The sequence below is a fragment of the Diabrotica virgifera genome, chromosome 4, assembly GCF_917563875.1.
Source record: "Diabrotica virgifera virgifera chromosome 4, PGI_DIABVI_V3a".
NCBI classification, from domain to species: Eukaryota; Metazoa; Arthropoda; class Insecta; order Coleoptera; family Chrysomelidae; genus Diabrotica; species Diabrotica virgifera.
The window spans coordinates 36,455,114-37,013,006 of NC_065446.1; the positions used below are offsets into that span (position 1 = coordinate 36,455,114).

At 32.8% G+C, this 557,893-nt stretch overlaps 3 protein-coding genes across 9 annotated transcripts; 1 reads left to right on the forward strand and 2 right to left on the reverse strand.

The window, feature by feature from the left end:
* Positions 1 to 53,351: 53,351 nt before the first annotated feature.
* LOC114329935 (proton channel OtopLc) lies at positions 53,352 to 382,389 on the forward strand. Of its 7 annotated transcripts, none has more exons than XM_028279211.2 (14): positions 53,352 to 53,460; positions 71,292 to 71,536; positions 135,384 to 135,511; positions 254,993 to 255,365; positions 295,659 to 295,706; positions 303,272 to 303,575; positions 310,707 to 310,867; positions 320,995 to 321,166; positions 328,628 to 328,801; positions 344,386 to 344,781; positions 347,437 to 347,707; positions 354,758 to 355,042; positions 361,860 to 362,040; positions 366,282 to 382,389. In XM_028279211.2, the coding sequence occupies exons 2-14, from the start codon at positions 71,372 to 71,374 to the stop codon at positions 366,588 to 366,590; spliced, it is 2,967 nt and encodes a 988-aa protein (XP_028135012.2). In that variant the 5' UTR covers positions 53,352 to 53,460; positions 71,292 to 71,371; the 3' UTR covers positions 366,591 to 382,389. The 7 variants fall into 7 exon arrangements, with proteins under 7 accessions (XP_028135012.2, XP_028135011.2, XP_028135017.2 ...); XM_028279210.2 differs by lacking the exon at positions 53,352 to 53,460 and adding an exon at positions 53,650 to 54,077; XM_028279216.2 differs by lacking the exon at positions 53,352 to 53,460 and adding an exon at positions 53,651 to 54,077 and having other exon boundaries at positions 303,380 to 303,575.
* A 30,094-nt stretch (positions 382,390 to 412,483) lies between these two features.
* LOC114329928 (gamma-aminobutyric acid receptor alpha-like) lies at positions 412,484 to 460,191 on the reverse strand. Its single transcript, XM_050648149.1, has 10 exons — positions 459,891 to 460,191; positions 450,685 to 450,859; positions 449,820 to 449,887; positions 443,874 to 444,097; positions 435,300 to 435,382; positions 435,076 to 435,225; positions 430,135 to 430,284; positions 423,669 to 423,802; positions 420,362 to 420,475; positions 412,484 to 412,880 (listed from the first exon to the last, which is right to left on the reverse strand). Exons 2-10 carry the CDS (start codon positions 450,857 to 450,859, stop codon positions 412,542 to 412,544), a joined length of 1,437 nt encoding a protein of 478 aa, XP_050504106.1. The 5' UTR covers positions 459,891 to 460,191; the 3' UTR covers positions 412,484 to 412,541.
* An 11,342-nt stretch (positions 460,192 to 471,533) lies between these two features.
* LOC114329930 (arylsulfatase J-like) lies at positions 471,534 to 542,912 on the reverse strand. The gene is made up of 9 exons (XM_050648150.1): positions 542,761 to 542,912; positions 501,984 to 502,143; positions 498,965 to 499,041; positions 498,707 to 498,853; positions 493,684 to 493,945; positions 491,277 to 491,632; positions 486,262 to 486,361; positions 477,092 to 477,310; positions 471,534 to 471,984 (listed from the first exon to the last, which is right to left on the reverse strand). Exons 1-9 carry the CDS (start codon positions 542,863 to 542,865, stop codon positions 471,737 to 471,739), a joined length of 1,674 nt encoding a protein of 557 aa, XP_050504107.1. The 5' UTR covers positions 542,866 to 542,912; the 3' UTR covers positions 471,534 to 471,736.
* Between the last annotated feature and the right edge of the window lie 14,981 nt (positions 542,913 to 557,893).

Below are 557,893 nucleotides of genomic sequence, written 5' to 3' on the forward strand. Positions count from 1 at the left end.
GCGACAGATGGAAGGCGTCCATCTTGGCGGGCTCTGGTACGTCTGAGATGGACTTTGATTCCAACTCATACGTCACGATCTGACGAGCAGTCGCGCCTCCACCACAAAAAGCGTCAAAAATGACCAGAATGGACCTTAAAATTTCTTATGGAGATTTACATGTAAAAAAGCGTCAAATTGCGCCCGTACCGGTGCTGTCCCTTTATGGGAACGACATATAATATTTATAGTTACTGTCAGCGTATTTCCCGCGGTTCACTCATTTCGCCACACGTGCATTAACGTATGACATCATTGGAATGTGGATGTATCCGGTTCACTCGTGGGGACGACATATATAGTTGCCGTTGCGTCAGCGTCCACATTGCAATATATTTTTATTACTTGGAGGTACTCACGTATTTTTCTTTGAATTCTAAAAGCACATTGTAGAATGCAGGCGGGGTGCATTCGTTTGTATGAAATTATAATACTAAAAAATCGTTGCTTTTTGCCGACACCGTATCTACATTGCCTAATTTTGTTACATAACGCCATTTTTACCGCCCCCGGAGGCCCCACCCTATGGGATTCTTCTTCAGAGGCCTCAACGCCGCTGGCCGCCAACACGTCTACTTCTCACCCCCTACAGGGTGCGACAGGGTGTACTTCTTAGGGTTCTTTTATAACGATAGGGTTCTTCTTCAGAGGCCCCAACGCCGCTGGCCGCCAACACGTCTACTTCTCACCCCCTACAGGGTGCGACAGGGTGTACTTCTTAGGGTTCTTTTATAACGACAGGGTTCTTCTTCAGAGGCCTCAACGCCGCTGGCCGCCAACACGTCTACTTCTCACCCCCTATGACGACAGGGTGTACTTCTTAACGACAGGGTTCTTTTATAACGACAGGGTGTACTTCTTGCACCAGAGGCTACGGCCTCAACGCCATCCTAGCCATCAAGCTGGCCGCCATCTTGGATCTTGGATCTCAGATTCCCATATCTCTACTACTTAAATTTGTAGTGCATATGTCCTTTCTGATATACCCATCCTATCATTGTATTTCCCATTTTGCAATTCCTTGTTAATTTCCAATTGTTGGACTTTTCCCCAGAAATAATTCAAAAATTTTTGTTCAAATTGTTGCCAACTGTCAAATTCTTCTTCTTTGCAATCGAACCATAGGCTTGCTTCATATTTGAGATGGTTTCTGATAGTTTCTTTTGCTGTTTCGAAATTTCCGATGTGCTGTATTTTCTTTTTTAGGCTATTTATGAACGGCACTGGGTGTAATCTTCTTACATCCCCGCCAAACCTTATCTTCACGTCATCTGTGCTATGTATAACCATTTCTCTTCTTTCTCCGACATTCTGTTGAGTATTGATTTCCGCAATCTTTCTTTCCACTTCTTCTATGTATGCTTGAATAGCGTTTTGCAACTTGTTTTCCAAACTTTCCATTTCTTTTTTCTGGCAATTCGTTATCTCCTTTATTTTATTTTGAATTTTCATTTCTTGTTCTTTCATGTGATCCTTAATTTTCATTTCATACTTTTCTATGCGTTCCTCCATTTTCTTGTTGTTCTCTTCTATGGCTTGTTTTGTTTCCTTCAGATTTTCTTGCATTATTCTTTTTGTTTCATCCATTTTCTGTTGTGTTTCATCCATTTTTTGATCCAATTTTTGTTGTGTTTCATCTATTTTTTGTTGTGTTTCATCCATTTTTTGTTGTGTTTCATCCATTTTTTGATCCACTTTATCCATTTTCTTTGATGTTTCTTCCTGATTTTTCTCCATTGCTTGTTTTGTTTCCTCCTGATTTTTATCCATTTTTTGTTCTATTCTTTGTGACTGGAGTTGCATCATTTGTAATAATTTATCTATTCCTGATAATTCTTGCTGTTCTGATGCCATGATTGTCGTGTCTAAAATATCTTCTTGGTCTGAATTATTCTCTTGATTTGAATGTTCTTTTTGTTTTTTGTTGTCTTTGCTTTGGCTTCTTGTCACAGACATTTGTTTTCAAGAAGTACTGTCCCCGCCAAATATGAAATTTTACTAGTATGTTACCAAGACGACTTTTTCTCACCCAAATATTATAAATTGTCAATAAATATATCAAATGTAAATATCGTAAAAATAAAATATTAAATCAGTTATGTAAATTTGTACCTAAAGAGATCTAAAATTTTATGTTATCAAATGTAAGTATCTCACTTTTTACCACAGGCATATAAATTTTCAAATACCGGCTTTACTTTTTCTATCCTTCAAATTTACCACTAGAAATACTTATCAATGCTTTCCACGTTGGACGACAGTTGATGTGATCTTGATTATTGATATGAGATAATATTCTTATATGTCACTTAATTTAATCAATGTATTAATACTAATCTAATCAATTAACCAGATCACATATCAATATGTTTTCAATCTCAGGGCGAATTATAAATTAATTACTTACTTTCGTGGCTTCAAATATTTCTTAATGGTTCCTAATCGGGATAGAAAAGAAAAGAGTAAAAAAAATACACATATGGGTTACAATTATAATCAAAATATTTTTTATTTTATTTAAAAGGCAATCAATGCTTAATATTTCCTATTTCTTATTATTCTTAAACATAACATTTACAAATGGGAATCTTATTTCCTTTTGGTTTTCAATTGAAAGTTTTTATTAACATTTAACTATTAGGAGTTATTAGGAACAACTCTATTTAACCTTGATGAAGCTTTTCTGATATTATTGATTATGTTATTCAATTTTTTATGTGGAATTTAATACGAAAAACCCATACATTCATGTCCAAACAAATGAGACTGACCTTTTCCTGGTGAACTGAAAATGTCCTCACACAAGACCCGTTTCCTGCTATCCTTGGCTGCGATCAAACCTCGTCCTGGCTTCCAGTAATGTTCTCCTTTGAAAAACTAGCTCGAATAGCTCTCGTTCCTGCTTTTGTCGTGATGCTGTGTTCTACCTTTTTCGAAACTGCTATCAGCTACCGGGACACTCTTGGCTCAAGGAGGTTCTTTTACTCTCGACCTGGCCTACTTCTCGTTCCACGATAGATACTCCACACTCACGGAACTACCGGCTTTCTCACTCTCCGTACACTACCGTCTACTACTCGACTTCACTTCTCGACAGCTCAAAACATTCTGCTCTCTATTTGTCATTCATTCCCTTACTTTCTAAATATCCCTTCCAGATTCACAAATCAAACTTCCACCACCAACTCTCATTCGCAGTATTCCTCAAAACCAATTTTTAAACTTTCTAAATATGCTTAATGGATTTCAAAGAAAATAGTTAATTCCCATTCTAAAATTACTTTCTACTATATACAAATTTTAATGACCTATTCTCTATTTCCACTTAGTCTTATTTAGCATCGGCTAATGATCGATCCTTCCGCGAACAACGATAATGACCTATTATCGATTTCACTTGAGTCTTATTTAATCACTTCTTAAAATTAAATATAACAATTTGTTGTATACAGGTTGTTCTAAATTTATATGCCCGTGGTTGAGAAAATTGAAAATATTTTATATTAAATTGAATTTTGTCTATAATTATCAAATTTTAATTTTCATATCAAATAGAAATATAACAATACAATAGTGATAATGCGTCTAGGTTTTCTTGATCCAAATTTGACCTTAAATATGTTTTTATTCTTTTTAAAGCCGAAAAAGACCGCTCGCCTGACGCATTAGAAATTGGTATCGTCAAATAAATTTGCAGTCAAGTTAAAATATTGGGAAACGTTGTTTTACATCCTGGAAGAATCAAATTTTTCATAAATTGTATGATATTTATTCAAATTTTGGCATAACGTTACAAAATGGGTAATTTCATTATGTAAGTTCTCTTTGGTTTCATCAACATGGATTTTATGTTTCTCGCATAAAGTATTAATTGACCTCTTGACTTCTTTATCTCTAGATTAAAAAAACATCTAAAAGCTGATGTTACATCCTTGTAGCATTCCATTCGCTATTCTGAAAACAGCGACTAATTTTCTAGACTCTAGATTTTCTGCGACAGTGATTTTTTTGTCGCTTTTTTGCAATTTTGCAATTTTTGTAATCGCTTTACTTTTGAATGTTTGAAAGAGTGTGTACCTATTGTTTGTATGGCATTTTCGAGAATAATATATTCTTTATCTATAAATTAGATTTATGTATATCTATTTTTGTCTTTCGTTTAACTATTTTAAAAGGACTCATTTTGTTCCTATTTTAAAATAACTTATTTTAAAGCCGAAAAGTGAGATAAATTATTATATAAGCCCCACAATTCAAAGTGAAATTATTAAAAACTAAAAAAAACTCCGTTTGTACGATTATTATGGATACAATTCGAGACATGGCCATTGATTAATAACCTACACAGTTTTTACCCACTACCTGGTTAGTTTTTAATCAATGACATGGCGAAATCTGACAACTTTCTGTAGTTTTTGGAAAAGAGCCCCGCCACAAACACTGACACGGGCCCATGTTTGGCTAGGCTACGGCACTGTGTATAAGTGTGAAGAGATGTAACAATAGAACAACGGCGTTTGCAGGGTATTGGCGTATCTGCGCATGAGATTTTTTTTGGAGAATATGTAAATTATTTAGCGACTTTTTTTATAATTAAAAGGAACGGGCCCCTTCGGGCGCCTCCGGAGGCCGGGCCCCTGGGCGCCCGCCCCCAAGCGCCCAGTGGATAAACCGGCACTGCACAAGGATCAGTGGGGAAAGATTCAACGATAATATAAGAAAAATTTTGGAAAAGAGTTTATTAATCAGAGGAGAAAAAGAATTGAAGAAAAAGTAATAAAAAATCCATGCTCATGTCGTTTGAAGTGTTTTCACAAGTTTACGCTTAAACAGCATTCAAACATTTTTAAGAAATTTTGGAACATAGGAGATCGCCACAAGCAGTGGGAATTTGTGTTGAAATATACTACCAAAGAAGCCAAAAGACGAGTTACAACAGATATTATTCTTCTTAAAAGAGAACATACCTTTAAGTATTTTTTACCTAAGAAACTAAACGAAGAACAAAATAACTCTCATTCTCTCACCGCTTATCAGTCTATTAACGCCTGCAAAATATTGTTCCTAAATACTCTTGCGACAAGTGAGCGTATTGTTAAATGGCGTGGAATATGACGGTTGTGGTATTGTAGAAAAGGACCTGAGAGGTCTCTATATTCACAAAAAGATGATCAATGAAAGTATGATAAGGAGTAATCACGTCTGTGATCACGTAAACTCATTTGCACCCATTGAAGCTCATTACGTGAGAAAAAATTCAACTAAGCTTTACCTAGAGGAAGGTTTAAGTATGGCCAGGATGTTTAATTTGTATTTGGAATGGTATGACTCATCGTTACATGGACAAATATGTGAAACTTTACGACAATACCGTGACATAGTAAATTCTAATTTTAATTTGTCATTTCATTGCCCTAAAAAAGATTGTTGTGATCAGTGTCATATTTTTAAAAACACAACAAATCCTACTTCTAAAGAACAAAAAAAATATCTTGAACATCAACAGAACAAACAAATAGCTCGAGATCTTAAACATAAAGACAAAAGTGAAGCCTTTAATTCTTCCGGGGAAGTATTCTAGCTGCCACTTTTGATTTTCAGAAAGTGCTACCTTCTCCGCACGGAAAAGTTAGTATTTTTTACTGTAAGAGAAAGCTTTCTAATTTTAATTTTACCGCTTACAAACTTGCCACAAAATCCGCTATTTGTTATATGTGGCACTAGGGTATTGCCGGCAGAGGCGCTAATGAGGTTGCGAGTTGTTTATTTGATTTCATGAAACAAAATACCGAACTTGGGGTTAAGGAATTTCGATTCTGGTCTGATAATTGTGGAGGCCAGAATAGAAACCGGATTGTTTTCTCCAATTATCTCTATGCAGCTAAACAATTGAAAGTATCAATTTTTCATAGATTTTTAGAGAAAGGCCATACGCAAAATGAAGGGGATAGCGTACATTCGGTCATAGAGAAAGCAAGTCACTCTAAAGATATTTTTACACCAACTGAATGGCACACTATGATAAATTGGGCAAAAACTTCCGGAGATCCATATATTGAAAAGAGATGGCCAGCAACAATTTTAAGAATTATAAAGCATTGCTGGGTAAAAATAAATGGACCACAAACATTAACAAAGAAAAAGTCAGTTGGTGTAAAATTCGCGAACTTCGCGTTCTTCCCAACTACACTGATCGTTTTGACTATAAATATGAGTAGGATAGTGCCTACAAAACAATTGTAGTGACTAGGGGAAGTACTCGAAATGCTCACACCAGAGAAGTATCATTATACCCTATTCCACGAATATACGTCTGTTTTGGATTATTTCAACAACGAATATTTTATTGTGCACAATATGAAGAACGAAAATAAATTACAAATTACATTGCTGTTTATTGGAATAGTTACTAGAGCCATTTACTTTCGTACTTCTTATGTTGCACACTGAAATATTCGTTGTCGCGATAATCCAAAACAGACGTATGTTGGTGGAATGAACCATAGAAGATTGTTATGATGGATTTAGACCTATTTCTTTGGACAACTTTAAGGACCTAAACCAGTTATGTGCCACTGGAATTATTCCACAGCGATACCACAATTTTTACAAAAATCTTAAGCACCGGAATAATAATAATAATATGTCTGATAATGACAGTTCAGAATAAATGCTAACTTGTGTGCTATTAGAATTTAGTATTTACATGTCTTTGTGCAATGTAGTTTTAGTTTTTTTATTAAAAATGATATTTTTTACTTTTTTTCCAATTTTTTATGTAGGCACTTTACTAATAAAATGTTTATTGTTTTGAAAAAAAATTTTAAATCTTATGTTTTTAATTTTTATGTAAAATTAAAAATACCAAAAGTTGTAATAATTTTTTTATGTCCAATTTATTTTGAGATTACATTATGACACGACTACCTGAAAACCTTTAACAGAGATTGAAACTCAATGCGACATTATTATGTAGTAATTTGATTAAAAGTTACATACGACATATTATTTAAATTAAATGTTAATGCAACAAAGTCGCATGTGCCGCATACGACAATATATTCTAATTATGTTCCATGCAACAATGTAGGATTTGTCACATCCGACACTAATGCTTGTGCACGGTTTTTTCAACAACGTCGGAAGTGAATTTTCAGAAAACTTATGTAATTAGAAAAAAAATATTGGCAATGATTTAAAGTATACCTTATTAAACAGTTATGTCCAAATTTGTAGTTCTTTGGAACGGATCATTAAATGATTTTTATATTGTATGCAAATTGGAAACTTCAAATGGCCCTCCTGTAAAGTTAAAATTTTACAGATGCAACGTTGTTGTTAGGATACGCCGCGCCGATATTAGCTCTTTTGTAGCTGGAATATTGCGTGCGCCACTCATTTTTACGGCGTATAGCGGTTTTTTATTCTCGTCTTGTCTAGTATACTGTATACAATATAAACAATTTCTTGTATAATAAGGATTAAATTTAAGATTTTGATTCTACAGGAAAGAAATTGTATTGTAGTTTAAAAAAATTCCATTTCATCTAGGAATAAAAGCTCGTAGAGTGTGCTTTTATTAATCGTCATAAAAATGTCACAATTTCTCAAAATCGCTAACACGCAAATGAATGCCTGCGGATATGAAACATTAGATGATGGCATTCACTTTTGACCGATTCTCAATTTGTATCGTCAATTAGGCACGGAACTTCACCCACCCTCATTCCTCGTATCCCCTTTGAACCTAAACTTGTGTTTGATCAGCCACCAGTGAGGGTAAATTCGTAAATTGTATCAAACGAAAAATCGCTCTGCAGGACCGGAGACAGCTTGAGTGATGTTTCTAAAAGGTTTTTTTAAGATTTTTGGGAACACGTCCATCATCTATTGAACCTATAATTACTTTCCTTGATATTTCGTTATTACCTAATTCTAGATCTATACGGTATACTAGTGTGACCAACTCTAATTCAGTCGAATTCGGGACAAGGCTGTAAAATATACCTGAAATCCGGGACTTTTGAATGAAAATCGGGCCATTTTAAATATCTATATAAAAGTGTAATATTATCATTTTATTGATTATTTAATATTTTTATGTTGACAATGATATTTTAACGGGATTAAGCCACAATTGGATCTAATGATTGTTTCATTCATACGAAATTCCGACCAATAGAAAGCTACAGAAATAAAAATTACAGCTATTATTTTTTAATGATTTTAACTTCCAATCGACTTTTGTAGACGTCAAATACAGTCACCTAAAAAATAGCTCCTGAAACTTGCTATTTAAATAGAGAAATAATACATTTTGGGCTTGTAAAACTCGATCTATTACATCCTTAATAGTTTTTCATTCTCAGTGACCAAGAAAAACCTAGAAGTTAATTGTATTTGAATCTATTTTACCCCATTTGGGTTTTCCGTTTGGAGACGTCATTTGGAAGTGACAAAGTGTTTAATTATTAAAAACTTTAAAATTTAATATGAACTATGCGGGGAGACCTCCAGATAAACCTCCAGATATTCACAGGATGGATGAAGATGATAATATAGAGAAAATTGACATCAATATAAATAACACATATGACGGCAAATCAAAAAATAACGGAGAAACTGTAAGTAATAGTCGGTTCGCTAAACTCAGACACAACTGGCTAGTGATTTTAGTAGGCAATTTTTTTGTTTTTGGCCAATTTTGCCAAAATTGGCAAAATTACTAACTATTTAGTAATTATTAACTATTTAGTAATTATTTTTTGCCAATTTTAATAAATTGGCAAAATTACTTACTAAAATCACTAGCCAGTTGTGTCTGAGTTTAGCGAACCGACATAATAAATTTTCTGATAATTCTACAGACAATGTAAGAGAACATTTCCTATATCAGAGCAGTAATGTAGGTCCTTTTCATGTATATATAGAAAATAATACTCCCAACTTTAAAGGTCAGCTTAATGCTATCAAAATTGGTGACATTATACTCTCTAATTTTTCGAATTTAAATAACAAAATTACTAGTATTGACTCAATAGGCAAGAACAGAATTAGAATAAAATTTAAAGATTATCAATCAGCCAATTTGTTAATCAATCAAAACGCTTGCTCATTATTTACAAACAACAATTTAGATGTTTACGTTCCGAAGTTTATACTCCATAGACAGGGTATAATTAGGGACATAGATATAGAATTTTCAGAAGAATATATCAAAAATAAAATTAAACAATACGATATGCACTGTAAGTTCGAAGTAGTTTCGGTTAGAAGAATAAACAGAAAGGTAGAAAAACATATCGAAGATAAAACAATAATAGACAAAGTTCCAACAAAATCATGTATTGTTAATTTTAAAGCACAAACTCTTCCGAAATATATCATAATTAATAAAGTGATTAAAGACGTTGACCCCTATGTTCAAAAAGTTCTACTCTTGCCTTCGTTTTGGACATCTTGGGTCTCAATGTAAAGCACGTCATAGGTGCAATAAATGTCATGAGTTCCATAATACAAAAGATTGCACAGTAAATGAATATACTCCAACTTGTTTCAGCTGTCAAGGTAATCATTTGACTACACACCTCAGTGCATGTCCTGAATTCTCTAGACAGAAACAAATTAAGAATACTATGTCATCATTAAATCTAAATTTCTTTGATGCATGTAAAAAAATTCCGAAAGTTTCATATGCCAATATTGCTGCCAGATAGTAGCTCTTTCTTGCTAACCAATTCTAATCAGAATGAGCAATCCTACCAAGTAATTCCAAATCAATCTGCTTCACCCGCAAAGAAATTCTCCTCACAAATGTTCTTCAGCAGTAATAATCCAGAAAAAACAAATTTTAAGCGACACTGTCCAAGTTCTCCAAATCCTTTGGAATCAGCTAGAAAAGAAATAATTTCTCAAGAACATATTCCTAGACAAAAACGTGGTATCTATAATACATCTAAATTTACAGAGCATACAAAATACAACAAACTTGCAGACATAAGGAGTACCATCACAATTAAATAATGTAATTTTAGAATTGGTTCTTAATATAATTAGTTCATTAAAACTTACTCAAAATTTAGACAAATCAAAAACAGAGATTATGCGACAAATTAATAAATATTTAAGTACGGCATCGATCTCACAAGAAGACTTACTATTTCAAACATCATGTCAGACACAATTAACCCTATAAATTTTTTACAATTGAACTGTCGCTCAGCAGTTTCCAATAAACCAAATTTAGAAGCCTTAATTATTCAAAAAAATGTATATGTGGCCATGTTATCAGAAACATGGTTTAAACCAGGAAAATTTTATAACTTCTCAGGTTATAATTGCTTTAGATCTGATCGCCCCGATGGGTACGGAGGCTCAGCAATTTTAATCAAAAATAAAATAATTACAGAAGAGATAAATTTATTAGATAATAACTTTACTTATACTTGCATGGCTGTTAATCGTGTAGCAAGAAACCTATACATATAATATCCATATACAAAGAACCAGGTAATAGAGTGACGGTTGAAGAATGGGTAAATTTTTTTCAACACATTCCTTCTCCATTCATCATTGGAGGCGACTTTAACGCTCACAATATGGCATGGGGTTGCGAAACTAATGATACTCACGGTAAAGTTTTATTAGGGCGATAGAACAATGTAATCTACTATACTTAAATGATGGTTCTCCAACTCTTGCACTAAGTTTCAGCCCATCAGCAATCGACATAACAATATGTACCCAGGACATTGTATCTAAATTAACTTGGTCTGTTATTCAAGATCCACATGGTTCTGATAATCTACCCTTGATCATAGCCTTGGAAGACTCGAAACGAGCAATACAACCTGGTGGCAATACACACCAAAGATGGAATTTACATAAAGCAGATTGGAATTTGTATTCATCGAACTTTTATTCGGAAAAACAACCACAAACTTATGAAGAATTAGTTACCGAAATAAACCGATGCGCAACCAATTCAATTCCAAAATCATACAACAATAACAAATATCCTAGAAACAAACTACCAAAACCATGGTGGGATAATAACTGCGAATCAACTGCAAATAACCGCAAAACAGCATATAGACGTTATAAAACAAATCCTAATCTTCACAATCTAATTGAATACAAAAAAATTGATGCCTTAGCAAACAAAACTTTTAAAATTAGAAAAAAACAAACTTGGATAAACTACTGTGAAAGCCTAAACTCCAACACTCCAATCAGCGACGTCTGGAAGAAATTAAATCGCTACAAAAACCGAAAGCAGTCCAATAAACTTCCGATAAACACCGAAGCTGCATGGATAGAAGAGTTCCACTTTAAGATTTCACCTCCTTGGGTTCCAAGTCAAATAAATGAAGCTACAGTTACCGTACCCAGAGAAAACTTCAATCTAAAGAAACCATCTGAATTATGGGAATTAAATAATGGACTTAAACAAAATAATAGTTTATCTCCAGGGATGGACTGTATATCATATTCTATGCTATATTTTCTGCCTACAGAATACAAATTATTATTACTACAAATTTTTAACACTATAATGGCAAAACAAAAATCCTATTCCCAAAACATGGAAGGACTATATTTATAACCTATTTATATTGTATTACCTATAAAAAAGCCAGGAAAGCCAGATAACAAAGTTGAGTCTTACATACCTATATCTTTAAGTTCCTGTATACTAAAAACTCTAGAAAGATTAATCAAAAATCGGCTTGAATACTGGCTTGAGTCCGAAGATATCCTCCCCAAATCTCAGTACGGCTTCCGAAAATCCAGGTCTACACAAGATGCTCTCACTTCCCTAGTCTCTTCTTTACAGGTCAATTTTACAAATCAGGCGTCGATAGCTGCAGCAATTATAGATGTAACTTCAGCGTTTGATAACATAAATTTAGATATTCTTTATAAAAAATTAGTAGATCTTGGAATTCCAGTTAAAATTTCAAATTTCATTGTATCTTTGTACAATAATAGATGGACTTACTTAAAAATAAACGAGAAACTTTTACCACCAAGGTTAACGAATATAGGTATACCACAGGTGTATTTTAAGTCCACTTCTCTTTTCATTGTACAATATAGATTTAGAACAGATAGTACCTCCACACTCTAATATATTACAATTTGCAGATGATGTCGTGTTGTACACCTCCCATTCTTCCCGAGAGATTTGTAGGCGTCAACTTCAATTTACATTAGATTGTGTAAAAAATGATTACCATTCTCTAGGCTTATCCATATCAACCACAAAGACTGAAATTTGTTTTTTTTAAACGCCAAATTCCTCAAGGCACCTTCAAACTAGGTAAAATAGAATTTCCTATAAAAAATTGTGTTAAATATCTTGGGACATATTTGGATCGTAAATTGTTATGGAAGGATCAAATCCATTCTATTATAAAGAAATCAGAAAATTCTATGAGTCTCCTTAGAGCTTTTTGTAGAACCGGTTGGGGAGCTGACCCGAACATTGCATTGCTATTCTATCGCTCAATGATTCGACCAATTTTCGACTATAGTTGTCATTTATATGGGTTTGCGTCAACAGGATATCTTAATTAAGTTGAAATCCAAAGGAATAAATGTTTGAGACTTTGTCTTGGTTACTCAAAATCTACTCCTATTACTATTATTGAAATTGAAGCTAAGGAACCACCACTTACTCTACGCAGACAGTTCTGTACAGATAAGTTTGTAGCTAGAGCTATCTCAAAAATCGTCAGCTACTTAAGAACTATTCGTAACTTGAATATATTAGATTTAAGCCAGAAATATTTGTGTACTAAAAAAACCCCCATATATGTTGAAAGCTACAGGAAATTGAAAGACCAAATGTACAAACAGGAGGTTGAAAGACCAAATGTACAAAAATAAAATACCACCAATTTACACTAAACCTCCTGAAACTCTCTTTTCCAAGGTAATACAAACATATTACATGGATTCAAACCTTCCAGGCAGTATTATCAACAAAACAATTAAAGGCAGGTGGCCTATGTTTCAATATATTTTTACTGACGGCTCCAAAATTCAAAATAAAACTGGATGTGCAATATATCACTGGAATTCTGAATACAAAGAATCATGTCGATTGCCCAATGAAGCTTCAATATATACTGCCGAATTATCAGCTTTATTACTTGCGTTAAAATATATAGCCTCTATTATTATGGACAGTTATATCATTTTTACCGATTGTAGAAGTATTGTGGACAAACTCACTTTATCCAATCAACAAAAAACCTAAACCACATTGAGATAGAAATTAAGAGCCTATATTATGATATCGGACGCCTCGGAATCGATTGATTATAACACGACGACACATGCTACGGAAAAGGATAACGAATATTGGAACTTGGAACGTACAAGGGTTTAAACAAAAAGTAAATGAAGTAATACACGAAATAAATAGACTGAACATAGACATCGCAGTGATTACCGAAACAAAACGAAAGGGTCAAGGATCAGAAAATATCGGAAAATATGATTACTTCTACAGCGGGGTACCAAAGGAGAAAAGAGCCCAACAAGGCGTAGGTATACTTATACGCAAGAAACTAAGGAGATTCATAACTGCTTGGGAAGCCATCAGCGAAAGGCTCATAAAAATGAATCTAACTATCAAAGGAAAAAAGATTACGATTATTGGAGTATATGCTGTAAACGATGATGCACTGGTGAATATTAAAGACGACTTTTTTGAAAAGCTACATTCAGAAATTGCAAATATCGGCAGATCACGAGAAATTATAATCTTGGGGGACCTAAACAGTAGAACAGGCAAGAAACAGCACAACAAAGTCATAGGCCAATATGGTGAAGAAGCTATAAATGACAATGGTACTAGACTAATAGCCTTATGCGAACAAAATGATATGAAAATCACAAATGGATTCTTCCAACACCGAGATATCCATAAATATACATGGACACAAAATACCCGAGGGCTGAAATCAATCATAGATTATACAATCATAAGACAAAAGACTAAATTGATTGTACAGGATGTGCGGGTATATAGAGGAGCCACTTGCGGCAGTGACCACCATCTATTAAAAACAAAGCTCACAATAGGAGTAGATAGAGCAAGAGATTTAAAAGAAGCTGCACCGGAAATAGAAAAATTAACAGAAAAGAAATACAACCTAAACAGCTTAGAACAAGAAAGCGTGAGGGATTTATACAGGAGCAGACTAGATAAAAAGTTAGAAACCATGCAATTTACCAGCAATGAAGAGCATTATCATTATATAAAAACATGTCTTCAGGAAGCAGCAACAGAGGCCCTCGGACTCCAAATAAAAAACCACAGAAAAACTCCGTATTGGTGGGACGAAGAAATAGAACAAGAGATTAAAAATAAAAGAGAGAAGTATAAAAAATTTCTGAACACAAGGACCGACGCCGATAAGGTAGAATACAAGAGGGTCCAAGCTAAAGTGCGAAAAATGATATGCCAAAAGAAGAATGAGGCTTGGGAGCAAAAGTGTAACATGATTAACACACATTTAGGAGGACGGAGAAGTACAGAAAGTTGGAAAGTATTAAAATCGCTACGACAGGAAAAGAAAAGAGATATAATATCAGCAATCACACCGGATCAATGGGACGAATATTTTGAAAAACTCCTAAATGAGGACAGAGCGGAATTTTTAAATAACAGTGATACCAGCAATGTAAATATCTTAGCCTCACCATTACGAGTAACAACAAAAGAAGTAGAAGAAGTATGTAAGTCTTTAAAAAATAACAAAGCACCAGGACCAGGGAACATACCAGCTGAACTAATAAAATATGGCACAACAAAATTATATGAAAACCTGGCTAAACTCTTTCAAAGATGCATCAACGGAGCGGAACTCCCAGAAGAATGGAAGACATCATGGATATCCACCATACATAAAAAAGGCAGACGGGATCAATGTGACAACTACAGAGGCATCGCTGTAACGAACTCGATCAGCCGAATATACGGAAAACTGATTAAAAATAAAATCGAAAACGAATATAAAGATATAGAAGCTGAAGAACAGGCAGGATTCAGGGCAGGGAGATCAACGGTTGACCATCTGTTTTGTATTACACAGATTATTGAGAAGAAACTGGCCCTCAACCAGGAGGTGCATCTGTTATATGTGGACTTAAGAAAAGCGTATGATAGCATCCCACAAAACAAACTATGGGAAGCATAAGAGAAAACCAATATAAGCGCAAATTTAATAACAGCGACGAAACAATTGTATACCAAAACTGCAGCAAGGGTGAAAGTTGGAAGCAGGCTATCGAGAGGATTCCAAATTAGCAAAGGCCTAAAACAAGGGTGCTGCCTTTCACCGACATTATTTAAGATCTACCTCGAGCAAACTCTAAAACTTTGGAAACGCAAATGCAAAAACATGGGATTACCGATCAACAACAATACAATATACACTTTGTCATTTGCAGACGACCAACTTGTACTAGCGCAAGACTACGATGATATAGAATATATGACAAGGAAATTAATAGAGGAGTACAAAAAAGGCGGTTTGGAAATAAACATAAAGAAGACCGAATATATGTGTATCGGTGGGACACAGCAGGACCTTACACTGGGGAATGGCGAAATTATTAAACATTGCGACGCATATAAATACCTGGGTATGACCATCACACAAGAAGGAAACGTAGACCGGACGATAGAAGAAAGAAACAACCAGGGAAGAAAAGCAATTACTCTTCTCAATAGCATCCTGTGGGACCAGTCAATATCAAACAACAACAAACATAGAATATACAATACAATTGTTAAGAGTATAATTACTTACAGCAGTGAAGTGTGGCAAATAAAAGAAAGATACAAGAGAAAACTTGAAGCAACAGAAATGGATTTCTGGAGGCGCTCAGCAGGAAAATCAAGATTAGAAAGGGTAACCAACAACAGAATTAGGGAAATAATGAATGTGAAACACACAATAGTAGATGACATTAGTACCAAACAGCTTAGATGGTATGGACACGTACAAAGAATGTCCGAAGAACGACTCCCGAAACAAATCCTAACGTGGACCCCTCATGGTAGACGAAAAAGAGGAAGACCCCGCCTTAGTTGGAGAGAAGGCATAAATCGAGAAATGAGAGAAAGAGAATTGGATGAAGCCCTTTGGATGGACCGAAGTGAATGGCGACTAGGCATCGGAAGACGTAGGAGAACGTTTTAAAACCGATATATATATATATATATATATATATATATATATATATATATATATATATATATATATATATATTATGATATTACTTCCTCGGGCAGTTCAATTATTATTTGTTGGGTTAGAGGACATTCTGGAATATTAGGAAATGAAGAAGTCGACAAATTAGCTAAATCTGCAGCATTAACCAAACGAAACATAAACAACATACTTCTACCCGTAACCGATATAGATAATAACAGTAAAAACAATTGCAAAAAAAATGGCAACGTTTGTACAACCAAAGTACAACGGGAATCAATTTTAGAAATTGCCAACCACTAATTCCCAATGAGAGATGGTTTAAAAATAAGTCCGATAGGTTATTTATAAAAACATTAAATATAATAAGATCAAATCACGCACTAATCCCAGCAGACAAACACAGCATAGGTATTATCAGGGATACGGATAACCCATATTGCGCCTGTGGTGGAATTGGAAATCTAAAGCACCTCATATTGGAGTGTGGACAGTACAGACAAAATATTAAAATAATGTATGAAGAGTTAGTTGATCTAAATTGCCCTTTACCTATTAATTTAAATGAAATTATTTTTTCAAATAATAAGCACACGTTAAAATGTCTTTACAAATATGTAACGACCTGTAAATTTAAATTTTAAATAGGCTTAGGTAATAAAATTAAAAATAATTGTAAATATATCACACAAAATTGAAACATGTATCCATGAATATTATAACACACTGTAAATTTAGATTACAAGTAGGCTTAGAATGATTAAACTAATTGTTATTGTAATACCATACAAAAAACAAATAGTCTGGCCAATTGGCTAAGCCAAAGCCATTATAAAATAAAAAAAACTTCCAATCGTGTAGTAAGATTTTTCATCACGTGTTTAATTCTGTCCAATCAGATTATAATTATTCATGATTGTTTATCAACATTAATTAATCATGTTATTTCTAATCCGCAGGAAATACCATCATTTCTAACTCAGGGAACTACTTATTTAATACCAAAGGATCAAAATAACACCCAAGATCCATCCAAGTACCGCCCAATTACTTGTCTTCCAACTTTGTATAAATTGGTAACATCCTGTGTAACCCGGCGTATCTACCAACACTGTGCTCTAAACAATATCATAGAGCCTCAACAGAAAGGATGCGCTAAGGGTTCCATGGGTTGCAAAGAACAACTTATCATCGACTCAGTCATTTCTAACCAGGCATTCACTAAAAAAAGGAACCTTTTTACTGCCTTTATTGACTATAAAAAGGCCTTTGATTCAGTACCGCATGAATGCCTTATAGATATATTGAAAATATACAAAGTCGATGATAACATAGTGACCTTTTTAAGTCATATAATGAGAGAATGGAAAACTAAAATTCACCTCCAAATACCTGGTGAAAACAATATCGAAACCGAAAATATCGCAATCAACCGGGGCCTGTTTCAAGGAGACTCGTTGAGTCCATTGTGGTTCTGCTTAGCTTTGAACCCTCTTTCCCAGCTATTAAACTCCACTGACTCAGGTTTTAGCATTAGAAACAATAATACTGTGGCAGCGAAGCTCAATCATCTGTTGTATATGGATGATTTAAAATTAATGGCTTCCACTCGAGAACACCTAGAACAGATGCTAAAAACTGTAGAAACATTCTCTAATGATATAAGTATGCACTTCGGACTAGACAAGTGCCGTGTTTTGAATATAGTCAGAGGAAAGGTACAGCCCGGTGGATTCGATATGCAAAATGGTCAGAACATCGAGGCCATGGGCGAAAATGATATGTACAAATATCTTGGGGTAAAGCAGGCGCGGAAAATTGACCATAAGCAAATGAAAACTGAGATAACTACTGAGTTTATACGAAGGGTAAAACAGCTGCTTCGTTCACAGCTTAACAGTAAAAATTTGTTTAAGGCACTAAACATCTACGCTTGTTCCGCGCTTAGCTATTCATTTGGTATTGTTAAGTGGACAAAAACGGATATAGAAAATCTTCAGCGAAAAGTACGAACACACCTCACAAAGGCACAAAAACACCATCCTAAAAGTGCAGTAGAACGAACGACATTACCCCGGTATTTAGGAGGAAGAGGACTTATGGATATAGGTGAGCAATTAGATAAACATATTGCTAATTTAAGAACTTATTTTCAGATGCAGGCTGAGACATCTACTCTACACCGCGCTATTTGCGCAGTAGATGACACAACACCGATCAAACTGAGGGAACCAGAAATGCGCATAAACCACCTTACTAAGGACGAAAAACTGCGCACCTGGATGGGCAAACCTCTGCACGGGCGACATCCCAATGAGGTCAGCCAAGACTATGTCGACAATACAGCGTCGAACTATTGGTTGACATCGGGAAAGATGTTCCCTGAAACAGAAGGTTCATTACTAGCCATTCAGGATCAGGTTATACCAACTAAAAATTACCTGAAACATATCGTCAAAGACCCTCAGATCCAGAACGACAAATGCCGATATGGATGCCGAACCCAAGAAACCATCCAACATCTTACAGGGGGCTGCCAGGCATTTGCTGCAACTGAATACAAGGAACGGCATGACGCAGTGGGAAAAATCCTTCATCAAGAGATAGCTATCAAGCTGGGACTTCTCCAAACGGACCATCTCCCATATTATCAATACGTCCCTGAGAGTATGCTTGAGGATGGCAACTACAAGCTATACTGGGACCGTACTGTGCTCACAGACCAAACAGTGGCACATAATAGACCAGATCTCGTACTAGTTAATAAATTAACAAGACAAACAACACTGATTGATGTGGCGATACCTAACAACAATAATCTACGCAGTAAATTTACTGAAAAGATCGCCAAGTACAGAGATCTGGAAATTCAAATAAGAAGACAATGGAGAATGCAAAGTACCCAGACGATACCTATTATTATGTCTACTACTGGAGTCATGCCGAAGAACCTCCTCGAAAACATAAAAAAGCTGGGTCTAAATGAACACCTTTATAAGACCATGCAGAAAGCTGTATTACTACTCGCGACGGCCAGATGTGTACGAAAATTTCTGGGAGATACTCCAGCATACCAAGTCACCTAGGGCTCGATAACACGGAAAGAGTCCCACCAGAGCTCAATCCTTTTGATACCGTAGGTATCTGGGATGAGTCAATTGTCCCCTTAGAGGGAGTGTGAGCCGTATGGCTAAATCTGGATGTATATGTTTATTAGTTTTCATGTACATGTATCTGTATAAGAATTTTACAATAATTACGTTAATTACACATAAAACAATAAACATCTGGCACTATCCGTTAAAACCAAAAATGGTCGAGCACGGGAATAGTGTATATATATCGTGTAATACATAAAAAAGATAGTAGAATACTCTTACATAAAATATAAATAATTAATTAAGTCTAATTACATCTACATTTAAATTATACTTCAATTTGTACAACGTATTTATATTATTCTCTTTTTTTTATTTATTCTTTTATTCTGATGATGAAAACTATACCAACTTTGACGTTATGACATTCATGTAATAAACACATTCATCAAACCATCCAAAATTATAATAGTTGTTTAGTCCATTAAATTTTGAAGAAATCCATTAAAGAATATATTTTTTAAATATTGATTTAACCATCACTGGTGAGTTGAGAGTAGTTATATATATTTTATACATCTCAGGTAAGGCATTAAATATTTTTGGAGCTTGATAAAGGATGTATCTTTGTCCTAATTTTTTTTTGCTACTTTCAGTTTTAACATTTTTATTTGTTTTATTACGGGTTTCATATGGGTGGCATAGTTTATGAAGTATATGTTTTTTGTTATATATGTATAGTAATATTGAATACATATATAGTTTTCTTGTATCCATTACTTTTGCTTCAATAAATAGAAGATGACTTGAGTATGTGCGTTTTTTATGTAATATTATTTTTAGTATTCTCTTTTGTAATATGTCAACTTTTTTTAAGTATGTTTTTAATACACCACCCCAGCCAAGTATTCCGTATCTAATTCTGGACTCAACAAGTGAGTGATATAGTATTTTTAAGTATTTTACATCGATTATTGATTTTATATATTTAAATTTAGGAACTATAGCTCTCAAACATTTTGTTAGTTCGTTCATATGCTTATCCCACCTTAGATGTGAGTCGACAATAATTATACCCAGATATTTTATATTATTGGATATTTTAATCGTTATGCTACGTTCCATGTTATTGATGCTTATATGATTAAAATATGGTAGTGATACTTTATTACTACAAAATGGAATAACAAACGTTTTTTCGAAGTTAATTGTCAACCCTTTATAACTGAACCATTGAATTATTTTAAACATATCTACTTCAATTTTATTTTTTAAATCTTTCCAAGTGTCTGCACTATACAAAATAGCAGTATCATCAGCAAAACTGATTATTTTTCCTTCGGTGTTTATGTTGTATAAGTCATTTACATGAACGTTAAATAGTAATGGACCTAAAACTGTACCTTGAGGTACACCACATTTTAGGATGAGTTGATCACTGTAAGTGTTATTTACCTTCACTATTTGTTGTCTTTTATTTAAATAACTTTGAATTAACTTATGTGTAATTCCGCGCACTCCGCATGCTTCTAATGCTTCCAGCAGTTGTGGATGGCTTACCGTATCAAACGCTTTCGCTAAATCCAGAAATACACAAGCAGTAGGTTTATTTTTGTCAACTCTATCATATATGTCATTAACAAGTTCTGTAATTGCATCACTTGTAGAAATACCTTCTCGAAAACCCAATTGTGAAGATGATATAATGTTATGCTTATTGAAAAAAGTTGTTAGTCGAGTTTTAAGTGACTTCTCAAATATTTTTGTTAAGGTTGTTATTAGTGAAGTTGGTCTATAGTTTGAAGGATTACGTTTATCACCTTTTTTAAGAATAGGAGTTATAACAGTTTGTTTAAACTTATCCGGGCACACTCCAGTTTCAAATATTAGATTTAATAATTCAACTAATGGTTTTTTAATTTTTCTATTTATATTTATTACTGTTTCAGCGGTTATTTTGTCAATTCCCGGATATTTCTTTTTCTTTAGGTTTTTTATAATGTTTTCTATTTCACTTTCTGAGACTGGTGTCAAATATATGGAATGGTTTGAAGATTTATATATAGGCGTATATGATTGAGGTGGTATTATTTTTCTAGCATATGTTTCTCCAATTTCTGTGAAATAACGAACAAAAGAATTTGAGATTTTAGTATTTTCTTTGGTGATAATTCCATTTTCTGTGAGTATTTCGGGAATATTTCCTTCTTCTTTTGTACTTTTTAAATTTTTTATAATATTCCATAAATTCTTAGATACATTTTTATTTTTAAAGATCTGATTTCGGAAGTAATCTCTTTTATTAATTTATTGAGATATGTTCTGTAATTAAGATAATTGTTTTTTATAATTATATTTTCTGGATCTTTCTTAGTTTTTCCAGTAAATAATTATTTGAGATCTCAATATTTTCCATTCTCTAGTGTATGGTCACCTTTACAGGTATAATGCACTATTATGGTTGTTTTTTGGACAGCAATTTAATATCGTTAAATGGTAATTACGGATGAATGAATGGATATTTTCAATAAATTTAATTTAGTTAGTGAGGTTAGGGTTTTTGTATTTCTTGTGAATCTTATAAGACAAATAAATTTACAGTATTTTCCATACGGTTTGTTAATATAATTTGTGTAACTCACTTACGGGTAGTTTTCAGATTAGATATTCTCTTTTTTCCATCAGTTATACCACATTTTATGCAGAGCTATAATATACAGGGTGTTTCATTAATAATTGTCCATATAGTAACTGGAAAAACCTTAGCACAAAATACGAAGATTTAACCTAAAACACTTAAATAAAATGTGGTTCCTTACTGAGTTACAGGGTGTTTTATCTAAAATTTAAAAAACTATTTTTGCTTAGTATTTTAAAACTATTCGATGTATCTTTTTCATACTTGGCAGGAAGTATAGGTACTGTACAAACTACTAAATTATGTTAAACAAACGTTTATGGCTATTACCAGAGGCGTACGACGGGGGAAAGTGAATGCTTGACCCTTTCCAAATTCTACGCCACTGGCGAAATTGCTATTTTAGTTCAATTTTGGATTCTCCAATACTTTCTATGAAAATAATATACTCTTCATTTGTAACGATAAAGTCATTAGTTTTCGAGATATTTGAAGCTAAAACTGAAACGACACGGTTATTTTGATCAGTGTATTGTGTCGCTTCATTTTTAATTTCAAATATCTCGAAAACTAATCATTTTATCGTTACGAATGAAGAGTATATTATTTACATAAAAAGTATTGCAAAATCAAAAAATTACACTAAAATAGCAATTTGGTCAGTGGCGTAGAATTTGGGAAGGGTCAACCAGCTACTATCCCCTGTCGTACGCCTCTGGTAGTAGCTAGAAACGCTTATTTATCTTAATTTAGTAGGGTGTACAGTACCTACACTTTCTGCCAAGTGTGATAAGGATACGCCAAACAGTTTTAAAGTACTGGGTACAAATAAGTTTTAAATTTTAATCATATGAATCATATAATAAATTAATTAAAATAACTGTGCCGTTTCATATTTAACTTCAAATATCTCGAAAACTAATGACTTTATCGTTACCAATGAAGAGTACATTATGCACGTAGAAAGTATTGTAGAATCTAAAAATGGCACTAAAATAGTAATTCCTCCAGTGGCGTAGAATTTGAGAAGGGTCAACCATTAACCATCCCCTGCCGTACGCCTCTGGTAGTAGCTAGAAACGTTTGTTTATCATAATTTAGTAGGGTGTCTAGTAGTCGCACTTTCTGCCAAGTATGAAAAGGATACGCCTAATAGTTTTAAAATGCTGAGCAAAAATAGTTTTTAAATTTTTAGATAAAACACCCTGTAACTAAGTAAGGAACCACATTTTAGTTAAGTGATTTAGGTTAAATCTTCGTATTTTGTGCTAAGGTTTCTCCAGTTACTATATGGACAATTATTAATGAAACACCCTGTATACAACACACCATGAAGCGGCCACACACCACATCGGTAATTTTTACTGTACAAAATTACAGTGGGAATTTTTTTAAGTAGATTGTTTCTGTTTAATTGCAACCGGTTTCCTAGTTTGACAACTGTCACATTTAAAAAAATATCCATAATAAACTTTTAGTTCTGCATCTAATGTCAAATTCTCACGAGGAGAACACAAATCGGCAAATTTAAGTGTCGAGTTTACTTCGGTAATACTATTTCATGAATAAAACTGTATTTATAAATAATTTTAACTAATATTTTATTAATATCTTCGTCTAAATATTTGCTAAACTGTGCTGTTCACTTTGACAAGTTGAAAAATGCGTGTCACATTAATTGGGATCAATGTCACTGAATGTTTTTATACAAATACTTGAATTTAATATGTAAGTATTAAAAAATAACCTTACGAATATCACCCGACAGTAAGAATAAATAAGAAAATAATGCTCCACTTTTTCTAAAACTTGTCATTGGGCAATAGCCACTCGAGCCCTACGGGCTCTCATGTCTATTGCCAGACAACAAGTTTTCGAAAAATTGTCGCATTATTCTCAATTTATTCTCACTCTCTTGTGATATTAATGCCGATAATTTTTGATAATATCCCGTCGTCAAGCATTACCTCAGATGCCCTTCGTTACTACGCAAAAACGAACATTCAGTGACATTAATGACAATTAATGTTTAACAACTTGTCACAGAGAACACCAAAAAACAGGTTTAGCAAATATTCAGGTGAAGATATCAATAAAATATTAGATAAAATGATTTAAACATACAGTTTTATTCATGAAATAATCTCAGCGAATTACACTTGATCTCTAAAATTATTATCGACTTGTTGCCCTCGTGACACTTTGACATAAATTAAAACTGTCAAAGTGTCACTCGGGCAAATCGATAATTTTAGAGCTCTCGTGCAATTACTACTGGTAATTACATTTTTGTTAGTTTTTGACGTTTCGACTTTCAATCCGGAAATTGTTCTCAAATAAGGAAAAATTTGAAAATCAACTGAAAAAAGTCCACAGTTTGAGTTTTCGTAGGAACTAAGCGGTATATTACTACGATATAAAATGCATGCGTTTTGGATGTGGTATTTGTGTTACACTCTAGAAACGAGTACCGAATCGCCTCTCGTGCTGTGCGGATGTATTGCCTTAATCATCAAGGAACGTACGCCACGATAAAAATTTCGAACCGGAATTTTTGTTAAAAACCGATACCTACAATTTAAAAACAATTAATGAAATATTTATTTTCATTTACATTGAAATTTAATGAGTTTTTGAACCCAGTGCTAATTTAAGTGAAATAAAAACATGAATGTGTTACCAGCTAGTAATGGACCTGGAGATTCTTATAGCCAGCCAGTTTCGCAAACCAACATACAGGGTGTAGCAGATACAAATATGCAAGTACAACAATTTATTAATTCTCAACCAATAACTCAAGCAGCATTGAATAATAATAATTCTTGTTTATCTCAACAACATTTTGATGCTTCTCAAGCAAATTCCACTCAGCAGGTACCAATTAATCAACAAAATTACATACATCAGGTACCAATGATCCAAAAATCACAACATATACCATCAACCAGTCAGAAATATTATCACAGATTGTCCTCTACAAGTGACGATGAGGAGCTAGAACAACACGCAGCCAACGAGAACGAATGGCAACAAGTAACGAATACAAAAAGAAGAAGGGAGATCAGAAGAAGCAACTCACAAAACTCCGACATAGATATAAGCAATAGATATAGTCAGCTTCCTGTAGAAGAAATTGTAGAAGAGAGTCAAACAGACCAACAAATAGATATCACCGAAGCTAAAACTATAAAACCTCCTCCAATATTTGCGTACGGAGTAACAGATTAGCTGAAAATGATACTAAGTTTAAGAGATGCCATTGATGATGTGCACTACAGTACAAAAACACTTGCAGATAATACAATTAAAATAATTAGTGATACTGTTGAGTCTTACAGGCATCTAGTAACGTATATGCGTGAGAAAAAAATTGTACACCATACATACCAACTCAAAGAAGAACGTGCATTCCGAGTAGTGATCAGACACCTTCACCACACTATTTTTACAAAAGAAATAGTGAAAGAACTCAACGCAAAAGGCCATCAAGTCAGAAATATCCTCAATGCCAAGGACAAAAGAACTAAGGAGCCTCTTAATCTGTTCTTTGTGGATTTACAGCCTTCGGTAAATAACAAAGACGTATATAAAATACAAAAAATGCAAAATTTAATCATACAGGTAGAACCTCCAAAACCTAACTATGGACCAGCTCAATGCACGCGATGCCAACAATATGGACACAACAAGGGTTACTGTTATAAACCTTTTGTCTGCGTTAAGTGTGGGGGAGCCCATAGTACATCAACCTGCACAAAAAAAAGGAACACTCCAGTAACATGTGCACTTTGTGGAGGTGCCCATACAGCCAACTATAAAGGTTGTAGCTACTATCACAACATAATGAGACGGCCTAATAATCAAAATAATAGGCAAAGTGTACAGCCAGTCAGCAGTCAGGGTTGCCCAAATGCCCATCCTAATCTTACCACCAAGCCAACAACAACGCCGGTAAGAAATAATGTGACCTATGCAAATGTAGCATCCAACAATTATACTCAGCAGAATCAATGTGACACCACAACAGATATGCTACATAGATTCTTAGATGAATTCAAAGCCATGTTTCAGCAACTTATTCATCAAAACACCATGGTGATGAATATGCTTACTACGTTAATAAATAAAATTCATTAAGTTCATTAGAATAGCACTGTGGAATGCCAACGGCATTCTACATCACAAACAAGAAGTTGAAATATTTCTAAAACACAATTCCATAGACCTGCATCAGCGAAACACACTTCACTGATAGATCCTACTTTTACATTCCACATTACACAACATATCACAGCAATCACCCAGACAACACTGCACATGCTGGTACTGCTATCCTAATAAAAAACACAATAAAGCACCATGAAATGCCAAAATATGCTGAAAATTTTCTACAAGCCACAACTGTCAACGTCTGCATGGACTCATATAATCTAAAAGTTGCCGCCGTCTACTGTCCACCACGACACAATATAAAAAAGGAACATTTCAGTGATTTTTTCGATACACTAGGATCCAAATTTATTGCGGGCCGTGATTACAATAGCAAACACATTTTATGGGGTCTAGGCTTACAACAACCAAAGGTAGAGAATTGGCATCAGTGATTCAAGAGAAGCATTACGCATACCTGTCAACAGGAACTCCAACTTACTGGCCAACTGATCCTGCTAAAACTCCTGACTTGGTTGACTTTTTTGTGACAAATGGGTTACCAGCTCCTTACTTAGACGTAATACCAAGCTATGATCTTTCTTCTGACCACTCTCCGATAATAGCTTCAATAGGAATAGCAGCGTTACATAGAAAAACTCCCACAAGACTACATAATAAGAAAACCAAATGGGAAGAATATCGTACCAGAATTGAAGAAAAAGTAAAACTCGACATCAGACTAAAGGAACCCAATGAAGTCGAAGGGGCGATCAAAACTTTTAATGACCTCCTAATAGAATCAGTACAACAAGCCACTCCTCGTCCCACCATCCAAAAGAAAGACATTTCTGTACATAAAGAAGTGAAGGGACTCATAGCTCTAAAACGAAAAGCAAGAGCTAGATTACAACGCACGCAAGCCCCTGTTGACAGAACAGTGTACAACCGAGCCAGTAGTCGACTAAAAGCAAAAATTAAAGAACTGCGTGAAAGTTCATTTAATGAATATTTGAAGGGTCTTAACCGAAGTGATAACTCCATCTGGAAACCATGCAAATTCAAAAACAAGCCTCAAATGCAGAATTCTCCTGTACGTGACTCCAGCAATCCTGCAGCTATATGGGCAAGAAGCGATAAAGAAAAGGCTTCACTATTTGGTGCATACTTATCCAATGTATTCACACCGAACTGTGATGTAGTTGATGACGAAATAGCTAGACATCTCTCAAATATCCCAAACAACATACCCGCAACCAAACAACTTTCTGTAAAGGAAGTTCAAAATGAACTAAACTTCCTAAATCCAAGAAAATCTCCAGGGATCGATAAAATAACCTCCAAAATGTTAAAAGAACTGCCACGCAGAGGAGTCATACTCAAGATGTACATTTTCAATGCTATCCTGAGACTAAACTACTGGCCGACGCAACTCAAAACAGCAGAAATAATTTTAATACTGAAGGCAGGCAAAAACCCAAACGAAGTTTCATCTTATCGGCCAATCAGCTTATTGCCAGTTATGTCAAAACTACTATAAAGACTCACACTTCAAAGAATAAATAAGGAAGTACTCCCTGAGGATTGGATTCCATCACACCAATTTGGTTTTCGACAAGGCCACTCAACAGTTCAGCAAATACACAGAATAACACATTCAATAAATTTAGCAATAGGACAAAAACAATACTGTCCCTCCGTATTCTTGGATGTTAGCCAAGCCTTTGACAAGGTTTGGCATGATGGACTTTTATACAAAATATCTAAAATCTTTCCACTATCCTTCTATCGACTGCTCGCATCATATCTTCACGACAGACAGTTTCTTGTAAAAGTGAATGATGAATATTCGCAAAAATTCCCAATCAAGGCCGGAGTTCCGCAAGGCAGTGTCCTGGGTCCCATTCTATATGTATTATTCACATCAGATATTTCTACGTCTCCACACACTGTCATAGGAACCTTTGCGGATGACACCGTCATCTTAGCAATTCACCAAGATCCAGTAGAAGCTTCCAACATCCTACAAATTGACTTAGCAAACCTAGAAAATTGGGTAAAAAATGGAAAATTAAGATAAATGAGGCTAAATCCATCCATGTCAACTTTACTACAAGAAAAGATCAGTGTCCATCACTATACATAAATAACAAAATTATTGCTAAAAACGACTCTTCCAAATACCTCGGCATACATCTAGACTCTAAACTTACTTGGAAAGTGCACATAACAAAGAAGAGAAAACAAATAGACATGAAAGTCAAAGAACTCTACTGGTTGATAGGTAGAAAATCAAAACTAAGTTTGGAAAATAAACTGCTGATATACAACACCATAATCAAACCAATATGGATGTATGGTATCGAAGTCTGGGGATGTGCAAGCAAATCTAATATTGCTATCACCCAAAGGAGCCAGTCAAAAATACTACGCATGATCACAGATGCACCTTGGTTCGTGTCGAATTTAACATTACATGAAGATCTGAAGGTTCCATTCATCACAGATGTCATTAAAGATAGGTACAACAAACACCACGAAAAAATGGAAACACACCCCAACGCAGTATTACAGCCGCTAGTACAAGCTCCAATTGCCAGAAGGTTGAAGAGATTATGGCCAGCTGACATGAAGACTATCTAGGACTCCTTCATTGGAGGGAGTCCCTTCACGCCAATGAGGGGCCCAGCTCCCAAGCCAACACTTTAACTTATAGGATGCTAATGTATTCTGATTGTTAAATAAATCATAACAAAAAAAAAACTCTAGAAACTGTCGACTTTATTTCGTCCCATCAGTTCAATTTGATGTGAATAACGTATTCAAATTTCAAAATAGAATTTCACCAAAACGTTGAAAATTCGGATGGCCCGGAAGCCGGGATGCCGGGACACGACTTCGTAATTCGGGCCATGTCCCGGATTTTTCGGACTAGTTGGTCACACTATCTATACCCGGTCTGATAATATCTAACAAGTCGTAAATAAAAATATTACTGAGAACTAAATACTACATTTTATATTCCGTTTATATACACAAAGGGATTAGAAGCAAAACCGCCTAAGTGCAAACTATGGCCTAATCCCATATAAATAAAGGGTGTAATATAAAGGTAGGTCATAAATTAAACAATATTCTGGGAACAAAATACTTCGATTAAACCTAACTTACCTTAGTAAAAATGTGCACATTAAGAAAGGTACAGCCCTTTGAAGTTACCAAATGAAAATAAATTTTTTCCAATATATCGAAAACTGTTAAAGATTTTATATTTAAAATGAACATGTGGTACCCTTATGCAGGAACATCTTAATAAAAAATAACAGTGACATTTGTGCACCCCATAAAGGTTTTATGGGGGTTTTGTTTCCTTAAACCCCCTAAATGTTTGTGTATGTTCCAATTAAATTATGAATGTGGTACCATTAGTTAAACGCAATGTTTTTAAAACTTATTTGGCTCTTAGGCTTTTTTGATAAGCCAGTTTTAGCAATTAGTTTATAGAATTTCAAACAGTTTTATAGAATTTTTCTTTCAGTTTCATTGGAATCCTCCTGTGACACAACACACCACTCGCTTATTTCCACTTCATCCATCCCATACTCATTCTGCTTCATGTATCTCCATCTAATTCCACATTACTCTGTAATATCCATCCTAGGTATTGTAACAACTCCGGGCTTTAGTCCATAATATTGCGACAATGAATTAACTAACAAAAGGGTGGCCACAACCCTAACACCCACAAATTAGACTAAATAGAAATTTGAGACTTTTTTGAGGTGGGTTAGAATGCAAAGGGAGGAATAATCGTATACAATGATATATTCTCAGTAGATTTTAGGAATGCAATGGGCATCATGCAGAATATGTGAAAATTATAAATAAATCAATAAAAATTTAAAACACGAAACACGTAGGTATCCCATACTTTCACCATGTGAACAAGTCAAACCACAGCTCAGATATTACCTGGGGCATATTAGCAAAATACTTTAAACATGCATGCTTAAGTTAGCATTTTCAACCGATGTTTCCTTGACGGATTACTTTTACAGGGCTTTGAGCCACATATTTTAGTAAAATTATATCTTGGTGGTTAGCATGTAAATTTCACGTAAGCACTGATGATGATTGGTAAACCAATCGAGAACTAGTTATGTGATTGTGATGTAGCCCTTTTTAGGGATTTTAAATATATACCTTTTATAAAGGATTTTACTGTTTTTTTTTACCTAATTAAGTTATATCGGCGATTTTTTGTGTTTTCTTCATTATTCCTTTAATTTTTAGATTTTTAGGCTACTTTTATAGAAAAGCAGTTGTTTTTAGAACTCTTTAGCGACGTATTAGTATAATAAAATATATATGGATTACCGTCAAAGGCGGATATGATCAACCAAAAAAGAAGATGTATTTGGTAATTTGTCTAATGTCTTTCTTGGATGTGAATCTGTCTTTTTAGTTTACTCCTGGTTTAAAAACAAAGCATAATCTAAATGGGTTTCATATTATTTAATTTTTATGTCGTAGCTGTAGTAAGCATTAATGACTTTGTAAAAAATACCGAAAGTGCACTTGTATATTTTTGTTATTTGTAAATTTTTTAAGGACAAGAAGCGCAAGTCCTTGGACTTGGCGCCCGGGTGCCTCGCACCCCCGGTTGAGACGGCCCAGGAAACTTTTACCGAAACTGCAGTGACCTTGATCACTCAAAATAAATTCTTCGGTTAGTGAAATTTCACCATCCAAACTTATCATTTTATTTGTAGTAACTTAATTTGTAAATAAACATTTCAAGTGCTTTGTTTTTGTCCTAATTTTTAAATATTTTTCCTCAATAGCTTGTTTCTATTGTTTCAATTTTTGTTTTAAATCCCTTTCAGTATTAGTCCCCAACACTAATGAGATTAACTAAGTAGTAAACACCGCCCCTGAGGAATCCTAATTTCACATGAAGTTTATCGGTCCCTTCCACGCCTGTTCTAACACTAGTTGTTACTCCTTCATACATGTCTCATCAGTAGACTTAGGCAAATATGCAAATAAAAAAGTATGAAATATGCGCATAAATATGCAGTATTTTATGCAAAAATATGCAGTATTTTATGCAAAATATGCATATTTATCTAGGAAATAAGCATGTAGTAAAAAATATTTACAATATTTTTTTATTTACAAAAATACTTACAATATTATAAATACATAACATATACAATTATTTTAACATATAAATATTATTTTGAATTGTGGTAACAATAGATTATCAAATGATGTTCAAAATTTTCTAATAAAAACTTATGGCTTCTATCTGAATACATATATTTGTAAATAGAAAAACTTCTTTCGACATCAACTGAAGTAACTGGGGCATGTTTCAAATTTACTATAATAGATGGTTCTAAGTTAAGTGGTTCGGAAAATGTCCCAGCTAGTACTTGAACCACTTCAGAAAGAACCTGGTAACCACTATTTTTTTCCATGGTTACTTTAAATTTTTGAAAAATTTCCTTTCCAATAGTACCTTTAACGTTTTGACACAATGACTCAAATTCTTTTATTAGAACTGTACTCTCTAACAATGATAATTTGGAGGATTCTAATTGAGTTATAGTTTTCTGGATAAAACTATAATTTGATTTTATGAATGACAGTTGCTGTTGGAGGATGTTATTTTGGAAGGCTTGCTTAGCTTCCAATAAAGATTGGCAACTATCATCCGTTAAAAGGTTAATAATTTTTTTTAAATCAACAAAATGATCAGCATAGAAATTAGCTGCTTCCAACCATGTTCCCCAACGTGTTAAGATGGGTTGCGGTGGCAGTGGAACAACAGCAGGAAGCATATCTCTGTAACATTGTATTCTTACAGGTGATTTCAGGAATACCTTTTTGACGCTCGCTATTAAACTGTTAACTAGTGGAAATTTTTTTCTTATTTCCTCCGCAACTCTATTTATTCCATGCGCTAAACAAGTGACATGTATTAAGTTTGGATAAAATATTTTTAAATTTTGTCCTGTTTTCACCATATATGGTGCGGCATCAGATAAAATAAGCAATAATTTATCATTAGGCACAGCAGCAGGAAGAAAAAGTTTGCTAATGCTTCTTGTAGAAACCGTGATATTGTTAGAGCGTTGGTTTTTTCCACTTGCTTACAGGAAATTAAATACGATTTTGGAAAGGTTTCCTCGCTAAGTACACCAATCAATAAGTGCACAATGTACCTTCCTGACGAGTCAGTGGTTTCGTCCACACATATGTAAAAGTAATTATTACCTATTTCGGCTTTTATGTTGTGGATAACTGAGGAGTATAACAAATTTACATTATTTCTCTTTAGAGTTCGTTCACTGGGAATGTTTTGTTTGCAATATTTTTTTAAAAAAGAACTAAAGTTTTCATTAGATAATTTTGAAAGCGGTATATTAGAAGATACTAATGCACGACACAAGTCTTCGTTAAAAGTTTCTTGTTCGGTTTGTTTTTTGGAACTTGACTGAAAGCACTTGGACACTGAAGGTTGATATTTTTCACCGGATGTGGTTTTTACTTTTTTAGCTAAATGTTTCGCGGTTCTGACATGCTGATCTATTTGAAATTTTTTTTCATATGAAATCTAAAAAAAAGTATAAATATTCTATAGTTGTACCCATTTTTAAAATCTAAGATTGTAGAAATAAACTAAAAATGAACCGTTTTTGCATAACAATTAAAATATCTAAATTAAATCAAATAAAAATCGGTGTAGTAATCTTGAAAATGTCAAGAAATGACTGTGCAAGAAGGAAAAACCCCCAAATATTCACAAGAGGCTCTTGGTCTTTTCTGTTTACATTTAAAGAAAAAATACTGTGAAAATAAATTAAAAGCACTTAACTAATTAAGTCCAATATATGATATGTTTTTGTCTTTAGCAAAATTAAAGCAAACTATATTGTTAGAAAAAAAATGTTAGCGACCTTTCAAGCGACCTTTCAGTAGACTATTTAATGATTTGAATTTTAAATAGGTATCCTATTTTTTATCGCAAGGAGTTTAAAAAATGCTTGAAAAAAGAAAAAATACATCGATTTATTGTGAACCAGCCTTGTGTCGGTACTTTTCTTAAACATAATCTCCAATTTTAAAATCTTTGTTTGTACCACCGTGTAACTTTTTAAAATAAAATAAAAAAAATAATACGTTTGTACTTACGGTTTTGCCACAACATGAGCAATAAACTTTATCCATATCCATAGATAGCTCTTTGTAAGGTTTTATCCAAGTTGAAACATTGCTTATTTTCGGCATGTTCAAAGCACAATAATTATTCACAATAAGAAATACTAATTATTCACAATAAGAAATACACGTTGTTTACGCCTCCAATTTTACAAAAAAAGTGAAACCAAGTGAAACGAATTTTTATCTAGAGTCATAAACACAAACCCTTAATTCCACGACAAAACGTGACAAAACTATAAGCCGCTGTCTTTTATTATAGTCCAGAAAGCCACTGCGCATCCGCTAGGAAAAATATTCTAATTCGGATTTTTTGCACAATCTTACTCAAAAAGGACTCCTTTTAACAAATTTGCATGTTGCCAGAACCAAAAGGTGGTCAAAAATTTTTTAAACGTTTTTTTTTGTTTTTTTCCTAAAATTATTATTTTTGCATGGAAAAAAGTTTCTTTAGGTTTTTTGGATCATTCCAAACAGAAAAGGTCTTTAGTGACTTTTCTCTAAAAATGATAGTTTTTGATATATAAGCGATTAAAAATTGAAAAATTGCGAAATCGGCCATTTTTAACCCTCAAAAACTATGTGAAAAACTGAAAATTTGAATGTTGCCAAGGTAGGTAGATATTCTTTAAACATCGATTGATGAAATCCCGAAGAGTTTTTTGCAATACAATGTTCAAAACTCCTTTGTTTTTTAATTGCTAATCAAGCGTGCGCGACACTATTTTCCACCGACAGTATGGTGCAAATGAAAGGAATAAATTCGTTATTTCGTAAACTGGCGACTTTAAGGAAAAATCCCGAAACAAGTCGATTTTTATTTTTAGGTTATATTATTGTGGCATATATGGTATACTAGTGACGCCATCCGTCTGAGCGTGATGACGTAATCGATGATTTTTTTAAATGAGAATAGGGGTCGTGTGGTAGCTCATTTGAAAGGTTCTTCAATTCTCTATTTAGTAATGTAAACATTTACATAATTATTTATACAGGGTGTCCTTCTACTTCTTTTTTTGTCAAATAATTTAATTTAATAAAAATTTTTTGGACACCCTGTATAAATAATTATGTAAATGTTTTTATTAGTGAATAGATAATTGAAGAACCTTTCAAATGAACTAGCACATGACCCCTATCCTTATTTAAAAAAATCATCGATTACGTCATCACGTCCAGATGGATGACGTCACTAGTATACCATATATGCCACAATATCATAACTTAAAAATAAAAATCGACCTATTTCGGGATTTTTTCTTAAAGTCGCCGGTTTACGAAATAACGAATTTATTCCTTTCGTTTGCACCATACTGTCGGTGGAAAATAGTGTCGCGCACGCTTGATTAGCAATTAAAAAACAAAGGAGTTTTGAATATTGTATGGCAAAAAACTCTTCGGGATTTCATCAATCGATGTTTAAAGTATATCTACCTACCTTGGCAACATTCAAATTTTCAGTTTTTCACATAGTTTTTGAGGGTTAAAAATGGCCGATTTCGCAATTTTTTTATTTTTAATCGCTGATATGTCAAAAACTATCATTTTTAGAGAAAAGTCACTAAAGACCTTTTCTATTTGGAATGATCCAAAAAACATAAAAAAAACTTTTTTACATGTAAAAAAAATAATTTTAGGATAAAAACAAAAAAAAAAAACGTTTAAAAAATTTTTGACCACCTTTTGGTCCTGGCAACATGCAAATTTGTTAAAAGGAGTCCTTTTTGAGTAAGATTGTGCAAAAAATCCGAATTAGAATATTTTTCCTAGCGGATGCGCAGTGGCTTTCTGGACTATTAGTTACTATCTATAACCAAGAATTTGAATACCAAGTGATTATAAAACAAAATTAAATATTGGCATTTTCATGCTATCTGTAAGTTTGAATATAAAAATATATAATTAACACCAAATTTTCAAATTATATGCACTTTATGCTCACTTTTATAAAAATATGCAAAATTTGACATTTTTGCATTTTTTATGCATTATATGCAAAATATGCAATTTGCATATTTGCCTAAGTCTACTCATCAGTCTTCACACACCAGGGACTCGTTGTTTATTGAGCGTCCACCACAGAATCACTTGAGAAACTCTATCATACGTTTTCTCAAGACCAACATTTGATAAATTTAGCATATGAGTGTTTGTTTCTTTATATCTGAACGTTTTCTTATAAAATAAGCTTTATAATTCAAATTTAATATGTTTTTGGTCTACCTTGCTTGCATAAAACCAAACTGATTATCGCATATTTCGGTTTCTTCATGCAGTGCTTACTGTCACTAAAGGTTTTCACCCAGTGGCGTAGCTTGCCCCACAGGTGCCCCATATCAAAGTTTGTCGCGGGGTCATTTTCCACGACTGATATGGGATAGTGCTAAAAAAATGTTCAACGAAAGAAGCAAAAACGCTTGTATAGAATAAAAATATGCGTTATTATCACTCAAAATTTTCCAATTTTATGGACAAAGCTTACAGTCAGAAAAAAAAACAATAACAAATACAGTTTACTGAAATTACATTAATCGTCAATATAATACAAAATAAAAGATAATGAAATAAAACAAAACTATATATTGCAAAATTTAACTAAATTGCAAATTACATAATACAACCTTAGAAATTAATAAGTTCTGCGTATAAGACCCAAATATATATATATATATATATATAATAATAATAAACCTAATAAACCATAATAAACCAAAGTCGAAAAATATATTTGAATTGTTGAGACTCATTGTTTGAAAACATATTCAGTTACTTTTACGTGTTACTTTTCCGCACGCGGTTTTTATTTTTCCGCATGCGTGTTAATTTAGATATGTTAATATGGCCTTAAAGTAATTATAATACATGCAATAAACTAATATTTAGATATTATTTACTAATTTATTTCAAATATATCTTATTGTGTTCCTGTTTTAATGAAATTAACGCGACAATTCGATGAAATAAAATTATTTTGACATAATATTCGAAAGTCAAATCGGTAGACAATAACAGTCGTTTTGAATCATTGTCATGGAAACCAAGATCGTCGTCATGCTAACTAATTATATTGAAAGTTTGGTTTTGACAACCTTGTCAAAGAATTAATTTGTGTATGTATTTTCATATTAATTAAATTAATTGATTAAGATTTGGTAATTTTTTTAAGACTCTTAGAAAAAATATTATTCCTAACTCTTGCAGAAAGTCTCTTTTCCGCACTCGACTGCTTGCCGAACTCCCGCTTCGCGTCGTTCGGCAAACTGCAGTCGCGTGCGGAAAAGAATGACTCTCTGCACTTGTTAGGAAAATAACTATTCCGCAATAATTAATAGTTATTTTCCTAACAAGTGCAGAAAGTCATACTTTTCCACACGCGGTTGCAGTTTGCCGAACGAAGCGAAGCGGAGTTCGGCAAGCAGTCGAGTGCGGAAAAGAGACTTTCTGCAAGAGTTAGGAACAATATTTTTTCTACGAGCATTTAAAAATGACCAAATCTTAATCAATTAATTGAATTAATATAAAAATACATACACAAATTAAATCTTTGACAAGGTTGTCAAAACCAAACTTTCTATATAATTGGTTAGCATGACGACTATCTAATAACACCGAATTAAATTCAATGCGGTGCCTAAATACCTGTTATGTACAGGTTTTAATATTTTAAAGGCATAGCAACGATGTCAAACAAAGCAATTATTGTCAAGAAGCACGTCACACACTTTAAAATTTATCTTTACTTACGAATTAAAAAATAATTCAGTGATTTAGATGGCATCAAGTGACGAAGAACTACCGCCCTCCATCTATCCTCGACGTTGTCAATTATCTTAATTTGTTACCGGAAAAATCAGCAAACAGGTACAAGAAAGAATACAATATTTTTATGAGTTGGTGTAAAGAAAAAAGTGTAAATAGCTTAAAAGAAGAAGTGTTTTTGGCTTATTTTATTAGTGTATCCAAAATCTGCAAACCAAATACTTTGTGGTCCCGCTATTCCATGCTCAAGTCAGTACAGTAAAACCCGCTTATTAGAATACCGGTTAAAGGAATATCCCGGTTTAAGGAATAAAAATTTGAGGTCCCTAAACGTTTTTACTATGCACATATGATCGGTTATTAGAATATCCCTGTTATAGGAATACATTGGCTTGGCACGAAGACTATTCCAATAAGCGGGTTCGACTGTATTAAAAATTGAAAAAAATGTCAATATAGGCGATTATTTTAAGTTAACAGCATATTTGAAGAAAAAAGCGTAGGATTCAGTTGTACGTTCAAAATAAACATTGTAAATAATAAATAAGTATAATTAAAATTACATATTTTGTATTTGATAATAATAAAATTGTTAAAAAGTTGACTTAATTCTTTGACAATGTTGTCAAAACCAAACTTTCAATATAATTAGTTAGCATGACGACGATCTTGGTTTCCATGACGGTGGATACGCGTGCGGAAAAGTAAAAACCGCGTGCGGAAAAGTAAACCGCGTGCGGAAAAGTATCACGCGTGCGGAAAAGTAAAACTTTCTAAACTAAAATGCGTGCGCGAAAGTAGACATTTTTGCACGCTTGTAGAAAAAATTTATAGTAATACCTATAAAATGTTCTATTTTTTTATTTACACACAAAACCACATCAACCGCGCAGGCTTTTTAGTGGATATAACAGAACTTTCTTTATTTTAGCATAAATAATGATCTCAAATATTATTGCGACTGGTTTAGAATGCATACAGTAGGAAAAATGAAAGAATACCCATGAACGAACATATAAAACATGCTGTATTTTCCTGTCGCCGTGTCACACAAAAAATTGGCCAGCGCTATTACATGTAATAATTATTGTTACATGTATTTGCACTGGACAATTTTCTTTGTGACACGGTGACAGGAAAATACAGCGTGTTTTATATGTTCGTTCATGGGTATTCTTTCATTTTTCCGACTGTATTTATAAAGATTTAAGCAAATTAGAATTTTTAAAATTTTCGTTAATTTAATTATCTTTTGATAATATCTCTAAAATTACTCGATATACGTAAAAAATTATACAGTCCAAAATTCGAGTTTTTTGTAAACAAAGATTTTTTTTATTATTTTTGTAAGATAAAAAATAACCGAGATAGAAACGTTTAAAGCCTAAATTTTACGGCGAGAACAATGTAACCGGAGCCTTTTAACCTTTTATCTTAAAACAGGAATGTCACCAGTGGCGTAGAATTTGGGAAGGGTCAACTATTCACTTTCCACTGTCGTACGCCTCTCGTTGTAGCCAGAAGCGTTGATTAAACATATGTAATTTATAGGGTGTACTGTACAGTACCTACACTATATTTCTTTTAAATACATAATTGGTTTTTTATTATATCCGTTTACAAAAATTTTAATATATTATTTCCTCTACTTTGTTAATTAGTTTCTTTTGTTAATTTTCTACTTTGGAAACGCTGCTCTTAATATTTTCCCATTCTTAAATGTCATCGTATGTTGCAACTCTTGGTAAATATGAAGTAAATCTGTTCTGATATAAATTTTTTATATTTTTATCTTAAAGTAGATGCACGGTAGCTGTATACAATATGGTGCAAATGTTTGGAATAAATTCGTTATTTTGTAAGTCAGCGACTTTAAGGAAAAACCTGAAATAGGTCGATTTTTATTTTTAAATTATGATTTTTTGACATATATTTCATACTAGTGACGTCATCCATCTAGGATGATGATTTTTTTAAATGAGAATAGGGTCGTGTGCTAGCTCACAAAACAAAATAAGCTACGCTTATAAAAAATCCTGTCCGATAAGGATGGTCCAGGAAAGTCGCAAAACCAACTCTTGGTGGTGCGCCGAACTGGAACACCTTAGAAAGACAGCAAGAACTGCTTTTAATAAAGCAAAACGCACCAAACTCAAAGAGGATTGGGATATTTATCAATCAAACCACAGAGAGTTTAAGAAAATCTGCAGACAAAAACAAAGAGCTGCTTGGAGAGCCTACTGTGAGGAAATCGAAGATTTTTCGCCAGCTTTCAGGCTACAAAAAGCGCTCTCAAAAGATCCACATCGGCATATCAGCATATTAACAAAGGAAGATGGAAGCAAAACTTCCAACCTTTGCGAAAGTGCTGAGGTCCTGATGAAAACACACTTCCCTAGTTCTAGTGCCTCAAAAGTAGCGAACTGGACGGAAGAAATAATCATACCCACACCGAATGACTCGCGTCTTGCCAGAACAATAATTGTTAGCGAGGAAAACATAAGATGGGCCATATCGTTCTTCGCCCCTTTCAATTTCTTTTGCCGCACCTTGTGGAAATGTTCAGAGGTACGTGTGGTCTTCATACCAAAACCAGGTAGGATGGATTATACCCTACCGAATGCTTTCAGATCAATTAGCCTAACATCTTTTCTCATGAAAACGATGGAAATGCTATGCGAGAGGTACATAAGGGATGAAGTTCTGGTTCATAACCCACTTCATCAAAATCAACAAGCATATACTTCGGGAAGATCTACCGATTCTGCACTACATCAAACAGTGGGAAGAATTGAAATATCGCTGGATAATAAAGAATCCACCTTAGGTATATTCATAGACATTGAGGGAGCGTTTGACAAAACAACTTTTCCAACCATCACCCAACAGCTCAACGTCAGGAATGACCTTCTGACCGTGAGCGAATGGATATTTAGTATGCTCTCCAATAGAGCAATAAGCATAAATGTAGAAGACGTTTAGGTTAGAGGGATGGTTACGAGGGGATGTCCACAGGGGGAGGGGGTGCTATCATCACTCCTCTGGAAGATAGTTTTGGATACCCTGGTTGACCAACTCAGCAAGAACGGTTTCTACACAATAGCTTATGCAGACGATATCATCATTTTGCAAAGCGGTAAGTTTGAGAATACACTATGTGAAATATTACAAGTTACTCTCAGACTAATATAAACATGGTGTAAGGAACAGTCACTGTCTATAAATCCAACAAAGACAGAGATGGTCCTCTTCACCAGAAAAAGAAGGATCACTGGCTTAATACCCCCTAGGATTCTGAACTGCAGTCTGAACCACTTCTCACTTCTCTGAAGAGGTGAAATACCTTGGTATTACCCTTGAAAGGAAGTTAACATGGAACTCTCACTTAGATAGTAAAGCTAAAAGAGCATATATTGCCTATGAACAATGTCGGCGAACGGTCGGACGCACTTGGGGACTCTCGCCCAGGGTGGTCGCCTGGATTTACACTACTGTCATTAGGCCAATGTTAACTTACGGAGCTATTGCTTGAGTACCAAAAGTGCTACAGGCAACAGCGATCAACAAACTAAACCATATTCAACGGATGGCTTGTCTAAATATAACAGGTGCCATGAAAACAACACCAACTGCTGCAATGGAGTTGCTTATTGGCATCACCCCTTTAGACATATATGTCAAAGAGGTGGAGCTGATGACGGTGGTGAGATTACGCTCAGCGGGTGCAAACCTTGATGTAGGAATGGGACAATTGAGATGTCGATTCTGGCGGGGTGAGCTGGAGGCACTGCCCCAGCTACATGCGGGCCATGGATGCGACTCAATTAAACCTACGTTTGTCTTCGATCAAAATTACAAAATCGAAACAATACAACATAGGGAATCAAACGTGGCAAATGCATATTGCATCTACACCGATGGCTCCAAAACGGAAGAAGGCTTAGGATACGGGATATACTCCAGATCACTGAACCTTAGTATAAAATGGGATATAGGCAAAAATTCTAGCGTAGTTCAGACTGAACTAGCTGGTATCTCCATAGCCGCAAAAGAGATAACCCGGAAAGATATAGCCGGTAAAACCATAATAATCTTCAAAGACAGCCGACAGGCGCTACTAACCCTGAACAGACCACGTGTCATATCAGGGCTAGTAATGGAGTGTCATGAGTCACTAGCCCAAGGTAACAACATCCTCCTGAGGTGGGTTAAAGGATACAACGGAAATAAAGGCAACCCCATTGCTGACCAGCTAGCTAGGAAGGTAGCAGGTTTAAGAATCTTAGGACCTGGTGATCTTTTAGGCTGGTCAACTGCAACAATCGCGGAAATTTCCAAATGTCACCCCCCCACACAAACCGTGAAAAGATGGGAAGAAGGGCCAGGATGTAGACTTGCTAAGGTAACACTAACGAATCTTTAGATGTCAGCATCAGAAAAGTACTTGAGAATGACCAGGATTTTTGGTTTTTTAACTGGCCATTGTCAACTAAGAAAACACCTTCATACACTGGGGCTAGTAGACACACCTCTGTGCAGGTGTGAACGAGATAATGAAACTGTCGAGCATGTCCTATATGAATGTCCGCAGGTATCGTCAATACGAGAGTCAGCGTTCGGCGAGCCTTGGCCTACACCTGCCGACATAGAGGAGGTGTCTCCTGGTGATTTGTCCGCCTTCCTGGAAATGGCAGGATAGATAATGAATTAAGGACGACAACCCCCTGGGAGGATGCACAATGGGTCAATTGTGGCCTAAGTGCTGTGGGACTTGACTCACCCTCCCTATTCTACAGATACAGATATATAAGTGTATAGAGAAATGAATTACCTTTCAAATGAGCTAGCACACGATCTCTATTCTCATTTAAAAAAATCATCGATTACATCATCACGCTTAAATGGATGACGTCACTAGTATGATGATATATATGTCAAAAAATCATAATTCAAAAATAAAAATTGTTTCTTTAAAGGCGCTGGCTTACGAAATAACGAATTTATTCCAAACATTTGTACCATACTGTATACTTCTTGAGCTAAGCATATTTTATTTGTGTTTTGTTTTTTCTTTCAACTGCAGATATCAGTAAGAGGCATGAATAAATATCGCTTATTTGTGCATAAAGTTTTTCATTTTCTCGAAAAATTCTAAAATAATTATTTTTTAATAAATACAAGTTGCCTTTCGAAAGTTAATTTACATTATCTCCTTCTACAATATGAGATTCATCTATTTTATTCAAAATTTCGTACGCCCTTTATCAACTCTTTTGTTCAGAATTAAAGATATAATCATGTTCAATTATCAACGATCAACATACGTGACCATACAAACAGGTGTATAACTTCCCTCTTATTTTAAAATCCCTCCATCTCCACGCAAAACTAAAGGCGTCCAGCAGTCTAGTACACCCACGACATCAACATCACAATGCGTGTCATCCACTTCCTCTTACGGTCCTGCACGCCAGGGTTGCGCGAAGTTCTTTTACAAGGGAACCTACAACCTACATGTTTGTAAAAAATATCAATTGTAAAGACTAATATTTTTTTGTACACACTTATGACAACCTCTAAGACATCTCCTCTAAGAAGGTTGGCAACCATCACGGCAATTCGCACTTTCGATACCGCTGCTCTAAAGAAATCAGCAGAAGTGCAATTAAACCTAGCTCTCAAATTGTTCAACCAGGAGATGCGTCTTCTTCCGCGACTTCTTCTAACCCGTATTCTTCCTTGTATTATTAATTGTAACAAGTTATAACACTCGCCCCTCATAACGTGTCCCAGATATTGCAGTTTTCTGACTTTAATTGTATTTAAAACCTCTTTATCTTTTCCCATTCTTCTCAACACCTCGATATTCGGGACTCTATCCACCCAACTTATTCTTAATATTGTTCTGTAGGCCCATAACTCGAAGGCTTCTAATCTGTACGAAACATCCTTCTTTAATGTCCAAGCCTCCAACCCATAGCATAATGCGGAGAACACGTAGCATCTAGAAGTCTTTTCTTTAAAGAAATTGTAATGTCCCTGCTACAGAGTACTTTTTTCAGTTTGTTGAAAGCATTTCTTGCCTGTCCTATTCTTGCTTTAATCTCTTCTGTGTACTCATTAGTTTCATTAATTATTGTACCCAAATATTTATATTTTTCAACCTTTTTAATTTGTTCTCCATGTATTGTTATGCTTTCTTGGCGCTGTTGAGCTTTTGTGATTACCATAAATTGTGTCTTTTTTGTGTTTAGGGACAGTCCGTTTTCTTGGCTGACTTCTACCACTCTGTCAACCATTTGTTGTAAATCCTCAAGACATTCGGCTAATAAAATAGTGTCGTCGGCAAACCGTATATTATTGATTGGTCGGCCATTTACTTTTATTCCCGTGGTTAGGTCTACTAGTGTTTCCTGGATTATTTCCCCTGAATACAAATTGAACAAAGTAGGAGACAGGACACAGCCCTGTCTGATGCCCCTCTCAATCTGTATATCATTTGAAAAGGCGTTGTTTTCTTTTACCACAGCGATCTGATTATAATAGATAGCACTAATGATCCTGATGTCTCTCATATCTAAGTTTTTCTTTTCAAGTAATTCGATAAAGCGGTTATGTCTGACCTTATCGAAGGCTTTGTTGTAATCCAAGAAACACATATATACTGGCTGATTAACATCCATGCACCTTTGCACAAGTACATTTACAGCAACAGGGGTTCCCTCGTTCCCATTGCATTTCTAAATTCAAATTGCGTGTCGCTCAAGTTTGTCCTGCTCAATGTTTGTCCTGCTCAATGTCCTGCTCAAGTTTGTTATGTATTCTCCGGTGTATAATTTTTAAAAATATTCTGAGTGTATGGCTCATTAAACTTATTATCCGGTGGTCTTGGCATTCTTTTGCATTTGGTTTTTTTGGCAGTGTTATGAACGTTGACAGCAGCCAATCTCTGGGAATGATTCCTGTACTGTATATTGTATTAAATAAGTCGACCAATATTCCAATTTGCTGTTCTTCTATTAACCGTATTATGTCTACTGGTATTTGGTCAGGACCTGTTGCCTTGTTGTTCTTTGTTCGCTTTATCGCCTCTAATACCTCATCTTCTGTTATGTCTGGGCCGTTGTCGAACTTTTCCTGCTCTAGTACTATCTCAGTCCGTTCGTCTTTAAATAGCTCTTGGATATATTCCTGCCATCTTTTAAGCCTTTTACCGACGTCTATAATTATTTTGCCGTTTTTATCCAGCAGTATGTTTGTTTTTGTCTTAATATTAGTGCCTGTTATTTCTCTAATTTTCTTATGAAGGTTTAAGTTATCATGTTTCTCTACCAACTGTTCAATCTCTGCGCATCTGTCACTATACCATCTTTCCTTTGCCTCTCTGATCTTTCTCCTTATTTCTGTGTGTATAATATTATACATGTTTTTGTCTTTGGTTTTATAAGATCGCCTTGCTTCCATGAGATCTAGAATCTCCTCGGTCATCCATTAATTTTTATTCTTAATTAGTTTAGGTGTTAGACCGTCCGCACATGGGTCGATCGAAGACACGTCTCGAAGTTCGCGCGTCTTGCTCGTCTTGTACGAACCCTGCGTCACAAGCGATTGCTCTCCGCACACTAGTCGATTCTGTTTTTATAAATTAACTCATTTTTTATATAGTAACCAAAACGACTATTTCGATCTGCGAAGAGTACGGTATTATTACATTTTTATACAGTTGTATTATACAGTTGAGGGTATTTTTCTACTTCCTCAACGAATTTTATAATAAACACCTAGAAACAAAAGTTCAATGTTTTCAGAATTTTACATTATAAACAATATATTTCCACAAAGCTAATAGTACTAAAATCAACGAACATAACATTCATCAATCTTTAAAAAGACTAAAATTTAATTTAGGGTAAAAATCAACAAAAACGAAGCAAACAAATAAAATAATGACTGGAAACGCGCGTCTCACTCGAACTTTCTCGTGCGCTTCAGATCACACGGACGAGAGTCGTACAAGACGAGGAGATTTGCAATCCTAAACGCTCCGTGTACGGAACTCAATGCCACAACGAAGGAACTTAAGTGACGGGGAGAGATCTACGCGATTGGAATCGAGTCGATTACTTCGAGCGTCACTCCATGTTCGGACGGCCTTAGTGTCGTGACCCGTCAAAATAGCCCGGTCAAAACAGCCCCGTCAAAAAAGCCCCGTCAAAAAAGCCCCGTCAAAATAGCCCGAACACAAAATAGCCTCGACAAAATAGCCCGCCAACAAAATAGCCCCGACAAAATAGATCGCACAAAAAATAGCCCCGGTCAAAACAGCCCCGGCTAAAATAGCCCCGGCTAAAACAGCCTCTTATAAACAATTACATAATTATTTATACAAGGTATCCAAAAACTTTTTTTAATTTAAATTATTTGACAAAAATGAAGAATGTATTTAATTAATTTAATTTAAAATGCATTTTACTGTTACACAAAAATAGAAAAAAATGTTTATATAATAAATAAACATTGATTTTCGCTTAACTTAAATGTTCCAACTTCCAAGAGGCAAGGAAGACAGGACTCGAGTTCTCTGAAAAGACCATTTTTATTAAATGTGGTTAAGATAAACATCTGAATAGGGGATAATTACCATTTCCGAAAAAATATATTTTTAAGGAATTATTTCATGATGAATTCTGAAGGGAGCTTTTTTGTCGAGGCTATTTTGTCGGGGCTATTTTGTCGGGGCTATTTTGTCGGCGGGCTATTATTCCGCGGCTATTTTGTCTGCAGGCTATTTTGTCGGAGCTATTTTGTGTGCGGGATATTATGTCGGGGCTATTTTGTCGGAGATTTTTTGACGGGGCTATTTTGACGGGGTACCCCTTAGTGTTGTCTCACATGTGCGGATAAGAGCATCTTTTAACATGTGCCATTTCCTGTTCGCATCTTCAGTAGGAATAATTTCTATTTTGGTGAGCTTTTCTTTAATTTTTAGTGTGACTTGCTCTTTTGTTGATGGATCTCTCAAACGAGATACTTGTATCGTCTCTACTTTAGTTTTAACCACAGGCTTCTTTAGATTAATTCTAAACCTTCATACAACTGGGTTGTGATCTGATCTCACATCAGCTCCAGGGTATGTTCACTGATTTTATGGAATTTCGGTATCGTTTGCAGATGAGAAGGTAGTCAATTTGGTTTCTGATGACGTTATGTTGGTTGTCTGCTGGTGATTTTCATGTATAGAGTCTCCTGGTCGGCAGATCATAATAAGTATTCGTGACAATAAAATCGGTCTCTTGGCAGAATTGAGCCAATCTTTCTCCTCTCTCGTTACGATGAGATCACCACATGGACTAATAGATTTTTAATTAAATATTGAAAACATGTTTTTCAGTTTTTGATCGGATGTTCATTTCACTAAATATTAGACCGTCCCGCTTTTTTGGCACACCCGGTATGTCCACTATACAAACCGTGTAAAACCTTGTAAATACAAGTAAATACTTGAGATATACATATTGTAGAGGTTTATAATAACTGAGTAAACAATGTAAACGTAACTTCTTTTATATCTTTCTTTATTCGTTCAGTTAAAAGGTCGTTATTTGTGTCTATAATTTGAGTAACTATTGTTCTGTTGAAAAAAGTTCCCACGCACATATTTCCTCGAGGCTTATTAAATTGTACATACAAAATATCTATTACATAACTATTTAACAATAGTACATAGTACGTGTGACAAAACACGGTCAAACGAGTGGACGTAACAAAGTACTAGTTTATTACTATACATTATATATTCACTGAAAATTGCAGAAAATATGCTACTTTACTTACTTTCCGTGTCCGGAACACCAACAACTTTAAATTCTGTATTTCCAATGGTTGGCCACATAGATGGCCCTGTCATTTGCTCTGTGCAGGTCTCTCTCATATCTGTGCATGATAGTAGATGCCGGCTGGTCTGAACAGCGTCACAGTCGCAGGTATCGTCCTCCTGGTATCCCCATTTTTTCAGGTTACTAGCACAACGTGAAACGCAGGTTCTTATTCTGTTTAGCGCTTTCCAAGTCGGATACGGTAAATTGTGTCCAGCAGTCATTTCCTCTGAGGGAGGAAAATGTGTCGCGGTAGCTGACGCTTGCCATAGGTGTATTCGGCGCGTCTCTGGCGCTTCGGGGATGGATATTGATGTTTTCAGGAAGCTTTTCCGAGATCTTAGTCTGCTTGGCTGAGTTTGGTGGTGATATAATATGTACTTGTCTTCGGTCCGTCTCCTGCTTTTTTTGTTCTACCTCTGACGTGACCTTCCTCCTGATAGGTGGTGGAGCAATCCCAGCTATGGGGTATACCTCTTCGATAGGTGTCGGTTTCAGGCAACCCGATATTATACGAACCGTTTCATTTAGAGCCACGTCGACGTTCTTTGCGTGAGCAGAGTTTGCCCATACTGGTGCTCCAAACTCCGCGGCCGAAAAACATAATGCTAAGGCAGAAGTGCGGAGAGTGTGTGGTTGTGCTCCCCATTTTGTATTAGTTAGCTTGTGGATGATATTATTTCTGGCACTTACTTTCTTCTTGACATTTTGACAGTGGTATCGGTAAGACAGAGTTCTATCCAGACGGACGCCAAGGTATTTTGGCGTCTCGTTGTGTTCCAGCATCTGACCAGCCATTCCACCTCCAGAAAATATGCTAAAAAGGCCTAAACATTGAAAAAGCTACATTATTCGTATGCTTTTGGCATGTTAAATTACAATCTGATCAAATAGAAGTAATATTAAACAATAATAAACAATAAAATTTTCAATAATACAGTCGAACCCGCTTATTGTAATAGCCTTCGTGCCAAGCAAAAGTATTCCTATAACAGGCATATTCTAATAACCGATCATATGTGCCTAGTAAAAACGTTTTGGGGCCTCAAATTTCTATTACTCAAACCGGGATATTCTTTTAACCTGTATTCTAATAAGCGGGTTCGACTGTAATAAACAAGATTACATATAATAACAATTAATTAATAGTCCAGAAAGCCACTGCGCATCCGCTAGGAAAAATATTCTAATTCGGATTTTTTGCACAATCTTACTCAAAAAGGACTCCTTTTAACAAATTTGCATGTTGCCAGGACCAAAAGGTGGTCAAAAATTTTTTAAACGTTTTTTTTTTGTTTTTTCCTAAAATTATTTTTTTTGCGTGGAAAAAAGTTTTTTTAGGTTTTTTGGATCATTCCAAACAGAAAAGCTCTTTAGTGACTTTTCTCTAAAAATGATAGTTTTTGACAATATAAGCGATTAAATATTGAAAAATTGCGAAATTTGCCATATTTAACCCTCAAAAACTAGGTGAAAAACTGAAAATTTGAATGTTGCCAAGGTAGGTAGATATTCTTTAAACATCGATTGATGAAATCCCGAAGATTTTTTTGCAATACAATATTCAAAACTCCTTTGTTTTTTAATTGCTAATCAAGCGTGCGCGACACTATTTTCCACCGACAGTATGGTGCAAATGAAAGGAATAAATTCGTTATTTCGTAAACCAGCGACTTTAAGGAAAAATCCCTAAACCGGTCGATTTCTATTTTTAAGTTATGATATTGTGGCATATATGGTATACTAGTGACGTCATCCATCTGGAAGTGATGACGTAATCGATGATTTTTTAAATGAGAATAGGGGTCGTGTGCTAGCTCATTTGAAAGGTCCTTCAATTCTCTATTCAGTAATATAAACACTTACATAATTAGTTATACAGGGTGTCCAAAAAATTTTTATTAAATTAAATTATTTGACACAAAAAGAAGTAGAAGGACACACTGTATAAATAATTATGTAATTGTTTACATTGTTGAATAGAGAATTGAAGAACCTTTCAAATGAGCTACCACACGATCCCTATTCTCATTTCAAAAAATCATCGATTACGTCATCACGCCCAGACGGATGACGTCACTAGTATAACATTTATGCCACAATATCATAACTTAAAAATAAAAATCGACCTGTTTCGGTATTTTTCATTAAAGTCACCGGTTTACGAAATAACGAATTTATTCCTTTTATTTGCACCATACTGTCGGTGGAAAATAGTGTCGCGCACGCTTGATTTTCAATTAAAAAACAAAGGAGTTTTGAATATTGTATTGCAAAAAATTCTTTGGGATTTCATCAATCGATGTTTAAAGAATATCTACCTACCTTGGCAACATTCAAATTTTCAGTTTTTCACCTAGTTTTTGAGGGTTAAAAATGGCCGATTTCTCAATTTTTCAATTTTTAATCGCTTATATGTCAAAAATTATCATTTTTAGAGAAAAGTCACTAAATACCTGTTCTATTTGGAATGATCCAAAAAACCTAAAAAAAACTTTTTTCCATGCAAAAAAAATAATTTTAGGAAAAAAACAAAAAAAAACGTTTAAAAAATTTTTGACCACCGTTTGGTCCTGGCAACATGCAAATTTGTTAAAAGGAGTCCTTTTTGAGTAAGATTGTGCAAAAAATTCGAATTAGAATATTTTTCCTAGCGGATGCGCAGTGGCTGTCTGGACTATAAATGCGTGGATACACAAGAAAAAACACTAAAGACACATTAAAAACTTTTAAATATATAGAAAAGAATACACCAGCATTATATAATTCTTAAGTCAAAAAGGAGATCTTTAAAATAGATAAAGAATAATTTTTAAAGTATTAATCATCACTAATAGCTTATTAATAAAACTAAAATATGAGGAATCAAACCAAATCAAACATGTGCACTTAATTTTCGTGTTCTTTTCGGAAAACTATAGTTTCTGAGCCCAGTATCGGACTGTGTCCAAAAATTGTCCTTTGAGGTTGGTTGCCTCTCCATAAGCCGTCGAGAGTGCATATATGAAGGTAATTTGGGCAGACCAGTAGATGTTCTATGCTTTGTATTGCTCAAAGTAATTTTTTCTGTTCAGCAATCCACATTTTATAAGGTTTGACTTGGTCGATGCCGCGCCAGTTCTTACGCGTTTCAGTATGCACCACATCGACCAGCAGTGTCTTGAAATTCCGCTTTGTGGAATTTCTGTTCTCGGTAACAGGCTGAAGGTTCGTCTAGAAAGGCTCTAATAAAGAAATTTTTTCATTTTAGTCTTCCAGGATACGGTCTACAGCTAAAATGGCTAGAAAGGTGATGGTTGTTGTCGAGGGTTTGTTTGGATTTTTAGCTGAATTGGTGAGCTATTCTCACTCACTATCCGAGAGGCCTGAATTTTAATAGCTTCAGAAGACACGTTTTCTTCAAAATGGCGTTTATTATAATTGGCGCAGATCTCTTTTATGCCAGACATGCGTATTTTACTCTTGAGAAGCATACGCATGAGATTTTTATCTTAGTATTGTAAGTTTGGCTTGGTCTTTCCACTAATCGTCTTCCTATTGTAGAACTGTCTCTTGTTGTCTTAACTGTGCTATTTGTTGTCTTTCGCTTTTATAAGGGTTTCTTTCTACTCCTTCTACCCCTTTCTTACGCAGTGCTTGAGGTTGTCCACTTTGCATCTCAGTCGTATATTTGTACTTCTAGCTCTGTCTCATAATAACTTACTATCGATTTTTCTAAGGCTTTTGATCTCTGTTGTTAATAGGATTCTTTTTGTTCTCTCTGGGCCGTGTTTTGCCGCGTATGTTATTATTAGTTTGATGACTGTTTTGTAAATTCTACCTTTCATTTTTTCCGATATTTTTATTTCTCCAAATTGTTTCATTCAATCATCCTGTGGTGTGTGTAGGCACCACACTAGCCAGTGTGATTGTGTGATGTATGATGCCTAGATATTTAAACTCCATCATAGACCGATCAAATAAAATTACAATACATGTAAATCAAAATGTAATTCCGTACAGGTTGGAATAAATTTTTTATCAAAGTTTAGGTCAAAACAAAAAGATATTTTCAAGAAAGTATAATATGATTCATATGAGGTGATCATTGTTTAAATAATTAAAAATGGGTAACTTTTGCTAAAAATTTACTTTTTTAAGTGCTGCGGTAATTCATGTTCATATTAAGGTTTTTACAATTTTTTTCTGCAAAGCTGAAGAAACAATCTTTTATATAAGACTTACTAAATTAAATTTGACCCTTAATTTATTTAAATAATTGTAAATCAAAATTGAAAAACTAGTTTCCAAAAAAGTAATATTTGCATTATAAATAAGCACTATCAAACATGTTGTTTGGTATAAAAAGTTGCGGTATCGTATCAGTATATATTGAAAAAACAAATTGATTGATAAATATCGAGTAGTTTATGAGATATTTAATTTGTTTATAAAAAATTACCATTTTTTCAATTGCAAAAACGCTGTTGTTGTTGATAGAATATACAAGTTTTTAAGGTCTCATTTTTTTCCTTTTATGTATATTTTCGATAAATGTATTGACAAATCAAAATTGCAATTAAACACCTAAAGAAAACCTCTATTATAAATCTAGTATGTATATAAGTGAATAAAAATTAACAAATATATACACTATTTCTAATGTACATGAGAGCGCAGGCTTGTTCTATTGTGAATTGCATAGTGTAGAATTCCTTCCCTTTGTCTTCACTGCAGCATCCATTTGGCTTGCAAATTGTAGAAGCCTTGGAGGTGTCACCAGGAAAGTGTACCAATAAGTTTTTTCAATTTAAAAATCTTTTAGTAATATTTTTAATATATTTAATATTATTAATGTTGCTATTAGGATTGAAAAACTTCATCTTTCAACTGCCAGATGACGCTAGTCACCTACCCTATTTGTTTCAGTTGCAGTGTGTGGGAAAAGCTCTCGGTGCTGGTCAGTTAGGATATGGAGAACAAGCCTGCGCTCTCTCCGATGAGATTCCAATAAGAATCGTAAATCGCGATTCAGAGAGCTGGATTGCATTCCGTATTCTAATTGAAAAGTAAGATTGTTTTGCCTTCGCATTGCAACTGAATAAAAATGGTATACATTTTTATTTTAATAGGATAACTAATAAAATAGCTTAAGGGAAAACTGGAAATAAAGTTTGAAGATTCTCAAAATGACTTTAGAGAAGTTAGTGAAGATTTAATTTTTATTATGAGAAAAGATAATGGGGAAAGGAAAAGAGTTCCACATATGCTTTAATGATTTGAAAAAAGCTTTTGATAGAATAAGATGAGAAGATTTATAAATATAAAAAAAATGTTAGGCTGTTATGTACTATTAGATTGAAAACTTAGTTTTTTGCTAGCGGTTGCCGCTAGGGCTTCCCTGCCATTTCGTTCGTTGCAATCCGTGACTGCACGCCGGGGTTTGTACTAGTTGGGTCAGAGATAGCAGCATAATATGTGCCTCCTAAGTTTCGAAACCGGTAGAGGTGCTTGCTGCACTCTATGATTTATGATTGAACTAGAATGATGCGGCTGTAGTTTCGTGTTGTAACGAAATTGAAAATGGTTATTCATTTTTGATTTATGAATATGTTTGAAGAAAACAGAAGTAGAAATGGATATGATAGAAATGATTAAATCCTACATAAAAATAACAAAATAAAATAAGAACACATAATCAAAAGTCTGATAAATTTCAGACAAAGTCAGGGGAAAACAAGGGGGAAAATAAGTCCATTGAAACATGCATGCATGAAAACAAAATATTTACACAAAGTCAGAGTGTAAGAGAAAAACAAGGTAGGTCATCCAGGAATGAGATGGGATGAACAAGTCAGACAAGAAGCGGAGAAAAAGAACTGCAATGACAGGAGATAAGACCATTGGCTTAAAATAGGCAAACATGGACATGTATTAGAGATGCATTGCAAGAATGAATTTATGAAATAATTATGTTAAAATTAAATAAGTATAAATATTATTATAAATGTAATGAATTATAATGTAAATAGCCAAAGACCCAAAGTTATTAACGGTTTGATTGACCAAATAAACAAAAAAGAATGAATTCTATTCCAGGGACAGATACTTAATTTTGTTTCGTACCGACGACGTAATTCAAGATCAAATTTTGGCGTATAGTAATAAAACAATAAATTTTTCTTACAAAATATAATACAGGTAGTTTAAAAAATATTGAGCCTTTCAGCGACCCCGTTGGCGCTCCAATGGCATACGCCCTTTTAGGGTTGTTGTAGGGTCGAAATGTTCCAACCACGCGCAGTAGCAAGAAGTGGAAATCAGGAAAACTCATTTTATATTTCGGTGCAGAGTAGGCCGATCTATTTACAGATCTCCCCAGATGTAAATACGCACGTATCAACGTTAGTTTTTGTACCAACTTTATTGTGATTATAATGTGTTCATAAATTAAAAAAAAATTGGTAAGTACTCCCATATGTTATAATTATACTTCTTTGTATTCTGAAGGCGCGTTCCTGCACCACTACTTTAACTTCCTGTTGTATTTGAACACTTCCTCGGTTCGGCTTAAAATAGTTCTGCATTCGATTTTTAACTGTTTCGAACAGTATAAAGTTTAGTAGCGTTTCTGTTCAAGCTCAGAATAACAAACATTTTGCTACCTACAAATCGATGTGTGATTATTTGGAGTTGCAGTAGTGTGTGCAGTGGTGTTTACGGTTGCAGTTTCTGGTTTCTATCGAGGGTGAAGTTCGCGCTTTTCAATTAACTCTCGAACCTTTCTCTTTCTGATTTTTCCGAAAGTTGCGATCTCTGTTTCAACTCTAAAATAAACAGACAATTTTTATTCATCGCTTGGGGATTATATCGCTTCTGTGTTTCCAAAACAAACAAACTTGTTGCCATGTAGGGTATTGGCCTCGCTCGCGCAAAATGGCGATATAAATAGAATTTTGCCCTACATAGGGTGTTTTACGCATTTTTTAAGACTGTCGTAGCAGGTTGAAGTAAACAGATTTGAGCATTTTAGAGAATTTTAAGTGATATTTCTTTTTATTGAAACAAGGAGTGAATAAATGTAAGTATTGGTGCGCAAATCTTATATCATCCCCCATTCCTTTGTTTATTTTTTTTATATGAAAACGACAATGATGTTATTGATTATTTTTATTATAAATAGTTTAATATACAATAAATTATTAATCAAGATAATTCATTGTAAAACATTGATTAAAAAGAAATCAATCGAAAAATAATAAAGATATTTCCTGAGATAATTTCCAATAACCAAAAAAGTACCACTAATTTTTCAAGATGATATTTTTTCTTCTCAAAAGCCATGAACAAATAATACTAAATAAAAGCCCATTCACGTACCTATTAACACTAATTAAATATTATGGTTATTCTCACATAAATAAAAAAATATTCATCATCATCATTGGCTTTACAACTAGTGTTGCCAGGTTCGATTTGTTTTTAATCGGTACATAAGCAAAAACAAATCGGGATTTAGGGTTGTAGATCGGGACAAATAAACAACAATAGCCCAGTAAATGACCGTTTTGGAGTGTAATTTTCTGAGTCAACTCAGAATTGCATGAAAATCTGGTTTTAAGTTCAACTTACTGTCTACTTCAAAGTTGAACTTGTACCGTTGGTTACTTTTACTTGGAGGACCACAGTTACAGTTAACCCTTCTTGGGAGTAGAAAACGCGCGTTTAAAGTAAGGGAGCGTTCAAGTATTACGTAACGCAATTTTTGAAGATTTTTGACCCCCCCTCCCCCATGTAACGCACCGTAACGTTTTTCTGTACCCCCCTCCCCCTACCTAAACGTTACGTAACACCCAAGTAACCATTTGAACCTAAATGGAAAACTAGGTTGCGTAAAGTACCGGAAACTCGGTTAAAGAACTTTGTTATTATTTTAATCTCATTTGAGGTAATAATAAAAACTTAAAATTATCATCCAGCCTCACATGTCCACTGCTGAACATAGGCCTCCTCCCCCTCGTTTCCAACCACGTCTATCCTGCGCCGCTCTCATCCAGTTTTTATTTAGCTTTCTTACGTCGTCAATCCATCTTGTAGGCGGTCGACCAACGCTTCGCTTGTCTTCTCTTAACCTCCATTCCAATAACCTTTTTGTCCATTGCCCATCTGTCATTCTGGCTATGTGTCTTGCCCATCTCCACTTCGGGCGGATGTAATTTCGGCCGGAAAAAGGGCAGGTACTAAAAGCCGGTAGGTAAATTCGGCCGGAGGTTTTAAATTGCTTCCTTATCTCATAGGTATTTTCGGCCGCAAATCAAATAAAATAACAGAATGCTTAATATTAAAATATTTCTTTATTTCAATAAAATTATTACATCAACTTATTTCTATAACTTAAGTTCTCAACAGGGTGTCTAAGTTTTATTTACTTCTTATTCGTTTTGAACCGAAATTTTGCTAATTTTAAAAAATTAATATATTATATTATATATTACACAGTACAATTTTCAAAGGAGGAAGACCTAACGCTTCGTCAAAACCTAACTTTCGGGTATTAGAGTGTAGAGTACCCCAGGAGTGTAATTACCAATATTTTAATCTCATCGTAAACATCAACCCCTCGGCCGAAATTACCCCTGTCATAAATGGTACCCCTTGATTTATGCAGGTAGGCCAAGGGATTACCGGCCGAAATTACGCCCGCCGTCCACTTCAACCTGGCTATCCTTTCGATGACGTCAGTCACCTTTGTTCTTCTCCTGATTTCTCCGTTTTTGATTTTGTCTTGCAAGTTATTCCTAACATTGACCGCTCCATTCTTCTCTGCGTTACTCTTAGTTTGGTAGCCGAGGCTTTAGTTAAGGTAAGTGTTTCTGATCCGTACGTCAAGACTGGGAGGACGCACAAATCAAATACCTTTCTCTTTAGGCATGTGGACAACTCACTTTTAAAAGTTTCTCTCAGTTTTCCAAATACTGCCACCCAAGAACAATTCTTCCATTCAGTTGATGTGTCTGGTTATCCCTGATAATCGTAATTTCATGTCCCATGACATGAAATATGTCCAAAACTTACAATAATAATCTTTTATTACTAATTTTACATTTATATTTTCCCTACTTGGCCCCATCCTTACATACATTTTTGGCTTCATCCTTTATTGTTCTTCTCATGTATTTTTCTATTTTATCTTTTTAAATAAAATAACATATTTATTATTTCAACATTTTATTTTGCTTAGTAAAAATTTTTGTATAACGAATAATATACGGTGTTGCCAGTAGTTTCCGAAAAATAGTGAAAACAATGTGTAAAACCTTTTGTTCTTCAACCCTCTGTATCGTGAAAAAGCACGCCGTTACAAAAATGAATTAGTAAGCAAACCCCAATTATTTTTCAATTTTTCACCTATCTTAGAGATCGTGTTACCTTTTTCTGAAACACCCTGTATATATAAGAAGGCAATTATGGAATAAAATTATTTCTGTCCTTGTTTGAAACAATTCTAAAAAACGCTGAGACCCGTAGATTTTCATAGGTATATCAAAATGTGTGCTTTTTAAACATAAATTTAAATGTACAGGGTGATTCACGCAAGCCTACCGTAGTCCATAAGCTTTATTTTTAATGGAACACCCTGTATAGTTTTATATTTTTAAAAGCTGCTTAACAATCTGATTTCATGGTCTTTATGAATAATAGAGGGTGATCATTTAAAATTATAATGTATGGAAACCACTTATGGAATAAAATTGCTTGTGTCATGTGTCATTATTTTAGAAAATTATAAAAACGCTAGGATACGTCAACTTTTAAATTCAACTATGGACTATTTAAACATAAATTTGAATATACTGGATGATTCACTCAAGTGTAGCATAGTCCATTATCTTTAATTTTAATTAAACATCCTGTATATTTTTGTTTTTAGAAGCTGCTTAACAACCTCATCTCAAAAATGTGTATTATGTAGGGTTTATTATGAATAATGCAAGTGAAATTTTGAAATTATGTATAGTTTTCGTCAAGATATTTCACATAAAACTTTTTTTTATTGGCATGGACTTTATGTCAATCAGCCAGTCACAACATGACTACATAACAACACATAAAACTTTGAAATTAATTATTCAGGAATCACACCTTAAAATAAGGGTATTATTTTTTAAATATCTATCAATTTTCTTAACTAAGTATCAATATAGTGGGTTTTGTATTTAATGCTTTTTATTTAAAGACATTTTTAAATCATTTAACCGCATTTGCGGTAATAATAAAAACTTTTTAGACTTTTTGAGGTAATGATAAAAACGACATTTAATTAATTAAAGTATTAATTAATTCACTTTAACAACACTGACAAGATCAATACATATGTTTCTCTTTATTACGTATTTACAGAACACTAAGAAAACTAGACTGCATAATAAATATGGACTTCATAAAAAGAATAGACAAACGATTTATGACTTTCTCTTAAAATTTCTTTGGTCTGCACCCATCTGTAACTGTATCTTTTCAGCTTTTGTTCTCCAAAAATGTTCATTATTGCAAACATATGTTACTGTTCTTGATCTGGTAACAAATTTGAAGATTTTTCACTTGAATAGATAAAGACTGTCCTATTGTAGTTGTAGAAGGGCCGGAACATGAGCGGATCATAAGGGGCAATAAAATACAATCTAGGGGTTCTCTGTAAAATATAAACGAAAGTTGCAAAGTTGGGAGATTTTGATTCCGTAGTCTTTTTTATTTACATAATTTAAAAAACAATGTTACGTAACGCGCTGTTCGAACCCCCCTCCCCCCATGTAACGCACCGTAACGTTTTACAAAACCCCCCTCCCCCCAAACTGCGTTACGTAATACTTGAACGCTTCCTAAGTACCAAAATGGATCAACTGACTAACTCTAAAAAACTTTTGTTCTATATAATTTTTAAACTAAGTCAATACTTTTTAAGTAATTTTATGGAAAAAAATATCCTTAGCAAAAATGTAGCTTTTAAAAAAGCAAAAATAAATTGTATGTACAGAAAGTCTTTAAAACCAGTAAAAGCAAAGTTGTAGCTCATCAAAAATACGTTTTTATTCGCCAAATTCCAAATCGAATTTTTCAACTTGAAATAACCAATTTTCGGGAAAAACCTATTAAAATTTCTTAAAGCATTTAAAAAAATCTATAATTTTGTTTCATGTAAAAGTCTCTAGCATTAAAACTAAGCCAATCACGCTCAAAATAAAGTTGACCCCTTGCTTTGGTAAAAAAATCGTGAGAATCTCCCCATATTAGGGACTTTCCATTTTAGTGAGAATTTTCCATTTTTTAATTTAAATCTCCATTTCCAACAATCGTTTTATAATTATAGCGTCATCAATCCAAAATTCGAAAAATGTCTCGAATAAAAGTTACTTATTTTTACGTAATGAATCCAATTCTGCAATTAAAATGGGGGATCCTTTTTAAGATTTTAAAGCAACCCTCACCCCACCTCTGTGGTTGATCGTGTTTGATGTCATTCATCAGTGTTTTGATCTGATGTTCATTTCGCGAAATATCGCCGGGGTCTATTAAAATTTTAAAGTTACCCTACACCACACTACACGGGTTGTCGTTTTTGGTATCATTCGATAGATTTTTGAAAAACGTTGAAAAAATCGTCAGATTTTTTAAATATACACTGTTCTGTATTAAACTTAACTTACCTTATCCTAATCTAACAATTTCGAATTTTTCTAAGGATAGAATTTATTTCGGACCCCCCTCCCTAACGAATTCTTCTATATTAAGAGTCCATATATCGTAGGGGTACATTTACAGGGTACAAGGTTTCTATCCATGTGATTTTTTAACGCGCTCAAGTAACTGAAAAAATCCCCGCTTGGGCTCCTTTACCATAAGCTGCCTTTAAAATTAAAAAAAAAAGAAAATGATTAAATAGCATATACATGTTTAAGTGTGTTTATTATTTGTTGCACATTTGAAAATTTTTTAGTAGAAAAGTTATTTAGTATCAAATACTATACAATATTCATGTATCTATTTTCAATAACATATATTTCGTTTTCATAGCAATCTCGATTTAATTTTAAGTTTTCGCCCTACCATCTCCTAAATTGTAGAAATACACCAAGACATTGCTTGAAATCACAGTCAATAGGTACACTCTATTGTTTATACAGTACAGGGTGTAACAAAAAGGCAGGTCATAAATTAAATCACATATTCTGGGACCAAAAATAGTTCGATTAAACCTAACTTACCTTAGTACAAAAATGTGCACATTAAAATTGATTTTTTCCAATATCTCGAAAACTATTAGACACTTTTTATTGAAAATGGACATGTGGCATTATTATGGGACATCATAAAAAAATAACAGTGAAATTTGTGCACCCCATAAAAATGTTATGGGGGTTTTGTTCCCTTAAACCCATCAAACTTTTGTGTAAGTTCCAATTAAATTATTATTGTGGTACCATCAGTTAAACATAGTATTTTTAAAACTTTTTGTTTCATAGTATTTTTTTGACAAGCCAGTTGTTATCTAGGTTCGGCTTCTTTTTTACATAAAAGTTTTAATGCTAACACAATAATAATTTAATTGGAACGTACACAAATATTTGAGAGGGGGAGGTTTAAGGGAACAAAACACCATAACACACATACCCCATAAGGGTACAAATTTCACTGTTATTTTTTTAAGATGTTCTTGGAGTAAGAATGCCACATGTCCATTTTCTATAAAAAATCTCTAATAGTTTTCGATATATTGGAAAAAATCGATTTTCGTTTTGTAACTTCAAAGGGCTGTAATTTTTTTATGTGCACATTTGTACCAAGGTAAGTTAGGGTCAATCGAACTATTTTTGGTTCCAGAATGTGTGATTTAATTTATGACCTGTATTTTTGTTACACTCTGTATAATACGGCTTCAGGCAGTATATTTTTTAAAGCACAACTAAGAGGCTGTTAAGTGTATGCTATAAAATTGTGCACCAAAATTTGTCAATTCTCGATAATTGTAGTTGATGCGGTTTATTGGAATAAAAAAACTACCCAATCGTCAAGCTTGGTTGAATTCAAATACAGTAAAACCTCGATATAACGGACTAACTGGTGGGAGGAAGGGGTGTCCGTTAAAGCCGAAAGTCTGTTATACAAAAATAGGTTTAAAATAAATAAAAAATTTTTTTTTTGAAAATATGTATTTAAGTTTAGATAAAAAACAAATTGTATTTAATTGTCTTACTCGTGAAGTAACGTTGCTGTTTGATATCGACGCGCTTGCTTTCGGTAATCCTTCTTTGAAAAAGAAATCAAGTTTTGTTTGCACTTTTGAAGTTTACCTACTGTTTTTTTATAATCAACTCTTAAAAATTATGCTACCCTCTTGTATTAACTTCGTTATCTTCATAATGCAATACAACCATTATTTCATCTTAAAACTTTCAGCATTATATTTGTTTGGTCGCCAAAATTACTCCCTGATCTATGAGTTGAATAAGCGATGTTATATTTTTTAATGATCATCTTCTGAACGTAGAATATCTTCAGAGGGATGAGCAGGAGCGTTGTCTAAAATCAATAAACGTTTCACCTCTTCCGGCGGTACTCCCAGTTTCCTCTCTTCAAATTTTCTCACTGTAGGTACAAATTCTTTTCCCAATTTTTGATCCTGTCCTTGCTAATTTTTCTTCCAAAATTCGATTTTTTATATTTTTTTACATTCAAATTCTTTTTACATTTAAGGGATTTTTTGTCCGTTATATCCGAAGTCCGTTAATTAGAGGTCCGTCCTATCGACGTTTTGCTGTACTTAAATATTTTCAACTACAGATCTGTAAAAAAGAAAAACGATTTTTAACAACGATCAAATAATAACTTTTGCTAAGATGAGATATGAGTTTCTATTGGGACTCGTTTAAAGTTTGTAAACACAATAAACTTCGCAAACTTGAATATGAAATCTAGAACGTGGTATAAAATAATATGTGAATTCTTTGTACAGGACCGGTGCTAGGGTTTCGAGTGCTCCGGACAAAATAAAATTCGGCGCCCTTTCAAGCTGCAACGGTTACGGCAGTTGTTAGTATTATCCTCCACAAACTTGGCATAATTGTATATAGGTCGTTAATTTTTATAAAACTGAAAATCTCTAAAGGACTGTTAAGGGTAATAACAGAACAAGTGGGTCGCGGTGGAGGTGGAGGTGGAGGTCGCGGTCGATGTCGATATCCATGTAAAACAAACACATTGTAGTGAATGGAAGAGAACAGAGCCGGTAAGTCGCAGTGGAGGTTTAGCGCGATATCCAGGTTTACATCGATGCTTTTGAAAATAAAATGAGTTTGTTTTACATGAATGTCTACTGCGCGGCCTACAAGGATGCTTCCCGTTGTGATCCCGGATGTGATTGGTCCGTTCGAAGCCAAGTTGTCATTACCTGCGCTATCTTAGTTGATACTTTTTATATAATCCCTTTTTTGTATTCAGTTTATTTTTGAATTTCTAAAGTAATTAAATACAGTAAATTTTTTAAATATAAAGAAGGATCTGATTATTTACAATTACAGCTGACATTTCATCACTATCATCACTTGACTGACACAACATTGCAAAAGCAGAGTCTTTCTGTCATTTAAATTTCATTAAAATACTTCACTTGATAGTGGTTCTAGCTCGACTGACAGCGCAGGCAGTGGCGGATCCAGGGCATGATTTCGGGGGGGCAAGGAGGATTATGTGGGGAACCTTCCGGGGGGTCTGGGTCTGGAAAAATGTAACTGAAAACTCGTGTTTTTAGACAATCTAGAGACTAAAACATGATCATATTTTGTAATTTAAATCTATAGTTTTAATTGGATTTATTCATTAAAGCCTACTTGGTTAGGGAAATAAAAACACAAAACACTTTTTTGAAGATTCAAAGCATTACTTTATTATTTACATACTTTCTCCATAAAACTTAAACAATAAAGTCCAGCCTTCTTTTTCCCCCTTTAGCATAACACTCAATTACGTTCTCAACATTCACCTCAATATCACGATGTATGTATAAAAGGCACAATCCATTCAACCTCTCTTCAACCATTCTTATCCGTAGCCAGGATTTAACGAGCTTAAGGCTGCTGAATGACCTTTCAGCACTTGCAACACTTACTGGTAGTGTGATAAGTATTTGTAGAAGTGTTCGTACAGTTGGAAACATATCTCCATCGCAGCATTTGAGTACTTCTATGGCACAGTTTGGAATTTTCATTCCTTCTTCTTTCTCCCTTGACCACTTCGCTCTCCAAATGCTTAACTCTCCTTCAAGTACAACTTCAGAATCACTGGGCAAAAGAGTTTTAGAGTTCTGGCAAACTTTCTGCAGCCTCACGTTTAATCCAAGCATTTTTCGCTGACATTGGTGTTCAACATATTTGCAGGCATTAAAAGGTTGAGGTCAAAGCACAATAGGTTTTCTTCGGAGAACCTGGTTTGTAGATCAGTGATGACATTGTCGAGAAGTGGTATATACATCGACATCCTATAATATTCCATCACTGTCTCTGCTTCGTAGTTTTCTCTATGCCTTTGGCTTTTCACTACTCTGGACATTTTGAGCTGCACGCCCAGCTTTTCAGAGGTAGTTAGAGCTTCCAAGTATAACTCTGTGAAATGATCATCACAATTTCGTCTCCTATCCTTCAGACATGTCAGTGTGTCTGTCACTGCATTGGAAGCCTTGTTTAAGTCTAAGTTTGGTTTTTGCAATAACTTGCTTAGGGGAAGGGTCCTTTTCAGAATATCTACCAGACTAACGCAAAAAAAATGAATTCAGTGCTTGTTATTGAGTTGATATACAACACGGCCTTTTTGGCTGACTCGGACTCTTTCCATTCGCTTATTTCTGTAAATGAATCGACAATTTCTGGCAATGCACAAAAAAATAAAATTACTGCATCATGTCTATCTACCCACCTAGTTTCACAGAGGCTCACTAGTTGCCCTCCTACGTGTTCAGTTAGAACAGCATTCCTTTTTGCTGGCTGATTATAAAAGTGAATGACTTCTTTCATAATGCCAACGACATTATTTATGGATCGAATCTTATTAGATTTAGAAATAGAATTATTCAAGGCGTGGTTGTAGCATGGAAGCCGTTTTGCACTAACTGCCTCTGATTGGATCTTTGTTACACTACCTGATTCTTCAGATGTCATTACCGAAGCCCCATCTGTACCTATGCCTACACAGTAACTAAGGTCTAAGCCAAGTTCTTTTACATTCCTTAAGACTATTTCACCTAGAGTTTTCCCTGATAGTTTGTTCTCTTTACACTCTTTACCATTTACATCTGCTGCTGCATTATATGCATCAATAAAAGTTATGAAGTCCTCCCTTACGGCATCTTTCCAAAGATAACGGACAACTAATGTAATCTGTTCCTTATGAGACAAATCACTGGTTTCATCAAACATCATAGACCAATATTTGGACTCGAGTATTCTTTTCAGAATTTCATCCCTAATTTCATCCCCACAACACTCTATTAAAGCATTTTGCGTTGTTTTGCTAATATATGTTGCTCAAGAAGATGATGTATTAAGATGTTTTTCGAGAGCTTTGTCAGCCGCGTCTACTCTGAACTGCAAGAGTGCTTTGAAATTCCCCTGATTTGCTGCTGAAGTCTCAATGTCTAGGTTGATAGGACCATCGTCCCTGTGACCTCGAAAAGGTATGTTTTGACGCCCGAGCAAAATAATGGTTTTGATAATGGGCTTTAGCCTTTCACGATTTTCTGTAACCTGACGAAGCCGCTCAGAGCATACCTGATTGATAACTTCTTTATTAGGTGATTTGTAAGTTTTCAAAAAAGTCTTTCCCCATTTCTACACAGGTTTTATGGTATAAACTTCTTTCATGGGTTTGCAACTCGCCATCTTTTCCTGTTAAGTCTTTAAACCGTGTCAAAGGTTCAATTACAAGTCTCCCCAGCTTCACGCCCTTATTGTGACCTGCCTTTTCTTGGGCGAAAAGTGCACAGTATTTACAGCCTTCAAACAAACCTTCTTCGACTCTGAAAGTACAAGCCATGGATGATTTTCTAGGTGGGTTTTAGACAAATACCTTTTAACGCCCTTTGAGTTTTCTGAATATGGATACACGTAGTTTGAGGGTGGCTTCCAATGTTCTTCAAAAAGAAGATATTTTGTGTAATCATCAGGCTTGTTATTTACATATAGCCCTATATCTTTGATGATATGATTTGAAGAGAGCTCTTTCACTTTACCTTCAGAGTTAATTGTAGGTCTGGATTCGCTTGAGGAGTTGGTAGGTCCACTGCTTTTTGAGTGTGAGTCCAAGGCCAGAGGATCTCCTAAAAAAACACAACCTTGAAAGAATTGATCGACTAGACCTATTAGACTTGAAATAGTTTGTTTAATTTAAAATGTAACTTGTATTAAAAGTTATCATCCACATTATTAAAACAATTTACTTGATTTTCGTACTCAACAAATCAACCCCTAAATAATTATTTTTCTAGGCAAATTGGGTATCATTTTAAAGCTCTTATCCTCTATATGTGCCTTTTGCAGGATTATATGTTGTTGCTCGCTATTACAAAAAAGGCTTACCAAAAACTTCCACTTCGAAGTTTGGGTTTTGTGACACAGCAAGCGAGCTTTGCTCATGTTGTCCCACTTCCACTTCATCTCGAATTATTGTAAGTGATACGGGTTTACCTTCATCGTCTCGTTTTGCACCCTCAGTCTCACCATTACTGCTACCTGAAATTGTTTTAAAGTGAAAATCAAACAAAATTAACATTTAGTCAATTAAATTTGATTTTATCTGATTTCTTACATTAAAAAATGTATTTTACTTTAAAAGGGTAGACTAATTAAACACAAAAAACGTTAAATATAAATAAAAAATAAAAGTAAAGTTAAACTAATTTTTAGTGAGTCCTAAATAATAGCCTAAACAGTAAACAAAAACGTAGCAAGCGTAAAAAATAACCACAATCGCTGTATCAACAACTAAGGCAAGTGCTCTTCCCCACTACGCCGCTGCTGTCACTAGTCGCGCACCTCCTCGGAAGGTCGGTCCGCTAGACGCCAGTGTAATCTCCTGGCCCTATCGGCTAGTGCGCCACGCCATGGCCTAAGTGACTAAATTATACACTGTACTTGACGTGCACTCGTCGCTGCAGCTTATTACCTGTTATATTTAAATTACTAGTGATTAAGTTTTGCTTTCATGGTATAGCATAGCTTTATTAATTATTTTTAAAGAGTGTTCACGTACTCTTGTTCTCTCATGGACGAGCCACTAAAGAAGGTTGTAGGCCTACTGCAACGTGCAGGCAAAATATTAAACCTACTAACCTACTAGCTTTTATTACTATGGCTTATGGCATATGAAATAGAGTAACCTTACCTGACGTTGTCTTCAACTTTTTGAAGAACGTTGTAATTTTGGCAGCTCGTTTCATAACATCAGCTCACAACAACAAAGCACAAATAACTACTGAAGTAAAACAGCGAAGCACCGACATCAAAATGGCATCTTATTTGTTTTTATACATGCGCGCGTTCTAGCGTCAGAATAAGGAACTATGTCGAGCGCAATCTAGGCCACCGCGGCCGAAGTTCCGTTTCTAATTTCTAACGCTAGAGCGTGCGCACGGTTATAAGCTTTACAGCAAGCAAATTAAAATCTTTACGAAACTGTTTCAATGAATATTATACGACGAGAGAGCACGGGAAATTTGCACGCGGAAACAAACTTGGAATAGGACAATCGCTAAATATATAAAGCTCTTTTCTGTGTGGCCAGTGGCACTCGTTATCCTCAATTTAGAAATAAATACACAATTTTTTTGTCCTCAGATTATTCTCGGGGGGGGGGGGCAATTGCCCCCTCTGCCCCCCCCCTGGATCCGCGCCTGAGCGCAGGTGACCTCCTTGCTATTCGACATCGACCGCGATTTAACTAGTAGCATCCACCACGACCTCCACCTCCACCTCCACCTCCACCTCCACCTCGAACCACTTGTTCTGTTCTTACCCTATTTTCAGGAATTAGATTTTTAAAAGATATAATTTTATTTATAAATTCAGTACCATAAATATAAATCCATGCAACATTTTTGTAATTCATCTCTAACGAGGAAAAATGAAGTGTGTCGATAACGATTAAAGTAAACTGTGAACCTGAGGCATAACCTTGCCATCGGGCGATGCTAGGAATCTATTCCACTGAAGCATCAGCAGATTACCTATATAAACCGCTATCATTGTGTACTCTGCACCGAGTATAGGTCGCTAAAGGCATGCGTTGGTAGAATATTTAAAATTTATTTACCAACTAGTTGGTGCATTTTGATTCAATTCAGTTTTCTTGCAAAGCCTCTTTGATAACGGGTAAACCTGGAAACACGTGTCAGGGGATGGTCAGAGACTCGAATTGAATCAAAACGAAACCGTCTATTTTATTTGGTTAAAAACATACATATTATGTCCCTTGGTGTATTTCTACTTATATTAGTGTTGTAACCAACGATATTTGGGCATGTTATTTCTTTCTTGCTTCGATACCAGTACCTACAGAAACAATTCCATTCATCTTAATATGCATGCTGGATAATTCCAAATTGACACAAAACTACAATACATATACACAATGTGTGCTGCTACTGAACTAAAAAAAATTCTATTACATGTTAGCAATCATTGCTAAAAACTACCATATTGTTAATTATTGTTTTGTTTATTTATATTAAGTTTATTATATTAATTGAATTGTTGGACAAAAACTCGGAAAATAAATATATAGGAAGGAAGGTACACAGAGAAGTTTAGACATTTTATTATGCCTTCATCTCTTCCTTGGCCTTCCAACACTACTTTAACCATTTGTTGCTTTGTCTCGTGCTATTGTACGAGACTGCTACACTGTTCATTCCATTCTTGTTTCTGTTTTGTTACACATGCGTTTTATATCTTATCCATTATGTAACCTCGTTTTTGTTCCTATCCAGGCCTTTCCCTGATATTCTTCAGAGTATCCTCATTTTTGTCGTTTCTGCATTTCTAGTATGTCATTTTAGGTCTAAAATTTCAGTTTTATAAATCTCTGTTTTGTTTCTTGTCCTAGGTGCTTGTTTTTCCAGACTGTATTATTAAGATATCCGGCCACTTTACTTGCTCTCAATTCTTAGTGTTTAACCTCTTCTTTAATATCTCCATAACTAGTTATATCTATATCCAAATATTTAAACTGTATTTCCTGTCGTATTATATTCCCGTCGATTTAAATGTTACTGAATGACAGAGAAAGAAGAGTACTTTTGAAGTATGTAAAAAATTTAAATCCTAGCTGAGCCCTTTCGGCTTATATAGCCATCTTCAGAGCTATGCTCCAATGAAATATCTCTAATGAATAATTAATCTTGGAATTAAAAAGGCTTAACTTACGCTAATAATTTTAAAATACCACAATGAAGAGAGATGGATCCCATGTAAGATTGAAAAATCTTTAATTTACGCAGTTTTTTATTGTATCTTCAGTTCTGTGAGCCAGTATGGGTTTTTCCCCCAGGTAGGTGGCTAACCTCACCATAGGAACCCTCCTCCTTTATCCGGGCTTGGGACCAGCAGTGTCATCCGATGAGCTACTCGATCCACCCATCGGACAACCCTAGAAAACAACCCGCTCGGTTCAAGACCCCGCGGAAGACCACCTAAAAGATGGAGGGATAGTTGGCAATTTACCTCCCAGGAAATTAACCAGAGGCAGCTTTAGAAATAAACAGATCGAAAGATCTCCAAGAAGTAAAAGAAGAAGAAGAGGTTTTTTATTGAAGCAAAAAAGCCTTGTTGCCCGCTACACAAAAAGGTTGATCAATTGGAATGTAGAAACTATAGGGGAATAACCCTCCTTAATACAGCTTACATAATATTTTCGAGTATCTTATATGGTCGCCTAAGTGCACATTCAGAGGAGCTTCTTGGAGAATATCAAAGTGGTTTTAGGCCTGGTCGACCAACAACAGACCAGATCTTTGTGCTAAGGCAAATACTGGAAAAAACCAATGAACTCAATATCGACACATACCAACTTTTCGTAGATTTTAAATCGGCCTATGATAGTGTCCTAAGAAATAAATTGTATGAAGCCATGGATGAATTCCACATCCCTGATAAACTGATAAGATTGGTTAAGGCTACAATGCGTAAAGTCGTTTGCAAAGTCAAATACAGGGAGAAAAATCACAGGCGTTTGAAACGAATGTTGGGCTGCGACAGGGAGATGCGCTGGCGTGTCTCCTCTTCAACATAGCTCTGGAAAAGGCGGTCAGAGATGCCCGAATAGACAACAGAGGAAATATTTTTAATAAATCATCCAAATTTTGGCATATGCCGATGACGTGGACCTAGTTGTCCGCACAACACGCAAACTAGAAGAAATGTATACCACCTTCTCAAACGCCTCGAAAAATATGGGCCTGAAAGTAAACGAGGAGAAAACTAAGATGATGACATCAACACCTAACAATAGAGCCAGAAACATCGGTCACCAATTCTCTGTTGATAACTCTACCTTTGAAGTGGTGGACAAATTCAGATACTTAGGCTCCCTGATCACCAAGGAGAACGTCACGACGGAAGAAATCAAGCGAAGGATAATCCTAGCGAACAAATGCTATTTTGGACTGAGTAGACATATGAGAAGCAGAAAATTAAGCCAAAAAACAAAAATAACCATATACAAATCCCTTATACAACCAGTGTTGACATATAGATCGGAGACATGGACCATCTCCAAGGCAGATGAAAACCTTCTGCTTATAATTGAACGAAGGATCCTGAGAGGCATATTCGGTGGCATCTGTGAAAATGGTATTTGGAGGAGGAGGTACAACTACGAGGTATACCACAGATATAAACATATATTTGGTGGTAAAGACGTAGTATCTGTTATAAGAATAGGAAGACTAAGATGGGCAGGACATCTAGCAAGATCACAGCATAACAACCCTCCTAGAAGAATCCTTATGTCACAACCTGTGGGAAGTAGAAATAGGGGTAGGCCAAAACTTAGATGGAAGGATAGTGTAGATGAGGATGGGAGAAAAATAGGCGCAGAAAACTGGCAACGGTTGGCAATAGATAGGACTGACTGGCGTAATAGACTTGGGAAGGTCGAGGCTCTTTCATAGGGCTGTAGCACCATTGATGATGAAAAAAGCCTTGTTCGAAGTTTGCAACATATGTTGTCGGTTTGTAACTTTCTTATGAGGTAACTTGCCCAGCGCATTATTTGCATAATTTGCTATAGAGGATTTTTTTGTAAAATCTTTCCTTCAAAAGTATTAATAAGGTTTATTGTCTTTTCTGTCATGATCCATATTTCTACGCCATAATAATATGTTACTATTGGTCGTATGATGGTTTTATACATTTTAAACTTTATTTCCCTATGGACGTCTTTGGATCCAAACATCTGCAACAGAGAGAATGCTTTGTTAACAAGCATTATCCGTTTTCATATTTCCTCCTCCTCGCTGTGATCTTCCGTTATCTGTACAGCCTGTTATGTAAGCTTTTTCATTACTTCCATATTAGCGTCTTCTATTGTCAAGTTCTATAAGTTTCGTTGTTTTCTTGCTTGTATTAGGTCTTCAGTTTTATCTACGTTGATGGCTAGCCCTAATTCTTTCGCATTTTCTTCAAGCTGTACATACAGTTCTGTGATATCTCTTGCAGTTCTTCCCATCAAGTTTACAACATTTGCGTACATCTGCTTAGAACAATACATTTTTTAGGTTTACGGACATTTTTCTTTTAACATATTCCATACATATACTAAACAGAGTCGGAACCAGCCCATCTTCCTGTTTTAGTCTTTTAGGTATCTGAAAGGGATATCAGTAAATTGATTTTGAACTCGTGCTTGCACTTCTCTGTGAGTTATGGTGACGAACTAACTTTACCAATTATATTGGTTATACCAAATTCCTGCATAATTAAATATATTTGATCTCTATTTATGTTATCATAGATCACATATATGTTATCAGGCTTTAGCATGTTTTACGTTGAATAGCTGGTCAATAGTAGACCGTCCTGGACTGAATCCGGCCTGGCATTCTTCTATAATTTTTTCTGTGAAGTGACTTAATCTCAGATTTATGATTCACGTAAACACCTTATAACTCACACAGAGTAAGGATATGCCTCTATACTTTATTTAGCTGAGCTTCCTTCTTGTGGATTGGGCATATATTTGCTTTTTTCCAGTCTCCTAGAATTTCTTCTATGGTCCACACGTTTGTTATTACTTTTATTCATCATCGTCAATGGTGCTACAGCCCTATGAAAGAGCCTCGACCTTCCCAGGTCTATTACGCCAGTCAGTCCTATCCATTGCCAACCGTTGCCAGTTTGCTGCGCCTATTTTTCTCCCATCCTCATCTACACCATCCTTCCATCTAAGTTTTGGCCTACCCCTATTTCTACTTCCCACAGGTTGTGACATAAGTATTCTTCTAGGAGGGTTGTTATGCTGTGATCTTGCTAGATGTCCTGCCCATCTTAGCCTTCCTATTCTTATAAGAGATACTACGTCTTTACCACCAAATATATGTTTATATCTGTGGTATACCTCGTAGTTGTACCTCCTCCTCCAAATACCATTTTCACAGATGCCACCGAATATTCCTCTCAGGATCCTTGGATCAAATATAAGCAGAAGGTTTTCATCTGCCTTGGAGATGGTCCATGTCTCCCATCCATATGTCAACACTGGTTGTATATGGGTTTTGTATATGGTTGTTTTTGTTTTTTGGCTTAAGTTTCTGCTTCTCATATGTCTACTCAGTCCATTATCCTTCACTTGATTTCTTCCGTCATGACGTTCTCCTTGGTGATCAGGGAGCCTAAGTATGTGAATTTGTCCACCACTTCAAAGGTAGAGTTATCAACAGTGAATTACTGTTATTAGTTTATGAAATCTATCTAGCAGTGTGTGTCCTCCAATTTTGAAAATTTCAGCTGGTATGTCTCTGGGGTTTTATTATTAATCAGTACTTTAGCACTGAATAATAATAAAGCGGATAATAAAGTTTTTAGAAATTTATTTTAACAAAATATTAAGTTTAATTTAATATTTATTTCCTGTTAAGTGTTTAAGTTTCAAATATGACGACGTGTTTTTTGTTCAACAATTAATTTTAGTAAAAGATTCTAATTGGCATTTACTATTAATTTGTTGTTAAAACCTTTCTAAATGTTTTTTTCAGATTAAATGAAACGATTTTTTGTCAATGAATAACTGAGATTCCAAAATGAATTTTGGTTTCAGTAGTTTCGATTTACAAAAATGCAGCGTTGTCCCTATCTCTACGAGATGAAAGAAAGACTGCTCGAGGACACCATTCCTATGAAAATAATCATGCCCAAGGAAGTACCGCCGCCATGTCCTCCTTTACCAAAGGACCAACAACCACTTATCATTCAACAAAAGCCTGTAGCGACTATAGTTAAAGTAAGAATTGTCATTTAAAATTTACTATTTGCATGCACCTAAAAAATTCCACCAATCCCTTCAACAGACAGTACAACAATCGCTAGCAAACGCTACTTAAATACAAAGTCAAAGTTACACAATGCAAAGACAAAAATATTTTTTTACATTTAATAAATAAACATTTAATAAATAATAAATAACATTTATTATTGCAATCTGCTAAGAGTATTTTATATGGATGAAATTTGTTCTGCTTCAAAATGGCTTGGACGCTAGTGCAGTTGAAGTTGATTCCAGATAAAGCTGCTACTTGACTCGAACTTAATATACTAGGGTTGTTCAAATGGAAAGTGGGTATAAATGAAGTCTTTATTAAAAGTATTCACCATTGGCCTGAGCGCAACTATCCCATTGATTATCGAGCCGAAGGATTGATTCCTTGTTCTCAGAATTGTTGTGGCCGTAACCACACCCAGTCCCTTACAGCGTTCTTCAGTTCGTCGTCCGAATGGAAGCGCTTTCCTTTGAGATGTTTTTTCAGGGGACCAAACACACGGAAAAGATTGGCCCATTGGCAGTCATAACCGTGTTTGCCTGGCCAGGTCTCGGTTCATCAACCAAGCTCTCACGGCCTGAACAAAAACGATTACTCCATTTTCCCAGTGACTTGTCGGACACACAGTCTTCACCGGATACGGTAACCATCCGGCGATGAATAGCGCTCGGTTTAACACTTTCCTCCATCAGAAACCTGATAACGCCTCGCTGTTTATCAATCGTCGAATTTTGCAATGTGAGGCTGTGGTCTTCAATAAATGCCGTAGGCTACGTACAGCGTTATGCCAGACGTTGCATATACAGCCTTTGTCAGCCACTGACAACTTCATATAGTCAATACAAAACTTAGGCCATGATTATCAATAAACACCGTAGGTCGCGTCCAGAGTCAGCTGTGGCCACTAATAAATGTCGTAGGTTGAGTACAGCGTTTGTCGACGTCGCGGAATATCTGAAAACCCCAAACGCCGTGGTTCAGGTTCTTCTTCTTCTACGGCACTACAGCCTAAATTGAGCCTTGGCCTCCTTTATTTTTTGCCTCCACCCTTGCTTGTCTGTGGCTGCTCTTCTCCATACACGGACTTCTAAAAAGGCTTGTGCGTCGCTGTTTACTGTGTTTTTCCAGCGCTTTCTTGGCTTTCCAACCGGTCTCTTTCCCTGCATTCTAGCATTCAGTGCTCTTTTTGGTAACCGATCCTCTCCCATTCTTATCACATGTCCGGCCCATTGCAATGTTTGTATTCTAATGAAGTCTGACAGGGGTGCTTCCTTATAAAGTTGATAAAGTTCGTTGTTGTATCGACTTCTGAAGATTCCGTTTTCCCTCACAGGTCCTAGTATTCCCCTCAGTACTTTCCTTTCGAATGTGTCGAGTTTGTTTTTGGATGTTTCTTTCAGAACTCAGGCTTCATTGCCATAGCATGTTATTGGTCGAATTAAAGTTTTATAGATTCTCATCTTTGTATTTCGGTGGACACTTTTAGACTAAAATATATGGGAGAGGGCAAAATAAGCTCTGTTTGCCTGCGTTATTCTCTTTCGTATTTCTCCATTTTCTGATCCGTCGGCATATATTTCTACTTCCAGGTATGTAAACTTTCCAACCTTTTAAATGTCATCATCATGTATAATGTTTTGTGGGACTATAATTCTGCTCGTCTGAGTCATTATTTTTATTTTTTCTGTGTTAATTTTCAGACCTAGCATTTTTGTTTGTGTTTTTAACTCTGCGTATGTTTTCTGTGCTCCTGTTGATGTTCTACTCATAATATTAATATCATCGGCATAAGCGGCCAGTTGAACCGTTCGGTTGGTCAGCAGGTTTCCTCGTCCAGCAGCATTTGCATAACCGCATACTCCAGTGCCAGGTTAAACAATGTTGGAATCAGCCCATCTCCCTGCTTTAGTCCCTGCAAAATTTTGAAAAAGTCTGTCCGATGGTTTTGTATTCGTACACATGCCTGAGTTTCATCCATTGTGGCTTTAATGAGTCTTATTAGCTTGTGTGGTATTGCCAATTCAGCCAATATATAGTATAGTTTGTTCCTTTTGACTGAGTCGTATGCCTGTTTGAAGTCTACAAACACGTTGTGAACATCAATAACGTGTTCCCATGATTTGCTCGAGATCTGTTTGACTGTAAATATTTGATCCAGTGGCGATCTTCCCCGTCGAAAGCCCGTCTGATACTCTCCAATAATATTTTCTGCTAGTGGTTGGAGCTGCTGGTTTATAATATACGTGAGGACTTCATATGCTGTACATAGTAGAGACATTCCACGGTAGTTTTTGTACTGGAGTTTGTCTGCTTTTTTATAGATCGGGCATACTATACTTTTCTTCCAGTCGTCGGGTATTTTCTCTTCTTGCCATATGTCTTTTATGAGCGCGTAAAAGTGACTTGCTAGGTGGTCGCCACCTAACTTATACAGTTCTGCTGGTATTTCGTCAACTCCCGGAGCTTTATTGTTTTTATCGGCCTTACTAGCTTAGAGAACTTCCTCTATAGTTGGAGCTTCTACTCCATTATCTACTTCATTCTCTTCTACGTAGTTCATACCCATTTCATCTTCCATGTCTAATTGTGTTCCAAGTAGGGTCTGAAAATAATGCTTCCAGGTTTCTGTGACTTTCTGTTGGTCACTGATTATTTGCCCACTTTCACCTTTACATAGACTTGTTTGAGGTTTATACCCACTTCTTATCTTTTTTAGGTATTCGTATGCCCCTCTGATTTCGTTGTTTTTGAAATTTTCTTCCATTTTTTCTATTTGTCTATTTTCATAGGCTCTCTTTTTCTTTCTACATATCTTGTCTGCTTTCCGTCGTGCGACTTCAAATAATGTTCGTTTTTCCCGTGTTCTTCTTGTTATGTACATTTTGTGTGCTTCATTTCTTTCCTCTATTGCTTGTCTGCTCTCGTCATCAAACCATGCTCCTCTTTTCTCCTTTTTCTTGTTTCCCAGGGTGGACGCTGCTGCTGTCAGTACTGCTGTTTTGATATTACTCCATTTGCCCTCTATCGAGTGCAGTTCTAGCGTCCTTAACTCATTTACGACTTCTTGTTCGAACTTCTCTTTACATTCCTGGATCTTCAGTTTTTCCAGGTCCAGTTTGTTTGTTCTTTGTTGTCTTTCGTTTCTTTCCTTGTTAACTCTGTATCTAAATTTGGTTTGTAGTAAAAGATGGTCTGATCCACAGCATGCTCCTCGTCGTATTCTCACATCGGAGATACTACTGGCTGCCCTTTTGTCTATCAGCACATGGTTAATTTGATTGGTTGTGATTCCATCTGGTGAAATCCATGTCATTTTATGTATGTCTTTATGTGGGAAGCATGTGGAACTTATAGCCATGTTTTTACTGGTGGCAAAATTTATCAAAAACTCCCCATTCAAGTGGTTCAAGTTACCAAAGAACAAATGCAATCGCAACGTATCTTACACATGAGCCGCTCAACGTCGTCAAACCGCAGCGGTTGTAAGTTACTAGGGGAGGAATGGGACCGCCAGTCAAACGCTGTCATGTGTACGGTAGAAACGTCGGCTAACCACGGCGGCAAGCGCTGGCAAACCGCCCTCATATGTACGAGCACTAATCTTCAGTTTCTCGTTTTTTATTACTTACTTACATTCTCAGCTTTCTGAATTTGTTTAAAACTCCAAAACATACTTCTTACTGATTCAATAAGAAGTATATTTTGGTTCATTAAATTGCTGAGCTCTCATATTGGCATATTTATTGTTCATAAAATACAACGAAACGATATAATATCTACCCATTCCGGAATGGAATAAATCGTGGTAATAAATTTTCAAAGACTAAAAAATTAATGATTACAACCAGTGGTGTCATGGTGTGGGAACGCGTGGGAACGCCGTTCCCGCACTGGTTAAGAAAAGAAAAAAAAAATAGAGAATTTAGGTTTTGTAAACAAAAATTAGCAGTGCGTGCCGGCACTGCGTTCCCGCACTGTTAATTTTGCCATGACACCACTGATTACAACTGATTATTACATTTTCAAAGACTAAAAAATTAATGATTACAACTGACTATTCAATTTGATTCCGAGCCAATCCTTTAATTTCACTTCTTTAGGTGTTTATATCATATTATTTACTTAGGGTAATAAATGTAACAACGAAAACAAACGTTGTACGAAGAAAGAAATTAAAATCTAAAACACTGTCGTACTAACTCAACTAATTAAGAAGGTAAATACAATGTAAAAGTTTAAATAAATAAAATAAAGTATTGGATCGAATTTAAAGACTAATTTTACAATACATGGCTTTAAAACGGTATCATATTTGACCCCATATTGCTATTAAAAAAATGTTAGGATGGTTCTTACCCTGGCTTAGGGGTGAAAGTCTTCTTGACAAAGGCTTCCCAATGGGTTCTACATTCTTCTCTGTTTTGTGCTATTTAGTGCCAGTTTCTCCCCATTTTTGCTTTGATTTCGACTAGCCATCGTTATTGTGGTCTTCCTCTACTACGATCGTTTCCAATGTACAATATTTATCGTCTACCTTTTGTTGTTTTGCCGTACCACGTGTCCTACTGAGCTCCATTTCATTTGCGCAATTCTTCCAATTACATCTTCCACCTTCATCCTGCTTCGCATGTCCTCATTTCATATAATGTTCCCTCAGAGATACTCCTAATATAGCTCGTTAGATATCCTTCTGTGTCGAACTCAATCTATTGACTGATAGCTCTGTGTCATGGTCAAGTGTCATGGTGTCAAGGGTCATGGTATCCATTGCATAGGTCATAACTTGTAGAATACAACTGTTGAATACCCTTATTCCGGTAGGTGTGAGTTGACGGAATTGATTAAAAATAATAAAAATAAGTTAACAACAAACAGTAAAACATTTATTTATTTTGGTAACAAAAAGGTGTTGCTTAGTTAGATCTCGGAAAAGGGTCGGTCGTTAGCGAGTAGTGCCTCGGTTGCACGCTGTGAATAGACTGTTAAGAAAAGCCACAACCTATTATCGATGTTATGCCTTTCTACAATATAGTCCAGAGAGGACAATAAATTACTCCGATCTGACGCATAAAAACAGACACACTTCTGCAGTTTTAAAAAGGAATGCATGTCCCAAAGTGAGTTGTTGACATAATGGTCTGATATGGTAATTAATTTATGGGGACTTCAGTTTGTTAAACTGACACTCCAAAAACATATGGTCAGGGGATGCATTCGTTTCGTAAAACCATGTCTTTCTTAGCGTCTGGTTTGTATATTAACGGTGACTTTATATGACCCATATTATTTCGTTTTGAGAAAAAATATTAAAATTAAAATTAGCAAAAATAGTAATTAAAGCGAATCATTATATATACCCCCCTCCGAGAGACTAAGACTATAGATAATACATAATATATACATATGATGAAAAATTGAAAATAACAGGAAATAAAACAACGCAATGTTTATACGAGGAGAAAGAAAAATCACTGAATTCACTATTACTCTACACTTTCTTGATAACTTCCAGTAAATCTGGCCTTTCTCTTAGGTCTGCTGTTTGTTTTGTTGGATACTGTCACTTTTTCTGGTTCGTGATGGGTACTTTCGTGAAGCTCATACGCTGGCTTCAATCTCTCTATGGAAATTTTTGTTTCTTTTCCATTTACACGGACGACAAAAGTCTTGTCACCTCTTATTTTGGTAACAAAAAGGTGTTGCTTAGTTAGATCTCGGAAAAGGGTCGGTCGTTAGCGAGTAGTGCCTCGGTTGCACGCTGTGAATAGACTGTTAAGAAAAGCCACAACCTATTATCGATGTTATGCCTTTCTACAATATGGTCCGGAGAGGACAATAAATCACTTCGATCTGACGCATAAAAACAGACACACTTCTGCAGTTTTAAAAAGGAATGTATGTCCCAAAGTGAGTTTTTGACATAATGGTCTGATATGGTAATTAATTTATGGGGACTTCAGTTTGTTAAACTGACACTCCAAAAACATATGGTCAGGGGATGCATTCGTTTCGTAAAACCATGTCTTTCTTAGCGTCTGGTTTGTATATTAACGGTGACTTTAAATGACCCATATTATTTCGTTTTGAGAAAAAATATTAAAATTAAAATTAGCAAAAATAGTAATTAAAGCGTATCGCTATACCCTTTTCTTTAGATTTATTGGTATCTTTTTGTTTTTCAACACATCACTGAGTCTTCCTACTGGTGCCCCAAGTAATTCGGATTCTTCTAATTATCTCTGCCATTTGATTCTGTTTGCCTAGTTTGAGCGTGTGACCTAGATGTGAAAAATATTTAAGGAACAGATCAAACTTAATCCATACAAAAACTAGATTCGATAATTTGAAGAAAATATTTGTAGTTTTATTTTTTAATTATGTACTTGTAATCTGAAAGTGTCTACTTACTTTTATTACTTTTTTGTGATTTTTCTTTGGTGGAATTATTTAGAACGAAGTGAGGTGACGTTTTAACAATAGACACCCTGTTACAGATTTGCATATGCTCAAACACACAGACAAATACCTTTGCTGTGCAACTCCCCCTAATACACGCAATTACCTTCTTTCATACACGACACACTCTACCTTCGACGAGTGCATTCTTAGTATCAAGGGGGTATTTATTATCCGAGTAAAGGGTGACAACATAAAACGCTGAAGCTAATAATGATATATTTACATTGATACTGCTATTGTATTACATAAATATAAAGTACGGTGTATTAGATAGTTGGTTTTGTACTTTTTCAAACACTTAAAGGGGGATGTGTATATAACTTATAAACACACCCACAATTACAGAAACACAATCAATTGTAATGAAAATTTTTTGCTCAGATAGAAATCCAATTAAATCAATTAATTTGTGGTCATCTGATTGAATACAACCAATAAAACCAACATTATACTGAAAACAGATCCCATGGGCTGTTTTCACTCAATCATGTAGCTATGGATACCTACATTTCGTTTCATTTCGATTTTGACATTTCAAATATTCAATATTTCAAAATGTCACGATTTGGTTGTAATACTGATGAGAATATTAATGAAATTATCGAATCAAATATACCAAAGAATACTGTTTACAGTAAAACATTTGTATGGAAAGCGTTTATGGACTTTTGCAATGATAGAAAATATGAATTAGATGGAAATCTAATGTCCAAAAAATAAGCAAAAAATTTTCTATCCGAATAACCCTCGAACATTGATAAATGCTCAAAAATTTTTTAACAACTTTCTCAAGCTTGTTGCTTACAGGCAACAGACCTCCGCCTACGGCGTCGGTCTGTTTCCAAGCAACAAGCTTTCGAAATCTGTTATAAAAATTTTTCGAACAATTATCAATGTCCTTGGGTTATTACTACTGAAAATTACATTTTTGACGTTTGGCAGAAATCGTCTTCAAAAATTCTGAAATAAAAATTATGAGAAGTATGAATGTTTGCATCTGTTGGTTTAGGTATGCTCATGCATTTAGTTTTCTTCATATTCATCTTCAGTCCGTATTCATGACATTATTCATTACTGCGTTGCATTATGTTCCGTAAATCATTGTTGTTATCTGTCATTATTACTGTATCGTCTGAAAAACTTCTCCAGCCAGATATGTCTTCTATTGAATCTGAGAGCCAGTGTCGAATTAACCATCAGGCAAAGTAGGCAGTTGCCTAGGGTCCTCGGCCCCGAAGGGGGCCTCGCTGGGCCAAAACGAAAATATGTTGAAAGATTCAAATATCGCACAATATCATAAAAGTTATGGTGGACGTATAAAGCTACATTACAATGCATACTTTTGTTCACATAGAAAGTATATGCTGTGGGAATACATCGCTAATGAATGCCCTTTGGTAGAAGGACCAGTACTACAGATGGAAACAAGAAAACAAGATTCGAAAGTGAGCAAAAAACACAAGAAAAATCAGGAGAAAGAAAAGATCCTTAATCAAAATCCAAAATAGAAGCAAAACTTATTTAAACTCAGTTTCACACGGAAATCCATAGCTGGTGAAGCTGCAACCAATGAAAATGCACGTGATGGAATAGAAATAACTGAGGGAAACAGAGCTTCCCTAACGCTTCCCTAACTGAAGAAGATGAAAAAACATGTAACGACAGTTCTATTCCAGTTCAAGAAGTTAAAGAACCAGAAACCGAAAACGGCATAGGATTACGGAATACAGTAACTAAAGAAATAAAGACATTTTGGATTGGGAAAGGTCTTCAGAATGTAAAAACCTTGATGGAAGTGTTTCAGCCTCAAAAAGAAATTTTGAAGGCATTACAAGATTTTTATATAATATATGGTTTTTCGAAAACAAATCAGTGGAACAAAAATAAAAAGAGATTGGCTGACGTATTTTCCCTCAAATGGAATATCGTATTTTGGGTTTGTTCAGTCTGTGTACAACTTTTTTTCATCCTCTACCCACCGTTGGGAAGTTACGATCAAATGCTTAAATGAAACTCCACTAAGCCATCTCAATCGCCACGATCTAGTCCTTATAAGAACAAGCAGCACATGCCATAAGACCTTTGCCTAAAGGTTAAAACGCTTTCAAATCTGCTCTTCATACTCTTGCTGAAGACACTAATCAGCAAGCTGGAACAGTTCATGAGGCTAAAGTATTTGTTGAAAGAAATATCAAAAAAAGAAACATTCATAATGAATGAGTTTTGGGCAACAATTTTAGAACGCATCAACGCTGTCAGTAAATCATTGCAGCGAGAAGAGATTGAACTTTAAACTGCAGTTCAGATTATAAATTCACTTTTGAAGTTCTTAAAATTCCAAAAAGATATATTTGCTTATTACGAGCAGAGGGCCTGCGACCTACAATACTCTGAATATTCTGTAATATACTCTGATTACTTAGTTAACAGTGTACGGGTCAATGATCTCAGTATTTGGTGTTTTGTGTGTTTTTCCAAAATTGAGTGATAGTCAAATAAAGGAATGTGCTTCAAAACTACATGAAAACTATCCTGATGATTTTGAATCTGAACTTGAAAATGAACTAGAACAGTTCAAATATTTTATAGTCCAGCTTCAAACTTGCAGGGAAAACAATGTATTCCTGCTTCACAGTCATTTTGGGTTATTTCGCAACGGGCGAACGGAGATTTTCAAAAATAAAAATTATTAAAAACGGAGAAACCTAGGTTTCTTAAGGGGCCTCATAGCTTGGGTTGCCTGGGGCCTCAATCCGGCACTGCTGAGAGCGCTTATGGATCAGTAGGGACAGCAAGCAACCCTGGCGGACTTATCTCTGTATTTTGATATCTCAGGTGTTCTGGTTGTTAACTCTTACCTTGGCAGTTTGATTCAATTTTAATATACCTACAAGCTTTTTATGGTTAACACCATATGGTTATGTTTATTATGGGCGGTAAAAGATATTACAAAATTTGTCAGTTGACTCTTTGGCCTTAGTCTTATAGGCATCAGCTATATTTACACTTTTGGAGTTGAAAATCCTGAGTAAATGTAAATCCTAAAATGTAAATTTGTACCCACAAATTTACATTTTATTTATTTCCTTCTACTTCTGTTTAATGGAACACTAGACAAAAGCAATAGTTATTTACGATATTTACTATTCTAATTCGGAAATAAGCCACAATTTAACTTGAAAACTGATGTGTCTAAAATGCTGGGAATTAATATATTTTTTGTGGTGGTATTAACAAAATTAGTTTGCTGTATATTGTTTTTGGAATATCTTGCATTGATTTTGTTTGCTATATCAACTTTGTTTTTTTATTGAATCTTCAAGGTAGCATTCTGCTACAGTAGAGGATTTCCATCCCCCGTTTATGTTTAGTTAAGATGGAAATAAAATGAAATAGGGACCAGAAAAAGCTTTTGCCGGTCCCTAAACGTTCACTTTCCGGTCTTGACCGGCAAAGCGGTATTTTCTGGACAAAAATTATCCACAAAGTGTACATTTTCTGGTCGGTCTTAAAAAAAGATATTTCTTAACTCAAATAAGAACCTTGATATATAATAAAAATTTAATTAAAAATTTGGCGTCTGTAAGTAAAATTATCCAGATATGTTAATTTAAAATTATTAAAAAGTTTATTAAATCTTGCCCTAGGGGCAAAGTTTAATAAAGTATGTGCTCGATATCTGCCTTTTATTTCTATAAATTCCATACATTCTAGCATTCAACCTACTTCTATTTTAAAACACCAATTAACTAATTAATACTATTTACATTAAGGGCCGGTTGTTCGAAAGCTAATCAAGAAGTTGATTATAATTAAGTCCCCTTAACAACCATCAAATAACAACACCCCTCATTTGTACGTCAATCAGTTGATTGTAATCAATTATGTTTGATCAATTAATTATTAATTATTAATTAACATAACAATTATTAACATAATTGATTGATAAATCTCATAATTGTAATCAATTATTTACCCAAGTTTATCAAGTAACCCAAACAAAGTTGACATTGACAGTTGGTGACAGTAATTAAATATTTGATAATGATCCGTTGATTCCATTTTTGATTGGCGTTCAAACAACCGGCCCTACATGTTCGAATTGTAGTTCACCTGCTGCAATACACTATTGCAATCCACCTTCTGCAATACTAAAAGTTTTTCAAATATTGTGACCTTATTATAAGAAATTTTTTTGTGAACTTTTGCTTACCTATTTGGAAGGTAATATTGTATGCCCATACGAAGCTCAAATTGTGAAAAATAAAAGATATTTAAAAAAAAATTAAATACCAATAGTTTAACAAAACGTAGTTTGTAGAGGCACGTATCATAATATAATAGAAACATTTTTCTCACTGAACTTTTTCCTTCAATCGAAACATTTTTGTGAAGGTGAAAAAACCGAATAATGATAAATCTAGCACAATTTACTTACATACCAGAAATCTTCTGGCACGATTCAAAATGTATATTGCAGCAGGTGGACTACAATTCGAACATCTAATAGAAATAATATTAATTAGTTAATTGTTATTTCTATTAATTTTTTTCATGAAATTTTTATTATATTTCTTTTTATTGTTCCTTTAAGCTTTACGGTTTTTATATTTTCTTGATTACTTACGAACAAATTTTATTTTTTTTGTTGAATAGACAGTGGAAGAAACATCCAAATTATAAAGAAAATGTACAGGTTGCTATTATAAAATTAGGGTTGCTATTACAGTTAGGGGTTGTAACTAAGCGATGAACATTTACGGGATGATTTTTTCTACGTCATAATAAAGTGTATTAGACATGGAATAGAACAGTTTTTGTCCCATTCGAAACTCTATTCATTTAAGAGATATAGTCCGGATAAATTAGTCTGGGACACTCTGTATCCACAAGTATATATAGGCCGGGATCCCGCGTATCAAAAAAAGTATTAATAGCAAGCTAAAATTTTGTTAATAGCTTAACGGTTTCTAGTCGGACAAACTTTGATGTACGGGAAAACTGGAACAGGGGAAGTTTTAATTCCAATTGATTTGTTACCCTTTCATTAAACTCTCATGCAAAAATCAGACTGCTCTTTACCACCAATGTAATTCCTGTCATTTGAAATGTTCTGCGTGTCGGACTTATTTAAATGCCCAACTTACCTATCGGACAAACATTTTTTCATATATTATATGAAGTTTGCTATTGGATAAACTTAAAAACAACCTGCTAGTTTTCACAATCATAAACTTGTCAGGATGACACTTTCCACAATTAAAACTTCCCCTGTTCCAGTGTTCCCATACATCAAAGTTTGTCCGACTAGACACCGAAGCTATTAACAAATTTTCAGCTTGCTATTAATAAACTTTTTTTGGAACGCGGGATTCAGGCCTAACATTATAATAAAATATACATATATGATGTTATGTACATGATTATATTCAGTTTACTGTTAGGTATAGCTCCTAAAAGCTTATACTCTGGGCTAATTAGCAAAATACAAAGAAAAGTTATTTACCAGCAATTTTATTGCTGGAATCGAATCTTATGATTGTATATATTAATAATACAGGTATGCAACGTCCGCAGATAGTGTGCTACTTTTTTTTTTGAACAAAATGGCGCCCGAAAATCGTGATTTTTTCAATTTTTGCTCTATAACTCCGAAGATTTTAACTTTACACCAAAAACACCCAAATAAAAATTCACCGTTATTAAATTCTGCATTGAGACGTGTTTTTCCCGATTTACTTCGATGAAAATTTTCCCCGGAAAATGCGGGGTTTTCCAACAAAATCTTTAGTTTTCAACTAAAATTTTAGATAAGTAATTGTTTATCAATAAATAAATTACTGGGTAATATAAAAGCTCTTTTCGTATAGATAATAATTCCAGAAGCCGATGGAAATTGAAAGAACAGTTTAGCAACAATTGAATTGTTAATTAAAAATTACGGTCCCTATAATAACCACAATAATTATGATACATGAGAATAAATATGATTTTTGTATAAAAAGACACTGAACCTATCTAATGTACTTTACATAATTGAAATTGGACTATTTAAGCGGCCTCAGGAATATTTTAAAATTAAAAATAATTTTTTGGCTTATAAACAATTAGAATATCTCTGGAAATATTCAATTAAATTAAATCATGAAAACCGTATTGGAAAAAAAGCGCCAGGGCGCTTCTTTTAAAAGAAAAAACATTTAATTGTGGTAAGTGGTTCCTGAGATACAACCTGTCAAACTTGACAGGCATTAACGGCAAAGATATAAACAATAGGATCATAATTTTCAAACCATCACCTATTTATTTTTATCCTCTTTCCCCACACCAATTTTCATATCTTTAAAATACTCATAACATATATTATTATAATAAAAACTATCGATATTACGAGTGAAAATTGCCAAAAATAGCAAAATTTCAATCAAAAATTAGGTTGGAGAAAATGTAATCTCAAAGTTCAAAATCGGTATACGTTAAAAAAATGCATTTTCTCGGCTTCCCATGGAGCAATTTTCTTCATTCTTTTTTTGTACCCAAGTAACTCGAGTAGAGCCATCTAACTAACGCATTATTAAATGTCAAACTTGCTTTTGTTTTGTTATAATAGAATAATTGATTTATAAGAAAAGAAAACTACATATTTTTTCCAGTTGTAGACTTTTTTTAGGTAAACTTACTACAAGTGTACTTTTTAACGTTAAAAACACAAATATTCTTATTTGAAAGTTGTATAAATATTTAAACAATATTTATTTAAACAAATTAAATTTTTTTTGATATAATCAATAAATTATTTTATTATAGCAAAACAAAAGCAAGTTGACATTTAATAATGCGTTAGTTATACATATTATGGCTCTACTCGAGTTACTTGGGAACAAAAAAAGAATGAAGAAAATGGCTCCATGGGAAGCCTAGAAAATGCATTTTTTTAACGTATACCGATTTTGATCTTTGAGATTACATTTTCACCAACCTAATTTTTGATTGGAATTTTGCTATTTTTGGCAGTTTTCACTAGTAATATCGATAGTTTTTATTATAATAATATATGTTATGAGTATTTTAAAGATATAAAAATTGGTGCGGAGAAAGAGGACAAAAATAAAAAAGAGATGGTTCAAAAACTATGATTTCATTGTTTACATCTTTGCCGTAAATGCCGGTCAACTTTGACCGGTTGTATCTCAGGAACCACTCATCACAATTAAGCGTTTTTTCTTTTAGAAGAAGTGTCCTGCCGCTCTTTTTCCAACACCGTTTTCATGATTTAATTTAATTTAATATTTTCTGAGATATTCTATTTGTTTATAAGCCAAAAAATTGTTTATAATTTTAAAATATTCCTGAGGCCGCTTAAATGGTTCAATTTCAATTCTGTAAAGTACATTAGATAGATACAGTGCTTTTTTTATACAAACATCATAGATATTCTTACGTATCATAATTATTGTGGGTATTATAACGACCGTAAATTATTAATTTACAATTCAATTGTTGCTAAACTGTTAATTCAATTTCCAGCGGCTTCTGTAGTTATAATCTATACAAAAAGAGCTTTTATATTACCAAGTTATTTAATTATTGATAAACAATTACTTATCTAAAATTATGGTGAATTTTTAATTGAGTGTTTTTGGTATAAAGTTAAAATCTTGGCAGTTATAGAATAAAAATCGAAAAGATAACGATTTTCGGGCGCCATTTTGTTCATAAAAAAAGTAGCACACTATCTGCGGACCTTGCATACCTATATTATTAAGATATACAATCATAAGATTCGATTTCAGCAATAATATTGCTGGTAAATAACTTTTCCCAAAAATGGCCTATTCTCCCATAATCTGCCCAGACTATTATTGATATATTTCTTTCCTCCGCTTATTGTTTCCAATTACTGTTTAACAGTCAGTCGTTATTTTTTATAAAACTACATTGCAAAAGGCTGCGATCAACGATGCAAACATCATTTTTCTTAGAAACTCATTTGAAAATAGAAGACATATTTCTAGATCTAAAGTTTTCTGTCCAAGAAACAATAACACGTTTTGAAATATTGATCTGACTTTCTGGAGAATGTCAGAAGCTATTTCCATTGATGATCATTGTCTTTGCATTATTTGTATACAATAGTTTCAAAACTTTTCGATTACCATCCGGTAGAAACTGTATTCAGTGGCTTAACAAAAGGACTCGACGCCGTCGTCCCAAGGTTCCGTATCGATTGCAAGGGCAATTCAAGGAGTGAAAAGAGGGCTTGTCGAAGATTCTGTTGTACGTTTCCTCACACTTGTAATTAAAAATTAAAAGTACCGGTGGAGATGAGGAATTTTTGAATTACTGCAATCAAAAATACCTTTTTTATTTTTTAGTCATATACAGTGTAGGTATCTGCGTAACTTGGAACCATATGGGAAACTTTTTTATTATCAATTTTACTAAAAAAAGTTATTCTTTATAAAGTGCTCTGCATGGTCTAAAACTTAAGATTTAATGATCAGATATCAAATTTTATCAACCGTAGATCACTTCCGATGTCATATTCTTCGTTAGCGACCCAAAAACATCCAAGTAATGATTTTTTACTAATTTTTTAACGAATTTGCCGAAAAATCAAGAAGAAGTAGGTACCCTGGGCACCAGGTACTCCGTAGATAGAGTTGCACAAGTTTGACTTGAATGTTTGAACTTGACTTGAGTTTGACTTAATTTCAAGTCAAACTCAAGTCAATCCTTCTGACAAATATTTCAAGTCAAGTCAAACTGGTCAATCGTACAGGTTTGAAAATTCAAACTGTTTGTCAAACTAGTTTGAAAGAGTTTGAATAATAATTTATTTATTTGATATACTTTTTTGTCGAGATAGACATGTTAGTTGCCAATTAAGATAAGAAAATTAATAATACAATGAGTGTCACATAAAAGTCAAAATTTTCAATGTGTTTTAAATTAAAACTTTTATATGTAGATATTTATTTTTTTCGAATCCTGAGCAAATAAAGTATTTTTGAAAAATTTAAACGCAGAATGAAAGATTGCGTTATTACCGAGGGCCGAAAGTCTCTTAGAATAAATAAAAAGTTTGTTTTGAATGAAATATTTGCAATTAATAACAACACTAAATTTTCCTTTTTATGTTCGCCCCTGTAACTTATTAAAATAAACATTATAGAAGTTTTCAGGGATGTTCGTCCCTCAGAAATAATGTAATCTTTCATGCTGCGTTTAATTTTTTTTTTAAATTCTTATTAGTTTTCTCAGGATTTGAAAAAAATTAATACATTTAAAACACATTGAACATTTTGATAAGCGACATGTTACGCCTATGGCCTTAAGGGTTACAATAAAATAAGACTATTTGGGTTTTCAATGGACAACTCAAAATAAACTTACATATTTGGAATTTTTATGACTTTCTTTTATTAAAAAAGGCATTTAAGGGCCAGTTCGAACAAACATGTGGTACCAAGCTGCTAGTTCACTCGAAAATATGTACCACAATACAAAAGTTAGTATTGCCAGAGAACAGTGGTCGTTGTTCTCTGGTATTGCTGTATATTCGTTGGTATTTCTTTAAAATTCAAAACTAACCATAGGATTAGACCTGGATCCCGCGTACCAAAAAAAAGTTGATTAATAGCAAGTTGAAAATTTGTTAATAGCTTAACGGTGTCTAGTCGGACAAACTTTGATGTATGGGAACACTGGAACAGGGAAGTTTTAATTATGGAACAGTTTAAAAATTTGGAACGTCAGATTACGATTACGAAAATGTCCCATGTATTTTGTCGGTCAGAACATCCAATTGATTTGTTACCCTTTCATTAAACTCTCATGCAAAAATCAGACTGCTATTACTAACCAACATGATTCCTGTCATTTGACATGTTCTTCATGTTCCACTCATTAAAATGTCCAGTTGGTGATAAACACCAGTCTGATTTTTGAATGAGAGTTTAATGAAATGGTAACAAATCAATTGGAAGTTCTGTCCGACAAAATACATGGAACGTTTACGTAGTCTGACTTTCCAAATTTTTAACCTTTTTCACAATTAAAACTTCTTCTGTTCCAGTGTTCCCATACATCAAAGTTTGTCTAACTAGACACCGTTAAGCTATTAACGAATTTTCAGCTTGACATTAATCAACTTTTTTTTGGTACGCGGGATCCAGGTCTATATGGTTTTATATCTACAATTTAAATTTTTTTCGGATACAGGCTACAAATGTTGGGTTTATATTTAAAAAAATTAATGTATAAATATGCATTAAACTTTCTTAATAATTATCCTAACTGGCGCGTTTATTGGGTTTTATTTGTCTGTCTGCGGATTAAATATCGTATCAGCCAATACATTTTTATGTTTATTGAAATTTGTCAAAAAAAATTTTTGGACCTTGTTGGGAGGGGGAATTTCCCCTACCCCTCCCCCCGTTCATCCGCCAGTGAACAAATAAAGGCGTAGGCGGTCTCATTTAAAATTGAAAATAAACACGTTGCGTAATATTCAAACTTTTCAAACTGTTTGAATATGTTTGAATTCAAGTCAAACCTAAAGATATCGAAATCAAGTCAAATCAAACTTTTTTATACAAAAAGTTTGATTTTCAAGTCAAGTCAAGTTTGTTGAGTAAAATCAAACTAGTTTGACTTGATGTATCTCTATCCGTAGAACACTTTCGATGTCATATTCGTCGTTAGCGACCCCAAAAACCCCCAAGTAATTATTTTTGACTAATTTTTTAATAAATTCTTTGCCGAAAACTCCACAAGACGAGGTAAACAGTAGGTACCCTGGGCACCAGGTACTCCGCAAATCACTTCCGATGTCATATCCGTCGTTAGCGACCCCAAAAACCCCCGAGTAATGATTTTTGACTAATTTTTTAATGAATTTGCCGAAAACCCCACAAGACGAGGTAAACAGTAGGTACCCTGGGCACCAGGTACTCCGGAGATCACTTTCGACGTCATATTCGATTTCAGCGACCTCAAAAACCTCCCGAGTAACAAAATTGAACTTATTTCCGCCGATAATTGACGAGTTCTGATTTTTTTTATTGTCTGTTTGAGATGCACTTTAAGAATGCATTTTTTGTATGCAGTTTTTCAATATTTATCATTGCTCAGGGTCACAAAGTTTCCTGGCGCATTCACGAATCGAATTCAAAAAGAATTATTAAGATCCGTCTTGTCGTTTTTTTCGGAGGTTCAGTGCTTCGACTATTAATTCGAAGCGCTGAGATCATTATTCTGTTTAGATGGATTCATTTCTTTACTATTTAAGGTGATTGGATTTTTTGGCTTTTGACATCTTCTCTTAACAGCTGTTGATAGTAGATGGTGTTTTACAAAGCAACTGTGTTTTTTTAAATAAAATTTGGTGGTTGCCTTGTGTGATGATATGTTCGGTGGAGTAGTTTTTCTGTAATTATGAGCAATGCAACAGTTTCCCTAGTGATACATCCAACAAGTATTTAAACTCTATTTCAATGTAAATTAAATCTCAATTATGAGGAATGCGGTAGATTCCTGGAGGTGATAATGGTTCCCTTGCATCTTTAATCCTGGGTCTATGAATCCCTCAATCCCATAATGTTTAGTAATTACTAACATTTATTGTACGCAAGAGAGATACATCTAGGAATAATTAAAATGACAGAAAATATCTACCAGAATAACAAAAAAAAAAAAAATTAAAAGTAGAAGAACTAACTGACCCAACTGAAGCTGGTAATGACATAAGATGGACGGATTCCCTGAGTCCTCTGTTATTCAACCTGATCATGGATGAAATAATAAAACAAGTAAGAACAAAAAAGAATACCAAATGGGAGCAAAACAACTTAAAATAATCTGCTATGCAGACGATGAAATAATATCTTCCAAAGTGAAGATGAGTTTTACAACGTATGCTGCACCAAGTTAATATAACCGGCGAAAATGTAACATGTTAATAATAGAACAAGTGATGGAATTTAAATATCTAAGTACATATCTACAATATCTAGCTACGAAAAGCTTAAAACAGAAGTGGATGATCCAGGGAATAGAGACAACAGAGCCGCAGGTTGCTTCAATGAAACAATATGGAGACATAAAAATATCGTGAAAGAAATGAAAGGCAGAATTTACAAAACTGTCATCAGACCAATAATGTTATTCGCTGCAGAAGAACGACCTGACACACAGAGGACAAAAAAAAAATGCTAGAAACAGCAGAGATAAAAACCCTTCAAAAAATCGATAGGAAGAGACTATGGGACAGAGCTAGAAGTACAGATATACGACGTAAGAAATAAAAGAGTAGGATGGAATGACCACATAAGCCTAATGACAACAAATAGAGTAGTAAAGACGTCGAGAGACGGTTCCCCAATAAGAAGACAATCATTGTGAAGACCACGAAAACAATGGAACGATATTCTACTGGAGGCACATTGAAAAAACAGACACTTATGTTTACAAAAAGAAAAAGAAGAAGAAAACCCGAAGTACTTTTTTTTAATTTGCAGCACTTTCTTGATAAAGCAGCTTTAATTAAAAATATAATTTGCCCTTTTTCCGTTAAATAATAAAAATCAAAGTAAACAGCTCATATGTTCGATGTTTAAGTGTGAAAAAGGATTTTTCCACCTACCTCTACCGAAAGTATACTTTTCCGGACCTGATTGTAGGGAGCAAAGTTGTACTTTTCCTCCCTAGGGAGGAAAATATTTTTCCTCCCTAGGGAGGAAAAGTTAAAGTGACGTCATGGTATTTCATTCATGAAATATAACTTATTGACGCCCTGTATAATATCTTACATTTTTACGTAAGTATCTATACATTTTAACGTTTATTTTTAAAACACTATGTATTTTGCAGAATGGTAAAAAACAGTAAATTGTTATTTTGATTTAACAATGTTTACATTAATAATTTGACTTATATTTGACAGCTGACAGTTATATTCTACCTACTTGTTAGTTTTAGTTTTAATAAATTTTGTTGGTTAGTTACATAAATAAATTAAGTAAAAATGAAAAAAATGACTTGTTATTTGAGGAAGGTGGAAAAATTATATGTATAACATGGGAGTAAAGTGCCTTTTCCTCCCTTGAATGATTACTGCCCTCCGCTACGCGTCGGGCAGTAAACTTCATTCTCGGGAGGAAAAGTAGCACTTTCCTCCCTTGTTATACAAATAGCTATTCCTGTTCAGGCGGCCTGTAGACCTCCCAGTGTGATATTTTTATTAGATATATCGATTCTGCATTCACCGTTGAAATTGCTACCCGAATTATAGGCATTCCTTATAGCCTAAATTCCGTTAAGGTTTGAAAATAGAATTATGTATATAGAGTTAGTTACATGTGTAACAGTGGAACGAAGGTAACTGTTACTATTTAGCAAGGCACTAAAACTGTTTTTTTGGCCACAATTACTGGTGTAATGAAAATTACATTTTTAATTACCTAATGTTTGACATGGACCCTTCGCTTCCACTTCGGAAATCGTTCTTAAAAAAAGATTATTCTGAAAATTCTGAGAAGATTGTATAATCTATCTACATTTATTAGGTTATATTATGTATATTCGGTAGGCCTGAGAATCGCTCGTAATCTATTTTTCATATTCCTGAGTAATAAGAGGGGTTCCCCCTAACATTTTGTAATGTTAGGTGGGGATATGTGTACATAACGTACTCTACAAGACTACGAGTACATACAAATTAAAAAAATAATAATCAAAATCCATCAAAAAGCTCCGGAGATATTAATGGCAGCATATATTTGAAGAATCAATTTCATTTTTTGAGTACACGGGTTTTAATAATTCGCTTCCACCGATTTCGTTAGGACGTCATTTATAAAGCTTCAAACCGCTCTGTTGAAGTTCAAAGTTTACGTAAACTTTTACATATAAACTATATACCTTGAACTTCAAAATGGCGCTAGTTAGGTTGCTTAATTATTATAAAAAAAGCAGCTGTGAATTAAATAATAAAAGTGGTTAACTTTGATCTTAATTGATCTAGGCGAATTTTTTTAACGACATGGATTTAGTCTACAGTTAGTATTGACAAAGTTATTCAAATTACAAAAATAACTTTACTTTGGTAAAATGTTTTTACAATGGTAAAAATAACTTTTGTTGATTTTTTTTTTAAAATAATGAAAATATAGGTCTTCGTCTTTCATGTGGTACCAGTAAAATCGCTGTATCATAATCATTTTCTGAGCAATAACATTGCAAAAATGGGATAAACAAATTGAATAAAGTTTAAACTAATTGATGAATCGTCTTTAAATTCTTTATGTATTATATGGACTGTTTGACCCTACTTTTCATGCAATATCAAACTCTTAATTTCATTTTCAAAAGTTATAGCAAATTTTAGATTTTCGAAATTTTAGTCTTATTTTGCAAATTCCGAAGCAACAAATAATCGGACCAAAATTCAAAAACTGACATTTTAAACCTTGGCTCATCTACTAAAAGATTAATAGGTACTCTAAATTAGATATTTAATTACCCTATTTTTACCTGTAGCGATTTAAAGGAAAAAAATGCATTGTTGATCCTTATTTGTTAATAACTAAAATTCTCGTTCGAACTGTGACAGGCATTTTTTTATTAATAATATATTATGTATATAGTACCCAAAAACCCCATTTGTAACCTGGCTGCTCAAATGTCCCGAACATGGTATATTTTTGCCTTATAACGTAAACTTTATCCCAAAACTGCGAAAGATCACTTGGTATTTTTGAGAGAAAAACACTTCGAAAGATTTTTGAGGCCGTAAATGAAAATGGTCTATGTCGTCGAAATATAACTTTGAATAATAATTATACTAATAGCTATACACAGAACCAGATATCGTGAAATGTATTAAAGTGAAGAGACTAAGATGGACTGTACACATATCTGCTGGTACCTATATCTGATAATTATTACGCGTAGAGATTGATATTCTCAAACTCAGAGAGCAAAGGAAATACAGAACGACCGCGTAGAAGATGAATTGACGATGTGAGAAGAAGACGATGAAGAAGATGGAGGAAAGTTGCTAGGAATTGACGGGAGTGGCGTCTTCTCTGCTAGTTGGCAAAGATCTACAAAGGATTGTGGGGCCAATTATTATGATAATAAAAAAATGGTTCGGGTATGCAAGGAGTAACTATTCTAAATAAAAACACTTTATTTACCAAGACATCCAGCAATTCCTTTATGTTCTTGTTCCATGACAAACTTATTTAGGTAAGCCTTGCCAATTGCTGAAGAGACTGTATGCAGTTGAAGTTGTTATTGATTCGCAAGTTATAGATTTCACAGTCTTTAGTGGAGCTTGGCAGTCAGAAGTTATACATAGTTTGACTAAAGTGAGATATTTTTCTGGCACTCTTGAGGACAAAAAGTATGAACTAATACCGCTATTTCTTCTCTTTTATGTGTTTTTGTCAGTATAATAATAGAGGGTACTTCTTTCGGGAACAGAGAGAGGAACAATAATATACTGATCAACTTTGTTCCTAATAATAAAAGTATTATGAAAATTCTATGAAAAGACACCTCTAGGTATAAAGAGCAGAATATTATGAAGAGAAGGAATTTATTCTAAATTGCAAACTTTTCATTTTCTAAAAAATTCATTGTGTCGATACAAAACCTCCCTTCTCTAATCCCTGTAGAAGTGAATAAATTTCAGGAGATTGCCTAAACAATGAGTTCATTTGCTCCTGCAAATATATCAGAGTTAATTAAAGAATCAGTAATAAACTCGGGTTTATACAAGCTTTAATGGGAACAGTAAGCGTTTTCAATAATATTTACGCTGTATAAACCGATGGAAAATCTAGCTTTCAATATTCTGTTCTCATTTTAATTTACTACTATTACAGGAAACCAGATGCGGAAATTGCAAGGAATTATTTTTAAATCTTTAATATTTTGCTTGACGGTAGGTAATAATGCTACAGTCAATGAGAGCAAAAATAGGATATTACTTCCGAATTCTATCCTACTGCATCGATTTTGATGAACTTTTGGAAATAGGCTCTACTTACCTCCTAATTTAAAGTCTATCCCATGCCGATATATGCTTATTATTTTTTAGAATTTAAAACTACCCCTTATTGGCCAAACTAACTCGGAGCCAAATACAGTCGAACCCGCTTATTGGAATAGCCTTCGTGCCAAGCACAAAAATATTCTTATAACCGGGATATTCTAATAGACGATCCTTGGTGGATAGCCGTAATAATAGTATGTTAATTTGTATATGTACCTATATGGTTTTAGATCTTTTTATGTCAATAATACAATAGCGTAACGTATTTATTATAAAACCAAATTACATTATATTATGTGGATGTATACAGTAATTAATATGAAATGTATGCAATATATAGATTATGTAAATATTTTCGTATTAAAATACATAATATACTTAATACGAAAATTACTTATTTAGTCTTGAAAAATAATCGGTAATTGTAGCTTGTTTTTTTGTTACATAAAATACTAGTCACTTTTGTTGCTCTAAATTATAAAAATTTACAATGGTTTGGCCATCTCGAAAACGTTTTATAAGCGATAAGGATGGACGAACTGTTTCTTAAAAATTTTATAATAGGCAACTGGGTGGCAATATGTATATTTTCTAGAAAAAGGAAATTATTTTACGACCGAATTTGTCGGTAAACGATTGAATTGGTACTCATAACAGCGCAATAAAATATTTATTACCTATCTGACAAACCCAAATAATATAAAGAACAGCACTACAGTCCTTCGAAGCCCTTGGTGAGAAATTATAATACAAGACATAATTTAAATTTTTAGGAAATTCGAAATTAAAGCTAAAAATTTATTCGTTGACCTGAAAAATATTCTAATAAGCGGTATTGTTTTATGAATACGTATTCCAATAAACGGATAAATTTATTAAGGAGTAAATGGAAACGTTTCAGGACCTCGAATTTATATTCCATAAACCGGGAGATTCCTATAACCGGTACTCTAATAAGCGGGTTCGACTGTATTCTCATTGACTGCACTATAAACCAGTTAGCAATAAAGAAATTTAAGGACTGAAAAAATTACATTGACCACATGAATTAAAGTCTTTAGTTTTTAAAGTGGGTAAACTTAACTCTTTAACTTTTAGGTAAATGGTTAATTGGCGCAAGAAAAGTGATGTTCGCGCTATCAACCTAACTTAAAGTAGTGATATCTCTGACATTTTTGATGCTACAGTAATGAAAACAACTAAAATTTTTGCCAAAACAACCCCAAATTTTAGGGTTTTCATTTTTTTCGTATCTCTAAACATCTCAGAGTGACACGGATAAAAAGGTAGATTTTTATGAAAATTTAAAATTGTCCTAGGACACCTTTTTTCTTTCAGAATTTGTAAAAAAATGCAAGATTTCCAAATATTCTGACTTATATTGTTGCAGAAAAATTTTAAATCTTTCACTCATTTTGCAATTTTCTTGATTGTTACTCTCACATTTGTTTCGAATGCTTCACTTTTTGCTGATGGACGAAAAAAGAAAAAGAATTTTGACCTTAACTAAAGTCCAAAAAATCGTCTCTAGGAAACATTATGTTCTTGTCATAGAGGTCCACACTAGTACACAAAACAACTGTCCTTTGTCTGGAGGGGTCAGTGTTACAGACAGGGTACATTTTTTGCTTATGCTTATTATTTCCTTGAACAACTATAAGTACAATAGCCTACCAATTTATAAATTTGAAATTCACATTAATAATTTATATAGATACTGTGATAATATATTTCAATATTAAATCTTCTTTTTTCCTTCACAGTAAGACATGTAGGGAAAAATATTAGATTTCCTATACATGGGAAAAATATTAGATTTTAGTTTTCGGTTTTTTGTCTTGATAACACAACAACCTAACATTACTTTTTATATTTTTCCCTTGTATAATAAATAAACATTCTGGCAAAACCAATTACTAAATAAGAAAGAATGAAAAAAATATTTCAAGAAGAGTACGGTCTAATAGTATCAAATAACATAGCGCACAGATAAAATTATATCAGAATTATGATAGTGGCAGTGTGACAGATGACAATTAAGTGAAGAAGTATGGTGGTAATTATTTTTTACTTAACACTAGATGTTCTATCTGGTGGGAAAGAGGAAATTAAATGTAATGAAATTAAGCCTCTCAAAATCCTCTAAAACTCAATAACGAGATGACAATATTTATAAACATGGCCATAAGCGTAACTCAAAAAAATTTACTGTGGTGAAGATAGTGACTAATAATGATGATATAAAAAATATCAAAGAATTTGTGTGGCATTTCTATTTGCTAAGAAGGAGCAGATAGTGAAATGACGTAAAAAATAAAAAAGACATGCTCTGACGTGTGAAGGGATCGTTGAAGCAAAGTATATAGAACAAACATAAACAGGGCCGGATTTACATGTTGAACTCGAGTAGGCATTAATATTTCTGGTGCCCCACGCCTTCACCTTCCCACCCCCCCCCCCCCCCAAAACCCTTATAACCAACCAACTTTTGGCTTTCGCTGCAGATTATTTTAATAAAAACTTACCCTAGTGTTCTTATGCACTATTAACAATATTCTATGGTTATAAAAGAGAAGTGTGCTGAGGATTGAAAATAATAAATTATACAAAATTACCGTAATTAATGTTTTCTAAGCTTTTATTAATAATAGTTAATAGTGATCACATAACTTAAAATAATAGATACAGGGCTGCTTTATCCATTAGGCAATATAGGCAGTTGCCTAGGGCGGCACATTATGAGAGGGCGGCAAAAATACCTACTGTACAAAAATATATTTTTATATAAAAATTATGGATCTGGTTTCTGTCATTAAAGAGTATGAAGCTCGTTCAAATTACTTTACCGCAAGGAAGCCAAAAAAATTGTGCCCAAATAAAACATATAAAGAAATAAATTCAATTTGACGAGGGGGCCGATGATGAACCAAACTTTTCAGCTAGTGATGAAATGAAGATCCACACATTCTATATTATAATCGACACTCTGATAAGAGACCTGAATAGACGTCTGGAATCTTATCGACTTATTTATCAACGTTTTCGTGTTATTAACATATTTGCCAAAATTAAGCAATGAAGAAATTATTAAAGAAGCTAAAAATCTGATACAAAATAAAGACGACCAAGATACATCATTCATACATGAATGCATTCACTTAAAGGGTGATTTGGATACCACAATAAAATCACCAATTGACATACTTATCTTACTATTTAAAGAAGAGTTAGTGCAGTCACTGAAGGTGGATATAAGCTATTATCTCTGATTTCGTTGAACCTCGGTCAATTTGCATAAAAATTGGTGAGTGGTTAGAGGATATCTCAAGGAACAAAGGTGACATGGTACCAACTTGCGCTTTTACCATGGGAGTCGATGCCACCCCGTCTCGGGAGTGAAAATTATTTTATTAAAAATAACCCCATAATTCGATAAAGGGACAAATTCTAAACAGAGTTTGTTATATAAAGTTATTAAAATAATTCAAAACTTTTTGAGTGAATCAAGATCAAACATTTTCATTTTTCGTGAGAAAAATGCATGTTTTAACCGATTTCTCGCAAATAACTCAAAAACTATAAGATTTTACAAAAAAGTTATAATTACCAAAATTGAAGCTAATAAAAAAATGAAATAAACTCCTTAGTGGAAAAACCTTTTAATGTTAACTAAAAGTGAGTTATAGGTAATTGAATGTAGATTTTTTTCGGCGAGTACACAAATCTAAGTATTCAAGTTTAAATAACGGGAAAATTATGCATTTTATAACATAATCTTGTTAAACATTTGTCAAAGTACTTAGAAATATCTATCAAATGAGCCCCCGAACAAGTTGATAGCATTAAAATTTATGCAAAAAATATTTTTCAGCATTTATCTTATTTTTCCAAAAAAGTTATTATTATTTTTTTAATAACTCCGTTAATTTTTACGATATTAGGTTTGCCTAAAAACCGTTTGAAAGTTAATTTTAATGATTATTATACCACGTTGAATTTAATCTTTGAAACCTCTTACTTTTTTAAAAAATAAAAGGTTAAATGGCCCCGGTTACATGGTTCTCGCAGCAAAATTTAAGCTTTACACATTTCTATCTCGGATATTTTTTACCCTACAGAAATAGTAAAAAGGTAAAGTATTTGATACAGAAAAAACTAAAATTTGGTTATACATATATCACTTTTTACGTATATTTAGTATTTTTGAAGTATCAAAGAAAATTAGATTTACGATAATTTTAGAATTTCTGATTTTTTAAAATTATAACTGTTTTTCAAAAATATGCATTCTAAACCTTCAAAACTGTTGAAATCATTACTTATGCTTATATGAATAAATAAATTATTCTAAGGATTACTATAAATTTTAATTTTTGTGGAAATGGCGTACTTATGTTTTATTTTTCACTTTTTCATAAATAGTTCTAAAGAGTTCTCTTATTTTCATCATAACTTACTTAATTGTGAAGCTATTAACTTCTACTGGAATTTGAGAGGTACTCCGAAGTACTTTGACAAGTGTTTAGCAGGTATATTTTATAAAATGCATCGGTCTCCCGGTATTTCAGCTTGAATACTTATATTTGAGTACTCGTTGAAAAAAATATACATTTCAATTACTCATAACACACTTTGAATTAACATTAGTTTAGTTCTTTAAGTGAGGAGTACATTCAGCTTTTTATTATCTTCAATTTTGGTAATATGTAATAACTTTTTTGTAAAAGCTTATAGTTTTTGAGTTACGTGAAAAACTGCTTTAAAACATGCATTTTTTTACGAAAAATAAAATCTTTGATCGTTAATAACTCAAAAAGTATTAATTTATATTAATAACTTTGTATAACAAATTTTGCTTACAATTTGTCCCTCTATCTATTTATGGTATTATTTTTAATGAAATAATTTTCTCCCCCGAGAAGGGGTGGCATTCACCACCACGGTAAAAGCGCAAGTTGGCATCATGTCACCTTTGATCCTTGAGGTATCCTCTAACTACTCACCAAGTTTCAAGAAAATTGATGGAGGTTCAACGAAATCGGAGGTGAAAACCTTCAGTGACTGCACTAAGTGGATTGAAGATATTTTCCCTAATTTTGACATTGCTTTGTACATTTATTTGTGCATCCCATTTGCCGTTGCCAACGTGTCCGCTGAAAGGTCATTTTCGAAAATGTCAAGAATTAAAAATAATTTCCCATCAAGTATGACGCAAGAACGTGTTAACAATTTATCGATTTTGTCAAGAAAATTTTTTTTTTGAAAAGTTTTTTTTTGAATAGAAGTCTCTGATGTCATCGAACTGGAATTAGAATTTTTTCTGTTATAGGTATATAAACATCGTAGTTTAAATCCATTTTTAGTGTATTCTTGCAATTTTTTTGGCAAAAATGGTACATGATTGAAGGGCGGCTACGAGAGAATTGCCTAGGGCGTCAATTGACCTAAACGCGGCCCTGAATAGATACACAGAAAGTGCTTACAGTTTTCTTAAAAAAACATATAAATAATATGGCTACCTTAAACCAGACTTTTCTTTTGCCAAGGTTTCTAATCACCAAAAATAATTTCTAAATTCTACCAAAAAACCAGCCAACGACTGGTAGTATCCTTTTACTTTAGTTAAAGTTGTATATTCATACTGAAGCTTAGTACTGAACTTTTGGAATCGGTCTAAAACGGTACTCCAAAATATGGACAAAAATGCTGTCTCTAGTGATTCAAGGTTTATAGTAGGGAAGCGAAGTATGCTAAATGTGCAGTCACTCGAGCGCTTTGGGGACCTATTGGGTTGTGAAGAGTAGGTCCTAAAACCAAAAAAAGTTAAGTAAAATTTTACATTTTAGTGGGTGCTTGCCATTTTTTAATTTAATTTTCCATTTCCAACAATCGTTTTTTCCGATTATAGCGCCATCTATCCATAATTTGAAAAAATGTTTCGAATAAAAGCTGCTTATTTTTACGCAAAGAATCTAAATCTGAAATAAAAATTTGGGCTCCTGTTTTTAAAGTAACCCCCCACTCCACCTCCATGGGGGGTCGTGTTTAGTACCATTCGATGGGTTTATCAAACATATTGATTAAGTGTATTTTACAGTCTTTCGATTTAATGTTTATTTTGCGAAATATTACGGTATTTGTATTTAAAATTTTAAATTTACCCCCCACCTCTCTCCGTGGGGGGTCATGTTTGGTATCATTCGATAGATTTTTGAAAAATATTGAACACGTATTTTTTAGTTTTTCGATCTAACGTTCATTTCGCGAATTATTCGCTTTTTTTGAAACTTTTTAACTCACCCATTTCCTTACGCCCAGCTCAAATCGTCATATTTTTTGGATAATACACTGTTTTGCATGTTCTTAACTTATCTTATCTTAATCTGACAATTTCGAGTATTTTTAAGGATAGATTTTTTTTCGGGCCCCAATTAATGAACTCCCCTGTGTTAAGAGCCAATATATGATAGGGGTACATCTGCAGGACACCAGGTTTCTCCCCATGACATAATCTGACGCTCTCGAGTAACTGCAAAAATCCCCGCTTGGGCTCCCCTACCATTAATCTTACAGCAGATGCATCACTTCGGCATGAAGGTTTTTCGTTCCTGTCATTCTCTATTAGTTTCAAAGTTTCTGTAATTGCCGGCCAATTTTCTTTCAGAGCTAGACAAGCATCGTTTCTCGCTGACCAACGTGTTTTAATAGGCTTTGAAGTACCACAGAGCATTAATTTGTGGTTCAAATAAGGTTCCCATCGATGTGCTGAACTTGTGAAAAAATTGTTCAGTTCTTGAAGTAGACCAAAAAAGAATGAGGGGTTGAAGGGGCGGTTGGCGGCGGCGATTACTAATGGGACAGGTGATAGGCGAGAAATAGCAAAGCGAGCGGGATTCATCTTACCTGTGCTATGACACAGTCTACAGGTACAACGTAAAGAAATAACAGAATTAGCTATTATTATTATTCCGGTTATTTATGGCGTTCTTCGCCTTCCGGTTCCCAGTTTCCAAGGTTCGCCAGGGTGAAGATTCCTTTCCGACATTGCCTCCTGAATGCCGCCTAGCCAAGATTGTTTAGGCCTTTCTCCCTTCCTTCTTTCACTTGGCGTCCATTTTAGAATTTGTTTTGGCAGTCTGTCGTCGTCCATTCTTTCTACATGGCCATACGAGATCAGTTGTCTCCTTTGAATTTCGTCTATGATGGTTGACTTGACTCCCATTATATTTCTGATTTGATCATTTTGCATTCTTAAAGCCTTCATTTTGTAGCCGATCTTCTCCAGAAGTCCATTTCCAATGCAAGTAGGCATCGTTCCAGGGATTTAGTAAGTTGCCAAATTTCGCATCTATAGAGCACTATACTTTTAAAGATGGAGTTAAAGATATGATATTTTCTTTGATTAGATAGTTCTTTTGACCATAGAATCGGGCTTAGGCATCCAATCACCCTTTTTCCTTTCACGATCCTTTGCTGTATCTCTTTTTCGGTGCGCCCACTCTTGTTGATTGTTGTTCCCAGATATATATATATATATATATATATATATATATATATATATATATTCCTACAGAATTAGTAAATAATATATTCTCACTGTTATGTTTAAAAGTGGTATGTTAAATCATCGCTCTTATATTTTTTAAACTTTTAATGTGTGGTAATCTGTGCCAGCATGCGTATACTCGGAGCTAGGCAACGCGAACAAAATCCGCCCGTTCCGCGCCCTAACAAATTTGGCGCTCTAGGCCAGTGCCTTGTCGGCCTAGTGGTAAATCCGGCCCTGAACATAAATAATGAAGGATAAAAATGACGCATGAAGATATAACGGAAAAATGCAATGAATTTAGAGAAAAAGATAAAAATCTAAAAGAGGGTTTTAAAGAGTTTATAACGAATGGAGTTGGCAAAAGAAAGAAAATAAAAAAAAATATTATGATGCAAAAAATATAGCATACCGGAAAATAAAAATGGAGACAATTATTTTCAGTGGACACTTACTGCGATAAAGGTATCTAATGGATAAGATAACCTTTATAAAAGAACAAAAATATCTAGAAATTGGAGAAAATATATCAATGAAGACAGTTCGTACTACAATACTACAGCGAAATGGTTTTCCCAATAAAAAAATCCAAGTTTTTCCAAAAAAATCTGCAATTTTCAATTAAAATTTTAGGAAAGTAAGTATTTATCAATAATTAAATAAATTGGTGACATGAAAGATTTTTTATAGTAGATTATATATCTGGAGGCCGACAATCTAACCAATAGTTTAGCAATAATTAAAATGTTAATTAAAACATTTCGGTCGAAATAATAACTAGAAAGATTCTGATACACCAGAATAACTATTATTTTCGTATAAAAAAGCACTATACCTATTCAACGTACTTTACAGAATTGAAATTGGACTATTTGAGCGGTCTCAGGAATGATATAAAGAAACAATTTTTTGGCTTATAAACAAATAGAACCCCTCAGAAAATATTAGATTAAGTTAAATTAAGTTAACGCTATCGAAAAGGGCATGGCTTTTGTGCCCTTTTCGAAGAAAAAAAAATTGAATTGCGAGGAGTGGTTCCAGGTATAACCGGTCAAATTGGACCAATATTTGCGACAGAGTTATAAACAACAGGATTTCAATCTTTGAAGCATTACCTTTTTATTCCGGTCCTCTTTGTACATACAAATTTTCATATATTCAAGACAATCACAACAAAAAAGATTTATTTCACCAAGTTATTTAATTATTGATAAATAAATACTTTCCTAAAATTTTAGTTGAAAATTAAAGATTTTGTTTGGAAAACCCGAATTTTCCGAGGAAAATTTCCGCCGAAGGAAATCGGAAAAAATATCTATGTACAGAATTAAATTACAGTGAACTTTTATGTGAGTGTTTTTGGTTTAACGTTAAAATCTTCTGAGTTATAGAGCAATAATTGAAAAAAGATTTCGGAGCGACAATTTTGTTTTTTAAACCAAATAGCACACTCTCTGCGGACTTTGCATAGCTATATTACCAATATATGAAATTTTAAGATTTGATTCCAGCATGTCCAGCAATAATAGCTGGTACATAATTTTCCTTGTTTTTTACTAATTTTCCCAGATTATTACCTTACATCTTTCATTGAATTGATAATTCAAGTTGTGGACATTCTCAATTATTATATTTCTAATTTAATACTACTATTCTATCTAATTCCTCCAAAACCAGAAAATTTCCATAAAACCCAGCCATATTAATACCTTTTGCTTTAGTTTTCCTGGCAAGAAACAAACAAAACACATCTCCTAAACTAAACCTAACCTCGCTTTCGGCCATTCATTTATGTCCATGTCACAATAATTTCGACTCGAAATTATAATTTCAACCACTTTTGAGGAGTCGAAATTAATTGCGACCTATCGAAATTGAATGACGTCCTTTAGTTAGTTCAACTGAAATCCATAAGGATCGCAAAGTCGCATTTCAACGTCGCCATATTGGTTGCGACCTGTTTTGAGTCGAAATTTGAATTATAATCAGGGCCCAGTTTGTTTTCTGTACCTATAATTATTTCTCTCTTTCTGTGCCTACCCGCCATTTCTTTAACTTTTTGATGGAGCTTCTCTTAACTTTTTTCTAATGCTTTTATTGATTCGTTTTGTATTCTATTTGGTTTGTTTTATGTTTTCGTCGTACGTCCGTAAGGTCCATGATCTCTTGCATTATCCATTCTTGATTCTGTTGTTTTTCGTGAACCCGATGTATTCTTCTTTATCGTTGTTGTTTTCGATTTTAGAGCAATCCATGCTACTTCAACGTCTGTCTGTACCAAGTTCTCTATCGTTTCTATTTCTTTCTCAACCTTGAGACTTATTTCTTTCTTCATTTCAGGGTTCTTCACTTGTGAGATGTCTATTTTTCTTTGTTCCTTTTAATTTTCAGAAATCTTTTTAGTCTAGAATGTATTATAACTGGATTGTGATCGCTATGAATGTAAACTGCTGGGTAGGTTTTAGTAGATTTTATGTAATTCACTAGATTTTATTTAGTTTTATACACCACCCAATGCATTTTCTAAAATTTATTTAACATATTCTGCTGTAAACACCTTAGATTTCCTAATTACTGTATTTATTAGAAGACCGTTTTAACAATGATTTTAAGAGCGTAGGCGCAATTTCTCAAGTCAATGCTTTTTAAACGCATTATATTTTTTCGAATCCTGAGAAAACTAATTAGTATTTTAAAAAAATTTAAACGCAGAATGAAAGATTACATTATTCACGAGGGCAGAAAGTCCCAGAACACTTCTATAATGTTTATTTAATAAGTTACAGGGGTGAAAGAAAGAGAGAATTTAATGTGATTTTTAATTTCAAATCATCATGATTCTTTTTGTCTTATCTCTATGCGGGGTCGGCTTCCCTAATTTCATTTCTCCACACAATTCTATCTTGGGTCATATCAATGTTAATCCCCTTTACCAACGTCCTGCCTTATCGTCTCCCCCAGGTCTTCTTTGGTCTTCCTCTCCTACTCCTTCCAGGAATCTGCACTTCAGCTATTCTTCGTATTGGGTGATTAAAGTCTCGACGTTGAATATGACCAAACCATCTTAACCTATGCTCTCTCATTTTGGCATCAATTGGTGCCACACCTAGACTTCCCCTAATATACTCATTTCTAATTTTATCCTTCTTTGTCACTCCACTCATCCATCTAAGCATTCTCATTTCCACCACTTGCATTCGTTGTTCCTCTTTCTTTTTCACTGCCCAACATTCAGTTCCATACATCACAGCCGGTTTTATGGCTGTTTTATAGAATTTCCCTTCAGCTTCATTGGAATTTTTCTGTCACACAACACACCACTCGCTTATTTTCAGTTCATCCATCCGGCCCTAATTCTACTGCATGCATCTCCATCTATTTCTCCATTACTCTGTAATACCGATCCTAGGTACTTAAAACTATTGCTTTTCACAATCATTTCACCATCCAAAGATACCATTTTATTTGTAGAAACTCCATCTTTAAATGAACATTCCAAATACTCTGTTTTTGTCCTACCTACTAAGTTTTAAACCTTTTTCCTCCAGAGCTTGTCTCCACTGTTTCAGTTTTTATTCTAAGTCTCTTTCCCTATTTCCTATTAAACATCATCAGCATATATTAGGCACCATGGAATGCTACCCTGTAGTTTCGCTGTTATCTGGTCCAAAACGAATGAGAATAAATAAGGACTAAGCACCGAGCCTTGGTGCAGTCCTACCTTCACCTGAAATTTATCAGTCTCTCCCACACCTGTCCTAACACTAGTCATTACTCCCTCATACATATCTCTCACAATCTTTACATATTTGCCAGGGACTCCTTTCTTATTAAGTGCCCACCACAGAATCTCTCGAGGAACTCTATCATATGCTTTCTCAAGATCAATGAATACCATATGAGCGTTGGTCTCTTTATTCCTGTATTTTTCCATCAGTTGCCTTACAATGAAAATTGCATCTGTTGTTGATCTGCCCTGCATAAAGCCAAATTAATTATTGGATATTTCGGTTTCTTCACGTATCCGTCTATCAATTACTCTCTCACATATATTTATGGTGTGGCTAAGTAGTTTTATAGCCCTGTAGTTTGTACATTGTTGTATGTCTCCCTTGTTTTTGTAGACAGGTACTAATATACTGCTTCTCCATTCGTCTGGGATTTGTTTAACTTCCATAATTCTATTAAATAGACCCGCTAGCCAACTTATTCCTGTCTCTCCCAATGCTCTCCATACTTCCCCAGGAATATCATCTGGTCCGACTGCTTTTCCTTTCTTTACTTTTTGAACCGCTTGAGCCACTTCCTTGTTTGTTATTCTGGTATGTATGTGTGTGTGTGTGAGAAAAAATGGCTTGGATGCGGGTCCGTTAGCTACAGATTTTTATTTTGTTTTTACCTCAATTTATTAGTTTTGTTATATTAATACCTATTTCACTTAAACGACTATATTTGTTTCTTTCAAGTAGTTTATGAGTAATTTAAATATTTCCATTCTATTACAACTTATTAGATATTCTATACTCTATACTAATTGGAAAATGAACTTGTGTTTGTCGTAAATTGTAAATATAATTGATTTATATATCTCTCGTTAATTTTGCATTCAAAGAAAATATGGTTCAAATCTCTAATCGAAACATTATCACAAAAACAGACTGATGAATTAACTATTCCTAATTTGTGCAGATGTGCCTCATATTTTCCGTGTCGAGTTTTTAATCTGACGATAGTAGAAATATCTTGCTTTGGCAGGTTATACTTAAATATGTATTCAGGTGGCGGAGGAAGTTCTTGATGTAAAGAAAAATATAAATTTTTTGAAATGCTTGAAATATTTTTCCATTGTTTTGTTATTCTGGTAACCATTGCTGTTATTGTTTCCGTTAACTCCACAGGCTGTCTGTCAAATTCTTCATTTAATAAACTATCAAAATACTTTCTTCATCTCTTTTTGACATCCTTTTCGTGAATTAGTATTTTATTATTTTCATCTAGGATACATCTAATCTGATTAATATCTCTTGCTTTCTTTGCTCTCTCTTTGACTATTTTATACATCTTTGCTTCTCCTTCCCTGGTATCAAGTTGATCGTATAGGTTTGAATACGCTTCTGCTTTAGCTTTTGCTACTGCTACTTTCGCTTCTTTTTTGGCGACCATATAGTTTTGAAGATCTATGTCCGATCTGGTTTCTTGCCACTTTTTATATAATTTTCCCTTCTCATTTTATTTTTCCTTGTACTTCATTTGACCACCACCAAGTCTCTTTATCCTCAAACTTCTTTCCTGACGTTTTCCCAAGTATTTCAATAGCCGTGTCTCTAGCCGTGATTTTTAATTTCAATTATCCCATTCAAAAGAAACTTTTTGTTTATTCTTTGGGACTTTCGGCCTTCGGCAATAATGTAGTATTTCATTCTGCGTTTAAATTTTTCAAAAATATTTATTAGTTTTCTGAGGATTTTGAAAAAAAGAATGCATTTAAAAAGCATTGGTCCGAAATTTTGCGCCTACGCTCTTAATACTTTGAAATATCGATATCGTATTTCTAATTTATCGTTGGATTTAGGATTGAATAGATTTTTTAGATAGTCTATGATTTCCATTTTTAAACAAATAAAATTAAACATGTTCGGAAAAACAGACAGTTTTTTTTCTGTTAATCCCAAATCACGGCATATTGTTTTTATATTCGTTCTTGAAATTTCGCAGGATTTGGGATAAGTATATTGTTTGTATAATTTATCATTTGAGATACAGTTTTATCAAATTCCATCTCTGATTTACTCGATTTTTCACTCATTAATTTTTAAATAAAACTTGTCTCAAAACAACAAACTAGGAAATCGCATTTACATCTGACACTGACAGTTTTGAAATTTACTACAATCTACAATCTATGTTGTTCAGAAGCAAGTTGTTCAGAATAAATATGCTATTGATGGGTTCGGTGCAAAAACTAGTCAACTCCATTTTTTTATAATTTATGGAAAATGAATAAAAACTTTCTATTGTTATTTGTAGGAATTTTTTGTAAAAAGAAATACAAATTAAGTATTGGTATTGGAAAAAATTTTAATACCAAACTGATAACAAAATATTGTTTTGAGACTTCGACAAAAAAAAATTAAATTCTTGGAGTTGACTGTTTTTTGCACCGAACCTCCAAAAAGTGCACAAATAAAGCAACCTTATTGCATTCAGCATTTATTTATCATAAAATAAAAAACATAACTTTATTGTTTATCTCAATGTAACTCTAAAAAACAAGAAAAATAACAGAGACCACAGAAAAAATAACAAATAATGTGATAAAAATTAAAAAAACAACTTTTCAGCAAAGTAAATCAACATATTATATAAAACTAGAAATCTCCAGTTTCAACTTCGCCACTGTCATTGTCCAGCTCTTCTTCTTGTTGTTCTTTTTGTTCATCTTAATTATTTGTGACTCGTATTTGTTCGTAGTACCAGTATATTGGACGTACGTATGTTTCTGCCAAATAGGTACATCATATTTTCTATTTTTTTGGGGTTTATTTTAAGTGGAAATGTGTTGTACAGTTTAGTACTTGACCAAACTAAAACTGCGTTAGGTTTTTTGATGACAAAAATGATGAATATAGCGTGAGACCTGCTGTAACACTACATACACTGTATTATGGTTTTTCTTTCATATTTGAAAATACGATACTTGGAGATGGTAAATCTTTCTTTTTGTTGGTTACTTATGACTTTTTTAAAAATAGGTTTAAAAGTATTTGAAAAATCGATGATCATATCCTGGGTAACATCTATTACGCGAAACTGTTTTGACGTTGTCTTGACTGATTTTCTCCATTCAGAAGGCAAAAGTATACTATTTCTTTTTTTTGTTTTTCTTTTTCAATCAGACCAGTGCAACCAGACAAAGCAATTAACTATTTTTAATGGGAAATAAGCCACAATTTTACTAAAAAAATGATTTGATTAACGTTTTGACGTCCAAATCGGATGTCGTTGTTAAAATACAAAAAATATTATTATATATAAAAAATATAAAATATTATTACCCAATTAAAACAATATTTTTTGTATTTTGACAACGGCATCCGATTTGGACGTCGAACTGTTAATAAAATCATTTTTTTAGTAAAATTGTGGCTTATATCCCATTAAAAATAGTTAATTGAAAAAATGCCACAAGAAAATAGCTTCAGACAAAGCAAGGTAGAAAGCTGTGACCAGGTTCTGGAAACTGATGTATAATTTGCTGAATATTACTATTGAAAGCATTCATGAATGTATGAAAGAACTGCACTATGGTGAGATTTTTGTTTTGGGCAAAACAGTTGTGCGAAAATAAATAGAGGGTTGTAATAGTTTCCGCACCAAAGTTTGTTAAATAATGATGTAAATAATTTACCACTTCGTTACAACCTTTTGCCCTGAGGGCACCCTTTTGCCCTGAGGTTGAGAAATCGGCCCCGAAGGCGGAAGAACCAAGTAATGGTCAACGGCATAAGGATGTAGAAGGCAAGGGGAAACCACTACATTAAAGATCCCTATGGATATCCCTAGTACAATCATCATGGTGGTAGAAACCAACAACAGTGATACTGATTATGGCCCTCGGAAGCCAAGATCCGGCAGGGGAGGAAAAGACAAGGCCTCTCAGGTCGTTAATCATCGAATTCCTTGTCACAAAAGCGGAGATGAGAGAATAAGACTGTCCAATACTAAAATTGGAACCTGAAATGTTCAGAGCATGTTTCTGCCTGGTAAGATGCACAATACAATTCAAGAGATGAACAGGTTGAATATTGATATACTGGGTATCAGTGAAGCCAGGTGGCCTAACTCAGGCTGCTTCTCAACAGCAGAAGCTACAATATATTATTCAGGTAGCGATGACAACTTACATAGACACGGAGTGGCAATAATTGTTAATAAAATATCTAATAGAGCAGTGAAAGGGTTTGTCCCCATCTCAGAAAGAGTAATGTTACTACAATTAGAGACATCTCACGCCACGTTGAACCTGATACAAGTATATGCTCCTACGACGAATGCCAATGAAGAAGAACTAGAATTATTTTACCAGCATATCGAAGAAGCACTGAAAAAAACAAAAAGCAGAGAAATCACGATAGTCCTAGGTGATTTCAATGCAAAAATTGGAAAGGGGCAAAGCGGAAAATGTGTAGGAAAATTTGGTCTGGGAAATCGCAATGAGAGAGGTGATCGTCTACTACAATTTTGCCAAGAGCAGAACTTCATTATCACAAACACAGTTTTCAAACTACCCAACAGACGACTGTATACATGGCGATCGCCCGCAGATTCATCGGAGAAAGTAGTTAGGAACCAGATAGACTACATTATGATAAACGAAAGATACCGTAATGCTGTTAAAGCCGTAAAAGCATATCCTGGAGCAGACGTGGCCTCAGACCACAACCCACTTATCGCCAAAATTACACTCGCACTTAAAAATATTAAAAGAAATCAGAGAACAGCTACAATAGACATAAGCAAGCTTAAAGAACCCAACGTAAAAGAATGTCTTCAACACGAACTGCATAAGAACTGTAGAGATCTGAACATAGACACCAACGACATTGACGAGCACTGGGAGCAATTAAAACATTGCATACTAGAACCTTGTAAAGATATACTAAAAACTTCCACAAGGAGAAAAGAGGAATGGATGAATGACGAGATACTGAATATGATGGAACAACGGAGACAATATAAGAACAAAAATGACAATAAATACAGGGAGATTAACCACGAGATAAGGAAGATGATAAAGCAGGCAAAAGAAAAACACTTTGAAGAGAAATGCAAAGAGATCGAGGATCTCCAAAAAAGATACGATCTATTTAACCTACATAAGAAAGTCAAAGAAATGGCTGGACTAAGAAAGCAAAATCTAACTGGTGCACTTCTGGATAGACACGGGGTCGCTATAACAGAGACCGATGAGAAAGTACAACGTTGGGCAGAATACATCGCTGAACTGTTCGATGATGAAAGAGGGTACCTGGAACACATAGAACTTACTTCAGGAGAAATAGGTCCATATATTACAACGGAAGAAATAATACATGCGTTAAAAACAATGAAGAACAGAAAAAGCCCAGGACCTGACATGCTTCCTATCGACCTTTTAAAAATTATAGATGAGCAGCATATTGATATTTTAGTGGTACTCTTGAACAAAATTTATAGCTCAGGCACATTACCCAAAGAATGGTTGACGTCAATCTTTATTTGCCTCCCTAAAAAGAAAAACGCACGAGAATGCGGCGACTACCGCACCATTAGTTTGATGTCCCATGTGCTAAAGTTGCTACTGAAAGTCATCCATAACCGAATATATCATAAACTAGACATATACATTAATGATACGCAATTTGGGTTTCGCAAAGGCCTGGGAACTCGTGAAGCTCTTTTTTCACTTAACATACTTATATAAAGGTGCCTGGACGTCAACCAAGATATATATGCGTGTTTTATTGACTATAATAAAGCATTTGACAAAGTACGACATGAACAATTAATGCATGTTCTGGAATCAAGGAAGCTGGACTACAATGACCTCAGGATTATATCGAATTTATACTATAAGCAACGAGCAAAAGTACGTGTTAACGATCAGCTGTCGGAGGAAATTGAAATCAGACGTGGAGTGAGACAGGGATGCGTGTTGTCGCCGGTTCTTTTTAATGCCTACTCGGAAGAGATCTTGAAAAAAGCTCTGGATGGTGAAACAGCTGGAATAAAGGTAAATGGAGTTCCCATTAACAACATTAGATATGCGGATGACACTGTCATCTTAGCTGAAAATATTGGGGATCTTCAGAGGCTGGTGACCAGAATAGCAGAGTTTGGAGAAGAATATGGGCTAACAATGAATGTCAAGAAGACAAAGTTTATGAGAATATCGAAAACTCAAAGAAATAACGAAAATCTCGTCATCAACGGATCCAATATCGAACGAGTCGATCAATATGCATACCTTGGAACAATGATCAACTCCACAGGAGATTACTTACAGGAAATCAAAATCAGGATAGAGAAGGCTAGAGCAAATTTTAACAAAATGAGGAAAGTGCTCTGCACAAGAGATTTGAAGTTGGAGCTAAGAGTTAGGTTGGCTAGGTGCTACGTTTTCTCGACTCTGTTTTATGGGATGGAAGCTTGGACCTTGAATGCTGCATCAATGAAAAAACTAGAATCATTCGAGCTGTGGGTGTACAGAAGAATTCTGAAAATATCGTGGACAGAACACGTTACAAACAAAGAGGTTCTGAGAAGGATGAATAAAGAAATATCTAAATACCATCAAAACAAGAAAATTGGAATATCTCGGACATATTTCACGTGGAGAGAGATACAGCTTGCTCCAATTGATTATGCAGGGAAAGATTCAAGGAAAGAGAAGCATAGGGCGACGCAGAATATCGTGGCTGCGCAACGTGAGAGAGTGGTACGGATGTACATCAAATGAACTTTTCAGAGCAGCCATCTCTAAAATACGAATAGCTATGATGATTGCCGACCTCCGCCGCGGAGATGGCACTTAAAGAAGAAGAATAAGAAGAAGAAGAAGAAGACAACCTTTTTTGGCATCGTACATTATAAAAAGTAGCCTCTCTTTTCTTGGCAGAATGTACACAAAAGTTGTACCCTATAAACACCAAACATTCCATGTATGTTCCTAGAATGTACACAAAGGACATTGAGAACATTCCTGGAATGTCCTCAAAAGCACAAGAACGTCCCCTTAATGTCACAGGAAAGTCTTGTGTCAGCATTTTAAATATTCCTTGAATGACTTGTTGGAACATTCCATGAATGTCTACGAATGTTCTTTGAACATAATACCGCCGATTTGTTTTTTCATGAGTTTTGTAAGAGAGGCTAAAAACTTTTTTACAGTCACCTCCTGTTTTCATATGATATTTTTTGACATGTGTAGTAAATTCAACTATCTATTTACTACAAACCATGTCAAAATTTACATGTAAAAACAGCAGATGACCCTAAAAATGGTTTTTCGTCTCCTACAAAATTCATGAAAAAGCAGATAGGAGGTATTGTCACATCACCAACGATATACCAGAAGTATATGTGGCCATACCAAATAATACATCCTTGATAAATGTAAACATTTTTATTGCACAAAACCTTGTCATATATTTTTTTCCATAATCATCACTACGATGAAGATTCATTTTATTGAATTGTACATTACAATTACAATCTGGTCATACTTAACTGACCAATGAGCAATTTTAATTTAACCTAAATTACTACTGTTCCTTAAAATGAAGAGCTTACCCCATAGAGGGTGCGTACACTACGGAGACCAAAGGATGGTATCCTAGCCTAGAGCATGGTATCGTACTCTTCATATTCGTGAATTCTCTCATTTAAAATAATGCATTTATTTTACATAGCGATCGATAATATAATTTCGATCGCCAGGTAAAATAAATACATTATTTTAAATGCGAGAATTCACGAATATGAAGAGTACGATACCATGCTCTAGGCTACGATACCATCCTTTGGTATCCGTAGTGAACGCACCCTAACATACACAGGCACACAAGCACTATGCTCTGCTTTTCACTGTCACCTATCACTTAAACTAGTTTAAAAGGCTTTGTCCTCTTCAATCTTCTAGTTTGTCCAGTAGTTTGGAGGAGCTGGATTTCCTCAATATTCTTGTACTTATGAAGTTGTTGCTCGTGACTTGCTGCCATTTTCTTGATGACTATATCCAGGTTCCATTTCTAGGTCCTGTTCAAATTCAAATTCAAATTCAAAATATCTTTTATTAAAAAAAAATTGTAAACAACACACTTACAGCAAATTGTCACAATTGAATAATAAGTGTCTAATATACATACAAAATTACAATTACAACTACTATGAGTTAAAAGTTAAAATGTGTGATTTAAAAACTCATACACAGAATATGGTTCTAAATCCAATAAAATTCTTTTTATTTCAGTTCTAAATATATTAAAATTCTGTTGTAATTTAATTCTAACAGGTAATTTGTTAAAAAAATTTAAACACGAATATGTAGGTCCTCTCTCTGTTGCGACTAACCTATGTATAGGAAAATTGAGCCCTACATACCTAGTGGGTATGCTGTGTTTTAGCTCAGAATGTGTAAACCTATCCCTATTCATGAACAGGAACAGTAAACACTCATAATATATAAAGCCCTGCCACCGTTAATAATCTTAACTCCTTAAATTTTCCCCTACAGGTCTTTCGAGCCTTTATCTTGAGCATTGTTCTTATTGCTCTCTTCTGAGCAATGAATACTCTATCAACATTAGTTCCTCGGAGGAATTGTTCCTTGGAGGAATTGTCCAGGATCCTTGGAGATCACTGTTTGTCACAAAGCAAGGAGTGGAAAGTTTTGTTCTGGAATCTTTGTATAATTTTTGTATTACTTGGTCTAGTACACCCCCATAGTGGGCATCCCTAAGTCCATACAGGTCTTAATATTTGTTTATAAAGTAATAACTTATTATGCATCCACAATGTGGAGTTTCTTCCAACACTAGCCAATTCACTTTTTATATCTTTCTTTTGTCTTTCATAGCCACAAGGCTATACGTTTCCTTCCTGGTTTTTTTGTAGACGACTTTCAGCTGATTCTAAAAAAGAATTAAAATTAATGGTAATTTTTCTATTCTTTACAATTAAAAGTCAAAAGAAATAGGTACTAATTACAAGTAATAATATGCATAAATAATTCGTTTCATAAAGAATAAAGAAAATTGAAAACGGATTTTATAATACTTACACATAATTGTTTAAACAAAAGAGATCCAGCCAGAGCAAAGGCAAAACTAACAGACAGAACAGCAAAAAAGCCACTAATTTACATTTTCCATCAAAATCAAATAAGAAATTTTTAGGTTATGAAATGTGATAACCACGCGACCCTACATAGATACACGCGCGGCAAATTTGAAAATGAACGCAAATTGAATATTAAATGGCCTCTCTTAATATATAGGACATTGGTTGTATGTTCATAGAATGTCTTGTGGTAACATGCCATCAATAATTTAATCAGATGTTCACCGAATGTTCCCTGAATGTCCAGGACATTCAAACATTAATAGAACTTTGATAGTACATTCCTGGAATGTTTTGTGTTGTTAGGGTATTGCTATAACTGCCTTTTATAGAATACGTCGCGTGAAGGAAAATGTGGCAGTGGCAGGTTTTGTTGGTAACATCAACTGATTCATCTTCGCGAGCAACATTTGTATATTCCCGTAATTTGGTATAAAATATTTCGGCTTTCTGTAAGCGTAGAGGCTTTTCACTTTCCAAGCGGGTTTTAGTTTCTGCATTAGCCTCTGTGGCAATTGTGTTGTTCAAGCTGTCACATTTTGTAGCAAGTATCTGATTTGGAATGACCAAAGCTAAGATTATGATTGAGATTAAATTGCCGATGATAAAAATCATATGTTACTAGTGGCTTAACGACCTTTAAATCTTTCCCGTCTTCTAGGAGAACATACTTTTCTGGCTCATATGTTTCAAGGTACAGGTGATGCATTTTTGCAATAATGATCCCAGGAGATAAAAAATACCTTTTCTGATTATCTTCCCTACTATAATGAGATTTTTCTGGGAAAACTCCGAATGTGTTCCTCAATTTGCGCTATTATTGATTCACTGATTTTGTTTGGTCTATTGGAATCCTTCACACACTAATCGGAAGGTGACATAATACTACCCAGAGTCAGATTTTTGGCCATCTGAGACACCCAATTTTTTGATACTCCATGCAAAGAACAGAATGCCTTTTTACATACTATGGTTTCCTGGCTTTCTACTCGTAACTAAAAAAATACATTTTAGAACCAACTATTATATTTTGTACCAAAAATATTACCTTATACTTATAGGAGCTGTATTTTTCTCTCTCATGTCCTGTAGTCGGGCGTTTTCTTTGCACCTTTGACACACTGATTAATCCTCCTATATAAATGTCTTGTTTAGTTGTATCTCCAGTAAACAAAATAACCCATGGAACGCAAGATATACAGACACAGAACGCATGGAACGTATTATTTTATAGTAACGTGATCGTTACATGACGGTTCTTCGTTGTGTTGGAACAAACCTTTAGTAAAACAGGTATTTCAAAAGCGTGAGTGTTTTACTTTTGATTATTAAAATACTCTGGGCTAATTAGCAAAATTCATGGAAAAGTTATTTACCAGCAATTTTATTGCTGAAATCGAATTATAAGATCCTATATATTAATAATATAGGTATGCAAAGTCCGCAGATAGTGTGCTACTTTTTTTATAAACAAAATGGCGCCGGCAAATCGTATTTTTTTTCAATTATTGCTCTATAACTCCGAAGATTTTAACTTTACAACAAAAACACCCAAATAAAAATTCACCGCAATTAAATTCTGCATAGAGATAGGTTTTTCACGATTTGCTCTGACGAAAATTTTCCTCGGAAAATGCGGGTTTTCCTAACAAAAACTCTAATTTTCAAATAAAGTTTTCGGTAAGTAATTATTAATCAATAATTAAATAACTTAGTGACATCAAAGCTTTCTTGGTATAGATTGTAATTCCAGAAGCTGGTGAAAATTAAACGAATATTTTAGCAACAATTCAATTGTTAATTAACAATTTACGATCGCAATAATAACCAAAATAATCATGATACGCTGATCAAACTTATAAAGATTATAAAGATGAGATGCTTATTTAATATTTTAGCGACAAAATATAAATTTTTCTTTTTTTTTGCATAATCTTTAAATTTTGAAAAAAAAATAGTTGTAATACGCTGGTCTAATTAGTAAAGTACAAAGTAAGGTTATTTACGAGCAATTTTATTGCTGGAATCGAATTATAAGATCCTATGTATTATTAATATAGGTATGCAAAGTCCGCAGATAGTGTGCTACTTTTTTTATAAACAAAATGGCGCCGACAAATCGTATTTTTTTCAGTTATTGCTCTATAACTCCGAAGATTTTAACTTTACACTAAAAACACTCAAATAAAAAACCACCCCAATTTAATTCTACATAGAATCATGTTTTTTCCGATTTGCTCCGACGAAAATTTTCCTCGGAAAATGTGGGTTTTCCCAACAAAATCTCGAATTTTCAAATAAATTTTTTGGGCCAGCAATTATTTAAAAAATAATTATATAGCTTGGTAAAATAAAAGCTTTCTTGGTGTAGATTATAAATTCAGAAGCCGATGAAAATGAAACGAATATTTTAGCAACAATTCAATTGTTAATTAACAATTTACAGTCGCAATAACAACCAAAATAATCATGAGACATTCATCAAACTTAGAAAGATTATAAAGGATGCCTGTTTAATATTTTGTTGACAAAATATAAATTTTTCATTTTTTTGCATAATCTTTAAATATTTAAAAAACATTGTGATAAAAAATTTAACATTTCTCAGAAATTGTTTATTATATTCTAATTTTATAAATAAAATGCGTATTTCATAGGTCTTGAAAATGAATGCTTTAAAAAAATTTTCCAACCATTTGCAAAAAAGTTATGAAACAGCAAAGTAAATATACGATTTCTCCGTTATTTATAATTTGTTTTAATTGTTTCAAAACTTAAAAGTGAGTCTATGGTACAATCTAATTACTCACAAAGTATGTAAAAAAATAGTGCAATGGTTATATTTTAATCAAAGATTAAAAATACTTTTTTTTGTAATTTTTAGCGCAAACGTAGGCCTGATACAGAGTCGGAGCTAAAATGTTCACTCGAAGCGACTGACACGCAGCATATATTATTTATAAAAGTGTACGTCTCGCGCGGCCGGTCGTCGCTCCGAGTGAAAATTTTAGCTACAACTGTATTATTCTAGTTTCGCGCGTGTAAATTGCAAAAAAATATAATTATAATCTTTAATTAAAATAGAACCATTAAACTGATAATCGATATTTTTTTGTAAATAATTAGCTTGTACTTTAAACTCACTTCTACGCTTTGAAAGAATTAAAAAAAATTATAAACACCCTAGTAATCGTATGTTTATTTTGCTGTTTCATAACTTTTTTTTGCAAATGGTTGCAAAAAAATTTTAAAGCATTTATTTTCAAGAAATTTGAAATGCGCATTTTAGCTATTTTTTAAAATTACAATATAATAAAAACTTTCTGAGAAACGTTAATTTGTTTATAACTATTTTTTTTAAACATTTAAAGATTATGCAAAAAAACAAAAAATTTATATTTTGTCGACAAAATGTTAAATAGGCATCTCATCTTTATAAGATTTCAAAGTTTGATCGGTGTATCATAATTATTTTGGTTATTATTGCGACCGTAAATTATTAATTAACAATTGAATTGTTGCTAAAATATTCGTTTAATTTTTATCAGCTTCTGGAACTATGATCTAAACCAAGAAGGCTTTTAAGTCACCAAATTATTTAATTATTGGTAAATAATTACTTATTTAAAACTTTATTTGAAAATTAAAGATTTTGTAAAGAAAACCCGCATTTTCCGAGGAAAATTTTCATCGGAGCAGATCGGGAAAAACACATCTCTATGCAAAATTTAATCACGGTGAATTTTTATTTGCGTGTTTTTGTTGTAAAATTAAAATCTTCGGAGTTATAGAGCAATAATTGAAAAAAACACGATTTTCGGGCGCCATTTTGTTTATAAAAAAAGTAGCACACTATCTGAGGACTTTGCATACCTATATTATTTTTATATAGGATCTTATAATTCGATTCCAGCAATAAAATTGCTGGTAAATAACTTTTCCCAAAAATGGCCTATTCTCCGATAATCAGCCCAGACTAAAAATCATTTTGTAGACGAGGGCATTTAGCACAAAATAAATAAATTTTTAAATACAGCACCTAGAAACTTGCAGTTTTTTGCATTATGTTCAGGATGACGCCAGGAAAAAAGTCTACTATTCAGAAATGGGTGGAAATGCATAATTGCACTGTAAAGTGCATAAATGCATCCAAAATTGCATAAATATAAAAATAAAGTCAAAATCAGTATACTAAGAACAAAATTTATTATTTGGGGGGTTTTTGGGGTCACTTAATACGATTACGCAATCAGAACTGACCCCCGGATCACCTGGTACCCAAGGTCAGTGCAAGAGACGTCATCTTCTGGAGTGTCGATGGTTTTCGGCATTAAATCGATGAAAACGGATTACTCACGAGTTTTAGGGGTCACCAAGTACTAATATGCCATCAGAATTGACCTACGGAGTACCTGGTGCCCAACGTCGCTACTAAGGCACGTCATATTCTGGAGTTACCAGGGATTTCGGCACTAAATTTAAGCAACCGGACTATTCGGGGGGTTTTTGAGGTGGTTAAACACAATTATGCCATCAGAACAGACCTCTGGATCACCTGTTGCCCTAGGTCACTTCAAGAGTCGTCATCTTCTGGACTTTCGAGGGTTTTCGGTATTAAATTGGTGCAAACGGATTACTCGGGGGTTTTTGAGGTTGCCAAAGACGAATATGCCATCAGAATTGAATTCATTCCGGAGTACCTGGTGCCCAGTCGCTACTAGGGCACGTCATCTTCTGGGGTTTCGATGGTTTTCGGCATTTAATTGATGCAAATGGATTACTGGAGGGTTTTTAAGGTCGCTAAACACGAATATGCCATCAGAACTGACCCCCTGTGCACCTGGAGACCAAGGTCACTGCAAGGGACGTCCTCTTCTGGAGTTTTGAGTTTGCATCAATTTAGTGCCGAAAACTCTCGAAGCTCCAGAAGATGACGCCCCTAGCAATAACTTTGGGCACCAGTTTCTCCGCGATTCGGTTCTGATGGCATATTCGTATTTAGCGACCTCAAGAATCCCTCAGTAATCCATTTGCATCCATTTAATGCCGAAATTTCTCGAAACTCGAGAAAATGACGTCCCTTGTAGTTACCCTGGGCACCAGGTGCTCCGTGGGTCTGTTCTAATGGCATAATCGTGTTTAGCGACCTCAAAAACTCCCGAGTAATCCATTTGCATCCTTTTTATACCGAGAACCATCGAAACTCCAGAAGATGACGTGCCCTAGTAGCGATCTTGGTCACCAGATACTCCGGAGTTCAATTCTGATGTCATATTCGTGTTTAGCAGCTCAAAAAACACGTAAGTAATCCGTTTGCATCAATTCAATACCGAACGTCCTCGAAACTCCAAAAGATGACGTCCCTTGCAGTGACCTTGGGCACCAGATGATCGAGAGGTCTGTTCTGATGGCCAATTCGTGTTTAACGACTCAAGAACCCTCGAGTAATCAATTTTTATCAATGTATGCCGAAATCTCTCAAACTCCAGAAGAGGACGCTTCTTGCAGTGAGCTTGGGCTTTAGGTGCACAGGGAGTCAGTGTTGATGGCATATTCGTATTTAGCGACCTCAAAAACCCGTAAGTAAGTCGTTTGCATCAATTTGATACCAAAAGCCCTCGAAACTCCAGAAGATGACGTCCATTACAGTGGCCTTGGGCACCAGGTAATCCTAAGGTCTGTTCTGATGCCATCTTCGTGTTTAACCACCTTAAAAACCCCCGAGTAGTCCAGTTACATCAATTTAGTGCTGAAATCCATCGAAACTCCAGAAGATGACGTGCCTTAGTAGCGACCCTGGGCACCAGATATTCCGGAGGTTAATTCTGATATCATACTCGTATTTAGCGACCCCTAAAACCCGTGAGTAATCCGTTTGCATCGATTTAATGCCGAAAACTATCGAAACTACAGAAGATGACGTGCCTTAGTAGCGACCCTGGGCATCAGGTACTCCGGAGGTCAATTCTGATATATCATACTCGTATTTAGCGACCCCTAAAACCCGTGAGTAATCCGTTTACATCGATTTAATGCCGAAAACCATCGAAACTACAGAAGATGACGTCTCTTGCCGTGACCTTGGGCACCAGTTGATCCGGGGATCAGTTTTGATGGCGTAATCGTATTCAGTGACCCCGAAAACCCCCCAAATAATAAATTTTGTTCCTTAGTATACTGATTTTGATTTTATTTTTATATTTATGCAATTTTGGATGCATTTTATGCACTTTACAGTGCAATTATGCATTTCCACCCATTTTTGAATAGTAGACTTTTTTCCTGGCGTCATCCTGAACATAATGCAAAAAACTGCAAAAATTTTAGTGCTAAATGCCCTGGTCTATTGGAATTGTTTCATTTACTAATTGTCGTGCAGCAATAAAACTTATAAAAAAAAAGGTAAAAGTTGTACCATGTTCGACACACAAAGAAATAATTAATTAAGAACGTAGAATTAACACAGTGAAATAATGAATGGAAGCAGATTTCTACTAAAAGCTATCTGATGTACAGTTGATCCAATTGTAAGGATTTAATTGCAAACAAGTTAAATCAAAACATTAATTGGAAACGTATGTCAGCATGTACTGCCAATGTAATTATTAGGAAATGGCTATTATCCCGGTGGACGTATTTTATTAAAAATCCACAAGGAAAAAGTTTTCCTGTTTAAAATCCTTTATAAAGGATTTTACTGTTTTTTACTACTTTATCGTACTACATACGTAGGTAGTATAGTATAATAGATAAAGTTATAGGATCGTGCAAAAAATTTTTTTAAGATTTCACTTTTTTTCGACGTTTTGAGTCCCCCTGAGTCTAAAAAGCAAATAAAAAAAAACATGTAGGAAGTATGTACGTACGTATGTACGTACGTACGTATGTCGCCACCGCCCAGCAAAAACTACCGGACCGAGTTCGATGAAATTCGGTATGAGTAAGTGTAAGAGAATTTTCTCGAGAAACTAAGCTTTTAGGTTCTTAAAATAGGGGGGTTATTTAGGGCCCATTTTTGCAAATTTTGACCAAAACGAATGAAATTTAACTCACAGTTAGCTCATCGATAGGTAAATAGAAATATGGAATTTGACATTTCCAAATTCAAAATGGCAAAATTTCCAACATGGCCGACCGCCCACTCGACACATTTCCCTAACTATCTAAAAACTTGTTTAAGATAAGTTTAATTTGAAAAAGTCTTTATATAGCTTAAAGATGGGGCTATAAGAAGAATATTATCGTTTTTCAGAAAAAGTTATGGGTTGCCTATATTTAGGGGGTTAAAATTTGACATAAGTTTGAACTAGATTTTGTCAAAAATGGCTCAAAGGAATTTGTTTATTTTTTGATATATTTTTGATCTCCTATCAGCAAATTGAATGACATTAATTAGATTTCTTAACTCCCCATAGGAGGGGAGTTAGGAATTTTCTATAAAAAAATATTTGAGTGCCCGTAACTTCCTTTGTAATAGAAATTAAAATTTGAAATTTTGCAGACATATATGGTACTTTATTATCTATTATCACAATAAATTTTACTAAAAATGTGGCTTCCGGTTGAACCGGAAATGAAAATAAATCTTAATTTTTTCAGATACACCCTGTACATTTTTACATATTTTGAAAGAATGCAAAATTACCTTTCCAATGACATAAAACTCGTTGCTGTAGCTCAAAAACTCGAAAAGTTACAGTAAATAGAAGTTTTGCTATAATCTTGTGTGTGTCCTCTCTCTCGCGATCATAGCAGAGCATTATTATAGGGCAGTCAATGAGGGTATTTGGCTCCGAATTCCATCCTACTACATCGATGTACTTGATATTTTCACAGTAAGTAGGGAATAGCTCAAGAAACAAAATCTACCTTATATACTATGGCGCTTTTTATCTTAGGGCGGTTCCCACCCCTTCAAGTGGGTGGAAAATTTGTTGGTCAAAATAAGCACGGAAGTGGCTAGAGAACCTATTTCTAAGCAAAAACTGGTCTATACTTATTTTTGAGAACTCAATACTTTTTGAGTTATGCGTAGTTGAAAATTGGCCATTTTCATTGAAAAATGACACCTTTTCGGACAGTTTTTTGTGAATACCTTAAAAACTATGCATCGAACTAAAAACACTATATAAAACATTTTTTAATCCCCGAAATATGGCATCGAACATTTTCTCAAATGCAGGAATTAATGATGCGTAGAACCATAAAATATTTTCAAGTATACAAGGTGTTTCTAAAATATCAAAATAACGAGTAACTTTGCTATTTTTATAGAATGACAGTATCTAGTACGATAACGATAATAGATCGGTACGATAAAGTTCTCGGGCGGCCCTTCCGTTCAGCGTTTTGTATTTTATTAAGTTATATTATTAAAGTGTTTGATCTTTTTTCACTACTGAGGAGATTGATGGATTCAACATTAAACAGCTTGAACATCAACCCGACTATTACTAATATAAAGATAAATATATAACAGTAATAAATAAATTAAAAAAAACAAAAACTTGTTTCCGTTCTACAGATCTAGAGCCAGACCCATGTAGTATAATGACAATTTGTAGGTTAAAGAATATTAGGTATTACTTGTCTCATTAGCTTAAAAATAAATAATTACCGGAAGTACTCAAATACGAGAGCAACAGTTATTGTAGTCGTTCTGACAATTATGTTTGAAAATAAAAATTACAATGAAATGTACAAACAAAGATTAATAATATGAAATGATAATTTTAAATAATATGAAAAACTATATAACAAAAAACATATTTTTTGCTAAATTTTGTAGACTCACTATAGTTTTCGTCGAACCTATTAGGGAAAAAATACTTACTCTAGACTTAGTAACAGATTCATTGAAACAAAACAGTACTATTTCAAAAATTATAATAAAAAACATTTCTAAAGTTAATCGAAATAACTAAAATTACAATAAAAAAATAAGTAAAATCCTTTATAAAGGGTGTATTTATTAAAATTCCCTAAAAAGGGCTACATCACAAATGCAGAACTAGTTTTCGATCTGACTACAGATCATTATCATAGCTGAACAGCATGCACACGTGCTAAGCCACCAAAATTGAAATTATTTGGGTAAAAACACTTTATAGTACGTTCTTTAAAGGTAAAATATGGCAAAACCTCTAAATTTTAAAGAACAGCTTAGGCAGGCCGCACATCAAAGAAACATGAAACGTAAATTACGTTTCATGGAAATAAACCACTGCTAAACAAATATACGTCCGGCCATTTATGAGACTCTCCGAAAATAAAAATGTGTCATGAGCATGAATCACACTCGTTTCATTGGTAGGCGGACTTTGAGATTTGTTTAGCAGTGTTTTAGTTTCATGAAACATGTTTTTCGTTTCATGTTTCATGTTTTTCGTTTCATGTTTCTTTGGTGTGCGGCTTGGCTTAGATTGACATGAAATTTGGCATACGCATAGCTAACAAGTCAAAGAAAAAAGGTGATATTGTGCCGATGTGTGCTTTTACCCTAGGGGTGAGTTTCACCCCTTTCGGGGGCGAAAAATATATGTTCGAAATAAGTCCAGAAATGGATAAAATGACTAATTCTAAGCAACTTTTGTTCTAAAAATTTTTTTCACCAAGATAATATTTTTCGAGTTATTTGCGAGTGAATATGTTAATTTTTCTACAAAATAACTACGTTTTCAGACGTTTTTTCGCAAATAACTCAAAACGTAAGTATTAGGTCGAAAAAAAATTCTTATCAAAAATATAGCACATAAAAAAGTGGAAAACATGGTGTATATATCAGGTCACTTTACCTAGTAGAAGCAGAGTTATAGCTAATGAAAAATAGGTTCATATTCATCAAATTCCAAATCGAATATTTTAACGTGCCATAACCAAAAAACGAAGCCCTATTTTGCGGAAAACTCATTTTAACTTTTTTAAAGTGTTTAAAAAATGCTTATCCTTGCTTTTTAAAAAACATTTTTAACATCAAAAGTAAACAAGTTACGCTCAAAATAAAGTTGGTCCCTTTTTTTTGGTAAGAATTCGGGAAAATCACCCCCTAATTAGCATTTTAAATGAACTTAATTGTTACCACTTCACAAGTTTTTTACTCACGTATATATTGATCATATGATTTGTAAGTTTCATTGGTTTAAAGTCCTTATTTTTGAAAGAGCTGTAGTTAAAAGAGCTTGAACGAGTCAGTTATCACGAGTATATGCAAATTTAGAAACACCGAATCTTAACCAATTTTTGTCGTACAGAAAAACAAAAAAATACGAAATATTCAGAAAAGTAAAGCCGACTTTTTTTATTGTTTAAGATTTTGGGTATCTCTAACAATGTTTAAGTTATTTTGAAAAAAACATTTTTTTCAAAATTAAAATTATTAAAAATTTTACTTTATAACCAAATTTTTTCAAAAATAAACACATTGAATCGATGAAACTTACTGATCATATAAACTTAACATAAGTCAAGTAACTTGTGAAGCGGTAACCATTAATTTCATTTAAGTTGCTAATTGTGGGGAGATCTTCCTGATTTTTTTTGCCAATACAAAAGGGACCAACTTTATTTTGAGCGTAACTTGCTTACATTTGATGCTAGAAATTTTTTTTATAAAAACATAAATATAGCTTTTTTAAACACGAAAAAAGTTGTAATGTGTTTTCCCCAAGAAGGCTTCATTATTTGGATATTTCACATTGAATTATTATATTTGGAATTTTTCGAATATGAATCTATTTTTCATTAGCTATAAGTCTGCTTTTGCTAGGTATAGAGACCTAATATATACACCATTTTTTTCACTTTTTTATAGGATATAGTTTTGCTAAAAATATTTTTTCGACAATATGCTTACGTCTTGAGTTATTTGCGAAAAACCGTCTAAAAACGTGGTTATTTTGTTAAAAAATGAACATAATTCACTTACAAATAACTCGAAAAGTATTGATTTGGTGAAAAAACTCTATAGAACAAAAGTTGCTTAAAATTAGTCAGTTTATCCATTTCGGGACTTATCTTGGACATATATTTTTTTACCCCTGAGATGGGATGAAAGTCACCCCCAGGGCTAAAGCACACATCGGCACCATATCACTTTTTTTCTTTGACATGTTAGCTATGCGTATGCCGAATTTCATGTAAATCCAAGCGGTTATTTAAAATTTACAGCAAAAACCGTGAAAGAATGTACTATTAAAATTATACAGTCGTGGAAACATTGACTAGAATTATTATAATTAACATGGATGTTTGAAATATCACATGATTAGGCTCCGGGCACCATTTAACCCTCACTTGAGTTGAATTCGTTCAAAGGTTCTGCTACCTCACATTTTGAACGGTCGTTAGCAACTCGTGTGCAACTTATGTGAGGCAGCAGAACCTTTGAACGAATTCAACTCAAGTGAGGGTCAAATGATGCCCGGGGCCTAATCATGTGATATTTCAAACATCCATGTTAATTATTATAATTCTAGTCAATGTTTCCATGACTGTATAATTTTAAAGGGTTTTTACCCAAATATTTTCAATTTTGGTGGCTTAGGATGTGAGCATCCTGTTCAGCACTGATGATGATCTGTAATCAGATCGTAAACTATTTCTGCATTTGTGATGTAGCCCTTTTTGGGAAATTTTGATAAATATACCTTTTATAAAGGATTTTACTTATTTTTGTGATATATGGTACACATCCGCTTCAAGAAAACGTTTTTCCTTGTGGATTTGTAAAATTAGAGTCTTCTTGTTTCTTATGGTAAACCTCAGGAATGCTAGGAGGAAGACTGTTTGCTTTCGGTTTACATGAGTAAAGTAAATCATTCAATTTTTTTGGCATCTATTGGAAGCAAGCTTGTATACAATAAAGGTAATTCTTTAAAATTATCGTTTTTATTGTATTTATTTGATATTACATAACCTACAATTACGCTGTGAAATCCATAGTAAGTTAAACCAGTCATCAACACGCCTAATATCACGCGCAACTTTGATACATCATTAATTCAATTTGTATAATATTCTATACATGCGAGTTGTTCAGTGCAGGGCCTATTTTACCACTAGGCCCGTGAGGCACCTGCCTCGGGCCCGTATTTGAATGGGGCCCGGAAAGATCACCAAACAAAACATGTTTATTACAATAACAAAACAAATTTTCAAAATTCTTTTATTCTACGAACACGCAATGATAATAATGATAACCATATGAGCTTAAATGCATTAATTTTTTCGAATCCTCAAAAAACTAATAAATATTTAAAAAAAAATTAGACGCAGAATGAAAGATTACATTATTACCGAGGGCCGAATGTCCCTTAGAATAAATAAAAAGTTTCTTTTGAATAAGATACTATTTAAAATTAAAAATCACACCCAATTTTCTCTTTTTTTCACCCCTGTAACTTATTAAAATAAACATTATCGAAGATTTCAGGGACTTTCGGCCCTCGGTAGAAACGTAATCTTTCATTCTACGTTTAAATTTTTAAAAAATACTTATTAGTTTTCTCCGGCTTCGAAAAAAACGAATGCATTTAAATAGCATTGAAGCCGAAAGTTTGCGCCTATCCCCTTAAACAATGTTTAATTGTTTAAATACAAATTTTATTTATTGTTAATAAAAATTTTATTTTCTTGTGCAACTATATTTCTATTAAATAATTAATACCTACATTTAAAAAAGTTATTATTTATTATTAAATTATATTTAGGGACCCGAAAATTGTGTAGTGTCTCGAGCCTGATTTGAAATAAAATAGGCTCTGGTCTAAGAGCTAGCAACGTTTTCGAGAAATCATTTTAAGACGGCTGATTCTTTCATATATTGTTCCCTATGCTTCCTCGAACACCGTACCGGCCATCTGGTTGCTGATACAGGTTGCGTTCATTACTGCGCAGCACACCTGTACAGTAAACACAAAATCAGCGTGATTGATTATCGTGAACAAGTAGATCCGCTATAGTAATAGATAGCAATAAAAGTTAATTACAAAAATTGTAGCTAACTTTGCGCTTCACATTACAAAATTAGTTAGAATGTTACAGGGTGTTCGATAACATAGTGGCAGACCAAACTTTTGTTTTTTTAAATGGAACACCCCATATTTTATTGCATATTAGAAATCTTCGTAACTTCCTCATCACAAAAATATAAAGGTTTGTTATGTTATACAGGGTATTTACAAAGTTATAACCAATGTTCTATGGAAATCGTAATAAGTTCAGCTTCCTGTATAAATAAAAATAAGCACAACAGTAATGGTTTATTGGTGCCATATTTTTTTGTTGAGTGTCAAAATTTATAAAAATGGTTGATATTGCTAATTTTCTTTATATCGAATACAGGGTGAGTGAAGACGCAAGTACATTATTTTCACAGTAATTTTAAATAGAACACCCTAATTAATAACTTGCTCTGAAAAATTAAAATATCTCGAAAACTGACAAATTTAGGCATAGGGAATATTATACAAAAATTAAAGTACGGTAATGATATTTTTCGATAGTAATATAAAATACAGAGTGTTCCATTTAAAATTTCTGAGAAAAGAATGTACTTGCGTTTTGACTCACCCTGTATTCGATATAAGGAAAATTAGCAATATCAAGAAGTCTTAAAAATTTTCACAATCAACAAAAAAATATGGCACCAATAAACCATCGCTGTTGCGCTTTTTTTATTTATACAGGGAGCTGAACTTGTTACGATTTTCATAAAAAATTGGTTATAACTTTGTAAAAGCTCTATATAGCATAACAAACTTTTATATTTTTGTGATGGGGAAGTTAAGAGGATTTCGAATATAAAATAAAATATAGGGTGTTCCATTTAGAAAAAACATAAGTTTGGTCTGCCACTATGTTATCGAACACCCTGTAACAATCTAACTAATTTCGTAATGTAAAGCTGAAAGTTGCCACAATTTTAATTATTAACTTTTATTACTATCTATTACTATAGCGGATCTACTGAGCTTTATCACACTCGTCAATCACCCTGTATATTGAATTTAAATTATTTTAGGACGAAACATTTTTTTGTCATTACTTTTTAAACCACAGAAATGTCTGGCAATTACAGTTCATATTTTTAATAATGTTTAAAAAGTAATGACAAAAAAATTTTTCTTACAGTAATTTTAAATTCGATATGTTTATCTGTACAAGTGTGCTGCGCAGCAATGAACGCAACCTGTATCACTAGCCAGATGGCCGGTACGGTGTTCGAGGAACCATAGGGAACAATATATGAAAGAATCAGCCGTCTTAAAATGATTTTTTTCCGACGTTGCTAGCACTTGGTCGTATCCAACATTTTGCCTATATTTTTTGGATATATCAAAGTTGCGCGTGAAGTTATGCCTGTTGATGACAGTTGATCTTTTGGGCCGCACCCCTTTCTTTTGAATAAAGCTTAAAAAGAATAATAATACCATAATAGTAAGTCAAATGTAACGTTTTTTGTGTTTTTATAGTCTTCGTTGCATGGATCGAAGAGATTTCGACGACAAAAAGTCACGGAAGTCAGATATTTATGGAAAAACAAATTACTCCAACTCAAACAGTCTATAGAATAGGTAAAACTCCGAAACTAGGTGCTGTATTTTATAAACTCTAGGTTAGAAACCTAAAAATACACAAACTAAACAACATTAACTACTTTAGTTGCATTGAATGTAGAATGTAGATAAACAAAACCTGTTGTTGTGTATGCAACTGTTCCCGTCACAGTCCTGAAATAAATATGCGGTATAAAATAAAACTTTTATTATTATTACAAGGTTCTTAAGATATTTTGTGGTCGTTAATTATGTCCCTGAAAAATGTTGAACCGCATCCAAGTTTTGTAATAAAAGATTAAAAACATGAAAGTTAGTTTTCCGAGTTAATCAGTATTTAATGGAAAAAAATTATATACTGGAAGTACTTTTATTTATTATTGGTAAAAATTAGAACAGTTTTTATTCTTGTGTCTTGTGTAACGAGATTTAACTCAGGATTCAGAAACTTCCAAAAAATACTGTTTTAAAAAGATTAATTAAAAGATTTATATTTAATATGTTATTGTCTAGATTACCTAATAATGATACCATTAATGTATTATAAGTATCTGGAGCACACGTATTTTGGTGACACAAAGAAATCCCGCCGATTCAGCAGAATCGTATTATGATATCATACTTGCAAAACTAAATTAAAAGGGAAAATATAATCAAACACGCATATTTAAAAATAGATATACAAAATAGTAATACCACAAAATTATTAATTCTAATTATTCAGTCAGATTACGGGAAGAGTTTCATCTAATTTGGGGATTTACTACCGTTTAGGATAGAATGTAGTCATTGTCGTCATCAGCTGGGTACAATTCATGGTATTTAGCGAACAATAAAGTATTAATGAATGAACCAGTGTATCTTTATTGAACAACCCTTTGACTAGTTTAGAACAGTCCAACAACCAGTATACTTGTTGCAAAGTGATTTTATATCATTTACATAGAATTTATTTTATTCAATTTTTTAAAATGCTTTTATGGGTATTCCAGTACATTTTTTCTATTATTTTTGCTCTGAATTGACTTTTTACATAATTTTACATGTCGTAAAATCTATGGTGCATTCCACGAATATTCGTCTGTTTTGGATTATCGCGACAACGAATATTTTAGTGTGCAACATAAGAAGTACGAAAGTATTTTGCTCTAATAATTACTCCAATAAACAACAATATAATTTGCAATTTACTTTCGCTCTTCATATTTTGCACAGTAAAGTATTCGTTGTCGCGATAATCCAAAACAGACGTATATTCGTGGAATGGGGTATACCACCTAATTTTTTGTGATTTTCTCCAAGGAGAAAACCTCATGATACTATCCCGACATGGTAGGTATTTGCTCTTACATTCAGTTTACCCTTAAAATTAACACATAAATATATAAATAATAGATTTATTGACTTACTAATCGTGGTATCTTTTTTCTATTGATTTACTCTTTTAATGTGGGTAACTACATCCTACTGCATTCTGCAGAGGAATTTGCAACACAATAGGGAACTTGCACATAAAAATATTTTTGCATAAAATTGTTAATTTATGTTTAAAAATGATAAATTCAAAATATTACGTCTTAACAATTAATAGTGTACGTACAACAACTGATTATAATTCCGCGCCCGAAATTACCGTTTCAAACAACTTTAAAAGCGCGCGCTTGGGTCTCACGTCACCAACCATGATATTTACCACTGTTCTCGTTTGGCTACTGCCTAGTGCCAGACGTGCACTCTGCAGATAATATCTTGTAAAGATTTTCATGCATTCATAATATTATTTTTAGTTTAGGGAAATACATTTTTATTTTACAACAGAGGTATCTCAAATGCCAAATTATATTATAAAGTTTGAACAAAATTAAATACCTAAATTAATATCATATTTCTTAAAAAATGTAAGTACATAGATACTACTAAAAAATTACTTATAAAAAGAAAAAGAAAGAATGTTTTATTATAATATATAAATATACACACACACACATGCTCGTATCAACCCCAGCCCCGGGGAACATGTGTGTTCCAATGGAAAAGTGGAACCCACATGTCCGAAGATCAAACCGGTCACACCCCGTAATGGAGTGGTACCTATCTGACCCCCAAGCTATACCTCCACCCCTCCCCATCGAAGGACATACCGAATGGGGAGGCGTTGATCTTAATGTTACTTTGGATGCCCTGGGTAATGGGACACCCTTTGTATTACTTCATGTGGTTAAGCCACCTGGTTTTAGGGGTAGCTAGAAGAGCTTTTCTCCCTATTAATGACTAAGTTAATTTTTTACTTTACTTTGGACTTGAGTCCTAAAAAAATGTGTTCCGGACATCAAGGCACCAATCTAAATCGGTGTCTTGCTGTCCAGACCGTGTGTGCTCGGTCACTCAGCCGGCGAATTGGCAAAATAAATTTTGTTCTCCTCGACGGCTGAGCGCCCGAAAGGTGTGGCCATCAAGCCCACGTCTGTCGGTACGTGACCTTGATGGTCACATTCCGCGGCTATGGTCCATTTGACCTACCTGAAGGGTACTTAGTGCCTGAAGGGCGACATTTGTGTTTCGATATTCTGTGGTTATCTCAATTTTTCATTAAGGGTTTCCTCTATATCCAGCTAACTGCTGTCTAGGCCGTCTATGTACCGTTCTTTGGTTTTCGTCGTAGTTAGTCAATTCTCTTAATAATCTGCTAGGATGGTGTCTGATATTGTTAAATATTTCATGTGCTCTTTCGTCTATCATTCTCAGGACTTTCTTTTGTTGCGTATGTCCAAATACATATCTTAATGGGACATATGTAGGTATATTCAGAGCTTCCCTGATCATGTGGTTTTGGATGGTTTGTATTTTTTTCTTATTGGTTTTACACGTGTGCCCCCATGCGGCTGAGGCGTATGTTAGAGTTGGCAAAATTATACAATTTGCCATCCTAATCTTTGTCTTAAATCTCAGTTTACTCTTTCGACCTATTAGCGATGACAGTTGACTCCTAAGGGCTTTAGCTTTGTTGACCGTTTGTTTTACGTGTTCTGTAAAGGTCAGCCTTTTGTCCAACATTACGCCTAGGTATTTGGCTTGATTTGACCATTCAATTTGGGTATCAAATAGGGATAGTACCTCATTTGGTCTGCCTCTTCTTTTTTGGTACATAACGGCCTGTGTTTTGTCAGGATTGACAGCTATTTTCCACTGCACACACCATTCTTGTAGTTCGTCAAGAGCTCTTTGTAGATGTCTTGTTGCAAAATCTGGGTGGGTACTGCTAAAAGCTATCGCTGTATCATCTGCGTATAGACTTAGCAACGATCTGGGTTCAGTTGGGGTGTCTGCCGTATATATGGTATATAGATATGGCGACAACACTGCCCCCTATTATATATATTATATATATTATAATATATATAATATATATAATATTAATATATATTATATTAAATTATATTATATTAAATTATATTTAAAATTTATTTAATCCACATATTTAGTTTAAAATATGAATTTCATTCTCACATAAAGAAATAAAAAATATTTTATGGATGAAACTTTATTTTATCAAATTTTTATTCCATTTATTTTTAATAATTATCAGATCCAAATAGATGCGGGAAAATATTTACACTCCAAAAGTCCTGTCCTATACTAATTAAACTATCGATAAGATCTGCGTCCTATTCTATCTAAATATAAGTAAATTTTGAATTATTTTTAAAGTGTGTATCTGCTACGCAAAATCAACACTTTTTTTTTCAAATAGAAACATTATTTGCAACTGTACTTTTGCATTGTACATTGTAACATTGGTTATTTGGTTGTCTATTGGTTATTAAATGTTCCAAATGTATGTACTTCTGGTCGTAATATTTTGTAATAAACAAACCTAAAACCTATAATTTATAAATATTTAAAATTCATAACAAAGAAGAAAGAAAATAAAAATAACTTAAAAATAAACAAAACTTTTAGTAATAAAAGTCAGAGTAACTAAAAACTATTGTTAAAAACAATTTAAACTTGTTTATTAGTAATACTTATAATAGGTACCTACTTATTTGCCTCCTCGCATTTCTCCAATAGAATAACTTTCACTGCTTTTTATAAAATTTGCCACCATGAAGACATCAACTACTGTAGATTGTCAGATTAACTTTTTGAAAAACCCTAGTCAGTCATATTATACATTTAAAAACACTACTTTATAAAGTAGCACTCGAAATGATCAATTTCAGTTTGAAACTAAATATACTCATTATGGAACTATACTAGAACACAAATACCTTAGAATTTCCAATTAAATAATATGATTAAAATGGAATTAATACAATCCCCAAAACAACCTTTTTTTGAACTTTTATTTACAATCAACTTCTACATGAGAGTTTTAAGTAAATGTGAATGAATTTGTAAATAATTTCGAAATATCCTAGCGGCTTTGTTGTCGACTCATAGAAATTTAGCAGGTAGACGTGGGTCGTGACGTCAGACCCGTTTACGCGCCTCTGAAGAAATTTGAATTTTATAGCTTTTTCATTGTCTCGTAATAAGCCTATGGGTTAACAATATTTGTTTTTTTTTGCATGCATGCGTTTTATGATCATGTTACCTTATATTTTTTAATATTATTTTAATATTTAAAAATATATGCAAGTTCCCTATTGGTTTCACTTAACATAATTTGAGTCTATTCTTTAATTTTTCTCTTTTTACCATCTGACTCTTTCAGGACTTTACTTGAATCTTTGAACTGAATTCTACATGCATTGTCACATGCATGTTTACATATTTGAGATCTATCAAATTCTATATTTTTAATATAAGACTGATGTTCACTCATTCTAAGGTTTAATGGTCTTGATGTTTCACCTAAACAAAAATGTTCGCATTCACAACGTATTTTATAAATACATACAATCCTTTGTTCTTTCTTGTTCGTTGTTAGAATATCCTAAATGGAGCTGAGCATAGATATCAGATAATATTTTGACTAACAGAGATAGTTTGGATAGTAGTTATATTAAATGAATTTTCCGTGTAGCTGATAGTTAATATAGAGCACAATAACCTGCCTAAAAACCATTTCCAATTACTGTTTCCTATAGATATTATTCATAATAGTTGCAGCGTTGTAACAGCTTTATGTTAAATCCTGAATTTAAATGCGTATGGTAAAGTACATGTTTTGCTCTTTGCTACCGATCGATGGGGTCAAACTATGGAGTATGGTAATTTGCATCTTTTGATTTATGTTACTGCAAGGGGACATGTTAAGTGTAACAGGGGTGTAATGCATTCTGTTGAAGTTGTACGATTATTTGTATACAGTACAATCCATCTTAATGTATTTTTGAGGGAATATACATTTAAAGATTATAAATATTTTTTAATCCAAAATCGATTATATTTAAGAGCGTAGGCGCAAAAGTTCGGGCCAATGCTTTTTAAATGCATTAATTTTTTTCGAATCTTGAAAAAACCAATAAAGATTTCTGAAAAATTTAAACGCAAAATGAAAGATTAGATTAATACCGAGGGCCGAAAGTCCCTTAGAATAAACAAAAAGTTTCTTTTGAATGAGATATTTGAAATTAAATATCACACTAATTTTTCTCTTTTTTTTTCACCGCTGTAACTTATTAAAATAAAAATTATAGAAGTTTTCAGGAACTTTCGGCCCTCGGTAATAATGTATTATTTCAGTCTGCGTTTACATTTGTCAAAAATACTAATTAATTTTCTCAGGATTCCCAAAAATGAACGCATTTAAGCAGCATTGGATCGAAATTTTGCGCCTACGCTCTTAAAAAGTATTAAAGTATTATACATTTTTGTAATCAGCATTTCAAAAGCTTTTAAATGAGATGTCACGTGATGTACTTTCCCGTTAAAAAAAATCATGAATGTCACCTGAAGAGGAATCGCGTAAAGTTCGAAACTGAGATGCTATAATATACCTACCATGATTATTTTAAAAATCGACCTGCCCAAGCGTTTTGCTTATGCGCTAAAAATAAATAAGTTAATAGGGGGGAGGAGTAACACTTATTCCAGCGCACTGTACATACCTATAATAAAACTAATAGATCACGTTAAAAAAAATCTGTTTCTAATGGACCTGCTTCTAAACCAACTTCTGCCTCTCTCTCTCACACACACACATATAATAAAAAAAAAGAAAAAAACATATACACACACACAAACCTAAGCCTCCGAGGTGTTCAAACGGCATTATATCTTAGCGCTGTGAAAAAATTGCTATATAATGTACTATAATAAATGCATTACTATTTGTTTTATTTAATTTAAATAATTTTCAGATCGATAATGCAGGTTATACACACACCACCCCGATGCACTGCACTGCCGAACAAACTCCTCTCGTCCCAGAAAAGCAAGAAAGCAAATTCTTTCCCATTTGTCAGAAGATTTTTCCCAAAAATGCGAAGTAAGTGTTTCCTTTAAAATAATAAATGTACTCTCCAATATTTCTATATATTTATATGTACATATATTAAGACGTTTTTAGAAAAATGGCTTTGTATAGATACTTACATTTGCTGTGATGTTCAAGTTATATTGTACTCATACTAATAAGCAAAGGTTTTAAAAGTTCGATACCGGTATACATTTTTTGAACAAGTAAGCAAAACAAAACAAACAAAATGAAAATAAATTGTGTATTGTAGTCTACCAAAACAAATTTTGAATAAAAGTGTATAAACAAATTTAATGGCTAACATTAAAACATGTAATTTAATGGCTAACTTTGTTACTATTGCTAAATTAAGATCTAGTCAAAGTTCTTTCTTAACCGCCGATTCACTGGCCAATTCACACTAGTCTGCGAAAAAGATAACAAATTTGAAATTCGCAGACGACACAGTTTTGTTGTCTGACAACCTCCAGGAGATATATACAATGCAAAATTGTTTACAATTGTTTATTAAAATTGTTCATTCGAATTATTTATTAGAATTATTTATAATTTATCATTTTCAGAATTAGTAATAGATTAGGGCCATTATTAATTAGTTAAATTAAATTAAAAAATTGTTAAAATAAAAATTATGTGTATCAACTAATGTAATCCCATCAGGAAAAGACCTGGATTAGTCTCAAGAGGTCAGGTCATTTGTATTAACTATAAATAAATAAATAAAAATAAATGTACAATGCTACATGAACTTTAGTCAGTGTGTGCCAGTGTAGGTCTTAAAATAAACACCATATTTATATAATATCTCCAATAATCTCCTAAACAAAATTCATGACAAACCTAGTACCTATCGAAAATATCAATATTGGAGAAAACGAAGTAAAGCTAGTGGAAAAATACATATACCTTGGACACAACAGACAACCAAACATGCGAACTACGAAGAAAAATAAACCTAGCATGGACAGCCTATGGAAAACTCAAAGACATCTTTGCCATTAAAAATCCCGACAGCCAAAATCCCGACAGCCAAAATCCCGACGGCCAAAACACCGACACGCCAGAATCCCGACCCCTACATTTTCAATATTTATTGTTTTCTTTTCAAATGCAATACCAAATCATATTATGAATATTGAAATTGGAAAATTATTATTTACTAATAAGTACGGGTACTAATTATTATGTATTTTAAAAGAAAAAATTATTTAAACACTTAATTTTATAATATAAAAGCTTGCTATACTTACTGAAATGGAAGGTTGTAAGTGACATGATAATATCTATTATATGAAAGTAAACTTGAATTCAGGATTTGATTATATATTGATATATTATTGCACTATACTATATATTGGCAAAAAAAATAATTTAATTCATATGTACCCATGTTAGAAATTTTATTTAGAAAATTAGTTCATACTAATGGTAAATACTTTTGTTTAGTAACAAAAAATAAAAAACAGATGACCATAAACAAAAAACAAGAAATAAATGTAATTATATGTTAAAAGGAAACTTATCAAACCTGTCGAGATTCTGGCCTGTCGGGATTTTGGCCTGTCGAAATTCTGGCGTGTCGGGATTTTGGCAGTCGGGATTGTGGCTATCGGGATTTTGGCTGTCGGGATTTTGGGGTTGACCCCTTTAAAAGCGATATACCAATTTCTTTAAAACGAAAAACATTTGACCAATGTGTGTTGCCTGTGATGACCTATGGTGCCGAAACTTTTACATTGACAGCTACAACTTCTAACACGCTGCAAATAGCTCAGAGGAAAATGGAAAAGTCAACGCTGAGTATATCGCTTCGTGACCGAGTTAGAAATGAAGACTTAAGACGAAGAACAGGAGTTACCGATGTAATTTCCAGAATTGCCACCCTGAAATGGAACTGGGCCGGACACGGCGCCCGAATCAGTGATGAAAGGTGGACGAAGAGATTACTTGAGTGGGGGGCCGAGATTAGACAAAAGAAGTAGAGGAAGACCCATTACTCGTTGGACTGACGATCTCAAGAAAATGTCAAGAAATTGGATGCAAAGCGCTTAAAATAGAGCACAATGGACAAAAATGAGGGAGGCTTATGTTCAGCAGTGGACGCAAAGGGCTGGGGAGTGGTGGTGATGATGATGATGAACTGGGAAATGAACCAAGGATGTTTTCTTTAGTATTAATAAACTTACTTAATTAATAATAAGCTTTTGCGAAACGTGCAATTATAAAACAATAAGCGAGGTACACCATAACGATATAAAATAAGCGGGAGTAGTAACTCTAAACTAATAAATGCGACGTCCTGACTAGACGAATTCCAACTTGATACTTTAATACAAATACGCGAGAGTAGTAACTCTAAACTAATAAATGCGACAATCAGACTGGTCGAATTCTGGATTGATACTTATTAATACAAATACGCGAGAGTTTTAGTAACTCTAAACTAATAAAAGAACCGTCCAGTTAAGCTGGATTGCAAATGAACTGCTTAAAATAATTATAATCGCAATGCCTACCAAAGGTTGGTGGGGGACAACTTAAAAATTTCTATTATAGTATGGTATAACTAGACCCAAACCCAGACATCCAAAGTGAAAGTTATCCTCCAACACCAAATTGTTCTATATGGTCTATATAATGTTCAGAAAAAAGTCACACCATTTTGAGCGTCGGGTTGGGGGGGGGGGGAGAGGGGGGAGAAATCGGTAAACTCGTAGTTTCTTACGTTTTTCGTAAATATTTTTAAAACTATACGATTTAGCATAAACAACCTTCTATACAAAAATGTTTTACATTAAATTTGAAATAAAAAAGGCCCTATGCATAATCCTTCTAAAATGAACGGTCTCAAAGTTAGTACGGTATATATATATATATATATATATATATATATATATATATATATATATATATACCGGGTGGTGAATCGGAAAACGGGCCATAGGAAACTCAATGTAAAATTCTAAACTGTTGAATTCCTGCTTCCCTAATTATGTTACATCAAAAGTCATGAGAAGTTATTTGTAGAGGATTGAAATCTGTATTAAAAACAGAAGTTACAATTGTTCTACGATTTAAACACATTCCAAAATTTTGAAAAATATAATGTATTTACCGCAGTAGGTATGTGTGGGTATGTTAGGCCACACGTTACTATTTAACTGACAGTGAGCACATTATTGACTGAAGAAAATATCTTTATTATTAATATTTTCTCCTTAACTAAGGGTATCTTATCAACTTTATTGTGTTTTAAACAAAAAATGATAAAATAATTAAAAAAATTGACAGTTCTAATTGTTAATATAATAAATTCATTGTCAACAAATGCAATCTTATACACATTATTGTATTGTGTGTGGCCTAGCTTTGGCGTATTACTCTGAAAATTGTATTATATTTTTACAAAATTTTGAATAATTATTGTTCATAGAACAATATTAACAGTTGTTTTCAATAGAGAATTCAATTCTCTACAAATAGTTTCTGATGACTTTTGATGTAAAATAATTAGGGAAGCAGGAATTTAACAGCTTAGAATTTTACATTGAGTTTCCTATGGCCCGCTTTCCAATTCACCACCCGGTATATATATATATATATATATATATATATATATATATATATATATATATATATATATATATATATATATATATAATGTTCTTGAACTCCTAAGTGGAGCATAGAGCTTCAGTGAAAACGCGCCATCGGGTTCTATTTTGCGCTAGGGCCTTCACCTCATTCCAAGACTTTCCTTGACTTCTTATCTCGTCCATGATGGATCTTCTCCAAGTTTGTGCTGGGCGACCTCTTTTTCTCTTTCCTTGGGGATTCCACTCTAGGGCATTTTTTGCAATACTGGAACTATCTTTTCGGAGTGTGTGACCTATCCACCCCCACTTTCTGTATTTGATTTCATTTTCTACCCTCTTTTGTTGGGTCAGGTGTAGCAGATCTTCGTTTCTGATGGTGTTTGGCCAGAAAATACGAACAATTCTTCGTAGACATTTGTTAACAAAGACCTGCAATTTGTCTGTAAGGTATTTTGTCACTTTCCAGGTTTCACATCCATAGAGTAGAACAGACATAACATTTGACTGGAATATTCGGATCTTTGTCCTTGTAGTATATTCTCCAGACCTCCAAACAGGGTTAAGCATGCTGAAAGCTTGTTGAGCTTTTCGTATCCTCATACGAATATCGTCTTCTGTACCTCCGCTTTCTGTTATGACACTTCCAAGGTACGTGAAGTTCTCCACATTTTCAATCTGCTTGTTGTCGATATTAAATAGCGTGTTGTTCCTTGCATTCATTCTCATCGACTTGGTTTTACCAATATTGATTTTTAAACCTATTTTATTGGACTCAGTGGATAGTGTTTCCAATTGGTCGGCCACATCCTGGAACCTTTGTCCTAACAGGCAGATATCGTCGGCGTATTCCAGATCACTTAGGCGTGTGGTTAACGTCCATTGTATCCCTTTTGTGTCGAAGTCTAGTTTGGAGAGAACATAGTCCAGAGCTATGTTAAACAGAAACGGAGAAAGCACACATCCCTGTCTGACTCCAGTAAGTACGTCAAATTCGTCACTGTTGACGTCAAAGTTAGTACGGTAGTATAGTATAATTGGTCCAAAAAAATTCCTAACCTAAACATCCAAAGTAAAAGTGTTCCTCCAACACCAAATTGTTCTATATGGTCCACATATTGTTCAGTAAAAAGTTACACCATTTTGAGGGTCCGGTTTGGGGGGGAGAAGGGGGAGAAGTCGGTAAATTAGTAGTTTTTTTTAAGTTTTTCGTCATTATTTCTAAAACTATGCTTTAGCGTAAACAATTTTCTGTACAAAAATGTTATACATAAAATTTAAAACAAAAAAGGTCCTATACATAATTGTTATAAAATTAATGGTTCCAGAGTTACGGACGGTGAAAAAAGTGGAGGTTTTCGATACTTTTTATATTTTTTGGGCAATTTCCTACTGATTTTCCTTAACAGGATTGGGTTTTATAAATCAAATTTGCTATTTCAGTGGCCGATGGTATGTTAGTGATAAGCCCTTGAAGAAAGGTCAACCTCACCACCCAAAATCATCATCAATTGCCCAAAAAATATAAAAAGTATCGAAAACCTCCAGTTTTCACCCTCCGTAACTCTGGAACCGTTGATTTTATAACAATTATGTATAGGACATTTTTTGTTATAGCATATATAACCGTATAGCTGTATAGAATATTGTTTATGCTAAAGCATAGTTTAAGAAATATTGACGAAAAACGTAAAAAACTACTAATTTACCGACTTCTCCCCCTTCTCCCCCTCCCCCCAAACCGGACGCTCAAAATGGTGTAACTTTTTACTGAACCATATGTGGACCATATAGAACAATTTGGTGTTGGAGGAAAACTTTTATTTTTGATGTCTGGGTTAGCCCTTTTTTTGGACCAATTATACTATACTACTTCTGTAACTTTGGAACCGTTCATTTTAGAAGGATTATGCATTAAACCTTTTTTATTTCAAATTTAATGTAGAACATTTTTGTATAGAAGGTTGTTCATGCTAAACCGCATAGTTTTAGTAGAAATATTGACGAAAAACGCAAAAAACTACGAATTTACCGATTTCTCCCCCCTCTACCCCCCAAACCCGACGCTCAAAATGGTGTGACTTTTTTCTGAACATTATGTGGACCATATAGAACAATTTGGTGTTGGAGGAAAACTTTTATTTTTGATGTCTGGGTTAGCCCTTTTTTTGGACCAATTATACTATACTACTTCTGTAACTTTGGAACCGTTCATTTTAGAAGGATTATGCATTAAACCTTTTTTATTTCAAATTTAATGTAGAATATTTTTGTATAGAAGGTTGTTCATGCTAAACCGCATAGTTTTAGAAATATTGACGAAAAACGCAAAAAACTACGAATTTACCGATTTCTCCCCCCTCTACCCCCCAAACCCGACGCTCAAAATGGTGTGACTTTTTTCTGAACATTATGTGGACCATATAGAACAATTTGGTGTTGGAGGAAAACTTTTATTTTTGATGTCTGGGTTAGCCCTTTTTTTGGACCAATTATACTATACTACTTCTGTAACTTTGGAACCGTTCATTTTAGAAGGATTATGCATTAAACCTTTTTTATTTCAAATTTAATGTAGAACATTTTTGTATAGAAGGTTGTTCATGCTAAACCGCATAGTTTTAGAAATATTGACGAAAAACGCAAAAAACTACGAATTTACCGATTTCTCCCCCCTCTACCCCCCAAACCCGACGCTCAAAATGGTGTGACTTTTTTCTGAACATTATGTGGACCATATAGAACAATTTGGTGTTGGAGGAAAACTTTTATTTTTGATGTCTGGGTTAGCCCTTTTTTTGGACCAATTATACTATACTACTTCTGTAACTTTGGAACCGTTCATTTTAGAAGGATTATGCATTAAACCTTTTTTATTTCAAATTTAATGTAGAACATTTTTGTATAGAAGGTTGTTCATGCTAAACCGCATAGTTTTAGAAATATTGACGAAAAACGCAAAAAACTACGAATTTACCGATTTCTCCCCCCTCTACCCCCCAAACCCGACGCTCAAAATGGTGTGACTTTTTTCTGAACATTATGTGGACCATATAGAACAATTTGGTGTTGGAGGAAAACTTTTATTTTTGATGTCTGGGTTAGCCCTTTTTTTGGACCAATTATACTATACTACTTCTGTAACTTTGGAACCGTTCATTTTAGAAGGATTATGCATCGGGCCTTTTTTATTTCAAATTTAATGTAGAAAATTTTTGTATAGAAGATTGTTCATGCTAAACCGCATAGTTTTAGAAATATTGACGAAAAACGCAAAAAACTACGAATTTACCGATTTCTCCCCCCTCTTCCCCCCAAACCCGACGCTCAAAATGGTGTGACTTTTTTCTGAACATTATGTGGACCATATAGAACAATTTGGTGTTGGAGGAGAACTTTCACTTTTGATGTCTGGGTTATGCCATCTTTTGGATCAATCTTATCATACTATTAGTTAGGTCAAACCACCTTTTGAATACTTTCTACCCCCTGGTTTTTTCTTCTTCTTCTTCTTCTTCAGGTGCCATCTCCGCTACGGAGGTTGGCAATCATCATAGCTATTTTAATTTTTGAGGCAGTAGCTCTAAATAGTTGTTTCGAGCTGCATCCAAACCACTCTCTCAGGTTCTTCAACCATGAAATTCGTCTTCTTCCGATGCTTCTTCTGCCATCTATCTTTCCCTGCATTATGAGTCGTAGGATACCATACTTCTCGCCCCGCATCACATGTCCGAGATACTGTAGCTTCTTTTCTTTAATTGTAAGTTCAACTTCCTTTTCTTTACCTATTCTTCTCAGTACTTCATTGTTTGTAACTCTATCTACCCAGGAAACCCTCATAATTTTTCTATAGGTCCACATTTCAAAGGCGTTAAGTCGTTAAGTCGTCTCATTGTCTCTACATTTAACGTCCATGATTCCACTCCATAGTATAGAACACTGTAGACGTAACATTTTGTTAGGCGTACTTTAAGAGCTAATGTTAAATCTTTGCTACATAGGACCTTTTTCATTTTTATAAAATTAGAACGTGCTTTTTCGATTCTGACTTTTATTTCTGCAGTGTAGTCATTATTTTCTGTTATAAGTGTTCCTAGGTAAGTGTACTTTTTTACTCTTTCGATCTGCTGGCCCTCTACTATCAAGATTTCGTTAGTATTATGGTTGTTTTTACTAATTTTCATAAACTTCGTCTTTTTGATATTGAGAGAGAGTCCGTACTCCCTACTGGTTTTTTTTTGGGAACAAGTTACTCGGTGTATTTTATAAAGGTATTGGTAAAAGGTATCAATTATTTTGCTACCTTGGATGCTTTTGGAAACACTTGGATAAATTTCTTATAAAAATTTATTTAGTCATTATTCTTGATTTACATTTCGTTACATATTACTCGACAACCTAGTCAGGAACTTGTCTGTATTTGAACGGTATTTAGGAGCGCTCACCTCTACTCCGTAGGACATGAGAAAAACAGCAGAATGATTTTCATATTTACGTGATTGATCATGTAACATTTTTCTACAAATAATAATAGTAGGTTTAGTTGAATATTATAACACAAAAGAAATGAAACTAAATAAAGTACGGACAGCCTCATCAATCAAGTAACATAATGATTAATTGACACTTGTAAACGTTTAGTTTTCTGCTGTTTATATTAGTGTAAATATCATCGGCAATAACAATGAAGTAAAATAACATATTTAATTTTGTAGAATTTATACAAATTAATAAAATATAAAATTGATAAGTAATACATTTGATCAATTTAATTTTGCTACAACCACTATTCAAAATCCACTTTTCTTACAGTTTTATGTTAACAAACTTGATATTTTCTCACACTATAAAATATATGGCATTAGTGTGCAGAAAAGTGGCGTTTCTGTGCCGGATCCATATCTATATTGGACCTTAACCCTTAATTTGGCAAGCCTTAATATAACAGTAATTTTTGTGAAATTGTTGTTTAGGTAGTGTGATATGGTATATCAGAAGGCATTTTGACCATTTTTATATTATTATTTTTATAAATAAAGGAGATATGGAGTGTATCCCACAAGATACATAGTCAAATATCCGAATTTATTGAAAAAGTTCATTATGTATCTGATAAGAGACATAATCTAAGATTGTAGGTGAAACCTCACAATAAAAGCAGAAACTAAAAGTGCTAAAACTAGTTTTTTGATAAAAAATTGAAGCAAAAAGTAATAAAGTAAGATATTAATTTTTCATTTTAGTCAAAAACTTGTACTTATGTGCAATTATGAAAAGATTTAAAAGAATTTCTATCCTTTACTAAACACAATCTAAGAGAACATTTTGAACATGACCAGTGTGTCTCTCCTGATTTGCAATACCTGCACCTGCCTTTGGTATCATAAATAGGAAAATGATCAACTTTATCTAATCGTACTTCCTCTGATGGTCTCGGCAGAACGCACTTTTTAATTTTTTTTTAATTTCTTCGTTTCGCTCGGCAAACACTCTCTTATTTTTTCTGCCATTTGCTGTTAGAGCTTAGAGCCTCTGCTATGAACTGTTTAAAATATTTGAGAGTATAATCTTTGGACGTGTGTTGTAAAATATTCTTATCCCTTCTATACAGAATCCATGCGTTATTTATACAAATATCTCATTTGTGCATATATGGAGAGGTACCCGCGACGAGTTTTTAGGGAAATTCTATAAAGGCTTACCAGCATGTCCATCAGATCTACTCCACCCATGTAGGAATTGTATTGTCTTATGAAAAAGGGACAAGGGATTTCAATTTCTTCTCGCTGACTTTTATCATACCTTTTAATTGTTTGGACAGGTGTAGAAAATATATATGTAATAGCAAGGAAACAGTTTTGTTGTCAAACCATTTCACAACATTTATTTTATTAATGTTGTCACTTCTTGAACAAAACGACCCTCTTCCTTTTTTTCTTCAGAGATTTATCATCTTCTAAAACACAATCTTTTAATCGATCCTTTCTCATTGTTCCCAGGGCTAAAATTCCATAATCATGGCGAAGAATGTAAAACAAATCAAAACTTGAAAAGAAATGATCGACATAGATAACACAGAGCGCCGGTGATTTCATTGATTGTGTTAGACCAAGAACAACCAGCATTTTTCTCTTTATAAGGGACCATCATCTCGTCGATACTCTGGCGTTTTTTCTTCTTCTATAATACAACAATTTCTTCTCACTATGTATGTCCAAAACTGGGCGAGTTCGGTAGTACTGATCGTTGTTTATATGATCGTTATTAGCGAAGTGAATTTTCTGACATTGTTTGAGTGGCGAATTTTCTGACATTGTTTGAGTGGCACCATTTCTGATATTTTATCGTATCTGAAGTTTATACTCCAGTAGTCCAAGTATGATGGCATAGCTACTATACCCATCAAAATCTGTATCGCTCTGAAGTAACTTATCTCATCTTTAGTAACGCTTATCGACTTGCCTGTTTGCTGAACGGAATAAAGGTTTGTATTGTTGACAATCAACCCTAATAGATCTGCATCTGATAACGTATCAAAAATCTCTTGAACTTCAGAAGGTAAACTTTCGACTTCAGAACTTTCATCGGTTTCAGAACTTTGAGTTCTAGATGGTTTAGTATTAACTTTCATTTTCTTCATCGCTCGAATCATCCATATCAGATGAAGGTAGTGGAAGTAATGCCAAAATTTTTTCGGACCTTGGTGATGTCATATTGGTATTTCGCTGAAACCAAGGAAACACTATACTTATAAAACTAAATGAATTCATCTTGAAACGTTTCATTAAAACAAATTCTACTAATGTTATTATTGAAAATGAAGTGTGAGATAGGTACAAAAAAATATTTCACAATACTCAATATATGCCAAAGTAAACTACAAGATACATAACAGAAAAGGTACGTTAAGCTATATCTTTGGCAAAGTAGATTATAGGATACAAAACAAAAATGCTCCTTTATGCTGTATTTTTGGCAAAGTAGATTATAGGATACAACTTAAAAAATGGTTCGGTATTGTCACTTTTGGATATTTATATATAAATATTCATATATGCATGAGCACAACACATCATCATACTACAACTTCACCTCCTGTATTAAAATTAAATACTTATTTTTACACTAATACTGAATAAAACTTACCAGCCTTTTTCTAATCGGCGTTCACTAGGCAACCATCTTATAAACAATTGTGACTAACTTTAAATGATCACTATATATGGCAGTACTATTAGCTTTTTAAGTTTAGTAGACGTATGGGCAACACAATTAACAGACAATAGTGAGTAAATAATTTAAGAGATAGACAATTTGAATATTTGAAAATGACGTAGCCTATAAGATACAAATCCAAATTAATTGTTAACCCATAGATATAATAACAAGTAGATTAGGCCAGGTTCGAAAAATAGCGTAACGCGGAACAGTTCGGGTCGGTGGTCTATCTACCTCTCTCTATCGGCGCTTAGCTTTCTCTCTCTAGCATATGATGGCCGCCGCCTCTGTGTCTGTGTCGTTCCATTACTCCCACCTCTTGGTAGATACGTTCACACTCGTACGACAGACAAAGATATCTAGATCGCCGTACTTGATATTGGCGTTACACCCCGATGCATTGAGTGCCATATAACTAGCCTGATCTACTTGTTAATCCATCTATGCCCTAACTTCGGTTAACACATTAAAAATTGTCCTCCATTTCCTGGATGTCAATGTCATCGACATGTATTTCCGCATCTCTTAAAACAGTTGGCAGACTAACGTGGTCCAAAGTGTACGCATAATAATGTTAAGTAGAGTTTTCACATGTTTCTGGAAGTAATCTATTGTCATCAACTTTAAGTCGCATTATTTTCACATATTTATAATGTAGATTAAACATTTTATCCAACCAATGTTTGGTTTTGTGGCTGTTTAGCAAGGACACTGAGTAAGTAATCCTAATAGTCCAGAGAAATAAGATTTTTCCCGTGACAAATCCCCCTCCAGGGCGAAACCCCATTTTTTGAGTAGTATGGACATCTATATTAGAGGTTTGTTCCAACTCGATACAAAACCGTTCTTGAATCGTTACGCGCATGCGCAATAACGAATAATTATGCGCAGTAACACATTTTTCGTTACTGCGCGGTTCACGAACCGTTCAAGAACGGTTTTGTATCGAGTTGGAACAAACCTAATGTTTGTTCTAGCAAACAGTCAAACTAGTCAGAAACCGTCAGCAAACAGTTGGTCAGTGAGAGAACATAATACAGTCACCAGTGCTATCCCCTCTACTCGCGCTGGTCCACTATTCGCTGATGGTTTCAAAGCGTGTGAAACTGATGCTAGAACAAACCTATTAATAACCTATATGTTTCCTGCAGCCGATTTTGATGATATACATAGTTATAAACAAATGAAGATCAAAAAACGGTAAATTTTCGCTTTTTTCGTCTGTCACTAAAAAGTGAAGCATTATATACAAATTTGAGAATAATAAGCTCATAAATCATATAAAAAAACTTCAATATGGCGTTCGCTGAATATGTCTATCATTCTTGGTTGCTTAGAAAATTGCAAAATAAGTCATACATTTTGAGATTTTATAAATGTTTATAGTTTATGTAAAAATTAAGTTAGAACCTTCATAGTACACGGAATGCTGAGACTTCTTGTGCTGAAAATATTTTTTAAATTTTAAAGCAATTGGTCAAATATTTTAAAAGTTATTTAATTTGTTTATCCCAAATTAATTTTTTTGCAACACTATAAGTCAGAAAATTATGAGGTTACACTAATACTTCGGACAGTTTATGAAAGAAGAACATTCATACTATTAACTTAAATTAAATGACGAATTAACTAAAAATTGACAAAAAGTAATTTTAAACAGTGTAAAATTATTTTGCAAAAACATGTCGATTTTTGGCTTACTTATAAACAATTAGAATAACATTTGAACCGTTACCCGTAGAAAAATTATTTTTTCATATTTAGAAAGACTAAATTTTTATACACATTTAGAAAGAAAAAAAATTGTCCTAGGACAATTAGGGACGAAGTTGGCCCCCCGTTTTTTTTTGAATTCACATGTCCTTACAAAATAATTTTGCAATATTTAGAATTATTTTTTGTAATTTTTTTAAATTAAATTAATAGTGTAAACATTCTTCTTTCATAAACTATCCAAAGTATTACTGTAACTTCGTCATTTTCTGACTTGTGTTGCAAAAAAATTAACTTGTGATAAACAAATTAAATAACTTTTAAACTATTTGACCAATTGCTTTGAAATTTAAAATATAATTTAAGCACCTGAAGTCTCAGAATTCCGTGTAAAAAGAAGGTTCTAAGTTAATTTTTACATAAGTTATGAATATTTATAAAAACTCAAAATTTATGATTTATTTTGCAATTTTCTTAGCAACAAATAAGGATAGACATATTCAGCGAATGCCATATTGAAGTTTTTTATACGATTTATGTGTTTCTTACTCTCAAATTTGTTTAAAATGCTTAACTTTTTGGTAATAGACAAAAAAGCGAAAATTTACCGTTTATTGATTTTAATTTGTTTATAAATATGTATATCATCAAAATCGGCTGAAGGAAACATATAGGTTATTATTATAGATGTCCTTACTATTCAAAAAATTTGGTTTCGGCCTGGAGGGGGTTGTATCACCAACAGTATATATTTTTTTCTTATTTCTCTGAACTATAAGCACATTTTAACTTTTTTAACGGTCAAAATTTCACCCATTTTTCAATGTTGTTAAGTGGGATTACTTACTTTTAGGTTCACTGAAGATGGATTGATAAGTCCGAAAACGTTTTGAACAATCAATGTAATCCATTTGGATTTTTTAGAACTTTAATTATTAATTAAATTTTATACCAATTACATAAAGGAGTTTTTACTTAAGGTAGGAGTTACTTAACTTGATGGTATACAGCCAACTCTTGGGAATTATCCCGTTTTAATTCTTAAATAATCTATTTTGAATACGATTTCCGGAGTGGAAATCCAAACGTCAATTTTTACTTAAACATGTAATTTTAATAAAAATCGATTGTGGTTTAATCCCATACTAACACAATATAGAAATTTCGTTGATTTAGCCCGATTTTATCCGATATTCAAATTTATTTTAAAATAGACACACATAGGTTTCAAAAGTTATGCATCACCTAAAATTATCCTCATTTTAATAGTTGAGTTTTTCGTGAACAGATTAACGGATTCACTAATTTTTTTTATTATTTGAAATTTTTCTTTGGTATTTACACGGCTGGGCAAAGGTCTACTCAAATTTCTTTTTTGAACTTATACCGGATAGAAGAAAAGAAATGTTTTTCTTGTGTTAAGTTTGAGACACTCTGTAGGGAGGACAAGGTACAAGTGTGAGTATACATCGAAATCGTATTTTTCCATCTACCTCTACTGAAAGTATACTTTTCCGGACCTGATTGTAGGGAGCAAAGTTGTACTTTTCCTCCCTAGGGAGGAAAAGTAAAAGTGACGTCATGGTATTTCATTCATGAAATATAAGTTATTGACGCCCTGTACAATATCTATTTTCTATTACGTAAGTATCTATACATTTTAACGTTTATTTAAAAACACCCTGTATTTTGCAGAATGGTAAAAAACAGTAAATTGTTATTCTGATTTAACAATGTTTACATTAATAATTTGACTTATATTTGACAGTTGACAGTTATATTGTAACTACTTGTTAGTTTTAGTTCTAATAAATTTTGTTGGTTACTTACATGAATAAATTAAGTAAAAATGAAAAAATGACTTGTTATTTGAGGAAGGTGGAAGAACCATATGAGTAAACTTCATTCTCGGGAGGAAAAGCAGCACTTTCCTCCCTTGTTATACAAATAGCTATTACTCTTATGTTTTGTGAACATTTTGTTTTTTAAATGTCCCTGATATCTTTAGAAACAAAGAAAATAGACGGTTTTACTCTTTAAGATCTGTTTTAACTGAAATAAAAGTTTGAGACACTTTGTAGGGAGGAAAAGATACAAAAGTGGGTATAAATCGAAGTGATGTTGTAATCTCATCAAAGACGTTTTTCATCTATTCAATATGATGCAAGTCTTCGAAATGTTGCCCCTAAAGTGGGGCGGAAAAATCTCAAATAATGAAAAAATCGCGGAGTCCGTTAAGGGATCGGTACATAGTTTCGGCTCCAATGCTTTTTAAATGCCATTCATTTTTTTCGAATCCTGAGAGAACTAATTTGAAAAATTTAAACGCAGAATGAAAGACTACATTATTGCCGGGGACCGAAAGTACCTGAAAACTTCTATAATGTTTATTTTAATAAGTTACAGTGGTGACAAAAAAAAAAAAGAGAAAATTGTGTGAAAATTACGTGTGATTTTTAATTTCAAATATCTGATTAAAAAAAAAACTTTTTGTTTATTCTAAGGGACTTTCGGCCCTCGGTAATAATGTAATCTTTCATTCTGCGTTTAAATTTTTCAAAAATATTTATTGGTTTTCTCAGGATTCGAAAAAAATGAATGCATCTAAAAAGCATTGGAGCCGAAATGAAACACAAAATAAACCAAAACTTTTACAAAAAACAACATTTACAAAAATTTCAATTTTACCCTTCTGACCTTAATTTTGGCAAACTCGTCAATCAGATTAGTGTAGTCGTAGGCTAAAGTAGCAGCTACTGAGAACTCTCTTTTGAAATGATTGCTAAATTTTTTAGTTTTGTTTGACTTATGGAGCTTCGTAAAAAGTTTTTAATAATTTTTAATTTTTAAAAACTTCTTTCCCCACTAGCTACCGAGACAGGGAGTGTTAATTAAATTCTTAGTAATACAACTACATTTAGGTATAAAGAAATTACGTTATTTTGGCACAAATACATAGTCCAAAACTTCCAAAGATTTCATTGAGTATGGTATCATTTGGGATATATCACGAAATTCTTATAGAAGATCATTTGACTCTATATCCGTTTCTTTTTCTTTTTCTATTGATAGTATTGAATGAAGATTCATGCAACATTTTTCTAGTGTTGTATCATCTATTTCCCTCAATTTAAAATTATAATAAAATCTATCAAAAATTTAAATTTTTATGAGTTTCTAGAAGCAAAAATCGATCAATCAAAACATTAAGACGATGTCTAAAATATAGATGAAAAAATTTATTTCAAATTTATCTTCCACTGTTTCCAAACTTTTCGTAATCAACTTAAATCAAAATATCAACTTATATCAAGATTTTCTGCAATTTCATTTGCAGTAATTTTTATTTGGTCATAGCCAGATTGTCTGCAACTTTTCATTTTTTCGCTTAGACAAAACATGGCTTTAAAAACATAAATCCATAAATCCAATACCTTAATGTCGGAATAACAAAGAACTTATAGAAAAATATAAGAGTTGTATGTATATGATATTTACACTTTCGGTCGACACTTGGCCCTATGGTTCAATTTGTATTTTGTTTTTACTGATAATACCGCCCCCTTGTGATGCCGCCTGATGCGACTGCCTCACAGCATCATAGCACGACACGGCCCTGAATCTCAAATTTTGTGAACATTCTATTTTTTAATTTCTCTGATATCTTTAACAACAAAGAAATTAGACGGTTTTACTCTTTATATGTGTTGTAACTGAAGGAGGCCATGTCTTGTCATACACTAAGATTAAATTATTTCTTATATATAATGCAAAAGGATCAAAGTATTTAAAGAAATAAAATATATGTAATGTATTACCTCTCAAGGAAATTCCACCCTAAAACGTCACAGAGTCTCCATTAAACAATCTCGTCTCTCTTATTCCGCTATGCATACCACTCACCTGGTCCATAAATAACTCTTATAGGTAGGTGTCAGAATTGTTTACGTTATGTACATTTCTGTTTTTGAAGTGTTGTTGTGTTTTTATTGTTAATTTAGTTTTGTTTCAGTTAAAATACAAGACATGTTAAAGAAAAAAACAGTTAATTTTCTTTATTTTTAAAGATATCAAAGGTATTCAAAAAACAAAATGTTCACAAAGTATAAGACTACAATACGATTTCGAAGTATACTTACCCACACTTGTACCTTGTCCTCCCTATAGGGTGTCTCAAACTTCTTCTTTTGGTGCCTAGTCGTTTCGAACATTGGCGATCATCCTGGCTATAATTATTTTATTACCTGATGCTTTAAATAAATTAGTTGTTGTTGTGGAGAACCATTTGCTCAGGTTCTTAACCAAACTAGTTAGGTCTCAAACTTAACATAAGAAAAATGTTTCTTGTCTTCCACCCAGTATAAGTTCAAAAAATAAGTTTGAGTAAACATTTGTCCAACTGTGTGAATAACAAAGAAAAATCTAAAATAATGAAAAAAATCGCGGAATCCGTTAAGGGGATCGGTACATAGTTTCGGCTCCAATGCTATTTCAATGGGATTCATTTCTTTCGAGTACAGAGAAAACAAATAAGTATTTTTGAAAAATTTAAACGCAGAATGAAAGCTTGCGTTTTACCGAGGGCCGAAAGTCCCTGAAAACTTCTATATTGTTTATTTTAATAAGTTACAGGGGTGAAAAACTAAGAGAAAATGTAGTGTAATTTTAAATTTCAAATATCTCATTCAAAAGAAACTTTTTATTTATTCTAAGGGACTTTTGGCCCCCGATAATAGTTTACTCTTTCATTCTGCGTTTAAATTTTTTAAAAATATTTATTAGTTTTTTCATGATTCGAAAAAACTGGACACCATGCCCGTGGTGATATTTTCCAAATCGAACATTCGCTATCTTTGTCATACAACGCACTGAGTCGAATAGAATATGGTGACAAGACAGTGACAATTTTATATTTGACATGGCATCGGGAATATTTTTAGTTGTTGATTAAATAATATTGATATTGTATTTGATAAATAATTGATTTAAGACGTGAACTTAATAAAAAGTTATTTATTGTTTATTATTTATGGCAGATCCAAGCAGAGAATACAACCGGATATATTCTGTGATCCAAGTATTTTGTTGTTAAAGATGTTCAAAATTGTATTGTTCAAAATTTATTTAAGCGTTCCATAGTAACAATATATTATTAAAAAATCACTTTAACACTTTTCCTCTTTTCTCGATTGAGTATTAGTTTTTGTTGTACAGTATATAAATTATTACAATCACTGAATACATAGTTAGTGAAAAAAATATCATATTAATTAACTGAATTAATAATTTAAGCAAGTAACAGTTATCCAAGAACATTCAAAAGCCATCTCTTTAAAGTTAATTATACCATTGTCAAGTAATGTTTACATATCCATACCAGTGAGAATTTTACTACACGTAATTTGCCGTGTAAAGACAGAAAAAGTAGGGATAGCCGTAAAATATGTGCGCCTTTGCTCTTAATCTGTTTACGAAAATATCAAGTATGAAAATGAGCAACATTTTAGGCGATGCATAACTTTTGAAACTATGTGTAGAAGTATTTTCCAAAATCCTCCATTAGATTTGTTTATGCAAAAATGATAATTAGCCTAACGTGATTAACTGTGAAAGTAATTTAGTCATGTTTATAGAGAACAAAGGCAGAATAGCACAGCGAAATGAATTCAAATCAGATGGCGGTGTTGCCACAGTTAGCGATATCCTTTATCCTTTTTAGACAAACGGCCTGACAGTGGGGACGGTCGTAAAATTTCAATTAACGGAGTTTATAGTTGCCGGAATATCTACGATATCCGCACTAGACCGACAAAGTAACTGATTAAATTTGCATTATAGGAATAATATAATTAACGGCAACTTATAATTATTAATTAGAAAAAATATTGTATAGAATCTTAATGATTTCCATTGATTTTTTTTATTATTTATTAAATTAACAATGCACCTAATCCTAAGACTAACCACCATTATTTACATTTAACTCTATTACTGTACTGTCTTATTCCAACGGTTCACCTTAGAATTTAATAATTATTGTTGCACACTTCACTGTTGTGGCTATAGTCCAGAGAAATAAGATTTTTCTCGTGACACATCCCCCTCCAAGCCGAAACCAAATTTTTTTAGTAGTGTGGACATCTACATTAATAACCTTTATGTTTCCTGCAGCCGATTTTGATGATATACATAGTTATAAACAAATAAAGATAAAAAAGGTAAATTTTCGCTTTTTTCGTCTATTACCAAAAAGTTAAACATTTTAAACAAATCTGACAGTAAGAAACTTATAAACCGTATAAAAAAACTTCAATATTAAGTTCGCTGAATATGTCCTATCCTGGTACCCCGTCAAAATAGCCCCGTCAAAAAAGCTCCGACAAAATAGCCCCGACATAATATCCCGCACACAAAATAGCTCCGACAAAATAGCCTTCAGACAAAATAGCCGCGGAATAATAGCCCGCCGACAAAATAGCCCCGACAAAATAGCCCCGAAAAAAACCTTCCTTCAGAATTAATCATGAAATAATTCCTTAAAAATACTTTTTTTCGGAAATGGTAATTATTCTCTATTCAGATGTTTATCTTAACCACATTAAATAAAAATTGTCTTTTCAGAGAACTCGAGTCCTGTCTTTTCTGCCTCTTGGAAGTTTGAATATTTAAGTTAACGACGTTCTACACCTTCGGCAAAGAATTAAGGATTTGCATGAAATTTTAGTATGTTATAGTTTACTTCAAAAAATTAAGACTTGATTTTTTAAAAATTGTTTTACCGTGCCGTTTAATTACTATTAAGGGTCAAAGTTAAGTTTTAACATGGGCTCTTATGGGAATTTTTAAAAAGTTAATAACTTTTGACCCAAAATTTACAACTTTTAATTATTTGTGCTTAAATTAAAGGTTTTTTTGTAAGGAATAACATATTAAATAATGAGGATTGTTTACCGTACCATTTATTTTTAATTTATTTATTATAATTAATTCCGTAATTTATTCCGTAATTTTCGTAATTTATTACAATTTATTTTTATAAAGTATTCAATACTGAAACATATGATTTGAGTATTCTGCTATAAATGCAATGTTACCAACTTTCGCTTGCATATAAGTTTCCCCCCTTTCCTCTGAGAGGCATACTGCGCAACGAAGGTGCGGGGTATGCACGCTTAACGTAGTTAAGCGAAAATCAATGTTAATTTATGATATAAACATTTTTTTCTGTTTTCGGGCAACAGTAAAATGCATTTTAAATTAAATAAATTAAATACATTCTTCCTTTTTGTCAAATAAATTAAATTAAAAAAAAGTTTTTGGACACCTTTTATAAATAATTATGTAATTGTTTATAAGAGGCTATTTTAGCCGGGGCTGTTTTGACCGGGGCTATTTTGTGTGCGATCTATTTTGTCGGGGCTATTTTGTTTGCGGGCTATTTTGTCGAGGCTATTTTGTGTTTGGGCTTTTTTGACGGGGCTGTTTTGACCAGGCTATTTTGACGGGTCACGGTCTATCCTTATTGGTTGCTTAGAAAATTGCAAAATAAATCATAAATTTTGAGTTTTTATAAATATTTATAACTTATGTAAAAATTAACTTAGAACCTTATTATTACACGGAATGCTGAGACTTCCTGTGCGTAAATTATATATTAAATTTCAAAGCAATTGGTCAAATAGTTTAAAAGGTATTTAATTTGTTTATTCCAAATTCATTTTTTTGCTACACTATAAGTCAGAAACTTATGAGGTTCCAGTAATACTTCGGACAGTTTATGAAAGAACATTTATACTATTAACTTAATTAAAAAAAATGACCAAAAGTGATTTTAAACAGTGTAAAATTATTTTGCAAAAACATGTCGATTTTTTGTTTACTTATAAACAATTAGAATAACTTTTTAACCGTTACCCGTAGAAAAATTATTATTTCATATTTAGAAACACTCAGTTTTTATACAGATGAATAAAAAAAAACAATTATCCTGGGGCCTGGGACAATTAGGGACGAAGTTAGCCCCCTTTTTTAAATCACATGTTTTTGCAAAATATAGTTGCAATATTTAGAATTAATTTTGTCATTTTTTTTAATTAAATTAATAGTGTAAATCTTCTTCTTTCATAAACTATTCAAAGTATTACTGCAACTTCACCATTTTCTGACTTACAGTGTTGCAAAAAAATTAATTTGGGATAAACAAATTAAATAACTTTTAAACTATTTGACCAATTGCTTTGAAACTTAGGGTATGATTTAAGCACCAGAAGTCTCAGCATTCCGTGTAATAAGAAGGTTCTAAGTTAATTTTTACATGAGGTATGAATATTTATAAAAACTAAAACTTTATTATTTATTTTGCAATTTTCTAAGCAACCAATAAGGATAGATATATTCAGCCCACGCCATATTGAAGTTTTTTTATACGATTTATGAATTTCTTACTCTCAGATTTGTTTAAAATGCTTAAATTTTTGGTAATAGACCAAAAAAGCGAAAATTTACCGTTTTTTGATCTTGAATTGTTTATAACTATGTACATCATCAAAATCGGCTGCAGGAAACATATAGGTTATTATTAGAGATGTCCATACTACTCAAAAATTTGGTTTCGGCCTGGAGGGGGTCGTGTCACCAACAGGATATTTTTTTTCCTTATTTCTCTGAACTACTAGGTTCACTGCCCGAATTTAAACTGACACTGACATTTATAGATTTATCACTATCACACAAGTTCAAAAGGTTTGGTGCGTTTGAGCCTGCGGACTAGGTCTTGATTATCTAAAAGTTCCAACACTTCCCCGTTTGTATGGTTGTGGAGTGGGTTTTCGTGACCCTTGGCAATCTTCTTTATTTCTTCTTTAATTGTTGCTATACGAAGTTCTCGATGTAGGTCTTTGTTGCGGATATACCATGGAGCGTTGACTATGTTTCTTAGTATTCGGTTTGGACTCTTTGAAGGCAAGCATAGTTACTCTCACTAGTACAGCCCCATAACTGTAAACCATAGGACAATACTGGTTGGAGCATTTGTTTGTAAACTAATACTTTGTTTTTGATTGTAAGTTGTGAGCTTCTACCTAATAACCAAATATCTTCTTGTATTTCAGTTTTAGTTCTTTAGTTTTCTTTCTGATATGTTCCGGCCTCTTTAATCTGCTGTCCAAATATAGCCCTAGGTATTTAACTGTTTTCTTGCACGGAACGATTTTATTGTTTATTCTAACTGGGTGATTATTTATTTTTTGTAAGTGAAATCGATATGGGCAGATTTCCCTTCATTGATTTTTATGCGCCATTTATTATTACAAGTGTTTATTCTGTTCACTGAATTTTGGAGGTGCCTATTAGACCGGGCAGTATCGTCGCCCCCGCTAGCGCAATTATTCCGATTCGATTTTTTTGCACAAACTTACTCAAAAAGAGGTCCTTATAACATATCCACAGAGTGCCGGGCGGTGCCGTGGTCGAAAAATTTTTTAAACAATTTTTTTTAAACAAATTCACAAAAATAATTTTTTTATTTCCAAAATTTTTTTTAGATAATTTGGGTCATTCTGAGCAAAAAAGGTCTCTTGTCATTTTTCTCTAAAATTGACTGTTGTCGAGTTATACGCGATTAAAAATTTGAAAAATGCGAAAATGGCCATTTTCAAGGCTTCATAACTCGATCAAAAATAATTATTATGAAATTCAAAAAGTGACAAAATCAAGATTCAAATACCTTCTTCAGCGTTTTGAAGAGATTTTTGTCATTAATTTATTACAAAGCTGTTATTTTTAGTTAGTAACAATTAGCGCTATAGTCCAACTGTATCGTCGCCCCCGTTAACGGAACTATTTCGATTAGATTTTTTTGCACAAACTTACTCAAAAAGTGGTCCTTATAACATATCCACAGGGTGCCGGGCGGTGCCGTGGTCGAAAAGTTTTTTAAACAAATTCACAAAAATAATTTTTTATTTCCAACAATTTTTTTTAGATTACTTGGGTCATTCTGAGCAAAAAAGGTCTCTTGTCATTTTTCTCTAAAATTGACTGTTGTCGAGTTATACGCGATTAAAAATTTGAAAAATGCAAAAATGGCCATTTTCAAGGCTTCATAACTCGATCAAAAATGATTATTATGAAATTCAAAAAGTGACAAAATCAAGATTCAAATACCTTCTTCAGCGTTCTGAAGAGATTTTTGTCATTAATTTATTACAAAGCTGTTATTTTTAGTTATTAACAATTAGCGGTATAGTCCAACTGTATCGTCGCCCCCGTTAGCGGAACTATTTCGATTAGATTTTTTTTGCACAAACTTACTCAAAAAGAGGTCCTTATAACGACAACAGTCAAGTTTAGAGAAAAATGACTAGAGACATTTTTTACTCACAATGACCCAAATTATCTAAAAAAAATTGTGGGAAATGAAAAAATTATTTTTGTGAATTTGTTTAAAAAAAAATTGTTTAAAACATTTTTCGACCACGGCACCGCCCGGCACCTTGTGGATATGTTATAAAGACCTCTTTTTGAGTAAGTTTGTGCAAAAAAATCTAATTGAAATAGTTCCGCTAACGGGGGCGACGATACAGTTGAACTATACCGCTAATTGTTAATAACTAAAAATAACAGCTTTGTAATAAAATAATGACAATAATCTCTTCACGCCGCTGAAGAAGGTATTTGAATCTTGATCTTGTCACTTTTTTAATTTCAAAATAATAATTTTTAATCGAGTTATGAAGCCTTGAAAATGGCTATTTTCGCATTTTTCAAATTTTTAATCGCGTATAACTCGACAACAGTCAAGTTTAGTTAAAAATGATCAGAGACCTTTCTTACTCAAAATAACCCAAATTATTTAAAAAAAATTGTCGGAAATGAAAAAATTATTTTTTTGAATTTGTTAAAAAAAAATTTTTCGACCACGGCACCGCCCGGCACCCTGTGGATGTGTTATAAAGACCTCTTTTTAAGTAAGTTTGTGCAAAAAAATCGAATCGAAATAGTTCCGCTAACGGGGGCGACGATACAGTTGGACTATACCGCTAATTGTTTATAACTAAAAATAACAGCTTTGTAATAAAATAGTGACAAAAATCTTTTCAGGAAGTTGAAGAAGGTATTTGAATCTTGATTTTGTCACTTTTTGAATTTCATAATAATCATTTTTAATCGAGTTATGAAGCCTTGAAAATGGCCATTTTCGCATTTTTCAAATTTTTAATCGCGTATAACTCGACAACAGTAAATTTTAGAGAGAAATGACGAGAGACCTTTTTTGCTCAGAATGACCCAAATTACATAAAAAAAGAATTTTTGAAATAAAAAATTATTTTTGTGAATTTTTAAAAAAAAAATTGTTTAAAAAATTTTTCGACCACGGAACCGCCCGGCACCCTGTGGATATGTTATAAGGAACTCTTTTTGAGTAAGTTTGTGCAAAAAAATCAAATCGGAATAATTGCGCTAGCGGGGGCGACGATACTGCCCGGTCTATATTTGTTTCACCGACTGCTAGTATTGCAGTGTCGTCTGCAAATGTGGCCAGTTTAATATTTTCTGTAACAGGGATATCACAAATATATAATAAATATAGTATGGGTCCCAGAACACTGCCCTGTGAGATTCCTGCTTTAATTGGTCGTAATTCTGAATATTCGCCTTCTTGTTTAAATCTAAAAGTTCTATCTTCCACATATAATTGTATTAGATGTACAAACGTACATATTGGATGGGAAGATATCTTTAATTTTAGTAACAAGCCTTTGTGCCACACTTTGTCAAATGCTTTTGCTATGTCTAGGAAAATAGCTGAGCATATTCTATTCTCTTCTAGAGATCCCTCTATAATATCTGTTATGCGATTTATTTGATCTATTGTTGAGTGTTTATTGCGAATCCAAATTGGTGGAAAGCAATAATTTCTTTGTGGTCGAGTATAGGTTGTATTCTTACTAGCAATATCTTCTCAAATAATTTGGAAATAATTGGTAGCAAAGATATTGGTCTGTATGACTCTACATTACTAATTGGTTTCCCTAGCTTGGGAATCATCATTAATTCAGATGTTTTCCACGTTATTGGTACATATTGCAACCTGAATACTGCATTTATAAGGTTTGTGACTTTTACGATGGCCTTTCTAGGTAATTGTTGTAGTATTTCTCCTGCTATTAAGTCACATCGTAGAGCCTTTTTGGGATTGATATTGTTTTTGATTACGTTGGTTACTTCTTTAGGACTCTTCAGTACTCTCATCATCATCGTTTTCGGCTTGACTATTATTTCCCATTTCGTTATTTTGGACTACATTCTCCAAGTATAAAGCGAACAGATTTGCTTTTTGTTTTCCGTCACGTGCCCATGTTCCATTTTCTTTTCTAATTGGCGGAATCTGTTGCGTTGGTCTATTTATTCTTTTTGTTCATTTCCACATTGAGTAGTCAGTGGTTTGGTTATCTGTCAGATCGTGTAAGTATTGGTTTACTGAGTCATTTTTGATTAAATCTAGTTCCCTTCTCAACTGCTGGGTTTCCCTAGCTTGGGAATCATCATTAATTCAGATGTTTTCCACGTTATTGGTACATATTGCAACCTGAATATTGCATTTATAAGGCTTGTGACTTTTACGATGGCCTTTCTAGGTAATTGTTGTAGTATTTCTCCTGCTATTAAGTCACATCGTAGAGCCTTTTTGGGATTGATATTGTTTTTGATTACGTTGGTTACTTCTTTAGGACTCTTCAGTACTCTCATCATCATCGTTTTCGGCTTGACTATTATTTCCCATTTCGTTATTTTGGACTACATTCTCCAAGTATGAAGCGAACAGATTTGCTTTTTGTTTTCCGTCACGTGCCCATGTTCCATTTTCTTTTCTAATTGGCGGTATCTGTTGCGTTGGTCTATTTATTCTTTTTGTACATTTCCACATTGAGTAGTCAGTGGTTTGGTTATCTGTCAGATCGTTTAAGTATTGGTTTACTGAGTCATTTTTGATTAAATCTATTTCCCTTCTCAACTGCTGGGTTTCCCTAGCTTGGGAATCATCATTAATTCAGATGTTTTCCACGTTATTGGTACATATTGCAACCTGAATACTGCATTTATAAGGCTTGTGACTTTTACGATGGCCTTTCTAGGTAATTGTTGTAGTATTTCTCCTGCTATTAAGTCACATCGTAGAGCCTTTCTGGGATTGATACTGTTTTTAATTACGTTGGTTACTTCTTTAGGACTCTTCAGTACTCTCATCATCATAGTTTTCGGCTTGACTATTATTTCCCATTTCGTTATTTTGGACTACATTCTCCAAGTATGAAGCGAACAGATTTGCTTTTTGTTTTCCGTCACGTGCCATGTTCCATCTTCTTTTCTAATTGGCGGAATCTGTTGCGTTGGTCTATTTATTCTTTTTGTACATTTCCACATTGAGTAGTCAGTGGTTTGGTTATCTGTCAGATCGTTTAAGTATTGGTTTACTGAGTCATTTTTGATTAAATCTATTTCCCTTCTCAACTGCTGGGTGAGGTTGTTTAATAAATTTTTATTTTCTGCAGTTCTGCTTTTTTGCCATGTTTTCCTGGCTTTTCTTTTTCTTTATAACAGTTCTCGAATTTCTTTGGGATAGTTTTGATCTTTGGTTTTTCTTATAATTTGTTTGGTATTATTCCATGCTGCTTGTTGTATATTTATGGTTAGTGTTTCTATTTCTTCATCAAATTGTTCATTAGTTTTGATTGGTAGTGTGGTTCATTCCATTGATGAGAAAAATTAGTAAAATCGTAAATACAAGGCTTGTTCAAAAATGAAACCCAACTTTGGCCCAGAAGAAATTTATTGGTAAAATAAATACACCCACCGGCACAATTAACAGCCCACTTGTATTTCTTTCAATTTGCAGAAATTGTCAATATGGGACCACATTTTATGAAAGATACGGCGAAAACTAACTTTCGGGAAAAGAAAACAATAAAGATATTGAAAAAAAAAATTGTTTATCAAGAGATGTTTAGCAAAAATCCAATGTTTAAAAATCTTCGAAGAAAATTCAAACAAACATAATTTTGAAAATCATAGTCTAATTAAAAATGAGTATTAATAATGGGTGTTAGCGAATCTGGCCATTAGGACTTCTTGGAGCTGGTTCTGCAATCCATTCATGATATCCTGGATATCCAATTGGGGTATATTGCGCCAATTCTCTACCGCAGCCATCTTGAGCTCTCCGAATGATGTAGGGGCTAAACTAAGGTACGGGATGCTATCAGACGATTTCGGGAGACAGGTTCATATACCTGACCTGCAGGCCAGGCCAAGGCCGACATCGATGCACTATAATTCGAGATAACAGCTTCACTATCAGCAACGTGTTGAGAAATCGCGTTTGCACCGATCTTGAAGCTCGTACCCGTCTTTTTGAGGTGAGAAATGTTAGTGTGAGTGAACGTACCATTAGAGAAGACTGACAGAAAGAAATTTGAGGGCTCGTGGTCTAGCTCGCACCCCACAGCTGCTTCGACAACGCCGTAAAGCTAGACTTGGTTTTGTGTGAGAATATGCTGACTGGACTGTGCCGGAATGGAAGAACATATTGTTCTTAGATGAGAGCAGAATGGCCCTAAGAGGTCCAGACGGACGTCAGCGTGTCTACAGGAACATCGGCGTTACCAGGATAATCCTAAAGGGGGGTTGCAACTACTGGAGTGTGTCTGGGGGGTACGGAATAGTAATGGTGTTAAGCGTATAGAGTTCAAAGTACATCCCAATGGTGGGGGTGGTTATAACCCCCAAAACCCCTTATAGTTACGCCGCTGTCTATTTTGCTTCGTGCACTATAACCGAAACAGTGGCTTGCCGAGGATGGTTAATAATGATTTGGGGAGCTCTTAAGAAGCTCATACTGATCTTGTTGTATTTGATAGAGGTAGCCTGAAATCTCAAAAATACGTGGAAGAAGTTCTCCAAGATCATGTCATGCCTTTCGCACCGTTCATTGGTGAAGACACTAGATTAATGCATGAAAATGCACGTTACCATACCGCAAGATTCACCCGTGAGTACCTAAATGGGGTCGGGATTCAAGTTTTACCATAGCCGGCACGCAGCCCTAATCTTGACCCAATTGAACACATATGGGACAACCTCAAAAGGCGGGTAAGAGCAAGAGTATCAACCCCTACATACTTCGGAGACCTCAAGGTGGCTGCGGTAGAGGAGTGGCACAATATCCCCCAATCGGATATACAGGATATCATGAATGGATTGCCGAACCGGTTCCAAGAAGTCATAAGGACCAGAGGTGGCAACACCCAGTATTAATACTCACAAATTTTGTATTAGACTATGATTTTCAAAATTATATTTGTTTGAATTTTCTTTGAAGATTTTTATACATTGGATTTTTGCTAAGCATCCCTTGATAAACGACTTTTTTTAATAATTTTTATTGTTTCCTTTTTCTCAAAGGTATTTTTCACAAAATGACGTCCAAGATTGACAAGTTCTGCAAATTGAAAGAAATACAAGGTGTGCTGTTAATTGTACCTGTGAGTGCTACAAATAGTTACCTTCTTCTTCTTCTTCTTCTTCTTCTTCTTCTTCCTTCTTGTATGTAGGCTTTAAAGCCTGTTTCTTCTTCAATATTAGCCTCCTAAATTGTTTAAATTATCGCACCATCTTTTTCTTGGTCTGCCAATACTTCTTCGTCCATTTGGTGACTTATCTCGTGCTATTCGTACTATCCTATCCTCTGCCATTCTACTAATGTGTTCGTTCCACTCCTGTTTCCGTTTTGTCACCCATCCATTTATGTCTTCTATATTGCATGATCTTCTTATGTTTTCGCTTCTCTCCCTATGCAACAGACTCTTCCCTGATATTCGTCGAAGTATTTTCATCTCTGTTGTTTCTAGTAGTCGTCTAGTATTAGATGTGTCAGGTCTTGTCAATGTGTATGTTAATATAGGTCTAATTGCTGCTTTATAGATTCTTACTTTTGTGTCTTGTCTTAGGTGTTTGTTCTTCCAGATTGTGTTATTAAGAGATCCCTCCGCTTTACTTGCTTTTAAGCTCTGTTGTCGTACTTCCTTTTCAACATCTCCGTAACTGGTTATATCTATTCCCAGATATTTAAACCTTGCTTCCTGCTTTATTATTTTCCCATCAATTTCAATTTTACATCGTAGTGGGTATTTTGATGTCATACATTTGGTTTTTTCTGCTGATATTATCATATTGTATTTCTTAGCTGTTGTATTGACTATGTGTGTTAATCTTTGGAGATCGTCTTCTGTCTCGGCGATTAATGCGGCTTCGTCTGCATAGCATAATATTTGGATTTCTTTGTTCTCCATTCTGTAACCATGACCTTTTCGTTCTGCTTCTATTATTTCGTCCATTATTATGTTAAAGAGAAGTGGGCTTAACGAGTCACCTTGTCTGACTCCGCTTTGTAGGTACTGGTATAAACTGTGTTAGTTTTTCATTTATCTTTGCCTGTACAGTAAGGTCTCTTTTTATGCGGATCATTTTTATGCGATTTTGAAGTTATGCGGTTGGTATTTCATTCAAAAATGTCTATTATTACCAATTAGTATAATTAATATTAACTATTCCCATCCAGTAGTCTGAGAGTTTGCAATTCGGGTATTCCGCTTGTTACATGATGTACCCTGCAGCTATTATATCAATCTGAATTTCGCATTGAAAGGTATTAGGTCTGGATCCCGCGTATAAAAAAAGCTGATTAATAGAAAGCTGAAAATTTGTTAATAGCTTAAGGGTGTCTAGTCGGACAAACTTTGATAATATGGGAACACTGGAACAGAGGAAGTTTTAATTGTGGAACAGGGTAAAAATTTGGAACGGTCATACCACGAAAACGTCACATGTATTTTGTCCGACAGAACTTCCAATTGATTTGTTACCCTTTCATTATACTCTAGTGCAAAAATCAGACATAGCAGACTGCTATTTATCACCAAATGGGCATTTTAATGAGTGGAACACGTAGAACATGTCAAATGACAGGAATTATGACAAGTGATAAATGGCAGTCTGATTATTGCATGAGAGTTTAATAAAAGAATAACAAATCAATTGGAAGTTCTGTCGGATAAAATACATGTGACGTTTTCATGGTCTGACCGTTCCAAATTTTTAACCTGTTCTACAATTAAAACTTCCCCTGTTTCAGTGTTCCCATATATCAAAGTTTGTCCGACTAGACACCCTTAAGCTATTAACAAATTTTCAGCTTGCTACTAATCAACTTTTTTTTCATACGCGGGATCCAGTCCTATATAATCTTTAATTGTTTTAAAATTAAATTTAAATGTTGCTGATTTCAAGTTGCAGTTTAATAAACAGCACATTTTGATTTATGGATTGAAACATTTAATTAAGGTGAAACAGTAGCGATCAACAGGTAGCGAAAACGCGTTCCAAGATTGCGGCTGTAGTTTTGAATATTTTTTCGAGATATTTGGCACACGTATTCGTAATATAATAAAGAATGGCGGTACAGAGCCCAATTTGAAAAATATAATAATGTGTGGAAATTACTCTGTAATTAAACACAATATTAAAAAAACGAGCCTGTACCGCCATTAAGAAGAATAAAAAAATACACTTTCTTCAAATAAACTTTTTTATCCGATGCCTAGATTTTGTGTCATTTTGGAACTACTAATGAAATCAAAAAATTTAGTAGTTCCAAAATGACACAAAATCTAGGCATGGGATAAAAAGTTTATTTAGAGAAAGTGTATTTCTGTATTTTTTTGTCTTTCTTAGTGGCGGTACAGGCTCCTTTTTTCAATATTTTATTTAGTTATAGAGTAATTTCCACATACTAACATATTTCTGAAATTGGGCTCTGTACCGCCATTCTTTATTATATTACGAATACGTGTGCCAAATATATCGAAAAATATTCAAAATTACAGCCGCAATCTTGGAACGCGTTTTTGCTACCTGTTGATCGCTACTGTTTCCTCTTAAGTGTCTTAAAGTTTTATGCTCCATTAGAAAAGGTTTTTGCAATCTCAATATCGTTAGTCTGCGTTTTTAATTTCTTCTTTAAGATTTTACTTGGCCCAATGAAGAAAAAAAAAACATCAGACACAATTTTTGCTGGACAAACACCGCATAAAACGAGACCTTACTGTATCCGATTATGATTATACAAATAGTTACCACTATAATGAATTCACATATTCCATTTTTCATTGTTTCACCAACCAATGTATACCCTGCTTAAAGAATTCTTGTGCTAGTTGCTTGAAGAAGTCTTTTACACCATTTTGTATTTCTTCGTCCGACTAAAGACGATTTCCTTTAACGCCTTTTTTGGTCACTCAAAGATGTTAAAATCACAAGTCGATAAATCGGAACATAGGGTGGATGCTTTAATATCCTCTACCTCTTTTGTTGTATATTATCTTTCACTACTGTGAGAACATGAAGCCGAGCATTGTCGTACAGAAGAATAAAAACACGTGAGAGGACGTATGGACGTTTCCGTCCTGTATAAAAATAAAAATCGGCCTGTTTCGGGATTTAAACTCGCTAGCTTGTGAAATAACGATTTTATTCCTTTCATTTGCACCATACTGTATACACCATCTCTAGTGTTGTCGCAAAAAAATATTTCAAATTTTTAAACGCTTTTCTTTAGTTCAATAGTTTCCGTCAACTCTTTAGATGTTAATTTGATTGACTTTTCTTCAATGCAAATGAATGAAAATTTGCAGGCATATTAGACAAGGCGAAAACGGCGGGTTCGAAGGGAAAAGTATTCCCATGAGATTTTTTTGCATAATCACATTCGTGAGGCATCCCAGAATAAGGTTCAAGAAGTCGCCCACGTGAAAAGTGGGCCAATTTTTTGTAACAAATTTTTTTTAATAAATTGCAAGAATCAATATTTTTGGCCCGAACAATTTTTTCTTTAATTTTTTGGACCATTCTGGACAAAAAAGGTCTCTTATAATTTTTCTCTGAAGTTGATCGTTTTCGACTTATAACCAATTTAAAATTGAAAAAAACGAAAAATGGCGATTTTCAAGGCTTAATAACTCGGTTAAAAGTTATTATTATGAAAGCCAATATATGACTAAATCAAAGTTTAAAGCCCCCCCTATAAGATCCTGAAGAAATTTTTGTCATTGTTTTATTACTAAGCTGTCATTTTTAGGGAATAATAATAAGCGCCATACACGTGTGCGGGGCTGTAAATGCTGAGTGCGAGAGAGAAGCCATTCCAGCAGTCCAATTGTGCATCTTACTCGCACTCACATTTACAGCAGCGTCAATACGATCTAACCACTCATTGTTATTAATTAAAAATATCAGCTTAGTAGTAAATTAATGACACAGATTTCTTCAGGATCACGTAACGGCGACTTTATATTTTGATTTAGTCACTTTCTGACTTTCAAAATAATAATTTTTGACCGAGTTATTAAGTCTTAAAAATAGCCATTTTCGCGTTTTTCAAATTTTAACTTGCTTATAACTCGAAAAAGTTCAACTTTAGAGAAAAATTATAAGAGACCTTTTTTGTCCAGAATAGTCCAAAAAACCTAGAAAAAATTAGTCCAGGCCAAAAATATTGATTTTTGCAATTTGATTAAAAAAAAATTGTTAAAAAAAATTGGCCCACTTTTCTCGTAGGCGACTTCTTGAACCTTATTCTGGGATGTCTCACGAATGTGATTATGCAAAAATATCTCATGGGAATATTTTTCCCAACGAACCTGCCATTTCCGCCTTGTCTATATGCATTCGCGGGAACAATACACAAATAGTCAATAAAAAAATTTTTACGTCTATTAATTGTTTAAATAAAAAAAACGATTTTAATGGAATTTCTTGTTTTTTACAATGTAGAAACTTGAAACTTTTACGGATTTTAGCTAATGATATGAACTATACATAATTTAACGTTTTACTTTAATTGTTTACGTTATGCTTCATAAATAAACAATAAAGTTTCAAATTTTTTGCCCATTCCGACTACTTTTCAGGTTTGTACATCATATGTTTTATACACATTTTAATAAACATGACGATGACGATATATTTTATTGTTTGAAAAGTGTAAGACCAAAAAGTAAAATTAAGTATTTTCTATGGGAAATAAGCCACAATTTTACTAAAAAATGAATTTATTAACGTTTCGAAGGGCTTTAATTATGCTAAATGAAACCAATTGTGTCGCAAATTCCTCGGTAGAATGCAGTAGGATGTGGTTACCCATATTGAAAGAGGAAGTCAATAGAAAGAAAATACCACGATAAGTAAGTCAATAACATAATATCGAGTTAGTACAAATTTTATATTTTAGTATTACTTATAAAGTCAGAATTTGGTATTAGTTTTTTTGAAGGTAAATTAAATGTAAGACCAAGTACTTACGATGTCGGGATAGTATCACGAGGTTTTTTTTCCTTGTTTTTTCCCTCGTGATTTACTATGGAATCTCTAACGCGCGAATTTTACTGTCATCGTTGCATTTGGTTGTCTTTTTAAAGACAGATCACATGCTATGATTTTTTTGCGGCGGATATTATTGAGTTGGGATTGATTTTATGTAATCGGATGAACTATCTTTTAGTAAAGTCGTCCCAGGAACGCAACTCATAAATATTGGCGATAACATTTTAAAGTCTTCTACTTCAAAAAGTATAATATACGTCTGAATTGCCAATATAAATGAGTCAGATTAAATAAATTATTAGAAGAATTTTTTTACTTAGCAACAACATTTTTGTTTATTTAATAGTATTTTGTATTTTGACAACGAAACCCGATTTGGGCTTCGAAACGTTAATAAATTCATTTTTTAGTAAAATTGTGGCTTATTTCCCATAGAAAATACTTAATTATTAAAATGCCACAAGGAAGTAGCTTCAGAACAACAAAAAGTAAAAAATAAAAAAATATGAAAATTTTTTTTAAGAAACGCTTTTCTTTGGTTACCAGTGACTAAAATTAAAAATATTATAAAAAATCAACTAAAAAGCAAAAAATAAAAATATATTGAAAAAATCTACCACATTCGTTAATGAAAAGTGTGGGGCGAAAACCGTTTATTCTTATTCGATGAAGACGCGCCACGCTTTTCTTTAACGAATGTGTTAGATTTTTTCAATTTTTTTTATTATTTTAAATGTTTTGAATAAATAATAATAAAGAACAACAATTACAAATAACGTTATGATCATAATATTTATCATCTGAGAGAAAATGCTATATCACTGGAATTAGGATACTGCGATTTTACTATTTTGAAGTAAATTTTATAATTACGTTTATGTAATTCCAATCTGAGTTTAATGCTAAAAGTATGTCTTTACACTGTATCCACATTAAAATTCAAAGGGTAGAAAAATATGAGCTTGTTTGATGATTACTTTTTAATATTTTTATTTCCATTTGTCTGTTGGTAGTACGTGATCTTTCATGCATTTTATTTCAGAAGCTTTGGTTTACTTATTTCAAGTAGACACTCACACAGATTTATCATTTTTAATATAGATGTTAATCCTTTTCAGGTGCAAGTATCCATGATGAGAGCATTTTTCTCTTAGGGGCGTGAGTGTTCATGGTTTAAATCAGATAATAAAATAAACTGCATTATATTATCAAAATAAAAATGGAAACTACAGCTAAGAACTTATAAATGTTCACCACAATCAGACAATATGTCAAACCTTCCAAGTTGTTACCACTATCTAAATAATTCCTCGTATAGCCATTCCAAAGTGCTTAATTTTTGCAGATGGAACCTTGTAAAAGCAACAAAAGTACAAATATAAAAAAAAATCACTTCAGAAATTCAGGCTGATGAATTTATATTTATGTATGTGTCCAGAAACTTAAGAGTTAAAAAAAATCAGATATTTCATAAATATTATAGGTATACACTTTTAAGCAACTTGCCGTAAACTAATTCATGGGAAATTTGTTATACAATGGACACAAAAATTACAAATTTAGCACTAATGTTACTTTAAAAAAGCAAAAACATTCATATACTTATTCATTCACTTTAATCTACACCATTTCCATAGTCTCGATCACTGATTCCTTAAGGGGGTAGGTGCAAAATCTTGGCCGAATGCTATTTCAATGCATTCATTTTTTTTTCGAGTCGTGAGAAAACTAATAAATATTTTTGAAAAATTTAAACGCAAAATGAAAGGTAACATTATTACCGATGGCCGAAAGTCCCTGAAAACTTCCATAATGTTTATTTTCATAAGTTACAGCGGTGAAAAAAAAAAGACAAAATTTAGTGTGATTTTCGATTTTAAATATTTTATTCAAAAGAAAATTTTGTTTCTTTTAAGGGTCTTTCGGCCCTCGGTAATAATATAATATTTCTTTCTGCGTTTAAATTTTATAAAGATATTTATTAGTTTTCTCAGGATTCGAAAAAAAACTGAATGTATTTAAATAGCATTTGACCAAGATTTTGCGCCTACCCCCTTAATAGTGAAAAGATTTTCCCTTGATATATGTATGATTCCATATATACGACAGGTGAATCAAGTATGAACCGACCTTTACTAATAACTTTTTATTGAATTATAATTACAACAATTAAACAATACTCCATTTTTCTATATACACTCCTTCCTTCTGTATGCATTTTTCCCAGCGGTTAGGAAGTTTCTTTATTTCATTTTCATAAAAAGAATGAGGGCAGGTATCTATCCAATTGCTCACGAATTGCTACACTTGAATCGCATCATCAAAACGCGCTCCGTCTAGTGCATTTTTTAATGGACCGAACATGTGGTAATCACATGGTGAAAGATCAGGACTGTATGCAGGATGTTCAACGAGAGTCCATTGCATTTTCGCTATTTTTTCTTGTCAGCTGTATGAGGTCGGGCGTTGTCATGCAAGAGCAACAACACATCTCGTATACGACATCCCCATCTTTTGGACCTATAGGCAACTCGAACACGGTTCAAAAGACTACAGTAATAAACTGCATTAATGGTTTGTCTCTCATGAAGAAAATTTAGCAACAAAAAGACACGATACTCCCAAAACATGTCCAAATGCTGACCAAAGCAATTGAAAGAAAACTTAGATGTTTTGAGAAAAAAATCCTCAGAAGAATCTTTGGACCTTATCACGACCCTAATACCAACCAATATCGAATGAGAAACAAATGCTGAGGTTAAGCAGATGTATAGGGCGAGCGACGTAGTCCAAGAAATTAAATCTCAGTGTCTAAGATGGGCTGGACATGTCCATAGACTCCCTAATAACCGCCTTGCCAAGCTGATCTATGAGGAAGCCCCAACAGAAAGAAGCCCCTTTGGACGCCCATGAATGCGATGGAGAGACAATATATGGTCAGATTTAATATAGATAATAGAGACAATATATGGCCACCCACTGACCCAACTATCATGGACGACCGTTCGAGATGGTAGCGAGTTGTGCAATCAGCCAGGCCCGGCCCTAGGGATTTTGCCGCCCTGGGCAAGATCGGCGACCGCCGCCCCTGTATTTTTATTGATGCGTAGATACTTTGTGCTAAATTATTATTAATAGACCAATAAGATCTAATAAAGTCCACTTTATTTGAGCTAAGCAGATTACTATATTATATTAACAGACTTTGTCTGTCCAAAAACTCACTATCCATAATTACACCTTTACTTTTTTAAGTAAGTAGTACCCTTCTTGCCTTGGAACTGGAAAAGTCTTTTAATACTTAATAATCTCCAAGATCCAGGGACTCAGCTATTTCGTGTACAATAAAGATTGTCGCTAAAGCTCTCAAACGTTCCTGGGACATAGTTGATCTTAAGTAATTTTTTATTAGTTTTAGCTTTGAAAAGCTTCCCTTTCTAGAGGCACTGTCACTGGTAGGGTTAATAAAATCCTCAAAGCAACACTAATGCTGGTTACTAAATCAAAATCATACTCTCTAATAATTTTTTGGGAATTTAGAGGTGTACTCTTGGTCTTCACCATCGTGGAAAGTACTTTGACTTCATCTTTTTTATCAGCATAATTTAGATCTTTTGACTCAACAAAAGTTAAAGCATCACATAGCTTAAAACATTTAACTGATAAATCATTAACAGTCATATTTTTAATTTGGTTTATGTCGCACAAAAACTCAAAAATTTTACCATAGCTGTCGATTTGCTGAAATCTATCACTTGCATGCACAGTTGTGCTATAATTTTTAAATAAAAGTCAACTTTATATCGTGTCTCTGGATCTAGGTCCATACTTTCATCTTCAGCCTCGTAGCCAAATTGTCTCTTCTTTTCTCTTTCTTGCTATTACTGTGCCTCCGATTTTCGGGTTCTCATTGCATCTGTTAAATAGCCCTGGAATTTTAAATCACTTCTGAAAGACTTAAAATGGATTTCTGTTTTTTCTAATAAACAGATAGCTTGGTACCCCCCATCTCAATACTCTGCAGTGATTTGCTGACTACGTTGCTGCAATCTCTGATTGTACTAGAATATAATGCTGCTGCAGTTTCAGATTGCAACGAAACTGAAAATGTTTATACATTTTTAATAATATGCTATAATACTTTACTTATTTCAAAAAGTTTAAAATTTTATGTTTGATTTGGATCTGAATAATTTCGTTTTAAATCCGTTTTACCAAGTAGTGATGCTGATCCCACTATTCTTATGCGATGAAGAAGAAGACGGTGTTGTCGGTTTCCCGTCGAATAAACCTTGCAATTGATATTGTTTCACTTATCATTTTTTCAATTTCAAAAATTGACTGTCCTCTAAAATTTGCCGCCCCTAAATTTTCCGCCCTGGGCAACTGCCCAGTTCGCCCACCCCTGGGGCCGGGCCTGCAATCAGCCAAGACCCACCTCGGGTTGTAGTGCTACCAGAAGAAGAAGAAGCAGAAGAAGAAGAAGAAGAAGAAGAAAAGTAACAAGATTGTTCTATTGATTAAGTTTCACTTTAAAAGTCACATTCTCACGCCAAAGTAGATATTGTTACCAAGATTCTGCAAACTAAAAAATTTAATATTTCAAATTCTTGCGAAAGCTTGAACAGCATAAATGCCTTTTTAAAAGAATATCGTTCAGATAAAGGCTTCAGTGACATGCTAGTAGATGCCAAAGAATCAGCAACTGCCTTGGTATGGACGTAGATGCGAAATTCAAAAGTGCAGAAACCTTACGGCCACAAAGAAAAACAATTTTCCTATGAAAATGAAGATCAATCAATTGAAAACCAAGAATTAAAATTCAAAGTTAACTGTTTTTGTGGAATGCTAGATATTACTCTTTCATCTGTAAATGAGAGATTTGAACTGTCATTCTCCCATGCCGATGTTTTCAAATTTTTGTGGAATACTGAGGATTCTCGGCAAGTATTCTGATTGAAGATCAATTTAATTTTTGTAAAAAACTTGAAGAAGGGTTAACTGACAATGACAAAAATCTTAAACGAGAGAGACATAGATGGAACAGAACATTTAAAGAAATTACAATTTCTACAAATTTACGACGGAAAAGTAACAAAATTACATTGCAAAAAATAACAGCCACTCATTCCCAAACATTACTATTGCGTTACATTAACTATACCGAATTCTGTAGCTTCAGCCGAGAGATCATTTTCTAAACTAAAACTAATTAAGAATTACTTAAGATTTAGAATGGGTCAGGAGCGGCTGAAAATCTTGCTATTATTTGTATAGAATCTGAGTTTTTAAAGGACCAGAATATTGAAAATCTAATTATTGGATTTGCCAGAAGTAATACAAGAAATGCTCAATTTCTATAAGAAATTTCCTTTGGTTTTCATCATAGTAAGTGTATTTGTTAAAAATAAATCGCAATATAAATATATGTTTTATCTGACCATCAGTTTTTTAAATAATTTTAAGTAATGTTTTATAACCTTAACTTAGTTTTTATTCTCTTCTGTTTTATTGTGCAATATAGTGTTTAATATATTATTTTTTATAAGTATACTGTGTACTTCAAAAAAATCTAGGTAGATGTAGAAAAAATTTCATAATTTTCCACGTTGAAATGTGAAGGAGTGATTGATTATAATATTTCTACCACGGTCAGTTTGATAGATAAAAGGCGCTTATCAATATTTCGCAGAGTGCGTATTTTTGCGCAAAGTTACTTAACGCGTCCTTGCCAACAGCCCTTTTATATTGTAATTGATTCTAAGTAGTTTACACATATTAATTTTTATTGATTACGGCCTAAATTGACACCCTCTACTTAGTGGTCCCAAGATTTTAATTTTAAATATTTATCTAAAGCGAGAATAAACACGGACTGTTTTAAACGCAGCGTTAAAATTTCAACTGGAATAACCCATATGGCGCAAATCTGCGGAAGTTTAAGTTGAAAGTATCCAAACATACGGTATACAGACAGGTGCAAGCACATTTGGTTGATAGCGGTGAAAGATATTTATTTGATCACTTTTTGGAAACAAACAAAATTTATTTAAGTAACAATAGGGTACATACTTCGTCCGTGTAATTTATGTGTTAGTAAGCGCCATAGAAGTGCGGGTACCTCTTTAAATTTGGAGGTTTATTCATGATAGTAGTGGAGGAAAGTATGCTAAATTTGCAATTACTCGAGCGTTATGGGGAGCTATTGGGTTGTGAAGATTAGGTCCTAAAACTAGGACTTGTAAGGACTTTCCATTTTTTAATTTAATTTTCCATTTCCAACAACCTTTTTTCCGATTATAGCGCCATCTATCCATAATTCGAAAAAATGTTTCGAATAAAAGTTGTTTATTTTAACGTAAAGAATCCAAATCTGCAATAAAAAAGTGGGGCTCCTATTTAAGATTTTAAAGTAACCTCCCACCCAACCTCCGTGGGGGGTCGTGTTTTGTGCCATTCGATAAATTTTTCAAAAATATTGAATAAGTGTATTTTGCAGTTTTTCGATCTGATGTTCATTTCGTGGGTTTCGTATTTATAATTTTAAGTTTACTCCCCACCGCTCTCCGTGGAAGCCGTGTTTGGTATCGTTAAATAGATTTTTGAAAAATATTGAATACGTATTTTTTAGTTTTTCAATCTGACGTTCATTTCTGACACTTTTTCTATCTCTAGCTAATTCTTTGGCTTCCTTCCATGATTTTCTTCTATTCGTTAATATTTCCATCACACTGTATTCCAGGTTTTCCTTGGTCGGCATCTCTTATTTTTCCCTATCGGCCTCGCTTCTTATGTCATTTTAATTTGTCTCTTGTCATTCATTCTAAATATGTGTCCAGTCCATTTTAATTTCTTTTCCTGAATTTTATTTTCTATTAATATTTTTACTTTTAATTCTCTTCTAATATCTTCGCTACATCTTTTATCAGATCTCCTTTTCTTGTTTGTCGTTCAATACCCAATTCTCTGCTCCATATGAAGTGATAGGTACGTAAATTATTATTTTAAATATTACAATTTTGTTTTTCCTTGTTATTTCCTTTTTATTTAAGAAGTTTTATATTATAATAGGGCAGTCAATGAGGGTATTTGGCTCCGAATTTCATCCTACTACATCGATTTACTTGATATTTTCACAGTAAGTAGGAAATAGCTCACGAAACAAAGTCTACCCTGTGCCAATGTGTGCTTTTATCTTGGGGGTGGTTTCCACCCCTTCTCGGGGGTAAAATTTTTTTTGGTTAAAAAAGCCACGGAAGAAGCTAGAGATTCTAATTCTAAGCAAAAACTGTTCTATAATTATTTTTTGAAAACTCAATACTTTTTGAGTTATTCGTGGTTGAAAATTTGCCATTTTCATTGAAAAATGACACCTCTTCTGACGGATTTTTGCGAATACCTTAAAAACTATGCATCTAACAAAATAACTATATTAATATTTTTGTATCTTATAAAAAAACAAAGAGATTCGTTCCTTCATAAATCTTCTAGTTATAATACAAACAGGGATATGGTAGGTGAGAAGAGTTTGTTTTTTTGGTGCATGCTCAAATCGGTGTATTCAACTTGAAATATCAGAGAAACGGTTGATTTTAGGTGTATAATGATACTAATAACTTTTTTAGTGCTTGAAAAGACCTTTAAAATGAGGAATATTAAATGTCGATTACATTCAAACTAAGCGCAATATGCTGCAAAAATATTGATGACTAATGTATTTTACGAAGAAATTAGAAGTTTATTTATCCGCTCATCCATCAGAATTTAAATACATCGTTTTCCTTCTACAATACTTTTTATTATAGTGTTATTTCTATGTTCAAAAAGTTGGACTGGTTTTAAAATGAATGGTTTTTGAAAAAAATAAAATCAAATTATAGAGCGCATTTTTAAATTTTCTTAAAAATCTTCCTTTTTTATGGATGCTATACAATGTGCAACTTCTCTCACTACTTACATACATTCAAAACGAACAATTTCTCAGGCAGTGAGAAAAGTCCTCCATTGCAGTGAGAAATATTTTTTTCTTACGGGTTCTCCTACGGTTTACATGCATTTGGTCGTCGTTTCCATGGTAACATACACAATACAAACACAATAATTAATGTTGTCAAAAAAATTTGTTGAAGCAAATCATACCCGGAATTTTCTTTCAAAGCTGCTCAAAAATAACTGTTAAAAAAATATAATTTTAAATAAATAACGTAAGTATATAAATCTTAAGAATATTAAAACCTACTTGTATATGTATTTTATTTCAATTTATGCATATAATATACCTAAAAGCACCTAAATTATTTAATTTTGAAATTTGAACTCTTGAAAAAACCGTATCCATAGAAAAAGTACAGTGTACAACACATGAGAAAATGACATATTTCTCCCTCGCTTGATTTGCGGCCCTCGTCTCGTGCCTCGGCTCGTGCCAACAAACTTCTGCGCTCGTGAGAAATATGTCTTTTTTCTCACTTGTTGTACAAATACTATTTTCTATATGTAACTCGAAAATGATAAGATGTACGAAAAAAAGATACTACACAAAAATGTAGAGTTCTTTAGATAAAAATTTCGTTTTTATTTTTCATTGCTATATCTCTTATCATTTTCAAGTTACATGGAGAAAAAGGAAGATTTTTAAGAAAATTTAAAAATGCGCTCTATAATTTGACCTTATTCTTTTTTCAAAAACCATTCATTTTAAACCCGTCCAACTTTTTGAACATAGAAATAACACTATAATAAAAGGTATTGTAGAAGAAAAACGATGCATGTACATTCTGGTGGATGGGGCTCATTTTTTCTTACAATACATCAGTTATCAATTTTGTTTGCAGCATATCTCGCTTAGTTTGAATGTAATGAACCTTTAATATAGCTCGTTTGAAAGGTCTTTTCCAGCACTTCAAAAGGTAGCATTATACATCTAAAATCGACCGTTTCTCTGTTATTTCAAGTTGAATACACCAATTTGAGCATGTGCCGAAAAAGCAAACTCTTTTCACCTACCATATCTATTTTTGTGTTATAACTAGAAGATTTATGAAGGCAAGTGTCTTTTTGTTTTTTTTATAACCTACAAAAATGATTTTTATATAGCTGTTTTAGTAAGATGCATAGTTTTTAAGGTATTCGCAAAAACCGTTCGAAAAGGTGTTATGTTTTAATGAAAATGTTATTATATATTTATATGTTCTTTTATTCTATTTCCAATTTAATCTTCTTCCCTTCTTATTTAAAATTATTCCAAGGTATCTAAATGTCTCCACCTATTCCATTTTATTGACTTGAATTTTACTATTTACATTAACTTCTTTGTTAGATATTGCCATCACTTTTGTTTTTTCCATATTTATTATTAGGTTGTAATTTTTAATTCTGTCTGCCAGATTTCTATGTTTTCTTCCAGAGCTTTTTCAGTCCTTGTCACAATAACAATATCGTCTGCAAATACACAGGCTTCGATTTTTACTTGTTGTAGGTTTCTGTATCCTATGGTATATTTTTTTGTTTTTGGCAACCACTGTCATTACTTCGTCAATTACACAGATAAACAGTAGTGGACTTCATAGCCCTCTTTGTCTGACTCAGTCGTTATTCGTAAATTTGATGCAAATAAGATTGTTCTTACCTGATTTATGGTGTTGCTATACAAACTCTGGAATGTGGTTATCAGTTCCCTATCTACTCCCTTATTTGTCAAGCTTTGCCATATTTCCTCTCTGCTCACCATGTCACAAGCTTTTTTCATATCTAGGAATCCCAAATGTACTTTATATATCTCAAGTATCTTTTAGTGTTATAGATACGATAGATTAGTAGTATAGATACAAATTGGTGGGCCATAAACTGATGGAATCAACATATAGAAAGAATAAATGATGGTTAATATATTATATGTAACAACAAGAACAATATTGTCATAGACAAAAAATTATAAGAAGAATCCTGAGAAAGGGCAGGTCGTGTATAAATGAAAGCAAGATTATGAAAAATGGCACCTGTGTAATATAATTACAATAGTAGATTTCCTAAATGTTAAGTGTTAAATTACGCCAATACCCTATGGGATATAATAAAAACAACATACTATAAATACTTTATTATATAGGACAATAATATTTTTTTACCCCAAAAACAACACAATACTTTATTTTTATCTACACATTACGTGTTGTACTAAAACCACTCCTACTTCCATTCATACAAAGAAGTCTTTCACGAATTTCCCTAGAGTAGAATAAAATGGACATTTGGCAACGTCGGCACGAAAGCTATACACTCCAGCATCCAATAGTCAACGATTGCACCACCCTAAACTCTGGAAGGGATGCTCAAGAGGATCAATAAGCCTCTGTATTTTTAACACATCGGCGACTTTATTTCGGTTTTACGGTTTTTTTTATACACAACACTGCATTAAGTCAGCATTGAAATTACTTTTAGAAATTGTTAATTAGATTATAAATATTTATTATGTTTTTGCAATATTTTAGAGCGAATTTTTTGAAATATTTATATTTGTAAAAATTTATTTCGATGATATATTTTATTTTTTTGATTTTGTTTATTTCGTTTGTTTAAAAAATATACGAAAATTTGAAATTTTGGGTGAGGTCGCCAAACTTTAAGGGTTTACTAGGTCAAAATCCCGGGAAGCTGTCATTTGAACCAATAGCGCGGCTGCTAAAAAGACCATGTGATTTTCTGCAGCTTCCCTTCCTCGTATACCAATAGGAGGAGATTCGGTTAGTGCTTCCACAGCCCTCTCGTCGAATCTTTGCTATTGAAATCGGGCATATAATGTCATCTAAAATACCGGAACCGCGATAAATAGCAACTATTACTAACAATAAATAAATTGTTTAACTAAATGTGAATATCGAAATCCATCCGACCTGCCAACACATCGACGCTTCTTTCAAAAAATAATAAAAATGCCACTTATGCAACGATTGTAATCAAAATTTCGGTGTTTAGTATAAAAGTGATCGTAGATTTTGGTAATGACATTAGCAGAAATGAAAGTTGCCACCGTTGAGGTGGAGTCCACGGATAATATGGCAACTCTTCCGGTTTCCAGAGTACATAACGATGTGGATGCCGAAAAAAATAACGCGGTAAAGGACATGGAACTGAAACATGTACAACCTAAGCCGGATAAAAGGTACGGTAGACTTGATACTTTTTCGGTTAATTGCAAGTAAAATAGCTTCTTTTTTTTTCTTTTTCTAATAAAATATTTGGTGATCTTCTGGTTTCCGTTAGAACAAAGGACGATTTATGAACTACAAAAAAATGTATTAGATTTTGTTAAAATTTTTTTATTTTCTCTCTATAAGTATTTATCATATTTTTAAATGAATGTCGTCTTGATAATGATAATTTCGTATTTGTAATTATTTTTGTTGGTCTTGAGACAAATTGAGTGCGTTGACATTTATAAAATTTACTATTAAATTTTGAGAAAATTTATAAAGCATAATATTGAAGAGCGTCATTTTACCATTGTCTCTTTATTTAACTTTATTCTTTTTGTGTTTTATGCTCTGCTTTGTGAGAATATCGGCAATCAATTCAAATTCTTTACATATTTTTAACGCTGTTTGAAATCTACTGAAAACTCCAACTTTGCAAACTGGCGTAAATTATTTAGGCATCATGCTTGTTTCCTACCTAGGTCACGTTTACTTAATTTTTGTTTTTTATTAGATTCTGTATTTCACATATTTGTCAAAATACCCAAATATTTTAATTTTCTCTTCTTGGTGGTGCTCAAATTATTTTAATTAATTGAATAAGTGGGCTGTATTTATTTTTTTATTCTTCTAGTAATCTATACAAGAATAAAAAACCGCTAAACGCCTTAAAAATGAGTGGCGCATACAATATTCCAGCTACAAAAGATCTGATATGAATATTACGTGGCGCGAAAATGTATTTTCATTTTGATTTAAAACAAAATGCTAGTTTTATTATAAAAGATTTTTCCATAATATTTGCTAAGTTTGAAGTAAACGCGCCACAAAAGAGTAACTTTGATACAGTTTGAATTTTGAATCTCTTTTGTGGCGCGTTTACTTTAAATTTAGCAAATATTATGGAAAAATATTTTAAAATAAAACTAGAATTTTGTTTTACATCAAAATGAAAATACATTTTCGCGCCACGTAATATTCATATCAGATCTTTTGTAGCCGGAATATTGTATGCGCCACTCATTTTTAAGGCGTTTAGCGGTTTTTTATTCTTGTATCAGGAGGTTTTCAAAGTTATTTATATATTAAATGTACGAAGTTGAATGCAATATTCCTCTATTACTCGTTAAGCTTTATAAATGGTCACCTTTGTTGCATTATCTCCCAAATGATCTAGTGTCCATCGAATGTACACTAGATTTTTTTCTATTCGAAATAAATTAAAAAAAAAATATTGAGATGACCGGTAAATGAAGTCGGGTTGCCCGTTGCCAGATCAAATTTAGCGTCGTAATCACTACAACTACATAAACCATTTCGGGAATAATCGTTAATTGGATTATACTTTTGTAGCTTAGTAACTTCTAAAAAGCTTAACCGATTTTGATCAGTAAACATGAGTTTGAAACGTATTTACCATTAGTATCTGATGGATCTAAGGTCAAGTATGACAACTGATGCTATTACAGGAATTATTGAGCTTGAGAAACAGTTTTTCCCGTAGGAAATAGATTTGATCATACTTATGAAGCCTATAACTTAAAAATTCGAATTTTCCTGGATATGACGTATACACCGTTAGATTCGTCTGGAGTCCTTGTACAAATGCTCAGTTATTGGCACAATTCGTAGGTTGAAATTTTGAGTAATTGTCGAAAAACCAAAATTTTCAAAGTATAGTTTTTCAGTTTTTCGGCTACACTGAGCCGTGTGTATGCCTGATCCTGACGGCGTAAACACCATTTGAAAGCTTAACTCAACACTATTGATATGGTGTATTTGCGGTTCTCCTTTCTCTTCTTGATCCGAAGATATATACCCCCAAAAAATAAAATATGCCGCTTTGTACCTAGCAAGTCCTCTAGCTGGCTTATGGGTGGTCAAAAGTCACAAACTACACCGATTATGAATCGCCCTGACCCCCTCTTCAAACACAGAAAAAAAAATTCAAATCGGTTTAACTTTTAAACACACATACATACATATCCACAAACATTTTCCCTTTTTTAAATAAAAATTGAGTCATACTTCTGAGCTCGGTAACTTTTGAATGGTAAAACCGATTTTCAAAATTAGACATGCGTTGGAAAGGTAATGACTAGTACTATTAGAAGCCGTAAAGGTCGGACTTAAATTTTTGAAGTTTTTGGGAGTTTTGGGGACGAGAACGAAAAGCAGACATTAAATAGAAAGGGCCGTAAAATCCACACCCTTGGACCAAAATGGATGGTTGACATATGAATGGGTGAGTCTTTTCCTGAACTTTAAGATGGGACTTGGCCCATCTTTCAAATCAGTCATATTTAGAAAATCGAAAATTTCGTGTATATATAGTGTCGCGTGTAGGGGGGGGGTGTTTTGGTGTGCGCCACTGGCGAGAACTGCCGTTCTCTGGTAATATTTTACTAGCTAAACCGGCTAACTGTTAACTTTTTATATTAAGATCAAATTAATTAAATTCAACAAAAGTTCAAAAAATACCTATTCACGTAGCCATAAAGAATTATTTGCTTAATGGGTTGGACATTCATTATTGTGCCAATTATTTTCGTTGAAGTTTGTGATTTATAATATTTTTCGTTGTGTTGCCAGGCGCTAGAATGAACAAAATTGATTATTTGTTCATCAACCTACTATGTACATTTGACAATGAGAGAAACAATTATTGTATATTGTTGTGATCTTATTTTTGAAATCTGATGCTGTTCTCAGATGTAATTTATTTTAATTAATTAATTAATTATTATCTCATTAATCAAACAGATCAAATACCAATATAGTGTCAATCTCAGGGCTAAATTATAATATCAATTACTTACTTTCGTGGCTTCAAAATATTTCTCAGTGGATTCCTAATCGGGATAGATAAAAGAGAGTAAAATAATACACACATATGAATTTCAAATTAGAAATTATAAAATCGTTTATTTTATCTAAATGGCATTCAATGCTTAATATTTCTTATATCTTATCTTTCTATCTTTATTTAATATAACATTTTCAAAACATGGGAATCTTATTTCTTTTTGTCTCCAAAGTTATTTTATTTAAAATGAACTATTATGATTTATCAGTGATAAATTGATTTAGGTTTGATGAAAAATTTTTAATAATGATTGTGTGCCTCAATTTTCAATGTGGTATTTAATACATAAACCATACATTCATGTCATAACAAAATAGACTGACCTTTACTGATGATTTGACAATGTCTTCACACAAAACACGTTTCCTCCTATCTTGGGTTGCGATCAAACGACTCGTACCAGCTTCCCAGTAAAACCTCTGCTCCTTTCTGAAAACTACGCCTCGTACAGCTCTCGTTCCTGCCTTCTCCTGATGCCGTGTTCTACCTTTTTCAAATACTTCAACAAAACCGGGATACTCTAGACTCAAGGAGTTATAGACTATCTCGACTCGGCCTAACACTCGTTCCACGATATCTTACTTTTTTATTTTCACAAAAATTAAACTAACTATACCGGCGTTTTACTTTTTTGTACACTCTTCTCGAACACTCGACTTCACCTTTCTATCACTCAAAAATTTCTGCCTCATATCTCTCATCCATTCTCCTACTTCCAAATTACCCCTTCCAGCATTCAAAAATCAACCAATCCCAAGCAACTTCCAATTATACGTATTTATCAACACAACTTTCCTTTTTCTAAATATCTTAATGGATTTCAAGAAAAAATAATATTCCCCATTTCAATTTTACTTTCTACATTAATACAACATTTACAAATTTAATGACCTATTATCTTTTTCACTAGAGTATTAGTTAGCGGTGGTTAATGACAAATCCTTTCGCGAACACTTTCTTTGTACACATCACTCTAATTGTTTATTTGAGTCGTATTGTTCCCGCGGTTCGTAAACACTTCTCCGAATCACTCTCTTAAAAGCTACCTATACATAATTTGTTTTATACAAGGTGTTCCAAATTTACATGCTCCTGGTCGAGAAAAATGAAAACCTTTATTTTAATTTGACTTTAATTTATAATTATAAACTTTTATTTCTTATATCAATTAGGAATATAACACTATATATTCAGTCCACAAACATTCCAGGATTTGCGTTGCAATTTTGCCACATCATGGTGAATGTAAGACGAATCAGATATTAAATTCGTTCAGATTGCCAAATTCCATATCTGTTGGTATCATTGCAATTCCCGGAATGAAAACTTCCTCATTCTTAAAATTTCCTCTTAGTTTTGTCACGTGTAATATTGCATATTAGTGTTCACAATACTAAACGTATCGCGCTACGTAGTTTTAGTTGGTTCAGATTTATGATTGTGATAATATCTGAGCTAATTTTTAGTTGTAAATTGTGCGGTGGTAAGCCAAGCACACCTCTTATATATCTGGTAATAAAGCTAACGAGTACAGGAAGAAACGAAGAAAATATTAAATAAATGATAGTAAAGGGAAGAGAGGTAATAGGAGTAGTGTTGGAAAATTCTCGAGAATAAAAAATCGGAGAATATTCTCAAGAATATTCTCGAGAATATTCTCGATATGGAGAATTTTCTGGGAGTGAACCCTATGATGGGCTTAGGGATATTGCTAAAGATGAAATAGGGTATTAAAAACCATAAAATTATAGGTATACAAAATTATGAGACGAAGCAACAGTGTACAATATATAAAAAAAAATACAAAAACAACAGAAAACACAAAATGTTTTCATAAAAAAATGAAATTTTCTTCTTAACAGCAAATAATGGATGTGGTGATCTAATCTGAAAAAATAGGGGCCCCAGATTGAGAATCTACATATTCTATCATTAGCTCATCCTGGTCATCTACACTCTGCATTTCAATGTACTGATGAGAAGTTGTGGGATTTTGCTTTTCACGAGTCTCCAGCTCAGTCATGGATTGGTCTACGTCTAACAATTTTAAATTGTGAGCAATAAAAGTTACCTTACTTAGGAGTGGATAAAAAATCCATAAGTACTAAAACTTCTTTCAGTCGCTGCACTGGATGAAGACATGCTTAATATATCAACTGCTATTTTAGTTAATTTTGTTCCGAAACATGTACCTTTCCACCATATTCAATAAATTCCTCCTTAGACCGATGAAGTGCCAAATCTGCCATTATTTCAGCCGAGTCATCACCATATTTTGAAGTTCCCTCACCTTGTTCTTCTCTGCTTAAATGAACACCATTCTAAATATTTGCACCTTAATATAGCAACAAAACAATAAATACTGATACTGTAAACACCCTAGCTAGTGGTTCATAGGATTCCCCAGCCCCGTCTACTTCAATTTTCGGGGATTTTTTCCCCGAAAATAGGGGAAAAAAGGCATATCATAAGCGAAGCGGCACGTAGGTGTTTGGGCTTCAAGAATAATAATGTTTGGGATGCAAAAAATATACTAATTGGTGAATTGGCAAAAACAATAATACATATTTCTTAAATTATAATAATTTGACCCATAATATCTAGTTTTTATTTTTATTTCGGTTTTTGTAAATACAGTCGAACCCGCTTATTAGAATACCTGTTAAAGGAATATCCCGGTATAAGGAATATAAATTTGGGGTCCCAAAACGTTTTTAATAGCCACAGATGATCGGTTATTAGAATATCCCTGTTATAGGAATACTTTTGCTTGGCACGAAGGCTATTCCAATAAGCGGGTTCGACTGTATAGAAAATTCTCGCCGAGAATTTTCTGGCCGAGAATATTCTCCTGAGAATATTCTCTTCTTACATCACTAAATAGGAGCCCTAAATTCGGTATTGAGACAAAAATATAAAGAACAAAAAGTAGATAAGGAATTTACAACACAATATTAAAACCAGTATTAACCTATAGAGCTGAAGTTATCTCTATGGTTCGGACATCTAACCCGGATGGACAGTCATAGACAAGTGAAAAGAGTGTGGGACGCCAAACCAATAGGTAAGAATAGAAGAGGAAGACCCATTAAAGAATAGAACAGTGACATTTCGCAGATACTGCAGAGTAAGGGTAAGACTTGGCAGAAAGCAACACAGATAGCATCCAATAGGAAGGAATGGAGGAAGTTCGTTAAGAGCTAGGACAATTCAGAAGATTGTAAAATATTGTAATTTAATGAATTGTATTATAAATGGCCCAACACCGAAAGGTACAAATGGGTCTACTAAGTAAATTAACCTATAGAGCTGAAGTCATATAATATTCAAAGCAAATACAGGGTGTTTGGTAAAGAATGGGCCATAGCTTAACCTTGGATTTCTGAGATTAAAATAGGTTGATTTAAGCTAACTTACTTTAGCACGAAAGTTGATAAAAACCGAAGTACAGGTTGTCAAAGTTAAACTTTTAGTATATTTATTCTTGAATATTTCCTAACAGGCATGGGATAATAACACGAAATTTGGTAACCGGGGATTTTTTGGACAAGAAATCTAAATTTGCCACCAAAAATGATGTATTACTCAGAGGGCGCCAATAGGTTTAATTTTTGAAGTTATACTTCTTTAGGCACGAGGGTGAATTTTTACATTCCCTGGCGCATGCGCACACCGACGCTATCTTATTAGTCGCTCAAACGTTATACGGGATCTTATTGGGTGTTAAAATCATCTGTCAATAATTGTTGGAGATTATAGATCAACAAATGTTGTGTATATTAGTTTTTATTGTTGTGATGGCAGAGAAAAAAGCAAGTTTATAATTGTAGTGACTTTTAAAATAGTTTTTAAAAGCGACAGGTACGTAATAATTGTAAATGTTTTAGTATCCTAATAAAAAATTACATAGGTACCTAGCTATTTGGAAAATTTAAATTGAACATACCAAAGTAGTATGTAATGCTTAGATTTACATAATTTGATTACCATCAAAATTTCTGTCAATATTCACCTAATATATTGTTTTATTACTCTATGATTTGTTGTATTTTAATGTTTCAATATTCTACAAAAATCAAAATAATTTGGTGAAATTCAGAACTGTCAAAAGTTTAAACCGTTTAGTTCGTCGATATTCCCACATAATGCATGTGTCTCCGTGGGTAATAGTGTAAGATGAATGAATTCCAATACTAACTGCGCAAACATAAGCGAGTTCGACCCCCAATAGAAACTTTTATTTTTTTTTATTTTTTTTATACATTTTATGATTGTAAGTATATTTATTATATATAATTTTTTTTTCAGAAAATACGTCTTTAGTTAAAATTGTTTCCGACAATTATTGTTCAGAAATCATTTGTGGCATTTTTCAATGTGTTTGTGTGTGTTTTATTCTTTTATTTTTTTAATTTTTGGTACTGTTTTAATAACAATTTTTGAAAAGTAGTAAGTATTAAAATTAGTTTAATATTTAAATAAAATATAAATAAACTGTTTAAAGTATATTAATTTCGTTGATTTCATATAATAGAAGTATAACTTCTTACGTGCGTACAAAGTACACACACATTCTTTTTTTTATTACCCACTCTACATATTTTTTGAATCAAAACTTTTATTCTCTTAATATTTTTCCTTAAAAAAGGTATACTACATTCATCTCGCTAAACTCAACCGTTTTCGAGATAAACACATTCAAATCTGCGAGGCAACTCAATTTTTTGCATATCATTGTAGTTACACGAAAAATAACTTAAAACCATAAAAATTTCCAAGAATATATCGCAAATTTATTCAAATGCAATTTGTGATATTAGAACTGGCACAATTATTATGGTTTCAAGTTTTAGTTCAGAGAAATAAGGAAATGTTTCCTGCAGCCGATTTTGATGATATACATAGTTATAAACAAATGAAGATCAAAAAACGGTAATTTTTCGCTTTTTTCGTCTATTACTAAAAATTAGGAATTTTAAACAAATTTGAGAGTAAGAAACTTATAAACCGTATAAAATACTTCAATATGGCATTCGCTGAATATGTCTATCCTTATTGGTTCCTTAAAAAATTGCAAAATATATCATAAATTTTGAGTTTTTTATAAATATTCATAACTTATGTAAAAATTAATTTAGAACCTTCTTATTACACAGAATGCTGAGACTTCTGGTGCTTAAATCATACCCTAAGTTTCAAAGCAATTGGTCAAATAGTTTAAAAGTTATTTAATTTGTTTATCATAAATTAATTTTCTTGCAACACTGTAAGTCAGAAAATGGTGAAGTTACAGTAATACTTTGAATAGTTTATGAAAGAAGATTTACACTATTAATTTAATTTAAAAAATGACAAAAATAATTCTAAATATTGCAAAAACATGTGAATTAAAAAAGGGGGGGCTAACTTCGTCCCTAATTGTCCCAGGCCCCAGGATAATTGTTTTTCTTTCTACATCTGTATAAAAACTGAGTGTTTCTAAATATGAAAAAATAATTTTTATACGGGTAACGGTTAAAAAGTTATTCTAATTGTTTATAAGTAAGCAAAATTCGACATGTTTTTGCAAAATAATTTTACACTGTTTAAAATTATTTTTTATCATTTTTTTTTTAATTAAGTTAATAGTATAAAAATGTTCTTCTTTCATAAACTGTCCGAAGTATTACTGGAACCTCATAAGTTTCTGACTTATAGTGTAGCAAAAAATAAATTTGGGATAAACAAATTAAATACCTTTTAAACTATTTGACCAATTGCTTTGAAATTTAATATACAGGGTGTCCAGAAACTCTACCGACAAACGAAGGCAGGAGATATTTTAGATAATTTTAAGATAATTTAATCCAATTCACCTAGTCCGAAAATGCTTCCTAAGGGAGCTAGAGCTCTTTGAAGATGGCGTCATGTAATTAGTTTTTCTTAAATAACTCCAGAACGCTTCTATTTAGAAAAACGAAAATTTGTATGCATATTTAATTTCCAGAAATGAATCCACTCCATCCATTGTGAATTTCTAGTACCGGTCATAGGCGTCCGTTTTGGGTAGGGCAACGGTTATTATAACGCATAACTTTTTTGTCTTTAACTTTTAAGCATTTTTGATACTGGATTATTAAATTGTGAGGTATTCTAGTAATAAAAGGTACTCTTGCTTTAAGTCGGTAGGACACACCGTTTTCTAGAAAAATGGATTTGAAAGTTTTTTGTTTTGGGAATTTGAAAAAAATTTAAAAAATTTTCAAAAAAAAAACATGTATTTTACTAACTTAAAGCAAGAGTAACTTTTAGTACTCGAATACCTCATAATTTAATGATCTAGTGTCAAAAATGCTCAAAAATTAAGGACAAAAAAGTTACGCTATAAAATAACTGTTGACCTACCCAAAACGGACGCCTATGACCGGTACTAGAAATTCGCAATTAATGAAATCGATTTATCTCTGGAATATAAATAAATGTACCAGTTTTCGTCTTTCTAAATAGGTTTTTTTGGAAATTTTTTTTTTAAATTTAAAGAACGAAAAACTTTCAAATCGATTTTTCTAGAAAACGGTTTGTCCTACCGGCTTAAAACAAGAGTACCTTTTAGCACCAGAATACCTCACAATTTAATAATGCAGCATTAAAAATGCAATTGGTCAAATAGTTTAAAAGTTATTTAATTTGTTTTTCCCAAATTGTTTTTTTTTGCAACACTGTAAGTCAGAAAATGGTGAAGTTACAGTAATACTTTAGATAGTTTATGAAAGAAGAAAATTTACAGTATTAATTTAATTAAAAAAAAAATGACAAACAAATAAATAAATAAATAAATATTGCAAAATTATTTTGCAAAAACATGTGAATTAAAAAATGGGGGGGGGGGCTAACTTTGTCCCTAATTGTCCTAGGACAGTTGTTTTTCTTTCTAAAGGTGTATAAAAATTCAGTCTTTCTAAATATGAAAAATAATTTTTCTACGGGTAACGGTTAAAAAGTTATTCTAATTGTTTTTAAGTAAGCAAAAAATCGACAGGTTTTTGCAAAATAATTTTATATGTTTAAAATTATATTTTGTCATTTATTTTTAATTAAGGTAATAGTATAAATGTTCCTCTTTCATAAACTGTCCGAAGTATTATTGTAACCTCATAATTTTCTGACTTATAGTGTTGCAAAAAAAAAAATGAATTTGGGAAAAACAAATTAAATAACTTTTAAACTATTTGACAAATTGCTTTGAAATTTAAAATATAATTTGCGTAGAAGAAGTCTCAGCATTCCGTGTAATAAGAAGGTTCTAAGTTAATTTTTACATAAGTTATGAATATTTATAAAAACTCAAAATTTTTGATTTATTTTGCAATTTTCTAAGCAACCAATAAGGATGAATATATTCAGCGAACGCCATATTGAAGTTTTTTATACGATTTATGAGTTTCTTACTCTCAAATTTGTTTAAAGTGCGTAACTTTTTGATAATAGACGAAAAATGCGAAAATTTACCATTTTTTGATCTTCATTTGTTTATAACTATGTATATCATCAAAATCGGCTGCAGGAAACATAATATAGATTAATAATATAGATGTCCATACTACTCAAAAAATTTGGTCTCGGCCTGGAGGGGGATGTGTCACGAGAAAAATCTTATTTCTCTGGACTATTTATTTTTCGGATGTAACTACAATGATATTATGCAAAAAAATATGTTATATGGCAGATTTAAAATGCGTTTATTTCGAAAACAGTTGAGTTTAGCGAGATAAATGTAGTATACCGTTTTAAGTAAAAATATTGAGAGAATAACAGTTTTGATTCAAAAAGTATGTAGAGTGGGCGATAAAAAATTGAACGTATTAAATGAGCGCTCAAAGACGTATGTGGCGCCCTCTGGTTAATACATCATTTTTGGTGACGAATTTAAATTGCTCATCCCAAAAAAACCCCGCTTACCAAATTTCGTGTTAAGCTATGGTCCATTCTTTACCAAACACCCTGTATAATTATTTGTATTATGGCTAAATTGCCATCTAATTGTAATTCCCTAATCTACTCTAATTATATTTTTTCTCGATGGCTTCGTAGTTCAGTATTAGTATTTAAATAATTTATTAGCAAATTGGCATGCCTCTCGTATCGGGTTTGTAATTTAAAATAGATGATCAGTCATGTCCTGCCTTTCTTTACCTAATATTTTGTCATTGATATAAGTGGTCTCTAATTTCTATTCCATCTTGAACAAACAATGCGAGTAAAACATTTTCTGTAATAATTGATGGATTCGACCGTTACTTGATGGAAGTTCATTTTATCTCACAATAAAACACTGAAAAACGTTTGTTTTTCTATACTTCCACAAAATTTATTACAACTATGTTATTACTACAGCTGTTTCGGCAAAGTGCCTTTCTCAAGTGATATATTTTACAATATGTTTGCCTTTTTAAGTCTTTAACTGAAGAGGTTTAGGAGTGGGGAGCTGTTTGTCTCGAGTTGGTCATTCAGAATTATATCTGTATTTTTCAATTTATTAATTTCCATTGATTCTAAAAGTGATAGTTTAAGGCATTTATTTTGAATATGTAGAATTTGAAACTCTTCATTGAAAAAATGATTATGATCTAGAAGGTGAAGTGCGTATGTAGAAGTGTCTGTTTTTCTATTGTTGAAAGCCCTTTTGTGTTCTGCTATCCGTTTGTCAAAAGTTCTGCCAGTTTGACCGATGTAAGTTTTCGGACAGTCACCACAAGTTAGTTTGTACACACCACTCTGTAGTTGCTTTCTCTTTCGGCTTTTATTGTTTTTAATATGTTTGCTTAAGTTGTTGTTAGTTCTGAAAGCTGGTGTTATTCCTTTCTTTTTTATGTATCTGGCTATTTTTGTTGTTATTTTGCCAGTATATGTGAGAGAGCAGAAGGTACTGGGTTCTTTCTGTGGTTGTGGATACACTAATTTCAAGGCTTTCTTATGGAGTTTTTGGTTTAAAATGTTGTTAACTGTTTGTTCGTTATAGCCATTGTTTACTGCTATTTGTCTAATGATATTTAGTTCTGTCTCGAAGTTATTTTTTGTCATAGGAATTTCTGTCAGTCTATGTATCATGCTATGGTAGGCTGCTAATTTGTGTTGTGTAGGATGGGATGATGAATTGTGTATAGTTGTGTCAGTATGGGTAGGTTTATGATATACGGAGAACTCATGTTTGTTGTGTAGTCTGGTAATCGTTACATCTAGAAAGTTTATGGAATTATTCTGTTCTGTTTCTATTGTGAACTCAATATTACTATGAAGTGAATTAATGTATGATAGAAATTGGTCAAGTTGTCTGTTAGTTCCCGTAAAGCAGACTAGTATGTCATCCACGTATCTCCACCAATATAAACCCTTATTTAAACAGTTCTTATATTGGTGGAGATACGTGGATGACATACTAGTCTGCTTTACAGGAACTAACAGACAACTTGACGAATTTCTATCTTACATTAATTCACTTCATAGTAATATTTAGTTCACAATAGAAACAGAACAGAATAATTCCATAAACTTTCTAGATGTAACGATTACCAGACTACACAACAAACATGAGTTCTCCGTATATCATAAACCTACCCATACTGACACAACTATACACAATTCATCATCCCATCCTACACAACACAAATTAGCAGCCTACCATAGCATGATACATAGACTGACAGAAATTCCTATGACAAAAAATAACTTCGAGACAGAACTAAATATCATTAGACAAATAGCAGTAAACAATGGCTATAACGAACAAACAGTTAACAACATTTTAAACCAAAAACTCCATAAGAAAGCCTTGAAATTAGTGTATCCACAACCACAGAAAGAACCCAGTACCTTCTGCTCTCTCACATATACTGGCAAAATAACAACAAAAATAGCCAGATACATAAAAAAGAAAGGAATAACACCAGCTTTCAGAACTAACAACAACTTAAGCAAACATATTAAAAACAATAAAAGCCGAAAGAGAAAGCAACTACAGAGTGGTGTATACAAACTAACTTGTGGTGACTGTCCGAAAACTTACATCGGTCAAACTGGCAGAACTTTTGACAAACGGATAGCAGAACACAAAAGGGCTTTCAACAATAGAAAAACAGACACTTCTACATACGCACTTCACCTTCTAGATCATAATAATTTTTTCAATGAAGAGTTTCAAATTCTACATATTCAAAATAAATGCCTTAAACTATCACTTTTAGAATCAATGGAAATTAATAAATTGAAAAATACAGATATAATTCTGAATGACCAACTCGAGACAAACAGCTCCCCACTCCTAAACCTCTTCAGTTAAAGACTTAAAAAGGCAAACATATTGTAAAATATATCACTTGAGAAAGGCACTTTGCCGAAACAGCTGTAGTAATAACATAGTTGTAATAAATTTTGTGGAAGTATAGAAAAACAAACGTTTTTCAGTGTTTTATTGTGAGATTTTCTGTAATAGTTTAATAAATTTAATAAAGGTTCTTATGCCTGGTTGCACCAACAGATCTTAAGCTTAAGACGATAATAAGATACGAATTTTGATAATATAATTATATTATAATATTATAAGAATATTATAGTATACCTAATAACAATAATTAATAATAAGGAACGAATCGAAAATTATGGTGCAAAGTAAAGAGATACTTAAAGCAGTCCTATCTATAAGCTGAGCTGGGCTAAGTTGGAGCTTAATATCTGTTGGTGCAACCAGGCATTATAGTCTAAGAGCTAGTGAACCCTCCGACTAACGGTCGTCCTGTAAGGCTAGAAATTTGTCTAGTGATAATTCATAGCACACCAAGTAGACCAGTGCAAATAGCAAAAAAACAATAAAAAATTAATAGCAGGATGAGACCAATTCCAAATGAAAGTACACATATTAGATAACATGTGGAACATTTTTCACCAAATCTGGATGAGGGGAACATGGGTTGGGGGAGCGCTTTTAGGGGTGAAAACGGTTAATTACGATTTGCGGCAAAACGGCACATTCTTTTGAAAAAAGTTAAATCGCAAAGTTGTAGGCTATAAGAAGATCTACAACTTTTGTAAATAAACATTTTTCACATAACCTCAAAATATCCGAGAAAATTGGAAAATTCGATGTTTTTGATTTTACTTTTTTTCTCACTGAAAAAAATTTTTTTTTACCAAATATGGTGGAAACTTACCTCTTTGTGTCCCAAACACGCTGTAATTTTTTTGTCTAAAAATATTTTTTTAAACTCTTGTTTTTTATGTTTAAGAGAAAATTCATTTTTTCAATTGAAAAATCTCCCGAAATTTTTTTAGCTTTTTTAAAGAAGTTGGCATTTTTTTTGTTTAATGAAATCTCTATTTTCTGATGGTGTAAAAAAATATATACGTTACTGTGGAAAATTTTGTCACAAAAGGCAAAAATCGGAAATTCATTTTCAACCCCTCACCATTTTCAGATTCTCAGACGTAATGTAAGTTGCATAGCTGCGGAAAGCTGCATAGAGGAAACTACAGAATCTGTAAGCATTATCGAATGTGATGAAAAAATGCCATCAAAGAAGCAAAAACTTAATTAATTGATGAAAAATTGGCCATTAAAATTATAATAATTACTTTCTTTTATATTAAATAAACTTTTTCGTTAAAAAAGTTGTTGCGACTTTTAATTTGGTTCATGAGAAAAGAGTTTAAAAAAAATGTAGCTTATAGGTAAGTAGGACGACTTTAAAAAAAATATAGTTAAAAAAAATAAAAAACACGCTTTTAAAGCACTAAAAATTTAAAAATAACTTTTAAAATTAAAGCTAGTAATATTTTGTTTTTAAATTGTTAGTGCTTTAAAAGCGTGTTTTTTATTTTTTTTTTAACTATAATTTATTCACAAAATTAAAAATCACAGACAACGGCATTAGTGTAGTAAATTTTTAACAGAGGTTCGTTGGTTTCTGCTCGCTATGCAACTTATATTACGTCTGAGAATCTGAAAATGGTGAGAGGTTGAAAATAAACTTCCGATTTTTGCCTTTTGTGACGAAATTTTCCACAGTAACGTATATATTTTTTTACACCATCAGAAAATAGAGGTTTCAGTAAACAAAAAAAATGCCAACTTCTTTAAAAAAGCTAAAAAAATTTCGGGAGATTTTTCAATTGAAAAAATGCTTACATTTTCCCTTAAACATAAAAAACAAGAGTTTTAAAAAATATTTTTATACAGAAAAATTACAGCGTGTTTGGGACAGAGAGAGGGACAGAGGGTTTTCCAATTTTCTCGGATACTTTGAGGTTATGTGAAAAATATTTATTTACAAAAGTTGTAGATATTTTTACTGCCTACAACTTTGCGATTTAACTTTTTTCGATAGGATGTGCCGTTTTGCCGCAAATCGTAATTAACCGTTTTCACCCCTAAAAACGCTCCCCCAACCCATGTTCCCCTCATCCAGATTTGGTGAAAAATGTTCCACATGTTATCTAATATGTGTACTTTCATTTGGAATTGGTCTCATCCTGCTATTAATTTTTTATTTTTTTGGTCCATTTTAGAGCTATCTGCACTGGTCTAAAGGCTAAAAACCATGACCTGGCAGGCATCAGCGGTGCACGTGTATTACCAGGTTAATCGAAAAGTGCAAATTTAGGGGGTAAAATAAACTTTCTCCTGTAAGGTTTAAATTTAAGTATGTGTTTGAGTAAGACATTTAGAAGAAATGTGTACAATGACAGGCGACTCTGAAGAGCATAAGACCTTGCCAGGCGAGGGGAAAGATTAGGGGTTTTTCCTAAAATTATTCTTTTTGCATCGAACAAATTTTTTTTAGGTTTTTTGAATCATTCCAAACAGAAAAGGTCTTTAGTGATTTTTCCCTTAAGTTAATAGTTTTTGTTATATAAGCGTTTGAAAATTTTGAAAATTGCGAAATCGGCCATTTTTAACCCTAAATCGGACATTTATCTAAAAATTTCAAAGTTACCAAGGTACGTAGATATTCTTTAAACATTGATTGATGAAATCCCGAAGAGTTTTTTGCAATAAAATATCGAAAACCCCTTTGTTTTTTTAATTGCTAATCAAGCGGGCGCGACACTGTAGTATAAGTGAGGACGTTTGAGTTTGCATAAACGCATTATCTAGAGAATGAGCAAATTTCAAGAGAAATCCTCAGACAGGTCTTATTGTTATCTAAATACTTCAAAGATGATACAGTAAAATTTTCATTACAGGGACCAAAGATCTTCTTCTTTAAGTACCGTGCCCAAATTTTTAGGCGTAGGTAGCTTCCATAACAATTTGCCGATATCGTTCTCGATCTTGTGCGGCATGTAACAATTGATCTGCTGATAAGCCAGTCCATTGACGAAGGTTTCGGAGCCATGAATATTTCTTTCGACCAATTCCTCTTTTTCCGTCGATCTTTCCATTGAGTATTAACTGCAGCATCCTGTATCTGCTACCTCTCATTATATGCCCTAGATATTCAAGTTTTCTCTTTTTTATCATCTTCATTAAGTCACCTTCGCCTTGACCTACTCTGTTTAAGACTTCTCTGTTTGAAATGCGTTGAACCCAAGATATTCTGAGCATTCTACGATACGACCACATCTCAAAGGCTTCTAATTTGTTCATCATGATCCAGGTTTCACATCCATATAGTAATACAGGATACACATAACATTTTAGGAACTTGATTCTTAGTTGTAAGTTCAGCTGAGAGTTGCTCAGAATAGATCTAAGGTTCATAAATGCTCCTCTTGCAATTTCTATACGAGTTTTAATTTCTTCATCCGGATTTAGTGTCTCGTTTATCCAACATCCTAGGTATTTAAAATGGTTAACTTTTGTTATTGATTCATCATTGACAATTAGTTGCATAGGGCCGACGTCTTGTTTACTAACCACAAGTAACTTTGTCTTTGTTGCATTTATGTTAAGTCCGTTATTGGAGCATTCTCTAGTGACTTGATCTATAAGGAATTGAAGATCTTCGATATTTTCAGCCATGATTCTCCCCCGATTCGAACTCCACATTGTCCTTCCAAGGCTTCATTAAAAATTATTTCTGAGTATACGTTAAACAAAGTTGGGGATAACACACAACTTTGTCTGACACCTCTTTGAATGCAAATTTTGTCTGTTTCTTTGCCGTCTACCAGAATAGAAGCTTCTTGATTCCAATATAGATGTTGTAAAAGTCTCAGATCTTTATCGTCTATTCCAATCATTTCTAGATATTCAAACAACCTATCATGTTGAACTCTATCAAACGCCTTCTCAAAATCTATAAAGCAGACGTAAATTGGTTTCTGTACTTCCCATGATCTTTGAAGTAATGTTAACATTGAGAACAAAGCTTCCCTTGTTCCCAATCCTTCTCTGAAACCGAATTGTTTGTTTCCCATTGTCTCTTCACATTTCTGCTTGATTCTATTAAGAATTATCTTAAGAAGTAGCTTGAGAGAGTGGCTCATGAGACTAATTAGTCTAAAGTCTTTACACCAAAGATACAGCGAGTTAAAGTTGAAAAATCATCTAAATTGACTTTTCGCATTTTTGCATAAAATTTGATTTTTGAACATATTCCACCAATTCTAGATAAAAATTAACTTCATATTCGGATTCAACCACCTCAAAAACATAAAGAATGACCAAAATTGCTCATTCACCTGAAAGTTGATTTTCTTGGTCGGTATAACGTCATATTAGGGGTTGCTGCCACTATATGAAGCGTCCGCTAGTCTAAATATCGTCTACGGTAGCAATTTATTTTTATTAAACGGCTAAAGCTGCTCAAAGTCATTTAATAATTTTCTTTTTTCACAACAATTGAAATATGGCACTTTTTCTGAATAACGGTTTAGTAAATAATAAAAGGATATTGATACATCTATTTACACATTTATATCATTCTAGAAAATTACTATATTTAATGAACCAGATATTTATACCCTACATACAAAATTAGAACAGAATATTTTAATGTGTAATGTTTTTAAGATGACTACCAAACATATGCTTTTAAAAAGTTTTTGTCAGTATGAGTTGTGTATGTGTGTAAATGGGTGTGTGTTGTGTGGTGATACAAATATGTGTTAGACAATTCTAAATAAGAAGTTGATAAATATGGATGATTGGTAAGGTACATCTGTAGATTATAATAATTTTTCATAAAATATGGCAATTTTTTACCACTTTGTTTATATTTATGATTAATGATAGTACATTTTTTCAATTTCTATTTTTATATCTTAGGGTATTTTCTCTGTTTATTATTTTATAGCTAACGCTGATATACAGGGTGTCCCGAAAAGATTGGTCATAAATTATACCACACATTCTACGGTCGAAAATAGTTCGATTGAACCTAACTTACCTTAGTACAAATGTGCTCATAAAAAAAGTTACAGCCCTTTGAAGTTACAAAATGAAAATCGATTTTTTTCAATATATCGAAAACTATTTGAGATTTTTTATTGAAAATTTACATGTATCATTCTTATGGCAGTAACATCTTAAAACAAAATTATAGGGAAGTTTGTCCACCCCATAAAAAATTTATGGGGGTTTTGTTCCCTTAAACCCCCCCGTACTTTTGTATACGTTCCAATTAATTCATTATTGTGGTATCATTAGTTAAAAACAACATTTTTAAAACTTTTTTACCTCTTAGTATTTTTTCAATAAGCAAGTTTTTATCGAGATGTGGCTTCTTTTTTAATATATTTACATAAAAATTTTATGGGGGTTTTGTTCCTTTAAACCCCCCAAATGTTTGTGTACGTTCCAATTACACTATTATTGTGATATCATAAGTTAAACACAGTGTTTTTAAAACTTTTTTGCCTCTTAGTCTTTTTTTGACAAATCACCTTTTATCGAGATATGGCTTCTTTTTCAAAATATACCTAAAAATGTAAATTATAAATACATTTTCAGATCATTAACAGGTCTCTATAATCGTACTTAACCATATACAAATATATGGTGGATTCGACAAATATTCAAAATAGCTCGATAAACACTGGCTTATCAAAAAAGTACAAAGAGGCAAAAAAGTTTTAAAAACATTTTGTTTAACTAATGGGGTCACAATAATAATTTAATTGGAACGTACACAAAAGTTTGGGGGGGTTTAAAGGAACAAAACCCCCTTAAAAATTTAAAGGGTGCACAAATTTCACTTTAATTTTTTTTAAGATGTTGCTGCGATAAGAATGCCACATGTCTATTTTTAATGAAAAATCTCGAAGGGTTTTCGATATATGAAAAAAATCGATTTTCATTTTGTAACTTTAAAGGGCTGTAACTTTTTTTATGTGCACTATTGTATATAGGTAAGTGAGGTTCAATCAACATATTTTTGACCCTAGAATCTGTGGTATAATTTATGACCATTCTTTTCGGGACACCCTGTATAATTCTCAGATATTTCAATACTGTAAAAGAGTTTTTACTGCAACTGTAAATAAAAAAACTGCTAAATAGGTCTTGAACCCACACAAAAAATTATTAATTCTCATGAGACTTTTTTTATTCAGTTATTCATGTCAAGTCAGTCAATTTTTCTACTTCGGAAAATTTTCGGTAGGGTAGCGTTTTGTAAATATAGAGGTTTCTAAATTTTGGTGCGTCTGTTATTTGAAAATATTTTTATCAAACAATCGTGCAAAAATTAGCTATGAGCGTATAAATTTTATGACTCTTTATGATGCGTGCGCCCTTCATATGGGAACGCACTATGCAGCCATAAATTATTTTTTGCAGGATTTTTTGATAAAAATACTGTTAAATAATTTTTATGGAGAAAATTTAAAGAATTAATTTTATGACAAAGACCACGAGATTGTAAATTTTCGTCGCCCTGTATATAGCCAAAATTTGTAAATAATATGATTTAGCCGTACGCAGTGTTTCGTGGAAAGAGGAAATGTTTAGTGGTAAAGATTCTACGAACGGACTTATACAAATTAAACAATGAACTAAAATACGGTCGGATTAGAAAGTGAATGTACTCGCGGTTGGAGTAGACAATATAATGTTTAGTTTTAGAATATAGGGGTTTTCTAAAATGTAAGACAAACATTAATAACAGAGTGGTTGAGTCTCAGATTGATGAAGGAAAAAGATTTAATGTGTAATTAAGATCGGAAGGGAGCAGTCCAGTTTGGAAATTAGTAATTTTGTGTAAAATGGTGAATTTGGTGGTCGTGTAAGCAGATTTCTGTTGAGACGAAATCGTGATCGAGTCGAGAAGTACAATCTCCTCATGTCCGAATAGATTCCAGTTTCTGTCTGGAACGAGTAGCCGGTTTGTATCAATTTTGCACAAGATATCGAGCTGAGAGAAAAAAATCTTGGAATTATAAAGATTGATATTGTTTGTATCGAGTCGGAGACTAAATAGAGGAAAGATTCCGAGCGAGTGCTGTTTTTTTTTGTTTTGTGAAACAGTTTGGAAGAGAAAGACCGTAGAAGCATCCAAAGAGCACGTGTAGGAGAACCGAGGACAACACAATCCATGAGAAGAAGTAAAGAAGATAAAAAAGGTTAGTCAGATTATTTGTGAAAAGGAGAGAGTTGTTGTATATTACATACCATATTTGTTTTTGTCAATTTAACAGTTTCACAGCATAATTTATTCGTTCATAAATTCATAGAAGAGATAAATAATCTATTTAAAAGGTAAATTAAATATTGTTTTTTTAAGATAATAAGAACAGTCTACCGAATCATTTAAATGAAAATTTGTTAAAAAAAGGAGATAGTAGTTTTATTAAATTTTGGTTTTGTTTCCATAAGTAGCAAATAAAAATAATTAATTAATTAATTAATTGAATTAATAAGATGCTGATCAATTGATCCATAACAGAGCGAAAATACAGAGCATAACAATACTTACAATTTACTGGTAACATTGTCCGACAAATTCTTAAGGGTACTACTCCAGTTGTCGGACGCACCAATGTTTAGAAATCACCATATTTACGAAACGGTCCCCTCCCGAAAATTTTCCGAAATAGACAAGTTGTCCGACTCGGCATGAATAATTGAATAAAAAAAGTCTCACGAGAGAGGTAATAAATTATTTTTAAGTGTGGGGCCCAAGGTCTAAAATCTTTAATTTTATTGAAAATTTAAGGGTTTAATTGTTTAAATCGCCAAAATTGTTTGTCCCGACACCCTTATTCCAAATAAATGTGACACTCTTAGAAACATGATTAACATTTTAAAATTGGGGTATTTTCTGTGCTTTTGCCTCACTTACAATGATAAAAGCTCATTTGAATTTTTAATAAACTATGAAAAATGCTACTTTAAAAAGCTTGACTTTACACCAATGATTTATTTATAATGCTTCTTGGAAACCACGAAAAACTTCCAATTTTTTTGATAATGAAATTCACATTTAGAATTTACCATATTCTACGTCATTTTTGACAAACTTTCATATTATCTAACTCTTTAACTGGAAATTACATCAAAACCGGAAGTAAATATATTGAGCTTGACTTTTCAATACGCCATGATTCATGCATATATCACATGTTCTATTTCTGCGACTATAATGTGGCACTTCCGATTACACCTTTTTAACCGGAAGTGATATAAAAACCGAAAGTATATACACTCACAGACAAGAATAATACATATTTTATTTTTGAAGTATATCTTTTTCCTTTTAAAAAATTTGTACTTTTTATTGCTAAATAAGTTGAGCTGAACTATCCTACGTATATTTATTGTCAAGTAACTTGCATATAGTCGGAGAGACAGAAGCGGATTTTGTGCGTGATAAGTAATATGGAAAAACTATACGGGGATATGTTGAATTAGTTGTGTACATGACTTTCACCAACGGCCGGAAACCAGAGTTGGGGCCGAGGGTAGTTATAAGGGGTCAAAGTCGCGGATTTTATTATTTTTTTTATGACGCTCATGATCGAGATAGTGCACCAAAATTTGGGAATAAGTAGGTCATGACGTAACTAAGTAAAACCTCTAGGGGCGGAATGCTGCGTGGCCGACAAAGGGGTGGGGGTAGGGGTGAATATAAAAAATATAAAGGGTTTTTTGCGACGTTATTGATTGAGATAGTGGACCAAAATTTGGGAATAAGCAGATCATAACATTACTAAGTAAAATCCCCAGAGCCGGAAACCAGAGTTGGGGATGAGGGTAATTATAAGGGGTCAAATTCGCCGTTTTTATTATTTTTTTTTGTGACTCTCATGATCGAGAGAGTGCACCAAAATTTGGGAATAAGTAGGCCATGACGTAATCAAGTAAAATCTCCAGGGGTGGCACGCTGCGTGGCCGACAAAGGGGTGGGGCAGGGGTGAATAGAAAAAATATAAGGGGTTTTTTTGCGACGTTCGTGATTGAGGGAGTACACCAAAATTTGGGAATAAGTAGACCATGACATAACTAAGTAAAATGCTCAGAGCCGGAAACCAGAGTTGGGCATGAGGGTAGTTATAAGGGGTCAAAATCGCCGTTTTTATTATTTTTTTTGTGATGCCCATGATCGCGATAGTGCATAAAAATTTGGGAATAAACGGAAAAAAATAATAAAAAAACGGAACTTTGACCCCTTATAACTACCTTCCTTCCCGACTCTGGTTTCCGGCTCTGGGGATTTCAAATTATTTATGTCATGGTCTACTTATACCCAAATTTTGGTGCACTATCTCAATCACGAACGTCGCAAAAAACCCCTTATATTTTTTATATTCACCCCTGCCCCCACCCCTTTGTCGGCCACGCAGCGTTGAGCCCCTAGAGATTTTACTTAGGTACGTCATGACCTACTTATTCCCAAATTTTGGTGCACTATCTCGATCATGGGCGTCATAAAAAAATAATAAAATCCGCGACTTTGACCCCTTATAACTACCCTCGGCCCCAACTCTGGTTTCCGGCCGTTGGTGAAAGTCATGTACACAACTAATTCAACATATCCCCGTATAGTTTTTCCATATTACTTATCACGCACAAAATCCGCTCCCAGCTCTTAGACTAATATTTTATTTAATTAGACTAATAACATTTAATTAGAAAAAGAAACAATAACGGCAATAGAACAATTTTTTACGGCAATATTGTAACAAGTTAGTACCTAGTATTTCCTCCTCCAGCTCTAATGATTGCCTGCATCCTTCTAGGCATGCTCCGCAGAATATCTTGGATGGTTTCTTGCGGAAGTCGATTCCATTCTTCCTGTGCAGCAATTCTTAATTCTGCAATTGAGTTTGGAGCTGGATTTCTTGCTCGTATACGTCTTTTTAGAATGTCCCATATATGTTCTATGGGATTTGCATCAGGGCTCATTGGTGGCCAGTCTAGAGCCTCAACTCCAACATCCTCAAGATATCGTATGACTGTTCCTGCGGTATCTGCACGGGCATTATCATGCATTAGCACAAAGTTATCATACCCAATGAAGCCGCAATAAGGAAAAACATGCTATTCAAGGATGTTCCGTATGTACCAGTCAGCATTCATTCGAATATTCACCTCAATAAGCTCTGTACGACTCTCCCAACTAATGCCACCCCATAGCATTACGGAACCGCCAACAAAACTAACATGTTCTACAAGATTACATCCTGCGAAACGTTCCCCAGACCTTCTGTATACTGGATCACGTCCATCTGGCTTCCATAATTGTATCCTCGTTTCATCTGTGAAAAGAACTCTTCTTCAATGATGCTCGTTACAGTTAACGGGGGCTCTTGCAAAGTGCAACCCTTAAGTTTTATTCCGTGGCAGAAGAAGTGCAACTCTGGCAGGCCGTTTTGGATTCAAACCAACCTCTTTAAATCTTCGAGTCACAGTTTTGGCACTTACATGAACTTTTCTTGTGATCAGTAACTCATTTTTCAGATAAGAAGCTGTAAGTGTACGATTTCGCAAAGATTTAAGTCTTTATTGGTCATCTCTTGGCGTTGTACATCTTTTTCGTCCTTGACCAGGTCGCCTTTTGTATTCCCCAATCTCATTGTATCGACTGATGGATATTTGCTATCCACGCAATATCTTCTTGTCTGTAACCCTCATTTCTTAAAGTAACAATTCTAGCACACACTACCTTACTTAAATGTGGCATATCAGCAAGAGAACTGCAGAATCGAAAAATAAAATTCTCATGCAATGTTTGTTAATTTGTTAAATTATTGCATATTCAGTTATAAAGAATATGTTTAACAATTTATTTATCTCTAATAAATTAAAATACGTCAAATAAATAAATAAATAAATAAATAAATAAATAAAATAAATAGATAAATAAATAAATAAAAAAATACTTAACATTTCAAAGATTACAAATAAACAAATAATAATAATAATAAATATTCAATATTTTTGTCCATGAGTATATTTATTCTCGTCTTGCTAAGGTGCGTCGAGTAATATATCGCTTGTACTATCTCTGCGACATTAAACAGGTCTTAAAACCGGAAGTTCGAGGTCAAATTTCTAACCTCTAATACCATCTTTGGGTTATAAGCTCTCATTCGACACCTCATCTATCATTCTATCTGTTAATAACAGAGGAGTTATATTCGTGGACAGACATGCGGACGAATAGACAGGCATGAAACCAGAAGTATATATTTGTTCTCGTCTTGCTAAGACGCGTCGAATAATATATCGCTTGTACTATTTCGGCGACTTTAAAAAAATACTTCCAGTTGCAACTCTATCGGAAGTCCTAGGTCAACTTTCTTATCTTTAATACCATCCTTGGGTTATAAGTTTTCATTCGATACCTCACTTGCCATTTTATCTGGTCTAAAGAAGTTATGTTTACAAAGGTCTCTGGGAGAGACAGACAGTAATTCAAGGTTTTCACATTTTTTCAAAATGGGTGAAAACAATAGAGGACAATAGTCCTCTGTCTTATTCCTATAAAGGTTCTGTACGTTTATTTTCACTTTCACTTAGTTGTTTTGGTAGATGTTTTCAGTACCTAGTTGTTATGGTATCCTGCAAAATTTTTCTATCCTACGAAAGATGACTTCACAACTTTAAGCCTTATTCAGTTGAACGTTATTTTTCAGTCGATCAAACATAGAAATACTAGTCGAATACATATTATATACTAATATTTTCTTGGTAAATTGTTTTATGAACAATACTGCATCTGCCCAGCATCTTTCTATACATAGGCCTTATTGTTTATTATTTCTTAAGTTTATATCCTGATTTTTATTCATTCTTTTTTCTTCATGTGCTGTACTCAATTCTCGAGCGTTGGCAATCAAATTGGCTATAGTAATTTTGTTGACGACATCTCAAAAAAGGGATGCAGGGAATCTGTTTAACCATTCTCTCAGGCTTCTAAGCCATGACGTTCTTCTTCGACATGGCCCTCTTCTTCCGTCTACCTTGCCTTGTATTATTACATGGAGTATACAGTGATGACCGCGCTAATAACCGGCAAAATAATGCAAAAGATGGAAAACATAATATATTGTGAAATAAAAAGAGATGAGACTAATAGAGGTGGAAATTACCGATATAAACGTATAAATTAACATTACATTACATAGTTTCCCACCTTTTGACGTCTGTGACTGGAGTATTTTATAAAATTCTTCTGTCACAGTGACAGTTGTCATACTCCTCCAATACGTGTAAAGGTGGCAAACTATGTGATATAATGTTAATTTATACGTTTATATCGATAATTTCCACCTTTACTAGTTTCAACTCTTTTTACGTCACAATGTATTATGTTTTCCATCTTTTGCGCTATTTTGCCGGTTATTAGCGCACTCATCACTGTTTTATATCTCTCTGGGTGGCGCATAACATGGCCAAAATATTCAATTTTGCCATTTTTAACTGTTCTGATGATTTCCGTAACTTTTCCCATCCGATGCAAAACAACTTCGTTACGAACTGTATCCACCCAATACCCGATTCTCCGATACATCCAGATTTCAAAAGCATCCAGATTCTTGCAGTGGCGGATCTAGACATTTGCCTTGGGAGGGGAAAGGACCCCGCAGAAACCTTATGGGAAATGGCTCTCTGGCAAATGCTCTGAAACTTTGGGTTCTGGTAGCCCTTGATGTGTAGAACAAAAGACTCAATGGGCACGTAGCTCCAACAAATCATGGTTTTAAGATATAAGCCTCTGAAGTTATAGGTACAGTAAGGACGTTTGAGTTGAAATAAATTCATTTTCTCGAGAATGGGCGACTCGAGATAAATTACAAATCACGTCGATTTTTATTTGTAAATTATAAATTTTTGGCATATATATCATACTAGTGACGTCATCCATCTGGGCGTGATGACGCAATGGAAGATTTTGTTAAATAAGAATAAGGGTCGTGTGATAGCTCAATTGAAAGGTTATTGAATTGTCTATTCAATAGTATAAACATTAACCTAATTATTTACACAGGGCGTCTATTTTTTTTAAATTAAATTAATTGGGACAAAAAGAAGAATGTATATAATTTATTTAATTCGAAATACATCTTACTGCTATCAGAAAACAGAAAAAAATGTTAATTTGAAAAATAAACATTGCTTTTCGCTTAAATTAAATATTCAAACTGCTAAGAGGCAGGGGGGTGGCAGCTTTATTATTGAATTTAAGAGAAAAACAATATTTATTTATCAAATAAACATTTTTTCCTGTTTTCGGACAACAGTAATAGCTATTTGTATAACAAGGGAGGAAAGTGCTACTTTTCCTCCCGAGAATGAAGTTTACTGCCCGACGCGTAGCGGAGGGCAGTAATCATTCAAGGGAGGAAAAGGCACTTTACTCCCATGTTATACATATGGTTTTTCCACCTTCCTCAAATAACAAGTAATTTTTTCATTTTTACTTAATTTATTAACTAACCAACAAAATTTATTAGAACTAGAACTAACAAGTAGGTACAATATAACTGTCAACTGTCGAATATAAGTCAAATTATTAATGTAAACATTGTTAAATCAGAATAACAATTTACTGTTTTTTACCATTCTACAAAATACAGAGTGTTTTTAAATAAACGTTAAAATGTATAGATACTTACGTAATAGAAAATAGATATTGTACAGGGCGTCAATAAGTTATATTTCATGAATGAAATACCATGACGTCACTTTTACTTTTCCTCCCTAGGGAGGAAAAATATTTTCCTCCCTAGGGAGGAAAAGTACAACTTTGCTCCCTACAATCAGGTCCGGAAAAGTATACTTTCGATAGAGGTAGGTGGAAAAATATATTTTGAATTAAATAAATTATATACATTTTTCTTTCTGTCTCAATTAATTTAATTCAACAAAAACTTTTGGGCACCCTGTACAAATAATTATGTTAATGTTTATATTACTGAATAGATAATTGAATAGCCTTTCAAAGGAGCTATCACACGACCCCTATTCTTATTTAAAAAAAAATCATCGATTGCTTCATCACGCCCAGATGGAAGACGTCACTAGTATGATATACAGGGTGTCCAGAAACTTGACCGACAAACGAAGACAGGAGATTCCTCAGATAATTTTATGACAATTTAACCCAATTCACCTAGTCCGAAAATGCTTCCTAAGGGAGCTAGAGCTCTTTGAAGATGGCGCCATGTAATTAGTTTTTCTTAAATACCTCCAGGACGCGTCTATTTAGAAAAACGAAAATTGGTATACATATTTACTTTCCTAAAATTAATCGATTTCATCCATTGCGAATTTCTAGTACCGGTCATAGGCATACGTTTTGGGTAGGGCAACGGTTATTTTATCTCATAACTTTTTTGTCTTCAACTTTTAAGCATTTTTGATACTGGATTATTAAATTGTAAGGTATTCTAGTACTAAAATGTACTCTTACTTTAAGTCGATAGGATACACCGTTTTCTAGAAAAATTGATTTGAAAATTTTTAGTTTTGGGAATTTGAAAAAAAAAAGTTAAAAAAAATTAAAAAAAAACCGATGTATTATACCAACTCAAAGCAAGAGTAACTTTTAGTACTCGAATATCTCATAATTGAATAAACTAGTGTCAAAAATACTTAAAAATTAAAGACAATAAAGGTATGCTATAAAATAACTGTTGACCTACCCAAAACGGACGCCTATGACCGGTACTAGAAATTCGCCATTAATGAAATCGATTAATCTCTGGAATATAAATAAATGTACCAGTTTTCATCTCTCTAAATAGTTTTTTTTGTATCTTTTTTTTTTTTAATTCAAGGAACGAAAAATTTTCAAATCGATTTTTCTAGCAAACGGTGTATCCTATCGATTTAAACTAAGAGTACCTTTTAGTACTAGAATAACTCACAATTAAATAATTCAGAGTCAAAACTGCTTAAAAATTAAAGACAAAAAAGTTAGGCGATAAAGTAACCGTTGCCCTACCCAAAACGGACGCCTATGAGTTGTACTAGAAATTCGCAATGGATGGAATCGATTCATTTCTGGAAAGTAAATATGTATACCAATTTTCGTTTTTCTAAATAGAAGCGTTCTGGAGGTATTTAAGAAAAACTAATTACATGACGCCATCTTCAAAGAGATCTAGCTCCCTTAGGAAGCATTTTCGGACTAGGTGAGTTGGGTTAAATTATCTTAAAATTATCTGAGGAATCTCCTGTCTTCGTTTGTCGGTAGAGTTTCTATACACCTTGTATATGTCAAAAAATTATAATTTAATAATAAAAATCGACCTGATTCGTAATTTATCTCTAAAGTCGCCCATTCTCGAAAAAATAAATTTATTCCAACTCAAACGTCCTCACTGTACCTATAATTTCAGAGGCTTATATCTTAAAACCATAATTTTTTTGAGCTACGCGCCCATTGAGTCTTTTGTTCTACACATCAAGGACTACCAGAACCCAAAGTTTCAGAGCATTTGACAGAGAGCCATTTCCCATAAGGTTTCTGCGGAGTCCTTTGCCTTATGGGGGAACTTCCAATGAAACACCAACCAAAAGACATAAAAAAGAGAACAGTAGAGAAAAGATATCTAACTAATCTATAATTTTCAGACTTCAAGTAATATTAGTTTCTGCAATTTTTTATGGCAGTTGCCGAGTCATAATCAGTTATGCCTTTTTGCACCAACAGATTTTAGGCTTAAGACGAGCCTTAATAGTCTAAGAGCTGGGAGCGGATTTTGTGCGTGATAAGTAAAGACCGGATTATATGTTTCTGTTTTGACTGAAATATGTGCATATATATGTCTGAAATATGAGTAAAATATGTTGAAAATATTCCCTAAAAGTTTAAAATATGTTCCAAATATGTGGAATATGTGAAAAACATTTTAAAGTAACAAGAAAATATGCATTAAAAATGTATAAACGTTTTATTAAATAACGGTAAGTACATAGGTATATTGACAAAATTAACCTAAATATACCAATGTATACCTATCTCGTACCTATTACTATTATTTAAGTTTCTACATTTTATTCCTTCTTATAAAAACAATTCACAATCAAATGTTTTTCAATATTTTCAATAGTAAAATTATGTCGCCTATCCGTTAGTAGTCATTTGTATGTTGAAAAGCTTTGTTCGACATCAACTGATGTGATTGGTGCAAATTTACATTTTTTATTTATTGATTGTCCAATTTTTCCAGAAACTTCTGCAGCGTTTTCCTTAAATTTCTAAATTAAATTAAGAGACTCTTGTAGTGGAAACGATTCAGTATTGAGGATGGTTTTATAAACAACAAATTTATAATTTGATTTAATAAAACAAAGCTCATTGTGCAGTGATCTGTTTTCTAAAATTGATTTGCATTTTGAAATCGCACCAATATTAAATATTGGTGCGATTTCAATTTTGGAACAAATTTTGTTTCTTCAAAACATAAAATTAGTCCTTTTATAGGGAGAAAATGTTCCGCATAAAAACAGGCAGCTTTTAAATATGTTCCCCAACCTGTGATTATAGGCTCCGGTGGCAAAGGAGTATTTGGTAATTTTTCTTTATACATATATCTGAATCCTTAAAGGTTATTTTAAAAATATTTTCTTCACGTTGCTAATTAAACTATTAACTGTAGGAAATTAATTTCGAATTTTTTCTGCCACTCTGTTTAAACCATGCACCAAACACGTCACATGAATTAAATTGGGATATAAAACTTTTAGTTGTTGGACAGCTTTGGCCATGTATGACGCAGCATCGGAAACCATAAGCAAGATTTTGTTAGTTGGAACAATGTTGGGAAGGAAAAAGTTCATGAAAGCATCATTTATAAACCTAACCATTGTTACATGGTTAACTGTGTCAAGCTGTTTACAGCCAAAAATATGTCAAAATATGTCAAAATATGTTAAAAATATGCCAAAATATGTCAAACGGTCGAAGATATGTTCAAACCATCAAAATATGTTAAAAAAACGAAAATATTCTAAATATGTAAAATTAAATTAGTGTCAAACGCCTTTAATTATCATAATTCGTCCACATCCTGAAGCGTTTGATTGTATTTTTGATGGTTATAGATATGCAAAAAACATATAATCCGGTCTTTAGTGATAAGTAATATGGAAAAACTATACGGGGATATGTTGAATTAGTTGTGTACATGACTTTCACCAACGGCCGGAAACCAGAGTTGGGGCCGAGGGTAGTTATAAGGGGTCAAAGTCGCGGATTTTATTATTTTTTTTATGACGCTCATGATCGAGATAGTGCACCAAAATTTGGGAATAAGTAGGTCATGACGTACCTAAGTAAAACATCAAGGGGCTCAACGCTGCGTGGCCGACAAATTGGTGGGGGTAGGGGTGAATATAAAAAATATAACGGGTTTTTTGCGACTTTCGTGATTGAGATAGTGCACCAAAATTTGGGTATAAGTGGACCATGACATAGGTAATTAAAATCCCCAGAGCCGGAAACCAGAGTGGGGAAGGAAGGTAGTATAAGGGGTCAAATTTCCGTTTTTTATTATTTTTTTTTGTGACGCTCATGATGGAGATAGCGCACCAAAATTTGGGAATAAGTAGGTCATGACGTAACTAAGTAAAATCTCCAGGAGTGGAACGCTGCGTGGTCGACAAAGGGGTGGGGCAGGGGTGAGTATAGAAAAATGTAAGGGGTTTTTCGCGACGTTCGTGATTGAGATAGTGCACCAAAATTTGGAAATAAGTAGACCATGACATAACTAAGTAATATCCCCAGAGGTGGAAACCAGAGTGGCGGACGAGGGTAGTTATAAGGGGTAAAATTCGCGGTTTTTATTATTTTTTTTTGTGGCGCTCATGATGGAGATAGTGCACCAAAATTTGGGAGTAAGTAGGTTATGACGTAACTAAGTAAAATCTTCAGGGGCGGAACGCTGCTTGGGGCACAAAGGGGTGGTAGGCAGGGGTGAGTATAAAAATATATGGGTTTTTTTTTGCCGTTCGTGATCGAGATGGTGCACCAAAATTTGGAAATAAGTAGATCATGACATTACTAAGTAAAATCTCCAGGGGAGGAACGCTGCGTGGGGGACAAATGTTGTACCGGGTCACAAAAAAATAATACACACTGCGACTTTGACCCCTTAAAACTACCCTCATACACAACTCTGGTTTCCGGCTCTGGGGATTTTACTTAGCTAAGTCATGGTCTACTTATTTCCCAAATGTTGGTCCACTATCTCAATCTAGCATGTCGCAAAAAACCCCTTATATTTTTTATATTCACACCTACCCCCACCCCTTTATCGGCCACGCAGCGTTCCACCCCTGGATATGGTACTTAGTTAACTCATGACCTACTTATTCCCAAATTTTGGTGCACTATCTCGATCATGAGCGTCACAAAAAAAATAATAAAAACGGCGATTTTGACCCCTTATAACTACCCTCATGCCCAACTCTGGTTTCCGGCTCTGAGGATTTTACTTAGATATTTCATGATCTACTTATTCCCAAATTTTAGTGCACTCTGTCAATCACGAACGTCGCAAAAAAACCCCTTATATTTTTTGTATTCACCCCTGCCCCACCCCTTTGTCGGCCACGCAGAGTGCCACCCCTGGAGATTTTACTTAGTTACGTCATGACCTACTTATTCCCAAATTTTGTTGCACTCTCTCGATCATGAGCGTCACAAAAAAAAAATAATAAAAACGGCGACTTTGACCCCTTATAACTACCCTCATTCCCAACTCTGGTTTCCGGCTCTGGGCATTTTACTTAGCAATATCATGATCTACTTATTCCCAAATTTTGGTCCACTATCTCAATCACGAACGTCGCAAAAAACCCTTTATATTTTTTATATTCACCCGTACCCCCACCCCTTGGTCGGCCACGCAGCGTTCCGCCCCTACAGATTTTACTTAGTTACGTCATGACCTACTTATTCCCACATTTTGGTGCACTATCTCGATCATGAGCGTCATAAAAAAATAATAAAATCCGCGACTTTGACCCCTTATAACTACCCTCGGCCCCAACTCTGGTTTCCTGCCGTTGGTGAAAGTCATGTACACAACTAATTCAACATATCCCCGTATAGTTTTTCCATATTACTTATCACGCACAAAATCCGCTTCTATCTCTCCGACTATAAGCTCAGCTTACGAAACATACGCGATGCACCATTGAGAGTCTTAGATCAATTTTCAGCTTGCCACAATGGATTTCCAAGTTAAACTTATCAGTTAATGCCATGCTAAGATAGACGAGCCCTATCTATAAGCTGAGTTGGCTAAGCTGGAGCTTACGATTTGTTGGTGCAACCAGGCATTAGCACCTACTTTTATAATTTTCTGGTTTTTTATCGTACATTAGAAAGAGAGTTTTCCTCTCATATATTATACATATTATTTATTGATTTTACTATTTTGTATATTTTGAATTACTGAAATGAAGATAGCACTCATAACTTTCAAAACATCTCATGTAATGTTCTCTATCAATGTGTTCATTTTCATTTTCTATAATATTCTAGACATTCTATTCTATATAGAGATTGAATTAATAATTGTAATTCTTCTGTAGTATTGTCTTATACATTTTTAATATTGTTTTTTTTTGTAACGTTCTTAGGAAGGAAGCTTGTTATTATCTTGTGGAATAGACTTTTCTGACTTACATATACCCTATTCACAAGTAAGATAAAAAGCAGAATTGCTTTAACAAAAACGTACCGTTTACTTTTTTAAAACAACAATTTACTGTACTGTTTTGTATCTTATAGGAAATCATTTGAAAAATATTTCCCAGACAAATCTTGATATGTTTATATAATGTGGGATTATTATTCTATTATGATAAGTACTGTAGGATATGATTTCTAAACTATTTTTAGATGCTTCGTCCAAACAACCTAATTTCAGCGTTCCTTTATATAGTTAATGTGAATAGGCAATAATGTATTTAAGAATGATCTCCTCTAGCATTATCTATTAAAATTTTTTGTATTCATTCCCTTGGAACCATTGTATAATCGGTTAAGTTACAGGGGCTATGCAGCACCGGACTAAAATTTCGTAAAAGTACTTAGAAATTAAGGAGTAGGTTAACTTACAAATACAATATATTTCTATATGCAGATTTACCGATTCTTTACCACAATTTGCAATAAATAAAGTTTTTATAAATTAAATTAAATTTATTCGAAATCTTCTTAGCCTTTTATCGTCCATTTTTGGACATAGCCCTCTCCCAACTCCTTCCATCGCTCTCTATCCTGAGCAAAATCTGTCAAATTTGTCACAGCTATTGTTTTATTGACATATTGAAGAATTGGGAGGTACTCCCGGTTCGTAAGAGCTTCGCAGAATGAGTTTCCAGCTGAATTCTTTATTTGGTCGGACCATCTAGTTGGTGATCGTCCTCTTGATGTTCTCCCCGGAACGTTTCCAGAAACAATTAATCTCTCCAAACTGTCGTCACCTCTGCGCACCACGTGACAAAATAATTGCAGTATTCGTTACAGACATATTGTGGACAGCCTTTTTTTAATCTTGAGTTGGTTTAGAATGGACACGTTTGTCCTATGAGCTGTCCAAGGTATGCGCAGCATTCTTCTTCAGCACCACATCTCAAAGGCATCAATTTTTTGGCGCTCGCATGCGCGAAGAGTCCAAGTCTCTGCTCCTTATAGAAATATTGAGAATACAAGGGCATTCACCAGTCTTATCTTGATATTTTGAGAGATAAATCTGTCTTTTCAAACTTTAGTTAGGCGACTCATCGCATTTTTGCCATACCAATACGTCTCCGAACTTCTGCTTCACAGTTACCATCGTTAGTTATACTAGACCAGAGATAAAGAAAGGTGTTTACTATCTGGTAGCCTTGTAACATGTTAGTCAGTTGAATATTGTCGAATCTGTCGACCACCATTATTTATGTCTTAGCTTTATTGATTTTTAGACCAACTTTATTGCTTTCGTACTCAACTCTTCGCAGGAGATCAAACATTTCTTGCTCATTTGCTGATATAAGTGTAGTGTCATCAGCAAACCTTAAATTGGAGATTTTCCTACCAGCTACTGTTACTCCACCTGCTCATCCTTCTAAAACCATCCTCAAGACATGTTCACCATAAATGTTAAATAAGTCAGGTGACAACACGCATCCTTGTCTAACACATCTCTCGGTCTTGAATTGGTTTGAGAACTTATGATCTAGTCGTACTGTCGCTATATTGGCTGGTACAGATTTTTAATAAGTGTCACCAGGTGCATTGGTGCGCCCATTTATATTAAAATTGACCACAGATTTATCCAGCTTACACAATCAAATGCCTTTTGGTAGTCAACGAAGCATATAATCATAGGTACTTGAAATTCTCTAGACTTTTCAATTAGTGGTCTCAGGTTCAGGATTTGTTCCCTTGTACCTTTACCCTTTACAAGCTCCGCTTGTTCCTGAGGTATTTGGTAATGTAGATATGTTTTTAATCTGTTTTTGATGATGTGTAACAAGATTTTACTATGCAACATATGTTATTAGTGACAGTGTGCGGTAGTTTTCACATCGGGTAGTAGTTCCTTTTTTGTGTAGCGGGATATAAATTGAGGTATACCAATCAGATGGCCATTTTCCTGAATTCCAAACAGCGACACAGATAGAGTGGATGATATGTAATCCTTTGTCACCTAGTAACTGTAGTATTTCACATGGTATTGAATCAATGCCTGGGGATTTATTTCTCTTTAGTGATTTAATTGCATCTTTGACTTCAGCGAGTAAGACAGTAGGTTCTCTAGGGTAGTAAGAGGGTCACTGATTTTCTGCTGATACCTCGTTATTTTTATATAGCTCGCCACGGTAGTTTTGCCATGCTTCCAATATTTCGTCAGTGTCGGTCTTTAGATTACCAAGAGGTACTGACCACCATCAAATCTCGAACGTTACAGTACTTCGGACACATTATGCGAAATCGATCCAGATATGCCCTTCTACGAGCCATCTTGCAAGGAAAAATATTTGGAAAACCGGGTCCAGGAAGAAGAAGAACATCCTGGTCGAAGAACCTCAGAACCTGGTTCAACACAACATCTATGCAGCTGATCCGCGCTGCAGCGGATAAAGTAAATATTGCCATGATGATCGCCAACATTCGTCACGGATAGGCACATCAAGAAAAAGAATTGTTTTATTGTCATCTACCCATCTCATGGCTGGCTGAAGAACCTGAGACAATGGTTTGGATGCAGCTCAAAACAACTATTTAGAGCTACTGCCTCAAAAATTAAAATAGCTATGATGATTGCCAACCTCCGTAGCGGAGATGGCACCTGAAAAAGAAGACCCATCTCATCTGTGGTATTTCCCTTGATCGCATACCTTTGTAAGTTCACCAATGTTGTATTGTGGTCTCTTTGTCTAGTAGTGTTGCCTGCGAAGCTCCATTTGAGTTTCGCAATTTTTGTTGTGCTATCCTCTACTTTTGTTTTTGATCTTACCCAGTCGTTCCTCTTTTTATCTGACAGTCGTATACCTAGTATTGCTCTTTCTATTGCCCTTTCGGTAGTGGCTATTGGTTAAGGTCCAGGTTTGACATCCATATTATGTCATGATAGCAAGGATATACTGGTTAAACATTATGTATATTATGTGATTAGTGCATAAAGTAAAATAAAATGGTCCCCTTGATAACTAGACTTAACTCGCCTATATTATTAATTTTGGGAAGGCGAAAGACCAATTTGTAGACATGAATTCGAGCGAGTCACGAAGATGGAGCAACTGAGACAAAAGATAGTCGAATTTAGAAACACATTTCAACAAATGAACAACGCCGTGATAAATGTATTGTATAAACAATAGATTTGTTTTCTGTTTGGCGCAATTTTATCGTTTGTTTGAAGATTCAATTTAGTGACAATTTACTTGGTTTATACCTACTTCCTAATTTTTTGGAGTTCTTTTTAAAAAAAGTAGTGGTTTTAGGAAGAGACTAATGTCTACGTATATTGTTCAGGAGGCTGGAGGGTATGAAAATATGGCGAGGAAACTGATGCTCTTATGCGAGAAAACGAGAATCTCGAGAATGGTATGATTGCTAAGACGATGAAAAAGAATATGGAATAACCTTCATTTTAGAGGCAATGTTCTAGTTTTCAGAATGAGGTAGGGTAGTAAAGTAGATACGATAGAGATCAGATAGGGGATTCAAGGGGACATGGTGAAATACTAGGTACCATACATAGATTTTTCAACACGCCATCCTCCTGGTGGAGATTTTTAGTGCATATCAATGTCACACTACCATCTACTAATGATTATATTATTGAGTGTTAATTGTTAAAGAAAGTTGAATGTTAAAGATGTTCCTGTTTCCACTTAAAAATAATTTTGTATGTTTATTCGTTGTTTAAATAAAGTTAATCATGTCAATGTTATGCATACAGTATTTTCGAGATCTGCATTTAGACCAAAACATATTATTTGAACTAAAAAAACAAACTTAACACAGGCATAGCTATAATAATTAATTCAATGAAAACTCTAAAATTATACCTATACTAAATTTACAATCAAGATGCAGTAGAAATAAACAAACCAAGAAACGTTAAATGTTACTAGGAGCACTCCCGAATCATAATTTACAATGTGTATACATTGTAAATCCCAAATCATTATTTCCAAAGTTTATATATTGTAAATTATGATTATACTACATCTGATTGTAAATTTAGTACAGACATTCAAAATAGGAGACTTGTAGCGCAGTCACTGAACGTGGATATGAGCTATTACCTCCGATTTCGTTAAACCTTCATCGATTTGCATGAAAATTGGTGAGTGGTTAGAGGATGTCTCAAGGAACAAAAGTGACATGGTGCCAACTTGAGCTTTTACCCTGGGGGTGGATGCCACCCCTTCCCGAAGGCGGAAAATATTTTCTTAAAATTAACCCTATAGTTTGATAGAGGAACAAATTCTAAGCAAAATTTGTTATATAAAGGTATTAAAATAAATAAAAACTTTTTGAGTTATTAACAATCAAAGATTTTAATTTTTAGTGAGAAAAATGCATGTTTTTAATCGATTTTTAATAAATAACTCACAAACTATGTTTTAGCAAAAAAGTTATTGCTACCAAAATTAAAGCTAATAAAAAATGAAATAAACTCCGTACTCGAAAAATCTTTTAGTGTTAACTGAAAGTGAGTTATAGGTAATTGAATGTATATTTTTTTCGGCGAGTACCCAAATCTAAGTATTCAAGCTTAAATAACGGGAAATTGATGCATTTTATAATAAATTTATTTAACATTTGTCAAAGTACTTTGAAATATCTATCAACTGATCCCCCGAACAAATTGCATTAAAATTTATGCTCCAAAAATTTTTCAAAATTTATCTTTTAAAAATGTTTCCAACAAATGTTATTGGGTTTTTTCTAAATAACTCTGTTAATTTTTACGATATCAACTTCACCTGAAAACTATTTGAAAGCTAATTCCAAAGGCTATTAAACCGTGTTAAATTTATTCTTTAAAACCGTTTACTTTTTTAAAAATAAATGGTTAAATAATGGCCACGGTTAAATGGTTCTCGCAGCAAAATTTAAGCTTTAAACGTTTCTATCTCGATCGTTTTTACCCTACAGAAATAGTAAAACTGGTAAAATAGTCAATACAGAAAAACTAAAATTTGGTTATAAATCATTTTTTACGTAACTGAGTATTTTTGGAGTTATTATCAAAAGAAAATTAAAATAACGATAATTTTTGAAAATTCTGATTTTTTTAAATTATACCTTTTTTTCAAAAATATGCCTTCTAACCCGGTCAAAATTATTAAAATCGTTACTTATGCTAATATAAAAAATTATAGTAAGGATTACTATTAATTTTAATTTTTGTTGAAATGGCGTATGTTTTATTTTTCACTTTTTCCTAAAAATTTGAAAGGGTTTTTTTATTTTCATTATAACTTGCGTAATTTCAAGGCTATTAACTTCTTCTTGAGCTCATTTGATAGGTATTCCGAAGTACTTTGACAAGTGTTTAACAGGTATATTTTATAGAATGCATAGTTTCCCGTCATTTAAGATTGTATACTTAGATTTGAGTACTCGTCGAAAAAAAAATTCATTCAATTACCCATAACTCACTTTGAATTTAGTTTAGTTCTTCAAGTGAGGAGTGTATTAAATTTTTTATTATGTTCAATTTTGGTAATAATAACTTTTTTGTAAAAGCTTATAGGTTTTGAGTTATACGTGAAAAACATCTTAAAGACATGAATTTTTTTACAAAAAAATAAAAATTTTTGATCTTTAATAACTCAAAAAATATTAATTTATGTTAATAACTTTATGTAACAAATTTTGCTTATAATTTATCCCTCTATCGATTATCGATTAGTGGTATTATTTTTATTAAAATAATTTTCACCCCCGGGTAGGGGGCGCATCTACCCCAGGGTAAAAGCGAAAGTTTGCATCATGTCACCTTTGTTCCTTGAGGTATCCTCTAACTACTCACCAATTTTCATGAAAATGGATGAAGGTTCAACAAACTCGGAAATGAAAACCTTCAGGTACTGCACTATTATATTATAGTGGGGAGTGCAATTAGAACGAGAAGATACAATGTTTCGGAAAAAATCAAACAAGGTTATATTTTTCTAAAACTTTTTTTGTCGGTTTATAAATATGTTAAAGTAAAAAGTTCTACTCACAAATTTCGCCGCTAATTGTTTATTAATTGTTTAAACAATAACAATTGTTTTGTATAAATAATGTTAAGAATATGGGTGAATTCAACATTTTATTTTAATGTTGTTCTGAAGCTATTTCCTTGTGGCATTTTTATAATTACGTATTTTTTATGGGAAATAAGCCACAATTTTACTAAAAAATGAATTTATTAACGTTTCGAAGCCCAAATCAGGTTTCGTTTTCAAAATACAAAATACTATCGAAACGTTAATAAATTCATTTTTTAGTAAAATTGTGGCTTATTTCCCATAAAAAATACGTAATTTTATTTTAATAAAAAATGTTTTTGTTTTAGTTTTAATTATGCTGAACCCGAATCTGACATTACAATTTGCAAATTCAAAATGGCGGATTCAAAATGGCAGATTTTTTCCTAAAATTCCTTAAAAAGCAGTTGTAAAATCCGATTTTTTTTTATAAAACGTGTTTGTTTACATATATGTGGATATTTTTGAGAGGAACCTGAATCTGAACCTGAACCTGAAACAAATTTTGATAATTTAAATGATAAAATGGCAGATCCAAAATGGCGGATAACTTAAAAAATAGTTGTAAAATCATAATTTCTTTACAAAATGTATTTATTTCTACATTATTTCTACTTATTTTTGAGAGCTTTGATAAACCTAACTTAAATGTTAACATTATAAACTATAAAATGGCGGATCCAAAATGCGGATTTTCTAAAAAGAACATAAAAAAGAACATTTTTCTAAAACATTCATTGTCTTTATTTTTAACAGGTTGTTGAATCTGAATTAAAGATTAAAAATTTAAATTTCAAAATGGCGGATCCAAAATGGCGGATATTTAAATGAAAAACAAGTAGAATCCAATCAAACAAATATGGAATTTCATTCTTAAAAAAAAAAGATAAACAAATAATTTTCACAAAAATATTAAAAATTAAAATGTATTAGAAAGAAAAAACCAATTATTCAAAATCTATCTCTTCAATATTCAAAAACTTTAAATGCAATCATAAAATATCAATTTTTATCAATTTTGTACAAGATATGTCAATACATAAAAATTTCAGTTAGGAGTAAAATACCTATATTTTTCATAATACTGAAAATTGTTATTATGGAAAGTTGTTCAGAATTAAAAACGATGTGTCAATATGCAAATACACCTTTATGCAATTTTTTTACATAATACCTCGTATAATATTGATAAAATATAATATTTTATATTTGCATATTAAGTGTTAGACCATGCACAGCTCTTTATGACGAATAACTTTCTTCATAAAATTAATAATAAATCAGTTATCATAAATAATAAGTGAAAATTTAATGATGTTTGGTATAATTAATTTGAAACAATATTAAAAAAAAACAAATTTTCGATTACAAGGATATAATTACATATTGAAACATAATTTTTAATTCCAAACAACTTTTCTTTATAAAAATTTTCGATATTGTGAAATAAAAAGGTACTTTACTCTTGAGTGAAATTCATATTTTTTGACATACCTCGTACAAAATTAACAAAATTTGATATTTGATGGTTGCATCTTATGTTATATGCGATGCAGAGTATTTTATAAAGAATAACTTTTTTTCGTAAAACTGATATTAAAAAAGTTATCAATAGGTTCCAAGTTACGCAGACATACTGTATAAGAGCTAAAAAAAATTTTTTTGTTGAACATTTATTATTTTTGAAGCTTATTATTAAATTAATTTTAGGTAAGTTTTACAGACAAAAGTTTTGATCACTCTGTATATACATTTTTTCAGCTGGTAATTTTCGGTTTTTGTATTACATTTTTGTTATCTTTCTTAGTTTTCTCAAAAAGAAATTGTTTATTTCATTTTTAATCTAAAATAATTTAGTGTTTTTTAAAGATTACATCCTAGGCTTTAAAAAAATATTAAAAAAATTGTATTAGATTTATTCAAACTTGAGTAATACCGTCTTAAAGTGGTGGGAATTCTGTAGAACTACGAAGTTTTCAAAAATTACATTTTTTGAGACAGCGTATTATTTGAATTAAATTTTTGAGATTTTTTTTGAATGAAACATCGTTTAGTAAGATGATTGAGAGGTAAGATGTGCAAATTTGAGAGCTTTGTAAGTAAAATTGTATTAGTTACACATTTTTAAATCATTTTTAAACAAAATTCATGTAAGTCTCACTTTCCGCCCACACTGTACTTATGTCCATACATTTTATTTCTTTTTGTTATAACCATAAGATAGCTTATTTTATCTTCTTTCATGTCCAATTTGTAAAATTTCTTTTGATCCATTAGTTAAAGAATTACATTAAAAAAACTCAACCGTGCACTTCTTCCAACGCTAGTTTACATTGCGCCAATGTGTGTGAGAAGGGTGACTTTAGCGTTATAAATAAAAAATTACAGAAGCTAGAGATTTAATTTTAGAAAAATCTTTATATAAGGTTTTTTTTGTAAAATTTTCTGAATTTTTCAATGGTCAAGTCGGTTTTTTTCTAAAAATTATATTTTCGGAGTTATTTAAAAAAACATCTAACTTAGCTGTTCATTTGTTTAATAAAAAATGAAGAACCCACTTCTCGAGTAGAACTTTTTGATATGTTGTTTATTAAACATTTCTTAATGAAATTACAAAAAGTTTTATCTTGTTTGATTTTTTCCGAAGTGAAAATCTAAATGCACTCCCCTATCAATTCGATTTGTTTTTAACTCCTAGCTAGAGTATGAAAAGTCTTTGCCTGGTTAGAGGCTCGATCTACGAACATCCTATACTATACAATAAAGTATGTTTGACAGCCTGCTGAACTTCATTTTAATAAAACTTGTTTCTTGTATTTTCCAATAAGTCTACTCATACAGATAACTATATATTATGATCCTATTTTTCTTCTCATTTTACTATCAATATTTTCCAAAAAATTATGAGAATTTAAGACTTTGCTATAATTTTTTTTTTAACTCGGTATAAACATTATTTCGGGCCTCAATGTTATTTCTTTTATAAAAGTGTAATACGCCTTTGTCAAAAACTAATTTTAGCGGCTGACTGCAATCTTAAAAAATAACAGCCTCAATAACATCCATTTAAATAAAATTGAAAGAGATAATGGGATAATATTTTGGAAAAGAAACGATTTTTTCGGTAGTAAAAGGGTTGCCTTTAATAGAACTCAAGAAATTGTAAACTCTCGTTACTGGACCGTAGTGGTTATTCAGTTGGAGCAGTGCCAAAATACTTAACGAGAGTGTGGCTTAGAATAATACAAGTTATAGTCTAGCAATATCATATTATTTTGCTGTTGGAATTGAGATCAATTTTAGATTACCTAATTCTGATTATAGCTTAAATTTATAGCTTGAAGTAATTTTACATGCAAAAATAATGAGAGTTTGCTCTAGAAACGTATATCCGCTCTACAATACACGTATGCTTTGTTTTTGACATACGGGGTGTTGAAATTTTTCTTACAAACCGATAATTTATGTAATGCTCTAAAACCGGTTGAAATATGCAAAACAATTTTGGTGAGATTTAAAAGACATTTATTGCTCATTTTTTGACATATAATTAAAATTTTTATATTCATCAATAGTATGCAATTGAGATATTTCAAATTAAAAATAATTTTTTAATTCCTCCTTCAATTTGTGATAAACAATATATCTTACTTTCATAAATATGAGACGTCGTTTTTATGTAAAAAATAAAACGTCTTAAAGCCTACCTTACACGGTCGTTATTATTGAAGCAACATCGATATTGATCAATACATTTAACGTGTAAGGAGTACATTTAAACAACAATATTGTTGGCAATAATATTGAAAAAGAAAAAGAATAAAATCCGTTTCTTGATTAAGTCGCTCAAGTTTCTAATTTATTAAATGACGATTTGTTTGCTTATGCGGCTGGTTTTGGACGACATTGTATACGAAATTTCCATAATATTGAGTCATCCATAATTATGGGCTGAAGAAAATCAACATGGAATCTATAAAACTCATTTTCAGCATCAATTTTCAGTAAAAAAAAAATCCTGTATAAAAGGTATATTTAAAATCTCTCAATAGGGCCACATCAAAATCACAACATAACTAGTTTTCGACTGGTTTACCAGTCATCATCAGTGCTTACATGCAATGTAGATGCTAAGGGGGCATACATAAACTACGTCGTAAAAAATTTGAACTTTTTAATACCCTCCCCCTCCGTCGTAATTCGTCGTTTACAGCCCCCCCCCCATGTCGACGTCGTCATTGCAGTTCACGACCCCCCTTTCAGTGATTTATTCAGTGATTTATTCAGTGAAAATTCAATGCTACTTTGTTTTTTAATCAACCTTGAAACTTTATTTGCGAATGTATCATAACAAGAACAATTAATGGGGTAGGCGCAAAATCTTGGTCCAATGCTATTTAAATGCATTATTTTTTCGAATCCTGAGAAAACTAATAAATATATTGTGCTACCTAATATTATTTTAAGGCTGTGACTGATAAAAACGAAATGTATGCGATAAAAGTATCTATAAGAGAATTCTTTTTAATTTTAACAAAGGTGTATTTATTCGTAAACGTTTTATTTTATTTTCAATTTCATTTCAAAAACTATACGTTTTTGTATGAATATCTGATACTGTAATGCTGGTAAAAGCTAGTAAAAAATTATATTTATAGAGACAATAGCGAGAAATTTAAATATACCAATATATTAAACGACGTCGAAAGTGCACTCATACCCCCCTGTCGTATTTCGTCGAAATAAGCAACCCCCCTCCCTCTTCTCAACGACGTAGTTTATGGATGTCCCCTAACCACCAAGATATTGTTTAACAAAAATATGTGGGTCAAAGCCCAGTAAAAGTTGTCCGTCAAGGAAACATTGGTTTAAAATATTACATTAAGCTAGGATGTTTAAAATATTTGGCTAATCTGGCCCAGGTAACATCTGAGCTGTGGATTTGACTTGTTCACATGTTTAAGGTATGACGATGACGGCAAGTGACAATGAAATGGATAGAGACCTCCGAACGATGACAAGACAGAAAAAATCATTTTTCAAAAATTAATTTTTTCTGTCTTGTCATCGTTCGGAGGTCTCTATCCTTTTCATTGTCACTTGCCGTCATCGTCATACTTTAAACATGTGAACAAGTCAAATCCACAGCTCAGATGTTACCTGGAGCAGATTAGCCAAATATTTTAAACATCCTAGCTTAATGTAACATTTTAAACCAATGTTTCCTTGTGACGGACAACTTTTACTGGGCTTTGACCCACATATTTTTGTTAAACAATATCTTGGTGGTTAGCATGTACATTGCACGTAAGCACTGATGATGACTGGTAAACCAGTCGAAAACTAGTTGTGATTTTGATGTGGCCCTTTTGAGGGATTTTAAATATACCTTTTATACAGGATTTTACTGTTTTTTGTATTATGTGGTATAAAGCCAACTACAGGAAAACTTTTTCCTTGTGAATTTTCAGTATGGATTTGGGTAACTGATGATCATTTATTGGATCCATATTTTCTCCCACAATGACTAACAGGCAAATCTGACCGTATTTTTCCACAGGAAGAGTTACCTATTCTTTTTGAAGAAATTCATCTAAGAGGAGACAACACTTATGGTTGGTATGATGGTGCATCAGCTCATTTTAGCATTAACCTAACTTATCACTTAGATTCAGTATATCCAAATCGTTGGAAAGGTAGGGGAGATACGGCACTGTGGCCTGCTCGATCGTCAGAGTTAAATCCTGTTGATTTTTGCATTTGGTGTTTTCTTAAGTCCTTTGTTTATTCCACTTCCGTCGAAAATGTTGAGTACCTTGTGGGGTTGAATTATAGGCGGCTGTGTCACAATTAGAAATAAACCAGGAATTGAAATCAAAGAGTTGAATCTTGTATCACGTCTGAGAAAGGTCATTTCGAATATTTGTTGTAGCTTTGTGCCTAATTAAAATCTTATTAATATTACTTTCTGTTATCGATCTGATTTAACGTTATTGTATTAGACAGTTCTTGATAATGAGTTAAAAACTGAAAAATAAGCGCTAAATGTTTTAATTTTTTTGCATAAAATGGTGAACTATATGAAAAAAAAAGACTACAAAGATTTTTGTCACAAATTAAACGGGGAATTTAAAAATAATTTTTAATTTGAAATATTTTAATTAAGTAATATTTCTTCTTTAAAAAAAATCATATCATTGCCTGTGTGCACGACAATGATGAATATAAAATTCTTAGTTGTACGTCAAAAAAAGCTCAATAACTACCTCTTAAAACTCACAAATTTTATTTTCATATCTCAACTGGTTTCAAAGTGATTAATAAATTGTCGGTTTGAAAAAAAAAATCAATACCCTGGATCTCGAAAACAACGCATTTGCGAACATAATTTATAATTTATATAGCAAACTCTCATTATTTTTTATGCGGGAGCACCTCTTGAAGTTTGTCGTACTAACACCCTGTATAAGGGGCGGCATATTATGCGTTAAAAAGAATAAATGCCTGCCAGTATTCTCAAAGTCTGTCTTAGTTCACACCACGACATGATATGTTATGTTATGATGTTTCGTCTTTGTTGAAAACTCGTCAGAATCATCGCATTTGTCTAGACTCTAGACTGATGTCGCTAAGTAATGCCCTTTGATTTAGATGACAGAAAATAGATACCACTCTGTGTCTTTGAACTACTTAGCGCCCGCTTAAACATTGGAAAATATCTCTTTTTTCCAGAAACAAATTTCTATAATTGATTTTATAATTTTTTGTATAAAACCTTCACTGCTATACTTTGACACAATCCACGTTGACAAAATGGCAACGATGAAATCTAGAGTCTTCCTGAGTCCTTATTGCACTTCCATAAGTGCTTTTATATGTCTGGATCCCGCGTATGAAAAAAAAGTTGATTAATAGCAAGCTGAAAATTTGTTAATAGCTTAAGGGTGTCTATTCGGATAGACTTTGATATATGGGAACACTGGAACAGGGGCAGTTTTAATTGTGGAACAGGTTAAAAATTTGGAACGGTCAGACCACGAAAACGGCACATTTATTTTGTCCGGCAGAACAGACTTAAACTCTCCGAACAGAGATTAAACTCTCATGCAAAAATCAGAATGCTATTTATCACCTGTCATAATTCCTGTCATTTGACATATTCTACATGTTCCACTCATTAAAACACCCATTTGGTGATAAATAGCAGTCTGATTTTTGCATGAGAGTTTAATCTCTGTTCGGAGAGTTTAAGTTTGTTCTGTTTGACAAAATACATATGCCGTTTTCGTGGTCTGACCGTTCCAAATTTTTAACCTGTTCCACAATTAAAACTTCCCCTGTTCCAGTTTTCCCATATATCAAAGTTTGTAGGACTAGACACCCTTAAGCTATTAACAAATTTTCAGCTTGCTATTAATCAACTTTTTTTCATACGCGGGATCCAGACCTATTAGTTCTTCTAGTTCTAGTTTATACTCCATTGTTGAAAAAAATCTTAGAAAACGAGTACTAAAGTGTTATGTATTTTCTGTTCTTTTGTATGGTGTGGATACATGGACTCTTAATAATAAACAATGTCTCAATAGATTGAAATGTGGACATATCGAAGAATGCTGGGAATCTATTGGACAGACAGAATAACCAATGAAGAAGTACCAAGAAGAATAGAGAACAGCAGGAAGATACTGGATTCCATTAAAATAAGAAAACTCCAATACTTCGGTCATAGAACACGCGGTGACAGATATGAACTACTCCTAAAATTAATAGTGCAGGGAAAGATTCAAGGAAGGCGCAGCATAGGTAGGAGAAAAATGTCCTGGCTGAGAAATCTCAGAGAATGGTTTGGCTGCAGCTCAACTGAACTCTTTCGGGCTGTAGTTTCAAAAGTTAGAATAGCAATGATGATTGCCAACATTCGTCGCGGAGATGGCACGTAAAAAAGAAGAAGATTGAAAAAAATAACTTACAGTTGCAGTTAGAATAATCCTCTGTAGCTGTAGTGTTAAGCTGTTCTAAGCCGCGCCCACAAAATAGCCATATCTGTTAAACCTTGTAGAACTGTCTTTCTGAATCCTTGCTGCTCTTCCATTATTTCTATCAGTTTTTCTAGTTTATACTTTAATTTTGCAATTAATAACTCATAGTTGTTAGAATATTTAGCATATTTATTTGAATGCTTTCAGCACCGATTCTTCTGTGACTGTCTTTCTATGCAGGTGCAGTTATTGAAAACTCTGGAAAATGAGGAATATCCAAAAATGGATGTTCTTGGCGGATTAGATACGTATGGTCCAGAAAGCCACTGCGCATCCGCTAGGGAAAATATTCTAATTCGGATTTTTTGCACAATCTTACTCAAAAAGGGCCCCTTTTAACAAATTTGCATGTTGCCAGGACCAAAAGTTGGTCAAAAATTGTTTAAACTTTTTTTTTTTGTTTTTTTCCTAAAATTATTTTTTTTGCATGGAACAGAATTTTTTTAGGTTTCTTGGATCATTCCAAACAGAAAAGGTCTTTAGTGACTTTTCTCTAAAGTTGATAGTTTTTGACATATAAGCGATTAAAAATTGAAAAATTGCGAAATCGGTCATTTTTAACCCTCAAAAACTATGTGAAATGCTGAAAATTTGAATGTTGCCAAGGTGAGTAGATATTCTTTAAACATCGATTGATGAAATTCCGAACAGTTGTTTGCAATACAATTTTCAAAACTTCTTTGTTTTTTAATTGCTAATCAAGCGTGCGCGACACTATTTTCCACAGTTGCATGTGTATGCAGTATGGTGCAAATGAAAGGAATAAATTCGTTATTTCCTAAACCGGCGACTTTAAGGAAACATCCCGAAACAGGTCGATTTTTATTTTTAAGTTATGATATTGTGACATATATGGTATACTAGTGACGTCATCCATCTAGGCGTGATGACGTAATCGATGATTTTTTTAAATGAGAATAGGGGTCGTGTGCTAGCTCATTTGAAAGGTTCTTTAATTCTATATTCAGTAATATAAACATTTACGTAATTATTTATACAGGGTGTCCAATAATTAAATTTTTTTGTAAATTTGCCAAGTGATTTAATTTAATAAAAATATTTTGGACACCCTGTATAAATAATTATGTACATGTTTATATTACTGAATAGAGATTTGAAGAACCTTTCAAATGAGCCAGCACACGACCCGTATTCTCATTTAAAAAAAATCATCGATTACGTCATCACGCCCAGATGGATGACGTCACTAGTATATTATATATGCCACAATATCATAACTTAAAAATAAAACCGACCTATTTTGGGATTTTTCCTTAAAGTCACCGGTTTACGAAATAACGAATTTATTCCTTTCATTTGCACCATACTGTATACACATGCAACGGAGGAAAATAGTGTCGCGCACGCTTGATTGGCAATTAAAAAATAAAGGGGTTTTTGATAATGTATTGCAAAAAACTCTTCGGGATTTCATCAATCGATGTTTAAAGAATATCTACCTACCTTGGCAACATTCAAATTTTCAGTTTTTCACATAGTTTTTGAGTGTTAAAAATGGCTGATTTCGCAATTTTTCAATTTTTAATCGCTTATATGTCAAAACCTATCAACTTTAGAGAAAAGTTACTAAAGACCTTTTCTGTTTGGAATGATCCAAAAAACCTAAAAAAATTTTGTTCCATGCAAAAAAAATAATTTTAGGAAGAAAACAAAAAAAAAACGTTTAAAAAATTTTTGACCAACTTTTGGTCCTGGCAACATGCAAATTTGTTAAAAGGGGTCCTTTTTGAGTAAGATTGTGCAAAAAATCCGAATTAGAATATTTTTTCTAGCGGATGCGCAGTGGCTTTCTGGACTAGTAGATAGATCGGCCCTTACATTTTCCAACAGTTCGCTTTTAATAACAAAAAATTAAATTTAAAACTTTATGGACAATTGATAAATTTCAAAAATATTGGGGATATTATATATTTTTTTAATTACGTTTCATAAATCTTTATTGGAAATTTTTTATAGGACAATATTTTTACTTTTCCAATGGTTTCCGTTTATTATTAGCGTTTATTATTAGCTAAGGCTAAGCTGACAGAAACAGATATTGGATGAGTATCATATTTTTGTCCACATTCTCTATTTGTTCTTCTACTACCAGTGGCGTACTGAGCATGGTTCCGCGGGTTCCGTGGAACCAGGGCCCGTGCCCCGCAGGGGCCCATTCTAACGCCGTTTTTGCTTCTTTTGGTTCTAATTTGACGGGGACATTTTGAACTACACAAGTACACACTAGGAAATCTAACTGAATAAATTTTAATTTTTTTGTAGATACTTAAAAAATAAAAACGAAAAATACCTACCAATTCATCAAAAAAATTAAAAATTTAAAAAACAAAATTTATTAAGAAACACAAGAAATTGAATAAGTCCGGAATTGGATGAACTAACTAATTCTAAGCAACTTTTTTTCTATACAGTTTTTTTTTACTAAGTCAATACATTTCGAGTTATTTGCGAGTGAAAATGTTTACTTTTCACAAACAAATCATGTTGCAGGCAGTTTTTCGCAAATAATTCAAAAACTAAGTATTTTATAAAAAAAAAATATTAGCAAAATATAGCTTATAACAAAGTGAAAAAATGTTGTATGTAGCTATAAAGTCTGTAAATCCAGTAGAAGCAGAGTTGTAGCTAACGAAAAGTGGGATCTTACTAGTCAAATTCCAAATCGAATATTTCAACGTGAAATAACCAAAAAATCAAGCACTTTTCGGGGAAAACTCCAATTTTTTAAAGTATTTAAAAAAAAGCTTTATTTTTTTTAATTGTCTAACATCAAAAGTAAGTAAGTTACGATCAAAAGAACGTTGGTCCATTTTGTTTTGTTGGTAAAAAAAATCGTGAAAATCACTCCCAATTAGCATCCAAAATTAAATTAATCGTTACGGCGTCACAAATTACTTTACTTATTTATTGTTTATAACATCTGTAAGATTCATTTGCTCAAAGTGCTTATTTTTGAAAAGGCTGTAGTTAAATGGGCTTAAACGAGTCACTAATCACGAGTGTATGTAAATTTTGAACAGCCATATCTTAACAAATTTTTGTCTTCAGAAAAACAAAAAGTTCAAAATATTCACAATAGTAAAGCCTATATTTTTTTACTACTTGAGATTTTTGGTATCACCAATAACTTACAATGGACCAACTTGATTTTGAGCGTTACATACTTAATTTTGATGCTAGAAACTTAAAAAAATAAAAATAAAGCTTTTTTAAAGACTTTTAAAGAGTTTTTCCCTAAAAGTGCTTTATTTTTTGGTTATTTCAAGTTGAAATATTCGATTTGAAATTTGACGAATAAGAACCCACTTTTTATTACCCACAACTCTGCTCCTACTGGGTCTACAGACTTCGTATATACACCATTTTTTCACTTTTTTATAAGCCATATTTGTACTAAGAAATTTTTTTTCCATAAAACACTTGCTCATTGAGTTGTTCATTTTTGAGTTATTTGAGACAAACGGTCCAAAAACGTGTTTCTTTTTTGTTGAAAAATAAACATACTCACCCGCAAATAACTCAATAAGTATTGACTTAGTGAAAAAACACTATATAACTAAAGTTACTTAGAATTACTCAGTTTATTCAATTCCGGACTTATTTTGAATATATGTTTTTTCACCCCCGAGAAGAGGTAAAACTCACCCTCAGGGCAAAAACACACATCGGCACAATATCACTTGTTTTCTTTGACATGTTAGCCATGTGTACGCCAAATCTCATGCCAATCCAAGCGGTTTTTTTTAATTATAGCAAAAGCCCTGAGTAAATGGACTGTAAATTAGTTTGAGTTTTTATAAATATGTATACAGCGTGTCTACTTAAGTTGGAAACATATGGGAAACTTTTTTGTTATTAATTTTACGAAAAAAAGTTATTCTTTATAAAAAGTTCTGCATGCTCTAAAACCTAAGATTCAATCATCAGATATCAAATTTTGTCAATATTATACGAGGTATGTCAAAAAATATTAACTTCGTTCAAGAGTAAAGTACCTTGATTTCTCTCAATATCGAAAATTCTCATTATGAAAAGTTGTATGGAAATAAAAACTAAGATCAAATATGCAATAACATGCTTCTAATTGAAAAAATATTTTCCAAATTTTTCTCAAATTTATTGATAATAACTTCGTTTTTATTTATTACACATACGATAACTCTTTTATTATTACTTTTACGAAAAAAAAGGTATTTTTTATAAAAAGCTCTGTATGTCCTAACACCAAAGATGCAACTATCGGATATCACATTTTATTAATTTTATACGAGTTATGTCAAAAAATATGAATTTCACTCAAGAGTAAAGTACCTTTATTTTTCACAATATTGAAAACGGTTATTAAAAAAGTTGTTTAGAATTAAAAACTACGTTTCAATATGCAATTACATCCTTTTAATTGAAATATTGTGAAATATAAAAGTACTATAATCTTGAGCGAATTTCATATTTTTTGACACACCTCGTATAAAATTAATAAAAGTTGATATATCATGGTCGTGTCTTAGATTTTAGACCATGCAAAGCTTTTTATGAAGAATAACTTTTTTTCGTAAAATAAATAATAAACGAGTTATCATATTTGTAATAATTAAAAACGATGTTGGGTATCCCTAAATTTGAGAAATTTTTTTTTTTCAATTAGAAGCATGTAATTGCATATTTGATCTTAGTTCTTATTTCCAAACAACTTTTATCATAAGAATTTTCGATATTGAGAGAAATAAATGTATTTTACCCTTGACCGAAATTCATATTTTTTGACATACCTCGTATAATATTGAGAAAATTTGATATCTGATGATTGAATCTTAGGTTTTGGGGCATGCAGAACTTTTTATAAAGAATGACTTTTTTCGTAAAATTAATAATAAAAAAGTTTCCCATATGTTTCCAACTTAAGTAGACACGCTGTATATTTATATGATGAATCCAATTTAGTTCCTACCGTAGTGAAGAAAAAAAAATTAGCATAGTTGTATTTAATAACATAGTAAGTAGACATTGTTATTTGTAAGCTTTATTTTTTATTATTCTTTATTTTTAAATGTATACTGGACAATTTTGTATGAACGAATAATAATTTTATATTTACCTAATTACGTGGCTAAAGGTTATAAACCAAGGCCAGAATCAGAACAAAAAAAAAATATGTATATGATATATATTTTATGTGTAATGTTAAAACTTTTGATATACAATGTGTGTTTTTATTGGGCGAGCGGGCCCGCATCCCAACTGGAACCAGGGCCCGCTGATCTATCAGTACGCCACTGTCTACTACTACAGATCAAATCTTATAGGAATCACACCCATCATGCCCTATGACTGATATAAGTTTTAGATAATTATTCTAGATTTGAAATTAAGAGTGTAGGCGCAAATATTTTACGAGCTATTTTTCTTTCTTTACACGGCAAATTACGTGTAGTAAAATTATCACTGGTATGGAAACTGCAGATGCAAACATTAGTAGTTGACAATGACATTGTCATAAGCATTATAGAGATTTTTGTTCAGTTTTTGAATGTTTTTGGATAGCCGTTACTTGTGTAATCGCTTAAATTATAGGAATATTTTTTCACTAACTATGAAGGTATTCAGTGATTACAATAACTTATACTATACAATAAAAACTAATACTTATTCGAAAAAAGAGGGAAAGTGATAAAGTGATTTTTTTATTAATATATTGTTAACATGGAAAGCTTAAATAAATTTTGAACTTCTTTAACAACAAAATACTTGGATGACAGAATATATCCTGGTGTATTCTGTGCATGTATCTTCCATTAAATAATAAACAATAAATAACTTTTTATTAATTTCACGTCTTAAATCAATTATTAAATACACTATCAGTGTTATTTAATCAACAACTCAAAATATTCCTGAAGCCGTGTCAAATATTTAAAATTGTCACTGTCTTGTCAGCACATTATGTTCGACTGAGTGCGTTGTATGACAAAGATAGCGAATGTTCGATTTGGAAAATATCACCACGAACATGGTGTTCATTTTTTTAGAATCCTGGAAAAACTAATAAAATATTTTTTGGTAAATTTAAACGCAGAATGAAAAGTTACGTCATTACCGAAGGCCGAAAGTCCATTAGAATAAACAATTCTTTTTCACCCCTGTAACTTATTAAAATAAAGATTATAGAAGTTCTCAGGGACTTTCAGCCCTCGGTAATAATGTAATATTTTATTCTGCGTTTAAATTTTTCAAAAATGCTTATTAGTTTTCTCAGGATTCGAAAAAAAAATGAATGCATTTGAATAGCGTTTTTGAAAAATTTTGCGCCTATCCCCTTAATTGAAAATATATAAAGCTAATCCTTTTGTAACGATACTCCAGGTTATGAGTTCAGTACATTTTCATATCTGTAAATTAAATATTTGACCCCAGAATCAAATCAGATAATTACTATGTAAGTATGTAAGTTAATCTCAGATTCATTTTTCCCTGAAAATTATTTTCCAAGTTGCGTTTTCTTGAATAACTCTTATATATCTCCGGTTTGTAAGGTGAAACATTTAAACCACCTCATTTGGATATTTTACGCTCCCCTTTCTCAGTTATACACATTTGCGGCTCCTTCCTTTCCTTAATTTCCTGAACCATCCTCCCTTTCCAGCCATAACCATTTAGCTTAGATTTTAATTATCAAACCTAATGGGAACATCGTCGGTGAACTGAAATATTCAGGTGATAAAATAGTTTGTGGCGATCAAGTTATATATCATTGTAATTTAACTTTAGTATCGTTCTTTGATAAAATCCAGAAACTATGTAAAAACTGAAGGGAAGTTTCCAGCACAGGGTTCATTAAACTGGAAGTATCATGAAAATAATCATCAACGTTACATTCTTTGTAACATATCGACAAAATATATCTCTTTCTCAGTGCTGCTCTGTACATATATCTCGACAAACATATTTCTCTATTAAATACGCCTCTGTACCATTTCCCTTCATTCCATTTACTGAACTCGCAAAAATGTAGAGATGTTCGTTAGATGTCTCTAGAAGTTTTTACCTAATAAATCAGAAAAACCTGTCATATATAGGGTGAGACAGATAACTGGCCTATTAGAAATATTTCGAGAACTAAAGGCAAGAGAATCATGAAAATTGGAATAAAGGGTGAATTTGAAGGATGATCTATTAAATGAAAATATTTTCATCTCTTTGCAACTTCCGGTTATACTGGAAGTTGCTTATAACTTCGTTTTTTTTAATGGAACACCCTGTATATTTTTACATTTTTGGATTCTCCTCAATATCTTCTTTCTTAAAATATGAGGTTTTGTTATATTATACAGGGTATTTTAAGAGATATTTAAGTTTTTTTTATTAATTTCGTAGCAATATTCACACGCTGTAGAATTGTAATAGTTTGACATTAAAAACTCTGCTTACGTTCAAGTGATTTTTAATATAGTCTACTATTGTTAAGAATTATTAGTATAGCTTATTTTGAAATTTTAGTATACAGGGTTGGTCGAAACTCGGAATGAATATTTTCTGAGTTTTCTTAAATGGACCACCAAAAAGTACCATGAAATGATATTTCATGGTACTTTTTATTTTATAAGTAATCCCTATCCCTAATTGCTTTAATTTGTGAGTTATTGATGATTCAAGCTAAACATTAATTGCAACAAAAAATACGTAAAATTTTATTAGGTTGGCCGTGAAAAAATTCAATCACAAATAATTTTTCAGAAATAAATACATATTAATCCAGACTGATCCTTAAAATTACCAATAATGGTTTAGCTATCAAAATACCTTCGTAGTTAACGATTGTTGGTGCGATTAACAATTAAGCACAAATTAAAGCAGTTAGGTATAGGGAATGCTTAAGAAATAAAAAAGTACCATAAAATATCATTACATTACAATACTAAAATACAGGGTGTTCCATTTAAGAAAACTCATAAAATACTCATTCCGAATTTCGACCAACTCTGTATACTAAAATTAAAAATTTAGCTATACTAATGATTTTTAACAATAGTAGACTATATTAAAAATCATTTGAACGTAAGTAGAATTTTAGATGTCAAACTACAACAATTTTACAGCGTGTGAATTTTGCTACGAAATTAATAAAAAAAACGTAAGTATCTTTTAAAATACCCTGTATAACATTACAAAACCTGATATTTTAAGAAAGAAGACATCGAAGAGAATCCAAAAATGTAAAAATATACAGGGTGTCCCATTAAAAAAAACGAAGTTATAAACAACTTCCGGTATAACCGGAAGTAGCAAATAGATGAAAATATTTTCATTAAATAGATAACTCTTCAAAACCCCTTAATTCAAATTTTCATGATTCTGTTGACTTTAGTTCTCGAGATATTTCTAATAGGCCCTTTATTTGCCTCACCCTGTATAAGAAAATAATTGTTTACATAATATATATTGTTGGCGGCAATCCGTCGCGACAGCCTCATAACTTTGTGTGAAAATTAGACCTTTTGTATTTACATAATACCCAAATTGCAAATTTTAGCCGTTATAGACACACACCTGCATGTTCTGTTTGTACTAAAATGTTCAATTAATTAATTTTCAATTAATATATTTATTCACCGATTATACAAAAATATACGGATATGGATTTTAACCTTAAAAATCCATTTTTGTAGCTTGTCTCTTCGTTCCACTATCTAGCTTGTTTGCTTATGACCTTAGGACATTGGTTTAATCTTAGTCCACGACCGTCATAAAAAATGTAAGCACACTTCAGGCACACGTGAAGAGGGTCTCTTGACTACTAAAAAAAGAAATCTTAGGTTTATGCAATAGTAACTACCGGATGCTTTCGTTAAAATTGTGCTGGGTAGATATACAGGGTGTCCCAGACTAATTTATCCAGGCTATATCTCTTAAACGAATAAAAATTTTCGAATGGGACAAAAACTGATCTATTTCATTTGCAATACACTTTAATGTGGCGTAGAAAAGATCATCCCCTAAATATTCATCCCTTAGTTACAACCCCTAACTTTAATTTTTTTAATAGCACATTGTACATTTTTTTATAGTTTTGGATGTGGTCTTCTGTCGTCTAACCAACTATTTTTGTCAATTAGTTGTCCCAGACTAATTTATCCAGGCTATATTTCTTAAACGAATAGAGATTTTCGAATGGGACAAAAACTGATCTATTCCATTTGTAATACACTTTAATATGGCTTAGAAAATTCATGCCACTCCCTAAATATTCATTTCTTAGTTACAACCCCTAATTTTAATTTTTTGAATAGCACCCTGTACATTTTTTTAGTATTGTAAAACGAAACCATTTTATTTTTAAAAAAATCTGTTGAATAGACAATAGAAGACCACATACAAAACTATAAAAAAATGTACAGGGTGCTATTAAAAAAATTGAAGTTAGAGGTTGTAACTAAGGGATGAATATTTAGGGGATGGGGTGTTTTTTCTAAGCCATATTAAAGTGTACTACAAATGAAATAGACCAGTTTGTGTCCCATTCGAAAATCTCTATTCGTTTAAGAAATATAGCCTAGATAAATTAGTCTGGGACTCATAAATTAACAAAAATAAACTGATATTTTCTTAATTACTTAACCGATTTTATTTTAAAAAAATCTGTTGAATAGGCGATAGAAGATCACATTCAAAACTATAAAAAATGTACAGGGTGCTATTAAAAAATTTAAAGTTAGGGCTTGTAACTAAGGGATGAATATTTAGGGGATGATTTTTTCTACGCCATATTAAAGTGTATTACAAATAAAATTGATCAGTTTTTGTCCCATCCGAAAATCTCTATTAGTTTAAGAGATATAGCCTGGATAAATTAGTTTGGGACACCCTGTATAAATAAATTAAGCAACCCAAAGTATTCTAACTTAGTTTTTTTTTTGTTGAAAAGGCTGATAATGTTTTATGTATAATAAATTTTTTAATTCATTTATATCGTCTATTAGAGTAGGGGAGGAAAGTATGCTAAATTTGCAATTACTCGAGCGTTATGGGGTCCTATTGGGTTGTGAAGAGTAGGTCCTAAAACAAAAAAAATAAATAAATTAAGTTTTCCATAACGTGGGGGACTTTCCATTTTTAATTTAATTTTCCATTTCCAAAAATCGTTTTTTCTGATTATAGCGGCATCTATCCATAATTCGAAAAAATGTCTCGAATAAAAGTTGCTTATTTTTACGTATAGAATCCAAATCTGCAATAAAAATTGGGGGTTCCTATTTAAGATTTTAAAGTGACCCCCCACTCCACCTCTGTGGGGAGTCGTTTGTTGACCTTCGATAGATTATTCAAAAATATTGAATACGTATATTTTGCAGTTTTTCGATCTGATCATTTCGCGAAATATCGCGGGGTTCGTATTTACAATTTTAAATTTATCCCCCACCCCTCTCCGTGGGGGTCATATTTGATATCATTAGATAGATTTTTGAAAAATATTGAACACGTATTTTTTAGTTTTTTGATCTGACGTTCATTTCGCGAAATATTCGCTTTTTTTTGTAAAACTTTCTAACTCTCCCATTTGGTGTCTGGAGGCAAAGGTCATACGGGCACACCAGGATTGTGGGGCACATTCGTGACCCCATCCTGGATATGGTGAGTGACTGGAGTCCGGTCACTCACAAATTTGATCCTCCCTTCAAGCTGGGGTTAAAACCCCCGGTGGAGGGGGATAAAAGACCGCAGAGTGAGCTAACATGGTTCACGGACGGGTCAGTGATGGGCGGGCGCTCTGGAGCTGGAGTGTATGGTGTGGAACCCGAGGTGTGCATATCTATGCCTCTTGGGCAGTACACCACTATATTCCAGGCGGAGGTGGCTGCTATCACGACTTGCGTCGTAGAGAATATTCGAATGGGCCTCGAGAATAGGACCATACGTATTCTCTCGGACAGTCAGGCAGCACTTAAGGCCATTGCCAGCTGGAGAATTAACTCTAAGCTTGTGCTGAAATGTCGACAACACCTGGAAACCCTGGCCTACCGAAACCGAGTGGAACTCGGGTGGGTGCCGGGACATACGGGGGTTGAAGGAAACGAAAGAGCCGACTCACTTGCGAGAGAGGGCTCGGCTGTCCCCCTTACTGGGCCTGAGCCTGGCCTAGGGGTGACCAAATCGGCTGTCAAAGGAGCCGTTGCTAAATGGATCCTTGCGCAGCACACCCGACACTGGAACGATATTTCGGGACAGCGGCACAGCAAGTTAATGATGGGGCGGCCAAACCCCTCGCTAACCGATGAGGCCCTACGACTCGGAAGGAAAAAGCTTAGGGCGGTAACTGGCTTACTAACCGGACACTGCACCCTAAGAAAACACCTGCACAACATGGGGATCTTTCACGGAGACCCTGTTTGCAGGAAATGTGGGGAGGCAGATGAAACTGCCTCGCATGTCATATTTGACTGTCCAGCCCAAACCCGATGGCGACTGCAATACGGGGTCGAAAACTCGAACCTAAGTGTCAGAAGTCAGGTAAAGAACCTAATAAAGGGTCTTGTCCTGCTAGCTGGGAGAATGGACCTCTTATAGGTAACGGACGACTTAACTTCAAGTTAAGTAATCCCGAACCCATTGTGGACAAAAACCCAATGATGGTTTAACCCGAAACCGAGCGGTGTGCAATAAGCCTACTCAGGCTGCAGCACGGGCCCCATGGCCACCCGGTTCGATCTAACAACCAAAAAAAAAGACTCTCCCATTTCTTTACGCCCGCTCAACTTGTCGGATTTTTGAAATATACACTCTTTTACATGTACTTGACTTACTTATCTTAATCTGACGATTTCAAGTTTTTCTAAGGATATATTTTTTTCGGGCCCCCCTTAACGAACTCCCCTGTATTGAGAGACCATATATGGTTGGGATACATTTATAAGCTTCAAGGTTTCTCCCCATGTGATAATCTGGCTCGCTCGAGTAACTGCAAAAATCCCCGCTTGGGCTCCCCTACCATTAGTACAATAAATAAACATTTCCACAGCAATAATTATTTACACATAGGTACATAGTCCAGGTTGTGGCTTCGCATTTTGTTCGGAAAAATATTCGGATTCAATTTTTTTCACAATCTTGCTTGAAAATGGTCCCCTTTTAACAAATTTGCATGTTGCCAGGAAAAACGTTTAAAAAATTTTTTAAACGTTTTTTGTGTTTTTAGCTTTTTTGGATCATTCCAAAAATGACCAAAGCAAAGAAATTAAAGTCCGAATTGAAACTGCAAGGCAAGCATTTATAAAAATGAAGACACTGCTTACAAACAAAGACCTTCAGTTGCCTCTCAGATTGAGGGCTCTAAGATGCTACATATTTTCTATATTACTATACGGAATGGAAGCTTGGACATTGAAAAGGCAACATATAAGAAAAATAGTAGCGTTCGAAATGTGGTGTTACAGAAGAATGTTGAAAATTCAGTGGGTTCAAAGGATTACCAATGTTGAAGTGCTACGACGTTTAAATAAGGAGTTAGAAATTATGAACAGTATAAAAACAAGAAAACTAGAATATTTGGGTCACATTACCAGAGGAGAGAAATATGAGCTGCTGAGAGTTATTATGCAAGGAAGGATCCAAGGAAAAAGAAGCATAGGAAGAAGACGCATCTCCTGGCTGAGGAACCTTAGCCCGACCGCACATCAAAGAAACATGAAACGTAAATTACGTTTCATGGAAATAAACCACTGCTAAACAAATATACGTCCGGCCATTTATGAAACTCTCCGAAAATAAAAATGTATCATGAGCATGAATCACACTCGTTTCATTGGTAAGCGGACTTTGAGATTTGTTTAGCAGTGTTTTAGTTTCATGAAACATGTTTTTCGTTTCACGTTTCATGTTTTTCGTTTCATGTTTCTTTGGTGTGCGGCTTGGCTTAGAGAATGGTTTAACTGTAGTTCATTACAACTGTTCAGAGCAGCAGCCAACAAAGTGACCATAGCCATTATGATATCCAACCTCCGCTAGGAGATGGAACTTTAAGAAGAAGGATCATTCCAAATAGAAGAGATTTTGAGTGACTTTTCTCTAAATGTGATAGTTTTCGAGGTGTAAGCGATTAAAAATTTAAGAATTGCAATATCGGCCATTTTTAACCCTCAAGGACTATGTGAAAAACTGAAAATTTCAATGTTACCAAGGTGCGTAGATATTCTATGAATACCGATTGATCAAATCCAAAAGAGCTTTTTGCAATACAATATCGAAAACCTCTTTGATCTTTAATTGCTAATGAAGCGGGCGCGGCACTATTTTCAACCATTGCATGTGGGTATATTATGTAATATGCGTAAATGATATGCGGAAAAAATTTCAAGTTAAAAAAAATGTTAAAAAAATTTTTGACCCATTTTTTACCCTGGCAACACGCTTTGGTAATAGGGAACCTTTTCAAGCAAAATGGTAAGAAAAATTGAATCAGAATATCAGAATCATAAAAAAAGAGATTTGTTGAAAAATTGTACTATAAAGGAGGCAAAGAAAGTATGCTTACGTCTATTACCATTCCGGTCGGAGTGTAGCTAACATGTAAAAAAAAGTGATATTGTGTCGATGCACATCGCGTGGGGTGAAAAAACCTACGTTTAAAATAAGTCCGGAATTGGATAAAGTGACTAATTTTAAGCAACTTTTGTTCTTTAGAGTTTTTTTACTAACTCAATTTTTTCGAGTTATTTACGATTGAATATGTTCATTTTTCAAGAAAAAAACCACGTTTTTAGACGGTTTTTCGCAAATAACTCATAAAGTAACTATATTGTCAAAAAAACAATTTTTATTGAAAAAATAGATTACAAAAAAGTAAAAAAAAACGGTGTATATTATGAAGCCTGTAGATCCAGTAGAAGCAGAATTGTAGCTAATGAAAAGTCGGTTCTTATTCGTCAAATACAAATAGAATATTTCAACGTGAAATAACCAAAAAATTAAGCACTTTTCGGGAAAAACTTATTACAACTTTTTTTAAAGTGTTTAAAAAATCTTTATTTTTGTTGTTCTGAAACTATTTTCTTGTGGCATTTTTATAATCAAGTATATTCAAATGGGAAATAAGCCACAATTTTACCTAAAAATGATTTTATTAACGTTTCGACGCCCAAGTCGGGTGTCGTTGTCAAAATACAAAATAATACTAAATAAATAAAAATGTTGTTGCTTAGTAAAAAATTCTTCTAATAATTTATTTAATCTGACTCATTTATATCGGCAATTCAGACACGTATTATACATTTTAAAGTAGACGACTTTAAAATGATATTGCCAATATTGATGAGTTGCGTTCCTGGGACGACTTTACTAAAAGATAGTTCATTCGATTACATGAAATCAATCCCAACTCAAGAATATCCGCCACAAAAAATCATAGCATGTGATCTGTCTTTAAAAAGACAACCAAATGCAACGGTGGCACTGAAATTCTCGCGTTAGAGATTCCATAGTAAATCACGAGGGAAAACCAGGAAAAACCTCGTGATACTATCCCGAGATTGTAAGTATTTGGGTTTACATTTAGTTTACTCTCAAAACTAATACCAAATTCTGACTTGATATTTTAAATTTTAAATAATACTAAAATACTAAATATGTACTAACTCGATATGTTACTGATTTACTAATTGTGGTATTTTCTTTCTATTGACTTCCTCCTTTAATATGGGTAACCACATCCTACTGCATTCTACCGAGGAATTTGCGACACAATTGGTTTCATTTAGCATAATTAGAGCCTCTTCTTTGATTTTTCTCTTTTTACTATCTGCTTCTTTTAGGACTATACTTGAATCTCTCCACTGAACTCTATGTTCATTATCCCATGCGTGTTGACATATTTGAGATCTATCAAATTCTCTATTTTTTATATAAGACTGATGTTCATTTACTCTAACGTCTATTGGTCTTGACGTTTCACCTATATAAAATTGTTCGCATTCACAAGGTATTTTATAAATACAATTCTTTGTTCTTTCTTGTTCACTGTTAGGTTTAGTTTTAGATAGAATAGATCTCAAAGTGTTTGTTGTTTTGAATGTTGTTGATATGTTGAATTTATTTCCTATTGTTTTAAGTTTCTCGGATAGTCCTTTTACATATGGTATTGACAACGACACCCGACTTGGGCGTCGAAACGTTAATAAAATCATTTTTAGGTAAAATTGTGGCTTATTTCCCATTTGAATATACTTGATCTTTATTTTTGTTTTTAAAAAAGTTTCTAACAACAAAAATAAATAACTTGCGCTCAAAATAATGTTTTTTTCTTTTATTTTTTGGTAAAAAAAATGGTTTCACCTCTAGAAGAGGTGAAACTCACCCCCAGGGCAAAATCACATTCATGTTATCTATGTTTTTGCCAAATTTGATCTAAATCCAACGGTTTTTTAAAATATACGGCAAAACCGTGAGTAAAAATGGACTACTAGCTCTTATGCAATTTTGGCAAGCTCCCAATCAAATTGTCAACATTTTGTTGTGGTAGGTTGTCCCATTCTTCAAGAGCAGGCTAAATGACCAATTTTAACTTGGTAATGTATAACAAGGAAACAAAAAATCAACCAGCAAATTTGCTTATAGACAAAAAATGAAAATTATATTGTACATAGATTTTAGGGCAGACCAGTCAGATGATGGTATTTGATCCACAACCCCCTATTTCTCACAAACCTTTTAACTAATTATTCCGAAAAAAAACAGATCTTCTGTGTAGAATATGTTTCCCTGGTTATTTTACGTAACTACCGCTTTGGTGATTAAAACTGTTGTTGGCGGTGGCATAAATTGGAAGTTGATTTTTTTCAATCTGTTCAAAGGCCAGTCCGGGCAGTGAAACGCTTGAATCCGCCGTGATTTAACGTTGTTATAAAGAGACGTTTCGTGTATACCGGAAATGAATGCATGTACTTGATGCCTTTTATGTAGGTTTGAATGGGAGCGTGATGAGAATATTTTTCTATAAAACTTCACAGGATTAGTTAGTTGTCTGAAGCATGGAAGACGTTCTGTCGGTTTCCTTTTTCAATACTTAAAAATGAATTTCACGTAATCATCTCTTTTATCTATTGATCTTATCACGTGTTTCTTTTGTGTGCTGAGTGTGTAGCTTTTATCCGAGAATAGGTAGATACATTGATTGAAAGCACTTGTTTTTAAACACTGGGCTTATTTCTTATACTAATATAATGCCATCGAAAAACAAAAAGTAATTTAAGAAGGCCATGACATCATTGATTTCTAGGGGTCCAAGTTTAGGAAATTTGAGACATCAAAAATGGCCCATTTTAAGGTGGTGCGTTAAGTTCTTAGAGAAGTGTTATCCTTGCGTTATGTATCCTTGTGATACTCATAATATGCCCTGTCCCTCCATTGCAAAGTTTCAGTGATTTTTTTTCTGTGGGCTTCCAAACAGGGCTTCTCCTTGTATTGTTAAAGTCAAGGGATACAGGCCTAATAGAGCCTCCACATCTACATTGGAGTAGTACTCGTGACACCAGTTATCCCCATCCGCGCCAGTCTTTGCACTTTGCACTTTTGCAGCTGTTTGAAGTGTCTTAGTCGACCACATCGTCGCTGCCTAGGTAATTGAGAGTTCGATCACCATGGTGTAAGTACACCCCAATGCATCATGTTCGGCTTTAATCACCATTTCTTTCCATTTATGTTATTTTTCCAGCTCATTGCTCCGTAGAGCAGGACAGTAAAGACGTAAGATTTAAGAATTCTTATCTTATGCGTATATTAATACTTAAAGATAAGTTGCAGAGTATCTTCTTAGGACTGTTAAAAGAGCTCCTGGCTTTTTTAATACGAGTTTTTATTTCGTAACTATAATCCCAAGTATCCTTAACCCCAGAACAGCACAGTTCGTTAATCTAACGCAGACTGCACAGTGGGGTTTCGAAAATCCTAATTGTCCTTTTTAGTAATAAATGTTATTTATTTATTTTTTCTGCGGTATGTTTTACAAAACAATAAACAACAATATCTTATTTTCAAAGTATGTCAAAGAAACATTTCTCATTAGATCTGATAAACGTGAAAAAACATAATCCAGTGCTTTTATTACACTTTTTTAAAAATATGGAGATATGACCAAAAAAATTAAACAAAATTCCAGTGACATTAAACTTGTCTCTTAAAAACCCTTTAAACTAAAATAAAATATAAACGTTGTTACAAGATAACTATTTCTTAAGCTTAGCCAGGCACTTCAACTTTGGTTCTGACACACATAACATAATTTAGCTCGATGTTCACTAATCGGTACCCCGTCAAAATAGCCCCGTCAAAAAAGCTCCGACAAAATAGCCCCGACATAATATCCCGCACACAAAATAGCTCCAAAAAATAGCCCCGACAAAATAGCCCCGACAAAATAGCCCCGACAAAATAGCCCCGAAAAAAAAGCTCCCTTCAGAATTCATCATGAAATAATTCCTTAAAAATACATTTTTTCGGAAATGGTAATTATCCTCTATTCAGATGTTTATCTTAACCACATTAAATACAAATTGTCTTTTCAGAGAACTCGAGTCCTGTTTTTTCTGCCTCTTGGAAGTTTGAACATTTAAGTTAAACGAAAATCAATGTTAATTTATGATATAAACATTTTTTTCTGTTTTCGGGCAACAGTAAAATGTATTTTAAATTAAATAAATTAAATACATTCTTCCTTTTTGTCAAATAATTTAAATTAAAAAAAAAGTTTTTGGACACCTTGTATAAATAATTATGTAATTGTTTATAAGAGGCTATTTTAGCCGGGGCTATTTTAGCCGGGGCTGTTTTGACCGGGGCTATTTTGTGTGCGATCTATTTTGTCGGGGCTATTTTGTTTGCGAGCTATTTTGTCGAGGCTATTTTGTGTTCGGGCTTTTTTGACGGGGCTGTTTTGACCGGGCTATTTTGACGGGTCATGTCTCTAAACAGTACGATGTTCTAAACAATTTTTCCCAGTATACTGGCACTGGCGATATTTCTTTGCAAGTTATTAGGTTCTGTTTGTTCTTCTTTATTATCGTCGTCACTTTGTTCGTTATCAGTGTCAGACTGATGTTCAGGAACATAATCATCGTCTTCATCTGATAAGTCTCCAAAATCATCTTCGATGGTCTCAAGTTCATCTCCATTCGCCCACAGTTTTCAGCATCCCACTATAATTCTTTTGTTGTCAGTGGACGCTAATATTTTTTCTTAGAATCTGCCATACTAGCAAATAACAAAAAATCACCTTAAAATTTTGACACCCTTTAACTGCACACTGGGGTCTGAAGTACCCACAGCTCCACTAAAAGCGTCACAGCAAACTATAAGTACAGTGGAACCTCGATAACTCGGTTTAATCGGGACCGCGGCCGATCCGGGTTATCGAAAATCCGAGTTAGCCGGAGAATATGGTAAAAATTAATAAAATACGGTATAATTACAGATAAACTCCGTTATAATAGAAATTACATGAAATATATATATGCACAGTACCTGACATCTAAATTACTAAAAACGTGACTCTGCTACCATGTGCCACGAGTCATTTTTACTATCGAATAGTTCAAATTACACAAATACACATTGTCTCTCAAATATTATATTACATACAGTTTTATTGTTGAAATGTTTGTCTGATGAAAATCGGTCCGGGTTAGCCGGACTTCCGGGTTATCGGAGGCCGACTTATCGGGGTTCCACTGTACAACAAACTCACGCGGCGCAGCGATTGTCTCTCGACGTAGTCGGCTGTTAACTGAATTTACGTGCAAGGGATCGCCCAAAGACGCAGACGTGCAAGTTACATTGAACGATTCATGTGCCTGGGTTTTTCAGACCCCAGTGTGCTGTTCCAGGGTTAATATTTCGGCCAAAATGGCATATTTTCTCCACTCTTTCTAATGTTGTATCCCTTATTGTAATTTTTGCGTTTATGTTAGTGTTTTTACTAATGATCATTATTATTTTTGTTTTCTTACAATTTAGTTTTAGTCCGTATTTGTTACATGTTTCTACATTGTCCATAATTCTTTGGAGCCCCTGCGCACTATCTCTTAGCAATACTGTATTGTCTGCTATATGTAAAACTATTTGTATATAAATGCTAAATAGAATGTTTTAATAGATTTGGAATTATCCGCATTTTAAAAACTGTAATACCACTGTAACGTTCTTTGCAAAATATTTGCAAGAGTTGAATTAATAAAAAAGTCTGAAATAAATGTTTGTAATACACTTAGTATGTTTTATAAATGCTTGTCAAAATTAGTCATCCGTAATTCTACGTTTTTATTCGAAGTTAGAACTCAATTTCCTGCTTGGCCTTCTGCCAAGCTGGACGAAAGGCAAATAAACCTATCAAAGATAAGATCCTTTAGAATTCCCGTATGGGAAGAATTGTGATAAAAGGAAAATAGATCTATCACTTCAGCCAACAAGTTAGAACTCAAATCCTTAAAATGTTATATCTATTCACTTTATGCTGCAGTGCAGGTGTCTAAAATTCCAATAAAATTGATCTTGAAAACGGATAAACTAGATCAAGATTTTAGTTTTTACTTTAGAAATTGTTGAACATTTTATTCTTCACATAACTAAATCGGAGAAGAAATTGGTTTTATAATATAGGCCTGGATTCCGCGTACCAAAAAGTTTATTAATAGCAAGCTGAAAATTTGTTAATAACTTAACGGTGTCTAGTCGGACAAACTTTGATGTACAGGAACACTGAAACAGGGGAAGTTTTAATTGTGAAACAGGTTACAGGTTTCGAACGTCAGACTACCAAACGTCCCATCTATTTTGTCGGACAGAACATCCAATTGATTTGTTACCCTTTGATTAAACTCTTATACAAAAATCAGACTGCTATTTACCACGCATCCATTGTATCTATTGAGTCGTTGTCAATTAGTTTAAGTAGTTTTCCTTGTAATATTCTTCCTCTTTTAATATTCTTGGTCCATCATTTACCTCTTCTTCTAATTCAAAAGTGTTCTCTCTTTGTTCTTCAAATAGTTCTGTAAGCATTCTTTCCACGTTCTTATTTTACTATGTTTGTCCAAGATGATGTTTCCGTCAGAATCAATTAGATTTTCCTTCTGTCTCCGTCTTAGTCCATCTTTGAGTTCTTTAACTTTCCTATGTATATTGTGACTGTGATATTTTAACTGTAGTCAATTTCTTCGCATCTTTCCATTGCTTCTTTTTCTTTCGCTTTTCTGATTTTCCTTGTTATTGAAATATTTATCGTTTTATATTTGTCTGGGTCATTTTTAGTTTTTTTTGCGTCTATTAGTTTCAGGATCTCATCTGTCATCCATTTTTTTTTGGTTAATTTATTTGCCTTTAAGTGTTTATCCTTTAGGTTTTAAACTTTTTCTGTAATATGTTTGATCGTTTTTTCTTCGTTAGATTCGTCTCTAAAACTGCAGTCACTTGCTCGTTTAACGTGGCTTGGACCCTCATTTTCGTATTAAGGTCTTTTAACTTTTTATAAATTATAAGGTCTTGGACCCACACTTAAAAAACAATTATTACCTCCCTCATAAGACTTTTTTTATTCAGATATTCATGTTGAGTCGGACAACTTTTCTAATACGGAAAATTGTCGTGAGGAGTGCGTTTCGTAAATATAGATGTTTCTAAACTTTGATGCGTCTGACAACTGGAGTAGCACTCTTAAAAATTTTTCGGACAATATTACCAGTAAATCGTAATAGCTATTTGTATAACAAGGGAGGAAAGTGCTACTTTTCCTCCCGAGAATGAAGTTTACTGCCCGACGCGTAGCGGAGGGCAGCAAACATTCGAGGGAGGAAAAGGAACTTTACTCCCATGTTATACATATGGTTTTTCCACCTTCCTCAAATAACAAGTCATTTTTTCATTTTTACTTAATTTATTTATGTAACTAACCAACAAAATTTATTAAAACTAAAACTAACAAGTAGGTACAATATAACTGTCAACTGTCAAAAATAAGTCAAATTATTAATGTAAACATTGTTAAGTCAAAATAACAATTTAATGTTTTTTATCATTCTGCAAAATACAGGGTGTTTTATAAATAAACGTTAAAATGTATAGATACTTACGTAATAGAAAATAGATATTGTACAGGGCGTCAATAAGTTATATTTCATGAATGAAATTGGCTCCGTGCGTCTCCCCTCTACTTACAGTCACGTGACACGCTGTCAGATTTTGTCAGGACGTTTTAACATTGAGTCTTATGGGATTATTTTGTTAAACTTGAATATTTTATTTTGTAGTGATAATAACCGAATACAATTGTTAGAATTCATTAGTTATTAATTTATACTGTAATTTATAGTGCAACAAAAATATTTTCTTTTTCGTTAATAAATATTTATTGATATAAACTGCGATAGTGAGGTTATGTATACAAAATCAAACTGATAATCAATATTGGAAATAGAAGAATTTATATCAGATTAAGTGCGTTTTTATTTTCTGTTTATATTAATACATAATATCACTAGCGGGACACGGCATTTTTTTAAATGTCTCATTTAAACATACACAAAGCGTCCTGATAAAATTTCAAAAAACCGTCACCATGAGCAGGTCGGTCGATTTTGCTTTGACACTTTGTTAACGCTCAGAGCGAATACCATGACGTCGCTTTTCCTTTCCTCCCTAGGGAGGAAAAATATTTTCCTCCCTAGGGAGGAAAAGTACAACTTTGCTCCCTACAATCAGGTCCGGAAAAGTATACTTTCGGTAGAGGTAGGTGGAAAAAATTATTATCGGACAGTCCTGCAAAAATCAGCTGTGAGGGTATAAATTTTATGATTTTTTATGATGGGTTCGCCTTCCCCCAATGGGGGGCGCCGCACTATGGAGTCATAAATGATGATTTTTTTGCAGGATTGTTTGATAAAAATACTTACAATTAACTGGTAATATTTTCCGATAAATTTTTAACGGTACTCCAATTGTTGGACGCATAAAAGTTCAGAAACCTATATATTTACGAAACGCCCCCCCTCTCCAAAAATTTTCCGTATTAGAAGAAAAGTTATCCGACTCGACATGAATAACCGAAAAAAGTCTTACGAGGGAGGTAATATTTTTTTTTTAAGTGTGGGCCCCAGGTCCACAATATTAAGTAGTAGATTGTAACAAATAGTGAAGCATTATATTTTTTTATGCACGACCGGGCGGTAAAGTCCATATTATGTATACATGTGGCGGGCGTAAAGTGCCACTTTGGCGCCCGTGGGCTTCTTTATCGCCCGCTGGACGGTAATGTTAGATGGCGCGTGTGGTTAGTGAAACACAAAGTTTTTATTTATTGTATTTTATTTTAATAAAGGAATTATAACTTTAGCAATCAAACATAAGTTTCCTACATCTATAATATTATATTTATAACACAATTTGAACAATTATTTATAGAAATGTAAAAAAAATAAATAATGGCGACTTACTATTCTTGACTTATTTACTTTGTTGCTGGGGTAACGCGAACATAGCTATAGAGATTACTGTTCTATCATATTATTATAACCGTCAAAGAAGAAATTGTTTCTCTGTGCTCCAAGTACCACAATAGACTACAGGTTCACCCAAACATATTGGTCACCAATCTCCTGACACCCCTACAGAACAGAAGACTAAAAAGAACAGACACTCTTGACCTCAACACTAACTAATCATTCCCACTTATTAATTACTATTGTATTACTATTCAAATTAATTCAATTAATTTATTAATAACTGTACTAATTCAATAATTATTGTACTCTTTTAGGTATTCACCACTGGGTGAATACTGACTGTGTCACATTCTTAAAACTTATATGTATTGTTTATTATTTTTTATAAAATAGATTGCAATAAAATGGATGTCAAAAAAAAAATTACTATTTCTTACACATATTTCTTTCAGTATGACATTTTTTATTAACTAACCAATACAAATGATTCGGTGAATTGTTATACAGGATGAGTTTTAATAAATTGAGCTATAAAATTCATGCAACTTTTGAAACGGTATTTATAATAAATTGCTTGCAAAAGGTGGAAAGAAAAAGAAGCATTAATAGATAATCACTAAGACGATCGGGCAAAGAATTTTATATCTTTATTAAAAATGATCATTAAAACAGTCGTGCATAAAACTTTGTATGTATTTCGGGCGTAAACATCGTTTATGGACCTTACGTGTTAATACCTTACTTACGTCGCGGTCCATAAACGCCTATTTTACGCCCTTGATACATAAATAACTATTATACTACGTTTGATAAAACATAATCATACACAGAAAACATGTATGATATTTTTCTCCAAGTATCCTAGTGAATGAATGCACTTGCCTTTTCCTACAATCTTCCTACTTATTTGAAGTATCAACAGAACTAAAATTTTGTTAGAAAAAGTTTTACTTTAATACAATATAAAATAATATCAAAATAAAACTTCATTGGGACCATTTTTCTGGTAACACCTTTGTGGCTTCTAAAAATTTTCAAGCCAAACGAATGCCGGAGCAAAGAAGGCTGAGGGAAATCTAATAATTGCATTTCACTTCTTGCCTGTCCAGCCCGGAAAAAATTGCAACGAAAAATGATCCCTCATACTCAGTTAGGAGTAAAACTAATAGAAATAAATAATCATTTCGTTGCAAAACGACACCAAAAGCCGTCTTATATTTCGATTCGTTCAGAGAGCGTCATAAACACTCTAACCTGTTTTAAACCTTATTAGGATATCATCAGAGAATGTATATGTTACGGTCGATGTAATAAATCCGGTCTGTATTAATAATTACCGGTAAATATTATAGTGCGGCAGATTCGTGCAATATATTATAAGAATTGCACATTTAGTGATACAAGCGTATAATTTGGTCCACATATACTGCACAAATAAAGGTTCAAATTTAGATAGGTGGCCATCTCAGATTTTGCCTTTTACAAAAATGGCGGTCATTCAAAATGGGCGACTATACATATATGACTAATAGCACGATATTTTTTGAATGAAAAGTCCGATTTCAACCAAACTTGGTACGTAGGTTCGTTTTGTGATTTACAATATCGATGCCATAAACTGGAAGAATCGTTTTACCAGAAGTTTTGTTTTTCCTGGTTTTTTATGTAAAACTATTTTATATTATGTAAATAATTTATTTTCAATTTTTTCACCCTGTATATATTAATTTTTCAAAATGGTAATACCACTATTGAAAAGAGCGTAAGAATATGTTTTAGGAAATATTTTAAACTTTGTATTTATGTTAATTATAATTACCATTTAATAAATGCATAACGTATCTTCACATGTACCTATATGTGGCAGATTCGTGCAAATATTATAAGAATTATTGTACATTTAATGGTAGAGTCATATAATTGGGACAACATATACTACACATACAAAAGTTCAAATTTAGATATGAGGCCATCTCAGATTTTGCCTTTTACAAAAATGGCGAGCATTCAAAATGGCGGCTATACATATGTGACTAATAGCACGATAACTTTTGAACGAAAAGTCCGATTTTAGCCAAATTTGGTATCAAGTTTATTTTTTTGATGAATAAAATCGAGGTCTTGAACCGGAAGAATCGGTTTACCAGAAGTTGTGTTTTTACTCTTTTTTATGTAAAAATATGTTGTTGTTTTTTTCCATTCTTTCACCCTGTATATATTAATTTTTCAAAAAGGTAATACCGCCATTAAAAATAGTGTAAAAATATTTTTTAGGAAAGATTTTGAACTTTTTAGTTATGTTAATTACCATTTAATAAATGCATAACGTATCTTCACATGTACCTATGTGCGGTAGATTCATTTTGAATGCCTGCCATTTTTGTAAAAGACGAAATCTGAGATGGCCTCATATATAAATTTGAATCTTTGTATGTGTAGTGTGTGTGGTCCAAATTATATGCTTTTACCATTAAATGTACAATAATTCTTATATTATTTGCACGAATGCGCCGCACATAGGTTCATAGGTACATGTTAAGATACGTTATGCATTTATTAATTGGTAATTAATATAACTAAAGAGTTCAAAATATTTCCCAGAAAATATTTTTACGCTCTTTTCAACGTCGGTATTAACTTTTTGAAAAATTAATATATACAGGGTGAAAGAATTGGTAAAAAAACAACATGTTTTTACATAAAAATCAGGAAAAACACAACTTCTGGTAAATCGATTCTTCCGGTTCAAGACCTTGGTCTAACACATCAAAATAAGAATCTATATAACAAATTTGGTTGAAATCGGACTTTTCGTTCAAAAGTTATCGTGCTATAAGTCACATATGTATAGTCGCCATTTTGCATGCCCGCCATTTTTGTAAAAGGTAAAATCTGAGATGGCCTGATATCTAAATTTGAACCTTGATGTGTGTAGTATATGTGGTCCAAATTATATGCTTCTATCATTAAATGCACAATAATTCTTATAATGTTTGCACGAATTTGCCACACATAGGTACTTGTGATGATACGTTATGCATTTATTAAATGATAATTAACATAACTAAAAAGTTCAAAATATTTTCTAAAAAATATTTTTACGCTCTTTTCAATTGCGGTATTACCTTTTTGAAAAATTAATATATACAGAGGGAAAAAATTGAAAAAAAAAACATATTTTTACATAAACAACCAGTAAAAACACAACTTCTGGTAAACCGATTCTTCCGGTTCACCATATCCCTCTTGTAAATCAAAAAGAAAACCTATATCCAAATTTGGTTGAAATCGGACTTTTCGTTTAAAAGTTATGGTACTATTAAACACATAAGTATAGCCGCCATTTTGAACGCCCGCCATTTTTGTAAAAGACAAAATCTGAGATGGCCTCATATCTAAATTTGAACCTTTATATGTGTAGTATATGTGGTGCAAATTATATGCTTGTATCATTAAATGTGCAATTGTTTCACATATCGGCCGCACTATTAATAGTAACCGTACAGTTGGTCAATGTGATTAAAAATGCCTTTTTAGATTTACCGGCTATTATTAATACTTTCCTAACAATTCTGGTTAATGTAATAAAAACGCATTTTGGGTTTCACTATTGTGTATTTATGAAATTTGATAATACAGTTAAACACTTAAACATAATTTATCAATAAAAAAACTCAACTAGACACCTTATAAGTAAAAACAAACGCATACACACGCATCGCATTAGGCTTTACGTTATTAGACTATAATTACTTGTTTTTATAGGAAAGGTTTTTGTGGCACTTAGAATTACAAAGAACGTTTAATTTTTTGCGTTTTCAGCGTTTTTAATTGCATTGACCATTACAATTGCAGTGGCGGAATCCTTGATCGCCTAAATTCGAATCTTTACAAGCGCATTCACTGAGACTTAGCTCAGTACAGGCGTTTCATTGACTGAAATAAGTGTTTCCTTGCAGGTTGTAAATTCGTTTCTTGCCATGATATGCCATGATTATTGCCTAGCTTGTATAGCTGTTCATCTATAACAGAAATAATAATGGCAATAATGTTTCGGCTATCAGCCTTAGCTCTATCAAATTCCGGAATTCGCACTCTAACATTTTGACCTACTTTTTCAACAGGGAATCTATAATTAGAATGCTTGAATATTCTGTCAGATTCTTTTACAAGTGACTGTTTAGCAAGATCCCGAGTCTCCTGAATTTTCATTTGAAGTTTTGTCAATTGCAGTGCCATCTTCTTTGTCTCCCTCATTTTCTTTAATACCAATACTGGCCTTGCCAATGCCAATACTGGCATTGTCTTCCTCATTGACAGCAATTATCGCACACGCATTATGTGCGATTGGCCTATTAGTGTTACCTGTATCTTCAATATTCGCTAACTGTGAGTCCTCGGTTCTACTGTTGAGTTAAAGTCGGGTCCATCGATATTTCGCCCGTCGGCAAATTCAAAGAGATAATATTTGTATGTTATGAAATTCGAGTAAACCGATGTCCCTTTATCTAGGCAGATGCCGGTATTTTTACAACCCGGTTACTCATCGTAAATCAATCAGTTTAGCACTTAAAAATTTATACTTGGGGATTAGTACAGTTAAAATTGTTAGGCAATTATACTATTAAGCAATATAATTGAAACTTTTTTCTACTTTGAAGGACAAAAAAGCGAGTTCATTAGCGGAACGTAATTCAAAATTATTCTGCAAATTACATTTGATTATTTGATATTTGATTAAAATATCTCATTTTTGATGGTAAAAAATAAATTGAATACATATATTAATTTGTCTGGACTAAAGGTGGTAAAAGATGGTCTGGAGTTATATTTTTGTTTGAATTTGACGACGGGCGATAGATATATGGTGTCAACTTTACATATCACCACGGTGCTTTGCTCCATCATCAGCGTCATCAGAATGATCTGTTATTATCGCTTCTAAATCTTCTTCTGATTTCGGATAAAGTACCAGGAGGTAAGGATGTTTTTAATCCTACTTTAGCCTTATGTATTTAATACACTAAATAGTGTATTACACAGTAACCGCTTCTGACTTCAGATTGACTAACACTGTGGTATGCGCTATGCACCGTATTTAGCTCTGGTCTGGTATGTCGCAGTGACTAATAAACCTCCCTACACTCTGCAAGCTTCTACGCACTTAACGGTATTGAAATTTACCACATTCACCGTTCTAATCCGAAATTTATTAATAATTACCGGTCGATGTGATTAATTCTGGCATATTTATTACTTTTACCTAGCTATTCGGTTTGTATTAATAGTAGCCGGTAATTATTAATAATGTCCAATTAATCATACTTACCGTAACATATAATGACTTTCTCTGAACCAACTAAAGCATATCGGGCTGTTAGTATCGAATCGCAACGAAATAACGTGGCATGACCATTTTAGAAGCCACGAAGGTACCAGAAAAATGGTCAATAAAGTTTTATTTTCATATTATTTTATATTTTATTAAAGTAAAACTTTCGCTTACTTTAAGCAGATGTCGCTACCACACCAATGCCACGTTATTTCGTTGCGATTCGATACTAACAACCCTATATGCTTTAGTTGGTTCAGAGAAAGTCATGTATGCATTCTTTGATGATAACCTAAGAAGGTTTGAAACCGGTTGGAGTGTTTATGACGCCCTCTGAACGAACTGAAATATAAGACGACTTTTGGTGCCGTTTTGCAACGAAATGATTATTTATTAAAATTTTGTTATTTGTATTTACTTTAATATTTTAAGTAACATTTAATATGAATGTCTTTTTTTGTTGCAGGACGTCCTTGTTTATTGTAACAAGCTTCGTTTACGCCAAGCTCCTAGTAGTCATATGCATCGCCTACGTCATCTCCCACATAGTAACGCACAACATACCCCTCTATTACTACGAAGGCTTTTTTACGTACCTCTACGGTTTGAGTATCCTCTTTCTACTCTACGTTTTCTGTTTCTTGCTACAGGAAAGTTCTTGTTGTTCCGGAAACGAAAAGCAGCCGAAACCGGTACCGAAAAAGAACGGCAAAGAAAAGGATGTAAAGATTAAAAAAGAAAAAGAGAAGGAGGAGAAAGATAAGAAGAAGAAAGAGGCCGAGGCACAAAAGAAGCAGAAAAAGAAGGAAAAAGATAAGAAGGATAAAAAACAGGAGAAGGTAGAATTATTCAAAGTTTAATGTTCTAACGGTTTTTGAGACGGTTTTTAAAATCATACAGTTTACTAATATTCATAAGATAAGAATACTTTTTTGATATTTTTAAAACTAAAATTTATGTTTTTCAATTTTTGGATTAATTTTCGGCATTTAGTTAATTTCATCAACCGACACTGATTTAAATGTACGTTCTTACTAAATTAAAAATAGCATCTTTCTGAGTTTTAGACAAATTTTATTTATATTGGTTTAAATCTGTTTCTTTGTGACATCTCAGTTTTTCTCAAATATCTTATTATAACTAAACCACAAATTATAAACATAAAAATGCTGTATTTGAGCGTGCACAAATATAATTTTAACATTAAAACGATATATCTTCATCTTCATTTGAGATATGTATTTCCAGAAATTCCAAATATTTTTTTATTGTATAGATTTCTTGTCAGTACCTATTTTCTTATACCAGGAAATCATTATCTGGAAGACTGGAACTATAGACTGAAACTAGAGTCTAGTAATACCCTTACACAAAAAGGAGAAACTGCGACCTAAAGAATTTATAGACCTACATCGTTGCTCAGTAAAGTATACAAACTGTATTAGTTAGTCCGGAGAAATAAAATTTTTCTCGTGACACATCCCCCTCCAGGCCGAAACCAAATTTTTTGAGTAGAATGATAGTAGTAAACAAGATCAAAAAACGGTAAATTTTCGCTTTTTTCGTCTATAACCAAAAAGTTAGTCATTTTAAACAAATTTGAGAGCAAGAAACTCATAAATCGTCTAAAAAAGATATATATAATCGGATATAGTACTTCTGACCATATGATCACAATGAAAACATTAATAGAAGAGGCAAATATGTAAATACCAATTACCCGAGTTTCTTGCCTTTGTAGATTATAAAAAGGTATTTGATAGTTTCGGGACGTGGGCCATAGAACAAGCTATTAATAATAATAATAATAGATTCCAGATATAAGCAACTAACACATATAGATCTGGATCCCGCGTATGAAAAAAAAGTTGATTAATAGCAAGCTGAAAATTTGTTAATAGCTTAAGGGTGTCTAGTCGGACAAACTTTGATATGTGGGAACACTGGAACAGGGGAAGTTTTATTTGTAGAACAGGTTAAAAATTTGGAACGGTCAGACCACGAAAACGGCACATGTATTTTGTCCGACAGAACAGACTTAAACTCTCCGAACAGAGATTAAACTCTCATGCAAAAATCAGACTGCTATTTATCACCTGTCATAATTCCTGTCATTTGACATATTCTACGTGTTCCACTCATTAATACGCCCATTTGGTGATAGTTTGCAGTCTGATTTTTGCATGAGAGTTTAATCTCTGTTCAGAGAGTTTAAGTCTGTTCTGTCGGACAAAATACATGTGCCGTTTTCGTGGTCTGACCGTTCCAAATTTTTAACCTGTTCCACAATTAAAACTTCCCCTGTTCCAGTGTTCCCACATATCAAAGTTTGTCCGACTAGTCACCCTTAAGCTATTAACAAATTTTCAGCTTGCTATTAATCAACTTTTTTTTCATACGCGGGATCCAGACTTAATAATATAATTTATGAAAACGCAACTATAATAGTAAAACTAAACAGAAATACAAATGCCACCCTATTTAGAGATGAATTAAACAAGGAGACGTAATATTGCCAAGGCTTTTTATTCTAGCCCTAGAAGATGTCTTCAAAACTATAAATTGGTCAACATATATAACAATTATGGTGGAGGAACTCTCACACAGCCCCATTACGTCGTCTTAAAAATGAATGTATCAAAAGCAAAAACAATGATAACCACGGATGACCTCAGACGTATAACTATAAATGACGGTGAGATAGAACAAGTCTATGAATATATTTACCTAGGCCAAATCCTTAACCAAGAGAACCAAAATACAAAAATCACTACAGAGGAGCAAGACTGGTGTGGTTAAGATTTGTAAAACTCAGTTTGATACTTAAGAACGGCAAAATACCTCAATACTTGAGGAGCAAAATGTTCAAGCAATGCATCCTTCCTATTATGACATATTATGGAAGTCAAGCCTGGACCCTAACAGAAAGAGCAATGGAAAGGCCAAGGTAAGTATACGACTGTCAGATAAAAAGGCGATCAAAAACAAAAGTAGTCGATGATATCACAACAGAAATGGTCAAACTCAAAAGGAGCTTCGCAGGCTATACTGCTAGATAAACAGATAAACGTTGGAAGCCCATAACATTTCATTGGATGCCGTATACAAAGGAAGATGACCAAAAGCAGTGGCGGCTCGTATTAGTTTAAGTAGGTAGTGCCAGAATTCGGGCAGCTGCCTAAATTTTTAGTGACGGGTTCACGATGTTGGCAAAAAACGTATAAAATAGAAATTTAAAAAATAGGTACGGATACTTTTACATTATGTAGGTATATACCATTTCTGGGGTGTCAAGAAATTTAAACATTTAAAATGCATTCAGTGATTGATTCGACATCATGTCCGTTCAACAAGTAAAATCTCCAAAATCTCTCAACTTATCACCCTTTACACTGCACAAATATCGGAAAACTATAACTAACTGAAATTCACCAGCGACGCGACGCCGACGTCTGTCATTTCATCGGCAATCACTGCAACACAAAGATAATTTTCAATTTATTTCCTTATTTCCTCGTGATAAACATTTGAGATGCACTGAAGGTGTTTATTTTGTGTTGTTTTGAGGTACATGCTTTTTAAAGATTTGGAACTTTGAATATGAACCTAAGTCGTTGTCTAATTCGGCTAACATTGAACAGTTCCATAAAGATGCCTCTATTTTCTGAATTGTCCTTTTCGTCGTGATTTCTCAAAACTAACTCGAAAGCTCCACAAAACCATATAGATATAATTTTTAATTTGATTCAAAACATATCGATTCTTTATCCACTTCTTGTTCATTGTGTTTAATTAGACTATCACGATAAGCTGAATTTAACTCGGGTTTTATTAAAAATTAAAAAATTTTAAATTACTAAAAAATATAATAGTTTATAATAAAAAGTTTAATCATTAAAAGTGTAATAATTATAAATACAAAAACGAGCGAGCGAGCGCGTAAAGAAACTCGAAAATATAATGTACTACCCTGTAGGAGAATCTTTTTGCATTTACGATTTACGATCCACTATTCACTGTAAAAGATATTTGATCTTCCTTGTCGAGCCAGGCACGAATAGTCTCATTTAAACGTGTATTAAAAGTGCAATATAGCTCTATCTCTGTCACTTACATAGAATGCCCGTAAAATCTTCCTCTTTTCAGCCGAGCCATCTAAGCTTTTGGCACGATGCGATCATCCCGTCCGCTGTGAGTGGCGAGGGTTGTACTACACTGCACAGTTGCCAGATTTTATATAATTTATAAAGAGAAAATAAATACGCTCAAAAAATGAAGGGGCATTAGAACGGTTTAAAGATAAAAAAATATGTTTCTGCATAAAAATAAGGTAGTGCCATGACTCCAAGGTCGCCAAATGGCCGAAGGAGTATAGGAAGGTCAAGGAAGAGATGGAGTGACAACCTGGATATCTGATGAGGGGGGCATTCGAAGATGGAACAGGCGCGAGCCTATTAAGGAAGCAGGAAGAAGAAGAAGAAGAAGAAGAAGAAGCTTTGAAAAAGTAATATCCAATGTTGGTCTTTATTAAGAAATATTACATATTAAAATGTAACTCTTATTCTCTTTATTCACTGACATTATATTTTAAAAATTAACTCAAATATTTCATTCCAGACAAGTCTTTTGAAGTAATGTCACACAATTCCCACAGTTATTCCAATATTAAAGACTCATTATCTCATACTGTTTGAGCTATTTCAGGGTAACAATTAATAATTGGATTCAATTAACGCACTCAGGAAATGTAGAGTGGTTGCGTGTTGCAGAATTGGGGTGGAATCCCTCACCATTATATTATGTATGTATACTGGCTGACAATGATCTTTATAAAACAACAAAAAATTTAATTTGTGAGATACCGTTTTGTTGTTCATTTACGTAATTGGTTACACCAATGAATAAAATGGTTTTTTAATTTAAACTGATTGCAAGATTTTTCTTCTAGTCCTTCTCTTTACTTATACAGGGTGTTTCTGTAGAAATATTTTAACTGTAGATTGCTGGGATTAAAATATAAAGGTTTAACCCAAACCACCTAGTCCGTAAATGCTTCCTGCTCTTTGAGATGGCGTCTTGTAATTATTTCTTTTAAATACCTCCAGAAGGCTTCTGTTTAGAAAAACGAAAACTGGTACGCCTATTTATCTTCCAAAGACTCATTATCTCATATTCGATTCCATAAATTTCAAATTTCTAGTACCGGTCATAGGCCTCCGTTTTGGGTAGGACAATGGATATTTTATCGCATAAAATTGTTTTGTTTTTCAGTTTTAAGCATTTTTGGCGCTGAATTATTAAATTGTGAGGTAATCTAGTACTAAAAGATACTCTTGCTTTACGTCGGTAGAATACACCGTTTTCCAGAAAGATCGATTTGAAAATTTTGCGTTTTTTTAATTTAAAAAAATGTTTAAAAAAACTATGTATTTGGAAAAACGAAAACTGTTACCTTTATTTATCTTCAAAAGATGGATCGATTTTATCAATTACGAACTTCTGGTACCGGTCATATGTGTCCGTTTTGTGTTTGTTCAACGGTTATTTTATCGCATTATTTTGTATGCTTAATTTTTAAACATTTTAGGCACTAGATATTAAATTATGAGGTATTCTAGTACTAAAAGTTACTTTTGCTTTAAGTCCTGAAAATACACCGTTTTTTTAAGTTTTTTTCCAATTTTGTTTTAATTCAAAATAAAAGAAAAATTTTCAAATCGATTTTTCTAGAAAATGGTGTTCTATCGACTTAAAGCAAGGGTACCTTTTAGTACTAGAAGGCCTCACAATTTAATAATCCAGCGTCAAAAATGCTTAAATGCTATGACTGGTACTAGAAATTCGCAATTTATGGAATCGATTCATCCCTGGAAGATAAATAGACGTAACAGTTTTCGTTTTTCTAAATAGAAGCGTTCTAGAGGAATTTAAAAAATCTAATTAAAAGACGCCATATTCAAAGAGCTCTAGTTCCCTTAGGAAGCATTTTCGGACTAGGTGATTTGGGTTAAACCTTAATATTTGAGTCCAGGAATCTACAGTTAAAATATTTCAAATTATTAATGAAACGCTCTGTATATCGGCATGGTGGATTATTTATGCAACGATATATTATTTGATATAGTTTGTCTTATACATTACCGGTATTTATATACACAGGGTGTGACATTAGTGCAAGGTTCAAATACTTATTATTTTCCGTAAGGGATACGAAAAAAAATTATTTAGGTAAAAGTTGGATCATATGTAGGTAGAATACTTAAAACATATTTTCAAATATTACTTTTTTAATGTTGTTCTGAAGCTATTTCCTTGTGGCATTTTTATGATTAACTATTTAGATGGAAAATAAGCCACAATTAAATTGAAAAAATAATTTTATTAACGTTTCGAAGCCCGAATCGGGTATCATTGTCAAAATACAAAATACTACTAAAATAAACATGCCATGATTTTGTTGTGACGAATATTCTTGAGTTGGGATTGATTTCATGTAATCGAATGAACTATCTTTTAGTAAAGTCGTCCCAGGAACGCAACTCATAAATATTGGCGATATCATTTTAAAGTCTTCTACTTTAAAATATATAATATACGTCTGAATTGCCAATATAAATGAGTCAGATTAAATCAATTATTAGAAGAATTTTTTTACTTAGCAACAATATTTTTGTTTATTTTAGTAGCATTTTGTATTTTGACAACGATACCCGATTTGGGCTTCGAAACGTTAACAAAATTATTTTTTCAATTTAATTGTGGCTTATTTCCCATCTACATAGTTAATCATTACTTTTTTAAGAGAACACTCTCTATAATATTATATTTTTGGATTATCCTCAATGTTGTTGTTTTTTATTGTAACGTTTGCAATGTTATACGAGGTAGTTTAAAAGATAATTACGTTTTTTTATTAACTTCGTAGCAATATAATTACAAACCCGTACAATAATTGTAGAGACTTGAAATCAAAAAATATATTTATGTTCAAATTATTTTTAAAATACTTTACCATTGTCCACAAACATCCCGTATTTTACTACTGTAATGAAATGTGCTACCAAAAAAAAAGAAACGTAATTATGTTTTAAATTACCTCATAAACCATTGCAAACAGTAAAACATTGATAAGAGTTCAAAAATGTAAAATTACACAGGGTGTTCCATTTAACGAAAGAGAATTTTGTCCCTCCACGTCAATATGAAATTGAATTTGTATTTGAATTTTGAATTTGAAAATATTTTCAAGGTATGATCAATGGTCATATCTGTGCTCCAGCTTTTACCACAAGATTTTTTTTGTTTCTTTTATGACAAATTAGGAACTGGACTTCATCGCACTAATGTAGCACGTGGAATATTTTTGAAAAATCTATGAATGACACCAAACACGATCCCCCACCTCCTTGAGATGGAAGTTCAACATTTTCTATGCTATAGATTTGTATTGTTATATTTATTTGTCTGGTTCTGTTTCATTATTTTTGTTTAACTGTAGTTAATTTTTAAGACTACCGTTCCGGATCCTTTATTTTTTAATTATTGTAACATTTCATTTAGTTCTTGGATATTATTTGCCAAAAACATGCTAAAAGCAAAACTATAAAGAGAAAAAATAGTTTGTTTTAGGCTGCCTGGATTAGCTTTTCTAATAATTATTGTTGTGTAACAATATGTGTAACTGACCACAGTTTCTGAGTGTGTTGGTATATTTTAAAGACTTCCTGCTACTTTCTAGATGTTTATTGATATTCCTACTAAATATTATTGTCTTTTACAAAGTTATACTTTATTTATAATACATTGCAAAACAAAATGATTTAATAGAAATAGAATCAATTGATTTGTTAAAAGTTCTAAATTAAAAAAGGTAACTGTATGATTTTAAAATCGTTCTCCAGTTTTTGCAACTTATAAGATCTTGTTAATGTCATGTTTGTAATTAGTAGATCGGTGTTTGTACTAATAGCTTTTTTTCAATGTAGTTTCTTTAATTTTCGTTTAACAGTTTGAGTTTCCTCATATCACAGTTTTGTTTTTCATCTGGATTTTAATATAGTGCGTGTAAAATTAGATTTTTTCATTTACGATATGTAAACTTGTAAAATCTTGTTTATGAAATAGTTTCCTTGGCCACTATTATTGCATAGTTTGTATTAAAATGCGAATAATCATTTTTAACGCAAATATAAATTTCAAAAATAGTCCTATGAGCGATAAAATAGCTATAAAGATTTACATAATTCAGTTCGAGTTTTATATGCTTCAAGCTAGTTATTTAATTTTTTTAAAGAACATTAGTAATGCGGTATTTTTTATACCGCCTGTCGAAAAGTCATAATTTTAATTTCCAATAGAACAAGTATACTGTGTGAAGCTAATGTATGGAGCCCTTGAATTATTTTAAAAGCGGCTAGCACGATAATAATTATTCTGCACCGCACACATCTTATGGAAAATATAATGTCACTCAAATGAAATAAAATTTACATGAATAGATGCGTCCTGAACTTTCAATAATTTGATACCATTGCGCCAACTCTGTATTTTGATTAACAAGAGCGTAAATTGATAAAAATAAATCTAAAATCAAATAGGAATGTACGTGTGTCAAAGAGAGAAAAAAGATCTTGTGATTCGCTTACTCCATAAATCTTTCTGAGGGATTAAAGCAGAGGCTTACTCTTATCTTTTCCTATTACCTATTATTGATAATAAAGTAGGTATAATTTGGTTAGTTGTACCGCCTCTAATCGGCTTAAGCTAGTGGTGAATATACTGTATTCAATACCCGCTAGACTAATATTGTTTATAAATGCCAGTCTTATGGACTTCAAAATGCGATTTTGATAAACTTTAATTACAATTAACGCACTAATTAAGCAAAATACAGAGTTGGCGCAATGGTATCAAATTATTGAAATTTCAGGAGGCATCTATTCATGTAATTTTTATTTCATTTGAGTGACATTATATTTTTCATAAGATGTGTGCGGTGTCCTTTGTGTTGTTCTGAAGCTATTTCCTTGTAGCATTTTTTGATTAACTATTTAGATGGGAAATAAGCCACAAGTAAATTGAAAAAATAATTTTATTAACGTTTCGACGCCCAAATCGGGTGTCGTTGTCAAAATACAAAATACTACTAAATTAAACAAAAATGTTGTTGCTAAGTAAAAAAAAATCTTCTAATAATTTATTTAATCTGACTCATTTATATTGGCAATGCAGACGTAAATTATACATTTTAAAGTATAAGACTTTAAAATGATATCGCCAATATTTTTGAGTTGCGTTCCTGGGACGACTTTACTAAAAGATAGCTCATTCGATTACATGAAATCAATCCCAACTCAAGAATATCCGTCACAAAAAAATCATAGTATGTGATCTGTCTTTAAAAAGACAACCAAATGCAACGATGACAATTAAATTCTCGCTTATAATTATTTATTATCTAAAATAAAATAAAATTATTTTTTCAATTTAAGTGTGGCTTATTTCCCATCTAAATAGTTAATCAGTGTCCTTTGTATTATGAAGATATCATATGGCCGATATTTACACGTTATTTGTGTTTTTGTCATAGTTTCAGTTTTTCTAATAATATAGATTATTACAATTGATTCTCTATCATATATCGTACAAGAACAATGTGGATTTATCTCTGGAAGAGACACACGAGACCACATTCTCAATTTGAGATAAATTATATAAAAAATTAGAGAGTTTAATATAGAAACTTATTTGTGCTTTGTCGACTACTCTAAAGCCTTCGACAATGTAAAATGGAATACAATTTGGTGAACACTAATAGAAATGGGCATCCCGAAGATCTAATACACTTATTAAAACAACTCTTCAACAAGACCACCAACGTCAACAACATATATTCCGACAACTTTAAACTAGAAGAAGAACTAGCTGACCCTATTAAAACTGGCAAACGGATAAGACAGGGGAATTCCCCGAGTCCTCTATTTTTCAAACTGATCATGGACGAAATGATAAAAAAGTAAGAACTAAAAAATTAAAATAAATGGGAGAAAAACAACTTAAAATAATCTGCTATGCAGAAAACGCAATGATAATCTCTCAAACTGAAGATGATTTATAACGTATGCTGTATGCTACACCATATTAATGTAATTGCAATAGGAGGACGATCAGTGGGAAGACCACGAAAACGATGGAATGATAAATTGAGCCCGGCACAAATTGAACCTAAGCGAGTCACAACCTGCGCCGGCGCGGCGGGACGGGTGACCCGTGCATTTATTTTTCTAGCGTGCCGCATATTGAACACAGCCTAACTTAATCGTTGGCTATCGACGTGACGAATAGAGACGGGAAAAATCAGTGCTGACATGTAACGGTTACTTTTGATACCGGTTCCCAGTTTTAGACCCGTTTGCCATTATACTAATTTCAGTATTGATTTCAGTACTAAAAATATTGGTTAGTTGCGCGAGTCGATTTAGTATGAAAAAGTCAGTTTGTGCCAAGTTTGTGTTTGCAACTAGCCGAATTGTAATCAGCATATAGGCATGCGCTCTACCTACTAAATTTACATGAGCTTTACTCAAGGTTCATAGATAGGAGCTTTACTAATTGAGATTGCAAGTTGCAAGCCATTAACTTATTAACAATAAAAGATGGGAAGAAATATTTTTGCAAAACTGGCAAACTTGGCTTTTATTTCTGCTATTAGAGATATATCCACACCTAGTTTGGCTAATTCTGCCTTTATTTCTTCCAAAACTTTAATTCGTGCGTTCCTATTCTTATAGAGAGGGTGCTTTGGCACATACAAACATTGATCATTGATTCGATTTGTAAAACTCTATTAATGTTTCAATCTGCCTTTTTCTCCACATGTTGAAAGTTGAAATCACTATTATTATTATGTACCTATAAACAAAACAAAAGTACCTAATATACAATACAACCTCACTTTTTAATATTGTGTCAATTTCAGTACAAGAAATTAGAACATGTTTTAATTTTTAGTACTAAATCGGCGCGCGCATCTAATTTGTAGATACAATATTTTTAGTACTAATTTCAGTACTAAATTTAGCATAGTGGCAAGCGGACCTTACTGAGTACAAATACTGATTACACAATACTGATGTATCTGATCTTTGTACTGAATTGAGTAGGCAATGTAAAATCGGTATTTCCGTACTTGTAGCTAGTAACGTTTTAAAAATATCTTACACGTCCCTAGTAGTCGCAGCGGTATGACTTTCGAAAACATCGAATTTGATCATAAGCGGCTGCATAAAAAGATATCTTACACTGAGTATTTTATTTCTGCACATAATACCTACATATTTAAAATAATCTCTCACCAACTGCTCGGTCATAACTCATATTCCTCAATTTACTGCTCGGATCGCAATCATTTACAATTAAATAATAATTCATAATCTCTCCGCTACTGATCGGTCATAAAAAATAACACTATCTGCATATTTCGTTTTTAATTTTTAAGCATAAAAATTTAATATGTAATAAACAAAAATGTAATATGCCGAAAAGTTGAATTTATCACGGTTATTTAACCGATCACGGTTTAAATAACAAGAATAATTTTCACCTTATTTTTCTAATAATCTGTTTTTGTAAAGGCATAACTTTGATTATTAATTTCGTATCGCCGCTTATTTAGTCTACCAAAAGTTATCAGAATTTAATGACAAAGAGAACGCAGTTTTCACTCGGGATGTTGACTATGCTAATATTTTTATTTATCATAATAAATTGTACTTAGGTACCATCCGTATTCATTTCAGATAAGTCCATCTCGCAAACAAAAACAAGTAAAAATAAACATCTGGCGGTGAGTCACGCGTCCCATGGCCCAAGAAAACTGTACGCCGATGACAAATATTCCCAAGCGAGACCCGCGAACGAATACGAATACACTGATAGTAGGATGCGCAGAACTGTCTACGCAGTTAGCCGGTGCAGGTTGTGTCTCGCTTAGGTTCAATTTGCGCCGGGCCTAAAGGACTGTAGGCACATTGAAAAACCGACAGTCATGTCTATACAAAAATACGAAGAGGAAGAATTTTGAACCGAAAAGCGGCATTCATCAAGGACTTATTAACTCATCTTCGCTACTTAATATATATTTAGCGAACACATCATTCGGATTGTCATCAACGGGTGGCAAGGAGGAGCAATCTCTGCCATGCTGACGACACTTCAACACTTTAACACTAGGATATCAACAGATAAACTTAAATATATTATGGACATACTAAATACTATTAGTCATGGATATGTACTTAAAAATTAATGCACAGAAGATCAAGATGATGATCATTGATCGAACTAGAAATAACCAGTCGGAAATAAGAAATGTAGCAGAATGTGAAGTGGTAGTTCGTTTCAATTACTTGGGCTCTGTTATACCCAACAAAGGAAGATGGGCAGAAGAAATATAGTGTCGATTCCTGACAATGACCGGATGAGCAAAGGTCAAATTAACTAAAATCTGGAAAGATACGGCCATATGGCACGAATATGGCACTAGTTATAGAAGAATGAATAAAAACCACACGTCAAATACCATGACGTTACCACATATGTATGAAGGATACGAAAACATAGGAGTCTAGAGAAGAAAACCAAAAGGTCAAATAACAAATCTAATAACATACAAAGATGGACCATTATACACAACCATTATAAAGCAAGTTTCGCAATAATCCTATTGCTTGTTTCTGAAATAATTCAAGTATTCCACACATTTCCCTCACAATATAACGAACGCTGTAATAATAAATACAGCTTGTTTTATTTTTCACAAATGAGCAAAACACTCAGATATGTCGATTTTTAAACTAATAATTTAATTTAAAATAGTATCTTTAATAAAGTTTTCAATTGATTTTCTTGATCCTTTTCAGGGGATAGTAATAGCTTCGTTTTTTTAATGAGGAACTACATCATGGCCCCCCATTTAAAACTTTTGAAATACTGATAATATTTTGTTCGAAAATTTTTGGGTAACGGTAAAAGAAAAAAAAGGTACGGTTAAAAGATACACAGCGATAAAGAGTTTTACTGTGCACCTTGAAACTATACTAAGAGAAATAGAAATCCGAAACATCCATTACAAATTATTATGGCGCGTCCGCATTGGTAAAGATTTCGTGTCTATCGAACTAATGGTTCAATGGTTTGCGCCGCAAATTTTTACCAGCGAGGACGCGGTGATCAAATCATTTGATCTTCGCTTGAAAACGATAACCGATGGAGCGTGTGTGTTGTGTGCGTCGAAAATTCTTGTGTTCGATTTATGCGACGAACACGTCCACACTAGCACAATCTACTTCGAGCACGCAAATATTTGCAACGAACAGCTGGTACGCACGAAAAATTTAGCAATGCGGACGCGGCATTATATTTTGAAAAGAGTTTGTACAGTTATACAAAGTAATACAGATAATCAAAATTTCATTATGATTAAAACAACTGACAGGGGCAAACCAATTAAATATGTATTAACGTACTCTGAATGCGCCTGGGTTGGCTTTTGATTAAGTGGCCAACGTCCTTCTTGGGTATCTCCATGATATGCCATAATCAACTCCTCCCGAAGTGCTCACAAAGTTTGAGAAGGACGCTCTACATTAAGAATTCTCCGACCCATCATGTGCCATACGTGTTCAATTGAGGATGAATCTGAAATATCGGGGACAAGATTGATTTAAGCCTGTTCAAAGAAGTCCATGATCACTCTCGCAATATGTGGCCTTACGTTATCCTGTTCAAAAATAGCATGCAACATGAGGTGCCAGAATTTCTTATAGGTGTCGCAGAGCTGTCTTTTTCCCTCCGATGAAGATTAGAGGTGACCTTAAACCATAAGCAATGGTACTCCATACCATAACCCCAACAGTGTGGTTGGCCCCTCAAAAACTGTGGCTTTCGTCTTTTATCACGTGCTGGTCATAACAAGGCCACATAAATACTTAAACAAAATTTGGAGTCATTACAGTCAAACCCGCTTATTAGAATACCTCTTAAAGGAATATCCCGGTTTAAGGAATAGAAATTTGAGGTACCGAAACGTTTCTAATAGCAACCAATGATCGGTTATTAGAATATCCCGTTTATAGGAATACTTTTGATTAGCACGAAGGCTATTCCAATAAGCAGGTTCGACTGTACTAAAGACTGCATCATGATTAAAGGCCTGGTCCTATTCCTGGTCCAAAGATAATCATTCTCTGCACCATTATGTAAACGATTCCGTGGATATTCAGGAGTAAGAGGTGTGGTCTAAATAAAAAAAGCAGTCTCTTGCAATCCGTCAAGCGTAGGAGACGAACTTTACGCTCTGTTATGCTTCGGCGCTGTGACTTTCGATCTTTATGATCGGCCTTCTTGGCGCTATACCCGATAACATCTTACAACAGAGTATCCAACCTTCTGTAAACCTTATTCGTAATTTTCCGAAAGAAAATCCGGTTTCCCTTAGGCCAATTATCCACCCTCTATCAAACTCGCTGTGCTGATGGACATTTGCGCGGCTTCTTACTCTGGGCATTCTAAACGACTAAAAAAAAAACAGGAATAGCACAAATATTGCTGGGTATTAAACTTGAAAGATAAAATTTTTAGTACATTTTTAAAATCAGTATTTCAAAAGCTTTAAATACAGTGTCACATTTCTAGATAATCCAATAATATGTTGAAATTCATTTTAAATGTCTCAGAATCTGCCTTCTTTATACAAATTTTTCATTTTTAGTAAAGGAACGAAAATACAGTATACGGCAAAATAAACAGTACTGAAATGAATATTAAAATGTTTATGATTATTTATATATTTACAACGCATGATATAACCTTGCAAACATCATTCAAAACGACGCACGTTCCCGATAAAACAGGTGTTAGATATGCCTTCTAGTCAGTGGCGGATCTACGGGGAGAAAAAATGAGGAAATTTCCACCTTAACAAGGTCCAAAATTAAAGAAAAAATTTTTTTCAGATATAAAAATATATTAGCTCACATGAAACCGAAACCACAGAAAGACAAATTCAACCCAACAAACACGTTAGTTACGAAAATTAAGCGAACTTAATGCTTATAAGTTATTACTTATGTCTTTTATGTAATCTGAGTTTATCTTGTTTGTCTTTTGGTTGGTTTTTCATTGGAAGTTCCCCCCTAAATAAATTTTCCCCTCCTAAGGCAAATTTCTAGATCCGTCACTGCCTCCGACACGAAAAAATCTTTAATTCTAGTCCTCAATTCCGAAATGGCAGACGGTGACCCCTTCAGCATTTCCCATATGTACGCATCTGGTGGCGTTAGTTCTGGTGAGTGGCAGCTCCAAAAATGATCGCACAGTATTCGAAGAGACTCCCTGGCAGTGTGACAGCTTATACTGTCCGCGTCCTGCTGAAACCATTGTTGATTTTAAGCTTGGACCGTTTTTGTGACCTCCGAATGGCTGAAAATAGTACTCCACTCCACTATATAATTTTTTTTGCAAAACAGAACCATCCTGAAGTATCTAACATTAACATGATATTGACAAACGTTATAACAACGTTCAGAAACCACTCAATACATTTCGGCACATGACACATACAAATTTGAGGCATACGCATTTCAGTACTGTTTATTTTGCCGCATAGCGTACTTAAAATTGATTTCTACCGTTATAAAACAGACAGTCTACACGAGTGAGATCTGGTCCAAACTACTGTATGCGAATCATATAAATTTTAATTGAAAGATAAATATATCGAGTGTTATTTTTACAAAGAAAAAGAGCCTTATACACTAAAATATCAATAAATACATCAGACAACATTAATAATCCAAAAATAGAATCCAAGAATAGACATGATCATGATTCTAAAGTGCAATTAAGCTTACCCTTTTGTAAGGATGTAAAGTTTTTAACCAATTATGCTAGGCTAGGGAGACACAGAAAATAGAATAAATCTGTCAAAACGAATAAAATTATGTAAAACGAATAACTGAAAACGGTTGTATGCAGTAATGCAGTTTAAATATAGAAATGTAAACAATATTGAAAAAGGCGCTGAGTAATAAATAACCACCAATGCAACAAAGATATTTGAATGCAAAATATTTAAGAGCAAATAACTGTTTACCTCAACCTTGTAGTATTTCTTCTTCTAAAGAACGGTGTTTCTTTTATAGTCTATTATATAGTTATCTTCCGTCCTTTCCGTAGATTTGATGTACTAAATAATTTTTGAAGTAGTGTAAAAAGGTTTTCTTGTATAATTTATTTACTTCTAAAGAGTTTGAAATTTTTTGTGTGAGGCAAAATAATTGTTTTTGTTTGTGTTATTATAAAACCATATTTATATTTGAAAACGGTAATTCACTAAAGCTGGTTTTGATGGTGAAAATTGCCCCCAGTTTAATTGAAAAACCAAAACATAATCATTTATGTATGTATAAAAAAAAACTATGCACATTTTCAAACCACTAGAGCCATATAACGTCAAAAATACAATTTAACCTAAAGTTTAGCATTTTTGTTTTTTTTTAACGAAATTTCTGGATATATTCATAAGAGGTTATTTTTTTTTTCATTTGATATAGAAATAAAAAATGAGAATAGATTGATTTTTAATAAAAAAATATTATCAGTTGTTAATGAATTGGTCACTAAAATCTTGCATCAATACATAAATATAAATATACAATATACACATAGGTTTGTGGTTATAATTTATTTATATTTTCCAAATTTTATATAATTTATTTATATTATATTTTCTAAATGTTTTAGCATTTTTGAGCATACGTGAGGATTTAAGAATTTGAAACCTTGAGAAAAATTATATTAGGATGTGTTACAAGTAGTCCAGGGTAATATGGTTTTTTCCTCGACACTCGAGCAGCCAGGGTACTGAAGCGTTTTTTCGACAGGTAATACCTATAAGAACAAATTGTAACTATTTCCTGCGTAGTATCTGGCGGCCATTTTTATTTATAAACAATTAAGTGTCAAAAAATGGCATTTCCCCTTTTTTTTCAAATCAATGGAAAACAGTGAATCTTATGGTTTTTTAGTACAAATATCTTTGAGATTATGGAAAAAGCTTTAAAATGACGTATTACAAAGTTTTATATACTTATTTATTGTTAATATAATTGCGAAAAAAGGTCGAAATTGTAAAAAAATTAATTTCGCAATATCTAATGTAAAAATTAGTGTACAGCTTTGAAATTTTTGTCATATAAGGGTTCTTTGGTGCTTAATATGTGATAAAAATTTCAAAGCGATTCATTTAATTGTTTAAATTATATTCAAATTGTTTATCCCAGAGAGCATTTTTTTTGCAATAACATAAGTCAGAAAAAATGACGTTAGAACCATTCCACAGATGTCAAATGAAATAGCATGAGTTATGTTTTCAAATTGGTTTAAAAAAAGCGAATAAAAAATGCGTTTATTAGTAATAAATAATTATGCAAAAGTATCGTAAATCTTTTCTTATAAACTTTTTATTTTGTTATATAAGAAATTATATATATTTATTACAATTTTTTATCAATTATGATATAAATAACAAATAACATTACTTGGTAGTTGTGCACTTAAAACAGGGTAAAACAGTTTTTTTTTTGGAAAAAGTTATTCAAAAAGTTTATAAGGAAAGATTTACGATACTTTTGCATAATTATTTATTATTAATAAATGCATTTTTTATTCCCTTTTTTTAAACCAAGTTGAAAATATAGCTATGCTCTTCCATTTGACACATGTGGAATGGTTCTAACGTCATTTTTTTCTGACTTATGTTATTGCAAAAAAATGCTCTGTGAGATAAACAATTCGAATAAAATTTAAACAATTGAATGAATCGCTTTGAAATTTTTATCACATAATAAGCACCAAAGAACCCTTATTTGACAAAAATTTCAAACCTGTACACTAATTTTTACAACAATTATTGCGAAAATAATTTTTTTTGCAATTCCGACCTTTTTTCGCAATTATATTAACAATAAATGAGTATATCAAACTTTGTAATACGTCATTTTAAAGTTTTTCCATAATCTCAAAGATATTTGTACTAAAAAAATCATAAGTTTCACTGTTTTCCATTGATTTGAAAAAAAAGGGAAAAATGCCATTTTTTGACAGTTAATTGTTTATAAATAAAAATGGCCGCCAGATCATACGCAGGAAATAGTTACCATTTGTTCCTATAGGTATTACTTGTCGAAAAAACGCTTCAGTACCCTGGCTGCTGAAGTGTCACGAACAGGGTATATTCTTGTCTTATTACCCTGGCCTAAAGAGGACACTTTGGTTTTTCAATAGAGCTAAAGGTAATCTTTATCATCTTAACCGACGAGACCTTGTCACATGTCACATTTAACAGTAAAAAATTATATATAATTCTGGTTCTTGTCTAGTGGTAGGGGAGCCCAAGCGGGGATTTTTGCAGTTACTCGAGCGCGTCAGATTATCATATGGGGAGAACCCTGGTACCCTGTAGATGTACCTCTACCATATATTGGCTCTTAACACAGGGGAGTTCGTTAAGGGGGGCCCGAAAAAAAAAATCTATCCTTAAAAAAACTCGAAATTGTCAGATTAAGATAAGGTAAGTTAAGTACATGCAAAAGAGTGTATATTTCAAAAATCTGACGATTTGAGCTGGGCGTAAGGAAATGGGCGAGTCCCAAAGTTTCACAAGAAAAAAGCGAATATTTCGCGAAATGATTGACAGATCGAAAAACTAAAAAATATGTGCTCAATATTTTTTAAAAATCTATCGAATGATACCAAACACGACTTCCCACGGAGAGGGGTGGGGGGTAAATTTAATATTTTAAATACGAATCCCACGATATTTCGCGAAATGAACATCAGATCGAAAAACTGTAAAATACACTTATTCAATATTTTTGAAAAATCTATCGAATGGCACCAAACACGACCCCCCACGGAGATGGGGTGGGGGGTTACTTTAAAATCTTAAATGGGAACCCTCATTTTTTATTGCAGATTTGGATTCCTTACGTAAAAATAAGTAACTCTTATTCGAAACATTTTTTCGAATTATGGATAGATGGCGTTATAATCGGAAAAAACGATTGTTGGAAATGGAAAATTAAATTAAAAAATGGCAAGCGCCCACTAAAATGGAAAACTTTACTTAACTTTTTTTGGTTTTAGGACCTACTCTTCACAACCCAATAGGTCCCCAAAGCGCTCGAGTGACTGCACATTTAGCATACTTTGCTCTCCTACCATAGTGTTTTCTAACTTGTGTTTCATATACTTGGTAGTTCTTAAAAAAGAAGCCTACCTCTCTATCTAATAGACTTTATATACACAATGAGTTTTAAGTATAGAACGTCTTAATTAGCTGTGAAATGGCTTACACGATTTAAGTATATCAATTTTTGTTTAGGATTTGTTAATATGGCAAATATTTTGGTAATATTTACATTGTTGTCATATTTTCTGTTTTCCGGAAAATAAAATTTTCTCTACCTAAAAGCAAAAATTTTGAAGTTGTAGCTAAATTTATACCATTTAAGTCACATGGTCTTTAAAGATTCGCAATATGCCTGATTGCTCAATTCTTCATCTCTAACGGATTTAAATCGGGTAATCGCGGGGGCCATTCGATAAAACCACTCCTTCCAGTAAATATTCTGTGAAAGATATTAAGGTATTCTTTAAAAGGCAGAAACATATTTGTCTGACCCGATGCAATGCAGCCCGATGCGACGGATATCTGGCATACAGTTTTACATGTATGTAAGTGGCTATATTTACGTCGGGCTGCATCGGGTAGGATGACATAGCACTGCGTGCGGTAAATATAACCACTTAACATGTTCAATTCTCTATTCAGTAATATAAACATTAATATCATTATCTATACAGGGTGACCAAAAAAATATTTTTTGAATTAAATGAAATGACGCAAAAAGAAGAATGTATGTAATTTATTTAACTCAAAATGCTATTTAACTGCTGTCAGAAATTAGAAAAAAAAATGTATTTTCTTTAAATGTTTATTTCACAAATAAACATTTATTTTCCCTTAAATTAAATCACCCTCTTGACAGTTTGAACATCTAATTTAAGCGAAAAGCAATGTTTATTTGCCAAATAAACATGTTTTTTCTTCTATTTTCTGAAACCAATAAAATGTATTTTGAGTTAAAAAAATTACATACATTTATATTTTTGCGTCAATTAATTTAATTTAAAAATTATTTCTGTTGCCACCATGTATAAAAAATGATATTAATCTTTATATTCCTGAATAGAGAATTAAACATCCTTTCAACAAATGAGCTATCACACGACCCCTATTCCCATTAAAAAAAATCATCGATTACCTCATCACGCCCAGATGGATGACGTCATTAGTATGAAATATATATAAAAAAATTGTAATTTAAAAATAAAAATCGACCTGGTTCGGCATTTCCTTAAAATCTAATAACTACTGACAAATATCGAGGTGGACTGTTGTCTTTGGCCCACCCTGTATATAAATTGTGCCAGCCGTTTCCGAGATAATTAAGCCGTTCCATACTAAAAACTTACTCTTGGAATAGAAATCGTTTGATAAGACAAAAGAAGAAGTGACACAGATTCACTGAATGATCAAGAAATGCCATTGGACTTAATGAAAATAAAAGAGAATATAATCACGAAAATGAATTTGTGTATAAGTAGATAGGTATGCAAATGTTGGCATTCTGAAAAAAAAAATAGTATTTTTGATTCCACGTTAGTTTATCATGAATATTATTTGGGTAGGCTTTTTACCGTTTTCAAACGTTTTGTGTGTCTATGGTTTTTCTGATTGTTGTAGATTGATTTGCATTTAATATTCTTTAAATCCTGACAGAATATGTTAATGGATGGTGCTTTTTGTCTCCACAGCTAATAAATATTGATGAAATTCGATTCTAAACACAAGGTTATTCCTATAAATTCTTACACACATTCAAGTAACAAAAAAAAAGTCATATTATAGACCAGTAAGGATTTGCCAAAAAACGTCTATTTTTGGATGTGAGAGGTGGCATTCGGATTTTTGCAGATAAAGTTAGGTGACACCTTCAATAATAATAATTGACTTATGCTCCTTCTCAAATATGCCCGGAACATTAATAAAAAAATTAAAATATTTAAAAATTTCGAAAAACATCAATTTTTTTCTGCTTTCTTTGCTTATAACTTTAAAGCGATTCCTTTTGGAACAAAGTCGTAGAGAAATAAAATAAAGATAATTGAATTTTGTGTGATATACGACTGGTAAAAAATGTCTTAAGGTATTACCTTTTCTGCAATATAGCAATAAATACAAAATAAGGGAGCAAAATAAGTCTGTTGTTATTCAATATTTTTTAACCACTTTGGTGGCACTTAGAACCTTGTAATTCGCTTAGGAAATTCTTTGTAACATACTTAAATCGTTTACCAAATTTTATTAAAATCGACCTAATAAATTTGCAATCTAAATGTTTTTAAAAAAGTTAAAATTTTTTAAAATCTTTCTGAACAAAAAGTAGACCATTTAGAAGTTGGCTAATTTTTTTACATATAAAGAGGTGCTCTACCTATCTAATACACTTTACAGAATTAAAATCGGATTATTTAAGGGGCCCCAGCAATGCTTTAAATTTAGAAACAATTTTTTGGCCTATAAACAAATAGCTTTGTTTAATAATAAAAAAATTAATTTTTAGCAATGCAAATAATTAAAGCCTGTATAATTTGACTTAAACTTACAAATGCTGTCAGCAGAATTGCTATTTTATTTTTTAATCAAACGTTATTCGCGTTCAAAAATTGCAATTTCTCGATTTTTTGAAAGTTCCACCGCGTTTATCTCGAATACTATGCATTCTACGAAAAAACTTGTAAGAACATTTTTTGCTTAGAATTACCCAAGAAATACAAAAAAATTTTGCGAAAAATCGATTTTATGTAATTCCTCAAGTTCTTTATTTATAACAATCTTATCTTGGGTAAGTCCATCTAAAAAAAGGAGCCCGTAGCACCCCCTCCTGGCCACAGCACTAATTTGTTTATAAGCCAAAAAATTGTTTATAACTTTAAAACATTGCTGAGGCTGCTTAAATAATCTGATTTCAATTCTGTAAAGTGCATTAGATAGGTGGAGTACTTATTTATATGTAAAAAAATTGACAAATCTTTGTATGTTCTAGTTTTTGTTGTGCAAGATTTTAAAAAATTTTAATTTTTTAAAAAAGTTTAGATTGCAAAATTATTATGCAAAATCTAGTAAGTCAATTTTAATGAAATTTGGTGTACGGTTTTAACACATTTCAAAAATTTTCTAAGGGAATTAGGAAGGTTCCAAGTGTAACCTAAGTGATGGAAAATCATTGAATAAAGACAGGCTTGTTTTGCCCCCTTATTTTATATTTATTGCTATTTTGAAGCAAGGGTGATAAATTAAGACATTTTTAACCAATCGCATCTGATAGAAAATTTAATTATCTTTAAAAAACTCTAACAAGAAGTAAAACCACTTCTATGTAAATTGGTATATTTATTAAAACTTAAAAATCCCAATGGATTGAATAAAAATGTCCAATTCAGAACGTTTTCAGACCTATCGGTCCATCATCAGTGAATCTACAATAAAATAAGTAATCCCACTATTAGAATTGAAAGATGGTTGAAATTTTTAAAAGCTAAAAATGTGGTTAGATTACTTACGTGCATACTTGCTAAATAGCCCCAGAACCAAACAATGGTTGAATTTAAAATTCAATTTACATTATTTAAAAATAATATTAAACAGGCTAAACGCCGATGTTACAGGATATTGCCTATGGGAACATGGTGAAACCCTACCAAAACCTCAATCAACCATCTTAGGCCAACTTTGACTATAAAGTGACACTAATGACTAAGGAACTGTTTGAAGTGACATTGACAGTAGAGAAAAAGGTAGTCGATTTTCAATGTTAATTAACCAAAAGGTCATGACCCACAACAAATGATAAAGATTTTAATATCTGAAAAATGTCTAACATTTTAAATCTATTGGTTATTGAAAAGAAATTGTGATATACAAAATTAATTTAGAATATAAGATTATTTATATTGACTGTATACCATAACATTAGATTGATCAAATTGATAGAAAGAAAGTAAGCTGCTGTCAATAAAGATAAAAAGATAAAAATAGATGAAGGTGAGAAAAGAGAAAAATCAATATTAGTTGGAAAGTTATTGTACAAAATGAATAAATTGGTAGGCAATTTAATCTAGTCTATATTGTATTGGTGGTTGTATATGTAAAAGGAAAATATTGTTATTTAAAAATGCAAGTTTTTGTAAATAATGGATTTGAGTTAGGATACAGTCAAATAATTAAAAGTGTGTAATATGTGAATGAAAAAGAATTGTAATTATTATGAGATGGTTTATTTTTTTTATTTTATTTCAAAAGTTTTGAGAGAATTCTTGTGACAAAGTGTTGGTATGGGAAATTAGAGATAAAGTAATGTATGATTATAGCTGTTAAGTCCAGTTGATACAAAAATGAAATTAAAATGAAAATAATATTGAAAGTGTACTGAATAAAATAAAACCAAAGTAAGAAAAAGAATATAGATATAATTTAATTGTAATGATAATGGATCTGAATGTGAGAACTGAAATCAAGTGAATGGATGTTAGTTGGAGAGGTAAAAGTTTTCTTGGAAAAGGTCAAAGACAAAAAGCAGAGGGCTGTGGTGTAAGGTATAAAGACAAGAATTTTAAGGGAAAGAGAGGGATAAAGAAAAGATGAGGTGTGGAATTAAACTGAACGAAGTAATGAAATGAAAAAGAAGTAAAAAGATAGTAGGGTGAATTAATGAGGTGATGGTTAATAGGGTTCAATAGTTAATAATGTTATTCGGGTAAAGGAGTTTGGAAGCAGTGAAGGAAAGAGGAAATTTTGAAAAAGAAGAGAGAGTAAGTTGAAAGAGAAAGAATAGGATAAAAGAGGAAGTTGAAAAAATAGGAATTATGAGAATAATTGGCGGTGAATGGGGACAAAGTTGCGGTTAAGGGATGTTTGTCTATTGACACAGTTGGGACTCTTCTTCATGTCCTTGCCAATCTCCAAATCTTCGTATAAGTCTAAACGGAGTGTATTGTTTTGTTGAATATTGTGTATCAACTGGACACCTTCAGGAATCTTAAGTTCATGTTTATTGACTTTTAAATGGTGTGAAAAGGCAGAAGTGGTATCTCTCTTGCTGTGTTCAGCAGATCGGGTAGAAAGGGATCTGTAAGTTCTGCCGATGTAGGTGGCATCACAATCTGAACAAGAGAGTCTGTATACCCCACTCCGGTTCATATAATGGATAGGATCTTTGGTATTAGTTAAACTTTTGCTGAGAGTGTTATTAACTTTGAAAGATATTTTTATGTTGTCACAAGAATTTGAAATGATATCCTATCCATTATATGAACCGGAGTGGGGTATACAGACTCTCTTGTTCAGATTGTGATGCCACCTACATCGGCAGAACTTACAGATCCCTTTCTACCCGATCTGCTGAACACAGCAAGAGAGATACCACTTCTGCCTTTTCACACCATTTAAAAGTCAATAAACATGAACTTAAGATTCCTGAAGGTGTCCAGTTGATACACAATATTCAACAAAACAATACACTCCGTTTAGACTTATACGAAGATTTGGAGATTGGCAAGGACATGAAGAAGAGTCCCAACTGTGTCAATAGACAAACATCCCTTAACCGCAACTTTGTCCCCATTCACCGCCAATTATTCTCATAATTCCTATTTTTTCAACTTCCTCTTTTATCCTATTCTTTCTCTTTCAACTTACTCTCTCTTCTTTTTCAAAATTTCCTCTTTCCTTCACTGCTTCCAAACTCCTTTACCCGAATAACATTATTAACTATTGAACCCTATTAACCATCACCTCATTAATTCACCCTACTATCTTTTTACTTCTTTTTCATTTCATTACTTCGTTCAGTTTAATTCCACACCTCATCTTTTCTTTATCCCTCTCTTTCCCTTAAAATTCTTGTCTTTATACCTTACACCACAGCCCTCTGCTTTTTGTCTTTGACCTTTTCCAAGAAAACTTTTACCTCTCCAACTAACATCCATTCACTTGATTTCAGTTCTCACATTCAGATCCATTATCATTACAATTAAATTATATCTATATTCTTTTTCTTACTTTGGTTTTATTTTATTCAGTACACTTTCAATATTATTTTCATTTTAATTTCATTTTTGTATCAACTGGACTTAACAGCTATAATCATACATTACTTTATCTCTAATTTCCCATACCAACACTTTGTCACAAGAATTCTCTCAAAACTTTTGAAATAAAATAAAAAAAATAAACCATCTCATAATAATTACAATTCTTTTTCATTCACATATTACACACTTTTAATTATTTGACTGTATCCTAACTCAAATCCATTATTTACAAAAACTTGCATTTTTAAATAACAATATTTTCCTTTTACATATACAACCACCAATACAATATAGACTAGATTAAATTGCCTACCAATTTATTCATTTTGTACAATAACTTTCCAACTAATATTGATTTTTCTCTTTTCTCACCTTCATCTATTTTTATCTTTTTATCTTTATTGACAGCAGCTTACTTTCTTTCTATCAATTTGATCAATCTAATGTTATGGTATACAGTCAATATAAATAATCTTATATTCTAAATTAATTTTGTATATCACAATTTCTTTTCAATAACCAATAGATTTAAAATGTTAGACATTTTTCAGATATTAAAATCTTTATCATTTGTTGTGGGTCATGACCTTTTGGTTAATTAACATTGAAAATCGACTACCTTTTTCTCTACTGTCAATGTCACTTCAAACAGTTCCTTAGTCATTAGTGTCACTTTATAGTCAAAGTTGGCCTAAGATGGTTGATTGAGGTTTTGGTAGGGTTTCACCATGTTCCCATAGGCAATATCCTGTAACATCGGCGTTTAGCCTGTTTAATATTATTTTTAAATAATGTAAATTGAATTTTAAATTCAACCATTGTTTGGTTCTGGGGCTATTTAGCAAGTATGCACGTAAGTAATCTAACCACATTTTTAGCTTTTAAAAATTTCAACCATCTTTCAATTCTAATAGTGGGATTACTTATTTTATTGTAGATTCACTGATGATGGACCGATAGGTCTGAAAACGTTCTGAATTGGACATTTTTATTCAATCCATTGGGATTTTTAAGTTTTAATAAATATACCAATTTACATAGAAGTGGTTTTACTTCTTGTTAGAGTTTTTTAACTATATGGTATACAGCCAACCTAGGGAACCTCCCTTTTAGTTTAATTATCTTTGTTTTATTCCCATACGACTTTGTTCCAAAATGAGTCGTTTTAAAGTTATAAGCAAAGAAATTAAAAAAAAAACGAAATTTTTTGAAATTTTTAAATATTTTATTTTTTTTTATTAATGTTCCAGGCATATTTGAGAAGGAGCATAAATCAATTATTATTAACGAAGTTATCACCTAACTTTATCCTCAAAAATGTGAATGCCACCTCTCACATCCACCTAAAAACAGATCCTTACTGGTCTATTAGTAAATAATTAAATAATTAAAGTTAGGTAAATAATTAAAATAGTTTTTTCTCTTTTTAGTATGAAACTCCCTGGAAGTAACTTCCCTGTGAAGTAAAAACTCCCTGGTGTAGTTGGTATAAAATTCACCAACTACACCAGGAAGTTTTTACTTCACGTTAAAAGTTATATAAATTATTACAAATATGAGAAAAGTTAAAATTTACTGCGTTTAAATTTAGTTTCAAAGCTGATGTTCCAGAAAAAAAATTAAACTCTTAAAAACGTCTTTCTCAGAACTTCGCAATAGTTGATGAGTTTTCCGTTAACATATTTATATACAGGGTTAGTGGGGAGGAATGTGTCAAACTTTAAGACTGTATAATATACGTAAAAATAATCAAAAATAGCTCATATGTTTTTATTCGAGTTTCATTTGTTTCCGAGATACGGGATGTTAAAATTTTTCTTGCAAACTGACGATTTATTTATTGCTCTAAAACCGGTTGAGTTGTGCAAAAGAAATTTCGTGGGTTTTAAGACATAGTTATTACGCATGTTTTGACACCCAATTAAGAATTTTATATTCATGATTGGCGCGCGTACGGGTAATAGTCTGAAATTTTTTAAAGATAAAAATGGTACGCCACTGAAATATTTCAAATTAAAAATATTTCCTGAATTCATCGTTTAATTTGTGATAAAAAATCTATCTTCCTATTTTTTCATGCGACGCTTGGTTTTCAGGCAAAAAATAAAACATCCTAACGCTTGCAAAGTTTTCGACGAAGTTTCTATATGAATGTGTAGAAACTTATTTCGAATACTTTGGAAGCGTTAAGATATTTTATTTTTTTGCATGAAAACGAAGGGTCGTATGAAAAAATGGGAAGATAGATTTTTTATCATAAATTGAACAGGGAATTCAAAAATAATTTTTAATTTGAAATATCTCACTGGCGTACTAATTTATTTCTTTAAAAAAATTCAGACCTTTACCCGTACGCGCGTCAATGGTGAATATAAAATTTTTAATTGTGTGTCAAAACATGCGCAATAACCATGTCTTAAAACCCACAAAATTTCATTTGCAAACCTCAAACGGTTTTAGAACAATAAATAAATCGTCAGTTTGTAAAAAAAATTTTAACATCCCGTATCTCGGAAAAAAATGAAAACCGAATAACAACATATGAGTTATTTTTGATTATTTTTACGTATATTATACAGTCTTAAAGTTTGGCACATTCCTCCCCACTCACCCTGTATATAGAAAACCAAACCTATAGGTACATTTTCTGTAGAAATTTTGGCGTTGTTTATTAACTAATACCAATTTCAAAAAGATTTATATATTTTTTATATAAATTTGTGTAAAAATAATCAGCATTTAAATATGAATAAATATTTTACATTATTAAATATTAAATATTTATTTAACATTATTACCGAGGGGCGAAAGTCCCTGAGAATAAACAAAAAGTTTCTTCTGGACGAAATATTTGAAATTAAAAACACTAAATTTTCCCTTTTTGTCCCTGTAACTTATTAAAATAAACGTTCTAGAAGTTTTCAGAGGCTTTCTACCCTCGGTAATAATGTAATGTTTCATTCTGCGTTTAAATTTTTCAAAAATACTTATTAGTTTTCTCAGGATTCGAAAAAATGAATGCTTTTAAATAGCATCCGACCAAGATTTTTTGCTCCGACCCCCTTAAAAGTTATTCTAATTGGTTATAAGTGAACAATAACAGTAACATTCAAAACAATTTTTGATTATAAAGATAATCTTTTTTAACGTTTTTTTTTTGGTGCCTATTAAAAAGTCCTACACACGTCCCAACCAGACCAACCGACAGTCGGGTCCGACAATGTTGGGTCTGGCCGTTGGAGCATATGTATTCCTACAGACCAGCCCGGCTGTCGCACAGTGGTCCAAAATTCCGAAAAGCAGGCCAAAAGTAAAAAAAAATGACTTTTTGTAAATATTATTACATTTCCTAAAAGAAAACTAAATTTCCTATTCCGTGTTGGCAACCTTAGAGCTATATCTCCTATACCTGAATTTCCAGTTCAGTTCAAAGTTGACCTTCGTAAGGAACAGACGCACAGTTAAGAATAACGAATATTTTTACGCACAGTCTTGTGCGTGTATCTCGTAAACGAAGTGCGCAAATTCAATTCTGCAAAATGAAGAATATTCGTCGCGCTATGAGTTTCAATATGAATCGTTAACAACGCAGAATAAATACATTTGAGAGCAACATAATCGACTTACTTGCTGAATTGTACGCGTTAGAACTCTCGAATTTCCTAAACCTGTTGTCCGATTCGAGTGATTTTTTTAGTATGTTACAGCCTTATTATTTAAGAAAATCGATGTAATATTATTATTGCTAGACAGGTAAAGGTCATTTTATACCGGCTGTAACAATCATAGGGTGTTTTTTTTTCCTAAACGTACCTAACTTTTTTATTATCCAACATAAGCAAATGAGTCAAAAAAGAAAATGTTAATAAAGCCTAAGCCTACAATTGAATTTTAATTTAAATATTTTTTATTTGCTAGAATACTCCACAGGGTGTTCCGAACTTTAAGAAAAAACACAGTATGATTGTTACACCCGGTATAAAATGACCTTTACCTGTATAGCAACAATAATATTACATCAATTTTCTTAAATAACAAGGCTATAACATACTCAAAAAATCACTCAAATCGGACAACAGGTTTAGGAAATTCCACGTGTACAATTATTCAGCAAGTGAGTCGATTATTTTGCTCTCAAGTGTAGATCATGCCGCGGCATTCAGGTAGCTGTTATGTCTGAAGATCTTTAGTTATTTCAGGATCGTAGGGCAAAATCGTAAATAAAAGAGTTAGGTAGGTACAGTATTGTTGAAAAATAAAGCAAATATTAGTTTTGACTCATACGATTAATAATCGAATTTAATGTTGGAATAAATTGGATTGAATCCGCCATTTTGTTTTTCGATATTTCGATTTCGGATTCGTAATCAGCAACCTCAAAAACCACCGGATATCAAATTTCGACGGTATTAAATATATTTTCAATACACGAACCCGCTATATTACATCCGCCATTTTGTTTTAATTATTGCAGTTTAGACTTCAGATTCGTAATAGGCGACCACAAAAACCCCTGCATACCTAATTTGATGCAAATCAAAAAACGCTTTCATATTTTGGCCATCTTTTCGAGATTTTGGACCACTGTGTGTCGTGTCGTTTTTAATAATCTATTAACACACAGATTAAGTGTTAATTATGCTAAGGTCTATAATATAGAGTAAGTACATAATTTACTACCTGGTGATGTATATGTTAATGTTGCATTTCTTGTACTCCCAATTATGATGTAAGAAATTAAAAAATACGGCTATACACATTCATATCCTTTGTCCGTAGCTTTCGTCGTTTGTTTTTATAATCTGTCCTATTCCGAGACAATAATATTCGTTTCGTAGCAATATTTTTTTCCATGTATGGATCGCTGGCCCGTAGCAAAACCCCCTTTTCGGAGGAACATGTTCTCCCTTCCTCGTTCGCCCTGACCCTGCCTTCCATTGGGGTTGGTTACCCAATCTCCAACAAGGTTGCTCAGGTTTCCGGGGTCCACCCGTGTGGTCAAGACCACACTTCGTGGAGGTGAGGATAGGAATTGAATAGGAGAGGCTAGAGATGCTAACTGGAAACAGCATCTTATAATGCGCATCACTACTCCTTTGAACCCCATATACAAATTATGTTTAGAAAAAATGTAAGTAAATGAATTTAAAAAAAAATGAATGCCATTTTGAAGATTTTTCTATCTCTTAATGGATAAAATGGTCTATTAAGTATATAGGTATACCTTTTTAATGATAAGTGAAAATTCCAAAAAAATCACATTTTTCGCACTAAATTATTTGTATTTAATAAATAACGCCGTTTCTACAAATTTCTACAGAAAACGTATAGCTTTTCCTATTATAGGTATATATGAACTGAAAACTTCATCAAATACATTGCAAAGCTAAAAACACGGTTACATTTTTCTTCCCTAGAGAAACTTCCATGGAATATAACTTTAATTTTTTACATCTCTCCGCAGATCAACAATCGTGCGTTATTTTAACAATTTTTCAACATGATTCTTGACTTGGCTTCTCCATTGATCGCTATCATAACTCATAACCTCTGAATTTTTTAAATGATAAAATTATTTTATTCTCTATAATGGATATTTTGTTAAAATATCCATCATGAGCACTTGCAAGATGTAAAACCTAAAAACATGGAAATAAATAGAGAGAGATTGTGTGTCCAAACATGGACTGAGGAAAATACTGAATTAATACGAGATGATAAAAATGAGTAAAATTTTGAAATATTATGAGATGCTTTTAATTTTATTTAATTTAGTGGCCAGAAAAGATACAATGTATATTTTAAGGACCCTGTTGTTTATATTTTTTATCTTTAAAAATAGTTTAAAATATCACATTGTTTAATTGTTAGAATTAGATGTTAGGATAGAGATTTATATTCCGTTAAAAAGTATAAATTCTTAGTAACCAATGTCCAATAAATTCAAAATATGATTTGCTTATATCGTAACTACATAGTGAGTTTGAACATCGCCATATGACGGTGGATTCAATCAATTGCCATCTACAATCACTCCACTCAATTTTTTCAAAATTTTAGGATCAACAAACTTTCAAAAAATTAAAAGTTAAATTTTTAAAATAAAAAACCTCTTGCATGTAAACTAAGTAAAATTTACTTAAGTATATTTTACATATGTTATTATATTACGTTTAATATAACGTAACATAAAGCTTAATAAAGTAACCAATATTTTGCCAATTTTGCGAAAAATTTAATTACTGAGGAAGTAGTAAATATTTCAAGGAAAAATATTTGAATCGTCAACGTAAAAGGACACGTAAATTAGATGAAAGAGTCAATTTACTCCCGTTAAAGGGGAGTCCGTTATACAAATGTAAACATTTGTAATTATAAAAGCGATATATTTCTATGAATCTTTAACGTTAGTTGTTAATAAATTCCTTTCAAACTACTCAAATTTTATTTTTAAACAAAGCATAGACATGTTTACTTTTGACAGAACCATCAAAGTCATACTAAAAATATGAATATATCATAATTTGTTTAAAATTTAAATAATAAATAAATAATAAAATTATCCGCGAATTATTGTCCAGAACAAACAGCGTTTCTGATTGAAGGCTAGGCTTTTATAAGATTAGGCTCTTATGAGAATAATTAAGTTTCTTAATTATGTATGATCCCTTATCTCTCAATAAAGGAGAGTAATTACGTTTCTTAATTATTATAAATAAATCGGCTGCAAAAAAAACAATTTTTACCTAATGGTCCCAGAATAACTTTTTGTTCTTTTAAATTCGTATATCAATTGTCAGATTTGCAAATATGAAAAAATTAGATTTGGTCTAATTTTGTCTAGGATTAATATTTTAAAATATATTCTAATTGTTTATAAGTTAACAGTAACAGTAACTTTGCAAAATTGTTTTTGGTTATAAAAAAAATATTTTTTAACTTTTTTCAACTTACATACCATACACGTAGAATTACCGTATCTTCATATTTTATGTCTTTTGTCGTTACAAAAAATTGGCTCTGGGGACAGTTTTAATACCTTTTAAACTAATTAATATCCGACTGGTATATTATTAGATAAATAATGACATGATTTCAAAGTCAGTTAAATATGATATATTTCCCTATGGTGTTATTTTTAAAATCAACTCCCTAGGGCCTATTAAATTTAAATAACTAATTAAATACTGTAAAGTTGACAAATAACCTAAGTAAAACTATGGTTACCACAATTACGTTACGACTATTGCTGGTACTTATTTGAAAACTAATTAATTCAAAATTCTGTCAAATATTTTGCATAAAGAATATTTAGTCTGACATTAAACGTTGAAGGTACCACGGGTATTATGGATAATAACGCTTTCGGTCAACGTATATCCCTCGGACCAAAGGCCCTCGGGATACACACCATTGACCTCAAGCGTTATTATCAGTAGTAATTACACGAGACCTCTAAAATTATCGATTTGTATTCCGCGTGACACTTTGACAGTTTTAATTTCACGACCCGAAGGGGGGTGAAATTATGTCAAAGTGTTACGAGGGCAAAACAAAGCGGTAATTTTTGAGAGCTCGAGTGTAATTTGATAAGATTATTTTAAATCATTTTAACTAATATTTTATTGATATCTTCGCCTGAATATTTACTAAACCTGTTCATGATGTTCTACTTGACAAGTTATCAAACAGTAATTTCGATTAATGACACTGAATGTTCATTTTTGCGTAGCAACGAACGTCATCTGACGTAAAGCTTGACGACGGGAAATTATCGAAAAAAATTGCCGCTGTAATTTTTATTCTTGTAGGTTTCTATTGGTCAGAATCTCTATGAATGAAATAATCCTTATACCCTTGGTACCTTAATAACTATAATGGACCAAGCTGAAATGTTGAGGGTTTAAGAATTATAAAATCCTCGTTGAGAGTAATCACAAAAGCATAAGTTATTTTTAACAAAAATTAAACAATTAATTGCCTTATTTTGCTGTTGTTGGAGGAACAATTTAATTTAAAAAATTTTTAGAATAAGCCATTTTGAAATGTTTTTGAAATGTGAAAGTCACATTTTTATTCTTCACATTTTAGCCTGAAAATCACATTTTTTGCACTTAATTGTTTATAATTAAATACAACGATAAAATTCCTGTAGAAAATGTATAGGTTTTCTTGCTATATATTATTATACGGAAAATGGGAAAAAATGACGGAAAATCCCGTTGAATGTCTGGCTATTGCATGCCCTAAGCTCGGTTAAATTTTCCTTATTTCCCAGGAGTAAAAAGGCAATTAATTGGAATGGATTAAAAGAGACTTTACAGTTCTAAATGCTGTTACAGGCTGAGTTTACTTCTATAAACAAGACGGCATCATTAGTATTAGCATATTATAATTGACAATTATAATTCTTACAAGCTGCAATATCGTGGCTTTATAATATAAATCGAATTCAGGAGAGCATGTAACTTTAGGTACTCATCTTTGTAATTGCTTGATAATTTATACGATTATTACGATTTAAATTTGATGCGTATTACAAATAACAGACATTCACATAATAGTCTTAAAATTGAAAGAGAAAAATTGAAAGTTAAAATTGAAAGAATTAAAAACGAAAAGTATTTTTGAAGTGTGTAATTTTTTTTAAATTTCCTAGCTGAGTGCTTTTGGCTTATAAACCCGTGTTCAGAGCTATGCTACAATAAAAGATCTCTAATAACTAACTAAATTTAGAATTTTCACCATTTAAATATTCTAATTTCCTGCATATATGACATATGTCAACTGCCACTTATTGTGAAAAAGAAGATGCATTTAAGAGAGCAAGTCCTGTTTCAGTCGGCTATCAGTTGAGTTTTCATTCTGCCTTCATTCTGCCGGTTCAGATGGTAGGTTTGCTTTACCTTACCATTGATCAAAATTATTTTAACGTGTTTTTCTGAAAGACCAATGTTTTTTATTTTTTACAATTAGCTACATATGTATATGCTAAAATTCACAAGGAAGAACTTCCTGTAGTTGGCTGTATACCATTAATTACAAGTGAAATTTAATAAAAAAAATTTTTCTTGGTAAAAGGTATATAAGTTTAAAAAGCCCTTAAGGGCTACAAACATATAAACAAAATGTTTTCGCTCTGTAACAAGAGCATCATCAGTGTTACAAGAACATGGTGAGCCAACCAAAAAAAATACAAAGGTCAAAGCCTTTCAAAAAACAGACAAAAGTCTTATATAAATGAACACATCGAAAAATCCAAAGGATGTATAAAATTCCTAAGGATACGGCCCTAGGGCAACATATGACTCCCACACGTGGTAAGTGGGTCAAAAGGTAACTCGGCTTTGACCTTTGTATTTTTTTGGTTGGCTCACCATGTTCTTGTAACACTGATGATGCTCTTGTTACAGGGCGAAAACGTTTTGTTTAGATGTTTGTAGCCCTTTAGGGCTTTTTAAACTAATAATATACCTTTTACCAAGAAGAAATTTTTTTATTAAATTTCACTTTTTTTATTAAATTTCATATACTAAAATATTTAATCACCGACCAAAGTTTTTTATAAAAAAAACTACATAAGGAATTTTTTGCCATTCAAAAGGAATCACTCTCTCTTTTTAGTGGTACTTTAGACCTTTGACGTATGTTAAACTTTGTTAAATCTAAATTTAGTTACTAGAGAGGAAATGTAATGGCAAAGGAATCCCTCTCAATTACAAGACTACACTGTACACTTTATGTTTCGCTGGTGACCAATTTCTGATTGCTCAGGATCATGACGACTTGAGTTACATGATGCGGAAGCTAATAGAAGAATATAACAAATGGGGTCTCGAAGTCAACATTAAGAAAACTGAAGCCATGTGTATTGGAGGGACAAAGCAGTCCATTACATTAGATGATGGGGTATAAATTAAACACTGTGATGAATACAAGTACCTGGGCATGAAGATAACTCAAGATGGAATACTCGATACTGCTATAAAAGACAGAAACATACAGGTAGAAAAGCCATATCCATGATGAACGGCATTCTGCGGGACCAAACAATATCTAAAACGAACAAACAGCTCATATATTATATTATAATACCATACTTAAAAGTGTAATCATCTATGACAGTGAAGTTTGGAAAATGAAACAAAGAACAGAGTTCTTTGGGAACAAATGTTACTAGTAACAGAAATGGACTCTTGAAGAAGAGCAGCAAACAAGTTAAGAAGAGATCGGATACTAAATGAGAGAATACGAGAAATGATGGGAGTCACGCATATAATAATTGATGACATAAAAAACAAAACATTTAGGTAATATTGGTACGATCATGTATAATCCAGTGAAATAAGATTTTTCTCGTGACTCATCCCTCTCCAGGCCGAAACCAAATTTTTTGAGTAGTATGGACATCTATATTAATAACATATCGATGGCTAAAGTGTAAAACCTATTAAGTCGAATTTTATAAATTTTACAGGAGAGACAAAAAACTGATTACTTTTTTTAATAAGGCGTTCCCGTTTTGGTGTTAGCGATATAAAAAATTATAATTACACCTCTTTTTAATGGTATGCAAGTACATTAAATTGGATTTGATTTTTCAAAAAAAAATCGACTTACGAGGTTTTGTTGTATTTTTTTTAAATCATTTTTCAACTTGCGATGTTTTGACATGAAAATTATTATCTGGTTAAGGATTTTAATACAATATTTTGTTTAATTAGATGATTAAAAAATATTAATAAAACAATACGAACACAACTAAAAACTTTATTCGACAGAAATACAAAAAAAATAAAAAAAAGTTTGAGTTAGTGAGATAAGTTGTCGTAGAATAGCCTAAAATCTTCTGGAATATAGTTTTTTAATTCTTGAAGATGTTTAAATTTATCAGGCTTAATTTTTAGAGGAGCGTTATGCAATTGGGGTATATCCAAATTATCTTGAATTGCTCTTGTACGCCTTGGTAATGGTGTCCAATGGTCCTGGTATAATAATTTATACTCAATCGCACCATCACAACGGTATGCCAGTGCTCTAAGATCAGTTACTTTAGGATCTCCCTTAGTATTGCCAGGACGAATTGAAGAAAATGTTTTGATTACCGAGTAATCTTTAAAAAAGGAATAATTTAAGTAGTCAACTTCATAAGGATCTTTTGCCTTAGCAGACCTACAAATGTCAACATAGCATCCCGATACATACACGACACGATTTCTAAGTTTACGCTCAATACACGCGTGAATCGAGTCACACTTCATTTGAGTATGACCCTTTTCTAGATAATATTGAAATATTTCTACACCTGATGTTCTTGATAAGTAAGAAAGAGCATTCGAAAGCGTAACATTTCGAGTTTGGTAGCAGCATCCGTCGCTGAAGCAAACAACGGATTTAGTAGCAGGAGATAAATTTCTTTTGATATAATCTATAATAATGGAAGTGAACTCGTTTGCTTCAACCCCACCTGAACCCTCATGCCATACATAGCAATGGCCTTTGCCAGTGGATAAATTATAGAAGCTATAGTTGTGAACATTTAGCTTCATTTTATAATATGCAGCTGATACTTGTAATCTTGGTGCTGTTAATATTGCCTGTGCATCCATAGTCAAAACAAGTTTACTGTTGTCCTTACTAGCCTCTTCTTTTAGTTTTTCCTTTTCAGCACGAGCTAAATTTTTTTTCTCCAAATGCTGCTGAAACTGTTCATCATTTATTTTGCCGACAGAATACCCAGTGCAAGTGTCGCACTGATCTTTCCTAAAAAATAAAAATTCTTGTAACAAAAAAAAAACGTTTTCTATTGTTCTGTATGCTTAACTTACTTTGGCTTAAATAAGGCTATACGTTGCTTATCGAGCTCCTGACGAAAAGTTGTATTATTCAGTTTGGCTATCTTTGCAGCCACACACTCATTGGTATAAAATTTGTATAGTTCATTAACGCTGGTCCACTGTGTATCTAAATACAATTTATTAGTGTCTTTCCTACAGTAGTGGCTCTCCATTTTTGGAATTTTCTCTAAAAACTGGATTAGGAAGGCTTTATCTTCGGATATCTTGCCTTTTCTTGAACTCTTTGTAGTTTGAACTGCAATGTTTTGTTCTCCTTGACTAATCCAATTTTGCACACTCCATTCGCCTATACCTAATGTTTGCAGAAACATTTTCTTGCATACCCGTTTTCGAGAATTAGATTTCTTAAGGAAAAAAATATACGAAGTACTTCGTTGCTTTTCTGGAGTAACTGAAATGCAATGAAGGTTTGTAAAATGTGATTTACGGAAACAAATTTTTATAAATACCTGTTCGATGATACTTCACCGGTTCTTTATCTACAAGGCTGGTAACATAAATTTTCTTCTGATTCCAGTCCAAATTTTTCCAAAACATATTGAAAATATTTTTTCTGTCGTCGTCTTCAAAAATATTGCAAAAAAATTTTAGAGATCTTTGCGAATTCTTACATTGACATGGAGGTCCCATCTTTCGCTCGTCTCGTTCAATTTTTTTATACTTGTTGTCATCTTTATCTAGTTGACAGGATTGGTATGATTCTCCCTTCATTCTTTTCAGTTTATTTTTATTTCGTTCCCAGTTTAAATAATTGACGTCAGATTTCCTTGATCTTTTTCTCATTATGGGCGATGTTACTGTTTCTGTCTCATTTAGTAATTCATTTAGCGACTGGTTATGTGTTTCTTCATCTGATTCATTGGACTCGGTTGATGCCATATATTCCGATCCACTATCTTGGAAAGGTTCGCTATCGGAATTTTCATCTTGAAAATTTGGCATATCAGTGGTTATGTTTACGTTATTTGATACCGCTGATGGTGGTTCCTCGACCACGCTATTAACTTCTTGAGGTTCATCTGAGCTGCTACTCTGTATTGTACTGCAAAAAACATCAAATTCATAACCAATAAATTATTAAAATATGAAATTAAACTAAATTAAGAATACCTATCTTAAAAATTTAACAATTATTTTAAGAACTCAATCATCAGAAGATTGATAGTACATAGTTGAATTCATTAATAATTAATTTAACTATTGATAAGAACCTGAGTTCTTGAAACATTTGTCAAGATTTTAAGATAAGTATACCTAATTTAGTGGAATTTTACATTTCAATAGTCATAACAATCACTATAAAATTCATAACCAATATTTTCATAATCTATTTTATAATTCAATGGCATAACGTTAACTCTTATAATTCACGTTTGCATAAAAGTATTTTATAAACAATCATTATTTGCTTTATTGTAATTTACACCATGCCCTACTTTTTCAGTGAGAAAGAAAGCAGACTTAACCTCAAACGATAAATAATAATAAAAATATAAGAAAAAGGCAAAAAATCACTTACCCATCTGTATCAGCTTGCAACACTAAATTCAAAATTGTTTTTCCACGACTACAAGACATATTTTTCAAAACAAAACAACAAAACTGCGTTTATTCACAAGAGTGAAACACAAAACCTAAAAAAACACTTGCCGCATTCCGGTAAAACCTCACAACATTGTATTACTACATAAAATATCCGAGCAAATGTAAATATAAAAAACTCGTAAGTCCTACTTAATAGGTTTCTGCTTTACACTTTTTGCTAAAGAGTTTTTACTAGTTTTTGATAGATGTCACTAGAGGTCTTAAGTTGAAATAGACTTTTATGAGGATTTGTAGTTTAATAGATAGCAATATATAAAAATTATTGGTAAATTAATCCCAAAACTGGAAAATTTTGACTTACGAGGTTTTGCACTTTAGCCATCGATATATGCTTCCTGCAGCCGATTTTGATGATATACATAGTTATAAACAGATGAAGATCAAAAAACGGTAAATTTTCACTTTTTTCGTCTATTACTGAAAAGTAAAGCATTCTAAACAAATTTGAGAATAAGAAACTCATAAATCATATAAAAGGCTTCAGTATGGCGTTCGCTAAATATATCTATCCTTATTTTTGTTGCTCAGAAAATTGAAAAAAGTCATAAATTTTGAGATTTTATAAATGTTCATAACTTACGTAAAAAGTAAGGTAGAACCTTCTTATGACACGGAATGCTGAGACTTCTTGTGCTAAAATTATATTTTAAATTTCAAAAGAAATTGGTCAAATAGTTTAAAAGTTATTTAATTTGTTTATCCCAAATTAATTTTTTTGCAACACTATAAGTCAGAAAATTATTAGGTTATAGTAACACTTTGGACAGTTTGTGAAAGAAGAATAGACTATTAACTTAATTAAAAAAACTGACAAAAAGTAATTTTAAACTGTGTAAAATCATTTTGCAAAAACATGTCGATTTTTTGCTTGTTTATAAACAATTAGAATAACTTTTTAACCGTTACCTGTAGAAAAATTATTTTTTAATATTTGGAAAAAATGAATTTTTATACATATTTAGAAAGAAAAACAATTGTCCTAGGACAATTAGGGACGAAGTTAGCCCCCCATTTTTTAATTCACATGTTTTTGTAAAATAATTTTGCAATATTTACAATTAGTTTTTGTCAATTTTTTTAATTAAATTATTAATGTAAATCGTCTTCTTTCATAAACTATCCAAAGTATTACTGTAACTTCATCGTTTTCTGACTTATAGTGTTGAAAAAAAAATTAATTTGGGATAAACAAATTAAATAACTTTTAAACTATTTGACCAATTGCTTTATAATTTAGGGATTGATTTAAATACCAGAAGTCTCAGCATTCCGTGTAATAAGTTATAAATATTTATAAAAACTCAAAATTTATGATTTATTTTGCAATTTTCTAAGCAACCAATAAGGATAGACATATTCAGTGAACGCCATATTAAGTTTTTTATACGATTTATGAGTTTCTTAGTCTTAAATTTGTTTAAAATGCTTAACTTTTTGGTAATAGACGAAAAAAAGCGAAAATTTGACGTTTTTTATCTTCATTTGTTTATAACTATGTATATCATCAAAGTCGGCTGCAGGAAACATATAGGTTATTATTATAGATGTCCATAGTACTCAAAAATTTTGGTTTCAGCCTGGAGGGGGTTGTGTCACCAACAGGATATTTTTTTTCCTTATTTCTCTGAACTGGTACAGAGAGTGCCAGATGACAGGATTCCTAAACAGATTTGACGTGGATATAACAAGGGAGAAGGAAAAGAGGAACGCAGAGAAGAAGCTGGAGGGGGGGGGGAATTGAAAAAGAACTAGAGGAAAGAGAAATCCCTCCAAGTCTATAGTCAAACAGAAGAGAATGGTGGTTAGTGGTCGGAGAACTCTGTAAACCGATAGTAGTAGTAGTACTAGAGATCTTTTATTAATTGTAGCATAGCTCTGAAGATGGCTTTGTAATAAGCCGAAAACTCTTAGCCAGGAAATTAAAAAACTTTACACACTTTAAAAATACATACTTTTTTCCCATTCTTTCAGTTGTCATAAGTGTGTAAAAACATATCAGACGTTTCAATTATTAAAATTTTTCAAATTGACTCTTTGAAAATTTTTTAAATGATTATAAGCAAATCTTTTGTATTTATTGGCTAAATAATACTGGTAGTATATAAACTAAAACAAACTAGAATTAGTAAATGTTAACACTAGTGGCCAAACTTTTTTTATTGTTGATATTAATCTTAATATAAATACTAATTAAATAGATAGTAATAAAACTAACAAAGGAACTTACACGCACGATAATAACATACTGGTCTACTTATTTACTCATCACACAATTATTTATGATTTTTAAAGCAGTTGTTGGAAGAGGCCCAAATCAAATTTTAGTTTGACTGTCTAAGAATGGAAGTATGTGTTTGACCATCATTTTTCATGGAATATAATTTTTTACAGCCGGAAGAATCCAACCAGCCAATTTCTGTACAATGGCAATTTGATGCGGTAAGATTATTTAAAAGTTCAAAGTGCGTGATCCTCTTAAGATTATTATTAAGAGTATGTAGACAAAATTTAGTTAAAACATGTACTACCCCTCCAGGGGCAGCGTTATCCCCTTTGACAAAAGTTAATAATTGGTAATTAGTGACAACAGTTTATTTCAGAAAACAATAACTACATTTTTAGTAGGCAGTGAGTATTGGGCAGTTTATATAACAATTAAAATAATTTTACCTAAAAAAGTATTGTTTGATATTTTACCATTTTAATTATAGTTTTTAGATCCTTAACACTTTAACACTGAAATGAATCTTAAAAAACATCATTCTTGCCCACCAAAAATTGTATACAGCGATTCTAAATAGCGCAATGAAATTATACCACTTCTTTGTCTTAATTTTTAATTCACGAAATTCATCTTCTACTCTTACTATTTTTACTATTTTCGTTTATAATTTTCTTTCACTCTTGCCGGCCTTGTACAACAATTTCCTATTGTTGTAGCCCCATCTTACGTAGGTCACACGTTACTGCATCCTTCCATATTTTTCTTGGGCGACCAACTGATTTTCTGCCATCGGGCCTTTCCCAGAAGGTTGTATTTACTAGTATTTCATCATTCGATCTCAGCACATATACTGCTAATCTTATATAATTTGCCTTGATGTAGTTATCGTTTTATATTTTCGTATCCATAGAGTACTTGGAGTTCCTGGTTATGTCTTGCCTGGTTATTCAAAAAGCCCAAAAATTTTCCAAAGGATCGTCCATTCTAAACCTCATAATTTTGTTGTGTCATGCTGGTTCAGTGTCCACGTCTGTACCACATACGTTATTATGGGACCAATTATAGTTTTACTAACAGATCCACAATAGATCAACTATTCATTCACGCTAAGACAGCTCCTAGAAAAGGGATGGGCGTATAACAGACCCATACACAATCTCTTCATAGACTTTCGACAGGCATATGACAGCGTAGAAAGAAGCCAAGTATGGAATGCCATGGCGGAGTTCTCAATACCAAAAAAAACTCATTCGGATGACTAAAAGTCTGTATGGAGGGTGGAATATCAAAAGTACGTGTAAATAATAAACTGTCTGACAGCTTCGAAATCAACAGTGGACTCAAACAGGGTAGTTATCTCCACTACTTTTTAACCTTGTATTAGAGAAAGCCATGAGGTCGGCCGAAATAAAAACAGAACTGCTATCGGTTCAAGGTCCTAAGTTATTACTAGCGTACCCAGATGACATTGATCTCGTTGGAGACTCCATCCTATCCACAAAAGCCATTTTCAACAAGGTGGAAGGAGCAACAAGCGAAGTAGGGCTGAGAATTAATGAAGAGAAAATGAAATATATGTGTATAAATAGAACGACACGAAGGAGCAGCATAGGACAAAATGTGACCGTCAACACCTTCAATTTCGAAAGAGTACAACGTTTTAAGTATCTGGGGGCCGTAATCACAGCTGACAACGATGTTACTGAAGAAATAAAAGACAGACTCCAACCAGAAAATCGCATTCTATTTCTATAAATCTATAAATCTATATATCCATCGTCAGACCTGTACTAACATATGGTTGCGAAACGTGGACCATGACCAAATCAAACGAAGAAAAGCTCAGACGTTTTGAACAATTTTTGGACCTCACCACGACATTAATACAAACCAGTATAGGATCAGAACCAACTTCGAATTAAAAGCACTCTACAATGACACCGATATTGTCCAAGAAATTAAATCACACCGACTAAGATGGGCAGGAAACGTGCACAGACTTCATAACGAGAGACTTGTAAGACTGGTATGGGAGGAGATTCCTACACGCAGAAGACCACTCGGACGTCCCATAATGCGATGGAGAGATAACATCCAAGCAGATCTCCGAAAAATGAACATTCCATTTGTTGGTTGTAGCGCTACGTGATGATGATGAATTATAGTTTTATATGCCTTCGTTTTAGCTGCCTTTGACAGCAATTTTGATTTAAGTAGCGTTACTAGGGAGCTACGCTCTATTTCCTGAGCTGATTCTAGCTGTTACAACTAATCCATAACCGTTTTCGTCTTCTATCATGCTCCCTAGTTTTGTCTAATTCTTTGCCTTGGATTTTTGGTAACGACCATGTACTTGGTCTTGGTATTCGTTTACAAGCCTCTTCCTCTTTACAAGCAATTTTGCATGTTAATTATCGGATTGATACCTATATGGAATTCTATTCTTTTTTCTATTTACATAGTGTCCATTCGTTTACTGTACTTTACATTCTCTTCTAATATCTTCAGTCCTCGTACGATCTCTTAACCTATTTCCTGTAATTCTTCTCAGTACTCTGTGACGATAATATAATTTTATCGTCTAGAGTACGCCAATGAATTAAGTAAAACGTGTTTTTGTACCGTCTTGGACGATATAAAAGTCGGATCGAAAAGCCTAGTTGATTATTATTCTTGGAGCGTTGATCGAAGAATAATAAACTACAGCGAGGTATAAGAGGTGAGTTTATGTAGGTAGTATTTCCTGACCATTTTCCGCTGTCGTTTTGGCGAGCTGAGCGAATCCGACAGTTTTCCTCTTACCTATTTTTTTTACCTATCCTTATACGAGTGGTGATCGTATATTCCTAATATGTCTTTTTATCTGGCGAGATGAGCGAGATTCCCTTTCCGTATACATTCATGTCGTATCAATAAAAGCAATTCCTATTTCACGCGATCGTCAAAATCATTCATTCATGTACAAAATATCGTCACATCATCGGCCCGAACAGAAAGCTCGATGCGTAGATTATAAGTATATTTTATTAACGAAATTAACGAGTGATTAAGGCTAATTATCTTATCTTTTGTATGTTTTGATTCCAAATAAAAATGTCAAAAAGCGAACTCTTTTCTTCGACTGATTTAGTTACCTTGGAGCAACAACGCAACGACCGCGTTACATTGGCGCCCGAGCATTTATTTTAACAGAGTTTAAGACATTTAAACAAATATATTATAAATATGGCGGAATCAGAAGGTACGTTAGGCTTAGAAATAGCGGATGAGACGGTAGGCTGGGTATATACATTAAAGAAAGAGGAATTAAGCAATGTTATGGCAGAATTTAACTTAGATACGACAGGTAAATTAGACGATCTTCGATCAAGAATGGTCTTACACTTACGCTCAAAAAAGTTCGGCACAGTTACCAATATCGAAACTAAGGAACCTGAAACAGACGATACACAAACGGAAAATGAACATAGTCAAATAATGGACACAGTTAGAAAATGGGGATCCATTTTTGACGGATCCAAAGACCCCACAGGATTTTTGGAGAGGCTATAGAACTAAAAAGCTGTTACCGGGTTTGAGACGATGCTTTATTGAAAGCACTACCAGAAGTATTTAGAGGAATGTAACGCGGTCGTTGCGTTGTTGCTCCAAGGTAACTAAATCAGTCGAAGAAAAGAGTTCGCTTTTTTAAGACACTTTTATTTGGAATTAAAACATACAAAAGATAAGATAATTAGCCCTAATTACTCGTTAATTTCGTTAATAAAATATATTTATAATCTACGTATCGAGCTTTCTGTTCGGGCCGATGTGACGACATTTTGTACACGAATGAATGATTTTGACGATCGCGTGAAATAGGAATTGCTTTTATTAATACGACATGAATGTATAAGAAAAGGGAATCTCGCTCAGCTCGACAGATGAAAAGACATATTAGGGATATAGGATCACTAGTATAAGGATAGGTAAAAGGATAGGTAAGAGGAAAACTGTCGGATTCGCTCAGCTCGTCAAAACGACAGCGGAAAATGGTCGGGAAATACTACGTACATAAACTCACCTCTTATACCTCGCTGTTGTTTATTATTCTTCGATCAACGCTCCAAGAATAATAATCAACTAGGCTTTTCGATCCGACTTTTATATCGTCCAAGACGGTACACGTTTTACTTATTTCATTGGCGTACTCTAGACGATAAAATTATATTATCGTCACAACTCTCACCTTTGATGTTTTCAGTAGCCTTTGTATTGCGGCTCTGCCGAGTCTTGTTTTTGATGCATATGCCGTTATTGGTCTTATACTAGCTTTATCAATTTTGACGTCATCTCGTTGTTAATGTGTCGGTTTCGCTATAGTGTAATTAATGCATCCTGACCGTCTACATATTTGCTTTTTGTACTTGATCTCTCACTTCTTTGTCTAGGTCTCCATAACTGGACAGTGTAATTCCAAGGTATTTTATTTCCATTACTTGTTCAATACGGATACCATTAATTTCTATTTTACATTTGTTTGGTTTTTTTGCTGATTAATATTGTTTTAGTTTTCTGAGTTGAGATTCTCATATTTAATTCCTTTGCCGTTAAGAAAAAACGATGTTAAGATTTTGATGATTTCGGTTAGATGCATCATATGTCGTGTTACTTAACGACCTATTAGGATACTTAACATTGGGTTGATGTCTTGCAAGCCTAAAAACCATAAAACACTAGTTATATGAGCACAACTACCTACAGTTCATCACCCATTCAAATAAAGTTTATTGTGCAAAGCATTCTTAAAACAAATTCTGCATAATATGTAGAATTTCTATGTAATAACGTGATAGTTTAGGTATTGTGATTTGTATTTGCAGCAAGTGTCAGCAGCAGTGTCAGTGGCGCAATTCTTCATTTTTTTTAAATTATGATTCAGCTTTTTTTTAATCAAATGGTGCTGTTTCTGTGAGAATTCTTGTGCGGCTCTAGCAGCACTTGTTATGGTTGTTCCTCAGTTTTCTGAAGGCGCTCGGATCTAAGGACGAGACGTTTTCCTTGGGAGGACTTCCGATGAAAGACAAACCAAAAGACATAAAAAAGATAAGTCCTAAAAGATAAAACACTACATCAAATATATACATAATAACTTACGTGCAATAAGTTCCCTTAATTCTCTTAACTGTCGAGTGAGTTTGTTGGGTTTAATTTGTCTGTCTGTAGTTTAAGTTTCATGCCAGCTAATATATTTTTTATGTTTCAACAATTTTTTCTTTAATCCTGGAGTATGTTTCGGGGGGAATAGGGCAATTGCCTGCTGACGTCAACTTTGACTTTTCAAGTTTTAGTAAACAAAATTATTATTAAAAATGGTTTTCACGGAAGAACAAAAGCGATCTATGCTCGAAATGTATTTTAGAAATGGTCAAAGAATAATTAACGGAGAACGGGTTTACTCCAAGAAACAGCACCATTTGATTTAAAAAAAAAACGCTGAATCATAATTAAAAAAAATCAAGAATTGTGGCACTAACACTGCTGCTGACACTTGCTGCAAATATAATTACGGGGGCAATTCCCCTATTCCCCCCGTAGATTTGCCACTGTTCAGTAGTTTTCTAGAGATAAGGCGGATTTTCAGCTATGCTGGTATTGGATAAGTGTGAAGTATTCTTGAAAACATCATAAGCCTTATGTTGCCATAGCAGCACAATTTCTATCGCACGTCTTCTTATTTCAGAAGACTTTTCGGAGGTTTTTTGAAGACTAAAATACGATGCATCTACTTTTGACCCCGAATTCATATGCAACAGGGAAATATGCATGGAGAAAATAATGAATCTCTCTTTTTTCAATAATAAATATTTTCGTTCACTTGACCGTGAATTAGTGCACTTAACGAAAACTGAGCACCTGAATCCAATAACTTCAGAAAGCTGTAGCTTCAGAATAACAGTTTTTCAGACCTAGTTCCCATGGACTTTTTTAATCTTGACCAACTTTGCCATTGACCGAATTTTCGTTAAATTTGACCGGGGCCGCTTTTCCATAAGGAGTGTTACGGGGTCCTTTATCTTCTCTTTCAGAAAAAACTTAGGTTAGGTGATTCATTATTAACTATGTTTTAAAATGGTAAAATACAGCAATAAATAAAATATATTCATAATTTATAAAGAAAGTTTATCCATAAGTTTTGCACTACAAAATCTAATATTCTATACATAAAGAAATTATCAATATTTGTATCATCTTCCTTTACGTGCTGCAATTTGAATTTTCTCACTTTTGTTCATTTTGTATGCCATAATAAAATTTCACAGACCTTTGAGTATTCCGTACGTCTACCCATTTTACACTACACTCTCCTCTGATAAGCTTACTTGGGGTTTGCATAATTTAACACTTGATTGCTCCTAATTACCCTTGTATGGTTCACTAGGGTAGGTTCTATGAACTATTTATGGCTATCAAGACCACAACAGATACACTTAAGTAATTCTTGTTAACTGTGCCGTAGGCTACACCGAGGATATGCTAATTTTAACTTCAATTTTTAAAGAATCTTTATTGATTTGTATGTCAAGCAGCATCGTGAAATATTACAAGATTTTTTTAAGCCAAATTTTAAACAGATATAAAGGATTTACTTTCGGTCAAATTTGAACCATCAAAACTTTTGAATCCCCAGAAACAATTTTTTTTCCACTAGTTCACAATTTTCCATGAAATACATAATATACAGGGTGTTTGGTAAAGAATGGGCCATAGATTTATGAGGTTAAATAGGTCGATTTAAACTAATTTACCTTAGTACGAAAGTTGATAATAACCAAAATACAGGGTGTCAAAGTTAAACTTTTATTTTATTTATTCATGAATATTTTCCTAACAGGCATGGGAAAATAACACGAAATTTGGTGGGCGGGAGTTTTTTGGGGCAAGAAATCTAGATTCGCCGCCAAAAATGATGTATTACCCAGAGGGCGCCACATACGCCTTTCAGCGTTAATGAAGTGTTTTGCTGGAACATATCGGTTTTCCTATGAACTATAATTTTTATTCAGTTATTTTTTGTGTAATTATTTTTCTCGATTTTTTTTATTTAATTTTTTTAACTCCTCTTATTATTGTTTTCTTCTTTGTTTGTCTTCATTGATCATAAAATCTTAAATTGTAGCACGTTGCGAAAAAAGAAGCAAACTATTTATGGATAAACTCAAAATAATTTATAAATTTTTCATTTATTACTTATCGAATACCATTGTAATAAACATAAAAATATCAATAAGCAAAACTAACAAATATTAAAGAAATAAAGGCAAAACTAAAATGTATTTAAACAAAATGAAAATGCTGACGCATCTAACGGCTTGGCATATAGGGTTCTATGTATTAACAATATTAATAAAGTTAGGCAATATGTTAAATAGAAATAATAATATTCATTATAAGAAGGTTGTTGCATGCAGTTATTTGACCATCAATTGTTGCCTTGTTGCTTGTATTTGCTCATTTTGTTTAAGTATATTTTAGTGAGATAAATTAAAAAAAAAAAAATAAAACATTGCCTAGTTAACCGTTGTTGAAATAGAAGATACTAATAAGTTATTTGTATCTGCTGGAAGCATTTATTCACTAAATTCCTTTCCCACATCGTGTGGATATCTAGATCGCAAAAGAATAAATTTGGAAGCGACAATAAATATAGCGCCCCAATTGATGTAGTTCTGGGACCCTTCTTCCTGACTGCTAAAATTATTCACCATTTTTATTATTTACTTTTGATTTGTGGGGGTAGAGCACCTACCGGCGCAACTCTGAAGGGGTGGTTGACGCAGGCCTGGCAGCCGTGCCTGTGCCTGTAGAAGAAATTACTCAATCTCAAGCTGCTACTGTTGTATCGCAGGAACAGCCTCCTGCCGCTCCTGCCGCGCCCGCCGCCACTGGTGGTTCAGCTACTCAGCCCGCTTCTCGTCAGTCGACTCCGGCTGCCGATGCAGAAGCAGGTGAGTCCAACTCGGATTCGAAGAGTAAATGCAAGCGCAAGACTTCGCAGAACGACCATAGCCATGGAAGTTTCTTTTTGAGGATTGGAGCTATCGGTATGTATTATATGTATAGGTATCTATAAAAATGTATTTATTTTTTTGTTATAAAAAAAATCCGAAGTCTGAAAGGCATGAAAAGAATTTTTATTAATATAATTTTTACCAATTTCTTTTTCTTTTTGTATAGACTTCTCTTCTTAACGTGCCCTATCAAGTCCCCTTGACGTTGGCGATTAACATGGCGAAACTGTCTCTGTCTCGAGCTATTCTAAATAGGTGTTCTGCTGTCTTTATTCCTGTCCACTCCCGGATATTCTTCAACCAAGAGGCCTGCTTTCTACCAATTCCTCTGCGTCCTTCGATTTTACCCATCATAATAAGTTGAAGAATATTATACCGGTCTCCTCTTACTACGTGTCCAAAATAGGCCATCTTTCTATATTTGATGTTATCAAGCAGGTCGCGGGTAGCATTTGCTCTCTTAAGGACTGCCACATTTGTCAGCATAGCCGTCCATGGTATTTTCAGAATACGTCTGTGTAGCCACATTTCAAAGGCCTCCAAACGGTTAATGGTGGATATTTTTAATGTCCATGCTTCGACACCATACAAGAGGACTGACCAAATGTAGCATTTAATCATGCGCTTTCGAAGTTGAAGTTGCAAGGTATCATTACAGAAGAATGACCTCATTTTTAAAAATGTCGTGCGGGCTATCCCGATTCTACATTTTATCTCTTTATCTGGATCTAGTTGTTCAGTAATATGGCAACCAAGATATTTAAAACTGGGTACTCTTTGAATTATATGACCATCAACATATAAACGTGAATCTTGATGGGCCAAACGGCTAAATACCATGTATTTTGTTTTTGAACAGTTTATATTTAGGCCAAACTCTCTTCCCACTGTGTCAATGACATTTAAAAGGTGTTGTATAGACATGATTTTGTATAGACATGACTGTTTATTTTTTCATTGTGCTTCCAGTAAGTTGTCATTCCATCGTTTTCCTGATCTTCCCACTGATCATCTTCCTATTGGTAACCGTCTCTCGCCGTCCTTACTATTATTTGTTGTCACTCGGCTTATATGGTTATTCCATTCTACTATTCTGTTGTTTACCCAGTTAAATAATGTTGTCTACTTTGCTTATCGTCGCATATCAGCACTTCTAGCTCTGTCCCATAGTATCGTACTATCGATTTTTCGAAGGATCTGCATCTCTGCTGTTTCTAGCATTATTTTTGTCCTCTCTATATCAGGTCGTATTTCTGCAGCGTATGTCATTATTGGTCTGATGACTGTTTTGTAAATTCTGCCTTTCATTTCTTTTCCGATATTTTTATTTCTCCATATTGTTTCATTCAGGCAACCTACGGCTCTGTTTGCTTTATTCACTTGATCTTCCACTTCTGTTTTGAGCTTGCCGTAGCTAGATAGAGTGATGCCCAGACAACTCCATGACTTGTCCATAATCTAACCCTCCACCTCTAATTTACACCTTAGTAGATTTGCTGTTATAAGCAAGCATGCATTTTTTGGTGTTTTTTTGGGGAAATTAACATGATACATTTTAAGGTGGTTATATTAAATTGGTGCAGAATACGTTGAACAATCATCTTCACGTTGAGAGCTTAGTATTGCTCTACATAGGATTATTTTAAGATGTTTTTCTCCCATTTGGTATCCTTTTTTAGTTCTTACTTTTTATTATTTCATCCAATTGAACAATAGGGGACTCAGGAAATATAAATACCCCTGTCTTATCCCATTACCAGCTCCAATTGGGTCAGTTAGTTCTTCTTCTACATTTACTTTTATTCTGTTATTCTGGTAGATATTTTCGATCGTTTTAGTTATTCCTAGAGGTATCTCTCTTGCGTACAATAAATGGAGAGAGGCCCCCAAATTCCTCTGCAATTCTCTTTGTCCGATTTGTCTCCCTTTTTGAAGATTGGTATTAGGATGCTTTACCACTAGGGCTTATCAGTCTAAGAGTCATATTAGCTTCTGCTTGGGTACTATTGATTCATATTTCATAGATCACCAAAATACTGAGAGAGTTACTCACCTTAAATATCTGGGATGTATATTAGTAAATACACACACCCAAACTTATATGGAATCACCATGTATTTCAAAACAATATTTATTTCTTTAAAAAACACTTGTTATTATTGCAAAGAATAAAGGATTGTATTGAAAATAAACAAATCGATAAGACAATCATATAGTACAGCTCGTAGGCTATTGATTATATTCAAAATAAGATAGCTAAAAGGAACTACAATGTTAACGGGGTTTTATTATTTCATATGGTCAATGGACATCTATATATGAAAAAACCGCGGAGTGCTACCATCTAAAGGGAGTTTTTGAGAAATGGGTGAATTAGTCCCTGGGCACAGGTTACATTAGGGTGAGTAATATGCACTTTTGGTACAAACAAACCTACATAAAAATTGTTCCTGGTTAAATTTACTATCTTAATATCACTTTTTAAAGTCAATGATACTTTTTTAACAAAAATATATTCAAAAGAAAAAGCACAAAGAAACCCAAAAGAAAAAAATTTTGTTTATTGTCCCATAACTTTTGTCCACGAGGATATAGATATAGACATTGCTTTACAGAAAAAAACGCCTACATATTTTTTCTTTAAAATATTGTTTAGTAGAGGTCATTAGGATTTATAGTTTTCGAAATATGATTTTTCAAAGTTCGCCACTCACAGCAATTTTGGGCAATTTTCCTTGTTATTTCGCAAATATTGTTCTGTAACTTTTTTCTACGTAACTTTAGGTATATGCAATGGTAAACGTAGTAGAAATAGAAATCAATTACCAAATTAAAATGGTCTACTGTATAACGTTGTACGACTTTTTTTTAAAGAGATTATGATTTTTCAAGGTATTATACTTTTAACGATTTTTTATAATATAATATAAAAATAAAATAATATTATTATATAATATATTATATATTATATAATACCTAATATAAAAAAATATTATTTTTTACATTTTTTAAGATTATTTTTTAAATTTCTCATTATAACTTTTTTTCTTACTATTTATTGCTCAATAAAGAGGGCTTACTTTCTGTTCTTTAAAATGGTGTATCATCTTTATTAAAATAATGGAAACCAAGTAATTCTTTGATAATTATTTACCTGTATTATTTAAAATTATTTCTTTTACAAAAATTACATAAACATTAGTCTTAGAAAACATCACTTTAGTTAAAATTATTTAAACGTTGACATTTAAAAATTTTTCAAAATCAAAGTCCATCTCTTTGTTAGCATTAGCTTCAATATCTTCCTCTGACACTTCAGTTATCTTAGAGTTCCCACAATTAGTACCCATGCACATGCTCCCTTTGCAGAATATTGAACAACTAATTCCTATCTTCCTACAACCGCAGTTTTTTGTACATCCTTTGGTACATTTACATGCTATTTTTTAGAGAAAAGCTTGTGGTGCAGGAGCTTTGACAGTAAATATTGGAATTAATCCATATTTTGAACTTTGCCCGGCCGAGTCAAGTGGATCCAAAGTATTACGTATAAAAAATAAGATTCAATCATAACACACAATCGTATTATATTATATTATATATTATATTATATATTATATTATATATTATATTATATATTATATTATATATTATATTATATATTATATTATATATTATATTATATATTATATTATATATTATATTATATATCTTATTCAAAAATAATCCTAGAATTTTTTATAATAGATACAGCATTTTAAAGTAAACAGAATAAGCTTTCTTGTTATTATACAGTGAGCACGTAAAGGTTGGAATAAATTCATTTTCTCGAGAATGGACGATTTTGAAAAAAAATCCCGAAACAGGTCAATTTTTATTTATAAATTGCGACTTTTTGGCATATATATCATATTAGTGACGTCACCCATTTGGGCGTGATGGCGTGATCGATGATTTTTTTAAAGGAGAATAGGGGTCGTGTGATATCTCATTTGAAAGGTAATTCAATACTCTACTCAGTAGTATAAACATTAATATAATTATTTATACAGGGTGTCCAAAAATTTTTTTTTAATTAAATATATTGATATAAAAAGAAGAATCTGTGTAATTTTTTTAGTTCAAAATACATTTTACTACTATCAGAAAACAGGAAAAAAATTTTATTTGACAAATAAATATTCTTTTTTGCTTAAATTCAATATTAAAGCAGCCACCCATCTGCCTTTTGAAAGTTTGAACATTAATTTAAGCAAAAAACAATGATTATTTTTCAAATAAACATGTTTTTCTGATTTTTAAAAGCAGTAAAATCTATTTTGAAATAAATTAATTGCACAAATTCTTCTTTTTATGCTAATAAATTTAATTCAAAAAAAAATTTTTTTTCGACACCCTGTGTAAATAATTATGTTAATGTTTTTATTACTGCATAGAGAATTGAATTACCTTCCAAATGAGCTATCACATGACCCCCTATTCTCGTTTAAAAAAATCATCGATGACGTCATCACACCCAAATGGGTGACGTCACTAGTATGATATAGATGCCAAAAAGTCGTAATTTAAAAATAAAAATCGACTTGTCTCGGGATTTTTTTCCAAAAGCGTCCATTCTGGAGAAAATGAATTTATTCCAACCTTTACGTGCTCACTGTATAATATATACCTAAATGTAGAAAAAAAAGTTATGATGGGAAATTTAAAAAATAATCGTAAAAAATATATAAAAACTCGTTAAAATTATAAAATCTTGAAAAGGATAACCTCTTTAAAAGAAGTCGTACAACATTATGCAGTACAACATTTTAAAGGTAATTGATTTCTATTCCTCTTACATGTACCATTGCATATGCCTAAAGTTGCGTAGAAAAAAGTTACAGAACAATATTTGCGAAATAACAAGGAAAATTGCCCAAAATTGCTGTAAGTGGCTAAATTTGAAAAATCATATTTCGAAAACTGTAAATCCTAATGACCTCTACCAAACATCATTTTAAAGAGAAAATATGTAAGTTCTTTTTCTGCGCAGCAATGTCTATACCTATATCCCCGTGGACAAAAATTATGGGACAAAAAACAAAATTTCTTTCTTTTGGGATTCTTTGTGCTTTTTCTTTTGAATATATTTTTGCAAAAAAAAGTATCTTTGACTTTTAAAAGTTACATTTAAATAGGAAATTTAACCAGGAACAATTTTTATGTAGACGTGTTTGTACCAAAAGTGCATAGAACTCACCCTAATGTAACCTGTGCCCAGGGACTAATTCACCCATTTCTCAAAAACGCACCCCTTTAAATGGTAGCACTCCGCGGTTTTTTCATATATAGAGATTCATTGACCATATGAAATAATAAAACCCCGTTAACGTTGTAGTTCCTTTCTATAGTACATAATCAATAGCCTATCGGTACGGTATAGGTTATTTGCTTGAGTTGCAAATTGAACGAAAATAAATAAACTAACTTTTGCGTCCAAAAACGAAAATATGCCTCATGTGGGGTTATAGAACCTACAACGGGGAAAGACTATTGGTCTTGTGGAACAAGTAATGTTCTCAGAGGGACACAGCTGTAGAGCTAGGTGTAACACAGAACGTTCTGACTAAAACCTATGCTAGGTAACAGGAAATAGGAAAGCTCAAAAATTAAGAAGAGAAAGTCACCAAAAAGTAGTAACGGCTCGCCACGATCGTTTAATTGTCCAATCAGCTGGAAGACACCCAATCATTTCTTACCAGCAGCTCCAAAGGCAGCTTTTGGAAGCTACAGGTGTAACTGTTTCAGTTGAAACGATAAGAAGAAGAGTTCGTGCCAAGAAATATACAGCAGGAGACAGTTATGGCTTCCAGAGTTATCCAGGCAGCACAAGATTGGTCGTCTAAATTGGTGTCTTCACCACCAAAACTGGAACATTGGCAATTGACAAAATGTGCTATTTTCAGAAAAAGTCACGATTTGTGTAAAATCAGATGATCCACGAAATCGTGTACTTAGAGGTCAAGGAAGACAAGCAAGAACGAAAACTGTCAGATCTGTTCACAGATATAAAAGGGGAAGTGTAACGTTCTGGAGAGGAATTGGGATCCGTAAAAAAACTCGTTTAATTTTCATCCACTCAACGTTAACTGCTCTCAGGTATGTTGATAACCTGTAGTTAGGCTCTGGAGAGGTGCAACAGGAGAAAATTTAATTTTCATGCATATAATGGAACTCCACAGAAGCAGAAGGTATCCCTTGTTTGGAGTGGCCTGCTTGCTCACCCGAGCTTAACCCTATTGAGTATTTGTGGGATATGCTTAAAAGAAAAATTAGAGCTAGCCGGGAAAATCCACAAAACACCGCACGGCTAGTACAAGCTGCTCTTGAAGAATGGAGCAACCTACCATAACAAAATGTTGATAATTTGATTATGAGCGTGCCCCCGCATACTGAAGCTTGCATGAGGACTAAAGGTGATAACACTGACTACAAAGAAAACAAAAAAAAAATAATAAAAACAATTTAAACATTATTAGTTTTACATTGAAATTTGTGATGCTATTGACTTTAAAACAACTAGTTTCAATTTGTTGTTTAAATATTTTATTGTTTTATTTAATTGTTATGTATTTCTTATTAAATTGCTTTAAAATAAATATTCTTTGATTTCGTGTGTTCGTTTTTGTAAATCCGCACGAAATAAAGAAATATCAGATGATTCCATATAAGTTTGGGTGTGTGTATTGTGTATATGTATATTAGTAAATGTCCATTTGATGTATATCTATACCTACAATTTTCTCAGGTTACGCAGCCACGATATTCTGCGTCTCAGTATGCTTCTTCTTCCTTGAAGCTTTTCCTGCATAATCAATTGGAGCAAGTTGTATCTCTTGTAACGTATAATAAACTTACGTGCATAGAAATCGGCCCACTTAAAAATTTGGTCATTTTGATGTCTCATATTTCCTAAACCTGTTAGCCGATTTCAGTCATTTTTTGAACATGTTATAGCCTGATTCTATAACAATATCACTGTAATAATATTGTGTCTTGTTCAGATATGTCTTTTGCTTGTAATATGAAATAAACTATTGATTATCTAAAGTTGTAATAGATATTACTTTTCTTTTATTTTTATTAATTGAAAAATAAGGTGAGCGATATTGATTTTTATTTCAGCTTTTGGATTAGGAACGATGATTTATATTGGTTTAGAATTTGGAGGATTTTTCGAGATACCATTCAATTCTCCGTGTTACATGATTCTCAGAGGAGTAAATCCAACGCTACAAATGATTTTCACCTTCATGCAAATGTATTTCATCTTTATGAATTCGAGGGTAAGTAGATTTCTGTACCTTACAGCGGGAGTAAAAAAAATTCATTATCTGTTTAATTGAAGTTTTTTAGTCAACAAATCATAGTTAGATTTAGGCCGTCCGCATATTAAGCTACTAGCCCAAGAGCTGGGAGCCGATTTTGCTCGTAATAAGTAATATGGAAAAACTATGCGGGGATATGTTGAATTAGTTGTGTACATGACTTTCCCCAACGGGCGGAAACCAGAGTGAGGACGAGGGTAGTTATAAGGGGTCAAAGTCGCGGTTTTTATTAATTTTTTTGTGAAGAAAAAGTTCGACTAGTGTGTAGATATATTATGTAGTTTCACATATCTCACTTCTGGAGGATCCTGACTGTATTTCTACATGGAGCTAAGTATAGGTTTCAGATGGAATGTATGCAGGTTTCAATGGAAATATTGGTTCATCGTGATAGCAGCTAGTAGGCCGTAATAGGAGCATTGATCTTGATTTGCTACATCCTTGACACCACATGACACCACGTGGGATAAGTTAGTATGTCTCATAACCATAGGCGTAACCAGGGGGGGTTTTGGGGGTTGTAACCCCCCCCCCCCCATTGGGATGTACTTTGAGCTCTATACGCTTAACACCATAGCCCTCAGAGACCTGCCAGTAGTTGTAACCCCCCCTTTCAGGTAGTTGTAACCCCCCTTAGGATCATCCTGGTTACGCCTATGCTCATAACACGGGGAAAATAATAATAATTACACAAAGTATTTAGTTGAAAGAAAAGTTGAGCGGCCACTATTTTTAGATGAAAATTAGTAAAACAAAACAATAGGTTAACAAATGAAAAAAATCCAAACAAATTAAAATAAAATAATTATTTGAAGCAAATAACAAAAGACCATCACCACTGATCACTGCACTCCAGTATAATCAGGCGTACAGCCTGCTTGTATCCAGGATCAATGTACATAAGTTACAATCAATGATATTAAGTCTTTTTTTTTGTTAGACAAAAGATGATAAAAACGAGTGTTGCTAATAAAATAATAGTCGACAAACCACAATCTAGATCCCATTGAATAAGTTATATATACAATTTCAAAGGAATGCCAGTAAACCAGATTAAAAATGAATAAATAACAAAGTCTTGAAAGAACAACATCTAAACTTTCAACTGCTCCAACTGGGATTAAATATTTTAGGGAGTTCTCTGCAAGTATACATACATTATTTTTAAATTTATAATGGTAGGGGAGCAATGTAGCCTAAATGTGCAGTCACTCGAGCGTTATGGGGACCTATTGGGTTGTGAAGAGTAGGTCCTAAAACCAAAAAAAGTTAAGTAAAGTTTTCCATTTTAGTGGGGACTTTCTATTTTTAATTTAATTTTACATTTCCAACAATCGTTTTTTCAGATTATAGCGCCATGCATCTGTCCATAATTCGAAAAAATGGCTCCATTAAAAGCTACTTATTTTTACGTAAGGAATCCAAATCTGCAATAAAAAATGGGGGCTCCCATTTAACATTGTAAAGTAACCCCCCACCCCACCTCCGTGGGGGTCGTGTTTGGTGCCATTCGATAGCTTTTTTAAAAATATTGAATACGTGTATTTTTTAGTTTTTCGATCTGATGTTCATTTCGCGAAATATCGCGGGATTCATATTTAAAATTTAAAATTTGCCCCCCACCCCTCTCCGTGGGAAGTCGTGTTTGGTATCATTCGATAGATTTTTGAAAAATATTGAAAACTTATTTTTTAGTCTTTTGATCTGACGTTCATTTCGCGAAATATTCGCTTTTTTCTTGTGAAACTTTGGGACTCACCCATTTCCTGACGATTTCTCAAATCGTCAGATTGTTGAAATATATACTGTTTTGCATGTACTTAACTTACCCTATCTTAATCTGACGATTTCGAGTTTTTCTACGGATAGATTTTTTTTTCGGACCCCCTTAACAAACTCCCCTGTATTAAGAGCCAATATATGGTAGAGGTACATTTACGGGGTACGGGTAAGGTTTCTGCCCATGTGATAATCTGACGCGCTCGAGTAACTACAAAAATCCCCGCTTGGGCTCCCCTACCATTACAAGGTTTTTTATATTGACATATAAGTAAATTGACGCTTTTATATCCCAACGGTGTGCGTTTATTTGTAAGAAAAAAATGACTGTTCAAATAATTAATTTTCACTTGTTTTGAAGGGAAGTAAATTAGTTTAGTATTTTTAATATTAGAATAATTTTAAGAAGGGCTGGTGATGTAACTGATGAATATGTATACAGGGTGAGACAGATAAAGGGCTAATTAGAAATATCTCGAGAACTAAAGGTAATTGAATAATAAAATTTAGCATGAAGGGGGTTTGAAAAGTAAGCTGTTAAAAATATTTTCATCTATTTGCTAGTTCCGGTTATACCAGAAATTGCTTATAACTTCCTTTTTTTTAAGGGACACCCCAAGTATGTTTACATTTTTGGACTCTCGTCGATGACTTCTTCTTAAAAATATAAGGATTTGTAATATTATAAGGGGTAGTTTAAAACATAATTACGTTTTTTCATTAATTTCGTAGCAAAATTCACATCCTGTAGAATTCTATTGATTTTACATCAAAAACTCTATTTATGTTCAAATGATTTTTAATTAGTCTAATATGGTTAAAAAATATTAATATAGCGAAATATTTAATTTTGAATATAGGGTTGCTCGAAACTCACAATGAGTATTTTCTGAGTTTTCTTAAATGGAACACCCTGTATTTTATTATCGTAATGAAATGATATTTTACATAACTTTTTTATTGCTTAAGCATTCCCTATACCTAATAACTGCTTTAATTTGTGAGTTATTCGTGATGTAAATGAAAACATGAGTGAGGAAAAGAGGCAAGCCCAGAGCACGATTTAAGGATCAGGTGGAAGACGTGTGTTAAGGCGGGTTCTCATTAGTCAACCTCATTGATCAATATCCTTGATTCTGTGCTATAGAAATAAAATAGATTTATATGAACGTCGATTCAGCGATATTCTTCTTAGTGGAGTCAATGAAGGTTTTCACCTCCGATTTCGTTGAACCTCCATCGATTTTCATGAAAATTGGTAAGTATGTAGAGGATACCTCAAGAAACAAAGGTGACATGGTGCCAACTTGCGCTTTTACCCTGGGGGGGATGCCACCCCTTCTCGGGGGTGGAAATTATTTTATTAAAAATAATACCACTAATCGATAGAGGGACAAATTATAAGTAAAATTTGTTATATAAAGTTATTTCAATAAATCAATAGTTTTTGAGTTATTAAAGATCAAAAGTTTTGATTTTTCCTGAAAAAAATCCATGTTTTAAAGCAGTTTTTCATAAATAACTCAAAAACCATAAGTTTCTTCAAAAAAGTTGTTATTACCAAACTCTAAGATAATATAAAAATAAATAAGCTCCTTATTCGAAAAATCCTTTATTACATATACAAAGTGAGTTATATGCAATTGAATGTATATTTTTTTCCGCGAGTACTCAAATCTTAGTATTCAAGCTTAAATAACAGGAAAACGATGCACTTTGTTAAATATAGATATTAAACATTGTAATAAAGTACTTAAAGGTAACTATCAAAAAGCTATATAAGAAGTCGATAGCATCAAAATTAAGCAAGTTATGATGGAAATAAGAGGACCATTTCAGATTTTTTAGGGAAGAATGAAAAATGAAACATACGTCATTTCCACAAAAATTAAAATTTATAGTAACCCATTTAAAACTTTATTTATTTTAACATGAGTAATAACTTCAACAATTTCGACCGGTTTAGAATGCATATTTTTGAAAAAAAATACGATTAAAAAAAATTAGAATTTTTCAAATTTTAGTGAATTTCATTTTCTTTTGATAATAACTCCAAAAATACTCGATATACTTAAAAAATGGTAGAGAACAAAATTTTAGTCTTAACTTTATTTAAGCTTTTTTTTTAGTATTTTTTTTACGACAAAAAATAACCGAGATAGAAACATTTAAAACCTAAATTTTACTGCGAGAACCATGTAACCGGGGCAATTTCACCTTGTATTTAAAAAAAAAATAAAGGATTTAGAAAATTATGTTTAATACAGTGTTATAGAACTTTTACTTAGCTTTGTAATGGTTTTTGGATAAATCTCATATTTCAAAATTTAACGGAGTTATTTTAAAAAAACCAATAACATTTTCTTTGAAAAAATTTTATAGTGGAGATTTTGTATGTATACAGGTTGTGGGAAGTCCAATTAGTCGTTTGTTGTAGGAGATACGAAAAAAGTTTATTTAGGTGAGATTCGGGCATAGATAATATCAGAATTTAAATACATTTCCAAATATAGAGGGCCACCCATATTGACAGGGTGAAACAAAATTATCTTTTGTTTAATGGAACACCCTGTATATTTTTACATTTTTGGATTCTCCTCTATGTTTTATTTCTTAAAATATCAGGTTTTGTGATGTTATACGAAGTAGTTTAAAAGATAATTACGTTTTTATTTTAAAATTTCATAGCAATATTCACCCCCTGTATAATTGTAGTGATTTGACATCAGAAAATAAATTGATGTTCAAGTGATTTTTAATATAATCTATTATTGTTAAAAATTATTAATCTAGCAAAACGTTTAATTTTAGCTAATACAGGGTTGGTCGAAACTGAATGAGTGTTTTCTCAAAGTTTGAGAGTATGAGTTTTCTCAAACGGAGCAGCCTGTAATGCCTGTAATGAGCATTGTAATGAAATGCTATTGTATGGCACTTTATTATTTCCAACCCTGCCAGTGAGAACTGAATTTATTTTTGAAATCCCTAACTTTATGTCTTTAATTATTTTAAATATTGTAAACGATTAAAAAACAATCAAATTAAATTGAAATGAATAACCAGTGTATATCTTCCACATTTACTTCATATTTAACGTAGCCTGTACCATAACATTGCACAGATTATTATCCCTGTATAGCAACGATTTACCATGAATGTGAATTCATACTTGAGAAATGTCCTATATCCAGTCTCACAAAAAAAAAGGGATTCCTCAAACATAATATATATGCAGACAAAATCAGCCAAAGTGATTTGCGATGTCTAATTAAAGGCCCTACCAAGTTGGTTTTGTTGAATATAGCATGGAAACACGACGATACTTTAGTGATAAGCGTATTTTTCGTAGTAGCTATAGTATGTTGTTTTATATTATGTATTACCTATATTAAATTAGTTTTAGTATGTTTCGTTTATCTAAAAAAATGTAAAACAAGCAAAAATTCTGTTTTTCTTATAGTTGTTTTTTCGTATAGATATTGTTTTATATTGTAGTAAATTGAATTTAGTTTTAGCATGTTCCGTTTGTTTGTAGAATTATATTTAATTAGATTTGCTTTAATTACTAAAATAAATAAATTTTCAATTATATTTTATGTATTTGTGGAAAAGGAAACCTAGCATTAGCGGCCACATTTCTATAACGGCCAATTGCTTTCTATTTTTAGTGGCCGTTATTGTCAGGTTTTACTGTACCCATAATATTTTATTAAATTATGAAATATTATTTAAATAAAAAATGTATAAACTTGATAAAAGAAAGTTTGCTTAGAATTTACTCCTCTATCTAATTATGGGGTTATTTTTAATAAAATAGTGTTCACCCATGAGAAGGGGTAACATCCACCCCCAGGATAAAAGCGCAAGTTGGTACCACATCATTTTTGTTTCTTGAGGTATCCTCTAACTACTTACCAATTTTCATGAAAATTGATGGAGGTTAAACGAAATCAGGGGTGAAAATCTTCAGTGACTGCCTTTTTGGAAATATAAAAGATTAATTTTTTTCGTGATTGTCTATTTGCTAATTTTCTGATTTTTGGTTGCTATAAGGTTTAAAAAATTAATAAAAATTATAAATCATGCACATAAATGTAAAAAAATATTTATTTTACTTAATTAAACGAGATTGCTTTAGCCAGAATGCTGAAATCTGCATTTTTATCATTAAAAAAAAAGGTGGATTTCACCCCTAAAATGCAGAAAGCGCCACTTGGTGCCATATCACTTTTGTTTTTTGAAGTATCCTCTAACTAATCAACAATTTTCATGAAAATCGATGAAGGTTCAAAGAAATCGTGGGTGAAAACATTCAGTGACTACACTTTCAGAAATATAGAAGAATAAGGTTTTCGTGATTTTCGACTTGTTAATTTTCGGATTTTTGGTTGCTATAAGGTTTGAAAAATTAAAAAAAAATGTAGTTCATGCACATAAGTATAAAAAAATATTTATTTTTCTTAATTAAACGAGATTACTTGCGCCATAATGCGGAAATCTGCATTTTTTACAATTTAAAAAGTAGGGGTGTATTACACCCCTAAAATGCAAAAGCGCAAGTTGATGCTATATATCTTTTATTGCTTGAGGTATCCTCTAACCACTTACAGATTTTTATGAAAATCGATGAAGGTTCAACAAAATAGGAAGTGAAAACTTACAGTGACTGCACTTTCAGAAATCTAAAAAATAATTTTTAAAAAAGGGGTCTATTTCACCCCTAAAATGCAAAAAGCGCAAGTTGGCACTATGTCACCTTTGTTCCTTGAGGTATCTTTTAACCACTCACCAATTTTTATGAAAATCTATGGAGGTTCAACGAAATCTGAGGTAATAACTCATATCCACCTTCATTGACTCCACTATCTATCATATGGTCTTTCAATAAACGTGAAAGTCCTTCCTACTTTTGATAGATCAGCGGAAATGATTCTATTAGATAGAACAGTGCTTGACAGTGAGAACTAGCGTTCAGTTGCGTTGACTTGTATTTTGTGGGGTTAAATAGTCAGCATATGAGGTTAAATTCTTTGTGAAAACCATAGATATATACATAATATCGTGAAAATGTCAAATTTTAAATGAAGAAATGAAGAGATAACCATATCTGCAAGTTTCTAGAATTATACCAGAGAGAGGAGTGCATATGCAATATTAGAAGTGAACAATATTATAAAGATATAATAAAGCGGAAAAAAAGCTATGAAGCTATTCGTTTTGGAATGGAAATAGAAACCCTGACTATAAAAGATATTCAGGGCCCCCGCTACCATATGTGCAAAGTGTGCAATGCACACGGGCGCCATCCTTTAGGGGCGCCAAAACCCAGGGTAAAAAATTGCAAAAAATTTGGAAAAAAAAAACAAACAAAAAAAACAAAAATTAATTTTAAAATAAAAGTTGAGAAATTAAATAGGATTACGTATAAATAGAAGAAAAACATGAGAAAAACAGAATACTTTGCCCATATAATAATTAGAGGACCTAAATTCCATCTTCTTTTTCTTAAAGTTCCCTCTCCTATCGGAGGTTGGATATCATAATGCCTATAGTCACTTTGTTGGCTGCTGCTCTGAATAGTTGTAATGAACTACAGTTAAACCATTCTCTAAGGTTCCTCAGCCATCCTCCAAATTCCATGTACTTCGCCTTATAATACAATAAAAAGTGGAGGGAAAGAGATGGATTGGTCGAAATTAACTTTCATGGTTGTGAAATATTAGATAAAGAAGACGAAGGTATAATAAATACACACACAATTTTATCATCCAGTTACTGCCGATTCCTACATGCAAGACCATGTCGGAAGTCAGGCATTTTAATTTATTTTGTTATGATTTTATTATGTTTGTTTCATTTTTATATTTTAGTCTACAAATAATAGTCCATTTACTCACGGGTTTTGCTGTGAATTTTAAAGAGCCGCTTGCATTGATATGGAATACACATTGGCATAGGTACACATAATACACATAGCTAACAAGTCAAAGAAAAAAGTGATATTGTGCCGATGTGTGCTTTTGCACTGGGGGTACGTTCCACCCCTTCTCGGGGGTGAAAAACATACGTTCAAAATAAGCCTGGAATTGGATAAATTGAGTAATTCTAAGGAACTTTGTTTCTATAGAATTTTTTCACTAATACTTTTCGAGTTATTTGCGAGTGAATATGTTCATTTTTTAACAAAAACCCTGTTAGACGGTTTTTCCAAAATAACTCAAAAAGTAAGTATTTTATCGAAAAACATGTTGTTATCAAAAAATAGCTTACAAAAATTTTAAAAAATGGCTGGCATGTGAAGCCTGTAAACTCAGTAGAAGCACAGTTGTTGTAGCTAAAGAAAAGTAGGATCTTATTCTTCAAATTTCAAATCGAATATTTTAACGTGAAATAACCAAAAGTGTTTATAACAGGATTTATGTGTTCTTTAAATAAGTTTCTAGCATCAAAAGTAAGTATTGCTCATGCTCAAAATAAAGTTGGTCCCTTTTTTGGTAAAAGAAATCTTTTGGACAAAATTTTTTTATCTTGAAAAAAATTGCTTTTTTTAAATAGCTTAAAAATTATTGGTGATACCAAAAATCTCAAGCAGTAAAAAATGTAGGTTTTTCAATTCTGAATATTTTGGATTTTTTGTTTTCCTGTAAAACAAAAATTGTTAAGATATGGCTGTTCAAAATTTGGATACACCCGTGATTAACGACTCGTTCAAGCCCTTTTAACTAGAACAGTCTTTTCAAAAAAGCACTTTAAACCGATGGAACTTCAGATCATATAAACAATACATAAAGTAACTTATAGTGAAGCGGTATCGATTAATAATTTCATTTGGGATGCTAATTAGGGGGTGATTTTCACGATTTTAAAGGGGCCATCATTATTTTTAGCGTAACTTACTTACTTTTGAAGTTATAAACTTAAAAAACAAACAAAAAATAATGTTTCACTTTCACTTTATTTTTAATATAAGCTTTAGTTTTGCTAAGAACATTTTGTTCGATAAAATACTTACTGAATTTACTGAAAAAACCCTATAGAACAAAAGTTACTTAAAATTAGTCATTTTATCCAATTCCTTTTTTGAACATTTCTATTTTTCTATTTGAACCCCGAGAAGGGGTGAAACTCACATCCAGGGCAAAAGCACACATCAGCACAATATCACTTTTTTATATGACATGTTAGGTATGTGTATGCCAAATTCCATGTCAATGCAAGCAATTCTTTAAAATTCGGAGGTTTTGCAATATTTTACCGTGAGTGACTGGACTATAAATATGACTTCTAAGGTTCAGTTTTTTGCTTTATTTCAAGCACCTACCTACCTACCGACCTACCTTCAAAAAATAAATAGAAAAACATGATCCAAAATGCCTTAAGGGGAGCCAAAATCCATTTTTGCACACAGGCGCCAGTTACCCTTACGGGGGCCCTGAAGATATTAAAAATAAAATTAAAAGTATCCCGACAACCTACAAAGTTGAACTGAATAAAATATTAGAAGCAACTAAAAGTGGTATAGGAATAGATGATCTGTATAAACCCAAACTGTTTTGGTTCGGCCAAGCGGATGCATTTTTAAGAGGTGTTTCCGTTGCAAAAGACAGTCACAAAATTTTCATGTTTTCCTATTTTTAATTACGTTATTTAAATATTTACACACAATGCGAACGCCAGCATGCAGAATTTTCTTCTTTGCAGCCATTTTTAAAATTAGCACTTTGTAGACCGAACTCAATAGGGCTTTTCATCGACTGTCATTTGTTTCGAGCTTCTGTCAAATGTCGTATAATCCGTGTATAATATTAATATACACGGATTATACGACATATGACAGAAACTCGAAACAAATGACTGTGAATGAAAAGCCCTATATCTTTGAAATAGTGTGAATTTGAATTATTCCTGGAAGGAGTAGAAGAGGAAGACCAAAGAAGACCTGGGTGGAGACGATAAGGCAGGACATGTTGGTAAAGGGGATTAACATTGATATGACCCAAGATAGAATTGTGTGGAGAAATGCAATTAGGGAAGCCGACCCCGCATAGGGATAAGGCAAAGAGAGAATGATGAGTGCGAATTTGAATTATATGTTTAGTTGCATAGAATCAGCGCTATTGATCAATGAGGTTGACTAATGAAAACCCGCCTTAAGGAAGTGAAGGAATGAAAGCTGATTCTAGAACAGGCCAAGACTCACCAGTGGTTGCAGAGCCAATGATGATGAGGTTAATGTTAATGAAAAGTTTAAGCTACTTTTAACTGCTCAAAAATATCAAAGGTTTATCTATTTATTTTTGTTTCAGTTAAACATTCATCGATTTAAAGTAATTGCACGATTTGGTTTAATGCATATTGTAGCCACGAATATTTGTGTATGGATTCGAACTTTCTTCATCGAATATTTGAAGGATATTACGAAGTACCATGTAAAATACTTCAATGCCACCAATTCATCGGGCGAAGCATCATTAGGAGGTAAGTCAATATTATAAAATGCTGAATGGGTTGCATATGCGAGTTCATTTTGAATGAAGTAAAAGACAGAAGTACTCTAAATCATTTATTGTAACTTCCGACGACCGGTTTCGCTCTCTAAAATATGCAGATCATCATCAGGTCAACGGTTACTACAAGTAAAATAAATGATGCCGTTACAAGGGGTGATTTATAAAATCTTCAAAAACATAATTTCTTGCAAATTATGCTAATAGCATGATTGGATAGACGATGTTATTGAAAACATTAGAAATCACTCCTTGTAACGGCATCATTTAGTTTAAATTAATCTTTCTCGATTAATATAATGTACACCAACTCTCTTTCTTTTCAGTTTAGTCAAAACAGAATCTAAAGCAATTATGTCGTCATCGGAAGACGACATTTTGCTACAAGTAGTAGACGCAACTGCCAAATTTGAACGATCTTTCTCGCTTTTACCCGTCTTCACTGTGTTACCATACACGCGCGCAAGAACCGCGCGGTTTGCCCGTAAGCAGGAACCCGCTTCCACTATGTGTGCCGCCCAACGCTAGAAAATGTGAAAAACATAGATTAATTAGTTTAATGACTCATGTACTTAAAGTACTCCTTACTATCTATCATTCACTCGCGCATATACACCAAATTAGAAGAACACATGAGTGAAGTTCAATTCGGATTCACAGCAGAACTCGGAACGAGGGAAGCACTTTTCAGTTTGTAAGTTCTAATACAGAGAGCCAGAGATGTCAACTGCGATGTGTATGCATGTTTCATTGATTTCGAGAAGGCATTTGGTAAAGTCCCACATGAGAAACTAATCGATATCCTAAAAGCATCAGGACTCGATGGTAAGGATGTAAGACTGGTCTCAAACTTACATATCCAACAAAAAGCAACAGTTCGATTCGAAAATGAACTGTCCGAAATCTTCACGGTTGAAAAAGGAGTCAGACAGGGTTGCATACTGTCACCAACATTATTTAACATATACTCTGAAAACATCTTTAAGGCCCCGTCTCACCATCAAATAATTGACAGTTATTTGATCAAACTTGACAGTTAGTGACACAAAGTGACAGTTAGTATGTATAGTTTGTGTCACTAGTCAAGTTTGACTGTCAAGTTTGATCAAATAACTGTCAATTATTTGATGGTGAGACGGGGCCTTTAGAGAGGCCTTGGACGAATCAGAAGATGGTATTGCAGTAAATAGACAACTTATAAACAATATTAGATATGCAGCCGATACAGTATTGATGGAAAATAGTGCGCCGGGGCTCCAAAGGATGATGGATAATGTTGTAGAAACATGTAACAAATACGGCCTAAAACTGAATTGTAAGAAAACGAAAATAATGATCGTGAGAAAGAACACCAACATAAACGCTCAAATTACAATAAACAATACACCGTTAGAAAGAGTACAGAAAATATCTTATTTGAGCTGCAATATTAAGGATACCTGGGATCATAGCTACGAAATAAAAACTTGAATTGAAAAAGCCAGAAGCTCTTTTAACAGTCTTAGGAAGATTCTCTGCTTAACTTATCTTTAACTTATCTTTAAGTATCAATATACGCAAAAGAATTCTTAGATGTTACGTCTTTAGTATCCTCATCTACAGAGTAGAAAGCTGGAGTCTTACGGAAGATATCATAAAACGATTAGAGGCGTTTGAAATGTGGTGCTACCGACGTATGTTGATGGTATCATATACACACCATACAATTAACATAACTAGAGAATCTAGAGAAACTAGATTCTCTAGAGGCTAAGAAAAGACAAAGAAAAGAACAGAAAATTGGCTTACTTCGGCCACATTATGCGTAATAATAAATACCGACTTCTACAGTTGATTCTACAAGGCAAGATTGAGGGAAAGAGAGGCCCTGGACGTAGACGTATATCCTGGCTGGCCAATCTTAGGAAGAGTACTGGTCTAACGTCAACTGATCTATTTTGAGCTACTGTAAATAGAACATGATGGGTCAATGTGGTCGCCAACATCTCTAGAAGATAGGCACCTTCAGAAGAAGAAGTTTTACAATGATCGGATGTCCACTGTTCTCTGTGTCCTGTAACTGATATATTTGTCTGTACAAGCATTCGATTATTTTTTCTTTTTTTCGTTTTCATGAAAAACAAGAGCAGACATCTTCATGCTCTTATTTTTGTGGATGTGTGTGTGCGTATATTCATATGTAGTAGGCATATTTTAAAATGAAAAATATAATTTTGTACAATTTTACTACGAACTTATTTCGTATTTTCGTAGTAAACGTCGTCAATATATTTCTCGGCCTTGATTTTCGATAGGGATAACAAGAGCAAATGAACAAAGTTTGCCTGTTAATTTAATGAAGCCCTCTTAATAGGTTATAATTTAATAACACAACATCTTAGGAGTAAGTTCTCGGCAAATAGTAAACTTCGTTAGCAAAATTAATTATGAAAACAATAAACCGTGAAAGTATATTACACTCTACGGACAACAACGTTCTGAAACTCTAGGGACAGATCCTATTATTCATGGTGTGTCTTCTTGTCGATAACAATAAGGAAAGGATCAAATATCAATCAAATCAAATAATTTTGTTATACAGTGTGTCCAGAAACTCTCCTGACAAACAAAGACCGGAGATTCCTCGGCTAATTTTAAGACAATTTAAGCCAATTCAATGAGGAATCTCTTTGCTTAGATTGTTAGGAGAGTTTCTGGACACTTCTAGTCCGAGAATGCTTCCTAAGGGAGCTAGAGCTCTTTGAAGATGACGCCTTGTAATTAGTTTTTTTTAATATCTCCAGAACACTTCTATTTAGAAAAGCAAAAACTGGTACGCCTATTTATCTTGCAGAGATAAATCGATTCCATCAATTACGAATTTCTAGTACCGGTAATAAGCGTCCGTTTTAGGTAAGACAAGAGTTATTTTATCGAATAACTTTTTTGTCTTTAAATTGGCATTTTTGATAATGGAATAATAAAATATGAGGTATTGTAGTACTAAAAGGTACTCTTGCTTTAAGTCGGTAGGATGCACCGTTTTCTAGAAAAATTGATTAGAAAATTTTCCGTTTTTTTGAATTTGAAAAATATATCATCGATATACTCCGCTGAAATGATAGCGATACTTTTTGCTTTAAGACACATATTTAGTAACGAACCCTATAGCTGCATAATATTTACAGACAGTAAGAGTGTCGTTGATAGACTAACTAACGTACATAAGTCCCAACAACTCAATCATATAGAACTGGAAATTATGACTCTTTATAATAAAATTGCAAATTTAGGAAAAAACATCATTATATCATGGATAAAGGGACACGCAGGCATTAGGGGTAACGAAATAGTAGACAGGCTAGCCAAATCCGCCCTAGAAATAGGCGAAGAACTTTCCATGAACTTACTACCCATTTCGGATATTGATATTATTAGTAGACGACACCAAAAAGAAAATTGGCAAAGGTATTATCGAAACACGAGAACTGGTAGTAATTACAAACAAATGCAGCCTGAAATTCCCATTAAAAGATGGTTTCATTCTGTATCAAATCGCCATTTCATAAGAGTTATAAATAGATTGAGATGTAATCATGCTCTTACCCCCCTTCATATGTACAGTTTGGGTCTCACAGAGTCACCTAACTGTGAGTGTGGAAAAGAAGGTGATCTACTACATATTCTCCTCGAATGTTCACATCAATCAGTAAATATAAAAAAAATTTATGATAATCTTAATATATTAAAAATTCCACTTCCCGTCTACCTGAACAATTTGATATTTTCTGAAGATATTAATATATTAAAAACAATTTACGAACATATCAAAAACTGTAAATATAGATTGTAGCAATAAAATTTACCCTGTATTTAAGAAATTTTGTTAAAACAAAGCAGGCATATTTGTTAAAACAAAACAAACATGTTTGTTTTGTTGTTATTTTTTTTAAACTCTGTAGATTTAAGTAATTATTGTATATTATAGTTGAAAAACGAAAAGAACAAAAAAAAGAGATAAAGAAAAGCAAAAAAAAAACAGAAAAAGCAAAAAAAGCAAAAAAAGCAAAAAAAAAAACTAAGAAGATGTAAACCTCCGCGAGGTTGATTCGGGTTTACGTCTTAGCGTAGTAAAAAAAAACAATTTATAAAAAATAACAATAAAAAAAATAAAAAAAAAATAAAAAAATCAAATTAACAATACAAAAAAAATACAACAAAAAATACAAAAAAAATAAAAATTTACAAAAAAAAATGAACAACCAAAACAGAGTATTATTTAAACATTAAACAAAAAATAAAAGTTGCAAAAGAAAAATTGGTAACAGAACAATGTGAAGAGATCGAAAACTTATATAAAAACCATGATGACTTCCATCTTCGTAAGAAACTCAAGAAATTCACAGGCAAAACATACTCACAAGGACCAAATAATCTAATCAACGCAGAAGGCAAACTGATTTCAAGCCCTGAAGAACAAATAAACATGTGGGAACACTATATAAAGGAACTGTTCTATGACATCAGAGAACCTCCTACATTAAATAAAGAAAACGACGAAGATCCTCCAATATTGAAGTCCGAACTGGAATATGCTCTACGTCAACTAAAAAACAACAAATCTGTAGGAAAAGATGAAATACCAGCTGAGCTATTGAAGTTAATCAACGAGGAAAACATAAACCTTCTTCTTGGACTATTTAGTAGTGTTTACAATACAGGGGCGATCCCTAAAATATGGCTTGAATCCCTCTTCATATCACTGCCTCAAAAGAAGAACGCCAAATTATGCCAGGACTTCCGCATTATGTCTACTAAATAACATTCTGAAGCTTTTCTTGCGAATCATACAGAACAGAATATATAAAAGATGTGACGAGGTCACCGGTCAAGAACAATTTGGCTTCAGGAAAGGTATGGGGACACGAGAAGCAATATTCTGTCTTCAAACTCTGGCACAAAGATGCAAAGATCAGCAAGCAGACCTTTTTGTCTGTTTTATAGATTTTGAAAAAGCGTTCGATAGGGTGCAGCACAAGACCGTGATAGAAAGATTGAACGACATCGGACAAAACATCGGACATCGACAAAAGAGATTCTAAAATTATAGAGGCTATTTATTGGAATCAGGCAGCAATCATAAAGACCAATGGTAACACGTCAAGGCCAATTGAAAAACAATGAGGTGTTAGACAGGGTTGTGTGCTATCACCATACTATTTAACGTCTACTCTGAGGTAATATTTGCTAACGCTTTGTCGCACTCTCCAGAAGGAATCAGGATAAACAGTCAAAGAGTAAATAACATCCGCTATGCAGATGACATGGTATTAATGACTGATTCGGTCCATAGTCTGCAGATACTGTTAGATAGGGTTACTAAGAGTTGTGAAAAAATGGGGATGAAGATCAATACTGCGAAAAGCAAAGTTATGAAAATATCAAGGAACAAAAATTTACCCCTTCCAATATATGTGAAACACCAACAGCTTGAATTCGTAAACCAATACAAATATCTTGGTTGCTGGTTCAACAATCAACTTCACTATAAACAAGAAGTAAGAGCGAGAATAGAGGCAGCCCTATAAGGGTTTATCAAAATGAAAAGCTTATTTTGTAACAGTAGCATTAATATCAGCCTTAGATATCGTTTTCTGCATTGCTATGTGTGGTCAATACTTTTGTATGGAACGGAGGCCGGGATACTCAACACAATACTGATGAACAAGTTAGAAGCCCTTGAACTCTGGCTCTATAGAAGAATCTTGAAAATACCTTGGACAACCCACATCACCAAAGAAAATGTTCTGAGGAGAATAGGTACCGATAGGGAACTGCTAAAAATCATTAAAGTCAGAAAAGTTAGCTACCTGGGACACACAATGAGAAACGAAAAGTACCGCCTCGCGCAACTGAAGACTGAAGGAAAACGGAGTCCCGCTAGGCGCCAGATTTCATGGCTTAGAAATATGGAGAGACTGGACCGCCCTTGATTCAACATCTTTGCTTACAACCGCATTGGACAGAGACAGATTTGCCAGTGTAGTCGCTAACCTTCACTAAAGGATAAAGCACAATAAGAAGAAGAAAGCAAGAATAACTTAATACTAGAATACTTAATAATAATAGTCTCCCGTTTTATACAGCTCACGTGGCTTTGGAAGTATAGCAGGGTAGTCGGCTATATCTAGGGCCTACGGTATACAAGGAAGGTAACAGAGCCAGTGCTACATTTCAACCGCCTATTATTACCCCTGGTTTTACCCAAGTTAGGTACTCATTTTATTCAGGCTGAGTCGACCTGGGGCCTATAAACATTTTAAAAATGTCTAGTTGTTCTTGCCGGCGGTAGGATTTGAACTCCGGACCACCGGAACCGAGCCAAGCACACTACCGCTTAGCTACGCCGGCCTTTAATACTAGAATACTTGATAATTTAATAATCTATTTAGCATCTAAAAATGCTTAAAAATCAAAGACAAAAAGTTATGCGGCAAAATAACTTCATCAAATAACTTCAATAACTTCATGGAAAAATCATGTTAAACTTTGGATGCTGAAGGCTGGATGATGATGATGATGATGATGATGATGATGATGATGATGATGATCCATCCCAACGTTTTGAATATCTTGGGATAATAGTTAATTGGTTCTCTCTTATATCGAAAAAGTTAATGGTGTACATCATTAACTGAGCATTACAAATTATGTTGCTCGTTTACATTATTTGGTTTCAATCAACGTAAATTGCGTTTAAGCGTCTCTCATTGTTACTTAGCTATATTATTGGATAATTTGTATTTGATATAACTTGTATTTCAAATCTATGTATATCATGCTGGTTATTGAACTTTTAATGAACCATTGTATAATTATCGTGGGCTCAGTGGAGGCTGTTCTTCAGATAAGGGAAACACCAAATAGCAATTCGAGAGTTTATTTATAAGACCGACACTAAGGGTTGTTACCCCGGAAGAACTTTGAGTACTGACTTGTTACTTGTACACGCTTTAGTTGAAGACTCTATTTGATACTACATATTGATTCTAGTGAGTGAAGTTAAAGGCACCTCTGGCCTGGTTGAAGTGATTCTTGAGAAAAATTCTAAATGTGTATTCTTTCTCAGCGGTGGCACTTAGTATTGGTGTCAAGCCACGCGCTGAGTATATTTACAAATATTGGAACAAAGAAATATATTTGATCACCAAATTAAATAATGCAATTGCCCGAATTATTGTTTACAATTTACAATTCGTGAACTAAATTAGAAACCCGTACATGTAATTATACCATAACAAATTGGCTCATGTGATATACGGGGTGATAAAAATATACTGTTAAATATCGGACATGAATAGTAAATGTTTGAGATTTGACAACCATAAAATGTTTATTTAATTTAGGTAATTACGTCCATGAAAATTATATTGATATTTTTTTGCTTTTGTAGAAAGCATCAAAGCTCACAATCTACGGAATGCCAACACCGTACTTGGAACACATAGAGCAGTACCAGACAAAATTCTGGAAACGACTACTAGTTTGCCGATAACCACTACAATTACATCCTTATTCAGTCGATTTATTACAACGTTAAGACCAGTTCCACGCAATCCCAACCCCTGTAAGTATAACCATGTTTTTTATCAAATGTTAAATAGCATGAAAACATGCCCTGGTCAGGGAGTATAGAAAAATTAACGCCGATCCTGTGCTCCGCTCTCACGTTAGTATTAACGACAGAGACATAAGTAGTCTTCGTTCAAGAAAAAACCCTTTCACATTATAAGAATTTTGAACGTGCGAGGGTTTTTTCGTGCGGCAGTTTTGACGTACTTGTCCTTTTTACACAATAAGAATTGAGTCGCACGAAGATATTTTGCTGTGTTGTTTGGTATATTAGTTTTATTTACACTTTGTGGCTGAGGTCGGTACATGATACGATGTCTGATATGTATCATTACAATGTATCATTACAAATGGATATTTTTTGTCCATACTTTTGTCCTAATGTACTGTAATGGCGTATTTAATTCATTTGCAATTTCTATTTTGTCAATTATTATTTCTTATGTTTTCAATTAAAAGTCTTAATTTGTTTTTATAATCGTTGTTCTACTAAGTTATTTGTGGGATCTTGGATTAGCTCATCTAATTAGCTCATACAATATATGTAATAAACTATTCTAAATGGGAAATAAGCCACAATTTAACTAAAAAAAGTATTTTATTAACGTTTTGACATCCAATTTGGACGTCGAAACGTTAATAAAATCATTTTTTAGTTTTAAAATCATTTAAAAAAAAAAAAAAAAAAAAAAAAAAAAAAAAAAAAAAAAAAAAACGGAAGATAAGCAACTCCCCAAAGGAAGTACAGCCCCACTCCCACCAACAGAGAAGTAAACCAGATGAGACACAAACGGCACGTAAACCACCACCAGTCATTATAAACAAATTGGAAAAATACGACACCCTAGTCAGCCACTTATCAGGTAAGCAAATATCTTATCAAACTAGCATGCTTGCAGGTGGAAATATAAAAATTAATGTCAAAGACGAAAATAGCTACAGAAACCTAACCAAGACTCTAAATGACACAAATCTCGAATGGTATTCGTTTGAAGATAAACAAAATAGACCTCTAAAAGTGGTTGCAAGAAAACTGAATCAAACTTGCCAAGTTAAGAACATAACGGAAGACCTAAAAAATAAGGGATATAAAATAGAAAACGTAACCCAATTACTAAGAGGAAAGGACAAATCGCCACTGCCACTTTTTGCACTTACTTTTAGTAAAGAGGAAAATACAAAAAAAGTGTATGAAATTACGGAAATTTTAAACATGAAAGTGACGATAGAAGCTTTCAGAAAACCGAATTTGATTCCACAATGTAAACGGTGTCAAGAGTACGGACATACACAAAATTATTGCAGAAGAGAACCGAGATGCGTAAAATGCATCGGAAAACATTTAACAAAAGATTGTAAGAAGCCACAAGATAAAGAACCCAAATGCATACACTGTGGTGGTGCCCACCCAGCTAGTTATAGAGGTTGCACCACTGCTATATCTCTTCAAAAATTACGGAACAAACAGAGACCTACAACCACACTACAAAACAAGGCAGCAGACATGGAGAATCCTACGCAAATCCATCCAAGAGAGGTTAACCAAAACCAAACATATGCCCAAATAGCCTCTAACCAGCCAAAACAACCAGTAGAGAATGATCTCAATTCGATATCAAACATGCTACACATACTAATAGAACGCATGAACAACCAAGAAGAATTCAATAAAAAAATCCTAGAAAGATTAAATAGCATAGAAACTAGTAGACGATAAAATGGCGGAAGAGTTAAGAATTTTACATTGGAACGCAAACGGCCTCTTGCAACATCAGCAGGAGATGCTGTTTACCTTAAATAACCAAAAAATCGATATATGTTTAATATCAGAGACACACTTCACTAAACAAACATATATTAAACTGAGAGGATATCAAATATATCAAGCTCTTCACCCTAGAAACACAGCTAGTGGAGGAGCAGCAATAATCGTTAAGAGTAATCTAATTCACCTCGAAAGAGAAAATATAGAGACTGAAGCCATCCAGGCAGCTAGTATAAGTGTCAAAACAAAAAAATATGAAGTAACAATAGCAGCTGCATATTTTCCACCCAAACACAATCTAAAAAAAGAAAATTATGTCCATTTGCTTAACACGCTTGGAGAAAAATTTATTATTGGTGCAGACTTTAATGCTAAAAACACTGTATGGGGTTCAAGGTTAACCAATACAAAGGGTAGAGAACTACATGCAGCAATAGAAAAGATAAACGGTAAATGGCACTCAACTGGAAAACCAACATATTGGCCCACTGATCAAAATAAAATACCAGACTTAATTGACTTTTTCATTTCAAGAAAAGTTGCAACAAATTTTATGAAAATAGAAGAAGTTGATGGTCCCAGTTCTGATCACTCTCTAATACTACTCACAATCAGTGAGCATATAATACTAAGAGAAAATAATCCAACATTAACCAATAAGAGAACGGACTGGTCTAGCTTTAGACAGGAGTTAAGTGACAGAATTGAGCTTAATGTACCAATCAAAACTAATGAACAACTTGATGAAGAAACAGAGACACTAACCATAAATATACAACAAGCAGCTTGGAATAATACCAAACAAATTATAAGAAAAACCAAAGGACAAAATTATCCCAAAGAAATTCGAGAACTGGTGCAAAGAAAAAGAAAAGCCAGGAAGACATGGCAAAAAAGCAGAACTGCAGAAAATAAAAATATATTAAACAACCTCACCCAACAGTTAAGAAGGGAAATAGATTTAATTAAAAATGAATCAGTAAACCAATACCTAAATGATCTGACAGATGACCAAACCACTGACTACTCGTTGTGGAAATGTACAAAAAGAATAAATAGACCAACGCAACAGATTCCGCCGATTAGAAAAGAAAATGGAACATGGGCAAGAGATGGAAAACAAAAAGCAAATCTTTTCGCTTTATACTTGGAAAATGTATTCCAAAATAACGAAATGGGAAATAATCATCAAGCCGAAACCGAAGATGATCAAAGCACTGAAATTGATTTGAACAATACTGATCAAGACATAATAAAGCCTACTACTCCTAAAGAGGTTACTAACGTAATCAAAAACAATATCAATCCCAAAAAGGCTCCAGGATTTGACTTAATAACAGGAGAAATACTACAACAATTACCTAGAAAGGCCATCGTAAAAGTCACAAACCTTATAAATGCAGTATTCAGGTTGCAATATGTACCAATAACGTGGAAAACATCTGAATTAATCATGATTCCCAAACCAGGGAAACCAACCAACAAGGTAGAATCATACAGACCAATATCTCTGCTACCAATTTTATCCAAACTATTTGAGAGGATATTGCTAGCACGAATGCAACCTATACTCGACCACAGGGAAATTGTTCCTTCCCACCAATTTGGATTTCGCAATAAACATTCAACAATAGACCAAATTCATCGAATAACAGATATTATAGAGAGATCTCTGGAGGAGAATAAAATATGCTCAGCTATTTTTCTAGACATAGCAAAAGCATTTGACAAAGTGTGGCACAAAGGCTTGTTACTAAAATTAAAAAGATATCTTCCCATCCAATTTGTACATCTAATACAATCATATTTGGAAGATAGAACTTTTAGAGTTAAACAGGAAGGCGAATATTCAGAATTACGGCCAATTAAAGCAGGAATCCCACAGGGCAGTGTTCTGGGACCCATACTATATTTATTATATACTTGTGACATACCTGTTACAGAAAATATTAAACTGGCAACATTTGCAGATGACACTGCAATACTAGCAGTCGGTGAAACATTCGAAGAAACAACTAGACACCTGCAAAATGCAGTAAACAAAATAAACACCTGGAATAATAAATGGCGCATAAAAATCAATGAAGGGAAATCTGCCCATATAGATTTCACCTACAAAAGAATAAATAGTCACCCAGTTAGAATAAACAATAAAATCGTTCCGTACAAGAAAACAGTTAAATATCTAGGGCTACATTTGGATAGCAAATTAAAGTGGCAGGAACATATCAGAAAGAAAACCGAAGAACTAAAACTGAAGTACAAGAAGTTATATTGGTTATTAGGTAGAAGCTCACAACTTACAATCAAAAACAAAGTATTAGTTTACAAACAAATGCTCCAACCAGTATGGTCCTATGGTCTACAGTTATGGGGCTGTACTAGTGAGAGTAACTATGCTTGCCTTCAAAGAGTCCAAAACCGAATACTAAGAAACATAGTCAACGCTCCATGGTATATCCGCAACAAAGACCTACATCGGGAACTTCGTATAGCAACAATCAAAGAAGAAATAAAGAAGATTGCCAAGGGTCACGAAAAACGACTCCACAACCATACAAACAGGGAAGTGTTAGAACTTTTAGATAATCAAAACCTAGTCCGCAGGCTCAAACGCACCAAACCTTTTGAACTTGTGTGATAGTGATAAATCTATAAAAATGTCAGTGTCAGTTTAAATTCGGACAGTGAACCTAGCCACAACAGTGATGTGTGCAACAATAATTATTAATTTCTAAGGTGAACCGTTGGGAATACCTAGGACAGTACAGTAGTAGATTAAGTTAAATGTAAAATGCTGGTTAGTCTTAAGATTAGGTGCATTGTTAATTTAATAAATAATAAAAAAAAAATTTTTTAGTTAAATTGTGGCTTATTTTCCATTTAGAATAATTTATTACAAAAATGCCACAAGGAAATAGCTTCAGAACAACATTACAATCTATGTTTTTCATGTACAGAATTTAAAAGACCCTCCGTCATCCGCTCGTTTTTAAATGCTGTTCCCCTCGTTTTAAATGTTGTTTTTAGATATTTTCACGCAAGACGCGACGGCTCGGCCGCCCTACTACAGTCTTCTGAGTCGTTTACCCTATAAAACTAAATATAATTTCGTAGAATAAAATGTATAGTTATATTATATGGAGCGAAATCACATTATAGCGTGGTGGTTACTTTATTGTCGAAGAAAGAGAAATAAGAGGAACCAAGTTCATTGGGTCCATCCTATGAACGCAAAAAGATACGATTTATAGATTTTTATATTCACACATATTGATGGACCACCCTCTATACTTAACGTTAATTGCAACTATGTAAAATAAAGTTTATTATAATATACTTAGCAGTTTTAATTATAGTCCAGGTTAATAAGGTTTTCTCCATGACACTCGAGCAGCCAGGTACTGAAGCGTTTTTTCGACAGGTAATACCTATTATAGCAAATTGTAACTATTTCCTGAGTAGGATCTGGCGGCCATTTTATTTATAAACAATTAAGTGTCAAAAAATGGCATTTTCCCTTTTTTTAAATCAATGGAAAACAGTGAAACTTATGGTTTTTTTAGTACAAATATCTTTGAAATTATGGAAAAAGCTTTAAAATGACGTATTACAAAGTTTGATATACTTATTTATTGTTAATATAATTGCGAAAAAATGTTGGAATTGCAAAAAATAGCTATTTGTATAACAAGGGAGGAAAGTGCTACTTTTCCTCCCGAGAATGAAGTTTACTGCCCGACGCGTAGCGGAGGGCAGTAATCATTCAAGGGAGGAAAAGGCACTTTACTCCCATGTTATACATATGGTTTTTCCACCTTCCTCAAATAACAAGTCATTTTTTCATTTTTACTTAATTTATTTATGTAACTAACCAACAAAATTTATTAGAACTAAAACTAACCAGTAGGTACAATATAACTGTCAACTGTCAAATATAGGTCAAATTATTAATGTAAACATTGTTAAATCAGAATAACAATTTACTGTTTTTTACCATTCTGCAAAATACAGTGTTTTTAAATAAACGTTAAAATGTATAGATACTTACGTAATAGAAAATAAATATTGTACAGGGCGTCAATAAGTTATATTTCATGAATGAAATACCATGACGTCACTTTTACTTTTCCTCCCTAGGGAGGAAAAGTACAACTTTGCTCCCTACAGTCAGGTCCGGAAAAGTATACTTTCGGTAGAGGTAGGTGGAAAAACTAACTTCGCAATATCTATTGTAAAAATTAGTGTAAAGCTTTGAACCTTTTGTCATGTAAGGGTCCTTTGGTGCTTAATATGTGATAAAAATTTCAAAGCGATTCATTCAATTGTTTAAATTTTATTCAAATTGTTTATCCCAGAGAGCATTTTTTGCAATAACATAAGTCAGAAAAAAATGACGAAGAACCATTCCACAGGTGTCAAATGAAAGAGCATGAGCTATATTTTCAAATTGGTTTAAAAAAAGCTAATAAAAAATGCATTTATTAGTAATAAATAATTATGCAAAGTATCGTAAATCTTTCCTTATAAACTTTTTATTTTGTTATATAAGAAATTATATATATTTATTACAATTCCTTATCAATTATGATATAAATACCATGATATGATATAAATAAATAATATAAATAGCAAATAACATTATTGGTAGTTGTGCACTTAAAACAGGGTAAAAAAGTTAATTTTTTTGGAAAAAGTTATTCAAAAAGTTTATAAGGAAATATTTACGATACTGTTGCATAATTATTTGTTACTAATAAATGCATTTTTTATTCGCTTTTTTTAAAACAAGTTGAAAATATAGCTCATTCTCTTCCATTTGACATCTGTGGAATGGTTCTAACGTCATTTTTTTCTGACTTATGTTATTGCAAAAAAATGCTCTCTGCGATAAACAATTCGAATAAAATTTAAACAATTGAATGAATCGCTTTGAAATTTTTATCACATATTAAGCACCAAAGAACCCTCATTTGGCAAAAATTTCAAACCTGTACACTAATTTTTACAACAGTTATTGCGAAAATATTTTTTTTGCAATTCCGACCTTTTATCGCAATTATATTAACAATAAATGAGTATATTAAACTTTGTAATATGTCATTTTAAAGCTTTTTCCGTAATCTCAAAGATATTTGTACTAAAAAAATCATGTTTCACTGTTTTCCATTGATTTGAAAAAAAAAGGAAGAAATGCCATTTTTGGACAGGTAATTGTTTATAAATAAAAATGGCCGCCAGATCCTACGCAGGAAATAGTTACAATTGGTTCCTATAGGTATTACTTGTCGAAAAAACGCTTCAGTACCCTGGCTGCTGAAGTGTCACGAACAGGGTATATTTTTGTCTTATTACCCTGGCCTATTACTGTTGTTATCAGTAACATATAATTAATTTTGCTGTGCTTACCAAATGTGCTTTTTTCTTTATCACCTAATTCGTCAAATTCACTGTTAAGTGCACGGTTACACCATTCCAAGCATTTCTCGTCAACTTTCTATCTTTATATATTTCTATATAATAATACAGTGTGAATAAAAATAATAAACACAGCAAAATATGCTGTGTAAACAACACAGCAAAATATCTTCGTGCGACTCAATTCTTATTGTGTGAAAAGGACAAGTACGTCAAAACTATCGCACGAGAAAATCCTCGCACGTTCAAAATTCTTATAATGTGAAACAGTCCATTTGATTACATGAGCCACCATTGGAATGTTGTCGTGCGTTCTAACCCTCGCACGTTTAAATTCTTATAATTATAATTCCTATATAAATATTATTCCTATATTATACCAATTTCAAAAATATACGAAAAACTTTCAACTCTTAATGTCAATAAGGGACCTGGGCCAGATGGTATTTCTCCCATTTTTCTTAAACGATTCTCTTTTACTCTGTCTCGGCCGCTTTATCATATTTTTAATAAATCCCTTCAGTTGGGGGAATTTCCTGACTTTTGGAAACTATCCTATGTCACTCCAATTTACAAAGCAGGTAATAAAGCTGACATAACGAATTATCGTCCTATTTCTATTCTCGGCACAATTCCCAAGATATTTGAGAGTATTGTTACTGATTACCTTAATTATGACTGCTCTTGGATACTAAATTCTCAACAGTTCGGATTTTCTTGTGGTAAATCAGCAGAACTTAGTTTGTTGCTTTATGTTGATACCTTGTCTGAAGCTTTGGAGAGGGGGTTGCAGATTGATTTAGTGTATACTGACTTCTCCAAGGCTTTTGATAGGGTGAACCATGATTTTTTGTTACATAAGCTCAAATTATATGGCATAGAAGGTTCTGTGTTGAAGTGGTTGGGCAGTTACCTAACAAATAGAACACAGCAGGTTAGGGTTAATCATCATTACTCCAACACTTTTCTAGTAACCTCTGGTGTACCTCAGGGCTCTCATTTGGGTCCACTTTTGTTTAACCTGTATATTAACGATATCGTCACCTGCTTCTCTAACACTTCTGCTCTCTTATTCGCTGATGATCTTAAATGTTATCAAATCATTAATAATCAAGATGATGCAATATCATTGCAATCAGATTTAGATAATTTAGCCAACTGGTGTCTTGATAATGGGATGGATTTGAATGTCAACAAGTGTCACATTATCCGGTTTTGTCGGAATCATCATTTATCAGTATTTAATTATACCATAAATGATCAATTATTGGATACGGTAGATTCAATTAAAGATTTAGGTGTTGTTCTTGATTCCTCTCTGAGCTTTAACCATCACATCAACAATATTACTCAAAGATCCATGAAAATGCTTGGCTTTGTTAAAAGGACAACTCGTGATTTCACGAACGTGTTCGCTATTAAAATGCTCTATTGTTCTTTAGTCAGGACGCACCTTGACTACTGTTCTCCAGTTTGGTCCCCACATTATTTACACCTCAAGAACAAACTTGATAGTGGTCAACGTAATTTTCTTAGATATATTGGGTTCAAAAAACACATCAATTATAATTATACAGATATGGAACGATTTTTGAATATCTCTTCTCTGGATGTCCGTAGGAAGCGTAAAGATCTTACAGTATTGTTTAATATTATCAATGACATATATTACTGCCCTGAACTCCTTGCTAAAATATTGTTGTTTGTTCCACCACGATCAACAAGACAAATTCAAACCTTTCATATTTCTTTTCATAGATATAATTACTCATATTTTACTTTTGTTCCTAGAACACTAAGACTTGCTAACTCCCTAGGTGACCTTTTACTTTTTGGTAACTCTGTTGATGTTTTTAAGAACCATTTAACCAAATTAAATATTTAGCAATGTCATAACCTTGTTATTTGTTAGTAATTAATGTTTTGTAATTTTTTTACTTTGTCATGTCTTTTTAAATGTTTTGTACTCTCTCATTTTATTCTTATATATTCAACACTGTAATTATCAATATCTTATTAATGTATTACCGAATTGGGCTTGCCCGTATAAATAAATAAATAAATAAATAAATAAATAAATAATGTGAAACAGCACTCTGGATTCTGCAAGGATACTAATTGAAAGGAATTTCGAAATAACCGACTGTTTGCAAGAAGATTGGGAGAAGAATGCTCCACCTGACATCCGGAATATGCCATGTATTACAAGCAAGCTAGAGGGTTTCAATAAATCAAGACGGATCTGGACGACACTAAACAGAATTAGAACCAACTGTGGTAGGTGCTCTGACTCATTTTTTAGATGAGGAAAAATACCTTCTCAAAATTGCGATTGCAGTGCTGAAAGACAAAGGATTAAGCATTTGGTGGAGGAATGCCCCATCAGATCGTACAGTGGCAATCGGTCCGATTTTTTAGTGACGACCAATAAGTCGATTGCATATAATATTTACCAACTAAATTTTCGTTTATAAAAATTAATTGTTATTTATAATGTATTGTTATCTTTATTTATATACAAAAACTGTGATATAGCCTTACGCTAAATAAATTATCAAATGTTGTTTTAATAGTTCATAATAAAATTTTTTTTATAGAATCTGAGAAATTTAGTCAGAACAAAAAATTTTAAGCCAGTAAAGAAAAAAAACAGCTGAAAAAATCTTATACAGATCAATAATTATTATATTTTTTTAGACGTATATTTACGAAAAGTGCATGTAATTCACTCTAAAGCAGTGCATAGGGATGAATTCACACCTTTCTAAAAAACGCACCCCTTTAAACGGTAGCACTTCGCGAATTTTTCTATTTGGGGGCTCATTGAACATAAATAAAACACCTTTAAGGTTACAAATTCTTTTGCCATTGTAATTGGGGAATAAGCCACAATTTAACTTAAAAAATGAGTTTATTGACGTTTAGACTTCCACTTCGGACGTCGTTATCAAAATACAAAATATTACTAAATTAAACAAAAATGTTATTGCTTAGTAAAAAAATTCTTATAATAATTTAATTTAATCTGACTCATTCATATCGGCAATTCAGACATATATTATACATTTTAAAGTAGAATACTTTAAAATGATATTGCCAATATTTATGATTTGCGTTCCTGGATCAGATTTGTGGGACACATTCCTAAATATTACCGATCAAGAAGAAACAATAAAATTTACATAGAAAAAGGAATATAATAATAATACCCTGCCTTTCCTCGATGTTTTAGGCTCAAAGAAGGATACTGGATATGAGAGTTAAGTGTATCTATAGAAAACCAACACACACAGACAGATATCTAAATTACAAATAAAATCACAACATCAACGTTAAAAAGGGAATCATTAAATCCTTATTCATTCTTAGAAAAAACAATGGTTAACATCTGTTTTATTAAAAAATGACTATCCTTTGTCGTTTATAAATAAGGAACTGTCAAGACTGAATCGAATGGAACAGAACAACTTAGAACGAAATCCTATAAACATTCACAAGAAATAATACGAGGAAAATATTAATACCATAAAAGGATTATCCGAGAAACTAAAAACAATATGAAATAAATTCAACATTTCAACAACATTCAAAACAACAAACACATTGAGATCTATTCTATCTAAAACTAAACCTAAAAATGAACAAGAAAGAACAAAGAATTGTATTTATAAAATACCTTGTGAATGCGAACAATTTTATTTAGGTGAAACATCAAGACCATTAAACGTTGGAATAAGTGAACATCAATATTATATTAAAAATAGAAAATTTTATAGATCTCAAATATGTCAACACGTACCTATGGGATAATGAACATGGAGTTCAGTGGAGAGATTCAAATATAGTCCTGAAAGAAACAGATAGTAAAAAGAGAAAAATCAAAGAAGCGGCTCTAATTATGCAAAATGAAACCAACTGTGTCGCAAATTCCTCGGTAGAATGGTGAGATATAGTCGGTATAATAATTTTATTTAGGTGAAACAAAGCCACAACAATACAGATCCTTTCTATAGTCTACTATACTTATCTCAAAAAGGAACATAATAGTCAAAAACTTCCTATCCTTTTTAGTCATTACCTGATGCTGGTATCGTGATATCATGAAACTATTAAGTAGCTGATTTATACAATTTTCCTCCATTTTTCTCTATTTTCTACCTTTCTACCACATTCTGGTAGTCAAGCGCCAATAGTAGCAACAATATGGTCCGTTATATTTTTTAGAAGCTCTAACTCGACTTCTTTTGCCTACCCTTTCCTTGGATGATAAATTTTTCAAGACCATTTCTTCGAAAAATATATTCCAAATAGCCTATTATTTGTTCTGATATTTACATTTTTAAGTGAGAGTTCAATCTCTCGCAGCACAGGTGACTAAGCTCAACAGTGAAGCCCCCGAGACGTATTTACATTGTACTTATACAAAAATCGAAATTTCTAAATACATTTTTAATATTGTCCCAAAGTTTCCATCCTAATAACCGGAAAATCCTTGGTCTATCTACATATTTGTATTTTAATATATCTATTCTACATTAATCCATCTATTTATAGATATAAGCCTTCCTTTTTTGCTCCAGTAGCCTCTCTCTTGTGCTTTGATCACCTATTTCCTTCCTGTGTGTTTGTGAATTACTGGAAGTAGATTTGTTGCCCATAATCCTCCAGACTGACCAGATGGGTTGGACGATTGTTAGGAATTACATTACCTCAACTCCGATCAGACAACATGTAACACTAGCAGGCTTGTTCCGCCCATACTCAATCACCAAAACATTGTTTGCTATATGTCAGGGTATACGGGAGTTAAACTTGATGTTCTTGATGCACTTGATGTTGACATTTGGGCCAATAGATTGTGTTATTGAATTGAAGGCCGACCCTTTACACACAAAAATAGATTACAGGCCACAAAATTGATAATAACACACACAAATGATCTATACAGGGTGTTTCATTAAGAATGTCCAATCTCTGAGTTAAAGATTCTAGACCTCAAAATAATAAGATTTAACCCAAATCACTTAAATAAAATGTGGCTTCTTACTGAGTCCCGAGTTGTTTTATTTAAAAATTTAAAAACCATTTTTACCCATTACTTTAAAACTAAATGTTGTTCTGAAGCTATTTTCTTGTGGCATTTTTATAATCAAGTATATTCAAATGGGAAATAAGCCACAATTTTACCTAAAAATGATTTTATTAACGTTTCGACGCCCAAGTCGGGTGTCGTTGTCAAAATACAAAATAATACTAAATAAACAAAAATGTTGTTGCTTAGTAAAAAATTCTTCTAATAATTTATTTAATCTGACTCATTTATATCGGCAATTCAGACACGTATTATACATTTTAAAGTAGACGACTTTAAAATGATATTGCCAATATTGATGAGTTGCGTTCCTGGGACGACTTTACTAAAAGATAGTTCATTCGATTACATGAAATCAATCCCAACTCAAGAATATCCGCCATAAAAAATCATAGCATGTGATCTGTCTTTAAAAAGACAACCAAATGCAACAGTGGCAATGAAATTCTCGCGTTAGAGATTCCATAGTAAATCACGAGGGAAAACCAGAAAAAACCTCGTGATACTATCCCGACATCGTAAGTATTTGGGTTTACATTTAGTTTACTCTCAAAACCAATACCGAATTCTGACTTGATATTTTAAATTTTAAATAATACTAAATATGTACTAACTCGATATGTTACTGATTTACTAATTGTGGTATTTTCTTTACCACAATTAGTAAATCAGTAACATATCGAGTTAGTACATATTTAGTATTATTTAAAATTTAAAATATCAAGTCAGAATTTGGTATTGGTTTTGAGAGTAAACTAAATGTAAACCCAAATACTTACGATGTCGGGATAGTATCACGAGGTTTTTCCTGGTTTTCCCTCGTGATTTACTATGGAATCTCTAACGCGAGAATTTCATTGCCACTGTTGCGTTTGGTTGTCTTTTTAAAGACAGATCACATGCTATGATTTTTTATGGCGGATATTCTTGAGTTGGGATTGATTTCATGTAATCGAATGAACTATCTTTTAGCAAAGTCGTCCCAGGAACGCAACTCATCAATATTGGCAATATCATTTTAAAGTCGTCTACTTTAAAATGTATAATACGTGTCTGAATTGCCGATATAAATGAGTCAGATTAAATAAATTATTAGAAGAATTTTTTACTAAGCAACAACATTTTTGTTTATTTAGTATTATTTTGTATTTTGACAACGACACCCGACTTGGGCGTCGAAACGTTAATAAAATCATTTTTAGGCAAAATTGTGGCTTATTTCCTACTTTAAAACTATTTGACATATCCTTGACATACTTGGTAGAATGTGTAGGTATTAGTATACACTCTACTAAATGATGATAAACAAACGCTGATGGCTACTACCAGAGGCGTACGACAGGCGATGGTGAATGGTTGACCCTTCCCAAAGTCTACGCCACTGGGGGAATTACTATTTTAGCACCATTTTTAGATTCTCCAATACTTATTATGTAAATAAGATACTCTTATTTGGTAACGATAAAATCATTAGTTTTCTAGATATTTGAAGTTAAAAATGAAGCGACACAATACCTACATTAATAAAAATAACTGTGCTGTTTAATTTTTAACTTCCGATATCTCGAAAACGAATGACTTTAACGTTACCAATGAGTAGTACATTATTTATTAAGTATTAGAGAATCGAAAAATTGCACTTAAATAGTAATTTCCTCAATTTGGGAAGGGTCAACCATTCACTATCCCCTGTCGTACGCTTCTGGTAGTAGCTAGAAACGTTTATTTATCATAATTTAGTAGGGCGTACAGTAGCCACACTTTTTGCCAAGTATGATACGTCAAATAGTTTTAAGGTACCGGGTAAAAATAGTTTTTAAATTTTTTAAATAAAACACCCTGTAACTCAGTAAGGATCCATATTTGATTTAAGTGATTTGGGTTAAATTCTAATATTTTGAGGTCTAGAATCTACAACTCAGAGATTGGACATTCTTAATGAAACACCCTGTATAAGTCACTGTTTGGTAAATATGTAGTAGTAAAGGGATCATCCATAAACTACGTCGTAAACTTTTTGGAGTTTTTAATACCCTCCCCCCTTCTGTCGTAAAGCGTCGTTTGCAGTTGACCCCCCCCTCATACCGACGTCGCAATTGCAACTCATGACCCCCCCTTTTAGTGATTTTTTTTTAATTCCATGTCTATGTTATTCCTAGATTTTTAAAAGTTAGCTCTCAAAGTTTATTTACGAATGTATCCAAATCGTATTACTATGTAGCTCATTAATATCTGCGTACTTTTTCTCTCAATTCACTGTACAACTAATAATTAGCTTTATAGGGACAAAATACAGCACTTTTACCGGAGTTCCTATGCTTTCTTAACTGCATCATATAAATCTTGATACTTATTTTGTTTTGATTTCAATGCCATTTCTTTTATTAAGTATAAATAGATACAATGTACTAACTAAATAGAATAGAATAATTTATTTCTATTCATTCTTTTAGAATTTTTTCACACAGAGTATTCAGTAAATAAGTGAACAGTTTAATATTTTATGCTTCCAGACGTTGAAAAGAAGCGTTGGTTTAAAGACATAGGACAATGTTTTATTGTTTGTTATTCTGTATAAAACTGCTAGTAATATTATTAACGCTGTGAGTGATAAAAACGAAATGAAAAGTATGCGATAAAAGTAATATACAAATTTTTTTCATTCTAAAATGGGGTATATTTTTTATATTCGTGAACTTCAAACGACGTCGGATGTGCACTTATGGCCTCCTCCCCCTGTCGTATACCGTCGTAATAAGCAAAGTCCCCCTCCACCTTTTCAACGACGTAGTTTATGGATGCTCCCAAAGGTCATAATTAAAAATATTTTAAAATATACAGGGCCACCCGTATTGACAGAATGACACAAGTTTATGTTTTTTTAAAGGAATATCCTGTATATTTTTACATTTTTCAATTCTTCTAGATGTTTTCTTTCTTAAAATACATATAAGATTTTGTAATGCTATACGAGGTATTGTAAAAGATAATTACGATTTCTATTAATTTCGTAGAAACATTCACACCCTATAGAATTGTAGTGATTTGACATCAAAAAATCTATTTATATTCAAATTATTTTAAATTATAGTCTAGTATTGTTAAAAAGTATTAACATAGCGAAGTGTTTAATTTTAGTATACAGGGTTAGTCGAAACTCGGAATGCGAGTTTTCTTAAATGGAATACAATATATTTTAGTATTTTAATAAACTGATATTTTATGGTACTTTTTTATTTCTTAAGCACTTCCTATAACATATAACTTCTTTAATGTAATAACTTTTACCAATTTCCTTGTCTAGGGGCTTTCCCATCACCAACGCCAGAAAAACACATCCCCGCAAATTTATGGAAGATGATGCCAACCACCCCATCAACCACAACTACAACTACAACCACAACTCCCTTTCCAACCACACCCAGATACTTCGGGAGAACTACGGTAGCTAGGGTTTGGAGAGCTATAACGACGAGTTTTACATCTACAACAACCACAACTACCACAACCCCTAGCACTACTACTCTCTTTACTACAACCAGTACAACGACCCCTAGTACCACTGTAAGATCAACCTTCACCACGGCTGCTAGCACGACTATGCCTACAACAACTGTTTCATCAACATTCTCTTTCCAAAACTTCTTCGATTCTAGTTTAGTGCGCAGCATTACTGCTGACAATATAAACAGTGCCTCTGGTAAGTAAAACCTTGTCAACCAGAAAAAAATTAACGTTGAAAAGATGCAAGTATTTGAATATTTATTTCTATGGTGTTAACCAAAATTATTTTCTACCACTTCTGGGGAGATTTTTGCTTATTGTTGATTGAGAAATCGGTTCGGGATTGGGGTATTTAGCATTAAGAAAATTACGAACTTCTACCCCAGTCCTCTCTCTCTGCAACTAACAATTAATAAAATCTCGATTCGTTCTGTTTCTGTAAGTTTCACTTTTATTAATGCTATTAATGTCGGCAAAAACTTGAACAGTAAAAATGTTACTTCTATTAGTTGACACATTCATAGATCATTGACAATTACGACCAGTGAGTGACAATATTAATTTAAATATTTTTGTAAAAACAACAATTAATTGGATACTTGTCTGACACTTTATACGCCAGTCAATGGGAACAAGAATAGGATATTACCTCCGAATTCTATCCTACTGCATGGATTTTAATGAAATTTTGGGCCTAGCCTCTACTTAACTCCTAATTCAAAGTCTACCCTATGCCGATGTGTGCTTTTATCTTGGGGGTGGTTCATACCCGTTTTGGGGGTTGAAAAATTTTTGATTAAAATTACCACGGAATTCGCTAGAGAACCTAATTCTAAACCAAAACTGTTCTATAATTTTTTTTTGAAAACTCAATACTTTTTGTGATATTCGTGGTTGAAAATTGGCCATTTTCATTGAAACATAATTCCTTTTCGAACGGTTTTTTGATAATACCTTAAAAACTATGCATATAACTAAACAAACTATATTAAACATTTTTGCAGGTTATAAGAAGACAAAGAGACACTTGCCGTCATAAATCTTCTAGTTATAATACAAAAAGAGATATGGTAGGTGAAAATAGTTTGTTTTTTGGTACATTCTCAAATTGGTGTATTCAACTTAAAATAACAGAGAAACGGTCGATTTTAATTGTGTAATGCTACTAATACCTTTTATAGTGCTTGAAAAGACCTTTGAAATGAGCTATATTAAAGGTCCATTACATTAAAACTAAGCGAGATATGCTGCAAAAAAATTGATAACTAATGTATTTTAAGAAAAAATGAGAAGTAATTTTAACCTCCATCCACCAAAATGTAAATACATCGTTTTCCTTCCACAACACCTTTTACCTATAGTGTTATTTCTATGTTCAAAAAGTTGGACGGGTTTAAAATAAATGGTTTTTGAAAAAAAGATCAATTTATAGAGCATTTTTAAATTTTCTTAAAAATCTTCCTTTTTCTCCATGTAACTTGAAAATTATAAGAGATATAGTAATGAAAAATAAAAAGGAAATTTTTACCTGAAAAAGCCCTACATTTTTGTTTGGTATCTTTTTTTCTTATCTCTTAGTTTTTTCGAGTTACATGGAGTAAAAGAAGATTTTTAAGAAAATTTAAAAATGCGCTCTATAATTTGATCTTATTTTTTCAAAAACCATTCATTTTAATCCAGTCCAACTTTTTGAACATAGAAATAACAATTGTAGAAGGAAAACGATGTATAAATTCTGATGGATGAGGGGTTAAATATACTTCTCATTTCTTCTTAAAATACATTATCAACTTTTTTGCAGAATATCTCGCTTAGTTTGAATGAAATCGACATTTAGTATTGCTCATTTTAAAGGTCTTTTCAAGCAATACAAAAGTTATTAGTATCATTATACACCTAAAATCGACAGTTTCTCTGTTATTTCAAGTTGAATACACCGATTTGAGCATTCAGCAAAAAACAAACTCTTCTTACTTACCATATCCCTCTTTGTATTTTAACTAGAAGATTTATGAAGGAACGAATCTCTGTGTTTTTATAACCTACAGAAATATTTTATATAGTTTTTTTGTTAGACGCATATCTTTTAAGGTATTCGCAAAAATCCGTCCGAAAAGGTGTCATTTTTCAACCACGAATAACTCAAAAAGTATTGAGTTTTCAAAAAATAATTATAGAACAGTTGTTGCTTAAAATTAGGTTTTCTAGTCTCTTCCGTGGCTATTTTAACCAAAACATTGTTCACCCTCGAGAAGGGGTGGGAACCACACCCAAGATAAAAGCGCACATCGGCATAGGGTAGACTTTGTTTCTTGAGCTATTACCTACTTACTGTAAAAATATCAAGTAAATCGATGTAGTAGGATGGAATTCTGAGCCAATTACCCTCATTGACTGCCCTAATATAATTTCAGATTAGTATGTAACACTGTTATATACCCTATTCCACGAACATACGACTGTCTTGGATTATCTTGACAACGAATATTTTACTGTGCAAATTATGAAGAACGAAAGTAAATTGCAGAATACATTGTTGTTTATTGGAACAATTATTAGAGTCATTTACTTTCGCACTTCTTATGTTGCACACTAAAATATTCGTTGTCGCGATAATCCAAGACAGTGGTATATTCGTGGAATAGCCCATAGAAATAAATATTCGAATGTTACATCCTGACAGAAGCGATTAGGAGACCTTTCAGATAAAGTGTCCTGTGACCTCGGTTTAGATTAAAAAAACGTCGATTATGGAATTACGTCAACACATATAAAGCAATTGAGGGTTATACAAAAATTAAAATTGACGTGATTTAAGATTAAGATCTAAGATTTAGTTTTAATGTTTCAGAAGATAAAACTGTTGATCTCTTTCCGGAAATTAGTAATACAGTCGCTAACAATGAAACGGAATTTCTGAACGACATCATTCCACAAGCATTTTCGTTTACATCATCTTACAACCGAACAAGCAACAACTCAGATTATTGTGGGAGACTGAATATTATGGGAACAATTGTAGAAGATGCTGGACCTTATCTTTATCCATTTATCATAGAATTCTCTCTTATTGGAGCAGCTGTTATTTTCGTCATGTGGAAGCATATTGGAAAAAATCCAAAGTAAGAATTTTCTTTGTTTTCTTTTGATAATATTAAGTTATATTTATAACGTGTTACATTTTCTGCATGATGCATTGCTGTTGAATTTCTGTGTTATATTAAAGGCAGTTCTACCTGTGTGACAAATGTAAGACTTATTAATATTTTAGTTCAGTTAGACGAAAAACTTTTATTATTCTTAAACTTTAGGAGATATCAATACTAGTTAAATTAAAAAGCGCGACTAAATTTCGCCACCGCGTTAGTCTTTTTTTGCTAACATAAGTTAGCAAAAAAAAATGAACTCACAATGAATAATAATGTACTCTCTCCAAGATGAACCACAAAATATTGTGGTTCATCTTGAGAGAAGACAATATTGTAACGAAAGAGTTTCGAATCGGCGCAATAAACAGTCCCCGGCTTGGGAGAATTCCAACCGTCGGAATAACAGTAGCCGTGACGTCACAGAAGCGACGGCGCTGTGAGTGAAGATCTCCAGAATATTCATTAGGCCGAGGGATATGTAGACATTTCGAGAACAGGACCTATTGGCTATTTAAGCGGAGCGCGCTGTTATTAGAGTTTAGTGTATAAGATAAATTCGTCTGTAACTTATATAAATAAAGTCGTATATAAATTACGAACCGCTAGTTTTATTGTAATTAGAAGTAATTACACTAATCACGCTACAGTTGGTGTCGGTGTTCGGTTAACTTAGTGCGATATAAATAAGTGAATTACAGAGAGACTTTAAAAGACTTTTGAACTTTATTCGTCGGGAACAACCGGAGTGCGTTAATTGTTCGGTATTCGGAAAGACTTTAAAATACTTTTGGACTTTATTCGTCGGGAATAGTTAAAGTGCGTTGATTGTTCGGTATTCGGAAAGACTGTTAAAAGACATTTTGGAAAGTACGTGTGTGCCGACCAAAGATGTTGCTACAAGAACTTACAGTAAAACAGCTCCGTGAACAGCTCGAGGAACGGGATCTGGACAGCAGTGGGCTCAAGATAGTCCTACAAGCACGACTCGAGGATGTCCTCACGAAGAACGGAGAAGACCCAAAGACGTTCCACTTCCAGTCAGCAGAACAAGTAATCTTATCGAAATTAAAAACTGTTTCTGAAACGATCGATGAAACTTCTAGAAGAAGCGACGAGAAACTTGAAGAAGTTAGTAGACAGAACAACGAGAAATTTGAAAGTGTTTCTCAAAAGATCGATGAAACTTCTAGAAGAAGCGACGAGAAACTTGAAGAAGTTAGTAGAAGAAGCGACGAGAAACTTGAAGAAGTTAGTAGAAAAAGCGACGAGAAATTCGAAAATGTTGCTAAAAGATTCGATGAGACTTCTCAAATAATTAAAGAGGTCTGTAGGCAAAACAACGAAAAACTAGAAGAAGTTTGTAAACAGAACAATGAGAAATTTGAAGAAGTTTCTAGAACATTCGATAAGATGCAGAAAAGTGTAGAGACCGTAGAAGAAAAGATCAAACAGCTAGAGAGCAGGATAACCGATACAAAAGTACAACCATCAGTTAATGCAGCAACGTTAGATCCTTTAGTGAAAGATGAACTACCGAGAGACGAAACGTCGCATAATATGAGATTCAAATTACCACCATTTGATGGAAAGTTCTCTTGGTCCATATATCTTAGACAGTTTGAAGCTATTGCGACCGCCAACCATTGGACCGAACAAGAACAGGCTGTTTCCTTGACTGCTGCTTTGCGAGGTGATGCTGCAGATATATTAAGATCAATTCCTAAGGGTCAAGAAAAATGTTACCAGACCTTGTTCACTCGTCTAGAAAAACGCTATGGAGATGCCCATCTACAACAAGTATACAAAGCACAACTGAGAAATAGAAGTCAACGAGCAAGTGAGAATCTGCAAGAATTTGAAGCAGATGTGGCTCGTGTGGTGCGGTTGGCTTATCCGGAGGTGCCAGACAGCGTTTTAGAAGAAATTGCGGTAGATACCTTTGTCAATGGGCTGAAAGATAGTGAACTACAGAAAGCTTTACGACTAGCAAGACCGAAAGTTTTAGATGAAGCACTTGCTATTGCCTTGGAACACGAAGCAGCTAGCCAAGCTTCACGAAACAATCGAGTAATAACCGTGGAAAAAGGCGATAAGAGAAAAGATGAACGTTTGGTGGAAATGGTACGGAGGGTGATTCGTGACACGATGCCGAAGAGACGCATGAAGAGGGCTGGAAGAGTTGGTTCAAATACAGATGCTTCCTCGATACGGCCATGCAGTGAAAGTTGTAATCACCGGCTTAAAGTAGATGAACAGCTTTGCCCTGTGAGACGAACTACCGTCGTTAATGAGCAATGGCAGCCACAACAGTTACAAGAAGCCCAAGAAGACGATCCGTGTATAAAAAGAGTATTGGATTGGATGCGTCGAGGTGAGAGACCTAGTTGGCAAAACATTAGTGCATGTAGTCCGGAAGTCAAGGCCTACTGGAGCCAATGGAATTGCCTGATACTAAAAGATGATCTTCTGTACAGAACCTTTGAGAACGATGATGGTACAGAATCTAAGCTTCAGTTGATTGTACCTAAAAGTAAAGTGTCAGAAGTATTGCGTCAGTTGCATGACGGTACATCAGGTGGACACTTTGGTATTACGAAGACTCTGCAAAAGGTTCGAGAACGGTTCTATTGGGTGAACTGTAAAGATGATGTAAGAAGATGGTGCCAGAAATGTGAACTGTGTGCATCCGGTAATGATCCAGTTGGTAAAAAGAGAGCACCCATGAGACAGTACAATGTTGGCAGTCCTATGGAAAGAGTAGCAATCGACATTGCAGGTCCATTTCCAGAAACTGATGCTGGAAATAAATACATCCTGGTAGCCATGGATTATTTTACGAAATGGACCGAGGCCTATGCATTACCAAATCAAGAAGCTGCTACCGTTGCAGAGGTACTTGTTAAAGAATTCTTCAGCCGATTTGGTGTTCCCTTGGAGATCCACTCCGACCAAGGGCGAAACTTTGAGTCAGCTCTTTTCCAAAACGTTTGTAAATTGATTGGTGCCAATAAGACCAGAACAACACCCCTGCATCCTCAATCAGATGGGATGGTTGAGAGGATGAACCGAACGATGGGTAAACACTTGTCCAAAGTTGTATCTGAACATCAGCGAGATTGGGACCAACACATTCATTTATTCCTGATGGCCTACCGCTCGGCCGTAAATGAAACTACAGGTCAAACACCAACCTGCCTGATGTTGGGTCGTGAAGTTCGTTTGCCCTGCGACCTAGAGTTTGGCCGCAGACCTTCTGAGGAACATGTTGCAGGCGAAGAATACGTCGACCGCCTGAAGTTACGAATGAACAACATTCATGAACTTGCCCGACAACACATCCAGATAGCCAGTGAGAGAATGAAAGATCAATATGATTCTCGATGCAAGAATGAAAGCTTCAAAGTAGGTGATCTTGTCTGGCTTTATAATCCACAACGTCGTCGCGGCTTGTGTCCTAAACTGCAAAGACAATGGGAAGGTCCGTATGAAGTTAAGAAGAAAATAAATGACGTAATATACAGAATTAAGAAGTTGCCAAACGGTAAACCAAAAGTTATTCACATAAATCGTCTTGCACCATATGCTGGCTCAAATGAAACAGAAGAAGCCCGAGTCCTCCAACAGGAGATGAAAGACGCCGCACAGCCAAGTTTTAATCAATTTATGTCAAATTACGCAGCGAGAAAGAGTGCTAGATTCGGCGTGACCACAGAAGTTCAGCAAGATCTGTTTGGTGTTCCAGAAAACGTCTCTCTAGCCCACTGTGTTGCCCAAGACCTCGAGATGACCAAAGGAATCTCGTCCGTATTCAATAGAAAGTTCGGCCGCCTGGACGAGTTAAGAAATCAACAACCTAAAATTGGAAGAGTACTGCGATTGGAAGATGGTCCTCGATCTTTGCTGTATATGGTGACCAGGAAGTCTTATACGGACACGCCAAGCTACGAGAACATATGGCGTGCTCTAACTAATTTGAAGAAAATCGTGTGTAATTATGACATCAAAGATTTGGCTTTACCAAAAATAGGCCATGCAGTAGAAAATCTGGATTGGAAGATTGTGAGAAGCATGCTTGAGGTGGTCTTCAGAGAAACTGGCGTACGAATTACTGTGTGTTGCATGAACCCGAAGATGTCGGATCCTTCAAAGACAGTAGACTGTTATTTCTTCTTGAAGGGTGTATGCAAAGCTGGAGAGTCGTGTAGATTCCGCCATCCTGAGCCTTCATCTAGAGTTGCTGATCGGGACGCTCAGATCTTAAGAGGGGAGCAGTGTAACGAAAGATTTTCGAATCGGCGCAATAAACAGTCCCCGGCTTGGGAGAATTCCAACCGTCGGAATAACAGTAGCCGTGACGTCACAGAAGCGACGGCGCTGTGAGTGAAGATCTCCAGAATATTCATTAGGCCGAGGGATATGTAGACATTTCGAGAACAGGACCTGTTGGCTATTTAAGCGGAGCGCGCTGTTATTAGAGTTTAGTGTATAAGATAAATTCGTCTGTAACTTATATAAATAAAGTCGTATATAAATTACGAACCGCTAGTTTTATTGTAATTAGAAGTAATTACACTAATCACGCTACAATATTATATCCCTGGATCATATTTGTGAAAAACATAGATATATCTTTGGCTAACTTACAATGAATCTACGGATAGCATAAGCAGAAGAGATAGTAACAAAAGAATTTAAAAAATAAATTAGAAAAAATCGTTTAGGGGCCGTTCAAGTATTACGTAACGCAGGTTGGGAGGAGGGGGGTCAAAAATCTTCAAAAATTGCGTTACGTAATACTTAAACGGCCCATTAAGGTGCGTTACATAAGGGGAGGGGGATCAAAAATCTTCAAAAATCGCGTTACGTAATACTTCCAATTTTGCAATATTTTATTGCAAAACATCGTAATTTTTTGCTTATAAACAATTGGATAACTTTTTTGCTAGTCCGCCATAAAAATTACCACCATAAAAAATTATTGTTATATGTGCAAATGTTAATATTTTACCAATTTAGATTAAATAATGGTATTAATTAAAATTAAGTCATATTTTAATTTATTTTACTTTGAGCTTCGCAATGCACATAATTTCATAATTCAAATTCAAAATTTTACCAGAAAAATAATTTTGCCGAAATTCAAAGTATACCCCTAAATTTAGTTTTTCATATTCTTTTCAAATGCAAAATCCATTTAAAAAAAATTAATATACAGGGTATTTTTTTGGGTCGGAACATTTATGCAATATTTTTTAATCCGGACCTGGATTTTTTATAATTGTAAATAAATTAATTGATTGGACACCTAAAAGAATATTTGCGTGTTAAATATAAAATCAATATGCAGTGCGGTTGACAAGTTGTAAGCTGTATTTCAATTTTTTTCTACTTAGAGCTCTCGCAATTCACATAATTTCAGAATTCAAATTCAAAATTTGACCAGAAAAATGATTTTGCCGAAAATTCAAAGTATACCACTAAATTTAGTTTTTCATCCTCTTTTCAACTGAAAAATCTATTTTAAAAAAATTTAATGTACAGGGTGTTGTTTTTAGGTCAGAACATTTTTCCAATATTTTTTAATCCGGACCTGGATTTTTTACAATTGTAAATAAATTAGTTTATTGTGCACCTTAAATGATATTTGCTTGCCAAATATAAAATAAATATATAATGTGGTTAAAAAGTTATGAAACAATTAAGAAAATGGCAAAATACATAAAACATTTGTTATTAATGGAGTAAGACCCATTAAGTAGAGTATTTTTAAGACCGCCTAAGTGTCCTCTTTCTACAGTTAACGTATGTTACTTTCCCAATGAAACACCCTGTATTACCAACTAAGCAGACTCCATAGCTGTTTACAAAGACACGAGTCCCTCCAAAGGGAATTAAACCAAGACAAGCTAATGTGTATGCTACAAGCTAATGTGACAAACCGCAGGTGATACGTGGGGATAAACTCCGTATGTGGCAGTGTTAAGTGCGTGGCCCAAATAGGTACACCTCGACACAGACAACACTACATAGAATGCATGTATTATCCAAAATGTCGTTTGTTGTCGCTTCAGTGAAATTAGCCGTTTATTCTGTAGGGTTAAATATTTACTTTATAAGGGTAAAACTTTAAAGAACTAAAGAATAGGGTAGTAACCAACTTCGATAAAAATGTACCAAAATTTTTCTTGCAAAATTTCGACACCTGGATTTTTAGTTAAAGTGTGCCACATTTTGTGCAAGTGTGCAAGGTTTTATTTGAGACGAATTTAATTTAAGGGAGATAAAAATTGACTTTAAATAAATACCGCTTTAAGGGAATTACTGCGAACGTAAAAAAAATAGAAAGAAGAAAGTCTTACAAATAAGTTAATGTAACAGATATCTAATATGTTGGCAATTGAATATTTTGCAGATTTAGAAAAATTTTAAAAAATTAAGAATTTTATTCATGAAAAAATTATCAGTGTTCAGTTTTTTTCGTAGTGTTCGTTCACTTATTAAAAGTCTTAGGCTGTGGTCTCCAATACACGCTGTACACAGCCTACGGCGTCTATTGGATACCACCGGCTAAGTCGGTGCTCACTTCAATTCACCCCGTAATTTCAATTTGTTTTAGAATTACTCTTTTTTTAACTATTTTCGATTGTAATCAATTCTAATCAATGCTTTTTTTCTCGATATTGAATATCGAGTATTTTTAATAATATCGAGGCAACAGTATCGACAATACAAGAGTATTGTATTGATTTCAGGTAATTAGTATCGTATCGTATGTATTGTATCGGTATCGTATTTATTTTCGATACAATATCAATACAATGTCGATATTTTTATCGAATATCGTGAAGCTCTAACTACAGATCCTACTCTCTTACCATTCTTCATTAAATTTAACGCCTCGACAACCTCGTCTCCCAGAGACATAGAATATAAAACAACGTATTCAGTATTATTTTTTTAATTAACACATAATATGTTCTCCTTACGTAAAATAAATACTGACTTATTAAAATTATTTTACAGGTACGTAAACCAAGAAAATTTGGAACATCGACTGGAAATAATGCTGTCTCGTAGAGCCGTTGCATTGGCGCAAGCTCAACAACATGGACGGGTCGACTGCGTTGGAGCCTCGAAAGGTCTTTTCTTTGGATTGCTCATGCTAGTGGGATCTTTAATTTGCCTGATTCTCTTCTTTGTACTGGTTTCGAACAATACGTTTAGAGTTTTGGCAGTCTACTTGGCTGAAGTATCGCATTGTGCTTTATTGGTGTTGAGCATTATAGCCATATTGATTGGATTTATTAGGTAAGTATTGGTTACAATAATTAAGTTTTGCCTTGTAAGATGCATACAGAGTCGGTATTTTCTTATCGATGGTATGCGCCTTTAATAAGAGCAGCAAAGAGACATGCATTTATTATACATTTAAAACGGGTTAGAAGATATTGGGCGGCCGAAGTAGGAAGGGTCACCAAAAAATTTCGCGTTGTAGGTATGGCTTTGTCAGACAGCGTTGCCGAATTTGGAAATTATCAAAAGAAAATATTAAAGTAGAAAAAATAATATAGTTAACTTTTTGTAAACAGATATAATAAACAAATTATTTAAAAATAACAAAATATTGTTTTCACCCATTTTAAAAAAATGTGAAAACGTTGAATTATAATTCAACGTTTATTTTTTTACTTATATTTTTCTTTTAAATAATTTGTTTAGTAGATGTACTTATTTGTTCACAAAAAATAATATAGGTACAGTAATGAGTGCGCTATTAAGAACCGGCAAAATAACGCAAAAGATGGAAAGCATAATACGTTGTGAATAAAAAGAGATGAAACTAATAGAGATGTAAAATTATCGATAGGAACCTATAAATTTACATAACATTACATAGTTTCGCACCTTTAGACATATCTGAGGAGTATAACAAATCTAACCGTGACAGGAGAATTTTATAAAATTCTAAATGTTTTCTGTCACAGACGTCTAAAGGAGGGAAACTATGTACCTGATGTAATGTAAACTTATAGGCTCTGAGCTTCGCTGGTGTCGCTCCTAGCGGTTATTAATTCAACTTTTACTGGTAATTTTTAAATTTATTATTTAATTGTTATCGCTTAATATTTACAACGCTAAAAAGTAATTAAATTGTAATAGATTTTTTTAAGATTTTGCTAATCATTTTGACGTTCTATTGATGAAATATTAATTTCTTACTTCGGATACTTTCACAATTATCATGTAGATGACGCCAAGATTAATTTATAATTACATATTACAGAACATTAAAAAACGCAAATTCAGTATTTAAAACGTAAGTATATTTAAGGTAAAAATATAAACCACAGCTTTGATCAACAAATATTTTTTATAATTAATGTTTTTAATTTTAATTTAAAATTAATCACTTTGACATTTATGTCAAATTTCCGGTAAACGTTTACAGACTTGTCACTACTGGCGCTCACGAATTTATAAATATCCCCTGTATGTACGAGCTCACAGCGTATAGGTTCCTATCGATAATTTACACATCTACTAGTTTCATCTCTTTTTATTTCACAACGTATTAAGTTTTCCATCTTTTGCGTTATTTTGCCGGTTATTAGCGCGCTCATCACTGTATTATTTTTTTTCTACTTTGATGGATAATTACGCATGTCTGTCTCTCGCAGAGACTTTGTAAACACAACTTTTCCGTCATTAGATAAGACAGGACAAATGATCTGTATGTCGAATGAAAGCTCATTACCCAACGATCTTATTAAGGTGAGAAATTTGACCTTGCACTTCCAGTTTTAGAGTTGAAACTTGAAGTACTATTTTAAAGTCGCCCAATAAATATTATAAACGACTTATTATTGGACGCGCTTTAGCAAGACGAAAACCATTATATTTTCCGGCTTTGTGCAAGTCTGTCCGTCCGTCTGTCTATCAAATTTAACTCCTACGTTATTAAAACACTCAACTCCGGTAGCGAGATAATATAGCAGGAGACCTGAAAGCTACGGGCGTGGAGAACTGGACAGAGATTGTCTAAGACAGAGAAGAGTGACGGCATGCTGTCGAGTGGGCTAAAACCCACGAAGGGTTGTAACGCCACGTAGTAAGTATGAGGTGTCGAATTAAGGATGGTATTAAAGCTGAGAAATTGGACTTCACACTTCCGGTTGCAGAGTTGAAACTGGAAGTAGTGTTTTAAAGCCGCCGAAATAGTACAAGCGACATATTATTCGATGCGCTTTAGCAATACGAAGACAAGGTATCAAATTAGATCTTATAACCCAAAGATGGTATCAATTGCAACCGGAAGTACTGTTTTAAAATCACCGAAATAGTACAATACATTTGTTTTCGTCTTGCTAAAGCGTGTTAAATAATATATTGCTTGTATTAATTCGGCGTCATTAAAACCGTACTCCCGGTTGTAACTCTATAAACGGAAGTCCGAGGTCAAATTTCTTACTTCTAATGCCATCTTTGGGTTATAAGCTCTCATTCGACACATCATTTGTCATTCTATTTTTTTGTCGGACGGACCGACTTGAATAATACCGGAAGCATCTTGCTATGGTGCGTCGAATAATATGTCGCTTGTACTATTTCGGCGACTTTAAAATAGTACTTCCAATTTTAACGCTCAAACCGGAAATGCGATCAAGTTTCTCACTTTAATAACATCCTTGGGTTAAGAGCTTTCACTCTTACACCTCATTTGTCCTTCTGTCTGATCTTATGACGAAAAAGTTGTGTTTACAAAGTGTCTAGGACAGAAAAACTTGCATAATTAAAGTAGAAAACATATTATATTAATTTTTGTTAACAAATAGTGTAGGTACTAACCAAATTATTTAAAAGAAAAAACTAATAAAAAAATAAACGTTGAAATATAATTCAACGTTTTCACATTTTTTAAAATTGGCGAAAACAATATTTTTTTACTTAAGTTTTTTTCTTTTAAATAATTTATTTATTATATCTGTTTACAAAAAGTTAAATATATTATTTTTTCTATTTTAATATTTTCTTTTGATAATTTCCAACTTTGGCAACACTGTCTGACAAAGCCATTACCTACGACCCGAAATTTTTTGGTGACCCTTCCTAGTTCCGCCACGTTCGACCGTCCCACATCTTCTAACCCGTTTTAAATGTATAATAAATACATGTCTCTTTGTTGCTCTTATTAAAGGCGCATACCATCGATAAGAAAATACCGACTCTGTAGATACAAGTTGGGGCATTAGTGTGATAAAGTCCAATTACTCGATTGGCATAAGAGATATGAAAAAAAGTTATTTAGGTAAAAGTTGGGGTACAGATAGGCCCATAATCTAAAAATATTTTTAAATATACAGGGCCGCCCGTATTGACAGGGTGACACCAATTTATGATTTTTTTTAAATGGAACACCCTGTATATTTTTAGATTTTTTGATTCTCATCGACAGGGCCGCCGCGACCAGTGTGCAAAGTGTGCATCGCACACAGGCGGCCAACAATAGGGGCGGCCACAATCAGGCCACTGATGATACTACTTTTTTTAAAACGCAAATAAGTTCAAATAATTAAATAGTAATGTTTCAGATAATTCTAATTCTAAAGTCTAATATTCCAAACAATAATTATTATTATTATTATTACCTAATAATACTAAAATGCGCTTCATTTAACATTTATAGTGCTTTTTTTCGCGAATCTAAATATTTTTCTATTATATTAGATTGTAGCCCAGATATAACGCACGTAGAACAATTAAATAACAATAAATTATTGTAGTAAGATGTGTTTCAACTTCAATGCCAGTTCGGTTATTTTTTCTCCTGAAACTGACGTAACTGGACAAGGTCTCTTTGAATTTATAGAGAATAAACTTGAAGAATTAAATATAAATATTATGGATAATATGCGTGGACAGGGTTACGATAATGGAGCCAATATGCGTGGTAGACACATTTAATTGCAGAAAATCCTCGAGAGAAATATCCTCGATCATTTGTTATTCCCTTTTCTTCACATAGTTTAAATCTAGTGGTGAATGATGGAGTAAAATTAAGTTTTGAGTGGGTGGAATTTTTTAATACTGTAGGTACAGGAACTATATATATTTTTTTCTTCTTCGAATATTTGAAGGAAAATTTTATTAAAGCACCTTCCAAAGTGGACAATAAAAGCATTGTTGGACATGCGATGGGAGAGTCTGATCGATGTAATCGCACCATTAAAAACCCAGATAAGTAAAATATATGATGCTTTAGAAGAATTTCAAAATGATAACAAAAGGGATATGAATTTGGAAATTCAATGGATAAACATATTCAATTGTGAGAAAGTGTATAAAGCCCTTACAGGCATAAACAGCTCGTAGACTAACATTAGTGCAACCGATTTATATGAAGAAATTAAAGCTATTCAACCATATGTTACCGCAGAAAAACATCCTGGTAATATTCTTGAATACATTTACGAAATAATATTATATCAACATTTCCAAACTTAACTATAATCGTACGTATATTCCTAACTCTACCCTTTACTGTAGCTAAGGGTGAGCGGTCGTTTCAAAACTTAAAATTATTAAAAATTATTTGCGATTTTCAATGAAGCAAGATAGACTTTCTGCATTAGCAATGTTATCTATCGAACATGAAGTGTGTGCGACATTGGATATTAAAAACAAAGACATTGTCAAAAATTTTCCCGAAACGGAAGCCAGAAAAGTTTGTTTTTAGTTTCTTTATGTGTTTATGTTTATATTATTCACGGTTTATTTTAATTAAATGGAAGTTTAAATTAGGATATACAATATACATATAATGGGCGTTGGATCATGGATATTACTCAAATTGTTCAAGTATTTATCTATTTACAACTTATTATTGTTATGTATCTTCTGCACATTTTTTTAAATAGGTACTAGTATGTACATATTTCTAAAGTGTTGGAAGGGGGGCGGCAAATATTAAGTTGCACACGGGCGGCCAACATCTCAGCGGCGGCCCTGCTCCTCGATGCCTTCTTTCATAAAATATATGTTTTATAATATTATACAAGGCAATTTAAAAGATAATTAATTACATTTCTTTGTTAATTTTGTAGCAACATTAGCACCCTTAGAATTGTAGTGATTTGACATCAAAATTTCTATTTAAGTTCAAGCGATTTTTAATATAGTCTACTATTCTTGAACATTATTAGTAAATATAGCGAAATGTATAAGGTTAGTATACAGGGTTGTTCGAAACTTCGGAATTAGTGAAAGTTCGCTATAATTTGTGAGTTGTTCGTGATTCTTTAAGCCAAACATTAATTGCAATAAAAATTACGTGAAATTTTATTACGTAGCTTTGAAAATATTAAATAAAAAATTATTTTTCGAAAAAAAAAATACAGTTTAATCTAGAATAATCCTTAATTTAATAATATTGGATGACATATTTATCAAATACCTACTTACCTAGTTAAGCTTGTTGGTGCGTAAAATATTAATAAAAACATGACCTAGTTGGCTATGACGCTAAATTTGCTTAAAATTTGTTATTATACTATTATTATAGTTCCAGTTGCTTTTTACCATTACTAATATGAATTTTTTCTAATAAGGAACTGATTAATATGTTTTTGTGCTATAACTGTATAACAAAAATGTGCTATTAGCAATAAGAATTTATCTTCAGCAATTTCCTGATAGACGACAACCAAGAAGAGAAATTTTTGAAAGTTTACTTGAACGGTTTCAACGGACTAGACACTTACATTACGAGCACGGTCGTACTTGGCACTTAGATTACGAGAAAAAACTCATCAAACAAAAACTATTGTAAATGAATAAAATGGACTAAATAATGTAATCCTTAGTGTCACTGAGGATCTGCACGTTAGTACAACCGTTCTCATAATCTAAGTATCTAGTCTGGTGAAACCGTTTTAGTATACTTTCAAAAGATTCACTTCTTGGTTGTCGTCTCAGAGAATTGCTGATGATAAATTCTTATTGCTAGTAGCACATTTTTGTTATACTCTCTTAGTACAAAAACCATATTAATCAGTTACTCATCCTAAAAATTCGTACTAGTAATGGTAAGAAAACTACTGGAACTATAAAAATAGTATGTCAAATGTTTAGGCAAATTTAATGTCATAGCCAACTAGGTAGAATATTGTATGTTTTTATTAATATTTTACGTACCAACAAATTTAACTACGTAGGTATTTTCATATGACATCCAATATTAACAAATTAAAGATCAGCCTAGATTAATCTGTGTATGTTTTTCGAAGAATTGTTTGTGATTGAGTAATAATCTGTTCTTTACCCAGTTATTTATATTGTCTACCCCGCATATGCGTCTGATTTCCTGACTTCTTACCCTGTCCTGTACCTATTCCTTTTCCAGCAATCCTTCTTAAATCTTCATTTCATTGGTCTCTAGATGTCTTTGTGTTTTGCTTGTATCTGGTCTTGTTTCGGCCGTGTAAGTCATAACTGGTCTAATAACTGACTTATATATTCGAGCCTTTGTTTCCCCTCTTAGGTGTTTGTTTTTCCAAATTGGGTAGTTTAGGCATCCGGCCGTTCTACTGGCTTTAATTATTTGGTATTTTACCTTTCTTCGATATTGTTGTTGGCTGATATTAATTCCCAGGTATTTGAAAGTCATTAGTTGTTGTATAATTTTTTGATTGTCTAACTCAAATTTGCATCTTATTGGTTCTTTGGATATTACTAAGCTTTTTGTTTTTTGGGCTGATATTTTCATATTCATTTCTTTTGCGTTAATGTAGTATTCGTGCAGTAGGTCGTCTTCGCACTCTGCTACTAACACGGTGTCATCAGCGTAATAGAGTATTTTTATCTCTCTATCTCCCATTTTGTACCCTATTTTTTTCTTCACTTGTTTTATTATTTGGGATATTTCAACGATCTAATTCATGACTCATTGACTCATTGGCTTCCTATTACAAAACCATATCGGCTCTAAATTTACTTCTTAAATGGTATACAGTTTAATATTTACTCCAAAAAATATTCGGTTAAATATTAAGAAGAAAAAATATTTATAAAAATATCAACCGGTAACATATACATTCAGATTAAAAAATATTATTTTATATTTTTTTAGGGTAAAGTCTCTGAAATTTAAGAAAGAAGAACAAAGCGACTTAAACGACATTCTGTTAAGAGTATCAGCATTTGGACTATTTTTGTATGCAGTTTTTAGTGTGATCGCTGGTCACCTTAATGCCTTTTCCCAGGAAGCTAACTTACTTGCAATGGTTACAGGAATTCTTGTTGTTTTACAGGTAAGTACACTCTCTTAGATTACGCAATAATAAATATCCATAGACAAGTCTATCTGTGAAAAATCATTGATTTCACGTACAAATCCTATACAGATATTTGAAGGTTCTAAAAAGTAAATGTGTATGAGGGGTAGCTTTTGACAGATCCGTGAATTCCTACGTCGAAACTGGTCGACGAAACTGGGCCATGTTAAAAATATTCAAAAAGCTAAACATTCCCAAGTACCAGAAAACGTATCAGAAACATGCCAAATTACAGCGGACACAGACATATCTCAACTCTCAACGGTTGGTATTTCGCGTTCTGAAAGACGAAAAGTACCATCCGTACAAAATTCAGTTGCATCAAGAATCCTACGAAATTTATCCTGGTTGATGTATGCAGTTTTGTGACATCTTGCAAGATTTATGTAACCGCATTCCACAATGGACCACGTTTTAAAACAAACTATGTTTTCTGATGAGGCTACATTTAAATGGCTACTTAAATGGTTTAGTCAAAATGGCAGCTTAATATTTTTTTAAAACGCTTTTCTTTAGTTCAATCGTTTGGGTCAAATCTTAGACGTTAATTTGACTGCCTTTTCTTCAATGCAAATGAATGAAAATTTGCAGACATATGCATTCGCTGGAACAATACACGAATAGTTAATGAAAACTTTTTTATGTTTATTAATTGTTTAAGTAAAAAAACGATTTTAATGAAAAATGCTTAAATTCTCTTGTTTTCTACAAATTGGAAACTTGAAACTTTTGCAGATTGTAGCTTATTATATGAACTATATATAATTTCACTTTTTACGTTAACTGTTTACGTTATGCTTCATAAATAAACAATAAAGTTTCTCATTTTTTGCCGACTCCGACAACTTTTCATGTTTGTACATCATGTTAAACATCCTAAGCGGCGACGATTTTGAACGCTCATATCTTTGTTTATATAAACATCGGCGCTTATTCGTGTCAAATTTCAATACGATACGAAACAAAACTTCAACCAAAACTTGAATTCAAAAAATTCGTGCTTTTAACGTAGTGTTAGAAAAATCACCGGTAGAGGCGTTTCGTGCTACAATTAACATTAGAATTCGTAATTAACAAAAAAATAACAGGGTCTACACCGTGCAATAGCAAAGCATTAGAAGAGATGGAAAGACTGCGAAAACTGTAATAGGTGTACCTAAATAATGATTTTGATTTAAGAAATGTATGAAGAAATTACAGGAAAATTACAATGTATGTATCAAAAATAAATGCAAAAAATGTGTCTATCATAAACATAATTTTTAAACATGACGATATATTTTAATGTTTGAAAAGTGTAAGACTAAAAAGAAAAAAATAAAAAATATGAAAATAAAATTAAGAAACGCTTTTCTTTAGTTCTGAGTGGCTAAAATTAAAAATAGTATAAAAAAATCAACTAAAAATCAAAAAATAAAAAAATTCAAACTCGAAGGATTATTCGAAAAAAACTGTTAAACAGATTAAATATACAAATATCTCACACATTTGTTAAAAAATTGAAAAAATCTAACACATTCGTTAAAGAAAAGCGTGGGGCGCAAAAAGTAAAAAAAGTAGTTATCCTCAAACCGTTTATTCGACGAAGACACGCCCCACGGTTTTCTTTAACGTTATACGCGTCCCACGAGAAATAATACGTTAGAAAAAACAGGCAACCCACAAAATGGGTCATTTTTGATGTGTCGAATTTTCTAAACCTGTTGTCCGATTTAAGTGAGTTTTCTAATATGTTATAGCCTTATTCTTTAGCAATATCGCTGTAATAATATTGTTGCTAGACAGGTAAATTGATTGTATACCGGGTGTACCAATCAAACTGTGTATTTTTCTCAAAGTTCACCACACGCTGTGGAATATTCTAGCATATATAAAATACTGAAATGAAAACCCCACTATAGTCTCAGTTCTTAACATTCTCTTATTTGATTCAGTCGCTTATGTCGGATAATAAAAAAGTTAGGTACTTTAAGGGGTAATTCTGCAAGAAAAAATAATGACTGTTTGCTTTATAAACATATTATGTCCGCAAATGCTTCGTTTCTGAGATACGGGAAGTTGAATTTTTTCTTACAAACTGACGAATTATTTATTGCTCTAAAACCAATTGAGACATGCAAATGAAATTTGGTAGGTTTTAAAAGGTAGTTTACGCATAAAAGGTAGTTATTGCGCATATTATGACATATAATTAAAAATTTTATATTCACCATTGGCGTGCATACGGGTCATATGACCGGGTAATAACTCATAAATCAGCGCTACTTGTTTTTTAATTTTTGCAAGTGGGGGGAGGGGAGCAGCTCAACAGGGGTCTAGTGAACAGTGAATTTTAAATGTTATTTTAGTATTGCCTGATCGTTCACGAAAGAATGTACTGCCCCAACAAACAGGTTTGAGCCCAGTTACGTGATGATTACGTTAAATTTACGGCAAATTTCAACGAAAACGTAACTCGGTGATTTATGACGGGAAAAAAACGTATTTCAGTGCCAAATCATTCACCTATATATTAGGGCTTTCTTTATACATGTTTGACATTAGAAATAATATAAAATCATAATGACGAATATAGTACATGTTTTTTAAAATAGGTGTGAATGTCGGTTTACATCGCAAAGATACGTTTATTTCACGTAATAATCACGAAACAGAAATAACTTCCTTTGGTTAAATTTTGAGAAATATTTTGGAAAACAAAATTTTACAACGGTGTTGGTTAAATACGTATCGCTTGAATTTTACTCACTGTATTTTATGGACGTCGAAAAATTAGATGTATTTTACGTAAAAGTAATGTAAATAACATAGGCGTAACCAGGGGGTTTTGGGGGTTATAACCCCTCCCCATTGGGATGTACTTTGAGCTTTATATGCTTAACACCATACCCCTCAGAGACCTTCCAGTAGTTGTAACCCCCCTTAGGATCATCCTGGTTACGCCTATGGTAAATAATACCAATATTTCAACAAAAAGTTTATGATTTCTCTTTTAAAATCATTTAGCATAACTATTCAAATCCAACCTTGATTTGACGCTATTTTTTTCTTTAAAAGTATCACAGGAGGTAAAATTATGAAAGTATCACAGTTGAGTCTAATTTTCAAATCGCGCGCGGTGATTACGTACTACCAAGCCTTTCTCCTCCTTAAATACTATCACGTGACCACGGTACATGATTAACATAGTTGGTTCGAAAACCAAATTAATCGATTTATCGAATAATACATACGTTTCGATAGGATTATTTTTTTTATATTATTCTGGTCTTGAAATAGATTTTAAGTAAGACCAATTAGTTAATAGTAGAAGAAATTTAAAAACAAAAAGAAAATACGTAATACTAATTTAAAGTAAGTAGAATATAGTTTAACTATAATTTAAAAATAATCGATTTTTAGAGTCGATGATCATAACCACTAATATCAGCTTCTCACAACAAAAAGTGAAAGTGAAACGTGAAGAGCTTTATTTCCTTCGTTTTATTTTAGGCGGGTTTATTTATAATAATGTCTTCCGTATTAACGTTTACCTCACTGCTCGAGGGTTGAAGTGCCGATGATGCAATTAGAAAAAAACAAGAAAGTGTCGAAGTGTCCTCCTAGAAATAAAAAGTGACCTGTGTTGTGTTTTGTGTTGGCAAATTTTTTAATGTGTCTTTAGGTCGGTACCATTTTTGGTTCATTATATTGTATAATAATAATTATACAAGGCAAATGTTTTAAAGTCTCTAAATTCTACTAAATAAATACATTGTTAATACTTTATATTATGCTTGTTTTATTTATATCATATGATAAAAATTACGTGATTCATAAGTTAATTAAGGTCGAATTATTTACGTGAACCTAGGACGTATCTTTCACGTGACTACTAATATATACATTCCCTAAAAGATACGTTAATCAACACGTATTTGCAACGTGAATTTCCCGAAACATTTTATTGCTATTTAAGGTAAATAACACGTCTATTGAAGACGAGTTATTAAAGACGTATTTTCAATGTGACATTCCAACCAAATTTTCACGTGAAATTCACGTAAGCAATTTACGTATATTGGTGACAAATGTACCCAAAATTCACGTAATTAACACGTCGGCCTGTTTGCTGGGGCATTAAGACTATTTAGAAATTACGGCTTTTAATTAAAAATATGATATTATTTGGATGTTGTAATCATACGATATTATAAACACTTTTTATTAATTATTAGGTTATCCTTCAACTGCTCTTCATCGCAGACGTGTCCCGTCGCAGAGTTCATCTCCCGGAACACGACAGATCTAAACCAGGACGTCAAGTGGTCACTTTCTTATTGATTTGCAATATTACTATCTGGATTATTTACACGTTTGAAATGAAAAAAGTAGAAGAAAATCCGGTCCAACTGAAATATTACGGGTACTTGACTTGGGCCATGGTTCAAAGGCTGACACTGCCACTTTGCATTTTCCACAGATTCCATTCAGCTGTAGCCCTAGCCGAAATCTGGAAGACTAGCTACAAACCACGCCTCGAGTGAAGAGGTGTTAGATAAACAATCTTTAATTATTAACTAATGACATTTTCTCAAAACTCTTGAGTTAGATTATCCCGGCAAACACACAGATAACATTTATTAAGAGCACTGATAAGAGATATGTACAAAGGATATTAATATAGAAGCTTTTAAGTAATTTACACCCTCCACTTCAAGTTTTTCCATAAAACTACCAAAATTAAATTATTTTGCTCAATTTTAATAAAAAAATACATTTGAATCATTTTAAAGTAAAAAATGCTCAATGATGTTGTGTACTGAAACAATCAAATGATTTTAAATCTAAAAATGTCTAAGCATTTTAAATATTTGGAAATATTTTGTTGATTAAAAGATTTTTATTGAAAAACTTGGTGTATACAAAAAGAATTAATCGTAAATTTAAAGTCTGTCTATTTATAAGATTTGTATAAGTAGTATATTATAAAAAATTTATTATATTTAACGATAAGAATGTAGATTATTAGATGAATATACGGTCGAGTAACGATATTAATAGAAATAGGACATATGAGCAATATGAATTTAGTGTAAAACATTATGGAGATACATATAAACCAAAAATATACAATGTTATACAAAAAAAATGATTGAAAAATTGATCACAAATACAGGATCACCACAGGAAGAAATAAAACGTAGATGTGATCTAGCAAAAGTCGCCGTAGGAAAGATGGTAAAAATATGGAAGGACTCTCACATTTCACGAACTCTAAATATGAGGTTGATCAATTGCATAATATTCCCAATACTGGCATACGGATGTGACCCTAAGGCAGGTGGAATTAAGAAAAATGGATGCTACTGATATTGCTCTATTGAAGAAAAACGTTACGAATTCCATGGACTGACCATAGGACACAAAATAATCCCATTTTAAATTAACTAAACGTCAGCAAACGTATCTCCAGAAGTCCATTTCCAACAATTAAAATATTTTGGACTGTTATGAGAGAAAAGAAGCAAGAATGGATGACAGATAAAATATTGCAGATGATGGAAGAGCGAAGGAAATTAAAAGGTAGAAATGACAATGAATACAAAAAGTTGCATAAGAGTATACTAAGAGAAATAAAAGGGGCAAAAGAAGCATGGCTGATGGAGAAATGTACAGAAATTGAAACACTACAAAGCAAACATGACGATTTCCATATGCACAAAAAGATTAAAGAAGTACAGAACATCAGAAAACAACGCAATAGAGGCATAGTCGTAGACGTCGAAGGTCAAATTTTGACTACAATTGAAGATAAATTAAGAAGATGGAAAGAATATATGCAAGAATTATTCGAAGATGCTGCACGAAGTCCGTATTAAATAGACAATCCCTATGGCCCAGAAATAACAAACGAAGAAGTAACTATGGCCATTAAGCGGATTAAAGATGGGAAATCACTAGGACCTGATGAGGTGCATGGTGAAATTTTAAAGCTATTAGAGGCACAACAAATTACAGCTCTTACGAAGTTATTCAACAACATATACGAGACTGGTTACTTACCAAAAGACTGGCTACTATCAATATTCATTCCACTTCCCAAAAAAGCCAACGCTAGAAAATGTAAAGAACATAGATTAATTAGTTTGATGAGCCATGTACTTAAAGTACTCCTTACTATCATTCACTCGCGCATATACACCAAATTAGACGAACAGCTGAGTGAAGTTCAATTTGGATTCAGATCAGGACTCGGAACGAGGGAAGCACTTTTCAGCTTGAAAGTTCTAATACAGAGAGCCAGGGATGTCAATTGCGATGTATATGCATGTTTCATAGATTTCGAGAAGGCATTTGATAAAGTCCCACATGGAAAACTAATCGATATCCTAAAAACATCAGGACTCGATGGTAAGGATATAAGACTCGTTTCAAACTTATATCTCCAACAAAAAGCAACAGTTCGATTCGAAAATGAACTGTCCGAAATCTTCACGGTTGAAAAAGGAGTCAGACAGGGTTGCATACTGTCACCAACATTATTTAACATATACTCTGAAAAATTCTTTAGAGAGGCCTTGGACGAATCAGAAGATGGTATTGAAGTAAATGGACAACTTATAAGTAATATTAGATATGCAGACGATATAGTATTGCTGGCGGATAGTGCGCAGGGGCTCCAAAGGATCATGGATAATGTAGAAGCATGTAACAAATACGGCCTAAAACTAAACTGTAAGAAGACAAAAATAATGATCATTAGTAAAAACACCAACATAAACGCCCAAATTACAGTAAACAATACACCTCTAGAGAGAGTACAGAAAATATGCTACCTGGGCTGCAACATTAAGGATACTTGGGATCATAGCTACGAAATAAAAACTCGTATTGAAAAAGCCAGAAGCTCTTTTAACAGTCTTAAGAAAATTCTCTGCAACTTGTCTTTAAGTATCAATATACGCATAAGAATTCTTAGATGTTACGTCTTTAGTGTCCTCCTATACGGAGTTGAAAGCTGGAGCCTGACATAAGATGCCATAAAACGGTTAGAGGCGTTTGAAATGTGCTACCGATGTATGTTGAGGGTCTCATATATACACCACACAACTAATATAACTATTCTCCAGAGGCTAGGAAAAGACAAAGAAATAATTAACACCGTAAAGAACAGAAAATTGGCTTACTTCGGCCACATTATACGTAATGAAAAATACCGACTGCTGCAGTTGATTCTACAAGGCAAGATTGAGGGCAGGAGAGGCCCTGGACGTAGACGTATATCCTGGCTGGCCAATCTTAGGAAGTGGACTGGTCTAACGTCAACTGATCTATTTCGAGCTGCCGTAAATAGAATAAGATGGGTCAATGTGGTCGCCAACATCTCCAGAAGATAGGCACTTTTAGAAGAAGAAGTTATGAGAGCAGACACAGAAAACACGGAAAGCCTTAGCCAAGGAAAGTTAGAAGCCCGAAGATTACGAGGAAGATCGCCAATAAGATGAATTGACCAATGTACAGGAATATCCAAAGAAACAAATGCATGAGTTAACAGAAATGACCAGAGACAGAGATCTTTGGAGAGGGACAATACACGACATCACCATGTCCACTACATTCCCTCCAGGGTATCAGGACTCAAATGAGAGATATACAAACAAAGATCAATTTTTGCCCTAATGTAGACGATACGTTTGTAGGTACAGGTGTTTCTATAGAAACTTAGACGGTATTAGTCCTTCCTGAGTTTTCTATGGGAAAACAGATGAGTGAATTTAGGGTTTTTCAAATCAAAATTATGGTATATGGGCTCACAATGCAAGGTAAAATTAAGGGTAACAGTCCCATAGGAAGACGAAGAATTTCCTTGTTGAGAAACCTAAGAGAGTGGTGTAGTTGCAGCTCAGTAGAACTTTTCAGAGCAGCTGCCAATAAGGTACGGATAGCTGTGATGATAGTTAACCTCCGATAGGAGAAGGAACTACAAGAAGAAGGAATCAAAATTAAGGGTATTATGGAATAAATTAATCCTAAAAGGCTCGAAGATCTTCAATTCCTAATAGATCGAGTCTTAACATAAATGCAACAAAGACAAAGTTACTTGTGGTTAGTAAACAAGACGTCGGCCCTATGCAACTAATTGTCAGTGATGAATCAATAACAAAAGTTAACCATTTTAAATACCTAGGATGTTGGATAAACGAGACACTAAATCCGGATGAAGAAATTAAAACTCGTATAGAAATTGCAAGAGGAGCATTTATGAAACTTAGATATATTCTGAGCAACTCTCAGCTGAACTTACAACTAAGAATCAAGTTCCTAAAATGTAATGTGTATCCTGTATTACTATAGGTATGGATGTGAAACCTGAATCATGACGGTTAACATGATGAACAAATTAGAAGCCTTTGAGATGTGGTCGTATCGTAGAATGCTCAGAATATCTTGGGTTCAACGCATTTCAAACAGAGAAGTCTTAAACAGAGTAGGTCAAGGCGAAGGTGACTTAATGAAGATGATAAAAAAGAGAAAACTTGAATATCTGGGGCATATAATGAGAGGTAGCAGATACAGGATGCTGCAGTTAATACTCAATGGAAAGATCGACGGAAAAAGAGGAATTGGTCGAAAGAAATATTCATGGCTCCGAAACCTTCGTCAATGGACTGGCTTATCAGCAGATCAATTGTTACATGCCGCACAAGATCGAAAACGATATCGGCAAATTGTTATGGAAGCTACCCACGCCTAAAAATTTGGGCACGGTACTTAAAGAAGAAGAAGAAAAGGCTCACCCGAGAAATGAATTCCATATCACTCAGGACTGTGTTACTGTAATGTAACAGTTATGTTAAAGTCAGAGTTAATGTTAAAATGTTAAAGCTAAAATCCGAAAAATTTACAAAAACGCACATTGTATCTATTGTTACACGGATCAATTTAACAAATTATTACAAACTGAATTGTTAAGCACTCTTAGTGTGCGCAGATTTTTTGGCAACATAGGCTGCATATCGGCAATACAATGTCAATGAATGAAATCATCAAAAGCGACAACAAAAAAAAAATAAGAGCAAAAACATTCAATATGACAATTTCATCTCAGAAAACTAAAACAATAGTAATCAATAAAGAAACAAATATGTGCAGAATAGAAATTGATGGCATCAGTATTCAACAAGTAATGGAAACAAAATAGCTTGGAATTACACCGTTTAGCTACGGAGACCTGAACAAAGAAGTGAGAAATCAAGTACAAAAAGCAAATACACTGGCAGGATGCCTTAATAACACTATATGACGAAACAGACATATTTACACTGAGATAAAGCCGAGAATTTATAAAGCCAGTGTAAGACGAATAATGACATATGCAACAGAAACAAGACTCTATATAGCCACAACACAAAGACTACTGGAAACGGCAGAGATGAGAGTACTGAGAAGAATTACAGGAAATACACTGAGAGATCTAAAGAGGAGTGAATACATTAGAATAAAATGTAACGTATACTGTATAAACGAATGGACACTAAATAGAAAAAAAGAATTCAATAACTACATGAGCCGAATGGAAGAGACCCGTGTGGTGAACATACCAATAGATAAATCACCAATCTGTAAAATAAGTATCGGTCGACCGCGCAAAAGATGGAGTGACAGCCTTCCATTGAGATATGAGTCAGCCAGCCAATTAACAAGCAGAATTGCTTATAAAGAGGCGAAAGAAGAAGAAGAAATTAAGGATCGTTTTGCATTTAAAAATCATTTATCTGATGCAAAGTTGTTTCAAAGAAAAGATTATGACCATTATAGACAGGAACTACCTTTAGAAGATATTGATAACTTTTGCAATGAATTTCCAATGGTTGAAAAATATTTTCTGAAATTGTAATTTAGTTGAATACTTTTAAATTAATCAAGAAGTTTCTAAGGAACACAATATGCCATGAAATTTCAAACTTCAACTAAAAGTTAATCAAATTAACTAAAACTATGAAATTAACTTAAAGTTCAGTTCCGATAAAATTGATTGGAACAAGTTTCATTTTAAGAAGTAGGCTTTTGGTAAATACATATTTATTTTTTGTATTCTCGAATCAGCACCCACTGAAAAAAAATCGCCAGCCGCCACTGGTTTAAATGCTTATAGATCTAAAAAAGTGAATCTCCATGAAAAATGTTTTATTAATAGTATATGCCTGTATGTCGTTTCTAAACGCAGAAACAGACGAACCGCTCTGCAGCGCCTCTCTGTGCGTCCACAAAGTGGCTTAAACAGACGATTTTGTAGCCCCAATGGTTTTGTAATGGACGCCACAGTGGCGAGGATCGGTAACAGTGGCTGGTGACAGTGACTGGTCACAGTGGCTGGCCATTGCCGCCGATCCTCATCACTGTGGCGTCCATTACAAAATCATTGGGGCTACAAAATTGTCTGTTTACGCCACTTTGTGGCACCACAGAGTAGCGCTGCAGATCAGTTCGTCTGTTTTTGCTCTAAGAACTGGATTTCATTGAAGAGTGCTTCCAACAACTAAAGTGTGTTTGCTGGGTGAGATCACAATCTCAAAATTGTGATCGTTCACTTTTATCAAGACTATTTTCGACTGTTTTACAAACAAGAAATTCTGTAAGTTAGAACAATGCAATGTTAATTACTGTGAGACCAATTTTACTAACCTTTGTCCTTAAGTATACTCACACCATCAAGTCATTATTAGTTTCGCAACACTAAGTTTTTGTCTTGAAATATTTCTGAGTCAGTTCAGACTTCTTCTTTACCTTTGCTCAAAGTACTATTTAAAAATGATTGTCTTATAATATTGTGTATTATAGCATTATTTTTTTACTTTCGATAATCGTAATGAGTATATAGAAAACACATTTTTATTGTAAAGACGAATTTTGTTTTCCGCACAATTTTTTTCTGCATCTGTTCTATTAAGGGAACAAATGAATTTAAGCCAATGTTGTACATACAAGCTTTAAGTGTTTTTAATCGATTTTATAAATATATCTTACCTAAAATATTGATAAGTAAATAGTGACATGAATGTTAATAAACAACATTTTTGAACAAATTAAAAAGCAAGGCAATAAAAAATGAAAAATATTCAAATACATTTTTGACAAGGTTTAACTTTGAGTTAATAATTGTAACCCTTTTAGGCATTCATGAGCAGCAAACTTGTAGACAAAATGTTAATATTTTCTTCCATATTGGAAGAAAAAAATTTATATGGAAGAGAAACATGAACACTAACAAAAAAACCAATTAAATAACTTGCTGGTGTGGGAACGCAAAATCCGTAGAGGTCAGCAAATCCGTCGATATGGATCTTGCAGAAGTAGCGTGACAAACCAATAGAGGCACAGACACAGCAACGTGTTAGAGTCTCTTTTTGGAAAGCAAAAACTGGTGAGGTATATAAAGGACGATAGACTTACATGAGCAGGACATGTAATACACAGTAATGATAATCGCCTTATAAACAATGTGTCTTGGGAAAGACCAAACGCGAGAGAGTCTGTATCTGGAATCTGGAGAAAATGAGATTAAAATAATGGGAAGTAGTGGAACATAACCGATAACCATGGAGGAAAACAATAATCAACCCGGCAGACTCACGAAGAGTTGTAGCGCCATTGATGGTGATACAGTAATAGTAATTCATTAAATCTGTTATTCACATAATATAGTAGAAAACAACCGTAAAATGGACCCTTGTTTTATATAGAAAAATTATTTTTTGCGGTGTCATAATTACTTTGAGTGAAGGACGCTCCTTCTCATGTATTTTTGGTCTACATTGTGTACTCTTGACGAGTAGACTAGAATGTAGAGGAGCTAATGTAGACAAATTACTGCTTCGTAGTTTGTTATTACTTTTGAAGAGATGATCTTCAGTTGTTGTTGATCTTCAGTGTTGAAGTCAACAGCAAAATTCGTTAAGGAGAAGAAAACGGTTAGAAAAAATACGACAGGTCTAAAACAGAGGACTATAAGCCAAGGAGATGTACAAGGTAGCAAAGAGGGAAGCAAAGCGCGCTGTAGCTACTGCTTAAGAAAGGTCGACTGTACAGCTGTATGAAGAGTTGGAAATCCGGAGGGGATGAAAAGGTTGTACAGCATTCCTAAAGCAATGGAGAAGTCATCCAAGGACTTGACTCATGTACGGCAGTTTAAGAGTGCGGCTGAAAGGGCGTTAAGAACCGACGTTAAATAAAGGAAAGATGATATGAGCACTTTAGAAAGTTGCAAAATGAAGAACAGCAAAGGAAACACAGATAATGCAGGACCCCAAATGGGAATGGTATACCGGGGATAGGGAGAGACGAGGTTGTCTAGGCGTTAAATATGATGAAGAATGATAAGGCAGTAGGACTTGATGAACTATCTGTGAATGTTTGGAAGGCTATAGGAGAGGAAGGAATATTTTATGGCAAATGCTGAGTAGGATACCTATATGAGGAAGAAAGGATGCCCAATACATGGAGAGAGAGAGAGAGAAAGAAAGAGAGAGAGAGAGAGTGATGGTATCTTGTATTAGATTATAGCTGGTATCTTGTATAAAGATTAAGGGCATTTATGACTGTAACAACTATAGAGTGATAATGATAAAGTTAACTTCGCACAAAATGAAAGTTTGGGAGAGAACTGTAGAGCGAGGGTTAGGAAGAGAGACGTAGATAGAGGAAGAACAGTTTGGGTTTATACCACGAAGGTGTATAAGGACTTGTGTCGGATTGAACTAAAGTTTTCCAGTGATGGTTGGGTTTCATGAAGGCTCTTCATTGAGTTCCTACTTGTTTAATCTTGCTATGGATGTACTGACGGAGAAGGTAAGAGAAAAGGCTCATTGGTAAATGCTCTTGGCATTGTCGTGTTAGTAGAGGAGAGCAGAGAAATATCGGAGGAGCAGTTGCATGGTTGGAGAAGGGCTATTGAAAAGGAAAGATTTAAGGTTAGCAAGTCAAAATCGGAATCTGTGTGGTTGGGAAGAACAAAAATTATTGGGCACATAGAATTACTTTTAGAAAAACCACGACGAGTAGGAGAATTTAAATATCTTGGCGCCTAATAACGGAAAATGGGACACTATATCGAAAAATTGCTCCCAAGATACAGGCTGGTTGGTTTAACTGAAAGCGAATGAGCTAGATACTTTGTGATAGAAAAATCGGTCTGAAAAAAGATCTGAAGGAAAGATATACAAGAGTGTGGTGAGACTTACTTTGGTGTACGGCAGTAAAGTATGGCCTGTAAAGAAGATTCAGAAAAAGAAGATGGAGGTAGCTGAAATGAAAATGTTATGGTGGAGGCTGAGTAGGACTAGAACGAATAGGATCAGGAGCGAATTGATTTGAGAAAGAGCCTACAGTAAAGAAAGATTTAAGAAAAAAAGTAATGGTTTGGTCATTTTCGACCTAGAAATGAGAACTATGTGGGAAGAAGGAAAGAAGGAGATGCAGAGGAAAATTGAGGAGAAGATAGAAGGATTGTGTGGCAGGTGATTTGAGGGAGAAAGGGTTAGGTGAAGAAGACATGATGAACAGAAATGAGCGGCGAATAAGAGAAATGGGGAATAAGAGAAAAAGAGACAAGCTGCGGAATAAGAAGAAGACTAGATGATTACACCATATTCAAAGGGTTTTGATAAACACAATTTTGATCAATCTAATTTAAAAAAATAGTTCAGTTGTAAAGTAGATAGCACCTTTAACAACGTATAACAATTGTTAACTCAAAGTTAAACTAATATACGCTCCTTAAATGAACAGATCAGTCGATTTTGATCACTTCCCATTTTCAAGACATTAAGTTAAAAAATTCACGAAGAAAAATATTTATATATTTATATTTTTAAGACGTTTTATATACTAAAAATACTAGTCAACCAATTTATTTATTTATAAAGTTACATAATATATTATATAAATGAAATTTATTTTAGAAAATTTATACTGATAACCGAGGATTTTGTATAGCAGGCGTATTGTAATTTTTTCACGTTTGGTTTCTGCATATTAAAACATATCTACAAAAAAGTATGTACAGGTATCTGTCTTATAATTGATGTCTTCTGTGAGGAATATTAGATACTTATAAGCACATAAATATTTATTTAAAAATTATATTAGAATAGTTCCTGCAAATTGTCGTGTAATAAACATAGCAAGTAATCGTATAAATAATAAAATAAATCCGATTATACATTCTGTAGACACGACTCAAGTCGCTGAAATTCTGCAAACTAAGTTTTTTCTAATGGTATCTAGGATATTTTCAATATATGGAAACGTAGAACTGATAGATATAAATAAGGTCTGCTAAATATAATATTGATTACATTGGTCCGCCAATGGGAAATTTTAAATACAATCAAAACAAGAAAATTGGAATATCTAGAGTGGCTGAAAGACTTCGGTCGATGGCCTTTTGGTACATTGTATCAATAAGTATGTCTCTCTCTCTGGAATATCTAGGACATATTACACGTAGACAGAGATTCAACTTACTTCCAACTGATTATGCAGAGAAAGATTCAAGGAAAAAGAAGCATAGGTTCTTTTTCTTGATGTGCCTATCAGTGTCGAATGTTGACGATCATCATGACAATTTTTATTTTATCTGCAGCAGCGCGGAAAAGCTGCACAGACAGATGTTGTGTTGAACCAGGTTCTCAGGTTCTTTAACCCATTAGCGCCCACTGTACTCATTTAAGTACAGCATACTAGTGCCATATACAATAAAATAGTGGCAGTTCTTAGTAATTGCAGGAAACTAAATACTCCTATGAAGACAACCGTAACAGATTTCGTTGAATGATTCAGCTGGTTTATTAGTTATGATTTATTGTTTATGACGAACACATGCGTTTTTTATTTTCTCGACATCGACTTTGTAAATTTACAGTAAGTTTCTCTTATTTACTTCTTTTTACCATTAAGTGGTTTACGTTAGTTGATAATAAGTTTAGCAAAGGGCTTACGTGATTAATTTTTTAGAATTTTAATCATATGTGATGTATTTGTTGTTAAAATTAGGTGTACTCATATGAGTACAATGGGCATATGGGAGTATTTTTGATATTTTAATAAAAATGTCCATGGAAGAAATACGAAGGTTTAACTTCAGTTTAGAAGATATTCGTGCTTCTAACTCTAATATTCGGTCTGAGGTGGATATTATTATCATTCCTCCAGACCCAGATATATTAACTGATGAGTAAGACATTGAGGGTAATAACCTTATAGAAGAAAATTTAACACTACCTAAAGACGTTGTAGGAGAAACTGAAGTTCATTGCTCTTCAGATGAAGACGAAGACTTAAAGGATGTGCCTTTGGAACTGTATGGAAGTCGATGGAACCTGTAGCAGAAGTAAAACGATGGTCAACTGCTGCTAAAGCCAAAGTTGATGTTTCTCAAATTGCTTTATATAAAAATTATAATAAGTCCATGGATGGTGTAGACTTACATGATCATGAACTACACAGTTACCGGATCGGAATAAGAGGAAAAAAATGGTGGTGGGTGATTTTTACTAATCATATAAACATGACTGTTGTAAATAGTTGGAGATTGTATCAGCTGACTAAAGATCAACAAAGTAGTCTTCTTGATTTTCAAAGAGTACTTGTATGGCATTATTTAGGTTTAATGCCAAATCAATGTATATGAAATCTAGACCTTCTGGAAATATTCTGCCATTAGGAAACATGAAGGACACTTTCGAAAAAGAAACAGTTAAGGTATGCTCATTGTCATCAAAGAGCCATATGAAGTTATTGAAAGTGTAATATAACTCTTTGTATTGAGAGAGACTGTTTTAAAATTTTTCATTTAAATTATTTTTTTCTGTTACATTATTTATTAAGTCGCTGTAGTGACCAGCGTACTCATTTGGGTACATATCTATATCTAAGTAATTCTATTCTTTTCAAATATAGTTAACAGTACATTTGAAATGAGTACATTTGAAGTTTTGTTACAAATCAAATTACTAATAGGTAAGTACTAATGCAAAATATAGTAATTCTTAAAATTAGATATCGTGGGCACTAATGGGTTAACCAGGATGTTCTTCTTCTTTCTGGACCGCGCTTTCCAAATATTTTTTCTTGAAGGATGGCTTGAAGAAGGGCACAACTGTATTCATTTCGCGTAGTATGTCCAAAAGATTCTAACTTTCGAGATTTGGTGGTGGTCAGTACCTCTCTGTTCTTCTTAATTCTTCTGAGGGCTTCCTCATTTGTGACTCGGTCAGTCCACGGAATTTTAAGAATTCTCCGATATAGCCATATCTCAAATGCTTTCAATTTTCTGCACATATCTTCGTTTCCACGATTCAATTCCATAAAAAAGGATAGAGAAGACGTAACACCGCAACATTCTTACTTTTACACCAAGAGAAAAGTTGTGGCTCTTGAAAGAGGCCTCCATATGGTTAAAGGTGGATCTAGCTTTTCCGACGCGCGCACTGATCTCTTGGTTGTTGGTCCATTCTTCATTTATTATGGTTACGAGGTAGTTTTATTGCGTCACTCTTTCTACAGGAGTTTGGTTGATATAAAGTTGACTTCTGTTATCCTTTTCTTGCTAATGATCAAAAGCTTTGTCTTCTTTACGTTTATATTGAGTCCATATTTTTGACTGTAATTCGTGATTTAGTTCATAAGGACTTATAGATCTTCTAGGTTGTCCGCAACTACTATGATATCTGTATACCTGATGTTATTTAGCCGGTACCCGTTTAGTAGAATACCTTTTTGAGTTTCGTGCAAAGCTTCCATAAATATTCTTTCAGAGTAGAGATTAAAACCTAGAAGGTACAAAATACAGCCTTGCTTCACTCCACGCATGATTTTCACATATTCGGTGTGTTCACCTTCAATCTGAGGTTTGCAGTCTGATTCCAGTAAAGGTTTCTAATTATTTTCAGCTCTTGGTTGTTAATTCCTGCTTCTTTTAGTATTTGCATCATAGTATTTGAAGCATAGGTAGACGTAGAATATCATGGCAGCGCCACTTGAGAGATTGTTATGGATACACAGTATTGTACAACAAATAAACTTTTCAGACAACCGTCTCCAAAGTCCGAATAGCTGTGATGATTGTAGACCTCCGTCGCGGATATGGCACTTGAAGAAGAGAGTTTACCAATATATGGGTAAGGAATAATGATGAAAAAAAAGCTGCTGTATTAAAATAAGAAAGGGAAATTTATCAGAAAAGTACTTTAATTTGTATAACGAGTATTATTTTATTTAGGCCAGACCTAGTACAAAAATTTAAACTTGTTATGAGACTTAAGCAAAAGACTAAGTTGTAAATTTTAGCGCCTTGGCTACACTGCCGTTTTAACTACCTACTTATATAAATTTAGTCTATTCCGTTTTTGGAGAATGTATCGTCGGATACTAAAAAATGTTGACTTCATTCATTGTGGCAACAAATCTTTGGTGTACACAGGGGAGAACTGGATTAAAATGTATGCCAAATTTTAATCACCAGACCAGTATACGTTGGATGATGTAATGAGAACGGAAAAAAATTTTTTTGGAAAGTTCTATTGGCGTAGATGTTATTAAACTTTAGAAAATCAGTTATATTACACCAGTGTTCAAATTAGTTCAAAATCAATTGATTTTCCAAATTTTTTCAGGTTTTCTATTAATCGTGTCAGTATATATATAACAGATTCTAGTAAAAATATTTCTGCTACATAGCACTAGTTCTACGTACTTTGTACATTTCTATTTCGTCAACTATCAAGTAGGTAGTGCTAGTGGTATGTGAACAACTCAATTTGGGGTCAGATGGTAACCTGGGCATAAAACATGTGCCGTATCGTGCATCCATGTTTAATTTAATAATTGTAGTCAATGTTTCCATGACTATGACTGATTAAGTTTAAAGGGTTTTTACCCTGATATTTTCATCTGTTATCAGATTGAAAACTAGTTCTGCTTGTGATGTAGCCCTTTCTAGGGAATTTTTATAAATATACTTTTTATAAAGGATTTTACTTGTTTTTTATAATATATGGTATACAGCCAGCTACAGGAAAACCTTTTTCCTTGTGGATTTGTAACACTAAAGATTTTATACCGAAAATATTAAAAAATTTAACTATATGAACGACTTGATCTTTGTAAAACCACATCATTTTAAAACACTGTAAGTTTAATAATGCATGTGAAATCTTCAAAAATTAGTTGTCTTTTTGCCGTTTTTAATTACTTCATCTAGACGTACCTGTATCGTTGCCCCCGTTAGCGTAATTATTCCGATTCGATTTTTTTGCACAAACTTACTCAAAAGATGCCCTCATAACACATCCACGGGGTTAAAAATTTTTTTAGATATTAAGTCCTTCTGAGAAAAAAAAAGTCTCGTGTCAATTTTTTCTAAAATTGATTGTTGTCGAGTTATACGCGATTTAAAATTTAAAAAATGCAAAAATGGCCATTTTAAGGTTTAATAACTCGATTAAAAATTATATTATGAAAGTCAGAAAGTGATCAAAGCAAAGTTTAAAACCCCTCCTTCAAGAACCTGAAGAAATATTTGTCATTATTTTATTACAAAGCTGTTATTTTTAATTATTAACGATTAGCGCTATAGTCCAGGCTGTATCGTCGCCGCCGTTATCGAAAATATTTCGATTAGATTTTTTTGCACAAACTTACTCAAAAAAACTGCTTATAACAAATACACAGGGTGCCAGTCGGTACCTTGGTCGAAAAATTGTTTAAAAAATGTTTTTAAACAAATTCACAAAAGTAATTTTTTCACTTTGACAAATTTTTTTCTAGATACTTTGGGTCATTTTGAGCAAAAAAGGTCTCCCGTGATTTTTCTCTAAAATTGATTGTTGTCGAGTTATACGCGATTTAAAATTTGAAAAATGCGAAAATGGCCATATAACTCGACAACAATCAATTTTAGAGAAAAATCACAAGAGACTTTTTTGCTCAGAATGACCCAAGTTATCTAAAAAAATTAGTTGGGAGTGAAAAATTATTTTTGTGAATTTGTTTAAAATAATTGTTTAAACAATTTTTCGAACAAGGTGAACAATTTTTCTTTTTGAGTAAGTTTGTGCAAAAAATCTAATCGAAATAATTTCGCCAACGGGGGCGACGATACAGCCTGGACTATACCGCTAATTGTTAATAATTAAAAATAACAGCTTTGTAATAAAATGACAAAAATTTTTTTAGGATCTTGAAGGAGGGGTCTTAAATTTGCTTTGATCATTTTTTGACTTTCATAATATAATTTTTAATCGAGTTATTAAGTCTTGAAAATGGCCACTTTTGCATTTTTTAAATTTTAAATCGCGCATAACTCGACAACAATCAATTTTAGAGAAAAATCACGGGAAACATTTTTTGCTCAGAAGGGACAAATTATCTAAAAAAAAATTAGTTCGAAGCGAAAAAATTATTTTTGTGAAATTGTTTAAAAATATTTTTTAAACAATTTTTCGATCAAGGTACCGCCTGGCACCCTGTGGATTTGTTATAAGGACCTCTTTTTTAAGGAAGTTTGTGCAAAAAAATCGAATCGGAATAATTTCGCTAACGGGGGTGACAATACAGCCCCTTCTAATCCTGTTACTTCATCCATTACTTACATTTTTTTGAAATGCTCAACCAGTTCACCCCTGTCATTAAAACAGTGTTGGAAATAAAGTGTTCGAATTTGTAATCAAGAGTGACATATTAAGTACTTTTTATAAAAGCAGTTAATATGTTTTTAGTTATTTTGATAACTATTTATTGTTATATATTTAGATAGATTCAAACTAATTCCGGTCAAAGAACGCTAGCAGTAGTAGCTTTCGTCATAAAAGTCTACAAGGGTAACTATAAATTGACGTAAAAGTATACTTAATATGTGTCACATTTGATATTCATAATATTGTGTAGATATGTGTGTTTTTCTTTATCTAAAAATATAGCAACATGTTCGAGACGGTAATAAGATAAATACTCCGCCCTGTATATAGTTCAGATTTGTTTATCAAATGTTTTTATTCAAAATAGAATGTTCGGAATAAATTAAATATAGATATATACTGTCTATTCTATAAATTTTTTAAATGTGTTTATTGTAGTATTTTCCTCCCTCATAACTGATTTGTTTATATTATGACAAGTATGCTTTTAATTATTACTCATACCATCTCACCCAATTTGTTATTTGTGGATGATCATCGATACTTATACACAATTTTATTGGTTTATTTATTATATCAACATTAATTATAAGAAAGTTTGTTACTTCTATGCAGACTGTCGTTAGAAATATAGATTTAACGTAAATACTTGTTTTATTTCCATTAGCCTCCCTAATAGGTCTGGATCCCGCGTATGAAAAAAAAGTTGATTAATTGCAAGCTGAAAATTTGTTAATAGCTCAAGGGTGTCTAGTCGGACAAACTTTGATATATAGGAACACTGGAACAGGGGAAGTTTTAATTGTGGAACAGGTTAAGAAGGAACGGTCAGACCACGAAAACGTCACATGTATTTTGCCCGACAGAACTTCCAATTGATTTGTTACTCTTTCATTAAACTCTCATGCAAAAATCAGACTGCTATTTATCACCTGTCATAATTCCTATTATTTGACATATTCTACGTGTTCCACTCATTATAATTCCCATTTGGTGATAAATAGCAGGCTGATTTTTGCATGAGAGTTTAATGAAAGGGTAACAAATCGATTGGAAGTTCTGTCGGACAAAATACATGTGACGTTTTCGTGGTCTGACCGTTCCTTTTTAACCTGTTCCACAATTAAAACTTCCCCTGTTCCAGTGTTTCCATATATCAAAGTTTCTCCGACTAGACACCCTTAAGCTATTAACAAATTTTCAGCTTGCTATTAAACAATTTTTTTTCATACGCGGGATCCAGACCTATAATAGTACGGGATCCGAATATAGGTCGATCTGTACCATCTGCTTTCCGGACAAAAGATTTTTTTATTAAATTTCATACATAGACAAATATTTCTAGAATGGGTTGCCTATCAAAATTGTGTACTAGCTATCCTTAAGGAGGGGCTGTAGGGGTTGAAATCAATATTCCAAGACATTTTTTTTTTGAAAGTATGGTAGAATTATTTTATTTTTATATTAAATAAGCATATTCACTACAATGCATAGATTATTCAAGAAAGAATTCAAAGAAAAATATTAAAAAATAAGACAACGGTGGCAAATTTTTAAAGACACCTCAAGAAACAATGAATTTTGCGGTGGACATCAGAAATCATGGTTGGATCATGGTAAGCAAAAAATTCAAAAAGATTTTATTTGCTTATGAGTTTCTCGAGCTAACGCTGTTGAGTTTTTTAGTTTTATCCAATTTTGACTGTCTGCTATCACTCAGAAGTCAAAACAACGAATTTTTTTGCAAAAAGGGTGAAAATCAATATATCATCTGTTGACAAGAAAAAGTCATTAAGTACACAAATTAGCGAAACACAGCTTTTTCCACTAACTGCTTTAATTTGATTGTATGTTTTGCTGGAAAAGGTCACTGACTACAATAATCTACCAATAACAGAGTTATGTACCTCTAAAATTCATTAAGTGATTTATTCTTTTCTATTTACGGCAGGCAAAATTCAGTTGAACACTTAGTGAGGTTACTTAGGCAAAAAGAGTTTATTTTAAAATACGTAACACGACTGGAACCTAAACGCACAAAAGTAGCAGAAAACAGCAACGCCCGAAGTATCTCAAAATTTTACTTTTTGGAAAATGATCGGGGTAGATACAGGGTATGTGCAAAATTTTTTGAGAGAACACTTTCAGTGGTGGATTTAGGGGGGGGGGCTAGAGGTGCTGTAGCACCGGGCCCCCAGGTTAAGGGGGCCCCCAGAAGACCTACACATTTGTCTAAAATTACGTATTTGGCATTCTGACGTGCCGTCGTACTTACCCTACCAAACTCCTCTTATTTATTGTAAAAATCACTTTGAAATTATTGTTGTATTAACAATTTCATATAATCTTTTTTCTGAGAGAAAAGGAAAGGAACACCCGATAACCACCCTTTTATGACATGACATGACATGACATAAATGGCAACAGATTAGGAGGTATACTTTTACATCTCCTTTTCGGAAATCTTACAATACGATGCTTTTAAATCGCTCTGAAAGTTAAAGGTGTTTGACAAAAATAGATGTCTTTCAATGGGTGCCATAAAGTTAAGAATGAAATATAAAATATACCTACTTTACCCTTTAAGCTTAACAACAAGTAAAGCTTTTGTTTACAACCAAGTAAAATACCTGAAGAACGTCAAAGACGACAATTAGTAATTCATACCTACTTGTGTTGGCGTTAGCTTTTAGTCATTTATCATTAGATTGTGAATCGTGAGTTGATGCTGGTGAATTTTATTTATTCGGTTCGGATTAATTTTAGTTCTAGTGTTTGTGAGTGCCAATTAATATTGTTTAAATACATTACGTTTATACGCTTGTAACTACCTATAATTTCACTTAAGCAGCATAAAAGCGGAGCCGCTAAGCGAAAGGTGAGTTTATTTACTTAATTTATATTAGCGCAACTTTTAGCCTAATCAAATAAAAAAAACATAATTTAATTCCGAACAGTTTTTGTCCTTTTTTAAAACAAAGTTTGGGCAAAATAAAAAGGAGTATTTTGGAACGAAATTTTAAAACAACTTGGAAAAGTTATTACCATTCTTCAAAAACCTGGTCTGGATCTAAACACTGGCACACTTCTACTACAAGGACTACACAGTAGTATACAAAAACACCGTGAAAATTTTGAATACTTTGAAGAAAAAGCAAAAAAGTTGAGTTTATACGTTAAATTTGATTATTCAAAAAAAACGAGTAAATTAAAAAAAATTTCCAGACGGGCCCTCTTCACATTTAGAAGGTTCAAACAGATTTAAAGTCGAAACATTTTATTTATCGATCGATACATTAGTGACAGTTAGACAAGCGACGTGAAGCATACGGTTATGTATCTAATCTTTTTGCATTTTTTGGAAATTTTCGCACTATTGAAGGTGAAACATTAAAACAATATGCGCAAAATCTTATCGAAACATACCCGCTTGATATAAACTGCGCGTCATAGAAAACGGGCACCCTAAAAAATGGGTCATTTTTGATGTCGCGTATCTCCTAAACCTGTTGTCCGATTTAAGTGGTTTTTTGAATATGTTATAGCCCTATTCTGTGTCAATATCACTGTATTAATATTTTTGCAAAACAGGTAAAATTTCATTATATACCGGGTGTACGAATCAAACTGTGTTTTTTCTCAAAGTTCGCAACATCCTGTGGCATATTCTAGCATTTATAAAATACTGAAATTAAAACCAACTATAGCCTCAGATTTTCTTAACATTCTGTTTTTTTATTCATTCATTTATGATGGATAATACAAAAGTTATGTACTTTAACAACTAGGTATGCTCTTTATCAGTACAGGGTGTTTCTAAAGAAGTACGACAAACTTTAAGGGGTAATTCTGCATGAAAACATAATGACCGGTTGCTTTATAAACATATGTCCGCAAATGCTTCGTTTCCGACATACAGGATGTTGATTTTTTCTTAAAAACTGACGATTTATTTATTGCCCTAAAACCGGTTGAGATATGCAAATGAAATTTGGTGGGTTTTAAAACGTAATTTTTAACATTTTTTGATATACAATTAAGAATTTTTTATTCACCATTGGCGTACATACGAATAATATGATCGGTCATATTCCCGTATGCGCTCCAATAGTGAATATAAAATTCTTAGTTGAATGTCAAAAAAATGCGCAATAACCATCTCTTAAAACCTAACAAATTTCAATTGCATATCTCAACCGGTCTTAAAGCAATAAATAAATCATCAGTTTGTAAGAAAAAATTTAACATCCCGTATCTCGGAAACGAAGCTTTTGCGGATATATGATTATAAAGCAAACTGTCATTATTTTTAATGCAGAATTACCCCTTAAAGTTTGTCGAACTTATTTAGTCCCTAAAACACTTTAGACTTATAACACCCTGTACTGATGAAGAACATGGCTAGTTGTTAAAGTACATAACTTTTGTATTATCCAACATAAGTGAATGAATCAAAAAACAGAATGTTACGAAAGCCTGAGGCTATAGTTGAATTTTAATTTCAGTATTTTATAAATGCTAGAATAATCCACACGGTGTTGCGAACTTTGAGAAAAAAAACAGTTTGATTCGTACACCCGGTATACAATGAAAATTTACCTGTTTTGCAAAAATATTATTACAAAGATATTGACAAAGAATAGGGCTATAACATATTCAAAAAATCATTTAAATCGGACAACAGGTTTAGGAGATACGCGACATCAAAAATGACCCATTTTTTAGGATGCCCGTTTTCTATGACGCGCAGTTTAGATCAGGCATTTATCCAAGAATTCCGAGAATTCTGTAGTAACACCTAAAGACATGTTGGATATTATTATCGAAAAAGACCTTGTTTCAGTGTTTTCAAATACCTATATTGTTTTAAGAATATATTTAACTATACCTATCACGAACTGCGAATCCGAAAGATCATTTTCAAAATTAAGCTTTATTAAAAATAAATTAAGGTCATCAATGGGAGAGAACAGATTCGTTATCGATCTGCTCTATTGAGAATGACGTATTGGGGGAAATTGATTTTGAAAGTGTCATAAAAGCATTTGTTGAAAATAAACAAAGAAAAAAGCGTTACCTTGTCTTAGCCTTGTATCTTCTGCATAATTTTAAATGTACTGAAGTTTATATTGTTTTAATTTTTAAAGTGCCTTGTCAAAAAAGAGTTGGGTAGGGCCCTCTACAAGAATTAGCACCGGGCCCACTAATGAATAAATCCGCCCCTGAACACTTTCTATTTCAAATGGCCCTGTTAACACCGCTATAAAAAGTCAAAGTGCTGTTTTATGATTTGTGGGGATAGACAAAAGAGGCAAAAATGCTCCTGTAAACAAAAGTACCGAAAATCAAATTGCTATGGTAAAAACACATTGAACAATAATTTCCAGCATTGGAGTCACAATATGTTCGTAAATTAACTAAAAAAACTCTACTTAGATAGCAGATTGTCAATATATAAGATGTATAATCTCTACAAGAATGATTTCTGTAAAAACAATAACGTGGATAATCCAGTCAGCGAAAAAACTTGCCGTAAAATATTTTGCAACAGTTTTAATTATTATTCTTTCTTCAAACCAAAAAAGATCTTTGTTCAACTTGCATCAAATCTTAACAAGCTTAACCTACTAAAAAATTTGAACTGCAAGCTCAATTTACTTTTTATTTAATGAGAAAGAATCCGTGTAACGAAGCAAAAGAAAATGATAAGATACGCTGTAAAAACGACCCTACATTTACTATGTGTTCCTTTGACCTGCAAAGTGTCCTGCAATTACCTTACTCTGATGTTTCTGTGTTCTATTACTCCAGAAAAAATTGTGTATACAATCTTACTGTTTATGTTGTTTATGGGGAGAAAGCACATTGCTTTACCTGGAATGAGCTGAAAGGGAAACGGGGGAGTAATGAAATTGGGTCAATTTTGTTCAAGTTTTTACAATCACTCCCTTCCGTAGTTAATCATGTTTCTCTCTTTTGTGATACACATGCGGAGGGCAAAATCGAAACCAAAATGTTGCTGCGGTGATGTTGTATGCCAGGGCCGCCGCTACCATGTGTGCAAAGTGTGCATCGCACACGGGCGGCCGATTATAGGGGCGGCCAAAAGCAGGCCACTGATGATAATACTTTTTTTTTAAACGAAAATAAATTAAAAAAAATAAATGGTAATGATTCAGATATTTCTATAAACTCTAATATTCCAAACAATCTAAACAAAAATGCCAGAAAATGTTAGATATTTATTATATGAACTGCCCTTTTGCAGCTGTAAGTAGTCATAACGTAGTTCCGAGAATGCTTTTTAATTAAAAGTGCCTGGCGGCTTTCGGACTTTAAGATATTTTTATCTACGTGATCCATATGCGATTTTTTCAAATTGTGAACATTTATGATTTGTTAAGAGAGTATGATACGACAATAGGATACTTTCCGAGAATTTAGATAAGTGCTTGTTAAGTTGCTCTCATTGAGTAATAAAAAAGTCTTTTTTGTTACTCGATGGTTTAAAAAAATATTATTTATTACTCGATGGTTGCTCTGTTATAATATTGTTCCTTTATGCTTATGTATGGCTATAGATTGGTTATAGTTCAGTCTAAGTTGAGAATTTGATGATTTTAAACACGCTTTTGATAAACGATTTTGTTTGTAATATCATTGATTAAAAACTACCCAGGTGTAGGTTATTAATCAATGGTAATATAATATAGTAGTGTGCCCGTTTTTTTGCACACTACTTTATGTCAAATAGGCCTGGTTCCCGCGTACCAAACAAAAATTAATAGCAAGCTGAAAATTTGTTAATAGCTTAACGGTGTCTAGTCGGGCAAACTTTGATGTACGAGGAATACTGCAACAGGGGAAGTTTTAATTGTGGAACACTTTAAAAATTTGGAACGTCAGATTACGAAAACGTCCCATGTATTTTGTCGGACAGAACATTCAATTGATTTGTTACCCTTTCATTAAACTCTCATGCAAAAATCAGACTGCTATTACTAACCAACATGATTCCTGTAATTTGACATGTTCTTCGTGTTCCACTCATTAAAATGCCCAGTTGGTGATAAACACCAGTCTGATTTTTGCATGAGAGTTTAATGAAATGGTAACAAATCAATTGGAAGTTATGTCCGACAAAATACATGGGACGTTTTCGTAGTCCGACGTTCCAAATTTTTAACCTGTTCCACAATTAAAACTTCCCCTGTTCCAGTGTTCCCCTACATCAAAGTTTGTCCGACTAGACACTGTTAAGCTATTAACAAATGTTCAGCTTGCTATTACATAATCAACTTTTTTTTGGTACGCGGGGGATCCAGGTCTAAAGGTAACGTCGAGATCAGAGCAATTTTTATTCATATACGCGTTACGGTTACGATGTATCTCCTGCACATTTCTTTAAATACTAGTACCTATGTTGAAACGACTAATGTGCTGGAAGGGGGCGGCAAATATTAAGTTGCACACGGGCGGCCAACACTTTAGCGGCGGCCCTGTTGTATGCTGTACAAATTATTCCAAACCTAAAGATAATCGAGATAAAATTTTTGGAGTTAGAGCATTCTGATATGGAATGCGACTCCATGATTTCAGTAATAGAGTCTGCAAAAAATTACGAGAGTGCCTTTACTATGAACGATTGGGCGAGAATATTTAAATCTGCAATCTGCCCGTTCCTTCAACCCAAAAAATAAAAAGAAAGGTGAATATGAGGTGCATTTCCTTAAATATTAAGACTTTTTCAACCTGCAAGAGTTATCCTCAAATCGTATTAAAAACAAATAAAGATGAGAACGCAGAAACAGTTTCATGTTTGAATATAAAATGCTTGAGGTTTCAGAAGGAGAATCCCGAAGCATTCTTTTACAGATATGACCATTCAAGTGATTATAAAAAAGTAATATCTCTGGACGAGGTCGAAATAAACAGTTAGCAGTTGAACTGAAATCTGCATATCAGCAACTTTTACCGATTTCAAATAAAAAAATCTAATCTTTTAAAATTAGTCACATCAGGACACACACCAGAAGAAGTAGCTGCCTGGTATACAAACTTACCTTCAGTTGAAGCAACAGGCTCAGATCCTTTACCGGAACCTAATCATAGTGACTCTGAAGATGAATGAGTTCATTTATTCAATGTTTTATTCAGTTTTTGTTACAGAAGAAGAATTTGTTCATTTATTTAACTTTTTTATTCAGTTTTTGTTATAAAATCTCATTATAATAAAATATCAATCCAGTTCATTAATGGTTTTATTTAAGGATTTAGCCAAGTTAATTGCAGAAAAAATCATTAAGTACTAAAGCTCCAAAAAACTTCATGAATATCAACAACAGAGGTAAGTTATTACCTTGGTATTATAAGGTTTGTTCTAGCAAACAGTGAAACTAGTCAGAAACCGTCAGCAAACAGTTGGTCAGTGAGAGAACATAATACAGTCACCAGTGCTATCCCCTCTACTCGCGCTGGTCCACTATTCGCTGATGGTTTCAAACCGTTTGAAACTGATGCTAGAACAAACCTATAATTAAACAATGTTACATACTTCAAAACTTTCAAGTTGCATAATAATCAAAACAAAAATGAAATTTTAGTCAAATAAAAAGTGTTTATGTCCAATTTTCTCAGATAGTTTGTAGCAGCACTGAGTGATCTTTTCTTGTCAACAGACGATATTTATTATTGTTAAACAAAAAATAAGCATAAATCAAAAAATATCTCGACAGTGTTATCTCAAGGAATGTCTAAAGAAAATATGTACAAAATTCCAGGTGAGTTGGTAAAGTAGCCTTTGAGTTACAATGTCTACAGGATTTGAAAAAAAAGTTTTGAGAAAAACACGTTTATAGTATTGTCAACTTTTATTTTCAATTTCTTTTTTGTCTGTCAAATCGTAAAGTGATGCACACCGGAATATGTTTTTGAATCGCGGGGCAATCCCTACCTTCGACTAGCTTTGCAGCAGGTTCGCGTCAGCACGCTTAAGCGTAATGAACAACGGTTAACAGCTGTTCTCATTTTCTTTTGTAAATTACTCCGCGATTCCGGTGTGCATCATTTTACGATTTGACAGACAAAATAGAAATTGAAAATAAAAGTTGACAATGCTTTAAATGCTTTTTCCTCAAAACTGCTTTTTTCAAAGGCTGTAGATATTGTAACTCAAAAACTACTTGACCGACCCACCTAGAATTTTGTATATATTTTCTTTAGACGTTTCTTGAGGTACGCTGTCGATATCTTTTTTGTTTCATGGTTATTTTTTGTTAAACAATAATAAATATGTTGATTTTCATCCTTTTTGCAAAAAAATTCGTTGTTTTGAGTTCTGAGTGATATCAAAAAGTCAAAAGTCGATAAAACTAAAAAAAGCTCAACAGCGTTACCTCTAGAAGCTCATAAATTAATTAAATCTTTTTGAATTTTTTGTTTACCGTGATCCAATGATGAGTTCTGCCACAGGTATCTTTACAAATTTGCCACTGTTGACTTATTTTTCAATATTTTCCTTGAATTTTTTTTGAATAATCTACGAATTATACTGAATATACCTATTTAATTTAAAAATATAATAATTCTACCATACTTTAAAAAAAATGTGCTTGAAATATTGATTTCAACCCCTACGGCCCCCCTTAAGGATAGCTATGGCACGATTTTGATGGGCAACCCATGCTAGAAATATTTTTAAATATGAAATTTAATAACAAAAATGATTCGTCCGGCAAGCAGATGGGTACAGATCGACCTATATTCAGATTTTAGACTATAATCTTACAAACATACATAAATTAAGCATTATTGTTACATCAAAAAAACTTTGGCAAATCAAATTCAATACAAAATGAAATAGAGATAGGTACCATAATAGGTGTTTTCGTGGTGCACATCCTGAACGTGTTCAGAGGAAGAACTCTTGCGCATTAGAATTTTGTCTTTTCGCGGTGTTGAAAAATCCTCCCCTGAATAAAAAGTTCTCTGTTCGCGGAGCGCAACAACTTGTCCTGAACGTATTCGGAATGCGTTCAACAAGTTCTGGGATTAAACAGAGGATTTATTATCCGCACATGTGCAGAAGTTGATTTGACGAATTATTTATTTTGTTTAGAGATTCTATTTCTAACCTAACAGATTTTAAATTGTTGTGTTATCATATCAATAAAAATTTTGTAAAAGGTTTTTTAAATTGTATTATGTATTTCAGTTTCTTATTTTTAAAACCTTTTTAGATGATGAACCTCAGTTCAAGTGATGAAGATTTGGAAGAGATTGTACGACTTTTAAATGTTCCAAAAAATGCAATTTTTTTTTAAATATGTAAAATTACTTTTCCTATCTCGGAGGTGTCGATTGTCGATGTTATGTCGTAGATAAAGATAAAGAATTAGGCAATTGGCATAGGCAAGCCAAAAAACATCCGGAAATTGTTCGTGCAGAAACAAATTCAGAATATATTCGGAGACACGCTTGCGCATATATTTGTATCCGGGTTAAGTTCAGAGTAAATTCAGGATGTGCACCGCGAAAAGACCTAATAAACACAACTATGGAAACCTTGAAAAGGAAGTCAAAGATCTAGCCAAAGAACTCAAACCGAAGACACCAAAGAGACATTAAAGATAATGGTGGAAATACTATAACAAACCTACCTACACTAAATTTACAATCAAGATGCATTAGAAATAAACAAACCAAGATATGTTAAATGCTACTAGGAGCACTCCCGAATCATTATTTATATTATATTCATTACAATGTATATACAATTATATATTATATACAGTCATTACAATGTATGTACATTGTAAATCAAAATCATGATTTTCAAAATTTATACATTGTAAAATATGATTCGGAAGTGCTCCTAGTAGCATTTATCGTGTCTTCATTTGTTTATTTCTACTGCATCTTGAATTTAAATTTAGTATAGAAGGTATCACAGCGGTGTGGAAACAATATTTGCGGAATACTATTCTCTAACAACGGCCCAGACAATAATACAGAAAAAAAAATATGAAATAGAACCAGAAACGCTGAAATCAGTAATAATTGAGGCAGCGATAAAACAGAAAAATTTTGAAAAACAGAAGGGGAAGATGGAATAACAGCTGAGACACTCAAAGAAATGAAAGAGGTGGGGATTGAAGTAATGCTTAGAATCTGCAACGAAATCTGAAGTAGTCAAATAACTGGGGTAAGCTCACTTTTATTCCCATATATAAAAAAATCACCGACAAATTGTAATAACTACTGTACAGTAGCATTAATATCTTTTGCAAGCAAAGTACTCCACCAGCATCAATAAAAGACTAAAATCAATTCTTTTACCACAAATTCCCCAAAAACTTCCGCAAGGAATGTACCACACCTAGGGGAATGATTACGCCCGAATATCTAATCTGTTTATTACGTGTATGTAATGTTATGTATTATACAAAAGTGTATGTAAATAATAGCCCTAAGGTAAGAGGGTATTAATATTTACTATCGCCACATACGCTTTAGAAACATGGACCATAAAAAAGACTATTCAAAGCGTTTAATCACATTTGAAATTTGGGTTTACCGTAGAATGTTGCGCATACCATGGGCAGAACATCGCACACATAAATCGAGACTAGAACTTAACATAAAAACTAGACTCACCACAACTATCAACCTAAATATACTTTGCTACCTTGTTTATAAACAACCAAAATATACTATGTTTATATACATCCTAAGCGGCGACGATTTTGAATGCTCATATCTTTGTTTATATAAACATCGGCGCTTATTCGTGTCAAATTTCAATACGATACGAAACAAAACTTCAACCAAAACTTGAATTCAAAAAATTCGTGTTTTTAACGTAGTCTTAGAAAAACCACCGGTAGAGATGCTTCGTGCTACAATTAACATTAGAATTCGTAATTCGCCAGAAATTAACAGGGTGTACACCGTGCAATAGTAAAGCATTAGAAGAGATGGAAAGACTGCGAAAACTGTAATAGGTGTAAATAATGATTTTGATTTAAGAAATGTATGAAGAAATTACAGAAAATGTACAATGTATATATGAAATGTTGAAATAAATGCAAAAAAATGTGTCTATCATATACATCATTTTTTTAAAGAAGACGATATATTTTAAAAAATAATAAAATATGAACAAAAAAATTTAAGAAACGCTTTCCTTTAGTTACTAGTGACTAAAATTAAAAATATTATAAAAAAATCATCAACTAAAAAGCAAAAAATAATAAACATAATAAAAAAATTCAAACTCGAAGGATCAATCTAAAAAAAAACGGTTAGATTAAATATACAATAAACTCACACATTAGTTAAAAAATTGAAAAAATCTAACGCATTCGTTAAAGAAAAGCGTGGGGCGTGAAAAGTAAAAAAGTCTATCTTCAAACCGTTTCTTCGATGAATACGCACCCCACGCTTTTCTTTAACGAATGTGTTAAATTTTTTAAATTTTTTAACGAATGTGTGAGATTTTTGTATATTTAATCTGTCTAACAGTTTTTTCGAATAATCCTTCGAGTTTGAATTGTTTTATTATTTTTATTATTTTTTGCTTTTTAGTTGATGATTTTTTATAATATTTTTAATTTTAGTCACTCGTAACTAAAGAAAAGCGTTTCTTAAATTTTTTTTCATATATTTTTTTAATTAAACAAACATAATATATTCAGTACAATTCAAAGAATATCCGAAAAAAAAATTCAAGAAAGAGAGTTTGTTCAGTTTTAACGATTTTTGACTTTTTGGTATCACTAGTAAGTCAAAACAGTGAGATTTTTTTGCAAAAAGAGGGTGAAAATCAACTTATTTATTATTGTTAAACAAAAAATAAGCATAAAACAAAAAATGTCTCTACAGCGTTACCTCACGAAATGTCTAGTTTCGCCTTGGAGAAAAAAGCAGTTTTGAGAAAAACACCTTTTCTCAACTTTTATTTTAATTTCTTTTTTGTCTGTCAAATCGTAAAGTGATGCACACCGGAATATGTTTTGAATCGTGGTGTAATTTACAAAAGAGACTGGGAACAGCTGTTGAATGTTCCCCGAAACGCTCAAGCGCGCTGGCGCTTACCTGCTGTAAAGCGAGTCGAAGGTAGGAGTATTGTTAATCGTGAATATTATAGATCGAATAATCGATCGAGGAGGCCTTGTTATGATTTTACCATTTTAGAACCATTTTAGATGAGCATGTGGTAACTTTTCATTCCAACCATTCATAGAACCTAATTTAATTTATGAACATACTGGACATATTGAGGAGGCGAATTAAAGTTCAGCTACCCCGCCCACATAACTAGCTTGAGGTTTGTGTGACTCTTCAGACAATATGAGACGAATTGGACCAACATCATGTTCAAAATTTAATTACCACATTCCAAAGACCTATGAAGACTATTATAAGGGCCTGAGCAGAAAATTATTTTTTTATAACCGTTTTGGGCCAGCTGGCATATTACTTGTTAACAAGCTTTGGAACAACTGACTATATAAAAAAAACAGCCATGCCAAAATGCTCCGATCAAATTTGACACTACCTCCCGGACTATTATTTTCAGTTGCATTTTTATTTATGGGTATGGAATGGCGTATTTATGGGCATAGAAGGTTCAGTCCGCCTCATCAGTTCAGAGACTTTCCCGTATCATTCCTTTCCACAATATTTAAATAGGAAAAATCACTTAACCAATATATTTGAAATGAAAGTTTCCTTATTTTTGTATAAATGTCAGAGCCGTGCGGTACATCTTTTCAATATGATGCAATTCTTCGAAATGCCGCCCCTTAAATATGTATAATTAAAACTTAACTTTTATTTTTATTAAATGCAACTGCGCAAAATGAACACACTTTTATTTTAAAAACAGAACATAATTTAAATTAAATGAAATCGTATTAACATTACATAACATTTACAAAAATTACAATTTTACCCTTTTGACTTTAATTTTGGCAAATTCGTCAATCAGATTGGTATAGTCTAAAGTAGCAGCTAGTGAGGACTCTATTGAAATGAGTGCTATTTTTTTTTGTTTTGTTTGTCTTATGGAGCTTCGTAAATAGTTTTTAATAATTTTTAATTTTGAAAAACTTCTTTCCTCACTAGCCACCGAGACAGGGAGTGTTAATAAAATTCTTAGCGATGCAACTACATTTGGGTATACAGAAATAGTTCAAAACTTCTAAAGGTTTCATGGACTATGTTATCATTTGAGATATACCACGCAATTCTTCTAGATCATTATTTGCCTGTATATCCGATTCTTTTTCTATTGAAAGTATTGAATGAAGAATCATACAATATTTTTTTTAGTGTTTGATCACTTATTTCCCTCAATTTACAAATATCAAAAATTTATTTATTTATGAATTTCTAGAAGAGGAAATCGACCAATCAAAGAATTAATGTCAATGTCTAAAATTAATATAGATAAAAAAATTTATTTTAAATTTATCTTCTTCTGACGCTTTACTATTGATGCTTTTTTTCTCCTGGCTCGAATTTCATTTTCCGCTAGAAATTCGGAGCTTATATCAAGATTTTAACTATTTAGAATGGGAAATAAGCCACAATATTATTAAAAAATGATTTTTATTAACGTTTCGACGCCCAAATCGGGTGCCGTTGTCAAAATACAAAATACTATTAATATAAACAAAAATGTTGTTGCTTAGTAAAAAAATTCTTCTAATAATTTATTTAATTTGACTCATTTATATCGGCAATTCAGATACATATGATACATTTTAAAGTAGAAGACTTTAAAATGATATTGCCAATATTTATGAGTTGCGTTCCTGGGACGACTTTACTGAAAGATAGTTCATTCGATTACATGAAATCAACCCCAACTCAAGAATATCCGTCACAAAAAAATCATAGCATGTGATCTGTCTTTAAAAAGACAACCACATGCAACGGTTGTAAGATTAAATTACAACATTACCAACAACATGTAAGACCAAATACTTACGATGTCGGGATAGTATCACGAGGTTTTTCCTGGTTTTCCCTCGTGATTTACTATGAGATCTCTAACGCGAGAATTTTAATGTCACCGTTGCATGTGGTTGTCTTTTTAAAGACAGATCACATGCTATGATTTTTTTGTGACGGATATTCTTGAGTTGGGGTTGATTTCATGTAATCGAATGAACTATCTTTCAGTAAAGTCGTCCCAGGAACGCAACTCATAAATATTGGCAATATCATTTTAAAGTCTTCTACTTTAAAATGTATCATATGTATCTGAATTGCCGATATAAATGAGTCAAATTAAATAAATTATTAGAAGAATTTTTTTACTAAGCAACAACATTTTTGTTTATATTAATAGTATTTTGTATTTTGACAACGGCACCCGATTTGGGCGTCGAAACGTTAATAAAAATCATTTTTTAATAATATTGTGGCTTATTTCCCATTCTAAATAGTTAAAATTATAAAAATGCCACAAGAAAATAGCTTCAGAACAACATTATATCAAGATTTTCTGCAATTTCATTAGCAGTAATTTTCGTTTGGTCATAGCCAGATTGTCTGTAACTTTTAATTTTTTTTATTGTTTCTGACAACCCTTTTACACAATCTGACAAATTTATAGTTATATGTTGCAACATCTTCGAGGCTGAATTTATATGAAATAAAATATCATGCCAAAGAACTACACCGCATATAAATTTATAATTTTTAATGTTTTTTGCTAATCCTCGTGCTTTGACTTAAGTATCTTTGTTGACTTCTTCTATTATTTTGAAAAATGCATCATAGATCACAAAATTGAATCAAGGTTTTCATGCATCTATTCGACTTGGTCATCTAGTATCGCTAACAGTTTTAGAGTTAGTTGTGGAACATGTTTTATCATAACTTCCCAACGCTTTGTAGAACCAGAAAAAAAGTGTAAAGTTCTTGTATAATACAAAAAAGGTTGTTGTTTAAGTAGAAGACGCTTTCACTTTTAAAAGTAAGTTTACAGAGTGGCATGCGCCACTTTTTAAACTCGAGTGATACACGCCATCGGATATTTTCAAATATTCTATTTAGCACACCCTTTCTTATTCCTATGATTATTTTGATATATTTTCATTTTACTGATTATGCCGCCCCCCTTGTGATGCCGCCTGATGCGACTGCCTCACCGCATCATAGCACCGCACGGCCCTGATAAATGTATACACTGCGAAGGTTCGAATAACATTATTACAAATAATAAAGCAAATAAGAGAACAAGGACACAATGAGGTTTTATAATTGTGACAAATTTTTCTTTAATGAAATAATTTAATCCATAGCTCAACTTTTATTAATTAACACTTTACCTGTTCTCTATTTTCCCTCAATAAAACTTCTCCCTAATCGATAAGTGGTTAAAATATGTGTCAAGTGAGCACGAAGAACAGAAAAGGTGAAGTTCATGAAGTGCTCTTGAAAAATTTATAATCAGGGTTTTTTAATAGGGACACTTTTACTTCATTATCAGATTCAAGGTTAAGAAATACTTTTAAAAAACTATAAAACAGTACCGCAAGTAAAATAAACTATACCGATGGCCCAAAAAAATGCAATATTCTTATTCAATTAAATTCCAAGTTTTATTTCCGGAGAAATAAAACCTCTAATGAAACCAAGTTTAAATGAATTCTGAATAAAAGAAGACGCGGAGAGGTCTAAAATTTACACCTCATGGCTTCCTATTCAGCGTGGCAAAATTTCAATGAGAAATTGGTCCCGATACTCAGTTAGGAGTAAAATTAATATAAAAGAATTCGCCGTAAAACGAAATCAACAGACGTCTTATCATATTTCAGTTCGTTCAGAGAGAGTCATAAACACCCTTAGTAGTTTCACTCTCATTGGAGTTCTTCAGAGGGTGTAATATGACTATCTCTGAGCGTTGGAATTTTGCCACGCTGAATAGGCAGGAAGTGAGGTGCAAATTTTAGATCTCCGTTCTTTTATTCAGTATTCGCTTGGTTTGCAAGTAACAGAAACTATGAAGGCGTAACCAGAAACTTTGATGATGCTCTTTGAACGAACTGAAATACAAGACGTCTTTTTATTTAGTTTTACAGGGAATTCTTTTAATATTCTTATTATTTGATAACACTATAAACAAATTTGCAACCTCATTTCCGTTAAAAATGAATAATTTTTGTTTTTCTATACACTCAGTTTTTCTATAGGACACTGATAGAATTAAGTGATCTATATTTTTTGCGAAATACTCATCCAGATTCTTCTTATGGAATGTGACAGGTCTTCTAATTTTGCTGGAAGACGGGGCAATCGATTTAAATTTCGATCTACCATATCCCACACATGTTCGATTCGTGACAAATCAGCTGGTTCTGATGGCCACTCCAAAATCTCTATAACAAGTTATTGTATGAACTCCATGCATGGATTAACGGGCAATATGAGGTCTTGCGTTATCCTGCTAAAAGATCGCATTTGGAATGGTTTGTAGGTAGGATGTAAAACCGGTTGCACTACTTCAACAATATATCGTCGAGCTGTCAAAGTGCCGTTAATAAGAACTGAGTTAATCTGCTTCCCAAATATACAGGCTGTTTGGTAAAGAATGGGCCATAGCTTAACCTCAGATTCCTGAGGTTAAAATAGACCGATTTAAGCTAACTTACCTTAGTACAAAGTTTATAATAACCGAGATACAGGGTGTCAAAGTTCAACTTTTTTTTTAATTATTATTGAAGTTATACTTCCTTACGCGCGGTATGAGGGTGAATTTTTATATGTTAAAACCTACGATCCCGGCGCATGCGCATTATAACTTTGTTCTGATTGGATGTTCAAATGACATGTCAAAAATTATACAATATGGCAGCTGTAGCGCAGCTGTGGTTTGGACGGTTGACGGTTTGGTTATGTATGGTTGTTGCGTTTTAAAATTTGTGGGAAGAGAAACAACAAAGGTTAGTTAATAGTTATACTGCCTTTTTAAATAGTTTTCATATTATATTTTTGAAGTTATACTTCAAAATGTTTTAATTTATGTTTGTATCAGTGCAGGAAAGGTGTGGAAAGAATATATTAGTGTTTTTAAATATATTTTTCTACAAACGTGTTAAAAATGCAATTTTTAGGACTCCATAGGAGCGTTAAAAATGCTACTTTAAGGCACTAGTGCTTTAAAATTTTTAAGGCACTGCAGTTAAAAGTGAATTGCCAAATTGTGAAACGTCAAAATATTTATATTTCATTTATTAACATTAATATTAATAATACACCTTGCGCAGTTTGAAAAAGGTGGTTTAAAAGGTTTTTTATTATAATTTTGTGTCTTTGGATTTGTCTTCCTTGGGCGTAAAATAATAAAACATCTATTTTTATATTTCACTTGTCACCGTGATGTATAATTATGTATATCTGAAAGGTAACTAGCATGCGGCTTGATGGCCTTGTTGGTAGAGCATTGGACCAGAGATTAAAAATCGCGAGATTGTGGGTTCAAATCCCGGACGATTCATATTTTTTTCTTTTTTTTTGTTTAATATTTGGCATTGTTAAGTTTTGGTTCATTTTTGGTAATTATTGTTAATTTTTTGTATTGTAACTGTTAAGTAGGTATATTTATTTCGTTGAAATTATATTATAATAGAAGTATAACTTGTTTTTTGCATTCTTTCACATACATTCTTTTTTGAATATTTCCTGACAGGTATGAGATAACAACATGAAATTTGGTATGTGGGGAGTTTTTGGGTCGAGAAAACTAAATTTCCTACCAAAAATGATGTATTGCCCAGAGGACGCCACATACGCCTTTCAGCACTCATTTATTACGTTCAATTTTTTTTTCCCTCACTCTGTATAATTTTGACATTAAAATTTTTATTCTCCTATTAGTTTTACTTAAAAAAGGTATACTTTTTTAATCTCCCTAAACTCAACCGTTTTTGAGATAAGCGCATTTTAAATCTGCGATACACCATCATTTTTAGCATAATATCATTGTATATGTAGTTCCACCCGAAAAATAACTTAAAACCATAATAATTGTGCCAGTTCTCAAATTTGTGTCATTGCATCGCAAATTCCATTTGAAGAAATTTGCGGTACATTTTTGGATAATTTTATGGTTTTAAGTTACTTTTCGGGTGTAACTACAATGATATGCTAAAAATGATGGTGTATCGCAGATCTAAAATGCGTTTATCTCGAAAACGGTTGAGTTTAGGGAGATGAAAAAAGTATACCTGTTTTAAGTAAAACTAATAGGAGAATAAAAATTTTAATGTCAAAATTATACAGAGTGGGGGATAAAAAAAAATTGAACGTAATAAATGAGTGTTGAAAGGCGTATGTGGTGCCCTCTGGGCAATACATAATGTTTGGTAGGGAATTTAGTTTTCTCGACCCAAAAAACCCCCACATACCAAATTTCATGTTGTTATCTCATACCTGTCAGGAAATATTCAATAATAAATAAAAAAAAAAGTTTAACTTTGACACCCTGTATCTCGGTTATTATAAACTTTGTACTAAGGTAAGTTAGCTTAAATCGGCCTATTTTAACCTCAGAAACCTGAGGTTAAGCTATGGCCCATTCTTTACCAAACACCCTGTATAGTACCACATACCATAATGCTTGGTTGTCTTGCTGTATGACGTTCGACAGACAAGTCTATATTTATAATCATACAGAACAAGTAAAAACTTCGTTTGTATAATGGTATAAAAAGTTTATTGAAAAACTATTAAAAAGTCATCCAAAAGGATTCGCAAAACGTTTTCGATCTAGATCAGATCATCTTCAGTGCCTAGAACGAAGTATTTCCACCTTAGAATGAATGCAAAAGGTTAAAATTATGACTAGTTAAAGAAAAATGTGGATAATGCTTACGTTCTGCTTAGTAGATGAATTTAGCAACCTTATAAAATAGGTGACATCGAGAAATATGATTTACATGTTGAAAATCTGATGTTAGTAGCGACTCTAAGTCGATGTTGAAAGATAAATTTAGTGCTCAAAGGGCAACGTAATTCACTGCTCGATAAGAAATTGTGGTTCTTGCCAGTTCAATGGACACAGACCAACAAGAGTATAGGAGATGACAATCTATTTATCAGACAGAAGTGACATGACAAGACAGGTAGTCAACTTTGGTTATGAATTTAAAGATAGTGTAGTTTATGAATTTAATGAATTTTACAGTTGTTAACATCCATTCAGCTTAACTAATAATAACTATACTATTTTTAAATTCATAACCAAAAATTGATTACCTGTCTTGTCATGCCACTTCTGTCTGATAAATAGATTGTCATCTCCTATACTCTTGTTGGTCTGTGTCCATTGAACTGGCAAGAACCACACGTTCTTATCAAGCAGTGAATCATGTTGCCCTTTGAGCACTAAATTTATCTTTCAACATCGACTTAGAGTCGCTACTAACATCAGATTTTCAACATGTAAATCATATTTCTTGATGTCACCTATTTTATAAGGTTGCTAGTTTCATCTACTAAGCAGAACGTAAGTATTATCCACATTTTTCTTTAACTAGTCATAATTTTAACATTTGCATTCATTCTAACGTGGAAATACTTCGTTCTAGGCACTGAAGATGATCTGATCTAGATCGAAAACGTTTTGCGAATTCTTTTGGATGACTTTTTAATAGTTTTTCAATAAACTTTTTATACCATTATACAAACGAAGTTTGTTACCTGTTCTGTATGATTTTTAATTATGGTATACAGCCAGCTACTGGGATTTTCCCATTGATTTTGTTTCTATATTTAATCTCTCACCTTGGAAACATTTTACTATCATGCGCCCATCAGAGCCACTCAAACCAAACCTAGATTCATCACTGAAGCAGGCAAAATTCGAGTTCTGCTGATACTCTGGACTAATTAGCAAAATACAAGGAAAAGTTATTTACCAGCAATTTTATTGCTGGAATCGAATCTTATTATTGTATGTATTAATAATATAAGTATGCAAAGTCCGCAGATAGTGTGCTACTTTCTTTATAAACAAAATGGCGCCCGAAAATCGTGTTTTTTCAATTTTTGCTCTATAACTCCAAAGATTTTACCTTTACACCAAAAACACCCAAATAAAAATTCACCGCAATTAAATTCTGCATAGAGACGTGTTTTTCCCGATTCACTTCGACGAAAATTTTCCCCGGAAAGAGCGGGTTTTTCCAACAAAATCTTTAATTTTCAACTAAAATTTTAGATAAGTAATTGTTAATCAATAATTAAATAACTTAGTAATGTAAAAGTTCTTTTCGTATAGATTATAATTCCAGAAGCCGATGGAAATTAAATGAACAGTTTAGCAACAATTGAATTGTTAACTAAAAATTTACGGTCGCTATAATAACGACAATAATTATGATGCATAAGAATAACTATAAGTTTTTCATAAAAAGACGCTATACCTATCTAACTTATTTTACAGAATTGAAATTGGACTATTTAAGCGGCCTCAGGAGTGTTTTAAAATTATAAACAATTTTTTGGCTTATAAACAAATAGAATATCTCGGTAAATGTTAAACTAAATTAAATTGTGAAAACGTTATTTAAAAAAGAGCGGCAGGACGCTTCTTCTAAAAGAAAAAATGTTTAATTACGAGGAGTGGTTCCTGAGATACAACCGGTGAAATTTGACCGAAATTTACGGCAAAGATATAAATAATAGGATCCTAATTTTCAAACCATCACCTTTTTATTTTTGTCCCCTTTCTCCACACCAATTTTTGTATCTTTAAAATAATCATAACATATATTATTATAATAAAAACTATCGATAATACGTGTGAAAATTGCCAAAAATAGCAAAATTCCAATCAAAAATTAGGTTGGAGAAAATGTAACCCTCAAAGTTCAAAATCGGTACACGTTAAAAAAATGCATTTTCTCGGCTTCCCATGGAGCAATTTCCTTCATTCTTCTTTTGTTTCCTAATAACTCGAGTAGGGCCATCAATCTAACGCGTTATTAAATGTGAAACTTGCTTTTGTTTTGTTATAATAGATTAATTTATTTATAAGAACAGAAGACTACATAATTTTTCCAGTTGTTGGCTTTTTTTAGATAAACTTACTACAAGTGTACATTTTAAAGTTAAACACATAAATATTCTCATTTGAAAGCTGTATAATTATTTAAACAATTTTTATTTAAACAAATTAAAATATTGTGTTATAATAAATAAATTAATTTATTATAACAAAAAAAAGCAAGTTTGCCATTTAATAATGCGTTAGTTCGATGGCTCTACTCGAGTTACTTGGGAACAAAAAAAGAATGAAGGAAATTGCTCCATGGGAAGCCGAGAAAATGCATTTTTTTTAACGTATGTTATGAGGATTTTAAAGATATGAAAATTGGTGTGGAGAAAGAGGACAAAAATAAAAAGGTGATAGTTTGAAAATTATGATCCTATTGTTTATATCTTTGCCATAAATTTCGGTCAACTTTGACCGGTTGTATCTCAGGAACTACTTATCATAATTAAACATTTTTTCTTTTAAAAGAAGTGTCCTGCCGCTGTTTTTCGAATACCGTCTTTACAATTTAATTTAGTTTAATATTTCCCGAGATATTCTATTTGTTTATAAGCCAAAAAATTGTTTATAATTTTAAAATATTCCTGAGGCCGCTTAAATAGTCCAATTTCAATTCTGTAAAATACATTAGATAGGTATAATGTCTTTTTATGAAAAAATCATAGTTATTCTTATGCATCATAATTATTGTCGTTATTATAGCGACCGTAAATTTCTAATTAACAATTCAATTGTTGCTAAACTGTTCATTCAATTTCCATCGCTTCGAGAATTATAATCTATACAGAAAGGGCTTTTACATTACCAAGTTTATTTAGTTATTGATTAACAATTACTTATCTAAAAGTTTAGTTGAAAATTAAGGATTTTGTTGGAAAAACCCGCTTTTTCCGGGGAAAGCTTTCGTCGAAGTAAATCGGAAAAAACACGTCTCTATGCAGAATTTAATTGCGGTGAATTTTTATTTGAGCGTTTTTGGTGTAAAGTTAAAATTTTTGGAGTTATAGAGCAAAAATTAAAAAAAACACGATTTTCGGGTGCCATTTTGTTTATAAAAAAAGTAGCACACTATCTACGGACTTTGCATACCTATATTATTATTATATATAATCATAAGATTCGATTCCAGCAATAAAATTGCTGGTAAATAACTTTTCCCAAAAATGGCCTATTCTCCGATAATCAGCCCAGACTATGAGCTATCTACCATTCTAAACGTTGAGCCTTATGCTGAAGAGTCAAAGGTAACACCAAAAGCGGTTGGCAGGCTCTCAGTCTTATTCAAGTAACAGTACCCTTCCTGTAGCTGCAACTAAATCATCTCTTCCTTAATGTACACTGTCCCGTCGATTTCTGAGAGCAAGAAAATCACGGCCTTACAATATTCTAAATAGGACATCCAGACTACGACGCCGATAAGTCTCATCATTTAAATATTAAATAAAATTAAATAAAATCAAACAAAATTAAAAAAAATTAAATAATATTAAATAAAATTAAATCAAATTTCGTCAAATTAAATAAAATTATATAAATTAAAATAAACATATTATACAGAAATAAAATTAATTAAAACTAAATAAATTAAATAAAATTAAATCAAATTCAATAAAATTAAACTAAATTGTATAAATTAACAAAAACATAATATTAGGTATATAAAATTAATTCAAATTAAATAAAATTAAATAAGATTAAATGAAACTATAAATAAAATTAAATAAAATTAAATAAAATTAAATAAAATTAAATGAAATTAAATAAAATTAAATAAAATTAAATACAATTAAATAAAATTAAATAAAACTAAATAAAATCAATCGAATCGAATCGAATTGAATCAAATCGAATCTAATATAATCGAAGCTATAAGAAGTATTTTTACCAGGTCATCGAAATAAAGGGTACCCCCCTTAAGGTTACACATAGTACAAGTACAAGTAACAAGGTTAAGATAGGCACAATGCCCTCACTCCCAGAATTCAATTTTATTATTTTTTTTTACGTTCTATGTAACTAAAAAATGAGATAACGCGGATTTTTAGCTCGCCACCCTCATACCCCTCCCCCCACAGCCAAAAACGTAGGTTTTTAGATTTAATTTTTTTTAGTTGGGTTCCAATTGATTTAAAAATTTCAAAAAATTCACACGTATAGCTGAGACTTTTACAAAACATGTCCATTTTTTATGGACCCGTAGGTCGAGTGTACATAACCTCAAATTTTTTTTCAATTTTTTAAAACCTCTACCTTTTTTGGATGGGGCTGCAGGTCCAGTTTTTTTTTTAATTTTGTGTATTTTATCAAAGGCTATCTCTCTGATTTTTTTCAGATTTTTCCGTCAGGTGCGCCATCTGGAAAAATCAGGAAAACTGTATTTTTAGGGGGTTTTTAGGGATTTTCTCCATTTTATAGACTGCAACATAGATCAACTCAAGGTTTTGTTAAATAACTGAGTATTTTGGAATTATCAAAAATTGGGCAAAACACCTTTAAACCCCCCAAAAACCATGTTTTTTTTTAAGTTATGTAAGGGTTTTTGCGGGCTTAATGATGTTTTTTGAGATCGATACAGCCTGAATTTTTTTTCATTTTTTTACGTTATATGTGATTAAAAAATAAGACTAATCGCATTTTTAGCCCACCACCCCCTCCCCCTGCCCCACAAAACTATTTTTCAAAAACAATTTCTATTTTTTTTTGTTTAGTTAAGTTGCAATTAATTTAAAAATTTTATGAGGCTTCTACAAACATATCTATTTTTTTTATAGACCCGTAGGTCGAGTGTACAATATAACCTCAAACTTCCTTTTTTATGTTTTTAAAACGTATTTTTCACTTCCAATTGATAGTTTTTTAAAACTTCCAATGAATTGTACATCTCTCTCGCAGACGGCCGCTTCAATACGTGCTTAGCGCTCATTTTTAATTATTAATAATAATAGTAATAAAATTATGACAAAAATTTCTTCAGGCTCTTGCAGGGGGGGGCTTTAAACTTTGAGTTGGTTACTTTTTGACTTTCATAATAATAATTTTTAATCGAGTTATTAAGCCTTGAAAATGGCTATTTTCGCATTTTTCAAATTTTAAATTGCATGTAACTCGACAACAGTCAATTTTATAGAAAAATCACAAGAGACCTTTTCTGCTCAGGTTGATCCAGAGAATCTAAAACAAATGTGTCCTAAGTGAAAAAATTGATTATTTTAATTCGTTTAAAAAATTGTTTAAACAATTTTCCGACCGCGGTACTGCCTGGCACCTTGTGGATTTGTTATTAGGACCTGTTTTTGAGTAAGTTTGTGCAAAAAAATGAATCAGAATAATTTACCTAATGGGGACAAGCATACGCATGGACTATTTGCATTATGAGCCAAACGAAGATGGTTTGGAAAACATTAAACGGTAACTGTTGTAGATGCGAGTTGCTCAAACGGCAACATAACCATAGGCTGTTGTTCGCATGTAGCTGCCGTAATATAATATTTATGGCATGGAAGATATTTTACAAAAATCATCAAGCCAGCAGAATATCTTACAAAACTCTTTGACAATACAGATGTTATACCTGTAATAGACGAAGACAGCGATGAAAACTTTAGAACTGTAAAGTGTAATACCAACGAATATACTCTCCGAATACTCTACGAGTATATACGGAGCTATATACAGAGATAGTCTGTAATTTGGAATAAATTCAATATCTCAAATACTAATTATTTTTTTGAAAAATGCTCAGACCCGTCAACTAGTATTTCAAATTGTTCTTTTTGACATACAATAATAATATATACAGGGTGTGCCAATTTAGAGATATGACGTCATCGTTGATTTTCTTAAATGGCAACACTGTCATTTTGATAGCTATTTTGATAGGGTGTGTAAAGTTATACACAACTGCAAAATATAAAATTTTTATTCTCTACCATTTACAAGATAATAGAAAATAACAAAGTTATATCTGTAATTCGGAATAAATTCAATAATTAAAATGCTAATTGCTTTTATGAAAAATGCGCAGACCCGTCGATTAGTATTTCAAATTGTCAGTTTTGGCATACAATATGTCCCAATATATACAATATGTCCCAATATAGTATCCCAATTTAGAGATATGACGTCATCGTTGATTCTCTTAAATGGCAACACTGTCATTTTGATAGCTAATTTGATAGCGTGTGTAAAGTTATATACAACTGCAAAATTTCAAATTTTTGTTCCCTACCATTTACAATCAAGTATATTCAAATGGGAAACAAGCCACAATTTTATCTAAAAATGATTTTATTAACGTTTCGACGCCCAAGTCGGGTGTCGTTGTCAAAATACAGAATAATACTAAATAAATAAAAATGTCGTTGCTTAGTAAAAAATTCTTCTAATAATTTATTTAATCTGACTCATTTATATCGGCAATTCAGACACGTATTATACATTTTAAAGTAGACGACTTAGAAATGATATTGCCAATATTGATGAGTTGCGTTCCTGGGACGACTTTACTAAAAGATAGTTCATTCGATTACATGAAATCAATCCCAACTCAAGAATATCCGCCACAAAAAATCATAGCATGTGATCTGTCTTTAAAAAGACAACCAAATGCAACGGTGGCACTGAAATTCTCGCGTTAGAGATTCCATAGTAAATCACGAGGGAAAACCAGGAAAAACCTCGTGATACTATCCCGACATCGTAAGTATTTGGGTTTACATTTAGTTTACTCTCAAAACTAATACCAAATTCTGACTTGATATTTTAAATTTTAAATATGTACTAACTCGATATGTTACTGATTTACTAATTGTGGTATTTTCTTTCTATTGACTTCCTCCTTTAATATGGGTAACCACATCCTACTGCATTCTACCGAGGAATTTGCGACACAATTGGTTTCATTTAGCATAATTAGAGCCGCTTCTTTGATTTTTCTCTTTTTACTATCTGCTTCTTTTAGGACTATACTTGAATCTCTCCACTGAACTCTATGTTCATTATCCCATGCGTGTTGACATATTTGAGATCTATCAAATTCTCTATTTTTTATATAAGACTGATGTTCATTTACTCTAACGTCTAATGGTCTTGACGTTTCACATATATAAAATTGTTCGCATTTACAAGGTATTTTATAAATACAATTCTTTGTTCTTTCTTGTTCACTGTTAGGTTTAGTTTTAGATAGAATAGATCTCAATAAAATTGTGGCTTATTTCCCATTTGAATATACTTGATTATAAAAATGCCACAAGAAAATAGCTTCAGAACAACATACCATTTACAAGATAATAAAAAATAACAAAGTTATGAAAAACAAGTACGTAATCAAATAATAATTGAATTTAATTATTTCAATTAAGCAAATACTCATAATTTTGCCCTCAGTTATTGTCAAATTGTCAATGGGCAACGATATGACCATTTGCTTAATTGAAATAATTAGATTCAATAATAATTATTTGATTACTTGTTTTTCATACCTTTGGTATTTTTTATTATCTTGTACATGGTAGGAAATAAAAATTTGAAATTTTGCAGTTGTGTATAATTTTACACACGCTATCAAAATAGCTGTCAAAATGACAGTGTTGCCATTTAAGAGAATCAACGATGACGTCATATCTCTAAATTGGAACAACCTGTATACATTATTATTGTATGTCAGAAATGACAATTTGAAATGCTAATCGACGGGTCTGAGCATTTTTCATAAAAGCAATTAGTATTTTAATTATTGAATTTATTCCAAATTACAGATATAACTTTGTTATTTTCTATTATCTTGTAAATGGTAGAGAATAAAAATTTGATATTTTGCAGTTGTGTATAACTTTACACACCCTATCAAAATAGCTATCAAAATGACAGTGTTGCTATTTAAGAAAATCAACGATGACGTCATATCTCTAAATTGGGACACCCTGTATACATTATTACTATATGTCAAAAAGGACAATTTGAAATACTAATCGACGCGTCTGAGCATTTTTCAAAAAAACAATTAGTATTTGAGATATTGAATTTATTCCAAATTAAAGACTCTCTCTGTATATTCTTTGGTAATACTTTCTTTATTCTTTTTATGGTGTCTTACGTGGCAGTAAACGTGAAGCAAAATGACATTATAATAGGCAGAGCAGAGATATAAGTTATGTAGATGGTACAAGCACATGTTTGAATAATTAGAATATGTATAGGGTAAGGTAATATTAGGGTACCTACTAAATACAAACTAATGCACAAAGAACAAAATCTTTTGATTCACATAACGACAAGAAGTATGATATATTAAAATAATGTATTTTTCTTAAATTGATTATTCTGTTTTATTTTTGTTTTTTGTATCCTACCTAAAAGATATCACAATGACATCTTTACTTTATATAAAAATATTGCAAAAATTTGAAATTATTTTGTTAAATGTAGTTTACTTGAGGACAAACTGAGCAACAGATATACTGAGAAAAAAATGAAAACGAAAAAATAATGATTTATTTGGCAGGTTGAGAGGGAGGAGGGCTAAAATTGAGCTAAGGCTTATTTTTTTAAACATATCAAAAGTAAAAAAAAAAATGAAAAAAAAATATTCAGGTTGTATTGATCTCAAAAAATATTAGGCCTGGATCCCGCGTACCAAAAAAAGTTGATTAATAGCAAGCTGAAAATGTGTTAATAGCTTAACGGTGTCTAGTCGGACAAACTTTGATGTAGGTATGGAAACAGGGGAAGTTTTAATTGTGAAACGTGATTTTAATTGTGGAACGTGTCATCCTGGCAAGTTTATGATTGTGAAAACTAGCAGGTTGTTTTTAAGTTTATTCAATAGCAAATTATATAAAATATTCCTAAAACTCAGTTATTTCAAATTATACTGACATAACCTATAAGAAACCTTGACTTAATCTATTTTGAAGTATATAAAATGGAAAAAATCCCTAAAAACCACCGAACAAACCAGTTTTGTGTATTTTTGAAGATGGCGTACCTTACGGATGAATCTGAAAAAAGTCAGAAATATAGTTTTTGGTAAAATACACAAAACACAAAAAAATAGACATGCAGCCATCACCAAAAAAAAATATACGTACCTATTAAAAAACAAAAAAAGAGGTTATAATAGGTATACTCAACCTTCGTGTCCATAAAAATAGATGTTCTGTAAAAGCCTCGGCTTGTGCGTGTGAATATTTTGTAATTTATAATTTAAATTATTAACTATTCTAAATGGGAAATAAGCCACAATTTAACTAAAAAATGACCATTTAGAATAGTTAATTACAAAAATTCCACAAAGAAATAGCTTCAGAATAACATTTATAATGTAATTGCAAACCAACTTAAAAAAAAATAAAATCGAAAAATTCACATTTTTTGCTGTGATGGAGGGGGAATAGGGGAAGTGGGTAAAATTGCGGTGAGTCCTAATTTTTTAAAATCATATAGAATGTAAAAAAAAATAAAAAAATATATTCAGGCTGTATCGACCACAAAAAATATATTAAAACCTGCAAAAATCCTTACAAAACTTTAAAAAACATGGTTTTTGGGGGTTTTAAAAGTGTTTTGCCCAATTTTTGATAATTCCAAAATACTCAATTATTTCAAATTATACATAATCTATTAACAAAACCTTGAGCTGATCTATGTTGCAGTCTATAAAATGGAGAAAATCCCTAAAAACCCCCTAAAAATACAGTTTTCCTGATTTTTCAAGATGGCGCACCTGATGGAAAAATCTGAAAAGAATCAGAGAGATAGCTTTTGATAAAATACACAGAATTCAAAAAAAAATTGGACCTGCAGCCCCGTCCAAAAAAGGTATAGGTTTTAAAAAAGTTAAAAAAATTTGAGGTTATGTACACTCGACCTACGGGTTCATAAAAAATGGACATGTTTTGTAAAAGTCTCAGTTACACGTGTGAATTTTTTGAAATTTTTAGATCAATTGCAACCCAACTAAATAAAATTAAATCTAAAAATCTGCATTTTTGGCTGTGGGGGGAGGGGTAAGGGGGTGGCGAGCTAAAAATCCGCGTTATCTTATTTTTTAGTTGCATAGAATGTAAAAAAAAATAATAAAATTGAATTCTGGGAGTGAGGGCATTTTGCCTATCTTAACGGGGGGTACCCTTTATATTCAACTTTTTCTAGTAAGAGAGTATCAAATAGTAATGGACATTTTTTATTGAAGTTAATATGTCCAGTAAAGTCTATGTTTCGGCTAATAACAAATATGGCTTGCATGTAACATGTAACAACATTGTAACTTCCTTGGATCACATAATTGCTAACATATTTGCTGAACGAACATACAAGGTAGGTTCGATTGTTACGTGTTATTTGTTTATATAAATATTCTGGTTTTAAGAGTTTTCTTTGTCTCTAGAAGAAAAAACAAAATGGTGTCCTTTTTGGCAAATTATTTTTAACCTGTTTTCTTCGTTTTATTTATTCAGTATTTCTGGTTTAGCTGTAATAATTACCATCTTATAATTTTTCTTCTTTTTCGATGATTTCCCAGCTACCTACACATTAAGGGCACGATTGTACCTAGTAAGAATGATCCAAGGAACCATCCCCACATCTCTTCCGATTCTTGCAACGCGGCCTCGTTATTTTTGTGTTATACATTATTATTAGTATGTTGCAGAATAATAAAGTTAAATACACAAACAACCATTTCTTTATTTAAAAAGTAATTACTACAAAACTTGAACTTTAGTTTAAAGATATGAGTACCAATAAAACGTATTAATAGCTATGAATAAAAACGGAAACAATATTCTTGACACGCGATCAATTTTAGAAACCGAGTTAAATCTGGGTGATCTCTTTTTCTTTCTATAACCTTTACTGCTCTGAGTGGATACTCTTCTACTTGCTACGCTAAATCGACGTTTGGCTGTTGGTGGAGCTTGATGGCTCAATCTTCGGGCTGGTGGCTTGGTGGCTGGTTTTGTGGATGTAGAGGGAAGTAAGTCATCGGTCAATTGAATGATTTCATCAAATCGAGGATTTGGTTTGGAACATTCGTGAACGCTCTTAGCGACCGATTTTGAAGCCTAAAAATGAGAGTGTTTAACTATTTCTTACAGAGTGCAAGTCAACATTAAACAAGAGACGTACTGCAATTTTTTAAAATGAGCCCGTACATAATTTTCAATTCTGTAAATATTTTCTCACGAAATTATTTTGTTAAGACCACCCACTTATCTATTTTGACTTACAATTAGGTTCATCAGTACTTACGGTAATAACCTTAATAAACTTTTTTTAAAATTTACTGCTTTAATGCCGGAGGTCTATTTGAATCTATACTATCCCTTAGAAGGCCCGACTGAAAAATATACCGTGAGTAATTTTTGGTTGTCCTCGTATAATTGGTATAAAAATAAAAACAAGTTAAAAAAATTTTAAAAAGGGCTGTTTTTTATACAACTAATTGTATTTCTTTCTCCTTATATACACTATCGTCTATTTTCGTCTCTAGATGGACGTATACTTAGCAGGATTTTACTGTAGTTTTTCCTTCTATAGCAATAGTTTCTCTAGTGAGTATAAATATTCGGTTTTAATAAAATTTCCAGATATTTTCAATTCTTTCATACTATTTTTTCATAAGACTTTTTAATAATAAAATACGTAAATTTCGAAATTATTAATTAAATGTACATATTTAAAAAGCGTAAACCTTGAAACAAAGATGCATAATATTATCTAACAGTCAAATTATTATTATCTAAACAGCAAATAAATCTTTTTAATAATATTTTCTTCGTTTTGCTTTATATGTGGTTTCGCAGCTGTAAAATCAGATTACTTCAGTTGGAAAAAGACAAAATTGCAAACGCGCTCGAAAACACCAAAAAAAGTATTTTATTGATTTTGCTTTAAGAAGTGGAAAAGAAAGGGAAATTTTATTATAATATAATCTAGTTAAAACATAAGCATGAAAAGAAAATCAGAGAAGAGAAAACGTGATACAAAAAATACGACGTCGCCCACTGGCGGATCCAGAATTTTTTGGGGCGGGGGTCGTGGATCTTAAGGGTGATTACTTTTCTCTAATGCAAGGTCACTTTTAGTCTTACCACCAATAGGATAAGTGGGTTTTCAAATATTTGGGGGGATCATGACCCCGTGACCCCCCCCCCCCCCATGGATCCGCCACGGACGTCACCAAACTCAAGAACGAAAGCAATGCCGAAGACGGCATTGGCATTTCAGATGTAACGGCAAACGGTAAGACCCCATTTTAACAGTCCCCGTTTCAGCGGTTCTCGATTCCACCGACCCTTTTCAGCAGTCCCCGGTTCAGCGGTACCCATTTCAGTAGTCCCCGTTTCGGCGGTTCTCGATTCCACCGACAGGAAAATGAGTAAAAACAGGACCCTCTTGGGGACAGTAGTTTTAACAATAAAAATTAATTTTATAAAATAAACAATAAATTGTCCCAAAATCACCCTATATATAGCTTTAGAATTGCATAAAAAGTAGGGTAATATGGTAAAAAATTTGCAACAAATTTGATGTTTTATTTACGTATTTTCAAGATAATATTACATTATGCAACGAGCATTTTTAATGATGGTCATTTATGATGCCATTACGACAAATCCGACAAGCCTGGAAGAAGAAGAGAAAAAAAAAGGTTCAGTCGCGCTGCAGTCATTCTTGACGAAGTTGAGTTAGATGATTTATTTAAATAAATAAATACACTTTGTAGAAGATGAACTATAACTTGCAAAGAAGCAATTTGTAAGTTGTAGACGTTGACTAGAATAATCAAATTAAAATTCATGAACATTCTTTTATTTTTAATTTTTGTACTTAATTATATAAATTTATTCAAATAAATTACTATTAAAACGAATACAGAAATTTAATTCTAATTATTGAACTTACACATACATCATTAAATAATGCAAAAATATAATTTATACTTATTAGATGCTTACCTAGACAAATATTAATAGATTCATCGAATAAAATTATAATAAAACAAAAATTACTTTATCAAATTAAAAAAAATGATGTATTGCATTAATTTATAATTATTACAGAATTTATCTAATTAATATACTTTATTTAATAAAATTTACAGAATCCTTACAAAATAATAATAATTGTAAAATTCAATAACTTTTATAATAAATGTAATCAATTTACTTTTCAGGGATTTTCCATTATTTTAAAGGGTCCTTACTTTTTATTATTTTACTGCATACACAATCCATAAATTGGATTATAAAATGTAGATTCTTGTATAAAATCTGTTCAATTTTCACCTATTAATATTTGTAAATAATTGAAATATGGTTTATTAAAAAACAAATCTTAACTTGATTTCTACTGGTCATATAAAACTATTTTTTTCTTTTTTAATGTATATTTTTTATTATATATTTATCTTAATAATATACTTTATTTAATAAAATTTACAGAATTCCTACGAAATAATTTTAAAATTCAATAATTAAAAAAAAATGTAATCAATTGATTTTTCCATGATTTTCCATCATTTTAAAGGGTCACAACTTTTTATAATTTCACTGCATAGGCAGTTCATAAACTGGATCATAAAATGTAGATTCTCATATACAATCTGTTCAATTTTCAGCTCTTAGTTTTTATGAACAACGGAAATATGATTTATTAAAAAATAAATGCTAACTTGATTTCTGTTTGTCATATAAAATTATTTTTTCTTTTTTTATATGAATTGTTTCATCAGCTTTTCATTGAGCCTACATGCAAGTACGGAGCATAAAAAATATCTAAATTATTCTAATTATTTATAAGCTAAAAAGTCAGGTCTTTTTCAAACAGTTTTTTTAATAACAATTTCAATAAAATGTTAAAATTTTTTTAATACGTCTTAAAATTAAAGTCTCAAATAATCGACTGCGATCTGCTAAATATCTCACAGAGTCACTGTAGGGCAAGAACAGTTGTATAAACAATTGCTCTCTGGGAAAAACAAGTTGAATAACTTATAAACTATTTGGTCGATCGGGTTGAAATTTAGCACAATTAAATAACTCATTAATTGACATAATTTAAAGTCATTAAATTTTACGTCATTGTGCAAAAAATAAAGTTATTAATATTTATAATTTACTGCAAAAATGAGGTTTTTTTGCAATTATCTCGGTCAATTGTTTATATATTACAATATGCTTACCACCAAATTAAAGAACTTTTTAAGATCTACATTTATTTGAAACATTTTTCTCTAAAATGTACAAGAAACGTTTTATAGTCAAAAAACTGCTTTTTTCATTCTTTACAATTGTTAAAAAAAAGCAAAATAAGCTGTACGTATTCACGGAATTATCATCAGTTATCCCTCATCTACCGTTTAAAACTTTGAAAACCCTGTAGAACATCTTTACGTGAAATCGATGATTTTTTTCCCTATTAACTGGGGTATATACCAGATACTTAGATATTACCTGTATATTTTCAAACAAGAATTAGTTAAAATAATATCCTACAATAAAACTAATTACTTATCATTGTCATATTATTATTTTCTTATTTAGACCGCTCTATTGGGGACCACGTTTATGGGGACCACGTTTATGGGGACCGCTGAATTGGGCACTGCTGAATCGGGGAACCGCTGAAACGGGGACCGCTGTATTGAGACCGCTCAATCGGGGACCGCGCTTATGGGGACCGCTGAATAGGGGTGAAACCACGGCAAACTTACTTCTGAATAAAAATCTGGAGGATCTTAACATCATCATCATCAATGGTGCTACAACCATATGAAAGAGCCTCGACCTTCCCAAGTCTATTACGCCAGTCAGTCCTATCCATTGCCAACCGTTGCCAGTTTGCTGCGCCTATTTTTCTCCCATCCTCATCTACACCATCTTTCCATCTAAGTTTTGGCCTACCCCTATTTCTACTTCCCACAGGTTGTGACATAAGGATTCTTCTGGGAGGGTTGTTCTGCTGTGATCTTGCTAAATGTCCTGCCCATCTTAGTCTTCCCATTCTTACAAGAGATGGATATTAACATAGAATGGTGAACAATTAACATAGCCATGAGAAAAGCAGCTCAAAGGAGATTAGAACAAGTAAACAAGAGGAGGGAGAAAACATGGTTTGAAGGTGGTTGTAAAAGAAATACCTATGGACGACAGAAACAGTTTAAGACAAAAATATCTAGACAACCACCCAATTTAACAAAATGGAGCGAGCAGAAATGCTACAAATTTGTAGGAGCAAGAAAAGACAGCATATAGTTAAAGAGCTCCAATAAATTGAAGAATATCAAAATATTAATAAGAATATAAGGAATTTCTACAAAGAGGCGAAACGAAGCAGTGAACAGAGAATGTGTAAGCATCCAGAAATACTATATGAGTAAAGAGGAGACAAGAAGGGGAGTTGGATAAAGCATTTCAGCGAGGTGCTTAACGGGGAATTGGATCGTAACGATCAAGAGGAATTTTTGTAGTCACCGACCAAGAAGTAAGAGAAGTAATAAAAAGCACGAGAGACTCCGCTTAAATTCTTCTTCTTTACGTGCCATCTCCGCGACGAAGGTTGGCAATCATCATTGCTATTCTTACATTTGGCACTAGAGCCCGAAAAAGTTCAGTTAAGCTGCATCCAAACCATTCTCTGAGATTCCTCAGCCAGGACATTTTTCTCCTACCTATGCTGCGCCTTCCTTGAATCTTTCCCTGCATAATTAATTTTAGGAGTTCATATCTGTCACCACGTGTTATATGACCAAAGTATTGAAGTTTTCTTATTTTGATGGAATCCAGTATCTCCCTGCTGTTCTGTATTCTTGTTAGTACTTCCTCATTAGTTATTCTGTCTGTCCAGGAGATTCTCAGCATTCTTCCATAATATGTGCACATTTCAAATGCTTCCAATCTATTAAGACATGGTTTGTTAAGAGTCCATGTCTCCACATCATACAAAAGAACAGAAAATACATAACATTTTAGTACTCGCTTTCTAAGATTTAGGCTGAGGTCTCTACTACATAATATTTATTTCATATAAGTGAATGCACTTCTAGCCTTTTCTATTCTAATTCTGATTTCTTATTTCCGCTTAAATATATGTCATTAAATATTTGTGTTAGGCCTTGAGTAACGTCAGTGTTGAAACAGTCTTATGAGTTCAGCATATGCATTGTCCAGGAGGTCTAGGAGTCTTGCCATCTTTAGTTATGACATTGTTTTTTCCTCTTCATCTGATGTGATTGATAAGTGGTCATTACATATGTAGGATGAAGTTTGTTTGGACCTATTATCTTCAAAGAGTTCTTGTAATGCAAATTTCTTCTTTTTAATCTGTGATGAATTTTTCCTACATTTTTACATATAAATTCTGTTAGTATTCGATAAGGTTTTGCATCGAACTTTATTGAATGTTTTTTCAAATCAATAAAACCCGCCTATAGGCCATTGAAATGTTACGTTTAGGGTTGCATTTCTTAGAGGAGTCAATTTTATTTTTTTAATGTGTAGGGCGGTTCAGTAGAAGCTTAAGTTCAAGTTTTTGGGGTCGCCACCCTTGTCCTCCGGCCGCCATATTGGAAAAATGGGTGCAAAGGGCTTTCGCGCTGTATCTCCCAAACTCGCAATCCTACAGAAAATTTAATTACACATAAAATGTAGCAAATTAAATTTTCTACAATTTTATATCTATTACTTTTTATCGTCAAGTGACCAACAAAAAAGTTATAAACAAAAATATGAGAAAATTTTGTACTAAGTTTCCTTTTGGAAGTTATAACTTTTTTCCGTTCATTTCACAATAAAATACCATCATAGCGATTTTGTAGAAGATTATTCAATGAACAATTTTCACTATAAAGTTGTTTAATTTTATTTATTTTCTACGTTTTACAGCGCTCCAATCTTGACCAGATTCTCGAATTCTCATAGGAATACAATAAAAAAATACTTTTCTATCTAATATATTAGTCGAGCGGCAGCAATCGTTATGCCGACCACGAAAATCAAATTTAAGCTGAATGACCAATTTTGGTCTATTTTTATGTTTTCGAGGTCGCTGAATCCGAATATGAAGTTTATTTTTATCTATATTTGGTGGAACATGTTCAAAAATCAAATTTTATACAAAAATGTCTAAAATCAATTTTGATGATTTTTCAAATTTACCTCGCTGTATCTTTGGTCGCTGTAAATATTTCCTTTTGAAAATTTTACTGTGTCATCTTTGAAGTATGTAGATAACAATAAAATTTTTCCAAAATGTTTAAACATATTAAAGGAGTTGTTAGTTTTTAAACATTTTGTCATCATATTTCGTTAGTTTCATGTTTATTTAAAAAAGTTGAGTGACAAACTTTTTAGTTTATAATTTTAACCAACACAACAATAAAACATAATTCATGAAGAAGTTTTTTGGAAAATTATAAGTCAAAATATACAATAGGAAAAAAGTTATGTTACTTCATAGACAAGCGGCACACTCCAAAAAACGCTTATTTCTCGAGATCCTGACCACGGTGTGGTGAATGGCTAATTTTGATCATACTTTATGATTTTGATATCAAAAATTCGTTTTTTGCTCTTCTTAAGAATTTTGCGTTTTGCGGTTTCGTCATTCTTCTTCTGAACCAGTGAATTTGTCCTCAAACAACTTCTTGGGCCTTTTCTATATATGCTTAGGGTTATAAGTTTTATAGTGGGGAGAAAGGTCAAAAACAGATTAATGATAGCATAGGAATTTTAAAATCATAATAAATTGCATGAATAAAAAATATATATACATAGAAAAGTAAGCCTGACTTTTGTTTTTATTGTATCCCTATGAGCATTCGAGAATCTGGTCAAGTTTGGAGCGCTGTAAAACCTATATAAATAAATAGAATTAAACAACTTTATAGTGGAAATTGTTCGATGAAAAACCCTCTACAAAATTGCTATAATGTTATTTTATTTTAAAATGAACTGAAAAAAAGTTATAACCTCCAAAAGGAAACTTGTTAAAAAATTTTTACATATTTTTGTTTTATATCTTTTTTGTTGGTCACTTGACGATAAAAAGTAATAAAAACAAAATTGTAGAAAATTTAATTTGCTAAATTTTATGTTCAATTATATTTTCTGTAGGGTTGGTAGTTTACGAGATATAGTGCGAAATCCCTCTGCACCCATTTCCAAGATGGCGGCCGGGGGACAAGGGTGGCGACCCCAAAAACTTGAACTTAAGCTTCTACTGATCCCCCCATACACTAAAGAAATAAAATTGACTCCTCTAACAAATGCAAGGTATGGCTTAAAAAATGTAACATTTTAATGGACTACTAGGTAAATATCAGGATTATGTACTGTTCTGCATTTTTCTTACATTTTAAATAAATTAAATATTTTTTAAGTGTGGTATGAAAAATACTAAGATTGAGCATTTCAATTGCGCAAAACAATGAGAACTGTTGTAATTGAAATCTGGAAAAATTTTATTTTTTATTTGCACAATTAATAAATATACTGAATTGTGGATTGTGTTTTCTTTGTAAAGTCGTATTATTATAGCTTACCTTTGGTTGCACATACGAAGTATTACTATCTTCATCCTCACTGCTTGAATCAGAACTGAAGCTAAAGTAACATTCTCCAGAACCATACTTAGTAAAATAGTGAACGACTGCGAACTACAAATAAATATTTACTTATATAATAAATATCATTTATAATATTTAAATATCTACAAAAGTTAGATAAAGTGAGAAAAAAATCGTATAGTAATCTGCAAGCAAAAGTAATTTAGAGGTCATCCAGGTATTCCAAAATAAATTATCCATAGTATATATATGGTTTTTCAATAAGTTTTGCGGTTCGATAAGAGAGGGCATTGCTACTAGAATAATTTTTTTTGTTATATTCGTATGCTCTGCATATGAACGTATGTGAAGTTTTATTTCAATCTGCCAATTCATTATTTTTTAGAAGCCACTTTGTATCGATGTGTCACAGTATTTTTTACAATCGAAATAATCAAGTATCGTGTACTACTATGCTAGCGTCCGTAGCGGCAAAATATGACAATTTTGGCGAATAATGATTGAATCATAATTTTTTTTAATAGATATTTCGCTTACCTTATTATTGCCGTTTTGATTTTTATTATTTCAGGCTACTACGTCGTGCATGGAGCGAATAGAGGTTTCTTAACTTTGGTGCGTCCGACAACTGGCGTACCCTTAAAAATTTGTTGGCTAATATTACCAATGTCGCCTAATATAGAAATAAATAACAAAGCAATTCCACAAGCCAAAAGCGTTAAATACCTTGGTATGCACCTGGACAAAACTTTGACATGGAGAACACATATATGGAAAAAGCGCCAACAGTTAAATTTAAAATTTCGTAAACATTATTGGATACTGGGCAGAACATCGAAGTTGTCTATACGTAACAAACTGTTGGTATACAATACAATACTCAAAACGGTCTGGACCTATGGGATCCAGCTATGGGGTACAGCAGCAAAATCCAACATATCCATAATGGAAAGATTGCAATCCAAAGTGTTACGCTCTATAACAGACGCCCCATGGTTCGTGTCAAACAAAGACATTTATTGTGATCTAGAAGTACCTACGATCAGTGAAGTGATAGTTCAGTGCAGTGTTCGGTACATAAAACGCCTAGAAAGCCATCCAAATGCCCTGGCAATAAACTTGCTTGATAATAGTCAACAAACTCACAGACTAAAACGTAAAAATCCACTGGACCTTATTTATAAATAAGTTTTATACCTCACCGTAATTGTGTTTATATTTTAGATATATGTATTGTTTGTAAATGTAAAATGTATGTTTGTATGTAGCATATTATCGGAATGTCATGTTTGTTCCATACTAGAGGTCCAGTCATTGGACTGACCTCTCTAACGTCAATTCTTTTTTATTTCAAACCCCAAAGACGCTTATTGTTAGAATTTTTATAACTAACAGATTGCTGAATAAACGTTTCAAAAAAAAAATATTACCAGTAAATTGTAAGAATTTTTATCAAACAATCCCGCCAAAAAAATTATCATCATTACTTCATAGTGCGCCCCCCATAGGGGAGGCGCACGCGTCATAAAATTTATACCCTCACATCTGATTTTAAAACGTTTTATATACTTGGCTTGGTCTTTGTAACTATGTCACTATATCCGCAATTTTTGTAATCCATTTTAAAAATAGTTCTATGCTACCTAGGCACCTGAAATTTTCAGAATAGTTCAGAACTAGCTAACAATGCAATATTTAACTGCTATTATATAGATAAATGGATTTTTTTTAATTTCAACCGATTTTAAAAAAGGGACTAATGCAATGACATTTAAATTCCATTTTAAAGTACGTTAATAGATCGATAGGTGGTGGCTCAGTAGTTGAGCATTAGACTGCAGATCCAGAGGTCCCGAGTTCGAATCCGGCTGTGCGTATCTTTTTTTTTTTAATTTTTTTAAAATATTTAAAAGTAAAATATACTAAAAATTCATAAGTATTATAAGTTATTCATTATATGTAAATATTATATATACCATTTTAAATATTTCCTTAGATTTATATGAGTTTATAATTTTATATTGGGTCCTATAAATAATAATGAAAACGTTTTATTATAAAAAGTTCTTTTTTATAAAAATGTAATTATTTGCAGGATTGTTTGATAAAAATATTAACAATTAACTGGTAATATTGTCCGACAAATTTTTAAGGATACTCCAGTTGTCAGACACACCAAAGTTTAAAAACTTCTATATCTACTAAACACCCCTCTCGAAAATTTTCCGAAATAGGAAAGTTGTCCGATTCGACATGAATAACTGAATAAAAAAAAGTATCAAGAGAGTGATAATATTTTCTTTATGGTGAGCCCAAGGACTATTATCAAGACTATCAAAAAATTTACCATTTGTCACAAACAACGATCTCTTCAACAAGTCAATGTTGAGGCTATCCAGTTCCTTGGCAACGCGGATCTGGTTAGAAGCCTCAAGAGGAAGAAGCACTTCAAGGTAGTTCAGTGAAAAGTGAAAAGCCGAGTTTGATGAAGTGATGGTTCACGTTAGTATTTGTGTACAGTCCGTCTAATTTACTTACCGTTGCACGTCATGATCTACGTTAGAGATCTAAGTTGACATTGTTGCCCAATTACAAAAAATTCTTGAATTCATTTGAAATTAAATACATCACATAATTTTTGAGGAAGTGGATTATACAGCAAAACAAATTAATGTTCAATGTAAATAAATAAAAACTTTATAAATAGAAAACAAGACATAAGTTATAATCTTACGTTAAAATACATAATAAAAACTGTAAATATAATGAAACAAATACTTACAGTAAAGAATATAAACAAATATGAAGTGTCATCACCGCAACTGTCAAATAAATGTTACCAATGTATGCCAAAATATCACCTTTGTTCGATTATAGTTACAGTGTATTCCGAACAAATGTGCTTCATAAAAACGCTTTATAATCCATTTATACAAATTAAATGAAACATATTATTGTGTATATCTTTAAGTTTAACATTAATAGAAATCTTTAAATATTTTTTCTACGCGTATATAATAAAATATGTCTAGTGGCTGTAATGCCAGTGTACTCGGCAAAGTGATTCTAAAAAAGAACACACCTACCGCCTAAATATTTCGTGTTGGTATCATGTGACGTCACGGGCCCTGACGCGGATGACGTGCAACGGTAAGTAAATTAGATGGAGTATAGTTAATTAATATAGCCTAAGGGACACTGGTGAGTTTGTCTTAAGTTAATACGCATCTTATTGGTATATGTTAATAAAAAATTATAATGTTAGATAATATCAAAAACTTACTTGTATGATTGTTGCAAAAATAAAAGCAAATGACAGAAAAACAAAAAAATCCAGTGCAGTTGGATAAGGAACTTTGGGTAAATTTGTCCTTGCTTCCAAACCTAAAAAGGTCATTGTCAGAACTGTCGTTATACCTAAAACAAATTATAAATCAACTAATGAGTACAATTTTTTCCGGAGGTTTAATAGACCAGGGCGCATCTGTAAAAATATTAGTACATTTGGACGTTGAGAGGTGACTTAATTTTTTTGCAGAAATTGCTTGGAAATAAATCAAATAATAATATTTGAGTTATCCTCCCTCTCAAAAAGGTCCGGAACATTGTTTTAATAATCAAAATGTCAAAAAATTAAGGAAAAATTCGATTTTTTCTTCGTTTTTTGATTATAACTTTAAAAGTATTCATTTTCGAGAAAAGTTGTACTGACATAAAAGTTGCGTAATTAAATTTCCTACAATATCGAATTGGTTAAAAATTTAAAAAATAGTCACCCTTGTTGCAAAATAGCAATAATTGCGAAAAAACCATACAAAAACAAGTATTCGCATTTTACGTTTTTCAACCATTTATGCTACATTTAGGACCTTCATATTTCACCCAGAAAAACTATATGATACAGTAAAACAATAACGTAAATTTCATTAAGATCGGTTCAATAGATTTTGCAAAATAAATTTTGCAATCCAGCTTTCGCAAAGAAAATTCATTTTTTCAAAATGTTACAGGGCTGAAAATAAAGCAGATATCAAGTTGAAATTTTTTTTGCATATAGAAGTATACTGTACCTTTCATTTGCAATTTTGCAAAATTAAAATCAATTAACACCACGGCGTCAGGATTTTTTTTAATTAAACATTAATTATTGGTGCTACGCGCAGGACAGAGGATAGTTTGCTCTGATTGGGCATTCCAATGACCTTTGATAATGATTGATACATTTTAATTTTTATTACATTTCGATATAAATCAATAAATTTGTTTATTGCAAAATAAAAACACATACTTTGTCATTTGAAATAACACTTTTATTAGCAAAAACTTTCTTTGTTCATATATTTTAACTTAGAGAATAAAAATTTATTATTTTGAAACATATGCAATTGTTTAAACAATATTTCACAAACAATAATAAAATTAGTTTGATTTTTGTGGAATTAAAATCTTAAGATAAATATTAATATTAAAATAAAATATAGTAAGAAAATAATATATTAGATAAAGATTGGAAGAAATTTTGGTGGAAATCAACTTGTGTGAATCGAACACCGCTGTCCTGCGCGTAGCACCAAAAATGAATGTTTATTTAAAAAATTTTCTGACGCCGTGGTAATTAATCGATTTTAATTTTGCAAATTTAAAATGAAAGGTACGGTACACTTCTATAAGCAAAAAAAATTTCAACTTGCTATCTGCTTTATTTTCAGTCCTGTAACATTTTGAAAAAATGAATTTGTTCTGCGAAAGCTGGATTGGAAAATTTATTTTGCAAAATCTATTAAACCGATCTTAATGAAATTTACAGTATTAATTTACTGTATCACAAAGTTTTTTTGGATGAAATATGAAGGTCCTAAGTGTAGCATAAATGGTTGAAAAACGTAAAATGCGAATATTTGTTTTTGTATAGTTTTTTCGCAAGTATTGCTATTTTGCAACTAGGATGACTATTTTTTAAATTTGTAACCAATTCTATATTGTAGGAAATTTAATTATTTTAAAGTTATAATCAAAAAACGAAGAAAAACATCGAATTTTTCCTTCATTTTTTTACATTTTGATTATTTAAACAATGTTCCGGACCTTTTTGAGAGGGAGGATAACTCAAATATTATTATTTGATCTATTTCCAAGCAATTTCTGCAAAAAAATTTGAGTCACCTCTCAACGTCCATCTCAAAACAGATGCGTCCTGGACTATAAGAAATATTTTAATTTTATGTATTTTTCTTTTGCCGTTATTCCCAGAGACAAACAATTTTATATCTATGCAAAATATTTGTAAAGAGAATGGTTAATGAATCATTTTCTCCAAGTCACCTACACTAGTGGTCACAACATTTACTCATTGTAACTTGTTTTACAGATTGTAAATAAATTGGGAGGTTAAATAAAAAAAAATGTATTTTTCTTTCTGGCTAATTATATTATAAGAATTTTCCAGTTGGTAATAATTATTGATATAAAAAAATTACATTTATTTTAACCACTAACTAATTTAAATTTGGTCTACTGAATTTTAATGCGAAAAACTGTTATTTTATTTCATATCCTTATATACTTTTACCTATTTTAACATTTTTTTTCTCCTATCGTTTAGCATTAATTTAAATCTTCTGGCGATTTTAATTAATTTTTATTTCTTTTTTTTTTAATCTATCCGTTCTGTACTTTTTTATATGTTTGTTCCCTCTATTAGTTATTGACTCTGGTTTGTCACTACCAATTACTATAGTTCCAAGGTATTCGTATGTTACTCTTTTTTCCTAAAACCTCATCGCTGTATTTTCATTAATTTACTTTATTCTTCTCAGTTCTTTACAGATAATCGTTTGTCCAGAATCCATTTCTAAAAACAACCTTCTCGAGGTTAATAAAACTTTAATTTACTGTCCAGGCGTTTGATTAAGATTTTAGCGAATAAGTCAAGTCAAAGTTTTCAATCTAATAAAGTATAAAATAATATTAAATTAAAAGCCTTATTGCCAGCATTTTTCTGGTTACACCTCCGTGGCTTCTAAAAATGCAAACGGATGCTGGAGCAAGAGAAGATGAGGGAATTCTAAAATTTGCAATTCACATCTCACCTGTCGAGCGATGAAAAATTCCAACGAAAAATGGGCCCCCATGTACTCAGATAGAAGTAGACTTATAGAAATAAAAATAAATAAATATTTTCATTTCGGTGCGAAACGAAACCAAAGCCGTCGTATATTTCAGTTCGCTTAGAGAGCGCTACAAGCATTCTGACCGATTGCAAAACTCGTTAGTTTATCATCAGAGAATGCATCTCTAAACAAACTAAAATAATTCAGAACACTAGCCTCGAATTGCAACTAACGAAATGGCATGGGTGTCTTAGCAACATCTGCTAAAAACACGACATCAAAGTTTTCAATTTAATAATATATATATATATATATATATATATATATATATAAATATATATATATATATATATATATATATATATATATATATATATATATATATATATATATATATTTTATTGTTACAAACGCCATCTGTTTATTTCAAACTATAAACACTAAGCATTTTTGTTGAACAGAATTTGAAAGATTAAGAGTGATCGCCCAGTGGTCATAACTCTATTGGTTGAATGTTTCTGGATATACATTGGTATGACTTATATCTATTTACTTCACTACTTAATCTAAACTTATTTTAAACTTTTACTTGTTGTCTATTGTCTATAGGGTAAATCCAGTGGACTACGAATATTTAGTCTGTTGTTTTGTACACTGTTGTCAAGGAGACCGATTACAAGATTGTTGGAGTGCACTTCAAGACGCTTTAGATATTTATAACTACACTGCGCGATCACTTGTTTCACTGGCTTTATGATGGAACTGTAGATCAGGAGTTTATTTTTTAATGATAGAGGTGAGTTACTTCCAAGTAGCCAGTAGTGTTTTTTAAGCACAATTCCTAGTTGTTTACGTTTATTCCAGATATGTGTTTTCCAAGTTAGCCTCGTGTCTAGATGTAATCCCAAGTACTTGGCACTATCTTTTTTTGGTATTAGGTGGTTGTTGTAATATATTGATGGTGTGTCACCGTGACATTTTGTAAAAGTTACATTGGCTGATTTTTCATTGTTTATTTTATTCTCCATCTACAAGCCCACTTATGTGTTTTGTGTAATCTTGCTTGTAATGTGCGAGTCGCAATTTCGGGATTTTTGTCTTTTACCATATTGCAGTGTCATCTGCAAATGTAGCTGTTAGGTGATGGTCATCGGTTGGAAAGTCAGCTGTAAACAAAGTGTAAAGTATGGGACCAAGTATACTTCCTTGGGGCACACCAGCTTTTATAGGATGAATGTCTGTTATAAAGTCATCATATCTTATTTGGAAGTGCCTTTCTTCAAGATAAGATTTGAGCAAGATGTAGAGTGGATGAGGTAGGTTTTTCTTTAGTTTATAAAGCAATCCGGGGTGCCAAACCTTGTCGAAAGCTTGGCTTATATCCAGTAATACAGCATTGCAGTAGCTCTTTTCCTGAAATGTAGTTTGTATCATATCAATGACTCTGTGCACTTGTTCAATGGTCGATTGTTTAAGGCGAAATCCAAATTGATGCGATGGGACTAGTTTGTGTTCATCTATTTCTATTAGTAATCGTTCTTTTATAATTTTCTCTGCAATTTTAGACATAACAGGTAACAAGCTTATTGGTCTGTATGATTTTATCTCTTTAGCAGGTTTTCCTGGTTTTTGTATTAGTATAATGTCTGCTAACTTCCATTGTGCTGGAAAATATCCTAGCCTTATAGTCGCATTTATTAGTTGCGTTATCATTTTAATCCCTTTTTTTGGTAGTTGTTTGATTATCTCGCCAGTAAGGAGATCGTGTCCAGGTGCTTTTTTGGTACGAATTTCGTATTTAATAATTTGTGCTACTTCTTTGGGTGTTGTTAGTTTGGGAGGTGGAGACATTTGACATATACTACCTAAAAATTCATGTATTCTTTCATCGATATTATTCTCATCTGCAGGTAAACGCTGAAATACTTCTTCGAAGTAGTTTGCAAATGCTTTTGCCTTTTCCTGGTTTGTTCGTAACCATTTGTTATCATGCCTGATAGGCGGGATTTGTTGTTTTGGATTTTTCAAATTTTTTGTGGCCTTCCATAAAGAATAGTCGGAATCCGCAGTTGGTGTTAAATTCTGCATATAACTTTGAAAATATTCATTTTTAAGATTTTGTATTAATTAAACTAAAAAGGGGTAGTTCCCTGGATTGGCTGTATACCTTATAGTTAAACAAACTGGAACATGAAGTAAAAAATATACCTTTTACATAGAAGTGGTTTTTACTTCATGTTCCAGTTTGTTTGTATTAATTCTTTTAGTTGTCGACATTTTCGATTGTAGTTGGTTTTGTCATCTGGGTGTCTCGTTATTTGCCACCTTTTTCTAAGCCTCCGCTTTTCTAGTATTTCAATTCTAATGATTTGTGGGCATTGTCTTCGGTGCCTTTTGTTTTTAGTCTCATGGGGTGTAGCTTCCCATGCTGCTTGTTGAACCAACTTAGTAAAATATTCAACTGCTAATTCAATATCATTTGGTGTTTTCAGTGGTATTTGTAGATTTATATTTTGATCTAGTATTGATTTAAAATATTCCCAGTCAGTTTTTTTGGAGATCAGATACGGTGTCGCCTCCTTTTCTTGAGGTATGGTTGATATGGATGCAATAATTGGAGTGTGGTCAGAATTTAAATCATCGCTGGATCCTATATTTAAGTGCTCGTCTGAGATACCTTTTACAATGAAAAAGTCGAGTAGATCTGGTACTCTATTTGGATCACTGGGCCAGTATGTGGGTTGATATGTAGAGAGGTGGCTTAAATTCATTTCTTGTACAACTGAATATAAAACTCCTCCCCTTCTTGGAGGTGAAAGTCTGGAACCCCAACTAGTATGTTTTGCGTTATAATCACCTCCAGCCAAGAATCTGTTTCCCAGTGTTTTGAACAGATTTACAAAACCTTATTTATTTGGCCTGTATCTCGGAGGACAATAAACGGCCGATATCGCAAGTGGCCCTACCCAATCTTCTATTACGATACTTGCTGCTTGCATAAAATCTTGTTCAAATTTGGGCAATTCATAATGTTTCAGGTTCTGCCTGATTATTACTGTTGCTCCACCTCTTGGATTTCTCTCAGCATCTGGATGTCCTGCATTATATATGTTAAAGTTTGTTATTTTCAACTGAGCACTGTTAAATAAGTGTGATTCTGAAATCAACAATATATCGATATTGTTCATGTTTATGAAGTATTCAATCTCATATTTATGTTGATATAATAAAATATAAAATAATATTTAATTATTAACCTTATTTGGACCATTTTTCTGGTTACACCTCCGTGGCTTCTAAAAATACAAGCCTTTACGTACCTACTTTTAATTATTGAATCACTAAAATGACCAAAAACAATAGCGAAATGCAATCCAAGTAATTTATAGGTAAATATTTGTATTAAAATAATTGCTCGAAAATTGTTTTATGAACGGTTTACCTTCAGTCAGTCAGAAATTGATATTGTCCAAAAAATTATGTTTGTATAGTTGTTGAACTTCTACTTTTTTTCTAAATCTTGTATTGACGACCATATATACCTACGACGTATTTCTAGCGGTTGGAACGAATATTTTGCATTTGAAATCAAGTATTAATTTAAATTTTAAATATTTTCTATCTTAACTAAATACCTACCAAGTGATACTCTATCTGCTGTAGCTTCTCTGTTCAACCAAAATGATACCCAAGAGAGGACCACAAGGAGTACGCATGGTCCATATACTTGAATTAAAAAATTTCCCATATGTCGCTGAAGGTGAAAGCTTACCAGTAATACCGAATATTCTAAAACCAATAAGTTTTATGTAAGATACATAACTATATAAATAAGTAAGATAAGATTATTTATATAAAATAATTATTCTAAAATTCTACAATCAAATAATATTGATGGCAGAAACATGACCTGACACAGCAGAGAGGACAAAAAGATTGCTCGAAACAGCGGAGATGAAAACCCATCGAAAAATCAATGGTAAGACACTACGAGACAGAGCTTTACTAAATTTACAATCAAGATGCAGTAGAAATAAACAAACCAAGACACGTTAAATGCTACTAGGAGCACTCCCGAATCATAATATACAATGTATATATATATATATATATATATATATATATATATATATATATATATATATATATATATATATATATATATCAAGCAGTGATTCTTGAGGATGCAGTCTATTTTGGCCCACAAGACAAAGAAAACTCTTTGACTTACTGTCAAGCTTTCGAATTTATTTTAATTCTTTTTCAAGACATCTGTTGACAAAAATATACAATTATAAAAATTATGTAGGCACTTACAATTTTCTTAATTACTTACTAGTCATGAGATTACATTGAAAAAATTTGAAACTTTACTAAAAGAGTTTTCTTTGTCTTGTGGGCCAAAATAGACTGCATCCTCAAGAATCACTGCTTGATATTTGAATATACAGTCAAGAATACCATAATCTTATATATATATATATATATATATATATATACATTGTAAATCCTAAATCATGATTTCCAAAGTTTATACATTGTAAATTTTGATTCGGGCGTGCTCATAGTAGCATTTAACGTGTCTTGGTTTGTTTATTTCTACTGCATCTTGATTGTAAATGTAGTATAGAAGTACAGATATAGGGGAGAACATTAACGACTGGGTAAGAAACAGAAGAGTTGAATGAAATGATCACATAAGCCGAATGAGAACAAATAGAATAGTAAGGACAGCGAGAGACAGTTCCCCAATATGAAGACTATCAGTGGGAAGACCACGAAAACGATAGAACGGCAACTTACTGGAGGCACATTGAAAAAAACAGACAGAGTTATGTCCATACAAAAAGAAGAAGAAGAAGAAGAAGAACATAAAATAATATTATTTTTTATGCACACTATTTTGTTAAGAGTTAACGTTATACAGGGTGTAACGAAAATACAGGTCATAAATTAACTCACATATTCTGAGACCAAAAATAGTTCGAATGAACCTAATTTACCTTAATACAAATATGCACATAAAAAAAGTTACGTCCCTTTGAAGTTACAAAATGAAAATCGATTTTTTCGAATATATCGAAAACTATTAGAGATTTTTTTATTGAAAATGGACATGTGGCATTCTTATGGCAGGAAAATCTTAAAAAAAAATTATAGTGAAATTTGTGCACCCATAAAAATTTTATGGGGGTTTTGTTCCCTTAAACCCTCCCAAACTTTTTTGTACGTTCCAATTAAATTATTATTGTGGTACCATTAGTTAAATTCAATATTTCTAAAACTTTTTTGCCCCTTAGTATTTTTTCGACAAGGCAATTTTTATCGAGTTGCGGCTTCTTTTTAAATATGTTTACATAAAAATTTTAGGGGGGTTTTGTTCCTTTAAACTCCCCAAATGTTTGTGTATGTTCCAATTGACCTTTAACTGCAGTACCATTAGTTAAACACAGTGTTTTTAAAACTTTTTTGCCTCTTTGTATTTTTTCGAGAAGGCACTTTTTATCGAGATGTGACTTCTTTTTTAATATGGTTTAAAATATACCGAAAAAGGTAAATCATAAATAAATTTTCATATTATTACCAAGTCTCCATAATCGTACTTAACCATATACAAATATTTTAATTTTTACAATGGGAAATAAGCCACAATGTTATTAAAAAATCATTTTTATTAACATTGTAAAAATTAAAATTGTAAAAATGCCACAAAAAAATAGCTTCAGAACAACATATACAAATATGTGGTGGATTTGACAAATATTCAAAATATCTCGATTAAAACTGACTTTTCGAAAAAGTAATAAGAGGCAAAAAAGTTTTTAAAATAGTGTTTTTAACTAATGGTACTACAATAATAATTAAATTGGAACGTACACAAAAGTTTGGGGGGGTTTAAAGGAACAAAACCCCCATAAAATTTTTATGGGGTGTCCAAATTTCACTATAATTTTTTCTTAAGATACTACTACCATAAGAATGCCACATGTCTATTTTCAATAAAAGATCTCTAATAGTTTTCGATATATTGGAAAAAATCGATTTTCATTTTGTAATTTCAAAGGGCTGTAACTTTTTTTATGTGCACATTTGTACTAAGGTAAGTTACGTTAAATCGAACTATTTTTGGCCCCAGAATCTGTGATTAAATTTATGACCTGTATTTTTGTTACACCCTGTATAAATGTATATGTTCATTGCTATGACTAATCTTAATAAATAATAATATTTATCAATTAAAACTTTAAAATTTAAAATTTGTTTCTAGAAAAATGATATATTTGATTCAGTCCGGTTCTGTTGTTGTATTTATCTTTTATTTCTCAAATACATCAAATCAATAAAATACTCTGCATTCGCTAATCCACCTTGTTGGTTTTTCTCCACTACTTGCATCTCAAAAATGTTAAAGGTTTTACGGAGGCGTAAAAATCAACATACGGTTACCATAGTCTGAATCACCGGATGAAAGCAGAGAATTTTCCTGCATTTTCTTTTATTATAGGTGTACACGTAAGATGTTAATAACTACTTTATTATGTTTCCAACTTCTGCGAAGTTTCTTATCGATTATCTATAACAAGAAATCAAACTTAACTGAGTGATTTGGCAACATTTAGCGCCCCTATGAGTATACTATTATCACAATATTGTGCCTTCGTTTTTGATAGTGTCACGTACTGCTGACGCACTGTTAGCAAAGGTTCGCAGCACTTTCGGAAAACGGTGCACCTAATATCTCTCGAATTAATATTGATGCAGTGGCGGCCCGTGAGGTAGTGCCATAGAGCCATGGCACTACCTTGCTAACTATCCATAAACATATTTTTTATCTTCAAAACTTTTTAATTCCTATTAATTTTTTTGTGTGTATTTCTTTTGATCTTCATAAATTATATAAAATATGGCAACTATAGGCGCAATACAATCCCTGCCGACAGCGGAGAGTATTCGACAGGAGAATCTCCTTCGCGCCGAAGTCAGTACTGGCACGAGTAAAGAGAGAAAGATTTTACGAGCATTATATGTAAGTGACAGAGAAAGAGCTATATTGGACTATTAGTATACCTTAACCTCTGTGCCAGGCACGAGGGTATGAAGCCAGGTCTATTTATTTTGAGTTTCTTTACGTGCTGGTTTGTCGCTTTTATTATGTATATTTTCTGTTAAAAAGTTTTTGTATTTATAATTAAACTTTTGGTGCATCATGATCGTGGGTATTTTGATAATATTTTGATTATTTCTTAAGTTTAATTTATTAATTGACAATAAAGATTAGTATTTTAAAAATTTTTTTGGTGGTTTTTCGCTAGAAAAAAAACTACAAATGTTATAAGGTGTTGTGGAGCTTTCGAGTTAGCTTTAAGAGGTCACGACGAAAAAGAAAATTCAGAAAATAGAGGCATATTTAAGGAGCTGGTCAATTTTAGCGCCGAATTAGACAACGACTTAAAGGTTCATATTATTCAAAGTACCAGATCTTTCAAAGGTCTACCTTCTCCGGACATTTAGTTGCTTCTAATTTATTTATGTCGGAGAAGTTTTCTGCTTATAAGCATCAGTTCTCCGAATCATTTCTTAATGAACCATGGAGACTGGAGACAATTTTAATTTTTAAGCAAAACTCGGTTTAAAACTGAATTAGAAGTAGGTACTGTATTAGCGAGACGAATTAAGTACTACCTCTGGGGCTGTTTCGCTATCGGTTTTATTGTAGAGGGAAGGTTCAAAAAGCACATTTGAAGAAACTATTAAACTTTTAAGTATTTTAGTTACCATTCCTATATCAACATCTGAAGCAGAACGCTGTTTTTCGATGTTTACATCGCAACCTAGTGCTTTAGGTATGCTATCTGCAGAAAAGCATTTTGTAAATTGTATTGATAATTTTAATTATAAAGTCATTGAAAACTTTGCAACCAAAAAATAGAAGAATGAACTTCATATATCGTAAACTTTAAAAGCGACATTACAAAAATTTGTGCATGTGTGTGAATAATGAAATAGTATTATTTTTATAAATTGGTAAATAGAGACTAAATCGTAATAACAATTTTCAAGCACTATCAGCAGTAAATGCTGGTGGTAGGTTAAGAGGTTTTTATTATTAATTAATTTACGGAACTGTTTTGATCAATGTTGGACAATTGCTTGGCACCTCAGATCAATAAACTTAAGATATGTACATAAGATAAAAGTATCCGCGCATATTTTTTTTAGTTTTTGTTGTCAGTATACCTTTTTTTGACAATATCGTGAATCCGTCACTAAAAATTTTGGCGGCTGCCCGAGTTGTGGCACTACCTTCTTAAAGTGGTACGAGCCGCCACTGTATTGATGACGTTCTGATGCAGCCTCTTAATACAAATATATTCTAAAAACTCTTATATCGAAATCAAAATAATAAATATCAAAATTAAAAGTTATTCCACACCTAAACTAAAGATAAAAAATTACTTTTTAACTTACACATAAGGGTACCTACTTGGAGTAACTTTCTGTTCAATGTTTAAAACATATAAAGGATTGGAAATTACTTTCACATAGAATAAAAGAAATAGTACATTTATTGAATATTACCTGATCTTATATCTCCATTAAAAGGATTAAAGGAATTGTTCCCAGAAGGAGTACCTATCAGATCAAATTGTGATAGTTTCATATCATCGGCTATAGCAACTTGCCGGGCGAAATTCCATCGATATAATACATCTTTTTTTGTGTAGCCAACTAAAGATTTAAAAAAAAACTATTAAAAAGTAGTATAATTTACGCTTTTTGTTTGTTGCAGCAAAAAAACTTACACGAACCGAACGTTAAGGGACATTTCTGAATATCCATTGGAAAATTTTCTAAATTCATTGGACATCCAGCTTTAATTGTTAATCTAAAACAAAAACATTAAAAATAATTATTGATATACTTGAAATAATGTCTACATAAATCCTGATTTACTATTTACATAAATCCTCAAATAAAGAATGCCTAAATCGTGATTTAGAAATAAGATCGAGAATAGAACAGGCCAGAAAATCTTTCGAAAAAATCAAGACTGCTATGTGATTCTACAATAAAACTCGAAATTCAACCACATTGATCAAAATGCTACGTGTGGTTGACTCTTCTCTATGCAGTTGAGACGTAGACCCTTAACACATCAACCGTAAATAAATTGGAGGCCTTTGAAATGTGGATCTACAGGAGAATCCTTAAAATTTTGTGGACATCGTATACCTGTAACGAACAAGTGCTGCATAGAATAGACAAGGAACGAGAACTTTTCAACACAGTAAAAGTTAGAAAAATATCATTCTAGGCCACATGGCACATATGTATAGTCCAGGGTAATAAGGTTTTTTTCATGACACTCGAGCAGCCAGGGTACTGAAGCGTTTTTTCGACAGGTAATACCTATAAGAGCAAATTGTAACTATTTCCTGCGTAGAATCTGGCGGCCATTTTTATTTATAAACGATTAAGTGTCAAAAAATGACATTTTTCTCTTTTTTTTTTCAAATCAATGGAAAACAGTGAAACTTATGGTTTTTTAGTACAAATATTTTTGAGATTATGGAAAAAGCTTTAAAATTACGTATTACAAAATTTGATACACTCATTTATTGTTAACATAATTGCGAAAAAAGGTCGGAATTGCAAAAAAAATTAATTTCGCAATATCTATTGTAAAAAGTAGTGCAGAGCTTTGAAATTTTTGTCATATAAGGGTTCTTTGGTGCTTAATATGCGATAAAAATTTCAAAGTGATTCATTCAATTGTTTAAATTTTATTCAAATTGTTTATCCCAGAGAGCATTTTTTTGCAATAACATAAGTCAGAAAAAAATGATGTTAGAACCATTCCACAGGTGTCAAATGAAAGAGCATGAGCTATATTTTCAACTTGGTTTAAAAAAAGCGAAAAAAAGGTCATTTATTAGTAATAAATAATTATGCAAGAGTATCGTAAATCTTTCCTTATAAACTTTTTATTTTGTTATATAAGAAATTATATATATTTATTACAATTTTTGATCAATTATGATATAAATAACATTACTTGGTAGCTGTGCACTTAAAACAGGGTAAACAAATCATTTTTTTGGAAAAAGTTATTCAAAAAGTTTATAAGGAAATATTTACTGTACTTTTGCATAATTATTTATTACTAATAAATGCATTTTTTATTCGCTTTCTTTAAACCAAGTTGAAAAGATAGCTCATGCTCTTCCATTTGACATCTGTAGAATTGTTCTAACGTCATTTTTTTCTGACTTATGTTATTGCAAAAAATGCTCTCTGAGATAAACAATTCGAATAAAAAAATGAATAACCATTTTCAATTTCGTTGCAAAACGAAAATACAGCCGAACCATATTCTAGTCCAATCAGAGAGTGCTGCAAGCACCTCTACTGGTTTCGAAACTTATTAGTCTCTCATCAGGAGGCACATATGCTGCTCTCCCTGATCCAACCAAAAGAAACCCCAGCGTGCAGTCCCGGATTGCAACGAACGAAATGGCATAGATGCCCTAGCGGCAACTGCTAGCAAAAAGACTAAGTTTTCACTCTAATGGCATATAAAACAACATAATGCTATTCTACATCCCACCAGAATGAAAACAATGGGAACCTTCTCTGGTTACACCTCCGAGGCTTCTACAATTTGCAAGCCATACGGATGCTGAGACTAAGGAAGATGAGGGAATTCTACAATTTACAATTCACGTCCCATCTGCTCAGCGCGGTAAAGTTCCAACGAGAATGGTTCCCTTCATACTCCACACAGAGTAAATGTAAATCAAAAATGAATAACCATTTTCAATTTCGTTGCAAAACGAAAATACAGCCGAACCATATTCTAGTCCAATCAGAGAGTGCTGCAAGCACCTCTACCGGTTTCGAAACTTATTAGTCTCTCATTAGTCTCTCGTTGGAACTTTACCGCGCTGAGCAGATGGGACGTGAATTGTAAATTGTAGAATTCCCTCATCTTCCTTAGTCTCAGCATCCGTATGGCTTGCAAATTGTAGAAGCCTCGGAGGTGTAACCAGAGAAGGTTCCCATTGTTTTCATTCTGGTGGGATGTAGAATAGCATTATGTTGTTTTATATGCCATTAGAGTGAAAACAGTCTTTTTGCTAGCAGTTGCCGCTAGGGCATCTATGCCATTTCGTTCGTTGCAATCCGGGACTGCACGCTGGGGTTTGTTTTGGTTGGATCAAGGAGAGCAGCATATGTGCCTCCTGATGAGAGACTAATAAGTTTCGAAACCGGTAGAGGTGTTTGCAGTACTCTCTGATTGGACTAGAATATGGTTCGGCTGTATTTTCGTTTTGCAACGAAATTGAAAATGGTTATTCATTTTTGATTTACATTTACTCTGTGTGGAGTATGAAGAGAACCATTCTCGTTGGAACTTTACCGCGCTCAGCAGATGGGACGTGAATTGTAAATTGTAGAATTCCGTCATCTTCCCTAGTCTCAGCATCCGTATGGCTTGCAAATTGTAGAAGCCTCGAAGGTGTAACCAGAGAAGGTTCCCATTGTTTTCATTCTGGTGGGATGTAGAATAGCATTATGTTGTTTTATATGCCATTAGAGTGAAAACTTAGTCTTTTTTCAATTCGAATAAAATTTAAACAATTGAATAAATCGCTTTGAAATTTTTATCACATATTAAGCACCAAAGACCCTCATTTGACAAACCTGTACACTAATTTTCACAGCAGTTATTGCGAAAATAATTTTTTTTGCAATTCCGACCTTTTTTCGCAATTATATTAACAATAAATGAGTATATCAAACTTTGTAATATGTCATTTTAAAGCTTTTTCCATAATCTCAAAGATATCTGTACTAAAAAAATCATAAGTTTCACTGTTTTCCATTGATTTGAAAAAAAGGGAAAAATGTCATTTTTTGACATTTAATTGTTTATAAATAAAAATGGCCGCCAGATCCTACACAGGAAATAGTTACAATTTGTTCCTATAGGTATTACTTGTCGAAAAAACGCTTCAGTACCCTGGCTGCTGAAGTGTCACGAACAGGGTATATTTTTTGTCTTATTACCCTGGCCTAATACTGAGAAATAATAAGTACCAATGTGCTTAACTAATAGTGAAAGGAAAGATTGACGGAAAGAGTGGACTAGAAAGGAAAAGACTATCGTGACTAAGGAACATTTGAGAACAGCTACGGCTAAATTTTAAACGGGTGTTTGAAATTTTAGTAGCCAACTTTCATTGAGGAGACGGCACTGGAAGAAGAAGAATATTTACATATACAGGGTGAGTCATGAGAAACTGTACATAAATGACCATTAAAAAGTGTCTGCTCCCATTGTTTAATAATATACAGGTCGAGTTGTTAATTTTTACAGAAATTTGTATTCGTCATAATTTTTGAACGGTAAGATCGATGTGTCTCCTATTTTGGTCAATTGTTACACTATTACCACCCAATCAACTGATTTATTCAAACTAGAAAAAAAATCAGGCCCGGATTTAAAAAATTAGTTTGTTTTGGTCTTGGAAAAAATTTCACCCTGTATATGGTTTTTGAAAACTCTAATAAGAATTTCACAAATAGGCAATTAAAATGACAAATTTATTTTTTCCCCATACCATTACTTAATTTTTTTAAATCAAATTTGACTATGAATTAAAAGTTTGGTAAAGTGAACCATAGATTAAAAAAAAATTAAAATTTTTTTTAACAAATATATAATTTATACATACAGTATGGTGCAAATGGAAGGAATAAATTCGATATTTCGTAAACCGGTGACATTAAGGAAAAATTCCAAAACAGGTCGATTTTTATTTTTAAATTTTGATATTTTAGCATATATATCACACAAGTGACGTCATCTATCTGGGCGTGATGACGCACAGTGGTGAATTTTGCCGAAAACCTGGCCAAAATGCAAAAATTTAAATTTATATATTCCGAGAAATTTTATTTGAATCTGGCTCTGTAGGTCTCGGAGGATCATAAACGGCCGTTGAGGGTAGAACAATACAAGCATATCACATATTTATATTAGTGTAAAGTTGGGATTGAACGAAAGCGGACCGAATAAAATTAAAGTGTGTTATACAATTGAGGCATTGTTAGGTTTTCGTTTAAAACTATAGACGTGTATTATTTTGTTATTTTATAGTGGATGCTATTTCTTGAGGTAAGTGGAGTATTTCAATATACTTTTTAGATTCTTTTTCCTAACATAAACTTTATTTACAACATATTTACAAAATGATGTCAAGAATCTTCAATCGTTTTCTGTTTACCAAGTTCTAAAATGGGAAATGTAAAAAAGTCAGCTTTGGTCAGCTGACTTTTTTACTGCAAAGATTTTTTGCTTAATAAATAATTCAATATGTATGTAAATATTCCTCAAGAAATCATCTGCAACAAGTTGCAAACTTAGCGGAATTCTTCATTTTAAAAAACTGTAACATGCTGGAGAATTTCTACATTAAGAGACTTTAATGTTATGGTCAGTTAATAAAGTAAGAACAAAATATGAAGTTAATAAAGTAAGAAATATGAATTAATTCAGAAAATTTAAAGTTTTTTTTACACAAGAACCGCAGTTGTTTGTTATTTTTTGCTTTCTTCTTCTTTTTTTTTAATCTTTAAGTCATTTTACCTTTATGTATAGGTCTATCTTTTTGCTTTCTTATTTTTATATTTTTTAATAATTTTGGTCTTGTGAGTACAAAAATGTTGCCTTTTTTAAAAATAAAATGCATAAACGATACTTTATATTAAGAAGCCAAAAACAGGTAGGTCAACTCTTAATACATCTTAATTGTTTTGTAAATGGATCCGATTAATTATAATGATTACCTACCAATGTGTGGCTTCTTAACACAAAGTTTCGTTAATGCATTTCGTTTTTAAAAAATTAAAATTTTTGGCTCACACGACCAAAATTGTTAAAAAATATAAAAGTAAGGAAGCAAAAACAGGATTATACATCAGAGTAAAACGACTTAAAGATTAATAAAAAGAAGAAACAAGCAAAAAAATAACAAAAAACATTATTACAAATAATGATATGTACCACCAGTGGTACATGTACCACAGATTAAGAGCCTCTGTTATGAATAAAATATTTGTTAAAAAAATTAATTTTTGTAATAAAAGTTAATTTTTTTAAATCTATGGTTCACTTCACCAAACTTTTAATTCATAGTCAAATTTGATTTTTTTTATATAAAAAATTAAGTAATCGTGTGGGGAAAAAATAAATATGCCATTTTAATTGCCTATTTGTCTAATTTGTAAAATTCTTATTAGCGTTTTCAAAAACCGTATACAGGGTGAAATTTTTTTCTAAGACCAAAACGAACAAATTTTTTAAAGCCGGACCTGATTTTTTTTCTTGTTTGAAAAATCAGTTGATTGGGCGGTAACTTATAATATAAATATTTGTTCAAAAAAACATTAATTTTTGTAAAAAAAAGGTAAATTTTTTTAAATCCATGGTTCTTTTCACCAAACTTTTAATTCATAGTCAAATTTGATTTTTTTATAAAAAATTAAGTAATTGTGTGGGGAAAAACGAAATATGCCATTTTAATTGCCTATTTGTCTCATTTGTAAAATTCTTATTAGAGTTTTCAAAAACCGTATACAGGATGAAATATTTTTGTAAGACCAAAACGAACTAATTTTTTAAAGCCGGACCTGATTTTTTTCTAGTTTGAATAAATCAGTTGATTGGGTGGTAATAGTTTATCGATTATCCAAAATAAGAGACACATCGATCTTACTGTTTAAATATTATGACGAATGCAAATTTCTGTAAAAATTAACAACTCGCCCTGTATATTATTAAACAATGGGAGCAGACACTTTTTAATGGCCATTTGTTATTCCCCATAGAGGCCTGCATTCGAGGTAGGAGTATGTACAGTTCCTCATGACTCACCCTGTATAATGCGTCCTCTTCTACCTCTACGATGTAGATGAAACAATGTATATCGATTCGACTTAAAATAGTTTATACAATGAAAATTGAGTTGGCTGATATTATTATTGTCACAAAATCGGTACATGGCTCCTGCAATAATCCTCTCCCAATTTAAATTTTTTTGTTCTAACTTGTCTGCACTGTACTAATGATGACCAAATAGGCAGAATCACGTATTTTCGGTTGCGTTTTAGTGCAGTCACTGAAGGTGGATATGAGCTCCGATTTCGTTGAACCTCGATCGATTTGCATGAAAATTGGTTAGTGGTTAGAGGATATCTCAAGGAACAAAGGTGACATGGTGCCAACTTGCGCTATTACCATTGGGGTGGATGCCACCCTTTCTTAGGGCTGAAATTTTTTTTAAATAACCCCATAAATCGATAGAGGGACAAATTTTAAGCAAAATTTGTTATATAAAGTTAATAAAATCAATCAAAACTTTTTGAGTTATTAAAGATCAAAGATTTTTATTTTTCGTGAGAAAAATGCATGTTTTTAACCGATTTTTCATAAATAACTCAAAAACTATACAGTTTTTACATAAAAGTTATTATTACCAAAATTGAAGCTAATAAAAAATAAAATAAACTCCTTACTAGAAAACCTTTCAATGTTAATTTAGAAGTGAGTTATAGGTAATTGAATGTATATTTTTTTCGGCGAGTACTTAAATCCAAGTATTCAAGCTTAACGGGAAAATGATGCATTTTATAACATAAACTTATTAAACAAAGCACTTAAACATATCTATCAAATGAGCCCCTAACAAGTTAAAATAGCATTAAAATGTATGTTTAAAATTTTTCAAAATTTATCTTTTAAAAGTTTTTCCAAAAAATGTTATTATTTTTGTTAAATAACTCTGTTAATTTTTACGATATCAGGTTCACTTAAAAGCCATTTGAAATCTAATTTCAAGGGCTCTTAAATCACGTTAAAGTTAGTCTTTTAAACCCCTTACTTTTTTAATAATAAAAGGTTAAATGGCCCCGGTTACATGGTTCTCGCAGCAAAATTTAAGCTTTAAACGTTTATATCTCGGTTATTTCTTACCTTACAAAAATAGTAAACAGGCAAAATATTTGGTACAGAAAAAACTAAAAATTTGGTTTTTACGTATATTAAGTATTTTTTGAGTTATTTATCAAAAGAAAATGAAAATTACGATACTTTTAAAAATTCTGATTTTTTTAAATAATATCTTTTTTTCACAAATATGCATTCTAAATCGGTCAAAATTATTGAAATCATTACTTATGCTAATATAAAGAAATTGTAAGAATTTTAATTTTTGTGCAAATGGCGTGTTTTATTTTTTACTTTTTCCTAAAAAATTCGAAAGGGTTCGCTTATTTTCACCATAACTTGTTTAATTTTGATGCTATTAACTTCTTCTGGAACTTATTTGATAGGTATTCCAAAGTACTTTGACAAGTGTTTAGCAGATATATTATATATTTTATAAAATGCATAGTTGTCCCGTTATTTAAGCTTGAATACTTAGATCTTAGTACTCGTCGAAAAAATATACATTCAATTACCCCTAACCAGTGGTGTCATGGTGTGGGAACGCGTGGGAACGCCGTTCCCGCACTGGTTAAGAAAAGAAAAAAAATAATAGAGAATTTAGGTTTTGTAAACAAAAATTAGCAGTGCGTTCCGGCACTGCGTTCCCACACTGCTAATTTTGCCATGACACCACTGCCCCTAACTCACTTTGAATTAACATAAGTGAAAAGTGTATTAAATTTTTTATTATCTTCAATTTTGGTAATTATAACTTTCTTGTAAAAGCTTATAGTTTTTTAGTTATACTTGAAGAACAGATTCAAAACATGTTTTTTTTTACGAAAGAATAAAATTTTTGATCTTTAATAACTCAAAAAGTATTGATTTATAGTAATAACTTTATATAACAAATGTTGCTTAGAATTTGTCCCTCTATCGATTTATGGTATTATTTTTAATAAAATAATTTCACCCCCGAGAAGGGGTGGCATCCACCCCAGGGCAAAAGCGCAAGTTGACATCATGTCACCTTTGTTCCTTGAGGTATCCTCTAACTACTCAGCAATTTTCATGACAATCGATGGAGGTTCAACGAAATCGGAGGCGAAAACCTTCAGTAACTGCACTATCTCGCCCTTTTCTGAGTTTATGTTTAGATTTTTCTATAACATATAAAAAACCGTCCATAATAGATTTTTCTTCTTGATACGATATACAAAATTTCTACCTGAAATGTCAGAAGCTTAGTTGCAGCAGGCAAACTAACAAACTACATCAGGAAATGAACAGAATTAACATCGATATTGTCGGTAAAAGTCAATCTTATAATCTTACGTATAATAATAATTAATTAATCTTATAATCTTAATATATCTAAGCTTACCTGGAAGAATACAATACCCTTCCGTCGTGATGGAGCCTGACAAATTTATTTGGGGTTGTAATCGTGTGTAAATACGATTGTTTTCCGTTGTAGAAAAAAGTGTCTGGTTTCCATATTTTGGCCAGCATCGAGATACTGAGAGCAAGGGTATAGTTTGTGTGACTAAAAAACGACAATCTTTTGTCTCTCCAAGATTGCCGAAAATAACAATCCATTGAATATGTCTATAATGGTAACAAGTTAAATCTTTGTATTGAAATACAATGCTTGACAAAAAAACTTTCAAAATTATAAAAATGGTATAAAGTTAAATATTTGTACTGTAATACAATGCTTGACAAAAAACTTTCAAAATTATAAAAATGGTATGAAGGTAAATCTTTGTATTAAAATCCAATGCTTGACAAAAAAAACTTTCATAAATTATAATGTTTAATTATTGTACTCGTAATTTTATTTAAATGGAACTTTAAATTAATATGGGTAATCTATACTGATTTGTGAATTTTTTCTCCATAATTTCAGTTATAGAAAATTTTCTAAGACTTTTCTAAGACGCGTTTTAATTTCATTTTGGAGATTGAGTTCTTAGTTGTTTATACTTCATTTATTTTATTATTATTTACAGGCACTATTATCAAAACAAGAATAAAAAACCGCCAAACGCTTTAACCCGGCACCTGCCACGTGGCTTTGCAAGGCGCCAACTGCCACGTGGGGTGCTCACAGCACCCCTCAAAATTTTTCTGTGATCTACTTGTTTAAAAAACAAAATAATGTGTTGAGTAACACAAGAATATAAATAAACATGTTTTATTAACTTATTAGCCACTAATATGTTATAAAAGTTAAAAAATAAAATGAAAAAGGTTTTATAAGCAAATTAGCAAGTACCAAGCCATAATAAATGAAGTCAAATAAAATATCTAAAAAAATTAAGATTCAGTGAGTATAGAGTCTATATTAATAATTTAAATCAGTTATTTCAATAAAAAATGTAAATTTGACCTGTTTATCAAAAATACAAAAAAAATTTAAAACTTAAAGTGCCAGATGATTACACCACAATTCGACTTTAGAGCTATAAGTTCAGAATGACACTAAATAACCACTTCAAACACTAACACATATATGCTATATAATATTATAGAAAGCTACTGTGACGCACAGCTCGGTTACTAAACTTGAAATACCAAATATTTGATAAAAATGTGTTATGGGGTGCTGGTAGCACCCCACGTGGCAGGTGCCGGGTTAAAAATGAGTGGCACACACAATATTCTAACCACAAAAGAGCTGATATGAATATTACTATAATATTACTAAAATTATAGTTTTATTTTGAAAGATTTTTCCACAATATTTGCTAAATTTAAAGTAGGTAAAATGCTCCACAAAAGAGTACCTTTTATAAAGTTTGCGAATTGAGGCTCTTTTGTATCGCGTTTCATTTCAAATTTAACAAATATTATGGAAAAATCTTTCATAATAGATGGTAATAATAGCTGGTATTTTCAAGGATAAATACTTATTATTTACATACTGTCACTATTACTGCCAAATCTTAAAATTTGTCAAATAACTTATTCTGCTTAACCTCAAAAAATGGCTCCACATGCTAGCAAAGAACTAAAAGCAAGAATTGTAGCGAAATTAGAAGATGGTTGGTCACTATCTGCCGTAAAACACCATTTTAACGTAAGCAGAACAACAGTTTTTAATATTAATAAAAGATGGAGAGAACAAGAGACTCTCGAAAGAAAGCAAGCTTCTGGAGGACCAAAAATAGCTACCGCTAATGAAGATAGTACGCTTTTGGAGAGATTAGAAGAGAATCCTTTTGAAGATTTAGACCTTAATAATTATGACAATTTTTATGAATTAACATATTATAATCAGTTGTTTGTTTGTTTATTTTATTAGGTATTTGTTTGTCATAATAAATATAATGTAATGTCAAACCAATCAAATACACTGCTCCAAATGAACAAATCTTAGTAATAGTCCAGAAAGCCACTGCGCATCCGCTAGGAAAAATATTCCGATTCGGATTTTTTGCACAATCTTACTCAAAAAGGACCCCTTTTAACAAATTTGCATGTTGCCAGGACCAAAAGTGAGTCAAAAATTTTTTAAACGTTTTTTTTTTTGTTTTTTTCCTAAAATAATTTTTTGCATGGAACAAAGTTTTTTTAGGTTTTTTGGATCATTCCAAACAGAAAAGGTCTTTAGTAACTTTTCTCTAAAGTTGATAGTTTTTGACATATAAGCGATTAAAAATTGAAAAATTGCGAAATCGGTCATTTTTAACCTTTAAAAACTATGTGAAAAACTTAAAATTTGAATGTTGCCAAGGTAGGTAGATATTCTTTAAACATCGGTTGATGAAATCCCGAAAAGATTTTTGCAATACAGTATCAAAAACCCCTTTGTTTTTTAATTGCCAATCAAGCGTGCGCGACACTATTTTCCACCGTTGCGTGTGTATACAAATGGTATGGTGCAAATGAAAGGAATAAAAATTCGTTATTTCGTAAACCGGCGACTTTAAGAAAAAACCCGAAACAGGTCGATTTTTATTTTTAGGTTATGATATTGTGACATATACGGTATACTAGTGACGTCATCCGTCTGGGCGTGATGACGTAATCGATGAATTTTTTAAAAGAGAATAGGGGTCGTGTGGTAGCTCATTTGGAAGGTTCTTCAATTCTCTATTCAGTAATGTAACAATTACATAATTATTTATACAGTGTGTCCAAAAAATGTTTATTAAATTAAATTATTTGACAAAAACATATTTGACATATAAATGTTTATATTACTGAATAGAGAATTGAAGAACCTTTCAAATGAGCTACCACACGACCCCTATTCTCATTTAAAAAAATCATCGATGACGTCATCACGCCCAGATGGATGACGTCACTAGTATACCATATATGTCACAATATCATAACTTAAAAATAAAATCGACCTGTTTCGGGATTTTTCCTTAAAGTCGCCGGTTTACGAAATAACGAATAGTTAAGAGAAATAAGGAAAAAAATATCCTGTTGGTGGCACAACCCCCTCCAGGCCGAAACCAAATTTTTTGAGTAGTATGGACATCTATATTAATAACCTTTATGTTTCCTGCAGCCGATTTTGATGATATACATAGTTATAAACAAATGAAGATCAAAAAACGGTAAATTTTCGCTTTTTTCGTGTATAACGTAAGTTAAGTATTTTAAACAAATTTGAGAGTGAGAAACTCATAAATCGTATAAAAAACTTCAATATGGCGTTCGCTGAATATGTCTATCCTTATTGGTTGCTTAGAAAATTGCAAAATAATTCATAAATTTTGAGTTTTTATAAATATTTATAAATTATGTAAAAATTAACTTAGAACGTTTCTTATTACACGGAATGCTGTGACTTCTGGTGCTTAAATCATACCCTAAATTTCAAAGCAATTGGTCACATAGTTTAAAAGGTATTTAATTTGTTTATCACAAATTAATTTTTTTTTTGCAACGCTATAAGTCAGAAAATGATGAAGTTACACTAATACTTTGGATAGTTTATGAAAGAAGAAGATTTATACTATTAATTTAATTAAGAAAAATGACGAAAAATAATTCTAAATACTGCAAAATTATTTTGCAAAAACATGTGAAAGGGGGGCTAACTTCGTCCCTAATTGTCCTAGGACAATTGTTTTTCTTTCTAAATGTGTATACAAATTCATGCTTTCCAAATATGAACAAATAATTTTTCTACGGGTAACGCTTAAAAAGTTATTCTAATTGTTTATAAGTAAGCAAAAAATCGACGTGTTTTTGCAAAATAATTTTACACTGTTTAAAATTACTTTTTGTCATTTTTTTTTTAATTAAGTCAATAGTATAAATGTTCTTCTTCCATAAACTCTCAGAAGTCTTACTATAACCTCATAATTTTCTGACTTATAGTGTTGCAGAAAAAATGAATTTGGGATAAACAAATTAAATAACTTTTAAACTATTTGAACAATTGTTTTGAAATTTAAAATATAATTTAAGAACCAGAAGTCTCAGCAATTCGTGTAATAAAAAGGTTCTAAGTTAATTTTTACATAAGTTATGAAAATTTATAAAAACTCAAAATTTATGATTTATTTTGCAATTTTCTAAGCAATCAATAAGGATAGACGTATTCAGCAAACGCCATATTGAAATTTTTTAGACCATTTATGAGTTTCTTACTCTCAAATTTGTTTAAAATGCTAAACTTTTTGGTTATAGACGAAAAAAGCGAAAATTTACCGTTTTTTGGTCGTCATTTGTTTATAACTATGTATATCACCAAAATCGGCTGCAGGAAACATAAAGGTTATTAATATAGATGTCCATACTACTCAAAAAATTTGGTTTCGGCCTGGAGGGGGATGTGTCACGAGAAAAATCTTATTTCTCTGGACTAGAATTTATTCCTTTCATTTGCACCATACTGTCGCGTCGCCGTGTCGGTCGGTGGAAAATACAGTGCGTCCATAAAGTAACGCATAAATTCGTTATTTCGTAAACCGGCGCCTTTAAGGAAAAATCCCGAAACAGGTCGATTTTTGTTTTTAAATTACGATTTTTTGGCATATATATTATACTAGTGACGTCATCCATCTGGGGGTGATGAGGTAATCGATGATTTTTTTAAATGAGAATAGGGTCATGTGATAGCTCATTTGAAAGGGTATTCAATTCTCTATCCAATAATATAAACATTAACATAATTATTTATACAGGGTGTTCATTTTTAATTAAAATAAGTGAGACAAAAAGAAGAATATATGTAATTTATTTAATTCAAAATACATTTTACTACTGTCAAAAAACAGAAAAAAAATATTTGACAAATAAACATTGATTTTCGCTTAAACGAAATGTTCAAACTGCCAAGAGACAGGTGGGTGGCAGCTTTAACATTGAATTTAAGCGAAAAACAATATTTATTTGTCAAATAAACATTTTTTTCCTGTTTTCTGACAACCGTAAAACGTATTTTGAATTAAGTAAATTACATACATTCTTCTTTTTGTCTCAATTATTTTAAATAAAAAAATGTTTTTTGAACACCTTGTATAAATAATTATGTTAATGTTTATATTAGTGAATAGAGAATTGAATACCCTTTCAAATGAGCTATCGCATGACCCCTATTCTCATTTTAAAAAATCATCGATTACGTCATCACGCACAGATGGATGACGTCACTGGTATGATATATATGCCAAAAAATCGGAATTTAAAAATAAAAATTGACCTGTTTCGGGATTTTTAATTAGTGTCGCCGGTTTATGAAATAATGAATTTATGCGTTACTTTATGGACGCACTGTAGTGTCGCGCACGCTTGATTAGCAATTAAAAAACAAAGAAGTTTTGAATATTGTATTGCAAAAAACTCTTCGGGATTTCAGTTTAAAGAATATCTGCCTACCTTGGCAACATTCAAATTTTCAGTTTTTCACATTGCTTTTGAGGGTTAAAAATGACCAATTTCGCAATTTTTCAATTTTTAATCGCTTATATGTAAAAAAACTATCAACTTTAGAGAAATATCACTACAGACCTTTTCTGTTTGGAATGATCCAAAAAACCTAAAAAAACTTTGTTCCATGCAAAAAAAATAATTTTAGGAAAAAAACGAAAAAAAAAAATTTAAAAATTTTTTGACCCATGGCAACATGCAAATTTGTTAAAAGGAGTCCTTTTTGAGTAAGATTGTGCAAAAAATCCGAATCGGAATATTTTTCCTAGCGGATGCGCAGTGGCTTTCTGGATTATAAGAGTCGTATCAATAGGTAATAGCATTATATTAAATTTAGATGTGAATTATAATAATTTAATTTTAACAATTGTAAACCAGAAAATGGTTTTTTGCCATGCATATAATAATATATTATACAAATTATATAACTTACCATATCAATTTCTGATATTGGTCCCATACTTCTTACCATAATATCTACTTCTATTATAGTAGGAGGACCTTAAAGCAACAATACAGTGATAAAAATAAAAACCATAGAAGCATAAACAAACACTAGAAAAAAGAATGAATAATATTTTATTTTTAACCCTTATTCTCCGTTTGAAAATTATTGATAGCATTAATAGCAAAATTTTTATGACACAGCTCATTTACATTTTATATTGTAGGTATACAAACATAGTACAACATAAAATGTAAATGAGATGTGTCATAAAAACTGTGCTATCAATAATTTTCAAACGTAGTATAGTTTTCACGTCATTAGAGCTCTTACTTTTTTTTATACGTTCGGAGCTTATCTTGAACAAGCGTCAGTTGGCTGGTACCACGTACATAAATCGTTCATTTAGTAAAACAGTACTACTGACGCCACTTATGCGTCATCGGGACCTTTGATAAAACCTTCGTGACACTACTCGTGCGTCATGGGCACCGAACGTGTTAATGGCATATACATTAGTCATTCAGCAAGTTGCAATAGATTCTCTAGTCAGAAAAATACACAATCGCATCCGTAATACAAAATTAACGGATAATTAATAGAAGAAAATACGGAAACTACAGGGTCACTTGCTTCTCGTCTAAGGGCCAATCAACACATTTTTAGTAGACAAACAATACTGGACCACGGATAAGGTGTTATAACATTTAGGATAAACAAAGCATGCAAATCTAAACTTCTTCACGAGCATGAATAGAGCTCTTATTAGAATATTATTTATTTGATCTTAAAATGAATGATTTATAAAAGAAAACTAGTTACTTTTAAAACTCAGAAATCCAAATGAACTTACCTCCAAAATCTGGACGAATACTATTGTCATATCCTCTTAACAAATTATCCAATAGTAATGAAATATTTTTATGGTTATTCTGCTGGGACAATGTTCCAGTACCACTCATGATTACTATACTACTTAAATCTACCGTAGATGTTATAATCGATAAAATTAATATGAAGCAAAACATCTATAAAAAAAATATGTATAATAGTAGATTAGGGGAGGAAAGTATGCTTGCAGTTACTCGAGCGTTATGGGGACCTATTGGGTTGTGAAGAGTAGGTCCAAAACCAAAAAAAGTTAAGGTAAGTTTTCCATAAAGTGGGGGACTTTCCATTTTTTAATTTAATTTTCCATTTCCAACAATCGTTTTTTCCGATTATGCGCCATCTCGGACAAAAATGTCTCGAATAAAAGTTACCTATTTTTACGTAAGGAATCCAAATCTGCAATAAAAACGGGGGGTCCTATTTAAGATTTTAAAGTAACCCCCCACCTCACTTCCGTGGGAGGTCGTGTTTGGTGTCATTCGATAGATTTTTCAAGAATATTGAACACGTGTATTTTTCAGTTTTTCGATCTGATGTTCATTTCGCGAAATATCGCGGGGTGCGTATTTATAATTTTAAATTTACCCCTCACCCCTCTCCGTGGGAGTCGTGTTTGCTATCATTCGATAGATTTTTGAAAAATATTGAACACGTGTTTTTAAGTTTTTCGATCTGACGTTCATATCGCGAAATATTCGCTTTTTTGTGAAACTGTGACTCGCCCATTTCCTTACTCGCCAGATTTTTGAAATATACACTGTTTTGCATGTACTTAACTTACCTTATCTTAATCTGGCAAATTCGAGTTTTTCTAAGGATAGATTTTTTTTCGGACCTCCCTTAACGAACTCTCCTGTATTTAGAGCCAATATATGGTAGAGCTACATTTACAGGGTACAAGGTTTCTCCCCATATGAAAATCTGACGCGCCCGAGTAACTGCAAAAATCCCCGCTTGGGCTCCCCTACTATAAGTATAGTGCCATTGAAAAAATAGGTATTTACTTCCTAGCATTCGCCAACATTTACAGCCTGTACATCCCTACTTTAAAAACAAAAGTAAAACATGTTTTATACGTAAAAAAGAACAATTAAATTTTTTTAAATCCCTTCAAAAGGTGCAAAGGTTGGCGTGATTGATTATCTCAGGGTCTCTCCCGAGTACTCCCATAGCGGCCCCAAAGTTTTTATTACAGATACCGCCTATATATATTTATCCAGTAGCGGAGACATATAAATCATGTACAATCCGACAAACGATAGTTAGCGGGTGACCTTGAGCGAAAATACACAACGATAAATACACAATACGAGAAAGCCAGCCGCCAGGTCTCGCTTGTCGGATTGTATAGGATTTAAAGATCTGGAAGATGGGTAGAGACTGGTTGGCTAGAAAGGTAGATTTCGTAGCCATGTAGATATTATGTGAAGAAGGTAGGCGGATGTATCCTCTACTGACGATGCCGAAAGACTCCCAGACTCCGATCTGGACCTTTGATGGTTGATTTGAAGTAAAAGTAAAGTACGAAGGTGCGTTGAAAGTATCGAAAGGTACGAGAAACACGGTAGTATGATATACGGATGCCGAAAGACTCCCAGACTCCGATCTGGACCTTTGATGGTTGATTTGAAGTGAAAGTGAAGTATGAAGGTGTGTTGGAGGTATCGAAAGGTACGAGGAATACGGTAGTATGTTATACGGATGGCTTTGGAACTGAAAAAAACCGGGGCAGGAATGGTCATCGTAAATAGGGATCTTCCTTTGCCCGACAGAACTAGCTTTTACCTTGGTAAATATGTCACTCTTTTTCAGGCGAAGACATTGGCCCTGCAGGACGCGATAGAGACAATAATTAAATCTGTAATTTAAGATCATGATAAAATTATGCACTTGGATAGCCGATCGGCTCTGAAAGCATTGATAAATCCTATCAAAACAGAGCTGCACAACAACCTGTTTTAAAGCTCTGCATGAGTTGCAGAATAAAAATAATAAACTAGCTCTTAGCTGGGTGCCTGGGTATTTTTTATTGGGGGAAATGAGGCGCCGAAGTAGCAGCTAAGGAAGGTCCAGAGAAAATGTGTTTTGTACCTGAACCCATTTATCGAGTTTCGTACCAAAAATGTAAAACTGATATATGGAAGTGGCTTCTAGATCAACACCTGGCAAAATGAAACAGGAAGACCGAAGGTTAAAATAGAGGAAAATGATTTAAGAGGAAGACGAAGAATCTCATGTTTTAGGGACCTACGTGAGTGGTTTGGCTACACCTCTATTGAGCTATTCAGAACAGCAAAATTTAAGATGAGAATAGCTGTAATGATTGCTAACCTTCAGCAAAAGATAGCACCGTAAGAAGAAACCAGCAACATTTTTAATCTATCAACAACAGAGACAAATGGAATAGAAAAAGAACTTCATGGATATAACATCGACATATTTATATCGGATGCCTTACCCTTACACGATTCCAAGAAGGGTAAACCCAAGTGGTAGTTAAGGAGTAACTGCAAGTCAGAAGAAGAGATGAAACGCGTTTACGAAGCACCTGAATATATGATGGATAGTGTTAAGAACGAAGAACTGTTAATATTATTGGGTGATTTCAATGTTATTATGACTCAGTGATGGTTTGGTGGGGAGGGTCCTATGATGTTGTTACCTATTTACATTATTGTGAAAAAAGGTGTTAAATAAGCGGCGAGAAATGATAAGCGGGATATTTTAATAAATGAAGTGGATCCCCTAAACCACTTTTCTTTCCGCAATAGAACATTAATATTCCTACAGGATTCTGCACCCACGCATAAGGCAAAATTACTCACGAGTGAGGACTGTTTGTGGATAGTGTTCCTACAAATGTCGTCCCTACAGTGATCGATGAATAGCCTAACAAACTGGTCTAAGAGTCTAAGAGCTAGCAACGTTTTCGAGAAAATATTTTAAGACAGCTGATTCTTTAATATATTGTTCCCTATGGTTTCTCGAACACCGTACCGGCCATCTGGCTGCTGCTACAGGTTGTATTCATTACTGCGCAACACACCTGTTGTACAGGTAAATACAAAATCAGGGTGATTGATTATTGTGACAAAGCTGAGTAGATCCGCTATAGTAATAGATAACAATAAAAGTTAATAACAAAAATTGTAGCCAACTTTGAGATTCACATTACAAAATTAGTTAGAATGTTACAGGGTGTTCGATAACACAGTGGCCTACCAAATTTATGTTTTTTTTTTAATGGAACAAACTATATTTTATTTTATATTCGAAATCTTCTTAACTTCCTCATCACAAAAATATAAAGGTTTGTTATGTTATACAGGGTATTTAGAAAGTTATAACCAACGTTCTATGAAAATCGTAATAAGTTCAGCTCCCTGTAAATAAAAATAAGCACAACAGCAATGGTTTATTGGTACCATATTTTTTGTTGATTTTCAAAATTTATAAGAATGGTTTATATTGGTAATTTTCTTTATATCGAATACAGGGTGAGTCACAAAACGTAAGTACATTGTTTTCTCAGTAATTTTAAATAGAACACCCTAAATAATAACTTGCTCTGAAATATGAAAATATCTCGAAAACTAGCAAATTTAGACATAGGGAATATTATACAAAAATATGGTACTTTTCGATAGTGATATAAACTACAGGGTGTTAAATTTAAAATTTCTGAGAAAAGAATGCTTGCGTTTTGACTCACCCTGTATTCAATATAAAGAAAATTAGCAATATCAACAATTCATAAAAATTTTCACAATCAACAAAAAATACGGCACCAATGAACCATTGCTGTTTTGCTTAATTTTATTTACAGGGAGCTGAACTTGTTACGATTTTCATTGAAAATTCGTTATAACTTTGTAAAAGCCCTAAATACCATATCAAACCTTTATATTTTTGTGATGGGGAAGTTAAGAGGATTTCGAATATAAAATAAAATATAGGGTGTTCCGTTTAAAAAAACATAAGTTCAGTCTGCCACTATATTATCGAACACCCTGTAACAATCGAATTAATTTTGTAATATGAAGATCAAAGTTGGCTACAATTTTTGTTATTAACTTTAATTGCTATCTGTTACTAAAGCGAATCTACTGAGCTTTATCACACTAATCAATCACCCTGTATATTGAGTTTAAAATTATTTTAAGACGAAATTTTTTTTGTCATTACTTTTTAAACCACAGAAATGTCAGGCAATTATAATTCATATTTCTAATAAGGTTTAAAAAGTAATGACAAAAAAATTTTTCGTCTTAAAATAATTTTAAATTCGATATATTTACCTGTACAGGTGTGCTGCGCAGTAATGAACGCAACCTGTATCAGTAGCCAGATGGGCGGTACGGTGTTCGAGGAAGCATAGGGAATAATATATTAAAGAACCAGTTGTTTTAAAATACCTGTTTTTTCGACGTTGCTAGCTCTTGGTCCATACTTCGATACCGTATTCAGACACATGGCGGCCATTTTGAATATGTTTTTTATACTTTATTACTACTTTTTTACTACGTTTTTTTACTACTAGGTCGTTATCAGTAATAAATTGTGTAAAAAATTTTTAAATCAAACCAGTAGTTTAATTTCTTTTTAATAAATATCTTATGGCAGGACTAGGTATTTCTGTAGCTAAAATATCACCATTTCCAACACATAAATTTCATGGAAACATAATTTTCATTTAATGGTTAGATGGGAGAAACCGTTACCAACTAATTTCCGTTCTACATCAAATTGCCGTTTACCTGTGAGTATTGATCTATTTGCAACTTGATTCATCCATTTTAATGAGACATTGATGGTCCGTAAAACAATACCAATTTGAGAAGCTTTGTCATTCACCGTTGCCGTTTAGGGAGTCTAAACCTTTGACTAAATTTAATAAATGAAAGCTTTAACAGAAATATAATGGAGTAAAATAGGCGCAAGCCCGCAAATTTAAAAAAAAAATAGGATAGGAATATTTTCTAATGTGTTTTTGGTTTTGTAGCACATTTAATAGTTATTTATGATATAGGTGTTAAAAGTACACGTTTAAGGCACGCATGTGAAAGAAATTCACATGAGTGTTTTAAAAATGTACTTTTTAACACGCATATCATATAATATTTTTTCTACAAACGTAATTACAGGACAATATCTACAAAAACTTTTACTTGAACTTGACTGACATTCCATTTTTATATTTTTTTGACATTACATCAAAATTGTCTATACGGTCAATACGAACTGCAGTGCCTTGAAGAATATTTTAAAGCACTAGTGCCTTAAAGTAGCATTTTTAACGCTCGTATGGAGTGCTAAAAATTGCATTTTTAACATGGTTGTAGAAAAAAATAATTATTTTTACAACAAAACGTTAAAAGTGTTATTAAACCAATTATTTCATTACGTCTTCATACGTTTCATGAAGCTTGCAATTTTATCTTTTAAAAAGATTAAAAAAATTTTTTAATTTAAATTTTAAAAAAATCATTCACTATTATAGGTACTTTTCGCCGATGACCAAGTCATTTTTGGACAAGAACGGGAGGACATGGAAAATATGATAAGGAAATTAAAAGAAGAGTATGAGCTATGGATACTTAAGATAAATTTGTGTAAGACCGAATACTTCTATATACAATTTTAGAAGAGACTATTAAGAGTTGTAAGACTTTTAAGTATTTAGGGTCAACGATGAGCCGAGATGGTATTTGTATGAAAGATATTGAAATGAAAATAGCACGGCCAAAACGAGCCACGAAAGCACTCCATGCAGTGATATCGAACAACAGTCTAACCAAATGAAAACAAAGAAAGGATCTTTCAGAGCATAGTGCTAAATATTACCCTATATGGAGCAAAGTATGAAATGACAACAACAATACCAAATAAAATAAGAACAGCTGAATTGGACTCATAAAACTGATAAAATAAGAACAGAGGAAATATGAAACAGACTGGAAGTATAATGTTCAATTACAAAAAAGTTGGAAAACTGAGCCCTGCAGTGGTACGGGCATGTACAAAGAATGCCAGAGCATAGATGGCTCCGATAGCACACTGGCACAGCAATAAATATATAGATAAAACATCACGAACTGATGAAAATATTAAAATCAATAATTGGTCTAGGCAGCAGACACCACGGTATAATAAACAATCCATTACTAAAAAATTGTAGTGGTTGCAGTTGGGGATCATTTAAAAGACAATATAAAGATAAAAGAGGTGTGCGACAGAGATGTATACTTTCCCCACTATTATTAAATATGCAGGGTGTAACAAAAAGGCAGGTCATAAATTAAATCACATATTCTGGGACCAAAAATAATTCGATTGAACCTAACTTACCTTAGTACAAATTAATGTGCATATAAAGTTACAGCCCTTTGAAGTTACACAAAGAAAATCGATTTTTTCCAATATATTCAAAACGAATGAAGATTTTTTATTGAAAATTGACATGTGGCATTCTTATGGCAGGAACATAACAGTAGACTGTAGATTTTAAGTAATAACAGTAGAATGAATTTGTGCATCCCCTAAAAATTTTATAGGGGTTTTGTTCCCTTAAAAATCCCCCAAACTTTTATGTACTGTTAATGATCTGCTTTCTATTACTTTGATATTAATTATTATTTATTTGATTAATTATTTAATTGTCGCAAATCATATATAAAAATGAATAAAAATTGTCAGGGTGCCTTTTTGTCATAAAAAAATAATTAAATTAGATTATACTTATCCTTTCTCGTGGCTTCAGTATCTCTTAGTTGATCCTTATCGGGATAAAAATAGGAAAAGGAAATAAATAGAAATAACATAAATAAACACATACAAATACCTTTATTATCAAAAGCAATGCTCTGTAAATTTATCAATTAAATTCTGTGGGCATAATTGTCCAAATGAAACCTTTATCATATAAATTAATCTAATTCAAAAAAATATTTATCGCTTTGTTCTTGATACCATTAATAAAACAAGCTAAACAAACAAATTTGGTATTCGCAAAATTACTTATACTTCCTATTTTTTTGAAATGTTGGAATCTTAAATGCATATGCTTTTACGTAAAAAAATTAACTTCTGATTATAAAGAAAATCTATCACATAGGCTATTGACTGACCTTTTTGATTCACACACAATGATGTCTCCTCTTGACCCAAACAGCTTCTCCTTGTTGATTATGCTAGGCTACCAATTAAAACCCTCTCCGTTCTCAGCAAAAATCCAGCAGCATACCAGCAACTATTTCTCCAAAACACCAGCCAGGCTTCCTTTGACCAGGACTCGTTCAATAAACTCCAAATCTCTCTCCTCTCTTTCTCTCAACAATAATCTCCTGAGACCCAAGTATCTTTTTTACTTGGTGTCACAAATAATTTTAATAACGATAATTCTTGTAACTTACTCTCTTGGACTTTACAGAATCAAAGAGGTATTTCTTCTCGATTTGATTTGTCTCTCGTTCCACTTTTCAGCTACTCTCACTATCAACACGACCACTAGTACTTGCTTCTGAACTACTCCATTTCTTCTTCCCCATTCTTTTTTTCATTCGAAACACCCACTCATACTTTCAAAAATATTCCTACCATCATAATAATTACTTTCGGGAAATTCTACAAAATTTACTCGGGGTTAAACAAAAAGCGATTAAAAGTCCAAACTTTCTTTACCTTAATTTTCTAAGAACTAATTACCTATGGCTTCTACCTTTCCTGTAATAAACAATCGGTTTAAAATAATAATCCTAAATAACCTTCACTTCACTTTTATTTACAAATGTTTTTAATACTCTTCATGGAAAAATTCATTAAGGAGAAACCACCTTGCGTGAAAGCTAACTTCTAATAAATACTTACAAATCAATATACAGGGTGTATCAAATTTATGTGCCCGCGTTATATTAAAAAAATAAAAAAATTTATTCTATCTTTGATTGATAAATTGAAACACAATAGTACGTTCCAAGTAAATTATTATGGTGGTACTATTAGTTAAACACAATTTTTTATAACTTTTTGGCCTCTTAATATTTTTTCGATAATCCAGTTTTTATCGACATATTTTGAACATTTGTAAGATCCACCACATATGTGTAAATATGTAGTTAAGTAAGATTATAGAGACCTGGTAATAATTTGAAAATTTATTTATAATTGACCTAAAATCTTTTAGGTAGATTTTGAAACATATTAAAAAAGAAGGCATCTCCATAAACACTAGCTTATCGAAAAAATACTAAGAGGCAAAAATGTTTTAAAAACATTTTGTTTAACTAATGGTACATACCACAATAATGATTTAATTGGAACGTACTCAAACATTTGGGAGGTTGGGAGGTATGAGGGAACAAAACTAACATAAAATTTTTCTGTAAACATATTAAAAAGAAGCCGCATCTCGATAAAAACTGGCTTATCGAAAAAATACTAATAGCCAAAAAAGTTTTAAAAACATGGTTTTTAACCAATGGTACAACAATAATAATTTAACTGAAACGTACACAAAAGTTTGGGTAGGTTTAAGGGAACAAAACCCCCAACAAATTTTTAAGGGGTGCACAAATTTCACTGTTAGTTTTTTTAAGATGTTTTTGTCATAAGAATGCGATACGTCCATTTTCAATAAAAAACCTATAATAGTTTTCGATACATTGAAAAAAAAACCGATTTTCATTTTGTAACTTCCGAGGGCTGTAACTTTTTTGTGTGCACATTTGAACTAAGGTAAATTAGGTTCAATCGAACTATTTTTGGTCCCAGAATATGCGATTTAATTTATGACCTGCCTTTTTGTTACACCCTATATGTATAGGGTACATTTTAATTCCTAAAATGTAATAGTCTCTCTACAACCCAAATGTGAAGGCTTTGAGAAGAATTTTTAAATGTTTAAAGTGAAGAGAAAAGAAAGTTAGTTAAGAAAGTTAAGTTAAAAATAACTTAGTCGTAATGTTACATAAAACTAAATAAAAACATAGAGCTAATATTTTAATCTAACGTTTGCTATAAGATATGCATTAAAAGAAGGAACAAATGAAAATTTTGTAAGTATTACTTATAAACTAAGGAACACATTAATGAGTAACATTATTTCAGAGTTTTGTTAGGCATAATTACCATAAAATAATTATTTGCAATTAATCCTAAATTAAGTATTACCTTTAGAAATCTATTAACCGTAATAAATCAAGCACTAATCACTTCAAGGCATGCTAAAATATGTCACGTGTATGTACATACCACTAAGACACGATAGATACACTTCTCATGTAAATCAAGCGAGAAGTGGTGAAAAGGGAAAACTCCAAAACTCTAAATTAAACCCCGAAGGCATGAGACGCGCGCAAAATTGAAGAGGCATACGTCGTTTGCCTCTTGGTGATTTCTAGAGGGTGTAAAACATTATGTGTTCTCATGATATGATTTACTGAATTACAGGTTCATTTAGCACAAAGGAAAATTATATTGACGGGAATATTTCATCTTGGTAATTTGTGAAAAAAATAGTGAAAATGGACCACATTTTGTGAAAACAGATTAATAAGGTTAATTCATGTATAATATCATGATACTATAAATAATAAGATAGTATCTTCCCGTAGCGCAAATACGTCCGAGTTCGCGCATCGCATGACGTAACTGGAGACCGGAATTTGAATTCTTGTTGTTAGCTTATAGTCCAGGCTGTATCGTCGCCCCCGTTAGGTAACATATTCCGATTCGATTTTGTTGCACAAACTCGCTTAAAAAGAGTTGCTTATAACAAATATACAAAGTGGCGGGATGTGCCGCGATCGGAAAATTGTTTAAACAATTTTTTTAAACAAATTCAAAAAATCTATTTTTTCACTTCAAAAAATCAATTTTTTTACTTCGTATAATTTTTTTGATTCTTTAGGTCATTATGAGCCAAAAAGTTCTCTTGTAATTTTTCTCTAAAATTGACTGTTGTTGAGTTATACTCGATTTAAGATTTAAAAAACGCGAATAACTCGGTTAAAAATTATTATTATGAAAGTCAAAAAGCGACTGAATCAAAGTTGAAAGCCCCCCCTACAGGATTCTGAAGAAATTTTGTCATTATTTTATTACTGAGCTGTTTTTTTTAATTGTTAACCAAGAGCGCTAAGTGAGGCAGCCGTCAATGTGAGTGCAAGTGAGATGCACCATTAGACGGCCGGAATGGTACATCTCTTTCGCACTCACTATTGACGGCCGCCTATATGCAGTTAGCGCTCATTGTTAATAATTAAAAATAACAGCTTAGTAATAAAATAATGACAACAATTTCTTCAGGATTTTGTAGGGTGGACTTTAAACTTTGATTTGATCACTTTCTAACTTTCATAGTAATAATTTTTAACTGAGCTATTAAGACTTGAAAATGGCGATTTTCGCGTTTTTCAAATATTAAATCGCGTATAACTCGAAAAAAATAAATTTTAGAGAAAAATCACAAGAGACCTTTTTTGCTTATACCGCTTATCCTTTTTTGCTGGATCCCGCTTACTAAACAAAGTTTATTAATAGCAAGCTGAAAATTTCTTAATAGCTTAACGGTGTCTAGTCAGACAAACTTTGATGTATGGGAACACTGAAACAGGGGAAGTTTTAATTGTGGAACAGTTTAAAAATTTGGAACGTCAGATTACGAAAACGTTCCATGTGTTTTGTCGGACAGAATTTCCAATTGATTTGTTACCATTTCATTAAACCCTCATGCAAAAATCAGACTGGTGTTTATCACCAACTGGGCATTTTAATGAGTGGAACACGAAGAACATGTCAAATGACAGAAATCATGTTGGTTAGTAATAGCAGTCTGATTTTTGCATGAGAGTTTAATGAAAGGGTAACAAATCAATTGGATGTTCTGTCCGACAAAATATTTGGGACGTTTTCGTAATCTGACGTTCCATATTTTTAAACTGTTCCACAATTAAAACTTCCCCTGTTCCAGTGTTCCAGTACATCAAAGTTTGTCCGACTAGACACCGTTAAGCTATTAACAGATTTTCAGCTTGCTATTAATCAACTTTTTTTTGATACGCGGGATCCAAGTCTATTATAATGATCCAAAAAATCTAAGAAAATTGAACGAATCGAAAAAAGTAATGTTTTGAATTTGTTTAAAAAAATTGTTTAAACAATTTTCTGACAGCGGCACTTCCCGGCACCCGGATTTGTTATAAGGAACTCTTTTTTAGTAAGTTTTTGCAAAAAAAATCGAATTGGAATAATTTACCTAACGGGGGCGACCATACAGCCTGGACTATACAACCGCGAGCAATTCAAACTAATCGGAAATCATTCGGTCATTACGAACCATTACGAACTTGGGTCTCCAGTTGCGTCACGACTCCCTTCTCCTCGAGATGCGCAATATATTATCTTGTTATTTATAGTATCATGTATAATATAGCAAATACAAGGGAATGTGGAGGTCTAGCACAAAACGTTGTTTAAGTCTATTGATGATATCAATATTGTATCAACCAAAACACCGACCTAAGTAAAAATATACTATATGTAATATACGTGTCATACCAATGGAGTGTCATAAGTCACTAGCCCAAGCTTCGGATGATAACAACATCATCCTGAGGTGGGTTAAAGGACTAAAGGACACGATATAAATAAAGGCAACCGCATTGCTGACCAGCTAGTTAGGAAGACTGCAGGCCTAAGACTCTTAGAACCTGGTGATCTTTTTGCCTGGTCAACTACAACAATGGCGGAAATTGCCAAATGTCACTCCCACACGCAAACCGTGAAAAAATGTGAAGAAGGACCAGGATGTAGACTTGACAAGGTAACACTAATGAACCTTGGGAAGTCAGCATCAGAAAAGTACTTGAGAATGACCAGGAAAAACCCAAGTTTGACAGTTGGTTTTTAACTGGCAATTATCAACTAATCAAACACCTCCACACACTGGGGATAGTAGATACAACCTCTGTGCAGGAAGTGTGAACGAGATGACGAAACTGTTGAGCATGTCCTATATGAATGACCGGAGTTATCGTCAATAGGAGAGTACGCGATCGGTGAGCTTTGGCCTACACCGGCAGACATAGGGGAGGCATCCCCTGGTGATTTGTCCACCTTCCTGGAAATGGTAGGTTTGACAATGAGCTACATAGACAGTCCCCTGGGAAGATGCACAATGGGCCAATTGTGGCCAAATTGCTGTGGGACTTGACTCGGCCTCCTTACTCTACAGATACAGATAAACTTAGAAACAAAAAAGAGTGTGTGTGTGTGTACTTTGTACGCACGTAAGAAGTTATACTTCTATTATATGATTTCTTAAAAATAAATATACTTTAAACAGTTTGTTTTAATTTTTTTAAACACCAAACTAATTTTGTGCTTACCGCTTTCAAAAAAATAAAAAAAAAGTATAGGATTGCTCCGGATTCGAACTCAAGACCTCTCGATCTCTAGCCGAATGCTATATAGTCCAGAAAGCCACTGCGCATCCGCTAGGAAAAATATTCTAATTCGGATTTTTTGCACAATCTTACTCAAAAAGGACCCCTTTTAACAAATTTGCATGTTGCCAGGACCAAAAGTTGGTCAAAAATTTTTTAAACTTTTTTTTTGTTTTTTTCCTAAAATTATTTTTTTTGCATGGAACAAATTTTTTTTAGGTTTTTTGGATCATTCCAAACAGAAAAGGTCTGTAGTGACTTTTCTCTAAAGTTGATAGTTTTTGACATATAAGCGATTAAAAATTGAAAAATTGCGAAATCGGCCATTTTTAACCCTTAAAAACTATGTGAAAAACTGAAAATTTGAATGTTGCCAAGGTAGGTAGATATTCTTTAAACATCTATTGATGAAATCCCGAAGAGTTTTTTGCAGTACAATATTCAAAACTCCTTTGTTTTTTAATTGCTAATCAAGCGTGCGCGACACTATTTTCCACCGTTGCATGTGTACGCAGTATGGTGCAAATGAAAGGAATAAATTCGTTATTTCGTAAACCGGCGACTTTAATGAAAAATCCCGAAACTGGTCGATTTTTATTTTTAAGTTATGATATTGTGACATATATGGTACACTAGTGACGTCATCCATCTGGGCGTGATGACGTAATCGATGATTTTTTTAAATAGGGGTCGTGTGCTAGCTCATTTGAAAGGTACTTCAATTCTCTATTCAGTAATATAAACATTTACATAATTATTTATACAGGGTGTCCAATAATTTAATTTTTTTGTCAATTTGCCAAATGATTTAATTTAGTAAAAATTTTTTTTGTTTATATTACTGAATAGAGAATTGAAGAACCTTTCAAATGAGCTAGCACACGACCCGTATTCTCATTTAAAAAAATCATCGATTACGTCATCACGCCCAGATGGATGACGTCACTAGTATACTATATATGCCACAAAAGCATAACTTAAAAATAAAAATCGACCTGTTTCGGGATTTTTCCTTAAAGTCGCCGGTTTACGAAATAGCTTTCATTTGCACCATACTGTCGGTGGAAAATAGTGTCGCGCACGCTTGATTAGCAATTAAAAAACAAAGGAGTTTTGAATATTGTATTGCAAAAAACTCTTTGGGATTTCATCAATCGATGTTTAAAGAATATCTACCTACCTTGGCAACATTCAAATTTTCAGTTTTTCACATAGTTTTTGAGGGTTAAAAATGACCGATTTCGCAATTTTTCAATTTTTAATCGCTTATATGTCAAAAACTATCAACTTAAGAGAAAAGTCACTAAAGGCCTTTTCTGTTTGGAATGATCCATAAAACCTAAAAAAAATTTGTTCCATGCAAAAAAAATAATTTTAGGAAAAAAACAAAAAAAAACGTTTAAAAAATTTTTGACCAACTTTTGGTCCTGGCAACATGCAAATTTGTTAAAAGGGGTCCTTTTTGAGTAAGATTGTGCAAAAAATCCGAATTAGAATATTTTTCCTAGCGGATGCGCAGTGGCTTTCTGGACTAATACCAAATACGCTACGAGGACTGTGTCTGTATCGGTTCGGACGTACCTAATGACAATTCACGGTAACAAACAGACAAGGTGATGCATAATAAATACAGGGTGTCCAGAAACTCTACCGACAAACGAAGACAGGAGATTCCTCAGATAATTTTAAGACAATTTAACCCAATTCACCTAGTTCGAAAATGCTTCTGAAGGGAGCTAGAGCTCTTTGAAGATAGCGTCATGAAATTAGTTTTTCTTAAATAACTCCAGAAGGCTTCTATTTAGAAAAACGAAAATTGGTATGCATATTTACTTTTCAGAGATAAATCGATTCCATCGATTGCAAATTTCTAGTACCGGTCATAGGCGTCCGTTTTGGGTAGAGCAACGGGTATTTTATCGTATTACTTTTTTGTCCTTAACTTTTATGCATTTTTGACACCGGATTATTAAATTGTGAGGTATTCTAGTACTAAAAGGTACTCTTGCTTTAAGTCGGTAGGATGCACCGTTTTCTAGAAAAATCGATTTGAAAGTTTTTCGTTTTTGGAATTTGAAAAAAAATTGAAAGAACTTTTCAACAAAAAACGAAGTATTTTACCAACATAAAGTAAGAGTAACTTTTAGTACTCGAATACCTCATAATTTAATAATCTAGTGTCAAAAATGCTCGAAAATTCAAGACAAAAACATTATGCTATAAAATAACTGTTGACCTACCCAAAACGGACGCCTATGACCAGTACTAGAAATTCGCAATTAATGAAATCGATTTATCTCTGGAATATAAATAAATGTACCAGTTTTCGTCTTTCTAAACAGTTTTTTTTTGAAATTTTTTTTTGTAATTCAGAAAGTGAAAAATTTTCAGATAGATTTTTCTAGAAAACGCTGTGTCCTACCGATTTAAAAAAAGAGTACATTTTAGTACTAGAATACTTCACAATTTAATAATCCAGTGTCAGAAATGCATGAAACTTAAAGATAAAAAAGTTATGCGATAAAATAACCGTTGCCCTACCCAAAACGGACGCCTATGATCGGTACTAGAAATTTGAAATGTATGGATTAGATTTATATCTTGAAGATAAATACGCGTACCAATTTTTGTTTTTCTAAATAGAAGAGTTCTGGGGGTATTTAAGAAAAACTAATTACAAGACGCCATCTTCAAAGAGCTCTAACTCCCTTAAGAAGCATTTTCGGACTAAGTGAATTGGGTTAAATTATCTTAAATTTACCTGAGGAATCTCCTGTCTTCGTTTGTCGGTAGAGTTTCTGGACACCCTGTATACAATAAAATGTTTTAATAATACTAATCTTACTCCTGAGGAAGAAAAATCCAAAAAAACAAAAATTATAATAAATAAATTTACTAAAAACACTAATATATTATTTTCACACCTTTTCTTGCACTGATATATTTATACATAACTTGAAAGATTTAGCAACTAAACGCCATACTGTCTGTGTGCGCATGCGCGCAGTATTATGAAATTTTACTCTCAATGGAGCCTTAAGAAGTATAACTTCAATAAACAGTCCAACCAGGTTAGGTTAGGTTCAATTTGAATGGGTGCTTAACCACCCTCCCCTTCGACCTAAAAGGCCCATTGTGGCTTATCCTTTCGAGTTAGTTAAAATTGTCCCTTCGGCCCAGTCTTTTTAACCAAGTATATTATGGTCTTAGGTGATACTTCTACGAAGACGTAGGGATCTACATAGTTAATAATGCTCAAATGTATTGAACCTTATCCTGTCGAACCCTGGGCAGTTGCATAAAACGTGTTCTACCATCTCGTCATCTGCCTGACAGAATCTGCAAATCCTACTTTCTGTCACTCCGATTTTGTTCATGTTTGCCTTGAGGCGACGATGTCTTGTTAGGAGACCTACGATAATACTCAGATTACTTCCCTTCATATCTATGAGATATGAAGTTATACTCCAGGGAAATAAGCTAGAAATAGACCATGTTCGGGACACTCAAAGATCCAGGTAGGTGACTTAGTTATTGCAGACCTATAGGAAGAAAACCTACCTGTTCCCTGCTTAGAGTTCGAGTCCGCTTTTTAATTATTAACAATTTAGTGCAAAACTCGCGATTTTTTAGATTTCTTGTACCCCATTCAAAAGCTAAACAGTTGACATAAAACTACAAAATTTAACTTTTTAGAACATTAAAAAACTTCAAAATTCCGATCTTTGAAAGTTTAAAAGTTAATTTTTTGCTACGCCAACTGCAAAATAACTGAAAATCGTTATTTGTTAATAACTTTTACTAAATCTACTTTAAAACTTTAGTGTTTCACCCAGTGGTGCACCCAGGGGGGTTTTGGGGGTTAAAACCCCTCCCAGGGCATATAAAAAATATAAAGAATAGTAGGAAAATGTAACTTGTCTTTCGGAAACAATACAAAAACATTTTGGTGCCCAAGCGAGGCTAGGACAAATAATCCCCGGACAAATAATCCCGGACAAAAAATCTCCACAAATTATCCCTGGACAAAAAATCCCCGGACAAATTATAATCCCAGGAGATAAAATACCGGACAAATAATCCCCACAATTTTTTTTGGACAAAATATCCCCACAAAAAAATCCCGGACAAAAAATCTCCAAGAAATATTTGCTGCCGAATAGTTCTCTAAAAATTTTCCTGTTAATGCAATCGACTCAAATGTTTTTCAGCCTCAGTGCGCGAGAGCTATAGCAATCGTCATGAAACCACTTTTCGGCACGACAATAATGATTAAGTACATGAATTATTGTAATTTCGATTACCAAATTTCGAATTTCAATTCCATGCCGAAAACTTCAAATTTTACATGACAAACGAGTGTGAGTTTTTTAAAAAATCGTGGAAGATAATATAGGGAATGCGTTAAGGCTGTGGGAACCATGTTGTAATTATTCGCTTAAATCTTTTACTCACTCTGCTTTGAATAACTATCTTCAAAACATTGCCTATTCCTGATGAGCACTGCTGGTCCTGAAAACGATAATCTTGATTGTAATGCAAAAAACCTGTTAATTTTTGTAAATTTAACGTGTAAATTATTTAGTTATTATCATCATTAATGGCGTTCTAACTCTTCGAGTATCGTTGCGAGTGGTTTACTATTGCCTTCCATGTGTCGGTCCTGTGCCAATATTTCCCATTGTCTCACTCCCATTTTCTCCAGATCTTCTCTGACTGCATCTTTCCACCTTTTTCTAGGCCATCCTACAGACCTTCTCCCATCTGGCTTCTCCCCGAGCAGCTATGTCTGGTTTGATTTTTGAATAAATTTTTCGCATGGCATATTCTAAGGCCAGGTTAAACAACAATGGGGACAACTGATCTCCCTGTCTCAGTCCAGAATTTACGCAGAAAGCATTTGATATTTCCCCACCTCTTCTAACGTGTGCAAAGAAGTTACTTACACACAATTGCGTTACCGCAGTTAGTTTATTGGGTACGCCCAGCTCGACCATTGTATTCCATAGTGTAGGATGATTAATTGAATCATAAGGCTGTTTAAAATCTATGAAGATCTGATGCACCTCTTGATTATACTCCCAATCCTTTTGAACATTTGTCTAATAGTATATATTTGATCAACAATCGATCTTCCGCGCCTGAAATCACACTGGTAGTCACCAACTATTTCTTCGACGTATGAGTATGGTAGTAATCTTTTTAGTAATATATAGCAAAAAATATTTAGTCATCAGTTTTAATTCACTGCAAGCAACATTTCAGAAACCTGCTTCAAAAGCTATGTCAAAAACCTGTGTTCTGCGTTTTCATAACAAAGCTAAAAATTTTTCATGTATGCACACACATAATAGACAATGTTTTGAACTTAGATATTCAAGGCAGAGTGAGCAAAAGATTTAATCGAATAATGACAACATAATTCCCACAGCCTTAGCTCATTCTCCATACCTTCCACGATTTTTGAAAAAACTCACACTCGTTTGTCATGTAAAATTTGAAGTTTTCGGCATGTAATTGGAATTCAAAATTTGGTAATCGAAATTACAATAATTCATGCTTAATCTTAATTACTTAATCATTATTGTCGTGTCGAAAAGCGGTTTCATGGCCATTGCTATAAACTCTTAAGAGGAAAACTGACAGAGCGTGTTGCGACATTATGAGTGAAATAAAAAAATGTAACAGAAAAAGATAAAAACTGAAGACGGGATTCAGCCCAACGTGAAAAAGATTAAACGCAAGGAGAGATAGAGAAATTTCTGTCAAAATTTGGTATTTATGACCCTTAAAATAACACCAAATGCTAAAATTTATTGGCCTGTGGATAGTGCGGATGTCTCGTCAAGCGAGGGTACGATCAGTTGCGTGGTAATTTTATGGTCAAACTACATTTAGTTCTAATTTTTATCATTGTGAGAATTAAAAAAACCAACTAATATTTTTATCTCCACCACTGAGGGCGGTCAACTTTTTGGTTGCCTATATTCTTCGGGACATATTCGGGACATTTTATCACAAAGTAAATATTACTAATTTTACCGTCTTGTAGGGTATCTGCGTTCTCTTCCTTTTCCACTATTATATATATTATATCTCTCTTTGCCGACGTTTAAATTAGGACCCACTTGAAGCTCGTTTCAACACGCGCCTCGACCTCGTCGTGAGAATTCCCCATTATGCACCGAGACTGAAAAACATTAGAGTCGATTGCGTTCACGGGAAAACTTTTAGAGAACTATTCGACAGCAAATATTTCATGAGGATTTTTTGTGGGCATATTTTGTCGAAAAAAATGTGTGGGGATTATTTGTCCGGGATTTTTTGCCAGGGGATTATTTGTCCAGTGATTTTTTGTCTGGGGATTTTTTGTCCAGGGATATTTTTTGGGGATTTTTTATAGGGGATTATTTATCCGAACCCCACCCAAGTCAACCCCCCTAGAAGAAAATTCTGGGTGCGCCACTGGTTTCACCCAAAGTTGGGTATTGGGGTACTTAACAAACCATCAAAATTTGAGATCGATCCATTAATTAGTTTAAAAGTTATTCTATTTGTTTATCCCGGAGACCTCTATTTTGCAATAGCATAAGACAGAAAATAATGAAGACAGGACAATGCTGCGTATGCCAAATAGTAGAAAAGTGATAGTATTAAAATGTACTAAAAAAAGAAAAAAATATCTAATATAGTCAAAAATCTTAATGCCAATTTTTGAAATTTTGTAGTTTATAAACATTTAGAATAACTTTAAAAATATTGTCCGTAGAAAAAAAATATTTTACATATTCGAAAAGTTGGTATTTTACACGAATTTTTAAAAATGTAGTTCAATTGGTGACTAGTCGTGGTAAGGAAGGGGGAGCTGGGAGCCGACAAATGCACGAGTTCAAAAACTAAAAAAGGCAACTTAAAACTACTATCATTTTGTATATCTCGGGATCTACTGAATATATTTTGATCCTTTTTTTAGTTTGTATGTAATGTTTCTGTACATTACAAATATGCAATTAGTCTATTTGCAATTTGAAATTTATTAATTAATTAACAGTCTAATTTGTTTAAACAATTTTTGAAAAAATAAGTTTTTCCCAAAAATCCATGTTCTATCATTATAAATCATAGAAAAAGTTAAGGTATACTTGTAATGTACGTAGAAGTGGCATACAAATTAAAAAAAGAAAGATCAAAATCCATTGAATTGATCCGGAGATACAGAAAATTGTATTGGCTTAAAATTGATTTTTCGGTATTTTAATTTGATGGATTTGTAGGTTCCCCCTAGTAAACGTTTGAACTACATTTTTGAAAAATCGTAGAGGGTGCTGTGAAGATACAATGTTTGTGCAAATTTTTGAACAAAAAATACAATTCCCATTCTTTAAAATGGCATCACTGAAATTCCTTAATTATTATAAACAAATTAGCTGTGAATAAAAAAAACACATGGCTAACTTTGTCCCAAATGAACCCAGGTTAAATTTTTTATTTGAAAATTCGTGTTAAAATACTAGCTTTTCGAATATATAAAAATATTGTTCCTGCGGACAATATTTTTAAAGTTATTCTAAATGTTTATAAACTACAAAATTTCAAAAATTTGGCAGTAGGATTTTTGATTATATTAATTATTTTTTTATCTTTTTTTAACACATTTTGATACTATCAGTCTTCTACTTTCATTTGGCATACTCAGAATTGCCCAATGTTCATTATTTTCTGTCTTTATTAATACAAAATAAAGGTCTCTGGGATAAACAAATAGAATAACTTTTAAACTAATCAATGGATCGGTCTCAAATTTTGAGGGTTTGTTAAGGACCAAAATACCTAACTTTGGGCGAATCCCTAAAATTCTAAGTTAAATTTAGGAAAAGTTATTAATAAATATCGATTTTCATTTATTTTGCAATTTGCAAAGCCACAAATCAACTTTTTAACTTTCAAAAATCGGAATTTTGAAGGTTTGTCAATGCTCTAAAAACTAAATTTTGTAGTTTTATGTCAACTATTTAGCTTTTGAATGGGGTGCCAAAAATCGAAAAAATCGCGATTTTTGCACTAAATTGTTAATAATTAAAAAACGGACGCGAACTCTAGGCAGGAAACAGATAGGTTTTCTTCTTATATGTCTACAATAACTAAAAAAGTAGTCAGCTACCTGGATCTATGAGTGTCCTTAGAAAATCCTTATTTCTCTGGACTATTATAGTAGATCTTTGGATCTATTCCTCGAAGTAAAATGTATGTCGTTTTAAATCGCGCGTTATCAAAACGTGCGTTAAACTCTTGGCACGTGAAAAGTTTTAAGTATATTCTAGCGAAACTTTTTTTTAAGAATTTCTAAGATAAAAAATGAAAAACATACTAATCAGTACTAAGTGTTTATTGCTAAGGAAATATAATTTATTATTACATATAGGTTGCATTCTTAAGCCTTTTTATGTTTATAAAGAAATTCCATCCATGATATTTCTTTAATATCTTCAACTTGTACGTACATTCTAAAACATTATCAGTATTCCGAGAAGCATGACTGTTACTATTTAATTGTATAAATAACATCAGGCATTATTTTGAATTGTCTAAAGGTGATTGACAGTCAGGTTTGGTACATTCCAGCCATGGATTCCAGCTATATTTAAACAATTGTGGATTGGCTTTTTCAATATCCGTTTCTTCTTCTACTTGGGTTACAAGGCTGCTTCTGTAGTTCACTAACGCCCTCTTCATTTGTCTGACCACACTGGGGAAAAATTTCGCTAGGTCGTTTTCTTCACAGGGGTCACTTGGAATGTCATACAAGCAATAAGATCCACCTGAAAGTAAGCAATATTTCATAAATAACATACTAAGAATGTGATTCTTAAAAAGTCACCAAAAATATCAAATATGTCACCCTACTTTGGTTTTACAATTCCTGCCCTCATAATCATTACCGAACCACGTTCACATATATGTATTAGGTTATTTGAGTATGTCTCCAACCCTGTGATAAACCGAGAACTGACGTTTTTTAATCACTAGAGCATATCCTTCACCAACCACATAATAACTATATTATATGACATATTCGGTGTTCTTCACGGAGAATGCGTCACAAGCACTCAATTACGTCGGATTACCTACCCATCCTATAAAAACAGCAGATATTTAATCAAAACTAACACCAAAACCATATCCGTGCAGATACGTCAACTGGAGCCTTTACAAATATTTTCTAGCTAATAATATTCCACAGTTAGGTCTTCTAAGAGCCGATATATCAATCAATTGATATATCAGTTCCCACTAAAGTTATGAACTATGCTAGACCACTGCTTCCACCTCATATCATCAACAAAATCAAGCATAGAAGATGCCTCATACGTCAATTCCAATAGAGCCCAAAATATACTCAAATCTGCCTGCTTATGCTACGGCGGCAATATATTCCTCAGATATCCCAAAAGAACATTCCCATTCCTACACACTTCGAACTGCTAACCTCTGCCAGCAACAAACTTCCTGACAAATACACCGACACCCTGGAGGCAACAACTCTTTTTTTCCATACACCTAAATCAATATACCTCATCTAATTTACTTACCGTTGCACGTCATCCGCGCCGTAGCCTGTGACAAGATACCAACACGAAATATTTAGGCGGTGGGTGTGTTCTTTTTTAGAATCAAAATGATTCTAAAGGGGAACACACCTACCGCCTAGATATTTCGTGTTGGTATCGTGTCACAGGCTATAGCGCGGATGACGTGCAACGGTAAGTAAATTAGATGAGGTATAGCTCAGTTTAAACTTTGCACACGGACAAGGAGGAATCAGCACAGGACACCAACAACCACCACCAAATACCACCAGGGACCATTAACAAAACCAGTGTCACCATCTATAAAATACAACACGTCCTGAAGAAGTGACAAAGTAACCTAAATAGGACTTAGAGAAAAATTCAACGTTGCAGAAAACACCAAACGATAGTGACTCGAAGTGGTCGGCATCTGTTGATCATCTGGTGAGATCACCACTGACTATGATCGTAGTCGACCACGGGCTCCCATGGTCTGGCCATAACCTATTTCTACGGACAATGTAGCTGGCTATTTGCCAAAAAATCAAACGTACAACCTGTGTTAATTACCGCCACACTTTTACCATTGGGATTTCAAGAACAAGAATAACATAATATGAACAAGAATAGTGGTAATTCCTATGGAATCTTGTCCATGATTATTCTTGATTTTTCAATTCAAAAAGTATGAAAAAATGAATAACCATTTTCAATTTCGTTCCAAAACGAAAACACAGCCGAACCATATTCCAGTCCAATCAGAGAGTGCCGCAAGCACCCCTATCGGTTTCGAAACTTATTAGTCTCTCATCAGGAGGCACATATGCTGCTCTCCCTGATCCAACCAAAACAAACCCCAGCGTGCAGTTCCGGATTGCAACGAACGAAATGGCATAGATGCCCTAGCGGCAACTGCTAGCAAAAAGACTAAGTTTTCACTCTAATGGCATATAAAACAACATAATGCTATTCTACATCCCACCAGAATGAAAACAATGGGAACCTTCTCTGGTTACACCTCCGAGGCTTCTACAATGTGCAAGCCATACGGATCCTGAGACTAAGGAAGATGAGGGAATTCTACAATTTACAATTCACGTCCCATCTGCTCAGCGCGGTAAAGTTCCAACGAGAATGGTTCCCTTCATACTCCACACAGAGTAAATGTAAATCAAAAATGAATAACCATTTTCAATTTCGTTGCAAAACGAAAACACAGCCGAACCATATTCCAGTCCAATCAGAGAGTGCCGCAAGCACCCCTACCGGTTTCGAAACTTATTAGTCTCTCATCAGGAGGCACATATGCTGCTCTCCCTGATCCAACCAAAACAAACCCCAGCGTGCAGTTCCGGATTGCAACGAACGAAATGGCATAGATGCCCTAGCGGCAACTGCTAGCAAAAAGACTAAGTTTTTACTCTAATGGCATATAAAACAACATAATGCTATTCTACATCCCACCAGAATGAAAACAATGGGAACCTTCTCTGGTTACACCTCCGAGGCTTCTACAATTTGCAAGCCATACGGATGTTGAGACTAAGGAAGATGAGGGAATTCTACAATTTACAATTCACGTCCCATCTGCTCAGCGCGGTAAAGTTCCAACGAGAATGGTTCCCTTTATACTCCACACAGAGTAAATGTAAATCAAAAATGAATAACCATTTTCAATTTCGTTGCAAAACGAAAACACAGCCAAACCATATTCCAGTCCAATCAGAGAGTGCCGCAAGCACCCCTACCGGTTTCGAAACTTATTAGTCTCTCATCAGGAGGCACATATGCTATCTCCCTGATCCAACCAAAACAAACCCCAGCGTGCAGTTCCGGATTGCAACGAACGAAATGGCATAGATGCCCTAGCGGCAACTGCTAGCAAAAAGACCAAGTTTTTACTCTAATGGCATATAAAACAACATAATGCTATTCTACATCCCACCAGAATGAAAACAATGGGAACCTTCTCTGGTTACACCTCCGAGGCTTCTACAATTTGCAAGCCATACGGATGTTGAGACTAAGGAAGATGAGGGAATTCTACAATTTACAATTCACGTCCCATCTGCTCAGCGCGGTAAAGTTCCAACGAGAATGGTTCCCTTCATACTCCACACAGAGTAAATGTAAATCAAAAATGAATAACCATTTTCAATTTCGTTGCAAAACGAAAACACAGCCGAACCATATTCCAGTCCAATCAGAGAGTGCCGCAAGCACCCCTACCGGTTTCGAAACTTATTAGTCTCTCATCAGGAGGCACATATGCTGCTCTCCCTGATCCAACCAAAACAAACCCCAGCGTGCAGTTCCGGATTGCAACGAACGAAATGGCATAGATGCCCTAGCGGCAACTGCTAGCAAAAAGACTAAGTTTTCACTCTAATGGCATATAAAACAACATAATGCTATTCTACATCCCACCAGAATGAAAACAATGGGAACCTTCTCTGGTTACACCTCCGGAGCTTCTACAATTTGTAAGCCATACGGATGCTGAGACTAAGGAAGATGAGGGAATTCTACAAGCAGCATATGTGCCTCCTGATGAGAGACTAATAAGTTTCGAAACCGGTAGGGGTGCTTGCGGCACTCTCTGATTGGACTGGAATATGGTTTGGCTGTGTTTTCGTTTTGCAACGAAATTGAAAATGGTTATTCATTTTTGATTTACATTTACTCTGTGTGGAGTATGAAGGGAACCATTCTCGTTGGAACTTTACCGCGCTGAGCAGATGGGACGTGAATTGTAAATTGTAGAATTCCCTCATCTTCCTTAGTCTCAGCATCCGTATGGCTTGCAAATTGTAGAAGCCTCGGAGGTGTAACCAGAGAAGGTTCCCATTGTTTTCATTCTGGTAGGATGTAGAATAGCATTATGTTGTTTTATATGCCATTAGAGTGAAAACTTAGTCTTTTTTCAAAAAGTATGCTGTAGTACGTCAGTAGGTACATTTATTTCAGCAACTAATAAAGTGTAATAAGAATATTTGAATTGTATATTTCATCTGATTAAAGACTCCGATCGTGTAAGACTAGAAGATGTGTTAAGATTGCCAAAGGAGAAAAATCAGCCCACAAGATGATAAAGATATTTAAAGACATTAATACGAAGAACAAAACCAGAATAAAAGTCAAAAATGAACCAACATGGGAAGTAGAAATCAACTTGGGAATGAGACAAGGGGATAGCTTGAGCCCATTGCTTTTTAATTTAGTAATGGACAAAATCATAGAAAACATTAAAAGTACAGAAAAAGGATATAAGATGGCCGAAAAACAAATAAAAATCCTCTGTTATGCTGACGACGCAATCTTAATGTCCGATAACGAGGATAACCTACAGCGAATGGCACAAACTGGCGAAGAACTACAGCATAAAAATATCAATAGATAAGACCAAATCCCTGGTAGTGTCAAGGGAACCGATAAGATGCAAAATAGTAATTAACAACGAACTAATTGAACAAGTCTCGAGATTCGAATATCTGAGAGTCGAAATATGTAGTTATTGGAGAGGTTAAAGAGAGCGTCCGAAAGCAAGCAAATAAAGCCAATTACGTGTCAGGATGTCTGAGGGATGACATCTGGAGAAATAAAGATATGAGGCTGGAAGGGAAAGTACGCATATACAAATCATGTGTAAGACCGATCATGACGTACGCGATAGAAACAAAATGTGACATAGCAGAAAGCAAGAGGGTACTAAGAACATCAGAAATGAGAACGTTGAGGTCAATAACTGGGAAAACGCTGAGAGACAGAATACCGAACGACAGAATAAGTAATCTCTGTAACATACAAGACAGTACGGTGGGGAACACAGAGAAGACGATAGTGGAATCAGCATGTGACGAGAATGGACAGCGACAAAATAGCCCGTATAGCCAGAGATTCAAAGCCAACAGGCAATAGACCAATAATAGGAAGGCCCTTTAAAAGGTGGCGAGATAGCTGGCGGTTAACGTCACAGCTACGAATACAAGCTCAAAATCGGTTAAGAACAGGTCAAGAGGCCTAATATAAGAAGAAGAAGAAGAATAAGTATTGTATATTTCGATATTGACTGCCAAAATATTCCCAAGTTGATTGAACCAGTATAGAGAATATAATGTCTAGCATTACCATCTTATAGTACAACAATTAAGTTAATACACTAGACAGAGTCAGACAAAGAAGAGAAGAAGAGGAACTAATCTGACAATGGTAGATGTGACCTTTCCAAAACTTCAAAGAATAGTTCTTTTAAAAATATTTTAATATATTTAAATATTAAATATTTTTTTTATTTTTGAAAACTATATAGCTTTTGTTTAACCAAAATCAAAATATCTTAACAATTGGTTAGACTTACCTACAGGATCACAAGGATTCTTTTTAGCATGACAGGATACAGTAGCTTTTGATCTAAGGTGCTCATACTCTTCGGGACTTAATGGACTGTAATTTATTTTGTTTGCAACTTTTCCGGCTGGGCTTTCAATTACTGTTGCCAAATTGTAGCTCTGGTCTTCAATGTTTTCCAAAACTGTGTCTCCATAATATCCGCTCAATGATTCATTTTGTGTTCCCCCTACAAAGAATTAAAGATACTATTCGGTCATACATATACTTATTGCAATAGATAGTAATAGTTTGTCTCTAACTCTAACAACTTTGTTTTTCGTAGATCATCAGGTAGTCGTAGCGAATGATGACGAAGACATGGACTATATGTTTACAAAACTAAAAAAAGAATTTGAAAAATGGGACCTCAATACAGGGTGAGTCAAGAGGAACTGTACATACTCATATCCCGTATAGAGGCCCCTATGGGGAATAACAAATGACCATTAAAAAGTGTCTGCTCCCATTGTTTAATAATATATAGGGCGAGTTTCGTATTTTGACAGAAATTTATATTCGTCATAATTTTTGAACGGTCAGATCGATGTGTCTCTTATTTTGGTCAATCGTTACACTATTACCACCTAATTAACTGATTTATTCAAACTAGAAAAAAATCAGGTCCGGCTTTAAAAAATTTGTTCGTTTGGGTCTTAGAAAAAATTTCACCCTGTATACGCTTTTTGAAAACTCTAATATTAATTTTACAAATTAGAAAAATAGGCAATTAAAATGACATATTTTTTCCCACACGATTACTTAATTTTTTATAAAAAAATCAAATTTGACTATGAATTAAAAATTTGGTAAAGTGAACCATAGATTTAAAAAAAAATAACTTTTATTACAAAAATTAATTATTTTAAACAAATATTTGATTTATGTTACCACCCAATCAACTGATTTATTCAAACTAGAAAAAAATCAGGTCCGGCTTTAAAAAATTAGTTCGTTTGGGTCTTAGAAAAAATTTCACCCTGTATACGCTTTTTGAAAACTTTAATATGAATTTTACAAATTAGACAAATAGGCAATTAAAATGGCATATTTATTTTTTCCCCACGCGATTACTTAATTTTTTATTAAAAAATCAAATTTGTCAAAATCGCAATTTTACCATAAAAATAAAAAAAAATTAAACAACGTTTTTCTTAAAATTAAAAGTTTCACCATTTTATTTTTCTATAACACGTCTAGATCTAAAACTCCCCATAACACTTCTCTTTGGACTCTATAGTTTAACGTAGACGTGATCAAGTATGTAGATAAATTTTAAATTGTTTCACTTAATTTTTGCGATTTAACTTCAGCAATTGTCATAGTCTTCACAATGGTAAGAGATATGTGCTGTAAAAATTTCAGAAAAAAAATGGAACGTTGTAGCGAGTTAAACCGTGATTTCACCTTTTTTTTTTCATTTTTAGGTTAAAATTCCGATTTTGACAAATTTGATTTTTTAATAAAAAATTAAGTAATGGTGTGGGGAAAAATAAATATGCCATTTTAATTGCCTATTTGTCTAATTTGTAAAATTAATATTAGAGTTTTCAAAAAGCGTATACAGGGTGAAATTTTTTCTAAGACCAAAACGAAATATTTTTTAAATCCGGGCCTGATTTTTTTCTAGTTTGAATAAATAAGTTGATTGGATGGTAACATAAATTAAATATTTGTTCAAAAAAAATTAATTTTTGTTATAAAAGTAAATTTTTTTAAATCTATGGTTCACTTTACCAAACCTTTAATTATTATTCATAGTCAAATTTGATTTTTTTGTAAAACATTAAGTAATCATGTGGGGAAAAAATAAATATGCCATTTTAATTGCCTATTTGTCTAATTTGTAAAATTCATATTAGAGTTTTCAAAAAGCTTATACAGGGTGAAATTTTTTCTAAGACCAAAGCGAAATATTTTTTTAAATCCGGGCCTGATTTTTTTCTAGTTTGAATAAATAAGTTGATTGGATGGTAACATAAATTAAATATTTGTTCAAAAAAAATTAATTTTTGTTATAAAAGCAAATTTTTTTAAATCTATGGTTCACTTTACCAAACTTTTAATTCACAGTCAAATTTGATTTTTTTATAAAAAATTAAGTAATCGTGTGGGGAAAAAAATAAATATGCCATTTTAATTGCCTATTTGTCTAATTTATAAAATTCATATTAGAGTTTTCAAAAAGCGTATACAGGGTGAAATTTTTTCTAAGACTCAAACGAACTAATTTTTTAAAGCCGGACCTGATTTTTTTCTAGTTTGAATAAATCAGTTGATTAGGTGGTAATAGTGTAACGATTGACCAAAATAAGAGACACATCGATCTGACCGTTCAAAAATTATGACGAATATAAATTTCTGTCAAAATGCGAACCTCGCCCTATATATTATTAAACAAGGGGAGCAGACACTTTTTAATGGTAATTTGTTATTCCCCATAGGAGCCTCTATACGAGGTAGGAGTATGTACAGTTCCTTATGACTCACCCTGTATGATAATGTCAAAGAGAGAGTATCTTAAAATAGGGGATGATGAAGAAGATCCAGATTTAGAAATTAGAACCACAAAAACATGGAAAAAATATAAATATCTCGGATCTATAATATCTAAAGCAGGCACTACCAAAAGAGACATCAAAACCAGAACGCAGCAGGGCAAAAACATTCGGTAAACATTCGGTAACAAAGGCGGTAAACATTCTAAGCTCTCTTCTATGGTCTAAAGATATGTATATAAGACAAAAAACGAAATTGACAATTTATCGAACCTTGGTTGAGCCTATTATGACTTATGGGGCAGAAGTTTGACAAATCACGAATGAAGATAGAAAGAGAATAGAAGTAGTAGAAATGGATTTTCTACGGTGGGGTGATATATCCAAAAAAATCGGATTAGGAATAAATTATTAGAATGAAGACAAATACTGTATATTCCAGTGTAGATAGAATTGTAACGAGTGTGGTATAGTCACGTAAAACGAATGAATGAAGATAGATGGCCAAAAAAAGCTTTAAATTACATACCACAACAAAGAAGAAGAAGGGGAAGGCTTTCAGTTGCCTGGGAAGAAAATGTACGGCACATCATGAGAGATAGAGCCATCAAAGAAGACGAATGGATGGACAGAAAACGATGGCGGTCGAAATGCGAGAAGCGGCAGAGGCTGTATATAGGAACCTCGCTTATAAATAGATAGGTAGTAATCGTTCACACAATAATATTTTATAATTTATATTACACCCCTTCATGACTCAGTGGTAAGAAATCCTACTTTTAGACCCAAAGGTCGTGTAATTTCAGAGAACAAATGTCTGATAAGAGAGGGTCCAGTGAGAAAGTCTAAAGAAGAAGACAGTCACTAAAGAGGGAAACATACCGAATTAATTGTCAAAAAAATACACTTGCATTTTCTAGGTTTTTAATTTGGTCAGTGTATAGTAGTTTTAACGGTATGAAGTAAACATTATAGTAGGGGGGGAAAGTAAGCTAAATTTGCAGTTACTCGAGCGCGATGGGGAGCTATTGGATTGTGAAGATTAGGTCCTAAAACCAAAAAAAGTTAAGTAGTTTTCCATTTAAGTGGGGACTTTCCATTTTTTAATTTAATTTTCCATTTCCACCAACGATTTTTCCGATTATAGGGCAATCTATCCATAATTCGAAAAATTGGGTCGAATAAAAGTTACTTATTTTTACGTAGGGAATCCAAATCTGCAATAAAAAATGTGGGCTCCTATTTATAGATTTTTCAAAAATATTGAATACCTGCATTTTGCACTTTTTCGGTCTGATATTTTTTTCGCGAAATATTGCGGGGTTCCTATTTAAAATTTTAAATTTACCCCTCAGCCCTCTCCGTGGGGGTCGTGTTTGGTATCATTTGATAGATTTTTAAAAAATATTAAACCGGCATTTTTTAGTTTTTCGATCTGACGTTTGTTTCTCTAAATATTTGCTTTTTTCTTGTGAAACTTTGTGACTCTCTCATTTCCTTACGCCCCGCTCAAACCGTCAGATTTTTGAAATATACACTGTTCTGCGTGTACTTAACTTACCTTATTTTAATCTGACGATTTCGAGTTTTTCTAAGGATAGATTTTTTTCGGACCCTCCTTAACGAACTCCCCTGTATTAAGATCCAATGTATGGTAGAGGTACATTCACATTTGGCAAAAGAATTATATTTTATCTGGTTTTCTAGCAACATAGCTGTTACATTTTTTATTGAATTTACGATGTTTCACGTTTATTCTGATGAATCCATGACTGTTTATTAATGTTTTAAACCGTGTTAGTATGACACATGACTCCCGAAAATAATTCAAAAGTTGTGGCATTACATGAAGATGATTGTAGTATACGTTATGTTGTGAATAATTTGCATATTGCCAAAAGTACTGTCTATGATGCTTTAACGAAGTATCTTCAGACTGGAGAATACACTAGAAGACCAGGATCAGGCAGATCCTGGTCTTCTACCTTAAAATCTTCTACTTTAACGTCAAATGTTCTCGCTAGTCGTTTGTTAGAAGCTGTAAGTTTCTACAAGAGCTGTAAGAAGAGTCCTGGTAAAAGTGGTTTACGTTCTTATTAGCCAGTAGCATGCCCCAAATTAACAGCAACTCATCGAGCTAACAGGATGAGATTACGAATGATCACAGAGACTGGACTGTTCAGAAATTGAGTATTCCAATATTTTCTGCCCACTCCCTTTTTTGCTTACAATCTCTAGACGGACGCGAACGTGTATGGAGGAGTCGCTGAGATCGATTTGCATCTTGCTGTATTTCATCCTTAACGCCGTTTTAGTAGCGAAGGTGATAGGGTATGGGCAGGTATTTCTTTCAATAGATGCACCGAATTAATTTTAATCGAACATGGTGTCATAAATAAGTGTGTATAATCAGAGGCGTGCGGTCCATGGAAGCGGGGGAAGCGCCGCTTCCCTATTTATACGTCGATATAAGAAAATATAATAATATTATTAATTAATATTTAATAATAAAAAATTTTCCCTAGTCCAAGTAATCTACATATTACCTAGGCAATAGGCATTGAAAAATATTAAAAATTAATCGCGTACGAACGAACTCAATATGCACACAATTCAACTATTTGGTCCACTACTCACAGAAGCGCATCTCAAAATCGCCGCTTGTCGTACAGTTGTCCCGTTTAAAAAGTAGTCAGGGTTCAATGACCGCACCCCACTAGTCGCGCTAATTTTGGTACCATGGAAGCGCTTATCCTATCGCCTTCGCGAAAGTGAGATGCTCCGACTGTTACTGCTGCTAAAGGGTGCTTAGGTATTACATACATTCGCTTAAAGAATATTTCGATTTAAATTTTTTGCAGAGATTTTTCCTTTTACTGATCTTTTATTTGACATTTTACAGAAATCAAATGGTATTGCATTTTGTATAAGACAAATTGATGACTTTATTAATACGATAATTAAAAAAACGAGAGCAGTTTAAAAATATTTGGGATAAAACTGAACATGGGGTTTGAACATGAAAGAAAAATAATGAAGATTGATAATTTCGGAGACAGAGAGACAGAGAAAACATAGGAAACAAAGAGACCTTTTGATAATATTCTACAACAAATGAATTCTAGCTTTCAAAATTTTAACGATTTAAAATTTGTAGAATTATATATATAATCTTAATATTTCTAATTATAATTCATCAAAATTTCCCACAGAGGAATTTATTTCATTACGATTAAAATAATGAAAATTTTTTGATATCTCTGCTTTGCATTCTCAGTTAAGTGTCATTTATGAAACAACTGACATTAATGATAAAGAAATACCCAGAAATCTGGGATTTCTTTATAACTACTGGTTTAAACAAGTCACTGTGTGAAGTGGTCAAGTTGTGTGAATTAGTACTACCAACTATCCCAGCCACAAGTGTATCAGTTGAACGAAGTTTTGCAGTATTAAGATGCATTAAGAGTTTCAAATTAAGAGTTTAAACGAAATTCAACAAGCGAAGACAGACATTGAAAGTTAGCCCTATTATCCACTGAAAAAGACTGCATTCAATAATTATTAGAAGTTGATAGGAGAATAGACCTCGAGTATAAATAAGTGTAATTTTAGTGAAAGTTGTGTGTTGTGGAAAATGCCTCGGAGTAAAAAATTTTTTTTAAATAGGATTCTTCTTCAGAAACCCAAGCCCGGCGCGAGGACTCAAGGCCCGAGCTAGCAATACAGATCAATGATAGGTCACTAGTCACTAGAAATAGCGGGAATAGAATGCCTCACGCATTCACGCGTCGCGGAATTAGTGTGTGAGTCCTTGTACGCAGGACGTCTCACATAATTAAGTACTTTGCTGATAGAGAGCCCCTGCGCATCAGAGTGTTATCAGGTGGGAAGTGGCTCGACCCTCCACCCTTAAGAAAATATTTTTATATCCTTATTGAATCGCTTCCCCTTTCAAAAAAGTCACCGCACGCCACTGGTGTATAATGCCTTTTGGGTCCAAATTAATTAAATCTCTGTTGTTCAGCTAACATTATATTTACATCGAATAAACGGTGATTCAAACATAAGTTGTTTACAATAACATCACATTACCTAACTCAAGTATCTAATAATAACTCTAATACTAAATTCACCTACACTGCATTTATACCCGACATAATTCGGCGATTAATACATCACGTTTCTAATTCACGGTCAAATGTCAGTGTCTTCGTATCAGGCTAATACTCTATATTATATTTTGATAAAGTTATTTAAAACTTAAAACATATTTTATATATGTAGATTGTCCCAACTATACTACAATGGAACTCTAACATCAGACATATAAAAACGCCAGTCTTTGAAGGACAATGTTGTCTCCTACGTCCTTTTCGTTGGGGATAATTTCTTGCAGGATATTCTACGCATGAAAATGCGCATCCACTTACTGGGTGAATTGTCATGGACTACCTAAATATAGTCAGAATGACCGTTTTGGATTGGCCCGCTTGTAGTCCTGACATGAATCTATTAGAAAAAGTAGGGGTTATTTTAGGGAAAAAGATTTAAAAAATGGCAACCATTGCCAAAAAGGTTTCAAGAGCTGAAAAAAGCGTTGAATGAAGAATAGGAACATATACTGCAAGAACAGATTCCGCAATTTATTGCAACTATGCCTATTAGATCGGGCTGTATCGTCGCCCCCGCTAGAGAAATTATTCCGATTTGATTTTTTACACAAACTTACTCAAAAAGAGGTCCTTATAACATATTCACAGGGTGCCGGGCGGTGCAGTGGTCGAAAAATTGTTTAAACAATTTTTTTAAACAAATTCACAAAAATAATTTTTTCATTTCGAACAATTTTTTTTTTAAATAATTTGGGTCATTCTGAGCAAAAAAGGTCTCTAGTCATTTTTCTCTAAAATTAATTGTTGTCGAGTTATATGCGATTAAAATTTTTAAAAATGCGAAAATGGCCAGTTTCCAGGCTTAATAACTCGATTAAAAATTATTATTATGAAATTCAACAAGTGACCAAATCAAGCTTCAAACCCCTTCTTCAAGGTCCTGAAGAGATTTTTGTCATTATTTAATTACAAAGCTGTTATTTTTAATTATTAACAATTAGCGCTATAGTCCAGGATGTATTGTCGCCCCCGTTAGTGAAATAATTCCGATTTGATTTTTTTGCACAAACTTACTCAGAAAGAAGTCCTTATAACATATCCACAGGGTGCCGGGCGGTGCCGTGGTCGAAAAATTGTTTAAACACTTTTTTTTAACAAATTCACAAAAATAAATTTTTCACTTTGAACAAATTTTTTTAGGTAATTTGGGACATTCTGAGCAAAAAAGGTCTCCTATGATTTTTCTCTAAAATTGATAACTGTCGAGTTATACGCGATTTAAAATTTGAAAAATGCGAAAATGGCCATATAACTCGACAACAATCAATTTTATAGAAAAATCACAAGAGATCTTTTTTGCTCAGAATAACCCAAATTATCTAAAAAAATCGTTCGCAATAAAAAAATTATTTTTGTGAATTTGTTTAAAAAAAATGTTTAAACAATTTTTCGACCACGGCAGCGCCCGGCACCCTGTGGATGTGTTATAAGGACCTCTTTTTGAGTGAGTTTGTGCAAAAAAATCGAATCGAAATAGTTTCGTTAACGGCGGCGATGATACAGTTGGACTATAGGGCTAATTGTTAATAATTAAAAATAGCAGCTTTGTAATAAAATAATGACAAAAATCTCTACAGAACCTTAAAGAAGGGGTGTGAAACTTGATTTGGTCACTTATTAAATTTCATAATAATAATTTTTAATCGAGATATTAAGCCTTAAAAATGGCCATTTTCGCATTTTTCAAATTTTTAATCGCATATAACTCGATAACAATCAATTTTAGAGAAAAATGACAAGAGACCTTTTTTGCTCAGGATGACCCAAATTATCTAAAAAATATTGTTTTAAATGAAAACTTATTTTTGTAAATTTGTTTAAAAAAAATTGTTTAAACAATTTTTCGACCACGGCACCGCCCGTCACCCTGTGGATAGGTTATAAGGACCTCTTTTTGAGTAAGTTTGTGCAAAAAAATCGAATCGGAATATTTTCGCTAGCGGGGGCGACGATACAGTCCGGTCTATATGTGTATTGAAATAATTCGCAGATGTAGGGAAGGCAATACCCGATACTAACCTAAACAGCAGCCAACTGTGGGCAATTAAAATTTTATTTTTTCTTTGGGTTAACCATGTTACCATGTTAATTTTTTGCGTTACTTATTACTTTTTGGTTACTTATTTTTCCTATTATTACTCTTTTGGTGTTGTAAATAAACGATTTTTATTATTAATGTTTACTTCTTCCCCATATAAACCACTTTACACCTACAAACTTACAAAAAAAAACATACAAAAAAATAAGTATCCGGTTTTTTTTACCAGGAGTGTAGTTAAAACTTAAGAAGAATTTTAAGAGTTGCTGCGCAGTAAGCTTTAAAAACACGGAAATGATCCGCTCGGTATATTTATGTACATATTTGTAATATAGGGTTTTCTATGCGAATTTGGCTGTCATCGTATTTCACTCGACCGAGTAAAATACCGTGCAAGATGAATAATAATTTAATTGCTTAACTGACTTACCCACAATTAGTTTCCAGTTATAAAATCTAAGCGCAGCATTTCTTGTTTTTTCATCTATATTCAATAAGATGTCGTTCCGTGGAGACGGTAGATCATAAACCTTGAAACAATATATAATTAAAGTAATCTTTTTAAATTACGAGTAAGGTTTTAGTACTAATACTTCCTTCTTTACGTTTATTTATTTCCTATACACAATTTGAAAAAATATGCGTGTTAAGATTTACAGATTACATATTAAGTAAGCGTAAAAATTCTGAGAAATTTTTTTTTATAAAATATTTTTACAATATTTCATTCGTTTCGACATTTTCCATAGAAGTCTACTTTTTTGCTTGAATCATTTCAGGATGTACAGTTATAGTCGAGGAAACAAAACTGAAAAAATGGCAAAACCTCGCATTTTTTTCGTCCAGCATGGCTTTGTACAAAAATTTAGGATTAGACTCATTTCACCCCTAGTTCATTTTCTATATTGAGCCGTTGTACGCTTTGGTTTTTTAAGGGTGAAAACTACCCCTAATTGTAAAAAATTATAAAATAACATTTTAAATTTTAATATTGTCAACATTTCATTCTTATTAGTTACATAGTGATTGTTTTATGCTTCAAGATATAATATCATAGTATTTTAACCCTTACAACCAACCTTGTTGAAGCTATATATAAAAAATTGACTTATCCTAAAATAATAATTTCGGCTTGCATCGATTTACATAAAAATCTGAGATTAGGATCATCTCACCCTGTACTTCATATTATATATCATGTTCAAGGGCGTTGATTATTTTTAGGGGTGCAAACTACCCCTTATCAAAAATTATATACAAACATTGTTAACTTTAATATGGGTAAAATTTGGTTTTGATTGGTTAAATAATGATTGTTTTATGCTAAAGGATAAAATATCATATTTCAACCCTTAAAAACCACCCTTAATAACATTGCAATTTTTATAAGTAATAGTAATAGTAATAGTATAAGTAGTTTAATAAATCTATACAGAAAAAAAGTAGAATTAAAGAATTACAAAAACATTTATTTACACAAAAATACTAATTTACAAATACATATTATGTACAAATAGGTACGAATACAAATAGTTTTTTAGTCTTCTTCCAGTATACGAACTAGTTCTGTGGTATTACATATTATACATTGAAAATGCTCTATAAGCGGACTATTCGAATTTATCGAAAAAAAAATTCGTTTTATAAACACAGCTCCTTTATTTTTGGCGATAAAAAGATTTTTCAAAAATGACTTTGTAGGATCTTTGAAGAGCTATAAGACTGTGTGAATTAAATTCCGTAGGATCCTTAATTGGGGTGGGTTTAAAGGGCTCGATAAGGGGGTGTTTGCTCGTAAATAGAGGTTTTAAACAGCTATATCTCACTAACTATTTACTGTAATGAAAATCTTAGTTACGAAAATTTTAGTTATGAAAAAAGCTACTATTTTCGGAGATATTTTGAAGAAAATGGCGAAAAATACGAAATTGCAAAAAATCAATTTTTCTTTAAATTCCAATTTTTCTAAAATTAAACCTTTTTAATGGGTAAAACTTCTTGGGTGTATTAATAATACAATATAAAAGGAATTACAGAAAGGTAAAGGCCAATTTTTAATTAGGAGGGTAGTTAGGGGGTTGTTTTCACTGATTTTTTCATAAAGAAAGGCAGGTACCGACCTTTTTTTGATCATAAGTCACTCAATTTTTATGCTAGAAACTTTTAATTATTATTTTTGGAAAGAACCAATTGTATCCTTGAAAAAAGATTATCAAAGTTTTCCTCGAAAAATGCAAAGTTTGCCCGTTATTTGGCTTTGAATATTTCAAATTATACATTTGACGAAAAAAGCCAACTTTTAACATGCTGTATGTCGGTTTGTATTGGTCAAAAAAATATTATAGAAAAATAATTTGCTTTATGTTACTAAAAGACACAATTTCGATAACTACAGTATTTTTGATTAAATGCATATTTTTCGAGTTATTCTCAAAAAACTCTCTAAACTGTTAATTTCAACCGCGAATAACTCGAAAAATATTAGTTTTACGAAAAAAATGTAAAGCTCATTTTTTCTTAGAATTACGTTTTACCTCGATTTACATGGTTAAAATTTAATAAAAAATTCCCACCCCCGAGATGGGGTGGCAACCACCCCCAAAATTTTAGCGTACAGCGGCATGATATCGAAAATGATCTTTGGACTATTTCCTACTTTCTGTGAAAATTTCAAGTAAATCCATGCTGGACGAAAAAATTGCGAGCCAAAATACTTCATTTCCTCGACTATTACGATCACTGAATAGTTTACACCTTAATTTTTATATTGTAATACTGTAAAGTTGCAGTGTCGTACGGATATGATAAATGTCAAAGTCAAAAAATTTCAAAAAGTCAATAGATACTTGTCAAAAATTTCGCGTGTTGAAAAATAAAATAAATCGATATCAAACTCCTCAAAAAAAAAACTTCTTTGTATACTTTCCATTTTGTTAATTTTTTTTATTTGGCTTAATGCCTCGACAACTAATGGCCCTTGGCATTTTTGTTAAATTTTGTAAAATATATTTATATTATTTTGATTTTTTAATTTTAATCAACCTATTCTAGGTACACCACTGGTAACGTCACTGACGTAAAAGGTGCGTTTAAACGAGGTGAAATTTAAGAAAATTGGCTCCTAGATAAGTAAACCTGTAAACTATTCAATGATCGTAACTGTACTTTGTATCAATAATCATGATAAGCGCTATTCGCAAACCTTGTGTTTAATTTTTTATTGAAAATTTTTTTTTGCTTTTTGCTCCCATATTTTCGCCTATCACTCGAAAGGCTTAAGTTTTCAAATCACTTTGAAAAATTGAAAGCCGTCTACTGGGATAACCTAGGACACTTTTTTAATTATGTTGGTGGGGGTAGCCCCTCGGCGCGCCGAGCAAAAAGTTCTCACAACGCGCTCCAAAAATTGCATTTTCTCGGCTTCCTGTCATCAGATGTTGATCCTTTTTTAATCGATGTCTAGGGCGACAAGGATTTCCAATATGATATTTTCATACATTTAACCCCTCATCCACCAGAATTTAAATACATCTTTATTTCTTTATACTTCTACAATACCTTTCATTATAGTGTTATTTCTATGTTCAAAAAGTTGGACGGGTTTAAAATGCATGGTTTTTGAAAAATATAAGATCAAATTATAGAGCGCTTTTTTAAATTTTCTGTAAACTCTTTCTCTTTCCTCCATGTAACTCGAAAATTATAAAGAGATACAGTAATGAAAGATAAAATCAAATTCTTATCTGAAAAGACCCTATATTTTTGTACGTATCTTTTTTTCGTATCTCTTATCAATTTCAAGTTGCATGGAAAAAAAGGAAGATTTTTAAGAAAATTTAAAAATGCGCTCTATAATTTGATCTCATATTTTTTTCAAAAACCATTCATTTTAAAAACGTCCAACTTTTTGAACATGGAGATAACACTATTTTTATTGTAGAAGGAAAACGATGCATTTAAATTCTGGTGGATGAGGAGTTAAATATACATACTCACTTTCATCTCATTTTCCCTAAAAATACATTAGTCATCAATTTTTTTGCACCATATCTCGCTTAGTTTAAATGTAATCGACATTTAACAGTGCTCGTTTTAAAGGTCTTTTCAAGCACTACAAAAGGTGTTAATAGCATTATACCTTCAAAATCGACCATTTCCCTGTTCTTTTAAGGGGTTACATAGGTCTTGCGGATAAAAAAAATGACTTTTAAAAAAATACATCTCGAAAACTAAAAATTATTTTTATTTATAATTGTAACATGTAAGAGTATACTACTTAAGGTACTCTCAAAAAATTTTCATCCAAAAATATACATTTTTGTAGAGTTGACTGCAATTTTTCGACAACAGCCCTTTTTTGCGGTGGGCAGCATAACTAAGTCCAGTCTCATCTGAAATCAAAAAATCAAAAATTTTCTTGTAGTTTATACCTCTGACTAGTGAATGAAAGAAGGAATTTTTATTAAGTGAAGTCGTATTTGTTTTATGAAAAAAAAACTTCTTTAAAAATGGTCATTTTTGAAAAAAAAAATGAGAAAACTTGGGGTCGAAAATGTGTTTAAACTTATTTAAAATTTTCAAATTTCATTTCCTTTTAAATTCCTTAATTCATTCACTAGCCAGAGGTATAAACTACAAGAAACTTTTTGATTTTTTGATTTCAGATGAGACTGGACTTAGTTATGCTGCCCACCGCAAAAAAAGGGCTGTTGTCGAAAAATTGCAGTCAACTCTACAAAAATGAATATTTTTGGCTGAGAATTTTTTTCAGAGTACCTTAAGTACTGTACTTTTACATATTCCAATTATAAATAAAAGTAATTTTTAGTTTTCAAGATATAATTTTTTTTAAAAGTCACTTTTTTACCCGCAAGACCTATGTAACCCCTTAAGTTGAATACACCGATTTGAGCATGCACCAAAAAAAAATTTTTCACCTACGATATCTCTTTTTGTATTATAACTAGAAGATTTGTGAAGAAATGAATCTCTTTTATTTTTCATAAGCTACAAAAATGTTTTATATACTTTTTTAGTTAGATGCATAGTTTTTAAGGTATTCCCAAAAATCCTCCGAAAAGGTGTCATTTTTCAATGAAAATGGTAAATTTTTAACCACGTATTGAGTGTTTTTTTTAAGTATCGAGTTTTTAAAAAAGTCACAGGACAGTTTTTGCTTAGAATTAGGTTCTCTAGCCATTTCGGTGGTTATTTTGATCAAAAAATTTTCCACCCCGAGAAGGAGTGGGAACCATTACCAAGATAAAAGCGCCATAGGATATAGTATAGATTTTGTTTCTTGAGCTATTCCCTACGTAGAGTGAAAATATCAAGTAAATTGATGCAGTAGGATGGAAATCGAAGCCAAATACTCTTACTGAGTGCTCTATTCCACTAAGCATTGTTTTTCTCACAAAGCAATAAAAATAATTAAATCATATTTACCAAGCTTGACCACTGATCTATTCCATCTAAATCCTGATCCAAAATGCCAATATCTCCTCCAGCAGCAGAAAATAATGTTGGCAACCAGTCAGTTACATGTATTAGGTCAGTTGATACTCTTGCAGACTGTACTAAGAGGGGACTGTAAACGAAACCGACACTACGGATACCTCCTTCAAAAAGCGTATTTTTTACTCCTCTTAGGGGAGCATTGCTACCCCAATTTCTAAATGTTGGTGCTACCGTGGCGGCTCCATTATCACTTATGAAGACTACTATTGTGTTTGTCATTATATTCTTATTATCTAAAGCTTCTACTATAGCTCCCACGCTGTCGTCTAATTTTGAGACCATTGCTAAAAATACAATTATCAGTTAAAAGAGCGTAGGCGCAAAATTTCGTGCCAGTGCTTTTTAAATGCATTCCTTTTTTTCGATTTCTGAGATAACTAATAAGTACTTTTGAAAAATTTAAACGCCGAATGAAATATTACATTATTACCGAGGGCCGAAAATCCGTGAAAACTTCTATATTTATTTTAATAAGTTACAGGCTGAAAAAACAGAAAAAATTTAGTGTGATTTTTAATTTCAAATATTCTATTCAAAAGATACTTTTTGTTTATTCTAAGGGACTTTCGGCCCTCAGTAATAATGTAATCTTCCATTCTGCGTTAAAATTTTTCAAAAATATTTATTAGTTTTCTCAGGGTTCGAAAAAAATGAAAGCATTTAAATAGCATTGGACCAAGATTTTGCACCTACCCGCTTAAAGGCAATAGTGTAAAAAATTTCAATGTAAAACGAGTAATGTTTAAAAACTTTTTATTTATTTATGTTTTTTGAGTAGTGGTTGTATTTTGTGTTGCGTGCTAGGTTGTCCCATTCTTCAAGAGCAGCTTGTACTGACTAGCTCTGCGGTGTTTAGTGTATCATCATCGAGCTCCAATTCTTGTTTAAACATATCACACAAATGCTCTATAGGATTAAGGTCGGATGAGCAAGCAGGCCACTCCAGAACAGTGATAACTTCTGCTTCAAGGAGGTCTGTATTCACACTACCGGTATGTGGGGGTGTAATAAATGTTCTCTCATTGCACCTCTCCAGAACCTAACTACAGGTTCTATAACCAAATCAACATACCTAGTATATAACAACATACGAGCTGTTAAAGATGGTTGGATGGAAATTAAAGGAGAGTTTCACCGATCATAATGACTCATCAGAACATGACACTTCCTATTTCATATTTGTGAACAGATCTGGTAGTTTTCGTTCTTTCTGGTGTTCCTCACCCTCCACGTACATGAATTCGTCGGTCATCTGATTTTACACAAATCCTGGTTTCGTCTGAAAATGGCACATTTTGCCAATGTCCAATGTTCCAGATTTGGTGTTAAAGACACCAATTTAGGCATTCAATGTTGTGCTGCCTGGAAAACTCGGTAATCCGTGACTATCTGCTGTATATTCCTTGGGCATGAAGTATTTTTATTATCGTTTCAACTGAAACACAGTTACACATGTAGCTTCTAAAAGCTGCCTTCGGAGCTGAGGGTGAAAAATTGTTGGGTCTCTCCTAGCTACTTGTGCAATGAAATGATCATGGCCAGCCGTTGTTACTTTTTGGCGACTTTGTGATAGTCTATCCTTACGCGTTCCTAATTCCTGATACCTAGCTTAGGTTCTTGACACAACGCCCTATGTTATTCCTACCACTGCAGCTATGTCCCTCTGAGACATTTATTGCTCCACAAGACCAACAATATTTCACTTTGCACGTCCTTTAATCCCACAGAAGGCATGTTTTCGTTTTTGATCCCAAAAGTTAGTTTATTTTTTATGAATAGATTCATTTTTCCGAGAATGGGCGATTGTGGAGACAAATCTCAAAACGATTTTTATTGTTAAAATATGATTTTTGGGCCTATATATCATATGAGTGACGTTATGTCTTAGTATACCTCCCCCCACCCCCATTATTCGGAAAATATCGATCGTACGAAAAAAATTGTAAAAAATAAAGTGTGGGAAATCGCATTTGCAACAATTTTGGTTATAATCATTTTTTTCGCAAAGTTCAAAATGGCGGACATATTCAGCAAAAACGGTTCTCCTCTAAGCTCAAGATGGCGGCTAATGTGGCAGCGAAATTCAGTCGCGCTTTTAATTTTACACTACTATTGACCTCGTTCACCAACAAAGATAAGAATACTAAAAATTTGGGGAGCTCACCATGCAAAGTTATGCTTTTTTCGTCTAACCTGACTGAAATAAAACCGTTTACTGTTTACTACTGAAATTAGTAGTCAGTAAATAGTTATTTCTGTATCTTTTTCAATATTAGACACAGTTGAAGAAAATACATAGTTTAGCAGATTATTAACATATAAGGTTCCAGCTTACCTGCATAAGTCCTTCTATTCGAATCTACAATGTGACTAAATTTGTTGATAGTCTCTTGAGGTGCTTCGAGGAGCTTTCCATCATTCCCAGCGTGCACTGCCAAATGCGCCAACATAATAAAGAAGGGCTTGGAGCTGTCTTGTTCCATAATAGTTTTAACTGTGTAATCTGTAAAAAGATCAGTGGCATATTTTCCACTTTCTTCGTGTGCTGATTTCCCATCTTTTCTTAAATCAAAGCCTGTGTACTCCTTGTTGTCGAACTACAAATGCTATTAATTTATATAAAGTAATTACGAATCAACTCATTCTTAAATTGTTAACAAGCATCAATAAAAAAGTATTAAAAAAAGTATAAAAGTAGCTAAGTAGGGAAGGAAAGAAAAAATCTAACATAAAGTTAATAGATCTGAAACAGTGGAAACACCATTATGAGGTCTTATTGACTGAAGATAGATGTAAATTCCAAGCGATCGAAATGAAAGAATTATCCGAACATACACAACTAGTCGAGATAACAACCGGAGAGTTAAAGAGGCCCTCAAAAGATCGAAAAACGGTAAAGCAGCAGGACCTGGAAACATCCCAATTGAGTTGGTAAGTACAGACCAAAAAGATTACATGATATGTTGGTTCAACTATTTAAAATAAATGATTAAAAGGTCAAAATATCTCTGATGATTGGAGTGTTGGATACATCAGCTCAATATACAAGAAAGGGGATAAACGCATATACTCTAATTATAGAGGAATAGCTGTTACCAGCTCAGTAGGGAGGTTGTACGGTCGAATAATAAAAGAAAGAATAGAATCAGAATACGAAGATATGGAAGAACAAAGTGGATTTCGTGCAGGAAGATCGTGCACTGATAATATATTCGTTCTGGAGCAGGTAATAGAAAAACGGAAGGCAAGGAATCTATCTACCCACCTATTGTTTGTATATTTAGAGAAGGCATACGATACGGTACCTTTGAAAAAACTGTTTCAAACATTGACGAAAGTAAGTCTCGGTGGAGAGTATGTGGATGCTATCGCAAATATACACAAAAATGCAAAAGTGTCGTTAAAGAAGGAAACTTTACATCTGAATCATTTCCAATAACAAAGGGGCTTAAGCAAGGATGTTGTCTGTCTCAGACTTTATTTAAAATATATATTCAATCATCGCTAGAGCAGTGGAGGAAACAAGTATCCGGAATCCGGGACAATACATTAGGAAGATATGCGGACTACATGTTTAGAAAACTAAAGAAAAAATATGAAAGATGGGGCCTCAATATGAATATGTCAAAGACAGAGTATCTTAAAATAGGGGATGATGAAGAAGATCCAGAGTTAGAAATACGAACCACAAAAACATGTAAAGAATATAAATATCTCGGATCTATAATATCTAAAGAAGGCACTACCAAAAGAGACATCGAAAACAGAACGCAGCAAGGCAAAAAAGCGGTAAACATTCTAAGCTCTCTACCATGGTCTAAAGATATAGGACAAAAAACGAAATTGACAATCTATCGTACCTTGGTAGAGCCTATTATGACTTATGGGGCAGAAGTTTGTCAGATCACGAAAAAAGATAGAAAAAGAATAGAAGTAGTAGAAATGGATTTTCTAAGGAGAACGTGTGGTATATCCAAAAAGATCACATAAGGAATGAAGATATTACAAGGACAAATACTGTATATTCCAGTGTAGATAGAATAGAAACGAGACAACTAGTGTGGTGTGGTCACGTGAAACGAGTTAGTGAAGATAGATGACCAAAGAACGCTTTAAATTACATACCACAACAAAGAAGAAGAAGGAGAAGGCCTTCAGTTGCCTGGGAAGAACATTGAAAATGTACGGCACATCATGAGAGATAGAACCATCAAAGAAGATGAATGGATGGACAAAAAACGATGGCGGTCAAAATGCGAGAAGCGGCAGAGTCTGTAGGAACAGTGGCGTAGCTAGGGTGGGGCGGAGGGGGCGGTCCGCCCCGGGTGTCACCCTTTCGGGGGTGACACCCAAGAGGCCCGATCACTAAAGAACGAATCGTTAATTTGTAACTTTACTTACTTTACAATCAAAATACAATTGGATATTATTTTGTGAACACACGAAATCGAGAAAAGTCGAGGTCAAATAGGTATTTCTTGTATTTTTTACGTTAAAAGGAAAAAAGCAGTTGATCTAAGTAACGAAATTCTCAAGAAGCTTGAAATTGATGGTTTAGATTTAGATATTATGAAGTGCCATTCAGAGAGATACGATAATGCAGCTGTTATGAGCGGCGTAGTTACATGGGGGAATTATTAAAGAATTATTATTAAAACAAAAAACAAAAAGACCTTTTTCGTTGGATGTATTGATCATTTAAATAATTTGTGTTGCCAGACCTCTTTTGCACAAAATTCATCTTGTGTAACATTTTTCGGAACCGTAGAGGCAATTTTTAATTTTTCTCTGCTTCCACTAGCTCCTGGGAAGTGCTTATTAAGCAGAACATTTTGATTGTGCTGTTTCAAATGAGGAATTATGTCATCATTTCTTTTGGAATTATGTACTAAGAGAAATAAATTTTTGTCAGATTGAATTACAAAGTAAAGGCATAACCTTTGATCAATCAGCGACCAGAATAATAGGGACACTTCGTCTTTATACTGAAGAAAAACGTGGTCATAATTTAGATGAAGCAATAGATTTTGCCACGAAAAAATATTAGGACGACGAAATTCCCATCGAAAAATGAATTCGATGTAAACAGGCTATGGATGGTGAGTTAGCTACCGATACAGGACTCACATTTCGAGCGGAACTGCAAAAGGATATGCTAGAATGTTTTGACCTATTCAATGTTGAACTCGAAACCAGATCAATGTCCATTCATAGATTTTGATCTTGTGTCTTGCTTTGCTTTTCACGAACAGTGAACAGTTGAAATTAGCTGTTTCAACATTTTGTGACTTTTAGGTATTATAAAGAGGTATCAGAAGCAGACCTCCTGCTAGAAATACCAAGGTTCGGAAGACAAGCGGCCACTATTACAGCCTCTAAATGGTTAGCTGTAGACTTTATAAAATTCTTGTGGAATGGGATTTCATGGAATCCCTCTCAAACTTAATGGTCGCATTAAAATTGTTTATGACCATTTGGGTACCGGTTGCTTCACGTGAGAGAAATTTTAGTAAGCTAAAATTAATCAAGAATTACTTGCGAGCAACAGTGGCGCAAACAAGGCTAAATAACCTCGGTTTATAACTATCGAACATGAAGCAACACAAAACATAAATATAGAAAATGTGATTTCAGATTTTGTCGCTACTAAAGCTAGAAAATTTTTTTTTAATCATTCTATTATATTCAGTATACATATAGTTAGTTATACATAGTATGTATAGTTATATAGGTACTATTTACTACAATTTCATTAACAATAATTTTTAATTTTTTCGTTATTCAAAATATACGTTTATCGGATTTTCGGCGATTTTAACAATCTTTATTTTTAGTATTTGGGGTGACACCATTCATTACCGCCCCGGGTGTCACCCATGCTAGCTACGCCACTGTGTAGGAACCTCGCTTATAGATAGATAGATAAAAGCAGCTTCAATTTATAACTCCATTATTGCTAAAGTTAAAACTAATTATAAAAATATCAACAAATAAGAATATAAGTAAAAAGATAATGAAATAGAAACATAAAATGCATAAATAATAGAATTATCAGGAAGATAATGGACAATGATGTAACTCCGCCAATTTAGACCAATATGCATATCTTGGATCCAGGAAATTAAAATCAGAATAGAAAAGGCTTCAGCAAGTTTTAACAAAATGAGAATTTTAAGAACACAAGAGATTTGAAGTTAGAGCTAAGAGGTAGGTTGGCTAGGTACTACATGTTCTCGACTTTGTTTTATGGAATGGAAGCTTGTACCTTGAATGTGGCATCAATGAAAAAACTGGAATCATTCAAATTGTAAGTGTATAGAATAATTATGAAAATATCATAGACAGAACACGTCAAAAACAAAGAGGTTCTGAGAAAGATGAATAAAGGTATAGGAATCTCAAATACAACCAAAACAAGAACATTGGAATATCTCGGACATATTACACTTGGAAAGTTGCTCCAACTGATTATGAAGGGAAATATTCAAGGAAAAAGAAGCATATCATGGCTTCGCAACCTGGGAGAATGATAAGGATGTATATCAAATGAACTTTTCAGATCAGCCGTCTCTAAAGTCCAAATAGCTATGATGATTGCCGTCCTCCGTTGTGAAGATAGCACTTGAAGAAGAAGAAGAAGTTATCTATCAAGGACATTATGTCGTAGGTATACCTAATATTGTTTTTTAGTTTCTCTAGTAGAATCTATCATTTGTTTCTATGATTGCTCTTCGTACATACAAGTTTTTTTATTCTAACTTTCTATAATGTCCTTGTAGTTATACAGACGTATTTTTTCTTTATGATTCCAATACAGATTTTTGATAAAACTCTTGTACCTTTAGTATTCAAGCAACTATTGAAAATATTTTAATTAATACATTTTCATAATCTATAACATTCTTTAATTCAAAAATTTTTTGAAAGGTAGTATCTCCCATTTTTCCAAGCAATTCATAAATCTAATCTGACTCCAGTAACCCAAGATTTGATATTTCTTAAATACCTTTTTGTATATCATTATTTTATTTATCTTTTTTTTTTTTTTGATAAAATTCAAGCAGTATGATACTGAGTATCATTTTTTATAATAAACACTACAAGAAACTTTGTCAAAATCAGTAGGTACTACTCTAATGAAGAAATTTAATAAAATATTTTTAAATGATACTACTACTATAAGAATAAGCATTGTTGAAGCGGATATGAAAACATTATCGACACAATTGCAACTTGTTTAGCATTATTTGTCAAAAGATGTGTATGAATGTATGAAGTCGTTAATATCTAGTATTCAGTTTAATATTCTAAAGATCTAAAGTATCAAAAATTATGATTTGCCAGCAAAATATATTTACCTTGTATGTGGTTAAATAATCATAATAACTAGTGAAGCTATTATAAAAGCCAAAATGATGGTCGAATCCCTTAAACTGGGGAGTATCGTTCCATTTTGAATACCCTAAATGCCATTTTCCCACTAAATAAGTAGCATATCCAAGTTCCTAAAACATAATGGTGTGTTTAAAATATTCAATAATATAATTAAATTTTGAAAAGTTTTAGGAAATCTACACAGGAAATCGATACCTAATGATTTAGCTAAATTTTCTTGCCTTAAAATATTCTGGTAACAGCTTTCCCTCAGGTAAAGATCGTTTGTCAGCGGGTAAAAATGAAGTTCCTTGTAAACCTATAACAGAAAATGTGATTTTATCGTCAGTTTGTAAATGTTAGGTAATTTTAACTCAAACTCAAATATTTCCTTTGGTTTAGCAGCAATTTTATGCTCACTGATCTTTTAGCATTGTAACTATCATTTTTACTTAATATCACATTAAGTATTTGACTTCTCATGTCTCATAACTTTTCCAAAATTGAATTTATTTTTTAAAGTCATACTTTACGTAATATTGACTATTTCAATGGCGAGTCATTTAAAAGGGAAAAAGGTATGTTGCGAGTATCGCAAAATTGCTCTCTACGCAATGCAGCAAGATACTTTTACAAGTGATTGTATAAGGAAAAAGCCCTTTTTAGTTCCTAAAATTGCAGTGCAACATGCATATTTCATCCCCAGACTTGGCACTAGGAAAAAAATTTTAAACATAAAATTTTTGTTTCGTATAGTATCATAAAGTCTTCAACCTAGTCAACTGGAATAAAATGTGATTGGTTTTATCTTAAATGGGAGTTCCGCATCATCTGCTACTGGTAATAATAATATCGTATGGCATTTTTGCCGGAAATATCTTTTCAGACTGGTGCCACTTGCATATTTAACCCTAATGGAGTTAGTGTCGATGCACACTAACCCAGGGGGACTGGCGGTTTAACGTACCCTCCAAAGCCCAAAGCACGGTGAAGGCTTTTAGAAATGAATATGTCGATGTTGGTGCCGAGATTCGAACTTGTGCGCTCTGGTGTATGAAGCCAGTGTCTTGCCTCTGAGCTATAAGCTATTGTCCTTTTCATGAGCATTTTTCAGTGCGTAACAAATGATAGGAAAAAGGGTAAGTCCGTGATAATACACATTTATGGCATTTATTCTAACATGACATTTTAGTTAAATCTGACAGTTGTCACATTTTATTTTCAATTTGGAATAAAAACCAATCAAATGTATTTCTTTCATTTATAAAATGGTATTTTCTTTGATTTGTATAGTCTTATAAATTATACAGATTATATTTTGTAATATAATTATCTAATTAAAAAAATTATTTTTTTATTATGGAGCCATCTATTGACAACTAGAATAACTAGAATAAATGTTGCAAATATCTGTAATCACGGACGCGCCTTTTTTTCTGTCACATACAATTTAATGCGTTAGAAAGAAATCGACAAACTGTGACGCACTGAAAGATGATCATGAGAAAAAGAATACCAACTATAAGCTTATACAATAACATTTATGCTACTTTATCTGCAACCTGAGATACGCAGATGACACAACCATCCCCGCTAGCTCCGAAGTTTAACTGATTCACCTACTACAGCAGGTTGAAGAAATAAGCTCAACGATGGATCTTAAAACAAACAGAGACGAAACAAAAATCATGATAATTGAAAGAGCTGACAAAAATCAAAATAATCTAGGAGTAATCAAAAATCAAAATAATCTAAGAGTAATCAATAATCAAACTAATCTAAGAGTATTTGGGCTCTTTAATAACTGGCAAGTGGGATTCTACTGAAGAAATATAAGCGCAGATTAGCAATTGCAAAAAATTTTATGGCAAAATTAACAAAAATTTGGAAAAGTTATGAAATAACTATCATACAAAAATGAGGCTGCTAAGAAGTCACGTTTTTCCTATTTTCACTATGCATCGGAATGGTAAACCCGTATGGAGAAAGTTAAAAAGAGTAAAGATGCGTTTGGATGTTGCAGTTGAGATGCTGGGGGAAAACTCAGAATACCATGGGTCAGTGGCGGCCGGTCAGGGTCGGCAGTGTCGACCCACACATTTATAGACACTTTATAGATTTTTGTTAAATATTTAATTTAATCAGAGTTGATGATATTTGTTTCTGTAAAATAAAAAAAATATCTGTGAGATGTTGTTCTGAAGCTATTTCCTTGTGGCATTTTTATAATCAACTATCTTTAATGGGAATAAGCCGCAATTTTACCAAAAAAATGATTTTATTAACGTTTCGAAGCCCAAATCGAGTTTCGTTGTCAAAATATCAGTAGTATTTTGTATTTTGACAACGAAACCCGATTTGGGCTTCGAAACGTTAATAAAATAATTTTTTGGTAAAATTGTGGCTTATTCATATTAAAAATAGTTGATCTGTGAGATAATACAGACTAAATTTGATTCATGGTTTTTAAAAGAATTCGACCAATCCGAGCGTGAAGTGATCCCTGCGCGTAAAAGGACTTTTCAAATGATCCAAGCAGCCATGCATCCGAGGGCGTAAATTCTTATACCCGCTTCGGCAAGGACGGCAAGCCGACCCCAGATTGACGATTTACATGTTAAGAATTTACGGAATATTAGTCAATAGGCAACCAATTATCCATTTCACCATATTCACTTGAATGGCAAGTCCGGCACATTTCAATCTGCCGATCGGTGATGGTGATGATCGGCAGACGGCAGCAAGGCACGTAAAATAGCTATGTAGAACAGGTACCTTGCCAGTGCGCGCGGGATGAAATTATGAAATTAGTAGTTTTACGTCGTTTTTGATATTGTAATTTTTTGATTTGTTTTTTAAAGTTTTTCAAGTTGTTAAAAAAATAAAAAAACAAAAATCTCATATGAGGGTTGAAGCATTTTAATTAGATGGTATACCTATTTGAGGAGACAAAAAACCTTGCCGACCTTGTCTCTACAGCCACGAGCCGCCACTGCCATGGGTAGCCTGAAGAACAAATGAATCTGTACAAATCAGCTGAATATAAAAAAAGACCAATAATTCAAATATCAGAACAAATAATAGGCTATATTGGACACTTTTTAGGAGAAATGGTCTCAAAAAACTTTTCATCCAGAAACAGGAAGAAGGCAAAATAAGTCGAGGTCGGTCTCCCATACGATAAACCATATTGTTTCAAAATTCAGAACGATTACAGAAGAAAAAATGCCGCTAAGTATTAGACGAAAACATTTTATTTACCCAGTTTCATAGGATATTTTCCAGTTAGAAGTGCAGTTCTTGTAGGACTACTAGTTGAATGAACATAATGACTGTTTAGTATTATGCCATTATATGCTAAGGCATCTATATTCGGCGTCGGTATTTGATTGCTTCCATGAAACCCCACATCGTTCCAACCCTGCAACAAATAATTATCGTAAAAAAAATGCAACATAACAGAGAGAATGGATTTGAACAGAGAACAACAATTTAATATTAAGTTGTTCAATAAGTTTTGCGGTTCGATAAGAAAAACACGAAATACACTTTATTATTCAGTACAGTCTCCCTGAACATGCATACACTTACTCTACGGAGATTTCAATTTATTAATTCCATCCCTGAAGGGAGAATCAGGAAGGGCTGCAAAATACGCTTCCACAGCTGTTATATACTCATCATTTGATGAAAAACGATTTCCAGGCATACATTTTTTTTGGTATTGAAACAAATGGAAGTCGCCAGGAACCAAATCTGATTAATACTGTGGATGTTCTAACAATTCGAACTTTAATTCACGTATTTTAGCCATTGGTAAAAGGCTCATATGACACGGTACATTTTCCTGATGAAAAAATATTTGTTTAGGTTGCAAACCGTGTCTTTTTCACGGTTTTTTTCCTTCAGCTGATCCAAAAGGATACAATAATATTCAGAGTTTATTGTTTTATCACTTTGCAAGTAATCCAAAAAAATTCCTCTCACATCCCAAAAACTGATGTTAAAATCTTCTTGGTCGATTTCTGGACACAAACTCGTTTTGGAGCCGAAAAACCAGATTCTATCACTTTTCAACCTTTTGTTTTGATTCAGGATCATGGTGATAGACCAAGTCTCATCCGTTGTGATGAATCGACGCACAAAATCTACTTTATCCTTTAAGCAATACTACTTTTTTAAGCAATAAAGCACTAAAATCGGCCTTACCTCCGAAAAAAAAAAACGACAAGACGGATCTTAATAATTCTTTTTGCATTCGATTCGTGAATGCGCCAGGAAACTTTGTGACCCGGAGCCATGTTATAATATTAAAAAACTGCATACAAAAAATACATTCTCAAAGTGCATCTCAAACAGACAATAAAAAATTCAGAACTCGTCAATTACCGGCGGAAATGAGTTCAATTGTGTTACTCGAGGATTTCTGAGGTCGCTGAAAACGAATATGACGTCAAAAGTGATCTCTGGAGTACCTGGTGCCCAGGGTACCTACTGTTTACCTCGTCTTGTGAAGTTTTCGGCAAATTCATTATAAATTAGTCAAAAATCATTACTCGGGGGGTTTTTGGGGACGCTAACGACGAATATGACATCGGAAGTGATTCTACCTGGTGCCCAGTGTACCTACTGTCTACCCCTCTTGTGGAATTTTCGGCAAAATATTTATTAAAAAATTAGTCAAAAATAATTACTCGGGGGTTTTTGGGATCGCTAACGACGAATATGACATCGAAAGCGATCTCCGGAATACCTGGTGGGGAGGCTATCTCCGGTGGGGAGGGAGCCAAATTATTAAATTTAATATCGTTTATTATTAACTTTACGACATAATAATACTACAAAAATGGAAAGAATTATATTTTATACAATTTTGATCTCATTAATTTTTTTTACTGATGCTTCGTCATTATTGAAAATACTAATTGTGGTACAATGATATACCTATCCTTTTTATCCTTTTTATCCTTTCAATCCTTACTTTGGCCACACTGGCGATTTTTTACGGCGCGATAATTTACGGCGCCCATTGGTTTGACCATCTAAAATTGGTGGAGGAGGTAATCAAACCAATTGGCGCCGTAAATTATCGCGCCGTAAAAGATCGCCCGTGTGGTTGTTGTTGGTATGTTCCATAGCAGTTCACGATTATCCTTCTTGTTCAAAAGCTCTTGTCCATTCTACAAAAGCGATATGAGTTTTTAAGGTAAAATGTCTATTCCCTTTTCTATTAATAATTTTAACATAAGTACACTGTACTATGCACACGATCTGTCTTTTCTGAAAATATTTTGTTCTTCTTGTACAATAGTACTGGCTCTTACATAACTCCTAGTTAAATTTCGAAAATAAACCATCTCAAAGTCAAAACACTTCAGTAATAGTAGTAATATGTACTACAATATAGTCCTGGATCCCGCGTACTAAAAAAAAGTTTATTAATAGCAAGCTGAAAATTTGTTAATAGCTTAACGGTGTCTAGTCGGACAAACTTTGATGAAGGGGAACACTGGAACAGGGACAGTTTTAAATGTAGAACAGGTTACAGGTTTCGAACGGCAGACTACGAAAACCTCCCATGTATTTTGTCGGATAGGACTTCCAATTGATTTATTACCATTTCATGCAAAAATCAGACTGGTGTTTATCACCAACTGAGCATTTTAATGAGTGGAACACATAGAACATGTCAAATGACAGGAATTGTGTTGGTGATAAATAGCAGTCTGATTTTTGTATGAGAGTTTAATGAAAGGGTAACAAATCAATTGGAAGTTCTGTCCGACAAAATACATGGAACTTTTTCCTAGTCTGACGTTCCAAAATTTTAACCTGTTCCACAATTAAAACTTTCCTCGTTCCAGCGTTCCCGTAGTCTCATAGGCCTGGCAGAAGAGGACACCTGTCGATTCTGTCTGGAAGAAGAGGAAACCGCTCTACACGTTCTGTGTCATTGCGAAGGTCTCGCACGAGTGCGGTTTCTAGAACTCGAGGAGGAAAAACCGGAAGCACCAGGCTACATGAAAAGGCCACTATCAAGGCTGGTAAGTCTCATTAAGAGGACCAAGCTAGATGAAGTGCTTTAAAAGAAAGGGGAAACACAATAGATCTACAAGGGTCGCAGTGTATCAGGCTCTATTGGCTGCCCCATTTTCTACATTCTACATTCAGCGTTCCCGTACTTCAAAGTTTGTCCGACTAGACACCGTTAAGCTATTAACAAATTTTCAGCTTGCTCTTAATCAACTTTTTTTGGGACGCGGAATCCAGGCATAATAGTAGTAAAGGGTAGAAAAACTTTAAAGTCGTGTTAAGAGGATAACGGCAATAATTTCTAAAAAAAATTTAAAAAAAACTTTGGTGTAAATGCAGGAAAAAGAAGAATACCTTAATATACCAAGACTAATATTATCATATTAGAGACATAAAAGCATTTATTACCGAATCTTTCGATTTATGTTAACTACCAGTAATAAATTCATTTAATAGCCACCAACATACCCACCAAGCCAGTAACCATTCACTGTTCTGTTCGTAATTTATGTATTATATTATTACGAATTCATGCAAATAACTTCACTGGTTCCTTTCATGAGATTTATATATGTACGTACAATGTAAAGATAAAAATTTGCATATCACTGAAAATAGATGCGTGGTAGATCCTTTATACGGCTACGTTTTCAAAATTTGTGGTCATTTTTGCTCACAGTTTAAAGTTAACGCAAAAAGTTTTTCAAACTTATTATAATATCTAGAATAGTTATAAAAAGACATACAGAGAAAATAATACATACAATAATTAATATGTAGAAAGAGGGCGCTTTGTCCAGTAGGTTAACTAATATAGAAGATATTTAATGAAAACAAGATAATGTAAACGAATTAGCCCAGTCCTCAGAGTAGAGCAGGGCATTTAACACAAAATAAATCGATTTTTAAATATAGCACCTAAAAACTTGCAACTTTTAGAATTATGTTCAGAATGATGTCAAGAAAAAAGTATACTATAGACAAATGGGTGGAAATACATAGTTGCATTGTAAAGTAAATAAATTGCATCCAAAAGTGCATAAACATGTGAAAAGAGATGTATTAACAGCCAGATTTTGTTACTCGGGTATTTTTGGAATCACTAACGACGAATACGCCATCAGAACCGACCACCGACGCACCTGGTGCCCAGGTTCCCTGCTAAGGCACGTTATCTGGAGTTTCGAGGGGTTTCGGCACTAAATTGATGTAAATAGATTGCTTGGGGGTTTTTGGGGTTGCTGAACAAAAATACGCCATCAGAACCGACCCCCGGTGCACCAGGTGCCCAAAAACCCTCCAAACTCCAGAAGATAACATGCCTTGGCAGTGACCTTGGGCACCAGGTGGTCCAGGGGTCAGCTCGGATGGCGTATTCGTATTCAGCGACACCAAAACCGTCCAGTAATCTATTTACATGCATTCAGTGCCAAGACCTTCTAAACTCGAAAAGAGGCTACCAGACTGAAAACAATGGGAACCTTCTCTGGTAACACATCCGAGGCTTCTACAATTTGCAAGCCATAACGGATTCTAAGACTAAGGAAGATGAGGGAATTTTTCAATTTATAATTCACGTCCTATCTGCCCAGCGCGGTAATGTTCCAACGAGAATGGTTCCCTTCGTTCTCCAATGAGAGTAAACATGTAAATCAAAAATGAATAACCATTTTCAATTTCGTTGCAACACGAAACTATAGCCGCATCATTATTCCAGTTCAATCAGAGAGTGCAGCAAGCACCTCTACCGGTTTCGAAACTTATTAGTCTCTCATCAGGAGAGAGCACCTATGTGCCTCCTGAAATTAATTAGAAATTAATATATCGCACCTCCGCTCAAAGAGTGTCATAAGTCAAAAAAGCAAAGTTTCGCGAAAACGAAGCTTTAAAGTTTGTCCTACAACATTTTCGGGTTTAATTCAAAAACTATTAAAATTAGAATAATAACTATTTTAGTCAGTTACAATGGTTTTTGAAGCTCTATAAAATAGCGTATTAAGTATATATTAAAAACAATTTGAGTTATGACACTATACAGATAAAATAACGCAAAATTTGCGAAATATTATTTATCATAAGTGACACAGTACAAACATGTTCATTATAATTATCTAGTTAACAGACTTATACTTTTTAATGATGTAACTTTAAATACAAATAACAACATTAAACACAAAATACTGCAAAAAGAAAGAAAGATAAATAAGTGATAAATGTGTCACTTTTCTTGAGCACATACGCAGATTGTTTTGAATAAAGTAATCACATATACTTAGTCCAGGAACCGAAGCTCTTCAGCTCGCAATTTTTACAGAATGGATTGATTTGCTTGAAAATTTGAGAATAAGTAGTGGGTAGTCCAAGGATCAAAATCTATGATGCCGAAAGGCGCTTTTACCATGGGGGTGGTTGCCAGCCCACCTAGGGGGTGAAAATTTTTTATTATATTTTGACCGCAAAAGTTGATAAAAACATTCATTTTAAGCAAAAAAATGTTCTATACATTTTTTTGATAAAATTAATATATTTCGACTTATTCGCTATCGAAAGTGTTAGTTTTATATCGAAAAAATCAATGTTTTTCGATATTATACTCATTTACGATTCACTCAATTTTTGCCGTAGAAAAATTTTTTTCTAACCAATTTCTTGGGATTTGAATAACCTACAATTTCATATTAAACATTTTTTCGTATCTCTGATGCTAATCTTTCTATTCTGAAGAAAATGGCATTTTTTACCAAATTACAAAAACTCGTTATTCTCTTTTAACTCCAGTTTTTTTAAAACTAATTATTCTAAGCCAGTCAAACTTCTGGAATCTATTAATAATACACAAATAAAAAAGTATAGATAAGGCCAATGACTAAAAACACAGCTAACTTACATTATTAAGTTTCCAAATGGATTTCTCCTTTTTTTTTCAAAAGAATATATTGATTTTTTAACCGTAACTTTTTTATTTTTATCCTAGAAAGTTTGGTAAAAAAGAATTTTGTAGGTCTCTACAAGATCTATACGGTTATTAATATTGAATCCTTTTAAAATCCTAAGTCGCAAAAAAAAAGTGACTGTAAAAGGGTTGGTAAATGTGGTTTTTCCATGTTATTACAAGTTTTAATTGTCAATAGCTCACTCAGTTTTGGCGATAAAAAAAATTTTTGCTAACCCTTTTCTTGGGAATTAAATAAGCTACAATTTTAGATCTACATATTTTTTCGTATCGCTGATGTTAATATTTCTATTCTGAAGAAAATGGCATTTTTACCAAACTACAAAAATCCGTTATTCGCTTTTATCTCCATTTTTTTAAAAACTAAGAATTCTAAGCCGCTCAAACCTCTAGAACCTATTCATCATCATCATCATCATCAACCCGTACGCGTCCACTGCTGGACATAGGTCTCCCTCAGCTCTTTCCATTCATCTCTATTTTGTGCGGCTTGCATCCAGTTACCGACAACATGTTTCAAATCATCGGCCCATCTGGTTAGTGGGCGTCCTCTGCTCCGTAGTGCTTCTTCTCGCGGCCTCCACTCGACAATACGTTTTGTCCATCGGTTGTCTGGCAATCTGGCGACGTGTCCTGCCCAATTCCACTTAAGCGACGCGATTTTTTCGACAGCGTCTGTTGTTTTTGTTCTACGGCGTATTTCTTCGTTTGGGATTCGGTCTCTCAGGGAGACACCCAACATCTGGCGCTCCATAGCCCTCTGAGTTACGCGAATCTTGTTCACTACCTTTTTTGTTAGTGTTAATGTTTCGGCTCCATAAGTGAGTACAGGCAACACACATTGGTCAAAGATTTTCCTTTTGAGGCATATGGGCAAGTCCGATTTAAATACATAGTTAAGTTTACCAAACGCTGCCCAGGCTAATCCTATGCGACGTGGGAGTTCGCACGTCTGGTTATCTCGTCCCAACCGAATTTCATGTCCTAAGTACTTATAAGATGCAGTCTGCTCAATATCCATTCCATCAACAACAATATTACGATTTAGCACCAGATTAGTCATTATTTGCGTCTTGTTGATATTAATCTTTAGTCCGACCTCTAAGGAAGCGTAATATAATTTGTTCAACATTATTATTGCATCATCCATACGATCGGCTATAAGGACAATGTCATCTGCGAATCTCAAATGACTGAGCTTCTGTCCATTTATATTGATACCATATTCGTTTAGATCTGCCTTCTTAAATGTGTGTTCTAAAAGGGTTGTGAACAGCTTTGGTGAGATGGTGTCTCCCTGCCGTACTCCTCGCTGTATACAGAATGTATTTGTTTGTTGTTCAGACAGTCTTACGCTAGCCGTTGCCGTTTGGTAGATATATTTGATCATGTTAATGTAGCGATGGTCTATTCGGCATTCTGTCAATGCTTTTAACATTTTCTGCTGGCTTATGGTATCAAATGCTTTCTCGTAGTCCACGAATATCAGTGCCAATGGTTTGTTGTATTCCGCAGACTTCTCTATTAGATTTTTTATTACCAGTAAGTGGTCGTTAGTGCTATATCCAGATCTAAATCCAGCTTGTTCTCTAGGTTGATAGAAGTCTAACTTAGCCTCCAGTCTTTTTTTGATAATTTTTGTGAAAAGTTTATATATGTGTGATAGCAAACTGATAGGACGGTAGTTTTTCAGATCTGTTATGTCACCCTTTTTGTGTAATAAAACAATGACTGCATTGTTCCATTGAGAAGGAGTTTTTCCTTGGTAAATGCATTGGGTGAAAAGTTTGGCCAAAGCCTGGATAATTTTATTTCCACCTTGTTTGATTGCTTCGATTACTATTCCGTCATCGCCAGGGGATTTATTATTTTTCATTTCTGAAAGTGCCTTTTTAACTTCATGTGGTGTTACTTCTGGCATTAATTCTGATCCCTGGTTTGTGATTTTGGGCAGGGGCTGATCTTGCCTTTCGTTGGTGCTCTCATACATTTCGCGATAAAACGATTCGACAACCTTGAGGATTTCGGCTTTATCGATGGCAATGTTGCCATCTTTGTTTCTGATTTTGTACATATTTTTGTTACCGATGTTATTCGTATTACGCCTCAAAACTTTTAAACCTTTGTTTTCTTGAATTATGTGAGTTATTTCTCTTGTGTTGTTTTCTCTTATGTCTTTTCGGATTGATCGGTGGATATCTTTATTTAATTTCTTCAGTGTTGTGTAGTTGGAGTCGTATTTTTCCGTCAATTGTCTTCTTTTACTTATTAACTCTTTGGTATTTTGGCTTAATTTTTCTTTATGGGTCACGACAGTCGGGCAGCACTCCCTTTCTGTTTCTTTTAGTGCTTTCGTTATGACATTATTTGCTTGTTCAATGTCTTCTATGTCGTTTTCAAGGTCTTGTATACGTCTGGTTAGTACATCTTCATAGAGGTTGTTGTTTCCTGGGGGAATCCATTTCGTCTTTCGTGTTTTGAAGATCATCTTGGTTCTTTCGAAATTGACATTTAATCGTATCTTTGCTCGGATTAATCTGTGGTCGCTTCCTACCGAAAATTTGTTAAGTATTTCAATGTCTTTAATGATTTCGTTTCTGTTTGTTATGATAAAATCTATCTCATTTTTGACACTGCCATCTGGGCTTATCCATGTCCATTTACGCTGAGGCTTTTTATCGAAAAAAGAGTTCATCATGGATAAATTTTCCTGGTGTAAGAAATTAAGCAGTCTTTGTCCTCGTTCATTTCTGTCGCCATACCCATACTTGCCCATTGCTACTTCTGCATCATCTTGTTTGAAGCCAATTTTCGCATTAAAGTCGCCCATAATTATTGTATAATATGCTGGTGTAGTATGTAATGCTGTTTCTAGGTCATCATAAAATTTTTCAATTTCTTCATCGGAGTGGCTTGTCGTTGGAGCATATGCCTGGATTATCTTAAGGTTATATCTTGCATTTAGTTTGAAGATGAGGTATACAATCCTGGGGCTTATGCTGTTAATTTTAGTTATATTTTGGGTGTGTTTTCTATGTATAATAAATCCTACTCCACCGTGTGAAGTGTCTTCTTCTCCTCTAAAATGAAATAAATGTCCCGATTTAAGAGTAATTTGGGCTTCTCCTCTTCGTCTGATTTCGCTGAGGCCGATGATGTCCTAGGATCCGATGATATCCGATGATATCCGATGATCCTAGAACCTATTAATAATACATAAATATAGAAGACCCCAAATAAGGTCAATGACTAATTCTAATTAGGGTTGTAAGTAGGGGGAAGTTTCCGATCACTTTTTCGCAGAAAAAATAGGGACTGACATTCTTTTCATAATAAGTCACGTAATTTTTGAGATAGAGACTTTTTTTATTTCTGTGAATAGATATTCTTAAATACTTTAAATTAGTTTGAAAAAGATATCCTCGAAAAATGCACAGTTTTTCCTCTTTTGAGTTTGAAACTACAATATTTAGCATTTGGCGAAGAAGAGCTAACGTATAATAAAGTATAGCTCGATTACTATAGGTCTTAAAGAAAATTAAAAAAAATGTTTTGTTTATTTTTTCAGAAGGTACATTTTTGTTAAGCAAAGTTGTTTTGATAAAACGAACACTTTTTGAGTTATTAGCAGAAAACTGATTAAAAACATTAATTTTTTCTATATAAAACTAACACTTTCGATAGCGAATAAATCGAAAACTATTAATTTTATCAAAAAAATGTATAGAACGTTGTTTGCTTAGAATGAATGTTTTTACCAACTTTTGCGGTCAAAATAAAATAAAAAATTTCCACCCCCGAGATGGGGTGGCAACCACCCCCATGGTAAAAGCGCCTTTCTGCCTCATATAGATTTTGATCCTTGCACTATCTACTACTTATTCTCAAATTTTCAAGCAAATCGATTTTTTCTGTAAAAATTGCGAGGTTTTGTCCTATTTTAAGCTTCATTACTTGGACTAACTGTGTTAACTCGACAAACGATGCTTTATACACATAAAGCTGGTTTTATTAGCAAATGCTTTGCACAAGTCGATATGTGACACTATTTGTGTTCGGTGCGTCGTTGATTTTGGATAATCGTATAATGACACTAGTCATCTAACGATAAATACTTGAGCTATAGACGTGACACTTTGTGAGATAGGAGTTTATAGTTTTATTAAACTGTTGGTGCAATAAAACCGATTTTAAAATTTTTTGAGTTATGACACTCTTTGAGCGGAGGTGCGATATGTATTTACCCTAAAGTACGATTCTGGGTCTGAATCAAATCCTCTCATTTTGTCTGAAATGTTTCAATACTTTTCGTCTTTTGTTTTTAAAAATAGTTGTTACCCCAATTTTTTGCCAATTAATTACCAATTAATTCTGATGCCGAAATGGCCGACGCCGAAACGGCTGACGTCCACTTGGCTCGACGCCCAAACGGAGACGCCCAAATGGCCCAGTCGAAACGGCGACGCCCTGATGTCCTAGATCCCCCCAATGTATCTCGTTCCTCTAGAACAGCGTTTCCCAAATGGTGGGTCGCGACCCGGTACCGGTCCACGAAAGAAAAATGCCGGGTCGCGTCGTCTCGCCGTCTCACATCTTGCATTTTAAGGCCGCGCTCTGACTGACGCCACCGCTATCTTTGTGATATTTTTGACTTCTTGAACAATGTAAATATGACATTACAAGGTAGCAATGTAAAATGTATTTAGAGTACAAGAGAAGGTGGAAGCTGCAACAACAAAACTTAATTTGAGGACGCACGCAAGCAGGAAACCACAAAGCTTTTAAAAAGCTAACAGAACTACAAAAAGAGTATAACGTGAATTCAGTGTAGGATGAGATTTCAGTAGCTTTCAAGGAACACCTGTTCTGGAGGCAAATCTGAAGGAATATTCCCCCATCCACAGCAACAAAGTATGGATCAGGAATCCATTTACAATGGACAGAGAATCTGAGACAGTCCTTCCTAATTTAGATGATTACCACTGATAGTTTATTGACTGCCTTGTCGCCAGGAGTACCCAGTTTTAGCAGGAAAAGCGATAAAATTTCTAATTTCTTTTGTTACGACCTATAGGTATGACGCGGGGTTTTCAATACTGGTTTTCCTCAAAAATAAATACATATAGAAATCGTTTGGTAGGACCTGAGGATAATATTAATATTAATTTTTTCCTTCAAACGTGAATTTTTTAGAACCAGAAACAACTGCATAATTCTCATTAATAAATTATTTGATTTTTATTTTGTTTTATTAAATTTTTGTTTGAGCCAATGATTCTTTATTAAAATATATAAAACTATAATAAATATTTAAATGTAAGATTTCTTGTACACACATACCAGGGTATACAAAAAAATTTGTGGGTCACGAAGGATAAGCACAAAAATAACCGGGCCACAGAAAAATAAGTTTGGGAAACGCTGCTCTAGAAATAACTAGATATGCTACTACAACAATGTGCATGTGCTTGTGCATTGCTATTAATTTTGTGGAAAACTTCATTATTTTATTTAGTTATTTTTACTATTAGTTTCTGACGTACTTACAAAGTACATACTTACCTACGTTTTGTGAATTTAAAAAATGAATAATAATAAAAAGTTCTAATTGAGAATGTTTCTCAGCGTTTTTTTTTTGGAAACTCCGTAGAGGATCTGTCAATAATAAACGTTATTGTAGAATGATTTAAAATAGACAAAAGTAACTATTCTAGATTTTTTCACGGTGATATGTAACAATAATAGCTTCTAACATATACGGGAAATACCCAATATATTTATTTAAATACCTAAATAAAATAATATTTTTGCGTTGGGAAGGCCATGACCCGTCTGCATGTCTAATTTATTCTGTAACCGGAGGTACTTTTTTTATTAATATGAGAAGGTACTTAATTACGGTACATAAGATAATAAAGCAACTGTAATTAGTACATTATATACGTTCAATTATTTTTCATTAAAAAGGCAATAAATACAATACGCGAATCAAGATCAACATGAACTACTTCTGCTATAAATCTGATCGTAGCAAACGCGCTAAACACCACTTAATTGTTGTTTTTTTCGTTTCTTGAGTTGTTGAAAACTGTTTTATCTGTAAGTTTATCTAAATTAAGGGCATTTAAAGCAATTTCATTGTTGAGTCGTTACTACGATTTATTAATCGGCGGCGAACTTGACTTTGCAAACAATATACTACGTTTTAATGATCTTTTTTCTGTTGTGTTTTCTTGGTTGAAACAACTACCATTAAATCGACAATAAATTAATGATCTCAAAGTAGGCGGAAACTTGATAATTACGGAGGGCCAGCTTTCAGTATTATTATTATTTTTTAATATATCTATCTATCTACCTATCTCAGGGGGAACACCATTGCAGGTTAGAAAAATCAGGATATGGTCGTGGAATCTTGGTAGTCTTACAGGTAAGAGTCTGGAGTTAGTGGATGCGCTCAAACGAAGAAGAGTTCAAATTGCTTGCATTCAAGAAACTAGGTGGAAAGGACAAAGGGTGAAAGAACTAGGTGAAGGATACAAATTGTGGTATGTAGCGAGTAGTAACACTATAAATGGAGTTGGTATAATTGCTGATAGTGAAATGAAAGATAACGTAGTGGAAGTTGTGAGAACGAGTGATAGAATGATGTCAGTGAAATTTGTAATTGATAAAGAGGTATTGAATGTTGTGTGTGTATGCTCCTCAAACAGGTCTGGGTGAGAATGAAAGAAGAGCTGTGAATGAAATATGACCAATTAATTAGGAGACGTCCTTAGTGATATTTCGTCAGAGGAGAAAGTTATAATAGGAGGTGATTTCAATGCACATGTGTGCCAAACCAAGGCAGGATACGAAGCAATACATGGGAGATTAGGCTTTGGAACTAGAAATGAAGCTGGAGATGACATGCTTGAATTAGCAACAGCATTGGATATGGCGATTATTAATACATTCTTTAAAAAGAGAGAAACTCAACTTATTACCTACAAAAGTGGACAACATCAATCCAAAATAGACTACTTCATGATAAGGAAAGAAGACATACGTGAATGCAAGGAATGCAGGGTAATAGTTAGTGAGACAGTAAGCCAACAACATAAGCTGCTTGTTCTGGACATCGAAGTAAAAAGCGAAACTAAACAAAAATATCGGAGAGGACCACAAAAAATCAAGTGGTGGCTGCTAAAAGATGAGAAAGAAGGTCTATTCAGGAAAAGAATAGTAGAAAAAATATGTTGGAACATGAAAGGAAGCCCTAATACAATTTGGAGAAAAATGGCCAGTAGTACTATAGAGAGACTGCTATTGAAATACTTGGGAAAACGTCAGGAAAAAAGTTTCAGGATAAAGAGACTTGGTGGTGGTCAAACGAAGTACAAGGAAAAATAAAAGGGAAGAGAAAATTATATAAAAAGTGGCAAGAAACCAGATCCGACACAGATCTTCAAAACTATATGGTGGCGAAAAAGGAAGCGAAAGTAGCAGTAGCAAAAGCCAAAACAGAAGCGTATTCAAACCTATACGATCAACTTGATACCAGTGAAGGCGAAACGAAGATATATAAAATAGCCAAACAGAGAGCAAAGAAAGCAAAAACTTTGCTTATTAAATGAAGAATTTGACAGACAGCCTGTAGCGTCAACGGAGACAGTAGCAGCAATGGTCACCAAAATAACAAACGAGGAAGTGGCTCAAGCGCTTCAAAAAATAAAGAAAGGAAAAGTGATAGGACCAGATGATATTCCTGGGGAAGTATGGAGAGCATTGGGAGAGACAGGAACAAGGTGGCTAGCAGGTCTATTTAATAGAATTATGGAAGTTGAACAAATGCCAGACGAATGGAGAAGCAGTATACTGGTACCTGTTTACAAAAACTAGGGAGATATACAACAATGTACAAACTACAGGGCTTTAAAACTGCTTAGCCACACCATGAAAATATGGGAAAGAGTAATTGATAGACGGATACGTGAGGAGACCGAAATATCCGAGAATCAATTTGGCTTTATTCAGGGCAGATCAACAACAGAGGCAATTTTAATTATAAGGCAGTTGATGGAAAAATACAGGAGTAAAGAAACAAACGCCCATATGGTATTCATTGATCTTGAGAAAGCATATGATAGAGTTCCTCGAGAGATTCTCTGGTGGGCACTCAATAAGAAAGGAGTCCCTGGTGAATATGTAAAGATTGTGAGGGATATGTATGAGGGAATAACGACTAGTATAAGGACAGGTGTGGGAGAGACTGAATTTCATGTGAAAGTAGGATTGCACCAAGGCTCTGTGCTTAGTCCGTATTTATTCTCATTAGTTTTGGACCAGATAACAGCGAAACTACAGGGTAACATTCCATGGTGCTTAATGTATGCTGATGATGTGTTAGTAGGAAATAGTGAAAGAGACTTAGAACAAACACTGGAACAGTGGAGGCAAGCTCTGGAGGAAAAAGGTTTAAAACTTAGTAGGACAAAAACAGAGTATTTGGAATGTTCATTTAAAGATGGAGTTACTACAAATAAAATGGTATCTTTGGATGGTGAACTGATTGTAAAAAGCAAAAGTTTTAAGTACCTGGGATCGGTATTACAGAGTAATGGAGAAATAGATGGAGATGCATGCAGTAGAATTAGGGCTGGATGGATGAAGTGGAAACAAGCGAGTGGTGTGTTGTGTGACAGAAAAATTCCAATGAAGCTGAAGGGAAAATTCTATAAAACAGCCATAAGACCGGCTATGATATACGGAACTGAATGTTGGGCAGTGAAGAAGAAAGAGGAACAACGAATGCATGTGGCGGAAATGAGAATGCTTAGATGGATGAGTAAAGTGACAAAGAAGGATAAAATTAGAAATGAGTATATTAGGGGAAGTCTAGGAGTGGCACCAATTGATGCCAAAATGAGAGAGCATAGGTTAAGATGGTTTGGTCATGTTCAACGTCGAGACGTTAATCACCCAATACGAAGAATAGCTGAAGTGCAGATTCCTGGAAGGAATAGGAGAGGAAGACCAAAAAAGACCTGGGGGAGACGATAAGGCAGGACATGTTGGTAAAGGGGATTGAAATTGATATGACCCAAGATAGAATTGTGTGGAGAAATGCAATTAGGGAAGCCGACCCCGCATAGGGATAAGTCAAAGAGAATTATGATTAATATTATTTTTTAATCAATATTAGGACCTACCTATATAATAATTCTTATTCATTTACCGATAAATATGGAATTGAGCGAGTAATTATATAGGACAATCCCGTCTGACACAACTATTTACTGCAGCTCTGGAATATGCACTTACAAACTGGATTGGGCTAAAAGAGGAATAAATGTTAATGATGAATATTTGAGCCACATGCGCTTTGCAGGTGACATTGTCATTATAGCCGAGAGTTTAAATGAAGCTCACAAAATGATGGAAGAATTAAAACAGGCACTAGAACAAAAGTAGACCTGAAGAAACATTTCAAGAAACATTTCAAGAAACAAAATGTATTACCAATTTAGTTCCAAGTGATGTTAAGAGAATAGGTGGGCACCAAGTACATCAGATTTTTAGCTATATTTATTTAGGGCATGAAATTAGAATAGGAAAAACAATCAAACTTATAAGATCCAGCGTCGTATAGGCTTGCAATGGGCAGCATTTAGCAAGATGCGACATTCTAAAAAGAATGCTACCGATTTGCTTGAAGAAAAAAGTTTACAATCAATGCATACTGACAGTAATAACATAATATGGTTCCGAAACCATAACTTTGACTAAACATTCTGCAAATAAATTGAGAATAACCCAAAGAAAAATGGAACCACCAATGTTGGGTATAACAAGAAGACATATGGTACCAAATAGGATAGTGAGAGAGAGGACCAAAGTGACAGATGTCATAGAAAAAATTGCACAAGCCAAATGGAGATGAGCTAGACATGTAGCACGTTTAAATGATAATAGTTGGACTAAAAGACTCATAGAATGGAGACCTAGATAAAATAAAAGACACCGAGGTAGACCACCAAAAAGATGGATGGCAGGCTTGAGAAAAACAGTGGTGGGAAATTGGATACAGAAGGTACAAGATAGAGATCAATAGAAGAACAGAAAGAAGAAGAAGACCTATAGCCAACAGTGGATGCAAGAGGTTGAGGAATGATGATGAGTATATAATTCTCACATAAAATTATGGAAAAATACAGGAATAAACAAACAAACGCTCATATGCTATTCATTGATCTTGAAAAAGCATATGATATAGTTCCTCGAGTGATTCTGTGGTGAGCACTCAATAAGAAAAGGGTCCCCGGTGAATGTGTAAATATTGTGGGAGAACTAGTTTTAAGAGAGGGGTGAAGGAGACTGATAAATTTCATGTGAAAGTAGGATTGCACCAAGGCTCGGTGCTTAGTCCTTTTATTCTCATTATAGACCAGGACGGATCTGTGAAAAAACGTCTATTTTTGGATGTGCGAGGTGGCATTCGGATTTTTGCAGATAAAGTTAGGTGACAACTTTAACAATAATAATTGACTTATGCTAAATATTTAAAAATTTCGAAAAACACCGACTTTTTTCTACTTTCTTTGATTATAACTTTAAAACGATTCATTTTGGAACAAAGTCGTAGAGAAATAAAATAAAAATAAATGAATTTTGTATGATATACGACTGGTTAAAAATGTCTTAAATTATTACTCTTTCTGCAAAATAGCAATAAATACAAAATAAGGGGGCAAAATAAGCCGGTTTTTATTCAATGTTTTTCAACCACTTTGGTTGCACTTAGAACTTTCGTAATGCGCTTAGAAATCTCTTACAACATACTTAAATCGTTCACCAAATTTCATTAAAATCGACCTGATAGATTTTGCAGAATAATTTTGCAATCTAAATTTTTTTTAAAAAGTTCAAATTTTTAAAAACTTTCTGAAGAAAAAGTAGACCATTTAGAAGTTTGCTATTTTTTTTCATATAAAGAGGTTCTCTACCTATCTAATACACTTTACAGAATTAAATTCGGATTATTTAAGCGGCCTCAGCACTGTTTTAAAGTTATAAACAATTTTTTGGCTTATAAACAAATACAGTGAGAACGTTTGAGTTGGCATAAATTCATTTTCTCGAGAATAGGCGTCTCTAGAGATAAATCCCGAAACAGGTCGATTTTTATTTTTTAATTCTAATTTCTTGGTATATATATCATACTAGTGACGTCATCCATCTGGGAGTGATGACGTAATCGATGAGTTTTTTTAAATGAGTATAGGTGCCGTGTGATAGCTCAATCGAAAGGCTATTCAATTTTGTATTCACTAATATAAACATTAACATAATTATTTATACAGGGTTTGAGTTAAAAAAAATTAAATTAATTCCAATATTTAGCTTACGTCATCACACCCAGATGGATGACATCACTAGTATGATATTTATGCCAAAAAATTATAATTTAAAATAAAAATCGATATGTTTCGGGATTTATCCTCACTGTATTTGTTTATAACCCAAAACATTGTTTATACCTTTAAAACAGTGCTGAGGCCGCTTAAATAATCCGATTTTAATTCTGTAAAGTGTATTAGATAGGTAGAGAACTTCTTTATATGTAAAAAAATTAGCAAACTTCTAAATGGTCTACTTTTGGCTCAGAAAGTTTTTAAAAATTTAAACTTTTTAAAAAAATTTAGATTGCAAAATTATTATGCAAAATCTATTAAGTCGATTTTAATGAAATTTGGTGGACGGTTTAAGTATACTATAAGAATTTTCTAAGCGAAATATTAGGTTCTAAGTGCAAACAAAGTGTTTGAAAAACATTGAATAAAAACAGTATTTTTTGCACCCTTATTTTCTATTTATTGCTATTTTGCAGAAAGGGTAATAATTTAAGACATTTTAAGCCAGTCGTATATGATACAAAATTCAATTATCTTTATTTTATTTCCGTACAACTTTGTTACAAAATGAATCGTTTTAAAGTATAAGCAATGAAAGTAGAAAAAAATCGATATTTTTCAAAATTTTTAAATATTTAAATTTTTTTATTAATGTTCCGGGCATATTTGAGAAGGAGCATAGGTAAGTCAATTATAATTATTGAAGTTGTCACCTAACTTTATGTGCAAAAATCCGAATGCCACCTACGTCAAAACAGATCTGTCCTGGTCTATTATTATATTCGTTTTGGATCAGATAACAACGAAACTACAGGGTAACCCTGGTGCTTAATGTATGCTGTTGATGTAGTGTAGGACAAAAACAGACTAAAAATAAAATGATATCTTTACATGATGAAATTATTCTGCAACAACTGCAATTAGTGAAGCCGACTCTGCCTAGTGATAAACCCTAACGATAATAACGTTCATAACCCCTTTATCCAATAATAAATCCTGTACCTTTTATATTAGAAAAATTTACAAGCGACATTAGCATTACTCTTTCGAACCCCATCCCATTTCGTACAATTTCTCCTTAAAGTATTCCCCTTTTCAAACTAATCACCTTAAGAACACATTATTAAGCATTTTTTTCTGGGATCGTGTGCTATCTCATTTAAAAGGTTATTTTTTTCTATTCAGTAATAATAACAATAACATAATTATTCGTACAGGGTGTCCAAAGAATTGTTTTTAATTAAATTAATTGACACAAAAAGAAGAACATATGTAATTTATTCAATTCAAAATATGTTTTGCTGCTGTCAGGTTATCCAAAAGATACCATGGACGGTGAAAGCCCCAAATATAGATGTCTTTAAAAGAATCAATCAAGGACGCCAACTTTTCGAAACCATCGAGAAAAGAAAAACGACGCCTGCGTATCTGGGCCACATCATGCGAAATGAAAAATACCAGTTCCTTCCACTTATATAGTCCAGAGTAATAAGGATTTTCTAGGGACACTCAAAGATCCAGGTAGTTGCCTAATTTTTTAGTTATTGTGAAGAAAACCTACCAGCAAAAATCGCGATTTTTTCGATTTTTTGTACTCTATTCAAAAGCTAAATAGTTGATATAAAATTACAAAATTCAGTTTTTTAGAAGATTAAAAACCCTTCAAAATGCGATTTTTGAAAGTTAAAAAGTTAATTTGTTGCTACGCAAACTGCAAAATAAGTGAAAATCGTTATTTGTTAATAACTTTTACTAAAACTACCTTAGAACTTTAGTGTTTCATCCAAAGTTGGGTATTGACGTACTTAACAAACCTTCAAAATTTGAGACCGATCCATTAATTAATTTAAGAGTTATTCTATTTGTTTATCCCAGAGACCTTTATTTTGCAATAAGACAGAAAATAATGAAGATAGGGCAATTCTGAGTACAGTCGGAAAAATGAAAGAATACCCATGAACGAACATATAAAACACGCTGTATTTTCCTGTCACCATGTCACAAAGAAAATTGCCCAGCGCAAGCACATGTAATAATAATTATTACATGTACTTGCGCTGGCCAATTTTTTGTATGACACGGTGACAGGAAAATACAGCGTGTTTTATATGTTCGTTCATGGGTATTCTTTCATTTTTCCTACTGTATGTAAAATGAAATTAGAAGAGTGATCGTATCAAAATGTATTAAAAAAGATCAAAAAATAATTAAAAAGTATATTTTAACTTTTTCTATGTTTAATAACAATAGTATAATTAAAATCATGGATTTTTGGGAAAAAAATATTTTTTCAAAAATTGTTTAAACAAATTAGACTGTTTATTAATTAATAAATCTCTAGACAAATTGCATATTTGTAATGTATAGAAAAATTATATACAAATTAAAAAAATAACGATCAAAATATATTCAGTAGATCCCGAGATATAGAAAATGATAGTAGTTTTAAGTTGCCTTTTTTAGTTTTTGAACTCGTGCATTTGTCGGCTCCCAGCTCCAACATCACTTACCACGATAGTCACTAATTGAACTACATTTTTTAAAATCTGTGTAAAATACCAGCTTTTCTAATATGTAAAATGACTTTTTCTACGGACAATATTTTTAAAGTTATTCTAAATGTTTATAAACTACAAAATTTCACAAATTTGACATTAGGATTTTTGACTATATTCGATAATTTTTTTCATCTTTTTTTAGTACATTTTGATAGCATCAGTTTTCTACTTTCATTTGGCACACGCAGAATTGCCCTATCTTCATTATTTTCTTATGTTAATGCAAAATAAAAATCTCTGGGATAAAACAATTAGAATAACTCTTAAACTAATTAATGGATCGGTCTCAAATTTTGAGGGTTTGTTAAGTACCCCAATACCCAACTTTGGGTGAAACACTAAAGTTCTAAGGTAGTTTTATTAAAAGTTATTAACAAATAACCATTTTCACTTATTTTGCAGTTTGCGTAGCAACAAATTAACTTTTTAACTTTTAAAAATCGGCATTTTGAAGGTTTTTTAATGGTCTAAAAAATTAAATTTTGTAATTTTATGTCAACTATTTAGCTTTTGAATGGGGTGCAAAAAATCGAAAAAATCGCGATTTTTACACTAAATTGTTAATAATTAAAAAACGGACGCGAACTCTAGACAGGAAACAGGTAGGTTTTATTCCTATAGGTCTACAATAACTAAAAAAGTAGTCAGTTACCTGGATCTTTGAGTGTCCCGAACATGGTCTATTTCTAGCTTATTACCCTGGGGTAATAATCGAGGGTAAAATTGAAGGCAAGAGAGGAATCGGAGGCAAGAAAAGGATGCAAGGAACAGTGATTAACGACATACAATCTCTGATACATATTGCAAGAAACAGAGAGTTAATAGAAAATGTGATCGCTAACATCCATTGGTGAATTTGCATCTGAAGAAGAAAATACTATATACTATACTATATGTATATAGTATATAGTATACTATACTATATACAAATATATAAGTGTATAATTTTATATCCGATGAAGTCACAATAACAAGCCACTCAATATTCTACCTTAACATTATATAGAAAAATGTATCATTGATATGCATTTTCACACGATTGTTTTGATTCTTTTACACGGGATATGAAAGAAATTTTTTCTTGGCGTTATTTACGTTTAATAAGTTAACAGCACATCTTTCAACACATCCTATTGCTTAAAACTGTTAAATAAAATTTGTTTATTTGAAGTAGCCGTACATTGTAAACTAACATTTTTAACATAGTTACATCAGATTCGCTTTAAGATACAACCCATTATATAATTTAACTACAGGTAATTTTTTTTTTAATCTTTGCTATGATAATTTACCGCATTAAGAAAGGTTACGAATTCGAACATAATTATTTTTTGTATGACAAATATCTTTTTTATGTATAAGTTATCATTCCATTTTTTTGCTCAGGTATTTAACATTTTGCATATCTCGGCCAAAAGTTTCTTATTAATATACGGTATCGTAACTTTACTCTCTACTCAAACATCAGCAATCTGAACGAAGAAGATGTAACCAGGCCCGGCCCCAGGGGTGGGCGCATTGGGCGGCTGCCCAGGGCGGTAAATTTAGGGGCGGCAAATTTTAGAGGACAGCCAATTTTTGAAATTGAAGAAATAATAAATTATGTTTTTAATATCATAAAAATCAATATTATGAACAAGAGCGGCAAAACCAACGACAGTCACCTAGGACTATCTTCAGAATCCACATCTGCTGCCGCCCCCTCTCAGTCGAACGACGGTCATCTAGGAGAATCATCAGCATCTACGTCAGCTACTGATGACACTACTACTGTCACAGGTAACAATGTTATTATTTATTATGATCGAGCAAAGTGGGCCAATAAAATTAATGATTTTGTTAAAACAACTTTGACAAAATTATCCGTTGCAGAGGCTCAATTGTGCCCGAAAGATAATTCAGAGTTTTAGATAGATGCTTCGGTCAAAACCAGACGGTAGAAGATCGGCAGGACGGCCTAGAAAAAGGTGGAAAGATGCAGTCAAAGAAGACCTGGAGAAGATGGAAGTGAGACCATGTAAAATAGTAGCACAGGATCGGAAATCGGAACCATTAGAAGACTATAGTAAACGCGGCAAAGACTCACAAAGAATTGTAAAAGCCAAAGATGATGATCCAAACATCGAACATTTTCATTCGTGTTTGCAACCCATTACTGTGATACAACCAAAGTACCATGTAATTTTTTCTATTAGTTCCAATATTTTAACATCCTGCTTAACTAGTCTCTCAGAAAATTTAGTTATTTATACTTATACTGATGCCTTAAATTTTACTCTTGGTACCAGATATCCTTTCTACATCCCATCAACTAACACAGAAAAACGATGTATTGAATTCTAGCGCGAAAAATGTGAGGGACAGAATATATCAATAAGCTGTTCAAAAACAGTAGAATAGAACAGATGAAAGTAAAAGTTTTTGTGGTTTTAAAAATATTAAAAGAGGAAATTAAAATGGAACTAAAAAACAGCAAAAATGGCAAAGCAGTAGTCCAGACCAAATCTCATAGTCCAGTCGGGTTAGACGAATAACAGGCCTAACCTTGCATTAGTAGCTGCCCCAAATTTTATTTTTCTAATCTTTAGGGAGGGTCAATATTAGTATAAATTTAAAATCTCGACTGAATTCCACCGTTGCGTTAGCCACCATCTTGATTTTAAACGAGAACCGTTTTTGCTCAATATCTCCGCCATTTTCAATTTTTTAACAAAAAGTGTAGAAACTGAAATTGTTGAAAATACGATTTTCTATAATTTCATTTATTATAATTTTTTCGTGCGATCGATATTTTCCGAGTTATGAGGGGAAAATAGTGACAGTTGGAGCATAATTATTGAATTATTGAATTATTTCGTTTATTATTAGTTTTACAACAAATATGTACCTGTACAAAAATAAAGAGAATTAAATTCTACACAATTTTGATTTCTTTCATTTTTTGCTAAAATTAATATTTAAGGTAGTACGTATGCGGTAATGGCGCGAGCGTAAGACCGGATTGATTTTATAGCAATTGTTTTTGTTCAATATCTACGCCATTTTCAACTTTTCGACATAAATGGTGGGAAAGAAAATTGTTGGAAATGCAATTTCCTACAATTTCTTTGGCACAATTTTTTTATACGATCAATATTCTCCGAGTTAAGGGGGAAAATAATGGAAGCGGAGGGGAAGCATAATTATTGAATTGTCTCATTTATTATTAACTTTACGACATAATTGTACATAAACAAAAATAAAGAAAATTATATTTTATACAATTTTTGAAACTTCCAATGAAACATCAACCAAACTAAGTATATAAAAGACATAAAAAGACATTATATACATTAAGTTCACTTAATTATATTAACTAGCGGGTTTTATTGGTTAAATTTGTCTGTCGATATTTTAAGTTTTATGTCAGCTAATATATCGTGATGTTCCAATATTTTTTTTTAATTTTGGACCCTGTTGGGGGGAATATTTCCATTTCCCCCCCTTGTAGACCCGCCACTGGTTCTCTCGAAAAATTGTAGTAAATCGTAATTGCAACAATTTCAGTTCTTACACTGTTTGTCGAAAAGTTGAAAATGGCGGAGATATTGAACAAAAACAATTGCTACAAAATTAATCAGGTCTTACGCTCGCACCTTTACCGCATACGTACTACCTTAAATATTGATTTTATCAAAAAAAATGAACGGCATCAAAATTGTATAAAATTTAATTCTCTTCATTTTTGTATAGGTAAATATTTGTTGTAAAACTAATAATAAACGAGATAATTCAATAATTATGCTACAACTGTCACTATTTTCCCCTCATAACTCGGAAAATATCGACCGCACGAAAAAAATTATAATAAATGAAATTATAGAAAATCGCGTTTTCAACAATTTCAGTTTCCACACTTTTTGTCAAAAAATTGAAAATGGCGAAGATATTGAGCAAAAATGGTTCTCGTTTAAAATCAAGATGGCGGCTAACGCAACGGTGGAATTCAGTCGAGATTTTAAATTTATACTAATATTGACCCCCCCTAAAAATTTGGGGCAGCTCCTAATGCAAGGTCAAATGCTATCCCGACTGGGCTATCAGTAGAAAACTTAAAATGCATAAATGATAAAACATTAGATATTATATTACACTTGTTTAACAGAATATACAAAACAGAGCATATACCAAAACAATGGCTAATCCACCTTTTGCGCTGTCTTAAAAATACAAATGCTAAATACTGAAGTGAATACTTCTTCTTCTTTCTCGAAACTCCTTATGCCTAGGGTTACCATACGTCCGGATTTCGTCCGGACAGTCCGGATTGGCGTCCGGATATGAGAAATGTCCGGATTTTTTTCTTTACTAAAAAAAATATTTAAAAAAACATACTTATTTAACAAATTACTCGAAGATCTCTAAGATGCAAATTTTATTACGGCTACAATTGATAGTTCAAACAGAAACGAAATTAAACTGACTCCAGTAGGTATGTGTTTTTTACGCAAAATGAAGGTGTCAACGTGAAACTTTTATTTTTTGATGAACTTCCGGCTGAAACATCTGATCTTTTAGTAGAACATGTTTTAAAATGTATTAAAAAGTACTCTATTGATTTAAAAGTAGTTTGCCTTTGTGTTGATAATACTAATACTAACTTTAGGGGCGTCAAAAGGCAAGGGTAAGGATATGTTTTTTCCGTGGACTACCCCTGTCCGGATTTGGCCTTAATAAATTATGTAATTATGCCCCTCAGAGGTGTCGGAGCAGTGAATACAAAACAATATAAATAATAGGTCATGTTCTCAAATTATTCTTGAAAATAGTACATGGTAGTATAAATTAAAAGCTGGAAGACCGATTAGATGATGGTCAGTTTGGGTTCAGAAACGGACTAAGAACCAGAGAGGCGTAATTTGCTTTTAATGTGATATAGGAGAAGCAATAAAGCACTAAAATTACCTCCGAAAAAAAACGACAAGACTGATCTTAAAAATTCTTTTTGCATTCGATTTGTGAATGCGCCAGGAAACTTTGTGATCCCGAGCCATGATATAATATTGAAAAACTGCATACAAAAAATGCATTCTTAAAAAATGCATCTCAAACAGACAATAAACAAATTCAGAACTCGTCAATTATAGGCGGAAATGAGTTCAATTTTATCATTCTGGGGTTTTTGGGGTCGCTGAAAACGAATATGACGTCGTAAATGATCTCCGGAGTACCTGGCGCCCAGGGTACCTACTGTTTACCTCGTCATTAAAATTCATTAAACAATTAGTCAAAAATCATTACTCGGGGGGTTTTTAGGGTCACTAACGACGAATATGACATCGGAAGTGATCTATGGAGTACCTGATGCCCAGAGTACCTACTGTTTACCTCGTCTTGTGGAGTTTTCGGCAAAAAAATTATTAAGAAATTTGTAAAAATTAGTACGTGCGGGGTTTTTGGCGTCCCTAACCACGAATATGACATCGGAAGTGAACTCCGAAATATCTAGTGCCCAGGGTACCTCGTCTTCTGGAGTTTTCGGCAAATTTATTAAAAAATTAGTCGAAAATCATCTACGGAATACCTGGTACACAGGGTACCTACTGTTTAACTCGTTTTCTGGAGTTTTCGGCAAATTCATAAAAAAATTAGTCAAAATTCATTACTCGGGGGTTTTTTGGGGTTTCTGACGACGAATATGACATCGAAAGTGATCTCCGGAGTACCTGATGCCCAGGGTACCTACTGTTTACCTCGTCTTCCAAAGTTTTCGGCAAATTCATTAAAAAATTAGTCAAAAATAATTAGTCACGAGTTAAACAGTAGGTGCTCTGGCAACCAGGTACTCCGGAGATGACTTCCGATGTCGTATTAGTCGTCAGCGACCCCAAAAACCCCCTGAGTAATGATTTTTGACTAATTTTCAACAAAAACTTTTCGTTTATAAATTTCCAAAAGTCTGTTTGTTATTGCGTTGCCGCTCCTGCAATACTTAGAGCAGATGTATCGATGGATTCTTATGTAGTTTTGTCTTTTGAATCTAAATCTGAAAACGGAATTTCGATATCTCTAACCGTCTTCGAGATAATCGACCTCAAAATATAAAATGTGACGTCACAATCCGGTTATTTCATACCACGCACGAAACGTCAGCTGAAATCTTTGATTAGGAAGTAGGCTACTTTTTTAATCTGAATTTGTTAAGCAAAGCAAATGTTTTACATTTGAGTTTGACACTTCGTGAATGTCAAACTAAATTTTAAATTATTTAGCTATTAATAAAATATAAATGACATTTTATAGTGAATTTAATTATTATATAAAATAATATGTGTAATAAATGTATAAAAATACAATTTGAGTATATTTTGAAAGCAATAATGTATTAATAACTTTCAAAAGGTTTGTACGAGTAAGTATACGGCCTCCCCTTTAATGATAAATAGACTGTTCCATAAGTATAGTCGGTTCGCTAAACTCAGGCGCAACTGGCTAGATATTTTAGTCGATAATTTTTTAGTTTTTTGCCAATTTTGCAAACATTGGCAAAATTACTAACTATTTAGTGATTATTAACTATTTAGTAATTATTTTTTGCCAATTTTACTAAAATTGTCAAAATTACCTACTAAAATATCTAGAAAGTTGCGTCTGAGTTTAGCGAACAGACTATACTACTACAGTTCATCAGTAAAAAGTATCTTTATGTATTATGTATTTCACAATATTTGAAAATTGTTCTTAAAATGTTGTTTGGAATAAAAAATTATAATATTTGACGAATTTTCTCAAATTATGGATACCAACATCATTTTCATTTATAAATCTTGTATTTTTAATTTGACGAAGAAAAGTGACCAAAAAGAGCTTAATAAAAAGCTCTTTTTGGTCTAAGATTTATGATGCAACTATCACGAATCAAATTTTATTAATTTTATACGAGGTATATAAAAAATATGAATTTCGAGTAAAGTATCTTTATACACTGCGCGTCATAGAAAACGGGCACCCCAAAAAATGGGTCATGTTTGATGTCAAGTGTCTCCTAAACCTGTCGTCCGATTTAAGTAATTTTTTCAATATCTTATAGCTTTATTCTTTAACAATTTCGCTGTAATAATATTGTTGCTAAACACGTAAATTTTGATTGTATACCGGGTGTACGAATCAAACTGTGTTTTTTCCTCAAAGTTTGCAACACCCTGTGGCATATTCTAGCATTTATAAAATACTGAAATTAAAATACAACTATACCCTCAGGTTCTCTTAACATACTGTTTATTGATACATTCGCTTATATTGGATAATACAAAAGTTAGGTACTTTAACAACAAGCCATGTTCTTCATCAGTACAGGGTGTTTCTAAATAAGTACGACAAACTTTAAGGGGGTAATTCTGCATGAAAAAATAATGACCATTTGCTTTATAAATATATGTCCGCAAGTGCTTCACCTCTGAGATACAGGATGTTGAATTTTTTCTTACAAACCGACTATTTATTTATTGCATTAAAACCGGTTGAGATATGCAAATGAAATTTGGTGGATTTTAAGAAATAGTTATTGCGCATTTTTTGACATGCAATTAAGAATTTTATATTCACGTATGAACGCCAATGGTGAATATAAAATTTTTAATTGTATGTCAAAAAATGTGCAATAACTACGTGATGAAACCCACCAAATTTTATTTGCATATCTCAATCAATTTTTATGCAATAAATAAATCGTCAATTTGTAAGAAAAAATTCAACATCCCGTATCTCGGCAACGAAGCATTTGCGGGCATACGATTGTAGAGCAAACTGTCATTATTTTTTAATGCAGAATTACCCCACACTGGTTTGTCGCACTGGTTTTCGCATTTAGAAACACCCTGTACTGATAAAGACCATGCATAATTATTAAAGTACCTAATAACTTTTGTACTATCCAACATAAGCGAATGAATCATGAAACAGAATGTTAAGAAAACCTGAGGCTATTGTATGGCTTTAATTTCAGTGTTTTATAAATACTAGCATATTTCACAGGGTGTTGCAAACTTTAAGGAAAAAACACAGTTTGATTGGTACACCTGGTAGGTATACAATGAAAATTTACCTGTTTAGCAACAACATTATTACTATATCAGCGATATTGTTAAAGAATAAAGCCATAAGATATTGAAAAAATTACTTAAAGTGGACCACATGTTTACCAGATACGAGACATGAAAAATTACCCATTTTTTGGGGTGCCCGTTTTCTATGACGCGCAGTGTAGTTCACAAAATTTAAATTAGAATGATATATTTGCACATTAAAACATAATTTTTAATTCTAAACAACTTTTCGTAATAGCAATTTTCCATATTATGAATTTAAATACGTATATAAACAAAGTTTTCGTTATGATAATGCTCGCATTTTCAGCTTGTTTTTTAATAAATTTGCCGAAAATTCCCAAAGACGAGGTAAAGTGATCCTGAGATCACTTCCGATGTCATATTCGTCGTTAACGACCCCAAAACCCCCAAGTAATGATTTGTACCCTGGGCGCCAGGTACTCCGGAGATCATTTACGACGTCATATTCGTTTTCAGCGACTCCAAAAACCTCAGAGTACGAAAATTGAACTCATTTTCGCCGATAATTGACGAGTTCTGAATTTTTTTTATTGTCTGTTTGAGATGCACTTTAAGAATGCATTTTTTGTATGCAGTTTTTCAATATTATATTATGGCTTGGGGTCACAAAGTTTCCTGGCGCATTCACGAATCGAATGCAAAACGAATTATTAAGATCCGTCTTGTCGTTTTTTTTTCTGAGGTTCAGTGCTTTATTGCTTCGACTAATAGTAGGCCAATCAAATTAGACTTTTACTCGACGTAACTGTAAAGAACGGGTTTGACAGATGAAATGTGTAGTATGAGATATTACAAAAAAATACCATCTAGAGATTCATCAATTTTTTAAATAAACAATCAAAACGTCAAACTTAGTTTTTTGCACATAACTTAAATAACTTAAAAACTTGTCTATTAGTTCAGAGAAATAAGGAAAAAAAACATCGTGTTGGTGACACATCCCCCTCCAGGCTGAAACCAAATTTTTCGAGTAATATGGTCATCTATAATAATAACCTATATGTTTCCTGCAGCCGATTTTGATGATATACATAGTTATAAACAAATGAAGATCAAAAAACGGTAAATTTTCGCTTTTTTCGTCTATAACCAAAAAGTTAAGTATTTTAAACAAATTTGAGAGTAATAAACTCATAAACCGTATAAAAAACTTCAATATGGCGTTCGCTGAATATGTCTATCCTTATTGGTTACTTAGAAAATTGCCAAATAAATCATAAATTTTGAGTTTTTATAAATATTCATAACTTATGTAAAAATTAACTTAGAACCTTCTTATTACATGGAATGCTGAGACTTATGGTGCTTAAATTATACCCTAAATTCCAAAGCAATTGGTCAAATAGTTTAAAAGTTATTTAATTTGTTTATCCAAAATTAATTTTTTTTGCAACACTGTAAGTCAGAAAATGATGAAGTTACAGTAATATTTTGGATAGTTTATGCAAGAAGAAAATTTACAGTATTAATTTAATTTAAAAAAAATGACAAAAAATAATTATAGATATTGCAAAATAATTTTGCAAAAACATGTGAATTAAAAAAATGGGGGGGCTAACTTTGTCCCTAAATATCCTAGAACAGTTGTTTTTCTTTCTAAATGTGTATAAAAATTCAGTCTTTCTAAATATGAAAAAATAATTTTTCTACGGGTAACGGTTAAAAAGTTATTCTAATTGTTTATAAGTTAGCAAAGAATGGACATGTTTTTGCAAAATAATTTTACACTGTTTAAAATTATTTTTTGTCATTTATTTTTAATTAGGGTAATAGTATAAATGTTCTTCTTTCATAAACTGTCAGAAGTATTATTGTAACCTCATAATTTTCTGACTTATAGTGTTGCAAAAAAAATGAATTTGGGAAAAATAAATTAAATAACTTTTAAACTATTTGACCAATTGCTTTGAAATTTAAAATATAATTTAAGTACAAAAAGTCTCGGCATTCCGTGTAATAAGAAGATTCTAAGTTAATTTTTACCTAAGTTACGAATATTTATAAAAACTCAATATTTAAGATTTATTTTGCAATTTTCTAAGCAACCAATAAGGTTGGATATATTCAGCGAATGCCATATTGATGTTTTTATACGATTTATGAGTTTCTTACTCTGAAATTTGTTTAAAGTGCTTAACTTTTTGGTAATAGACGAAAAAAGCGATAATTTTCCGTTTTTCGATCTTCATTTGTTTATAAATATGTATATCATCAAAATCGGCTGCAGGTAACATATAGGTTAATAATATAGATGTCCATACTACTCAAAAAATTTGGTTTCGGCCTGGAGGGGGATGTGTCACGAGAAAAACCTTATTTCTCTGGACTATATTTAGAGATTTGACGTCAACAGACAACTTTTCAGAAAAAAGGTACATAAAATGAGATGTGCTAAATGAAAATCGGTTAAAAAACAAAAAAGTTATTGCAAAACAAACGACAAAAACGCTGTTTTTGAAAATTGTTAATAACTATTTCATTATTTATTAAAATTTGTTTAAATGTACCTGAACTTATGTATATTATCGTGTTTGAATTGTGTGAAAAAAATGAGCCAGATCTGTTACAAAAGTTTTTGCAAAATTTAATTTGTTTATAAAATTTTTTGAAAAACGAGCTAATTTTTAAGGCTGTTCTAGATAATTTGACTGAATGGATCTCAATAATTAGGAGCTTATTTTCTTCGTTAAGATGTGTATTAATAACCTATGAAAAAAAAGTAAAAAAAAATACATTTATGTAGGTACACAAAATTATTTCTTAATAAATAGCACTTTTTAAGCTTATAAACAGTTACAATTACTTCGTAGAAATTAGTTCAAATTAAATGGCAATAAAACATTCGGAAAGCTGGTTAAAAAACACAACTTAGAAAAATAATTTAGCTCCTTTTTTTAAAATCACTGTTACGTTAATTAACTACATTAAGGCCATGGGTACATAATTCGCAAATATTTTACGGCTATCCCTACCTTTTCTGTCTTTGCTTGGCAAATTACGTGTAGTAAAATTCACACTGGTATGGATATGTAAGTATTACTAGAATGTCATTCTACTTGGCAATGTCATAACTAACTTAAAGAGATGGCTTTTGAATGTTCTTGGATAACTCTTATTTTTTGTATAATTGCAAATTATTAATTCAGTTAATAAATGTGATAATTTTTTCACTAACTATGTATTCAGTGATTGTAACAATTTCTATGTACCTACAACAAAATCTAATACTCAATCGAGAAAAGAGGAAAAGTGTTAAAGTGATTTTTTAATAATATATTGTTACTATGGAACGCTTACAATTTTGAACATCTTTAACAACAAAATACTTGGATCACAGAATATATCTTGATGTATTCTCTGCTTCTATCTTCCATAAATAATACACAATAAATAACTTTTTATAAAGTTCACGTCTTAAATCAATTTATTTATCAAATACACTAAATATCAATATTATTTAATCAACAACTCAAAATATTCCCGATTCATTTCAAATATTTAAAATTGTCACTGATTGTCAGTGTCTGACTGACAATATGCTGACAATATTCTATTCGACTGAGTGTGTTGTAGGACAAACATAGATTTGGAAAATATTACCACGGACATTGTGTTCATTTTTTTCGAATCCTGAAAAAACCAATAAATATTTTTGAAAAATCTAAACGGAGAATGAAAGACTAAATTATTACCGAGGGCCAAAAGTCCCTTAGAATAAATAAAAAGTTTATTTTGAATGAGATATTTGAAATTAAAAATAACACTAAATTTTCTCTTAGTTTTTCACCCCTGTAACTTATTAAAATAAACATTATAGAAGTTCTCAGGGACCTTTGGCCCTCGCTAATAACGTAATCTTTTATTCTGCTTTTAAATTTTTCAGAAATACTTATTAGTTTCCTCAGGATTCGAAAAAAATGAATCGCCATTTGAATAGCATTGCAGCCGAAAATACGCACCCATCCTCTTAAGGGCTGAAATTAACCAATCTTTTATAAGAAACGTAAACAAAAGGTTTTTAACAAAACTCTTATCAAACAAAAAAATTGCAAATTGTTTAAACAGGAGTGTTATAAATAACGAGTATTTTGCGTTTCGACTATGATCTGTTTTTAAACCAAGATGAGTAATTCAAATTTCCCGCGGCCTAGAGCTTGTTTGTAATTGGGTCAAACTTAGGCAAGTTTACTCCACTGTTATCAAATTTTGACACTAATGACATTAATAAAATTTTGACACTATTGGCAGTAAGATCAATAGCGGGCATATCTTTAAGAGACAGACAAAGCAACAGAAGTATACGAAAACGAAGCAAAATTCAAAATATTAACAGGTGGATAAAAACAAGAAAGAAAAACTGGAACGAACATGTAAACCGAATGGAACCATTGAACCATATAGATTAGCGAACATCAACAAGTCAACAACAACGGAAACAGAATAAGAGGCAGACAAACAGCAGTAATTCTAGTCGCATGAAGAAGAAGAAGACATTATTGGCATTTCATAGGTTAATTAAGTTATATCTGCGATTTTTTGTATTTTCGGCGTTATTCCTTTAATTTTTAGATTTGTAGTCTGCTTTTATATGAAAAAAACAGTTGTTTTTAGAACTCTTTAGCGACGTATTAGTATAATATAATATTTATGGATTACCGTCAAAGACCAAAAAAGAAGATGTATTTGATGATTTTTCTAGTGACTTTCTTGGGTGTAAATCTGTCTTTTTAGTTTACTCCTCTTGGTTTAAAAACAAAGCTTAGTGTAAAAAGGGTGGGGTAGCCGAATAAAAGCGCGTATTTTATAAATATTTTTGTTGCGCTGTATGGGAGGGACAGAAGAAAACAAGAAGAAGAAGACTCTAGTGTGAGGTCTGTAAGTGGTAAAAGCTATAGTTTTTAAAGGGTGGAAATTTTTGAATACAGAGGGTGCAGTATTTGATGAAAATGGAAAAGATAAATGTGAGCTCGATGCAAGAATAGCAAAAGGGATTAAAAACCTAGGTAGTTTAAGAACCCTATTGAACTCAAAATACGTTTCTACACAATGCACTCTTCGAATACTTATATAAAACAGTAATTAGACCCAGAGTAACATAATATGCCTGCGAGGAATGGATATTAAAAATAAGAAGGAAGAGCATACTCTGGAAAGATGAGAAAGGAAAATATTGAGACGCGTATTCGGATGACGGAAGACAGAAGATGGGTGAAAGAGAAGAACCAACAACGAATTGAAGGGTTTGTACAAAGGACCTACCATCACTAGGTTCATCTAGTCACAAAGGATTAGATAGTTGGGACATGTAGAAAGAATGAGTCTATGGAATTCGAGGTATTTCTTTGAATTGGTTCCAATCCTACTTGAATAATAGGACACAACTAGTTAGAGCAAATGATACTGACACTAGTCTCAAAAACATTGTATGTGGGGTACCACAAGGTTCAGTATTGGGTCCTCTTCTGTTCCTTATCTTTATAAATGACATCACTAATTTAAAAATCGATGGAAAAATTTTCTTTTTGCTGATGATACCAGTATCACTTGGAGCAACTCAACTATTGCATCTCTTCATGAAACTATAACTTCGGATCTACAGACGATAAAGACCTGGTCTGACTCTAATTTACTCTCTTTTAACGTAGATAAAACAGTAGCATTATCCTATAAAGGAGCTCTTCAACTTTTGCCTCTTAATAACAGCCAGGTCAGTACCGTTGATTCTGTAAAATTTCTTGGTATTTTTTAGACAGCAACCTCAAATGGTCTCTTCATATCGATTCGTTAAGTAAGAAACTCGCTTCAGCTTGCTATGCAATAAGATCTGTCTCAAGGGAACTCAATTTAGCATCTTCTAAAATAACATATTTTTCGTTGTTTGAGTCTCATCTTCGATATGGTCTTCCTTTTTGGGGTTCTAGTACAGCTGCTCAATTTGATGTTATTTTTAAATTGCAAAAAAGAGCAATAAGATATCTGTTTGGTCTCAGAAGATCTACACATTGCAGAAGTTACTTCAGAGATCACGGAATTTTAACACTTCTATCTTTATATATTCTAGAAACGGTTTGTTTAATTCGTAAACACCTTCATGTCTTTCCAGCAAGGCCCAATCATCTTTACTCCACCAGAAATTCAATCTTTGATATTTATTTATCGATCCCATCCACTGAATTAGTAAAGAAATCTATATTATATTCCGCAAAGAAACTTTACAACCATCTCCCTTTACAACTTAAATCTGCAACATCTTTCCCAAAGTTCCGTAAAATGACAAATAGACCAGGGCGCATCTGTAAAAATATTAGTACATTTGGACGTTGAGAGGTGACTCAAATTTTTTTGCAGAAATTGCTTGAAAATAACTCAAATAATAATATGTGGGTTATCCTCCCTCTCAAAAAGATCCGGAACATTGTTTAAATAATCAAAATGTCAAAAAATGAAGGAAAAATTCGATTTTTGTCTTCGTTTTTTGATTATAACTTGAAAAGTATTCATTTCCGAAAAAAGCTGTACTAACATAAAAGTTGCATAATTAAGTTTCCTACAATAAAGGATTTGTTAAAAATTTAAAGAATAGTCACCCTTGATGCAAAATAGCAATAATTGCGAAAAAACGATACAACAACAAGTATTTGCATTTTACGTTTTTCAACCATTTATGCTACACTTAAGACATTCATATTTCATACGGAAAAACTTTATGATATAGTACAACAATACTATAAATTCCATTAAGATCGGTTCAATAGATTTTGCTAAATAAATTTTGCAATCCACCTTTCGCAAAAAAAAATTCATTTTTTCAAAATGTTACAGGACTGAAAATAAAGCAGATAGCAAGTTGAAATTTGTTTGCCTATAGAAGTGTATTGTACCTTTCATTTGCAATTTGCAAAATTAAAATCAATTAACTACCACGACGCCAGGAAGTTTTTTTAAAAAACATTAATTATTGGTGCTACGCGCAGGACAGCGGATAGTTTGCTCTGATTGCGCATTCCAATGACCTTTGATAATGATTGATACATTTTAATTTTTATTACATTTCGATATAAATAAATAAATTTGTTTATTGCAAAATAAAAACACATACTCTATCCTTTGAAGTTACACTTTTTTTAGCAAAAACTTTCTTTGTTCATATATTTTAACTTAGAGAATAAAAGTTTATTATTTTTAAACATATGCAATTGTTTAAACAATATTTCACAAACAATAATAAAATTAGTTTGATTTTTGTGGAATTAAAATATTAAAATACAACACAATATGGAGTAAGAAAATAATATTTTAGATAAAGATTCGAAGAAATTTTGTTGGAAATCAACTTGTGTGAATCGAACACCGCTGTCCTGCGCGTAGCATCAAAAATTAATGTTTATTTAAAAAATTTCCTGACGCCGTGGTAATTAATCGATTTTAATTTTGCAAATTGCAATTGAAAGGTACAGTACACTTCTATAAACAAAAAAAATTCAACTTGCTATCTGCTTTATTTTCAGTCCTGCAACATTAAAAAAAAATGAATTTTTTTTGCGAAAGCTGGATTGCAAAATTTATTTTGCAAAATCTGTTAAACCGATCTTAATGAAATTTACAGTGTTCTTTTACTATATCATTATGTTTTTCTGGGTAGAATATGAAGGTCCTAAGTTTAGAATAAATGGTTGAAAAACGTAAAATGCGAATAATTGTTTTTGTATGGTTTTTTTCGCAATTATTGCTATTTTGCAACAAGGGTGACTATTTTTTAAATTTTTAACCAATTCTATATTGTAGAAAATTTAATTACGCAACTTTTATGTCAATACAACTTTTCTCAGAAATGAAAAGTTTTAAAGTTATAATCAAAAAACCAATAAAAAAATCGAATTTTTCCATCATATTTGGACATTTTGATTATTTAAACAATGTTCCGGACCATTTTGAGTGGGAGGATAACTCAAATATTATTATTTGAGCTATTTTCAAGCAATTTCTGCAAAAAAATTTTAGTCACCTCTCAACGTCCATCTCAAAACAGATGCGCCCTGGACTAAAAAGCCTATCAATCTAAAAGACCATATTATTCAATAGAAGAATTTCTTAATGAATAACTAAGAAAATTGGGTTTCATACGCAGTAGCTTAAACTTGTCAGTTCCTAAAGTTATTTTTTATGGTATGTTCAATTTGCAATTTATATAAATTTTGCAATAAATTGTTTTTGTCTTTGCTTCATATCTTATATACTGTATATTGACGATTTATCTAATTTTAGTAAATTGTAGTTGTTATTTGTTATTATTATTATTTTTCTTTTGACTGTATGTAAGCTTTGTCCATAAAATTGTAAAAATTTTCAGTGACAATATTTCTATTATATTCTATAATTGCAGTGACCAGAATGTCTAAATTAGTTATGACCAGAAAACTAATCGGTCCCAAAAGAAGAGGTGGGCTCAGAACGAGGTGGATTAATAAAGTGGAGGAAGACCTTAAACTCGTAAAGGTGAGGGACTGGAAGAGAAAAGCACAAAATAGAAGTGAATGGAGAAATATTGTTCATCAGATCCCTAAGAGTAATTAAGAAGTTTGTATATACCAGGGGTGGCCAAAATGTGGCTTGCGAGCCGCATGTGGCTCTTTGAAGGATTATTTGTGGCTCTCAATAAATGTATCTGAATTACTTTTAATTTTTTGTTTCAAACTGTCTTAAATTACTGACAACAAATATAAAAGACTAAGGTCCAGTTTCACCAACAACAAATAAATCAATGAATCATTATTCGTCGAATAAAATTTATTAGACGTTTACGTTTATATTTTGTTTCAATATAATTTTGATAATTTAAAGTGAAACTGGCGAATTTACTTTCTTCTAAATATTTACAGTCAGATTAACTTGCCAATTTACTCGAAGAGTAAGTATTTTTTTGATAAATAAATAAAATAAGTCTTATTTGACGTTAGTAAAATGGAGATATGTCAGTTATTGGTCGAATAACTTTAATCATGGAATAAATTACTATGCGTCGTTGGTGAAACCGTCCATAAGTGTAATATCAGGACTTAGACAAGGAGACCCCTTATCACTATTGCTATTCAATGTGGCCTTAGAATATGTAATAAGTAAAATATCATCTGAGCTGACAGGGGGATTTGCGAATCGAGGATTCAAAACTATTGTTGGCCTTTTATTTTAGTTACTCATTTTACAAGAGACGTGAGAGAAGTGTTTTCACAACTCGAGGAAGAAACAGGTAGAAGTTAGGCAGAACATGCTAGTAACCAAAATTCCAAGACCAAGAGTTAGGCAGAACATAACTGTTAATTACCACAACCAGTGCCGGATTAACCATTAGGCGGACTAGGCGGCCGCCTAGGGCCCGGGCACTTGATGGGGCCCGCATCCCACACAAATGCATTAATTAATATTTAATTATTTAAGCAGTTATTAAAAAAAAATTAAATGTTAAAAAAATCAAATAGGGCTAACTGAGACAAAAAAAAAAGAAAATGGTTGCTTTATGATTTCCAATCAAACTCAGTTTTTTGCTTTGTCTTTTGTCAAATATCAGAAAAATACAACCGACTTCAAGACTAATTAAGCAGTTATCTTCAAAGGCATTTTTATTTTCCATGTTCTAATCATTCCCTCAATTTGGTAATCAATTTTGCAAGCAAATTTTGATAAAAGCTGGTAGTTATTTTAGTATGGTACGTTTTTTTTTTTAATTTCTACCCACCGATGGGCCTTGTAGTCCATTCACTCACGGTAAAATATTGCAAACCTCCGGATTTTAAAGAACCTTTGGATTTGAAACAAGAGCTTGGATTGACATGAAATATGGTATAAGCATAGCTAACATGTCAAATAAAAAAGTGATATTGTGCAAATGTGTGTTTTTGCTCTACGGTTGAGTCCACCCCTTCTCGGGGGTGAAAAAATATACCGTCAAAATACGTCCGGAAGTGGATAATCTGACTAATTCTAAGCAACTTTTGTTCAATAGAGTTTTTTCATCAAGTCAATACATTTTGAGTTATTTGCAAGTGAATATCTTCATTTTTCAACAAAAAATAACACGTTTTTTAGACGGTTTTTCGCAAATAACTCAAAAAGTATTCTTAGCAAAAATATAAGCTTTTAAAAAATTGAAAAAAAAGGTGTATGTTTGCAATATGTAGACCCAGTAGAAGCAGAGTTGTAGCTAATGAAAAGTAGGTTCTTATTCGTAAAATTCCAAATCGAATGTTTCAACGTGAAATAATCAAAAAGTGAAGAACTTTTCATGGAAAACTCATCATAATTTGTTTAAATGTTTTAAAAAAAGCATTATTCTTGTTTTTTTTTTTAAATTTCTATCATAAAAAGTAGCAAGATACGCTCAGAATAAAGTTGATGCCATTTTTTGGGTAAAAAAAACTGGTGAAAATAACCCATTAATTAGCATCAAAAATGAAATTAATCCTTACCGCTTCACAAGCTACCTACTTTACTTATCACATGTATTTTTTATATGCTCTGTAAGTTTTATCAGTATAAAGTGCTTATTTATAAAAGGGCTGTAGTAGAAAGGGCTTGAACAAGTCAATAATCACGAGTGTATGCAATTTTTTTTATTTGGCTTAATGCCTAGACAACTAATGGCCATTGGCATGGTACAGTGGATTTTACAATCAGGTACCTAGTCTAGTGGGTAGTGTGTGTGTGTGTTGAGTAAATGTCTTGTTACTTAGCAAAGTCGTCATTGTTTTTGTAAAGAGACGCTAATTGTGTCCGAACGTCTGCGGTCCCTCCGGTGAGTACCGATCCCACAAGGATAGAAACTATTTTCATTTATTAATTTTTAATAAATGAAAAATTCTCTACCCAGGGTATGCAAATTTTGAACAGTCATATCTTAACCAATTTTTATTTCCAAAAAAGAAAAAATTTGAAATATTCAGAAAATCAAAACCTATATTTCTTACTCTTTAAGATTTTTGGTACCCCAAATAATTTTTAAGTTATTTTGAAAAAAAAGACATTTTTTTCAAAATTTCAAAAAATATGTTTTACTTTCAATACTAATGTTTTGTAATATAAGCACTGTGAACCGGTGAAACTCACAGATCATATAAATAATATACTTATAAGTTTTTTCAAGATTTTCATAAATTTTCAAGATTTTTGTGTCAAAAAAAGGAATCAACATTATTTTAAGCTTTACTTGCTTAATTTTGATACTTAAAACTTGTTAAAAAAAAACAAAAATAAAACTTTTTTAACACATGATTTTTCACCGAATAGTGCTTCATTTTTTGGTAATTTACGTTGAAATATTTGATTTGGAATTTGTCAAATAAGAATCTACTTTTCATTAGCTCCGGTTCTGCTTATACTGGGTCTACATACTTCATACATACACCATTTTTTTTTAATTTTTTATACGCTATATTTTTCCCAAGAATATTCTTTCGATAAAATACTTAATTTTGGAGTTATTTGCGAAAAACCATCTAAAAAGATTTTTTTGTTGAAAAATAAACATATTCACTCGCAAATAACTCAAAATATATTGATTTAGTGAAAAAACTCGATAGAACAAAAGTTACTTAGAATTAATCAGTTATCCATTATTTTGAATGTATGTTTTTCACCCCCGAAGGGGTGGCACTCATACCCTGGGCAAAATCACATATCGACACAATATCCCTTTTTTTCTTTGGCATAAATTAGCCATGGAATATTAATGAGAAGTTGTTGCAAAATGTAAAAGAAAGAAAAATGATCTTTTTTACATTGTCTTAATTTATTTTTGGGGTAACTACCCAAAACAACATAAATATCGTGTCACTTTGTTTTAAGTAAATGGTCTATATAAAGGGGCCTACTTCTTATGGCCGCCTAAGGCCCCATGATGCCTTAAACCGTCACTGACCACAACTTCGAAAGAGTAAAAGAGTATAAATATCTAGGGGCAGTAATCACAGATGACAACCACATATAAAAAGAGGTTTCAGCTAGGATAGCTGCGTGGATCAGAGCATTATACCCTATCATCAGTATTAAGATCTAAGCTGCTAAAAAGACAATCTAAATTAAGACTCTACATGCCAATTATTTGCCCAATTGTTACATAATATGCAAGTTAAACATGGATTCTACATCAGCAGGAAATAAATAAGCTGCTGGTACTGAAAACATCGTCAGACATATAAAAGCTAAGATCAGATGGGCAGTGTGAGTGTGGGCCTTGTTTGGTAAGCTCAGCTTACCAAATTCAGCTCAGAAATTCGCCGATCATACTATTAGACAAAAAGACGAAAGATGGAATAAAATGATTACAGAATGGAGACCATGGACATACAAACGAAAGAGAGAGAGGCCACAAATGAGATGGGTAGATGACCTAAAACACCAAGCCGGCTCAAAATGGATGCACATGGCTCAAGATAGAGAAACATGCAAGAGCGAAGGGGAGGCCCATGTCCAATATTGGATGTTGCAAGGCTGATAGAAGATGGGCAGGCCATGTGGTAAGCTCAGACGAAGATAGAGTGTTAAAGACAGCTTTTTTGAGAGATGGTAGAAGATCAGTAGGCCGTCCTGGAAAAAGATGGAAGAATAATGAAGAATCGAAGTATCCCTAATTAGTAAAGGCTGCTTGTAGAATTATTTACATAATTGGAACAACGATGTGAACCATTTTATTTCAATTTAAAATTCGTGAAATCCAAACGGTGAGAGGAGAAATGAAATATGTAGATACCTTTTTTACACTTTTTAAATAATTGTTTAATTGTGGCTCGTGAAAAATTTCAAATTTTGAGAAATGGCTCGGACTATCCAGGAGCTTGCCACCTCTGGTATGTATATACTTTAGTTTGAGTTTTGTTTAAAATAATTGTGATTAGTTAATCTTATGATTTTATTTTATAGAAATGCCCTAGGTCTTAACGGTCTATTGTACGTATACTTAAATAAAAATAAAAGGGAGTTAAAGATTTTGCATAAACTTACGAGGTCATCAGCAACAATAACAATCACATTCGGTTGTTCGGCCGAAGAAACCGATCCGATTATAACACTACAAATTAACAACGTAAACAATGTTAGAGGAACCATCACTTTGTGCGCGATTTTCTTAACCTGCCGCCTGGGAATTCATTAATAACAATGTTTAGCGTAAACTTCGACCTTATATTTATATGTATTTTTTACACAGTGGTCCAGTACAGCGTCGTCGTCTTAAGAATTTCTTTGTTTACGTTTCAGTTGCATAGCAATCAAGCAGGCGAGAGTGCAACAAGGTACGAGTATCCAATGTACCTGAAGTTTTTAAGGACTTTCGGCCCTCGGTAATAATGTAAATCCTTCATTTAAATTTTTCAAAAATACTTAGGTATTAGTTGTTTTCTCAGGAATCGAAAAAAATGAGTGCATTTAAATACACTTCTCCAAGAAATTAACGCACGACCACCTTAAAAATGGGTCATTTTTTATGTCTAGAATTTCCTAAACCTGTTGTCCGATTTAAGTAATTTTTTTAATATGTTATAGTCTTATTCTATAACAATATCGCTGTAATAATATTGTTGGTAGATAGGTAAATTGCCATTGTATAACGGAATACTGGGTGTACCAACTACCAATAAAACTGTTTTTTTCTTAAAGTTTGCATCACTCTGTGGAATATTCTAGCATTTATAAAATACTGAAATTAAAACCCAACTATAGCCCCATGTTTTCTTAATATTCTGTTTTTTAATTCATTCGCTTGTAGACAAGGCGAAACGGCGGGATCGTTGGAAAAAATATTCCCATGAGATTTTTTTGCATAATCACATTTGTAATACACCCCAGAACAAGGTTCAAGAAGTCGCCTACGAGAAAAGTGGTCCAATTTTTTTTTACAATTTTTTTTTGATCAAATTGCAAAAATTATTATTATTGGTCTTGACAAATTTTTTTTAGGTTTTTTAGACCATTCTGGACAAAAAAGGTCTCTTGTAATTTTTCTCTAAAGTTAATGGTTTTCGAGTTATAAGCAATTTAAAATTTGAAAAACGCAAAAATGGCCATTTTTAAGACGTAATAACTCGGTTAAAAATTATTATTATAAAAGTTAGAAAGTGACTAAATCAAAGTTTAAAGCCCCCCCTACATGATCCTGAAGAAATTTGTGTCAATAATTTATTACTAAGCTGTTATTTTTAATTAGTAAAAATAAGCCGTAAGAGCATATTGACGCGGCTGTCAATGTGAGTGCGAGTAAGATGCCCAATTGGACTGCCGGAATGGCATCTCTCTCGCACTCACCATAGACGGCCGTCTAATACGTGCTGGCGCTCATTATTATTACTTAAAAATAACAGCTTAGTAATAAAATTATGACAAAAATTTCTTCAGGATCTTGTAGTTAAACTTTGATTTAGTCACCTTCTGACTTTTATAATAATAACTTTTAACCAATTTATTAAGCCTTGAAAATCGCCATTTTTCGTTTTTTTTTTTTTTCAATTTTAAATTGTTTATAACTCGAAAACGATCAACTTTAGAGAAAAATTACAAGATACCTTTTTTGTTCAGAATGGTCCAAAAAACCTAACAAAATTACGGCCAAAATACGGGCCAAAAATATTGATTCTTGCAATTTGATTAAAACAAAATTGTTAAAAAAAAAATTGGACCACTTTTCACGTGGGCGACGTCTTGAACCGTATTTTGGGATGTCTCACAAATGTGATTATGCAAAAAAATCTCATGGGAATATTTTTTCTAACGAACCCGCCGTTTTCGGCTTGTCTATTATGTTGAATAATAAAAAAAGTTAGGTACCTAGGTACTTTAACAACTAGCCAAGTTTTTCATCGATACAGAGTGTTTTTAAATAAGTATTGAAAACTAGGGGGTAATTCTGCATGAAAAAATAATGACAGTTTGCTTCAGTATGTCCGCAAATACTTCGTTTCCGAGATAGGAGGTGTTGAAATTTTTCTTACAAATTTGGTGGGTGTTAAGAGGTAGTTATGTCCCATTTTTGGACCTACAATTAACGATTTAATATTTCCCATTGGCGCGCATACGGATAATATGACCCGTATGCTCGTCAATGGCAAATAAGAAATTCTTAATTGTATGTCAAAAAATGCGCAATAACTACCTCTTAAGACGCACTAAATTTCATTTGCATATCTCGGCCGGTTTTAGAGCAATAAATAAATCATCAGTTTGTAAGAAAAATTTCAACACCCCCTATCTCGGAAACAAAGCATTTGCGGACATACGTTTATAGAGCAAACTGCCGTTATTTTTTCATGCATAATTACCCCTTAAAATTTTCAATACTTATTTAAAAACACCCTGTATTGATGAAAAACTTAGCTAGTTGTTAAAGTACCTAACTTTTTTATGATCCAACATAAGCGATTGAATTAAAAAACAGAATATTTAGAAAACATGGGGCTTTAGTTGGGTTTCAATATAGATGATAGAATATTCCACAGTGTGATGCGAACTTTGAGAAAGAAACGCAGTTTGATTGGTAGTTGATACACTCGGTATACAATGACAATTAATTGATCTGTCTAACAACAATATTATTACAGCGATATTATTACAGCGATACCGCCATAACATACTAAAAAAAATCACTTAAATCGGTTAACAGGTTCAGGAAATTCGAGACATCAAATATTACCCATTTTTAAGGTGGTGGTGCGTTAATTTCTTGGAGAAGTGTAGCATTGGACCAAGATTTTGCGACTAACCCCTTAAACAAATACTCCAAAAAAATTTTTTCAAATAATTCTAATATTAAAAAAAAATCAATTCACAGTTCTGAACTCGATATCTTTACGGTTTTACTTGATTTTTCTAAAAGTAGCTGCTGAAAGGAAATAGAATGTACATACACATATATTTTTGAAATGGTAGTTGAACGACCTTTAATATAAGGTATTATTTAACCCCTCTTTCCATTAAAGATATTTTGGGTTGTGTCCACCCCTGCTGAAGGGTTGATGTAATTTAGTTGAAAACTGGTCTACAAAATGTCCCCCTCACAAATAAATTTGACGTATTTTTGCATATTTTTAGATTTTCTATAAGGATCAAACTATAAATGGTGTACAGTTAAGGTTATTGAATAGTTTACAGGCTTACATAAGATTTTTTAAATTTTTACCTTGTTTAAACGCACCTTTTACGTCAAAGTGACGTTATCAGTGGTGTACCTAGAATAAGTTGATTAAAATCAAAAAATCAAAATAATGTAAAAATATATTTTACATAATTATGTATTTTTTTTTTAAATTTAACAAAATGGAAAGTATAGAAAGAATTTTGTTTGAATAAAATGGATTATGGTCTTAATAACCAAAATAAGGAAGTCTGGTTTTAAAATATCCATCTTATTTTAAATCCATTTTATATTAAATAATGATAAACAATGATAAAAAATACACAATAATTAATAGGCTTGCATCCCGCGTACCAAAAAAAATTATTAATAGCAAGCTGAAAATTTGTTAATAGCCCAACGGTGTCTAATCGAACAAACTTTGATGTACGGGAACACTGGAACAGGGGAAGTTTTAATTGTGGAACAGGTTACAGGTTTCGAACGTCAGACTACGAAAACGTCCCATGTACTTTGTAGGACAAAACTGCCAATTGATTTGTTACCATTTCGTTAAACTCTCATGCAAAAATCAGACTGCTACTTATCACCAATATAATTCCTGTCATTTAACATGTTCTACCTGTCGGACTTATTAAGATGCCCAACATATTTGTCGGACAAACATTTTTTCATTCATATATCATATAAAGTTTGCTATTGAATAAACTTAAAAACAACCTGCTAGTTTTCACAATCATGAACTTGTAAGGATGACACGTTCTACAATTAAAATCACGTTCCACAATTAAAACTTTCTTTGTTCCAGTTTTCCCATACATCAAAGTTTATCCGACTAGACACAGACACCGTTAAGCTATTAACAAATCAGCTTGCTATTAATCAAGTTTTTTTTGTACGCGGGATCCTGGCCTATAATATTTGGTGGAAGCTCCATTACTGTCAATACAACTTTGCAGTCTTCTATTCATAGATAGTGCTAATCCCCTCATGTTATAGTCAACAAGCTCTTCCCATGCCTGCTCAATTGCTTCCCATATTTCAATTCTATTTCGTTGTCTACGGTTTCTTTCATTTAGTTTCTTTGTTAACTCTGCCCACACATTTTCGACGGAGTTAAAGTGTGCACTTCGGGAAGGCCACGGAAAAACATTAGTCCGTCCATCCAATCCATAGTCTATTGTTTCTTAACCAGTTATTATTAATGTTGTCCATCTTGCATATCCGTCGTATATACAGGGTGAGTTTTTAGTGCGGGATCGGTCGATAACTCCATTATGGTACAAAATATCGAGAAAAGTTATCTAAAAAAATGTAGGCAATGATATTCTCCACGCTTGAAAAATATGTCCATTTCTACAGGGTGATCAGTAACTGCGTGGTATATCAAACATATAATTTTTTAAATGGGACACCCTATATATTTTTTCATATTTATATTCCCCTCATAATTCTTGTTCATATAATATATGGTTTTGCATTACTATACAGAGTATTTAACAAGTTATGACCATTTTTATTTCGAAATCACTATGAGATTAACACCCTGTATATAAAGAAGTAATTCGTAGACAATAATTTGTTTTATGTAGTAAGATAAACAATATACTGTGGTTTTTAAATTAAGTCCAATTCACATCATTGACGAATATTTGTATACAGGGTGAACTACAAAACCAAATTACGATTTTCTCTATTTTTTAAATAGATCACCCTATATGTTATTTTTTAACATTCTTGTATTTAATATACTCTTTCAGTTTTATATAGCATTCCCTATAATATCTAAACTGATTATTTTCCGAGATATTTTAGTTTTCTTCAAATTTCGGGAATACATTCAATTTTTCTAGTAGAAATAAGTTAGTATTGAGTGATAACTAAACAAAATTAATTTTATTAGATAAATAACTAACACAAAATATAAACCATAGCAATATGCAGTGAATATACCAATAAATGTGATATGAAGAAATTATCATATTTCCCTAATATACAAGAATCGTAAAATTTCTACAAAAAAAACTTTGTATTGTATATAATAATATAACAAGATTATTTTTATTCAATAAATAACTTACATAAAACATAAATCAAAACAATATACTACTGATGTAACAGTTTTTAGATTGGTATATCAACAGCATTCTAAGCCAAAAATTTTTTAGTAGAACATTCATTTTTATAAGCACTTTTAAACTACAAAACAAAATTACGATTTTCTCAATTTTTTTTTAATAGATCACCCTATATTTTATTTTTTTTGAAATATTGTATTTATGATACTCTTTCATTTTTATATAGCATCTCATATACCTAAACTTATTAGTTTCTGAGATATTTTTAGTTTTCTTCATTTGCCGGGAATAAATTCAATTGTTATAAATATAAATAACTTAACAAATAAGTATTAAGTATGTAATAATATAACAAATATTTTCATTCAATAAATAACTAACAAAAAAATAATAAACCATAACATAATTTAATTAATGTACCAATTAATGTGATGTTAAGGATATAAGTAAAGTGAATGTTACCTATATTTTTTTTTGTAGGAAGTGTATGATTCTTGTATATTAGGGAAATATGATAATTCCTTAATATCACATTTATTGATACATTCATTGCATATTGCTATGGTTTTTATTTTGTGTTAGTTATTTATTGAATAAAAATAATTTTGTTTAATTATCATTTAATACCAACTTATTTCTACTAGACAAATTGAATGTATTTCCGAAAGTTGACGAAAACTAAAAATATCTCCGAAAGTAATAAGTTTAGATATAGGGAATACTATATAAAAATGAAAGAGTATAATAAATACAATATTTTTGAAAAATAAGATATAGGATGATCCATTTAAAACAATAGAGAAAATCGTAATTTGGTTTTGTAGTTCACCCTGTATACAAACATTCGTCAATGATTTCAATTGGACTTAATTTAAAAACTACAGTATATTGTTTATCTTACTACATAAAACAAATTATTGTCTATGAATTACTTCTTTATATACAGGGTGTTAATCTCATAGGGATTTCGAAATAAAAATTGTCATAACTTGTTAAATACTCTGTATAGTAATGCAAAACCCTATATTATATGAACAAGAATTATGAGGGGAATATAAATATGAAAAAATATATAGGGTGTCCCCTTTAAAAAATTATATGTTTGATATACCACGCTGTTATTGATCACCCTGTAGAAATGGACATATTTTCCAAGCGTGGAGAATATTATTGCCTACATTTTTTCTAAATAACTTTTTTCGATATTCTATACCGTAATGGAATTATCGACCGATCCCACACTAAAAACTCACCCTGTATGTATTTATGGCTCAGTCCCATGGTAAGACCCCATTTTAACAGTCCCCGTTTCAGCGGTTCTCGATTCCACCGACCCTTTTCAGCAGTCCACGGTTCAGCGGTACCCATTTCAGCAGTCCCCGTTTCGGCGGTTCTCGATTTCACCGACCCGTTTCAGCGGCGTTTGGTTCTGCAGCATGCCGTTTGAGAGGCATCGTTCAGGAAAATGAGTAAAAACAGGACCCTCTTGGGGACAGTAGTTTTAACAATAAAAAATGAACATATAAAATTATTTTTTCTTTTTTTATATGCATTTTTTCATCAGCTTTTCATTGAGCCTACATACAAGCACGGAACATAAAAAATATCTAAGTTATTCTAATTGTTTATAAGCTAAAAAGTCAGGTCTTTTTCAAACAGTTTTTTTAATAACAATTTCAATAAAATGTTAAAATTTTTTTAATACGTCTTAAAATTAAAGTCTCAAATAATCGACTGCGATCTGCTAAATATCTCACAGAGTCACTGTAGGGCAAGAACAGTTGTATAAACAATTGCTCTCTGGGATAAACAAATTGAATAACTTATAAATTATTTGGTCGATCTGGTTGAAATTTAGCACACTTAAATAACTCATTAACTGACATAATTTAAACTCATTAAATTTTACGTCATTGTGCAAAAAATAAAGTTATTAATATTTATACTTTACTGCAAAAATGAGGGTTTTTTGCAATTATCTCGGTCAATTGTTTATATATTACAATATGCTTACCACCAAATTAAAGAACTTTTTAAGATCTACATTTATTTGAAACATTTTTCTCTAATATGTACAAGAAACGTTTTATAGTCAAAAAACTGCTTTTTTCATTCTTTGCAATTGTTTAAAAAAAAAGCAAAAACAGCTGTACGTCTTCACGGAATTATCATCAGTTATCCCTCATCTAACGTTTAAAACTTTGAAAACCCTGTAGAACATTTTTACCTGAAATCGACGATTTTTTTCCCTATTAACTGGGGTATATACCAGATACCTAGATATTACCTGTATATTTTCAAACAAGAATAGGTTAAAATAATATCCTACAATAAAACTAATTACTTATCATTGTCATATTATTATTTTCTTATTGAGACCGCTCTATTGGGGACCGCGTTTATGGGGACCGCTGAATCGGGGTACCGCTGAAACGGGGTACCGCTGAAACGGGGTCCGCTGTATTGAGACCGCTCAATCGGGGACCGCGCTTATGGGGACCGCTGAATAGGGGTGAAACCCAGTCCCATAGTGTCTTACCGCCGATTTTTCGAAAGGTTTACATCTCTCTGGCAGTGTTATACATTTTCTGGGAGCTAAAAATGATTATATGATTGTATTTTTTCATCCTGTTTCAGGTAATGACTTTGCATATTGTATAAACATTCAGTACCTACATAAATATCTGAACAAAATCATATCAATTAAAAATTAACTCGCTTAGTACATTAAGATCCGATGGATTATTATTTAATTTACTGGCACCCATCATCATGGCCAGAGATTATTAACATATTTAATTGAGTGTGAAGTTCGTTGGATTTAAATAAAAATTTATTGAAGAATAAAGGCGAATATACCCTACCATATATTAAAGATGACATTAGAGGTAGTAAGGAAAAAATGATGAGTAATACACTATTTGGAACATATCCGCAAATGTAAAACAACAACTTTTATACAAGTAGAAAACATAATTTATTTCCTAATTATTTAAGCCAATTAGTAGACTGAACGAATGACTTCATCAATGGAAAGTACAATTATTATTGAAAACATACACTGCTCGACAAAAAACCAGACAACTTCATATTTCTAAACAAACTGAAAAGTACTTTCTTTCTGTCCTTTTCGTAGACGAATGAAAACAAAATATGACTGCATATAGTAGAGTCATTATTGTTTTCTATATTCGTCGTCTGCTGTCTTATAAATTGTAAAAGTCGCAGATTAAGGATGTACCAGAAAGAACTTCCAACAAGTAAAGTTTTAGATTTAAGTAAATATTTACCATTTTAATTTTTAAAAATCCACAAGGAAAAAGTTTTCCTGTAGTTGGCTGTATACCATGTAATACAAAAAATAGTAAAATCCTTTATAAAAGGTATATTTAAAATATTAAAATCCCTAAAAAGGGCTAGGTACATCACAATCACATAACTAGTTTTCGACTGGTTTACCAGTCATCATCAGTGCTTACGTGAAGTTTACATGCTAACCACCAAAATATAACTTACAAAAATATTAGGATCAAAGCCCTGTAAAAGTAATCCGTCAAGGAAACATCGATTGAAAATTCTGACTTAAGCGTGGATGTTTGAAATATTTGCTAATATGCCCCAGGTAACATCTGAGCTGTGATTTGACTTGTTCACATGGTGGAAGTGTAGCAGCACAAAAAAATGGAGTTAAAAGCGAATAACGAATTTTTGTAGTTTGGTAAAAAAAATGCATTTGCTGCTACAAAAAAATGGAGTTATTAATAAAAGCGAATAACGAATTTTTGTAGTTTGGTAAAAAAAATGCCCTTTTCTTCAGAATAAGAAGATTAGCATCAGAGATACGAAAAAATGTTTAAATATGAAATTGTAGCTTATTTAATTCCCAAGAAAATTTTTTCTACGGCAAAAATTGAGTGAGCTATTGACAATTAAAACTTGTAATAACATGCAAAAACCACCTTCATAAACCCTTTCAAAGTCACCTCTTTTTGCGACTGAGGATTTTAAAACGATTTAGTATTAATAAGCCTTCAATCAAAAAAATCAATATATTTTTTTTGAAAAAAAAAAAGGAGAAATCCTATTGGAAGCATAGTAATGAAAGTTAGCGGTGGTTTTAGTCATTATACCCTTATGCATTCAGTGACGGTTTAAGTCATCATGGGGCCCTAGGCGGCCATAAGAAGTAGGCCCCTTTATAGTGACCATTTGCTTAAAACAAATTTACAGATATATATGTTGTTTTGGAAAGTAGTTACTCCAAAAATAAATTACGACAATGTAAAAAAGATCATTGTTCTTTTTTTACATTTCGCAACAACTTCTCAATAAGAATCCATAGCTAATATGCCAAAGAAAAAAAGGAAATTGTGTCGATATGTGATTTTGCCCTGGGTATGAGTGCCACCCCTTCGGAGCTGAAAAAAACATACATTCAAAATAAGTGCGGAAATGGATAAACTGGTTAATTCTAAGTAACTTTTGTTCTATCGAGTTTTTTCACTAAATCAATACTTTTTGAGTTATTTGCGAGTGAATATGTTCATTTTTCAACAAAAAAAAAACACGTTTTTATGGGCCATTCCACGAACATACGCCTGTTTTGGATTACTTCGACAACGAATATTTTACTGTGCAACATAAGAAGTACGAAATAAATGGCGCTAATAATTATTCCAATAAACAACAATGTAATTTGCAATTTACTTTCGTTCTTCTTATTTTGCAAAGTAAAATATTCGTTGTCGAAGTAATCCAAAACAGGCGTATGTTCGTGGAATAGGGTATAGACGGTTTTTCGCAAATAACTCCAATTAAGTATTTTATCGAAAAAATATTCTTAGTAAAAATATAGCGTATACAAATTTTAAAAAATGGTGTATGTATGAAGTATGTAGACCCAGTATAAGCAAAACTGGAGCTAATGAAAAGATATTCTTATTCGACAAATTCCAAATCAAATATTTCAACGTAAATAACCAAAAAAATTAAGCACTTTTCGGTGAAAAATCATCACAACTTTTTTAAAGTGTTTAAAAAGTTTGGTTTTTGTTTTTTTTAACAAGTTTCAAGTATCAAAATTAAGCAAGTAAAGCTTAAAATAATGTTAATTCCTTTTTTTTGGAAAAAATTTTGAAAATTTATAAAAATCTTGAAAAAAATTATAAGTATATTATTTATATGATCTGTAAGTTTCACCGGTTCACAGTGCTTATATTTCAAAACATTGAGATTTAAAGTAAAACAAATTTTTTGAAAGTTTGAAAAAAATGTCTTTTTTTTTAAATTAACTAAAATTTATTAGTGGTACCAAAAATCTTAAAGAGTAAAAAAAAGTAGGTTTGCTTTCTAAATATTTCAGATTCTTGCTTTTTTGGAAGATAAAAATTGGTTAAGATATGACTGTTCAAAATTTGCATACCCTGGGTAGAGAATTTTTCATTTATTAAAAATTAATAAATCAAAATAGTTTCTATCCTTGTGAGATCGCTACTCACCGGAGGGACCGCAGACGTTCTGATACAATTAGCGTTTCTTTGCAAAAACAATGACGACTTTAATAAGTAACAAGAAACTTACTCAACACACACACTACCCATTACACAAGATACCTGATTGGAAAAATCCACTGTACCATGCCAATGGCCATTAGTTGTTGAGGCATTAAGCCAAATAAAAAAAATTGCATACACTCGTGATTAGTGACTTGTTCAAGCCCTTTCTACTACAGCCCTTTTATAAATAAGCACTTTATACCGATAAAACTTACAGAGCATATTCTTCTTGATGTGCCTATCCGTGACGAATGTTGGGGATCATCATGGCAATCTTCACTTTATCTGCAGCAACGCGGAAAAGCTGCACAGATGTTGTGTTGAACCAGGTTCTGAGGTTCTTCAACCAGGATGTTCTTCTTCTTCCTGGACCTCGATTTCCAAATATTTTTCCTTGCAGGATGGCTTGTAGGAGACCATATCTGGATTCATTTCACATAGTGTGTTCAAAGTATTCCAACTTTCGAGATTTGATGGTGGTTAGTACTTCTCGGTTCTCGGTTCTTCTCGGTTCTACAGAGCATATAAACAATACATAAATAAAGTAGCTTGTGAAGCGGTAAGGATTAATTTCATTTGGGATGGTAATTAGGCGGTTATTTTCACCAGTTTTTTTACCCAAAAAACATCTTGCTTACTTTTTAAGCTATAAATTTTTTTAAAAAACAAAAGTAATACTTTTTTAAAAATTAAACAAGTTATGATGAGTTTTCCATGAAAAGTGCTTCATTTTTCATTATTTCACGTTGAAATATTCGATTTGGAATTTGACGAATAAGAACCTACTTTTCATTAGCTACAACTCTGCTTCTACTGGGTCTACAGACTGCCCACATACACCATTTTTTCAATTTTTTAAAAGCTATAACTATTTTGCTAGAGCTTTTTCGAATATTTTTTCGATAAAATACTTATTTTTTGAGTTGTTTGCGAAAAACCGTCTAAAAACGTGTTATTTTTTGTTGAAAAATGAAGATATTCACTTGCAAATAACTCGATATGTATTGAGTTGATGAAAAAACTCTATCGGACAAAAGTTGCTTAGAATTAGTCAGCTTATCCACTTCCGGACGTATTTTGACAGTATTCACCCCCGAGAAGGGGTGGACTCAACCGTAGAGTAAAAACACATATTGGCACAATATCACTTTTTTCTTTGGCATGTTAGCTATGCTTATACCAAATTTCATGTCAATCCAAGCCCTTGTTTCAAATCCAAAGGTTCTTTAAAATCCGGAGGTTTTGCAATATTTTATCATGCAGGTACCTATAAGCTAGGCCGATCGGTGGGTAGAAATTGAAAAAAAAACGTACCAGATTTACGTACCGAAAATTTGCTTGCAAAATTGATTACCAAATTGAGGGAATGATTAGAACATGGAATATAAAAATGCCTTTGAAGATAACTGCTTAATTTGTCCTGAAGTCGGTTGTATTTTCCTGATATTTGACAAAAGACAAAGCAAAAAACTGAGTTTCATTGGAAATCATAAATTAACCATTCTCTTTTTTTGTCCCAGTTAGCCCTATTTGATTTTTTTAACATTTATTTTTTTTAATTACTGCTTAAATATTTCAATATTAATTAATGCATTTGTGTGGGATACGGGCCCCATCAAGTGCCCGGGACCTAGGCGGCCGCCTAGTCCGCCTAATGGTTAATCCGGCACTGTATGCATTCTTCTTTATTTATGTATTATTAAAAGTTTCTAGAAGTTTGAATGGCTTGAATGATTGGGTAGTTTTTAAAAAACTGGAGTCACAGTCACAAGCGAATATATAACGAATTTTCGTAGTTTGGTAAAAAATGTTATTTTCTTCGGAATAGAAAGATTAGCATCAGAGATACGAAAAAATGTTTCAATATGAAATTGTAGGTTATCTGCTTCCCAAGAATTTGGTTTGAAGAAAAATTTTCTACAGCAAAATTTGAGTGAATCCTACCTAAATGAATATAATATCGAAAAACATTGATTTTTTCGATATAAAACTAACACTTTCGATAGCGGATAAATCAAAAACTATTAATTTTATCAAAAAAATATATAGAACATTTTTTGCTTAGAATTAATGTTTTTACCAACTTTTGCGGTCAAAATATAATAAATAATTTCCACCCCCGAGATAGGGTGGCAATCACCTCCATGGTAGCGCCTTTCGGCATCATATAACAGCAACATAAACAGCTTATCATACAATCAGATAACACATCTAAAACAACATGGAATTTGGTACATAAAGCAACAGGTAGAAAACAAAAAAAATGTAATATAACTCTCAGCTCTGACGGTGGCGATATTACATCTTCTGAGGATATCGCTAATGTTTTTGCTGAATATTTTGCAACTGTAACTGAAAATAATCTTGAATCATATTTTGGCTTGTCTAGATCTACAAAATGTACTTGTTCTAAAATTTCGGACAAAACTTTTTTCTTTACACCCGTTACATATCAAGACGTTGAAGACGCAATTATAAATCTTAAAAACAAGTCCAGTACTGGTTTGGACAACATATCCACAAAAGTCGTAAAATCGGGAATATTTTCTCTATCTGCTCCTTTGAGCTACTTAATTAATTTATCGGTTGCTAATGGCAAATTTCCTGACGCACTTAAAAGCGCAAGAGTTATTCCTATACACAAAAAAAATGATCCAGGATTGATTTCGAATTATAGACCGGTAGCAGTGCTGAGCGTTTTATCAAAAATTTTTGAAAAGGTTGTATATAATAAAATGGTTTGTTTTCTCGACAAATTCGATATTATATCCCCGCATCAACATGGGTTTAGGTCAAAGAAGTCAACGTTGACTGCTGCATGTCATTTTTTTAATTATATATATACAGATCTTGACAGGGGAAGGCATGTGGCAGGTCTCTTTTTTGATTTGTCCCGTGCCTTTGATTGTCTGGATTTTAACTTTATTAAAAATAAATTTTACAACCTAGGTTTCAGAGGAGATTTCTTGGACTGGATAGTAGAATATTTGAGCAATAGAAAAATATTAGTTTCATATCAGAATTCTGCTTCGACAGTTTTCAATATTGATAAAGGAGTCCCTCAAGGATCTGTTTTAGGACCGCTTATATTTATTCTTTTTATGAATGATCTTCCTGATTACATTAAATCTCGAGTTATTACTATTTACGCAGATGATACTGCACTAGCGATCTCTGCGCCTAGTAAAGAGGAACTTATATTATTATCCAACGGTGTTTTTGGGTCATTTGTAGATTGGTCCAAAGCAAATGGATTAATAGTAAACGTTGATAAAACTCAATTTTTATATTTTCATTCCCAAAATGTTCTTAGCAATGTATACTCATTATCATTTAAATTTGACAATATACTTATTTCGTCAGTTACAACAACAAAATTTTTAGGTTTAAATATAGATTGCCGTTTGAGATGGACTGAACAAGTCAATACAATAAATACAAAATTAAATAAATCGTTTTATGCTATTTCTAGAATAAAAGATACTATGCCGCTATCAGCACTGATCAATATCTATTACGGCCTTGTTTACAGTCATATGAGTTACAACATACTACTATGCGGGGAAATTCTATTGACAGCCCTAAAATTTTTGTAACTCAGAAAAAAATTATTCGAAAAATATTCGGGCTAAAATTTCGGGAAACTTGTAAACCAACGTTTATAAAATACAAAATCATGTCATTCTATAGTCTGTACATTTACCACACTCTTCTGTTTGTCAAAGAAAATTTCAATCAATTTGAAACTAATGCTCATCGACATGATTACCATACAAGAAATTGTAATAAGCTCCGAATACCCCAGTTTAAAACATCAAGATTAGAAAATAGTTTTAAATTTATGGGAATGAAACTGTACAATAAACTTCCCGATGAAATGCAGGAGATTGCTAGTTTTAACAGTTACAAAAATAAAATCAAAAATTTATTATTAGCCAAATGCTACTATTCCGTCAAAGAATTCCTTGACGATAGCCTATAAACTATTTTACACTATTTTATTTTTTATGTATAAATTGTTTTGTGTATACAAAGTCTAAAATGTCTAAAAATGTGTTGTGTAGCTAAACAATGTTAGCTTGTAACAGTTATATTACTGTATATGACCTGTCCTATACATTTGTAAAAATGTCTTAAAAGGATGAATAAATATTTCTATTTCTATAGATTTGGATCCTGGGACTATCCACTACTTATTCTCAAATTTTCAAGCAAATCGATCCATTCTGTAAAAATTTCGAGGTGAAAACTTTCGGTTCCTGTAGGTACCTACTACCTCTACTAATCAATATACCTAATAATAATTGTCATTAATTTAATATTAAATATTAAATAACAATGCATACATATGATATGGCATATGTATTAAAAATGAATGG

Bases quoted from the DNA above. Each gene is read 5' to 3' on its own strand.
- LOC114329935 (XM_028279211.2), top strand. From the start codon at position 71,372: ATGCAGCGTTGTCCCTATCTCTACGAGATGAAAGAAAGACTGCTCGAG. The intron at 71,537-135,383 runs GTAAGAATTGTC...AATAATTTTCAG, and splicing joins CTGTAGCGACTATAGTTAAA to ATCGATAATGCAGGTTATAC. The intron at 355,043-361,859 runs GTAAGTATTGGT...ATATTTTTTTAG, and splicing joins ATATTGATTGGATTTATTAG to GGTAAAGTCTCTGAAATTTA.
- LOC114329928 (XM_050648149.1), bottom strand. From the start codon at position 450,859: ATGTTTTGCTTCATATTAATTTTATCGATTATAACATCTACGGTAGAT. The intron at 435,383-443,873 runs GTAAGCTTAGAT...TTTTTGTTTTAG, and splicing joins AGGGTATTGTATTCTTCCAG to ATTAACAATTAAAGCTGGAT. The intron at 423,803-430,134 runs GTAGGTATTTAG...AATTTGTTTTAG, and splicing joins AGCAGATAGAGTATCACTTG to GTATAACGACAGTTCTGACA.
- LOC114329930 (XM_050648150.1), bottom strand. From the start codon at position 542,865: ATGGTTCCTCTAACATTGTTTACGTTGTTAATTTGTAGTGTTATAATC. The intron at 477,311-486,261 runs GTAAGTCAGTTA...AATTCTTTGTAG, and splicing joins TAACTGGAAACTAATTGTGG to GGGGAACACAAAATGAATCA. The intron at 471,985-477,091 runs GTAAGTCTAACC...GCTTACTTTCAG, and splicing joins GAATCCTTGTGATCCTGTAG to GTGGATCTTATTGCTTGTAT.